Source organism: Melopsittacus undulatus, chromosome 4 (genome assembly GCF_012275295.1).
Source record: "Melopsittacus undulatus isolate bMelUnd1 chromosome 4, bMelUnd1.mat.Z, whole genome shotgun sequence".
Classification (NCBI taxonomy): Eukaryota; Metazoa; Chordata; class Aves; order Psittaciformes; family Psittaculidae; genus Melopsittacus; species Melopsittacus undulatus.
In genome coordinates, this window is record NC_047530.1 from 56,839,121 (window position 1) to 57,347,443 (window position 508,323).

Below are 508,323 nucleotides of genomic sequence, written 5' to 3' on the forward strand. Positions count from 1 at the left end.
TGATGCAGAGACCTTGGGGAACAGTAATTTTTAAAACAGAGAATGGGGTCTAATTAAGCTCCTTTTCTATTTTTTAATTCTTGTTTTAGCTTAATTACTTGCAGATAGATGATTCACAAAACAAGTGTGTTTGTGTGTGTGTGTGTGCTTGTGTGTGTGTTAAATATGTCAACCTTTTGTCTATTGTGGTGTTTTAAATAAATAGAAGAACTTTGAGGGGAGTGAGCCAAGACCTCTATTACTGGAAATGGATAGGGCTTCTCGGAGGCTATTTGCAGTAGCAGAGAATTTGCTGTAGTGTTAAAGTGTAGGTATTGATTTTAGAACAGGAGTCAAGAGGTAGTACACTGATGTCAGGCAGAGAGAGGCTAAGCATTTTTACATGAAGCAAATGTAAAAAGACCTTTATATTGAAAATATTTGCATTAAAGGAGAAAAATAGAAGACTAAAAGAGTGATTTAAAAAAAAAAAAACAATCAGAACACTGTTATATCTTGAAGGTCTATAAAGCTATGTCTTTGTTATTACTTAGATGTGTGTAAAGTTGGTAGTCTCACTGGACTTCTTTCAATGGTTTGTCTTTGCCTGCCCCCTTGCTGCCTGACCCTAGCTCAAGTTCTAGAAGAGGTCGCTCAAAATCTCTTGTTCTTAGGTGACAATAAAAATGGGTGTCATACCCCGGGTCCTTTAAATGGTTTGTACAAAATGGCAGGTTGTATTTTAATCCCCACTGGAGAGTTCCTAATACTACTCAAACTGATTTTAGTTTAGAGTTAATAAAGGAAGCACCTAGTCAGGCTTGGAAATATTTGACCCCAGCCAGACTTTGGCCCAAAGGCATTTCCTACTTTCCAGTGGAAGATAGAGTCTAATAGAAGTTAATAAATACCCAGGGTTTGAGAAATGCCATCAGGGTACTGTTATCATCTATTTACATAAGCTGTTTAAAGCAAGATTCCTTTATAGATGAGTTCCTTACCTGTGCTGTGTCAGCTGATGACAATGCTTACTATCTGCATTTACATTTATTTCTGTAGTTGTAGTGTTGAAGTGTTTATTACAAATTTAGAGATGGAAATGTTCTTTTGGATTGTCTTTGACTTTAATGATGCTCCTTCTGCTCTTGTAGTTCCTCTTGTAAGTGCTAAGACTAAGTATGCTGAAAGACAAAACTGATGCTTGGCATAATTACTATAGATATTGTTCAGTATGGGTGATGGAAGACTTCTGAGAGGCTACTTTAGCAGGATCCAAAAAGGGGAATGTGGCAAAGAGGTTCTAGAGTCCCCAGTATTCTCTGCCCACAGCCCTCAAAAGAGGCATGTCATCCCCTAAGTACCGGTAGCTAGTAGTAGATGCAACTCTTCAGGGAAAACTGTAAAAGTAGTAGTCAAGGAAACCAGACTGTGAGTATAGACTGATGGGTTACCCAAACATATTATTACCAGAAAGAAGTAACTAGTGATATCAAAACTGTCTCTGCTAATGAGTTTATAAACACTTCTGGTAAATAAGAGGTTAATAACTCTGTTTATTGTAAGAAAAGATCCTTGCCCAAGGATACACACACTTCACTGTACCCAGATAATCCCTGAAGCAAGGAGGTTTAAAGTAATTTGTGGTGCAGCTGTCCTTTTCTGGAACATGAGTAAATTCTCCTGCACATGGTCAGCTGCAAGAACAAATGTCTACAGCAAATGAAAAAACAAGATGTTCAACTACAGCCCTCTGTACTTGCAAGAGGGGCACGTGAGCTGGACCTTTCCTCCTGCCTGACTCAAACTCCACAGCACGAAAGGGTTTAGTGTGTGGCTTATGGCCAAGTGGAAGCAACGTGTCAGCGGTGAGGGAGGAATGCTGGTGATGGAAACCCAACTGATTGACATACGGTGGCCATATAGTCATAGTAAATCTATTGTTTCAACAGAAGGAAGCAGGATTAGAAAATGTATAATCATTACAATCCCTGCACTATACAGCATCGAGTGACTGTTGCTATCCCATTGGTGGTGTGGCTCATACTTGCTTAATCCCACCAAAGTCTGTACTTGGGTGAAATCTACATATGTTCTGTGTGGTTCAAACCTTAGTCATTGGGATGTTTTACCCAAGAAATACCTCTATGGCACTGCAGAATTTAGCCTGGTATTTTTAAGGAGATACTTTTTCTGTTGTGTTGCTGCAGAGACCCACTGCAATGCAAGTGGAAAGTTTAAAAATCTAATCAATGGATGGAAACCCTGAATCTCTGAAACAGATACCTCTTATCCACAAAGAAATAAAAATAGAAAAAACAGAAAAAACATCATTAATGGCTATTGGCCAGACTCACTTGTGGCCTAACTGAGATGAAGGAAAAAACCCAGCATTTTGAAGTCTGAACCAGCATCATACAGAAGTCTGAGTGGCCTGAAAACAGTTGAGGGGGAAATATATGCAACCACACCTTCAATTCCTTACTAACTGACAAACAAAATGATTGAGTTATCCAAGTCTGCTGCATCTTTTTAACACCTTGAGATGCAAAACTGCTTCTGCATTTGTATCATGTGTTGCCCCCAAATGTAATGGTTTAGGTTTCTGCAGTTCCACTTGTGCTGTAGGATAAACTTTGAGTTTCTTTGACTCTCTGCACAGGATGCTTTAATGTCATGCAGAGTTCTATACCAGCACAAACCTGCCTCTCAGGCAGATACAATGGAAAAAACCCAAAAAACCTCAAGGAATTTTCTAGTAAGCAGGAGAAACTGAAGTCTCTAAAACAGCTTTGCAGGTTTTTCCATGAGGTGAATGAAAATTTGAGGGGGAATATTAGTTACATGGTGGATAAAATTGTAGTTCATGTATTTTACAGTAGTGTGTGCTCTACATTGTTCTGCATTTGACCTGCACAAGTGATCCCATTGTGACTTCTTGCTGGCTGCATATACCAAAGTTGTTTTGATGATGGGTTTATATTGTAGTATGGTGTTTTCTGTAATTAACATGCGTCCTGTTTTCTTTCTGAATGCTGGGAGTATAAGAGGATAGGATATGCCCCTTTATGAGCTATTGCTGAGATGGCAGACTATGCCTGCCTTATATGTGTCACAGAACGGGAAATGAAAGCCCGGATGGGATGATTGGATTTTACCTGCTCTTGATGCTCAAGAACAGCAAGTGCTCCTTGTTTGTAGGAACATAAAGACTTTTTGAGAGGATATGAAGGGGTTCATCTATTGGTATTTACAGTAGAGGGGAAGGGAACTTTCTAATTACTTTCTGGTTTTAAGTATATTTATAATTGAGATAACTGTGAAAATGGCATTAGCTATCTAAGGATATTAGCATGCTAGCTGGTGTGGGACTGGCAAGGTACTATTGGAATGCAGCAGGCAGATGTTCAGACAGTGGTGATTCAATCTCATCTACTAAAAAAGGTGGAGAAGTTTGATAAATCACAGACTTTAGTCTAAAATAGTGACATGTTGTCATATGGTGAAATTGCTTTGTATGTGCTGCTTCTTTCTTTCTTTCTTAACAACAGAAATGTTGTTAACTGGAATACCTAATCCATACACTTCTGGTGTGTGTTTATGCTTACCCTGAGCTGTACATAGGAGGGTTTCCTGTTGAATGTGGCCAGTACTCCCTTCTTGTGTGTGTTACAGCTACAATAGTAAGATTTATTTTTCCTGGAGTTGATAAGCTAAAAACATGAGCAATGCATGATGAGTACCTTGGGAAATGATGTATGGTTTGGAGTTTTATTTTGTTTTAATTGACTCGGAATTCATGACTAGAAAATAGAGCTGCAGTACCTCAATCATTTGATTTAGGATAGAGCTTGATTTTGCATTAAATACTTGTGCTTCCTGTACCTTACCTTTGTTTTGAAGTATGTTTCAGGTTTTGTGCGTTTTTTTTGAGTCTGACATTCATAGCTTGGGATAAGGAATTTCTCTTTATATTAAATTAGAAGGGTGAATTTGGTTGAAACACAGAGCAGCTCCTTTGTCTAAACTGGGAATGGGGTTATGTGCGGTGTTTAACAGCAGAAATCTGCTCCAGAGCTTTTAGAGAAGTCACTAAACTTATCTCCTTGGTTTTGATCCCTCCTTAATATGGGGTGAGGGTTACCTACTCCAGTAAGAAATTCAGTAATGGCAGGTTGTTGAGATTCTTGACTAGGTGGAAGAGAGGGAGCAGGCTTTAAATTCATTTTCCTGAGAAACATGAAAGCCCTGAAGTGAATAAAATGGCAAAAAGAAAAGAGGGGGAAATGTAAATAACCATAATTCATCCCTGGGATTTTGCAAGCAGCTGAGCCCCATGGAGGTGATGCCAGGAAGGGTTAACTCAGCAACAGCTGGCCATCAGTGCTTGGTCCTTATCTCACTCTTATCCTCTGCTATTAACTGGTCACAATTACAGACCGTATCGGTTACTGCCATCTGTTTTTTCACGAGGCGTTGGTCGGATTGCAGCCAGCAAAGGGGATTAGGGGGAGAAAGGCAGAAATGACAAAACACTTCTGCGGCACTGGGGCGCTGCGGCGGGGTCCGTGTGCGGCTGGTGCCTGCCACCATCCCCGACAGCTGAGGAGAATTAAGCGTAAAGATAAACTGTGAAGGCTGTTTCAAAGCTGCTGCACAGGAAATGCATTTCTGCCTGCAGTTGTAATGCAGGGGCTGTGCAGAGAGAATTGAAGTGTAATGTGAAGGTGGTCAGTGGTGGGGGTGTGTTTTAGGCAATTTTTAGCTTCCGTGTGGATTGTTATTGGTAGGGTCAAACTTCACCAGCCACAGGCAAAAAGCAACAAAAAGATGGATACTGGGTATGTTGAAAAGGAGAGAAAACCAGCCTCAAGCTGTTGAGTGAATTAGCCCTTCAACACTCATTTTTGCACTAGAAATTTCCATCTGGGCTATTTCTAAAAGAAAAGCGTGCAAATTGGGGACTGCTTCAATCACCAAAGTGTGTGACCAGGGAAGGAAGTGTATTTCAGTCCTGATTATCAGTACTTTAAAGAGCAATTAGACTTTTGACAAATATTAATTGACTGCAATACTATTTTTCTAAGCTTTCTCAAATGTCAGACCATCTTACAGTAATGCGAGAAAGGGAAAGTTTTCAGCGTGATAGTAGGGATTCAGGAATCATTATGGCTCAACAGCTGTACTTTGATTCCAAATTTTACTATGACCAGATTTATTAAATTATTCCAAAGTATGATATGCTGCCAAAATAAGGCTCTCTGCTTTTTTTTTTATTATTATTTTGGGTAAATTAAATTAAGGATAATACAGATTTTAATGTTAGAAAAGTAATACTTAACTAGTAGTTAACATCCTTTCTTAATTTTTAATACATGATAGTTAATAATCTAAGGATTAACATCAATAAAGGAACAAATCTAATTCTTTATAACACACAAGTTAGAGGAATAACTGGAAGTATACCATACTTGGTAAAGCTACTTCTTTCCTTCTCCTCTTCCTGATAGACTTGAGCAACAAATAGGGAAGGGGTTGGAAACATGTAATGCCTTTTGGATTTTTCATTATTTCAGGTCAGTTGATGCTATTTGGCCAGGCAATACTGATGCTTTTTGCCTGCTCTGTGCTCTAGATTGAGGGTTTGTGGTTTATGTTTTTGGGTTGTTTGTTTTTTCCCCTCTATATGCTTAAAGCTTCACTTATTATTTGGAATAAAAGACATATGTATGAAAAATAAAATGAAGCTGACATTAGAAGTTAGTGGTGTTACTCTGAGACACAATTACCCTTTTATTCTGTATTTAAATAAGGGTAGATGACTATTGTCATACTGTGCATTAGCAAATACTGAGAAGTAATAGGTTGTTCTTTGTTACTGAATATCTCAGTTTGTAAAACAATCAGAAATTGAAGAAGTGATGGGTTCACTGGCTTCTTAGAAATTATGCTTGGTTATTGTCCTGGTACTGTTTATGATGCCACGTTTAGCCATTACCTGGCCTTGGATCTGGCAGTTACAAAAGTTACATGGCAGCTCTTAGTTTGTTCATAGCTTGAAATCAGGCAATATCTAATAGTGCTTTATGCAAACACAATCACTGCTGGCCCTTTTGGATACCACTAAAATTCCTCATGTATGTCATGGTATTTTCCCCGAGCAGTTGTGCTTAATCCTTCATGAACAAGTCCTTTCTTACTTTGGCCATCAGAAGAAATCTCGGGAGCTCAGGTTCTCTTCCCTGCCATGGTGCCTGCAGAGCCCCAGTGTTTTTCTCCCCTACAAATGCTAGTTTAACCCCTGTGGCAGATTATTACTATCCAGGGTACATGGCTGCCCAAAGGGGTACTGGGGGTAGACTCTGTCCAGGATAACTTGAGCAGAGTCCTAGCCAGCTTGTGCCAGGACTTGGTATGAGACCTCCTTACTGTCCCACCTTCATCACACAGTGATGACTTGGGATTGGTGCTGGGCTTGCCTGCTTACACTATTTTCAACACAAGGATGTAATAATCTCTTAAATCTTCACATCAGCTGCTCTTACTTCTACACTGTTCTGGGTAGTGGCTGAAATAATACGTGTTTGTTTGTACATTGCAGAATTATGTTATTACTATTTCTATGCCCAAATGGGGTGTAAGGTAGCTCAGCACCTATTTAGAAACGTTTGGGTAGGTTGAAAGTAACCTTTTACACCTTCATGCACAAGGGAAACCCTGTGTTGTTGAACTCTGCTCCCTTGAGACTCAAGGTTAATCTGTCAACAGAAGTTAACGTTTTCCACTTGCTGAAATCAGTTTATTAAGTCTGAAAATTTGTACCTTGTTTCCTTTGCCTTTTATGCAGAAATACCGGTGTGCTCTTCACTTACCAAAAAGCTCACAGAGGCATATTGGCACCATATCCCTTCAGCTGCTGGAATACATATATCTCTATCAGAATTTCTTCCTGCATGATTTAAAGATGTAAAAAGACATGCACAGAAAGTTATACTATGTACACATGTGCGTTCTTATGTCCAAGATTAAATTCAAACTCTTCAAACTTCTTTTGGGGGGGGGGGTTGGGTTTTTATTGGTTTTTTGTTTGTTCTTGTTTTTTAATATCAACTATTTGATCATTATTGCTCCCTTTACATGCCTTCAGCTTTGAGAGAGCTGGCTTTCCAGACCTATTTTGCACAGTGTCCATCAAAATCATGAATGCAAGAAAGAACTTGACTATGTGGTGGTTTATGATCTGTCTGACAGTTATAAAAAATAAAAGCTGACCAAACCTTCAGTTCTTTACTGGAACCTTCATGGGTGAATGGCAGATATTTAAAACCTATTTCGAGGAAAGAAATAGTCTTTGCTTATTTGACTCCAGTATAAAAAGTGAAATGGAAAAAAGGATGTTAAATAACTCTGTTGTTATTTGTGTTTGCATGTCCACTTATGTAACCTCTGCATACACTTGATTAAAGTATTTAACTACCCTTATAACTATAGAGATAACTCTTTAGTGAAAACTTTAAGCTCTTAGAGCTATGTTAGATGGCCTTGGGTTTGAGCTGCCTTCCCTCCCATATGTCACCTAATGTGGTCTCTAGAGCTATGTTATAAACTTTGTGCCAGTCTAAATTTTTCAGAAACATAAAAAAAAACTTTAAAAATCTGCGAATTTTGCTTGAAGCTTGTAATTCTGTCTGTTCATTTTGTAAATATTGCTAATTGCCATGGATTTTGTTTGTTCCTGTTTAATCGACTCTTCCCTATGAAGATAAGCACTGGTTTTACCTCTATATTATATTCTATGTTGTACAAAGAGCTTACCCAAAGCATTTATACACTCACATCATGGCAAACTGGGATACTGTGTAGATATTTCTTGGCCTTCATTTGGTCCAGTACAGATGTCAATTTGGAGAGAAAAGAATTTGTTTCAGTGTAGGTTGTCAGATTGTCATGCTTGATTTCAGTCTGGGGAGCGAGTTTGCTGCTGGAAGGACTCGGTTGTATTTGTTGCACATTCCTAGGAGACAGAGGTGATTGCCTTGGCTGCAGCACAGCCGGCTTTGCAGAGCTCAGGAGTGGCCTTCCTCGGTGTCTTTGGGCAGAGGGAGAGAGTGGAGGTCAGGTCATGGCAGAATAGTTTCAGCTGTCAGGGCAGCCTGTTGCACCCTCCCCTTGAGGGAAGAACAGGGTGGGTATGAAGATACAGCATAGCCCAGCAGAGCCCCCCCACAACAAGCATTGAGTAAAAAGCAGTTGGTGGTCCCCACTGCAGGAAGCTGGGTTGTGCTCACCGGGCATGGGGCAGAACTGATTAATGCCTGTGCTGCTTTGTGGGTGGCAGTGTCTCACAGCCAAGGGCTTACAGGTAGCATGGCAGGGTGGAAATGATTTGTGAGTGACTGGAGGGTTCATGGCTATCCCCAGTCTCCCTAACAACATGTCTTGTAACTTCATGTTGTGTAAAAGGGGCTGTGAGTGTTCCAGTTACCCTGCCCAAAGAAAGTGATGACAGTGTGTGGAGGAAAATCAATAGTGGTGAATGTATCCTGTGGCCTTATTCATTCATTATTTATCTGTAGTGTTTATATCTCTCCAGTCCTATAGCTAGAGAGGGAAGTAAACTTTCTTTCAGTGAAATCAAACTATGGAAGGTGCTATGACACTGAATGCAGTCTGTACTGCCAGAGCTTGTAGGAGTGGGGGGGCGAGGTATATTGGGTGGTGGGGGGGGGGGGGGGGGGACAGAGGGGAAGGGGAACTGAAATAGCTCTTTATGAATTGTTTTTTCTTGGTAGGTTTGTAGGGCTGCACCAGTCACGGAGAAAAACCTTGTCCTTACCCCGTCTTGGCTTCAGCCTTGTCAGGGAGCTGCAGCCTTGGAGCAGACGTAGACCTGGACAACTGCTGTGTTCTGCGTGGGTCAGGGAGGAGACATTAGTGTTTAATAAGGCATTCAGTGTTGGCCAGCTTCTTTCAGCTGTAAGGAAAGATCACTATTTTCACAAGTCATGGAGCATGAAACTTGATCTCTCCTTGCCCTAGCAAAGATATCTGGTTACTTTTCCAGAAGATGACATGGACTGGTATTGATGTTGCTCTTTGCTTAGATAGCTGTGGCTAAGCCTGTCTTCTTTCCCCTCTTCACACCCCCACCCCTCCATCCCCCAAATATTTAACGACTCTTGACTAGGGGAGCCACTTCTAAAATGCAGGAGATGTATGGTTGTAGGCTGAAACCAATGGATTTATTTTCAATTCATCCTGCAGGTGTGGAGACACTTCAGACTACTGCGTTTTCCAGTAGTAGGCAAAGGAACCTCATTTATTTTCTTATCCTATCTTTCAAAACTTTTTCGTGATCCTGTAGATATTTGCAGCAATCTTTGATTTAAAGAATACATTAGATTTGTTTAGAAACATTGATACATTATTAGGTACATCAGATAGCAACATATCTCAAATCTCTTTGGTAGTGGAGAAATGAATGTACATTTGTGAAACTTAATGGTAATAATACTGTGTGACAGTGGTAACTTCACCTTAAGTCTGTCTTTTAAAAGGCCTCTCAAATTATCATGAATGATGCTTAAACAACAAAAGCAGCAGTTTGAATTCAGTGTGAAAACTGAAACCAGGCAGCCTCACTCAGATAACTTTTTAATCTTCTCCCATAACTCACTCTCTTCCACTTGAGGGAGAAACTAAATGCTGATTCCCCCCCCTTAAAGACCAGTACCAACTAAAATGATGAACTTATTTTTTTAAAACTGATCTCAGCTCAAGACCTGGGAATTCTGTGGCTTTGAGTAAATCACTGCTGAGCTTAGGTCATTTCTTTGGATAGAAGGTAGTTTTTCTGTGTTTTCTGGTATGTTTCATTTTTTTGCTGTCATAGTGAGCAATGACTGAGGTGATCTGTTAATTACATTGCAGCACTTGACAGCCTTCTCAGCAAAGAATTTGTAGCCAAATGCAGGGACTGTAGAGGACGACTAATTGAGAGCAGTGTGAGGTCTGTCCTATATACTGTAACTGCATGAGTCTAGTGGAGCAGGCAAGTGTAAGTACGAAGCTGATGCATATGTTGTGTTGTACATCCCATTTTATAGCTTTTTAGGTAGTCAAGTTACTATATAGAAAGCAAAGGAAATCGTTTCTGAAATAAAAAATAACTGACAGTAAAGCCTCAAAAAGAAACTCTTATTCAGTAAGTGTTGTCAACTTCAAAACCTTGAAGTGTAAGTACATACTCACCCACAACAGAGGGGAGACTATAAATTAGACTAATCCAATCTGGCACACCTTGTTCTGTGGAAATATTAGTAACTGGAGTTTCAATCCAAAAGGGCTTAGGTAAATCAAAGCTTAACTAAAATGAAACATGACTATAAAATAAACAGTTTAGTCAAATCATTGCCTTGCAATGGACAAAAAGCTTCATTTGGAATTATTTTAAATGACAACATTGAGCACTATAGATCTGTAGAACAGTTTGGGTTGGAAAGAACCTGAAAGATTTAGTTTCAGTCTTGTGCCAGAACCAGGGACACCTTCCACTGAGACCAGGTTGCTCAAAGCCTTGTCCAACCTGGCCCTGAACACTTCCAGGGATAGGACATCCACAGACATCTGTAGATCCCTACTAAATATTGCTAATGAAATACAAACAAGCTATGGTTTCTAGTCTAATTGTCACCAGGTGCTTGCACTTTTTCCTGTGGTAAGAGTGTCTAATATTTGATAACTACAGTTGCTGATTTCTGCCTTGTGTCATATGGCTGCACCATGGCTAACTTGTGTGTTTCTAGCGCTGAGCCTGATCATAGCCTATATTCAATACTGCTTTTGAGACTACCTGCCTCTAGTAACACAGCATCTGGCATTTCTGTGTGGTTTATGTGAACTTATAATATCTGTTGCTATAATGGTTCTTTTTGCACGACTTGACACTGGAGTAACATATTGCACACTCCTGGTTTGATGTGCTGGGGTGAGATAAAGTTAAGAGAAAGGACAAGAGATCACGTTTTTAAGCTGGAGAAGGTAAATTCAGGCCAGTTATTAGGAAGAAATTTTTCATTATGAGAGAGGTGAAACATGGCAACAGGTTGCCTACAGAGGCTGTAGATGTGCAATCCGTGGAAACATTCAAAGTCAGGCAGAACAGAGCTCTGAGCAACCTGCTCTAGCTGAAGATGTTCCTGCTCGTTGCAGGGGGGTTGGACTAGATGACCTTTAATGGTCCTTTCCAACCTGAACTCTTTTGTGAATCTATGGGATACTAGGTCAAGCATTTGGATGGGAAGGGTTCCCTTCACATGTTTTATCATATCTTCAAATGCTTCCCGTCTGTTTCTAGATGTTAACGAGAAAACAGACAATGTTGTAAACTTGGAAACAGTTCCTTGTAAATGACATATTTTTTTAGATCCTTAAAAATCTCTTCCTTACTTGCATATTGAATGCTTCAATGCTTCATTGAATGCTTCATGAATGCTTACATCCAGACATTGGTATAAGCCAAAGCATTTCTGAAGGTCTAAGCCAGAAGAAATCAGCAGTGGTGCTGCATGAGGAGCTGTTGACTGTGAGAGAGTCAAGTTCTTGCCCTGGAAAAGGCTTTACAGTGAAACTTGGTGTAGAAGGATGAGGCTGAAAACAATTCAAGGCAAATTCTTATCCCCTCAAAGGAAAGAAATGAAACAAGAATTAGGGTATTGTTTTTTGGGGGGGCAGAATGTTTGGGTTTTTGGGTTTTTTTTCTCTTGAATGAATTGAATCTTCAGATGGAGAAACTTCTATGTATGTATTAGCTCTTATAAGCAGATCTCAAAAAAAGCTATTGTCCCAGATTTAGCAACTCAAATGCCAGTTAACACAAGCATGGTGAAAGTGTGCACATGAGATTGTGTTTTGGTTTTGTGTTGGTTTTTTTCCCTGTTTTTTCCATCTGAAATGTGCAATGTTTGCAAGTACAAGTAGGAAAGAAGGACAGTGGTGGCTGGTGGTGAAGCTCCCAGTGTAGGGCATATGATAACATTCAAACTACGTCCCTCTCTTAGACCTGGCAAATCATCCATTTATAAACAACTACATCCCTTTTATGAAATTCTGGTCTGTGAATACTATGGGAAAAATAGCACTGAGTTACCCCTATTTGGGTTGAGTGCAGTTCATATATGTCAGACCTAACTAGAATGGTGGCTCTATGTAGCTTATCTCATACAGTTGCTTGGCATGAGTGTGGCTAAGATAAAATAGACTCAAACTCCACCAAAGCTTCTGTTCTTATGGGGCCTATACTACATCCTTTGTTACAGAAGGCACTTGCAAGACCAGAGAAGGATCTCTTTTAAATTTGGTGTCAGAGTGCTCTTCTGCTCATGCCAATACAGCTTCACCCAAGAGCTGCTGTAGTGCACTATTGAAGCTGGCTGCATACAACTGCATGTGCTGCTAATGCTACCGAATGCTCTGCAGCTCCTAGCTGTCATATCTGCTTCAGAGCAGAAGCACAGTGATGCCCTAATGGGCCTGAAAGCCCTCACTAAACACATCCTTCCTGACAGAGAGAATTGTATTGCAGCTCCCAGCAAGAACATCATTAAGTGAAATCTGCAGATGAGTAAAACACTGTTCATTTTAATTTGGGTTATTTCTTGGTTAAACATGTAGCCAGTTTGAATGCTGGCCTATGTGGGGCACCTTTAAAATCTTTTTCTTCTTCCCATTATCAGAGAACTAGCAAGCAAGAGAAACAATTTCCAAAATGGTTTTTTCAGCATTTCCTGGTTTTGTAGGACTTGACTTGTTTGTACAAAACAAAACCTTTAGAGGGTTTCCTAAGATGAAGGTGGCATAATAATTTGTTTTTACCTATGGTCCAGATGCAATTGTGTTATGAAACTAAACACAAGTAGAAAGCTGGGGGGTTGCCTTCAAAAGGAAATGGTTAAAAACCCCTAGCTCTTATAGGATTTTTGTGATTCCCTCTGTGTTCTTGAAAAGCAGAAACTGTTATTTAAAGAAAAAACAAACCCAACCAAACAAAAAAACCCCAAACCAAACATAGCCCAAAATATGAGCATAAGATTTAGTGGCCAACAGTTGCTGTTTTAAAAGTTGCATGGAGTTAAAGCATTTGCTTGCCCAGACAAGTAAAGTGCTGGGGATCTGCTAGTATTCAAGCAGTCGACTCCCTGCCACTAATATCATTATTTATAGCGTGGCATAAGGCAAAGCGACTTACTCCAACAGACACAAAATAGATGGGTAATATTTTTACACTCTGATGTTTCAGTGGAAAGTAACCAAAGAGGACTTGCATTAGTCATGGGGTAAGCAGTTGAAAAAAAGTAATCCTTCAACTCTTTTCTCTATTTCACCACTTAGATAAGCAACACATTTCTGTGGATAGAGTTATAGTTTTTTCCTTCTAAAGATGTCGCACAACTTTCAAAGAGCCCAGTGTTCAGCTTAACAGCTGCTCTTGCTTTTTTTAAATGGGGCTTCTTCATTCATAAGAAAATAAGGGAAGTGTGTCTGTACAGTGTTTGGCAAAGTAGTCCCCTGATCCCTTACTAGATAGGTAGGTGCCACCAGTATTTAGGTATACTTCAAAGATTGTTTTATGCATTGAAGAAGGGCTTTCTCCTTCATGATCTTTTGAAGTGCACTTATTCACAGTTCATTCATTAAGGGTGGAAGCGTTAATGTCCCCAGAATATTACACACAGCACATGCACAGCAAAATGACCATTTACTATTGTGTTAAACATTTGCCTTCAGAGCCGTGCATTTAGCTTTTCTGCTGGCAGCTCTTGCATTTGCCTTTGGCACTTCAATGCGGTGGGGAGGGCAAAGGCTGGGCACTAGATGAACAAGATGTTCTCATGCTCAGGCTTTGAGAACAGGAAGAAATAGGAGGAAATGGCAAACTAGGAAAAGAGTTTTTAAGAGCTCAGTGTGATGTGTCACTGCCTTAACCTGAGTTCAATTTATGTCTCGGTTACAGTCAGTAATAGCATCATGTTGCTGTTTTCATGAGTGGAATAGCAAAGTACCACAACTCATGATAGTAATATTTTGAAAACCCCTCTCCCATTGGCTATTGCTTGTATTTCTGCCCTTCTGTCTTTTCCCCAAGAGCAATACATGTTTTATACTGAGATATTTTAGATTTAAGAAAGAAAGGCAGTGTTACATGTGTGTAACAACAGTTTTCATGTCTTCGTATTAGTATATGAGTGTTTCAGCAACCTGGAGTTATAATACTGGTTTTGTTCTCTGCCACTGTCTTTATGAACAGGTCTGTTAACTCTGTTCAGAGTGTTAGAAATCATCTAAGTTTTCAGAAGAGGAATAAGCATCTCAGTAAGTGGTGTTCTTCACTTCCGAAGAGTTTGGATAATTTTGAGGTCTGTTCTTCTGCTAAAGGATGATTCAGATTGTAAATGGGAGTAAAGGTCTACTCTATTCTGACAGATGGGACTAGCTTTCCTTCCTCTTCTGAATTGCATATTTAATGTGTTTGCCAAGTATCTGTTGAGTCATTGCAATGCTGCTGCTGCTCCACAGTGTAACAAAACTGGCTTTGGTCTGCTTCTTTTTTGTATTATTATTATTATTTCTAAGACTAGGAATGGCATCATGCAAAGATGCAATTAGATAGAATTATATTTGCAGCTTATGGCTGGGGAGGTGCATAAGGCCAAACGCTCATCTGGTGTCCCACTATGGTTCTACAGGTTCTTCAATGGATTTCTGACAGCTTACCCCACCAAAGGGCCTGCCCTTTCCTCCACAACTCTCAAATTATATTGACCAAGTATTCTGCTTGCAACAGAAAAGTGTAACAAATTATGTTTAGTAACATCAGCTGAATACCAGCTCTGAAAAAAAGCTTCAGTGATATTTTTACATGACTTATTTACAGTGAATAAGAAATGCATTTAGTCAGATATGTTAGTATATCTCTTAAGGAAATTAGTAGGCTACAGGAGAGAATGTAAAGATTTCTTAGACTGTTAAACAAGCATGGAAGTAACCTCTGGCACAGGGAGTTAAATTGTGTATTAAATCATGAAGAATGGTGCAAGAAGCTGGAGAAAAGGACCAGATGTAAAAACAAAATGAAGTTTAAAAAAGAGCAACATCACCACCAGGTCTGGTGCCTGAAGAAGCTGCCACTCTGGGATCAAAAAGGGCAATTTGTGGTGTCAGGGCCCTGGTCAACTCCTCTTCTATGTTTTTTGGCTGTTTTGCCTTCAGGCAGACAGGACACACATCACTTCCCTAGCTCTGTGGAAATGCTATTAATGAGGGGATTAAGAGCCTGTTGATTCGGGGCACTTGGGTGCTGCATTTGTCATGATTAAGCAAATAAAAAAACCCAAACAAACAAACCCACTTTTTTTTTTGTCTTTTTGGTCATCTTTTCAACTAGCAGGTTAGTTCTTTTTCCAGTTCTGCAATGCTTTTAAAAGGTGCAAAGTGTAATACACTAGAATGCAGCTAACCAGGGCTGCCCATGATTTCACTGTCTGTGGCTTTCTTGGGGAGGGGAGAATTATTAGTGGGAAACTCACCAAGCATTTCTTGGTACAGGCAGGATGATGAATGTAATTATTATGGATCTTAGTTTTATCTTTCTTAAGTTTTTAGTAATTTCTCTAGATGGAATCCTATGTTTAGGGTTTGACTAAAGCCAAATCAATGGGACTCTGATCCTAGATTTTATATCAGAAAGTGAAGGTTTGTATACATACAGGTATTTATTGTGCCAGTGTGTGTTCTCCATTCTGTTTTCTGCTGCCTTGTATAAATCAACCAGCAGTACTGCTAGTTACATGGGCTGCTTTTGTATATCAAATAATCAATCTTAGAATAGAGGCAAGAGAACTCAGCTCTACAACTCAGTCCTCAAGCAACAGATAAAACTGTGTGAATGGCACTGTGGAGAGATGTATGTTTAATTTTTGAGCTAGTTGTAAGATATGGAACTTAACTTTTACTAGCTTACAACTTCAGAGCAATTTCCAGAGTTCAGTTTATAAGCCTCTGGGAGGGTTTTGCAATAACTAGGTATTTCAGCTATGGCAGGACTGAATTTCATGCTCCTCCTCTAATATCAGACACTATTACTTAAAATAGTTCCACCCTGCTGTGGACTGAGCTGGTTTCCTTTACGCCATGGCAGACAGCAGCCCACTGGGAGAAGGGCAGTGTAGGGGCATGCCTGAGCTGCTCAGGAAAAATCCACTCAAACAGCAATCTGCAGATGAAAACTAGGGGTTGCTCACTGGGAAGATCAGTGATTTAACCTTTAGCACCTCTGGTAGAGTCTTTGTCAGAGATAACCCCATGCTTTCTGCTGACCTTTCCTGACTAGGTATTTCTAGCCAAAGAAGCCTCTGATAAGAGCCTGAATTGCTCATTTTAGCATTCCTCTTAAATAGTCCACAGTGTTTCAAATGCATGTGCTGATGTAAATTGGTACAGCAGGATGTCATCTGGAGCAGGTTGTCAGGTGGAGGTAGACGTTACCCACTTGTGCACCTCAGCAGAGCTTAAGCAGTTTCTATGGTTAAAGGCTCTGTTTTAATGTTGCTATGTGTGGCTTTAGGAGGCTGTGCTGTACATCATATCTGCTAAGCATGGGTTGCTCTGCATGCTGTTCTCCCAAGCTAGAGTTTTTCCTTTCCCCTTTCCGCTAGAAAGCCTGTCCTCTAAGAAGCATGGATCATTTTGGACATTATGTCTGAAATGAAATTACAAAGGAGGTGATCCTGCTCCTCTACTTTGCTCTTGTGAGACCTCACTTGGAGTACTGTGTACAGTTCTGGTGTCCTTAACATAAGAAGGACATGGAACTGTTGGAACAAGTCCAGAGGAGGCCACGAGGATGATCAGGGACTGGAGCACGTCCCATATGAAGACAGGCTGAGAAAGTTGGGGCTGTTCAGCCTGGAGAAGAGAAGGCTGCGTGGAGACCTCAGAGCAGCCTTCCAGTATCTGAAGGGGGCCTACGGGGATGCTGGGGAGGGACTCTTCATTAGGGACTGTAGTGACAGAACAAGGGGTAACGGGTTGAAACTTAAACAGGGGAGGTTTAGATTGGCTATAAGGAGGAAGTTCTTTACTGTTGGGTGGTGAGGCACTGGAATGAGTTGCCCAGGGAGGTTGTGAATGCTCCATCCCTGGCAGTGTTCAAGACCAGGTTGGACAGAGCCTTGGGTGGTATGGTTTAGTGTGAGGTGTCCCTGCCCATGGCAGGGGGTTTGGAACTTGATGATCTTAAGGTCCTTTCCAACCCTAACTCTTCTATGATTCTATGACTGCAGTGAAGAGAATGAGCTGGAGATACTTGGCATCACTTTCAGCGTGCAGGATTGGAAGCACAACATCTCCAACTTGTGCTAAGCTGGCTGGAAGGGCTGAACTAGAAATGCGACATGAACGTAGATGTGGACATAGCATGTTAATTTTTGATGTTCATATGCTATTCACAAGAAATACTGACTTTGGAGACAAGGCTCCTGGATGCTCTTGGTGCACCTTTTTTACTTCTTTTCCCATTTCTTTTTTTTTTCCCTGTGAAAATACTCTGAGTGTTGTCAGCCAGGTGTGAGAAAGGGGGGGGGCAGACCATGGGGAAGGGGAAGGTGGGGACTAGAAGAGAGAAAATGAAAGAGAATTTGTATAGTTGTTCAGAGCTGAGCAGTACCCACAATATTGTATTTAAACCCTGTGCATGTAACTGATGAGGAGAAAGGTGCTGATTTTATCCAACTTAAAGGAAACCAAAATATCTAAATGTTTCTTAGGCATTAAAAAAAATAAAATGGCTGGGACTATAAAACTGCCACAGAATTAACTGCTCAAGCTTACTGATAATGGTAAAGCATTTCCACTATGTAAATGATTGCCTACATACTAAAGAGAGGATAGCAACAAAGCTTTTAAGTCCTTTACATATAAAGAAGCAATTACTATTGTCTGTATTATTGACAGCAGTTGATTTTGTGTAAGAAGTTCAGCAGGGATAAAAACAGCTTGTTTAAGTGATAAGGAGCTATAAAAGAGCAGAAATTTGGTTTATACATAAGATCACACCATTGACAACATTCAGAAGTTAGTCACTTTATCGGAAGGATTTTTGTGATCTAGAGATTATAGTGAAGAATAGGCTTAAGGAAACTGTTGCAATAAACCGCAGCCATTTGTAGGAATGACAAGCAGTTGATTGGTTGAGTTAAAGTCTAGAAGGTAAAAACATTTCTGTGCAACACAATAGTTTTTGCTGAACAGAATCTTAAAATTCAGAAGGTGTTTTCTTGATGGAATTATTTAGAAATTATTTAGAAACTTCAAGTTTTAAAGGTAGATACAAAACCTTCTGTTTCAGTATCTCTAGAATTATCAGGGAAGGTTTAAGGAGCATGTCCGTATTTATAAACTGAGGGGAAACTCTGCCACTTTGCCTCTTGCAATAAAAACAATATAGAAACAAGTGTTACATGTCCACAAAGCTGTCATGCACTGTGGAAGAAGGCAAGTCATAGAAATATCACAGGATCCTGGTTTGGTTTGAAAGAGACCTTAAAGCTCATCCAGTTCCAACCCCCTTGCCACAGGCAGGGACACCTTCCACTAGACCAGGTTGCTCAAAGTCCCATCCAGCCTTGCCTTGAACACTGCCAGGGATGGGGCAGCCACAGCTTCTCTGGGCACCCTGTGCCAGTGTCTCACCACCCTCACAGTAAAGAATTTCTTCCTAATGTCTAATCTAAACTTACCTTCTTTCAGTTTAAAGCCATCCCCCCCTTTTCTATCACATGCCCTTGTAAAAGGTCCCTCTCCAGCTTTCTTGTAGGCCCCTTTTAGTACATGAAGGCTGCTCTAAGGTCTTCATGGAGTCTTCTCTTCTCCAGGCTGAACAACCCCAGCTCTCTCAGCCTGTCTTCATAGGAGAGGTGTTCCAACTCTCTGACCATCTTCATGGCCCTCCTTTGGACTCAGTGCAACACGCCCATGTCCTTCTTATGTTGGAGGCCCCAGAGCTGAATGCAGTACTCCAGGTGGGGTTTCATGAGAATGGAGTAAAAGGGGAGAATTGCTTTCCTTGACCTGCTGGTCATACTCCTGCTGATGCAGACCAGCATATGGTTGGCTCTCTGAGCTGCAGGTGCACACTGCTGGCTTATGTTGAGCTTCTTGGCATCCAATATCCCCTTTTTCCCTCTTTATCCCTCTTTCTCCTTGGAGCTGCTCTCAGTACACTCTCTGCCCAACTTGCATTTGTGCTTGGGGTTGCCCTGACCTGGGTGCAGGACTTTGTACTTGGCCTTGTTGAACTTCATGAGGTCATGAAATTTGGTGCAAGAAAGAAAATAGAGTGCCAGTCCAAGATCACTTTTGTGCATGGGAACTGAAGTCTTTCAGAAAGTTTTGGAACCTTAAAGCATATGAATGTAAAATATGCTTTGTAAGAAGGTTCTGTTTGTAAGAAGAACTATTAAAAAGAAAATGAAATGTAGCTATAAAACTACAGTGTGAAAAAATCATTGTGTCTACTGTAGATAGTATCTTATTTAATTATATATACTGTTCTAGTGGAATGAAAATGGATTTACAAGTATGTAAATCTCACAAAAATAGTGAGGCAAGGTGCAAATCCAAACACCCTCATTACTGGAGGCTGCTACATCTACTATTTTTTTAAATGCCTGAGGTTCCAGGTCTGAATATGGTACAAAGTTTTGCTGTAGACATGCATGAAAGGGTTGAATTTGTTTTTGAATAGATTGAAATCTAGCTAAGTTCTAATATATGACTTCTTGCTACTCTAGTTTCTTATCAAAGGTCAGGGCACCATTCCTGGAGGTGCTAAAGAGGTTGCTAAGAATACTACTACTGCAGAGAACTGACAGTGTCTGAGTGGTGATTGCAAATGAAAGACCACCCACCCTCCCCTGTTCCCCACCAAACCCATAATGAAGAGCACTTACTATGGATGAGGTAATTTAGGAGAAGCTGCTTGTGCCAGTGCTGATGCTTTAACTGCTGTGAAATGGAGGGGAAGAATGATTTATATAATTATAAATATGCCTTTGGAGTTGGCTTCAAGTCCCTGCTCCATGGTGGGTTTGCTGTCTAGTATCAGACATTTCACATAGAATTTCCATAAGTATTTCCATAACACTTTCTGGATTGTTCTTTTCTAATTTTTATTAAATGAATCTGCCTCTTGTCTTTGAGAGTCTCGCACAAGTTTTCAGTTTGGTATAAGGGCTGTGAGTATTATGGGAATGGGTTTTAAGGGAGTTGGTTTTGAGTATTAAGTGAAACTCAAGTACACTTAGGACTTCCAGTGAGAGAGTTGGTCTCTTAAGCACAGTGTGTTTGGCACAGAGGAAACCAGCTGTGGCTGTGCTTCTTTCTAATTCTTCACATAGCCTTTTTGATGTATAACTCTTTCTGTACCGTTCTCTTGAGGATAAAAAAACAAAGCTGCTTTGTGAAGGTGACTGCACAACCATGTAGAGCAGTGGTTTCAGCATGATGCTGGCTGGCTGAAAGAAGAGGAAAAATCTTCAAGTAATGCTGGCTTGCTGTGGTTGGTGACATTATCAGATTTCCCAGTGCAAATACCTTTGAGAAGAGCAAGCCTTCAGATTTTCTTCTTAGGATCATTTAATGAGTCATTATTTACTTTCGTCACATAGCAATGTAGAACATAATTTCTGAAGAAGAAAAAGTATCAGCTCTGCCAAGTTTGTTACTGAACAGAAGCATAATACTTCCCATAACAGTTTCCGGATATAACTTTTGTTGGGATTTCTTATTTTCCACTGTGTTCCTGAAGGACAGCAGCTCCTTTCAGATAGTCTGCTAAGGAATGAGCTTGAGAGCAATTTCTGCTTGACAAAGGGAAATCCATTAACAACACAGGAGAAATATTATCAAAAATTAGGATGTAAAGCTGGAAACAGTTTGGTTTGGGTTATAACAGCAGGAATTATAGGATGGTCAGGTATAGAGTCATTGGGTAGCCTGTGCATTGCTGCCCTCCTGCTGCAGGGTGGGACAGGGGGCACTTCCAGACTACAGTCCTGGGTTTTAGTTTCACTACAACCCTTTAAGCCAAGTAGTTTCAAGGATCTGAGTTTGCTGCTGTCCTGATGGGGTTTGGAGAGTGGTGAGGGAAGAAACTTGATTTATCTTGTTCCGATCTTCTCTGGTCTGTTGTTCCAACAGGGTGGGTTGTGTTTAGGGGTTAGTTTCTCTTTTTTTTAAACTGAATAACAAAGCTAATGAGCTAAGAAAGTTTATAGAGTGCTCTCCAGCTTAATAAAAGTGGAGTAGAGCATACTGTGCCAAACCAAGCCTTGGAGTGATCGTGTGGCAAATGCTTCTCTTTTATGTTTCAGATGAAAAAGAGACCCATCTATCTTCCTGTGTGAGAGTAATTTCTAACCTTCATTCAGACAGAGAAAATTGTTTAGAAGGTGTCCTTTGCAAGCCTGCAGTACCAGGGCTGTATGAGAAATAGGCAAAGAAAGAAGTGAGAAGTTTTCTTCAGACTAGCTTGGATAGTTTACCAGTTTACTGGAGAATTAGGAAGAAGTAGGAATGATTTTTAACAGTGTGATTGTATGTGAGGTTTGTCTCTGTATCATCCTTGGCCACAGACTTGGTAGGAACAACACACGTACAAAATAACTCTTCTGCATGACTGCAGTGCCAGGGTCTGATCTGTTATATAAATAGAGGCAACTTCAGCAGAGTGACTGTGATTTGTACTGGCCAGGGAACTGGCCTCAGGTGCCAGGTGATAGGAGGAAGTCTCTCCGACTTTTATTTTCGCAGCTCTGCATCCATGTTAGGGCTGCTTCTTTCTCTTCTCTGCTGCTCTTGTACATGTTGTACATTTTTGTTTGTCCTTTGGAATTGCAACAAAGCAAAACAGAGGTCTTGTGGTTTGTTTGTTTTGTTTTGTCCCTGACTCTGTTTTCGTTTCGAATGTCAACTCCAGTGGAAATATAAGAACTTTTGGCTTAACTCCTGGGCTGTGAACTGACAGTAACTTGTTCCTAGGATGTCTTTCTCTTAACCAAAATATGTAATAGATACCTTGCAATGCAAGACTACATGAAACTTATAGGAGCTTTCTTAAAAACAGATCCAGGCAAACAGTCAGCAGTCTTGTATGTGGGTCTTTCCAGTTCTTGGACTGCTTGGTTGCAATCCGTGGGTATCCCATGGCATCAGCAGTATTAGCAGTTAATATGGGGATGAGCAAAGCCTTACATTAAATATATATATCACTTTTTACAAAGAGTGAATGCTAAAGCTTGCAAAGAGAAAGGGGGGAAAAGGAACATTGATTCTTGAAATGCTTAAGGGATGTTTCTCAGCCAAAGACTGAGAAAGTGTTCACAAGTGTCATCATGAAATCTTGACTGTTTGCCCAAATCCCATTATCATTCAGGAAGTTTGTGATGTGTAGATTTAAGCTCTAATCATGCAAAGCATAGGAAAGTATGTGAGAATACCCACCTTTTATGGCATGGCATTTGTTGGCAGTATTGGCTTGGTTGTAGCTGACAAGATTAAAGGATTAGGAAGTAAGCCAGATAGCAAACTGCTGCTGCTAAAGTTGCAATTTGCCAGTATATTGATTACAGAGGATTTGGGTTTGGTTGGGTTTTTTAAGCCTTCAGAACAACATCCTGTGTCCTTATTTGTATATTAGCTGGTAACAGTATATCTTTAATAAAAAGAAGACCTTATTTCATAAGAAATGTGATGTTTCCTGTTGCTGAGATGAAATCAGTTATTTTGGCCCATTTCTGTAGCTGTGAATTTGGTTTTTCCTTTTTTTCCTATAATGTTGGCTGGGAGAGAGAGAGAACCAGACCTTTGTCAGTGTTAATATGCATAGGTAAACCCATGCTGAAGTCTGTTGTTATACTGTGGCAAGAACAAACTTCAGTCTGTCAGAGGATACTGGCCATACCTGACATTGCCTGCCTGTCATCTGATTTCTTTTCTGGAAGACATCCCAGAACAGACCTGTGAGGCTTCTTCTCGAGTTCCTGCTTAATGTATTTTTTCCCCCAAATCAGAATATATTGTGATGCTTCTATGTAAACAACAGAGGAATTCAGCATTTTCTTAAAAAAAGAAAAAGTTTTATGAATGTCATGAATTGAATGTTTCTTGTAGGATTTCTTTCCCAGAAGGCTCACAATATGGGCTTGTTTTTTCAACAGCACCGAGGGAGCAAGCTGGTAGGAAACACTCCTGGTGTATGTGAGGTAGTGTGAATTAATCTGGTGTGGGATGCAGCAAAATGGAAACCCAAGGAAACTGCTCCATCAAGTGTTGAAAGGTAAAACTGGCAATACAAGACGCTAAAAATATAGGTCTTCCTTGGGCCAGAAGCAAGGCACTCTGCAAGTGTCCTGTACAAGTGAAACACACAAAATCCTCACTAACCTTCATAAGGACAGATTTCACTCTGAGCTGCATTTTAAGGAATAGCCTTCATTTTAATTGGATATTTACTCCCTTAAATACACTGCAGTGGCCAGTTAAAAAAGGCTGATTTTTTTCTTCCCCAACAGTTCTAGCAAGTGTTTTGCATGTATGCAAATAAAGTTCAAATGCAGACTTTAAAAGTGAAGATTTGCTTGCTTTCCTTTGAAATTGCATAATCAAAGTTGTAAGGTTTGTGGAGAGAGAAAAGTACACAGTCATGTAGCCTAACTTTAAGATCGTATTTAATGATTCTGTTACATGTTGACAGATATAAAGGCTGATCTACATGTACAGATGTCATTGAAGTAATTTGTAGGTTTAGACATGACTGACTTGTTTCCACCATAGAAATTGGAACTTTCCTGACCTAAACTTTATTGATTTACTTGTTCATTTAGGATATTTGCATTGCTCATTGCTTAGAAAAAGTTTAGCATCTATGTGTAGACTTTGATTATTCGCCACACACACAAATGAGTCCATTCTCACATAGCTACTTGAATCCAGTGAAGTAGCTTTTTCCTAAAGTTCTTGGCTTCTAGGGCTTTCTGTGAGAAACTATGACAAAACGTTTCTGAAACCTCTTAAGGAAATAAAAAAGTTATTGGCTGGAAATGCACAGGAAAAACTGAAAATAACTTGATTTTCATGTAAATGCAGTCCTATGAATAACTGCATTTTTGAAAAGGGAGATAACAGCTCTTAGATGTCAGGTCTTCAAAATGCCAGAGCTGTTTAGACTTCAAAGCCATTGCTGACAGGTTTGGTGGGGGTTTGTTCGGGTTTGGATTTTATTTATTTATTTATTTATTTATTTTTAGCTGTGTAGCAGCAAACAGGTAAATGACTTCTTTTAGTATTTTTTCCTCAAAGCCACTTAGCTTTTGCTTGCTTCTTCCCCCTTCCCAGGGTTGCCCCAGACTTGTTTTATCGCATCCTGACCAGCTCCTTCAGGAACCCAAAAGCTATGTAGAATCATAGAATCATTTATGTTGGAAAAGACCTTAAAGATCAAGTCCAAATGCAACCATACTGATTGATCATCTCCATTCCCAAATGCTGAAAGAAGCTGGGGGAGTGTACAAAAGCTAAACTTTTTCTTGTAAGCCTCAGAAACAGGCGTCTAATATTCATGCTGCTGATCTGCCAGGCAGAGCCTGGAGTTGAGCAGCCCTCTGGCTGTATCCAGTAGCTGTTCTTCATCATTGCTTTGTTTTGTGGGGTAATGGCAGCTCAGGGAAATGTGCAGCTGGGAAACAAGTCCTTAATTCTGAACTTAAGTTGGATTATTTAATTTAAATATTGTGAATTCCTAAGCTTTTAAATTAATTTCAAGGTTATAACATGGCATTCATCTTGCCTAACACTAGATACCTACAAATGGTACCTAAGCTAACTTAGTGGAGAGAAAAAGGTGCTTTTGGGGTGCAATTCAGATGGCATGTGTTAGTCACCTTAGATATTGCTGAGGACCTGATCTGTGCTGCATGCAAAGGAAGTGCAGATGTCTTCCTCTGGTCTGTATGACTGTGTTGTAAATGTATAGCTCTGACACAGACACTTCTGGCCACCACATGCAAGTTGCTAAGGGAAGCAAGTACAGCTCAGTGTGCTTCCCTCCTCAATCCTGCACCCTGTTTGTAAATAATTATAAGCAGTGTATTTTATAAATATATATTTTATGAAAATATTTCCAAATTGCACTTTTCTTATAAATGTGGGAAAAAATTCAGATTGGGTTTGTACAAGAGCAGCCCAACCTGAGCAGCACTGTGTGTTTCTGTCCATTTTTACCAGCATATAGTGTCTTTCCTGAATTTTGAGTTGGTGAGAGAATTTAGTATATAGAGAAAAAGTAGCAACCAACCCTACCTTATTTCAGCAGAAGACATGGAGAGTGAGTTACCATCTTGGGACCTATTGTCTCCAGTAAGGTGCAAAAAGTGTATGTTGGACAGCTTCAGGTGCCTCCCTGAGTCGCAGGGTGGGTTTGTGTTGATGTATTCAGTGAATTTGTCAACATGGCTGAAAACTGGCTTGAAAGAGAGAGTAGTGATTGTTGGGGGACCTGTCAGCAGAGAGTAAAGAAAAGGAGGGTGAGTCAGTGTAGAGTGATACTGGTTTTGATCCAAAATCCCCCAAACCTCCTTCACTACTGTGGAGAGTAGCAGGTGTAACCACAGGCTTTCCCTGTGCTCTCCCCCAGCACAAGCTAATTTAGGTTTCTAAGCCTATGGAATGAGTACAACATGATGGAGCCAAAATCTATGGAAAAATATCCATCCTAATATAGGCTGTAAAATAAATACAAATGAAGGCTAAAGTAAAGCAGCTTTTATTCACATGAAAAAATAAACCTGTTAGCTCTGATAATCAATTAAAATATGATAGAATCAAGCAATCACAGATGTAGAAGCTTATCTTTCTTAAAGTCATTATAAATCGCATCCTTTCCTAAATCTCTCTATTCCCTCTTATTACTTACATTATAATCCTTCCCCGGGTATCATTTTCATTGCTAAACATACTGTTTGCCAGTCAGTTTATTAAGGTTTGTCTTGACAGTGCCAAAACAAATGATTTTTTTCAAAGATAAAAGGAAGGCTAATATTAAAATAATAATTTCACCTCTCTGTTAGCAGAACCTAATTATTGAAGAAACTGGCACATGAAATCTCTGAGGTGATAGGGAATTAGTATGTCAATAGGATCCTGCTTTGAAGTTGACCCACATTGTTCTTGGTGGTGCTGGACATGCCTGGTCTCTTGCAATACAATGTGGGGAAAGAGAACTTTCCTTTTTCTGGGAAAGTGGAACAACTAGAAATAAAACTGTTCTTTTTTTACTATTTTTAATAAATAAAAGCTTTCTTAAAAGTGCATGGGATACATTGGAGACACAAAAAATAAAAGCAAACAGAAGAATTATAGATTTGAAACTGAGAATAGCAAAGAGGCTTTTAGGGCTCTGGGACAATTAAAGAAATGTGAAACTTGTTTCTCTGTTGGAGTGGTGGTTTGGTGACATCAAGCGTACAGCAGTGATGTTAATAAAGTGCTCCTGAGTACTGAGAGTGCATTACCCTCGAAGAGCTTTGTGGATATAGTGAGAAGTGCTGTAATTGCTGCTACACAAGCAAACAATAGCCTGATTCTGTTGCTGGTAGACTTGAAGCCTGGAGGAAGTATGAACCCAAGCAGCTTAAAAACCCTACTGATTTATGTGGTAAAACTACTGCAAACAAAAAGCACAGCTATTAAAACATGTTAAAACAAGCTTGAAAACAGATGAGATGTAAATGAAATATGTTTATTTTTTTCTATGGTTTCATTAGTGTCTGGCAGATCCAGTGCCAAAGAAAGCTGACAAGGTCATAGCTGTGCCAGTGTTCAGTGGCCTGAGCATAGGAAACAGAAGCTGCAAGTAGGTGGGAAGGCTCTTAAGCCCTGCACAATCAATCAGAAAATTTCAGTTCGAAATCTTCAAGTTACACATGGACTTGAAATAAATGTGGACATGAAATAAAATCTAGATTACATGTCATACAAACATTTGCTTTATATATAAGAACATACATATATATACATATGCACAAAATGTTATTGCAACAAGAGTGAGTCAAACAACATCCTCTTTTTTTTCATGGGTAAGACCAACTAAAACAAGGAATAGAAATGTCTCCATTTCATGGCAAATGAATGATGTATCGCTGTGGTTGGACTTGTATGGATATCAGGAAAAATGGCAGTCTAGTCTCTAGTAGACCGGAAGATTAGGAATAATAGTACTTGAGATAAAGAAATAATTCAAGGTGAGGTGAGGTAGTATGGTTCATGCTTCTTTTTAACAGAGCCTGAGAGGTATGGTTGGCTTTCGGGGCTGCAAGCACACACTGCCAGGTCATGTTGAGCTGCTTTCTCATCAACCAACCCTAGTCATTCTGTTCAGGGCTACTCGTTGCCCAGCCTCTATTTGCATTTGGGATTGCCTGATCCAAGTGCAGGACCTTGTACTCAGCTTTTTCGAGCTTCATGAGGTTGCATTGGCCCACCCCTCATGGTTCTCAAGATCCCTCTGGCTGGCATCCCTTCCCTCCAGCACATCACTGTTGCAACACAGCTTGGTTTCATCAGCAAACTTGTTGTGAGTGCACTCAATCCTACTATCTATGTCACCACAAAGATGTTAAACCGTGCAGGAACTAACACTTAACCCTGAGGATTGCCACAGTGTTATGCCAAATTATACCAACTGGTAGTCTGGGTATGGAGATATGCATCTCTGTATCTCTATAAAGATTTACAATAGCTCAGAGAAAGGTAAATGTTAAGAGTAAAGTAAAGAGTTAATTATGATTGAGCTTAGTATTTGCATTAATGTAACCATACTGGTTTTGGTGTCATTTTTTCAAGTGTGAAAGAATAAGCTGTCTATTAGGGTTCATCAGTGGGTAAGTACCTACCTATTCAGCTGAGGGAAGGACATTTTAATTTAAGAATAATTTCCTCCCTCCCCCCCCCCAACAACTGAAAATGAAAAGTAAGAGTTATCAAAGTAAGAGTTATCATCAGGTTAGAACACTTAGTTTTGCATTGGAGAATTTGGGGAAGAATCCATGATCCCTGGGGCACTCATCCCCATGTCTTAAGCTTTTTTCTGCTTTGGAAATGTCATCCAGAGATGGGACTCTGCGAACTCAGTGTAGAGGGCTGAAGTCCTCATCTTTTAGAGTCCTCATTGTATCAGTTATATCAAAGTCTGATTTTTAAAGAAATGACTGGCAGGAAGATCAGTTTTGTTTTCTGATTGTTCCGTAATTGTTGCAGAGTTGTATTTTTGCCTGCTGCTGTTAAGTTAAGCCTAGACCAGAGTTCCTCTGATACATTGGTTAGTTGTTTCCTGCAGTCTTCTTTATAAAATTCTTGTTTTATTAAATTCCTGGACTGTGAATGTAACAAGTTCCATGTCAAAGTTGATGAGACTCCAACCTCTCCTCATTGCAACCTTGCCTCAAGGCAGTAAGTGAGCTATAAATGTTCAGCTACTTCAGACTAGGATGAAACAGCTGAAACCTTTCATGTAAAAATATACCTAAAGTTCGTCCCCTTCTAGTCACAATTTTTCCTGCCTGTGTGAAGACCTGAGCATCTTGGTGTCCCATTCATTTAATGGAGCCATTGGACATTTGGTGATACTGAAAGCCATTTCCAAGCTGTTTCAATGTGAGTAACTTTAAACCCATAATGCAATAGATCTTTCCTTGACTGTATATAGACCACTATAAAGAGATAAGTGAGCTACTAATTCTTCTCTTGATCTAACTAACTGTGTTTAGTTGAATTTCTGGAGCAATAAGAAATCACTTTTTTAATGTTCTCTTGAGAAGAGAAGATGATGTGTGTTAAGGTTGATGTAAAGTGTGGGTTACATTTTCAAATGTATTTCAATTTGGATTAAATGCTACTTTTCTGTGTGCATATATGTATGAACGTACATACGTTCTGTTAAATTTTCTGCTTTTAAACTCATGATTTTGATGGAGAGAGAAGGTTATCTAAATTGATAGCTCAGTTTGAGATGCTCATGGTGGAGTTGGCCTGGGGACAGGCACCACATACTCAATGCTGTTCTGACCCTTTCCTGCCATGCACAGTCTGGATGGAAGCATGTTTTGACTTTTTAATGTGATATGAAAGCTTATGGATATCCTCTTGTGAAATACAACCAACTTACATGTTTTATGTCACTCTGCCTTGAGACAGCTGGAGCTGAAGATGAGCTGTAACTATAAACACCATTAGTCCTTTTATTTTATTTGTATGAAGCACAGCAGTCCCTCCTCCTATGCCTTTAGACCCATAAGGACATCAGTCCACCTGCCCCACCTGCACAGCATAGGTGTGTGGGAAGCTGCCAGGTAAACTGAGACAGTGGTGGCAACTAAACTCCGGTAGTTTGAAGGTTATGTTAGTATTTCTTTGCTGAGCAAATATTAACTAAAAATGAATGTTAAACACTGCTTGAGCCATAAGACTTTTATTAAAAAGTCATAAGAGATCCTTCAGGTTATTTAAAAATAGGCAAGAAGAAAGTAAGACCTAGTTACTGTCCATAAAGAGATGCTTTGGATCTAAAACTGTTTCATGAAGCTCTGAGAAAATTCTGTGGGCTTTAACTGGGCAGGCGGTCAAGCTGGTGCTGTCTGGTCCTAACAGGAGTTTAACCTCTTGTATTTAATCTCTGTTGACTGAAGATGAATTTCAGTGTCTAGTAAGAGTGGTGTGATGGAGGGTTTTTTCCTTTTAAAATGCATAACATGAGCTGACATGTGATTGTAACAGGAGCATCTCCAGGGCAGCAAGGAGGAGCCGTGACCTTGGGAAACTGCAGAAGCTGGGATATCCCTGAGCATCAGGGCACACCAGGGAGATGGGGACAGGGACCATATCATGGGCAGGGGGATGACCAGAGGGATGTATGCAGTGTGACTGGAACAGTTTCCTGGCCTTTCGTCACATCAGCAATAAAGGCTGTTGCCTTACTTTGGCCATCATCCCCAGCATCAGTGTTGAAGAGCATGTGCAGTGACATTGCTGGTGACCAGGGGGAGGGTACTGAAACCCTCCCAGCTGGTTTTTGAGAGCTGCTGGGAGAACATAGGCTAGAGGAAGGTGTTCAACATGAGTGCACTGTATCTAGATGAGCCCTTGGACACAACAGCTACTTAAAGCACACCCCAAACTCTCCCTAAGGAAGGGGAAGGCTTGTCCAAGGGCAGCATCTGAAAACCTTTTGCCATCATTAGTGCTGTCCCCTGTGCTGCAAGCTGCCCGCAATGAGCATGTCGACATCCCTGCCATGTGCTCAGATTTCAAAGGCGGCTCTCCCAACCAGCTGCATCTGAAGAAATTGAGCATTTTTTTTAGGTTTTTTGTTTTGAAGGTACCATGCCAAGTCTTTTGAAATGAAAGCTGGGGCAGGACTAGTGGAGATTAATGTAGGGAAAATGCTGCTGGCTTGATAAGCCACAGATGTCTCTGAGATTTGCTGAGGCTGTTGACAGCTTGCGATGGGTTGCAGCTTGCAACCCTGCCCCAGGACCAATGCACTGGATACATGGCTGGTGGTGTGGGGCAGGGTTTGGCCCAGCATGGCTGTTGGATGAAGGGTTTGGGGAGATCTGGAAGGAAAACTGGTGGGAGCTTTAGACCTGTTCTGGGTGCAGAGTGCTGCTGCAGGGTTTTCTCATGTGCTGTGCCTATTGATGCAAAAGGAGTGACATTGAAAACAAATGATGTCACTGCTGGCAACTGGTATAAAAACAGTAACAGAAAGACATAAGCTGGTGAAATTCCATGAAAACGTAAGATGGTTGAGGATACTCAGTCTGTTGCACTGATCCTGCGGGACTGAAAAGGTGACTAGTGGAACCATTCCTGCGGGGTAGATAGGAGCTGTGTTTCTGTTAATTCTATGTACATAATTAAAACCACATAACTTTTTTAGAGAGGACTGTCATTGAGTACTGCCAGGTAGCAACACTAACAAATGACAACAACTTGTTTGCTCTTTTTAAGAGCATGGTCTCATCAAACACAGGAGCTGTGCAGAGTGTGACAGGAGGTACCCCTGCAGCATGCTAGGAAATGGGATGGTGTGGGTGTTTTGCTTTTAGAAAATTGCAGATAATTGCTTAATATCATAAAAAATATGTCAAAATTCATAATTTCTTCACCTTGTCCACACATATAGCATACATTCTTTGTGAGATGCTGCCAGCTAGGCTATTTTTGAATTGAGCTCAGTTGCCTTCATGATATCAAAGCCAAATACTTCACTGACTTATGGCACTAATACACACACGAAATTCTCCCTTGCACACTGTCAGTGACTTTTCATGCAGAAATCCTCTGAGAGTCTCATCCTCTGCTTGGATGAAGGCTCTTCTGAAGTTGAATTCCTTCAAGACGTGATATTGTATGTTCAAAACTATTTTTAGTAAAAAAATAAAATCTGTTAGTTTTAATTCTGAAGTGATGCTTTTTTCTTCACCTTAAAATACCCTTGCACACAGTGATGTTTATATGCAACTTCTTGGTACCCACACTTCCCACATCTGGGTAACAGACTGGAATTGGTGCAACCTCAAGGTCCAACAAATGGAGAAAATTGCTTTGCCAAATATTTAGAAATACTTTGAATCAAAATAGCCTTTTCTTTTCTTTCACCTCAAAACAGCAGCAAAGTTTTATGTAGACTTGTGATAAACACTAGGTAAGAAAGTATATTCACCTTAACTTGAAATAGCTGTAGTGTTTTAAATGTAATTTTTTTCTATAATATATAATGTGCTTGTAAATGAATTATCAAATATTTAAACCTTTCTTGTCATCTTTATAATACCATCATTTTTCCCTAGTGGTAGCCTTTGTTGCATACCCTGGTTGGTACAGTTTGCCTTGTGTATAGACAACATCTCATAGTACAGCTCAAAGGCAGCTGGTATTTTGCATTTTTATTGGGACAACCTGTACATTGATAGCACACACATGTTTGATAAAGACAGATGAGAAATAATGTCCATAAATCATAGGGAAATTTTTATTCCCTGTCCCCTCAAAGGTAGTCATAATATGAAGGGAATTTCAAAGGAAGATGGTATAAAACTTTTCAACAACATGATTTTGGTTACCTAAAATGTATGGCTATTTGAAGAAGTAAATTGAAAATTGTTTTATTTAACTTTTTCTATTAAATAAAGAGGTTCAATGTTGGCTTTTGTTTTGAGAAGGTGATTAGAATGGAGACTGGCTATGTTATGAATTGTAGTATATATAAAATCAGCTTGTTCTTGTAGATATGTCCAATATTCTGTGTTCACAACTGGGGGACGCAGAGGGCAGGAATAAGTGTTATAGATCTTGCTCATCTGATTATTTTTGCTTCTAAGCACCCAAGAGGCTGGCGTAGCAACTGTAGATACCCGATGCTATCGAGTGCCATTGTGGCATTAGCAAAGGAAATCCTAATATCTGCATTTTCAAAAGGCTCAGGTGAGCTCCAGAGTTGTTTGCTTCTTTTGTCACGTCTCTTCTCTGGGGCTTGTCACTGCAAAGGCATATTCTATTCTTGTAGGGTTTGTGGCTCCTGTGGGGTTCTCTGTAAAACTCCCACTACACTAGATGTCACTATCTAAAATCCTGTACCCTTGGGTGGCATTTAGACCTTTGGTATGCAGGGTGCTGTTTTTCCTTACCCAGAGGAATGAATTATTTCATCAGCTATATATTGGTGAGTGCCTCTGCAGGGAAATCCAGCACTGTAGTATAAATTCAACTGCAGGAGATGGGCAACAGGGTAAAAACAACCCTCCATTTGGGATGGGAACATGTCTCCCTGTCTCCAGACCAGGTTTCTTTTAGGTAGCTGATCTGTTGTATCAGCCCCAGCTAGAGTGGGGATGATTTCATCGTTGTTTGTAGCTTTCTCATAGAAGTCTGTAGGGTAAGACATACGGTCAGTTTAATGAGGTTCTAAGAAAGAGTTTTGAGTACCTTATGTATTCTCTGAGTTTTTGACAGACTGCTGTGCTATAGCTGAGCTATGACTTCTGAGTAGTTCTTAATGCCTTAAATTTTCTTAATGGTTATTTAAATCCATTATTGGGTAGAATGGGTTTCTAAATGTATGGTGTGTACGATCTGTATGAAGTGTATGATCTGTTAATGCCTTCAAGTGCAGGTATCTGAATAAAACTGCTCTTGAAAACTTCCTTGTGGAAATGAAAATACAAAACTTGCACGTAAAATGTCAGCAATGGCAATGCAACATAAAACCCTGAAGGATTGCTTTTTTTATGAATAAGGAAAAAGTGTAATTCATGCCTAGATAATTAGTAGTGTTTTAGCACTGAAATGTACACCACTTGGAGGACCGTCACCAAAGCCTTTCACACCTGCGCAGGGTATGAAATTCCAAGCAATTAAAACAATATTTGCTTCTGAAAAGAAGTCTATTGTGCCTTAGCAAAAAGCACATTGCAGGAGTGAAAACAAATGGGGTTAAGCAGAAGGTGTGATAAATAGAAAATGTACTGTCAAAGACATTCTGACACATCTTTTCATTGCTGAAACGAAATATGGAAGGACTTTGTGAGCAAGTATCACTTGCAAAGATGAATTTATTCTAGCATTCCTTGTGAAAGGTTTTTGCTTTTCAAGAAACAGGGGCTTGTGTGGTTTTGCTTCTTTTGTAAAATTTAAGCAAAAAAAGGCACAATGCATTTGGTCTTCCCTTGTACACTTGCATAGTCCTTGAGTGTCATCAGGTCTTTAGTTGTTAGATATAAAACAAAATATGTACCTTGGCAAAGTGAATACCTAAAATGGATCTTTTAGTTGACAGCTCCACATGTAATCCCTGAGTGCTTGTGGAGGTATATTAAAATTATTTCTTTAGAAGAAAAAAGGAGATGAAAAAAAGAAGGGGGGTGTGCAGATTTGATTTTCATTAGTTTGTGGTTTCATGGTCAACTTGTGAGACCTCACTTGGAGCATTGTGTGCAGTTCTGGCGTTCTCAGCATAAGAAGGACATAGAACTGTTGGAATAAGTCCAGAGGAGGCCACGAGGATGATCAGGGACTGGAGCACCTCCTGTATGAAGACAGGCTGAGAAAGTTGGGGCTGTTCAGCCTGGAGAAGAGAAGGCTGCGTGGAGACCTCAGAGCAGCTTCCAGTGTCTGAAGGGGACTTATAATGATGCTGGGGATGGACTCTTCATTAGGGACTGTAGTGACAGGACAAGGGGTAATGGGTTGAAACTTCAACAGCGTAAGTTTAGATTGGATATAAGGAAGAAATTCTTTACTGTTAGGGTGGTGAGGTACTGGAATGGGCTGCCCAGGGAGGTTGTGAATGCTCCATCCCTGGCAGTGTTCAAGACCAGGTTGGACAGAGCCTTGGGTGATATGGTTTAGTGTGAGGTGTCCCTGCCCATGGCAGGGGGGTTGGAACTTGATGATCTTAAGGTCCTTTCCAACCGTAACTATTCTATGATTCTATGATCTTTGTATAGAAAGGGTGAAAAAGCATTTAAGAAAATAAAAGCTGAAATCCTTTGCATCCCTGATGCAAAGCAGGAAGAGGAGCCTGCGCTTCATAAGTGCCTGGTGCCATCCCTTTCCCAGTTCCCTATTTTTGGAAGCCTCTGTCGAAGGTCATCAGGAAACATAACCCACAGATCCTGAGGCAAAAGGAGCCTGGATTATCATTCATGTGAAACTAAAGACAGAGTGCAAGCAGAGAACAAATAGTTACTCCTTTAATATTTCCTAAATGAATGCAAATGGCTTAAATTTCAGTTGTTCAAAATTAGTAGCTGAATTAAAAGAAAATGTTTAGCTCCTAATTTTTGTGGTTTTCCTCTTGGTCCATTATTCATTATTTTGACCTAATGTCTGAAATCTAATCACTGTTGCTGAGGAAAGTATTTCAGGAAGCTATCTAGACAAAGTATTTTAATATAAATATTAAGCAAGTAGCTATTTGTCAATTTGGTAGGAATAAATTGTGTATTGTACATTTATAATCACATGCTTTATTCAGTTTAAACTTGCAATTGCTGCACTCATAATAGGAAGTGATAAGCATTTATATTTACACTTTGTGTGTTTTATTAGAAATAATAATTGAAAAACACAGAAGATTGGAAAGTATTCCTCATTTCTCTGATAGTTGTCTTACATTGAGGCTTCTTGGTTCCCGTCTCTGTGGTCAGATAGGGATGCACTGGACATAGAAGGGTGCTTCCCATATCTGAGCTGTGCTAGCTTTTCTCTCAAACAAAAAAAACAAATCAAACCCAAAACAAACCACACAGAACCCCAACAACAGAACAACAAAAAAGGTGGGAATTGGGATATACAAGAGTGTTGAGGTGTGATAAATGGAGGATCTAAGGTTTTGGTCCCAGTATGCCCATGTCCACCCTTCTCTCTAGCTCCAGTTCCCCAACAAGCATGCTTACATGAGTACTACAGCACTGGGGAAGTGTTCTGCCTGTGATGTGGCTGGGGTCTGCAGCTTTGTCCCTCTCATGCCAATTGGTGGTTGTGACTGTCTTGATGAAATCTCAGTACAAGCCTTTACCAAGGAAAGCTGAATTTGTGTTGTCTCTTAGAAATCTTTTTAACTAAAATAATTCTGAAGTATATTTAGAAGCTGCATTTAAAATTCTGTCCTTCAGAAGGAGAGAAAGTGACAGTTTCACAATTTGATGAATGACATAAATTGATTTACAGCTTCTTTTGACAGTCATGCAGCAGATGCAAAGGAGCAGCTGGTAATGCAACCAGTAAAAGTTAAAATAAAGGGGAGGAAATGCTATATAACAGAAGCAGAGGGATATTATTAGTTCCTGCACTCTGGTAGAGAAAGAGCCATGGGTTGAAATAAGCTCTTTAGGAAGCCAGGGCAATTTCCCCGGGGCTCCCATACCCATCTCACACACACAGGACTGGTGTTTCCCAGCAGGAGCTGGTCTGGACAAGGCTGTGCCACCAGAGAGATGAAGGGCAATAGATACAGAGAGGTGCTGGTTGATTGCAGAGCCAAATCCAACACTTGCAGTGGTTTTGATAAAAGGGATTTCTTCAGTGTTATTAAGTGATGGATAAGAGATTAAAATGTCACGAGCTGAGGCAGCTTGGGGAATTAAAAGTGAACTTTTCCCTGTATGCTGCACTATCAAATTGGGTAAGATCAGGGTGACCCTTCATTTGAAGGCAGGTGGTAAAGTACATTGATGATTGCACCTGGATTGCAATGTTCGGAGGATGCCATGTCATTAACACATGGGAAAAAAGGGTTCCTTTTCTTGTGCTGTACAGCCCTCGCTCATGGGTGTTGTGGTTTAAGCCCAGTTGGCAACTCAGCCACGCAGCCGGTCGCTCACTCCCTGCCCTCTTCCTCTCCCCCACTCCCAGAGGGATGGGGAGGAGAACTGAAAGAATGTAACTCCCACGGGTTGAGATAAGAGCAGTCCAGTAACTAAGTTATAACACAAATCACTACTGCTACCACCAATAATAATAATGATAAAAGAAATAACAAGGGAAGGGAATACAACTGCTCACCACCTGCTGACTGATATCCAGCCTGAGCCGAACAGTGATCTAACCCTTCTGGGTAGCTGCCCCCAGCTTATATAGAGGGCATGACGTGCTGTGGTATGGAATACCTCTTTGGCTAGTTTGGGTCAGGTGTCCTGTCTCTGCTTCCTCCTGGCTTCTCCTCCTCCCTTGCAGAGCATGAGACTCACAAAGTCCTTGGTCAGACTAAACATTACTGAGCAACAGCTAAAAACATCAGTGTTATCAGTGCTGTTCCCAGGCTGAAAGTCAAAACCACAGCACTGCACCAGCTACTAAGAAGCAGAAAAATGATTGCTACTGCTGAACCCAGGACAATGGGACACTTGGCGCAGTCCCTCTCCTAACCTTACCAAGTTCATCCTTAGAGCCTAGAGATTTGCTCACGCACCTTTCAATGAGGAACTGCTCCAGACATTGATTGCCTGACAGGGCAACCTCCTCCTCCCAACTCCTCAACTGCTCACCTCCTAAGAAGAGCCATCAACAGCCTGAGCTCAGTAGGCTGGCAAAGTGTGAGATGCTGTAATGTGTACAAATTCAAATTTCTGAAAAAAGTGAAAAAGCAAGAAAAACTAACATTGGTAATACTCAATTTTTTAAAACAAAACAAAAAACGAAATAAAACAAAAACATCAAACAAAACAAACTCCCCACAACCTCCCATCCCAACTTTTTCAAAACAGAAAGATCTTTGCATAGGAAACTACAGAGGGAGCATTTGGAAGGGCAAAGAGAGAAGAATTCAAGCCCTAGAAAAGGTACATGTGATACCAAATGAGACCACGTATGGCTCAGAATTATTTTTTTGTGACCCTTCCCAAATGCTACATGTTCTAAATAAAATTCCTTTTGGTTAAATGCTGAGTTGAACCATACCCAATACACTGAAGGAGATACCCTTGACACTTGCATAGTGGCATGAACACTTCCCCATGTCCGCTAAGAACACCTCTTGTGATACTGTAAGACCACGTTCACTGTTTTTGTAAGTGCATCATGTTGATGCTGATAGTTATTGCAGGACCAGCTCAGGCACACAACTGCTTCTCAATCCTTTTCAGCTTTTAATGAGCTATTAAATTGAGACAATAAACCCTTGAAATTAGTCTTCAGCATCTAACATTCTGTTTTACATAAGGGAAAGGTCACCTTCACTTGCATTCTCTTCTTAGGTTTAGCTGGTTCCTGCTATACAGCAGCCCCCAGGTGCCTTTCTGCTGGCAATGCTTTTCAACTTAACTCATTGAAAGATTTTGTATTTTTGTCTCAAGATAGTAAATGCACATACACAAAATTCTGTCCCATAGCTATTCCTAACAATTCTTCCAGTCATTTTTCTCTAACCTGATACTCCACTTTGTCTTGGCTCATAGTTTCTCTGATAATCTTTAGTCTTCTTTTGAGTAATATTTCTCTTATGTCAGCATGTCAAATGGTTTATTAATGTCCAAACATGAGAGCTCTTACATCAGCTTTCTTTGAGAAAAGTTTTCTGTGGAGAAAAAGGTCACTTAGTTGGTAGACTACACAATACTTGGTAGGTTGGTCTCTGTCATACAGTCGCTTTCTCCTTTGTCTCATCAGGCTTCTCTCCTCTTTCCTTCAAGATTTCTTCTAAAGCACTAAACACTTCAATCTATTTCTCTGGAGTAATTTCTCTGAGCTCTGTTTTAAATATCAGCACTCTATGGCACTGAATTGTTTTTGATCAGCTGGAAGGGTCTGTGACTGGGAAAACTTACAAATACTTAATGTAGCTGCTTCTGCCTGCCTTTCACTTCTGTGTCCACTTCTTGTGTTTTCTTCCATCCTAGTTATGATCATCTCATATCCTGATCCACCTTGAAAACTGAGGTCAAGTTCTCATTTAAAGTTCAGTCTAGATCACCCTCAATCTATGTCCTACCTGTATTGTAAAACACTTTTTTTATTTTTCTCTTTCTGTTCTTTTATTTGTACACAACCTTATTGCTGTTTGTTCTGAAATGCAACTCTTCAAATTTGCAAAATGATTTTTTTCAGATTATATATATATATTAAGAAATAATCTTTCTTATAGTGTTATATTTTTATACATCCGAAATGTTTTTCTGAATCCATTTTGCACTTTCTAAAATCAAGCATGCATTTGTACAGTCTTAGAAAGTCTTATTAAAAATAGAGCTAAAAAGTCTTATTAAAAAATAGAGCTAAAAAAGAGAAGCAACAGGTCCCAAAATGCAGATTGAAAATTAGTTTGTCCTTAGCAAGTGAGATGGTTTTGGCAGCAATTGCACTAAACAGGGATTTTCCAATCTTGGCTGCTAACATGAGATTCCTTGTTTAGGATCACATTGCTTGTAGATTACAGAATTGGCCACAGAATAGACACACTACTCAAATGACAGATTTGTCCAACCTGTGCTGTGTTACAGGAAACGGGGCCATGTTTTGTAAACCAGAGCTAATATTTTCCATCTGTAACCAAGTACAAGACTGATGAAGGACATAAAGAATATTCTGCAATGGAGATGGTCTGGAAGAAGAAATCCCTTCTCTTTAAAAATAATTAAAAATATAAACCCAAGCAAAACGAAAAATCAAACTCACCAAACTTCATTTAATTTGAGTTTATTTCTCTCATTATAATTTGTAGTGTCCTGAAAATGAATGCTATTTTTTTACAGAAAAGTGTACCTTGAACAGCTCAAAGCAGCTATGAGCAAACTGATTCCCCTGAGAGATCTTTGTGACTATTTTGCAGTTTAAGACAAAACATTTCAATTTAGTAGATGACTTTGTAACATTCCCATGAAAATGTATGTTGTTAGGCAAAATGTCAAAGATGAGTCAGTTACCATGTGCTTTCTTCCTATAGAACTTATCAGGCTTTGCCAAAATTGATTTTCTCATATACCCAAACTTATACATGTTATGAGAAAACCAAGACTCCTGCTTTACCCCACTGAATGTGACAGCTCTAGAGGTGCAGTGCTAGATACTGGCCATACAGAGCTTCCTCTTTCTCACATGAATAATAAGCAGTGGTAAATATTTCATGTGTGTCCAGTTCCACAGATACCTTAGTACTCGGGGATAGTCAACTTTCAGTAATATATATCTAGCTTACTGTAGTGCTAAAGTGTCCCCCTGAAGTACCACTTCCCATATGGGGAAGAGGCAGATGGACTTTCCTAAACCACTGATATATTGGATCTGCTCCTCTCTGATAGTGGACAGAAATAACGATGCATCTCTTCCTGAAATAGAGATCTGCAGTAGGCTGGGTGAATCCTGCCCTCAACTGGTCCGTTTTTTCCCTAACTGTAAAGGGAGGTCTGCAGGTGTTTGCATTGTATGCCCCTGATCCTCACAGTTGCTGATCATCTTGCAGTCTGTAAGCATAACATGTGAATACCCATCCCAAAGGAAGAGCCCCACATCATGGCATGAGAGCTGAGCTGTGGGTTAGTAGAGGACCTGTTCCCCAGTGCTCCCAACCTTTATGTCATGGTGTCCTAATGCCCTGGGTCCCTGTACAGTGTGTTGCAGAGTCCATTAATGGATCAATGGCAGGGGAGCTTGTGTCTTTGGATAGCTGTTGGGTTGTGGGCCATTCCTTGTTCCCCTCAAATGAACAGGGGATGGTGCTAATTTGAGATGTTTTTCTGACTTGTCCTCTCTAGAGAAGAACTTGCTTGGGAGATGATGTTGTGTTTTCAGAACTGGTTTGGAGAGAAGGGGAGGCTGTGGCTGGGATGGCAGCAGGGTAATCCTCTGTCAAGAGATCTTGCTGAACTCATCACATGAGGACCAAGTGTGATGGACAGGAGTTGCATTTACATGACTGGAACCTTGTTTTGGAAGATGGGGCCAGAAGTGCCAGTGTGAAGGCAAGAGCTGTGTGAAACTGAGAGCTTGAACATGGAAAAAAATATATCATAATGACCCTGAATGGATGATAACAGAGTGTGAGAGGGGAGATGCTTTCCAGCCTGGGACTTCGAGGGTGCTGAGTCAGTGCCTTCAGCAAATGATGCTGGGTTTGTGCAGAACAAATGGCCACAGCAGTTTCACACCTGTGGAAGGGAATCCAAAAGGGCAGAATTTGGCTCAAAGTATTTCCCTAAGGTTGTGGTGCCTTCAGCAGTCATGGGGCTGTGTTTTAACCACAGTGTGGAAAATGCTGTATGCAAAAAGAAATAATCCTCTGCCCAGTTATATGCTATAGCAGTGACTGCACAAAGTGGCAACCACTTTTTTCATTAAGATTGGCACTCCTGTAAGCCATTGCACACACTTCCTCCCAAATTTCCATCTACCCTAGGTAGTCTGTGTCTATTAAAATAATGATGGAAGAAAATAGATACTGTGATTAATAGGAGGTTCCTCTGGGGGAATGGGTACCTGCTCAGGGTGGCTGATGTGCTGAACTGGGAGTCTGTGCTAGTCTTATTGTAAGGTAAGACTCTGAGCAATTGTCTAGGACATATTGTGAGGTTTTTAACTATAATTCCAGTGAATCCTAATTTAAATTAGTCACAAAGAGAGGGTGTGAGGTGTTTAGCAATAATGTGGGGTGTTGCTTTTTTTTCCCCCTGTATTTTCATTAGCTAAGAGAAGGTTTTTTCCAAGGTAAGTCTTGAATTTGCTTTACGTTGGGGTTTAGGATAAGAGTTCTCCTTCAGTCAAAAAGTAGGTGTACTTCTGTATTTGATAGTACCAATTCTTCTAGAGTGAACACTGGTATTGTTTTAATGTAATACCTTTTTCACCTTGTGAAGCAATAATCACTGGTGTTTGATACTGGTTTTGTTAAGATTAAGCCTAGTGTTCAAGTTTTGCTTAGGTCTGATTTGAGAAGCAGAAAACAGTTGACATTCCTCAGAGGGAGATGGACCAGCCGAGCTGATTGACATTTCCCACAGCTTCAGCCAGGAGGAATTGAAAGAGCAGCACTCTAGTGATTGCAGTGTGGAGATGAAGTTTGGAATTGGAGAGCTTGTTTGACCTAGATAACAGACACAGTAAAACTGACTAGAGCTGGTGTTGGAACTGCTAAGTGCTGCCTCTCTCTTTCAAAGCAGGTCATGGACAATGGGCTACCTCTGTTCACTGGGTCAGGGCTTAGGGCAGTGTGTTTTTCTGGCTGGTTCAGGTGAAAGCTGTAAGTCTGCTGCTTTATGGCTGTTTGGGCCAGTTTTTCAGGGCAGACATTAGCTGTCCCACGCACAGGCTGCTCCCTTGTCTGCTGATGTTGATTTTAAGACTGGTAACCAAGTTGGGAAACAGGGCTGTTTTGGGAAAATAGAGGTAGCTGAGCCTATGTAACTAGTGGATCTCTTACTGTTTGCAGCCACAAGATGAAGGCCAGCTTTAGCAGATATACACATTTCTGTTCTGTCTTTGCCAGAAATGCCCATGCTGATCGTGACTAGGTGTGCTGGTTGTGGCTTTCTTTATGGCTAGAATTGGAACCAGCTATATGGCTGTCAGCACAGGGATTCAAGTACACATTTATTGTGGGAACATAGTCCTGCATGGGTCGGATGAGAGCTAGCACTTGCTGCAGGAACTTGCTACTCTTTTGAGCAGGGTTAAGTTTTAGTTTATCTAAATTGAAATAAGCACCTCTGTAGTATTAAGGCAGTGAATAGTGCTGAGATGGAGATTCCAGCCAAGGAAAGCCAAAGCTGTTGGCTCAGTTCTTGGATCCTTGTACTGCAGTCAAATTTGAATGAGGAAAAGGAGAACACTTGATCATGTCTAGCATTGGTCAGGGTACACCGACCTGCTAAACAGACCCAGCCTTTCAGCTAGCACTGCCAGGACCCCAGCTGGTCCCTGTAACTGGTTTGCTAGTGTTGATTCAAGAATGACTTTCCAAAGGCCACATCTAGTGACAGCTAAGGATGGAGGTTAGCAGTGGGACTGCAGACTTGCTTCTGCTCTTTGCCCTGCCTTTCAGGTTTAGGTTGGAGGCTGGGTCTGACTGTGTGGTTGTCTAGTGGCTCATCCTGTGGCAGTGCTTGCAGGTGGGTTTACAGCGGATTAAATAAAATATGGGACCAGAAGGAATTAACACATTGATTGTTCAGTTCTTCCTATTGCTCATTCTTCCCATTTGTTGTGGCAAATTTACTTTTCAGGCTCTGTTCAACTCACTTGGAATCTCCTTTCCTGGGTGATACATGAATCTCTGAGCACAGCTCTGACCCTTTACATTTCATTTCAATGGTAAGTTGTTATTTATAGCAAAGAGCTTGACAGAGGCTGTGGAATTATTGGCTGTATGTTTTATACACCAAGCCAAACAAGGAACAAAAATAATTCTGATTCAAATTCCTCTAAGCCCAAGCTCTGCTGCTATTCATGGGAGCCACAAAAATCTGCATTTAAAGCCTTTCAGATTTGTTTCGCTCTTCTGTTGTCTTGCAGCATGTGCACCTTTAGCCTAATTAAACTCTGGAAAGAGAAGGATTTGGTGTGGCTGAAAATTCTATAGCAGACATGGTAGAAGAGGGTGCATAAACTGCTAAATTGCTGCCATGCAAGGGAACTAGATGATCTTAAGGTCCTTTCCAACCCTAACTATTCTATGATTCTATGACATGGACAGGAGGAATACATGGAGCAAAGGGGGGACTGTGGCGTTATTGTCTGGGAAAAGTGGTTGTGTTTTGCAGAGCGTTTTTCCAGGCCAGGGAATGACCTGGGATGCCCTGGAGACATACCTGGGCACCAAGTCAGAGTCATGTGCAAACACATGGTGAGGGACTGACTTGCACTTGGCCCTGACCATTCACTTTTCCATTTGCACAGCATGTAGGTTGGCCACTGTGCAGGCAAGTTAAGAGGCTGCCGTCTTCCTGTGGCACGAGAGCAAGTTCCTGGGGTGATGAAAGTCATGGAGAGGGCAGTAAGAAAAGCCTTGGCTAAATGGGGTTTGGAAAACACTAGGGAAGAATGGGGAAAACAGTTGTAATATTTGTATTACCTGCATCAAACTGTATGTATCTTTGTGTTGTAAAAAGCTGTGTCAGTGCTCTGCAACGAATCAGGTCTGCAGTGAAATGGGAGCAGATAGAAACTGCAACAGACCATGCTACATACTAGTGAGGCTTTATCCTTCCAAACATTTACGTGGGCCAGCTTGTGTTGTTTTATCACCTGCTTGTTGCTGAGTATTTTCCCTTTCTTACTTGGACTTTAGTGGTGCAGCTGTCTAACAAAGGACTGGATTTCTTTTCCTCCTCTGTCTGCTAATACCATTAGGTAGTTGAGTTAAATGGCATGCAGCTCAGAAGCATGTCCCTGAGCTTCTAGGACACCTATTGAGGGTTGCTGTCATGTGTGTCCAGCACTCCCAGCAATCCTGTGAGACCAGAAATCAGTTTTGGTGTGGTGAAAAGGTGAGAAAAATCAGTATTTAGTTCCCTTCCTCATTAAAGCCAAACTTGCTCAGCACTGCAGTTTATGGTGGACTATGTTCAGGTCCATGGCAAGCTTGGGCTTTCCAAGTCCATCCCCTATCCTCCAACATATTTGCTGTGTGATCAGACAGGCTGGGCTGCATGTGTTGAACCAGAAGGTCCTGGGGCCATTCCTGCCAGTGTCCCTGCAGTGCACATCATCCACACTTTCCTCACCAAAGGGCACACTCCCAGAGCCTGATATTTCATATCGCCACATTGCCATGACCCTCCATGACAAGGAGAAAATGTCAGGCACTCGCCTCACTGGGTTGCAAACCTTTATGAATACCGCAACTAATAGCCTGGGTAAGTGGAAGATTAATTTCCGTACCACCTGGCAGCAAGCTGTGGATTAGGCTGCTGTCCCTCGTGTGGGTTTAATGTTGGAGGAACGGGGCACCCGAGCACCCAGACAATCAGCCTCTTGTTTAAACAATGAGCTTCTCGCTCCTGTTAGCCAACGCTCTTAAATTTACATTTTATTCCGCTATGCAGGCTTGTGTGATGTGGAGAATTGCTTCAGCACAGAAAGACTGAAAACCTGTTCAATTAAAGGAAATGCTCAGATCCAGCTGTTGGCGTCCCATGAATGCCAGTGCTCCTCGTGGAGTAAATAAGACTGACACACTCAGCCCTTGGAACAGATATGATGATTTGCGCCTGAATTCTTCTGAAAAGGACCTTTGTTGGGGAAGGATGGTTGGGGGAAAAGGGAGGAATGCAAAGCTTGGTGCAGAAAATGACCAGTGAGACAAGGTCTTCTTCAGATAACAGTGAGGTCTCTATAGCATGAGCCTAGTAACAAGGCACCATACGACACACGTACAGTACAAGCTCCTATTACAGCTATGGAATTGTCTTGTAAATTTAGAGTGCTTTCCTCTCATGAAAAAAACGTGTCACGGAGTAACTTACCCTATACTTTCACCTCCAAAGAACAGGCTAACAGGCATAGCAGTGGTGTGCACGCACCCACCCTATGTGCAGGACCCTGCTCACATTTGTGTCTGGTTTTTCAGTTGCCTTGGTTTTGGGTGACATGCTGCTGCACTCAGTTGTAAGCAACGGGATTGTCTGTGCAGTATTGGATGGCGAGGTGGTTATGCCAGATGTCTTTGAGTCAGGAAAAATGTGTGTATATAAAAGATTTTTTCTCTCTTTCATATATATTTTGTATATCTACACGTCAATATATATTATATATTAGTTTTAAAAATATCATATTTGTATATTTATATAAAGAGTTGTAGCAGTTTTAGTAGGTATCGAATACACTTCCAACTACAATTGCATGCAGCTGACCTCATGCTTGTGTCTCAGGCAGGAGCTGAGTACCTGAGACTGATCAGGAGAAGGAAGGCATAGAGCTGGGCCAAATCACAGGAAGAAATGCTGGGCCACTGACCTGGCTGCAGCTGGGTAGCATGACCCATCACCCATGGCCCTGGAGGCAGTGGAGCCTGGCACCCAGCATCCTCACCCTGGAGAAGGGGCTGGAACCCTCTTGTCTGCAATCAGGAACCATTGTGTCTCTGGGAATGCAGCTTTCCCCATTCCTGAGGGCTCTTCCCCAAAGCCTACTTTTATTTTCCTGTTTCAAATTTGTGACATGGGGACTTTGCAAGGGCTCCAGCAGTGGTTTCAGTTGTGGAGATGGAAACAGGTCTACCTATATATGTACTTACTTGTAAATAAATATATATGTCTGTACATGATATATATTTGTAGCATTTATGTACGTGTACGTATTAAAGAAAAAAAATGTCTTTTGTATTCCTAGGTTGGGAAAGTGCTTTGAACTTGAGCAGAAGATGCAGCTTCCAGTGGCTCCAGGATTTACAGCTTTTCTAATGTGTGTTGCTTGTTTCAGGCAGCAGCTGAGCCCACGGCCTCTGTGCACATTTTGATGAAGAAATCCCCTCTGCACATGAGCAGTAGCCCAAATCAGCCTTCTCTGATGGATGGCAAAACACTGGAAGGCCTTTGAAGGAAACTTAGCATGTGGTTTGTCTTGCGGTTTAAGTAAGGTACAAGTAGCATCCTTTGTCCCTGCTTCATGTATTTATTATTGTGCCTATTTATTATTATTGTATTTAAAATACATATTACTAGTAACAAATTGAAACAGCTGCTTTGTAAATCAACAAACAAACCTTCTAACATTCAGCATGATACAATATGTATATGTTTGGGGTTTTTTCAGCTAAGTTAAAATAGCAGAAAGGGAGAAGAGTTGTGATCCAGTTGCTGAGGTGGTATAAATCAGAGCCAGGGCACTAAGGTGAGTAGGCTGAAAACAAGCGATGTTCTGCTGTGTTTGAAGCGACTGTTACCACATCAGAACACAGCGTAAATAGCCAAGGCATCCACACAGCTCCACAGCCAAATTCCCCTTTCTGGGTGGATTGTTATAGATGCTTTCCAGACTTCAGCCCAAGCAGACTGACACTAGCCTTAGCCCAAGTGGTACACAGCCGGAGTGGTGCAGTGAGGGAACATCCCTAACCCTTAACCTTGCTTTGGATTTAGGGTTTTCCAGATGTGCTGGCCTGAGGCTGAAGAGCAGAGGCTTGGCCCCAAGGGCATGGGGCATGCTCCTGTGCTCCCAGCATTGCTCCTGCTGTGATGGAGGTGCTGAATGTGAGCAGTCTGCTTTGTCTGGCCTTCACCTTGAGGCCTGTGGCTGATAAGGGCAGGCCTTGGTGTAGTGGAAACCCACTGAGTTGCAGAACAGAGCAAGTGTTACCCCTCAAACACAACCCCCTCCTGCAATAGGCCTCTAGCTCATACAGAGGGAAGCTGCTCAGTGAGGGATACACAAACCCCTCCAGCCTTGGAGAACATCAGTGGGGCTGCAGGCAGCCGCCTGCTGCACAGCAGCCAGACTGGCTGGCACCCCAACAGCACATTTCATCCCCAGACAGCTGCAGGCAGCCCCCAACACTCATGTGGAGCAGGAGGGAGGGGGGTGAAATCCCTCAGAGATGTGTGGAGGAACATTAGTGCCACTTCATGTATCACACCAACCACATGTGCACACCACACCTGAGAGCAAACCACACCACCCCTGGAGACAAAACCCACTACTCACACCTGAACAACAGAAGAGGTGCATGCTGCACCTTTGGGTTACAAACCACAGTGTGACAGAGGGGAGACAGGACCTGGCTGCTGCTCATGCACTGCACAGGTGAGTCACAAAGTGGTGTGTGCCCTTCACCACCTCTGCTTGCTACTCAGAACAGACTTGCACCATAACACACCTGTGAGTACACAATACTCCTGTGTGGCTACACCTGACCATTCATTTGTACTGCAGAACTGCACCACAAACACTCAGATATTGTGCTTATGCTCCACAGCAGTTGGTGCATCCATGAAACACAACCCATGCTGCTGCACATGCGTTGCGCCCCACACGGGCTACACATCAGGACACACTGCACCTCTGTAACAGCATACATTTGCCGCATACCTGTAACATACCAAACATTACACCCCACATTATGATGCTGCACACAGACCACACCACATACCACATGTGCTGCATATCCATGCTTGTAGACATGACACCACAAATGTGTGCTGCACACCACGTATGGCACTGCACACACGATGCACCCCACAGGACATTCTACAGGTATGTACCAGCATACACTGCTCATGACACAAACCACATCACACAATACCAGCTCCTGACCACACGCAACATGGCTATATATAATGCACCGTATGTGCCCACTGCACACTCATCACCATACATACCTACAAGCAGCACCCCTGTGCCACACACAGTCCCACTTGTCACCATGTATGTCCTCCCCTTGTCTCCATCCTTGTCATGTTCCCATCCACAGGTACTTACTGTGTGAGGAAGATGCTGCTCCATAATTCAAGCTCAATAAAGTCTTGTGACATAATCACAGTGGGTTTGTTTGTTTGCTTTTAAAAGACGTGTTTTATTATACTGGACCCATTACAGCAGACAGATACTCTAACAGGCCCACACATTATACAGCCACTCTTAGTCCATACCCTGACAGCAGCCCCCACCTGCCACTTACCTGCCAACCCCCACTGTACACTGGGGGATGGTTTTGCAGTTCCAGTTTCTCTGCCTGCTTTCTCACACTGGTGGTAGAGACAGGAAGCAAAACTGAAGCACATCCCCCTCTGGCAGTAGAGCTGAGGATGAAGGCAGCATCCATACAGCTTCACTCAAAGTAGGCCTTTCTTCCACCCATCACCTTTAACAACACATCCAAATAGCAACAACAGTATCTTTCTGCCCATCTCAGTCTTTTACCTTCCCAAGGCAATTTTCCCTGCGACCCTCAGCAGCCCCAATGTGCTTCTGAGCATCACTTGAGGCACTACTGTAGGTGGTACCAGCATGTAAGCAAGCCCTGAGCAGCTCTAAAGATAGATACAGCTGTAGAAGGCTGTAGAAGTTGGAGACTGAGACTCATTCCTCCAAAACTATTTCATAACTTCATAATAGTAGTTAATTTCAGTGACCCAACACAGCTGCTCTGCTCCTCTTGTTTGAAGAAAATAACCCAAACCAACAAAACCCCATCAGCTTCTCTTGCCTTAGCATTACATGCAAAGTACAGGACCCATGGCTCTGCAATCTGGGGTTTAGCTTGGATGACTTGGATCACAGCTCTCTGGTCAGAGCTTCATTTTATTCACCAACTATGTGTCCTTCCCAAGTAAAGCATTTCATTTAGCAATATCATAGCATATTGCTATAATATTTAGCATTTAGCAATTTCATAGCAAGCTGGCTATCAACTCAGCCTCTCATCTCTTTTGGGAGAACAGGATATACCCTCCAACACTCTCTGGTAACTTTATTAAGTCCATCATACCTGTTCTGGTCCATAAAAATGTGTGTTAACCAGTTTCCAAACGAGCTACTACATTAGTTATGTTCTTAGAATAATTCATCAGCTTACTCACAATTGAACATCCCTTCCCCTCCTGGCCCCCACGTTTTATTTCCCCTCTCCCTCATTTATTTAGTTATTCAGAGCCAGGTGAGCACACTCTTCCCTCTGGAGCACTGACCAGCAGTCATCCACAAGCTGCTCACTCACAGCTTGAGGCCATCAAAACTGCACATCTGTGAGACAACAACATTACCTGCAGAATTTATGGAACCTGGACGCATTGAACAATTCAGAATTGTCACACAAGGAGTACAACTTCCACTGCATAACACTACTGACAACTATATCCCCCCAGGAACTGTGACCACTTTAATGAGCAGTAGCAGGTAATTTCTCCCAGCTCATGTTGAAGGGCAAAAGACACCTTGGATCCTTTGTTATACCTGAAAAAGAGCAAAAAACAGAAAAATTTTGCAATCCCAGTGGATTTCTACAGTTCTTACCAGAAACACCTTTAAATTTTATTCAGACTTGTCATGCTAGCACAGATTTGTTAGGAGTTGGTACAGTTGCAATCTAACATAGATATTACAGCATAACGCCACCTCATGGTGCCATGAAGTCAAAACATGTGCTGAGCCACCACCACAGCTTGAGTTTTTAAGTACAAGAGATTGACTCTATCACCTCTAACCTGGAGTTTAATGCATCTTAAACGCAAATTTCCGTGTTACAGATATTCTGACACCTACCATCTAAGGTGTATAATACTTAACATTTAAGCACTATGCACAAGACCAGAGTCACAGAAACAGAATAAAAGCAACTTCAGGGGTCATCTGGTTCTTCCCAGCATTATTCTGCAGTGCAGATAACATCTACAACAGGCTGTATAATGCACTCTACAGAGTGCCTTGCCCAGTCTGCACATAAAGTACTGCCAGGCAACCTTACTTCTAGGGCAACCTGTGGTATTGTCTAAACTTACTGCTTTTCTTTGGCAGTTGTATTTCAGCTTTCATTCTCTTCTGATTGAGGTTAAGCAGATAATTCCCTGTATTGCCTTCCTTGGGTGTCATGTTTTCTAGATGCAGTTGTGGGTTTAACTCCAGTGATCCAGAGAAAGTAGCATCCTCCCCCATCTTAGCTTAATGGTCAGAAGAGTCAAGCAGCATATCCCTCTGGAGTCAGTAATTTTTATCCTGTGACTTGGGAGACACCATTTGCATTAAAGCTTGGATGGTATTTCTGGAGAAACACCTGAAATATTAATTATGGGAGTCTGGGCCTGTGGAAAGCATTCCTGTGTATCACTGATGCTCACCACAGGCTTTACAGAAGTGTTTTGGACACAGCTATGTTAGACTGATCAAGTCCAAACTGTACAGAGCATTAGACTTACCTAGAAGCATCCTTCAGGAGGATGACAGGCTTCATCCAATAAAGCCTAAGGTGCATGCAGGAAACAAGTATACTTTTGGGTACTTAGTAGGTTAAATATTTAGTTGTGCTTTTTGGAAACCAGAAGGTTTTCCTGCTGCTTAACTTGTTCCTGGGATATTTTAATCTGTTGCTTACCTGTCACAATACAGTCTGGCTGTATCGTTCTAATCACTAGATTAACATAGGTTTATTCCCATTTCTATCTGGCATACAATCATTTGTCCCTAACCTCAAAGATGAGAGGGCAAAAAGAAAGTGACCCATTGACCTCATTACCATGTCAGTCATCCTCAGACAATGAGGTTTGTATGCCAATTACACCACACACATACAGCAAGGGTTACACTGGGGTTTAACACACATCATTTTCCAGGGTTTTACAGAAGTTTCATCAGTCACTTCATAGAAGTACCATTTACCTGAGCTTGTGCCCATTGTCTGAGACAACTTAGTCCAGCACTCTGCACAGGAAGTTGCAGCTAATAAGGGTTCTTTTGCTAAACGAGGAATAGCTTTGGACCAGCTGCCTTCACTAAAAGGCAGGCCACAAAAACTTATTTTGCCCTTTTCTTCCCCTTCATGTAGATACGTAATATGTTCAGGAGACTTTGAATATTTGAAACGAGAGATAGTAATTTGTCTTTATGGGCTGCCTCAAATGGTGTATTTAAAACAGTTGGAAGTATAGAGGGCAAGGGTAGGAATGAGGAAACTTGGTTTGCTTCCTTGGTAACAAAATCTACAGCACAGCAGGAGAACAGAGCATGATAATTAGGGAATTACAGCTGTTAGTCACAGAAAATATGCTGCAGTTGCAGGTCACAGACCTGAGGTTGTGGCACAGGAAGGAAAAGTGTAATTTAGAGTCTGCAAGGAACTCACTACATGCATTAGACATCTTGCTACTTATAGCATCTCCACACCTGTTTTCCAGGGCGGAAATCAAACAGACAAGAACACAGATCAGCAACAAGCACCAAAGAAATCCAGTTCCTCTACAGGAGTCGAGACAAGAACTATTTTTAATAGGGAAAAATGGCTATTCCATCAGCTCATTCACTGCCCCTCCTCCTTTGTTGGAAACTCTTTATGAGCAGGACAATCAGAAGCATGAACTTTAAGACAGAGTGGACAAAACTTGATCCAGGCAGTTATTCTGGGAGACAGCAGCTCCCATAAGAAGCACCAGTTGTTACAAGGGATGTATAATGTAAATCCCTTTGAAATAGGGCTTGGCTTGGAGACATTTGTATATTAAGCCAGAGCCTTACATCAGTTTCCTACAAGTGGTAGCTGTTCCTGAAGGGAACTTTATGAAGGACACAGAGGGATATACAAGCCTGAGACTAAAGACAATAGCACTAAACAGACTTCTCCTTACAAAAAGGGAGGAAATAAAAATAAAAGACAAACTCCAGTCAAAGGGACACAAGAACAAACCCAACAGATACTGCAACTGAATCATTAGAGCACCTCTGATAATAGTTTGGCCAAAAGCCATTTAAAGGAGAGAACCTGTTGGTATAGTTTATGACCAAGACACTCACCAAGCACCTTTTGTGAAATCCTATGTCACCTCCTCTTCCAGTGGGAGCTTGTCCCATCCCAGAGGACCAGAGCATGCCATAGCTACACACACAGGAACCTCCACCTGACTTCAGCTGTCCCCAGAGCCGGGCAAGAGGCTGTCATGACTGCACACTTGTGGAGGTGGATTTTTATCTGGACTCAGTCCTCATCATATTCCAAGTGAAGTCGACTACATGCAACCCATGTCCAAAGCAACTTGAAAGCTGGACTCCTATTTCAGTTGAGAAAGAGCAGCTTTTTGAGACCTTGAAGGGTGTTAAGTTTTAATATTCTTTCAGTGAGTTAAGCAGATTCATATAAACACATTCACACTGCACTGATATGCATGACTCTTGGAAAAGCTGATCTATTAAACTCGTGTGCTTTACTGTAACCTTTGATTCAGAATTTATCCTCTGTAAGGAGTTCCTCATTGTCTTTCCACTCAAGAGGGGAATTTTTATTCATTTACTTCTCCAAATCTCCTCCACCCTTTGTTCTGGGCATGTTTAGGTTTATTTATTGTATTTGGTTATATTTTTAGATAATCTTCCTTTACTAAAATTTAGCACATGTGGAAAAGCATCTTTGTAACTTTTCTGTCCTTAAACCAAGTTGCTTCGGAGCCAGAGCTGACTCCTACAGATGAGAACTGAACATAGGCTAACTTGAGGGAAACTGAACTTGCTGAGGAACAGAAGAAACACCCACCACATCCTGAGGCTCACCAAGAGCTGCCAGCCTCTTCTCAGACCTGCCCTTGTACAGCCTGACCACACAGCTCAGATTCAAAGGACAAAGACCTCAGGCCATGAGGCTCAAACCTCTCCATAGAGCATAACTTGCTCATTCAAATGTTAACAAGACTTCCAGCATTTGCTCCCTGTACCAGCTACCAGCTTTGCATCTCAACTAAGCCACTCATTCTTTCCATGGCAGAGCAGCTATTAATAACTTCCTATTGCCCAGCCCAGCCTGCTGACCAGTAGCCAGGCCTCCCCACTTCTCCTTGAAGGCTGGAAGCATGCCAGCCAGATCAACTAATTCAAACTATTTTGGGCAGGAAGGTATTTCAGTGTCCTAGACCCTCAGGATGCCCTAAGCCAGCCTGTTTCAAGGTGATAGCTCATGAATGCCCTCACTGCTCTCAGTTGTGTGAGGTGTCATAACTAGAGAAGGTGAGAAACCCCCATGGGCTCTGGGGTAAAACCCATTCCTCAGTACTCTGCCAGCTGCCTGACGTCATGGTTTGCTGACCTGCTGAGCTATGACGACAATTGGCAAGTGCTTACCCTCAACCAAAGAGCTAGAATACTTCTATTCTCCTTGGTGAGTTGGCCAGCCCAGGACCTGTGCCTCACTCAGAGTTAGCTGTCACAGACAGTTTACTGACCTGAGGACTGGTCACGTCACATGTTTGATGGAGACTTTCTTCCTTCCCTGTTTCTGGTTATTATCAGAGGTGAGTTGGGTCTCAACCTCTACTCAAAAAACCACCTGTATTCTCCACCTTATTGAGATCCAGCACCAAAGAAGAGGCACTGCTGCCATTTGGGACGGACTTCTTTACATTACGAACAAACAGCATCTGAGATGTACCTTGGCCCCATTGCCTCTTCACAGAGCCACCTAACCATAATAATGTGATGTTTAAAACCTTAAGAAGAAGGCTGTAATTTGCATTTCAGAGTCCCATGCAGTGACTTGCCCAAGATGCACCTACATGTGGCTACACCCAGCAGTTCTGCTGGTACATGTGCAGTCATTTCTTTGTGGAAGACAAGGATTCACCAGGCCTTGGTGAAAAGCAGTCAATGCACCCCAGTAAAGTTTCGAGCCCCTTCCGATAGTGCCAAGTGCTTGATGCCATTTTTAGCAAGCAGAATAACTAAGTATTTAAGGACAGATTCTTCCCCAAATAGACGAGAGGAGCCAATCAGCAGCTGCTTCTCTGGACAGATTTCGCCAGCATTACAAATCCTCCATATGGAAGCAAAAAGATGCTAGTTCTGAGCAATAAATGCATGTCAGATGACACTGCCACTAAATATACCTGGTGACTGTTAGCACAATTGTTCTGTTTCCAGTCCAAAGCCCGTCTCTGATGTGGGCAGAAAGGACATCTTAAATGAAAAAGCTTGAAGATGAACTTATTTAATCACTGAGTGTGAAGAGGGGGGGGCAGGGAAGAAGGAAGGAGAACCAATATTAAGTGTGGAAATTAATACAAAAAGCTGCTGGGATATTAATAGTGTGCTGAACTAATAAGATGCAGTCAAAGCTATGAAGTTTCTGTAACACCACAGCAGCTGCTACTGTGAAGTAAGAGACTAGAGTAGATCTGTGTATTTACAGCAGTTATCTGAAAGCCTGGGCATGTAATTCCACTCAGTATCCCCACCAACACAAACACATTAAAAGCAAACCCAAAAAGCTCCTGTAAACCCACTGAGCACAATAGCTGAAGTTTCCACAAGAAATAATTCATAGCATTATAGTTATTTGCACATAGATGGGTTAAGACTCTTGCAGGAACGAACATGGAGCTCTTGCCCAGCAGGCTATAACTGCAGCAGCCCAAGTGCCTTCCAGCCCTCTTGATGGCTTAAAAAGCCTTCTAGGACAGGAACCTTTAACATAAATGTAAGTCTGCCCCACAGAAGTTATGCTAGACAGTGACTTTAACAACCTTACAACCACATTGCCTTTTTTTCCTGCACCTACAGGAAAAACTGATTCATCTATTTTGAGATGAGGCAAGGCATCCATTTCCTTCAAGAGTTTAATTCTGGAGACAAGGAGCCCCCCGTCAGCCAAGCTCTCAGCCCTGTTTCAGCTGCCTCAAGAACTGGGAAGCTAGCAATGCCTGCACCATTCAGGGTTACACCCAACCACATGGAGAAGGAATATCAAGGCCCAACTTTACATGTCTTAAGGGAAAGCAAGTGTTCCTTTGGAAACACTATCTTCATGCTGTTTCTGGCAGAGAGAGGACAGCCATAGGAGGTCAAGAATGCAGGCCCCGCACAGGCTGCTGAACTAACAAGCAATGCCACTTACCAAGTCTTTGAAGGGTTGGTGCTGTAAGCAATCCCTTTGAGGTAGCTCTGTCCTCAAGCTTTTGTTTGGGAAAGAGCAAGGGTTTGCAGCGTAAGGCAGTTTGCACAACTTCTGCTCAGCTCTTGCTCTTGCCCAGACAGACTCACTGCAGTTAGGCTTGCAGATGGTGGAGTGACTTGGCCTTGCTGCCTGGCAAGCCCGAGTTAGACTCAGCTGCAATCCCTTGGTGCTTCAGATCCTTCCATTTGCTTTAAAGACTTGATGGACAATTGAGACACTGAGGTCTTTGAGAAGAACGTAGTGCAAAGGTTGGACACAGCTCTAGTAGACAGCTTCAGGCTGAATACTTGGATGGTTTATGCTCATGAGCCTTCATGAAGTAGCCAGTACACAGACTCTTCTTCCGTAAGCAGATCACAAGAAGCACCCAAAGTGCAGAGAACAGCCCCACGGAACTAGAGCAAAGCCCATAGTACCCACCACAGAGGGTGGGAACTCTCTGTGCTAGCTGGTAGATGTCAGCAGCATGCTCACTCCCAGCTCTGTTGTGCCTTCTGTGCTCAAAAGCCACCCATAGGCTTTTACACCTCCCCACAACTTTGCAAAAGGCTGAAGAAGCCTACATGATTGGGATCTCTTCACAGAGGACCACAGAGATGAGATTCTGTCAACCCTACAGAGGGGGAAAACCTCAACACACTGTACACGTGGCACTTGCCATAGTTAACTATTCTAGTGAGAGCCTTCTGAAGGCTGCACAGCAGCCTTACGTCACATAGCAAGACATTAAGGGAATAATAAATGCCATTTTGTTAAGTAAGTTTTAGAGAACAGTTACAGTTTTGAAGACTCATGTTAAGCTTTCATCACTGGAAGGGAAGGAGGTAAGTCAGGTTAACTGCTGTTACCACAATTATCAAATGGAAGAGACCAGCGACGTGAAAAGAACACTGCAGTTCACAGCAAAATTCCACCTGGCTTTTCATTAGGTGTGTCCCATTACTTCCAGTATAAATTAGCCAGACAGTTGAAGGCAGGCTTGCAGAAAATTAGTTTAACACTATTATCAAGTGGAAAAAAAGAAAACATGGAAAGATTTGTTTCCCATGAGAGTCAGAAAAGCCTAAAGCTACTTTGGAGATCTGTAAGACCCTGCAACATCTTTAGGCTTCCCATATGCTTCATCAACAAGATGCAGGACTCCAAGAGAGCACTTGATGCTAACTCTGTGCCAAAGTTCTAGGGATAAAAATCATCCAAGAACTTACTAGGGTCAGCTCCAGCAGGGTTGACTTCAGAGGGCACTTTCACACTGCAGATATAGGCAGATGGCTCATAACACTGTTCTACCAAATTACTCATACAAAGTGTTGCTAATAGAGCCATTCAAGTAATATTATAAACCCAATCCGGCATCCTACCAGCTTAGTGACCATCCATCTTGCAAATTAACAAGTCAGCTTCAGAACCTTCCGTTAGGTCAGAAGGCAAGTATGGTAAACAGGAGTGATACCATGGAACTCTACCCCTGGTAGTGTGGACTGTGGTTTTCTCTGACAGTTTAGGCAATCCTGCTGATTCTGACAAGTGTTTTCTGGAACACCTTACAGTTTTCTATTGTACTGACATGCAGAAGGCCTCATCCTATTTGCAATACCCAGCTCCAACAAAAAGGGAGAGTATACCATCCTATTTGCAATAGGAAACTTCAAAAGCAGAACACATCAATACTTTGTTGAAAAGGTCTTTTAATCAATTTATAAGTGGCAGAACTCCAGAGGCCTATTCACTTTATTTCCACTTAAAAACCAAGGTAGGGAGGGTGAGAAAGCTTGAAAGAGCCTGTCTCCAGCAGTAACCCCAGGACAGAAGAGCACTTCCACCTGAGCCCAGTGTCTGCTTACCCCAGCTTTTCTCCCCCTGTCAACCACAAAGGGCCAAGGAGACAGGCATACCATTGGCTTCAAGGCACACTGTTGTCAGGTGAGCAGCAAGTTTCTCAGTGGCAGTTTATCCAGGCTGCCAAACACTAAGGGTGTCCACACTCCAAATTTGGTCATTAGCTGCTGAGCATCATGCAACTTAAAACCATTCTCTAGAAGCAAACCAGACAGGGCTTATTCTTTCACTCACAGAAAAAGAGGGGAACAGATCTACTTAGAGAACAAATGAGAGCCCAAAGCACAGCTATGCCCAGCTCCCCTTGTTGCCTTCATCTTCTCCTTACTGAGGGGAATTAAGACTGGAAAAAACCTGGTTATCTGGAACAGTGCTGTGATCCCACACTTTGCCCTTTTGCAGGTGGGTGGAAGCAGATTGGCTAAACAGCACTGAAGGGTGAGCCATTCACACATGACTGAGATAGGAAGAGACACTAATAAAACCTCCAGGGCTTTCTCAGACCATCCTGTCATTCAGTATAGCAATCAAAGAGGTAACCACTCCTTATCTGAGCTAGGCATTGAAAATAGTCAAGCTCCAACATTAAACAAGCACACACTTGCTCAAGCACGAGTCAGTGGTACAGAAATAGGCTAGGTTGGGTTTGGTTGGGGCTTTTTTAATATTAACACCCAGTTTCAACCAGAAAATATTACAAAGACAGAGAAGAGATAGTCATGGTTTACAGAGACCAAGATAGAGTTGAAGGAGAATTTCTCTATGATACTCTTTAAGGCAGAGTCTCATGGACAAAGCTTGCTCTTCAAGGCAACTTCTGTTGCCAGTTATGACAGTCATATGAATACCCCAAGCCCTTACTACAACACACTCATAATACAGAGTTAAAGGTTGTAATATCTATACAATTGGACATGGTAGTCCATGACTACCATTCTTGTCAGAAACATGAATGAACAGGATGCTTCATGCAAAACAGTTTCCAGTGATGCTATCATGACTATGCAGGAGCCAGGAGAGAACATGAAGATTTCATAGACTTTTAAAGAAACTGCTTTCCACACACACAATCAAGGAAAAGCCACCACTGCACACAGTGACAGGAACCATGTGCTGCCTCAGTAGATCAAGGGTGTCTCAGCCATTCCAAGGAAGAGCATTTCTACTGCTACTCTGCAACTGCTGCAGCAAACACCACTGTGGAAAGCATTGTGCTCACACCTGCTTGGCAAGGGCAGGGGAAGTTAAACTCTTTTCACATGAGGGCTGTTACAAAGCTGCTACAATGCATCCTCTCCATGCAGCTTTGTAGCTTAACTGAAATCCAGGCATATAGCTCTAGGTTCTAAACATCTGTTTTACCAATCAAATCGTTATTTCTGATATTTGCCTTTATCCACAGGTAGATTTCAGCACTGACCAAACCTGCAAGCTTTTCCCATTCTGTGTCTGGAGCAGCCACTGGTTAGTCATCAGAATCCAATTAGAGAAGGTCTTAAAACTAACTAGGAAAAAACAGATGATGAATTTAAACTCTGTACATGATAAACTTAAGATACAGGGTCATAAACTAAAATAGGTGTTGAAAGCACAAGTAAAAGGAATCAATGTTCACAAGGAAAGGGCAGAAGGACCAGGCAGGAGAGACAGTGACAAGCATTTCACCTACAAACACTAAAATCAGAAATTTAACCACTCTACAGACAGGTCAGAGACTAGAAACATCTTCATTTACTTCTATCTAATCACAAAGTACCACTAGATGATCACTGTAGGTTCCTTACAACTGAAATATCCTATTCTAAGTGTTTTCCACCATGATGATCTCCAGACAAGGACCTGGTCAGTTCCACAAGACTGCACAACAACATCCCCTTCCTCAAGTTCCCAGCTTCTCTAGCTACACGGGGCTCATCCACCAACAATTTGCCACAGTTTTGCCAGTGAGGAAGAAGTAAGGAGGCAGAGGGGCTGCTCATCTGTATTTTCACTCATTGCTTCCATGGTGCAGTGACATCCTAAATAATACCAGCCAAGCTCGACCGTATTTTTGGAAGTCTTAACTCAAGAGACCTGGCAACACCCTCGTGTGGTTAAGAAGATGATATTGGCTCATGCCACCCACCACTGAAATAGACACCCCTAGGCTGGAACAGAGCAGCTGTATGACACCATATAACAACACTTCTCAGCATTTTAGGGTAGAAAGCAATTAACCTTTGGCTGAATCCCCTTAGCTCCAAGCTACAAAAAGAGTGTTTGTTCTGTTTTCTTCTCTCCCCCCACCTTCCCCAAGTGTGCACAGCTCTGGTGTTCTCATTAGCTCACAGTGCCAGCTGCTTGCTGGACCCTGAAATGGAGAACAACCATTGTCATCAGATTAATGGACTGTTTATTCAGATATTAATTTTGGGTTTGATTCCTTCTGCTCCAGAGCAGTAGCAGCTGATTCAGATAAAATCAGGGTGAGGCTGCAGTGTTCTGTTCAGACAGTAAATACACTAGAGCTGAGACCTACTTGAGATCTCAGCAATAAAGTAAGGTCAAGGAGCTTGAGCAAGGTCCTCTTTACAGGTCTGAAAAGAAGAACAATTCAGCTGGGGGAAGGTGTCCTTCTGCTCACTGCTATTTCTTTATATGTCTGATAGAAATTTAGTCCTATTTTCTTTATTACACAGAACCTTAATTTTCAGGTCCTGCCCTAAGACAGAGTACCCCAGGCTCCAAGGGGGAGTGCAAAGTCAGCCTGACTCAGGGGCAACATATTTGGTGTTTTGGAAAGCAGTCTCAGGAGCAGTCTTTCCAGTAACCTTCAGGCACCATAAAGACCTACCTGTTCATAGGACCAGCAAGTACACACTCTTTCTAAGCTGGTGAGAAGAAGCAGCCCACTGCAGATCCTCAGCCCCAGGCCAAAACCGTATTTTGCTACCTTTTGTTTCCATCATCTGAAAACATGAAACCTTCCACCAGCCCTTCCCAAATTAGGGTTCTCAGCTAAGGAGGGAGCCAGAGACACATAAAGCTGCCTGGGTTTAACTCTGCCTCTTAGCTTGGCTTCAGGTCATTACTCCTGTGAGCCAGTGAGTCCTAAAATCTGGTCTCTGGGCTGCTGCACCTCCCCTTAGGCTGTACCTGCACAATAGACCAGGCAGTGCCAAGCCAGGTGAGTAGCAGAAGCACTACTGAACTGCTGGCAGCAGGTAACACCTTTCCTAGGTGTTATGAGAGGAGATTTGAGTATAACCTGAAACCTTCCAGCTTCTATTGTGAGTCTGCTGTCATATCTAAACATGAATGTTACATTCATCTCTGCTGATACCTGAAGTTCCTTTTGCCATACCTATTTACAGAAGAGGCTGTAAACACTCCTGGAGACAAGCAAGATGTCAGCAAACAAGAGTAAAAACAAAGCAGTGCTTTCCTTTAAGGCAGCCCTACTAGAGTCATGCAGGCAGGAAAAGAGAGCCTGCATTAGCAGATACCCTGCTAGTAGGCTTAAAGGAGAAGGAATCCATAAAACCTCCAGGCATTCCAGCAGGCTGGGTACCCAGGATCACTTTCACAGTTTAGGAAACGGTTTCATCTCAACCCCCACAAATTGACCTTGGCAGAACATAGAAAGTTTGCACGTAACAGCCATGTTTGTGCTATGAGTAATCCAGTACTCTAAACTAATGCTCCATTTTGTTGGTTGAACAAAACATCTTGTTATCATGTGAACAAGACAGAAAAACAACCCAAAAAGCCCAAATCCCCACAATACAAAAACCAAACCCCTAAACTGCATTAAAATTATATTGATGAGTATTTCCTAAGTCCATTTAACAAGATGCATGGAATTTAATTTCTTTGTGCACCTTCATATCTTTCCCATGTAATTTTCAGTTTTCCACATTATCACTTTTTTCCAATACATCAGAATCAAAGTACTTATGCTCAGGCTGAAACAACAGTGTATGCTGGCCAGTTTAATATGGGAATATCTTCTCCAAAAACAATCAAACATGGATTTTTTGATTATTCACAGCTCAGTGAAAGGAGGGTGAGTGACTCTACATTTACAGACAATATATATAGCCTTATAGTAGTATCTTCCTTCTACTTTCTATTTCGTCAAGCTTATTGCATACACTCAGAATATCACAGAGTTTTTTGGGTTGGAAAGGACCTTAAGATCATCTAGTTCCAGCCCCCTGCTATGGGCAGGTACACCTCACACCAGACCAGGTTGCTCAGCCTGGTCTTGAACACTGCCAGGGACTGCCACAACTTCCTCGGGCAGCCTGTTCTAGTGCCTCACCACTCAAACTCCACAGTTAGGTGCAAGACCCACTGTGCACCTGAACATGAGAGGGAACTCTTGCCTGCTACTGGGCAGCAAGGGAAGGCGCAGCTCACTGGGACAGCAGAAGAGGAAAGTGTTGCTTGTGTATCTTCTGTCTTACCCAGTCAGCTGGGTTAAAAACAGAGTACTGCACTTTAACAGTTTGTAACCAAGTTGCATTTCTGTTTTTCATTCATTTGGTCTTCCAACTTAACTCGTTACAGCAACCCTCCAAAAGAAGAAGTCCAAGCAAACTCAGACTTAGCATCTGAGGAGAAAGATTCAGGAGCCTCATATGTGTCCTATAAATGCTCCATGACTGCATATCAGTACCTGGCAAGGCTTGCTTTTATCTCTTAGAAGGGACTGCAACTTCAATAAGTAATCTGTGCCAGTTACATGAAAATTAGGTCAAGTACCTTACCAGTATCAGTCACACTTGTAATCATTTCAGAAGCCCTCTGAGATAAAGCAGTGTCTGGAAATAAGACTAATGGATTTGGCCAAATAAGCTGTTACTTGGGGGCTTGGAGCAGAGAAGTATTTCAAGGCTAATGAGGAGTCCGCATTCAGTGGAAGAAAGATGCCTGCTTCACTAATGGGAAAAGGTGCCTATTTCTAGTCCAGCTGGGCCAGGCAACACGAACCACTATAATTTAGTTATATTTAAAAGCCTGAATCTAGAGTCAATGACAAGCTGGCTTTGCACAGCAAGATGTTGAAGGAAGTCAGAGCATGAAAGGCAGATTTAAGTTGTGGTATGTCTTTGAAGCTCTTGGGTGACTTGGTGTTAGAAGGATCCACAGAGGAAATAAGAAATAATGCATGAAGAAATGTGTGGCATCCAAGTTCATATAGCTTATGGCTTTGCAAGTTCTCACACAATTAGCACATTCACATGCATTAAAGGGTGGGTGCATAAATAGACCATATCTTTGGCTGCATTAATACCATGTTTATTAGGACTGATAATATTCATGGACAACCCTCTTCTCCTGTCTCTTCCATACAGATGCTAATATACTGAAGTGTATCTAGTAGTTCCTAGGTAGATGCTTCCAACAGTATCAGAAGTACAAGACTGCTTTGCAAAGGATGAGTGCTCAGCTTCCCAAGGAATCTGGGAGCAAAGACAGGAACTGATATACAGACGAGGAAGTTAAAGGTGACCAATGGTAACAAATATTTGAAGCACACCAGGTAAGGACAAGGCAGCAGGCAGCTTACACCAGACAAATGCATATAGAGGGTCAGGCTGCTCTCGGAGGGATAAGCAGTTGCCCACACCACACTTGCCAATATCAGAGGTTCTGTAACTTTTAGGCTGACATCATGCAACTGCAGCTTTTCAATATGGAAACAGGATGACTCCCTATGGTTTCTAATTCCACTGTGGTCCAAGGAAACACATGAAAAGAAAAACCCCACCTCTTCTCTTCTAGCTGGTCCTGTCTGAAAGGTAAGCCTAGGTATGGATTCATAGCCAAAAGCCAGGGGCTGAAGAACAGCCCATCACGAGTCCCTGCATGCCAACCAGAATAACTAGCACAGTGTAAAGATGATCTAGTCCACAGGAAGGGCTATAGAGGCAATTGACTTTTCTGGAGCAGAAAGAAAAGCCACAACTTAGAGGTGTCTGTGTACAGGTCTTTCACAGACTGTTCCCAAAATGATGCAGCAGACACTACCCCACCTGTGCTTCCTGTACACAGAGAGGGGTTTAAAGCAGCATTCCCCAGGATGGGGTGAAAACGCTATTCCCAGCTCCCATGCTTATTCTCACAGCTCCCATCAGCCAGTGACTCCCACTGTGTCAGTCACACATGCACCACACAGGCTTCTCCAGCTCCCGCCCCATGCACATCCAGGCTTTTTACCATTGCAAAAAGAAGGGAAGCAAATCAAGGAGAAATACATTCAGCCTAGTGCTATCTGGCAATGCCGAGTGAGAGAACAAGTGTTAGGCAGCTAGTGCAAACGTACAATGCAATAACTAACTGACAAGCTACTGGAAGATCTATAAAGTGTCCTTTCATTCCTGCCTGCCCTCAGATGGGCAGGTGCAGGCAGTAAGGCAGAAGTGTAGAAAGAAACTCTTAGCCCTCCAGACACTATAGTCCCCAAAGCTCATATTATGGTCAAAAAGCACAGCCCATAAACCAGCCCTTTTCTGTCTGTCATCATTCTTGCCTTATTGTCCTGGGCTTTGCTTTGTTCACTGTGAGCGGGCATACTCCAGTTCTCAGCCACATGCCAGCAAACATGCTGGCATGCTGCCCACCCTAAGTACCGTGTAAGCAGGATGGCGCCTCCAATACTTAAAACAATATTTAATGTTTTACATCATTGTGGGCCTGTAGATTATTTTCTAAATCCATGCAGCAACAGTGGATCAGCATGTGGCTTGCTAATGCTGCACAAGGAAATAATGCGTGAGGGGAAGAGATTAGCGTGGAGCACTTGAAATTACAGTTGGCATTAGCTATAGAATAACGTATAGCATGTGATGACCTACTTGTCCCAGGTTCCACAGTGCATCTAACAGTGGACTCTTAAGAAAGGCTCATACGGAAGGAAGCTGCTCAAGCAGCAGTTTCACTGTTCTAGTTCTACCCTTCCAGATCTTTAAAGAAAAGTTCCTTTAAGAACTGCTTAGATTAATAGAATTGCTAAATATTATCAGGGACATTGTTTTCAGAAGAGAGAACACAGGTGTAAAATAAAAACCTCAAATACAAGCCTGCTTCTCATGCACAAATTAAAGGTAATGACAGGCAGGGAGTAACACACTCTGGTTGATGCTGACACGGACCACGGAGACCAAGTTCTTACTTGCAAAGCACCAATGGACTGCTCTTTATACCACTAGGGTGACCACACTAATGTTAAAAATCACCTTAAAAGACCTAAGTGAACACCATGGCACTGAAGTGATTATTAAGGTAATGGTATAAAATGCAGGAGTCCAACAACAGTATCAAAAGTGCAAATATTTGGCATTTGTTAACAGGAAAAAGTTGCCCATAAGTGCATGAGGATATCTTAACACTGTCTTCCCAACTGTATTTGCTTGTTCAGCGATCAACTCTTTTATGAAATTAATTTTGCAGGAGTAGTGATAAGTCTCTTTTGGTTGCCTTGTGTTTGTCATTGGTGAAGGTGACAGCAAGGAGCACATCTGCATTTCCAGAAGTCTGACAATAAAAAAGAATCTGTCCAAGATGAGCCTCAAGGTCAAATGACACTCAAGTCTCCAATACTTTGAGAAGCCACCCACACATTTGCATAGTAACTCACATATATATAGTAGGTACCGAGAGTAGAGACTAACGCTCTAGACTACAGGTACCTAGATTGCTCCCAGCAGCCACCATGAGGAAACTTAAGCAAAGGAAAGAAGTTCCCCCTAAAGATGAGGAGCTGACAAAAAGCTATTTCACCACACAAGCAGCCACCCCTGAAATCCAAGTGCCCTGGTCACACTCAGATCCTAATACAAGTACAAGTTATTCTTGTCATGGTGACTAGCCCTATGCTTTTCAGTAGACTCTTCAGAAGCCTGAAGATTTAGCCCCAGCTATCAGGTTGCAGTCATTGACCAGAAGTGACTGAGAGTGCCAGGGACACCAAGATCAAGCACGGTATAACATAAAGTCCTTCCCTGAAGGAGACACTGACAGCAGAGCAGCTTACCTTTGTTTCTGTACCAAAAATCTTAGCACGGGGCTCCAAAGAAAATGTAAGCATATGTAAATGGTTTCAATTCAACAACTAGTATTTACTTATCTGAACTGAGCCTAAACTCAAGTAGTGTTGGGCAAGGTTTATCTAGGAGAGTCGTCTCAGCTTGTTCGGGGTTGTCTGTTCTGTCCTGTATCTATTCTTCCCCCTCAGCGTTACAGAAAACACTGTATTTTGAAGCTACACCTGTATGAGAACTCAGGCAGCGTTCACTATGGTCATTCTTGTTAGCTTTTCCCACTTCAGATGCTTCACTCAGTGGTCAGAACTGGGTTTGGATACAAAAACTGGAATTCAGACCCTTTTTCTGCTCTGCCAGGCTCAGAGGACAATTTCAGCAGCTTTGTAACATACACACTCACCCTATCAGCCACATGTAAAGAGGTAGAAGGCTCACACAGGTGTCCTGGGAGCTGTATGTGACTTCTGAATCCTACCCTCTAAAAAACCAACCAACCAACAAAAAAAAAACCCAACACAAAACACCAACGAAACCACTAACAAACCGATTTCTTGCTTTTATTTAGAAAAAAGGTTTAAAAATCTCCCAAATTGAAGCAGTGTCCTGGTTTTGGAACACATTTATGCCTTAATTCTCTAAATAAAGTTTGCATGGCCGCAAATAATTTTTCCTTGCCTGTCCAGCTGCCAAACTGAAGAAAAACAGCTAATTATTCACACCTGGTTTTCAGCAGAAGTCCATTTAAAGGAAGCTTCACCATGTAGCCTTCACTGGCTTCACTGTAGCATCATCTCAATGCTACAAGAGCTACACAACTCAACATTTTCCCTCTTCAAAGGGTACTGACCACTGAAGTCACCCAGCAGTGCCTTCCCTGCTTATTTATAGTACTGCAGCAAAAGGTATTTCTGAAGTTATCTGTATCCTAGCGAGTGTCACTACCTCACAAGCAATGCAACTGTTGCTCTTTTTACACTGAACTGTTCTTTTTTTACTTAATGGCATTTTTCTGTTATTTCTCTGTAAAGACTTCCAACTTCTGCTGGATACAAAAGTACCTCTAAAACAGTTATGCTCCAGAAACATATGCCTACCCTATGACTCCAAGATTATTTCCTCTAAAATTTGATAGGGAGATGTATACTACTTTGTAGTATGATACATTTCAACTGTGTTCCACCAAGGTAGGTAATCCTACACTGTCCCAGTTTTATAAGAATCCAGGCAATTTGAATTAATAGCATAAAAGGATAGTACTTGCCATAAACATGGAACATTTGCTTTATTGCACTTGTCAAATGCATTCCTCTCTTTGGTCACAGTTATGGTAAAAGAATTAAAAAAAAAACCAAACTAAATAGCAATTCACAATAGAAAGGAACTCAAAGTCAAGGCTGAAGAAAGCATCACGTACCCTACATGTTCGAATTCTTATGTTTTGGTGGGGTTTTTTCCAGGCTGATTTGTTAGTTCAACAAGTTTCTTATAAACTCCATCCCCTGTTCAGTACAAATTCCAGAGTGGAAAGGGCACCAGAGAGGGTCTTCCCTTCAGTCTACCAATAAATACAGAGCTATCAAAGAAACAGAGCTTGGTAAACACCTCTAGAACATTTCAAACTTTTTCTGGCTCCACTGCCCCATAGACCAGGCAGGAAGAAACGGTCATCCTCACCATCTCACCTTCTGAAACATGCTCATGACCAGCTTTTAAGGTGGGCACCACTCCCTTTGGGAAGCCTCAGCACTCCCAGGGCTTAAGGGAACCCTGGGCACTTTGTACAGCCTCCAGCTACTCCTATCTGCCCTATGGTGAATGGGGGATGACAAGAAGTATTGCCTCTTGCTCCTTACCAAACTCCTCTAAGGGCCAAGTGGGATATGCAGAGAGTCTGAGCTTATACTGAGTGCTGGCTTCCTACATGAATAAGAGCACAGGGTCCAGGCATCAGCCTGGCAAGGGACTGTCCCAGAATTTACATGCTTCAACAGGCCCACCTTGGACAAACCCCTAAGATGATGAGGTTCAGAAGTACTCTGAGCCCTGACACAGAGCACTGGCTCAAATCAAAAAGCATCACCCAATTTCCCTGGAGGAAACATCTGAGCCTTGCAGTCCACAGTTTGGAAAAGAGAACAGCAACATTTACACAGCTCCTTCGAAAACCATTGCTGATGGCAAGAGACTAACAGGTGTGACTGGAAACAGTAAAGTGAACGGATGCTGCACACAGGATAAAGATCTGCCCTATTTGCTAAACATAAACAGAAGCAGTAGCTATGCACAGAATGGCTGACAACATCATTGCCCAGGTTATTAACCTAGATGGCTCATCATGTGTACAGCCACCTGCCCACAGCTTAGCTTTAGACCCAGCATCTGAGGGAGAGCCCACAGGCTGCCATGCCCATAGAGAGCATGGCTGAAGACAGATCCTGCAGCACTGCCAGCCCCACACCCTGCTGCCAAGCCCCAAAGTCTAGGAAGTTCTGTCCAGCAGCAAAGAACAACAATGGATAGAAAGAGATCTCTCACATGGTATTTGGAAAACAAATCCATTTATTTTTAAGTACTAAAACTGATAGAAAAAAATCATGTTTTTGCTATAGTAGAGGCAAACAGCTTGACAGACCCACTTGATAACAATTTACCATTTCTGATGTGGCATGGTGGTGGTAGAAAGCATAATTTCATCTGCTTTTACTGTGCTGACCTCTGAACCCCTGCATTATAACATGAGAAGCAGATGTGTGTTTAGACTCACAACACTCCACTACGTTCCTCAGTCTGCTGGGCATGGCAAGTGTCACTCCTGGCGGCTGCCACAGGGGAAAACCTAGTGCCCCCTGCCTAAGACAGGTGCACACCACTGTCACATCCCAGACACGTGTCCTCCAGGCTCACTACCAGTACTGTCATCAAAGCAGGCTATTATCAGTAAGAGCAACATCACACAAGAGACCCTCAGCAGTTTAACATCTTAGTGGTGCCTGTCAAAAGCTATTTGCCTCCAGAAGTGCAGCAGGAAGAGTTTAAAGATAAGACAGTGGAGTCAGAGCAGAAGATGCTGCAGGAAGCTTTTTTGTTCTCAACAGAAAGAAGTATCTGACTAAATAAAACTAATTTGAAATCAGAAAATAGTTTTCCCTTCAACTCTGCCACAGGCCTAGTCAAGAACTATTCTTTGTGCACAAAGTGTGAAAGTCATAACAGTAAAAACCTTGAGTTTTTGCTGAAAATGAAAAGTTTAAGAATGTGTCTAATACTTGCCAGTCATGGGTGTATTTCAGTAATCCTGCAAGCCCAGGGGTCCACATGAAGGTTCTGAACACTGCCTGTTACTTGAGAAAGGAATGGAACCTCCAGCACATTAGCATTTTGGCCCTGACCCAAGAAAGCACTTAAGCACATGCTTAACTTTAAGCACATGAGTTCTCCCACCCACATAAAAGGACCACTTACTGAAAATTAAGCATCTGCAGAAATACTTTACTGTATCGGCTCCTTTGCTGAGCATCTTACAGGATTACATCCTATCAAGTGACTGGAAAAAAATAAAGATACCACCTAAAAAGGAATTGACTTGAGGCTGGATTGCTGATTGCCAAAAGCTGCCTAAGCACATGTGGCACTGCGCTATGGAGGCCACGTCCTCCCTGGCTCTCACAACAGCTGCACAGCAGCGAGGAGCCTCTCCTGAGGGCAGCACATGTTTAGAGCTGCTGTTTCAGCCTTTGCCTTGTGGTTCTAAAAAAAGTTCTGTAGAAGCTATTCACTGTGACCATAAACTTGCCTGCTTCACTGAAGGCTAGGGTGTAAAGTACGGACCTGCCACAAAGCACTACATTGCCTGCACAAGGCAAGAGTTGCTTCCAGCTAACATGAGTAAGGTATTAGAATGAAAACAGCAGTCCACTTCAGCTTAATTGCTCTGGATCAGGCCTAAAGACCTTAAATTATGTACAAAGAAGGTGGTGAGGGGATAACCATAGCACAGAAATCAATCTATCCAGGCACAGGGTAAGGCAGTAAAAAACAGTTCTAAGCAGGCAGTGGGAAAAGACTGTGTCATTGCCACCCACATGCATTTTTTGAAGGTCACAAACACTATATGGTTCAGGCTCCCACAACAGAGTAATACTCATTAATTCCTCCAACTAGATTTCAAAAAGACAAACTACTTCCAGTGATGGATTATGTAGCCCCAAGAAATGCCCAAGTACTCTGAAGTCCTTCCAGGATGAAGCCTACTTATGCCTCCCTGTTGAATGCTGAATCCCCCTGCTTGGGAAAGAAACCTGGGTGCTGAAGGCTCAATTCAGTGAGCGCAACCAGGGAACTGCAGATACAGGTCTGTGTTCTACAAAAAACACTTGCCTTAACATTACAACTTAACCTTAATGTTACCATGACTGTTTCAGAGCTTGAACTGGTTTGTTATTGACAGAAGTTTAAAGGCACTTACATATGAGTAAGTATATGAGAAGTGCTGGTGGAAACAGCAAGATAGCAGTTTATGGCTTATACAAAAATATTAGTCTGACCAGCAGAGATGCTGGACCTGTCTGAGCAGCTCTAAGATACAGAATAAACCCCTCTTTTGCAGTGCAGCTACATGGTGCTGCCAATGCACCCTGAAGTCAGAGCATAAGCAACTATTACTGCTCCTGCACAGAACTGTGCAACAAGCTGCTCCTGAGCCCAGAATGTGATTTATTTGTACTAAAGTCACAAGCTGGCCACCCACCACGCAGGTTTCCTACCTGCTGCTCCACACACACCGAGGCACATCCTGCATGCAGGACACCAGCACAGGCACCTGTCAACCCCCGTAATTTGTGACACATCTGACAAGGGCGGCTGGAGCTACCATTTACAGCCCAGTGTCACTTTTGGCTGTGTGTGTTCCAGCTGCTGTTGTTGGGAGCACTTCCCTTGCTGACTCAGATCAAAGGCTGCACCAACACAAACACAAGAGTCAGTCAGCTGTGCGCTGTAACGAAGGTGTGCCTGAGATGCTCCTTAACGTATCTTTCCCCATACCTAAAATTGGCATCAGCTTGTACAAGGATTAAGATCAGGTAGACAGGAAGTACTATCCACAATGTTGGCACCAGAGGACAAAGTGCCTGTAAGCAAGATTTATTAAGTAGCTTTGAATGAATGTGCCTTAGTTTTCAGTCAGCTTCCTGTAAACAGACCAAATGCAAACCAGCTTTTTTTACTACCTAATCAGATACACAGACTACTTCAAGATCCAGATACCTCAAGATCTATCTCATGGCATGTGAGAGTTTCAAGTGGTCCTTTTTCAAGTGGCAAAGAAAACCTTCATGCTTCTTAACTACACCATCTTAACATTAGAAGAACATAAAATCTTTCACAGAGATCCAACATGCAGGTCTTGGTAAGTAAGAAACACCAATACATGAAGCATTGGGCAGTCACTGACCAGGCTGGAGCAAGTGCAACGGAAGTCAAAGTTTCCTGCACCCTTATTTTGTTTATGAGTCCTCACTTTAAAGTTTTACAAGAAAGAAGACAACCATTTCCACATTTGACTATTTCACTTTGAAACGAACGTAACCTAGTCTTGGCTATTTTCTTTTCACATGTACCTGGTAGATATATTTATCATCAAGAGATTTTCCTCCTCCACCCACTTAACAGGTCTTGACTTTGTGTGGCCCCTCTATGCCAGCATATTGTTTGTGCTTTTTGTAGGAGCCTACTTTAAAGTATGACATGTTTATGTAAGAGCCGTTGATGGCTAACACAGGCCTCAGCGCAGTAGGGCATTTGGGATGGTGTCACCGAGGAATGCTCTCCCCTGATTTATGAGCATGTTATAGTTATTCAGGTGGAGTGGCAGGACCTGCCAGTAAGGACCATCATGCAGATCAAATGTGTTTTAAGTTCACAGATCAGGTTGAAGCACTGCCAGTCGCCACAGGGCAGTGGAAACTAAGCCCTCTGTTTTCAGAGAGCAGTCTCTGAAGACAAGGAGCTGCCTTTCTCCTTAAGCCTCGCTAACCAAGGTCTTGCACTGTTCTCATCAACCCTGTTCTGCAACTGGATGATGGCACATGTGCAGATTCAGAGACAGATGATTATGCTAGCCTACAATATTACACCATTCTTTTCATAAGACAAATCTGATTCACTTGACTGTTTCCACATACTTCTTTAATTGCTTGAAGTCCTTTGGCCCCTTTTAATCCGCTTTATTTATAATGGGTACAAATTGAAGAGATGTTCTTTAGAGACATGTGACAGGCTTTCATGTTTATAAGCCCATGCACTGTATAGTGTGCTTGCCTATAAAAAGCAAATGCAAGCCTTGAAGCAACATCTGCTCCCCCAGCACCCAAGTCCTATGGCCAGTGTTTGGCTGGACCCTTTCTACACAATGTGTTTATTTAACATTTTCAGCTCTCAAATAAATTTCCCTCATTTCCTTGGCACATTGTTCACATCTGCAGTTTGCATCTTTGAGATGTCAGGCTTTATTTTTTCCTTATGCTGTTATACCTTCCCCTGACACTACCAATTTGGCAACACAATTCTATAAACCTGTTCTTGTATCAACACACCTCCCATGAAACAACAGGAGTACAAGTCCTTCACACTTAGTAAGAAGGGGGAAAAAAGGCAGGAAAAGAAGTTCTCCTCAGCATCTCTCTTACTAAAACTCCTGGAGTTACTCAAGCTATTTAGGATATTACCTGTTCTTAGGAGAAACTTATGACTTTTCCTAAAAGTCTCTTTAATAACTTTGAGCTTTATGCTGCTACTCTCGCAGAGCAAGTAAAGAAGCTAGCTCTTAGTTTAAACTTAATCCCTTAGTTTAACATTAGGGAGCTACTTATCCCTACAGTGACAACACAAGTGACATAGAATCATAGAATAGTTAGGGTTGGAAAGGACGTGAAGATCATCTAGTTCCAACCCCCCTGCCAACCCCCCCTAAACCATATCACCCAAGGCTTCATCCAACCTGGCCTTGAACACTGCCAGGGATGGAGCATTCACAGCCTCCCTGGGCAACCCATTCCAGTGCCTCACCATCCAACAGTAAAGAATTTCTTCCTTATATCCAATCTGAACTTCCCCTGTATAAGTTTTAACCCATTACCCCTTGTCCTATCACTACAGTCCCTAATGAAGAGTCCCTCCCCAGCACCCCTGTAGGCCCCTTCAGATACTGGAAGGCTGCTATGAGGTCTCCATGCAGCCTTCTCTTCTTCTGAACAGCCCCAACTTTCTCAGCCTGTCTCCATACAGAAGGTGCTCCAGCCCCTGATCATCCTCATGGCCTCCTCTGGACTTGTTCTAACAGTTCCATGTCCTTTTTATGTTGAGGACACCAGAACTGCACACAATACTCCAAGTGAGGTCTCACAAAAGCAGAGTAGAGGGGCAGGATCACCTCCTTTGACCTGCTGGTCACGCTCCTTTTGATGCAGCCCAGAATACGGTTGGTTTCTGGGCTGTAAGCGCACACTGAAGCCGGCTCATGTTAATTTTCTCATCGACCAACACCCCCAAGTCCTTCTCTGCAAGGCTGCTCTCAATCTCTTCTCTGCCCAACCTGTAGCTGTGCCTGGGATTGCTCTGACCCAGGTGTAGGACCTTGCACTTGGCATGGTTAAACTTCATGAGGTTGGCATCAGCCCACCTCACAAGTGTGTCAAGGTCCCTCTGGATGGCATTCCTTCCCTCCAGTGTATCAACTGAACCACACAGCTTGGACATAAGACATCATGAGAAAGTCTTCACAAATGTGGCTGCCAACCAACTCAAAAGTGTTATTCTTTTTCAATGTGAGGCAGAGCCATCGCCCCCCCCCCCACATTAGGTTCAGTAACTAGACTCAAAATTCAGCTCAAAACCCCAGAAGACCCAGCCCAGTAGCTTGATGGACAGTTCTGTATATAGCAGATACACATGCTGGTAACCAGCCTGTGGCACATGACTTCAACCATTCCACCCAGGTTTCCAGATAAGCAGCTCACATTTACACAAACAGAGCATTATGAACTTCTAGACACAGACCCCTTTAGCCTGAGGGAAATGCCAAAACCTGAAAGAAGCAAACTGCTTTGAAGGGACTTCTAATACAAGATCCAGAAGAACCAGTCTCAGTGCACTTACTACAGCATATCCCACTGCTCTTCTGTAAGACCTTCTTTTGTTACAGATGAGATTTTAGAAATTACTTTTAACTTCCTTTTTGACAGCTACAAGTCCAGAACAATAAATCAAGCTTCAAGGGTCAGTTACATGCACTACAAGCAAAATAAAAGGCATCAGAATCTGCCACCATATTTCCTTACACTGAAAAATACCCAAACCCATAACCCCCAAAATAAGTGCCACCCCAGCCTCACCACCATGTTATCATTCAGAAATGAGCTTGTACTTGTGATCACTTTAAGATGAAAGTGCCTTTTAGAGGCTCTTTGCTGCTCTGTAAAGAAACCCACATCAGCAGAGTTTACTTCAACTCAAGCACCTTCCAGAAGCCTCAGCCTCCCTTACTGCTCTTCCCAAATGACTGCTGCACATCTCCCTTTTCCTCCTCCTCCTTTCTCCTCCACTCCCCCCCACCCAGCCTCTAGCCTTGGTGGCAGCAAACCTGCCCAGGTGCCCACACCTGCAGCCAGCTCAGCCAGGGAGGCTGGGGCTGCACTTGGGTGCACAAAACATTCTCATACTGCACAAAACACAACCCTCGGAGCACCTATCTCACCTCTTTGCAAAGAGCACTCAGACAATGGAAAAGCCACAAACATAGTTTGGTGTGTTTGAACGTGTTTTAAGTCTGCTTAGGACTTTGTACAAACACGAAAGGACTGTTAACTACATGCAGTTGCCTTACTGGCTTTGCAATTTTTTTCATGCCAGCACATACCCAAATTTACTCTATGCCAGATCAACTGCTTACAAAGTAAGCTCCATTAGAAAGTTCTCAACTGACATGTAATTCAAGGAGCTATGAATTACACAGGAAAAAGTACTCCCTACTAATAGTTTCATTTACCTTTTCAATTTCGAAGTATTACCACAGAACCACAGACACATACTGACTGGCATGAACTTCCAGTGGTCTCCAGCTGAGTGATTAGAGCCATGCTATACCAAGTTGCTCAGGGCTTATGTGGTCAGTTTTGAGCATCTCCAAGGATAGAGATGACACCTCCTCTGCAGACCCCGGCCTATCATATTTTTGGGGAATATTTTTTCCAGAATTTGGAATTTCCCTTGCTCTAACTTGGGCCTCTTGCATCTCATCCAAGACATGTCTGACCCAGTCTTCCATGCACCCTCACAGCAGGCAGCTGTTGACTGTGAGAAACAGCATCTCTCCATGACAAACCAGCCCAGTTCTCTCTTGATGTATCACTAGCTAGAGCCCCTCATCTTCATTCTGTTCCCATAAGACGATGTCTTTCTTGTTTAGGGCAGACCAAAACTGGACATCATGCTTCAGATGCTGCCTATCACAATACTCTGCAGAGGGGAATAACCACTTCCCATAATCTGCTGCTCCTGCTAGTTGAGCTCAGATTCATAAAACTGTAGAATCATTTCAGTTGAAAAAGACCTTTAAGATCATCGAGTCCAACGATTAACCTATTCTCAGTGAAAACAAGTTTCAGACACTTTAATTCCTACCAACAGGAGGGGCAGCAGAACTGGCCTGATGGGATTTCCTCCATACATATCTTTACACTTTTGTTCCAGTGGAAGCTACCAACTACAAAGTGATTTAGCTGTAATAAAAGCATGAAAGACAGTATCAGCCTTTTTATGAGCTATGAGGAGAGGGGTCTTCTGAAGACAAATATGAGGTGAGAAAAGACCCACTCCTCAAAAATAATAAGTTTCTGAATTCTTCTTCAATATTTTAAGAAGTCTTCTCTTCATTCTCAGAGTAAATACAGCACCTTTCAAGCCAAAAACTGTTCCAAGCAAAGTATGTGTCACTGAAAATAAGGCAACTGACTGACAACTATTTGTATAGACAACTCTTTCTGTAAAAGTGGCCAGAGAAAATAAAATGTCTGTACAAATCATTGTGTTCAGTTATTAGGCTACATAATTGAAAAGTACATGTACAGTATTACATGGACATTTTAATTTATATCTATTAATTAAAAGGTGTACAAAATTAATGGGTTTTAAAATGAAATTATGTCCCCAAACCTGAGCTCCATGCAATCAAACACTCATCTTCCCTTTTAGCAAACATACATAAGTAGTGGTATACTATTTTTTTTCTTAGCATGAAAGAGAATACAACAGTCTGTGTGGCACATCAGACAGCAGTTATCACCGAAATGTCCTTGGGCCATCAGACATCTCTTTGCTAAACAATCTCAGTTACACTACCCCAGTGTTTAGAGACCTAGAAGCTGAATGACTTGGAGAGGCCTGGTGAGCCGGTTCCTCCCGCAGGACTCACAACTGATTCCATTCACATTCACCAGAGGGTACTTGTATAGTACAAGGCCAAGCTGCACAAACCTGGCTGGCAGTCCCATTTTGGGCCCAGGCTGTGGGAAAGGAAATAAAAGTCTCATTTTTTACATCTACTGAAATGCTTTTAACTCCTTTCAGATTTGTCATAACAACAATACACTTAAGGAATAATCTACTGCTGGCTTAAACCTGTGTTCAGTACAGACTGCTAAAAATGCTGTTCTCAATTTGATATACTACACTGACATATTGCATCTTTCTGTATGTTTCATTCCCATATGGCGGATGAAACTCAAAGGTATTACACAATGTAATAGCTAGCCCCAAGTGAGGCAGTTAAACCTACAAATCTGGATGTACAACACATATAATGTAGTTGAAGCTAATTAATTGCTCTATATCCATCATCATTCTGCCACTACAAAGTTCCTTCCCCTTCCTCTCACAAGTTGTTTTCCTTCACTTTATACCATTTCTGACTTTTTTCCACCAAAGTCCAAAGCTCTAAGGCTCTCTTACATAAACATAGACTTCTTCCCCAGGCCTACTGGCACCATTTCTGGGCATGCTTTTGTTTCTTGCTGGTTTATTGTAAAGGATGTCTATCTTGAGTTTAGACTCTATCTGAGTCTGAACTCAGAGCAGCCCTGCAGAGAAGGACTTGGGGGTGTTGGTTGATGAGAAAATGAACATGAGCCAGCTTCAGTGTGCGTGAGCTGCGTGTGCTCGCAGCCCAGAAAGCCAACTATATCCTGGGCTGCATCAAAAGGAAGGTGACCAGCAGGTCGAAGGAGGTGATCCTGCCCCTCTACTCTGCTCTCATGAGACCTCACTTGGAGTATTGTGTGCAGTTCTGGTGTCCTCAACATAAAAAGGACATGGAACTGTTGGAACAAGTCCAGAGGAGGCCACGAGGATGATCAGGGGACTGGAGCACCTCCCATATGAAGACAGGCTGAGAAAGTTGGGGCTGTTTAGCCTGGAGAAGAGAAGGCTGAGTTCAAACGTAAACAGGGGAAGTTTAGATTGGATGTAAGGAGGAAGTTCTTTACTGTGAGGGTGCTGAGGCACTGGAATGGGCTGCCCAGGGAAGCTGTGAATGCTCCATCCCTGGTGGTGCTCAAGGCCAGGTTGGACAAAGCCTTGGGTGACATGGTTTATTGTGAGGTGTTTCTGCTCATGGCAGGGGGGTTGGGACTAGATGATCTTACGGTCCCTTCCAACCCTAACTATTCTATGATTCTATGAATTGAATACAAGTCCTCAGTGCCATCTGGATGTGGCTCCATAGATGTCTGCTGCTCCTGCTTCACTCTCTAAGACCTGATCTTTAGTTAGCAGAGACAGAAGTAAGGCATTGTAACTACCTTCTCTCAATATCTCCTGTTTCCGTGGAGGGAGGACGAGGCAGGGAGCAGACATGAACTCTGCTTGTGCCCCTCTCCTCTCCAAGCAGAGACCAGGCACACCCACAGAGAGGCACCACACTAACTGGCAGCTGGCACTGTCCATCTCCCAGCAGCAGGGCATTAATAACCATTAACAAAATACTATACAGTTCCAACATGATGTCAGTGGTATTAACCTCTGTCATTCCTGTATCAGCACTAGTGAATGACTGGGGTTTTTCTTCAAAACTTACATTTGAAATATTCCACAGTATTAAAACCAACAGTGGCTACTTAGAATAGCTCTTATTTTCCGGTTTTGAAAATGAACTATCCATTACCAGTAGTGTCTATGTTGAGCAACAGCTGTATTTCTCTCATTTATAACTTTACAGAGCTTTTAAAAAGAGCCAAAGCAAAGCCTTTATACCCTACAGGCTTGTGAGCATTTTTGGGAGGTACTAAGGCTTTGCCACTTATTGGAGAAAATAGGTGCAAGAGATTTGAGAGTTTTCTTGAACTGATAATTTATGAGCAAATTACTCTGGTGTATTATAGCAAATACACTACTGCTTTTAGGAGTATGAAATATAAATATCTTCTCTCAGTTCAAACTAGCAACCAGAGCACAAACAATTCTTTTAAAATAGTATACTTATAAAGCCTTTTACAATCTTACAGTGCATAGGTATGCACTGCTTCCCAGCTTAACATAAAATAAATGCCAGCACTATAAACAGATGGGATAAGGCTTGCAGGGAAAGAGAATGAGAATCATTTATTACAGTAATAAAGATTACTGGAACAAGATACAATTTTCCATGTATTCAACAGTATCTCTACTCTTGGATCATTAACAGGAACAACCCTGTTGAATTTCACTGTCTTAAGATGATCTGAAAGACTGCTGTACTTTCATGACCATCCCTTTCTTTTTTATAATTACAGATTAAGAAGGTCATATTTCTATTTATCATATACTGTGTTATTTACTGTCAAACTCCAAGATATGAAACATGCCTAACTAAACTCAGGTTAAGTATAGTTATATCCCCCTACCTCCTACAATGCTTTAAGATGTCCATTTTATCACAATTAAGTCTTTGATTCTAGAAAATAGATGGGGCCATCAGATAAATGTTTGCATGGCAAACTAGCCCTGCCCATCTCTGGGTCTACACTCATGCCTAACGGCTATCCCGTTCAATAAGTACAGGAATTGATATGCAAGATCAGAAGGAATGGGAATGCTTTGTATCCCATGCACTGTATCATGCACGTACATGTTGCAGCTGTTTCTCCAACTTGGGTTCAACAGTTGGTTTTTTTTAACCAAAAAAGCTTTACCTCTCAAAAAAAACCCAACCCAACAAAACCCAAAAAGTTCATGTTGTGTAGACCTTCAACTGAAAACTGAAAGAAGATACAAAAGATTTGCCACTTTTGGTATGTAGAACACACCAAACACTCATCTCAGTGGAAAAAAGGTGAGTATAAACTCACCTTCTCTATGAACAACATGGCAACAAGGGATACTGCCACCAAAAGCAATGTCTGTTCTGTACCAGCTTAGTACAAACTTCCACCACAGGGCATTTCAGGGTGATTTTGCTGAGAGCGCAGCACAGGCTCTGCAGTTGTGTGGAAGCAGATGACAGGAGGGAAAGGATGAAACATTTCCAATTCTTCAGCCCTATTGCAGACCTCCTGAGAAATGGTATGCAAGGTTAAATGAGGTCTTAGAGACACCCACTACCAGGCAGTGAACCAGCCAGCAGCACCTCAGTGAGAGGAAAATCTGCGCTCCTGTGGAAATGGTAGAAGACTGATTAATTTAATCCCATGTCCTTTCTAAGAAAGGATACTAAGTGATAGTGAGGGGCAAAACTTGTACACACGTTCCAGTGTCTTTGTCCTTCTTTGGCAAAGAAAAGGAGGAGCAGATTCCAGTTGTCCACCCCTCCCCTCATCACAGCAGTCAGTGGAAGTGGAGGGGGAGAAGGGGCTTTCTGCAAAGCCTGTGCCTTTGAGGCAGCAGAAGGGCAAGAGCTCAGTTTTATGACTTTTGGCCCCAACACAGTTTACCATTTACAAATTAATCCTCCTCCATTCAAGAGCACAAGGCCTGCTAAAGCTCTCATGTCCACTCCTCTGATTCTTCATTGTCCACACTGACAGAGAGAAGCCGAAGACCTAATCGGTGTGTAATTCAATAGCTGTCCAGGCTGTGTCACAACACAATGCTCTGCTTGTAGTGCCACGGGTTAAGTCAGCCAGCTACTGTTATGCACCACAGCAGGTGTGAAGAATGTTGCTCGGGCTAAATGTATGTTACCACTCTGTCAAGGTCCATTTCTGACACTACTTTCACTCACCACTTAATGATTGTTTTTTCTACTGGCAGCAAGCTAATTGTCAGCTGTATCATAAAAGGGCACTTTCAGTATTTTTAACCCCGAATTGGGAATTCCTGCACAGCATAACATGGGCCTCATACAAAGTAAACCCCTCTGTTCTCCAGATCCCCAAAACATAGAGGCCTGTTAAAAAACAATTTATTTCCTTAGCCTGAATCCAGCAATTAGTAAGTTTTGACTTTACTACATCCAAAGTGCTTTACTTTCTTGTTCCACAGAAGATAGGACATTGGACATTGCCACACACCTTTTGGGAATGGCTTAAATCTATGAAATTCCGTGGTACCTAATTACATTTAAATTAGCATGAGACAGACACTTCATCAAAAAGTTCTTCTCCACATGTAGGTGGTTAACAATCTGAAAACCAAAATTAAACGTGCTGCCACACTTACATACAGATCTCGGCCACTCTGAGAATGGTATTTGTTTGCTTGTTTGGGTTTTAATTTATACTCCAAAAGGAGTAGAAAGTCGCTTCCATTTTTCTTGAGTCATACCACTGTGCAAGGAAGCTGAGGTAGAGAAGTTCAGAGGCAAGGCAACACCTGCCACTTCACCACCGCCAGTGAAGCAGCAATGGGTGTATCACCCAGCCACAATACCAGGCAGGTAAGGAGGCAGTGGGGAACTACTGCTGATAGATCCACAGCAGCACGAGTGAACTGTAATTTACTGAAAGTGACAAAAACACAGGGACAGTAACCAGGAGCACATCAGAGGATGTCTTCCCCTCACACAGATGCACATCACACACTTGTTAACAGCCATGTGTAATGTTTCTGTCCATATATAACAGTGACAAGTCCAAGGGCCGTAAGCACAGAAACTTCCTTTTTCTAATGCAGCTATTTCCTTAACAGCCTTGAGAATTTCATTCGTGTAGATTTTCTGGTGCCATTTCTCTAATTTTCATGTAGAAGAAATACAGATAAGAGGAATACCTGATGGAAAAGCTACAGTGGGACAGAAATTGTAGAAGCCTGTGCCATCAGCGGTCATCTTTCATCTAAAAGAATGAACAACTGAAGTTAGCTGGGTAACCTGGCCAGTTCAAGAAGTGGATAAACCAAAACAGAAACCATTTGCCTGCACAATTTAAGGTCACACAGGTGACCTTAAATCAATATATTTGGCTGTTTAGAGTATTTCTATGTAATTCTATACAAGAACTACGGTTAGCAACCTTACCTAACCCTGTAAAGGGATGAAATACTTTATCATACTTTCAAATCCTGAGAAGGCAACAAAGAGATGAAGAAAGATGATCCAGGTCCTTGCCACTTGCTACAGAAAAGGTCATAGTATTCATTATTCAGAATATGAATTGGACATCTGTATTTACAATGCTTAACAAGTCTTGTTTAGTGCTGATGCCAAGCTGCTCATTTCACCCATACTCATCTACTGTCATCATTGACGGCTGATTTCCAAACATGGCCAGACACCAGTTTACATGGCAGGGGTTATAAGACATTCTTGAATCCTGAATCAGGATTTAGCAATGACATGTGCCAAGCCTTAGAAGCATGCAGAGCATCTGTAACTGAGCACCTGCGGAAATCCCATTTCCTGACAAACAGAGGCCTCCGATATTCATATTTTCTCTTGCTCATAGGCCATGATGTACTGAAATATGGCCTGAATAATCCTTTTATAGCTACACAAGGAATTGTCCTTGCTTATCATTTACCGCTCCTTATGTTGAGCAATCAGCAAAGATACACAGAATGAAAAGCCTGGCTGATGGGATATGACTGAAACCACACGGGGTAGGGATACAAAGTGGACATGCAGGTTATCAGAGAAACTGGAAGGACTCTGGTAACTTTAGTGTATACAGGTAAGAGGACAGCGCCCTGTCGAGTGTTAATGCTGGCACAGACATATGTGGGCACAGCCATAAGACTGCACACTCATGGAAAGGGAGGCCAGGAACAACATCACTGGTAGCATGTAAATAATCAGAGAGTACGGGACTGCACAGAGACCTCCCCTTGGTCTGTGAGAGACAGTCCAAAGGCAACATGTTGAAGGCATGCTGGAAAGAAAGTGGAAGGGGCTGGTTATGAGGCCAGCAATAGGAATGACTTTGGTCAGTTTATGCTGTAAGACTCCCTGCTTTGCAGCTTTGCAAGACACTCCCCCAGCACCTCCTGCTGCAAATCTACTCCTACTCTAAGCTGCCTTCTTCCCTTTGAAAGCTGTGATTCCCTTACCCCAAGACATCCTGTCCTGCCCCCTTCATTCTAACATGCTGGATTGCTGCTTCTTTACCTCAGACATGGATTATTTGTGACCCCCTTCTCAAACTCTGGCTGCTACTTCCCAACCATCCACACCTCTGTATGTCCCACACTGTCTCACCCTCATTTCCCTGACACTGTCTCCTGTGGCTGCTTTGTAACCCCAGATTATTTCTGCTTTTGTTCTCTCCCCTTGCTGCTGGCTTTGGCAGTGTGAATGTGAAGCCCAAGCTATCACAAGTACCAGACTATTAGCCTGAACACTGTTTTGTGTCTAATCTCACTTTTACTGGGCTGTTCATTGCTTCTTTAAACCAGTGACTCCAAACACTGGATGGCTGTGAAACACTACCAGCCCTCAATATCCTCACACGCTACCATATACCTGTATCGTATCTTCAAACGACAATACAAGCTTGGCAGTTTAGAGATCAATCATTTGTCATCACCCCGCTGGTCTTCAGTGGTCCCTCAGCCTCATTTTTGGGAATCATGACCCTTCATGGTGCCCTGCAGGCTAAGTGGGTGCAGAGTGACAGCCACTATGTCCCATTTCCACAAGGAAATGCCGGAACAACTTTTGTCTGTTAAATGCTATGTATAAAAGTCAAGTCTCTGTGGCACACTCCCTTTTCCTTTCTTGTTGCTGATCAGCTCTTTCTTCAAGGGACCTACCCCCTCCTCTTGGCCATGACAGTGTATATTCAAACAGCTGCTAGGGTTGGATGAAGCACCTGCTCTGGGCAACAGCAGCTGGAGTTCATTTTGGGTCCAAAAGGCTGAGGCCAAGCAGGCTGACCGCATGTGCACTAATCCAGTATCATCACCAACTCCACCAACAACAGGTGCCTCTTTGAAGAGGGAGGGAAAAACTATTTGGGGAGGAATCAGAGCTTTATAAAGGACACTACAGGCCAAGTCTTCAGTGGTACATGCTCAGTTAAAGCATGTACTCTGTTGAAGTTACATGAGTAATGCTCATATACACCAGTAAGATTTGGCATACTCTCAGTGCTGCTTCTCTTCTGGTTTTGGTTTTCATAAAGATTTTTCACCTCTTCTCTCTGCACTGATCTTCCTTCAGAAAAAGAAAACAAACCTTCCTGTCCCTCACCCCAAACCAAACAGTTAAAGTCACAAGCTACCTATACCAAACTTCAACATCCTCCTCAGTCCTGCTTGAGTCCTGGAGTCCAGATCATGAGCATACATCAACAGGAACAAGGGCAACCCCATCCTGGAACAAATCGAATCAAACCCTGTCAGGGTCCCTTAAGAGAAGTCTTTCAGCACAGGTATTGCTAAGAATTGACATGCACTTGCTCAGGCCATTGGTCCACACAGCCCGGTGAATTATTGCAGCATATGGCCACTACAAAATGACATGGGAAGAGCAAAAAAAAACCCTGCCAAAACCAGCTATTGGCCAAAGTGGCTGCAAGGAAAATTTTCTTTTCTCACTTTGCTAGAAGTTGGTTTATGACCTAAAGCATACAACTCTCTTCTTAAAATCCCTTTTAGTGCATTATGGATAAATGCTTGTATTAATGAAAGCCTTTACATTTTTCATTTTGTGAGTCCTGCCATTCTGATCTCCAAAGGTCAGTTCTGAAATCCGGTCTCACTCCTGGCAGTTACTCTTGTGCCTCTTTCTAGAGAGCCTCCAAGTTCTCTGGAACCTGAAAACAGAGCTGAATTCATAAAAGCAGTTCCACAGAGCACTGCCAAAAGCTCACACAACATGAGGAAAAGTAGGCTTTCCAAATTCCTGCTGATGCACTATTAGAGGAAAACATGACCTTGTTGCAAGCTGCTCATATGAACTGGGCACAGGCTTCATGACTTTGTGTTCCAAAATTTATTTTCCTGAATTGTACATTTTAATTCATGACTTTCTGAGATCTAGATTTGTCACTTTCCCTTGGGACCAAGTCTCAGCTGGATTATATTACAAAAAGAAGCAAAACAGAGATGGCTGAAGGAACAGAGCTGGTGGTGAGAATAGCACAGGCAGAAAAAATAGTCTCCAATCCTTAACAGTTACTGGCATTGCATCCACAAGTACACACAAGTGTAAACTGTACTGTGTTGGCTTGCCCATTTAAATCAGTCTCTGAGAACTTCCCTTGACAAACACTGAGTACAGGCTAGCCAACACCATTTCCTCACCAATGAAGGGACACTCACACAACCACACAGGAATGTCCAGTGCTAGAAACATATTCTCAGCTGGTACAGACTCACAGATTCCCTTTGCGGCTTTAACCACAGGTCCAAAGTTGGAAAACATCAAAGCACTATCGGCATACAAAGACAATATTGCACACTTATGCATTGGTTTTGTCCATATATATGCCTAATAGAACCACATGGCAATCACTACTTTGCATACTTCATACTGAGCAGTACAGATACTCTGTGCTGCTGCCCTTCACAGTAAAAGCAATAAAACACTCCTAGCATGACAGGCACAGAGCTCTCCCTAACCCTCTGAATCCTCTCTGCGGCTTACTGTCACTGGGCACATTTCACACAGGCCAGCTGCACAGGATTTATTCTACCAGTTTTGGAGTGTCAAAGCTAACTTTTTTTGCCTTTGCCCCAGGCAGGCGCTTGGTATGCAGGGTTTAAATCAGATAACAAAATGTTCTGTGAAATTTGTAAATACTAGGCACAGTAATTTCTAAACTTTAAAAAAGACAGCAACTAGAGGTAGTGGTTTAAAAATCAAAAAGCATTTCAATGCATCACTGTGAGTAATGCCACCATGTCCTAAAGATCGGAATAAACTTCCCAAAATACTAGTTAATGGGACTGACTACCTTAAGTGATGGGGACCAAACATACTCTTGAGTTACACCTCATCATTCTAATGAAATCAGGAGAATGCCCAATTCAGGAAGTGCACTGCATAAAGACACTGAAATTGAAAACAACTTGTTTGATCCTTTCAAATTGGCACGGAAGACTTTGCCTGGGACATACTGCCACAGACTACAGTCTAACACCTACTATTGTAAGGGTTTTTTTAATTATGTAACTAAAGCCATTAAAATTAAGTTAGGCAGAAAAAAATAGGGAAGGAGATACCTTAGGGAATCACAACACACTACAAAGGATAGAACACAGATGGCCTAAAAGAGGAGTTCTGAGCAGGAAGTAGCAATAAAAGCTCATTTGTGATGAGAAATTACTTCATCAGAATTTAGCATAGCCTTTTAGGTCTATGATGTTTGATGGAAATTGTCCACTTCTGTTTTGTCTGATTCACCACCATTGATCTCATATTAATATAAAACTTAAACCAAACATTCTGCTGATGAATGCTCACTTAAAGTTTCAAATAAAGAACCTTTTCATATTTTTTTTCTCAAGCAGTTTCATTCAAACTTTGAAAAGATTCTTTGTCAAACAAAAATTGTGAAAAGGGTTCATTACTTTTTTGTCAGTATGAAAGCTAAAACATTTACAATCATTTCCTCTTCACCTGTAAACATGTCACACACCTTTTACCATAGCTGTGGCTTTAACTTCTCTCTCAAGACAAGCAGCAAATGGCTTCAGTCAAGGGTACCTGTACTTCAGAAGCAGGTGCTCCTGACACTAGGCAAGGACTCTACAAACACCAACTATCTGTAGCATACAGCAGCAAGGCAAGAAATGGTTTCTGGATCTTCAGGCCTTGCTCATAGTTTAATTCTGTTAGCCCAAATATTCTGAATATGGACAGAGTGCATCTGCTCAGGCTCACCTCAGAAAGGTAAGTCTGATGCTCCCTCAAGGCGCACAGAGTACACCTGCTGAAGTTTATACTCCCTGGAAGGCATTACCTGCTACCACTGATTGCAGATGGCACAGACTGTACAAAAAAAAACACTGCCTTTTTCAACATACCAAGTCTTATTTTCTCATTTGTCCAAAAGTAAGTACAGATTTTTACCCACAGCTATGGAAAGGAAGATAGAATGGAAAGGCAAGATATATAAATTATGCCAGGCTTTAGTCAGCTTGGGATTGCACAACCCCCTTATGCAATGTTGCCTGGGGTATGCCACATTTTCAGAAATTCCACAGACCTCCTTTACATTTGCTCCAGAGCTGGGACCTAGTGGCTTTAACCTCCAATAAGGGACTGGACTTAGGATATGCCATGGACAGATTGCAAGGATGAGCCTTAAGTTTGCTGGCCTATGTTTTTTTAAATGTGGCTTCAAATAAGAATTGCAGAATCTCAGAGACAGATGAACCCTGAGAATTTAACCTACCCCTAAGCACAGCTCTGTTAAAAAAACAAGTGGGTAGTATTAGCCAGTACCACCTGAAATTAAAAATCCACTCACATCTTAAGCGTATTTATAAGAGAAAAAATGGAGACTGAAGGGCTAATGGTGCTGACCAGGCTGAAGCTCACTCAGCCTGTCTGCCCATCCTCTGCAGCCACCAAGCAGGAAGCACAGCCAGACAGCCCCCATGACTCCGGCTCTCCTCCTGCCTGCCTGCCCAAGCCAAACCGCGGCTTCCTGAGCGCTGGCAGACGCAGGGCTCTTAAAGACACAGAACTGCCGAGAAGCCTAGTCGGCACACATAACTATTTTGTAAATACAACGAGAAAAGACAAGGGGAGAACAACTCAGTGTAGGTGAATCGTCGACATTTAAACCTGCACTGTGAAGAGCGATAACGTGCTTCAGAGAAAACAGTGATATATAGCTCCTAGACACAAGTTAGTAGTGGTTGCGGTGCAGTTTTACCTGCAGCCCCAGCATTAAGTCTGTGCACACATACACAGTCTCACACACACTCAAACACGGCCATATGCAGCTGGAGATGAGATGCAACAAAATAGCTGAAGGTATCAACCATAAACCAGGTTGAGGCAGGACAACAACCACAGCCAAGAGTCTACCTATGCAATTCACCAAGATGCAGTTACATCTTCTTGGCTGCCCATGCACACAGCCCCCAGATCTGCTGTTGGCATGGTGCTTTCTGTGGGTCCATAGAAGGGAGGGTGGGAGCAAAGGGAGAGGATGAATCTGCCTGAGCACTGCGGTTGTGGCAGCAGCTGGAAAGAGCCTACAGGGAGAGAGAGGAGAAGGGAAGGGTGCCTGGGGAGTATGGGGGCAGGTGCTTATGCAGGCAGGATGTGCCCTGAACAGCAAAGTCAAGGGGCAGTTCAGAGTGGCCACAGTGGCCACTAAGGCTCCCTGCTGCCCTGCACAGCACCAGCCTCCCTGGGTCCCTGCAACACCCTGCCAAGGAGGATCTGAGGCTGCCTGTCTGCTCTCAGCATTAGATGAAGCAAACTCTGCTAGTGGAAGGGCCCCATGGTAAAAGCAAGCATTAGTTACAGATAATCTAATTTAAACACTGCAGACAAGCAAATAGCATGAATTAGGAAACACTTCTATACCTGTACTGTGACACAAGGTTAAAGATAAGCTTTGCTTGTATTTCAGAAACTCTTACAAGCCCATCTACGTTTCAGACATGACATATATAGGCCCATGGCCTGTGTGCATATGGTGGTTGAAGGACAAACTGCAGTCAGTAAAGTTTCAAAGAACTCTCCATACATCACAATGTCTTATATTATCCAGCATTTCAAAAGGTACTTAAGGAAGAGCTTCACTGCTAAACAAGAAAGCCAAATGACCCAAATTCTCAGTATCTGTGCCATGCAGGTTGTGTCAAGAAAGGCTATGGAACTGAACTGACAGAGATAACTTACACCAGAGGTGCGAAGTGTCGCAATTTTACCAGGCTACAGATGCAAAGTGGAGAACTGAATGAGGGCAAAAAAGGCATGACTGTTTCTAGGACAACTGAAGAACACCCTCAAATATCTCAACTGGTGTTAAAGACTGCACTGATGTCTTGCAAATACAGAAATATCAATGTCAGGAAGAAAATCTTTGACTCTAGAAAAGGAAAGAAATGGAAAACTAAGTTTGTATGTGAGGGAAGTGCCAAAAAAAGGCATTTTCAAAAATTACCTCCAAAATAAAAATAAATCCAAGTGCTAAACAGGATTTATGGTATCTCATTTTAATAATCTGAACATACGTAAAATATGTGTGGCCACAGCACTGCAGTTATTTTCAGTACCTGTAAGACCAAGAAACAGGCTCCTGTCCGCTGTTTTATACCAACAACATCAAGACTCTTAACTCCAAAGTGAAAAGGTTTTAACTTTTGGGAAATCCTTCTCTTCTACTGCTAAAACATGGCGATTGCACAGCACTACAACAAATTGGACCTTTCTGTTTGCTCAGTGACTACAGACAAAAGGCATTTTCCAGAGTGTCTCCCTCACAGACAGGTCACAGTGCTACTGTCACCCCAGGGCCATCTTATGTTTTGCTGATGACTACTTTTACTGTGAGACAGTTAAAAAAGGGTATTTTTCTATGCTTACTTAAGTAGTAAGCTCCCAAATTTCAGGCTGTTTTTTTAACTTTATGAGTCATACAGTGCAAAAAGGCAACAAAACAACTCAGAGGTTTTGCTAGCTTTTCCTCCATGGGAAAAAGAAATAGAAAAGAGTGGGATCAGATAAAATAGTGAAATGAAGCACCTGCTGAGAATGGAAAAGCATACAAAAATGGGTTAAGTGACTTCAAGTCCAGTACATGAATACACGTGAATTAATTGGTGTTCGTATGAATCATTCTCCATTTCCTGCCAGAGAGGTTAATTACAAAACACAATTATGAAGAAGGTTAATTCATAGGCATATATATCATACATTTATTCACTTACTATTTTTTTCCTCATATAGCCTTCCACTTTCATCATAGCTATTGATGGGCACTGAATGATTGCATAAGAAAAAAGTTTGGCAGCAACAGATACATTATCTGCAAAGCCCATGAAAAATCTGCCACAGCTAGAAATAAGCTAACAGATGGCACCTCGAGAGAAGCAACAGCCACAACTCCTGTTACCTGGGGTTAAAATGAGAGAGAATCAAGGTAGAAAATGGCCAGATATAATTAATGTTTGTAAAGTAGTCTAAGTAAAAAGGATATTTGCAGATGACTGCTAAAACCCACCAACACTGCTGAAGAACAGAAAGAAAGGGGAGGGAGGAACATGTGTGTGTGTGTAAAAAAGCTCATTTTGCTGGAATTTTAATTGCAGTTCTGTATACCACACTGTGGTTGTTTAGCTTCCCACTCTGCCATACACTTTAAACACTCTTCAAAATGTTCTGTACCAAAGTCATGCCAAATCATAAAAACAAATAGACATGTTTCATCAAGGCATGTGCCTAACACTACACATTTAACCCCAGATTATGGGAATAAACAGGATCAATCTTGTCATCAACCCTATTTACAGATGTCACCAATCCTTTTTACAGTGACGTGCACGTATCTACCTGCTCTTGCTTTCCCTTGGCCAAGATAACTCAGTGTCCAACCCTCTTCACCCAGCATCAGTTTATTGAGGAAATCTGTAAAGTACCTTTGTACTTCAAGATTTAGTGGGAGTAAGGATCTAACCCAGATTCACTTGTAACAAAGTCATATACAGCTATTGTTACCCCAAGCAGGCAGTTTGGAAGAGATATGTAAGGCTTTCCCTTCAGTTTAGGGCAGGTGGGAAAAAAGCAATCCTACCTGATAGCAGGTAGCTGCACTTACTCTAGGCCATGTTGAAATGTTTTAACTAAGAAACTGAACAAAGTTTTTGTTCCCTAGAGTACAGCATTTCTTGAAAATCAAGACTTGAGATCACAGGGTTTTGGAACAGATAATACTATTCTCAGACCAGATACAACCAGCACGTGACAATTCATGCTATGTAGCAACAATCCCTACATTACTTTGTAATGGAATTTTTCCACAATACATTTTATTACAATACAAATGACATGTACTGCCTTTAGTTCTGTGAAGCACAAAGCAAAATAAATTGAATGGTGTTCTCATGAAAAGAGGAATTAAACAACAGATGGAGACTAAGGAAATTTAGAGTCAGTTTTCAGATCAGCCTGATATATCATAGATACCCTTAGGAAATGTCTTTGCATCTTAGCTCTCCATTACTGAAAACGGGTAACTTAACATTGACTTCCAAGGAACCAGAATCCACCAACACAGATGGAAGCCATCTATGAGCCAACATGTTCAGAAATTATTGCTATGAACTCCACCTAACAAAACGTAACTGTAAACTTTTCCACAGACACTAACTAATTGCTTTCTATTGCAATTTCAAATTATTTGGACTGCCCACAGAAACAAGGTCAAGTATTCAGATTAGAATGTCAATGCATACATACACACACACTTACTCCTCTTCTGAGGCAAAGGATTATTCTGGAAAAACAGAACACTTGCAACTATTTTGCTTGCCACAACAAAGACAGTTGGAATGGAGGGAGCTAAAAGGTAACTGCTAGAAGTACATCTTCTGAGCAAATGACCCAAGTGCCCCAGTGAAAGAGAGCATATAGACATTCTTGTCAATGAATATAATGTAGCTTACAAATTTAGGTACTTATTTTAGCCTTGCAAACATTGCAAGTGTACTTTCCTCACATGCAATTTCACTCAAGTGCTTAAAATAAGCATATGCTTAAATGTTTGGGATTTTTTAACGTAAATTTAGCACAGTTTTACAGTTTATTTGCTGGAACTTCAAATTACATTCAAATACAGCGTAAAGAATCAGAAGAATGAAAAACGAACAATTATAGTAAACAAAGAGGGCTGAAAAGTATATGAGATGGAGGAACCTAACTATAAGTCTGTAGGTTTTTTTGTCATGAGCAATTTGCTGACATCTTTATGTAACTACTCTTGGATGCATGCTCTGCTCTAAGTAGTCAGATCCAATAACATGTGAAACAGAATACACCTACACCTGGGTCAGAGCAATCCCAGACACAGCTACAGGTTGGGCAGAGAAGAGATTCAGAGCAGCCCTGTGGAGAAGGACTTGGGGGTGTTGGTCAATGAGAAACCGAACATGAGCCAGCTTCAGTGTGCGCTCGCAGCCCAGAAAGCAACCGTATCCTGGGCTGCATCAAAAGGAGCGTGACCAGCAGGTCAAAGGAGGTGATCCTGCCCCTCTACTCTGCTCTTGTGAGACCTCACTTGGAGTATTGTGTGCAGTTCTGGTGTCCTCAACATAAAAAGGACATGGAACTGTTGGAACAAGTCCAGAGGAGGCCACAAGGATGATCAGGGGACTGGAGCACCTTCTGTATGGAGACAGGCTGAGAAAGTTGGGGCTGTTCATCCTGGAGAAGGCTGCGTGAAAACCTCATAGCAGCCTTCCAGTATCTGAAGGGGACTTATAATGATGCTGGGGAGGGACTCTTCATTAGGGACTGTAGTGACAGGACAAGGGGTAACAGGTTGAACTTAAACAGCAGAGGTTTAGATTGGCTATAAGGAGGAAGTTCTTTACTGTTGGGTGGTGGGGCACTGTAATGGGTTGCCCGGGGAAGTTGTGAATGCTCCATCCCTGATGGTGTTCCAGGTCAGGTTGGACAGAGCCTTGGGTGATATGGTTTAGTGTGAGGTGTCCCTGCCCATGGCAGGGGGCTTGGAACTGGATGATCTTAAGGTCCTTTCCAACCCTAACGATTCTAATAATGATTCTGCCCTTATCATCCTGGGTTTGGGGAGGAGTGGGATGATCTGCTAGAAAAATATTCCACTGAACAGCAGCTAACATTAAGCTTACTAAACAGAAAGTCACTGAACAGAAAATTATTAAATTTGAAGGGTGTTGAGATTACTTGTATTTCCACTCCACTGGCTTGAGTCTATAAAGGGTAAATAAATGCTCAAGCAGTAACACGCACGGCTCCATCCAACAGTAAATAAGGTGAAAAACTCAGAAACCTGAAGTCAGATACCTGTATCTTTAAATCACTCTATAAACTGAGAATTATTAGTCACAATAGTAAAGATGGCTTAATCTGCCTAGGTAGGACCAGTTCAACACAAATATTTCTAGCTCTAAGTTAGAACTGATAAGGATTTACCCTGCAGCCAAGCCCAATTTATACCCACTGCTCTGTTCGCAGGATGTTCACTGACCATACCCTCCCAACGACTGCACCTGACCGCAGCTACCATCGGCTGCTGCGGCCTCACAGCTCGCTCACTGTTAGAGATGTTTAAACGTGGCCGTCCTTGGCGACTGTCCCTCAAATAAGCCCCACGTACAGAGCCCGACTCACTGCGTGGCCTTTCCCACCCTACCGACCGACGCCAGGCCGAGGGGAGGGGGCCAGGGCCGGAGGCCACAGTCCCGGCCCCCCCGGTTCCGGGCTGCTGACGGCCGCACTCCCCATGGGGCCCTGCCCTCCCCCGGGAGGGGGGCATGAAGGGGCGGCCCGCTGCCGGCAAGGTGTGTCCAGGTGCCCCACCGCGCTATATGAGGCCTTGCGGTGGGGCAGGGCCCGGATGGCGGCTCCGCCATGGCTGAGCCGCGCTCCAAGCGGCCCCGCGGGACGCTCCCCGCCTGCCAGGCGCACCGCGCAGGGCCCAGCAGCCGTGTGAGGCACAGCTTCCCGGCCGCCGTGGAGGAGGGAGTCTGCGGCGTCACCAGCGCGCTGCTGGAGCTCGCATACTGCCTGCAGGCGCTGGTAAGGCGGAGGGACCGGGAGAGGGTGCCCCCTGCGCCCTGCCCGAGCAGCCACCGGGCGGTGGGTAATGAGTGCCCAGGGGCTGGAGCAGGTCATGCGGGGGTTAAGGGGGGGTTCAGACTTGAGCAGGTATGGAAGAGTGGTTCTTCCCCATGAAGGGACCCAGCGGGATGTGAGGGCTCTTTTCGTACCCAGACCGGCAGCGCAATAAGGCTGCTGGCGGAGTCGGCTCCGGCTGCTCGCTGCTACCGCTGCGCTTAACCCAAGGCGGCCGCTAACACGGTTAGTGGAAGGACAGCGAACAGCCCGGAACTAGCGGGTGATGAAGCAAACACTTGTGTTATGCCTGTGAAAGAGGGACTGTTACAGGGAACACTAACAAATCTGGACTATTAACTTCTCAGAGTTTGGGTTTTTTTCTCCAAACTTTGTATGTAAAATAGCTGTGTGTGGTTAACTGGTGAAGCAAGTTAGTAAAGTTTGCGAACATCAGTGTTTCCTTTGGGTTTTTTGCTCCACATGCAGGAATGTTGACACGAATTAAAATAGTTATCAAAGTTATCTCTGATACCATGTAACATGCATGCCAAAACTGTGTCTGATTACATATAAAATGTTAAGGCAACATGTATTTTAACAAAGCAATTAAAATTGTAAACAAAATTATCAATGCTATCCCTTCTGATGCCAAGCATCCACTGAGAAGCAATACAAACTATATTCAGTATATCTCCAAGATCTTTTGATCAAGCATGGTGTCAACTATTAGTCCAATAAAATGTAAGTATGCAGTAAAACCTCTACTTGTTAAGCATGTGGATTAGAGTGATACTAGTGATTGGCAGCTGGGTGGCATGGGGAAAGTTCAGATATTGACTGTGGATACATCAAACCTAGAAATGTGAACTTATTAAACAGTTAATGTTTACATGAAAGATTTACCTTTAACAGTTAAGCAGGTGTGGTAATTTGTGCTCTACTTGGAGTCACACAGCATGCTTACACTGAGGAACTGGTTATAAAATAGTGAATCTTGACTCTCCTGTCAACAGAAACAAGAATGAGTGACATCAGGAGAAGGATTATGCAAATACTTCAATGAATGTTCTTAATAAAAGATTCTAGTATGTGTTTTCTCTTGAATGGTTTTATGGTCACATGTGTATGTGTGTCACAGGTCTGGGATATCCAGATGGCCATAAAAATATAAGAGACAAACAAACCTGTACTGTGTATATAACTCTTCTGCATTTTTTTCTAAACAGAGCAGCATAGATGAAACACAAGTATTTCATATCTAAACAGTAATAGATGAAAGCAGAGAAAACAATAAGCAGAAAAACTTAGGAAATGCACATATTTGTTCCTTACCCCTTGCAGGCAGGCTACAAGCCAACAGCTTGAGATGTAGTACTGCAACCCAGAATATGTCCAGAAGACAAAATCTGTGCTGCATTACATATGCATGTTTAGGGAAGCAGCAGATCAAGATACTAACTACCTCAATTTGGTTCTTGGCATATTCCCAGCTGCTGCCTCTCATCTTTCTCAACATCAGAGCTGTACAGAGCCAGTGCTGAAGCCAGTATAACCTGGTGGCTCACCTTTGCTGCATGTCTCCAATAAGTTCTCTTTATGGACAGCACTACCATGGATAAAATTCTTCTAATGTAAGAGCTGATAGATCTATTAACATGATTAAAATACTGCAGTGGTTAAAGGTGTTACTTTCCCGTACACACCAGAACAAGGCCTGCAGTGTGTTTAGGATTGTAATACTTAAGTGTACCTAGACATGTGCATACAGTACAGTTCAGTAGCAGTATTCTTTATTTTGGGATAACATTATCCATAACAAAGCTAATAAATAGATGCAAAGTTATGCTTTTTTTTATTTGCCTCATCATTCTCATATCTCTGAAAGCTAACTTTTCACTGGAATGCTGACCTGAAGGGATAAATGTGATGTTCTTTGTGTGACTATGTTTAAAAAATATAAAAAGTAGCCAAACAAAAAGCCCCCACAAAACATCAAAAGCCATCCCCAGCCACTCATAAATAAAATATTCTGGGGGTCTCTGACTGCTGCTGAAACAGAACATCACTACTGCAGTTACCTGTCCAGTATTAAAGGACAGAAGGAGTTCCAGTAGAAGTATAGATTTTTTTTTTCATTTACGACCAGAACTACTTCACTTATTGCAGAAATTTGGATTAGGTCTTCAAAGTGATTGTGCTGGCAAACAGCTTCCATTGGAAGGCTCTCCCATGCTTTCATAAAGCCATGTTCTGCTGCAAATGAGTCCCGTCTCCAGCAAATCTTAATACTCATGTTTTGTGTGCTTAGGGTGAATATTTTGATCAGTCACATGTGGCTCTACCAAATGTTTCAAAGTTCTTCTTGCATCAAGCTCTGGAAGAGAGAAAAGCTGCAGAGGCTTTGATGAAGTATCAACAAGAAAGAGGTGGTCATTACTGTTCTAAAACCATTCAGGTGGGTAGTAGCTGATAAGCTCTCCAGTAGTTGCAATCCTCAGTAATTATTATAACTTCTTGCATTCTATTGTTGGTACTTCAAATGTCTGCATTCATCCACTATTAGATTTCCAGATATAATTTCCTTGTCATATTAGTTGTCATGTCTTGATTGTGATGCCTAGAAACTGTGAGACATACAGCCCTAACTATGTGGTTGCTTTCTAGCCCAAAAGAATATGAACAGTGGTCCCCTTTTTCTTTTATTCAGCTGCTGTTTCCAGCATGCAGTAATGGATTATGAGACTGAAACAGCCAACTTGTCTCCTTCACACTGGAACTAAACAGAAGCCTAGAATCTATTAGCACCTAAGAAAGGTAGTAAGGAAGTAGTAGGGGAAACATCCAGCTTGGGGCAGTAGTTGTCCTGCTGGAGCACAGCTCAAGATAAAATCTGACCTGGAGATCTGACTGAGGCTTGCATAGATACAAAGCTATCAGGGGAAAAAAAAAGCCCCACTGCATCTGTTAAAGACCAAGTGGCTGAATCTCCTCAACCAAATCAATATTCTGTGAATACTTAATACAGAATGCTCTTTATTGGCCTAATTACAGCAGTTGTTAAACTGAAGAAACTGGAAATTAAAAGGCCATCTTGAAAAACTTCTAAATACTCAGTTTCAATCAGGGAAAACCTTATAATGGCCTTACGGTATTTAACAGGTACTACAGGAAAAATGGGGAAGGACTCTTTATCAGGGAGTGTAATGGTGGGATGATGGGTAAGTTTTAAACTGAATAGATTAGATGTAACAAAAAAGTTCTTCCCTGTGAGGGTGGTGAGGCCGTGGCACAGGCTGCCCAGAGAAGCTATGGCTGTCCCATCCCTGGCAGTGTTCAAGGCCAGGTGGGGCTTTGAGCAACCTGGTCTAGTGGAAGGTGTCCCTGCCCATGGCAGGGAGATGGAAGAAGATGATCTTTAAGGTCCCTTACAACCCAAACCATTCTGATTCTCTGGTCAGTTTTCCTGGGTTAAGAACGCTCCTAAAGCATAACTGCTGCCATGTATATCTGTTCCTTGAAAAAGTGCATGGGTTCTGCCATTTCTGTATGTTTACAGCCATCTGACTGCAAAAAAAGCAACAGATGCTCCCAACTAGAAGGAACTGTTGCAAAATCCTAGCCCATCTTGTTTATAGCACCAGGTAAATCACGGGAAACCATCAATGAATACAGTAAGATGAGCTGTTCTTCTAAATAAATGTAATTCTGTCTTTGTTTTTAGAAACCAAACTGTGAGTATGCAGTTGGACTGATGAAAGCCCTGGAACTAGCAATGGTACAGTGGAAAACTATGGTACGGTATTTTGAAGAGCTTTATGCCCTGAGTATTGAAAATGCCGACCCTCATAGCGCAAGCACTATCAAGAAACAATTTATTGGGCCCAAAATCCAGAAGATCAAGCTGATGGGGGATCTGCTGACCAATGCTCGCAGGCTTGACTGTTCCCAGGATGGCAGAAATAGTCTTGGGGATTACTTTATGGACCGGTTGCAGGAAGAGTTCAGAACAGGCATAGAGCCCTGCCTGCCTCTGCAGCAGTGTACAGGAGCTGCAGAGGCTCTGAAGCAACCCCCAAGAGAATCTTCCCAGCATAGAAATGGCATAGGGCCAATCTGCGCAACCATACACTGTGCTACCATGCTGCCACAGCGTAATGGTGGGATAGGAGCAAAAGTGAAGCAGGGCAGGGAGGGTCTTTAATGCTGTGGCTGTTGCAGCTACAAGGCAGCTTCTAAGGCATACCTGTATAGAGGGTGGACTTGAGACCAGGACTCAGGAGCCATGATGCTGTATTGCTCCTCCACTCTGTCCTCTGCTGAGTGACAGCTCAAACTCTAGCCCATATCGTTACTGTGTTTAAATGACAGCAAGGTTGCTAGTTACCTAGACTGTTTGCATTAATCACTTTTTTATATATGTAATTCTTCCTAGAAGCTTTTAAACCTCTTTTCTATCTTAAATGATTAGTTAGGAAAATTATTTCTAACAGTATATATAACTTTTATTAAAAAATAAAAAAGCAACTTTAGTATATGGAAACTTCTATGTGGCAGAAAATCCAAAGATTTAATTTTATAATATTAAGTATTTTATATTACTAACATATTTTACATTACTAACAAGTATACTAACAAAATGAACTTTTTTTAAAATGGCTGTTTTAAAACAAGGTTTTCTTATCTTATTTTTGTAATAGTAGCTATTTAAATGAGTAATCTAATTCATTCACTTATCACCCAGCTATTTCTAGGGGTATACTGCTACAGAATGAAGGATGCAAACATTTTCTTAACAGTGGGAGCAAGATAATGTGCTGGTATTCTCTACAGTTATTTGCCTGGTTGGCTTTTCTCATCCTCATAAAGCAGAAGAGATACATTATGGGTTCTCATTAGATGTGATCTTTACATGTTCTCGTGCATATTTTGCAAATGTCACTGAAGACTAGGGCTCTGTTCAGACTTATCCTAGGGTGGATGTTTTAATTACCATATAGACCCCTCTTTTCAGATAGCTAAATTATGGTATTACTATGACATTACTGCTATTTCTTGTATTTATCGTGGTACTCAGTAGAGGAGTAAGATCCTAGTGAAAATACAGCACAATTAACTAGAATTGCATCCTAGAGAGTGGCCAGTTTTGCATTTCAGTTAGGGGTGTTCAGTTAAGGAGGCTAAGGGCTTTGCTTTAGCCAGCTTGGGTAAAGTTCAGAGCTGTCCAGATTCCTTCTGTTCATCTCCTACAGGAGAGATTCTCTGTACACTGGCTACCAAGGTCACCTAAGAAGAGCAACTGGTTGGATCAGCTGCCTGCAGCTAGCTTTTTATCTCTGTATACATTACCTTTTAAGCACCTGGAGTTTGCCTCATTGACAGATTGTCTCACACTTTTATATAATACTGTGATACTTTTGTTATGCTTGACAATAAATTCAGTTCAGAAATGGCAATTTGCATCTATACTCTATTCCTCAATTTACCGCATAGGCATGCTAGTATTCTTCAAGAGAGTTTTGCATGTGTATACAAAACTGCATCAGTACATTCCTACTAAGAAAGTTGCACAAGATGGAAGATTGCAGAATGACAATAAATGTCAGAAAACTGCATTAAGAACACTGTACAACAAAACATTTTCAGTAAACTGACTTTTATACACAGCTGCAGTTAAGTACTGATTTCTGCAAAACTGCATTATCCCACCTAGTTTCTGTTGGTGTTTTAACACAGGACAGACAACAATACAAATGTTTTCCCAATCTTTCTGTTAATGTGATTCAACCTTGGGAGTGGGGGAAGGGATCGTTTTAAAACAACCCCTGCATTTATCTGTAAAAATACTATAGTATGCCACAAGAACGGCTTGAAGCACTTCTAGCAACATGCTAGATTTGCCTGTATTAAGATGGCAGCTCTCTAATGTAGCAGTGGTTTAAAAGATATTTCCATCTGGGCTAGATTCCATCACCCATCCTCATGCTGAGCATACCTTATTCAACAATTAGTTCCACTGACTGCAACTCAACATGAATAAGAGCAATGGAATCCATCCCTCTCAGTATTAAAATACAGCTCACTAAGTATGAACAGAGCAAAACTATTCACTGAATTACAAACTAGTGCCAGATAAACCCACTCCAAATACTCCAGAAGTAGGTAATGTGTGACCTACTTCTGCAACAGTCTTCTTTAAGAGCTGGTGACCTTCTGAAATGGAGTTACAGCTTCCTCCATGGTTTCCAGCACTTAAGACTGTCTTTTACCTTAAATGAATTCCAGCATAACAAAGAACCCAATATTTTGGGTTTTTTTTTAAGCAGGACTTGCTTTTTTTTCCCTGAAATACTGCCCTGTTTCTCATTATTTATCTTTCTAGCCATACATATCTACATATTCTCAAGATTTTAGGTCTTTCTCCCTTTTCCAAAACACATTCTGGGCCCTCTGCCTGAAGAGACAATTCTGTTAATTTTACATAAGCTCACAGTCAGCTATTTTCCCAGTCTCTATCCCATGAAAAAGGAAAAAGAAATCAGTCAGTTATTGTAGATAGCAAACTCCTCTTGTCTACATCCTGCTTCTGATAAGAGAGCACATATGCTCATTAATATAATCTTAAACTATGTTAACAATACCTGTCTATTACACATAGGAGTCTATCCATTCTTCTCAGCACAGGAAGTACAACCTGTCCCTGCCTTCTCAGCTTCCTTTTCAATAGCACCCTGTAAAAAAAGGAGATGAAAGATGAATGTGGAACAGGTATAAGAGCAGCAATTCTTACAGAAAAGTTTAAAATTCTCTTTCTCTGCTTGTTCACACACACACTCTGCACCTGTACCTCCAAAGCAGCGCCCAAACCATCCACACACGCAGTCTGGGGAGCTCAGAATAGCAGCACCAGTACCCTAAATACAGCATGCAAACTGGAAGCTCTGGAGAGACTTAATTTTTACTAGAATTACGAGTTATAGCCACAGATGCCCCAAACAGGTATTACCAATAGCATAGTTCTAAATGCTTGCCACAAGCACTGCCTATGGGTGCCTGCTCTCAGAATGAGGAATTCACTTGCAGTCTCTACGTGGAGATCATGCTGTCCTTCATCCTCTCTACTATGACCACACAAAATTGAGCAGAGCACCTCAGGATCTGCTCTTTGCATGTACATTTTTATCAGTCCCCACCATACACGGCAACATCCTTCTGGACAAACCCATCTTGTTAATAATACTGGAAAGTGAATGTTAGTTCTGGTCACAGCAGCAGAAAAGGAGTCCTCAAAGGCACCGCCACTGGAAGATCACTCTGAGCAGATTCACCATCTGGTCATGGCTTTCTCATGACTATTTCACTTATATCAGTTCATGCACTTAAGCTCATTCATGGACAATTACTGGCAGTCTCCTTGTACTGCTTATCCCAAGTTCCACCCTTTGTTACCACTTTGCCCAAGGTGACCACTATGCACTCAAGTCCCAGAGTGCCATTTCCTAGGGTCAGATAAAACCTAGAAGCACACAGTGACAGAATACACTACAACAATGACCAAACACTAGGTAAAATTACCTTTTCCACAAATGAAACCAATGATCTAGAGAAAGTTTTAAGTGTCTCGAGTGGGTCAGACAGCCAGCACGAAGCCTGGATACCCCAATTTACATGTTTAGTTGTTACAACATACAACTATTTCTCATTTATACTTATTATGCCTTATTGTATCCTTAGCACTATTTTGGAATATGAATTATTTTTACTTTAAAAAAAAAAAGCCCAAGCCAACCCTAACAAACAAACAAACCAACCAAACCCAAGATCTGCTCATTCCTTCTGGATCAAAGAAACTCTGTAATAACAGTGAAGTGTTTCCACGAGTTTGCTACTCTGCCTCTTCGAAACAGCTGGGATATACACTTGTAAATGTGTAAAAGTGGTCAATAGCTGATCTCCTTGGGACATATCACTTTTCAGCATTGGACACACTGAAGCAGTGAGTTTGTACAGAGCCTAAAACATATTGCTTAAATAAAAATGTTATCTTTTGAAGATAATGACAGAATGCGACAAACAGTCCTTACCTTTCATTCTAGTCAGACATGTAAGTAGAAAATTGGGACTGCAGATTAGGAACTTTTGCAAAAACAAACCACATAATAACAAAAGAAGTCACCATAGCTCCTCTGGGAAGTCATAGGCACAGGGACTGGGGACTGGATCATTGGTGGATGTCTTTTAACTTCTCAGAACCTCTCAGCCAGCCCTTTGCCCTGCTGAAGGCTGAGCTGTGCTTTTGATTTTGACTGAGTTTCAATTTTACCAACAGTTGTAGCTGCAGAAGAGAAATCAATTTTATCTTATGGCACATTAAAAATACACATAGCTATTTCAATCACGAAGTCAATGAACTCACACAGCTGAACTGCTGGAGTGCTTCAGTATTGCAAAAAGAACCGAGTTCCTCATCTCAAAGGATATTCCAAAGCCAGAGTGAAAACTCTGCCACCTTTGAGAGATGTTACCAAAAACCAGCCCACTTCTCCAAGGTCCAAACTCTGCCACTGCTAGTTAGCCAGAACAACAAATTCCTATTGCACAAGCAGCCCAGTTGCAGCACAGCTCCATGTGCAGCAAAATGCTACTTCACATCTCTTCAAAGATTTCAGAATAAAGGTAAACAGCGGATTGAGTTTAAAGAAGTACCTGAAATGCAGATTTATACATCATAGCACATGTGAAATGAGTCATTTGCTGAAGTGATGGCTGAACGTAACTCAGGCCTCAGCTCTCCTCCAGTACATCATTACTAAGCCATTACCACATTGCTTATTTGGAGGAATCAAATGCTTCCTGTGATAAATATGGCTGCAACTTGCTCAGGCATTAGCTGGTGTCTCAGCCATTCCACACCTCACCCTCCCACACAACCTGATTTTGCTCTAAGGTCAAACAGTTTCAATTAACAGCGCTTGAGTCCTGTTCCATGCTTGGTATGTATTTCTGACCTGTACCTGGGTCGCCCATGGGCAGGGACACCCTGATTCCCAAGACAAGACCCCAGGCACACACGCTTTTGCTGGAGATCCCCTCCGCTCCCCCCGGTGGAGGGCAGAGAACCACGGCTCCAGAGGAGCTGCTCTCCGGGACGAGTGCGTTCTCTTCCTCCCTCATCGCCCTGTCCCGGACCCCGGCAGCCCCCACTCTCCTCCTGCCGCAGCCGGGCCCCGCTCACGGCTCGGAGGTGTGGATCGGCCCAGGCAGCGCAGGCCTGCGGGCCGCTACCCCCCCCTAGAGGCGGCTGTCCCACACAGCCACTGCCGCCGAGCGCAGCGCCACCACGCGGCCACCATTTTGATCGCTGTCGTCCTCCGTCTCCTCTCCGCCACGACCTGTCTGCTTCCCCCCTCACACCCTCTGCGCCCGCAGTGCGGGATGGCCCCGGCTCTCCGCGGAGCCCCTGGCCCGGCGCCGGGTGCCGCCCACACCGTCCGCCCTCACGAACGCCCCCGGAGTAGTTACCCTGTGGCCGCAGAGCCGCACGGCCGAGAAACCCATCCCGGGGCTGTGGGCTTCTTCCCGGGGAGAACCCAGCGGAGCCGCCGCCGACCACCGGCCGGGACGTGCAGGGAGACGCGTTGCGAAACGTCCCACACCGGCCGGGGGGTGCGGGAGGAACGGGAGCCCCTTGTTTCACGGCACCTTCGGGCAGCGGGGCTCATGGCTTCCCCTTCGGGCAGGGCGAGCGGCTTCAAAGTGTGTGTGTGAGGAAAGTACAACGAGAGAAACACCCGTGCAGCCGAGCGCCGGCTGCCGTTAGCTCTGCAGCAGCCCCCCCGCCCCCAGCAGCGCCCCGCCGCCGACGGACACCGGTCCCCCCCCCATTCCCCGCTGCTCCAGGGGCTCCGCTGGCCGCGGCCCCCTTCGTGCCCCGCCCCGGCCCGGCCCGCCTCGTAGGGGGGGCTGGGGGGGCTCTGGCATAAATGCGGCCTCGAGTGGTACTCCCTGACCGGGGCGGTTGGGGAGGGGCTCGGCGGAGCAGCCACTACCGCTGGTGGCTTTGCTTGGGAGAGGGTGTGAGGGTCCCCGTTCTGCAGCACCCTCCTCATCGGTGGCTGTCGCTGAACGTCCCAGTCGAAGCCCCCTCTTGTCTGATTCCCCCCACCCCCGCTGGCAGAGCCACTGTCTCCAACGCCGCACCCATGGACTTACTGGGCCCTATGGAAATGACGGAGGGCTCCCTCTGCTCCTTCACAGCCGCTGATGACTTCTATGATGACCCGTGCTTCAACACATCGGACATGCACTTCTTTGAGGACCTGGACCCCCGGCTGGTGCATGTGGGGGGTCTGCTGAAGCCCGAGGAGCACCCACACCACCACGGGCATCACCACGGGCACCCACACGAGGAGGAGCACGTCCGGGCACCCAGTGGGCACCACCAGGCTGGCCGCTGCCTGCTGTGGGCCTGCAAGGCTTGCAAGAGGAAGACCACTAATGCTGACCGCCGTAAGGCTGCCACCATGAGAGAGCGGCGGCGGCTCAGCAAGGTCAATGAGGCCTTTGAGACTCTGAAGCGTTGCACCTCCACCAACCCCAACCAGCGCCTGCCCAAGGTGGAGATCCTGCGCAATGCCATCCGCTACATTGAGAGCCTGCAGGCACTGCTGCGGGAGCAGGAGGATGCTTACTACCCTGTGCTGGAGCACTACAGTGGGGAATCCGATGCCTCCAGTCCCCGCTCCAACTGCTCTGATGGCATGGTGAGTGCTCCAGGGAGGACACCCTGCCAACAAGGTGCCCCAGAGACTGTCGGTCCAAATGTCTGCAGGGCGAGTTGCCTTCTCCCACCTTTCCCATAGCAGCTAGCTTCCATACCTCTCCAGGCAGGAGACAAAGTGCTTTCTCTTGTCTGGAGCTCCAGCAGCAAAGGGAGGTGGGGGTCCACACATACCAGGATCTCTGGGAAGGAAGAAAAATGTCTTACACACTTTTTTCCCTGGGATGAGAAGTTAGGCAGGTCCTGCTGTGTCCTGGGGGAGCCGAAGGATTGCTGCTGGGGGAGCACCATGGGAAGCTGCCTGGGATGGGGACATGAGGAGCCACAGGAACCCTGCCTGTGCTCCTGTAGCTCCTGTGGCATCTCTGTTCCCATTCTTCGCTTTGAATCCTCTAAAGACAGCAGAGAGGAAGGTCCCTTTGGTCATGGTAGTTACAGGGGAACTGATAAGTGCTGGAGTTGTTTTCTGCCATTCGTCATGATAACAGGAGGGGGGTCTAAAGCAACCAGAGCTGTTTTCTTGACCCTTACAAAACAACAACAACAAAAAAAGATTCTTTATTTCTCCTCTCACTTCATCCCCCCCATTGACATTTACCAGAAACAGGAAGGAGACCCCAGGCTTTCAGTCCTGTTTGTATGTTACAGGGAGGGAAGAAGAAGGGTGGGTGTCATATAAAGGTGTCTCACCGCCACAACTTGTCACTGTGACTATAGGCTCGGGCTCTGGCTCTGGAGTGATGGGATGTGGTAGCTGGAGTGCAGGGGAGCTTCTGAGGTGGAATATTGACAGCACTTTAAGACATGAGATTTATTTTTCTGTGCTCTGGTGGTGATCATCATTACTGAGTTGAATAACTGCCGTTATGAGATAGTTGGCAGATTGGAGAGAAGACTTATGGATAGGATCCCTCTTCAAAACACAGCCTTTTTCTTCTGTCAGAAAGAGAAATTTTATTGTGGATTAAAGTATTGGAAACAAATATGTTGGTCCATGTTTTGATGCTTTTTCTGTATGAAATGGAAGTGGGAAAAGAAACTAAAGAAATAAAAAGCGACAAAGGTAGACAGAACCTTTTTAACTTATGTTTGGAAAAACCTTCAAAAATTAAATGAAAAAAGACTCATTCCCTTTTTGGTCTCCCTGTTGTAAACTGAAGATATATGTAGGGCAGTGTCTGATCAGAATGCTGGAAAACCTCATCTTATTTGTAAAGCTACAGCATTTGATGCAACAGCAGTGGTAATTTTCCTTTGGAACAGCTGTGCCACGTGAAATATTATGGGGTGAATGCCCTTTTAGCCAGGTTAAGTTTTGCCTGTTCAAAGAAAGTACAACTTGATGGCATTGCAGCCAGGACTGGAGTGATGGCGCAGACTAGGGGCTGAAAGGCAAAATGGGATGGTTTACTGGGATTTCAGTAAAGGCAGTGAGCTCACCCAGATTGCTCTCCTTTCCAGATGGAGTACAGCGGGCCTCCTTGCAACTCCCGCAGAAGAAACAGCTATGACAGCAGCTACTACACAGAATCACCAAATGGTGAGTACACGCTGTAACGGCTGCATGGAACATGGAGACAGGCAGTCAATGCAGTCATGCCTTCTCTGCCTCCAGTTGTTTAGCTGACCCCAGCTGGGCTGAAAGAGTAACCTGTCTTTTCAGCCAGCGAGCTGTTGATGCTAGTAGAAGCATTGGGTTTCCTCTAGATGTATTTGCAAATATGGGACCATATCATAGCTTCGTTTCCACTTTTGCAAATATCATATCTGGATGCAAGTATATTCTTCCCTGCAATTAATTTCAAGTATTTAACAATGTGTTGCATGAAGACTCTTCTAACTCTAGCTATTACTGATCCAAACTGAAGTAACTGGCAGTTGATTCCAAATGTTCCCTTCCCTTTCTATGGACTTAAGTGAAGCCCTGGATCCATCCTGCCCCAAAAGTAGCACTTTGGTTGGATCTTTCTTCCATTTTGCAGTTACCATCTCTTATTTTCTAATAATTGGTTTCCTTCCCCAGTATTAATTTCCTCTGAATCTTTACATGGCCACAGATACATCCTGTTAGCCAGTCACTGGGGGTTTATGAAAGAACTACATCCTACTGACATTAAGTACACATTGGACAAACTGAGCACCTTTTTTGCCTGTTTTTTAGATCCAAAGCATGGGAAGAGTTCTGTTGTTTCCAGCCTTGATTGCCTCTCCAGCATTGTAGAGAGGATTTCCACAGATAACTCCACATGTCCTATACTGCCTCCAGTGGAAACTGTTGCTGAAGGGAGTCCCTGTTCCCCCCCAGAAGGAGCGAGCCTGAATGACAGTGGAGCCCAGATTCCTTCTCCCACCAACTGCACCCCACTTCCCCAGGATAACAGCAGCAGCAACCCTATCTACCAAGTGTTATAAAGGCAGGTCCAACGGGACTGCTCTGAAAACACATTGCTCTGCTCAGCCACACTCCGAGACCTAAGACTGAAAAGACTTAAGACTTGTTCCAGTTTTAAAATACCATTCAAAATTCCTTCAAATATATAACTTTTCAAACTTATATTACTTCAAAATACACGTAGTTATTTATTGGTTGTTAAACTAAAGTAATTTAATATGTCTAGAGATGGAATTGTATACCATGAAATGGCCAATGTTTAATCTGGGCTTTGGGGAATAGGAACCTGGTTCTTGAATGCGGAGGAGAATATAACAGTAGTGGCATGACAGATCCTTCCTATTACTCCTCTTCTGGCCAAAATAAGGTTGTGGACCATTTTTTATAAAATTTTTTGTATAATTGTAAATAAGAGTTGCTTTGCAAAAAAAAAAAAAAAAAAGAAAGAAAGAAAGGAAAAAAAAAGAACCAAAAGCAAAAATGAAAAAGGGAAAAAATTAAAAAAATATTTAATATTGCTTGGTTTGTTGTGTCAAACTTTATATATTTATACAATGTGGTTGCCAAGAATGTTTTCAACAGTATTCTAAATAAAGACCCTTATTTATAAAATCTGTGGTGTTATCTTGACTTTCATTAGGGCTTCTAGAATTACTTGTGCATTTAGGAGTGATACTAAGATCGCTACCTTGGCAGGAAGATATGAGCTCTGATTCAGCAAAGAAACGAAGAACATTCTTCAGTTGCACTACTTTCAACTACTTTGCATAAATAAGTTGCTGGAAAGGGGTCTACTTTCTTCATGTTATATCCTAGTGATTTGTAAACTTAGTCTTGCACATCACCTTAAAGAGATCTGTAAGGTAAATAAGCATGTTTATTTTTCTGCCCCCAAAGTTTACAATTACACTGTAGGACTTGATCTTACAAAGATGTGTTAGAACTAAGAATCCCAATAAATTAGGATCCCCAAATTCCAGTGCAGCTACCAAAACTTAAAGTCATACAACAATATCTCACAAGACCAGGTACAACATTCTTGGACATTCTTGGACAAAAATCTAGATTTTTCACTGAAGTTTGAATTTTGGAGTGTTTGTACCATATTCATATATTCTCAGGTATTAGAAACTAATTGCGAAGGATTTTTTGTCATACAGTTCAAGGGACAGATCAGAGTTTTCCTCAAGTTCAGGTTGGAATTTAGGCCAAAGATAGGCAGTTTTAATTTGGATTTGAACTTTACGCATTGCTGGCAGCACTACTCCAGGGATTTACTTCTTGTTTAGAGCCTCTCTAAAAATAACCAGTGGGCTATGTTTCATTCAGTGTATATGTGTAACCTTGCGAGCTTGCCATGAAACTGAAAAATGTTAAGCCCTGAGCAGAGTGTCATTGGTAAGTAACCATCAGGGTATTTCTGTACATTTGGACGAGTATAACCAGCAGCTACAGCCATAGTCAAGCAATCCATTTCTTGTCATATGCCTGCGATTTACTGCTTTGTTTAAACATCGCAGTAAAAAAACAAAAAGCCCACCAAAAAAACAAACCCCACAACACCCTGAAAGCCAACTTTGCTGTTGTCATCAGTTCTAAATACATGATGATGGATCAGCCACTGTATTCTCTCTTAGGTGACTGTTAAAGAAAGAATTTGTGCAGCTCTTACCTCTTAAGCAGGAAAAAAAAAAGGAGATCAGCTAATTCCATGGGAATGTCTCCCATTCCTTTAGCTGTGGGGGCCTTAAAGGTCAATACTCCATGGAGAAGAGTGAGTGGCTTTGTGTCATGAGGAGAGCAACACAACACTTGCTTCTCCTTCCTCCTGAGGCAGAGGCATGCTCTGAGCCTGCTGTCTCATCCAAAGACAGAGGGGCAGGGCAGGTAGCAGCCAGGGGGATTCAATCCTCATCTGAGTTCTTGTGACCATGGTGGATGGTGAGTCAGTGTCGAGGCACAAGGACACTCTGTGGAGCAGGCCAGGCTTCCATGGATTGGAGGGAACTCTGAGGCAGGAGTGGCCCCTCAATATCTGCACTGAAGTCCAACTTTCTAACGGTCTCCCAGTGATTTCACTGTGGGCAGAAAATAGTCCAGCCTATAAAGATCAAGCTTACCCCTTTCATTTTTTACATTAAAAACAAAATGTAAATGAACTTAAGAATGTGTTAATTCATACTAGAATGAATCTGGAGGGTCTCTATTACAGTTAAAGAAATGCCCCAGGTTAGTTTGAAGCCTATAGCACTGACTTACAAAAACTAAAGAAACACAGTTGCCTCATAAATCAATATCTTGTACGTCAACAGTAAAATTTTCACTCCTCCAGCACACACTCAGGCCTACAATGTGAAACATTAAAAGATGCTTTTGTGAAATACTACAGACCTTGCAATCCCCAGACTCTGAGGTGGGTAAAAATATCTACATTACTGTCACGTAGATGGCAACCAAGAAATCTTTTGCCAGCTCAGGTACTACAGAGCCTCTGTACATACTGGTAGCACAGAGTTCATGCCTGCCTTACATTTCTGTGGGACACAATAGGGTGTACCTGGCTGTAAAGCTGACACAGCAGAGTGGACATGGGGCGCTTGTGCTCAACCATGTACATGCAGTTCCGTGTGAAGTCATGTATATTGCATTTCACTGATTTATTTTAGCAACCCAAGTTTCCACATACTGATGTTAATGTTACAACAGAGAACAAGCATTTAGCACATCCCAAAATAGACAGATAGATGAAGAAGAAAAAAATATTCACAGATTTCCTATGCAGATCCCACCTTTTCCCCACTCATATCAATGAGAAAAGTCCACTGGAGTAAGGCCAGAGAGTGTCTCTGCTGATAAATACATGTTTAAGTTACAACTGTATTTATTTTTTAACTTAAATAACAAAAATATGTTCCCTGTGCAATTTCTTCCTGTCTATTTCTAAGGTAATATATTTAAAACAAGTGCCTAGAGTTACTCTACTGCCCTGTGTATCAAGAGGACGGCATGTTACTGACAGAAGTATATCCCACTCTATGGGCAAATATTTCTAAATACTTTGGTTCAGAGCTTTAGTTTAATTCCAACAGTGGCAGAGAACATAAGCAGAGCATAGGAACAGATACAAGACTGACACAACATTTGCAAACCTTAGTTCTTATATGTGGCTCCTGAAGATGTGTTTAGCTATTTAGGGCTGGTCCTACAAGACAAACTGCAGTCCAGCTTGGTCTACAGAAGCACTGCAGTGTGAGCTACAAACATACACCAATAGCCTAAAATCATCGGTTTATACCACACAGGTTCCAGTTCAGTATTCTGCACCTAAAGAACCACCACCTGATTTAAAAAGAATGTGAATCCCACAGATTGCACTGACATGCAGAGCCTGGGAGAAGCTGGGGGTGACTGTAAACCAGACTGATCTTCTCCCCAAGCTGCCTCGGCAGGACAATACAGAGCCTGCCTCAACATGGGCTTGGAGCTTTACACTAACAGTGTTAGGGTCCTCTGATGTTTCCTATGGAATACTGCTTCCAAAGGGAAAAGTCATACAGCTATGAGGAAAGGAAAAAAAGAAAGTAGCTGTCTTTGAGCATGAAGATAAGTGTGTATCTTAGGAATTTGGTTTGATTTTATTTGGTAACTTAAGAAAGCCCTATGGGGCTGCATAAGAAACCCAGTATTATCAGTTTATCTTATTCAAAGTATTGCTATGGAAAAAGTGAAGAGGAATAGATTTATACCTCACTTATATATGCTAAGTGCTTTGATTTTAAATTTCAACAGGTCATTTGCAAATAGGAGAACGAAGAGGAACCTTTCTCCACTTTCAGTATTTCACAACAAAAAAGTGCAAGTTGCACCAGATGCTGCTCTTTCATACACAGGATAAAAAACCTCACTGAAAGGGGAAAGAAAAATAGTTTTCATTTTACACCTAGTATCTTGCAGAGACATTTGAAAGGGTCAAACTGTACAAAGGGCTCATTTTGCTCATAAAAATGGTGTTACCATCCTCAGAACTACATCCAAAACTGGACAAGCAAGCATTTGTATCTAATACCACCTGAATGTTAATGAGAAGAAATTAATGTTTCCTTTTTGTTTAAAAATTTTAATTTGTTCCTTGAAATCAGTGGCAAAACTTCCAGCTTCAGTGGGAATAGTTTATATATACTGTCTGGGATAGCGTTCACGTAGCAGTGAAAAGCCATGACAAACTCCTTGCTGTGACCCTTTGCTTGTGCTCTGCTCACTGACCCATTACTATCACAGCCTTTGGATATGCTGATCCCCTGAGCACAATGACAGTGAACAAGCTTGCAGGCTTTACTGCTAACCTGATCTCAAAACTACAGACCAGAACTATCCCCGTAATAACTCTGAAAGTGTACAACATTTCCAAAATACGTGTCTGACACGGAGCCTGTGGCAGCAGGAGATGGTATGAAGGTCATTGTGCATAACTTGCATATGGCAATCTTGGCTTTGCCAGCAGTGGGTAGAATGGTCTTCTTACAGTCAGAGTGCAGATCTTTGACAACACGATCTACATTCAGTGTGTGTGAGTGGGGGATGGAGCTAATAGGCACACACCTGAAACGTCCCAGCTATCATCTCATGAGGCATACCTCATTAACACTATTTACTAATGCTTCTCAGCTTGCCCTCTCTCAGCCTTTCACATCACTTGCTTTCCAGTAAAACTGTTGAACAGTCATGACTTTCTCTCCTTGATCTGTGCAACATGCTCCCTTCCCAAAAGGTCTGTTGCACAACTGGGAATGTCATTAAGTGGAGACCAATGTCTCTCCTTTCAATGTTTGAGATTTCAGGGCTAATGAAGGAGAGGACAGTCCCTAGTATAATATAGAAGAGCTTCCAGATAGTCCTTTCTCACTCAGGTCCCACCAGCAACTGGGAACACATCTGGCATAAAGCCATTTGGGCCAGTAGAAGGAACCCAGAAACTTCCCTGCCAACCCAGAAATCTACCTTTCACCTACAGAGGCACCTGTGAATAAAGACATTAAAACTGTAAGTTTAATAGTGAAAACTGACCTATCCTGTAACCAAAGGGCAAAAGAAAACCTCCAGGTTTTCCCAGTAATACAGTCCTCATGGCACTGAACTCACATTTCCTTTCTAAAACCTCAATAAATTTTATCTTCTATACTCATCTTACAACAAGAGTGGTATTTTATATATGACTCAATGAATAACCCCACATTCATCAACAGGGAAGCAAATACTGCATATGAAGTGAAGCTTTCCACTATTTATTAAAAAAACATTAAAAGCTCTGACAGACAATAATCCACTTAATGAAAAGATTGAGGAGATTGGAATTGTGGTCGGGGTGTTGGTTTTTGGTTGGAGTCGGATTCACTCAGAGGTCTGTGGCTCAGCACAGTCACCTAGTGTTGCATGTCCGTGCTTGTCAAAGGGGATCTCAGGGGACCAGATCTGGAGATGCTGGATAAAATCATGGAACTGTGGAACCCCTCTGGAAAACTGATCTCCCTAACCCAGCTGAGCTGACCTTGAGCCGGTTTCTTGGTCCAACAGCAACATCTGCTGGATAAGACTTAAATTGCAGCTTTTTCTGAAATTCCTGGTGAATTCAGTGTTTTGTATTTTCATCTTTCCTTTGATGGGGAAACAGCAAAAACATTCGCGTCTTCAGGCAGCACCTAAAGCCCCGTACAATAGGAACAGTAGGAAAAATATGTGGGAAAAGCCAAGCTCTTCCCCACCAAGAGCCTTCTACGGAAACAGACTGAAAACTGTAGGAATAGTATTGGGGTTTTTATTACTGCAAAAATTTGGGGGTACCACTTTATTTTTTTTGCTTTAAGTAAAAGTGAAAGACAAAAGGTGAGAGAAAGTGGAAGGTCTTTGAAGGCATTCTATGACCTGTGCTGCGAGCAATGGTCCTAGGGGAGATGAGTTGCTTACCAGAAGGCATGTGGCACAGATGCACAGGAACAGATGATGACAGTGGGACTATTATGCGATTCTCTAGTGGCCAAGTCCCTCAGTATGGCGCAAATCATCTTGGCATGCAAGGTAACCCCCATTTAGCCTGCAGGTGTAGAAAGAACAAGCTGAGAAACAGTCTTGCATATTTGGCAAGGCCATTTGGAGGCACACAAGGAAAAGGCAAGCAAGCATAGAGGCAACATACCTAAAGATTATTTACCTTATACTTTGGCCATAAAACATTCCTTCCTTTCGCACTGATGCTGTACTTATCCTAACAGAAATGCACTTGATTGACTGAAAGACAAAACCTGGAGAACTTGTATTTTATCTGTGTCTTGGGATTCACGCTGTGAGGACAGAAGGATCCTCATGGTTCAATGACAGCCACTCTGTGCCTGACTGACTGTTGGGCCAGGCCATGTTTTTCAGTGACAATCCATCACATTTGGGAACAAATGTCCTGCAGGACACCTTAATCTAAATCATGGCCATTTCCTTACATGTGTTTTCAAGTCGGGGGTTTTGCTGTCACTGTGAGGCAGACTAGTACAATCCTGCCATTTTCAACAGTTTATTTTTAGTCAGTTGCTTGCAGAAATGGGTCCCTGGGCCTGTACTGGTAAAGCAATACCCTTTTGTTACGAATGTCTTTACTTGGTCTCATGCCGCCTGTGGCTTTCCTGAGGCTCAAGCCTAAGCAATCCATGTGCCTATGAAACTAAGAGGTACGTTTTATTGCTACTTGCTGCGGTGTAAGTGGAAACTACATTATTGCACATTATTGCAATCAGTAAGCAATATGTATGGGTTGGGTTTTTTTCAGACCACTGGAGGGCAGCATTTCTATAAGAAAAAAAGGGGGGGACGGACGAGGACATGATTCATTTAGTGCCTTTTTCCCTAAACTTTTACATCCACGCCTTCCGCCAGTCAGGTACAGAGTATCACTTCACACCAAGGCAACTGAAATGAAAGAGTTGAATTCCTACTCCCTTTGAATTCATCATTCTTAGTGGCTGTTGACACAATTTTGGTACAATTACCTGTTGGAATTAGCACAGCAAGTCCAAATTCCTGGCTTACAAAGGTGTGCTTCTACATGGAAAATCCCACAGGCTTTTGTGCCTATAAGTTATAAGTTGCTTAAAGCTGGTTAGGATTAAGACTATCTTATAGTAAAGCATTTATACAACAGTTTGTAGAGGGAGTCCTGTTCTTCAAAGGGGGCACATAATGCTCATATTACAGATACAATACCATAGCAATACAAACGTATGCAGGGAGGAACATGTCCTGTGCTGGTCACTTCATTCCTTTTGGAGGGGAAGCACAGTATGTGCTGGGCACACACGCTTTGCGCTCTCAAAGGCTGTCCTCTACAGAACTAGACACTTGAAGCAGCTGCAGTTTAAAGCCCCCTGCACAAAATGTAGCCCCAAACATGCTTTTCAAAAGCTCCACAAATGCCAATTACATTAAACGATATGAGAAAAGCAACAAAGTAATGTGCCTAATTAACAAAGCTAGAGATACAGCCAGCCATTTGGTTTGAAGTCCTTCCAAGAGACATGCTAAAGCCAATGGCCAGAGCAGATCTGGAAGAGATAAATTAACATGCTGGGTTAATATTTCAAGCTCCGTGGGAGTAAAAAGTGCATGTGGTGAGGGGAAGGAAAGGTAACAAAATCGCAGGGTGCTATTTTGTCTGTTTGTTTGCTAAGGACACTTCAGCTTTTGCCATTCAATATTCCTCATGGTATGCTAGAAAAGATGCAAGAAGACATAAAAGTAACAGCATTGTGTCACTGGGTTTCCTAAATTGATCTTTTCCCCACCTTAGTCTTAGCTCAAGGTCAAGAGAAACCAGTACTTTGAGTGAATGAATTATGGGGCAGACACATTCACAAAAATATACTACCAGTACTATGAACAACCACAGCTTAAAGATTCCTCTCACTATAGGACTTCTCTGAGAAACAAGTACTGGTGGCTTGTTCAGAGAATGCCCTGAACGTGGCTTTTGTTCCACAACAGGTTTTCTGCCCTCATAGCTAAGAACTGAGTGATAGCTGTCTGGTTCCAAATCCTGGATACTTGTCATTGGGTTAGCTCAGGCCATCACAAACTCCCAAGTTCCAGCAAGTACTATGGCTTGAATCCTTTCCAGCACTCATCTGCTGGCAACTGTTTCCATCTGCTCCTTCTTGAATGGTTCTGCTCAGTCCCTAGGGAAGAGCAGGAAGATTGTCAGGCACTGAACTTGCTTGTTGGGATCTGGCTGCTCATGTTTTACCTGAATCTGTCCTTTCACCTTGTCTGCTCTGTGGCCTTTTTTTCTGCAGTAAGAATTGTGAGTGCTGCTGTGTATCAAGAAAATAAAAGCTATTTCTCAGATGTGGATGGTGAAATGTTATTCCTTCTTTTAAGTACAAATAATTATTATTAAAAAGAGATATGGAAAAGAATTACCTGTTCACTTAATCCTTATTGCTGCTATGTATGTAGTGATACCTGCATGTATGTTTCGTAGCTGAAGCAACATATCCTTTGTTGTATATTTGCTCTGTGGTGAGTGAAGGCATATGCCCTTCAAGCCCTCCAGAGCCACGACCATTACCTGGGGTTTTTTTTTTGTTGTGGTAAACCACACAATGTAGAAAGAGAAAGAAAATCAAAACCAACATCTATTTCCATGTCTTCTATTTTAGACACCAGCGCTTACATTTCAAGACTTGCAGCTGAACCTTTAGGAACTTCGGGGGATTGAGCAAGTGTCTACACACATAAGGCTCCTCTATTAATCTGTCCCATTGTTTTCTATGTACTTGTTAACTTGCTATCGAAAGACTAACATTAATTGACCAGAGTGAGTTAAAAGATTTTACTTATTCTTAACCAAGATGATTAGTTTTATATTTTCAGCTCTGAAAACTCTAGTTTGTATTTTGACACATCATCTCTAGCCTCATTTCTAACTGGACCAAATCCTCTTCAAATCTCTTAGGCCTTCAAACAGGTGTGGCTGGAAATGAAAACGTTTTTTTCTCCTTCCAAAGTACATCGAAGCACATCCCTAAATACAAGCAACATTCTGCAGATCCTCCTCAGTTTTAGCTTGGTGAGGGGAGAAATAGTAAGACAAGCAATATAACATGAAATTGAAACAAAGCTGAGGAAGAATCCATTATCAATCCAAGTGTAATCATCTGGATTTCTTCCTATCTAGAATTATATGTATTTGTGGATATATAGGCAAAACCACCTCCTAAGCATACATTCAGGAAAACTGACAGTGACTTCTCACATCACTTTTTCTGTGGTGCACTGTCCTTTTGAGAATACATCTCTCTGCCTGGATTATGCAGTGATCAAAGTGGGCTACAGAAGCACAGCACCACTGTAGTACTTCTGAATAAAGACTTTGTTGTATCTTGAAGGGTCTTAAGGGCTTTGGCCTGACAAAGCAAATAAGAAGCTAAAATAATTCTAAATATATAACAGAGAATGCAATCTTTTTCTCTGCTTTTTAACAGGCAGGATGCCTATGAGCTAGAGAGCAATTATAAAAGAACCTGTAGAAGTGTATTTCAGATTTGATTGCGGTCTCAAAAATTCCATAGAAAGAAGGCCTTATTATGGTTTTTGAGAGCTGGGCACCCCTTTTTTCTCATCTCTTCACAGGAAAGGCAATAAACATGCTATTGGGGACTCTCTTATAGGGTAAGAATCTATCCTAGAAGCACAGAAAAGTCCAGTTGTGCAAGAGAACAGAACATATCTGAAGTAAGATACACTTAGGATTTCTTCTTGGCCAACTCTGAACATCTTGTGCTACTGCAATCTTTCTCTCATTATTCCCTAACCCCTTCTACTTCTGGAATACCTAGAGGCAAGAAGTACAACTGCAAGACCTGGCAGAATCCACAGATGAATCAGACTGAATCAGTAAACAATGACTAAAAGCTCAGTGTCTTAAGAACAAGCATATCACTGTGCTTCTTAAGCTAAACCGTTTAAATACAAAAGTGCTGCAAATCCTGTACGTCAGCATCATTCCCAGCCACAATCTGAAGGGCAGGTACAGTTCTGTACAGAAGGCTATCCCAGGTCCTGGAAACTCTGGGTAGAGCATCTTCCTGTTCCCTGGAGAGCACAGAAATGGAAGGCTGAGGACAAGCTAATAGAGGTGCCATTCTTTCACTATTTCCCTCGATGTAGCTGATACAGGGGTAACCAATGTACAGGAGGGTAATACAGAGAAATTGTACAAGGGGGTTAAAGGAATTCCTTTGCTTAAACAAAAGTATTGTCTGTCCTAAGTACCTGCCATTGCCATCTTGCCAAGGCATTGATTACTGCTGGAGGGGAAGAAACAGATGCAGTTCTACTGACAAAAGCAGATGATTGGTCCTGCTGATAAGCCTGGGAGAGGCAGACTGGGAGACCAAGCCATAAGACCATGACAAAAGCACAGATGTTTGGTCCTACTGATAAGCGGCATGAGAAGCAGACTGAGCACCGACTAACCCTAAATCCATGTCTGAAGATTAAAAGGTGTAAAGGTTAAGAAGAGGAAGACTCATTTACTTCATCTTGAAGACCCCTACCCACAGGAGGAAGACTCATTTACTTCATCCTGAGACCCCTGCCCATGATCAGAAGGGGCACTGCGCAAGTGCAAAGGACCTTCCGGCTCATTATAATACGAAGCGGGGATAGATAATACATATGTATAGGCGGATTGAGCAACCTCATGTCTATGTATACCTTAAGAGAATAAATGTAAAGGGAGAACACCCCTGAAGTGTGCATGCTTTGCAGGAGCTATCCCCATGCACCTCAGCGCTGAATAAAAAGCATACCTACTTTACAACTTTAACTAGTTGTGGAGTCTATCTGCGCATCATAGCACTCAATACCTCATTTAACTGGAACAAAAGGCTGCTGTTACTGTTGAGCCACAGGCCCAGGCACAAGCCAGGATCAGGAAATCTGAGTTCCCAGCAGCTGGCCCAAAATTTGCATCAGAAAGTGGATTCTGGTTTCCATTCATTCACACTTACATTGCATAAATCCTGGTTATTGACAAAAGAAAGGCAGCAGATTTAATCCTTAGTGGTAATTATTAAACTAGTGTCACTGGAACTATTATACTTTATATCTCTTCACATGGAGCATACAGATAATTACTTCAACAGGATTAAACGTCATATTTCATGGGACTGGCTGCATAAATATTTACAAAGGTAGAGAACACCAAAGACATCTCAGAGTTACTGATTCATGTCAAATATTGAGAAGCTGGGTTAATCAAGGGATTTAAGCAATTCTTTAAACCTTTGAGTCAGCATTATTGAGACTTATTTGAACTACTCTTACCTTTCAACATCCAAAGTTTTACAAACCATTTATAACAACAATGATTTACAGGCTAGTTTCCCATCTGCTTGTCTGGGAACATTTCAGTCACTAGTGCAAACTCAGAGTAGGCTGGAGAAGTAATAACAGCTGTGGAAAGTGAATCATTCAACAAGAATAAAGTTCTCATTTCAGTTAAAAAATAGAGAAAAGAAAGAAAAGTTCTAATTATTTTTTGTAGGAAAGGTTTTAATTATTTTTTATGTGGTTAAATGAAAAGAGATACTTGAGTGCTGCGAACTGCATGCCTTGTTCAAGAAAAGACTAGCACCTCCTGTTCTGTCTTCTGTATATAGTATATGTGAAATGCATATGTCTGTATCTATGTGTTTGTGTCTGTTGCTATGTTCATGCACCTGCAAATTGGCTGAGATTTTAAAAACACAGTGACAGCATTAGTAGAGCTTTGTTTTCAGAAAAAGCTGACTAGGTCACTCTCAGAAAGTCAAGGACATTTAAGGACTCCCCCAAACAAATAATCCAATAAAATAAAGCCAAATCCTTAGTCATTTCTGAAACACTAGAGTACATGGTAGGAGTTAAACAGGTCAGAGCTGTGTGTGCTCTTTTACTCTCTTACAAATGCAGATTTAGAGCCCTCAGAATGACTGCAATTAGCTCATAGTAACATGTATTTAGCAGCTTCCCTAAGCATGTTTTTTTTGTTATGTGTTGACATGAATCTTCCAACAGTCTAAATTGAATTTTCCTTGTCAGCAGCTGCTTGTTGTGCTAGATCACACCTAGGTCAGCACAATAGTGACAAGAGACAAATCTATACCCTTCCTATAACTACAGATAGTAACAAAGTGGTACATTAAACAAGCTGTATGTCTAATTTCAGCTACTTATAGTAGATTTTCCTGTTATTTAGCCCCATAATTTCTTGAGGAATGATTATTTCTGTTTTGGAGAATGCCTCATTGAAGACAAATCCTGACACGTTTACTACAGCCTTGATTTGAATACCATTTCCGTATGTCCAGAAACTCGCACTGTTTCACATCAGTGTATGTACTCCAAGAGAAGCAGGACCCAGACCAGCTACATGCTGAATTCAAGCAGGTGCTGGGTGTAAGACAGACAGCTCAACAGCTGTTTGTAGTGCGTACCGTCCCTCTTGCCATGCAGGAGCAATCTTCTCTTTCCATACAGGAAAGACAGTTTCCCTACAGGAAACCTTTAGCAAGCAGCAAAACAATTCTGCCAACACCTTGCCTTGCTCAGGTGCACCAATCTAGTCATCACATTTACTCAACTCCAACTGCCATCAAGTTTCAGCTAAACCAAACATATTCAGCTGGGACCTTCTTAGTGGAGTAAAGACCAATGATAATCACTAATGTATCACAATATTACTTCAATTTTTTCTCCAGTGCAACTTCCATTTATCACAGTTGATATGCATCTGTGTAACACTGATATCTCTATCCCAGCACTCTTTCTGAGGGATCCTAAAGGGATTTGCAAAACAAAAAGAACCTTCACTCACAAACAAATGTTAGCCCAGTATGAATGGATAGAGAACAAAATGCAACCCAGCAGGCAGAGCATAGTAAACATTTCTCAGCTCACAGCAAAGCCATGTGACAGTTGAAGAACATACATAAAAATAAAGCAGATATCCAAGCAAAACTTAGGTAATTAAGAAAAAAACCCTAGCCAGGTCTAGATTAAAGTTCAGGAACTAGAATTCAGTTATAACTTCTGCTCTGGCTACTCTCATTAAAACAGCAGGACTTCTTTGAATCAGATTTTGGGCTACACAGCCCTTGAGACCTGCAGCACTTCTGTGACTCCCTCAATCAGCTTTAAGTGCCAACCGTTTTCTCCTGCATTCTCATTCCTTCAATGGAAGGCTTTTGTCCCACTATTGACAGTTCTAAGGGGTAAATCTAACCTTTCAGAAAAGTAATATAATCTATGCAACTGCAGTTTGCTTTTTTCTAAATGATTTTCAAGGACAAAATTAGTACACTGTACACCGAAATGCATCTCAGCTTTCCATTTGAAGACCTCAAACCAAATGATTTACAGGAATCAATATTAACAGATAGAGCAATTCACAGCATGATGTAATCTAAAACTGATAAAGAACTGCACTGAAATACTTTTAAGTTGTCATGAATTTGATACAAGAGAGCACAGGCTGAATTCTAGCATTCAAGCATTGCAAAAGTGGTGTTCCAGCCCTAGCTGCCTTTTGTTTTGAGATTGTAACTCTTACAAATAAGTCTCTCCCTCTCAGCTTCCTCCAGCTTGAAAATGTTTTGAATGTGCTCCCCCATTGCATGCAAAGTCACAGGTTCTCCAAACATCTCTTTTCCCTGCTTATATTGTTGCATTTCTTAGGATTGAGCAACAAGTTTTACGTAATAACCCTTTTAATATAAACTGGCTGATGAACTCAGACCTAGGCTTAAATTTCAGGAGTGAATGGCTCATTAGCTGTCACCTTTGTTGGTATCCTCACTAGGAACCTCAGTAAATGAAAGGCTAAAGTGGTGTGCAGAATGAGATAATCTTGGTATACTAGTGAAGCCTCAAAGCATACAACAAAGCTTCCCTATGTGCTTTCTGTGCCTGTGCGACAGTCTGTGATTTTGATCTGTTAATCCAGCATCTTCCATACGTGGTAAAATGTCTTCATAGGAACAAAAAAAATCACTCCAAAGTTACGAGTTACTAAGTTTAGGAATATTAGGGAATATACACTCAGTCATCTCCCACACTGAGAAGAAAGCTCCTTGGGAGTTGGATTAGAAATCACTGCAGTTCTTAGCTAAAGCAGTAAGCAGAGAGCAGTGGGATTAACAAATGAATAGCATGTGAACCCACAAGCTATTTTTTTCTTTGCAGACATAATTCAGACTTCTGTCTGAAAGACAACCTACCTTTGTATATTATTATATAGGTTGTATATTATTACTCTGAAGCATAGGGCAACAAAGGTGATCCCAGGAAACCAGATACAGAGGTGAAAGAAGGACTTACTCTTCCTGTGTCATCAGAACACAGGAGAGAGTGGAGTGACCTAACATGACTGATAAAATTAGTAAGGGGACTCACTCTGTTTTTCTGCTACACAGTAGTTTAGAAACTAAAATAGATCTATGGCTTAAAGCTATTCTTTCACTGTCATCATTAAAAGTGTTGATTTAGAAGAACAGCTAAGGTTATAAGTAGACCCAATGACTCTAACAGGACTGCTAAAAGTGCATATATACTCTCCTGGGTAGTAGCTGTGCAACTGGCCTCTCTGAAAGCTCCCACAAAGGAGGCCTTTAGAAAGGGCTTTCTGAACTCTATAGCTTGTGCCAGGTTTTGGTCAGCCCAGCTCAAGGTAGATGATCATCAAAATCTCTCACCAGTTGTGAGAATCAGCTTAGGAGACAAGAGGTAATTCCAAGTCTAATGTTTTCCAATGCATTTAAGAATTTCTGATAACATTACTTGCTGCTGCTGCACCAGAATCCTTTTTCAGACTGTGAACTATTTGAACAACCTACCAACTCCACGCCTCCCACAGAGGTCTCCAAGCACTACTGAAGTTGGTTTAATTCTTTTTAGCAAGTAAAACTTAGTAAGCTTAGAGCTTCTACAGTTGTGGATCTGACCAGAAAGATCCACTGGCCTAGGATTTACATGTCCTTAAATCTCTTTCCTGGGTCACCTGCTTTCCTCAGCCTTCATAACTTAAAATGACAATAGATATCACAGAAAAAAGTAGGTAACTCCTGGACTTATACATCCACCTTCGCATTAAGTCCTCCCTGCTTAACTTATCCCAATGTAGAGAAGACAGTCATCAGGGAAGTATAGAAAAGTCTGCTCTCAGTTCACTGATAAGGGATCTAAATTTTTACTCATTCATTAATTTCATTCTTTAACTCCACTGAAGTCAATGGCATTGCACAAGTAACCAAAACCATGGTCTTGCCTCTTCAAGTTGTGTCTAAGTCTAAAAGCATAGAGGAGACACACAGCTATGCTGAAACCAAAAAGACTGAACATGGGTTATGGCTGACTGGGGCAAACTAATTTGTACATTCAGCTCACATACACAGGGGAGTATGTATCCATTATAGTCTTGGAATTCTTTGCAGAGTGAGGGGAGATCCTTTGATATGCCAGCACATGAAGATGGAAGCTTATAGCTTAAGATATCAAATCTGTTTAAGCAGTTATTCTGCAACCAAAAAGAATCTTTAAAAACATCAACTATAAACCAGAAAGAAAATAGTTGTAATATTGTTATTTTTCCATAGGACTAAGGGGGTAGAAGTACCACTATATAGCTTGGGATTAACCAAACTTCTGTGGAAACTTTTGACCCATAAATTAGATCTTTGAAAATTATTTGGTGCATTTTGTCTACCATAGTCCAAACATTTCCAATTATGGAATTTTGTTGGGTTTTTTTAACTAAACCAGGATTTTATGTCACTGTATGGCAGGCTTAAAGCAAAACTTTGCTGATACACAGCACCTGCTGGGCTGACTTAAAATATTTGTTATGTATAAGTCAGGAACTGCCTATGTGGTGTTATCAACTACCACTAACTGATTAAACAAATGCAAATCACGCTGTAATCTACAGTGCAAAGCAGAGTCTGTATCCTCATATGCAGTTATGTTGTGTCACAATCCTTGTTTGATAAGTATATTATTTTTCTAATACTTTCCTCTCTCAAACCTCAAGGTAAGCTTCAAACATGAAGTTATCTCTCATTTTCCACATCAAAATAATGTATCAATTTCATATTTCAATTCGTATTTCTGTGAGAGCTTCCCATTTCAGCAGCTGTCTTGCTCTGGATCTCACAGTTCCTGCTTGATGATCAATCTCTGATCTGAGGCCCTCTCACCTGTGTTTTTAACTATCCAACTCTTCCATGCCTACCAACTGCTCTTTTATCAATTACAGCCTTAGTATGTTCAAAGAAACCTCATAGGTCATTTAAGCATGGCCTCCTCACCCAGGTCTGTGAAAACTATCTTTAAACAGCTTTCTGGTTTTAAAATACACTTTCAGATGACTTCTAAGGTCCTGTATAAGTCACTGATGTGGGATAAAGCAACACAGAAGGCAGGAGCTGATGACATGGGAAAGAGCCTCTACTGCTGTGGATGTGACATGAAGGACACATTGGCCCAGGATTCACAACTCCTTAAACTTCTTTCCTGGGTCACCTGCCTTCCTCAGCCTTTGTAACTCTCAGAACATACCCTACAGTGCTTTCCTATTGATCCTTAGATCTGGTTCTATCAGAAGCAGTACTTACTACGATTACAAAATAATTGTGTTATTTCTGTCAATGAGTCATCATCCCCTTTTCCTTTCTTAATACCAGGCTTGAGTTCACAGACCTGCCCCCACTTCCCTTTCTGCCCTCTGTCTGGCAATCCTCAAGGATTTTAGATAGCATTTCTGTGCTTGTGATTCTCATATTACCCCTCTGTCATCAACTTTTCTGCCTCTCCCTGGCATCTCTTCCTGGAGATTTTGTCATCAATTTATGCTTGCTGAGGTACAAGGTTGTGCTGGTTTAGCTTCACTTTCCCTTTTCTCCTTCACTACTGGCAGCAATAACATACCCCATTTCCACTATCCCTCCTCCCCTTTCGTCACACACAAATCCTGGGCCTTTCTTCTACCCCTCCAGCTTCAAGGCCAATCTGTTATAATTTTCATAGGTAAATCTGCTGTGTAAGCCTCTGTGGTATACCCTACCACAACCACTGCAAAGTTCTCTTCTCTATACTCCAAATATAGTCTCCTTTGCAACCTGAGGAAGACGTGGATGACCAAACACCTCTCACAAACCTGACCACATCACTTACTCCGTAGCAGCCGTCCACTTGTTTTTCACCTGCTGTCCTACTTCAAGGCCCAACCTAACTCCATTCCCCCAGTCTACTCTTGTTGAGACCCGTGTTGTCCCCACCAGTCTGCCCTTCAGCAGTATTTCTCAACCACATACCCATCAATCATCTTTCCACCTCATCTGCTTATGGTGACACAACCTCCCATGATTCATCTACAATGGCTCAGCTTTCCAGGCTCTTTCATAAGCCCACTCCTCCTCAGATGGTGTCAGCAAATAAAACACAGAACATGTCTACATACCTCTGTTACTTCCCTTCCACACCACCATCTCCCTGCTATTCTTCAAGCTACTTGCAAGGCAGGAACAGGTTTTCTGTAGATGTGAAACTGCTCTTGGCATTCTTTGTGAACTAATGAGAATAAAAAAGAATAAACAACACGAACACAAGTCACAACCCCCTACCAAGCCAGGTTTTAGGGAAGAAACAAGTGAACAGTAGGAAAAATGGAAGATGGATAAAAAGAGCAGGTGTGTGGGACCACGATGCAGTAGGACATTCAAACCCCATCCCTGCTCATGGTGGGAGGGATGTATATCTGGGGAGATGCTGAATTTTGCCCCTCAGTGCATCCAGTTCAGGAAGAACAGCCATGACTGACTTAGGGTGACTCCAAGCCCAGTGCAGGGCACACGGGCAAACCCAGCGCTTCCCCATGGGTATCCTAACTCAGTGCGACCATCGCTGAGAGGACGAGGCCGGTCACCGAGGACGCGAGCGGAGGACGCCCTTGCTCCAGCCGGGGGTACGGGAGCAGGGAGCCCTGTCCCGGCAGGGGTACGGAACCACCCGAGGGGCTGCAGGGCTCGAAGCGGCAGCGCAGCAGGCACTAGGACCTGTAGAGCGGCGACGGGGTGGGAGCAGTGCGCCTGCGCGGGGCTGCCGGGCGAGCCGCACCGAGCCCCGGCGGCGGCGGCAGCGGGAGGAGCAGCGGGCGCGCCGCCGGTCCCCGCCGGCTGCGCGCTCCCGTCGGCCGCAGGGGCGGTGCGCGGCGCTGTCCGTTCAGCACCGCCGGGAGCTCCCCCCGCCCCGCTCCGCCCCGCAGCGCCCGGGAGGCGCGGGCACAGCCCCGCCGTACCCCGCGGCTGCAGCGGTACCGAGCACCCGCGGGCAGCGCCGGAGCAGCCGGTCTCCTCCCGTTCTGTTTTCCGGTTCTTCCCCCTGTGCTGTTGGCCACGTCCAACCAGGGAAGGGCCCTCCCCCTCCGGCACGTCCCCGCGCCCCGGCACCGCAGCGCCCGCGCTCCCGGAGCATGGCCCCCCCTGCCCCTGCCCCTCCGCCGCGGCTGCTGCAGCTACCGCGGCCCCCGAGCGCCTGACTTCAGACGACGGCGGTGAAGCGCCGGGAGCCGCCGTCAGCCGCTGCCCCTCGGAGCGGCCGCAGCAGAGCCGAGCGGGGCCGGAGCCCCTCATCCCCGCGGGCCTGGATCGTGGCTCGGCTTAGGCACCGACCGCCGCCGAGCAGCCGTCCCCTTACGGGCTTGCTGCCTGCCGTGCTTGCTTGGATGATTCTGCGACATGCCTAATAAGAGACGAGATGGGCCAGGGCGACGAGAGCGACCGCATTGTGATCAACGTGGGAGGGACTAGGCACCAGACCTACCGCAGCACCCTACGCACCCTGCCCGGCACGCGGCTGGCCTGGATCGCTGAACCCGATGCCCACAGCCACTTCGACTATGACCCCCGCACGGACGAGTTTTTCTTTGACCGGCACCCAGGCGTCTTTGCCCACATCCTGAATTACTACCGCACTGGCAAGCTGCACTGCCCCGCGGACGTGTGCGGGCCCCTGTATGAGGAGGAGCTGGCCTTCTGGGGCATTGATGAGACCGATGTGGAGCCCTGCTGTTGGATGACCTACCGGCAGCACCGTGACGCTGAAGAGGCTCTGGACAGTTTTGGTGGGGCACCCCTGGATAGCAGTGCTGAGGACGGAGACATAGATGGCACCGGAGACTCTGGTGATGGTGAAGAGGAGCTGGAGATGACAAAACGCCTAGCACTTAGTGACTCCCCAGATGGCAGGTCTGGGGGCTTCTGGAGACGGTGGCAGCCCCGCATTTGGGCTCTCTTTGAGGATCCCTACTCCTCCAGATATGCAAGGGTAAGCTATGCAATCAGCATGCTCCAAAACACTCGAACCTCCCTTCAGCCCCACTTCCTCCCAGCATCATCAGGGTTATCTCTGCTGTCACAGCTGAGTAGCCATCCATGTGTGTGGCCATATAAAAATCAGGCATGGGCTATGAGGACATAACCCATGCTCTCAAGCAGGCCCCATGCATGGGGCATGAGTGGACACCAAGGCATGAGCTTGTTGGTCTCATATGTGGGCTTCGGGAGGGCCTTATTTTCCAACAGGCTCCTAAAACCCCAAAAAGCCTGGGGCAGGGTCCCATTGACAGCCAGGGAAATCTCCATTATACCAGGTAATTTCCATCCCTGCACCAATTTTTACCATCAGTCGTCCCCCAGTAAAGACAGAGACCCTGTCTAGCCCTCATATGTGCTAATAGCTGTCTCCCCTTTACAAGATGGAGAAAGGATCATGGAAGCAGGCAGTGCCTGGGCAACCAGAGGATTTGCAGAGTTTCTCAGCCTGGACTGGAAAGGGAGCCTGTTCCTTTCTCTTTTCTCATACATACCAAGTTAAATATTTATGATCATGCTTCTCTGAGAATGGGTAATTCAGTTGCTCACTTTCCTCCTCACTCTGTCTTTTCCCTTGTGGGAAATGCAAGGTATTAATCAGAGGAGGAGGTTCATTCATGTAGAAGGGACACGGTGTTTGATGGGTTTCTTGCCTGGCTACTGAAGGGCAACTCCTCCCCTCCTGAGCCTGCGGTTGTTTTGGAAAGTGAATGCACACTGGTGCAGTTCACAGCATAGCTGTGGATAAAGATGGTCTTTAACAGTCACCCGACTCCTCTAAGTATGTACCTGTCATGCTATTACATATGAGGATAATTACATTAATTAGGGCCTGATTCTGCTTCTGAAGTCTAAAGTAAAGAAAACGTTTACTTCAGGAAGAGCAGCAGGATTCACCCCCAAAATAACCATATTGATAAGCCAGAAAACAGATAGGATAGTGCTTTGCAAAGAAACTGGTTTGTATAGATTTTACTCCTCTTTTAAACATACCTTTGTTACTGCATAACCACTGCCAGACCTCAGTAGGGATGAGTGATGCTTTGCTGTGGGAGGATGATCAGTGTTCCTGAGGAGGATCACAGAAGTGAGATCAGATTAGGGAGCAAATTGGATGGACAGAGGAAAGAGAAGTGGAAATGCAGAGAGCAAGGACAGGGGAGGTGGTTGTGTATGAATGGGTGGTGGAATAGCACTGCTGGAGGTTTGAGGTCTGAGCAGAGATCTTCAGCTGGGAGCCTGCAGGTCTACACATTGAATGAATGGGGAAAGCTGGAGCAGAGCCTAGAGTTATATCTTGGTGCCTTTCTCCAGATTCTTGTTTGCATACCCTTTGGAGACTTCCTCCCTGAACAAAGAAGTTAATATTTTAAATGAATTCCTTTAAACAGCATAGGGGATAAAAGAATAATAAAATATTTACCATGAGATGAAAGGATGATGCTGTTGAATTGCAGCTTTCAAATCCCTCATTTCTGCCAAGGGAACATGGAAACTGAGGGAAGGCTGGAGGGTATCCTTCAAAAGGCTTAGTTAGCTTCCTTTAATCAAGCTCAGTGTTAGCAGGCATTGATTTGAATAGCAGATCTCTGGTGTTCAGGAATCTGTTGGTAAAACACATTTCAAGTCAAAGCAGTGTGCTTGTCCAGGATTTTCTGAAATGGTCCAAAAGGCAAAGTGATAATGGTGTGCCAATGAAAAGAATACAGAGGCTAAAAACCCCTTCTGCTTGGAAGTACTGTGGAATTTTAGGTTGGAGGATAAATTCTATAACCAATATTAAGAGTCTTTGCAATGTACAAGCTGGAATTCTAGGAGGATATAAAATCCAGTTTCTAATTCTTGATGGGTGGTTTCATTTAGGAGCAGGCATTTTATAAAGTGATTTGGTTTGTTTTTTTTTTCTCGCAGTGGATGTTACACCATTTATTCACAATTACATGTATGTACCTGGTAGAATTCAACCCTTGATTTACCTTTAACTTGTTCTTTCCTTAAAGTATCATTAAACTAGGGAAATACGAATTCTGGTCAAAGTTGAAGTGTATACTGAATATTTCATGGCTTAAATATGATTCTTTAACTTGTATCTATGGAGACGTAGGCCTATATGCATTAATATTTTGTGTGAAGGAAGATGGCTTTCATCATCAACACATGCATATACTGTCCATTAAGAAGACATTATAAGAAGCTTAACATTTTCTAATAAAAGCCATATGTTATGGTTATGGATGTAAAAAGAGATGGAAGGTTGATTTATGCTCCTGTAATCTAACAGAGACATTGCGAAAAGACCTCAAAGTAGCTAATTTACAGTAAAATAATTGATAGCATCATTAATAAGTGCATGGTAAATTAAAGCAATCATAAGTAGAATCCCTGTTATCTCACTTTTAATTGTCTACACTACTTTCAATTACAAACTGTATTTCAGTCATGCAACAATTCAAATCCACATTGCCATTTTGTCAAAAAGTCACAAAAATTTGTCATCCTAATTGTATCCGAGACTTGACCTAATGGTGGTTACTGTATACGTGTTTGGTGTCTACATACAGCACCAAACTGCATGTCAAGGTAACATCTTAATATAAGCATCAGTTTACATAACCATCATACTGTTACTCTTGGGCAAGTAAAAGGAATACAGTATATGAATATTAAGATGAGATGAAATCCTGCATACCTGAATAAAGCATGATTTCTCTGGACAATGTCTCATACACTGTTTCAGTGAATGCTTAGGAACCATCTGTGGAAAGCTCAACATTTAATCAAATCTAGTAATTCTTGGAGTGTTCTGATGGACACTGCTTACAAATACAAGTACCTTTGACTGTTCTGCTTCACTAGCACCTAACCCATGCTAAATTATATGCTATCTCATTGTAGATGGGCAGGGAAGACTAGAAGAGCATTTGTGTATTTCAGGCAAAATCAGCTAACTCTGCAAATTTTGTCTATTTCTAAACTTACTGTGATAAAGCATAAGCTCCCAGTCACTAGTTGTTTGCCTTTAGGTGGAACATAGTCAACAGTCTCTTGTTAAAACAATAGTGGCTGATTTTAATTAAACTCTATTTTTCTAAACACTCATTTCTTAAATAAGATAGTTCATTTCTAAAAAGATGAGGCACTTTAAAAAATTGCATTGTCTTCTAAGTCTAATAGAAAAAGTAGCTTATTTCGTATCACAGGATTGCCTTAGACATTTACCTTAGTAAGATAAACGGGTGTCACACTTCTCTGTAACTTAAAGGATCCACATTTGGATAAATGGAGGCAAAGTCTGGTACCTGGAGGTCTGAACAGAGTAACAGATAAGGGGATGCAGATTTGCAGAGATACTGGGTGCATGTGTAAATAGACAGGCATCCAGGTGGATCTTCAAAAGCACCTGATCGGGAGCTAAATATCACTGCATGTCAATGGATATTGTGTACCTAAACTGGCGAGATGCTTCTGTAAAGAACTGTCGTTTTTGCATCGTCAGGGAGCTTTGTAAATTTATTTATTGTAAGTAGATGCAAGGGGGGAAAGAGTCACGCAGAAAGCTACACAGGTACACTAAAACAGCATATCTGAGAGTTACGCTGTAATGAAGCTCCTGCTTTCTGCACTCATTAGACTTCATAGGTCCCTCGGTTCACAAATGTGTGAAAAATATTTCTTAGCATCCTCTCTCGTTTATATTCAAGTCTGTCATGGTGGTTTTACACTAGCAAAGATCCCACTGACTTCCTGGAGTTTGTCCTGCAGGTATCTGACATCTTTGACCCCTTCCTCCTCCTCCCCAGCAGGATAAGGTTGTATTTGTGTTAATTCACAGTTAGGTTAGTCAGTGTTTGGGAACCAAGAGCTTTCAGCTGACATTCTGCGCTAGTGTTCACATTCAAATTGGACATTTAAGCTTCATTAAAGAAGCCTTGGGAGAGCTTTTGTAGTCATTCCAAATAAACATTTTTACTGTTTTTAAATAAAAGCTGGTAGGGGTCCTATAGAAAGTCCTCAACAGCTTGACTTGACATCCTAGCATATGCTATACAGCTCTAATCTGGAAGAGGAAAGGCAAATCTCTCGCTTACCCTTCCCTCAGTCTCCCTTCATGTCCTGCAGAACAATCTGCTTTCCCCAGTAGGGTGATTTTTGAAGGACAAGTTTCCGACACTGAGAAGCAGACAGGAAAAAGAATAGTGGGGAAGAGATAAGAAGAAGTTATTCCCCAGGGATTTCTTCCAGCCTGCTTTTGTACATTCAAGAGCATTTAAATCTTGCTATGTTCATTTAAACTGATATTTCTCCTTATAAACTACATCCTGTAGGTATAAGGTGGCTTACGGGATCCTAGTTCATGAATAACCGTATTGCCTGGAGGCTTAGCGGCTGGGATGATTTCCTTTACCCTGGCCTAGTGCAGCTAAGCTCTGAAACTGGGGAAAGTATCAGGGAGTAGGAATAGGTACTCATGACCCTTTATAAGGGGAGCTTATTCTGCAGCCACCTGAGGTGGGACACACTGCACAGGAGTGCTCCATGGCCAGTGCTCCAGAGGGTCCCACTGGGCATGAGAAGATAGGGAGAGAAAGGAGGAGAGCTGCCCCACAGCTTTCCCTTATCCACAGGCACCCCTCTCACCAGGAAGAGATTGCGTCAAAGGGGCCCTGCTGGAGCTCTCCCACCTTGGGCCTTTCTGCAAGGTCTCCCCTGCAGAGGCGTATCTAATCCTGCACTGAAGCTGGCTGCAGTGATTCTCACCATACACTTTCACAATTAACAAGACAGCCTAATTTTAACTGCACGCTGCATTACAGCTCTGGACAAATGAGAATCCACATTAAATGAAGTTTCCCCTGCATTTGTAGTATAATGGAATTACAGCTAGACATCTATTAACTACCATTCCATCACTCATTATTAATATAGCTCCTAAAATCCCATTTTATTCTTATTTTCTCCCACCAAGGGACATGTTACTGCAAATCCTTATATAACCCATTAGTAAGCATGGTATAGTCTTCTCTGCATCCTGTCTGAAGAAGCCTTTGCAATGCCAGCTAGAAAATGTTCAGCGCTCACACCAAGTTCCACCTTCAGCCCCTATCAAACTAGGCAAGGCAGAAGCAGGTGCACACACAAATAACTACTGAGAATTATCCCTTGGACTTGAGAAATCATAAATGTTTGAACTATCACAAAAGGAAAGAAAAGAAGGAAAAGAGTCGTAACAGCCACACAGAATCGTGACTTCATTGGTTAGAGCTGTTCAGAAGCACACAGGAAGATATGTCTGCCCAGAACCTCTTACAATCTCTTTGAAGTCACAACCTCACGGGGAGATGAGAGAGATGATGTTATCCACCTGACAAATACATGGCTGGCTAGTACAGACTTAGCAGTTTCAATTCAAGGAAGGCTTTTTTAATCCATTTGCCTATTTCCATTTTTATTTCTATTATTCTAAAACCTAAAAAAAAAAGAACAGCATCTGTTGCCATTTTAATTTATTTATTTTTTTAATCTTACTTAATTTTAATGCTTCTAGGTTACAAAATTTACTTGTTTTAGCTCAGGCTGCGATTCTATGGATCATACCATCATATGCATACACATATATATACCTTCCTATCACTGCCACCTCCTACAAGGCTGAGTGGGATTTCCATATGAGGAAGGACTTAAAAATTAAACCATCCCAAAATACTTCTGAAAATGTTACCGTGGTGCCACTGAAATCAATATGAATTTAGTGACTGGTTTCAGTTGATGCTTGGTCCCTTCTCTCTAATCCATCCCTATGTGCCTTCAATTATTATCTTTGCCCTTCTTCCGACATTGGCTATTTTGGTTAGGGAAAAAAGACAACAAAGTACTGGTATTCTCTGTTGGTTTATCATGAGACAAAGGACAAAAGATATGTGGATCAAACATAATATTTCTATTTTGGAACATCTCACAACAAGGTGATATGTTAGACTATATCTAGAAAAACTGTTTTTCTATCTTGTTTTTCCTTCCTCTGTGCCATCTAGTATTCAATGGAACTCACTCAGCTTTCTCATTTGCAAGAATACGTGACTGATCTGTATATATTTATAGTAGTACTTTAGTAAAGTCTATACATACTGCCTTTCTTTTAACATAAGGAGAGATGGTAGCAAATCAGTAACAGAGGGCCCAGCCTTAGTGTTCTTGAAATTCTATGCCAAAATTACCACCGACTTCAAGGATAGAAGTGAATATTCCTGCAGTATGGTTCAGGTTAACAAATTAATTGCAGTGTACTGCTTTTTTTAATAGGGATATTGCATATTTCTGTTCTAAAGCACTGAAGTGCAATAGATCTTAGCAATGTATTAGGAACATGCACATTCAAACATATATTTTCATAATTGTTTAAAGACATGAGCATCTCTAGCAGATTGCATCAAAAAATAGAGCTCTAATACTGACAAAGCTCTTCATGATCTTACTGGCATTTTTTATACTGCAAAGGACTGTAGAATACATCCCCATTCAAATCACATGACTTAAATTAATGTTCAACCAAATCATATCCAAGCACTGCATTTCATAATAAAAAGGGCTAGCAGGGATATTCAGATTGAAAAATGGGGCCCTAATTGATAATCAAGTGTGTAATTCTGTCTCATGCGAAAACAGATGGCAAAACTGAGTTTCCATTTTGTATAAGCTTGATTTTATGAAATTTCAGTGCATTCTTGGGGGTAAGATAATAGAACAGCCATTTTGAGATCTTTGCAATTGTATTACACTTAGCTTCTCAGTTACTATATGCTGAATTTGAGGAAAGAACAGTATTAGAAGGCTGACTAGGCTTTCCTCTACTGAATATTGCATTACATAAATATGTGATTCACTCCAAATGGTACACAGAAGTGTTAGGATCAGATGAAATCAGAGGAATCTATGGAGAACCACCCCCTCCCCTGGAATATAAACTGCATGCTGTCATTTCTAGAATAATTTTTACATCTCCTGTGCTCAGGAAGGACCCAGATTTTGCTATCTTTACTCCTACTCTTGTAGTGATAGCTTACTCCAGGAATATCCCCATTTCCTTTGGGCTGAGAACAAGGTACTACCCAACAGGCGTACAGGTGATAGGGCCAGACCCTAACTGACTTTCATTTCTTTCAGATATGATTTATATGATATAATGGGGGTCTACTAAATCATGCTATAAAAATTATGAATAAATCTCAGTTCAAGGCTTTTTGCAGTGATGTAGGACCCTTTAATGACAGGGAGTTAAAATTGCATTGTAATGGCCCTTTGTAAATGCAATAAATCTCAGATTTCAGTGCGCTGCAGACAGCCAGCAGTGTGTGTGCTGCTGCACATGAGCTACCAACACAGGCATACACTACTGGCACACGCTTACATAATTATGTTGATACTTCAGGAGCAGCAGTAAATCTTAGCACTGCTAGATTCACTTTGAGCAAATGTTCGATCAAGAACATTGTGGTGTTGTGACCACATTAGATGGCTTAAAATATCCTACTGGCTTTTCACTTGAAAACCTGCAAAAGAATGCCCCTTTTAAGAAGCAGTAAAATGGATTATTTGGTTTTAAATGACAAAGGCAAAACCTATTCTTACCAAGTCTTCTATTTTCGATAGCCAACTACAAGTTAAAATGAGCATTTATTTGAGTCTGCACAACCACACTGAATGCATCTTCTTCCCTTAATTTCCTGGATCATATAATCAGCATTAGGAAAATAAAAATGTACACAGAAATACACCAACAGGATAATAGCTCCTTGTTTCAAATGCAGCAGAATCCCTATTCCTGCCCACGTTTTCCCTCAAAAAACTCCAACCCCACATTTAAAAGATTACGTGTGTTTCCCTATACAAATATAGACAGATCTGGTCAGTTTGGGTTGCTTATTATTTGACATGCATCAGAAGTTCAGCCGCAGATTTCATTTTGAAAACTTACTCCAATAACCTTGTTCTAGTTTTCTAGATTGGATTCTTGCAGTCTTCAGTATGCCAGGTTCATCGGCAGGTGTAGGTGAGGGAGGCCAGTTTTATGGTTTAACCAGTTCTTAACTAAATGAAAACCTTTCATCAGAATGCTTCTAATTTGATAACAGAATATAAAAAAATAATAGGGAGAAATCCCTAAAAATACTGAGCACCTACAATCTCCAGCAGAAGGGAGGTCATGTCTTATACTAGAAAAGGACAAGCAAGGAGTTAAGAGAACATCAGTAAAATCCCACCCCAGGACCCTGTAGGGCTACTGCCACAGCTATCACCGATTTCAGTGGGATCCAGTCAGAGACCAGTGCAGACCTATTTCAGGCAAATTTTCCCAGGACAAGGACAATTGTGTAATTGCCAGAGCACTCAATGTAAACGGGCTTGCCTCTGATCTGTACTCTAAAAACAAGACAACACGGTAGCAGTCACATTGTGCTGTTCCTGGGTTGTTTCTTGGGTTTTTTGTGTTTTGTTTTTTTTTTTTTTTACATGGATCTCCCCATCGCTTCTAGTGTGGAGTTTGCAAGAAATCTAGTGACAGTACATCTTAGCACTTCCCGGCAATGTATTCCACAAAATGCAGAACTGATTTCAACTCAGGCTTCTTCAAGTAAAGCACTTGTAAGGACAAACCAAGAACAACTGAACTGTGCTATGATACCTCAACCAAGAACAACCGGACTGTGCTATGATACCTCAACCAATACCAGACCAAGTCAATCGCTGGGGACTGGGGGAATGTTTGGTTTTCTTTTTATGGGTTGCTAGCCCACCAGCGTAGATCTGAATTTTGCTTAAGCAAGATAGAAATTTAGTGTTCGGCTGATAGGAGTTCAGTCTTTGTCCTACCAAGAAGTCCCAAAGGTACTAGTGATTTATTAAAAGACCTAATGTAAATCTCAAAACTGTATGGATTGCTTGAAATGTTAGTTATGTCTCAACAGCAGGAAATCAATAGTGCAAAAGTGCATTCACTGTTCTAAAGAAAACATCTTTTGGAGAACCTGCTCTGCTAAGAAAAGAAGCTCAGTTTATCTTGTACATGTCACTGACATAAAGGCAATGTTTGAAATTCAATAGCAGTTCTATAGCATCTTCAACTCCAAACCACAAATCTTTACATTAGCTACAGCAACTTCTAAACCTGACCATTTTCTGTCCTGAAAGGGTATCTTGGCTAGGACAGCAGGGTAAGCCTTTGTTCTTATTCGGCGATATTTAATATTCGTTTGGAACAGTCCACACTTGTCCACAAGCATATTACACACACTTACACAGTGTGAATTCACTAGAAAGCAAAAAAACTCCAAACCCTAAAAAAAAAACAACCCAAAACCTGAGTTTTGGACAGATGATTGCAAGCAACTGAATTAATACAGTTTATCAAGTGAGCATTTGTCAGCAGATCTGACTAAAGTCATTAATTGTGCGCCCTACTTGCTTGCTTATGTTAGCTCTGAAAAATCCTCCCAGGGGTTTTAAGTTAGCATCTACAGAATGCCAGTTGTACAAAGGCAGGACATGAACAAATGAATGTAATGGCACAAGCACATGAGCACCACGTTCTATTACCTCACATTAAGCCACATTATTTGGGTCTGCTTCAGTCCTTCCCATTTTCTATGATTTTACTGTGTGAAGAATCATATAAGACATTTAATCTTAATATGTCATTGTCAAAATAGGAAAACACTTTTCTCAGGTTACGTGCTTTGCATTGTTTCATCCCTCCCTTAGTAAATGTTTATTGCAGTAACTGGCACAACAGTGTTTTAGGAATCTCTGCTGATGATTCCTAAATTCTATCACCATAAAACCAGCAAGTTAACAGTAAGTATCTCTGTGAAGAACTTACACTATACTCAGATGTAGTGTTTCCCAAACCAACCTGCATTGGAGTATATCACCCAAAGCTATGATCCTTCAAGAGGTGCAGTATACATACGAGCTGTGCCAGCCAGTGCAAAGACAGCAGGGCTGGGCACCCGCCATCCCTTCATCACATAATCTAGCAGTCAGTTCCTACATCTTCACTTCTGAGGCCAGACTCATGAAAGGACATAGCCAAATAAGAAGTTTCAGGTTTTCAAACTTATAATTCCCAAAACACTAACCCTGGAGATATCATTTTTTAAAATGCATATTACAGTTTCCTAGTGCCTACAGTATTGCTTCTGCCTGTGCTCAGAACTGTTTCACTATTGTTGACAACTGCCTTATATCAAAGCCTTGTTAATGCCCATATTTCTTTGCTAACAGGCACAGTCTTGCTGCATCCACACTGAATAGAAGCTGTTCTCAAAAACATGCTACTAATTTAATTTTTTTTGCTTGGAATGTGAAATTTCAGGTTTAATATCTTCCTCCAACTGCACAATTTCACGTTTTCATCTGTCTCTGCTCAAGAGACTTCTCAACTTCAGACAGCTGCATAATCCAGGCAGTTAGTGAAGTTGATCCAGTTTGTACAGCATGAGGGTATGTTTCAAGACAGCACTTCCCAGTAATGTGGAACCAAGAAGCTGTTCCCGTGTGGTAATTCTGGGCTACTGAAATCAGGAAGACTAATAGCAGAAAACAGATATATGTAGTGATATTGTCAGAAACAGCATTACTTTACCATGTGGCAGGTCTAGTTTTTTGTTTTCACTCACTACTTTGAAGCCATGTCCTATTAGGAAATAACTGTACATCATCATCATGTGGTTGACTCTGGGCTGAGCCATGTGCAAAGATTCAGTGATCTCTGTGTAGCCCCTGTGAAGAAGCAATGGACAAAACATACAAGAAAGTATGATATAATATGCAGAAGCAGAGAGAACTTTTACACCCCAGAGTGTGAGCAGTTCTGTCACACTGAAAAGCAAGCTCCCAAGTCAGAGTAAGGACACATCACATAATTTGTTTTGAAAATACCTACGTTTCCCAGGGCTATCAATCTGTTGCCTTTCACTCATGCCATATAAATACAAGCATTCTTGAAGGCTGCCTTTTCATCAATATTTTAACATAAAAATTCTTTAACTGAAATGGAAATCAATCACATTTTATTACTTTTTAATAAAAGTGCATTATCACCATTAAAGGTAAGTGGTCTCAATTAAACTATTGCCAGGATAAATTTAACCTGGAAAAGAGCTATAAGAAGTCTTTGCGAGGTGAGGGCCTTTTACAGCATGTGTGCTTTAGCTATGGTATCAACAACCAACACAGAAGTGATCAATAAACATTCTAGCTGTTACATTCACTGCCTTTATGATACATGTAATACTAGTTCAAAATCAGACTGGAAACTGTGAAGGATATATTGTTAAATATCCCTCTCTACTGTAATTTACCTTATATAGGAGGCTTGCCAGGGGCTCTAATGAAGCAGAGGCAATTTTGCAGTTTTACCATCTGTTATCACATCTACTCGTGCTGTAACAAAAACACAATTGTATTACAATTCAGAAGCGACAAAGAAAATATATATTTCCTTTCATTGTTTCAATAGCTTTGCTGTGCAGTTTAAGGAACAAAATGTTTCAGCAATAAACAAAACATTTAAAAACCATATTTAATTAATACCCAAGATATAGCAAAAGAATAGAATTTTGCTCCATAAGCATGACACAACAAAGAAGTATAAAGAAGAAATCATGTTATATTCCACAGCCTTCAGATTTAGATTTTAATTCAGGGTAACACATCCTTTTTCACATCCTGCAGAAGGAAAAAAAGAAAACCAAACCACAAAACAAACCCACCCCAAACAAAAATCCCCTTTGAAATATGAATATCATTGAATATTTTACAAATGATAGATCTGTGCTACCTAATATAGGACCACAGGACCAAACTGTAAAGAACTTAGGAACTGAATCCTGCTGTTCTTTCCATCCTAGGTAAGGACTGCAGGTCCCTTTTACTGTGCAGGGGTAAAAACTCTAAAGAACACAACAGTTTAGCTTCACTTAAGTGCAATGGACTAAAAATGAATGCTTAATATTTATATGAATCATTGTCAGTGTCAAGCAAGATGAGGCATATAAAAATAGAACCAAATCAGGGAATGAGTTTTAAGACTCAGTGGGTAAATACCTCTTTACGTACGGTATTATTTATAGGTATTTTTCTAATCTGTTCTGTCATCTTGTCTCTTAAATTATTAGAAAGGAAGAAAGAAGGAACTACGGCAAATGTAGATTAAAGAGAAATCTTACTGGGAACTGTGGCAGGAATATGAGCAAAAGCTATGAAGTTTGGAGCTGTGTTTCTAGGCTTCTTGTTCTCTGAATGTTCTATATTAAAACCATTCCAGCCTGTTTCATAATTAAATATGGGTTTTTAATTACTGTCTTGCAACAAAAGGAATGGTGTTTCTAACACTTTATGTTTGGCATCCAAAACATACAGCATCTGAAAATGTGCTGAAAACAAGCTAATCATAAGCAGGTTTCAGACATTGGGCTAACCCTTGTGTCAGTGGTCTCGCTAAGCCTTGGACATCCTGCAGTAGCAAAAATCCCCTTTAGATATAAATGATGATCTCACAATGAAGGTCACAACAGGGATTTCAGCATCAGATCCTGATTTTCATAGCTCCCTCTGAAGTCAGTGACAGCTGCAGATGGTCTCCTTAAGTTGATCTGCAAAGGTTCTAGTATTAATAACTTTTAAAAATGTCAGTTGCAATAGCTTTGTGTGTCTGTTTATCATCATTTGACAAGGAGACTGCCAGCACTAATATCTATCTCCCTGCATCAAGAGGTTCTGTGAGTCTTAAGCATTTATAAAAACACTTTAAAAACTTCTACCAAAAGGACAAGATATAAACAAAATATTATTAGAATTGTGAAAAAAAAATCAATATTGAAGTGCAAAATACTGAAGAAAATTAGCATTAAAATCACCTTGTAAGGAAATTCTTACAAGCTAATTTTAAGAAGGGGGCACATCCACAATGCTTATGCTCGGTTCTTGCCAATAGGGGAAAGTTATCATCCATGTGTAGGAATCTAGGGAGGTCATCCTTATTTTCTTTCTGCTAGGAGGTGGAGAACTCAGCTAGGCAGCAATTAAGCCATTTGTCACGTTATGCAAAGACTCACATTACACAACCTCCATCGGACAGAAATTTGAATTGAGTAAAGTAGGCATCTACTCTCTTCCCTGTATCTGTGTGGTTATGAAATACTGCACAGGGGGACTACGTATCTGAGTACCACTCTTATAAGCACAAATGTGAAGTGCATTTTTGTACTCTTTTCATCCAGGTGGGATTTCAAAGTAGCTGTTTATCTGCCAAGAACACACACCACTGCTCTGTTTTTATGGCATTTCTTGCAAATATAAACTTTTCCTGCTCTTCAGCAGCACAGTCTAATTCAGATTAATGAGAAATTGCCTCCAATCTTTTCATCCTGATTGTCCGAAATGTATTTTAGAAGTAAGATGTATATGCTTACAGGTGCAACAATTATAGTAAATTTAAGGAGAGGTCCTAGATGGGAATGTTAGGAGAAACAGCTCTTTCTTTCTTCTTATTTTGTCACCACAAGGACATCTGATGGCATTGTTCCTCCCAATAGCCAACCAGGTTTTATTTAGCAGTGCCAGTCTAACAGCTGTGATTTCCACTTATGGTAGCTGTGGGCACATCGTTAATTCTAGTAACTGCAGAACTTATAGCAGAAATCCCTTTCTGAGGCATCCCGTGCTCCTTACTTTGCTAACTCTAGCAGAACAAAACAAATAACAAACAAAATGAGATTTCTATTATAAGCTTATACATGACTGTCCAGATACAGCAGTAGTTTGGTGTAAAGATCTTCCTGCAAGAGCTTGTAATGTACACAGATGGCAAAGGGCTCAGAAATATGCTCAGAAAAACACAGTAGACAAGTTATGTGTGGAAACTATGTTCGCAAGCCCTGTGCCGTGTTATTGAGAGACCAGAAGCTGTATTTTGAGAGGCATATCAATAAAGATTTGGATACAGATGCAAAGAAAATATCTTTCATTCACTACTTGCACTGCATACGATACTAGCTATAATACAGAACAATTTCAATATGACATAAAACTATCAAGCTGCATAATTCCTGCTAGTGCTCACCACAGTCCTGCTATTAAAATGCTCATAGGCCACAAAAATGCTCTTAAACCAACTCACTAGCCCAAATTATTAATTCTTCTAGTTAATAGAACTCACCACACACTTGCACCTTAGGGCAGAATACATTTTTCGCCCCTTAAAATACACCTGCCTCCATAAAAGTGCTAAATAGTCACTCATGTGCTTGAATCTCCATTATGCTAAGGCAGTGGTTTTATTTTTTAAACACACACATACAAAGAGATGAGTCAAAAGTAAAGTCACTGTGCATGTCACAAACCCTTCTTCAACATTTGTTCCACAGCCTTATTTGTCTTCCAAATTCAGCTACTTGTGAGGGTCTCAAGGGAGGGAAAATGTTGATGAGTTTTGGGGGACTTTGTGTTTTTGGGAACTGCAGATGAAGTTTAGGGAGCCTCACCAGTTTGAAGGCTGCAACATAAATACTACAAATTTTGTTACATGTTTTCAAGGAAAACGAGGATTTTGTATGAATCTTTCTTCAGATGATTTTCAGCCTGGCTCTTTATTTCTCTAGCCCTTTGTGGACATGAGGCCACTCTTCCTTTTAGAAGGATCAACATCATCTTGTCCTTCTGATTGTTCTTATCTCACTCAGAGGCTATGGCACCAGCTCTGGTTTTTAAGCATGATGTTAATTGTTGGGTAACTGATCTGCTCACAGAGCATGGGATGCTATGCAGTGGAGGAACTGCAGTCATCATCAGACATTAGGAGGACGCTGTTTTGAAGAGGAACTACAGAAAATAGTGGTTCCAATGTCAGCAATCAAGAGTAAGACATATCAACAGTAAATAGGGGATGGAAGGAAGCTTCAGAATTAGAAGAATAAATCACTGTGAAGAGAGGGAAGTCCCACCCCTCAATGTTCACTGGACATTGAAGAACAAATAGTGTTGGGACTCTGGAAAAGGGGTGTAGGGTGACAAATCATAAGCCTACTAGTAGAGAAACAAGACAGTTAAGAGGTTGACATCTCAGACTGTGGCAACTTACAGGAAATCATTTTCCAGCAAGGTGAGAACAACCCCATCAGAGTAATTAGAATGGGTTAGCAACACGTCAGTACATTCTGCATGTGCCGCAAGCAAGAAAGCAGCCCTCACAAGAGCTCAGGAAGAAGGGAATGTGCAGTAATAGATTTTGTGGTCACATTTTGCTATTGTGAGCTTGCCAAAGAATAAAAAAAGGCTTAGGCTCCACAGCAAAAAGCCTCATGTACTAAAACCAGTGCTAGCACTGGAGAAGCATTTGCTGTAAGGACATTTGAGGTCTTTGGATACCGTGTTGTGATGCATTCAGTTTTTCCGGTGGCCTGTGAAGGTCAAGCACCATGACAGCTGGCACAAGAGCTTGACAGGGAAAAAAGAGGCCAACTTCATCTCTTTAAGAGCTCCAGGACTTCAGCATTTCAACCCGGCAACACCAGCATTTTTCTTAGGAGTCCTGCACAAGAATTATGGCCTTCACCACGCACACATAAATTCCTTTCAGCTCCAATCCAAGACTAAATGGGATTTCAGGAGAAAAACAACTGGCCTAATAAATGTACAGGGCACTTACAGAAATGAGAAGGAGCCACAGGCTTTTGCTCTGTCAGACACCACACAATTTTTGGCAGCAGTCCCCATAGGCATTATTCTGGGGACGATTCTGATTGTTAAATCCATGGCACAATTAGCATACCTCAATATTGCTGATCACATTAATTAAAAAAGGCTAGAATAAATAACCAATATTTGAGAATATATGCTGTCTAATGAAAAGATGTGTCTCGTTAATGTGTTCTGTTCACTGAGGACTCCAATATGAATATGTGTTTAAGATTCAGTGGCAGATACAGCAATGGAGTTGAAGCAACAAGGAGAGATAAGGTGGTAGACAGAGTGGTACGATCTTGCGTGGTAAGCACCAACACTTGATCCGACTTCAAGTGTGACCTCTGGCAGGTTGCAACTTCTTGACCATGATTTAAACCTATAATCAGGATAATAGAACATTATTTATCTACCTCTTCTGGGTATTGTGGAGACTAATTAATATTTGCACAGTAATTTGGAGAGAAAATGGAGATGCTGGATGAAAATCCAGTATCATGTTTGCTTTCGGCAGGTGAAGTAAGGACATCTTTCCAACAAAGAAAGAAAGAAAGAAAGAAAGAAAGAAAGTTGTTCTCAAAATAAATCAGAGGCATCATAAGGCAATCTTATCTTTGCTTCATTCTGATTATTCAGCATTCCTTAATAAAATTGACAGGAAATGAGAAAGCAAAACTTCCGCTGATCAGAGAAATAAAATTTAGGAACACTTAACACTGTATCTACAAAACCTTTCTAAACAACTGTTACAAATTCAAAAGATTCTTTGTGCTCTTTCAGAAGAAAACATAAGACACACACAGTAGAACGCACATAACAGACTGACAGATCTACTAAATAACTTTTCATTAAATAATGACAGGTTAAAAATGGAATAAAAATAAAACGTACAAAATTAAAGCACTAGCAGACTTAATTATACCCTATATTTTAACTGGCCTCAGTTTGCAACAACCTCATAAAGCCAGAAAAGAGTCTAAGTGAATTAACCCATTTTCTCCATAATCTGTGTGTTCTGAATAGAGATTTCAAATTGAAGGAGCAAGTTATACGTCAGCCCTGAAGTGGCAATAGACTGAACTCTTGATTTTTATTTTTGTTGTTGTCAGAAAACACGTTCTGCCTTCCCAGAACAGGCAGACTAAGTACGAGCTGAGAGCTGTCTGGCAAAGTGGGTCTCTTCCAAAAGGACAAACACCCTACAGAGTAAGATGCCAGAGCAGATGCTGTATATGCTGACACCCGACATACGCTGAAGCTCCCTGAACAATCACAGAAATGCACAGAGCACACTGGGAGCAGTCGCACTTTTCTCAGCTGCGTTGGTTTTATCTCCAGGATTATCTTTTTATTATGAGACCTCTGACACGAAGGCATCAGACAGGTATTGAAGACAAGCTCTTTTCTGCCTGAGGAAACATTCAGCAAGAAGTGGCAGAGGTACCATGACAGATCAGGATGAGAGGCAAAGAAGTCAGGAGAGACAGCAGAATGACACTTGAACCTCTTTCACTGGCTGTATGTTGGGACAGAGAGTAGCTCAGTTATTTCCCCCAAAACTCAAGGAGCAAGGCAGATGATACAACAGTTGCAGATCTGCTGTATAGATGCCAGTCTCTTTGGAAATAACCTTTTGACTAGGATGCAGACCACAAAGTGTATTTGAGATGTGTGAACAGCACAAGACCCACTTTTGTTGGTGCCTTCTTCCTCTCTAATAGTCTTGTAATTCTTGCCATAGAAGAGCAGAAAATAGGTAGGTGCCAGTGATACTGCTCTGGAGCCACTGTGTTCCTCAAAAACATGCACCATTTTTCAAGAATAAATTCTAACACATGTTTACCATGGTTTTGTTTCCTGATGGCATACAGTTGTCTAATTCAAGGGGTCAGGTGTATCCAACTTGGCCTCCCTGGTGTTTTGGGTTTTTTTGAGTAATTCCCAAAGCTACCATATTCCTCTTCCAAACAGAAGAACAAGGGAAAGCTGCTGTAATTTTAACAAAACACCTCTTTCTTCCTCAGTGTTCACTGATTATAATGAATATGAAATTAATCAAAACTCAAAGCAAAACAAAATAAGGTCATAAAGCAATTACATTAGAAGCACGTTCTCCAGTCATTTGCTTGCTTTTCATGCTTTAGCAGTATTGTAATTTCAGTATTTATGCAACCACCATAGAATTTTCTAGGTCTGAATTCCACTTCAAAAGCATAAACTTCTCACCAACCAACCCCTTCAGGTCCAAGCCCAAGAACTTTTTCTTGGGAAGGGTGGGGAGAGAGAAATAAGCTTCCTTTTAAGTCTCCTTCACACTTTCAGCCTCCTCAGACACTACCACTGCATCATTATCAGGCACCTTCCTTCCTGCTTACTGCAGATCAAGTCAAGGGCACTTTGAATCATCTGGGAGACACTGCCTCATAGCACACAGCCCTTGCAGGAATAAAACCTCCAGGGAAATCAATATATCAGTTTATGGCAGATTTCGTATTGTACCAGGTTAACAGCATATGTATCCTTGTCCTTTAAGCACAAACTGGAATAAATGTTGTTTACTGAAGCTACACAGCCAAAAAGCATACTTTAAAAATATACACTGTAACCAAGTGTCTGTCTGTAATACAAGGCAGATTGACTTACACATCAGGCATACGTTTTGATGGTTAATTTTGAGCCCTAATGCAGCAGTCTTCTCTACCTGGCTGGTGTCTATCCTTTTCAAAAGGCAAAGGAGTGCATAAATTATGTTTAAAAAGAGGTAGGCATTTTCTACCCACAGTATAGAGTCACTGTAGGCGGATTATTATCCAGGAATACCAGAGGTAAGAAGTCTGTGATTTAACCCATTCTCTTTGCCTGCTATTTTTTTTGCTGCCGACAGCCCAAAATTATCCATGTGATGGGATTTTTCAGGTAGCTCAGCAGCACAGCAGCTGCATTTCTGAGAGTCAGTAGGAGTTAAAGCCTAAACCAAGGACTTTATTCTGCAATAATACCAGGTAAGCCCAGCAGTAGCATCCAGTTGCCTCTGCTGAAGTTGGCAACTATGAGATTGCTCCAGTTTACTTCTGTTAATATTTTCCTCACTGGATCCTGCACTACAAATACCATTTATTAGCATAACAGGATGAAGTCTACACTGTCGTACAGTTGACCAGCAGGATTTTTAAACCTATTTCTTCTGCAGTATCTTTACTACTGGGGAAAACAGAAATCAATAGCTTTCACACTGCAAACTGAGACATTTATACATCAGAACATGGACATGAGCTTTAGCTGATACAAATAGGCATAGAGATGTTCAGCTGAACAGAGCTACCTGCACTTATTCCAGTTGAGAACTTGGCCTTCTACATGGAGCTCAAAGCAAATATTCTGAATTGTGATAAAGGAAAAAAATAATTGGCACAGGGCTGAGCATCCCTAAATTTCAGTGATTTGCCTACAAGTTGCTGACAGTGAGCAAAAATAGGACCTGTAAGAACAGCCAAAAAAAGAAGAGGATTTATAAATGTTTAAGATGAGTTTTAGATTATCTTAGGCGTCACTGTTCAACTTCTACACTTATTTAGATGAAGAAACTAAATTTTTTCTTGTCCATAACATTTTTTTCCAGAAATCCAAAATACTTCACAAAAATGACTTAATCCTTTCAGCATTTCACTCCTCTCTGTGGCAGCAACATAGCAGCTGCCCCTCCCACCTTCCTCTTTACCATCCTCTGCAGATATTACCATTAGTGACTTGGCCACACTGGCCCACAAACTGCTCAGTTTAAAACTATCACCCATAAACTGAGATTCTCATTTCTACTCTGAACCTCAGGGGTACTCAGCAGAACTTCCATCGTAGTCAGACATCTCCTACCCCATAACAAAGGATACTAAATAGTATCAGCATTTCTTCAGCTTCCTTCAGCAGCCTGTGCATGGGATTGCCTAAGGATCCCATTTTAAAACCGACATGTGTGGAATTTATCCCTTCACATTTTCATTTCTTCTTATAGCAACACTTCAGTTAATCAGTTGAGATCAGCTATTGTATATGGAGCATTAAAGGCTCCTTGCTAAACAGAAGTATGGGCACTTAACTTCTGACTACCGTAAACTCCTGATGTACGTCTCTCAAGTAAAGTCCTGCTCAGCTCTATCCTGGAGTTCTTGAGTAGTTGTATTTTGTTTGCTAGTTGACCCCTGCCACCCTGTACTTGCTGTTATAGTTGAGCTGAAATTCTTATCTGTGACCTTGTTGGGGCTGAATCTTTTACTTTGCAACTATTTCCACTTTCCTCACAAGTAAAAGAGAACACAAAGAAAGAAGAATTTTATTTTCCCACTCTTTTGTAACACAAATCTCAGGGAATGATTTTAAGATCACACAGAAACTGAGGGCACCGTCAGCATAAACCTAAATTCTGTTTCAAGGCTGCCAAATGCTGCTGCTCAGGAATAGATAGATACAGAGAGTTCCAAAAATAACTTTTCTACCCTGAAAATTTCACACAAGATTCCCACCAAAAAAAAAAAAACAGAAAAAAGAAAAGCTTAAAGAGCATACTACAGCATTTATTACTTGATCAGCCTGGATGTTACTCAGTATTTTTTGAAGGAACACTCAGAGGCCCCAGTAAAGAACAAGGCCATACTATACTAGCTCATTTAGCTAGGGAGACTGATACTGATTTTAGTAGTAATTACTATGGGCAAAAGAACCTTAATTATATAGATACATACATATATATATTTAAACTCTGAGAAACATGTCCTTCTTTTGTACAAATGTGCAGCCTAGCCGAAAACTAGAAAATACATCTTTCTACAGAAAATAGAGCAGACATCCTCGCCCAGAACTGACCTCTGGGATCTTAAATCATTACATGTTTTAAGTTAGAAATAATGCTGGGATTTTTAATAAGTTTTCACACTCTTGAGCCCTGAAACTGATAGCAGCCTATTTATTTGTTTCTATAGGTGTGACTTAGGAATAAATAATCCCCACATGTTTCTGAATATTTCTAAAGCGTTCATAAAATAGTTGTCTAACATATTCCACAGACAGCCATTTGTAGTAAGACCTTTGTCCTCCTCTGTCAATCAATCTAGTCTTCCCTTTGCATATTGCTAAATTTGTTCCCCTCTGTAAGAAAAGGATAACACCAGTGGAAACAGTCATTTAAATTCTGTTTCTCTTAATACCTGTAGTTGTATTTTCTTTTACTGCCTATATACTGTCACTTTTTTTCATCAGGGTGTTTCCTGTCACAGAGCAACAGAAACTAGGGCCGTACATTAATGTCCATGTTTTCAATTTTAAATTCGATGCTACTTCAATATAATAGAATCAGTTTTTCCAGGGAGAAAGATACTTTTCCCATGGATGGCTGTCATCTTGGGGCTCATCAGCTTTCAGATTTCTTAGCTGAGCAGTTTTTATTGACACTCCAATTGTTATTTTTTAAAATAAACTTTTCTTTTTCAAGGACCACCCCGAGGAAAAACAGATTGAGAAGCTACTGGTTTAAGAAATTGAATGCATAAGGGGTTGGAGTTTGCTAAGGCAGCTGATGAATTCAGGTGTACTATGATGTGCTACACTATTTGCATAGAAGAATTAGATGCTACGTTGTTTATACAGTACACACAGTTATTGTGACTTTGTGAGGAGACTGACTTTACACACCTCTAGTTTGCACCCTCTGTTAAGGGAAACAAATGAGGAAGCCCAGCTTTAGGCTTTATCTGACTGAAGCAGGACACATTGGCAACCAAAATACTGGGAGCCCAGAGATCCAGAACAGCAGCCCGGATGTTATCCATCTAATTTCAGTATCTAATCTCTCTAGACATTTATAATATGCCACTCACTGGTGTGCTCCATCTTAGCTGAGAGTGAAATCATTTAATACAAGTGGGTAGCGAGGTAGGTGACAGGCTGATTGATGGCAATATCTTCATTTAAAGCCATATAACACCAGACAGAGGTCTAGAGCAGCTCAGTAGAGGTTGATATCCATAGAAGTTTATAATGCCAAACTGTGGCTTATACAATCTACTAAATCATTTACCTGGAAAAAAAAGAAAAAAGAGATATCTTAAACCCATTTCTTAAAGCAAAAAGCATCAGCATTTCACAGGATGCTTAAGAGTGAGATTACACTGAGAATTATCATTTCTCTGTCTTGACAGTGAGAATTTGCTTTCCCACTACTTCAACAATACCGACTTCTTGAAGATACCTGTATTTTAACTGTGACCTCTAATGCCTAGGCAGCAAAGCTGGTACTGTCTGACAATAAGCACGTACACACCCCAACACTGCTCATGCTTGGTGTCACAACTCTGTCCTGCATATCATAAGAGTGGGAATCAGACAGACCCTTTGAGGCAAATTTGGCATCCATCATTTGCTACAGATAAGGGAAGCCAGCAAGCATCAAAAGCACAGATGGAATTAAAGAGATGCTCCTGTAAAAAATGGTTCCTCAACATTAATACCAATAATTAAAGCTTGGGAAAGCTTTCACCCCTCTATTTCTTCGTGGCGTTCCTGCTCAGAGTTCCCAGATGGACAGACTGGATCCCAAAGTGAACACTATAGAAAGCCCATTCTTGATGAGCCTCCAGCTGGAAGTCTAAAGGCAGCATTTCATGTAAAGGAAAAAGGGGCTGTACTGAGTTTGGAACAAACAGGAAGGTTTGTTCCTTTCCTTTCTTGGGGGCCTTCAGCATGTGAGGTTAACAATTTGTGCACACTTTTCCATTCCTTAAGCCCAGCTGGTTCTAGGGAAAGGAATGGCAGAAGAGTCCATGTCCACCCCTGTATTGCCACAAAGACACAACCTGACTACAGCTTCTGCACACACAAATTCCCTCAAACCCAAAGAGCTTTTAGTCTGCAGCCAACCTATTTTTCTGCCTTAAGGAAGAAGATAAAGGCAAATTAGGTCCTTTTAACCTCTACCAGCACTCTCATGGAAACTGAGTCCAGACAGTTTCAAACTCTCTGTTCAGGAGTGACCTGCAGAAGAACTTCTGAATGCATATTTATGTAGCTCTTGTGGAAAAAATCAAAACATATTCCCCTTAATTCATAAAATAATATCTGTAGGTGGTGGCTAATTCTGTCCCAGTTCTTCCATGCTCCATTCAAGCTCCACATTGTGGGGCTGTTGCCAATCCAACAGCAGCACAAAGACAAGCTTTCAGTAAAACCTGCATTTTCCAAGGTGTTCAAATGGGCATAACTAAAAGCATTTCCCTGTGAAAGACTGAATTGACGTTATCTGCAATGAGACTGTGCCATACCAGTGTTATACACCCTTCAAACAGCAGGGATAAGATGAAGAAAATTTTTATGCTAGTGATTGTCCTTCTTAATGAAGGAGCTTTATCTCTCCCAGTGCCATGTGTTGTTGCAGTTTCTGTGGTAACGACTGACTGCATAGAAAAAGCAGTGGCGGCACAGAAGTCAGTGTAAATTGTCAGCGTGTAAACAGTGGTTACGTTGGGGTCTGGTTTACGTCCATACTTTTCTTGACTCAGTTTATGATCAGTTTCTGAAAGGTAATTATTAAAGTTTACAATATTTATTACTTATATTTTGGAAACCACTGAGTAAACGTCCTACATGACGTACTTTATATGCCATACTTTACCAATACATAAATGCAACTTCTAATTTGGGATAAAACCCATTTGATTTTTGTCCAAACAGGAAAAACTCATTCTTTAGTCCAGCCTAGAAAATGAGATGTAAGCTCGTTCAATTAAAATCACAAAATAGAAAATATAAAAGCATAGAGTATAAAATATATGTACATATATACAAGCAAAACAAAGCAAATGGAAGATTACATGATATGAAAGATAAGAGCCAGTAAAGCCTTTTTTCTATTTCATTTTCATGGAAGAAGTTGATGTGTGTTAATCTCAGGAAGAAAACACATCAGAACACCAAAACTGCATGAGCACTTCAAGTGAGTGAGACAAAGCAATGGAGAGTACCAGGCTTAAAAGCTTTCATTTAAAAAGATAGTTCATATTCATTTTAGTAACCATATGCAAAACCTTTAAAATATCTCAGGAAATGCCTTCAGAAATAAAGGCTGCAATGATTGGTGCCATTTCTTTCACTACCCACATCTACTCACACCCTACTTCTCCAGAAACACATTCTCAAAATGGAAGCAACTTCTCAAGCATCAAGCTGTGTTTCTGGTTTACTGAATTCCTGCAGAGTATTGAAGTTTCATTGAGTAGAAACTAAGGCATCCAGACCAATTTGTTTAGTCATGAAAATAACAGAAGAATGGAAGGCAAACAAGTTGCAAGGATGGAAACTCCTGAACTAGTTTTCTACCAGCTTTTCACAATGCACATATGTTTTATGAAATGTGTTTGTGTTGGCTAGGAGACAGGACTAACTGCTTAAAAAAATGGGGCACAGTCATTCATTTCTCTCAGTCGAGGTCTGAAGAATGCTCTTTACCACAGAGATTCAGTGCTGCCGTAATCACCACATCAACCAAATCGTTTTCTTATCTGAAGGGTAATGGTGATACCAAACATCCCATGGAAAAATGTTGGCATATACCAACCACTTTGCAGCCCAAATCCTACTGCAGTCAGTAACAGATTTATGCTAGCAGAAGCAAGATTTTGCTATTTATGGATGTCACTTGATGTACTGATTTCATGGCTGAAAACAAACAACCCCAGTTGTTCTGTTGTTAGGTTTGACCATGGCAAAGCTGACTTCACTCAGCTGTGGTACCCATCAGCCAGGGTAACGGAGGTTTCCAGCTTGTTCTGGAGCACTCAGACTCAGCAGTGCTACAACTGCATTTCCAGGTGGTACAGCACATTCTTTAATATATTACATTGCTTCAGTTTCTGAGTGAAGGTGGACCTCGAGTTGCTTTTCACAGGGGAATCCTGCTAGTCAGTGCTGCTCTTTGGCTTTTAGCATTTCCTTTCAGAACAGGCAACAGTTATTTCCATCACCTGCTGGCTGTCATTGCTCTCCATCATATCAGGCTGTCGCCATCAGTACCGCTACGGAGCTACTGTCAGCTCTGCTTTGCAGTGAGTGCGATGGCAGCAGCCCTCCTCTTCCAGCTGAACCCCTGCTGTGCTGAGGACAGCCTCAAGTCATCCAGAGCTACTCTCACACCAGGAGCACTGAAGCTGCCCAGTACTGTGGCATAGGCACAAAGGAGGAAAAAAGCAAAATCCTGAAGACCATGCTAAAGTTGTCCTCTATTATTAGCTTTGTTTTAACCAATTAAAACTACACATCTGCCATGTGTCAACAGAGCCTTCATTTCTCCTCACTGCAGCTTCTCCTTTGTGTCTCAGTACAATCATCAAATCTCAGTCAGTTCAGAGGGACAAATCTGGGCCAAATCCTCTCAGTTTGGCCTTGCTCCTACTCAGGATTTTTAGATAAACTCATGTTTGAAGGCAGCTAGGATCCAATTCACATCCTGGGAAAAAGGTGGTCAGCAACCTAACTATGCAGAAGTCTGATCTTGAATGAAGAATTCAGCACTAAGTTCAGTCAGCCATTTCCTTGAAATGAGTTACCTGGTGCATGCTGAAAGGCAGTGCTTAAGGCATCTGATGGATACTGAAGAAGAGTTTTACAGCACCCTAAAAGTACTCAGTGCTTAAGTTTTCCAAATTTAAATAAGAAAGAATTATTTCAAGAGGAATTGGCACTGATCTCCTGGTTAAGTTTTTTAATTGTATAACACCTTTACTAGTTGACATTTTCTAAACAAAGGAGAGAGATTAATATTAATTCTTTTACGAATTGCTAACTCTCCTTCCATTGAAGTTAACACAATTTTTCAAATAGAAATGAATGTAATTTGCAGATTAACTACAAATTTGCTTATTGTTTGGCTAGCATTACACCATATCAAGAGAAACACCACTCCCTGTTTTTATCCAATTACCGGGGAAATACATCTCATTGCTTGGGTATGTAAACTATCACCCTTTCATTTAGGAGATAAATGTTTTAAAATTATGATTGGTTAATATTTATCCTAGGATTAAAACAGTGACAATACCTATGCTATTCCTCAGACTTAAATAATCAGACCTTTATCCCAGTGCAAGCAGAAAGGAGAAGCAAGGTATGCGTAAAGCAATCAAGCATTTCAAGATACTAATTAATATTTGAAGATACCACGGGTTTAAACATTACCCCAGATATTAATTATACTGTTCTTGGAGAATGGCAAGCATTTCATTATTGACTGCAGTGGGAACAGAACCTCACCTATATTCTGTTCTCCATACTTAACTAAACAATTCATCTAGTATTGACAGATGTCTGGGATAGCAGAACTTTCATGCTGCACTGATGCTAAATAGAGCAATTGGCAGCATTCTTTCTGGCCAAATGAATCTAGGCTATCAGAGAAACATTTCTGTAACTACTCATGACAGGAAGAATTATTTTCTTGAGTATTTTGCCCAAGATTTTAAAGCCTGTATTAATAATTTGTATGCTTCTAAACTGAATGACAAGTTGGGGCCAATGTTTTCTCATGGTATTGTTCAGAATCCCTTAGCAGTCTAGCTTCTCCTTAAGATGCAGATGTTCTTAACAGTTTCTTGTAATTTATGAAGTTGACAACATGTCATCAGCATAAGATCCCCAAAGTCTTTCAGAACAATGTCCATGGCTTCCCCTCCTTCATATTATCAGGGTGCTATATGGAAGAAAGGTCCTCAGACCAATGAGGAACAGACTGCTGCCACAACTATCATAATCTGTTCACTGATGGTCCATTTCTTATATGATCAGAAGTCGCCACCAAAAGAGGAGACTGTTTCAGGTTGCTGCTGACCACATTCCATCATGGAACAATGCCAGGGCACACCGGGACACCCCATGCTCTTGTGAGCAGGTCAATGATAAACGAACACCTTGGGTGTAATAAAGACGTGTAATCTACTTTTTCTGTCCATGTGAATGAATGTTGGTCAGAGCACAGACTTATCCTGTGCTTCTGGCTTAGGTAACTATTTCCTTCAGGGAACAAAGATGTTTAATGGAACAGCGTATTAATGGCCAGGGTTTTGTGTTTCTGTTTAGCGGGGAGGGTTTTGGCTGGAAGCAAGCCTTGGATGCCAAGAGATCTATATAAAGAACATAGCCTTAGTGATTAGGTCCTAGGATGTGGGATGCAAAACAAAAACAAACAAGAACGAGAAACAGAGGTTAAGATTTATGGTCCAAACCAAAAAGCCAAGAGTACTTGTGGAGATTCCCATAGCAAGCAAAGAGCAATGAGTTAAGAACATGAAGTACTACAAAATTATAGGTTATTTAAGGCAGAACTGGTAAAAATTAATTGGAAAGTTTCCAAAGGATGCCTTTTTGCTTTATTTATAATGGCAACTGCTTTTTATAAACTACCTTGCACAATTGTTTTTGCCTTCATCCTGATTTATCGTACTTTCCTTGACAGATTCTGCCAGAACTGCTTAAATAATCATTTGATGTGCTACATGCAGATTTTCCTCTGTCTACCCTCCGCCCTCACACGCACACAACCCAGCAGTCTAACTGAAAATTGCACAGGGATCCACCAGGCAGTTTCTCTACATAAAAGTTGCTGCTCTGCTTTCAGACAGAAGAGCTTTGACTCTCTTGAATGCCGTACAGACACAAGAAATTAAGGCGGGGGAGACATTACCACTGTGACACTTAAAGACAATTGACTTCTTAGGGGTAGCACCACACTCCCCATTCGCATTCTCTGCGTCATCTGCATGCAGAGCTTCCAACGACACTAAGAAGAAGCCTGTCAGGGAGAACTGAACTGAGGAATGCAAAACTGGTTAACAAAGTAGAGTTTCTTGTCTTTTGAGCACATTCCCCAGTTAAGAAAATGAATAAATTTGCTTTGTATGGACTCGTCGATGTTTTCTAAAATGCTTTGTACTGTTTGAGAAATATTAAAAAGCAAGGAGATTGAAAAGGTACACAAAGAGATATAAATTCAACGTATGTATTAGTTTAAATACAATCTGAAATCAAAAATCAGTAAAGTAAACACAGAGGATACAAATTATAGGAGCTGCAGGAGCTGACAGCAATGAATGATGTGGAAGGGTTAAGCCTTAAGTCCATTTTAGGACAAGAAAAAAGGCACAGACATAGGGTTTGCTCAACAGGTTGGAGTAAATAATGAGAATCTGCAACATGTCAAATATATAAAAAAGAACATAACTAATTTTGGGGGTTTTTGGCTCTTGTTGGGTTGGTTTTGGTTTTTTTTTTTTTGTAATTTTGCTGCAGTTGACAGTAATAGGAAACCATGAGCCTGTTCGTTAAAGCAGGGTGGGCATGGAAGGGCATGCCCAAATGTTACCTGCACATTTTTCAGTGTTGTGTTCAAGTCACACATACCTGCTCCCCTAATAAACTGAATGAAACTGGTTTGGCAGTGGTTTCATTCGCCCACAGGATAATGTCTGTCTAGGCATGTGATGTTTTACTTTGGTTTGTTGGTTTGGGAGGGGGGCTGGTTTGGGGGCTTTTTGGTTGGTTGTTTTTCAGTACACACTGAATTCAGATTTTCTAGGGTGGTAGGAAATAAAACAGATGCCAGATCTTGATGTGACTCTGACTCAAGTAGGACAACAGTGGTGCTTTTGTATACACAACCTGTTAGCTAAAGTCACTCAAACTTACAGTTAAGAGTTAACAGCTAGACTGTTAACTTCTCTGTGGTGCTTTACAACAGCAAGCTTTCTTCCCTGTGTCACCTGTGTGAAGCCATGGCTTGTAGATACCCACAAAGTCCATTCAACCAAAGGGCAAGAGCTCCGAGTATACTTGAGACTGCAACACACTTCAAAGGTCATTATTTATCACCATTCAAACAAGCAGCAATGAATTTTTAATGGAAAATCAAGTCAATACATCAAGGTTTTTTTCTGACATGCCACAACTTCATGAACTGCTGGGAGAAAATGAGGTAGCCTGTAGGGAAACAGGAAACCTTTTATTTACCAGTGAGGAGAATCCTAACAGGTGTCTCTTGTGCTGTGGTGTGTAAGGTAAAACACAGCCAGATATTACAGCAGCGTTCAAAAGCACACAGCACAAATATTTCCCTCTCTCACACAGCCTGTTTTCCTTCCTTCTAACTGTTTGCAGCAGGAGTTCATTTTCCCTCCTGCTTACCCTTTCACCAAGCAAAAATAATGCTAGAAAAACACACTGCACACAGACAAAATGAAGAAATAGCTAGCAAATATCGTGTAGTCAGAATGAGCCAGGCTAGTTTAACCTCATTCTGATTTAATGAGGCTGTTTTGTTTAAGTTACTCAACTTCCTTAGGACAAATCAAAACCAGAGAGAAACAGTGCAACCATGCTGCTTCATTGCAATTTGTGTAAATGATCGGTGTAAGCCAATTCGTTTACACAAATCTCCTCTGAATAACATGAGAAGAATGGAAGAGTCTTGTAGTCTCTCACCTCTTAGGATATTCCTTTCTAGGCCAAGTGCCTTTAAAGGGATGCTAACATGGAACATAGCCATAAAGTCCTCCTGCCTTGGGCTTGGCCCTCAGGCCTCAAAATCACTAATACCTTCAGAGGCAAAGACTCTTCGTAAAGATCACACCTGTATCAGCTTCATTTCAAGACAGCCCCTGCAACTCAGCTTGGGGGGACAGGTAGAGAAGCAGAGAGAGGAAAAGCTTTTTCACATATTGAGTTATCACAGCTTTTGTTGTGGATGTAAAGAGAGACTGGAAGCTCAGGGGCTGCTTGATGTGGAGGTAGTCATTTAGCACCCAGCACATGCCAAACAAAGGGGATGGAGAGTCAAATGCTCCAAAAATACTGTATCACAGTTCTGGAGATACTCTAAACTCTGCTGATCATCCCCCAAGGTACAAAATGAAAAGCACATTCCTGCAAAATGGAAGTCACGTTCCTGATTCCTCCTGGCTGGGGAATGGAAATGCTGCACACAGAGTAAGGTAGATTTTCCTCTCCTGAAACATCTCTAAAATATCAGAAACTAAAGTATAATAGAAAGCCATCAAGTCTCCTCTTGTCAGTCACTGAGGGGCTATGGATCCTGGGTATGGCAGATATACAGAAGGGCAGATGAATATAAACACAAAAGATGAGTCTAGTGAACACCTGGGACCATGGGACAGAGAGGTTCAGAAGACACAGCCATAAGCCAGGGGTGAACAACTGTACTGCAGAAGCAGACATGAAGCAACTAATACAGGTGGGCGCAGTTGTCCAGCTATGGAGCTGACAGATCACACCCTACACTGGATGAGTGCCCTGGTAACCAGGAGCAAGATTTGCTCATGATTGTTTCATTCCTACTTGGTTAGGGGTTTACTCACCCAACAGCTCCTGACTGGCTCCAGTTGACAGGAAATTACAGTCCCCAATGGTTTTCCATGCTAAGGCAGAAAGCTAAAAGGACTTCTAAACTAATAAGAATAAAATGATTAGCTGTAACAGAAGAAAGACTTCCCTTCTGCCCCTTCTCCCTGCCACCCCAATCCAGCTTTTCTACCATCTTTGGCACTTCTAACATGCCTGTCTTCCCAGAACAACTATATTGCTGAGACAGGATGGAAAAACATGATATTATATTTTCCAGCCATAAGAATGAACAGGATGCTAAACTCAGATTAATTCTCACTAGGATCATCTAACAAAAAATAACAGCAACAAGACATTTGAGCCCTTCTGCATGTGTCATAGAGAACAGCTAAATTGGGGCTGTGCTACTGGGTTTGGTGTTAATCATTTTGCCACAGAGATCATAGAATAATACTTTTTTCAGAGTTTGCTCTGCGAAGGGGCAAAGTCCTGAAAACACATTAGTGGTAACTTTTTGACACAAAGGGAGAATAAACTAATTAGGAGCAAGACTTCTCTTCATTTGACTCTAACAGGAAATGATGTTTCGGGAATAAAAAAGTAGAAAGCAATTCCACTGTCACCAGCTTATCATCTTTATTTTACAATTACCAGTCTGCAGTATTGCATGGATCCTCTGAATGCTTACAGCAAGTGGAAAGGCAGGTGAGCAGACAAGTATGGAGGAGTGAGTACTGACAGTGTGGGCTGGACCAGCTGGGTATGAGCCACAACTGAAAATGCAACAATGCATTTCAGTCTTCAGCAAACACTACAGTCTCAACCCTTCTATAGTGACTGGAATTAGGAGTTAATGGATCCAAGTATGTTCTCACACCACTATTACCATGGTCACTGCATTAATTTTAGATGGTTGCCTTACTGATTTACAGGGAGTCCCAAGAGATCAAAAGCAAACCATTGATCTCTCAGCTCCTTCTTATATCTTACTGCCAGAAAATCCATAACAGCGCTGGTCAGATTTAGCCTACCATAATTCTACCAAGTTCCATTTCAAAGCTCTAGTGTGATGTGAAAATTGGTCTTGTTTAGTGTACTTAAAGTTCTAAAGGAATTATTCTAAGCTTAGTATAAAACATTGTGGAAAATATCTGCATGCAAGTGTGGGGATTTACAGCCTACTTAATGACTTATCTGTACTCTCTATTTCATTCTAATGAAATAACGGGAGTTCTCTGACCCTATGAAATGTCTTCAGTACCAAAGAATCGTTATTAAAGATACATAACTGTGATGTTACAGAAAAACCCAACCCCAACCCTGTGCCCCTTGTCTTGCAGTTCTAAAACTAACTTAAATTCAATGTAGTCCATAAACATCAGAAAGCATTGAAAGTCTGCCAGTATCCACAGAAGATTAGTGATAATTAGTAGTGATCTTTGAAAAGAAATCAGTGTGGAAATATTAAAAAGGAAATATAAAGTGGCAACTTACCAGTAAGTCATGGGAAATATCTTTGCTGAGCAGTTGCACTAATTAGAGAGAGAGGTAAAACAAAAGAAAAAGAGTGACCCCAATCTAGCAAAGGGCTCAAATAACTCAAATCCATATGAATTGGGCATTAAAGTTATTCATTCTTCAGAATTAAACATGCATTTCTTGCTTAGCTGGACAAGGGTCCAGAAATAGGAGACATAACACATCTCTCCCTTTCACTTTGAAAGCTGCTTTAACTCTATGCTGTTGATCCAAGTAAGGAATAACCCTCAGTCCTTTGAAAACAGCCTTTAAGTTTTGCAGTTGTCACTCTGCCCACTTTTAGACCCATAGTGCAAAACAATATGCCAGACATGTGCCATCATAGATTGCCTAGGTGCTGGGTGCCACATGGGACTGCAGACTCAGCATCTGCCTGCACCCTCCCAAGAGCCAAGACTGTTTCAATCCACTGTCCCCCACTGACAAACTCTTTTAGCCTGCCCCTGCCAGGAGTGCACCTCACCTGCCTGAGGGCATCCGTCCTCCCTGCCTTACCCTCCTACCTCCACCCCACAGAGGGTGCCCAGCTGTGCTCATCGTCTCCCCAGTCTCACAGGACCCCAGCCTGTTCCCTGTAATTCTTTTCTCTTACACCTAACCTGTAGTTAGGTGTAGTTTCTGAAAGTTTCCTGTAGTTTCTGAAAGATATGGCTGTTCTCAGGCACCATAACTTTAGTTAAAGGGCAGAAGCCTGGGATGGGGCCTTTCTCCCCATTAAACTGCCAGTGTTAAGCATTTAAGATTAAGATTAAGATTAGGAGAAGATACTAAACAGTTTTGAAAAAGAGGTCCATTTTTTACCCAGATACCAGCTTGCATCCCAAAGAGCCTTAAAAACGAAATTAAAGGAAATGTTCAATGAAGTGGCATCCTATTCTGCACTCCTGATTTCAAAGGCAGGTATTCAATATCCTGTAGTTCACTGTATTCCTTTATCTTTTGGCAGTTAAGAGAGGATTTTTCATGCTATGTTTATTTTATCCACTGTTTTTCCCCCTTCGGAAGGCCTACAATGAAAGCCTTCAATGAAATCAGTGACAGCACTAAATGAGTTGAGGCTGGGTCAGTATTTCAATTCACCTCTTGTCTTAAGACTAATTTCTAAACATGCATAAGGATTGGATGATGGTGTGACTCCTTTGTAAGAATGTGTAAATTCAGTGATAGGCCTGAAACTGGTTGTGCCCTGCTCAATATTTGTCATACAAGATGCAGTCTTCATTCTCACCTCTAGAACAGAAGCATGCTCAACACCACTTATTTGCCTGTTCTTAGTTCACAGGAATATCAGTGTTCTTGGCTGTGCTTATGAGATTATTTCAATACATTATAACACCATAAAAATTGCTGAAATGCAATAATACTGTTGCAATTGCTTTTAACCAACTATGAAAACTAAAATGTTAGCTTTTTATCCCCTCCATCAGTTTTGGGAGAAAGCCAACCCTCACTCCACAAAGTGTTATTTGCAAAATGCTCCTACCTTGCCAAACCATTAGATGTAAACCTTTTTAAACAGTGAACAGGATATCATAAACCCTAGATAGGCTTTGAATGACTCTACATCTCCATTCTTTCCCTTTGGAGTCATACAAGTGCTATTTAAACATGATACATGTTTTAATACATGGTCATTACTTTGTATCTTTAGTCAATTACTTCCCAAGCAATCCTTTTCACTTAATGTTAAGGACTTAGAGACAAGGCTGTTATTAAAGAAGATGATGTGCCTTAAGGATAACCAGATATTTTCTGGGTACTCCTAGAGGAGGGAAGAGGTGAGGATTGGGGTCTACAAGAATCCACATTGATTCTAATATTATATTAACAGTGCATTAACTGGATTGGCCTATGTCTTTCTTTGCTTTTTCACTTTAATAAAAAAGGATGAGAACCTCAAGTCTACATCATTTAACTTTCAGAGAAGCTTGACTTCTTTCTTCCGCGTTCAGATCCATAACCAATATAATTTTGCTTCCAGGTTCCACATTTAAAGCTGCAAGGAAGCATACCTACCTTTACTGAAGAATCTGAGATTTATGCTTATTTATGCAGAGCCCTAACACACAAAATATAGCTGGCAGGGTTTTAATTTCTATCAAACTCAGAGTGCAGAATGTCCTTCCAGCCTGATCTAGCATCAGTATAAGGACCTACTTTGAACCCAATCAGGACTGTAAAATTAATAACAGCATCTGGTATGAAACTTGAAAAACCTGCCATTCAAAAGGTAAGAAAAAAAGCCCTTTCTCAATTCCAAGAAGATTAGGATAATATCCTACCAGTAATATTTTCTTGGCTTTCCAAGAGAATGGTCTTCCTGCTTGAAATGCATTCATTTGGCAGACCAGAATTGCCTAGATGCAGTTCTCTACTGCATAAGCCTTATATTTTTATTCTCTTTTAATTACTTTGATTTAGACAAAATGAGGCCACTTAAGACCTGGCAGAAAAACCCAGTTAATATTTCCCTTCTCATCAAGTTTGAAGATTAATTATGCATTCTAATAAAGGCTTAAGGACTTGTTTCTGACAGCTGCTGACCATTTTCATCTTAAATCAACAATGCCTTTAAACACATGCTTAATGCAATTGTCTAAAAAGTCCTTCATAGTAAATAGCACTATTGAGAGTCATAAGAACTTAGGCAGGGATGACCAGAACCTGAGAGCTGAGAAGCTGGCAGGGCTGGGGGGTGGAGGGAGGAAGAGATAAATGATCTAACTTGAAAAATTTAATAAAGCAGGTAATAATTTCTGTTTCTCATATCTTAATACATACATTCTAGCTCTTGTATCCTCTAGATTTGCAAAAGCCTTGGGTAAGTTAAAACATAAAAAGTCTCAATATATTAAACATCAGTGGAGTGAGACTAACTCTAATCTTCCATTAATCTTAAATGTCAGGTACTTATGAGCCATAATATATAATTATTGTATATAACAATATTCTGTATTATACATATTATATATTTATTATTTATAATATTTTAATAGTAATATAATTATCTATTATGTATTATTGTCATAATTTTATATATATATATATATATATATATATATATATATATATGATCTTCCTTCTAATTTCAAGAGAATGAGCAGGACAAGTTACAATGTCCTGCTCAGCCAAGAATTCAGGGACTGCATGATTTTAAGACAGAAACGGGGAAAAAAGAAATACAAAAGAAAGCAGGAGCCAGATTACTGGACTTGTGATTTCACAGAGTAGTTGGCATGATTTAACTGCATTCAGGAACTGATATGAAGCTTGCTGGAATCAAGGGCAGTCTTTAAACTAAATATCAGTAGAGCTCTGCTAGATGTGTGCATTAATGACAAGTATTTTCTGGAAAAACTATGTACCTTTCCTGTTTGCTGAAGATACCTGAAAATGCTGGCTGAAAACACAACACAAACCGAAGCTCCTTTCTTAAAGATCTAAATGGAAAGAATGATAAATTAGATGTGGTGTCTCCACACCCATCTCTACTGATAAAGTTTTCACATGAATAAAATTATTCTGTTGCATGACTGGATGTGATTTAAACTACTTTCCTGGGTTACAGAAAATAAAATATGTGCAGGAAAGGAAAATCATCTGAATTCACTGCAGGGACTGAGTCTGGGCTGAGTTCCAGTCTCATTAAAATCAGAAAATCATGGACCAGTCCAATATGCTGGCACAGACACAAGAGCAATGAAGTTCCTCCCTGCTTTCTTCATCTTGACATTGACATGTGAGGACAAGGACATGTCAGTATCGCCCCACATATAAACATAGCAAGAAGGACAGTACAAATAAGCTGGCATAAAGATTGGTAGCTAATTGTCAAAGAAAGCAGTAGGTAGTTCTTCTGCAGAGTTCTATAGTTGAAATGTAGCTTTGGCTTGGTAGTTTGCTATTGTGAAGACACACTGTCTTACCAATGTACACAGCTTCAGCCGCTTGGAAATCTGGAAGTTTTGGGTGTTTGGTTTTTTTCTTATTTTTGTTTTATTTATACAACTAAGATAGAGTGGGAGAACATGGGCAGAGTGTGGCTTTATAGAAAAGAGCCTCTAAGGATCAGTTTCTTTCGCAGCTATGCTCAGGGAGATGCAGCTGCCCAGTCTCCAGGCTATTTACAAAGAACAGAATTCTAGCATAGAGAACACTTTTTTCCCCATTTGTATGATAATAAATGAGCTTCAAATTAACATGATCAGATGATCAAAGCTACTTTTCCTCCACAAATACCACTGATCTTGAAAGACAATTGCTTCCTCAGTGCCCTGCACTGAGAAAAGAGATCAACATAAGAAAGTTGTGTATGTTTTGTGCTGTTCTTAACATCATTGATCCTTTCTGAGTGGAGATCCGTGTCGAATTAGAGCTAGTAATTTCTGACAGATCAATGCTACTGCAGCTAGACTGACTGGCTGTGAAGTTGCTGTAGAATATCATCACTTCAAAGAATCTAATACAATTACTATTACTATCCTAATTTGGTTTCTTATGACACAAATTTGTAATGGAGAAGAGCGTTTGATAATTGATCCTTAACAAATGCGAAGGAAGAAGTGGCTTGCTTTGTCCTTCAAGCAGCTCCTCCTTTCATCTAAAAATAGGTGTCAAAGAGAGTTTCTGATACAAGGGAAAAGATCTTCTGAAAGACAATACTTACAGATATACCCTGCACAGAGCACTTCTCATTAATAACATTATAAACTTGTGCAGTTTTAACATGCAAAAGGATTACATAGGTCAAACTCTACCAAGGAGGAGAATACAAAGTAGCTTTCAAACAGATCTAGATGGAGTTGCATTGGACAGGCAAACTTGGGTTAGAAACACAAACCAAGGGGAAGATCAGGGCACACAACTCAATTTTGTTGTTAATTTTTTTAACCAGGTCTTACACAAGTGATTCTTTTCATTTAGATACTTTCACTGTGACTTTCTTATCCTTTAAAAATGCTAGTGCTGTAAAAAGAGAGGGAAGAGAGAGAAAGAAGTATTGGTTGTGTGAACACAATTTCTGATAAAACTCAACTTATGTAAAGTTATTCAGCTGAAATTCTTCAATTGTTTTCAAATATTTAAATAAGTGATAAGAGCCTGTGAAACTAATAAGAGATATTACACCAATTTTACTAAAGAGTAAAAGTTTCAGCTTGGTTGAAACTCTTTGGAAGAGTTGGCACTAGAGGAAGAACCTCTCTTTGGAACAGGAGAGCTGATAAAAATCACTGGTTTGAAAACAGCATTTGGCTTTAATCTTCTTTTGGGATAGGAGAAATGTCCAGGAGGTAACATATTCCACTCTCCGGATCAGATAATTTCTAAGTCATGGTGCAGCTTTTACCTTTAAGGTCTAGAGAAGAATATCCCAAATTCTCATTTTCTCCTGTAATGAGATATCCCTCATAGGAATTACAAATCTTTGTTCTAAAAGTTAAAAATTTCATTCTGGAGTGGAACTTTTACTGTATTTACAAGATCTTCACACCACCAGAACAGCACAGTCTGCGTGCTGTTAACAATGGCCTGTGACGAAAATCCTGTGGTTATAATCAAGAAGGTTTATCAGTCAAATGGTGGGGGCCCATCTTGATCAATGTGAGTTGCAAAAGTTCACCACGTAGCAAAACAAGAATGGGCAAAGGCATCACGGTGAAAGAAATAATAGTGAGGTGAGAAGTTATACACTTATCCAAGGGAAAAAGGCAAACATTTAAATGGGAAATAGATACATTCTCTAGTCCTAGGAAATGGTTTAAGTCCTGAATTTACAATGACAGTACTGCAGCTCAGCTCTTGCGTTGTGAGCACCGTAAGAATGCTGAAGCTGCTGGATTTGGGGGACATTAATGGAGCTTCTAACCCAATAAAATGCAGTGATTTGAGGATTTTAGGAGGCACCTTTTATTGGGAAGCTGTGGGATATATTGCATGCTGTTAAGTTTAACACTGGGTTTTACCTGAATTTTCTTGATGCCAGCTGAGTGGATCAAATTCATTCTCAATGCCTTGTGCAATACCTGCTTTGTGGCTCAAGCTGGGAACATAAACAGAACCAAACAAAGCAAAGAGAAAAGTGGAAAAAAGAGTGTAAATAATGGATAACTGCCACTTGAAAGTAACGTTAAAATACCATAGAAATAATGCTACAGATCTTTTTTTAATATAACTTGTTCACCAATTACCTACTTCTCTAAAGTTATACATGCCACTTTTGCTTCACAACAGCTGTACAGCATCTCAGCCTCCAACTATTTGCAGGCTGGTTGTTGGCTGTGTCATAATGCAGGACAGTAAATCTGCTTGCCACGTACCAACAGCTGTAGTTTGTGTGCTGCCATCACCAGTCCATCTGCCACCACCACCCCTGCCAGTACAAAGGGCATCATTATGCAGCACTGAATAAAAAGCCAGAGGAAGAAAATACCTCTGGCAGCAAAACATTCCTGCTCCCAATGCTCCTTTCTGCTTCCTTGTTTTCATCAGTGTTCAGTTCTCCATCTGCTCTCCAGGGGTGCTATGGCGAAATGATAAAAATGAATTCAAGGCAACGTAAGGCAAACTACAACCAGAAAGGCCTTCTTGGGTCATTTCTACTCTTGCCCTGAGAGAGGAAGACAGATAAATGTATTCATTAGTCTGATGCTTAAGGTGTAAACGAAGGTACACAACAAGAAACATGGGAGGGTTTGAGGCATGTCCTGCTCTCCCAGAATCCAAAAAGGAGGAGCCCGGAAAATCTGGAACACAAGAATTTTAAACTGCCCCAAACAAACAGCATGTACCAATAATATGTAAAGGGGGCCTACAGGGATGCTGGAGAAGGACTCTTCATCAGGGACTGTAGCGATAGGACAAGGGGTAATGGCTTTAAACTACAACAGGAGAAGTTTAGGTTAGATATAAGGAAGTTTTTTAGTGTTAGGGTGGTGATGCATTGGAAGAGGTTGCCCAGGGAGGCTGTGAATGCTCCATCCCTGGCAGTATTCAAAGCCAGGTTGGACAGAGCCTTGGGTGATATGGTCTAGTGTGAGGTGTCCCTGCCCATGGCAGGGGGGTTGGAACTGGATGATCTTAAGGTCCTTTCCAACCCTAACTATTCTATGATTCTATGGGTTACAGCAGCTCATGGAACAGCTTGGTTAAAGCAGGACTGTTGTGTGTCGTGGGAGACTACATGAGCTCTCTAAGTTAGTAACAGTCTAAGGAAGTACCAGTACAATTCCCACCAAGCACTGAACTTCTACGATACAAAGTCTAATTCATTTTGAACAGAAGTACTATACTTCAATTGCTGTTTCTCTGAGAAAAGATTAAAATATTTCAATGGAATTTAAATTTTCTGGAATAATATGAAGGGAATAAAAATCAGATTTTCCAGAACATGCAAATTTAATTAACTGAAATCTGTTTCAATGGAAAATTCCTAAGTGTTGCCACCTAGTCTGGAAGGACAGACAGAAACCTGCCACTACTGAGCTTCACATTAACAGCTACATGTTATGAACAGGGGTGCAGGAAACAAGGGTCCCTGTCAAGCCCTCCCTTCCACTTCCCAGGGCTCAGCTGTAGAAATCCAAACCTTTCTTCCACCCTCTGACACCATATCTCAGGATAGGACTGTGGAGCAGCAAATTAGTCAGCTAACTCCCAACTGACAGTACTAAGGAACAGCAAATCCCTACTTCTAAGACTGTGAATATTTTCCCTACCAAAAATACCACTTTTATTCCTCCATTAGTAGGAAGAGTGTGAGTCAGACAATGCGTTCTCTTTTCAAGACTGCATGACAAATGTAATTTCACCTTTAAGTTGTGGATTCCCCCACTTCAGGAAACTAGCTTTGTTTTTCAACTAACTGAAATGAAACATCAACATTCCCCTTAGAAACCGAGCCTCCCTTCCCATTGCTGGAGTGGGGCAAATAGGGATTGAAATACACGCTTAAAGCTTTACAAATAGCTCTGTACCTGACAGTTAAGATACCTGGGGCTGAGGTCAATGCAGCAGAGCCTGCTGAAAATTAAAACAGAATAAAAATAGGATACTATAGCAACTTATAGTGATTACGGATCTGATTCACTGATTCCAGCTTTTCTTTTCCTCTCACTAATGGAAACCAGAAGTTGTCTTATGAAAACAACAGACAGGCATGCACGCATAATTGAAGAAATGGACCCCTAGTTTTTGGTAAATACCAATCCCCTCTTTTCTACGTGCATTAGTTGAAGTACTGTAAGTTGGCAGTAAGGAAATCAGTTCTTTTTGCAGTTACAGCTGGATAGATTCAATGCTTGGGATAAAATTGCCTTGAGCAAACCTTAAAAAAATTGAAGTATTTCCTTGCTAAGTGATCCCAAGAGGCATATGTCTCTATAAAACAGTTAAAGGGAAGCTGCTGACTTGCACTCAGTGAGTTCAACAATTTGAAAATGATTAATTTTGTTTTAAATCTTACAGACCGACTTATGTAACAGACAGCAAGGAGAGAAATTAATTTGTTTTAAAGATATTTCCTATTTGGAAGATTAAGAGATGGAATCAGTGGTACATTGCAATGAAATTTTAATGATCAGAACTTTGGCACAATGATAGATTTAACTGCACAGCTTTGCCAGTGAACTCTGTCTTCCAGAAACTCAACTTCACACCCAGCCGTGAGCTCCAGTTCATTCAGTTTGGAGCTTGCCTCTCTACAAACTGCTCTGTTTTGGAACTGCTGAGGGAGGAAACAGTCATTTGCCATCAATAAAGACCTTATGGTAGCTTTCTCAGTGCAGCTGCATTGGCCCTCCTGCAGTCACAGGGGAGAGAGACTTGTGTGCTTCTCCAGCACAAAGGGAGAAGCTTCTACAGTATGCACTCTACACTGACAGAGGATTACCATTGCATGCACCCTCACTGTCCTGTACACAGAAAAGCAGTGGGACAGGTAGTGCAGTAAACAGCTCCAATAACTTTGTGCCAGCACATTACTCCTTTTTGCCAGCTGAAGTCCCAGATGGCCATTAGCACCCAGCTATTTGGCTCAGTTACTTTCAAAGGCTCAGAGCACAGTGTCTGCCAGATTCCTATAGGGTAGTTGTAACTGTACCACACTCACTTCAGCTCTTCCAGCAGGTCTGCTCAAATGTGGAGCATACTTAAAATTTTCAGTCCCTAATTACAGTGGCTAAACTTATGTCATCTTCACTTCATTTGATTCCAGAGGTGGGAAAAATCACTTGTGTATGCGCTTTATACACATACATTGTATATGGAGCTTATATTTATCAGGGTAGGATTCTCAGTTGAGATAAACCAGAGTAGGTTTAGAGAAGCTGTGATTTATGGCAAAAGAATTCATGCAGATAGAGGCTTTAGGATAAGAGGCGGTACAGAAAAGCCAGGCATTCTTATTAGTCTGTTTTAGCCCTCCTGTGTAAAAGAAAATATTTGGTGATGTGGAAGCAATTCAGGAAAACACTGCTTTAATAGTAAGGGCTGGAGATTAAGTATATTATTAACTACATATTCTCTGCATATTTTTTTCAGAGCCTACTGTGTCATTCATGGTCAATTTGTCTATTTAGGACAGAGCTCTCCCTGGGGACTCACCCAAGAGTAAATAGAGTTACTTCAAGAATTAAACTGCTAGAGGTATATCTCACCTTATGGCAACTGCAATTTTCCTTTCAATTATGAATCAAAGAGACAAAGCCAAGGGCTGCAGTAGAAGTGGGGCTGGAAAGGGGCTGACCACAAGGATGCCAAAAGCATTTTCTTGGGAATTTTTTTTCCTTGAACCATCCCTAGGGTTCCTGGGCTCAGCATCAGCCCCAGTAGATGCCTGGGTTTGGAGCTGGGATAGAGACAAAGCAGAGAAATGCTTTTGGAGTGGTAGAAAGGGGCTGCCAATCCTGCTGGTAAACATCGAGTTTCATTAAGGTAACTTGAATGGAAGGGTAAGAAATGCATACTCCCTCTTAGGGTATTCTAGGAAGAAAAAACCTGGAGGAAGGACATTGATAAGCTTTGATCTTATGGAAGGAAGGTATAGCTTTCTGCACAGAAGTAGGGCTGAGGAAATTTGAGTAGTCTTCCCAGATTGCTAGGAGTGAAGAAAAATAGCCTGTTACATTAATAAGGAAGGCAAGTAACCAGTGACTCACAGAATCACACCGACTCACCTGCAAGGAAGGTTAATTTTTATGTGTAAAACAGGAACTAAACACAATTGTTATTGACCTCCATAAGACCTAAAAATAGAATAAAACAAGTGGATCTGATTGTAGCTTCAGAATCTATACAAGGAGAAGCCAATTTCTTTTTGAATATGTCCTGGCTTTGGCTGGGATAAAGGTAGTTTTCTTTTTAGTAGCTGGTACAGTACTGTGTTTTGGATTTAGTCTGAGGATAATGTTGATAACACACCAATGACTTAGCTGTTGCTAAGTAGTGCTTACCTTAAGTCAAGGACCGTTCAGTCTCTTATGCTCTGCAAGTGAGTAGGTGCACAAGAAGCACAGCCAGGACAGCTGACCTGAACTAGCCAAAGGGGTATTCCATACCACAGCACATCATTCCCAGTATATAAACTGAGGGGAGTTGGCAGGAAGGGGCTGATCACTGCCTGGGGACCAGGTGGGCTTTGGTCAGCAGGTAGAGAGCAATTGTACATCACTTGGATTTCTTGGGGTTTATTCCTCTCTCTCCTTTTCATTAAAATTACTACTATTATTATTATTTTCTTTGCTTTGTTGTTTTGTTGGGTTTTTTTAATTATTAAACTGGTTTTATCCCAAATGACAAGTTTTACCTTTTTCTGATTCTCTTCCCCATCCTGTTGTAGGGGGAAAGAGGGCAGGAGAGTGAGTGAGCAGCTGCATGGTGCTTAGCTGCCAGCTGGGGTTAAACCATGACAGAATAACATGCTTATATATTCAGGATCCTAAATCTGTATTAGAAACCTAAGGAACTGTCCTGATATTCTGAATCACCCAGAGAATGAGTGGAAACATTTTTAAATGGCTTCAGGGTGAACTGCTGTATTCAAGAGCTTTGGATGGAGAGAAGGAAGCCAAAGTTTCACTCTGTTTCTTAACTTTGGGCTTACAAATCTAAGACTTGCATTTTGAGAATTCATCACTGCAGTAATGTCTGGGTTTGCTTTAAATACTGTACTGCCAGAACTACTAACTGTGTGGATTCTTTTAAAAGCTTTCAGACTCGCTATCTACCATTTAAATAAGGATATTTAACACAGAGTAAACACAACCCCACTTTGCTGCCATGTGAGTTTCAAATCTAGATAAAGTAATCCCTTCAGCAAAAGCAAAGCTGTATAAAAAGTGCCATAGCAAAGCCATATGAAAGCCAATAGTAAACTACATTTGGGAACACTCATGGTACATAAAAGGTAAATTTCTAGTATCTCAGCTGAGGAAAAAAGCGGAGTTCTCATGATTATTTAAACTGTGGAGGCCTCTATTTCTCACAAGTTGTCCTTTCCTCAGCAGATTCTCCTCTTTTTTGAGGTTGCTCTGTTCCATGTCTTTGGCACCGGTATCAGTACCTTCCATTCAGAAGCATTCTTTTATCCTCTCAAGACCACAAGACTGTACAAACCTTTTTGGAAAAGAGCTTGTATAAACCTGTGGCCTAACCAATCCGTGCCAAAACACAAGGGGACATCATATATTACTGCTGTATTATTTCCTCTAATGGCACAATAGCATGAAAATCCCAGAGTTCATTATACACAATATTTGCAAGTGCAAACATTTTTAGAGTGTTACTGACTTTCTTCAGAAGTTCTGAAAGCTGGGAGAAGAAAAAGATATATTCTCACTGCATTCCTTTTATTTCACAGTGAATATTTGTAAGTTTTAGTGGAATTAATTATTTCATTAAGATTTGGATGGAATCCCACCAAGAAAGTGTAAATACAGACCTCTCCACCTGCCCTTCACGCCATTAGGGTCTACACATCTCAGAGACTTGCCTGATAAATGACTTACACATTAAGCCACTTTTTAGAGAGTAGACACTCTAAATTAGGCACACCTTTCTGCAGAGATAAGTTCTACAGTTTAGTGTACTCTTCATAGCATGAAATACTCATACACACAGGGGTACCATTATCAGCAGTCTGGAAGTAAAAGCTCGTTAAAAAATAAAAGACAATTGAAGTCTTACTTTTTATAATGCAGAAATGCAACTACCCAGAATGAGAAAAATGTCAAGACTATTATTTTCAGCATAGAAATGTCTACAGGTGCCAGAAGCAAGGTTGGCAAACCTTTATGACAGGATCTGCCTGAGTACTAGCTAGAGGTGGTCATTACCAGCAGTGATCATATTTGTAAACTGACAGACCAAAGAAGAAGTGGAGCAGAACAGAAATGACCCATCAGACCAGACCAGTGAGGAGTTAAAGAAGCTGCTCCTGCAACACCACCAACTTTTAACAGGCCAAATTTACCGCTCAGATAGGCTCGTGTCCTTTCTGCATTTTCTGAAATCATGTGTGTATATGAAATGCTTTCAACACCAACTGTAACGAAAGCAAAGAATCACAACTGAATTTTCTACATCAAAGCCTTTTTGTGAAGTCTTATCACCTTATCTCCCTAAAATTCCCTATTGACTATGGATTGCTACCATATCCACACAAAAAAATTTCCACACCCTTCAATAGCCAGTGGCATATAGATGGCAAATTCAGGCTCTCTGCTGTCTGAAAGCTGTTATATCACTTGGGGGCAGAATTTCTAGGCAAGGTTTTCAAAGCACAGCAAGGAATATAATCACCTTGCATTACTTTCAGTGGAAAGCACATAAACCAAAGCCTGCAACCTCCCAAATTGTTCAGGCTAAGCTTGCCTTCTAATCCCTGACCAACACCGTCTTTTGAGTACAGTATTTTGAGTAAACTCGCCAAACCTGAATCTATCTTTACTGTTCACAAAAATGTGTAAAAAGAGAGGACTTCCAAAAACTCTTAAAGTTTACTTTTGGGTTTTGGGGTTGTTTTTGTTTTGTTGTTGGGGGTTGTGTGTGTGTGTGTTTCATTTTGTTTTTTTGGGGGGGGTTGTTTGTTCTTTTGTTTTGGTTGGGTTGTTTGTTTTGTTTTACTTTGGCCATGACAGTTTTCCCTTAAAACATTGATTCTAGGGCAGGTGATACACCCAAACACATGCACTGCTGGACAGCACTATTACCTTGCAATTGTAAAGCTGTTTAAGAGTGTGGCACTTCCAGTACTACAGCTTTCAGACAATATAAAGCAATGATTTCATGGAAAAGCTGACTATTCAACTTTGCAGTCTTAAGACAGACACCAGTAAACACTAAGATCCCAGCTGGGACCAGAAGTTTCTTCCCTGGGAACCATTCAACTCATAATTCAGTAGTGACTGCAGTTTCTGCAAGCAGGCAGGAAGTGAATAGCTCATCCATGCTGCCTCCTGCCACGGGTGTCACCATGCATATAGCAGAGGAGAGGGAAGCTCTCCTGCTGCCCCACAGATGGCTGAATGCATTGTCTCTCCCTAAAATAGGTGCAGAAGTGAGGGCTCCTGAGCATATCACATAGACCCTCAGGGACTGATACATCTCCAAATGTCTGAGACCACTGCAGGAGAGACATGAAAAGCAAAAGAAGAAGAAGGAAGCTTTAACTCCTTGATTTAAAGCCATTTCTTAATGCCATCCCACCAGAGTACTGTGCAGCCGAAACCATTTCTGTCTCGATTAACAGTATGTGCCTGCAGAAGAGCAGTAGTTTTGTGGATGTCAATAAGTCACACATATAAAGCCCAGAGGAAATGCATCAGAACTAGACTGCGGGTTGTATCAGTACTGCATAGCAGTACTGATTTTTCTACTGTAATGCAGCAAAAATTTCCATTAAATTATTGACTGATCTATTGGAAGGGAACCTACTAGAAAGGAAGTAGATTTCACTACTGAAAAGTGTAGAAGTGAAATGACAACGCTGCTTAATTGCATAAACGACTGGTAAAAGACATAAACCCAAAGGATTAGAGTCCACACAGCAACATCCAAAGCCAACACTCTTTCATTCTATTCCTTACATAAAATACCTAGTGAAAGGTATGGAAATGACCACTTTATATATAATCAGAAACCCAGTGAAATAGCACCAATCTAGATCTAAGTTGCCTGTGATAGTCCTTCTTATTGTATACCAGCTATTTCCAAGTGGACTTCTGTACTGAAGCACACAGATCTACGTACAGAAAGAGGACCAGCATGATCTACAGATATAAAGCTCCCCACAGCTGGTAACAAGACATAAAGCTCAATGTTTTCTATACTGCAGAGAGGTAGCTTGTGGTGTTTAAAATGGTTTAGTAAGCCACAATATTTCAAACTGAATCCTTGAATCAATGGGAACTTCTCAGGCAAAAATGTTATTGGATTTAGATCTCATTGACTGAAGTGACAGCATTCCTTCACTCTGGCACAGAATTCCAGTGTAAGGAGAACAAGATGACATACACAGTGATTTCCTCCAAAAGATACTTCAATACCATGAAAGAGAAATTGCAAAATAGGCAGCCAGGTTGTTTTCTGCTGGGGTATGTCTGCTTAGCCAGTTCTTTAGGTTACAAATATGATTGGCAAAGTCTATAGAGAATCAGCTGACAAGAAGACATTAGTCAGGGGAATGCACAGATGTTACAAACACCTACACTTCATTCCAAAATTAACTTTTCTATTAGCAAACATTTGACGGTCTCAGGTCTGACTTAGAACAACAGTCTGCTCATGAATGCTCATCAGGAAAATGTTGCCTATTAGTTCAGGTAATTTGATTTTAGAAAACACACATACAATATTAACTTGAACCAATAGGTAGAGGAGAAAAGAAAGAGCTATTTAACCATATACTCAGCACCACTAATTACTTCTCCCTTGCTACTGCTACTGATTACAGTCATTTATTGCACACAGCAATGTGTCCTGGATGGTTTAGATATATCATTACAGTGATAGTCATTTCTGATGAAGTTCTGAAAGCAGTTTTCTTGCCAGATTTAGTATTTGCTTATGGTCCCAAGGTTTAGGATCTCCTATACTGGTCTTTACGCATTGCACTGTCTTCCAGGACATTTGGTCAGACTCTCATCTGATGTAAGTGAACCTGGCAGCACTGCAGGGAAGAGAATGATTTCCTTTTCCACCAGCTGAGTGTCTGGCACATACTTTCTCCTAATTAGGATTCATCTTTAGGTCTGTTTAATTTGTGGGAGGGAGTTAGTTGCCCTGGAAGTCCTAATTGTTTAGGAGCTTGGACAATTTCCCTTGTTGCCTGCAACCCTCACTGAGAGCAACTTACTTATTAAAAAATGGGACTGGTATATCAATTGTCCTCAGTAAACTGACACTAAGCAAAGTAACATGGATCTATAAAGGTATTCATGGTGCTCTTCAACCTCTCACCTCAAATAGCTTAGCAACTAAGCAAAAAAATAGCACGAATAGTGTGAAAGTCATAGAAAAGTCGAACAATATTTGGAGAAAACCTGTATTTCATTTTCTTCAAGAAATCTGTGGGGAAATTATGGAAGTTTTGTAAACAGAAAAGTAAATAGTTCTGTAAAGACTCAGAATGTTTTCTAGAACACTGAAATAATGGAAGAGTCAAAGTCCAATTATCAAAAGGTGGAAGACCTCTAATCCCATAGACATTCAAAGAAATACACCTAATCCTTGAAATTGCTCTTAGACTCCTAAGTCACTTGGGCACACTTAACATTTTAAACCTGGATACACACACACAAAATACTGTAGTCTTTCAAAGCCACAGGAAGAAACATTTGTGAATAAGGAATTACAGAAACATTCAGGAATTCTGTCTGCTCTCTCACCATTGTCATGTAGTATCTAATCTACAAAAATGTTCTATATTTTCATTCTCTAGTAATTTATGTATCTTTCAAAAGAAATACCTGCCCCAACTTTCATTTCTCTGAAGTTGTAATTTTCTCCACCTTTTCTTTTTCCACTTTTTTTCCTCATTTTTCATCCTTTTAAATCTTCCCATCAAAAGAAGAAGATTTTCAAAGACAAGGGACAAAGACCATCTACAATATGGATGACTTGCATGGGTGCTAGGCACAAAGACTGACCCCAGTAACTGGTCAGAGTTAACAGAGCTGGAAATGACAGTAGCTTCTTGAGGCTCGGTACTAGATTTTAGACACTCAGCTGTGACTCCTTTCTCTCCCCTCTCCCTTTCCCAACATTTCACCTGCTGTGAAACTTGCATGTGAACTTCATCTCCAGTTACCCTTCCAAAGCAGTCCACTGAGGAAACATACAGGCTACAAATTTAGAAGTACCTCCAAATGAAGTGCCAACATGATTTCCAGCAGTAAGGCACACCTACGGAAAATGAAAGAATCTTCTATTTTATACAAGTGGCTTTGAAGTCAAACAGCCTTTAAAAGTGACAGATGTGCAGCTTAGTCTGAATGAATGTACTGGATACCACTGCAAAATGGCACTGAATTTCAGACTTCTTGGAAAAGATTAATTTTTTTGCAGTCTAAGAACTCAAGACATTTGCAACACCAATCCCAGTCCCATGACAAACAATTCCTTACTTTGGATACAATTCAAGGCAGCTTCACATCAAAAAAAGAAAAAGGAGTTGTTAAATAAAAAATGCACATTTGCTGATAGAAAATAATAAGCTTGGGAGAAAAAGGCAGAAGATAGTGGCTTCCATCAAGGATTACCTTCATAAAACTCAAAGCCTTTGGTCCATACAGAAAAATTGCAGTGATCTGTGTGAAAAATTCTTCTGTGAATGGTAACTGAACTCTACTGTATTTTTTCTGACTGAATATAGAATTTAATCATAATTCCAATATTAATTTATTCTATATTTAGTTTATTCCATATTCAGTCAGTTAGGACTGATTTAAGGATTTTGATTCTGGATATCTCCACATAGAGGTCTATGTGTTTTTACATTTAAACGTTAAGTAAGTGTAGTGCTTTTGTAAACATAGTCGAAGGTATGGCAAAGCTCCAGCTCTGGTACAGGATGCTAATTAATGACTCCTTAGCTGATCACTACCCGTGTACATTGTTTCACAATTAATATTTATTTTGTTTTTTTTAAAAGTACATTTAATTGTATTGAATGCTTTATAGTAAGTGTTTCATTTGGTCTCTCTGACCAAACTTGCACTTCAGGAATCAGAATCATAGAACTGTAGAAGGTTTGGGTTGAAAAGGACCTTAAGATCATCTCATTCCAACACCCCTACCATGGGCAGGGACACCTTCCACTAGACCGTGTTGCTCAAAGCCACATCCAGCCTGGCCTTGAACACTGACAGTGATGAGGTAGCCACAGCTTATCTGGGCAACCTGTGCCAGTGTCTCACCACTCTCATGGTTAAGATTTTTCCTAATATCTAATCTAAATCTTTCAGTTTAAAACTGTCACCCCTTGGTCAATCACTACATTCCCTGATAGAGAGTCCCTCCCAGCTTTTCTGGAGGCCCCTTTTAGGTACATGAAGGCTGCTCTAAGGTCTTCCCAGAGTCTTCTCTTTTCCAGGCTGAACAACCCTAACTCTCTCGGTCTGACCTCATAGGGGAGGTGCACCAGCCCACACATCATTTTTCTGGCCCTCTTCTGGACCCATTTGAACAGGTCCATGTCTGTCTTGTTTTGGAGATTCCAGAGCTCAACACAGTACTCTAGGTGAGGTCTCACAAGAGCAGAGGGGGAGAATCACCTCCCTTGACTTGCTGGTCACACTTCTTTTGGTGCAGCTCAGCGTACCTCCAGACTAAACAGCCCCAGATTTCTCATCTTTTCCTCACATGAGATATTAAATATTTCCCTAATCACTTTTCAGATGAGACATTCCACAGCATTTTTTTTTCCTGGTTACTTAAAAAGCTCATCTGAGCCACTTGAGCATTTAATTCAAAATGACAGCAGAACGTTTCCTCTGAATGATATGTAGTCTACTCTACACTTCAGAGATGAACAAGGAAGAACACAAGTTCTTCATAAAAAAAAAGAGAGTTCCTTAAAAGCACCCTATAACAAGTAATTTCATTTTTGCATCTGTTTGTTCCACACAACATCCCCCTCCCCCCCTTCCTTAAAAGGGAACTTTTAAGTAGAAGTAATATACAATTTGTTAAATTTATGGCTTGGATACTTGCAATTAAACTATGAGGATATATTTTTTCAGAGGCAAATTATTTTAATAGCCATAATCAACACCATCAAGTGTAATCAGTCTGTCAAGATAACAACACTTCAGAACCATTTACAATAATTTTGCACCTTGCCAACTCATGTATGTATGAAGATGATTACACCTGGAAAAGATGTGCGACTCCAAAGTTTCTACCTCTATTTCATTAACTGTGCTATGTTATTTATTTTTGGGGTTGTTCTTCTGTATCCTTACCCTCACCTCTCCCACTCTCTTAATTTTTTGTGAGTTTTATTCTTGTTCTTTTCCTTCTCTCTCTACATTCCCCTCTGTTTCATTTAATTAGGAGCAAAAATCATGTTTACAGTCATGGGTGAAAAAGAAAGACCAAGACATTACACTATACAAGATACATTTCCCCCTCCTTGAAACCATTAGATTTATTACTTCAAGAACCAAATAAGGAGCTTAGTCTTCAGGAAGGCAGTGTATTTCAGTATTCAGTAGCTCTCATGACAGAAATTGAGGAGAAAAAGCTACTTGCTCTTGTCTAAATTATTGTGATTGAAGAAAGTGAAACGAGGTTGACTTGTAGCATGTGGGAACCTAGCCTTCTGTCTTTACTGCAGGCTACAAATACTCAGCAAAAACCAATAGCTGTTTGCCTGATCTTCCAAAGAAAACAATCTATTCAAAACCATATGATGTAGAGCCCACGGAAAGGACAGGAAGGAGGGAAGAGTGTACAAAGCCTACGCTAAAGACCAACACTGTTGTTCTTCAAGGAAGTATCACCATGTTTATGACTTCTGTTGGATCTACTTCTCATAGACAAATTTCATACAACCGTCTCACTGTCAGACACATTGTGCTATTGGGTTTTTTGTTTGTTTATTTGCTTTTGTTTTGTTTTTTTCTTTTTAAACACAGAACTCCTAAAAGCAGTCCAAGAAACATGGGCAGTTTTATGGTGATGTTTAGGGTTGTTTTTGTTATAACATTCAATATGGTAAAAACCTTAAAATGCTTGCAAACACTAACGGATATCAATTATTACTGATTTTCCTGTATGGTAAATGGGAAGGAGCAATGCCTGTCATAGAAACTGTCTGGATATAAAAACTGATGACCACACAGTTGCAAGTCTTAGCCATAATTTCCTTTTTTGCTAGAAGGAGTGCTTGAGTTCTTTCTGACATCCTGTTGCCAAGAGCAGACCTAAGCTTCATCTGGCTAATTTGCAAGAGCATCTGTCCTAAAAGCTCAAAGCACTGAAAGCTAGGAAAGTCTGGACTGTATTTCTGAGGGCTGATGGTAACGTGTGACAAAAGTGTAATAAGAAGTTTCAGATGTAAACAACTCGGTATATAATTCACTTCCATCTACAGTAGCATCACCTTTCCCTAACTCTTTGCCTGCTACTTCTTCCTTTGCCATCAACCCACTTATGACACAAACCTATCCGTCTGCCAACACGACTAAGATGTTTTTTGCAATGGCAATACCATTAGCTTCTGTCTTTATTATTGACAATGCTTTCTCCAGACAGATGATAGATGGAGTTTTAGGCATAGCAAGAAATAATGAGACATGGACTATACGTAGAGTTTAAAGTCTGTTTAGGCCTGCCTGTTTAGGTAAGAAAAACAAATGTAGTATGAATCACGTTTTACCAGTTAGTACTGAAAACAACCAAGATGCTACCAGAGGAGATTTGTTGCAGAGCTATGAAAAATCCTTTACATCATTTGAGTCTTAGTCCAGCACTTTGACTGACTCTGTGCTAACTTCATTAGAGGGCTTTGCAGGGAGAAGGATCTTGAAGTGAGGAGGAGGGTAGCATGGAACGGGATGTTTTGCATTGCTTCTTGGGCCCTCAGCTAAGGTAATTTATAACAGCATTACCTAAACAGAATTTTTTGTGATTTGGGCTTTTTTTTTGTCGTTGTTGTTCAGGGAACTTTGCACAGGAGTACATACAAAGAATAAGAAGATATGAAAGATAGTACTTGAGGAAATTTAAAGGTATAGAGCAGCCAGTCACAGCCCTAGGAGTTCCTTTGAACAGGACAGCTCAGTAACAAACTGGGTTCTGTTCATTGCAAAACACATCTCATGTATATGAATGGATGGAGAGAGTTTTTTAAAAAAAGCCACAGTGATTTGGGCACCTCAAACGTTTTTCATACTTAGGATGACCCCAATGCAGTGGCACAGGTTCACATTCTAAATGTGTTTGCATTTGGAATATATCTTTGTTTCTAAGGTACACAGAAGCAGATGTGCAGACATAAATATAAATGAAACTGCCTACTTCAAGGAAAAAAGATCTTGTCATTAAAACACAAGGCCAAGAATCAGAAACTGTTTTTACTTCCACTTAATCTGACACTTCACATCTCAAATGGGCCACATTCATAGAATCATAGAATAGTTAGGGTTGGAAAGGACTTTAAGGTCATTTAGTTCCAACCCCCCTGCCATGGGCAGGGATGTCTCACTCTAGACCATGTCACCCAAAGCTCTGTCCAACCTGGTCTTGAACACCACCACGGATGGAGCATTTACCGTCTCTTTAGGCAACCTGTGCCAGTGCCTCACCACCCTCAAAATAAAGAACTTCTTCCTTATATCTAACCTGAACTTTCCCTCTTTAAGTTTAAACCCATTACCATTTCTTATCACTACAGTCCCTAATGAAGAGTCCCTCCCCATCATCCTTGTAGGCCTCCTTCACTTACTGGAAGACTGTTATGAGGTCTCCATGCAGCCTTCTCTTCTCCAGGCTGAACAGCTGTCTTTAGACTTCCAATATTTAAAATACAGCTTCTGGAAATGGTACTTTCATTGTGCTTCATTTTCTTCCTTGATTAATCAAATAATTCATGGGAAGAAGGGGAAGGATGACTTCAAGCTTGTTTCCTTGTTTAAATAACTGATTTCCATTGTTTTAGGAAGGTTCATAACCTGTGGTCATTGCAGTCATTCTGGAGACAAAACATGTAATTGAATTTGTGTTCTCAGCTTAGCAAAATGGCTTTACATCAATAACTTTTCAAAACACAACCTATTTCTAAGTATATGTAAGAATTAAACCTGCCTGTTAAGATGAAAGCTATCGATGATAGCTTGAGTTCTTAATATTCCTATGGAATACATGACATCCAAAATTTGAAGACTATATATTTACTTTCAAACTCATTCTCTATTGTCACCTAGACAGCCCAATGGAGCACCTAACTTCTAGCACCAGTTTTACATTACATGTTCTGAAATGTTTAGCAGACTTAAGTAGGTGTCAAAAGCCAGGTGAAATCAAAGCACCACTGAACCTTGTATTAAACAACAGTCCTTCTGCAAGGAAGGTGGAAGGCAGGGAAGTCTGACTGGGAACACTGAGGGAGAGCAACACTATGATTAGCAGACCCAGGTGACTGGCACAAAAGACCAGAAGGAATCCAAGAAAGCATAAGGAAGGAGGATAACAAATACAGGGTAATATATGCTGACCACTATATATTTAGCAAAATATCAAATGCTAGAATAAAAAGCAGAAGCAGTGGGGAAACAACAATTTCTACACTACTCACTTCAGAAGAGATTTCATCAGAAGTAAATCTTCAAATGTCTGAATCAGATTGTCAGCCAGTATAAGTCAATGCAGTGGAGCTCCATGCACACACAAAATCCTCAAACCATGACAAGTAATCCACTCCAAGCACCTTCCCAACCCCATTTTAGATTATGAACTCCTCAGATCCATTCCAAAATCTTGTCTGTCTGAGCAATTTCATTATGAGGATACATGGGTGTAACTTACAGGTGCTCCATGCACTCTGTCAGTGTTAAGACTGCCATTCAAGACAGCTTAAAAACTAGGAAAACTTTGGTCAGGAAAAAAACCCCTACAAAAATAAATGCTGACTTTCCTGCATTTGGTTTCATAGCTAAAGAACCATCCTAATTTTCTACGTAACACACTTTTCCTATGTTTCAGTTTTAGAAAAGGTTTTATGAAGTTATAGAAGAACTTTGAATTTTTAAAATGGAATCTGCTTTTCAAAACCAAAAATCTACTCTTGGTTTAATACTCTAGAATATATCTGTGCATTTATGAATATCATGAAGGTAGACATCACATTACCAGGGAGGATACCTTCACAGTATGAAACGCTAATTTAAACATGCACTAAAAAGTAATTAGATCTAAAATTACTTGCACTGGTTTCCAGTTTGCATACTGACGTGAAATGCAATGTTTCTGCCTTATTAATGATAGACACATTTTGGCCAAAGCTGCAAAAGTCCTTATTCATTGTGTATGCTCAAGACAACAGTCCGAAGTGAGGTGAACCTGAAATTTCTGCAAGTACCATATATATTCCTTCTGTCAGGTGGGTGTCTCATCTTGCTGTATGTAAAATCCAGTTCACAGGTCTTGGTCTTTCATGTGCACTGCAGCAATTTTATAAATGGGTTTCTACTTCATGATCATTTTGTTGGAAGTAGAAGGGGCTGTCATGTAACATTACTGTTCAGTTTTCAATGACATTCATATAGGTGGCAACATCTAAAGACAAGAATGTAGGTTTTAGTGCTTAGCTTTAATGTGTCTTTATTAATACACCAGACTCATCTTTACGTGTAAAAATAATATCTTTGCTTGCTTGGGAGCTGAGAATGCAAAATGATAGCTGAACATTCAGGTCCCTGCATTGCCTGAGCATTCCTCAGTTTTGGAAAAGCAAATGAATATTCATATTCCCTTGCAAGAGCTTTAGGCAACTGAATATTAAAATCCACTCCTAAAATGAAACAGATCTGCTAATTATGTGAAAAGAGTTACTAAAAATATAGGAAGGAAGAAAAGTGATAAGTCCAAAATGTGTTCAATAGATAAGCAATTGCTCAATTCTTCTGTCCTTAGCAATCTGGGGAAGCATTTAATGCCAAGATGGAGTATCAGAGGTGGTTAGGTAGAACAGAGGTAAACTTGAAGTTAATTAGAAAACATGTTTCACATTACTCATCCACTCTCTAGTAACAGCTGTTTTGAGATATTGCTATAGGGATGATCCCACTGCAATACCAGCTTTTGAATGCCTTCCAAACCCTGTAAAATGTATTAATGTGTGACATTCGTATGAATAGCACAGACAAATTACTTTCTCCTCTTCGCTCTGATTCATTATCTTTGATGTGCATAGCCTATGCCAAATAGCTATCCATGATACTTTGCTTATGATGTGATATCAGATATTTATTTTAAATTATTTGGTCTGTTCAGGGGCTTCAGCTGATGAAAAAAACAACCTTACTACGTAAGAAAAAAAATATAACTGGCTTCAATACTCCTTCAGGATTTGGAGGTCTTTGTTAAGCTAGTTGCTAGAATAAAAAAGACAGGGGTGGGAAAGAAAAGGGAGGAAAGAGGTTTTTCTGAAGTACTGCAAAATCTGCTACCATAAGCAATCTATACAAAAGTCAAAGGAGGAGAACATACTGCATGTCGCATGTCATAATGGAGTTAGATTTGTAGGAAGGGGCAGGAGCACTGCAGCAGGGAGCACAGACAGAGACTATCCTGACTACTTTGTTTTTTCTTACATTGATTAAATGTAATTAATAAGAAAGAGGCTTTTCTGACTATCCTGAAGATGCAATACAAACAGTAGCAGCTGCTTGGACTGGGGGACAAGAGGGAATGGCACCACAGATGGATCCTGCTGCTTTACAATAGCTAGGATGCTCTCACAGCTTTTTCAAAAACACAGCCAACCCCAGGGTCCCCACAGCACATTGGTATAACTCTGCTAAAGCAGACAGGGGATGCTCAAAATCCCCTGTTCATGTAAACTTATCCTCTAAGGATATTAGTGAGCTCTCCCATGCCACCACAGTAGGGCTGGGAAGGGGGACAGAAATTAAGTGTGCTCAGTCCCATCCAAAAGGACCAGCGCATGCAGTCTGCCTCAGAGACTGCTAATGTGAGCTCTGGGTTTTGGCTTCCCACAGCACAGCACTGAAACCTTTTCTCTTTGGATAGAGCCTCAAAAAGCTGAGAAAGGTCATTGGCCATATTTTAGAAACAAGAACCATCTCCTAATAAGCAAAGGTATAAGGAGTTGAGAAGAGGACTGCGACAAGGAAGGGCCTGGAGGAAGACAAGGGAACAGCAAGTGCAGAGGGAGCTCTCAGAAGTTTCAGAGCCTCAGGGCTCCTGGCTCTTGTTCCTCATTTTCTTCATCCTTCTAAAGTAACCATACTGGCCTGGCTGTAATTTGGATACTAATTTTTTCTCCTCCCTGCAACAAATTACTGCCATCACAGCTACATGGGCTAGTACTTCATAAAAACAAACCAGTGACCTCAAGTTCCCAGCCTTGCTTCCAGTTTTTAAAACAGAAAGATTTGATTCAAAAGCCCAAATGGCTTTGGATCATACCCTAAGCCTGCAGCATATCTTATGTCTTTGGCACTTTGAAATGGCATGTGAGGGACAAGGCTTCCAACTGCCCTGGATCAAAACTCAAACAAATGGCAGAAAGGGAAGGGGGAGCCCAGGACAGGAAAATCTGACAGATGCAAGCCTGTTTGGAGTGCTGTTCTCCATGGACACAGCCAAGGGGACAGGAAAGAAGGATGCATGAGCAGGGGGTGGCGGACAGGGATGACATGCTGACATTAAAAATACAAATAGTTGTGTTGAATATTGTGTACAAGGCTTAAAAATAAGTGTTTGTTGCTGACAGAGGGGTCGATGGTTTTGTTGTTCCTTTTTTTTGTCTTTGTTAAGTGCATACATCACATTACCCCAAGCTGACAACTCCAGTCAACCGTTATGCCAGAGCGGCAACCCTGCAGATCCCCTTCTGTGTATTCTGCTTGCCTGGGCACCCTGACACTTCCTTCGTGACAGCTCTGGAGACCTAAGGACACGCTCTGCTTCTACTGCACGCACAAACTCCCAGTCATGCTGATCATCAGCTACCCAGGCAGAACGAGCTCACCACCACCACCACCTTTCCTCTTCCTTTTTTTCCCCTTTTCTGTCCACAGCAAGTGTCCTTTCACAGGAAACTGGAACCCCATGTTGGTAAACAGCTCACTTCCACTACGTGCCAGAGAGGATGTCTGATATTTCTATATGTTCATGCTATTCCTGGCCCAGTTTTCTCACAGAACCTTTAGAAAATTACATCCAAGCAGTAGCTGCTCATACACAGAAGGCAAGTGTAGCTATAGAGGAGTAAAATTCATGACTGGCTTCTCAGATTACATTCCAGTCATTGTTTCAAAACGCCTGAATGCATCCATTTGCATTGTGCAAAGTTACACAGAGTCAGATTTTGTGAGGAATCTTCAGAAATCACATGCCCCATCCCATTTAGGTGGGAAGAGTTCTGGGTTCCTAATCCACTTTGGTTCACTTACAAAAATCTCAGCTCCTGCAGCTAACACCCTCAAATCTTTTATTCTATTCCTGGGGCTGTCACCACCTGTAAATTTGGACAAAGCCAGAATTTTCTGAATGACTCATCCCTAACAACAGGGAGCAGCAAAAACTCAACTTCCATGGCAGGAGAAAAGCTAAGAGTACCCCCTAGTGTTCTGGGTGCAACCTCAAAACCTGGCCAGACTATGAAACCAGAGACAAGGTTATTTAAGAATATGGCCGTTAGTTGTTTGGCATCTGTCATTTGCCTCTGGAAAAGGACACTTGTTGCAGTGTGATTATGTGCACATGTCTCCAAACCATCGTTTACCACAGCTTGTGGGTGAAGTCATTACTAACCAACGTTATGACTTAAATATACTCGAGTAGATTTATACCAGTGAACCCTTTGCATTTGCAGTGGGTTAAAGGTGCTCCCAGTCACCTAGAGCTGTTCAGATGTAAAAGTCATTAGGGTTTTGGTAACTCAAGAGCTTCTGATGTGCTATGGATCTGTGTCTTAATTAGTCTGTCAAGTGTTTCAATATTCATGGAGAGAAGGTTCAGTATAATGTAAGCAATTGTTATTTCTAACTCTCCCTCCTTTCTTCACAAAAAGCCACATTACCTCACATTAAATCCTGTTTTAATGACAGTAAAGTTAAAAAATAAAGTGTGTAATTTCTGTTAACTGAATCCATTCCAAACATCCAAGTTTCTTGTCCTGCTAGGTAGGAAGACCAGCAGGTTCTGCCATTAACCTCCTGCTGAATGAGCACAGCACATCTTTTCACTTCTCTAGGGCTCCTCTCCCACCTAGTCCCTCTAGAGATGTTCTTCCTGTCAGGGTTTGTCACCATGTGTATTTACTAAGCAGTAGTAGTTATTTTGTCAATAACAACAGAAATTTGTTGTTGTTGTTACCAATAGTCTTAATACACTTTGTCTTCATTGCTTTTCTGGGATAATAACAGCTGAGGCCAAGTCATGCAAATGTCATTTACATCCAGGAAGGCACATGGGAAGTGCAGCACTTAACAGTATGTATGTAGGTGATAACATGCTTGAGCAGCCTTGCCAATAGAGTAATTGCAGTAGCCCATCCATCAAGACTAAAGTTCTAGCAGATGATGCAAATTTAATGATGAAAAATAAAAACTTTAAATGCCAGCTAGTAGCAGCAGCTTAGAGTGGGGGAAAAGTCATGAAAGGCTGTCACCTAAGCATCTTACACTAGAAAAAATATCCTTCTGGAGCAAGGCAAGCACATTAATAATGCAGCAGTGCTAGCTGAGAAAAATGGCTGGTTTGAAAAAGCAATTCCAACTGTAAGGGTCCAGGAAATGGAATCTCAACAGGATAAGCAACACTTACAAGCTCCTGCTGACTCCTTTAGCAAGCCAGAAAATAACTTACAAACAGGTCACAGTTTACACTCCGGAAGCACAGTCAATACATGTTCCAAGTGCCCAATCTGGAGGGAGAAACACTGTAATTATAAAGACAGCGCAACTTGGGCAGGCCAGGCCACAAAATGCCTGTTGTGGGTCTTTCAAAGCATCTTCCAGTTTCACAGGTCATGACATTAATACAAAGTTCAGAGCGGTTTTTACTGCAAACAATGCAAGGCACACAGATTTGTGACTTTCTGCAATGTTTTGGGGATGTTTACTTTCTCTGAGAGCCTGTTTTTCTATTTTCCTGTGATTTTAGCTAAACCAAAGATGTTTTACTATTAACAGGTTTTCTGTGTTTAGAATCTAAGTGTAGCTCTGTGGTGTTAAAAACAGGAACTAAAATGAAATGCAAGGCTGTCTGAAGCAACAGAATATAAACTGGATTCTCCTGTTTTTTGCTTAATCCAGGATTCAGTGTTCCCTTCACTTGTTTCTTTTTCCTGATTTATTACATAAGGTAATAATTCTTATCCAGCAATCTCAGAACAAACTGTAAGGACCAGTTTGCCACCACTCACTTAAAACCATGTAAATTGCTTTGAACTTAGGAAGCACTAAGATGCTCAGCAACTTCTCTGCTGTGATACCAAATTAGATCCTTATAATTGTCTTGCCAATATATAAAGATGCAGTAAAGATGCAGAAAGGATGAAAGCTCTGTTGTTCGGTTTTGTTGTTGGTTGTTCTGACTTAGGTTTCTTGGGGTTTGTGTTTGGGATTGTTTTCACCTAACATAACACACAGAAGTTCTTGGTAAAATAAAGTCTCTATCCCTAAACATCTGCCAGTAAAACTAACCTCTCCATAGTACATAAGTGGTCTGCTGTGTGTGTCCCCATCACAAACACAGGAAAGTGAAGAGTAAAAGAAAACTAGTATATACATAGAAGACCTCTGTCCAGAGTTATCAGTGTCAATTTCTTTGCTGTAGATTTCTACAGCAAGCTGGGTTTTTTCACTCCACTGTTTGGCAAGCTTACTTCCCATTTCAATTGGCCTGCTCACTGCTTTATGACACATGAAGAGGGTTTGGGGTTTTTATTTCTAGACACACTACAGCTTAGCTGCAGAGAACTGCTTTTCAAAGAACAATGCAAGCATGCTACACAGGCTGCCAGGTGTACATACCACAATGCTTGAATGTGTCATTGTTTAGAATTACACAGCCCTGAGCAAAACACAATCCAGCCACAGTTTGTCTTCCTGTCAGGAAGCTGAACTAAGAACAAACACAAGATTCACATAAAAAGATAATGCAGCTTTTCTAGCTGTAATAAAAACAAAAAGGCAAATGGGATATGTCCCACCACTTACTTACATTCTAATTCACTTGTGTATACCCACTACCTCTGAGTACATTCACAGAGAGAGCCCAGCTTTTTCTTCTGCTCCTCTACCACTGCACAGAAATCACCACTTCAACTCCACACTGATCCCCTCTAGTTTTTAGTCACTCCCATGCTGAATTCCACATTGGTAGAAATTCTGTTGTGGCTTCAATGAAAATTAAGGAGAGAATATTTTTGTCAAATGGAGTCACACAACAATTTATCCAGTGCAGAACTTGCCACATCACTGCATAACATCAATTTGCTGTGCTAATATCTGCAAATATGCAGGATGCTGGGAGAAGGTGGATGGTGTCACGCAGAAGGCATTCAAAATGAGAAGTTGTGGATCTGGGGTATTTGGTTGAACCTCTGTGTGGAAAGATGGGGTCCAGGACTGCTGAAGGGTTGCTCCTTCACTGTCAAACATTCATTTTTGGGGGTACAATTACAGCAGTTCTGGTCCTGTTTCACTGACCCCTCCTCCACACATCATCACCAATTCCAATTTAACAAGGATTAACAAGGCTACAGCACACTGGGAAAACAAGGGACTTCTGCACATAACAGCTAGGAAACTTGACTTGCCTCAGACTAGGTGAAAGATCAGTGCAGGCTGTTGTTCTGATGCGTCATTAGTGAAAAAGGATACATGAGCTCAGATAGAGCTATTAAGCTTAGATATTTCTCCTAGCTTACTGAGATGCTTGATATACAGGCAAAGTATTAGCTTTGAAGTTTCTGCCTTCTGCTACCTGCTGTCAAATGCCCTAGTTTGGGTAGTGAAAAACAAATGCCAGCTGTAACCTAATAAAGAAAAAGGCTTTGGACTTCACATGTATAACCAACACCTGTCCGAATGACACTATAAACCTGCTGCTGCAGCATTTGTTCTCTCAAGGGTGTGTAGTTCAACATAAAATAGAGGACAACAGAGGAAGATACCAGTATCTTTGTTGCGCAGACCTACAAACACATAAAATTCAGTATTTTGAAGCTGAAGCCAACAATGTCAACTTGCTATTTGAATTGTGAAGTGGGAATTGGTTAGTGTCATGGTTTAAAACCAAGTCCGCACAGCTCATTCACTCCCCCCCTTGCTCCCCCAACTCCCAGAGAGTTAGGAAGGAGAATCCAAGGAATGTAGCCCCCACAGGTTGAGATAAGAACAGTTTAATAACTAAGGTATAACACAAATCACTACTGCTACTACTACTAATAATGATAAAGGAAATAACAAATGAAGAGAATACAACACCTCACCAGCCACTGACCCATAACTCACCCCACCTTGCCTGACCAAGCACCGACCCATACCTCCACCAACCCCCAGAGTCCCAGCCCTTCTGGGTAGCTCTCCATTACATCCTGGTCATGACGTGCTATGATATGGAATACTTCTTTGGCTAGCTTGGGTCAGGTGTCCTGTCTCTGCTTCCTCCTGGCCTCCCCTCCTCCCTGGCAGAGCAAGAGGCTCAGAAAGTGCTTGGACAAACCAAGCATTTGAGCAGTAACTCAAAACATACTTGTTATCAGCAACTGCTCCCAGCCCAAAAGACAAACCACAGCACTGCACCAGCTACCAAGAAGGAGAAAAAATGACTGCTACTGATGAACCCAGGACAGTTAGCATGTACTGAATACGTATCTTTGCTTTAACTCTGCCTCTCCCCCTGCAAAAGTCAAAAACTGCCAACTCCCACCTCATTCCCACCAGGACCTGGCCACTTTCTTCCATTACTGGCATTATCAAGTCCTGACCGTGCCCAGGAATTTCACTGCCTGTCCCACTGACGTTACTTCTTGGCAGTCCCTCATAAATATGGGACATCGTGTTCTGCCCTCAGGAGACCCACAGCATGAGAGTCAAGAACCTATTTTAAAAGGACAAGTATTCCCCTACCATGAAGGGCCAATATTTCTATCTGGCTATATGTATTTGAGTGCATGTTCCCCAGCAAAATAAGACAGTGAAGAAGGGATGAAACCAGGATTCATTTGATATTCTAGTCCTCAGGCCTGGTAAAGCCAAGTATTTAACAGATACCCTTCAGAAGTGAGGGATCTGACCAAACTGCTAGGTTTGGGTAGTGATCCAGAAGGACACCTCTGTAATCTTTTTCTAGCCTACCCAATAGAATGATGAATGGCATCCACTAGTTCTGTTCTCATAGGATACCAAATTTCCATTTTGACAGATCCCCTGCTACATTTACAGATGCAAGAGCTTTAGCTCTATTGCAGAACACGGGTTAATCCCAAATGCGTTGTCCAACCTTTTCACTTATCACCAACATGCACCCCATGCATTACACAAAGGTGTCTCTCCTTCTCCCGAGAAACACTTTCGGTATCCCTTCATCAGTGCTACAAAATGTAGTAAATTGATTACAGGTGGAAAAGATAAACTTTCCATGCACTGTGAAATCAACATGGCAACAAGAAACTGAGACAGGGAAAAGCTACAGACTGTTTACGGGTGAGTCTGGCTCAATAATGAAAAGTTCACAACTGCTCTAGTGACTGCAAACATCTTTGAACAAAGGACACTAACTGCTCCATGGACATCAGAAAGTGGATTTTCTACACACTGAAACAAGCCACAGAATATCTAGTGATTTCAACAGCAGCATTATTTCGGCCTAGGTGGATGTTTTTTGGGCAAGAATAGCAGTGTTGCAGCTCAAGTACTGAACTTCAAGGACTCATACGTAGCTTCTAACTCTGCAAGAAGCTTCTTAATTCAGTCAGGCAAGTCACTTCAGACTAAAGTCATCCCCCTGGGATGCAATTCTAAATATTATATGCTATAAATTGCAAAAGTAATGATATAAATGGGTTTCTTATTTCCCCAACTGAACAGGAATAAAAGTAAGCATTCCTCAAATTGTCTTTGTGCTTCTAACCACGTAGTTCTGTGTAATGAGCAGACAAATTCCATAATGTTTTTCTTTGTCAGTTTTGGTTGGAAGAAGCTACTTCCCAGGTTGGGGAAAAAAAGTGCACATTGTGTTGTAAATATAACCCTCTATGACAAAGAAGTCTATTAGGAATATCTTGATGCCCAAGTTAAAAGGACAGCCTGCCAAAAAAATAGTGATCATCCAGTTTGCAAAGTCTTTAACTATTTCCATAATTCCAATATTCTGAACACCAGCAAAACTTGATATTTCCCAGAATAAAGCCAGTGAGCAGACTCACAAATGCAGCATATGTACATATAGTTTGTCCTTGCTTTCCCAACAGTCTCATCACTCACTAATAGCTACCTGGGAATTGATTTCCTGTGGGGCTAAATTACCTTCATTTGTGATATTCTTGTTATCTTTCCAACCTCCTTTGTTACCATAATTTGGTCTGATGTGGACATGGGGGAGATGAAACATACACACTGTACATCATTTTAAGCCCACAGTTGAGAGCTGCACCCTGAATGCAGCCTTAAACACAACAAAGTGCTTTCCTGCAATCTGCTAGATTTAGAATCATAATGAGGATAAAAACCAAAGCTACGCCTTGACCAATTTAATTGGACAACTATGTTCTTTTAAATAAATTACAAGCCTACAAATGAAATTGCAATGTGAAGCCTATATCTTTTACCAGTCTCAGCAGTTCTTTAAATAATGAGTCAGGGAAAAAATAAGCCAAGAAGCCCTATCATTTTTTGAAGGCAAAACATCCTTGGAGGTAGATAAGAGCGTTCTTGTTCTAATTTAAAAACAGCGTGAAATGGACCACAGAACTTTGTTTTCTGAATGGCCTTACATTCAAAACATGCCTAACAGGCTAAATCTACTAAAGACTGATGTTTGCATTTTCTCTGACTGTCCCATTAAGCTGTACCATTAATACAGCAACTGAATACAAGCATCCTAAGCCACAACGCTCTACCATTTAGAAGCTGGCTGGCTTCTGCCCCATTTACTTCTATCTTAACAGAATTTTCAAAGAAACTGACTTAATGAATCATGTTTAGTTATGCCAGAATGCTCACTGACATCATAGTTTAAAAGCAATACCTGCTCTCAAGGGACATTTTGCCCTATCTACATTCCACACAAAGTTCTGGGTTGTATTTATTTATTTCCTAGAAGCATATTCACTAGTGAACAAAAACAATTTCATATTTGCAGCTTAATCCTCCCCATCCACAAAAGCAAAATTAATGCTAGCGTATCAGTTTTTGTAAATCATTTTGAGATATGCTCATGGGAAAAGCCATTTAACACAAAACCATTAATCTTCACTACTGATTTCTAGGGAAGAAGGAACAGAACACTGTCTTTTTCTTCTCTCCTTTTCACTTGATTTTCTCCCCCTTAGGTTAAAAACCTGCAAGGTAGTAAAGTGCAAAAAGTTACTAGCTTACACAGAGGCCAGTTCTGCAATTTGACTTGTCGCTGTAGAAATAAGTTCCACTAGACTGAGGTTTCTGTGAGCAGATCAGAACACAACTAATATGTGAGAAAAGATAAAGTAATAGGCCTCATCAATATAAATCAGTATGCACTGCCTCCAAACTTTGAGACAGTGCCGCAAGCGGGGCTTTTACTTAGGAGTCCTGATGCCTCATTACACCTTGCTCCAAGTACAGAAACCAACTGCAAAAGCATGACCTTCACCGTAGGAAAAGGGTCTGTAAGCATCAAATACAGTGGAGCTGCTTCTACTACATATGCTCTTAATGTGGCCTTACAACTGAAAAACAGATTTCTGGAGATCTCTGAATACAAAACCTAACACTGACCTAAAACCTTTAAAAGTGCTTCATTTTCCAACCACTAAGTTTTTCTGTAACTTCAGTATAGTTTGGTTGTATCTGATGTTCTTTTTATGCAAACATATTCCTGTCCTGCACACTTTTTTAATTTTATTTAAAGCAACAAAGCCCATCATAATGAATGAAAAAAGACACTATTTTCTGACATCTGGTGGACAGGGTCACACATTTGAGATTCTACAAAGCATTGATACCAAAACCTATCAGATACCTTGTGCAGTAGGTTTTTAGCAGACTGAAAATTAAAGTGTCACTTGCAAATAATAAAGGCATAAAACTGACTCATTCCACGGTGCAAGGAACAACTGGAGCAGGTGAGGGATGTGAAGGGAGAGCCAGCTGCATCCTCATTGGGGCATCATGGGGGAGATGGCTGAGGATCAGCTCAGGGTATTCCACCAGGTGATGCAGATGCCATCAGGCACAAACCTGGACACAGGGAGCCTATTGTCCTCTGCAAGTCTCAATGGCATGTTCTAGATGATTATGTGAAGTGGAGGTGAAGATTTGACTTTAATATGCTTTCTACTTCGATGACCTCTCTTTTCAAGGAGGTTATATCCAAAATATTTAATTTCCCATTCTTTTCCCAATGCCACAGAGCACCTGGTTATTTCTAGTCTGACCTTGGTGATTCCTAGGAAAAGAAATATGGCCATTTTGTCTTAGCTGAAAGCTCTGCAAAGATCTCTCTCTGAGCAAGGTGCATAAGAACACAGATTTACCTAGTAAGCTTCACTGGAAAAATGAAAACAAAACAAGTAAACAAATAAAGTTGGGCAGTCAAAGGCAAGCAAACCTCTAGCATGCTAACAAAGTAATCTGTATCTAGACATCTCCATCATTGTGGAAAAGAAAACCACATTGCATCACACTTCCACCTCTGTGCAGTCCTTGTGCAATGCCCAAGACTTAGTATACTAATGAACATATACTATTTGGACATTATATGATGTCAAAGAAAATGTGCCAGGATAGGGAATGATCTCAACCTTGACCTTATTTTCCTATTTATGAGTTGAAAAAAAAAATCAATAAATAAAAATAAAAAAATCAAAAAGGAGAAAAGGATAGAATAAAATAAATAAGTAAATAAATAATGTCAAATCCTAAATCAGTTCAGCCTCCTGCTTTTCCTTTCAGACTTACTCCTATTGCTCCCAAGTAGTATTTAGTTGTTGCCAAGCAGCAGAGAGCTAATTAGTGCAATGTCATGTTTCCTTGTTTTCATCACTTGCTCCTTCCCACTTACATGCACACTGCTCCTCAATTCAGCTGTAGAGGATGAAATCCCAGAATAAAGAGAAAGGGAAATTGGCTGCAAGGAACAAAAGAATTGAAAGCACAGTCTTGCACACAGCCTATAGGAACACCCACCCTCAAAGCACTTGCTCTTATCAGTAAAAAATCACCCATTAGGCTTTGGCCACAGAGCACACATTAACACCTCTAGCCAAGCAGCTGGCAGGCTTGGGCTGTGCCGCTAACCCACCTACCAACTCAGCCAGCTGAAAGCTACAACAGGTATTCCCATGGGTGATACAGTCACTGCAGTACTGGTGAAGCTCCTGTTGAGGGCAATTTAGAAAATTTAATATTTGTGCTGCACTGCGCATAGGACAAAAAGCTGTCAGAAAAAACGTAACAGCAGCTTCTGTCAATTCGTTTGCTAGAATGAAAGAGAGGCCTTATTTTAAAGGTACTCATTATATCCTATTTAGACATGCCACCTTCTCCCCATTTTGTATTTCATTGCTTCCTCGCAATAGATATATTTTTCAGAGTGATGGAGGGCAAAAAGATTTTGTCTTCCAAAATACAGACTAGCACCAGCACTCCTTTTTTAACCCAGTGATACATGTCCCTGGTATTGTAAGAGGAATTTACTGCCTTCTCAGAAGGCTCCAGTCTATTCCTGTATATGAAGTAGCAGAAGGGCCTAAGAGCAAGTACTCCTCCCATTTCACACACACACACAGATGAGAAAGGGATCCCAGAATGCAAAAGCTGTCTGCACATACAAATCAAATAGAGAATGGATTTAGAGGGTCAAAATAAGGCAGCCATGGCAATGCCAAGCAGAGACTGACTGCACTGGACAGCGAGATCATCTAGTTACAGCACAGCAAAGAAGGTGGTTTTCCAGCTCCCATAGCCACCATCCTGTACCATTAGCCAAGAGGCTCTAGTTCTGTGTTGTTTTTGACACTAGCACTTTTCCCAAATGCTAGAAAGATGAGACAAACCAGAGGCTTTATCTGAATTTCTACTTACAAGACTGTGGCTAAAAGGTCAACCCAATACCCATTTGTAACTCAGAAAAATCAACAGCTATGAAACATACTGTATTAGGAGTGGAAGGAAACTCCAGTGTTGCCTTTCAGGGGAAGATCAGCAGTTGCCCTCTCTTTTTCATAATTCCTGACATAGCATATTCCACTACATGAGCTTTTTTGGAAAACTACAAAGGCAGGTGTAAACAATAACACCTCTCTGTTCTCTGCTTCTCCATGTTTGACCCAATCACTTTGTATTTTAGCTCTAGGCTTAACAACCACATCACGTCCGGAGTCCCTGGTCCATAGAATTAATGAAACCAAACATCTCCCAGGTAACAATGCCAGTTGGCATTTCGAAGCCTAGAGTAGAAAGTTCAGCCATGTGGCTACCATTAATCCTAAATGAGAGCTGGGAAGAGAAATCCTCTAGTCAATGTTGGAAATACTTTATCCCAGAGAGCAAGTCAGAAATTCAAGTCCACTTACAAGAGCATGACACTGTAATAAACACACTGCATGACACTGTTTGCATTCATGAGCCACTGAATCAGCTTAGATATTCTTTGTGTTCAGGCAGTTCAGCTATCTTGATACAGTTCCCTGTCTGGCAAGCCATGGGGAGGGCTGTGTGAGTGCGGTGTATCTGTCAGTTGAATCAGACAAGAACATCTTGTACTTGAGCTGCTTGTTGAGTAGGTTTGAAAGGCAGACAAACCGGCAGACTAATTACATTTTTTGAACTGTGGCATTGAAAAGTAAAATCCTTATAACATGCTATCAGTTTAAACATGTCTGCGTATGATAACAGATTATCAATAACAACAATAACATTTAAGCTTCAACTGAATACCAGGGAAAGTGTTAATATTCAAATTACAAATATTCCAGTCTAAACTGAGCTTTGAAAAGACCCCAGCATTCCCCATCCTTATTTTCAGGCAACCATCACTAAAATCAAAAGATACCCTTGCAGCCTGGAATAACTGAAACTAAGATGACAGATTTAACCAAGTCAGTATATCCATTTCTGTTAAGAAACTGACTAAAGAGGTTAAAAAGTAGTTTGCAATGATCTGAAAGGCACTTTGACCTTGGAGTCAACAAACCATCTTATAAATATAAATAATGGGATGAAAGAGCATGATAAAGCTCAACTGTTACAATCCCCTGAATAACCCTGGAAAGGCCTCCCAATTGCAGCAGGATGTACAGGATATACCCTTTGGAGTTCCTCACTTCCAAGGTTTCTAAGAATGATGTCTCATCTGAGATGCAAAAAAACTAGGATTAAAGCAACACCTATTACCAGATTTGCTCATTGAATGGAAGCTGATGCACATGAAGAATGAATAGGATTTTCTGAGCAAGAATGACACATCCTAGTGGTCATTACACAAGAATACCAAGAGGACTGTAATGACATGCTCATGAGCAAGCACATGCTGGTCAGAGAAAATAAACCAAGCACCTTCAAAATCCAATGGCTGTGTTAAATCCCATGACATCTGCCTAAATATTTATGGGTTTAAACAGCAGGTTAAAAGGTTTAACAGCCTTGCCAGTCTTACAGCATTGCTGACACCACTTCTCAAAATAAACAGATCTGAGGGAACCTTCGACAACTCACCTTTTCAGTAATTCAGAATTTTACTTGGTTTTAGACTGCAAGATTTGGCATAACTATTGAAACAACACAGCTATAAACACAAGAAATGAATGCAGCAGGCACTGCATATATCCGAAGAGCTAGATTTTGCTTGCCACCTAGTGCTATGCCCACTGCATGTTCCTGAATGACTCATCCATGCAGGGCAAATACCTCAAAATTAGCAGATTAGGAATGGCAGATTATAGAGATCTGGACACAATGTCATGGCTATGCTCCTTCCAGACCCAAGCTGCCTATGCTCATGCAGCTCTGATGACCTTGAACTGCATATCCCAGCACATCCTCCTTCCAGAGTCAAACAGCTCAGAGTCTCAGCATACTGCTCCACTTGGACAAAACTGTGTTCTCCTATACTTTTCCTTGTGCACGTAAGCCAGTGGCAAAGTCTGCAGAGTGGAGAGTACAGACAGGGGAGAGGAAAGCAAAGGCATGTAGTGCTGGTGCACCCACCCAAGCTAGCAATGACACCAGAGGCAGGGTCTGAAGGACAGGTCCTGACCTTCACTGCACATGCATATCAGGACACAAGTGTGTTAGCCCATTGCATAACTTACACTGAATTATGTAATCCTTCAGTGCTCATTAACAAGCAGAGGCTACCACAAATAATTACCAAAACCAAGCTCATAAGGGGAAATCCTGAATAAACATGACCTGGTTTAATAATAGGCAAACCATACTTTTGGGCCAAAAAATTATGCATTTTATCCCAGGAATAAAAGTTAGTGAGCTATATATAGTAACAAATCCACTACTAGTATTAGAGAAGACAACCTAGGAATATGCTTCTTTGTGTTAAATTGAAGTTAATCTTATTGGGTAAGACTACAAATGTCCTCATTTGTTTTTAAAAGTAAAATCAATTATAAATGTATTTATACCAATTTACCTGCCTGCCTGTTCTACATCACTGGGCCTGTATTGATTGTTTGAGATGGAACTCATTCCAAATTGTATTGTTTTAATTAATTAGCAAATTTTTAGCAAAACATATTTTGTGGTTTCAGGACAGAAGTACAGAAAACTCCATTTAGAGACTGCAGGACTGGAGCAGGGAATATTGGGAAGGGACTAGGATTCCTCTAATGAGTAAGACTTAAAACCAGCAATACTATGAATAATATGTTTCCGATAGAATAAAATGTTTTCTAAACAAGAAATAAGAAAAACTAGGAGCAGGAAAAGCCTTGATACATTGATAGGGGGAGAAATCCAATTGGTGAAATAAAAATGGGGTGAATAGTTCATAAATAGTAGAGTGCATTGGTCGTTTTAACAGACATTTTCATTTATGGATTTAAGTGCCCAAAATAGCTCAACAATTTATAAAGCATTTTAAAATCAACAGATCATGAGTAGATTTGTCTGGCTTTACAGCAAGGCAGCCGAGCTGCATCTGTTGCCTTGGTAACTGAAGGTATCTCAGTTACCATGGCTACGGCTCCTTTAAAATACGGTTGGCAATTCCTCACGCCCCAACTTTTGTGACTATTTTGAAGAGGGGGGGAAAATTGCTAGTACTATGTAAACACCTGCATTGAGACAAAAGGTCTGTAAAATACAAATTTTCTCAGCCCATAAGGCCAAGTTAAGAATAAGCTAATTTTCCTGTTGCAAATATTCAGCTCTCAGAGAGACTATGTCATGAAGAACTTGATCATCACACACCTAACACAACAGTTCACATAAAAAACCAGATCTACTGCTCACTGGAGGAAAGTACATAAATGGACTCCCACCACACTGCAATTTCTGTGTACCAAGGTTTACCACAACAGGGCAGCTTCCTTGATTGATTAATGAAACATAAGGGAGGGGAGGAAAGATATGCTGGGTTCTTGTTTCTGAGGCAAAGGAGGTGGCAACAGGAGTGCATTCATATCCATTGACTCCAGTCAGTACCCAAGATAATTTTCCTGTACAACCCAGAAGGGACAGCTTTATGCAGGGAACAATTTACTGCACTCAAATTGGTGTACTCTGAATTATCCTGAGGTTGGAGGAGCATTTATGTTGCCAAGTTGCAAGTAAGGTGTTTATGGAAGTTGTTTGCACCTAATAATGAAGATGAGAAAAGGGCTTTTCCACCTTTCTGGAAAATTGTGCACCTTTCCTAAAGTGCAGGGCATTCAAGGAAGATGTCACAAAAGGAAGCTTCCTCTTTCTCCTCATTGAGGTTATACTGCAAGTTAAATATAAAAATACTTCAAGCTCTGATGGAGAAATAAAAGTTTTTAAAAGAGTAATCACAAACTTTGATTTTGGCACCTTTTAATTACCCAACTAGATCTATGCTTTAAAATAATCTTTAACATTTTCTGCCTGGGAAGTAGTTTCTTGTGCTCTCCTAGACATTCTCTCACACATTGTCCATGCCCTAAGCAGGCCTGTGGCAATACACAATTGCTACAAACCACTCAAGAATCAGAAAAAGGACAGGTGAGAACAACCCCTCTGGGATGGATGCTATGTTCCATCCTTGCCAGCTAACAGAATATCTTGCTTGAATGTAAGTTCCAGCTTTCTCCTCTGTTGACTTCACACCCAGGACCCTCTCCCCCACTTCTTTGTTTCCTGTAGCTGACTGTATGTACCTTACTGGCCACAAGTCTGTAAATTACTTTTTTCAAACAAGTCAGCATTCCAGACTACTTCTTGGTTTTGAAGATCTTAGTTCTAAATAGACTTTTATATGTAATAGTTTGCCCAAGCTCTTCTTTAAGCAAAGAAAGGTATGCTACAGAAAGGACATGGGACAGCAGGCTGACTCACATTCAAGAGAGAAAATAAAACTCATCCAGATGTTCCCAGAGAAAAATTACATTCTTGGAATCAATGCATGTCCATTGTCATTTCACCCATTTTCCCTTAATCTTTAATGCAGTTTTGTGCCTGTTGTAGAGAAGAAACAATAGGGAAGAATTACTAGGGAATTCTAGAGAAGAATTCCAAAAGTGATTAGTGATCTCTGGTGATTCAAACTTAATGAGTCTCCAACCCAAAATCTCCTTACAGGACAAATTTTCATAAGCTGTCAGTCTGGTCCTGTTAAAACATATGATCAAGAAATCATCGTATTAAGGAATTCAGAGCCTCATGCCAAGCTACTGAAGTCACTGAAAAGGGTAGTGGAAAAGTTCTCACCCTTCTGTAACCCAGAGTGGCCATTTCTAGAGGCACTGGTGTAGCAGAGTTGCACAAGAAGAACAAGCCTCTGAGAGCCTACATAAATCTACAGCGCTGCCCCCCATCCTTTATATCCCCACCCTCCATGTTTGCTACGTGTTGGGACTCACTGCACTGCAAGGTTAAAAGGAAGAGCAGGGCTGAAAGACTGAGCTGGAATTTCTCTACTGGATGGCTTTGATCTTTGCAAACACAAGTTCTGGGGGACTGTATCTTGGCTACCAGACACAGCATCCTAAAAACAACTCAGCACTCAGAATCTGACAGTTTTATCCATCCTTGTGGAAGTCTGGTTATTAAGACACATTTTGAATGATAGCTCCTAATTTAGCCCCAGTCTAAGACCTCGATACTGGTAGTTGCGTAGTCAAAGTTAAAACAACAAACTTGAGAAACAGAGGCTCTGACATTTCAGCCTCACAACCACCTCATCTATGGAATGGTATCTACTTGTTTTGCCTTACAAAACAGCTGAAGAGATTGATACCTATATGCCAACATTTCACCAGCACTTTCAAGGCATAAAGAGCTTCACACTGTAAAATGCTACGCAGTATTTCAGGTTCTTTGCAGCACAGGTAAGTGAATAATATTCAAATAAAGCTACTTCAAACGAAGGATATTTCCTTTATATTGGAGGATAGAAGTCAGAAACTAAGTTGGCTCCTCAACCACAGTTCACATCATATCTTTATGCGCACTAGAATAAACTAGAGAAATGCAAATATATCACAGATGGTGCTGTATTTGGTACAGCCAGAATATGGCAAACAACAAAAGATGAGAGGATCCTATTATCCCACAAGATGCTGAGTGTACTGCAGGATGCAAGCTAAACAGAGTTGCATAATATTGCTAGTGAATCTCTTAAATATTGTAAATTGCTTTCATCTTATGTAGAAAACAATTTTCCTCCAGGTTTAAGCTATGACTTACCTTGGTTCCTTTTCCTTCCATCTTTCTTTTAACCTTGACTGTATGAGAGGTTGTTTTTGTAAGTATTTGTTTGTTGTTCATGTACCTCACTGTAGATGTTTGAAAGTCTCCTTGTCTCAGTAGTGCTGAGCCTTTTACAGCCCCAACCAAGAGGGGTTAACAGAGAGAGATAGTGCAGCTGCCCAGCACCAGATGGAATTGTAACTCTCCCAGTAGCTACCTGCAAAGAGCTGTAGGAGCACTTTTGAACTGCTGTGAACAAGATGACAATGCTGGGTAACCAGCCCTGCAGCAGTACTTCTGGAAATCCAATCTCTGCAAGACCCTCACAACTGCTAACATTAACCTGGTTTATTGGAGAGGGTTAACTGATAGAGGGTTAGCATCACAGCTGCTATATGTGACTCATTAATTTAGCCTTAAAAATATAACAATGAGGACAGGTTTTTATCAATTACTCTCCTGTATGTAAGCACAGAGGTTTTGTCTGTCTGTAAGTACACACTAGTGTGGCTAGATTGGGTACGGTGAATACATATAGTAGGAAAAATATTTTACCAGGAAAAGAAAGGATGATCCCTCCCCTTTAAATCAGGTTAGTGCTGTCAGTGAGGGGAATGGGAACATGCACTAACTACTCTATAGTGAATATTATGATAGGTGCTCGTGGGATGGCCAGTGCCTTCCTAAGTTTCGGTTGGAGCTGTTCTATCTCTTCCTGAGGTTGTCTATGATCGCTGTAATGGTCTTATAATTACTTGAAGTCCCGAACAGGCACATGATTTGCCACAGTATTTCAGCGATAACTTTATGGTCAAAGAAAGAACTATCTAGAGCCTCTGTGCCAATCCCAAAGTGATTCTTTTTATGTAGGCAAACTCAAACTCTGGAAGGCATTTTTGAAATGAAAAATGCTGCCTAAGTTAAAGAATTACTAGAACATCCTGGAAAATAGGAAATCTAACTAGTGTTATCAAACTTCATAGCAAAAGGACATTTTTCTTATTTTTCATATATGGGAGCAATAATTCTTACAGATATAGACAGCATTCAAAGATATTAAAGAGACACTCTAGAATAGTTAGAACAGACTAAGGTGCTCACTATTGAGAAAAAAATAGCTTTCCCTAATTATTACATTTACAGCCAGGCATCCCCACAGTCCTTGAGACAAGTATTAGATACCTAATATAAAAACATGTGTGTATATTTAACATATTCCTAGGTGTAAGTTGGCATATTATAGGTTTTATATAAGTTATATATTATTATGATATATTATTGTATATATATTCTAAATGTTATGCAGGACATTGTATGTAACATATATACCACGTAGCGTTGTAATGGAGTATAGTATAACTAGTATGCACGCAAATATATATGTGTTTAGAATTTATATCTTAATCTTATTCTATACGGAAGTATATACAAAAAGATTCTTTTTATTCTACCATCAGTGACACACATCTTCATATACACTTAGGATTTTATTACTGAGTGGAAATTTGCAGCCACTCTGCCCCAGCGAGTGAATTCTGAAACTCTTCAGCTGCTTGTGGGGACTAGCACTGGGGAAGTTATTCTATATTTTGGGGCATTACCATGAATATATACATTACCATTCCTCGATCCTGTGTTGCAGGCAACATAGCACCTTACTGAGAACTTGCTCTTGATAAAAACCAGTCAGCATTCACTGGGTCCAATACCTTCAATCTTGTTGATCTCAGATAAAACAGGATATATGACAAAGACCATTTCAGAAGTTGCCTCATAAAAGCTACCAACACAGTTTTCTAAGTTATTTTGTCACTAATTCCTGTATCTAAAATGGCTTATAGCCAGTCAAAACTGAGTACTGGCAAATATTGTTGTCAGTAAAGATTTTGTATGAGTGAGGATGCTACCATCCAGTGCATTATCCTTGCACAAATTAAGCTGTGCAATAGACTCTGCCTAACTGGGAATGAAAACGTATTTTGCTTTCCCAAATATTTTCTCATATGCTGTAATAGTTGTTGTAGTTTCTTAATGTTTTATAACAAATGAATAAAGTGATAAGACCAGATAATTTAGATATTTGATATTTAGGTTTTGTAGAACAAATGTCAATATTTTTAACATATTTAGGCTATCTAGGAGCTTAATAGGTCTTTTCTGCTACACACTGCAGTGTTAAGGAAAGAACTGTGGCCATAATGCTTTAAAAGCACAAACTGATAGATAGGACTTAAGCTAAGTGAGTTACTGTGGGAGGAAAAGTGTCTACAATACACTGTTAGTCACAATCTGTAAAACAAAAGAGTTAATGAAAAAAAGATTTCACTGAGTAATGTGAAATCACCTAAAATGAAGCAGTCATCAAAATGCCTGGGGTTTAACACCTCATTTTCAGCCACCTCCTTAAGAAGCCTGGCTTTTCAGGGACTACACCATCTGTGACATCCACGTACATGAGCTGAAGTAAAAGCAGGAAATCCTGAGCTCAGCACTGAGTGACACCAAAGGGATTCCAGGGCTTCCAGTTTTTCAGTGTTATTTTGAGTGCTTCATTTCTGAGGTGCTCAGCTCAACTATCAGAGGCTAAGTACTCAGCTGTTCCCAGAACTCAAAGATCTTTGGAACATTCTCTCATGAAGAGATTAGAAACTGAGGTTTCAAAAATCCATTGTCAAATACGAAAAAGTTGGTCTGTATCTGCAAAGAGGAGTTCTATCACAATTACTTTTGCTACAGTATTGCTTTTGGAGAGAAACTGGATTAAGGACTCCACCACTGCAGCCACTGCAGACCCAAACTGCTCACCTTTGGGGGCTGATGCCTTCTGATCTTCCCCGTAGTCCTATGTAGGAGCAGCCACCATCTTGACTGACACATCCTACCAGCTGTTGGTGAGTGCACATGGAGGATGTGCAGATAGATTCCACACGCTGTCCAAGGGTGGTTATGTAGCCAGCCTACCCACATTTTAAGCTACCAGAGATTTGACAGCTGCTTATTTTGTCTTGAAGCAGAAGCGTTATTGTCTGAATACAAACACGATCTGGAACTCACTCCAAATACTTTGGCTTAAAAATCACAGGAGAAAAGTCGGCCTTTTATGTTACGTTAGGGAGTTCTGTCCTCAAGACAAAGCCTTGCTGCCTATTTCTGGTGTTTCCTTGTGAAGTTTTGCATTCAATATCTCCACATATTAGAGTGTTTCCTCTTGCAAAAGAAATATTAAAGCAGGGAACACTCTTTGTAATGGAGCTGGAGACCACCAAGTACCCTCTGCCTGCTTCATGCCTATAACAATTTTATTCCTTGCGTTGTAGTGCACAGCTGAGTTTGGCAAATCAAACTGCGCTGAGGGTGGGCCATGGAAGCCTACAGAAATGTGTTGCCTGCTCTAAGAAAGGCTTCTAGCACCACTCTAAAAGTATGTTTGAGAGAGGCTGTACTCTGTATAAGCGTGAGCATGTGAATTGAGCCAACTTTGGGCAAGCCACGGTGCAGAAGCTGTAACAAAAAGGGGAAAAAATAGACTGGCAGCAAGTTAGAGAGGAAGAAAGTATGATTTTCTCAGGAGATAAAATAGCATCCAGAACGAAGGTGGTGAGGTGAGATCCTGAAAATCCTAACGCATGACACTACCACCGGTCATTGCTACTGAACTCTCCTTTTCAGTTTAAAACAGAAAGTATGCAAAGTCCTAAAAAGGGTTACCTAACAAAAAAAGTCTGAAAAAACTGGTAATAATATGCAAGTTCCCTAGTTTCATTTGTCATGTTAGTTTATGTGAGTTGTTACCTGGCTTTTTCAGTTTCTGTAATTCTAGGGCATTTGACAGAACTGCCAGCAAAAAAGCATGTGGCATCATCTGAAAATGAGATTAATAACTATATTGAATTTATGCAGCAAAAGCATGAGCATATGAAAATAGGAGTCTAGGACTCGTAGAACATATGAATGTTTGGTGGTTATTAGCTCACAAAAGAAGGAAAACATCTGCATATTTCTGAATGCTTAGCTGTCTGTGATTGGTATGACAAAAATGAGTAAGCATAAGGTGTAACAAATATGATTTAGGTTAGGCACTCGAAAAAAACCCAACAGATAAAATGTGGTGAAGCACTGGGATACATTTCCTGCAGGATTTCTACAATATTCACCATTGGAGGTCTTTAATAACAGTCAACATAGCTGTCTTTCAGGAATGATCAAATACTGTGTTTTGGGACAGGGGAATGACATTTGGAGGTCGCTACCAAATGAACACTTCCGCAGTCCCTCAAAGAGACATAAGGATTATTTTCACATTTACAGCCCCATCTGTGGTGTCCCATGTACCCACCTACCTGCACAAGTCTTGGGGTTTTTGGATCAGAACCCTATGCATGTTAAGAATTTCCCTTTGAGTTGTTGCTGAGCAATATGAAATATTTCTTACTCCCACCATACTGTCTCCATATAGTTCTCACTACCAGTCAGACTAGGGAGTAGCAAGGAAGCTTGCAAAATCTCTTCTGTGACAAGCCTCCTATTAAATCACAAGATTTAATCTATCCAAGATGAAACTGGAAAGCTTGCTTGTGAAGAACCATTCTAACCCTTCTCTGGTGGCCAGCTGGCTGGCCATGTGGTCACTGAGAAATACTGTACATACCACACTTCTAGTTCTGATGCAGTCTTTCTTATCCCAGTAACTACCTTGTCAAAGTACATGGCTGCCTGCTAGGACTAACATTTGAGAGATCTGCTTTTAATTTATTTATTGCAATGTCAACACCGAATAACTTAAGCATATTTTCCAGAGATGACTGCACACTTTTTTTAACATGCTGTTTCATGTCTGTGTGCCACTAAGCATTCCAGACTTTTTTGCAAGCTGTCATATATTTTTTTGGCATTATATAACCATTTCATCCATGAGCTGCTAGTGGACTTTGACTCTGGAGCAAGCTTTGTCTGTCTGCAAGCCTACTTCTTCCATTTGTCTCTGCCAAGAAACATGAATCTGAATAGTCTTGTGAGTGAGCCAGTATGTTTGCTGATGTGAGCTTCTCTATCGATTGTCTTATCATCTCACTGAAAGAAGACAGACTGCCAAGATAATAATTTCCCCCTTCACAGAAGAGCTTGGTGGTTACATCTGAGTGTGCCTTCGCATACTTTATCACACCTACAAAAGCTGAACTGTTTTTTTCCCTTTGCAAATAATTTCAATTTTATAATCATTGCTCAAAGGATCTTGAAACGTCTTACATTAGGATTTTTAATGGAATATTACAGAACTTGCTTTTCGACAGAGTCCTGGCTCTCGCTCACTTCCACAGCATTATCTGGTTGCTAGTATCATGTGCCTACATTTAGTCATTCGATCAGTCATACAGATTCAATATTTCTTTCAACAATTCAGCAGAATCACTTGCACATTCAGAATGAGTCATTTGTTTGAACCAGGGTCCATATCTCTAAGAAAGCCTGGAAAAATCTGTCTTGACAGATAATAAAGTGGTTATACAGCTAAATATTTTAAAGCAGCTTTCATTTAATCCATACTGAACTGCAGCAAAAAAGATTGTTAGATCTCTATTGTTAACATTCTGGTGATACACAGACTAAGTTTTAATTGAAGACTGGTTAAAGTACAGCTTTCAGACTAAAATAAAAACTAGGCAAAGCTTTGTGATTCCAATCACAGGTTGGCAGCTTCAGGCAGGTGCAATAGTTTTCAGAGACAAACCTCAAGCAGATGGACTACTGTAAAAGAAAGTGAGTAAAATATCTCAAGAGATGACTTGTGAATGGAAATCATGGGGGTTTATGCAGGCTAGCAAAAAGCACAAGGATCTGGGTATACTTGAGTTACTGAAGCTTTATAGATAACCAACTCATGGGTTGCCAGCAGTGATCTGAAACTCTTCTGAGCCTAGCTTGCTCCTGCAAAATATACAGCATTTACTGATCATAGACTTCCCGAAAAATTACTAGACTTGGGATTTTTTTATTATTCTCCCTGACTCCCCTCCATTCCCCCCCTCCCAAAAAAAAACCCCAAAAAACCCCAACGCAATCATACTGGGTCTCACTAATCATAATATACTTTCTGGAAACCCCACAGCACTAATAGCTCCATCATTTCTCCTTTGGAGACAAAGGTGAGTGTATTCTCATCTCCCACTTCGGTGCTGGCAAGTCCTGAGTTCACCTAGGGAGAAGCAGCAAATCTCATGCTGATCAGAGGCCTTACTCATACAAGCTAAGATGACAGCTGCTTAGCTCCTGTGCTTTGTTGGTTCAACAGGACCAGGAGAGTTATGAGGTAGTGATTTAAATATTTTTGTCATTGAAACCGAATCTCACTTGAATAGATCAGTATAAGGAGATGATGCCACTTCTATAAAAAATGTCCTGATCCTTCAACAGCTATAGTTCAAGCAAAATGCCATCTTCCTTTGCCTTTCACCCAGAGTTTCAGGGAAGGGTAGAATTTCCTGAATTTCCCGAATTTCCCTATAAAGGGATAAGGATTAAGAAACACTTTTAAAATACTTCCGTTAGTAGTTGCAAAGGGAGAGGCTGGCAGATCTCTGAGGGTGATCTATTTCTTTTCTCCCATCTAGCTTGAGACAGGATTGTTAAATGATTCTGAGCAGTATCAGGGGAGAAGAGCACCTGTCTGTGGTATGCAGCTTCTAATAACTCACCCTGAACGCATGATCAGGAATGAATGGTGTGTTGTGTAGACTGCTATTTACTAGAAAACAAATTCTGAAGCTACTGAAACTTAACTTGCAAAAGCCATGCAGTTTTTACTGCTGCCACACACTTGTTGTCTATGGTCCAAGAGTAGTGTCCCTGTTACCAGATGCTCAGCCAAGGTCTCCCTTCCCAGGTCCCCACTCCAAACATCCATGCTAAGTGGAAAGATACTGACTCATTATTCATGACAGGCTAGATCTGATCCTGTTACCTTGCTTCTTTTACAGCTATGCAAAGCTGATGTGAAAAACTATTATTCCAAATTAATTGGCACTTCACACTGCACTGGCAAAAGTGGCTAGGTTGGACATAGGACAATGGAGAAGCAGGGAGATGGCAGCCTCTTAGATAGATAGATAGATAGATAGATAGAATCAGAGGCAATGTGAATTACATGATGAAATTCTCCACTTCTGGGCAAGACATCTTTTAGACTCTTTTGAAATAACCTTATTCAAATATATCTGCTATTAACAGAAATTATGCAGAAGTGCAATTTCTTCTCGCTCCAGAATAAAAACATTTTAACATAATTTATATTTAAATCAAAATATGCCCTTTTAAAATCTCCTCTCTGCCTTCCCTTATGGCTTCTATGGTTTTGGACAATCTGAGATTTTGCTTTATTGGTATTAGAGCCAGAAAAAAGGAATGGCAGCAGCATCTCTAGTGAAATAGGAGTCATCCATATATGTAAAAGCAGATAAGAGTTTTGATCACTTCAAACACTTTACCTAGGTATTTTCTTTAATTAAATAAAATATTAGCTGCCATTATGTAACTCAACAGTATGTGACATCACTTCATAATATCCTCACTCTTTTCCCCGAGCCCATTCAGATCCTAGGAAGAAGAGAAATTCTGTTGTAAAATGTAATGAGAAAGAAGATTAAGAACCACTAAATAATACAAGAGCAATCCATTGGTTTGATTAGTGTTCAGGCCATTATTAGTGAATGTCCTGGGTTCAGCAGTAGCAATCATTTTTCTCCCTCTTAGTAGCTGGTGCAGTGCTGTGGTTTTGACTTTCAGCCTGGGAACAGCACTGATAACACCAATGTTTTTAGTTGTTGCTCAGTAATGTTTACTCTGACTTAGGACTTTCTGAGTCTCTTTCTCTGCCAGGGAGGAGGGGAAGCTGGGAGGAAGCAGAGTCAGGACACCTGACCCAAACTAACCAAAGAGGTATTCCATACCACAGCACGTTATGCCCAGTATATAAACTGAGGGCAGTTACACAGAAGGGCTGGATCACTGCTCAGGTCAGGCTGGGTATCGGTTGGCAGGTGGTGAGTAGTTTCATTCTCTTCCTTTGTTATTTCCCTTATCATTATTATTATTGGTTATAGCAATAGTGATTTGTGTTATACCTTAGTTACTGGACTGTTCTTATCTCAACCCGTGGGAGTTATGTTCTTTTGATTCTCCTCCCCATCCCTCCGGGAGTGGGGGAGGAATTGGAGTGGGGGGGAGTGAACGGCTGCGTAGTTCTGAATTGCTGGCTGGGCTTAAACTATGACAAACAGTTTTATTTCCCTCTCTGCTTCTCATCTGTGAGTGCTACCTGACTTAACAAGGTGTCAGCATTTCCTTCTGCAGCTTCAATTCTCAAAGCTCTATGACTTTACAGTAAAACTCTGCTCTAGGCTGAAACAGAGCAGACATGGTGAGGCTGCTAGAAGCATTTTCTGAGTTCTTACTGCAACATGTATTTTGTTTCTTGTTTTACTCATACTCAGGCAGTTGGGGTATTAACCTCTACTTAAGCACTGAGTGTTAACAGTATCATGCACAAACAGACCACTTAAAAGCCTCTTTGGCTTATTTTTCAGGGAGCCTGTTGATATCAGTAAAATTATATACATAATTGACATCACTAAGTAACATTAAAATGAAAGCATATAGAATCTGTACACATTGAGCTAAGATCACAAAGCACATGACAAACACCAGCTGGGGGGGGGGGGTTGTGACCTATTTTTCAGATGGAGAAATTGTGCATGGAGAAATTTCCCTGTTTAAAAGGAGAATCTTACAAAAAGATACCCACAGTCCCAGTCCTGCTTCTCAATCTCCCTAACCTTCAGATTGTTTATCTTCCAGACAACTATTTTATATCAGACATTGATTTTAGCACATATCAGCACACCTATTAGATCATCACATAACAAAGCTATGATAACGTGAATCATTTAGGGAGAGGAACTCTTTGTATTTTTTTAAATCTGTGACAATGGCAAAGTTTTGATCTCTTTGGCAACAAAGTTGAATTTGAAAAGCAGAAGAGCCACTTTGCGTCTGTATCCTTCCAAGCTTATTTGCTCTTACTGGCCAAATACTGGCACAGGCTGTCCAGAGAGGCTGTGGGATTTTGGTGATATTCAGACCTGGACCAGACAAGACCCTGATAACATGATCCAACTTTGAAGTTGTACCAAACAACCTCCAGAGGGCCCTTCCAAACTAAACGATTCTGTAATTTTATTCTCTGTCAGTTTCTCTGTATTTTGGTAAATGGTTCACCCCAAACTGTGGCAAATCCTTGCTTTTGTCTTTGGTTGAAAATATGGAACCTCATAGCAGCCTTCCAGTATCTGAAGGGGGCCTATAGAGATGCTGGGGATGGACTATTCATTAGGGATTATAGTGACAGGACAAGGGGTAATAGGTTAAGACTTAAACAGGGGAGGTTTAGATTGGATATAAGGAAGAAATTCTTTACTGTTAGGGTGGTGAGGCACTGGAATGGGTTGCCCAGGGAGGTTTTGAATGCTCCATCCCTGGTGCTGTTCAAGGCCAGGTTAGACGAAGCCTTGGGTGACATGGTTTAGTGTGAGGTGTCCCTGCCCATGGCAGGGGGGTTGGAACTGGATGATCTTAAGGTCCTTTCCAACCCTAACTACTCTATGATTCTATGATTCTAAGTGTAATTCTGCACTAGGTCTACCCATGACAGCAGACAAGAGGGACATCTTGATTACAAGACAGGTAACTTGAAGAATAGGTTATTTTTAACTGGTCTATTCCTTTGGCAGCAATTGTGTTTGGATTATTCCACTGCATTTACTGGCAACAGATAATTAGAAGAAATTTGTTCTTTTAAATCTCTAGTTTGGATACACTGCTGAAAAAGGGACATTATGAACAGCAGGACAGCATAAGAATATTTGACTAATATTTTAATTACCACAGTTGCTCATGAAGACAGTAAAATAGGATTTTATGTGATGTTTCTTATGAAAGTGACACACAAGACAAGCAGGAAGATAACAGAGGTAAGGAGTGGAATGGAAAGAGGTTTTAGCATTACTGTACCCATCCAACACACACAGACCTCTTCAATTCATGCAAACTACTTTATTGATTAAAGAAGGGCTGAGCAGAGCAAATGTGATTGCAAGAGCCTGACCGTACCCCTCAGTTATCCTGGAATACAACCAAGAGATCTCTTTTAGGCTGAGGAAAGCCTGAGAAAAGCTGAGAGAGTTTGGGCTGTTCAGCCTGCAGAAGAGAAGGCTCCAGGGAGATATTATTGCAAAATTTCAGTGCTTAAAGGGGGCTTATAAGATGTGGACAGACATTTTAGCAGGGCCTGTTGCAGTAGGTAGAAGTCTTACCTTGTAATGAGAATCTCTTACAGAAAACCTTGTCTGTAAAATCCAATAGATCTGTCTCTTTTCAGCTCAGCTGATAGGCCTACTTGAAACCTCTCTCTTCACCTCCCTGTCCCCCAGTCCCAAAAGATCTGGAGAAGGGAACTGAGAACAGAGACACTTACTCTAGGAGAGCTTGTTTTGTATGTGACTGTTCCTCAGTCTATCCCTCGGATTTGGCAAGAAAGTCTGGCGATGCCAAGCAGGACTCTGCTGTTGTAAAGCCCACCTGAGACTCCCATTAGTATTTACTAGCACCTTACTGAGATCTGAAATACCATAATTTTCACCAAGCTAGGAGCAGGAAGCAGCCACTGTACCACTGACACAATACTGCAAAAAGGCTCTTGCATGGCAATTGACCTAGAAGTTGTATTATTAAAGACCAGGAAGTAACAGAAGACTGAATTCAGGAAGGTAGAATCTCAGTATGTCCTTAACCTTAAATCAAAGGGACAATATATAAGCAAGACTTAAATGCTTGCTTAAATTTACACACGCACTAAACCACTATTGGTATAGGAATGGATTTTAGCGTGTGCTTATAGACTGCTCTCCCTCCAAGTTTGAATATTAGGTTGTCTTTCCAGCTGAAACCTGGCATCTGAAGCTCAAAGGAAGAAGGGTTGGCATTATCTTTAGTTTTAATACAGCTCTTGTCTCTTGCTGGTGTTTCGGAGTCAAAGCCCCTATATTTACACTACTGCTTAACATTTCTCTCCTTTCTTTCTACAGTATGTGGCATTTGCCTCCCTCTTCTTCATTCTGGTCTCCATAACCACCTTCTGCCTCGAGACCCATGAGAGATTTAACCCCATTGTGAACAAGACAGAAACTGAATTCATCGGGAATGACACCCAGGTGCGGCACTACAGGGAAGCAGAAACTGAAGCCTTTCTCACCTACATTGAAGGTGTCTGTGTGGTCTGGTTTACATTTGAGTTCTTGATGAGAGTCACTTTCTGCCCAAACAAGGTGGAATTTATCAAAAACTCTTTGAACATCATTGACTTTGTGGCCATACTGCCTTTCTATCTAGAGGTTGGACTCAGTGGCCTGTCTTCCAAAGCTGCTAAGGATGTCCTGGGCTTCCTCCGCGTAGTCCGTTTTGTGCGAATCCTGCGAATTTTCAAGCTGACCCGTCACTTCGTCGGGTTGCGGGTCTTGGGACACACCCTCCGTGCCAGCACAAATGAATTCTTGCTGCTCATCATATTTTTGGCATTGGGCGTCTTAATCTTTGCCACGATGATCTATTATGCCGAGAGAATAGGTGCTAAACCAAATGACCCTAGTGCCAGTGAACACACACACTTTAAAAATATCCCCATCGGCTTTTGGTGGGCTGTTGTCACCATGACGACCCTGGGCTACGGAGACATGTATCCTCAGACTTGGTCAGGCATGCTGGTGGGGGCCCTCTGTGCTCTCGCCGGCGTGCTGACCATTGCCATGCCTGTCCCTGTCATTGTGAACAATTTCGGAATGTATTACTCCTTAGCTATGGCTAAGCAGAAGCTACCAAAGAAAAAAAAGAAGCATATCCCGAGGCCACCCCAGCTGGGATCCCCCAATTATTGTAAATCTGTCGTAAACTCTCCACACCACAGTACTCAGAGCGACACTTGCCCACTGGCCCAAGAAGAAATTTTAGAAATTAACAGAGCAGGTAGGAAACCTCTTAGAGGAATGTCCATCTGACCGTTAACCTCCATCCCGCGTAGTGATTTAAGATTCAGCCAGACTGCTTTCTTAGAGCAATGGGTAGCACATTTATCCATTCTAGTCCCACCATCACACAGTGAATAATATGTGTGAAGTCTAGGTTGCAGGGACAAATGGTACAGTGGAGGCTGATCAGCAAAACTAAGGATGAGAGCACGCTCTAGGAGCCCAAACTTTGGTCCTGGTTAAGGGCATACAAGTCTCAAGATATTTTGAAAAGCTTCTAGTGGAAGAATTTTGAGAGTTCTACAGCTATGTTGCTGGACTGTGTAATGCATCTCAGAGGCTCCTGAGGGCTGAATGCTTCATAGAGCAGAGTAGGAGCCAAGTACTCAGCAATTAGAGTTTTCTGACAAAACAGGGCTGGAATTCAAAACAGCCTGATGCTTTCTCATTTGTTCCCATTTGGGACCTTTCAGCTGTTTTAAATGGCAGATATTGTACATCTCATTACAGAAACTAGGTGCCTAGTAAGTTGAAGGGACAACCATACCATCATGCATATTCATGAGACAATCCCGTCTCTTTCTGATGATTAACTGCAAAGTAGAACAACAGCTCAAATTCTTGACACTAATGCAAAATGACTCACTCTGAGACAAGACGAGATGTAAGGATGTTTATTCCATGGAATGCAAATCTATCTATTCTATAATATTCCACTAGAGTTTAGTATTTTGAACTATGAAAAGCTTTGAACCACATTTTCTAAAACATGCTCCTTTTGCAAGTGTGGGTTGGTGAGTTACAGCTCCTTCAACCTTTTAGCACACAGCTGCTTCTTCTAGCAGCAAAGGCCAACTGGAAAAGGTCTGACTGGTCATTACCGGCCAGTCTGGCCTAAACAGTGAGTGCCTCATAATATGGTATTCTTCTTTTAATTACATTGGTTCATGTTAGCAATAGGTGAAACCAGAGCAAAATTAATCATACTAATTCTACTGGGAGGGGGGAAGAGAAATGGGAAAAATACTAGTCACCATGGAATATATTATAATATCCCATGGCTAGTGGTTAATTATGGGAATATCTCAGTTTTATGAGAATCCTCCTATAGCACATGAAATTACGGGGCTCCAATTTGATTATTTAAACCCCATAATCTACCTCTACCCATGGAATACAACTATTTATTCTGTGGAGTAATTTAAAGTAGATAACCATGTTGAAAACAAAGCCCACTTAATTTTTGGCAGATGTTCCATTCAAGTGGCATAGTAGACATTCTTCAGCTTATTCAGAATATCCCCCTCTTGTATAAGATCGAACAGATCACCAGTCAAGTGATTTTAATTGACATCCAGTAAAAAAGACATGTTTTGAAAGAGCTAGCATATACCTATGATGGTCTTGTGTTATCATTTTTTTACTTTGAAAAAAGTTATAATTTGTTACTCATTGTGAGTGAGGTATTCTCTTGTCATCTCATAGCCATGCATGTTAATGTCATTGTGAGATGCACAAAGAAAGCGAGACTTTCCTTTGTGTGTGACTTCACCAATGCCAATGCTAATTATGGAGGGGAAGAGCTGGTGGGAACCTTTCTCTTCTTTTCTATTCTTTTCTCTCTTCTTATTTCTTTTCCCTTTTGTGCAACTATGTAAAATCCATTCAGAAGGTAAATAGCTTTCTTTATTATTTTTTGTTAAAGGCTATTCCATTGCAACAGGCCAACCACAATTCATACATGAGAATAGACTGTCTCTTTCCTATTGTATCTTTGGTGCACAAGCATATGGTTTTACCATCCATCCCCCTCAGGTTGCAAATGCTTATCACAACTCATGTCCAAGCAGCAAATGTTCTCATGAGTAGATGTCGTTGTGGCATCACGTGTCAAGAGGGAAAGAGGGCACAACACACTACTGTTTGTCCCCTACTATGAGCAATATGCCAACTACCCAACTGTAACTCACAAGAGATGCCAGAATCTTGAGTACTTTAGCAGTCAGCTACGGAGTGACTTTCTTCTCAGAAATTCCTTGCTTTTCAAAGTTGCTTCCATTACCTACCCTGGTCCTCTCTGGGAACTAGAGGACTAAGAACTCTACGAGTTCAGTACAATTCCACACTGGTATCCTGAGAATACATGTAATTTTGGTTCAATGTGGAACTGTTTTGCCACCACCAGTGCTCTAAAATCAGCTGTTACCACAATATCCATGAAGTATTGATAGTAACAGCAACTTATCTATTTCTGCAATAATTAAGAGAGACTATTTTTATATAAGTATACAAGCATATATATTTTAAGAAGTAACAAAGCACACTTATACTTCAGCTAACAAAATGGACTTGGTAACACTGTTGCTGGAGTTCAGTTTCTCGTAATTATTATGCATCACTAGCAGCAAAAAATAGTGCCTGTATCTCTTTGCTTCCTAATAGGGAAAGATCTATACATGTGCAAAGTAAAAAATAATACATAAGATCATACCAAACTGTAAAAACAAGATCTGCATTGCCTTGGATGTTGAGGTTCACTTATCTAATACGAAGAATTGATAGGCACTGACTTGTTCCTGAAATTATAATCTGCACATTATATGAAAACAGAGAGTTTCAAACAGTGTTTCCCATACTGTAAAATATCTGCATTGGTTAACAGCACCTATCTGTAAACATCCAGTTAACACTGTACTAGCAACACAGAATGGGTGCCTAATATTTTTTAAATAATGCCTATGTTTTCCAAGGTATTTCTTGTAAATTTTAACTGTAAAGCTTCAGTGTGACAGCATCCAGGTGATACAAGATCATATGATGTGTATTTAATACATTATTCCAAACAAAGCCTGCTTAGCTGCTCAGGTGTAAAGGACATCACATGAAGTTATTAATCCCATATATCATGTGTGGTAGAATGATGAAACGCTTCACAAAACAGTTATGATTGTGAAATGGTTTCACATATGACTATCTCCCTATAGCCCTCTCATGCACCGAGTCAGCAGCTCACAGCTGTTCTTGGTCCATACACACAGGGCCAAGGGGGCTCTACAGAGAGCTCTGCACAGCCACAGCCCAGTGCCTCCTTTCCAGCTAAGGAGCATTTTCCTGTCACCAACATGCAAATAGCAGAACTTTGCCCACAGGCTGCACAGTTGCTGCTATCGATGCTATTATGGTCATCTGTAGGCAAAGCAAAGATGGTTTGAATTTAAATTCTGGTAGGATTGAATTCAATTTTTTAATTGCCCCCAACACTCTCAGCAGCTCAGTCCTGGGCTAATCTACACCTGGCAGGAGGGTATCTTTGAACAGCACTTGATTTTAATCTGACAGGAAGAATGTCAGAATTTAACCCTGCCATGCCTCCCCTTTCTGCTCTCCATCCCATCTGATCCCTTCAATGGGTAGCTGGGAAAGCTGCAGAAGGGGAGGAAAGGCACTTCATAATATAGTATGGCAGAACTACGGCTGCAGGCAGGCCTTCACCAGCAGCATTAAGGAAGTACAGATTTCTCTATCCAAAAAGTCTTCTTTGTGGTAGTTTCTGATGCCTGTAAATTTTCAAGATACTGCTTAGACAGTGCCTGGACGAACAGGGCTTGATACAAAGGAGAAGATCCTACCTGACCAATTTGACTAAAACTCCTTGACCCAAGAATATCTCAGACTACAGGTGACAAGGTGTCCCCTCACTTAAAATATACACAGCATGTTGTAGCAGTGTTGTTTGCAGGCCCCATTCAAAATGAAGGCTTAATTTTGCCATCATTGACTATGTGATAACCAGTATATTGCAATCAAATATCCGACAGGCTAAGCAGACAGCAAAGAGAAAAATGGAAGTAATCTCCAGTATTTTCATTTGATAGGGGGATTAACTTAACAGAGCAAGATCACCTGAAAGATCTATAGCAAAACTATTAGTTCATCATAACTAAACAAACATCAGTCAACCATAGTCTGCTGTGCTGCAGTGTCTTCTTATGTACAGGCTTCTGAGTATTTCAAACAGTCAGTATTGTAACAGAAGCAAAATAGGAAAAAAGACAAAGCAAAAACTGCTTCAAATAGAAGCAAACCAGAAAAAGCCAGTTTCAACCACTTAACTTCAGCTGATTTCTGTCCCAAACCACACACAGTGTCCTACAGGCATATGTAGTTTATATCAGTGCACATAGTAAAATACTTTAAGGTACAATTTTTAAGAAAATTATAATTTATAAGAAAACTTCAAAGCATGCAAAACAAATCTTGAAAGCTCTCAGTTTTGTTTTCAAAGTGTTACCTCTCTGTGTGCTTACCTTAAGCAGAGGTTGACTGAATGGTTACATCTTAAAGTTGCCATAGGATGAAGTGGTGAATGTCATTTTCCAACACTGTGAAAGAAATTTAGAATATGATTGGAATTCATAACTTCATTTGATGTCTACAGTACTGTCTGGTGTCACAGAGAATGGATCCATATATTGTAAGCACAGCTGATGTTAATTTGGGTTTATTCAGAGATCTACCCCAACCTTTTATTGTTTTTGTATATCTATTTACAACACCAACACACACAGTGTTTATATTGACTTTAATATGGCCAAGAAAAGAATTCCTCACCTCTCTGATCCTCTCTCCATGCAGGTTCTCTTAAGTTAAACTCCAAGGATATTGTATCTCATAGAAATATAGTGTGCACCCTTTTTCACAGTGTGCTGATGGCAAAATTCTCTGTTTATTACATAGCTGTAAAATATGGAACTAGAATTCAGGCACCTAAGAGGAGAGGGAGAATACCTGTCATTGCTAATACAGTCTTTAGCTTCAGAAAAGCTTCTGTGGTTGTTTTACTTACCTGCTCAAATAGCTGTTTTCCATAACCCACTCCTTCACTATCCCTATGTCTGAAATAGTTCAAGCTATCCAAGTCTATCACTGACAGACGGAAACTACATAGTTATAGTGACTCGTGTTCCCATGGTCAAATTAACTGGCATAAGCTGTGACATTAGGGACCTATTATTTCAATGCAATTTCCTGAGAAAGAGCTGATCTCCTTTCAAAGAAATAACATGGAATTACCCATTTTGGTTTTATCAGTCATGCTTTCTGAAGGAGCTGCTCTTTTCTCTGGGTTTCATTTTTCATCCCTTCTGTCACCATAATCTAAATAACCTGTACTCCTTGTGCAACACACTGGTTCTAACGTCAGAAGTGTGCTGAGCACTGTAATTCTAGTGCCAAAGCTCAGTGGGAGCAGGGGGCTCTTGGCAGTTCTTGTCACAGGCCCATTATGCTGCCTAACATTTCACTGTACTGTGTGAACTTCAGTGGCTTTTATGGATAGCAAAGCATTATTAAAGCAAGTATTTAGTAACTGTGGTGGTCCTTCAATCCACAGGGAAGCAAATTCTCAATCAAATGCCTTTGAACATTAGGGAAAAAAAAAATCTCATCTGATTTTAGTGTCAGAAAACCTTTGGTCCTTTCTGTAAGATGGACAGTAGATAGCAATGTAACTGCCAAGAGTTTAGGTCTATTTCATAGAATCATAGAATAGTTAGGGTTGGAAAAGACCTGAAGATCATCTAGTTCCACTCCCCTGCCATGGGCAGGGACACCTCACACTAAACCATATCACCCAAGGCTTCGTCCAACCTGGCCTTGAACACTACCAGGGATGGAGCATTCACAACCTCCCTGGGCAACCCATTACAGTGCCTCACCACCCAACAGTAAAGAACTTCCTCCTTATATCCAATTTAAAACTCCCCTGTTTAAGTTTCAACCCGTTACCTCTTGTCCTGTCACTACAGTCCCTAATGAAGAGTCCATCCCCAGCATCCCTATAGCCCCCCTTCAGATACTGGAAGGCTGCTATGAGGTCTCCATGCAGCCTTCTCTTCTCCAAGCTGAACAGCCCCAACTTTCTCAGCCTGTCTCCATACAGGAGGTGCTCCAGTCCCCTGATGATCCTCGTGGCCTCCTCTGGACTTGTTCCAACAGTTCCATGTCCTTTTGATGTTCAGGGCACCAGAACTGCACACAATGCTCCAGGTGAGGTCTCACAAGAGCAGAGTAGAGGGGCAGGATCAGGTCCTTCAACCTGCTGGTCATGCTCCTTTTGATGCAGCCCAGGATACAGTTGGCTTTGAAGTTTAAATGTGTTTGACATAAATACTAAAAAGGCAGTGGAAAAAGTAATAGGAAGATGATTTTTCTTTCCTGCCTATACTTAGCCTTCCTAACCTTTAAATACCCCAAATTCATTGCTCCAAAATAGCAAATGAGGTAATGTTTGCATCATGTCACTGAAGATGAAGTCTGATGGATCTAATAGAAATTGTAACAGCTCAAAATAAAAGGAATACTGCTCAGTTTTTCTCATCTAACCTAAGATGCATTTGCCTGAGGTCCCCTTATATTGGAATAAGCATCAGGCAGCCTCAGAGAGTAATTGTGACGTGAACTGCCTTCTGGAGGTGGCTTTCTCCATAAGTAATCTCAGGTGACTGCAGCTTTAACTTAAGATCCTCAGTTAAGTGCCTACAGTTAGGTGGAAGCAATTTGGATCTATTTCTTTTCCTCTGTCCCATGTGGCATTTCTGCAGTCTCATAGCTGTGGATCATACACAAAGCATAATTTATAATTAATATAATGTAACACTTCATTATACAATTATTCATCTGTCTTTTCCTGTAGAGGTACAACTGGTGGGTGTCACTTGTACTACGGTGCTTGTTTACTTTAGAATTTGATTAAAAAATAACATCCTCTATACCAAGTCATTTGAAAACAAAAAGGAGGAGCTATGAATTCAAGCACAGGGCTTTGGGTTCCCACTTTTTTCTGGCACCATGTGAGACATGAAAGAAAAATAGTGAAAAAACAATCTCTCCACACAGCCTGCTGTGGTCTGGCCATGGCCAGGGATGAGTGTGCGCAGCGGCAGGATCGTACTAAGCTGCAAAACAAATGCAAAGCTAAATAATAAATCTTAAGACTTTTCATGCCTTAATAACTTAATGAGCCCAAGATACTTTTAGTGATGGGAAAACACAGATACAACCACACAAGCCAAAGAAGGCCAGCCTGTGCCAATCCTCCAGCACAAAGCGGATGTAATTATGGTAAATCCTCTTTCTCACGCACATGCCTGCCACTGAAGCTCCTATGCCATCCAGTGGAGAATTCATTCCTGGGATACAAAGAGGTACTCTTGGCATCTCTTCCTTCTGCTGGCTTGAGTAGACTGGTGTTTGCAGGACAGAATACAACAAAAGGCACCTCTTTGCAAGAAGTACATCTCTACTGCAGTAGAGCTAGACCAATGGGATCACTTACCCATCACTACAAAAGGCCAGGGATAAAACAGTCTAGAGTGTGAGGTCCCAGTTCTGTGACCAGTCTACTTGCTTATATCCCTCTTACTCTGTACTTGCTGGCAATTTTCTCCAAGCCTTTTGGTTACTTGCTTGTCTGTTTATAAGCACAAAGCAGCAATAACAAGCAATTTACCATTCCCACTGTCATTGTTCTTTGTATTCATCCATGCTCCATGTCTCAGACACCTTACATACTGTACAGATCATCATACTGTATTCCTCAGTCAAAGCGGTAATATAAGACTCTAGCATGACTCACCTGACTGCATTCTCCTGCAATCTCTACCTGACCTGTCAACACTCACAGCACTCTATGGAATATGGTGTTAGTAAGACTCTCAGAAGTCCAGGATGAGTATAAGTGAAACCCCAGAAGTGTCAGGATAAAACTAGGAAGGATGTCCCAGAGCTCTTTGCAATGCAGCACTTCCAGGAGCAGCAGTTCTCAACACTGCATTAAGCACGTATCCAATAATGCCTGCAACAGCAAGAGGTACTGAATCTGCTTAGCTAGAGCTCCTGTATTTCCTCTAGTAGTACCAATAGGTAGACAACCAACATACTGTCACCTCACTTCAAGAGGTAGTACCTCTCAAAGGTGATATTCTCTGGGAGTGATGTTACTAGGTTGGCCAGTTAGTACTGGGAGAGGCGGTCACCACCGTCACTGGAGTGCCTTTTCTGGGGGACACGGCTTACTGGAAGAACCCAGGTCAACTTGGTGGTGAGTAAATGTTGAAGAGGTAGGTTGGGTCGGAAGGATTCTGTGGATTCATGTAGCATACTAAATTCTGCTCTTGTGCCAGTGTAAAGTCCATCAGTGTGATATCTATTCAGAAGAGCTTCATAGCAACTTTCAAAATATGCATTAATATAAAAATCAGGAACCTTTAATAAAGATACCTAGAACTAATAAAGATTTTTATTGTAATGGCCTTAGAATATTGGGGTAACTAAAACTGAGTTGTAATATAGGAATCTTAATTCTTTTACATGTTCTTCACATTTTCTCTTTTTCTCTTTCTCTCTTTTCACTCTGTTTGTTAACATTTACGTGTTATTACTGTGTGTTGCTTGCAACTTGTGTATGTTACAGACTGTTACATTTTATTCTGTGAAGTTTTTCTCCAATTCCCATCAACCTGAGCTCCATGTTGGGCAGCCGAGGAAATTACAATACAGTTCTTTAATGCAAAAGAACAAGGAATGTCACAGACTATAGGTAACTTCACTGAGATTGACACAAAACCTGATGTAAGGTATTAATGCAAAGAGTAAGTACGTGGTATGATGGCAGAACTACTTAGTTAAATTACCTTCCTTTTTTTTTTTTTTTCCAGATAGTCTGCATGGGAAAAATTAATTTTCATTACTCTCCAGCAGAAAAAATTCCCAAACCTACTATTTAGGATTTTTGTCACTGCCATTGTGAAAACCAGTGATGCCACTGCTGAAGCATCATTACTCATAGTCAAAGGTTTAAACTCATATTTCCTATGCTGTTCTTCTATATGCTATAGTTCCTTCCATACTCTCCAAGCTGTAATTTTATCATTTCATCATCATTTGTCTGTGGTTTACTATACCTTTTTACATAATTCTTTTTCTAATTTAATACAGTTATATCCCTTTCACTCTAAGGACCATATTTAACAACAAAAATGAGCCCCTACCCATGGGATTCACATTTCCTAATCCTGAATGAGGCTCTGGAACCCATAAAAATTGATTTCTGTAGCTGAAGATGGTCTGGCACAGAAGCTTAAGTATTGTTTTGCTGAATCAGGTCCTAGGCAAAGTATTTTGTTTACAGTATTTCCCAATCACCCCCAAACACTACTTGGATAGAATGATAAAAAATAGCTGACAGATATTTCTGATACTTTTTTAAGAGGGACAGAATAAAGCTCATTGCTACTAATCTTATTCTTAATTGTCAGTAAATTCTGTGTTAACTCAGGAATCACTATAGCCAGGTATCAACTCAAGAAAAGTGCATTTTTCTCAGTGTGAAGTTCCTTTAGTTCCTGATTCACTATTATGCTGTAAGCCTTCCTTAATCAGTGAAGAAGCACAGCAGAGTTTAGATGGAGGCCAATATTCCACTCATGGAATTGATGAGTGGGCAATAGATATTAATGGACAATAAATATTATCCAGGCAACTAAAACAGAAATAACTTGCTAACAAGAGTGAAATTTGAATTTAAGAGACTCCAGAGAGTAGGGAATTGAACTGTAAATAATTCCTTTCCATGCAACATCTCCAAGAGAAATCACAGATTATAGAACCATAAGGCTGGAAAAGACCTTTAAGATCATCGAGTCCAAATGTTAACCTAGCACTGCCAAGTCCACCACTAAACCATGTCCTTAAGCACCACATCTACATGGCTTTTAAATACCTCCAGGGATGGTGACTCAACCACTTCCCTGGGCAGGCTGTTCCAATGCTTGACAACCCTTTGAGTGAAGACATTTTTACCTACTATCCAATCTAAACCTTCCCTGGCTCAACTTGAGGATGCTTCCTGTTGTCCAGTCACTTGTTACTTTGGAAAAAGAGATCAACACCAACCTCGCTACAACCTCCTTTCACTTAGTTGTAGAGAGCAATAAGGTCTCCCCTCTGCCTCCTTTTCTCCAGGTTTCAGCCACTGCTCATAAGACTGGTGCTTTAAACCCTTAACCAGCTTTGTTGCCCTTCTTTGGATATGCTCCAGCATCTCAATGTCTTTCTTGTAGTGATGGGACCAAAACTGAACACAGTACTCAAGGTACATCCTCACCAGCGCTGAATACAGGGGGATGATCGCTTCCCTGGCCCTGCTGGCTATGCTATTTCTGGTACAAGCCATGATACTCTTGTCCTTCTTGGCCACCTGGACACAAGATGGCTCATGTTCAGCTGACTATCACTCAATACCCCCAAGTCCTTTTCTGCTGTACAGCTTTCCAGACACTCTTTCCCAAGCCTGTAGTGTTGCAACCCAAGCTGTGGTGGTGTGACCCAAGTGCAGGACCCAGCACTGAGCACTGCTCAACCTCATGCTTGGCCCATCAATCCAGCCTGCCCAGATTCCTATGTAGAGCCTTCTTACCCTCAAACAGATCAATGCTTTGAACCAGCTTAGTGTTGTCTGCAAACTTGAGGATGCACTTGATGCCCTCAACCAGATCATTGATAAAAATATTAAGCAAAACTGGCCCCAGTCCTGAGCCTGGGGAACACCACTTGTGACTGGCCACTAACTGGGTTTAACTCCATTCACCACCACTCTTGCGGCTTGGTCATTCAGCCAGTGTTTTATTCAGTGAACAGTAAGCCCATCCAAGCCATGAGCAGTCAGTTTCTCCAGGTAAATGCTGTGGGAGACGGTGTCAGATGCTTTACTGAAGTCCAAACAGACAATGTCCACTGTCTTTCCCTCATCAACCAGGCAGATCATCTAATCATAGATGGAGATCAGATTGATCAAGCAGGACCTGCCCTCCATGAACCCATGCTTACTGGGTCTGATCACCTGGTTGTCCTGTTCATGCTTTGTGATGGCACCGAAGATGATCTGCTCCATAACCTTCCCTGGCACTGAGGTCAGGCTGACAGGCCTGTAGTTGCCTGGATCCTACTTACAGCCCTTCTTGTAGATGGGCATCACATCTGCTACCTTCCAGTTGACTGGGACCTCCCCAGTTAGCTAGGACTCCTGATTCATGATAGGAAGATAGGCAGTGAGCACTTCTGCAAGCTCCCTCAGTACCTTTGCATGGATCCCATCCAGCCCCACAGATCTGTGTGTGTCTAAGTGGTGTAGCAGATCACTAACCATTTCACCTTGGATTATGGGGGCTTCATTCTGCACCCCATATCTGTCTCTCTCAGGGGACTAGGACCTGAGAACAACTGGTCTTACTATTAAATACTGAGGCAAAGAAACCATTAATTACCTCAGCCTTTTCCTCATCCTTTGTCATTATGTTTCTCCCCACATCCAATAAACAATAGAGTTTCTCCTTAGCCCTCCTCATGTTGATAATGTATTTATAAGAACATTTTTAATTGTGTTTTGCAGCAGTAGCCAAATGAAGTTCCAGCTGGGCTTTGGCCCTTTTCATTTTCCCCCTACATAACCTCACAACATCCTTGTAGTCTTTCTGAGCTGCCTACCCCTTTTTCTGAAGGTCATAAACTTGCCTTTTCTTTCCTGAGTTCCAGTCAAAGCTCACTGTTTAGCCATGCCACATCTTTGCCACTAGCTCATCTTTTGGCATGTGAAGATGGCCTGCTCCTGCACCTTTAAGATGTCTCTCTTGAAGAATACCCACTCTTCCTGTACTCCTCTGCCCTTCAGGACTGCCTCCCAAGGGACTCTGTCAACCAGGCTCCTAAACAGGCCAAACTCTGCCCTCCAAGGGAGTCCAAGGTACCAGTTCTGCTGACTCCCCTCCTTAATTCTCCAAGAATCAAAAACTCTGTAGTTTTGTGATCACCATGCCCAAGATAGCCTCCAAGCATCACATCAGCCACAAGTCATTCTCTGTTCACAAGCAGGTCCAGTGGGGCACCTTCGCTAGTCGGCTCACTAGGGAAATAAAATCTAGAGATATAAAGTCAATAGGTATTTTCAGATGCTGAGCAGCTTTTAATCCTTCCACAAGTCACAGTAAATGTCTTTGAATGCTTGAATTCATACTCTTTACTTCATAAAAATTTGCTTAGCACAAGAAGTATCAGGCAAAAGTGATGCTGCAAAAATATTATGCAAAAAGAAATGTAAAACCTTTGCATCTTCTCTAGAACACAGCTGGAAAATTCTGTCCTCCAGCAGTAACTACAGCAGCCTCACAGCTGCTCTACTTCCCACTTGAAGCTAATAGGCTTGTGGCTTATTAAAGCTAGAACACAGCAGTTCTCTATCCTCACCTTGGCCATGCCACCTCTATTCTTGTACCATTCTGACACCAGCCTAAGAGCCAGGGAAAACCATTATACCAAAATAGTTTCCCATTGCCAGCACAGTATGACACAACTAATGTCTGCAATGTTAACAGTCCTTTTACATCATCAGGAAAGTGTGAGAGGACTGAAAAATAGAAGTTATTCTCTCACTCAATGGACAATGTATCATTACTTTCTTCAGGGATCCAGTTGGATTAAAGGTCTCTTCTGAGGGACCTCATGGAGATCCTTCTTCATGAGATACTTTAGACAGCTACTGTGCATGTTAGGGTTAGCAACAAGGATATAAAATGAACAAATGAAAATGACCCTTAAGCTCTAAATGAGAACCAAAGGACACTATCAACTGGTCAGGAGCGACTATCCATAGACCACAATAATGACAACCAGAGATCAAGGCTGTAAAAGACGGCTGAGATCCAGACAAACTGCAGATTGATTTGTAGGTGTATATGGCATTGCTGGTGTGGAATGTAACTTTAGTCAGACAAGGTCTCTCCATAAAAAGTTCTTCATCTTTCAAGCAACTTACTTTCTCAGTCCTGCCCCTGTTTTGCACTCAGCTGCTCTTGCCTCCTTCCTGCTTGTCAACCCCTTCCCTTTTAACAGGGCTGCAGAACCCTGAAGTCAGCCAAGTCTTTATGGAATGGTAAATTGCTATTCAAGTTGTAGATACTCAAGCTAGGTCCTTGTCTCTTTTAATTCTTAAACAGTCTGTGTTCTTCTGGAAGAGACTGCCAGTGACCAGTGAGAGATCTAATGTGCCCAAAGGAAAGAGCACTTATGTCTCTTTAACTGCTGTGATTCTGATCTAGGGCTGAGAAGAACCCATCTTCTTCAGCACAATGTCAAAGAATCTGGCATGGTTCACATAGCCAGATACTGACTCACAGGTCAAGTGACAAATATGATAAATATACATGGATATCATGCTATGAATTGTGGAATTTCTCTCATCCTTGTTTCAGTCAAAGTGGTTACAACCTACAGAAGTTCCTACAAGGACTGGAAAATTCATTGGATTTCCAATCCTGTAAGGACTAAAGATGGTACACCCTAAGAGTGTCTTTCAACTCATCCAGTCTTTGGATTGACCCCTTCACAGCTCTGTAGTCTCACAGGAGACAAAGGAAGGGAGTCAGCTACAACCCCAAGAGGAAGCAGTGTGAGCTGGGACCATCCCTGGCCCACACAGTTTCTGAAAACATCTGAGTAAGAAGGGTAGACCAGGAACTTGTTTCTGGGCAGCTGTTGGAAAATGGCAGTGTTTGCTTCAAGGAAGAAGACTGGGGTATCTTTCCCCATGTAGGAATCACTTCTGTACAAGAGCTACATTTCCAAGCATAGATTATGGTCAATGAAAATATCATACAATTATGGCCACTGACACTCTGAACATAAGATGCAGTTCAAACAGGGGGAGAGTCAGTGTCAGATTCTAGCTTATAGTCAAAACTAGCAGCACCAGTAAAGTCACTATCACAGTGTGTAATCACTTGCTATGACAAAAGAAACGAAACATACAGCAAGTACATAGGCAGTCTCTACTGTGCTTCTCCACAATAAGCAGAATATACTAATTCAAACTCCAGCAGTTCTCCTAAATCAGTTTGGTTTTTTGTTTGCATTGTTTTTTCTTTTCAGAAACCATCCCTGCATTTTGAAATTTAGCCTTTGCTTTGGAAAGCCCACAGCATTTTAATAGCACTTTTCTGCAAATGGAGATAGATGAGATGGGAAAAAAGAAAGTGGAAGCCACACAAATGAGATAGTTGTGAAACAAACTACTCACCTGGGAGATCTGCTGAATACTTTCTTCAGCCTCTCAGCCATTTCTCTGCAGGAGAATGTTTAAAGCCGGTGCAGTTAACTAGGTATTCACAGATAGGACAATTATGTAGATAAGATACCCAAGCTGGGAGTAAGAAGATTTTGTTGTAAATAACTTCTTATGCAGCAGTGGGCAAGTCACTTCACTGCATGGTAGTTTTACCCATCTATAAAACAGAGATGTGATAACATGGACTTTTCTTCATGAAACAGAACCTAAAGAACAAAAAACACTGCACAAGCCTAATTCAGATTCTTCTAGCAGGGATAGGAAAGCTCACCTGAATTTCGTAGGCTAGAATCAAGCCTTAGAAGTTCTAAGCACCTAGAAGTAGTCATCTACTCAGCAGACACTGATGGTTTCAGTAGTTTGCTTTATCTGAAGTTGCCTCAAACACAAAGTCAATCTTGGAAAAACATACAAATAGAAACTTGAGAAATCAACCTAAAATAACATCATTTCATTCCATCTTTATACCTCATTCCTAAAATTGTTCAGCATGTAGATCTGCTAATGTGAACAATTGGAACTTCAAACTATGGGCTAATGACATCAGTGATGTTTCTTTATACCCATAACAAACTAAACACATAGTAAATAACATCTGATTGCCAAGCCCTGCCTTTGCAGAATTAGGTGCTGCACACAATGGTTTGGAATACAACTACTCAACATTTACTTATATACACCAGCAATAGATGCTGTGCTGGTAATTTCTCTTCTTCTAAATATTTAGCAAAATTGTTATTGTGGACTAAGAGACATCAGTAGGACAGTTCAGTGATTTGTCCACATTTCCAGCTATTCTGTTCTCTTCCTATTGAATAGAAATAACAAGGTTGTGGGGTTCCAACAACAAAACAAAGACATATTCACAGAAATATTTCTCAATAGAGAAAAATTCATCAGTGCTATAGGACCCTGAGGAAACTGCAAATTCAAGTTCAAGCTCAAGCTGCAATTTAGGAAAATAATTCCAAGAAAGTCAATTTTCTTGTCATTCAAGCATAACAGAGCCTACAAGCTGCTTTAAATGGCTGTTACCAGTGAGCAGCCAGACCCACAAACACTCTGCTCAGAGGTGTTTTGAGATCCAGAAATGGACCAGTCCTCCCTTCCCCAATCACTAACCGTTTAGTTTGCAAATGCAGGCTCAGGTATAGCAGTGGGAGCCTCAGTGATTTCAGTGCAGAGCTTTGCTGACACATCTGCCTCCCTCATTTCAGTATTAGAGCCACCAGCTTGTAGCAGTAGAGGCTTACGAAGAAGCTCAGTTCTTTGCTCACCCCCATGAGGACAGCTGCTCTCCCCAAACACAATTAAATGATTTTTAAACCAGCAGCTCAGTACCTGCAATGTCATGGTTACTATGGCAGCAATGCCAGGTTTTTGTGCAGAGATATTAAATAGCAGTGAGCATTATGAACAGAAAGGAACTGCAAGTCAGTGCAACCTTGAAACTTTAGAATCCTATTGAAATGAATGTCTACCAGTATTAAAATGCATCTATAGCTTTTGTCATGTTTAAAAATGCATTGAGAGACCTAATTATTGCCTTGCTCACAAAACAAAACATTAATACTACTCTCTCTGGGGAAATAATTGGCTAATTCTGCATGGAGCAGAAAGGAGGCAGAGGTGAGATCTGCAGAAAAGACTGTTCATTCAGTGACAAACCAGTGACATTTAAATAAAATATAAGTAAAGGCACAGAATGCAATTACTGGTGCATGGATAGATGCATAGTATGTCATATACATCTGTGTGTGTGCGTCTCTATGCAAAGCAACAAATGTAACTTGAAAAGGCTTTTGCCTAATACTCATCTAAGTTGTCCATCTGAAATCAGAGGATCGGAATCATACCTCCAAACCCTACCTAATGTACTTTTTTCTTTTGGGCTTCTTTATTATTCAGCTTCAAAACCATTGAAAAAATATATTACAGTATTGTGTAGCATTAAGAACAAACAAGTAAGTGAATCTGGAAGAGACACTGAAATTAAGTTTATCTGTTGAGTTTGTCCTTTGTTAAAGACTCGTAGGACCACCCGCTGCCTTACAATGTCTAGGTAATAAGCATTGTGCAACCGAGGTATAGGATGCTGCCAATACCACTCAGTTAACCTATCTCAGCGTTTGTGAAACTTCGGAAAGCACATTTTGACTGTTTTCTCCTCCCTTCAACAAAAATATTCATGTTGAGCTGTGCCATATTTGGAGTATATTCTCAATACACTAATTTGCACTTTGACACCCTAAAATAAATAGTACACTAAGTAGCACTTCAATTTGTTTCATTAATGTAAAACAAGTCACACAGAGAAAACATATTATTCTCAGTCTATCCTCATGGGAATTTGTGGAGCAAAATGGGCAAATCTGGCCTCCTCTTTTCATTATTTACAGCTGAGAGTAAACCTTACTCTCTCTATTTTCCAAATTCATGGCCTGCTGTAGTGTTTTCTATATGTAGTGTTCTGTGCTGGCATTGCAAATGCTGTATGTGTTTCAGAAGAGAATGTCAAAAAATTGATTGCTTTTTTTAAAAATCCACATTCTGCTGTAGTATTTCCATACATAACATACTCTGTGTGTCTAAAATGTGTACAGCCATTCTGCATGACTGATACCAGAAACACTATAGAACAATCTGGGTAAACTTTGGGGAGGGGAAGAGCAGGAATTCTCCCCCAGTAATATTGGACACAGGTATAAACCAGCACAAACAGAATATACTCAAATACTAAAACACAACTCACAGTCCACTGCCTCTCCAAAGCTCTGAGCGACAGTAGGCTTCATGGCAAACAGGTCATTCATATGCCATCTGATGTCATGCAAAAACATAATCTGATTTCTAACTGCAGTCTTCTGCTCACAGGACTAGGAACCAATGCACGCCAGTTTCTGAATCTGCCCCTCTATGTGGAAGTACAGGTGGCTGCTGTTACCCTTAACGTGATCACCTTTTGTTTCTCCTCCCACTTAACAGACTTTATTTTATTTTTGTGCAGTGCACATGAATGCAGTGTCTAGGACAGATGTGCTACCTTTTATAGTGTTGCTGTAGAACTCTTTAGCTGTAAACCCTTAATTTGCAGCTGGAACTCTAATAAACAGTACATAGTGTTTCAATAGCCTTCTGCTTATATGTTTGAAGATTCGAAACTGAATGGTGAGGTGGCCAAGGCGGCGCTGGCAAACGAAGACTGTCCCCACATAGACCAGGCTATTACGCCTGATGAGGGCCTGCCCTTTACCCGCTCTGGCACTCGGGAGAGATATGGACCCTGCTTCCTCTTATCAACCGGGGAATATCCCTGCCCGCCTGATGGAGGAATAAGAAAGGGTATGTAGCTGGGGTCCTGGAACCACGTAGTTAGCAACCGTTTTAAATACATAAGAGAAAAGTCAGCTGTAGCTGTAGCACGCAATAGTGCGCTTGCTGTATAGATGCACGTTTGGGCTGGAAACCACCACCTGATGTCTGCATTTGGAGTTTCTAACCTATTTCTTTCAGAAAGAAAAGCCTGAGGAGCTGTAACTACCCCAATGCAGCTATGCTAGGCAGCCAAATCTTCCACCCCAGCTGGTGCAGTAACTTTAGTGGAAGATGTTCTACAATGTCCTCAAATTAGACCATCCTCCAAAGAGAGGCCAATTAACACTTCATAGCAATGAAGGTTTGCCACTTGGAAAGCTCACAGATCTTACCAGATTCTAAGGAGCACAGACTTGGCGGTGGCAGACAGAAAAGACAAAACACAAAAGCAAAACATCCTCAAGAAATAGGAAATGATTATATGGCTACCTTAACAGGGCACTAAAACAAATTATTTGGATATCATAGCTGTTTAGTTCAACAGAGAAAGAGAAACATATGAGAACATCTGTTAGCACAGGTGTCTTACAATTGGAAAATAATCCATCTAGAATCACTTTCCTTTCATAAATAAACCATTGCCAGTTAGTTTCTCAGGCTTCTGACAGTTACAGATCTCTCAGAAGTAACTGCATTTTAGTTTGCTAATGGTCAGAATAATCTATTTAGTAATAGAAGTCAAATCAAATAAGAAAATTTCCCTTCATAAAATAGGCTGTTTTGTTCAAATAATTTAATGTGAGGAAACCATGCAACCAAAATTAGAGTTACATATATATGCATCAAAGTTGATAAGGAATGGGAAAATTGGAAAAGAAATTTCTCTGTTCAAATCAGTGTTTATCACTGGTGTACTGTATATAGTATATGATATAACCAATATTTTAAAACTGCAAAGATTGTATGCTGTAACCATACACTGAGTATGGAGTATAGAATTACCATGTGCCATTGTATGATGGGCAATAGTTATAGTAAATGCCTGTTATAGATAGTGTATGTATTTATAAGTTTTAAAGCTTATCATCAACAAAGATATAGTTGGACCACAAGACTTTCATATGAAAGTATATCCTCTAAAATTTACCTTTGTAGCAAAGTGTTTTAATTGATTCTGTATTGGATAAGCATTGGCCACGTTCATTCAGCCTGGGCGAGTTCGGGTGGTTCCAGTGGATCAGGGGAACACTCCAAATGGCACATCCTTTCGGATGGGGAATGTATGGTTTTCACGATGCACTGCAACCGCCTCTCGTTACTGAATGAAACAGAGGCTGGTTGGCTAAAGAGTCATATATGTCAGCATATTGTTGGCCTGTTTGAAACACGTTGAGAGCATCTTAATTGTTCCAACAGAAAATCATCCATAGTTCGTGCAACTCTCTGTACACTTGCTGAGCTGTTTACGTGCATGTCTTAAAGAGAATGGGGGGAGGGAGGGAGGGAAACCAAATGCATGCAATTTTGTTTTGTTGGGTTTTTTCTTTTCCTTTTAAAGTGCTGTGAACAAAGGAGTAGTATCTCTATAGCAACACAATAAATTCTGTGGATTGTGCTGCCTTTTCCCCCTCCTGCCCCCAAAGATACCAGAAACCTTAATTTTGCCTGAGGTCAAAATGCATGAAGTGGAAGGGAGAGGTATGCGCGAGTGTATGACAGACATAGAAAATCTCTCCCACTGACTCTTTTTCTTTTTAGGGTACAACCATGTTGCTGCCTGTAGGATCAATTACATAGCCTGACCATCCTTGAGAAACGCTGTTTTGGGGAGGGGGGGGTTATATATACATTTTTATTTTCTTTTTAAACTTGTTCTGTACTTCAATGGCCTTCTGAGTCATGTTGCAAGCGATACTACTCTCGGCATGTCCATGCATGCAGATGGTATTGAACTGGCTACAATGTTGACCTCATTCTTAGTCCATTCTGTCATTGATCCAATGCTGTACTTTGCATTTTTCTTTTAAATGAAGGTTACGAAATGTCACGGAGCCTTAACAGCATAGCTGGCATAAGTGGAAAAGCGATAGGATTATCCTCAGTGTCTGCGCCCTACAGCTCTCCTAGTCCAGTGAGACGTTCTTGGTCTCCCATCCCATCTATTTTGTAGCATGGATCAGTAGCAGAGAATGGTCTAAAAAGCTTTATTTTCAATTAGCCTATGCTATGTTGCATATAACCCAGGTGACTAAGTCTGAAGATGCAGTGTCTCACAGTAGCACCTGCTGGAAATGGTGTTACTCCTGATGCTAGGTGACAACACTCCTAAATAGCACTCAGATGACAATAGGCAGGCATTTACATAGAACTGGTGGGCCATACACTTTGCATGGTATGAGTACATAGAATGAAGGGTAGATGCACCAGATAGTTTTCTTCCTGGTGCATCCTGCTAGTTTATGCTTATTTTAGCTAATGGTGGATCTACTGGCTCTGTATGGAATGGGTTAGGCATTTAGTCAATGCTGAAACATACCAACGATGGAAGATTTTGCTTTTCTCAGGATATTTTTGAGCCATAGGAACCCTGCAGGAGTTTGAGCAAACCAAGCACAGTAGGATGAAACGTTGCATGGGCACCTATTTTAAGCTGAAAGCAATACTCAGACACACTGTAGAGAGGTCTCAGTCTGGCTGACTGCATGGGAAAAAAAATCCTGTTGAAGAAGAATATGGCTGCCTCTGCATGTAGCTATTTCACCTTTTCCTCCTTCCTTTAACACTAAGATGCCGAGCTTGATGTGAAAAGCGCAGGGAAGAAGCTCAAGTACTGATTGTATTCTTTACATGCAGATCTTTGCAAAGAAAGTCCAGTCATTGCTAAATATATGCCAACAGAGGCAGTCAGAGTGACCTGACAAGGCAAGATGGAGATGAACATTGATGGCTAATAAACATCTGTGTGGAACTGTGCAGGCATAGAAGACCTTCTCATTTGGACAAAGTTAACTCGCTCCATGCAGGTTTTATGGATGATCCTTCGTGGGTTTGGAGTTGTACTAGAGATGCAGGCTTTTTCTACGGCCAAAATGTAACAAAACTGTAGAAGATCCTTTTTTTTTAATCTATTTTTTCGTTCCATAGCATGAATTGCATGAAGAAAAAAAAAAACAAACCAAAAAACAAAAACCCACTGAAAAAAACCCACCCCCAAAAAACCCAAGAAACACTGCAAATGTATGATTAAGGAGAAAGAAAAAAAAAATAGCAAAGTTATATATTTTCTTTCAAAGCTCTTTACTTTTACATACATTGTTGTAGCCAAAATGTAAAACATTATAAAACTGTACATTTCTTTGCTATGGATAGCTTCTTTTTGTATACAAGATACAGAGTAATGGTTTTAAAAAGTGCAATCAGGCAGTCATCGGTCATATTGACCACGCCTTCACAGTTCATCACACCAACATGGAAATCAAGAACTTTTAATCCAGCTAGAAGTGTATAAAAATAAGAACAACTTTTTCCTGTCTGTTTTTGTTGGCATGCTTGTGACACATGGGACCTTCCTTCGGACCTGAACGTAACAGCTGGCTAATTTTCCAGCTCTGGTTATGTTGTATTTTATTGATGTATAGATCCAACGTAAAGACCCTTCATAAATTGTTCATATTAAGTAATCAGTATGAATTTTAAACAAAACAGGTGTTATTTTAAAACTGGGACTTATAGTACAAAATCAGGAGAATACTCAAGTATAAACGGTCTCAAAGTTTAAGAAACAAGACAACAGCATTGTATGCAATTTAGTACTGAGTAAAATGCATGCACAATGTTATGCAAAACAATTCTAGCATGAAATAAATTTTGTATCATGGTTTCAGTGCCTGCTGTATAGTGTAAAGGGGAATCCTTTTCTGAAGCAATCAGGGGTTTCCAGAGACTTGCTTCTAAAATCTTGAATAAATACAGTGTTCTCAACAGAAATGTAGGAGAAAAGCTTGGTATTGCTTTGGTTCTACAATGCTAATTTTGGTTAGTAGATAATAAATGAAGCCTGCAAACACTTGATACAACTGATGTCTAAAGAACTCTCACCATTAGTAACTTTATGAGGGAAGACTAAAACCCCGATATTTATCTAGGTATCTTCCTTTTCCCTCCCCAACAATAATAAAAGTTTGTCTTTTTAGCTGACTAAATGAATTCAGTTTTTCTTACTTCTTTGGGGCCTGTCCTTCACTTGTTCTTCACTGAGCCACAGCAGTCCACCTGATACGAAACTCTGAAAGAAATCCAGACATCCAAGTTGCACTTTATTTGCCACACAACACATGCAGCACTAAGAACCGAGAAACACTGTGATTAAATTTCACTTTAGATGCTACAAATGACAACTATGGACTATGTATCAACAACATTCTAGTTGCTTGAGCATTTTTGTTAAAGTACTTTTATAAGGAAGGATACATCTTTATCCTCATGTACGAACTTCGAAAGAGCTGGTAAACTTCTACGCAAGCTACGGCATTTGTGACTGCTGCTGAGGATGGAAATGTAAGGGAACTGTATCCCTATGGTCTGGAGGAAGCAGACATTAAACCACAAAAAACCAGAAGAAACACTCATGGCTCTGGTAAGTGCTAAATTATAAACAAAAAAAGCCAACTGCAGCTGGACCTTGTCTTCACGAAACTCTACTCCAAAAGAAAAAATCAAGGAAAACTTCAAGCTGTGTTTTACAAAGAGAAGGCAGGCTAATAATCTGAATTTGTATGTAATTAGAAGACTCCTCTGTAGTTCTCAATGTAGTATCATGTACTTGATTTCTACCTGAGTTGACTATTCTTGTTCTCCGAGACTTATTTTTCTCCCACTGTTTCTATGCTGTTATTTTCAGCTGATAAATGGGCAATTTCTTACCTCCAGAGATAAGATCCAGGTTAATCCAGGATCCGAAAATTGCCTAATGAACAACTCTTCCTCTTATAATGTACTAAGAATCAAGAAATAGATTTATCTGCCCCATTTTTTCATTTAACACTAACTCAAGGGCCCAGCATGAAGGCCGTTCAAATTCTCCATTCCCATAAGGAATCCTAACAATTCAGCCATGCAAATCCTACATTGATCTTCCCTTTCCACTGTGCTTTGCATATATATATATATATATATATATATACATATATATGAACCTTTGCTGACAGGTTGGGGACATATGCCCATTCTGTGCTATTCTTTACACCTACTACTCCCCTTTTCAGTTAGGTACTCCTTTGAGCTTATTCTGATTTGAGGTAACTGTGTCCTTTAGGTGACTTCTATGAACCCTTCAGAAACATATCAGCTCTTCCCATTCACCACCCTTCAGGAGGTGCTCTAAAGCTTAATATCTGCCTGACCTCAGAGTTCCCTTGCAGACAGTGACAGCTCTGTCAACACAGGGAAAGAGGGTGACAACTAGAAAATTTCAGGGGCTGTTGCACTGAATCCTTAAGAGAAATTTACCACATCACCCCAGCTGACTTACATTTAAGGAGCTTTTGCTGGGGTATTACAATTAAAATATTAATTCCTTCAAGCCTGCCCAATTCCACACCAGGAAGTTTATATCTTGATCAAAGCATGAAAACCATGCATGTGGCTAGATTCTGACCTCAGCTTGCAATAATGCCACCAACTACTTCTGACTTCACACCACCATACCAGCAGAAGCACGTTCTGCGGTTCACTTACACTCTGTTTCCTGATGGAAACGAACATCTGAATTTCTTCTTCTGCAAACACCTTTCAGCAATGGACCCCCGGCTACAGGACCCGACACTGGTCCTTCATCTGAACCCACTGGCAACTAGTGGTTTATTACTTGCTAACATTAAAAGCATATTTCAACTGCACCTTGTATACATACAGCTTCCCCTCTGACTGCATGAAGGTACTCATGTTTTTGCTGGACCAACTTGATGTGCCTCCACAAGTACAATTTCAGACAGCAAGGATATGAGAAGTGGTTTTTGTTCTCTCATTCCAACAAAAAAAATCTAGCTAATACTGCTGTGATAACAGTCAAGCTCAACAGTCATTAATCATTAAAGTGATTTTTCACATAAATTGCCTTCCTTCTCTTTGAAGTTTCAAGGCCAAAAGAGAAAATACATCACTGAAACAAATGGCTGCTAGGATAAATGAGCAGACTGAAATACAGAAGACAGCAAGCAGGTCTAAGGCAAGGGCATTCAGAAAGGAACTGAGCACAGAGCTGCTTACAAAAAAGAAATCCTGAAGAAAACACAAGTGCAGTTATTACCCTGACACTTTGCATATCCTTTTAATAGTTTCAAAACAAGGCAGCCTACCTCTCTGCTTTCCATATATATCCCGAAAGCAATTCTGTCTTTGAGCTCATACACAAACTAACTTCACTTCATGAAAACGTGCTTAAATTATGCAGATTATTTTCAAGTCACTCACTTACTTGAGTTTGGGCGTAAAATACCTGTCTGTTCAGAAGTCCCAAAGAATCTGCATTCATCTAGGACTGTGGGTGCCACATTTCTCTCTTTGGGGAATACAAATGCTTATTTTCAATCAAGAACAATATCTGAATTAAAATTGAACCTTAAATTAGATCCAAAACTGTACCTCCTGACTTTCTTTCCTTATCTGACAGGAAAATGCTTTAAAACTATGCACATTAATCTGCCTCCATGGAAAGATATATTCCCTGGTTCAGGCTAAGAAAGACAGGTTTTCAACCCTCAGCATTCACTTGAGCCTTTAAAATACTTCATGCAAGCACATAGGCCCAAACATTTTCAGGTACCAAATATTCAGAGCATGTGCTCTATGGCTTCCATTGGTTTCTCCACTGCTCATCAAGCACAGCTTAGAGATTCTTTAGTCAGCAAAAGATGAAGTATTGCAGGTGCTTTAGCTCAGATACCACTCTAGGGTACCTGCACAGCTTCTGGACCCAAAGGGCTTAGCAGGGACAACACAGCCTATGCACAGGCTGCTGACCATGAGTCACACCAGACATGTGGATTGAGTCCAAGCAAATAAGCTCAGCAGGAGCTTTGGGGTGGTAGCACCAGTGCAAGTAGGTGACTGGAGAAGAGGCAGCAGTAGGACAAAAGGTAGGAAACAAAAGGACACAGGATGGATCTGGAAAATGGGTTATGCAAGTAAGAGGGAGAGGAGCATATGAGGAAACAGGAATCAGTCAGTGGTGAGGTGAAAAGAAGAGCAAAGAGAGATGGAAGTAGCAGAAGTGATGCTTACCTAAAAAATCATCAAGGACCACTAGCCTAGAAGGTAGTGCCTTAGCCTGGAACTTGGGAGATGGAAGTTTTATTCTTGACTCCACTGTGGCCATGCTGGGTTACCTTGGTTGAGGCATTTCAAACTGTGTGCCTCAGCTTCTGTTTCTGTGACATTATTGTCTTTTGAAATTGTTCTGAGGTCAAAAGAGGAAAAGTATTTAAGTAGGAACAGTCATTAAAATCTATCAACTTCAAATTAAGGCTTCAAAGGAAAGAAGCATCTCTCAATTATTTAAAAGATGCCATATTTCCTTGTCTGCAGAAGAGTACAATACCCCATAGGAATCCCTTTTCTTTTGTACTTTAAAGCAGAGGATTATCACGGAGAATGATTAAGCACCCACACAGTTAAAATGACAGAGCATCTTTGTTACTGATTGGCAACTCCTCTACTGCCCTAAATTTAGGTACCGCATCTTCATGCATTCAAATCAGTAAAAACAAAAAACAAGCTAAACTCATTTGACATTTGTAGCAAAAATAAAAAATCATGTCAGAACATGAAAAAAAATCCCAATTCTTGGCTCCACTTACATATATATATATGAAATATGTAAAACCACAGTCTTATAGCAAAGTGTTTGCAAACACTTATAAGATTATGCTGATCAGGGAATACTGGAATCATATTGAATTGAAATTCTGCAATTTCCACTGACAAAGTCTCGATCCCAAACCTTGCAGACAGAACTTCCCCAGGATTGCATTGTATCTGAGTAACAAAGTGGTCCATAGGGAAAGCAACCTGGAAATAGATGAGAAAGGTGAAAACAAACTCAGAGGCTAGCCAACAGAGGAATGGGATTTAGACTCAACCGCCTCCCAACTAGCAAAGGCTTGTTTGAAAATAAATCCAAACCTGGCATGCAAGAAAATGAAAACGCCTGAGGAAGTTTTGCAAAATAAGCATCACTTCTGAATTTTCTCATTCCCACAGCCAGCTTTTATTCTGGAATAATTGCCTTGTTGCTCTTGTTTCTAATCAAGCTGAAAAAAGTGCTCTCACATTACTCTAAATTTACGCTTCCTCACTCTTCCACAAGGTAACACGTAGCTCATGATTCAATTACATGATTCAATTACAGAGACCATTTTCACTGCTGAGTATTCTCAGCCACAAACCGTCTTTCCATGTTCTACTGATGAGTAAAAACTGCCTGTAAAAACAGGTGAATGCAGAGACAACTGACTGATGAATGTGAACGAAATGCACAAACAGCTGAAGAATGTGCCCTATTTCGCTTCCTTCAACCTCTAAATGGATTACAAAATAGCAGTGGCTTTACATATGCAGTTTCTCCATAATTTCAAACACACATATGGTAAACACCTTCCTTTACAGTTATTCTTTTGGACGTTCATCCAACAGGCAGCCATTTCCATAAAGCAAAGCATTTTAATTCAAGGCTATTAAATCATTCTTTCTAACATGGAACAAAACATCCAAGACCAGCATTTATCAGGAATTAAGAACAGCACAAAAGCTAAAAGAACAAAGCAGGTACTACATCCTTTTTTTTTGCATAAATCAAGATACTGGTATCTCAGAAGTTCAAATCTCCAATTACTTTTGTGGCAGCTAGAGTTTTCAACAAATTCAGTATAAGCTCCACTTTTCTACTGTGCACATTTTTACGTGCAATAAAAACAACACAAGATGATTCCCTACCACAGACTGCATCCACTCCCAGACTTTGGGAAGCAAGACTTACATTTTCTGCCAAAGTATTACCTTCTACTTCCCTTTACGTAACTCTCAGCTGCTCTGAGCTATAAACTGGTAGTTAACAGCCAAAGCAAAAATCAGATACTGATGAAAAATTCTGGAGCCTTTTTAAAGAAAATTTCTAGGTAAAAGAAAAAGCACAAGACTTGCCATATGCTATGAAAATATCAGAAACCCTAAGAGAACCCAGGGGGAGTTTTTGGTGAAAACAAAACATTGCAATTTCAGCAGCAAAGATCTGTCATCAACTTGATTTCTAATACAGGGGGAAAGAAAGTAGAAGTCCCAGAATTAGTTAAGGATTAGTTAATCTAACTAACCCAGTTAGATTAACTAATTAGTTAATCCAGTTTGGATTGGATCCAGAGTTCAAGGAATTTAATGGAAAAAATAGGTATTTGATTAAGTGCTGGACTAGGTCACAGGCCTGATCTTAAGATTTCTGAGACTGGAAGGTAGGGACAGATGTTGCTGTTCCAGCTGAAGAGAACTGGAAATTTCAAGGTGTGCTATGAATGAGAAAGAAAACCCACTGCAGGTTAATAATTCATTATTACTAATAAACAGTGGAAGAGGAGAAACAATGACATCCAAGAAATAGAACAACTTGTCCTCCATTTCACTCCCACCATACCAGCAGGCTAGAAAGTTGCTACACCTGTGTGATTATTCCATTTTCAGGACCTATATCTTGAATCTGACTTATCCCTTTGCCCTCCTTTTCCCCCATTTTTTAGTCAACTGCATCAGGCTTTCTACTGCCATTCATTTAAATGTCTTTCCATGGTCACCTGTACATTCAAACCGATCTCTTTTGCCTGTTTTCCATCCTCATCTCAAGTCTTATGACTCAAAAAATGTCACATAAAGCAAAATCAAATCATATTCTTCCCCTCCTGCTCAATTCCTCTAACTGTAGCCATGTAACTGAGAAAAACCTTTTGCCACTCTAGCAGAAGTGACCTTTATGGCAGGTGACAAGAACTAGTTAGCCACTAACAGGACTGACAACCTGCAGTCAGAGGAGAAAAGCTAATGTCATATAAGAAATGGTGACTGTGCAAATGGGAAGAAAAGCAGGACTGCAATCTTTCTTTCAAATGAATGCACTTCAAATTCAGGGTCTGTCTATTTAAGCAGAAAACCATCAAGCCACACAAAGTCAAACAATACCAGTGACTGCCAAGCAGCTTAAACAATTCCTCCAAGAGACACAAACTGATACAAGAGACACATCTTCAAATGCAACAGGAGTGTCTTGCACAGGTGCACATGGAGGTTGCACAAGTAACAACTGCAGATCTGCTAAACTTCAAAGAACAGAAGTACACACAACAGCTTCCTTCGCCCCCTCGACCCAAGAACCTGAGAGCTCTCTCTGCTGAAGGTCAACAATTCACAACTTAGTATCACAGCTGGAGAACAAGTTCATCTTTTCTCCCTCATGAATGTCAGCTCATTGGCAGGTTTGGCTATTTTCAGAAAATGTGAGTGGAGAGCAGCTGCACAGACACTTGATTACCTTGTTCTAGGGTAATCAGTTTATTTGCAGCTGAATGTGAATGCAAAATTCCTACATAAATAGCATTTTTAGTTCAGCACTGAAGACCTGCATTCACCGCAAAAGCATTGGCATAGCACACTGGATATACATTTTTCCTGGCAGACAGACCTCCATCAGGACATCAAAAGGCAACATCAGTAAGCTCTGGACATCAACAAGGAAGGGGATTTATTTACTTGATAAGAAGCATTCTACTGTCTGCTCCATGCCTTAGCTTATTTTGTACAATGCCTTATTCTGCAAACAAGGCATACTGACATAACTGGGCATTTAGTTCTGAATGAATGAGCAACAACTTGGTTTTAATATTCAACGATGTACCATCTCCAATGAATTATTATTCGCTCTTCATACTACAGCAGCATCTAGAAGTCCTGACTGACGACAAAGCATTTCATATGTCAAGCTCTCAAGATATATCACTACTTCTTAAAGTTTTCCATTTATATAGGCAAGACAAAGGAGGGAAAATGCAGCTCTCAGCCTTACAGAGATGAAGATCAGATGCAGATATGAAACACAAGATCCTGACCAGGAAAATCAAAGTATTCCTTTCCTCCTCCTTATCACCCCAAATCACTCTTCGCTCTTCCAAAAGTGTGCCTGTGTTACAAATGTGAAAAAGTGAACATTTCAAATAAGTCATATTTATTTGTTAAATAATTTGCTGGATCCCTTTGAAATGGACTGCAGCAAACAGCAAGCACAGTCAAAATACACTCAGTACAGCGACCCCTGTGTTACAGTGTTACAGGTCACACATAGTAGCTGTGACTAATCAAGGAACAGAATTATTTAGAGGGAATAATTACTGAAACAAGAGAATATGTTTATTTGGTACATATTGGAGGAAATCAAAGGTAGACCTCCCAGACAGAACCACTCAAAAAAAGCATGACAAACTGTTAAGCACATGTAACAGAGACACTGCTGTATCTAGAAAATGTTGAGGAAAGTCAATAACTAGCAGCTTAGATAAGTACAAGAGCTCACACCCAGGAGCAGCATATTGCAATGAAGAACCACAATTAGCACATGGATTAAAAATAATAAACCACTTTAAAGTCACAATTCTGCACTTTTTGCAGAGAATCCATTTCATTATTGTTACAATTCTTTTAATATCTGTAATACAGTCATAATCAGCTCCACAGTCAGTTCAAGTTTCTCATCCATTGAATAGAAAAAGAATGTGCCTTTGAAAATTGGGCCATGAACTATAACTGCTGTAAAACCAAGGGGGGGGTGTGGGGTGAAACCCTTGCAGCCCATATTCCCACTTTAATTCTTTCCCCTTCATGTGTAAACTGATACATCATTAGGAAGTCTCTATATGCTCAGAGCCTTACTCTGTATATTTTGTAATTCTGTAAGCCTTCTTCCCTGGCAGGCCTGCTTTAAAAATTAAACCACTGTTTAGCAACAGTACGTCTCATTAAAAGGTGCATTTACCACACAGTAGTATTCTCTATATTTATCACTTGAAATACATCAAATACCACAGCAAATGTAACTATCGTGGGTGGTAAACATCTAGTTTAATGGCATTCACTGTATTTGTGTGAAAACCAGTTTTATAAATAGCTTCCAAAACTCTGCTCAACATAGGCAGCTAGTAATATATGAAGATAATTCACACATTTTCATTTCTCCTATCAAAGCAAGCATTAGGCCTACGTTTTCTGCCAAGCACTCACCTGGGACAAGTACTGTGGGCATGCTCTGAACAGTAACTCAGCTGGGCTGCAGAAGTCAGAACTAACCTGAAATTATCAGGAGCATTCTGGTCTGCATTCTAGTCTGGGAAACTTGTAAAAACTCTCTAGCTACATTTTTATGTCTTCCTATTCAAAAGCAGCTGGAAACACAGGAGCTATGTTGGATCAAACTGTCCTCAACAGCTACGGCTGACTTATGTCCTTTGACAAGAACATTTCTATTGTTTCCAAGAACTGTTAGAAGTTTTTTCTCCCTAAGCAGTAACTTCAGAAACTTCAGGCTTGGTTTGCAAGTTAATGATAATTCATGCAGATCTGCATCCCCATAAATTTATAATAAATTGATGTCAGGCACAGAACATAATTCATCAGAAATATTGCTCCTTTCAGAGTTTAATCAAGATACAGCTAGTTCAGAAGGGCCTCTTTCTCCCCTTCTGCCAGCCTTTTAAACTATATCTCCTTTTTCAGTTTTTAAATCCTAGTCTTCTGTTTAAAATACCTGTATGCATATATTTATGTTCACTGGCATTTCTCTGTGATACAAGCTGCATTTTCTGACGTGCTGACAAATCCAGTAGAAGTTGGCAGGTGCAACACAAACTCATCATGACATTAAGATGCAATAATAAAAGACCAGAAGGGGCCATATGCCTCCACCTTCTCAGACCATTTCCTCAGACTGAATTTATACACCAATAATAATCAATTAAGCAGCTTCCTGAAAGACTTGCAGAAGAACAAGAAGTAGTCATTCTTTCTTCAGCAGGCAAAATGTTTGTCATTCTACCTGTGGGTAAGAAAGTAAATTCCTGGTAAAAGGACCCATTAAACCATTTTTAGACCAGTACACTTTAATATGCATACTCATTCCTTTTAGTCTTAGAAAAAAAATTTGCAGTTTCCAACTATTGTGTTCATAATGGGCAATCCTCTTGTAGTGCTTCTGAGCTACACAATCCAAAGATGTCCATCCATATCCATGATGGTATGATTTCAGGTGTGCTGAATCTAATGTGGAGTTTGACAAAGGGCCATGGAGTGTCCTGCCCCACATCCAATTAAGATCTGCTTTGCATAACCAAGAGCTTTGATTGGCTTTGGGACATGAACATTTGCTTCTGTGTCGTCACCACACATCCCATGTTCGTTCCATCCCCAAGAGAAGCACTGGCCACCTAAAAAGAGGATACAAAATACAGAATAAAGACCACAGAAACACAACAGCTTTTGTCAGTTTTGATGAGCAGATTTTTCAGTTCATCTTCAAATTAGTTTCTAAGCAATTCTGTGAAGGTGGGGGAAAAGTTCTCTTGAAAATGGATAGAAACCCAGATGAATTATTCTCTATCTTGGTCCATATTGTTAAGAACATGAGATTAAAATAACAAATACATTTGAAAATCACTTAGTAAATACATTGTTCACTATTGATAGAGAGCCCACAAAATCTCTATGCATTTTAAGGACCTTCCCTGAAATGATGTGGAATCCCCATCTTTAAAGTTCTCCCTAGTAAGCAAAACCAACATGAACCAAGCCCAGTGACTTTAATCATTCACAGCATGACCCGTAGGACTGGGGAACACAGAGTCACAGAGCAGTCAAATTACAGTTCATACCTACTTGCAAGTTCACATCTAACCTTTTTCAATTAAATACATGTCTGTGACAACTTGCCTTACTCTAAATCATTCTACCTCTTATTCTTTCTTTGACATCATTTCACTGCTTTTATTACCCTTATTTTTCCTCATTATTATTTATCTTTGTAGCATCAACTCTTTTATATCCCAAATCATGACTCATGTAGTATTATTTCTACATAGTACTCTTTCTTGAAGCACAGTATGCAAATTTTTTTCCATAAATGCCTGGCATAATAAAAAAAAATCCACCAAAATCCCCTTATCCTGAACTACAGATCATATTTCCTTTCTATTTCTTTTCTTTATTTGGCTGTCACAGACTGTGGCTGTGAATCTGTAATAAAAAAGAAAGCCATCCTGCAATATAATCATGTTTCTGATGCTACTGTTATTTTTGAAAAGCAGCGGGTATTAACAGCATGAAGTACCAATCCAAATAATGAGAAGTGCCAACATTCACAAAGTCCAATCTCAGTCATAACTCTAAAATAGTTTTATTTTTCCAAAGTCAGAACCAAATTATTGAAAAGCTAGCAGGACCATCTTTCTCTCTTGCAAATTCAGTAACAATTATTGTCTGTTTTCTTTACGTGTTAGTATAGAATCATAGAATAGTTAGGGTTGGAAAGGACCTTAAGATCATCTAGTTCCAACCCCCCTGCCATGGGCAGTACATTAAAGTTCTCTTCCATAATGAAGTGTAGACATTACTGAAGTCAGATGTAACTAAACAATGCCCTTTAATTTACTTGACAATCTTTAAGGCAATGGAACACAATAAAACACCACTAGAACAACATGGTAAGCTAGATACGTCTCAATACAGCAGCTCCATTATTCCTGTCTCAGATGGCACCAGCTTCTCTCATGACTATGCATGCACGATATTGACAGCTCCAAATAAATCATAAATGCACATACATGTGATGCAGAAAGGTAATAAAAAGTAAACATGCAACATATCTCATCTAAGTATCAACAGATCAGAACATCTAAGAGGTTAACTGCACTTTTTTTAAGGTTTCAGGTAAAAAAAAAAAGTAAATATTAATAAGCAGGAAGAAAACATCACAAGCTGAGAGTACACATATCACAGAACAAATATGCATGTTTGTATGGAGAATACTACACATGACTTAAGGATTTCTCTCCACTCCCCCCCAGTCCTGTACCATCAGGAAGAGTGAGAGAAAACCATAAAGTTTTTGGTTACCTTGAGTTACAAACTGCTCATTGGAACATTAATGGCACAATAAATATTCCAAGCAGCAGTGCAGTAGGAGATTAACCTCTCAAAGTGATAAATATGTATCTTTTGAAAAAACATTACAGAAAAATGTACAAGCTAGGAAGCCCCCAAACAAGAACATCTTCCCTAAAATAAGGATCACTGAGTCTTTTCAGCCTTTATTTCCCCAAACATGTAGAAAGGCCACCAAAGAGAATATTCCACATGACTGCTGTGATCTCCAAGGTTACTGATATGAAGAGTGAAAACTGGCAATAGAAAAACAGAGAGTAACTAGGATTTATGAATGATCTTATACAAAATGCCTCATACAGAGATGGACAGCCACTCAGAAATATGTAGGGATGAAAGGGCAGCTGAGAGATATGGAACAGGCCGTAGAAATTATTCACATTACCATCAAGTCATAAGGCAGGCATGCTAAAAGGCAGAGAATTATTGTTGTGAAAGCAAAATGTATACTACACCACAACTGGCTGTAGGTGATTTAGAGAAAGATTTGCACACAGAAGAAGACAGATGCTAGATTTGTGTCAGTGAAAAAGAGAATTTGCAGAAAACACATATAGAGTTTGTAATAACATATTAACAAAGCTTGGAAGAGGCCTGGGCAAAATGACTGCAGTGTCTCTGGCATGGACAGAACAAGCAGATGTGTGAATCACTGGCACAGAAGGTGAAGTCAATGAAGATTAAAGATAACGAAACACCTATTAAAAAAAAACCCACAACACAACCCAAAAACCAGCCAATGAAACAAAGCCAGTAGGAATACCTGCAGAGTTAAGAGAAGTCAAAAGAGGGGAGATTCAGGTTGAACATGAGGATGACAGGTTTTTTTCATGAGGGTGGTAAAATACTGGCACAGGTTGCCAGTGGATGCGCCATCGCTGGGGACATTCAAGGCCAGGCTAGATGTGGTTCTGGACACAGTTGAAGCTGAAGGTGTCTCTGCTCATTGCAAGGGTGTTAGACTAGATGACCTTTGAACATCCCTTCCAACCCAGACTATTCTAGGATTCTATGATTAAGGGGAGCTTATGGGCTTGTCTCTGGAAAAAGGACACCATTTCAATTCTTTTTCCTTCTTCCATAATCCCACCTCACCTTTTTCCTTTTTTTTCTTGTTTTCTTTTTGATTGCTTCTATTCAGTTCATTGCTGATAAAAACCTCAACACAGCTCCAGCAGCCCTACATGCTTTCAAGGGAAAACTCAATTTTGATGCCTGTGCCAGACCTTCCCAGGATGAAAGACTACTAAAATTATGTGTATTAATACAGCTACAAATTGCTTCTAAACAAATTTATAAAAAAGCATTGTAGCCTGATCTCAAACAAAATTATATGTGTTTGGCAAGGGGAGAAGGGAAAGTTGCTCCATGTCACTGGTTAAATAAAACTACAATTCATCACATTCACATTTTTCCCCTTTTAAAATAGAAGTACTCGAAGCACAAACAAAACCACAGAACTCAGATGCAGCATAATCCCAAGGAAACTTCACTTGAGCTCACAGTCACCCAAAAGAAAGCCTATAGTAAAACTATGCAGGTTTTTCCCCTCAACATTAAATCTACAAAAAGTGGGGAGAAAAAAAGCCTTAACAAATCTGTTGGTTTTGGTCACACAAAACAAGAAAGGGCTACTGCCCTTCTTCTATTTGCAACAATTATCTAGGCTTTTTTTCAGGTAACCAAAGTGACAACTGCAATCCACAGGCTGATTAAATTGAGAAAAGCACTTTTAGGTAAAATAAAGTTGCAACATTTGGACATAAGACAGGATTCTGAGGAAAGTATAGGATTTAGAGTCATTCCTCATTGCTGAGTACTCTGTTCTTCAGATGTTCTTCAGTATTAGCACATAAGATCCTGTAGATGAGATTCACTGCACTGAACTTCAGCCACCTAAAAATCAAGCAACTTGGCTACAGATCAGTATCCTCTAGGTTTCCTCAAGAGCCAATTGAGTCATCTACATCTTTCCAACAGGCAATTCATCTTATCCAAACACTGGCATCAAATGTATCTCTGGTGCCTACAGAGGGAGACCAAGTGATTGTCTTAGCCTAGGCACATCAGTTTTCAACAGCTGAAGACAGGTCACGATAAACCACATCCTTACAATTGGTCTGAAGGTAAAGCAAGAAAAACTGGAAACAAGGAAGCTACAAATATTGGTGCAGCCTAGTTTCAAACAGTCTGCTTCTAAACCAGCCTGTGCCCTGGAGGCTTATCACTGAGATCTTGTATCTTTTCTGCTTCTCCTCTCATTCTTCCAAGCACACAAACAGAAGCTGGCTTTGAAGACAATCCAAGTATCTTGAAACCAAGCTATTCATCAGGCAGCTTCAAATTTTGAGGATCCATTAAAATATTTTAGTACAACAGCTCTACTGTATAGGCCCTTGTGCTGTCAGCAATACCCCACAATACCTCAATTTATTTCTTTTCAACTTTAATTAGTGCTACTGTACAGATGGCTATAGAAAAAGTTACACTAGGAAAGAGATCAGCTCAGGGCAAGTCAAACAGCATCAGGGCTGGACCATGAAAAAAATTCAGGCATCTCAGCCACCCCCCTTGACTATTTGAAAGCATTCATAATCTAACAAGGAGCAATGTAATACTACACAGAACAGATTTAGATGCTACTTCTTTCAAGGAGTTGTAAAACACAAGTGCGTAAGTTGTCTTATTTTTTCAGGATATCTGGCAATCCAGGGTGCTGTGTAAAATGAAAGTAAGTAAATATCCCTCTAAACTTAGTGGTTTTGTTAGCAACGATTCTGGCACTAGTGCAGAAGATTTGCAATGTTACAATATAAGAAACAGGCTTGATACCAATTGTTTTCTGCAGAAAAGCATGAAAATATATTAGCAACTGGAAGGCTAACTAAACATTCTGCAAAATCTCATTAAAGGCAAATGCTGGTAAGTGTAGTGTAAGATGACATGATCCCAAGAAGTTATATGGTACCTCCAAGAGTAAAAAATAACTAAGATATACATATAGTGGCAGTTTTATTATGGAGCTGTATTTATACCCACACTTTAAGGAGCAAGCTATGGTGCACTCCAGGCACCCAATCCAACTGCAGCTGAGTTGCTCAGGACCACAGCCCTCAGATATGCATATCTGACTCTGCAGCAAGTAAGCTGGTTAAAAATCACAGGCATTGCAGTACTAACACAATTACAACATATGTTTTAGATATGAAGTATAAAGTCATGGTGTTAAAGATATGCTGATTTCAAAGTCAAGACTCCAGACCACATTCTGTCCTCATTCCACCTTTGTATCATCAATAGCTCTCTGAGCCTGCAGACCTATACCACTCAGCAGTGATTTTATACAAGTCATCACCAGATGACTTCAGGTCATACATCTGTTGTTCATCCTGGTACCTGGAAAGAATGGCATCAAACTACTCATCAAATGGCTACTCATACCCATTACATGAAGCCTACACAACTAGCACTTCTCTGACTTGGTGCTTTAAACTAGTATCTAATGTTTTTGTTTGGGGGTTGCTTGGGTTTTTTTGGTTGGCTAGTTGTTTGGGTTTTTTTTACAGCAGAAGCACTGTTGTGTTAGTCGGACCTTCTTTACGCCTATACTTGTATATTGTGTAATACAGCAGGGACTTCAAATTGGGTCAAGGGCCTCAAGGCCAACTGTCAAAATGACCAATTACAATATACAGCTAAATACTGAAGAGAGTCAGATAATCAGCTTGAGTATACAAGATGCTTAGGGAGCCACAGTGGTATGTGGAGTACTGTAAAATAAAGCAATTAGGTTACACACCTCCTTCGAAATTAATTTCTTTGGGAAAGTCTAATTTTCCTTCAATATCAATGTCTTTCCCATAAATGGCAAAGAGCAGTACAGAGCACGTTTTATTTTTTCTGTCCTCATTTCCATAGGATCTGAATAGCTGACAGTTACAAAATGGGAAGGGAAAAGAATTATCCTTATGGTAATATAAATTCCAAGCATGCAGTGAAGGACATGTAGCACATCTGGCACAGCCTGAAAACTATATATGGGAAAGGAACAATGCAGAAGTAGAGAAAGACACCATAAGAATGGGACTTATCAAAAAGCCTTAGCAGTTTCATACAAACATGCTGTACTATTTTAAGCATCAGATAAATAACTGGCCTAATTCACTAAAGGCAATGCTATCTTGCTAATATACAATGACTTTTCTGTCAATTTTGTTCTCATAGGGCACTTCAAAGCAGGAGCTGAATGGCTCACTGCACAAATTAATATACATCTATTTAAAAGAATCATTCTATGTTACATCAAACAAGCACTGTTTAGGTTACCATTTAAACTAGTTGATGATGCATTTTATTTTTTCCTTCTCAGTTATGCATTGCCACTTTGAAGACAAAAAACATGAAGAAGAAATTCATGAAACTGTACACTAGGACTCAAAACCATCAGGCTTGTAATTAGAGATTTCTTGGGCCTATACACCTTTAGAGTTTCTGTGGTGAAACCAAAGCCCTGTAAGATGGAGATGTTTGCTTTGTTGTACATAGGTAGCAAAGAGAGAAATCTATTGCAAGGATTACTGTTCACATTTCTGTTTCCACAGGAAAACACAGCTGGTACTTACTATGACTAAAGCTTATGGGTGCTGCACAAGGTTTCCCTTTTGGTTTAATTCAAACATGTCAATTCCTTCCCAACAGGAAAGCATCTCCAACTCAACAGAGAACAAAACCTGGGCTCACGACTTTGTGCAAGACTGAACGTAACTGGTCCACTGACAATACATGAGGATTATATCATACATGAAGCAGCTGCAGTGCAGAGAGGATTAAGCATTAAAGATGCTTTTTTTTACACCTGTAGAAGACAAGAAAATCTTTAAATTTCTGTGTCTTAATTACAGGACAAGAACACCTGACAAATTAGTTTACAGAGAGATTTGTCTTGAGTCTCTGAATGTGGCACTAGTGTCTGCTCCATCAGAATATCAAGCATGGCAGAGAGTGATATTCATTCCGAACTTGTATCACTGCCTCTCTAAATGACAGATATTAAATGTGTCACAGTGCTTTAATTTTGTATGACCAGAACTAGGCAATCACAATCTCATCACAGAGCCAGAGACTGCAGTCTCATGACCCTCTGTATAGTGTGAACAGAACATACAGAAAAAACCTTATTCTAAGTGCTTAGTAAGAGGTCATCCATGCAAATAAAATCGATGAAGCAGCATGTCAAAGCACATCTAGAAGGGTGCAAGTCATTCAAGTATTCCACAGGATCATAGGGTGCCATGGCCATTTGAACTCATGTATTCTGGGTATAAAGCATTACCATTTCAAATCTACACACACTTTAAACTGATGTAAATTATTATACAAAGAAAATGAGGGGACAGCTGTGATTCATTCTAACGTGCAACATTACATCCAAGACCTAGAACTGAAGGCCATCTTCACTAGGAAAAGTAATAGATGATAAATAGTTCAGTGATGAGCGCAGAAGCAAGAATCTGAAAAACTCCTCCAACTGTGTAACAGTACCACATGTAGCTTTCAAAGCACTAAGCAAATTATAGGGCAGGAGAATGTACAGACACATGGCAAGCTGAGCAGCAGCATGCAAGTGAAATGGTGCTTCCTCCTTCTTCTCTTGCTGGTCAGAAACAAGAGACCCACTGGGCTCTCAAGAAAGAGCAGCTAGGTTTGAAAAGAAAATTTTGGAATTGCTTTGGTGCTCAACATGTTTTATAAAGCAACTCTTTGTGTGATACACTGGCCTATTTACAAATGCACAGATTTAAGTTGATCATGCAGACCAAGCTATATTTAAAAGTACTTACTATACAACAAAAGTAAAAAAAAAATCCATATGGTCACATATACCTTCAATTTCTTCTTACCTGACTGCTGTTTTCTTCCCCTGAAGGGCTGTTTGCACTAAACAAAAGTGAGCATTCTGAGGTTTATCTCTGAAGGTGTCCTTTTCTGTAGAACACAATTCTCTAACTCAGAACCAAGAAGTAAAATGTGTAAACCTTCCATATGGACATCTTCTGTAAAATAGCTTTGTCTTTAAATGGGCTTTAGTTTGGACTTCTCCCCTTTCATCTTCCCTTATCTATTGCAAAGCTGCATTTTGCTCAAGTTTCAAGACACATGATATGAATGTGCATTACTGTTGAGTGAAGTCTAAAAAAAAACTTGCTTATTGATATTAAACAAGGGAGAGCTTTTTTTCCCATGCTTAACAAGAAATCTTAGGTGAAATCCAGAAGTCATAAGCTGAAGTGTTAGAAATGCAAAAAGAAAATACCAAGGAAACAAATGGTCACTGAATTTCTCAGTTTCCTCCTTACTTATTAAACTAGTAGGTTTTCTCACAGCTACGTAAACTCTGCCTCAGAACAAAAGTAGTTGCAAATCAGCAGTAATTTTATTAGGATGCCTTACTTTGCAAAGTTTCAAGTTGTAATCTTACAGTAACACAATGGCTCAGATGACAGCTCCCCTGCAAGTGTCACAGTGCAGTTTTAACAGTGACAGCACTGTACTACCATGTGTACCTGTGAGAGCTTTAAAATACCTAGCTTGATATAAGCTATAGCATAGCTGTAGTACGTGAGAGTTCAGGAGGAACTAACCATCCCTTCTGGGCAAGATTTGTGGATTACTTTTCCTCTGTGCTGCAACTGTTGTACTTGAGTTAACCTACTTGTATCTGGTTCAAGTGTGCCTATACCACACTGTACTGTAGTGCAAGTGCACATCTAATAAAGCTCCTATGGGTCATTGTGCCTTGTCTGTCTGTCTCAGGTTTTGTGCCTGTATTTATAGGGCTCCTCATACTTGCCACTGTGTTGTGGCCTAAATGGGGAAACTCAAGATCTACTCAGGTACAACAATGGTTGGGTCATTTGAGCACCTAGAAAAAGATCAAAAAGTAAATGACTTAGTAACATCCCCTCATTAACATTGCTGACACTTAAAACCATCATTCCCCTCTATCTCATATAACAGTTCAGTGAACTAACAGCATCCCTTTCAAAGAAGAAAACAGAGGGGTAGCTGACAGAGCTGTGACAAAAGCAAGCAAGCAAGAAAAAAAAATAATGGACAGCTATATTAAATCCCATGATTCGACTTCAAACACAGACCTTGAAGAGGTTTATTTCAAGAGTATGAACCAAAGGCAAGTCATGTTTGCTCAAAGGGCAGATGAAATGCTTTTTACTTGGGATTGGTTCTGCAGGGCTGGGCTTAACTTTCAATTGCAAGATGAACAGTAGCTGAATAGTGAATAAAAATACTTTAAAAGGAAAGCAAACACACACACACCCCCAAAATGCAAAGTAATACCACCACAGACTGCACCCTCAAACCCATCTATATGGCTAAGCTGTTTCTCTGATGTCAAAGTGGGTTTCCAGAGTCTACTTCAGCCATATCACCCAGTCAAGAAACTTACTCAAAGTAAAGAGCCAGATCATGTTTATCACATGGGAGAAAGAAATCTTCTTGCCTGTCCTACCAAAGATCAGGAAGACCAGGCCCTTAGGAAAAAACTCCTCTATTTTTCTAGCTATACTTTTAGAGAAAGTTTCTTTCTGGAAAGAAAATAAGCAAATGGTCGATACTGGGTATGAAAGAAGTAGCAGGAGAAAAGGCTTTGTCAGGTATAATCAGAAAACTAAGCATCATACTGTAAGAATTAAAAATGGTCAGGAAGAGTATCAAAGCAGGCAGCTTCAAAAAAAGAAATACCCAGAAGACAGGGTTGGATTTGTTTCTCCAAACATCAGTTCAAAACCATACATGGCTGCTGAGTGAAGTCTGGAGTAACTGCCTGCTGATACTAAGCACAGGAAGAGTTCCGTCATCAGTATCTGTTAAAAGCAAAGACTGGTTTGCTTTTTCTATCTAGAAACAGATTTTGACATACATACTTTTCTGGTGCAGAACAGAGATCCTGGGCTTTTACATTTTTACATCTGTAAGGACAAATTTCACTCTATTCTCATTTACTTTATCCACTAAACTGTTTAACTACAAATAGTTAATTCTAAAATAAAACAAATAAAAATAATAATTCTAAAATAAAATAAAATAAAAAAATAGAAAGTTGAGTTTCAATACTGAGCTGGCAAAACTGGAGCACTTCGAGCAATACACAGAGCTAAAGAGACCCTAGCCCTAAAGTGGAATGGAGTACATATGGGTGTCCAAACACACCTTTTACAAACTCAGGCCATTTAGTCAGGGAATACCCCTGCTACAGCTATGGCTCCTCCATGTTTCTACCTTTAGCCTTCTCTCTGGGTCAGACGTCCATATGCTTACTCCTGATACCACTCAAAAGAGCCTCCTGAAATGAAAAACTCCCATAATTCATCCTGCAGAGATATTTTGTGAAAGTTGCTGCTCTAGTGTATTTTTCTGGACCCTGGTAAAAGAGCCATAATGAAAACATTCGTCAGGTGCAGGGATCTTGAGGTTAGAATGCAAAATCTGTCTTTGGCACAGTGACAGAAACAACAGCTGATGGGCAAAGGGATTCAGAGGCTCCATGCCAGCTCCAGAAGGTCAGAGAACTAGAATGGACAACACAAGCTGGGTCCCTGAGATGCTGTTTGGCAGCATCTCATCTGATCCTCTGCATAACCTCAGGGAGAAGAAACTTGCTGGAATCAAGACAGGAATATGTGGCACCATTTTGGAAGAACTGTATTTGCCAAAGATCATAGAATAGTTAGGGTTGGAAAGGACCTTAAGATCATCCAGTTCCAACCCCCCTGCCATGGGCAGGGACACCTCACACTAAACCATGTCACCCAAGGCTCTGTACAACCTGCCCTTGAACAATGCCAGGGATGGAGCATTCACAGCTTCCCTAGGCAACCCATTCCAGTGCCTCACCACCCTCACAGTAAAGAGCTTCTTCCTCATATCCAATCTAAACTTCCCCTGGTTCAGTTTTAACCTATTACCCCTTGTCCTATCACTACAGTCCCTAATGAAGAGTCCCTCCTCAGCATCCTTATAGGCCCCCTTCAAATACAGGAAGGCTGCTCTGAGGTCTCCACGCAACCTTCTCTTCTCCAGGCTGAACAGCCCCAGCTTTCTCAGCCTGTCTTCATATGGGAGGTGCTCCAGTCCCCTGATCATCCTCGTGGCCCTTCTCTGGACTTGTTCCAACAGTTCCATGTCCTTTTTATGTTGAGGACACCAGAACTGCACACAATACTCCAAGTGAGGTCTCACAAGGGCAGAGTAGAGGGGCAGGATCACCTCTTTTGACCTGCTGGTCATGCTTCTTTTGATGCAGCAGCCCAGAATACAGTTGGCTTTCTGGGCTGCAAGCTCACGCTGCTGGCTCATGTTAAGTTTCTCATTGACAGACACCTCCAAGTCCTTCTCCGCAGGGCTGCTCTGAATCTCTTCTCTGCCAAACCTGTAGCTGTGCCTGGGATTGCTCTGACCCAGCTGTAGGGCCTTGCACTTGTCATGGTTAAACTTCATGAGGTTGGCATCAGCCCACCTCACAAGTGTGTCAAGGTCCCTCTGGATGGCATTCCTTCCCTCCAGCGTATCAACCGAGCCACACAGCTTGGTGTCATCGGCAAACTTGCTGAGGGTAAACTCAATCGCACTGCCCATGTCAACAATAAAGATGTTGAACAAGACTGGTCCCAGCACCAATCCCTGAGGAACAGACATCACTCATTACTGGTTTCTAACTTGACATTGAGCCATTGACCACAACTCTTGCATGCGGCCATTCAGCCTGTTCTTTATCCACCGAGTGGTCTATCTATCAAATTGATGTCTCTCCAATTTAGAGACAAGGATGTCGTGTGGGACAGCGTCGAACACTTTCCACAAGTCAAGGTAGATGAGATCAACTGCTCTACCCCTGTCCGTCAGTTTCATAGCCCCATCATAGAAGGCCACCAAATTGGTCAGGCAGGATTTCCCCTTAGTGAAGCCCTGCTGGCTGTCACCAAGCACCTTGTTGTCTTGCATGTGCCTTAGCATCCCTTCCAGGAGAATTTGCTCCCAGATGTTGCCAGGCACAGAGGTGACACTGACTGCTCTGTAATTCCCTGGGTCATCCATTTTCCCCTTCTTGAAAATGGGGGTTACATTTCCCTTTTTCCAGTCATCAGGAACTTCACCTGACTGCCACAATTTTTCAAATATGATGGACAGTGGCTTAGCAATTTATTTGCCAGCTCCTTCAGGACGTACAGATGGATTTCATCAGGTCCCATGGACTTGTGCACATTCAGGTTCTGGGATAACAAAGTATTCTTCAGATTAAAACAAACAAACCAACAAATAAGCCCAGCTCTATCTCTCAAAGAATATTTGACCAAATAAGGAATTAAAGAATTTTGTTTTCCTCACTTTGGAAGAAGCAGAAACATTGGAAACATGGGGTCTCCTTCATGCATTGGCCTTACTGTTCTTTCCAGTGCCCATGCAGAAAGCCAGTTTCTTTCTATAGTTGGCACTAGACAATCACAGAGCAGGAGCCGCTATAGAAAGCAACCTAGAAAACATGCTAGACAGAAAAGAATGTTAGAATTTAAGGTCACATTTGGCACTATGACAAATACTTAACATTAGTCCCCAAAAAAAAGTAATAGCATGAAAGGCTTTAAAGTTATGGGCAATATTACTGAATAAATGACGTAAAAGACTGAAACAAATCAGCCCAAAGTCCTGGTGAAACAGGAAGCTTCAGTCTGCAGTGAGAAAATCAGGGCATGATATGCATGCATATCCATAGGACTACATAAACAACGTGTAAATGAACGCTATACAAAACACTTCTCACTAACCTGCAGTATGAACACGAGAGAAGATGAATTTAGTCTTTAAACTGCTGAAAAACAGGACACCCAAATATGAAGACAACAAAGACAATGTTGAGATGCCTCCTTAAATAACTTAAAAACCGTTTTCTCTGACTCTTCTTCAAAGGTCTTGTGATAACCTAAACAGGCTGAATACCAATAATGAAAATATCTCCTGTTCAATACAGCCAGGAAACCTTTACTCTTCAAGATCACTTAATAGGGGAGCTGTCTCTATTCATGGATGAACCAAAAAAACATTCTCTTGCCTCTAGAGGCTTCTTCAATCTACCCAGGAACAGATAAAGCAAGAATTTTCAAGTGTCCAATCAACTTTGCAGAAGTGACTCATGTTCCCAATATTTGAACACTCAAAAATGAAATGCTGTCTTTCCCTAAAATAGAGCCTCTTTTTTAACTTTTTTTTGGTGATTATCCTCATGATACAAGAACCAATCAGGTGAAGGTATTCTAGGATGACTACAGCCACATACTGTCTTTATTAATTTGCTGTCCAAAAAAGAGAGTAAAAAGAAATACAACACAACTAGCAATACTACACTTCACATTTGTGTTTGTCATATATTTGTGTGTACATATACACATATGCAGACATGCATTCTACAGAAAACATACCTACAATTATGGAACTTGCATAGGCAAATAGAGGAAATAAGTAGCTAGTATTTACATTAAAAAACCTGCACTGGCAGAGCAGGAGACTGAAAAGTCCTTGATCAGAGTAAGCATTACTTAGTAACAACTAAAAACATCAGTGTATTATCAGCACTGATATCAGACCAAAGTTGAAAACACAGCACTGTATCAGCTACTAAGAAGGAGAAAAATGACTGCTACTGCTGAACCCAGGACAGGAACACAGACATGAACTAATCTTCCAAAATGCCATGTATACACAGACAACCCAAAACGTCGTGCAGTTAACAAAACTCTTCTATAGCATGATGATCAGCACTGCATTAGGTACCACTTCAATAAAAATCACTAGTTTCACTGCATCTCCAGTATCCAGTTGGTTCAAGTATACACTACAGGAAAGGAAGTGAACTGTTGATCCAAAGGTAGTTGTGCATAATTATATTTAAAGGGGACTTCATAAACGTATTTAGTTACCTGATGGATTAAGTTTATTCCCAATTTCTGCATGAGAATGTCTATTACTATTGAGGAAAAACATTACACTTCGGTAATTTCTTAAGAAACAGGAATTGGTTTTATGTCTAAGTAGTAACTCTTTATTATTTAGAACTGTCTTTAAACCTTTGTGTTGAAATATGGCTCCATTAATTTCAATACCTCTGACTTTCAACACCTCTCCTCACCAGTGTATCATGCTGAAAGACTGCTGATGGCACTGTTTACTTCCCAGCAAGAAAAGCTATCATTTTCATCAATTTCTTAGGTGATCTTTCCAATTAATTAGTATACAATTCCCACAACAATTTATTTCATTCTTTTTAAAATTAGGCTGGGGGGGCTGGGGGGTGGGGAGAAGGGAGGGTAAGTGTTCGGTTGTGGGGTTGTTTTTTTTTAGAAAGCTCCCAAAGCTCTAACAGGCAGAAATATTTCCTGCAAAAGGAGTGCAAGACACTGCTTTTTGATGCTTTTTCCACTGAGAAATTGTCTCTCCAGGGGACAATCAAACAATGACAACTTTGTATTCATTGCAAATCATAATTCTGCTTTTGAAGATTTCATGTGACTAACTTTATACTGACCACAACTCTTAATCCACAAGGCAATGTAAGTCAAGTTCAGCCTCACGTCAGCATGCACTGGCTAGACCCAAGCCCCAGGAGGTGTAAAAATTACTTAGCTGACAATGTGATTAGGTAACCAGTTCTCCTTCAGGCTGACTACATGGATGGATTCAAAGCTGCTTCTCCAACAGATAATCAGCAAAAGTCTTAATAGTATTTGAGCAGTGAGGCTAAGCCTTGATAGGAATGGCAAGGGGACCAATTGCTTCTTGAAATGAGAAAAGCCATGAGGAAAAAAGTTTGACTGCAGTTGAAAGCAAAATCCTGAGTCATGACCAATTCCTTCATTTCCAGCTATCAGTTTCCATTACTAATGCTTTGCTCCTCCTCACCCTGTGGCTCTAAACCTTCTCATTATAGAGGGAGAATTACCCTCCACAAAGCAAAAATATAATCCTCCTTCCTGATCTCTGTTCAGTCCTTCCCTCCTGACAAATGGCAGCAACCACCACAAGAAGCAGCAGACAGTGGGGGTACTGTCTGCATTCTTGACAAAGGCTACTCACCAGCTGCCGTTTCTGCATTTCCCCACCTCTTCTTGACTATTTTAGCTATTTATACTGCTATTTCTTTAGGCCAGAGAACATCTTTTACTGTCTCCTCTTACATGGTTTGACCTCACCTTGATTTTGTGTAATGAAAAATAAAAATCACTCCAAAATTCTGTTTTATTTAATCATCTATGGGATAAGATTCACATTGCTCTAAGTCTGGAACTTCAGAAAAAAGTGAATAAAAACCCTGCAGTGAAGGCGTTATTGGGTCCTGGAATCTTGGCTCATCTGTATATTTAGAACATACTTGACAAATGAACATTCAAATTTAACGTAAGATGAGACATCACACACTTACTTTAACTGTCCTTTCTCACATGGTGACTGATACGAAATAAACCTGTCCTACTTTATTCAGTCATAAAAAGAACTCAAGGAAGGAACTGTGAAGGTAAAGGCAACTTTTTATACATCTGCCTTATAGAGCAATTCCATATAAAAAGGCTCGCAGTGTTTTTCTCTCCCCATCTACAGGCCAGACAGACATATGTCTATCCCAGGGAAGACTTTTAAGGTCTATGATTTATGGCAGCAATTCATACCAAATCCTTAAATTAATGGCATATAGGAAAAAGAAAATAAACCAAAATGAAAGTAGAATTCAGTTAAGTAACTTCAGTACACAGAAGCCATGTTTAAAGGCATTTAGGGTTCCTGAGTGCACAGGAGATCTGTGAGACAAAAAGGTATTCCTAAGAGTCAGTGTTGATTTCAACATTTGTGTTGTACAGACCCTGAACATGAAGTTAAACACTGAATTCCTATCAGAAGAACAGCAGCATTCTGTGAGCATGACATTTCTTTCTCTATGAAGGGATACGACTCAGATGGCTTTAAAAGGCAACTTAGTCCCTCTATTTCTGCAGCTGAGACATGCTATGAACTGAGATTCTTTTTAGTTTTATACAATTTTATAGAATAGTTTTATATTTTATAGAATTGCAGGTGGTTTACTTTCTGTGCAAGAGGCTAAGAACTGCACCATGTAACTATAGCGACAACTACTGTGAAAGCTCTAGATTGTTATTGACATTTCTCATGTAATCTCATGAAAAAAAATTATACAAATGGAGAAAGGGAAAATTAAACATCCCAAAGGCCACAGGAAAATATTGTGGTGATCTGCATCTTCATGCGTTGATTAAATACTTCTCCCATGGTAATTTGCTTTTTTTACTGTATAGCGGTAACATTAAAAGAGTATCTTCAAATTTACAGTTTAAACATTAATTTAAGCCTCCACAATGCCAAAAGAGAACATGTGCATGTAATCAGCTCAGAAAACACTGTAGCACATTGCTGTACTTAACAAAGATTCATCACTGGCAAACTGACACTACATAAATGGAGAGAAGTAGTAAGGTGTTCACGTTTTTTTGGAGTAATAAACATTTGCATAGGGATATACTGAACTATTCATTCCTTACAGACAAGACAAAAGATGTGTTTAAGAGATATTTTCCTAAACAAGGGATACACTTTTTAAAGGAATTTTGTGTTCTCACAGCAGCTGAGAACTGTGAGATACACTGCCCAAGTCTTAGCAATCTATGACTTCATAGGCAAGCTTGACATTCCAAAACCAATAAAACAGTTTCAAGCTCACAGCAAAATATGAATATGCTGCAGTGTGAAATGTCCTCGAGTATCCTAGAAAGCTACCAAATCGCTTACGTTGAGCTGGAAAATGCCACCTCTTAATGTGCTTCCAAGGCCATGATCCACAGGGCTGGAAAATCGATCCTTGCTAACAGCCACCATTTATAGCCTTAACCTTTACTACATTGCTTCAATTCTCTCCAGCAGCTCAAAGAATAAAAAATACTTCCAAAGATTCTAACCACCAGACACAAAACTATTCCTGCTAAAATCCCGACCTCACTGGCAAAGTTTGCATGGTCACAGGAATAGCCAGCTTCGCAGTCAATGAATTGGACCAAAATGCATCACCCCAATTGCCAGATATTTTTTCATTTTCAGCTCTGCTGTCATGATTGCTTTCTCTAAAATAGCACAATAGTCCCAAACACATTTTTTGTTTTAATGATCATGCAAACCAAAAGTATTTAATAGCAAGGTTTAGGGAAAACTACTGAGCTGTTAATATAGCTCTTCTGAATCTAATATTCTTGCAGTACACAATGCAATCTAGGCTGCCTGGAAAGGATGAAAATGATGTGTTGCCATGGAAACAGGACAGCACATGTTTAGGTTGTTCATCCCTGAAGAGCTGCCCTACCAGTATCTTTACAGTCTGCTAATAAAATTTTAATCAATAATTAGAATACAGTGAATTTCACCTCCTGTTCGACACTAGAATCTTGGTTCAGACATTGTCAAGCTCTTTTCATGTTCCCTGCATCCAACTATGTCTTACGACATTAAGAATTAATTTATGCACAAACACAAAAATGTCAACACACACTTATCTAGTTCAGCTGCTTAAAATTATTATTTCACACAGCAATAGATACCAGCTTCCCAATTTAAAACCTAGTTCATGTAGGAACAGGCTTTTTAATTTATTAATTGAGGTACTATACCTCCCCCTTCAAAAAAACCCAAACCAACCCAAACCAAAACCAAAATGTAACAAAAACCAAATAATGAGAACATGGCAAATAGCCCAGCACTGGAGTTATCACTCACCAAATCCACTAAACACCTGCTATTTCCTAGAAATGATGGTTTCTATCTTACTGTGATTCACCCACAAACAGATCTTCCAAAACACTGGGGCTTACAAAGTAAAAATGCATTTTCAGAGAGCCAAAGAGAAAACAGGCCAAGTGCTGGCAAAACTCCACTTGTTTTACCATTAAAATAGCAAAGAATCTGGCTCCAAACATGCAGCTATTAATTATCTGTACAGTTAACTATGTGAGTACACCTATTTGTTATTACACTGGGAAATCAATAAGCAAGACTTTGCTGATGCTATTTAGTTGTCTATTAACTTATTCTTCATAAATAAATACAATGTTAAGAATATCAACAGTATGCCAATACACTTAACAAGCTTTGTATTCTGGATCACAAAACAGTCAAGAAAAGCTGAAAAGACAAGAAATCCATACTGTGAACAAGAGGCACGTAACAATTTTTTTTTTAATGTAGTTGTGGTTTAACATGACAGTATTTTGAAATCCTTGCCTTAAGGCCAGTCCATGATCACTTCCAAGATTCCTAGATGACTGGAATTCCCTATTTGAGCCTGCTGTGTGATCAGTGTGACCCACTTATTACATGTAGCATCAGTTGCATGATACATAGAGGATACCCTCGTGAACATTCAGCCCAGCACCAGCAGTTGGGGTGCCAGGAAATGCTGTGCTTCAGTGCCAATCACTTCTGAAACAGCTCTTGCCCTTCATAGGGTGGCAGTATCTTTCTTAGTATAGCTGAACTCAGATCCTCTGTATCACCGACTCCAAAATCCAAGGGGTCAACCCTGGGTCTCCCCTTTCTGACAGAAGCTCTGGGTAGGACCATTCTCCCCAGCTGTGGTGTAGCGCATGTTTTTAACATCTTATTCTGCACAGACTCATCCCAAGGTCTGCTGTTTACCTCCTGTTTAATCTGTTCAAAGGCTTACTGCTCAGAACCCGTTTGAAATCATTCAGACCCCAGCATGCTACAGTGATTTCTGTCTCTCTGGAATTGCCAGAGTGACAGCATACTTTTTTCCAAATATTTTACTAGGTTTTCCAGGTTCTGCACTTGTTCAGGGGTGAAGTTCCAAAACACTGTAGGAGTCCACTGTCCTAGGTTCTTACCCATAGTATCCTACACACCCTGCCACTCATAACTATCCTGCCACTCATAACTATCCAGCCTCTCAGTAGATCTTTGAGTTGTATTCTTAAATAAGTTGTTAAACCTTTAACAAGACCTTAAACACATTCAGGAGACACAGCAATAGGAACATGCTGGTTTGAACATCCCAAGGACTTTCAAAATTCTCAAGAGCTATTGTGACTAGCCTGCAAGAGAAGGGGAAGGTGAAGGAGTGGGGGAAAGTTTTCTCCCTTGTCTCCCACATAGACTGGCTCTCTGAAAAGGTAAAGAGTGCAATTATTAACAGTTTCAAAGAGATGGTTCCTGAAGTACAAGATGATAGCAATGCTGAGTACAAATGCCAGCTTAGCCTCGCCAGTAAATTTTACCATAAGCCAGCACTACACAGTAGAGCAAAATGATAACATTAACACAGCCCCCAGAGATGATAAACAGCACAACAGGGAACATATACAGCAAGAAAGCTGTTACATAACACAGTTCTCAGAGCAAGCACCACAACTCAGAGCAAAAAAATCAACTCTTAAACTAACATAATGAATGCTTACAAAAATACGTTTTAACCTGCTTGGTCAGATCTGTTATTATCTCAACCCTTTGTACCCCATGCTGGGTGCCAAAAAGGGACTGTTATGATTTAACCCCACAGGCAGCTAAACACCACACAGCCACTAACTGACTCCTCACCAAGTTAGCAAGATGGGAGAGAGCTGGAAAAAAGGTAAAATTCATGCACAGAGATAAACACAGTTTAATGGGTAGAAAAGGGAAAATAACAACAATAGAATATCGAAACAGGTGATGCACAATGCAATTGCTCTCCACCTACTGACCAATGTCTAGCCCATACCCAAGCAGCAGCCATCACTCTCCCAGTCAACTTCCCCCAGGTTTTTTGTTCAATTTTGTTTCATCATATGGTATGGAATATCTCTTTGGCTAGTCCGGGTCAGGTACTCTGGCCAGGTCTTCTCGCTGGCACAGCAGTATGAGAAGCTCAAAAGTCCTTAACTTAGGGTAAGCACTGCTCAGGATCAACTAAAACATCAGTGTATTATCAACATTATTCTCATCCTAAATCCACAGCACAGCACTGTACCACCTACTAGGAAGAAAATTAACTCTATCCCAGCCAAAACCAGGCCAGTAGTTGTACATTACAAATGATTCTTTTTAAAATTTCAATTCATTTCCATTAATGCTTACGACATTTCCCTGTTTCAGTATTCCTGACAGGACTCCAGTGGTCCATTCTGACAGGAAGAAAACCAACACTTATACCTACCAACCATGATTCTTCACTGCACTGAGTTCCTGAATCAGAATATTAGAAATGCCAGTGTCAGAAGAGGTACGAGTGACAACAGGAGCAATACATTCCCTAAAGAGGACACACTTATCTGGTTTAAGCTTCAGAGATTTAGAGTAGGGGTTATTTTCCACACTGCTCCCAGAATCCACCAGTACTTTCAAGAATATGGCAGTCTCTATCTGCTGGCTTATTTGGGTGTCCTTGTTGACATTGGGCTTGAAGTTTTCTATAAAAATCCTGACACTCATCTCTTCAAGTGTACAAGATTTTTAAGGTGTTTGCTATTTTAAAATTAAACTTGAAATACACTGATTTCCTCAAAGAGGAACAACACTCCCATTTCCTTTTCCTGGCTTTGTAATTAATATGAAGGCATACTAATTGCAGGCACAACCCTCCTCCAAAGCAGGATCCCACTGCGTAGGCATTACGCAGTGGCTATAAACGTCACTCCGGCTTGAAGCTGAAGTTGGAGATATTTCCATTTGTCATGAGACCACTAAAGTACTTGAAAAAACAAAAAGCCTTTTAGGAACAGCATTTCCAAAAAGATAAGCAATTGCACTCTGCCCACCTTGACAATGCTCGTCACATTCAGAAATCTGTTTTGAAATTCTATTTTGTTTTTTTAAAGAGCATATACAATATCAGATGGCCTGTGAGTTAGTGCAACTTACCTTTGCAAATCTTATTTAAATAGGGCTTATAAAAATCTATTCTATCAAAACTCTTGAAAATAAACATTTGGTTCTTGATAAAATATATTTATCCAGAAACTAAAAGGAACTAAAATTGGTTTAATTTTGGATCCTAAATGGTTCTATTTTTGAATACAGGCATATTTTTGATGTATCACTGGAAAGTCAGTGCTTTTTCAGAACACAAAAATGACAAAAAAGTTTAAAAAAATTATTCTGTGGGCTTTCTTTTTTTGTCAAGGTTACAATATTTTCCAGTTGCTTTCATTTTCAATGCACATTTCTTCCCTTAAGGTATCCACTGCGATATTTAAAAGGATTTGCTTATAGCTAAACAAATGACATTTACTCACATAACAAAACTCCTGTCATAAAACACTGGCATTACTGAACCATCCTCTCTTCAGAGACATCTTATATTAGGGACAGCAGGTCAGAACAGAGTCACACAATGCCTGGAAAAGCTCACGTATAATACACACATGCTGTTCCTTCTCCAACTACAAAAGCAAACCCTGAAAACATAATCCAGTTTTATCAGGAGGGCAATATACAACCACATCTCTCAGTATTTTGCCCTTCGGCAATAAAACCAGGATTTCAGCAATGCAGCTCCCCTTGGCTCAGGAGGGTTAACAGAACACTGTTTCATTCCTGCTAGTTTTCAAGGCCATGGCTGCTCCCTGGGAACCTGCACTGGCTATCAGACTATTTTCAAATGTCCTTCCATGCAAGCATCTCTCTCTTGAACATCAGTCACAGTAGGAGTCACAAAATAAATGCTTCAGATGCAACAGCACTAGCTCTGGCTTTCAATAGAAAAAGTTGGAGAAAAACAGCTTACAGAAAACAGAAAATGACATAGTGACATTTGGAGTACAGTGCCCCAAACCTCCTTTCCTTTAGTTAAGCTAATTCGTACAGTTTTTACTTCCCAAAAGCCAGAGTGTGGATTCAGTGTTCTTTTTTGCCATGTCTGTATTTTAAACCCAACTTTTTGTTCAGAACCTTCACAGATCACAATCAGGAACAGTTTCAAGACACAGAAAAATTTAGGCTGCACCTCTGACGATCACCTGCTCCAGCCTTCTGCTTGAGTTCTTACTCCTACAATACACCTATACCTTGAAATTACTGCACTTCTGTGATACATTTTGCACCAAGCACTATATGCAGAAAATCTGCTGGGTATTCTGAGGTAGAATCATAGAATAGTTAGGGTTGGAAAGGACCTTAAGATCATCTAGTTCCAACCCCCCTGCCATGGGCAGGGACACCTCACACTAAACCATATCACCCAAGACTGTGTCCAACCTGGCCTTGAACACTGCCAGGGATGGAGCATTCACAACTTCCCTTGGCCACCCATTCCAGTGCCTCACCACCCTTACAGTAAAGAACTTCTTCCTTATATCCAATCTAAACTTCCCCTGTTTAAGTTTTAATCCATTACCCCTTGTCCTATCCCTATAGGTCCTAAAGAAGAGTCCATCCCCAGCACCCCTAGAGCCCCCCCTTCAGATACTGGTAGCTTAATATTTGCTCTTCTCAACCAAATTTCCCATTTTTCCAAACTCATAGGATCTTGCTTTTCCTCTAGCACTTCTCTGCAAACAACAATCCTCCTTCTTTGCTGAGAAACTCAGTGTGACTTTGCAAAAAGTACTATGCAGTAGCCAACTCCCAAACTGTATAACTTTCAAAGACGGTTGGGTTTTCAGACCTTTAAGATCATTAAGTCTAACAGTTAACCTAACACTGCCAAGTCCATCACTAAACCATGTACGTAAGCACCACATCTACATGGCTTCTAAATACTTCCAGGGATGGTGACTCTGCCACTTCCATAAGCACGAACAAGGAAGAAAGGCTTTCTCATTGGACACAAAAGAGTTGCTATAGTTCAGACTTTATGCTTTAATATTTAAATTTCCACAAGCTACAGATATGCTGGTCTGAGAACAAAGGTCAAATCTATTCTGATGAATTCAGAACCCATCCACTTTGAAATAGGGTTCTGTTTCTGTCTATTGAAATTTGACAGATTTCAGTCTCTCGAATAAGAAAAGATTGCCAAAGAGGAATCCAACAGTACAAGTACAGCTTTCAAACTGCATGAGAAGACACTATACTGTCATTTCCTCTGTTCTTGGTGGAAAATGTAAGAAATAGCAAATGGCTTTATTTATAAACCTTCTGCCCCTTTGTCCTTATTTTTATTTTCAAAGTACTCTTTTTACAGTGATTCACATATATTTACTGCTTCAACTTTGCAATAGTGACATAACACTTAAGACCAGCCAGGAAATTCACCCTGCAGCATTATTTTTGCCTCCTCTAAAAGGCAGTCCTGGCAAACAGGGAGATCCCTATAGCTCAGGGCATCAGAGCCATGAGGCCTCAGTGTGTTTGGGTTCGGCTTAGGGGTTATTTTTCTTTTCTTTCTTAAGGAAAGGAACCTTTATGCTGATTCCAGTCTTAAACACTGCATTCTGAACAGTGTGACAACTGGGGAAAACAAGATCTACAGTGTCAGCCACTTACATGTGTTCTCACGTAGTCACCATCTGTTTGGTAATCCCAGAAGTCAGCAGCTCGTATCACAAAAAGCACTGTCATATTAAACACCCCGCTGACACAGAGACCACGGAGTGAGGGACCAAGCCCGCTAGCTGCTGAGCCATCAAGTTAGGGCCTCAAAATGTACCAGCAAAGAACCACTGAAAGACAGTCCTCCAAGGTCTTTTCCTTTTCCTTTTCAGGCTTTCCACTGATGACAAAACTGGTGCAGCTCTCATTGTATAAATTTGCTAAAAACCTGCAATTTTACAAACTTGCAAGTCCACAAAGGTCTCTTATTGCATATATTTGCAGGAATGAATTTATGCTGAAAGTAAAAAAATTAAAAAATAAAGTAGAAACAAAGGTGCCAGTCCTTGTCAAAATAAGCCGTTTGCCCTTCATTCAGTACAGTGACTAATTGCTAAGGGAGCTACACAGGACTTAGGAAACATTTTGAATGGCCAAAAGGACTGTCGTCTCAGCTTGCTCAGAGAGGAATAATCCATAACTTGTATGTATGGGGAATTTGCTTTCTCCAGCTCAAACGCCTATGTATCACATGTGTGGAGAAGCTCTGGCTTTGATACACAAAGTAACATAACCTGAGATGGCCAAACCCAAGAGACAAGACAATCCAAGGGTAGGCAGCCAAACACAGACACTGAAGGATTAGGGGCAGCCAGAGCAGCTTCACAGTTAGACCTCCCTGGCTGGAGACAGACACTCACAGGACTGACAATGAGCAAGTGGAAGTTCACCAACACATTATCAGCTAGCAGCAGCAGCAGGATATGAGCAGGCTTGCTTTACACTGCAGGGGATCAGAAAGAATTCAGAAAACAGAGACAGATCAATATAATACAGTACACTCAAGGGAAACTAAGAGAAAAACTGTGGTCAATCTGGTATGCACATGGCATTCTTATTGATAAATAAGCAGACAACAAGATTTTTACATTTCAGAGGTCTCCAGAAATGAGCAGCACCCAGCAGCTCAGCAGATGGCCTTGGAACAATGTCATCTTCACTTCAGAGCCTCAGTGGGAGCTGAGCCCTTTCAAAATAAACTGGAAGAGTCTCTAGCAATCAAGCAATCACCAGCAACAAAGGTGAATTTGCTTTCATAGCATTTCCACTGGTTCATTCCAAGTTTTCCTTGATTGGGTGTGTATCTTCAATTAAAATACCATTCTTTTTTTCCTAACTGGTCTTGCAGTTAGCAGCAGGAGAGGGGGAAAAAAAGGAGTACAAACAAAAGCACTCAGTAGTGCAGCCTCAGAAATGCATCTGAATCTGCAGCTCCAGGGCTCTGACACAGCAGCACTGCAAAAGCCTGCTGCTAACTCAGTGTTAAAGGACAGTGGGGTACACTGGTCTGTGCATTTGTATTCCCTGCCACTGCACTGCCCTGGCCTCTCGGTCCCCCAAACACAGACATCATCTCATCATTGGAGAGATGACCTGTGAGGGAACTGCACTGCAGCCTGCATTGGCTGGGAACTGTGCCTGAGGTGAGGGAAACAACATGTAACAAGCTACATGTACAACAGATGTGTAAAGCTCTTGACATGCCTGGATGTCAAGACACACAAACACCCTGCTTCAACAAGGACTCAACCAGCAAATGCATAATGTTGCTGCTATCTCCAGAAACACCCTTTGTCTCTGCTGCATGTGTAGTACCAGCTTCCAGGCTTGTTCACTTTAAAAAAAAAAAAAAAAAAAAGAGAAAAGGATGTACTGGTAAAAAAAATACTTTCCTGTACTTACTGCAAATCTGGTTATATCTCACTGAGCACAAATACAGAAAAGAAAGCATCAGGAAAGAAGACAAGGCTTTGCTAACACTAATTTTCATTTGGAAGTGAAGGGAGCCCTCATTGAGAAAAGAGATAAAAATCAGAGATGGTGAAAAGGCATTCATAAAGGGTAAGAGGGAAAGGGGGAAGGAAATCAATCACAAGTACAGGCAAGATCAAGCAGCAGCATACCAGTAAAAGCCCCATTTCCTTGGGAAAACAAGCTACAGGATGAAGAGGCAACAAAGCACCATGCTGTGAGGAGTGCTGCTCTTGCTCTCTGCACCCACTGCATAGGAGAGTTGTTCTTTCTCCATAGCAACAAGATACTTAAAAGCCAATCTGGAGACTGAAGACCATCTTAAAAACAAAACACAACATGTATCGGTTTATTATCTCTATTTTAAGCCTCAGCTGTGAAGTACACAGGATATCATTTGTTTAGCCTGAGGAAGCATCTTCACAGAAAGCTCTCTTCTCCTGCTATACCTCCCTGTCTCAGAACCAACCCTTGGTGTGAAGCAGACTTACACACCGTCCCTACTCTTAGGTAATGCCAAATGCATTAGGCACAAATACATCTCGCTGCAGCTTGAGGTGTTCACAGCAGAAGCCTATCAGCTCCTGCCTTTTGCAGGGATTGCAGTAAGGTATCAGCACCTCCCAGTTCTTCTTACAGGACTCTGAGAGGGAGTCACAGCCTTTTGCTACGAAAAAACTCCTCCTCCTCCTCCTACTACTACTGAAAATAGTTACAGCAAATAAAATAAAGTAAAATAAACAAACCCCGAAACTTGCTGTTTAGTAGTTACCAGCTCAAGTTACTGTTTAGAAGGGTTACGGACATGCTCATATCCTGTCCTTGAAGTCTGCTTATACCTGCTTGGAAACAGCTCTGCTCAGGTACCTGAATGACTTCAATAAAGACATTATGCTGACTGTGTTGGCAGAACTCTGAAAACATTACAGACCTCATCTCCTCCTCAAAGGCACTGATGGAGCCTTAACAGCAAATTCCAGAATGCACCAAAATTATTTAAGAAGCTCATCAAGGTTGGGGTGAATGGATCATACTGAGAAAGCTGTAGAACAGCTAGGTGTTCAGTCCTGGCCTTGGTTTAGCCTAGCTGCTGAGATTAGCTTTCGCATGGAAGGGGAAATAGAGAAAGATATCAAGTCACAGTTCCTTAACCTCAAATATCACAACTATGTTTTGGTAGTTTATTATTCCAGGCAGCTAAAACTGCATCTTTATATGCCAGCTCCAGCAAGAATCTTAACACAACAAACCTTCGATTACAAATCCTCTATTTTACTTCCCCACTAATGAAAAGAGCTGGACCAGAAAAGCTTATTCAGAATAATTACTGCCTGGTGTGGGTACCACTCAGTTAACTAAGATCTGCCAATGGGAATTTCTACTCTTTTCCTGCAAAGAGCAAGCATGCAGCAGCATTAGAGTTACCTAGAACAAACAGCTGAACTCAACAAACTAGCACTGTCTGTACTCACCTAGGAGTGCTTTACAAGTAGTTAGATAGGGGAAGTGCAAAAAAGGCAACTCTCATGAATTCAGTGTCTCTCAGGATATGATGGCATTCCAGGCGAAGGACAGACTGTTGCAGAGAGGTTAACGTGTTTACACAGCACATAAGCAGGGAGACACTTGTCCAGTGAAAGAACAAAAAACATGCTGAGGTCTTGGAAACAAAAGCTGAAACTCCTAACTGGCACTGAATACTGAAAAACTGGTGGGAACTGGGTATGAGGCAGCAAACAGCAAATGTAGAAAGTTGTTGATTGCATACAAGCATGACAAAAATGTGATACATGGTGCCAATTTTATTTGTTTTAAAGTTTACCTTCCAATGCAAAATGTTATTTTATTTTAATGTCCAGAGAAATATAAGGAAAGAAAAGCCTGTTCTAAGATTATCCAAAGGCGTATTTCCAGTCTATGCTGAGAGCTATCTTTTCAATTTCATATTAATATTAAACATAGTTTTAGTTTAGATTCACTCATGAGTCATAAGTTAAAAAAAAAAAAAAGCACTGTACTCAGCAACTTTGCCTTGGCTCAGCACTATTATCTTCATCTGTACATCTGCTAAATCCAGAACTCCAGAAAATCTGATCTACATACACTAACCATCCATCTGTCTAACCAGTTCTTCTATGGCTAGTGTATCTGAATGAAATTTTGGATTTAAAATACAGAATTTTTCAATCTGCCAATCCCTAGCTACTACATTTATTAGCAAAAAATATTTGTACGGATCTTGGGCTTTCATTTCCTTGTGCAACATTTTATTCAAGTATAAAATATTAATTTTTAAGCCACTGACTTGGTTTATTCTTTTGAAAAAAAAAACCCTACTTTATCTGACTAGAAAATATTTCTAAAAGAGCTCATAGAAAAGATAAGAGTAACTTTCATCTGCATAGATTATGAAGTAGAAAGAAAATTATGAATCAGCTTGTCCTCATAAAAACACATTTGCTAACCAAAGTCTGTTTCCTATACAATTAGTTACAAATGCAGAAATATTTCCTTTAATACGTTGTTCCAAAGGTTGTCAAGAGCAAATCTCTGTGGAATGCATACAAAATTGTTCTGTTTTCTTCTATTCGGGTTATCTTACTGAGCTCAAAATTAAGGTATTCAAAGAGCTTTTTAGGAGCTTAGGAAGCAAAACAGCTAAAATATAAACACTTTTAAATTTAATAATTTTATTACATTATTAAAATCTATTTAAAATATTAATATTAATAATTAATATTAATTAAGGATATTAATCAATAAAAGTTTATATTTTTAAATATACAAACGGGTTTGGTTTTTTTTAATAACCAGAGTGGAAAATAATGACATTTATGAGTCTTTAGCTCAGACCTTAATGTAGCCCCAGAACAGCAATTTTCTTGCAGCCACGTTTTACCCCAGCTATGGAAAATTCTCTTGCATCAAAGGGACAGAGATGCTTACCCCATCCCCTATTCCTATGTTCTAAAGCACTCTCCTACACCCAAACAGGCCCCTTAAATCCCCTTCAAAATGCTATGGGACTGAACTGTTGAGAACAGCAGGCAATTCTGGTGAGGTGCCCTGGAAAGGCTGTGTTATGCTATCAGCAGCCAGCAGTTCCTCTTTGTGACCAGTTCCACCCCCTGCAACATCCCACCATCTGCTGAAAGGTGACAAGGACATCAAGAGCAGGGCAGTTTCCTAGCCAGCTGGGGGTGCTCAGAGGATGTTGTCCCTGGTGCTCCTAGGGAAAAACACTACATCTATAGGGAACCCCAAAATGCAGCCCATTTCACACCAAAGTCCTGGTCAGATCTTGGAGCACATCTTAATAAATGGAGTCTGCAAGACTCTTCAGGATGCTTGCCTCTGCCAACATCACCTCTGCCTTGTGAGGCTTCAGCCTCTGCCAGCCCCACATCTGTCACACCACTGAGCCAGGCTAGTGGTTGCACTGTGATCAGACATGGCATTCAGCAGTGTGCACTCTCAAAGCTGATGCCACTCACGCATGAGTATGCAGCACAGAACAAAAAATCACATGCACAGGCTGTAAATCACAAGGGCTTAGCTGTTCCATCTTAGGAAGTTTAATTATCCTGATGATGTTATCTTAATTAAATGGTAGTTAATCTAAGTTTATATTTAAGCCTGAAATGTGAATATATTTTAAAAACTCTTGATGATAGCAAATCTGAAGAGGCAGAGGAAGGAAAGGAAAAGTACCAGAGAAAGGTTGGCTGAATTTGATAAATGCAACCACACTTCTAAATACCCTCAGGTGTTTCCTTGTTGAGGGTTATGTAGGTGAATCAGATTTGTAAGGGGGAAATGGGAGGGTCTCCAAACAAAAATTGAAGGCAGATTAAAAAAAAATGGTAAGAGACAACAAAAAAGGTATAGTCAGGGGTTAGCAGAGAATCTTTGAGGAGTCCTGGTGTGTATGTAGTTATTTTCACTTTCCTGGTTCACAGAGAACAGTGGTGGTCTTGTAAAAAATTTACAACAATCTAGCAAGGTGCCGTGCATACAAGCCAGAAGACAGCTTGAGAGAGTTAACGGGGAAGGAAAACTTTTCCAAAGAAGCAAGAAAAAAATAGCTTGCCTGTTCAGAAATTGTTTCTCCTTTCTTGAAGGGCAAGGAAAATTTAACATGGACAGCACAGAGAAAAAGTGAAAACCAGGAATTACAGCTGTGACTCCTGCAAAGCAGCAGTTACAGCTCCAGCTCTAACTGCATAGAGAGGACTCTACTGAAGACAGATACTATTATCTCAGCATTTGAACAGTGAGAGACACTAGATGTCCTAGTCCTTCAACTTCACTCCACCCTATCAAGAGCTGGGATCCCCTCTGGAATTCTGGAACACAAACCAGAACCCTGGGGAGCTCTGGAAATGAAAAATCAAACCACAGAGGAAAAAGTGGCAACAACATTGGTATTACCAGGCGTCTCTTTTGTTATTCTATACTTCATCCTGACAATGCCTTTAAATGCCTGGTATGGGGCATCCAGAACTCCTTTCTACCCTTGCCTGCTCATCAGACCACACCTGGAACATGGTCTCTGCCCATGCACCTTCATACTTGCTGTGCTGCACAGCTCTCACATGGGAGCACACTTTCCCTGCCTAACAGTGGAAGCAGGAGCCACACTTAGAAGTCCCATAGGTAAGCAGCATTACTCTAAGATAACATGCAATCAAGATTGGCTACTGTTCTTATCTATCCTGACCCCTACACACCACAACACATTCGTGCTGCCCTCCCAGCAGCCAATGGGCAGGAGCAGGAAGGACTTCCATACTCCTCCATCACCACTCCCAGTTGTTTCCTGCATGATTCCCTTATAATTGAGAGATTCTTTTGTCTTTTACATGTGAAGGATTTAGCTGAAGTGATTACCATAAAATATTATCATAAGGTGTGGTACTGACCTCTTCCTGGCAGGCTGATTTTTCCCTGAACACCTACATTTTGCAACCACTGCGTTGAACTTTGACTGCCCACTTTACAGGCAGGTAGACTTTTTGTGGGCTCCTTCTGAGCAGAGCTGGGAAGACCCCCATATCCTCACATGCCTATTAGTAATCTGCACTGAGAGCTTTGCAAGGTAAAATCCTGCATCACTCTAAATTGAACTCCAGCCCTCCAATCAGAGAAGCAAATGCACCTATAACCTTTGCAAGCAATTAAATCTACTGCCCTTGCTGACTTCTGCAATTTCTCCAAGACTTGAATCTCCAGAATTTAGTAATTACTTCTGTGGGCCCTTGTTCTGCCACGAGCTTGAGACAGCAGGTTTCACTTTGAACATGTGTCAGCATCAGTTACCATAAGAATCCTCATTTAAAAAAAGATTCAATAAAACCAATCACAATCCTGTTTTTATCTTTCAGCAGTACAGAAAAAAACTTCACAAAACTAAGATCTGGCTTCTGTGACCTCCATGCTCTCCAAGCCTTTTGTCAATCTTGCTGATAGCTTCCTTATTCTCATTCTAAATGGGTCTGAGTTTGCCTTTGGATTTTAAGAAAAGTATTTTTCAACTGGAAAATGTGCTCCTTGAATCTAGACAAAAAAATAATTCTACAAGACTCCATATTTTTCAACAAACCAGTCATTCAGGAGCATCTTACTAACTCACAGCTGCTACATAATGAGCCATATTGAAGCCCACAGACAGCGGGTAAGATAACAAGGACAAAGATTCCTTGGACAAACTGTTTTGAATCTGAGCTAGAAGAAGTTAGACTTCATACTGAAGTACCCACAGAAATCCACTTAATATTTACACAGATCCTGCAACCAAAGTTGGCAACTAAGGGTTTGCAAACACAAAATACAGCTCCAAAATGAAAACCAGAAAAAAGGGATCCATATGCTGGAAAAACATGAATGTTATCTCATTATAGGCCATTTAAAATACTACTTTATCTATAAATATACCACGTACATTAGTACATGAAATTGAAACATAGAATCATAGAATAGTTAGGGTTGGAAAGGACCTTAAGATCATCAAGTTCCAACCCCCCTGCCATGGACAGGGACACCTCACACTAAACCATATCACCCAAGACTCTGTCCAACCTGCCCTTGAACAACGCCAGGCATGGAGCATTCACAACTTCCCTGGGTAGCCCATTACAGTACCTCACCACCCAACAGTAAAGAGCTTCTTCCTTATATCCAATCCAAACTTCCCCTGTTTAAGTTTTAACCCGTTACCCCTTGTCCCGTCACTACAGTCCCTAATGAAGAGTCCCTCCCCAGCATCCCTGTAGGCCCCCTTCAGATACTGGAAGGCTGCTATGAGGTCTCCATGCAGCCTTCTCTTTATGAGGCTGAACAGCCCCAACTTTCTCAGCCTGTCTTCATACGGGAGGTGCTCCAGTCCCCTGATCATTTTCGTGGCCCTCCTCTGGACTTGTTCCAACAGTTCCATGTCCTTTTAATGTTGAGGGCACCAGAACTGCACACAATGCTCCAGGTGAGGTCTCACAAGAGCAGAGTAGAGGGGCAGGATCAGGTCCTTCAACCTGCTGGTCATGCTCCTTTTGATGCAGCCCAGGATACGGTTGCTTTCTGGGCTGCAAGCGCACACTGGTGGCTCATGTTCATTTTCCCATTAACCAACACCCCCAAGTCCTTCTCCGCAGGTCTGCACTGAATTTCCTTTTTGCCCAACCTGTAGGAAGCAAAGCTATTGGTCCCCAAGAATATCATATTAGTAAGCAAGCCACACTGGGAGTGGACACTACTGAGTTTATAAAACAGAAGAACAGAAGAAAACCTATCTTCACTAGTGTCTTTGAAAACAGAAATACCATAACTAAATCTGGAAAGGGAACAAGAATGCTAGAAATGCTTAATAAAAAAGTTCATCTCCATGAGGAAGCATAATGGTTCAGTGGTCTGCATGCATGCAAAGATATGATTCTGTTGAACCATGTGTGTGTATTAAATAAATGCCTAATTAGAGTTCAGAATTAGATGCAGCCAGGGTGAAGTGAGCATTTTAAAAATTAACTAGCTATTCTTGGTGCTCAGTTTGAGACTCATTAACGGATTACAGCTTTAGGACAGGCCCCTCCTGACCTCTGAAATCAGGATCTTCAATGCTCATTATTAACTCTTGTAACCAAAATCTGAGGGATTCCCCAAACTGTTAGTCACTTCTGGGAACAATGACCTGATGAAAGAATGAAGCAAGCCAAAGGCAGCTTGTAAACAGGGAACTACTTGCAATGTTAGTGAGTCATTATGATTTGGTTTTCTTGTTATTCTTACCCAGCCAAAGCCATTATCTTCAATTAAGGAGGCATATTTGGTCTTGGAGATGACAGCAACATTCAGTGATATTAGATGAGTCGAGATCTGTAAAAACCCAGGACATTTCTCTAGGAGCTTGCACTGTGTTCCTGAACTATTACTGTGCTGGGTGAACACGATAGAAGCTGTCAAAGAAGGAGCAGCACAACAAGAAAGAAGAGGCAAGGTCCAGTGAAATGGTGATGACCAATATGCTGTGGCTGTTAATCTCCCAAGAGGCTGTGTGTAAGAGTCTGACATGCTGCTAAGTTTTCAGATTCAAGGCTGGTAGGAAAATGAAGTGATACAGTTAAAATATTTAGGTTCACATAAAGAAAAATCAATTCTGAGGCTGAGTGCAATTACCCACCAGACACTCATTATTGTTAATGCCCTGCAAGTGTTAACTTAGGATATTTTGTTATTACTGCTGTGTTATACCTCAGACATTCATGTTGCTTATTTCAGGTGACATGGAGGCAATTCTCATCTCTCCCTTCTTTCCCTTCAATACACTAGCAGGACAGAGGGGAAGAGCATGCTGTGTTAAATCACCATCCATTTTTAATTGGTGCTCGCAGCAACTATTCCATTTGATCAAGCTGATTGCACAGTGGAGGAATCAGCTCCTGTTCTTAAGTAAGCTATTTGACTGTTCTGATTCCTGAGTGCTATCAATTGCTGCTTTACGATCTCCAGATTTTGGAGCGCTGTGCTCTCAAACAAAACTTTGTTAGGATTGGCTGGTCTCTGCTAAGTTATCCACAGCACCCTGAGCAGGCTTTTGCACATTGACAGGATTCTACCTGAATCCATTCAAACACCACTGTAACTACATTTGTAAAATGAAAGGTCTCGATATGCAGCATTTGAAAGCATGCTAAGCCCCAGTTGAAAAACTACCACCATATGGGGGGACAGAACTGTTACACACTGGAGGTACAAGGCAACAATGAAAATCTGACACCCAAAATGAGTATAGAACAAGTGGGTGGACCATATTTGGGACATACCATTGTTTGGCCTTACTTACAGTTTGCAAACAAATTTCTTATGGATTTTAATCTTGTCTGAACAGATGCAGATGTGGAGACCCACAAGTGGTCACCACAAAGAGTCAGTTTAACAGTATAGCCTCATTTTTCATGGTACATTTTATTCTTACCACCCTACATTTTTTACAATTAAAGATCTATGGTAATTTTAGGTAATGGTCTCAACTCTTTCTTATTCTTCCTCCCTCTGATCCTCCTGTCACTCTGCATAAATTCCTGAGATGAAGCAAGCTCTGCCCTGAGCTTTGAGAACACAAGATCTGAGCTCATTTTTATCTGACCCTGTAGGCTGTCACCATCCTGGACTCAGCACTGTGCAGCACTGGCTTGTGGCTTGTGTGTTCCTACCTGCCTACAAAAGGGACAGATCCTCATGTCAGCAGTTTTCCCAGAGAGAAATCCAGTAACAGAGGCACAAAGCCATTGTAACACACAGCTTGAACAGCAACTTCCTTCTATCTGAATAAATGGAATATTGGAACAAAGAAACAGAAAGGGGAGTAGAAATCTGAGTTCTTTCAAGAAGGCATCCATTTCAGCATGGAGCAGGGGACTTTTGTTTGGTTTGCCTTTAAATAAAGGGTACTAACTTACTTCAGAGTGTAAAAAGACAGACCTAGCAGAAACTTCAACTTAAAAAAAACCCCAACATGATAAATCTGGCTTACCTCCTACAAACACAAAGCAAACTGTCATTAAGTTACCCCTCTATGCATAGGAATTGAAGTTGAGCCCAGTCTCTCTCCTTTTTTCACACAGGATTAGGTGATAAGTTAGCCAGAAACAAACTAAAGTCGCTCCAAAACCATTCCTTATATGGCAGGTATTTTTGAAAGCTCCATTCTGTCACTTATTTTGGCAGTTGTGGAGAGAATATGTCCCATTTTTCCATATCATCTTTTTCCTTACAGTACACTGACTTTGAGGGGGTGCAGCTCTCCTGACATCATCACACACCCTGGAAGTCGAGGCATTATGCCAAGGCCTACATCTTTAGCATTTCTGCAGTTCCCCTAGTATGATGATATTAAGAAAAAAAGCCTCATAAGCAATCCAAAATTGCAGACAGCTCCCAGCTGAATAAATATTTGAAAAAGCAACCAACATCAAAACCTACTCAACAGGAGGAAAATGTATATAATGACATGCTGCAGTTGCAGTGAAGAGGAGGAAAGAACTAAACTTCTGCTCTCCTTAGTGCTGACTCACTGCATTCTGGCTACAGGATCCAACATCCTTCAAGATACTTCAGTTTCTAGAGGTGTCCCTAGCTCAGTCAAATGCCTTACTGCACAAATACATCACTTAGAACCGAGACAAAAATCTGTGTTCTTGAGTCCTTAAGAAGGTGGCTGATACCCTTCACGGGGTCAACACAGGTATTAGAAGAAGAGTGGAAAATAACGGGCATTAAACAGAGGTTTTTGTTACTAAGGGCAAGTGAGGTCATATCAAGACTGAGCTGCAGAAAGTGACGAATTTGTCCAATTTTCTCATCTTCTGTCTTTCCTGCACTGAAAGCTATGTTCTCTTACTAGTACCCTTCCTGTTCACTTCAAACAAGCAATCAAACACTTCTCAACAAACGAAAAGCCAGAGGCCTGGGTAATGGAGGCAGCAACTGGGGAACAGCAGGGACATCTCCTCCCTTGCTGTTAGGTTCCAGCACTGCTCCAAGACAGAGGCATCAAGGGGCAAAAGAGACCTCCTATGTTACAAGTAAGATCTCATCTCAGATTAGACAGAGAAAAAATAGAGTATTCAGCTATAATGAAGCCAAATTAATACTAACAAAAAAAAAATTACATCCTAAATCATGCATCTGAGCCTTCTTCATAGTATGTGCATGTATGCATGTGTGTTTGTAAGTTACATGCACACACGTATATATAATCACATACATGCTAAATATGTTCCCTAAAGAGAAGCTTTTACACTTCCAGACCCAGACCACACCAAATTTCACAACCTTCGCAGCCAACTGCTAGGCTCATCTGCTGAAACTAACTTTTCATATGTCTATTTGCTGGGAGGACAATATTGGTTTGACTCAAACTCACACTGATTAGCCCTACACCACTGACAGTCATTCTTGCCTTTATCCAAATTAGTATGTCAGCTGAACTATGGAGAGAAAGTCACTTAACAGATACTGGACTGGATAAACTGTTGATAAAAATAAGATGGCACTGTCACTGTATTTATAGGCTCCGATTAGTTTCATCCTTTATGTCTTTGCTAGGTTTTGCAATCTGAGTATATGATTAAAAGATAAAGCTTATTTATCTCCTTGAAAAAGTTTATAAATACTAAAAATCATCTGATGAAAACTTTAGAAGGCAATATACATATCTCACTTTTTCTGCTCATTGTTTATTCTTCTGCATAACAAATCATACAGAGACACATATATACAGCAATAATAATATTTCACTAGAGAACTCTCTCTACAGTCAGTATGCATAGAATGACTGACAAAGAGAAGCATGGACCATTATTCCAATTTTGGACATGAGGTGTGAGTGGGAGTTTGACGTTGCAGATGTGTATCAATAGGGTGAAAATAGAGGAAAAAGAGGGATCGTGAGAGAGTAGTAATTACAACTTGGTGGCAGTGAATGGAACCAGACCAGTTAGCAAGACCAATGCTTCTTAGCCAGGCTCTTGCCCATCATATCCATATGTTTATGGGAGGGTGAGAGTTACCTCATTCACCTTCTTTCCTCACAAGACCTTTTTTGTATTACGTAGGCAGAGATTACTCTCACAGAAAATACATAAAGTAATATTGGAAGTGTCAGAGCCAGCATGAAAAACAGATTTGTCAAATATCACAGTAGCCTCTTCTGCCACATAGCTGACTTGGGGATTCACCCACCCCATCTGCTACACAATTACAGGATCAAGGGTCAGTATAAGCCAAACGTGAGGGGGTGAGAAGGGATGACATCGTCCTCACTCCATAGTCCTTAACAGCTCTGCCTTCTACATGCAGACACACAACCTGAAGATGTGGGCTAAGAAAGAGAAGAAAGCACATGAGAACTTCCTTTGACTCTCTTTTCTCACTTCTAGAAGCATACTTTAGAATGGAATAATTTATAATAGCTATGCCCACACCACTGTTCTTACAGACCCAGAGCCCATATAAGACTGCTGCCCTCTGGCTAGAAGGACCAGCAAGGCCACAGAGGTTCTGCTGAGCTGACTTCCAGGAGATGGATCATACCCTGAAACACAATTTTCAGCTGTCAAAAACAATGCTATGAAACACTTCTTTAAGTGCTGCTTCTCTATGCAGCTGAAAGCATAAAGATCCTTGAAGAGAGGGGTGTTTGCAGACCATACTGTTTGCAAGCTGTCCAGGAAATGAGTGTTTCCTATAAAAAACAGTGCTCAAACTACAACCCAAGATGTTCAGGATCTCTCCTAAGTCATCTGATTTCTTACAAATGTTATCTATCTTTCCCTCTCACTGAGCTGCATATTGAGACCTCTCATTCTACAACTGTAGTTACAACGGTGTTTGAATATTGAGTGCTTTATATAAGCCTACATCATTTCAGAAACAAGTATCTCCCACATTCTTTATCATCTATTAAAAAAAAAAATGTTTTCTAGTCCCACACCACTATTTTGAAAAACATGACATTGGAACACGATATATACTGCAATAAGAAGAAACCTTTTGTGTCCACGTAATGAGCACATGCAGACAAAACCTGGATTACCACAGCCTAAGTGAATTTTTCTGCAGTTTGTAAAACCATAGTATGAAAAACATTGATGTAAGAAGGGAGGGTTGAGCCTCCCTAACATTTTCATGTATTTAATTTTGGATGATAAGAACGTCCCTAGGAAAAGCTCATCCAGTAATGAAATCTGTAGTGAAAAATGACCACCCAGAAGTAAAAGTAGTCATACACAATTAATGAATTCACTCAGCCAGCCAATAAATCAAACCAGCAAACCAGACTCTCTTAATCATGCAGAGGAACATTTTTCAGTGCTTCTTAATATTATACTTTGCTCAAGGCCTACATTACCAATTGGTTGTTTCTTTAATTCTTAACCATTTACAATATACTTTAATGTTATTTAAAATTTAAATGTCTTTCCAGAAAATTGTTTAAGAACATACTGTTCTTTCCAGGTTTCTAATTCTTAATGAAACTATTATCAACAGATTTACTTTATAGGTCAAAAATGCCTGTAAGTATTCAGCAAGTTATTAGTACACAGATAACTAACTTTCCAGAAAGGGTCCTAGCTCTTCCCTTTGTGGGTCAAACTTGGCAGAAACAGACATTGGCAGACATTCAGAGAGTTATCACTGCCTGGAGCTCTCACACTTTCTTTCCATCAGGGACCCATGGGGCCCTTGGGTACAGACTAAAGTTTTGTCAAAGACATTTTGAAAATTTTCAATTACTATTCAATATTATGTGCAACAACAGAGTAAATGAAAAGAAACAGTAACTGAAAAAGCTCAAAGCAAAGGTCATTGAGAAAAGAAATGGCAGCTTGACTGAAGGCTGAAAACCCAAGTCAAACTTCCTTTGCCTTTCAGTTGCAAGTGTCTTTTTCCCAAAAGCTCATTTACTATCCCTGACACTTCCCTCATCTTTCTCCAACAATTAGTAATATCCAGATACTGCTTCTGTTGAAGTTTGTAACTGCATATGTAGCTCTTGCTCCAATGCAGGAGCTCTTCATGTCCTCTTCATGCTTCTACATATGCTCTTCATAGGAACCCACCATCAAATTTAGGTAGAAGAGGAAAAAAAACCAAGACTGTTCACCTAGAAAGAATGGATTCTCTGCAAGCTCCAAATGATGCTTCCACTTACAACCTTTGAAATGTAGATAGCCACTGAAGGACAAAGCTGCCTGACACTTCCTGGCCTTCCTCTTTTCCACCAGACTCTGCTGAAATCATGTATTGTTTTGTTTTTTCCCTTTGGATACAATTTTCTACACACCTGTGACCTAAACTAGCACCAACTGAGCATACAGAACTGTGCTGATTCTTCAGCAGGCCTTTTCCAACAGCAGGGTCTAGCTAGTGCCAACTTCCAGTGCCAGCTTCTTAATGAAAGGTCACACAAATTCCTCTCTTCCAGATTTCCATTTTCTCGAGGAGGGCAGCGAGGACAGCCCCTGCAAGGTGACTCATGATCAAAACCCTGCCTCCAATTGCAATTATTGCAGCTATGATTCCTGACTGAACTTATTAATCATACTCTCTGGAAAGCAAGACCTTTAATTTGACATAAATCCTTTCAAGTCACCTCCAAACCTGGGAATAAAACCAATTTTTCCCCCCCAGCAGTTTCAACAATAGCCAAAACCTTCCCTGCATGCAACAAATGGCACATGTGCCCTCATTTGTAATTGATATACCATTTCTGAGCCAAATTTTCAAAAGGTAGTTTCCACATGCATGCACACACTACTGTGATCAAGTCTTTAGCCCACACTTACCCAACATTTATCAAAATTGCATGCCAGCACCTACAAGTCCAAACCAGGACCCTACCACATTAAGCCCTGTAGAAATATAGAAAAACAAATGCAAGCTTTCTATCCCAAGAAACCCACAAATATGAACTCAAATATGAAGGGGACATATCTGTACCTGAGCATAAAATCATGTATAGCAGGTACATTCAGAGGTATGTGAATTTGTGCACCAAGTGAGCAAAATCAGGTCTAAATGCAAACATGGCACCCTGGTGCTTCTTTTAAGATCTTGCCTGCAGTATTACTGATATGGATTTTGGCTTGAAGACATACATACAGACTTTGAAACAAATTTTTTTCCAGGTATTTTACAATAAATAATTCCACAGAACCATGACCAAAACCAGAAGTTAACTGAACACACTTTAAATAGAAGCAAGACAAACCCCTGATGCTCATCAGTGAAAATAAAGCACAAAATTAGCTTCACCCTTTTCTAATTCAACCTGTCCTGGAAGGATGGTGAATGGCAGCTTGGAGCACTGGGCCTGGCTCCACTAGGCCCTGCAGATCAGCACAGCAGCAGGAATAGTCCACTAAAGCAAAAAGTACTTCTTTGGCTCAAAAAAGCCTTAACATCCTCAATTCATCAGGCCCCATACCAGAACAGTAGGAATTAAAAGTGATGAAATATAACTGGTGATGAGGGAAGGGAAGGAAACCTCCAACAATGATTATTTTGTAAACCAGTTTATGTTAGGCAACTCAATAAGCTTGCTGCTCGAACAGAACCTGCCCTGTACATTCTGACCCCAGCAATGCTTGCACAGGTGCAGACAGCCTACTCTCCATGTAGTAAGTAGAAAGCATTAATGATGAACTATTAGTAGGTAACATGGACAGATTTCATCCTCTTTCTGTGCCCCAGTTTCCCCATTATTCAAATGTGTGTGCAGGCACACAAAGTAAGAGGAGAAAACAGACTGTCTTTACTGGCTTTGGATACAACAAGTGTGTAAATCCTATGTTTTCCATCTCCGGATTATAGTCAAATTGCTCAAGGAAACTTTGGAGCTACCTGTTCTGGGAAGTCTTTGAGATGAACGAGGCCTGGGATTTTCAGAGCAATGACATAAGTCTTATATTTTCACTCAGTATTTGGCTAGGAAGACATCTGAAATATAGAAAGCCAGGATTTTCCTTTCAAATAGCACACAGGCCAAATCACTCAGCTCCTTTTGTACACCTCTAGGCTAAAGCCAGTCCTGAAATTTCCCACAAAATTCTTACTATGGAGCGATTAAACTAAAAGTTGATGAATATATACCCTTTCCCTTAAGGCCCCTAAAGGAGATCATGTTTCGTTACCTCAGTTTTTCAAATGGATAAAGGGAGAAGCACATGATGGAGGTCATTTCCCCCACGCCAACTAAAACACTGTCAACAGCACCAGTAACAGGATCTACTTTTCCCATATCTCAGCCTCATGTTTATCCAAGTGTTGGATCCTTCTGACCTTTTCTGGTTGCTGGTGCCTCAGCTCAACGGAGCTGCCCCATGTGCCCGAGCGCTGGCACCAGGGAAGCTGTGAGGGGAGGGCCCAGCCGGTTCCAGCCAGCTCCTCAGCGGCCCCACCACAGGCACCCCCAGCCCGACGGCCAAGATGGTGATGCCAGAAGTGCTCCAGAACGGGCACAACCAGCACAGGCAGCGAGGAGCGAGGGCAGAGCGTGAGGAACGGCTCTGCCAGCAGTCAGGGGGAGCAGGATGAGGGGTAGGGGCAGCTTGGCTGCCAGAGCAGGGATCCGCCATCCTGCCACCTGGTAAGGGGTGAGGAGGAGCGAGGGTGGAGAGGGACCCTCATGGCTGGACACAGCCCCGGTCACCATCACCCTGCACTGCCCCAGCACAGGAGGTGCGAACGAAGGAGCAAAGTTGAGCATGGGGTGAAAACATGGGGTTAGGTGGTTTAGGTTTTGCCTTTGTTTCTCACCATCCAATTCAACTTTAACTGGCAGTAAATTACATTAATTTTCCCTAAGCCAAGTCTGTTTTGCCTATGACAGCAATTTGCAAGTGATCTCATAGTCTTTATCTCAACCCACATGTTCTTTCATCTTATTTTCTCCCCCATCCTGTAGAGGAGGGGAAGGCACAGAGTGTCTGGGTGGGCAGCTGGCAGTAGCCTGGGCCAGCCCACCACATCAAGTTAGCCTGGTTTGCAGGCATGCTGTCAGGATTAAAGAAACTGCACAGAAACCCCAAAACAAGCACACAAACCAACCAAAACAAGCAATCACCCCAAAAAACAAAACCAAACCCACAGAAAAAAAACAACAAAACCAACAAAAAAAAAACCCCAAAAAACCCACCCACTCCTCTGTCAAAGACAGTCCCTTCTATACTGGGCACCAAAACCCCAGTGCATCATCAGTTTTGTTTCCTGTCTACAAGAACCGCAACGCCAAAGAGGTTATCTTAAATTTAAAGCTCTATTTACACCCATCTATAAAGCAGAAAGAAGCTGGAATTACTCATAATCTGAAGAGACACTGAGTGTTGGCACAGAATCATTGACTTTCCCACCAAACGTTCTACTGTCATATGATCAAATACTGCAGCTAATTTTCTCCACCAAGCTCCATACCCCTCCAATAAGCAGAAAATGAATTCCATAGCAAGGCACTGCAACACACTGCACACAATCAGACTAGTGATACCTATACTAAACATGATTTCATACTAGAGAAAGAAAGCCATCTTCTCAGGTTGTTATTTCGGCACAAATTGTTTTTTGATTCAGTCATGCTGAGAAAACACAAGGAAATAAAGAAAAGCAAGTGTTCCCAAAAATTAATTAAAATAAAGTAGTTCCTAATGGAGAGGAAAATTCTTCCTCAAAATTTAAACCTACCATTAAAGACTAATAACAAAAATATGAGCCCCGCTAGCTTTTGAGTGCAAGCTTTCCATTTTAAGGTACTTACTTTAATGGACATAGCACAGCACATCAGATACTGGACAGGGCATTAATCTACAGCACAGAAGATGGGGAGGGTGGACTGTAGCATTATGAACATGTGGATTTTTCTCCTTGCATGCCTAATAAATGAGCTCCTGACTCACTGTGCTGTGCTCACCTGAGCTGGCTCACATGTATGCAGTGAACACACTATGAATTGTCATGAAATCCCAGCTCCTGTGATGAGTAGGGTGGACACAAAAAACTAACGACTGAGTTCATATTCAATGATACTGTCAAGCCTCCTTTTGCAAAACCAAGTTAACAAGAAAATATTAAAAAACAAAAGTCACTGTCCTTTTTAGTAGAAAGGGAAGAGCAAGACAGTGTACTCTTGATAAGAGATGTCCCTTAGACACATTATACTGATTATGTAACATGATCAAAATCCCTCTTATGTTTCTCAGAATGTTGCTGAGAACATCCCTACTGTATTGATCCCACTGGTAATATTTGGTGATCTACAATACAGAAACAGATCTTCTCTGTAGAAAAATACAGAAGTTAGAAATGCAAATTACTTACCTGTTTACTAACCTGTTTTATTCTAGAGGACAAAATAAAAAGGCCAAGGGCAGTCTGAGCTTATCATTTTTATGCCAGAGATGTTACTTTCCTTATAAATATGATATGAAAGTTAGATGACCTAAGAATTCTTCAGCACTATAAAACCTCTGCTAGATGGTACTTCATCATATTCCTAACTAGGCAGGTCAGAATATTAAACACATTTTGGTAGAACAGAAGATAAAGTAAGACAAAGTTTTAAGGGCATCTCTCCCCCATGTCATACGACCGTATCTGTGTTTCACAGTGCAGCATAAAACAGGAATGGACAAATGAGCACAAGTACAGGCATGTACATTCACACAACATTAAGCAGCCCCAAGGGAGATAAAGGCTTAGTTCCAAAGCAGGAGAATTGGGCATCCCAGTGCATCGCACCAGGGCTCATTAACTCCTGGAGATAGCTTCAGCACCAGTCTGAGCATCCTGTAATGCTTTTTTACATAGTGTGACACACTGATACCGATTCAGCTATACCCAGGAGTAGAGATAGCTTGCTTCCTGCTAATCATTCTTTTTCCAGCATAAAAAAAAATGGCTTTTGGCCCAAAGCTACCATTCTTCTGCTGTTTCTATGGCATGAACACACACAGCTCCATGACTAGAGCTTATAGGGGCTTTGCCACACTGTAATTAACAGCAGAATAGTTTATATCAGCACACAAACTGGAAAGAGGTGCTTTCCAAGTTTGCTCTGAAATACAATTTCAGAGAAACCAAAGGAGTGTGGAAATGCAAAGGTCAAGTAACAAAGTAACTAAAAGAGACTTGGACTGTTCTATGTCACAAGACCTGGCTGAACAGATCCTTGGTAAGCTTCCTCCAAGTGCCCATAAACTCAAAGGAAGAGAAGAAAGCCATGCTTCATCTTTGACACTCTGAGAGGAAGATGCTAGCACTCATCTCCATAAAACACTGAGAAAGCAAACTGGTAACAGAAGCAAGCTAAAAAAGCACACAAGAACATCTAGCAGAGTGGAAAGAAAATTGAGGAAGAACTACTTGTCACATGGACAACACTGCAACATAAGATCTCCACCAGTGCTAAAGCCAACTTTGAGCAATGGCTTAAGAACTCTCTGGTCCCTCCTTGGTTTTGCCTTCCATGAATTCCTAAACAAAGTAGCTAGTTACATTTTTTCTTTGCTACAATAAAAAGTAGTGCTTTTCCTGCAATCACTTCACAATAACAAGATTCTACAGTAATCACATGACAGTACTGAGTCCCATTTCTCCCATCACAGAGCTTCTATACTGGAAAAAAATAACAAGCCCCACAAGTGAAGAGCAAGACTGTTCATCTATCAGTCTGCACTACCACATCCCCTGACCTATTTTATTACTAAAAATACTCCCTCTTAGGTCACTACTGCAAATTGAATTCTGCTGCTTCATTGCCCACTGCAATCTCACAGAACTGAATGCTGCCTACACACGAAACACTAAGTAGGTTAACTTATTCACTGCCAGGGTATGCAGCCAGTCTTCTCATACGAATAAAAAGACACAAATCATTTTGCCTAAAAGAAGTGAAATGCTTTCTGCAAAGGAGTTTAAATACAAACCCAATTACTTATATTGCATTGTGAATATAAACACCTAAATGCTTGGCTTGGCTCCCCATTTGCCCATATTTACTATATGTTTCTCAGTATTTTTCTTGCAAAACACGTTTTCAAGAGTCTTCACTGTTACAAGCAATGGAATAGCAGCCCAAATGACGTCTATTCAACAAAAACCTAATAGGAGCAACAATCAAGTCTTTCTCATTAAGCCTCCTCACTAAGGTAAGCCTAGGAAGGCATGAGATGAAGTAAGTCAAAATATTCCAAGCTAAAAAGTCAACACTTTCTTTCAAAAAGCCAACACTTTGTATTTTTAATTCTCAATCCAAAGCTCCTCATGATTATCACACCACAAAGTGAGCTGGCAAATTTAGACCCAACAGACACAGTACTACTTAAGAGAGGAATAGGAAAGAGTGAATTTGACAGAGAAAGAACATATTACAGAATCCTAAGTAGGAGAACAAAACAGGTATTATCAACCACTTAATACTGGACAAACATATAGAATATACTATGTCTTTGCTATTGTATTTGAGCTAGACAGAATAAGACTAGCATAAGCATGTTTCCCTGGGCTATTATCACATCTTCATTTCATTGCTTCAATAGTTTCTCAATCATAAACAAACACATCCCCAAAACAAACAAAAAGATCAAAGGTAACTGACTTCATGTTAACTTTTTTACTTAAATTACTGCAGATTCTGTTGGGAGTTTCTTAGCATGCAGCAGATGCACACAGAGCTTAACCACTGAAATGATTCATGGCTTCATTAACCTAACTTTATTGTTATTTAGTTATGAAACCCAGTTTCTCACTTCCTGCTGTTCTAAAGATAACATCTGCCAAATCTGGGCTTTCTCGTCAGAGAGAAAATCCAATGTATCCAGGGGACAAAACAGCCTCAGCCCTGCTTGAGTTTCAACTGATGTCATTTACTGAGACGCTGGAGGCACTGTGGGTCACAACCTGTGTGAGAAACCCATGCCCTCCCCAACTGATAAAGATGAGCTGAAATATCTCCCATCACTACAAGGAGCCTCTTATCAAGCTTACACAGCTTCTTATCAAGGTATATCAAGTGTCTTCACAGAAGGAAGAGAATCAGCCTTGAAAGCCAGGGTGCAATTTCCCAGTGTTTGAAGAGTCACAGAACACACACTGCAAAGCAGCCTATGTCTGCACCCAATAATCCCAAACTCCAGATTTTCAGCATTTTGTGAGGTCTTGACTATGGATTAAACCAAAAAAAGATACTATTGTCTTATTTCTAGCTAGTGGGTCAAGGTGAAGTTGGTATGTGGATACCTTTTTTACAAAGGCATACTACCCACTTCAGTATCAAGTCAGGGGGTACAGCTGACCCACTGGAGATGCCTGGGTGTCCATATGTGGACAGTTGTTCTTAAATGAACATGTTCTTTTCTGAAAGGCGTGTTAGTCACCAGAATGAAAGAGATATGGGTATTAAGTTATTTACAGAATCAAGACATTGAGTCCTCATTACTTTTTACGAGGCTAAGCATGTTTCACAGTTTCAGCCTGCATAACTAACAAGTCAGGATGTTCTTTCCAACCTTTAGTTTCTCTGAGATGCTACAGCAGTAACTGCTTTCTTACTTCTTAGGACATTGAAAGAGAGTTGTTAGCTTGGAACACTTTCAATGCAGTCACTGCAATTTGAAGATACTTTACTTCATTCGCTTTTCAAATTTCCCCAGTAATACTTCTGCTGTATAGCACCTTCCTCTGTTAGAAATCCCATTTATAGGACTAAGACTATTCTCAGAGAGATATGATTAAAATACTCCAAGGTCATATGATAGATTATTCAACAGGTCAGACAACTAACAGGAACATCAGCTAAGTTAATATTAGCAAAATAATTGCCAACAGTGCTCAAGCAACAATGCTCAAAACAAGTGACAAACTACTTGCACCACTTTTCTACAGTCATAGCACGTGAAACCACACAAACTTTGCATAACTATTTAACTACATAATTAACAGTGCAGTCAGCACTGTGGAAGTATCTGAACCTTCTTAAATATAGTGAATATTACACTTTCAAAGTCAGAATTTAGTGTAAGTTTGCAAGCCAACTGAGTATTTGCCAAAACAAAAACCATTAGGTTTAGGAAGCTCTAACATCTTCCAAGATCTAGCTAAACTGCTCTTTATGGATCATGAAGTTAAAATCTGTGTGGATTTCCAAATGCCTGGATCCACTAATGTGGATTTAAAAGTACAATGGAAACACACATGCACCCCTGCTACTAAATTTTGGGGGAAAGAGTAGCAAATATATAATCCATTTTGGGCTAAAGGTAAAAGACAAAATGAAACTGAGATTTTTCAAAACATATTTCAGTTCCAAACATGCAATTTACCATTTAAAACTTCAATCAGTTCATCACTTAGGCTGGTTTCTGCATGTCACTATCTTCTGACTGTGGGGAGCTGCAGAATTAAGTCTTTTGTGTTCCAGCATCTAAGAAAATTTAGGACTCTTACCAACTGTCTATTAAGCCCACATCACTCTCAGGTACTAATTACATGAACTGCTTCTATTATAATTACAGAATATTATAAATTACAGAAATACTGGCACAAAGACAAAAGCAGCACTTTGAGACCTGAAGAAGCAGGTTACGTGAAGTGGCATGTGGGTCCTTACAATGTAATACATGCACCACACCCCACAGTGTCTTCCATGCTTGGTCTCTTTTACAGAAGGTGGACACTGAAGTTCACCTGCCTGAGTGTCCATGTAAAGCCAGGCACAGGTCACTGCAGCATTAAGTGTTCTGCAGTTTGATCTTCAGCTCTGAGTTGTGAAGCTGGTTTTTGAAACAGTGCCCTAAGCTGTGAGGAACAGAAGTTGCTCTTTGTGGACAAAAAGTCACACCACTTTCTCCTCATGGAAAGAAAATTCCTTGAGGTTGAGGGAGCCCCTGCAACCAGCACTGCTCAGAACATACGGAAAAGTGCACAAGGCTGTCAGCTGATAGTCACTTGGTGAAAAAATAATCAATTGCCATCTCACACTCCATTTTGAACATCTGCAGACAAATGCTAAACTAGCAGGATACCTCCTTCTGCTGTCATTGCTTTGTCTCATGCTCTCTCTTTCTTCAGAAGCACTACTTCAGTGAAGAGACCCCGTGGAAACCCCCACATTTCCTAACACCTATGAGAACACTTGTTAAAGTAGCTGTATGATATAGGTGTCAAATCATCAGTTGCAAATCCTCCTCATTTGCCTTAGTCTCCCAGCAGCTGCAAAATTAAAAATAGCTGTCATAGGCAAACCACAACTGAAGATGAGAATGTTTGTTCATTTATTTCAGGCTGATGATGGTGTCACTGTTGACATGTTTGGGCTCTGAAAAGAGCACTAATGAGGAAATGGACAAAATTATAAAGGCAGAATAAGGAACATTCTAAAATGGGAATGGGAAAATTACGCTCCTTTTAGATTTACATGGAAAATCTGACCAGCCACGCCAAAATAATATGCTTATTTGGCACTTTAGGATGAATTTCTTGTTAACTTCAAGCAGAGCAATCACTTTAAGTAGCTTTTTCAGCTCCAGAAAGTTATTTTTCACCCTGACTGAATTAGACTATTTTATCAGGTATCAAAACTATATGCCACCATTGCCTCTTCATGACCTGAAAAAGATATGGCCAACAAGGAATGGAGCAGTATTACTGTAGAATTACTCTCTTGCTTCTGTTCACTTCCTGGCAAACCCCTACATTAATAACATTTCAGTTCACAGAAAATGAGCCTTCTGCAAGAATGAGAAATTACATGTTATCTAGTGTAGCAGCAGTGTATTAGCTGTGTACCTGTGTACTTTTGCTGTTATGTTGTCTATAAACCCACTAAAATAAAATTCTCATTCTGTGAGTCACACACAGGGTAGGGACCATCCACAAAGACTGCTATGGAATCTGCTTGCTTCATTCACAGAACAGCAGTAGCGGCTATGTAGCTAATTGTTGCAAGGGAGCTATTTGGGAAGAAGGTGGTGTTATTTTCATTAGCTGAATCCCTGTGCATTACTCACTATTTGTCAGTTTTCCCCTATTACTAATTAGCCATGTAGTCAAACCTTGGGTACCCCAATGTCACTCATAGACACTTAGAATCATAGAATAGTTAGGTTTGGAAAGTACCTTAAGATCACAGAATCCCAAGGGTTGGAAGGGATCTCGAAAGATCATCTAGTCCAACCCCCCTGCAAGCGCAGGGTAACCTAGAGTACACAAGTTCCAGACCCCCTGCCATGGGCATGGACACCTCACACTAAACCATGTCACCCAAGGCTCTGTCCAACCTGGCCTTGAACAACGCCAGGCATGGAGCATTCACAACTTCCCTGGGCAGCCCATTCCAGTGCCTCACCATCCTCACAGTAAAGAGCTTCTTCCTCATATCCAATCTAAACCTCTGCTGTTTAAGTTTTAACTCGTTACCCCTTGTCCTATCACTACAGTCCCTAATGAACAGTCCCTCCTCAGCATCCCTGTAGGCCCCTTTCAGATACTGGAAGGCTGCTATGAGGTCTCCACGCAACCTTCTCTTCTCCAGGCTGAACAGCCCCAACTTTCTCAGCCTGTCTTCATACAGGAGGTGCTCCAGTCCCCTGATCATCCTCATGACCCTCCTCTGGACTTGTTCCAACAGTTCCATGTCCTTTTTATGTTGAGGACACGAGAACTGCACACAATCCTCCAAGTGAGGTCTCACAAGAGCAGAGTAGAGGGGCAGGATCACCTCCTTCGACCTGCTGGTCACGCTCCTTTTGATGCAGCCCATGGAACCCGGCTCGTGTTCATTTTCTCATCGACCAACATCAAAAGTCCGTGATCAGAGTAAACATTACTTAGCAACAACTAAAAACATTGGTGTTATCAGCTCTGTTCCCAGGCAGAAAGGCAAAACATAGCGCTGCACCAGCTACTAAGAAGGAGAAAAATGATTGCTACTGCTGAACCTAGGACACTCTCCAATTTAGAGACAAGGATGTCATGTGGGACAGTGTCGAATGCTGACATAGACACTGTAGGTAGATGACGTCAACTTCTCTACCCCTGTCCATCAGTTTCATAGCCCCATCATAGAAGGCCACCAAATTGGTCAGGCAGGATTTCCCCTTAGTGAAGCCCTGCTGGCTGTCACCAAGCACCTTGTTGTCTTGCATGTGCCTTAGCATGCTTTCCAGGAGAATCTGCTCCCAGATGTTGCCAGGCACAGAGGTGAGACTGACTGGTCTGTAATTCCCCGGGTCATCCATTTTCCCCGTCTTGAAAATGGGGGTTATATTCCCTTTTTCCAGTCATCAGGAGCTTCACCTGGCTGACATGATTTTTCAAATACGATAGACAGTGGCTTTGCAACTTCATTTGCCAGCTCCTTCAGGACCCATGGATGGATTTCATCAGGTCCCATGGACTTGTGTACGTTCAGGTTCTTAAGATGGTCTCGAACCAGATCCTCTCGTACAGTGGGCCCAAGGTCTTCATTCTCACAGTCCCTGCAGCTGCCTTTCAAGACTTGGGTGGTATGACCACAGCATTTGCCAGTGAAGACTGAGGCAAAGAAGCCATTAAGAACCTCAGCCTTCTCCAGATCCAGGGTAGCCAGGTCTCCCGATAGCTTCTAGAGAGGGCCCACATTGCCCCTAGTCTGTCTTTTATTTGCAGGGTACCTATAGAATCCCTTCCTGTTATCTTTAACATCTCTTGCCAAGTTTAATTCCAACTGGGCCTTGGCTTTCCTAACCTGGTCCCTAACTTCCTGGACAACATCCCTGTACTCTTTCCAGGCCACCTTCCTTGCTTCCACCTTTTATAGCCGCCTTTTTTCCTTCAGAGTTTCCTCAGCAGCTCCTTATCTATCCAAGGAGGTCTCCTGGCCCTCCTGCTGCACTTCCTTCTAGTTGGGATGCAACACTTCTGAGCTTCCAGCAGGTGATCCTTGAATATCAACCAACAGTCTTGGGTCCCCCTGCCCTCTAGGGCTATATCCCATGGGACCTTATTGAGCAGTTTCCTGAAGAGCCCAAAGTCTGCTCTCTTGAAGTCCGGGGCAGTGAACTTGCTGCAAGCTCTTCTCACTGTCCTGAGGATCTCAAACTCAACCATCTCATGATCTCTGCAACCAAGGCTGCCCTGGAGCATCACATTTCCAACAGGCCCCTCCCTGTTGGTGAGCACAAGGTCAAGCAGGGCACCTCTCCTTGATGGCTTTTGCAGAAGGAAGTTGTCTTCCACACAATTGAGGAACCTCCTAGATTGCTTGTGCTGGGCCATACCATCCCTCCAACGGATATCAGGGTGGTTGAAGTCCCCCATTAACGATGGCCTGTGAGAGTGAGGCTGTTCCTATCTGTCTATAGAGTGTTTCATCCACAGGTTCCTCTTGATCAAGCGGTCTGTAGCAGATCCCCACAGTAATGTCCCCCATAGCTCTACTCCCTTTAACCCTGACCCACAAACTCTCTGTTGACTGCTCACCTGTCCCCAGAGTTCCATACTCTCTAGCCTATCACTGACATAAATAGCATCTCCCCCCCCCCCCCCCCCGTCTGCCAGGTCTGTCTTTTCTAAAGAGCCTGTAACCTTCTATTCCAGCACTCCAGTCATAGGAGCCATCCCATCATGTTTCTATGGTGCCTATTATATCATACCCCCATAGACATGCACACATCTCTAATTCCTCTTTTTTGTTCCCCATACTGTGGGCATTTGTAGAGACGCATCTAAGCCAAGCTCCAAATGAAGCCGGCTCATTGGCTGGAGCAGCTGAAATATCTCTATATCGCTCCGAGCATTTATTATAGGTGTTGGCAACTGACTGGGTGTGTTGGGATGGAATGATGCCCCCCTCTCCCAACACATCTAGTTTAAAGCCTTCTTGACCAGCCTGGTAAGCCTGCTACCAAAACAGCTCTTCCCTTCTGTTGTCAGACCAGCTCCACCAGCCTCCAGTAGACCTGGCCTCCAAATCAAGTCCCATGTTCTAAATACCCAAACTCCTGACTATGGCACCACTGTTCTAACCATTTATTAACATGCCAAATCTGCCTAGCCTTTTTAAGGTCCTCCCCTTTATCCTGGAGAATTGATGAAAATACTATCTGAGCTTCAGAGCCTTAACCACCTCTCCCAGGGCTCTGTAGTTCTACCTTTTGAGCCTGCATGCCAGGTTTCTTAAAGAGCCATCAGTGGAAATGAAATTTCCAAATAATTTCTGAGCTATAGCTTCCCACCATTGCTCTAGAGGGAACAGATACCTCTGAAAGGCCCAGGTTCACTGAAAGGCTACCTGACATCCCAGAGCAGGAAAACAGCCAACTTTCAATTACCTGCATCCAACCGTGAAAGGCATCTCTGGAGGCCTTTGGATAAACATGATTCTAAAATACACAACTAAATGCTGCTAAACAGAAAAACATCAGGCATAGATTGTTTAAGTTAATCTACACACTCACAGGTACATTTAATGATATTATGAGGCAAAGGCTTGAATGTTCAGACATAGCTGAGGAGTGGCCATTGACAATGTGCCCTTTCGAACCAGATCCCTGCCAGGTCTGTAAAGAACCCAGATCAAATAATGCTATGGACTGGGGGGGGAGGAATTTGCCTGCTGCCCTGCAGACAACAACAGTAACCCTCAGGGCTGCACAAACCCTGAGGCTATGCCTTCTGTGCAGAGAGCAAACGCAGTGCAAGGTTTGCACTCGGGGTCAATCTAAACTGAAATTGTGTATATATATAAACCCTAAATATGAAACTACAGTGGTTTTTGGACACTGCTACATCCCAGGATAATGCAGAAACTGGCATTTGGACCACAGCATAAAATAGATTAAATAAAAACTCACCACTGAAACTGCTTTTTACAATCCCTTCTGAGAAGATGCATATGAAGAGCAAAAATACACTTGTCAAATAGGTAAGACATAAGCATGGTCATCACTGAGATCCACTTACTATGCATTCACTGTTGAAGCCAAGAGAACCTTCATTTTAGATAAGAGTCGTTTAAGATACTAGACTTTTGGTCTAGTCTGTGACAATCATTTGTTACATTTGGGTATGACTGTCCCATAAGCAGCTATGTAAGAATTCATTTTAAGAGCTTCACAGAGAATAATCAAGATTTGGATACGCTGCTTAGGTGCTCATGCAAATGTTCCTCATTCTCAGGATTATAAAATGCATGCTGGAAGCCTCGCTATGTCACTTCAGCCAATTGTCTTGAATCTGGCAAACATACACAAAGTATCTGCCTCTTGGAAATTACATATTTCACTACCCAGAAAAAAGTCCCATGTTTTCAGCTGTTACATTCACGATTTTTACATGTTTCAGACTAAAGGCCAGTATATTCCCCTCTTCTTGGTCATCGTTACTATGCCTATTTCAACCTCATTTGATGAAGACAGAAGGTAGAGCAAACTTGGGAGAATGATTCTCAGAAGACACATGCCTTGCTGGTTGATCAGGGAAGTGAAGCACCTTTTTTGCTTTTTACAAACTTGTTTCCCCTTTCTCCTTTGTTGCTGCTGCTCTGAACCAACCCATTGATGAAGATGGAGGCTTTGTGCATACTGGAGTCTCAAGCCTTTTATTTACTGACAGACCACTGCTCCTTTTATGCAGGGAAGACCGCGGTTCTCTGAAGAAACATCCACTACTCAGAATTATTACAGATTCCATGCTTCTTCTTTTGAGCATTGACTTGCAGAAGACAGCCAATCACTCCAGTTTGATTACCGTAAGAATAGCCACACCAATGCATGATAGGAAAGCTGAGACTACCCCTAAGATGGCTTTGTTTTATCAACATAACAACATGGCTAAAGATTCATGCAAAGAGACAGTCTAAGTCTGGAAGAGAAAACACAAGTGATCTTAAACAGCAAGAGATGCTCAGCTTTAAGAAGGCATTCAGGCAGTGTTAATATAAAATTAAAGTAGTGTTGGTAAAACACAAATAAGGACACTGAGAAGAAGACACCAAATTCGTGAGGGTGAGATCAAATGAGTTTTAAAGGAATGCCTGATTACTACTACCCTCACAAAATAGTTAGACAAATTAATTGCTTAACATCCAGATCAAAGGCTCAGCTGTACCATTACTGAAATAATTAAAAGGGCCACATTATACCCTCCATAAAGGCAATCACCCACCTTAATCAGAACCTCAGATTGTTCCATGGTGCCTTGAAGAGAAATCTGCTCCCTCTCTGCTTGAAAGTGATCCATCTTACTGCAATTCATTTGTCACTGAACGGTTTCTTACAAACACCTGTATGAACTTCCCTGTCACTTCTCTGTCACTCTGTTCAAAACAGACAGAATAACACACCTGGACTTTTCACAACAGTGAATCACAACTGACACAACTTGCAAGATCAGCAAATATAGCTACATTCAAAACTTTCTGGTGAGCAGGGTGGATAAGTAGTGCTCAGATTAAAGAGTGAAAGGAGGTTGAAGTTATTTAGTACTTCCCTTGTAACAATATGGAGTGAGACAACTAAAAGTTATTTAATCCCGTCCTTAAAACAGCTACAAATTGGTGGAATCTCCAAACAGACACAGAAATACTTCAGAATACTTTCTACTGTATCCTAGACTAGCAGCCACTGCTTGGTTTCTATTTAAAAGGGAATGAGCATGATTTTAAGTATTAATAGTATAGATTACTGTAATATGAAGAGAAAAAAATCTAAGTTATTACACTATAGCCCTGGAACATGAATGAAAGAGAGATGACATCCACAAGTTATTCCTGTACATCTGTTTTCACATCTTTGTACACATACAGGTATGTATGCAAATGGTCTGCTAATCTGGGTCAATACATCACGAACAACTACAAAATGATCCTGTTGTTTCCTCTGAGGATTAAAATAATAAAGCAACTGCCTGGGTTCTGACATCAGAATTAGCATAGATAGTTTACAATCATGTAACAAAGGAGCTGCAAGCTGGACAGAAAGTGAACAGCAATTACCATATAGTCATCCTGCATCACCAGGATATGAAAACAGTAAAAAGTTGAAAAGGAATACCCAAATCAACCTATTATACCATGAAGAGCCTGACTATTACCCACTGTTATGGAATTCAGACTGCCTTAAGAACTCAAGAAATTGCCCCCTAAAGACACAGAATAACAGAATGGTTTGGGTTGGAAAGGACCTAAAGGCTCATCTAGTTCCAATCCCTCTGCCATGAGCAGGGACACCTTCCACTAGACTAGGCTGCCCAAAGCCATGTTCAGCCTGGCCTTGAACACTGCCAGGGGTGAGGCAGCCATAGCTTCTTTAGGCAATCTGAAACCAATGGGATATTTTTTTATTATTTTTAATATGCGTGTACAAAAAAAACAAAAACAACCTTAAAATCACTCTAAAAACCTTGGGTGAAATCACTCAGATTCCATGCAAGTGTCATGCATCTCATTTACCATGAAAGTGTACACCAGAAGTGTTCCAGAGCAGTAAGACAGCTAATACACACCATTCATATTTTAAAGCTGCCAGACACAGGTTCACTAGTTATGAAAGAGATCAAGCCTTAAAGTTACACTTAGTTATAAACTGCTGATGGCAGCTTGACTAGGTTAAAAGTGAGTGAATTTCATTTCCAGAAAGACTTATTCAGCACAGTTGTATGGGAGCTTTTTGGCTATTGCTCTTGCTAGGAACAGCCTAATAGCTGAACTCCAGCTCTTCTGAGCAATGCAAAAGCTTTAAAAAAACAAATAAATAAAAAACAAAGACAGATCATTGCATCATGCAATCCAAACTTCACCTTCCCACTGTATACTAATGTATCACATGGTTTTGCACTGTTTGGTCAGCAATTTCTTTCAGCAGAGTTTCTCTATATTTAGGGAGAAGCTCTATTAGATCTACCCCAAGCTGAGGGGGTGAAGTTTAAATAGGTGGAAGAGGTAGAAGCAATTTCTGATAAACATTTGCTTGCTTAAAATAAGGGAACAAACTCTTTTTTTTTAAGTTCTGCATCTAGAAATGCCTTTCATTTTTGCATGTCATGTACAGAACACCAAATAGAGGCATGCTATACTATAGAAGGCATTTATTCAAGTTACAGCTTTGCAGTACTGCAGCATCATCGACATTTTACTGCCTTGGCCAGATGCTTAACAGCTTACAATGTGATTCCAAGCCTTCAAGTTTTCTTCTAACCAACACTAATGCAGCTTAGTAGACTATTTTACAGTGCTACACAGCAGACTGGAAACCAGCTTTTCACAGGATAAAATACTTGCTTTGTGCCTGGATGGGTTTTCTGTAGAGCCAGTACATGACAAAACAAGTCATCACACTGCATAAAGCAGAGAAACTGGAGTTCAGACAAGTTGTACCTACAGAGTTTTCACCTATATAATCTCTCCTACATCTGTCCCACTGCTTTGTATCACAAAATGTCGAGTTAGAATTTTTACTTAGGTTTTAGGGTTGTGGAGAGAAGCACACATGCAAAAGTTTACAATGAACAGTAAAACAAGCTTTCGGACAGCCAAGGAGTATGTATCTGGAATACCCTGCTAATAGAGGAAATAAAAACCATCTAATTCAAGGCCACATGGACTCTAACAAAGGTGTGATGAGGGTAAGATGGAGTGCCCACAGCAGCAGGGAGTGTGGCATTCATGACTCAAACAGGGCCTCCTGGTTTTAGTTCCCTCAGACCCACCACACTTTTCATTCAGGGCTCTCAGCTGTGGAGCCTGCAGGCTCAGCATCTCCAGCAGACAGTCCTGTTGATTTCTGCTGCTCTTGCCCCATATAGCCAACTGAGTATCTTCCAGTGAAATTCTAGGCACAAAGAAAGCATAAGCACATTCACTATCATTATTTTGTAGGTGACTGCACTGTCATACTTGGGTATCTCAAGCTGAACTATCATAAACCGTTCTGAAATTCTCTAACCCTTAACTCTTACAGGCAGAGGTCACCAGCTGTGGGCATATTCTTCCCAAAGATCAAGGTGAAATTCAGCACATTCATCTCTAGTCAAGACAGCAAGTTTGAGCTCCAGCCCCCGGGACTTCAATAATGCACAAAGTCCCTGTAGTAATAAAAACCTATCATTCTTAGGCTTCAGCTGCTTACACTGAATTTACAAGTCAGCATCAGGCAGAAGCAAGCAAAAGATCTTTGCAGAGAGAAACAATTCTCAAAGTTAGAAAGCAACAGCCCCACAAAGCTTAAGCAAGCTAGTAACTATAAACATAAAGAAGTACACAGCATTTGAAGCAGGACAAAAGACTTATCGAGCAGCCATTTCAATTATGATACTTTAATGGTAGCTACCCTAATTACCTAGAGAGATGAAAAAAATATCCACACTCTTGTTTAATTTCTGGCATTTAATTTGCTTGCTGGGGAATCTCTTTGTTTAATTGGTATTTATGCTATTTTCCTTGCAAGAACATGCTGCCATGGAGCACCAATCATGGGCATTGGTAAGTGATTCTGCCTTTTTGAACTTCACTGGAGAGACTGCATCTTTCTACATGCTAGCCTTAGCCTTTTGCTAGGTATGCAGGGCAAAATTACAATGAGCTGTGATCATGTTTGTTTGGATTTCAGTGGATGGCCCCATCCAAAAGCTGCTCTTAAAAGTCTTTCCCCATTTTTCAGTGGCACTGTGCTTTGACAGAATGGAGTTCCCTTTCCTTAGAGTGAGAAGGCAGCAGATGGGAGAAGGAGGAGGATCCAAGCAGAGAGAGAAGTATTGCACAAGACTTATGCTGAACCTGTCAACAGAACAAGATGTCTTTACTATGGTGCTTAAAAAAAGATGAAAGTGGCTGCTTTTTTTATCAACAAATCTACAAGGGCTATACAGTAGCATTCAGGCTTTCTTATTTTAGGGTGTCCAGAACCTACCTAGGAAGAATCTTGCCCTGCAACACTGTACTATCAAGACTGAAGGAATCCAAGTGACAGCAAACCATCACGCTGCTCCTGCTGTAAAAGGCAGGCAACACAAGGCTTGGATGCAAGCAGAATACATTTGGATTCCTGCCTCCTTTCATCAGTAGGTGGCAAAACAAGTCTCATGTAAAAAAAAAAAAAAAAAAAAACAACAAAAAACCACCAAAACTTAAAATAGGGTAGGTGGTCTCAGAAAAGATATCAAATCCTGGTACTTTCAACATTTTTTCTCTTTTAGGCCTACATAAATAATTCACATGAGCGTTAAGGTATAACATTATGACTGAACCCAAAAAGGCAGCATGGACTAACAATCCTGATTACATCTCCATTCTGGCACAGGGAGACCTGCAGCTGCCTTCTTCCTGCCTGGCATTTTTCTGCAATAGAGGAACAGAAATACACTAAGATGAAAGGAAGACTCCAGGTTAAATAAGCATGTCTAGAACTTGCCTCCAGTATGAATCCTTTCGTTACCTACCAAGAAGTCCTGTAACAGAGCAGCCTAAAGTCATGTTCAGTGACCACAAATCAGATGGTGAGAGGGCCATCCAACAACTCATGGGAGAGCACAGAGGCTACTGAGACTTTTCCCCTCCTCTGCACAAAAGTAACATAAAGCACTTACTTTTCTTGCCTAACCAAACACCTGCTTCTAGGAAAAGGTCAGAACTATCCATGCACTGAGCCTATATCATAAGGAACCAGTGAGCGCTTCAAATTTGTCATAGCTAACACATCACCCTTCATGTTTGCTGTGAAGCACACATTAACATGATGAATTCATATGCAACTGTGATTTCTGAAATAATCCCATCTGCAAGGCTCAGTTACAGAACTCCCCTTGAAGTAAAGGTCATAGATTTGATCTACTACATTACATCAGCAGGGAAGAGTAACAAATTATGAATTATTCCTAGCAAAACTAGGGAATAATTTGTTTTGTAGGAGTTGCAAGTAAGCATTTATTAAATCAGTACCTTGAAAGATACACGTTGGCAAATGTAACCGCTATCAAGGCTACATTGCAAAACAGTCCTTACCCTTGACAGACATCTTTCACCATTGACACGGTACACACACCAAGTTCCCTACATGCTCATTTGGAAGTACAACATGTTGCAGGGCTTTAAGAGATACACCTTTCATCTCATTCAATTTTAAAAGACCTTCAAACGTACAGAACTGAAAAAAAAACCCTAAACAAACCAAAAAACAACAGTACAGGAGGAAGCATGCAGGAAGAAACAGTTCAGGGGAAAAAACAGGAAGTCTGTAAGCCAAAGCAAACATACCTTTCAAGCCAAGCGAGCTCTCTACTCAGAATTAAACTACTATATGGATTTGTGTGGCTTGTCATCTTGCCCATTATCCGAGATGTCTCAACTCAGCAAGATGTTGGTGTCACTGAAAATCAAAGGCATAGAGAAGACAACCGCCAGTTTAGTACCTTTGACATTGACAGCAAAGCATCTGCTTACTCATTCAATCTCTTGGCAACTCAGATTTGTCACCAAGGTGTTAAATATTTTTAAAAATTATTAACAAAATGCCTAAAGAAGGGGGAGACAATTAACAATGGATCCTAATAGAAGAATTTCCCCATGCTTCATTGAATTATTGTTCTGAGCATCATTCACAATTAAAAAAAAAGCTTATCAAGTTCAGAGTCCTTTCTTTTTAAAGTCTGCAAGTGACAGAAATTCTTTCCTACTGAGAAAAATGGAAACTGAAATCTAGCCATCCATGCCCTTCATTCATCAGAAAAGGATTGTGTCTTGCATTATAGAACGTCTCATTGGCAGTGGTACTTTGGGGAATGCAGAACAGCCCAACTGTCTTTTACGAGGTAAGATTTGTGAACAGCTTATGGATTTTTAAGTCACCAGCTCTGCAGGTCACATAAGATCAGAAATCCTGAGAATCTGCTACATATTCCAAAGCTCCTCAAAGAAGCCCAGGTCTGGAAAGGCCAAAGGAGGGGGCATCGAGAACTCTGGAGGTCACTCTCACAGCTGGTATAAGCATCAGGGATTTCACTGTGCTACACCATCACACAAGCTGGCCAAAAGGGTTTAAAAAGAAGGTGCACAAAAGAGCAAATGTGGCTGCCAGGCTCCCTGGGTGTAATCTCACACTCACAGAACAGCCCATAACAAAAACAAATTAATATTACCAATGTATATGGGCAGCCTTAAACATTGGATTTCACGTCCTCTTTATCAGCTCATTTGGCAGTTTCACCTCTTCCACCTATTGCCTTGGGCTAGTGCTCCCCATGATAATCACTTTATAGTAATCTGTGTTCCAATACAAGGCTACAGAGCGGGGACATAATAAGATACTAAATTTGCAGAAAGGGAGAGTGAAGAGAGCTAAGCCTGTAAGATGAATTCCTGGCATCACATGCAGGCCTTCCTAGAAAACATTTAATTTAGCAAACCAGTGCTATAATATATACAAGAGATGTTTAAGCCAGAATCAATATGTCATATATTATCTTCTCAATGTAATTTCTCCATTAGATTTATAGAGGAGAGGAGTAGGTAGACCAGAACACATATTAAGCTAGGGAAAATGTCACTATTTCATCTGAAAAAATCTATCAGGAAGGACTCAGCATACTGTTTCTAAAAATCACTACAGTTTTGGAAAAGGGGGTGTTGTGACTGTTGCTAGTTGGGTTTCTTTGTTTTCCAGAACACTGATAGATGTGCTACCATCTTTAGCAAGTTTACAGCTATCATGATCAAATACATAGGCAACACAGGCATTCTACTCCTCAAAGACTGATGGGCACCAAGATCTTTATATGTAGCAGTTGTCTCTCACTTCATTCAGCTTGCTGCTAACTAGAGTTATGTTTGAAACTGTGCCGTAAACAACTATAACATGCTTGACCTGATTCCCGTTTGATTTACTTGATTAGCGTGAATATATCAACTCTTCTCACTGCTCTGCAAAATGTGCTGTGTTAAACGTCTCCTGAAGCCCGCTCAGTACCGCTTTCAGTCCTTCTCACTTTCTCACTGTTCAAATAAGCCCAGCAGTTTAAAAATAAAATGATGGGAAGCTATTTCTCAGAAATAATAAAAGCCCCTGTTTAGCCCAGTTGCTCCTCAGAGACTCTGCAAGAAGCACAGGAAATAGCACAAAGGTGAAATGAGCCTCCAAAGCATGTTTTATTTTTAATTACTTTGTTACCTCCCTTCCATAAGGAAGCATTTGAGTGGAACAAGTCCGGAAAGTAAGGAGGGGTAAAGGCTGACTGTTACCAATACACCAACTTTTGTTTTCAGCCCTGATTTGACTTTTTTTGCCCTAATTTTTTTTTAATACTCACCTCTCTAAAGCCAATAGGTTTTAATAAAATACTTTAGTCTTACACCTTGAAATCTTGCTCCAGTCTTGCAAGCCTGAATGGCTTCTTTATTAGTAGTAAGTAGAACAATCTTGCCTGCCAGCTAATACCGCCACATTTTCTCCATTACCTTCAAGTTCAAAATCCTAATGCCTGAAGTGGAAAATGAGGATCTGTCCTTATGGGAAGCTGGAGGAACAATTCCCTATCCACACTGGTGTAGAAACTTTCTGCTTTGGTACATGTGTTAGACCTGCACAATTACAGCCATACAGGGGATACATGTATTGTCCCAGAAATGTCCCTGTTTCATCACTAGCTTTGGAACATTTCACATACATCCTTACAGCATCATCTCTCAGACCTATGTCACTGCCAGCATCTCTGACTTCAGCTTCTAAGAGATTTTTCTGACCTTCATAGGTAAAAGAGAGCAATTGAAAAACGTGACCAAAACGCACTGCCAAATTAAAAAACTGGTCAGCAAAGATGACTTCGAAATGTGCATTTATGAAAAACTCAGGATCAAGCCAATCTCAAAAGCTTAAACAAAAAATCCCTGATTCAAATGTTTTTATTAAGCAGAAAGCTACCTACAGTATTTCAGATGGTGTAAGATACTACTTGCTAAATTTGCACAAAGGAGAAGAGAACTAAGCATGTTCAAGGTCAGGCTGGACAGAGCCTTGGGCAACACGGTCTGGTGTGAGGCATCCCTACCCATGGCAGGGTGATGTAACTAGATGATCTTAAGGTCCTTTCCAACCTGAACCATTCTATGATCCTATGAATTCCTGGCATCATGTGGTGGCCTTCCTAGAAAACATTTAATTTAGCAAACCACTGCTGTAATATATACAAGAAATATTTGAGCCAGAATCAGTTCATCATATATTATCTTCTCAAGGTGATTAGAATCATAGAATCATAGAATAGTTAGGGTTGGAAAGGACCTTAAGATCATCTAGTTCCAACCCCCTGCCATGGGCAGGGACACCTCACACTAAACCATGTCACCCAAGGCTTCATCCAACCTGGCCTTGAACACTGCCAGGGATGGAGCATTCACAACTTCCCTGAGCAACCCATTCCAGTGCCTCACCACCCAACAGTAAAGAATTTCTTCCTTAAATCCAATCTAAACCTCTGCTGTTTAAGTTTGAACCCATCACCCCTTGTCCTATCACTACAGTCCCTAATGAAGAGTCCCTCCCCAGCATTCCTGTAGGCCCCCTTCAGATACTGGAAGGCTGCTAAGAGGTCTCCACGCAGCCTTCTCTTCTTCTGAACAGCCCCAACTTTCTCAGCCTGTCTTCATATGGGAGGTGCTCCAGTCCCTGATCATCCTCTTGGCCTCCTCTGGACTTGTTCCAACAGTTCCATGTCCTTCTTACACTGAGGACATCAGAACTGTACCCAGTACTCCAAGTGAGGTCTCACGAGAGCAGAGTAGAGGGGCAGGATCACCTCCTTTGACCTGCCGGTCACGCTCTTTTTGATGCAGCCCAGAATACGGTTGCTTTCTGGGCTGTGAGCACACACTGCAGCCAGCTCATGTTCACTTTCTCAGTGACCAACACCCCCAAGTCCTTCTCCACAGGGCTGCTCTGAATTTCCTTTTTGCCCAACCTGCAGCTGTGCCTGGGATTGCTCCCACCCAGCTGTAGGACCTTGCACTTGTCATGGCTAAACTTCATGAGGTTGGCATTAGCCCATTAGAAGGTAAGAGAGACACACACACAAAATATCAGATGAAAAAAGCTTCAGAGAGTATTCACTTAAGAGTGTGTAATTAAAACATGTATTTGTACACTGACAGAAAAAATTCTTAGTGTGCCATAAAGGAGGTGGATGGTGAGTACACACGAACATATGGGTGTCAACCCAAGGCTGTGCAGCAAGATGTTCACCTCTGAAGAGGCAAAAATCCCACAGCAGTGTAAGGGCACTCCTCACATCAGCATTCTAAATATCCTTTCTAAATCACCTTGCCCCTCCTGCCAACCCTTAAGTCACATAGTTTCTACTCAGTGATACTTGTAAAAGTTTAAGTGTTGAGGTTGTTATGTGTACAGAGCCCAGAATTTCAGCACAGCTTACTTAGGCATTGGTTAGTAGGGCAGTACTGAAGCCTTAATTTCTTGCTCTTCCAAATGCTTTCAGCTGCTTTGCTAGCCTTGTGATTTTCCTTCATGAGCACCTTTCCTGTGTGCTCTAAATGACTCCCTGAAGCCATGGACTTTTGTCCTTCCCCTTACTTATAGACAACAAATGCTTAATCTCTCTTTGGTGAACAAGGGTGACTAGTGTTAGTCTTGTCTGCTCCCTTGAAAACTGAGATAAATATGCCACAGATATATTGGATATATTTTTCTCCTACTTTAAAGTAATTGCTTCACTTATAGCCTCCAAGTAAACAAATACAATAAAACCTAGTTTGTTTTCTAAATACCTAGTATCCATCCAGTGAACCCTCTGACCAAGGACTGCATACATCTGTACTGCAGCTCCTACTTTCTAAGTCTTCCCATCCTCCATAATCTTCTAAAAATAGGTGGAATGACTTTTCCATTTCACCAATATCTGCAAGCAAGAGCTCTCTACTCATTCTGCTTCAAGTAAAATGCTTGCTTGGTAGCATTTGCTGGTTGTTTGTTAGCTTCCTACGACAATTATCTCCTCTAACTGCCACTCATAGTTCCAGCTAGATGGTTTTAACTGTCAGCAGAGGTTAATACCGCATGCTTGCCTCTTACCCATCTTTTGTAGGGTTCTTGACACAGCAGAATTATGCCTGTAGATGTGATATGGTGTCTCGCAGGAAACACAATGACAGTTGGTGCACAAGAGCTCAACTACAAACTATAAGCTGAGACCACAGTGATATGCAAAGTTCAATTAAAAATTTTACATGAACTGTGAGCTTTTCTACAGAAAGAATAACAGCTTTTATGTTCAGAGCCCAAGCAGCTCTGTCTGGTACCAACAGGAAACCACACTGTACACAAAATGACAAGCACTACATTATTACCTGTTTATATGCTAAATGATATAAATTAAGATAGACACCCCCCCCCCCACCCCCACGATTAATTATATCTTAAAATTGCCTCTCTGAGGGGAAGGAAAATGATTGCAACTACTATTACTTGTAATGCAGCACTAAAAAAAAATGTGATAATAATCGGGTCCCATTATGGTAGGCAGTGCTAAAATACACTAAGAGGCAGATTTTATTCCCAAGATTTCACAGTCTAAATTGACACACCACACAGAGAAAACAGGAAGATGAACAAAACATTCTGCAGAGTCAAATCACCCAAAACAGTGATAAAGCCTGGAAGAGGAGGTAGCTGCAAAATATAGACTTCATTTCAGTCATAGAAGATGCGGTACAGCAAGACCTTATCCCAAACTCTGGAATTTCTTTCTAGGGGAGTCAATGTGATCCAATTTTTATTGTGGATCTAATTAGCTTTCCACAGGAAAATATCCACCCTTTCCTATAACTATGGTTTAGTGTGAGGTGTCCCTGCCCATGGCAGGGCGGTTGGAACTAGATGATCTTGAGGTCCTTTCCAATCCTAACTATTCTATGATTCTATGATAACCAGTGACCACTGACTTTAGACAACTTGGTTGTTACAAAACTTTTTTTAGCCCCATTAGAAGCCTTTTCCAAATGTTGAAATTAACATTTCCTCATTTCCCATCACCTTACACCCACAAATTCATAAAATAGTTGGCAGCTTGGCTTTCCATTAGCCCTTGGAATAGAATCTCAGAGATCAGAGTTTCCAATTCTGTGAGGGTAATTTGCTGAAAACAACAAAAAAATCAGACATTTCAAATTCACTTTCAGCTTCTATTTTACCAGAGGAACAATTAGTTTGCCTGAAGGATGAAATATTCTACAGAAAAAACACAAAGCAAAAAGACAAGTGAACAGCACTGTTAGGGCTCATTGTGTCTAAACATGACAGGAAAGCTTGACATGGGCTCTGTACCTAGCTCTGTAGAAAGCCCTAAGACGGGTGCTCACTTAACGATAGGAGCACGGCTGCCTTTTTTTTTCTTTACAACAAATACAACTGAAGTGATTTATGTTTTAAAGAGCTGTTTTAACAGTCAAAGCCACACTAAGAGCTACATGACATACAAAATGGTTGTGCCAGGGAACAAATTTAGAATGCTGACACATAACCCCCATGAAAATGACAGCAGCGATGGTTACTCGAAGTCCTGCCAGGTGCCCTTTAATAAGCAGAAAATGTGATCAGTGCTGCAATGCAAAGAGCCAGCATGCTGCAACATGACTCCATGCTGGTCTGCCAGGAAACCTTTACAATGGAGACCCTGGCTGCACTGGGAGTTTTCATGCATAATAAATAAAGCAGCAGAGCAGTAGACTGAGGCCCCTTGCTGAACACCAGTGCCCCCCACTGTGCATGCTGAAGATTCCTCCAAATACTACAGCAATATCAAAAGGCAGAGAGAAAATGTATGATTTTCCTCTTTATGACAGACTGCTGAGTCCCCCAGCACTGAATGTCAGACACATGACTACATCCGCCTTTTCGTGGGGCTGCTGTGAACATCTAAATAATACTGTCAGCATAACACAGAGCTCCGTCCATCAGCCTGCACAGTCTCCTCTTGCCATTGGTGCTCACTCTGCCATAGGAATATGCCTTTCATAACCTGTTACAGTACTTCCTCAATGATGCTTTATACAATAAGCTAGTTGCAATCACGGGACTTCACTAAAAGAACATGACCTTGTTCATTAAAGAGGTAGTGGCTCCCATCTAAGAACCTCTATTAAAAAATGTGGGACCAAAGTGTTTGGGATGGCATTAACATCATCATTATTTTAGGATCTGTATCGTCAGCTTCCTAAGTTTGGGATCACTTTAATCACATTTATTTTCCAGCTCATAATTGCTATGTTGTTCCAGCATAAGAACATAAGAGCAAATTTTAACAGCTCATGGAAAAATACTTCTTTTACTGCCCCTCTAATGCTACTGCACACTTCAGAGCACTTGAAGTAGGACCTGCCATTGGAGTGGAGGAATATTTTATCCTTATGTCTTGTACAAAGACTATTCTACCATTAAATTTATTATTACTGTTTACTCTCCAACTGGATAAACTGCAGCTTCAGAGAGATGTGATTGCCCGTGTCATGATATTTACAGCAGTGCTTGCACATAAGCCACACAGAAGACAGAAGCCTGAAAAAGATCACACATTCTAAAATGCAACAAACATAAAAGGCAGTGGAAGACAAAATTAACTCTGTTCTGGATGGGCCTATTACTTAGCAGAAAGTTGAGAAGTTATCTTAAAAATGTTATATTAGAACATTGTTGTATTGAACACACTGAAATGGGGATCAACGTGATCAGACAGGGACTTGTCTCCTCACATGTCATTTCTGCTTCCGTGGAGAGACAGAGACAAGTATCAAGGGAGTAACTGCACAACAACAGTAATCATAAAGCCCAGATTCTTCTTGTGAATACTGCTGTACCATTGTCACCTGCACTAACTGCTTCTGCAGTGTGTGACTACACAGCAGGGATTTGTGGACTATCTTTAAATCCTCTATGGAAGACAATAATATAGACCTGATCACAAGTCAGAATTTACCATGCTGATTATGAAAGTGTAAGGAAATGCCATGTGCACTATTTGAAGTAGCTGTGCGTCTAAACACTTTTCCCACTTAAAACACCATACCTGAAACTGTTTACTTGAAAGGTCCATGTCTTTCTCTTCCAAATGCACAAAAATATTTAAAGTGTCCAAGTTACCCATTGCATTAGCAGAAAAATCACTAGCTAGATTTGGTATCAGCCACTGCAGTGCTGTAGGCATGTACAGACCAGGTAAGAAGTAACTTCTTATAAATGTACAGTCAAGGGGACTCAAATACCATTTTGAAGGCTGCTTTAAAGCTAGACTTAACTGAAGCTAATCAGCTTTTGGAACTGCTTTTAAAACAAGCACTTCTCCCTACACTTCCTCTAGTATCTTCCTCTTAGATTTTTATTGGTTCATAGAGATTGAGGAAATGACTTAAAAGCAAGATCAAAGAGGGACATTACGCTTTACCAAGGTTTTGCCAATGATTTTTTTTCTTCTTTTATTTTTTTTTACTACTTCAAGAGGGCTTGAATAAAATTTCTGTACTTCATTAAAATAAGACATTTGCATGTGGAGGCTGTTCAGGGCATTCCGTCCTGTGCCCTGTGGTTACAGTCAGGACAGGCATACATTTTATATCTACTCTATTTCTGCATGTTTAATGTTCCTTATTTAAGTTGCAGCACTGTATGAGCTACATATGGCATGCTAAGCATTCTCTTAAAAGATATTTATTCTCTTTTTTTTAAAAAGGAGGATCAAAGTCTTAGTGGTGAGCAGTAAATGCCATAAATGCCATTTTTAATCACATGCTTTTTAGGGTAAGAATCAAACCTCCTTACTTTTTCGGTGTTGCAAACACTACAGACTCCCAAACCTGGAAAAGCTCAACTTTGTCACAATGATTTAGTTCCCTTATGCATCTCAGTCATTCAAAGATCCTGTCTTAATATCATGAAGTTCAGTGGTACACAATGCAGCTATTACACTCAGGCTGAAAAGCCAGTCTGTGTTTTCCCCTGTAAGTTCATACAAGTTTTCGGTGTTGGAAGATATTTTTCAGATATGTTATACAACATTTACTAAATAACTATTCATTTTTTAGTCAAAAATATGCTGGCTCCCATGATGATAAATCCTTAATTGAGATGAAGAGTGTGAGGTTTATTCTTATTAGGCAGGGATTTCATTTTCAAGGGAGAAGTGACACAAACACAAGAAGTATTACAATACTTGCAAATTTTAGAATTAGAACCACAGGACAACCCCAAACCAAAACAAAAATGTGTTTTCACCAAGAGCTAGAAGTGAAGATGTTTACACTGTTTCATGTACTAATTGTTATGTTTAACTCATCAAGTTTAGAAACAGATACGTTCGGAGATATCCCTCAACTCCTTTTCCTTTATATCAAATTCACCACGTAACCAAATGAAAACTGAATTTCTTCCGATTAACCCACTAAAAAAAGGAGTCAGTGCCACCACAGTGAAGAAATAGCCAAACTTGGCATTGACTTCAGTAGAAGGCAAGAAAAGAGAATTCAAACAACTAAAAAATACAAATGGATGCAGACCATATAAAGTAACATGAAAAAAACTGCTTGCTAGCCCTAGAAATCAGTTTGTATCAGCAAGACGACTGGAACAAAACTTCAGCATTTGTGAAATGAGTCATAAATCTATCCAAACTCTCTCTTAAAAATGTTTCTATTTAAAAGATGATACAGCAAAAAAAGTACAAACCCATTTGTATATACAATCAGAAATAATGACATGAATATTACGCTGCTAAAAGCTTTTTTTTTCAGTTTACCTTTCATGTTGAACTTGAGTTATTTCAGTCTTAAACCCTATCATTCAAGCATTTACTAATCAAATATGAAACTGATGAGATAGTTGTCCTAAATAAACTCTGTGTGAATGATAAGTTATCAGAAAATTGTACAATCAAGTAGACATATTTAGGGAAGTCTGTGTGATATCTTTAAGGAATATAACAGTTGACAGCTTTGAACTAAGAATGACAAGTGATGAGAGAAATCCTGCCACGGAATACTCTAAAAAGTCAACCTCTTAAAAGCATATGTAAAAATTAATTTTTGGACTGAAATGTATTCTAGTTGCTTAGTTAAAAAAAAAATTGTAACATCATATCCTTGTTGTCCCCTAAAATAAAACTGACTGGCTTCCAGCATTGGTAGTTTTCCCATTGAAGTCAGTAAGTGTAGCCCACAGCTTAGGCATATGATGTTCTTTACATATGCTAAGCTCTTAGTTTATTGTGACTCTTCTGGAATTTCCTTCCCCTACCCATTTTTTTTCCAGAGATTTCTGCCTAGAAGGCAGAAAGGTTAAAAGGACATAAGGAGAGAGAAGGTTGCTCAAACTCAGTGCTTGGCTTTCATGTACACTGGAGGAATCTGCTAGCAGTACACTTTCACTTCATCAATTCAGCAAGAAACAAGATTGCTCTTCAGTTGACATTCAGAAGCATCAGCCTGACAATTAATACAGGCATGTGACACTGAGCAAGTAGGGAGAAGCTAAAGGAAAAATCTTTTCTTAAAGCCTGCTATAAACTAAGCAGAGCTTCACAAGTTCTCTGCAGGTTTTAACTATAGAAGGATAATTGGAAAATATACTACAGTACATATGAAAATTTACTACATAGACAGAACACTACTTCTCTGACTTCTCACTAAACTCATTGAGACAACAAGTTTAAATAAGTACCATAAAAATTAGGACACAGAATGCAGGTTGGGTGCCAAATAGCTGTTTTTTCCACACCTGTCATACCACACTTTAAGAAAATCAAAAAAAAATCTTTACTTAACATCTCAACACATCAGCCACAGCAGTCAAAAATGTTTGTGTGGATGGAGTGCTATACTGAAACTTAGAAGAGCATTTCATTTCCAGCTCTGATGAGTACAGAATTCCTTTCTTCATCTCTCTCACCCTGTCTATTAATGAGGATAATTATGCTGACTTCCCTTATAAAGCACCTGAAAAATCAACATTTTAAAATGTTCTTAAACATGCATTTATAATACCAATAATGTATCAAACTTCAGTTATCAGCTCATCACATGAAAGCAACAATCCGATTGCTCCTGGAGTTGGTACACAAAGTTAAATTTTTCCACTGACATTCCGTAATCATTACAACAGCTGCATTATACTACGACCCACTAGAGAGCCCCACTACCAGTGACTGACGTTTTAAAGATATTCCAAGCTTTGAACAACAGAAGACCCAGGATTTATTTCACTGAACATTTCCATGTTAACCAAAGATACTTTTGACTGGCTTGATGCTACTCTAAGTCTGCAGCTTGAATTGTTGCAATGGCTCCATTCTAAAACAGACTGCAGCATTTTGCAAATGTATTTTGCTGTTTGATGTACGGATCCTTCTCTTCTTACAGGGACTGGTCAATAAGGGCACATTTCATCATAACCACTTATGATACTGGTTTCTCTTCTTTCCTCCACAGTTATATGTTACTTTCCTCTTTTCTGCTGCACACAATGCCCTTAATCACTCGGTATGTTTGATGTGCATATTTTTCTTTCATCTTGCGCTACTTAAACATGAAAAAAGGTGAGAGGAGTTGATATAAAATTAATCTACTTACCAACTACTGCCAGATTATGCTCTGAGCCACATGCGATCTGAAAAAGGAAATATGGATGAATTAAAGAGAACCTGCTTAACAGAAGGAAGACAACCACAATTACGTCAGGAAATGAAAAATTAACCTGAAACAAACAACTACAATTTGTAGGGTGCAGAATCCAGGTTGAAGTGCTCTCACTTTTAAATGAAATTTCATTTGTAGTCTCACTAAGGGGCTTCATGAGGGAGGGAGGGAGGGAGGTATGTCTGTTTTGTTAATAAAAAGGCATTTTCTTTTCAAAATGCAGTCACCACTGACATTTCAATCCTTAGGAGCAAGACACAGTTCTGCAAAAAACATCACACCCTTGACAACATCCACTGGATCCAACAAGACTATTTATAGGCACTGAGCAAATGCAGATTAAGCCTTTGCAATATCGGAGCCATGCAGAGACAGCTGGGAATTGAAAGGGTGATGAAGATCTCGACTTCTCTTATCTATACTGTTTTTCCAGATGATCCCCGAAGAACTGCACAAAGCATACAGACTCAGCATGATAAACCTGAAACAGTATGATCCTTATGGTAATTCATCTAGAACAGAGCAAAATACCATAGAACTCAGCTCTTCTATTAGCAGCAGGCTGGTTTCATTTTCATAAGCTGCAGGGAAAAAAAAAAAGAAACCAATGCAAACATTTTCTCCTGAGCTCATTAGTGATGGAAATGAGTTATAAATTTCTTTTCAAAGCAAACTTATAGTCAATGTATTTTTCTTCCTTGCAGCTGCTGTGAGCATGTCAGATATCGAAGTTACTTTAGCATATATCACACAGCAGCATTCACTAAGCTTTCCTAAGCTCTTCACAAACGATGGTAACATGCAGTAGGTAACAAGAACCTACTGCAAGGACTTGTCTCTACAACTGGATTCTTTTGCAATGTCACTGCTGGCGTAACTGTCTGACATAACACAGACACCTAACACAGAGTTATTCTGCTGAGTGCCCTCAAGTTTTAAATTGAAACAAGCAATCCCCTCAGATCCTGTATCTGGTTCACTGTCTTGCACCTGCTTACCCATTACATATACTACTGAGCTGGAGAAAATTAATAAGCACATTCTTCTACTTCTTAGAAGTACATTTGCAATTATAAAATATAAAGCATAAGCATAGGCTCAATTATATTAGAAAAGTCCATACCATCAAAATTTTATGTAGTTTTGTGAGTGTACAACTTTATAGTTTTTATGGCCAGAGAAACAGCTACAATCACCTCAATGTCTGTGTAACATAAAACCATAGAACCTAATAACAGTCCTTGTACTCAGCTCACTGTGGTTGAGCATTTACTGGAAAACAAAATACCCAAGACTGACACACAGACTAGCTTGAACAATTCTGTTACAAATAAACGCTGCAATCATTGCTACTCATGATGTACCCATACCACAGCTGTGATGTGAAAGCACTTGGTCAGTACCATCCAAATGCAACAACGGCAAAGAAGACAAAGCAGACTCTTTAGGATAGAGCTGCTCAGCCAAGACATAAAAGCACTTGGGAAAACAGGGCAAGAAAAATAATTCAAGTCACAGCGCACTCCAGCATGGCCTCATCTTGAGAAAAATCAAGACGAAGCAGCAGGAAAAGCAATGCCTTTGCAAGAGCACTACCAGGACTGCATCAAGTCTTCTATTCCACAATACCGCAAACAGGCAAAGCTTTAAACCCTGACTGTAAAGATGCATAAAGAATCACCATATGCCGTATCATTATCCTTGCCACAAGCCAGAGCCCTACACAGGAGCACAGCCAAACAGCACAGCACAACAGAATAGGTTCCTAACACCTATTCACTGGCTAATGCTCCCACCTATGCTTCTCAAGCTTAAGGATTGATGCCATGGAAACAAGAGCTACACATGGAAATACAAGCAAAGGCTTTCTAGAGAAAAAAAAAAAAAAAGGCTAATTCTGCACCTTCACCAAATGCTGAAAATTGGAGATACTGAAGCTACTGCTAATAAAATAGTAAATTTTATCCAAGGTGTGAATAATCCTCTCTTGGCCACTTCCCTAGGAAATATGCTAACACAGGCATAGACTCAAAAGCATCAGTACAAAAGAAATGAAGAAAGGCTCAGGCTGGTGGCTCATATCTACTTGCCAGGATCCCCTTCAGAAACACTACATTTAAAAAAAGACTTCAAAAAAAAAATTAACACCCCCAAACCAGGTGTTGTTCAATATGTGAAACATCCCCTGACAAAGAAGCATTTTATTCCTGTATCTCATGGCAGCAGCTACAGAGCCAGCAAACAAGATAAAAGAATGCTGGTGACCTCCAACAGCTTTGTACTCCATTCATGTAGCTGTTACTCTGCCCACCATTCAGAGCCAGCTTACCAGCTTGTGAGGGAGTCAGCCAAACCAGGCTGGGTACAACCAGACCAGGAACTGCTGTGTTATACAGACATCACAGTTCTGGGGAGTTGCCTCCATGACAGCCACATTGGTCAGCGGCACTCACTGCAGCTCTGGAGCCTAATGGGGTAAAACCTCCTACAAAACACAAATGACCAGTGCTGCTGCACCCCTTTCATTCAGGTAAAATCCACTTCAGTGGAAGTGACAGCTCTGCTAACAATTACTGAAATCAAGCAAAATCACAAGCTGTTGAAGGCAGTGTCCTGGATTCACCTTTGATGGCCCGGGTCAAGGAGAGCACACACCATGTACCAGCAACAGCACTGCGCTCCATAGAAGGAATTGCTAGATTGAGAGCACAAGGTTCACCAGCTCTGCATTATCGCAGTGTCACCAACCACCTGAACACAGGCTGACTTTGCTCTTAGGGGACGTCAGCTTTCTGAAACAACAGTCCTATTCACCATCCAGGCTGCCTGCTACACAATCGACTCACAGGATTCCTGGCCTGTGCACCTATGATGCTGGAGCTCAGAAGGGAGCAGACCCCAGAGGTAAAGCAAGGTTGCCAATGCTTAATGAGCAGTGCTGCCAGGCAGGTATTTCATAACATCTTTTTTACAATAAGCTTTAAAAAGTAACACCCCTTTTCTTCACAGCCCCCCATGACAACCAGCCAAAAATACATAAATTTAACAAATTTATGCATTTGTACCAATTGACCAGTACATATGTACGAACTGACCAGCCATAGAAGAGCGTTGCTGAACAGATGTCTTATGCTTACATTAGATGTACTATGCTCTGCAGTCAGTGCAGGTCACTGGGAGAAGCCTGGTATTTACTGCAGCAACCATAATTTTCTGGCTACTTCTCTTCTGTCCCCACCCCCAACGTGCTGCAGAGAAATTAAATTCCAGCAGACATCTGCATGCTCCCAGTAGATAAAAGTACATTCAAGGGTACTTATGAACACACAATAATGCTTTCTAATTGGGCAATATTTTTACATTCTGGTTTAATAACAGGGGAAAAAAAATCACTAATTTTAAAAAGACAAATCAGAATGACTGCTAGTGAGTGAAGCACTATGTGAGCCTGAAAACCGTGACTCCCTACACAGGAAAAATTCATATTAGAGCTTCTTCTCTATCTGAAGGAAAATTTGAGCAGTGCTGTGCAAGGATATTGTGATCTCTACATAAACTGATCTCAAAGCACTTTTTCTGTGAGGCAGGAAAAGAATGCTTAGGGACCATTTTACTCAGAACTTATTTACCTTATTATCTGTGCCCTTTCAACCATACATAAATTGTTTGTTTCTTCCTTTAAACTACATGTTTGCAAGCTGTTTTCTATCTAGCAATGGCTGCAGTTCAGATCCATCCATCCAGCTTTAACACATGTGGTAAGAAGCAGCCAAGGGACCAACATTTTATTAATCAGAAACAGTTCAAACATAAGCTGCATGGATGGTGAGGAAAGACATTAGCACAGCAACCACTAACTCTGGGCAAAACACCAACTTCTTTCTGCAATCTGCGGGTATGCTTATGGCCCAGCCTTAACAAACATTAACTGAATGTAAAAGCAGTGGGTTACACAAAGTATTTCACTTTAGATTAAAATAATTTTATATAGTAAAAATATTAGATGAAGTACATAAATAATATTTAATATTTATTACATATACATTCCTATGTCCTATATATACGTTCCATGCATGCATGTATACATATAAGAAAATGTGTGTGTATATACAAATATGCATATTAGGAGGAGGAGATTATCTGCTCAAGATGTTATCATGGAAGAAGGTTCAGAGGAGAGGTGAGGTTAAAATGCAGAGGGCCTCCCTCTTATACCTGGTATAGAGATCTTCCTGAAAAATAGCTGTCCCTCCTTTCCCTCCCCCACAGTCCTATGAGCTAAGAAAGCACTGGCCTCTAATTTGCAGACAATAAACAAACATACACAGGATAAAGCTCATACAGATATTTAAACATACAACCTCACATTGATTTCAAAAAAGAGCTAGGAGACAAAATACCTTTTGTCAACTATTCCCTAAGGGACTTCTGAAAACTATAACAAAACAGTCTGACAAAGGGTATAAAATCCAAGTTTCAGGCTAACACCTTAACCACAAAGCTATTCTCTCTTTTCCTTCCATACACCCAGTGCTCAAACCAAGGATGTGCTGTGCAACCCATCAGAAAAAAGATCAAGCCAGGACTGCAGGCAAAGTCAGCCTAGTGCTGCAGCAAAGAGACAGTTACAGGGGGTTGCAAGGAAGAGGCTCAGGGAGCTGGACTCACAACAGGGACTGCAGAATGAAAATTCACAAGCATCTGAAAACCAGGGTGCTTAGCTAGAACAACAAAAGGACCTCAGTGCCGTTTAGCTTTGGTTCACTGCCCTGGGAGCGCATGTTAATATCCTACAGTGCAATTATTTCCAAAAACATTCAAGGACACAGAGGCTTCCATCACTTCCCAGAGCATGACATATAAAATAGATGAATGAAGAGATGATGTTTCAGTTTCATCCAGATTCTAGTCACTAACATTTCTAACTTTTTAAGTGCACAAAAGCACAGCTCTGCAAAGGGTACGTGGGAGACAGCAAAAGAAGGAAACCATTAAGACGGTGTGTACGTAAGTACTTTTATCCAGGAGTATAACTATGCCATCTCATGTCTTTTGGCAAATTTCACTGTAAGGAAAATTGCCAAGGCCAGAACATGGCCAATTTCATTTCCTTCTGGGATCAGAAGTCCTAATGGAAGGAGACAAGGTGACCAAGGGACTGCAGATCAAAGCTTATGTAAGATGGGAATCTTCTCTCCCAGAACTGTTTTTCTATGCCCTTGATTAATGTATCACAACAATAATTTGTACAGTTTGACACCCTCTGCCCAACTACATTTGTATGCAGAATTCTACTGATGTGAAAAAATAAGATCAAATCAAAGGAAACTAATTAGCAAAGCTGTCCTGCTTCCAATGATCCTTCACTAAGAACTCTGTGTTCCTCCCGATTTGACATCTGATTGGTAAGAAAGCAGCTTGCTGACCTAGTCACACACCTTGGCAATTGAGTGCAGTTTAATGCCACACATTAGCAGCAAACCAGTACAACCTCACCAAGAACAGCACTTTAAATCTGTTCCTAGCTGTTGGCTGTAACAGTTGAAAAGTGAGAGGCCCAATGGCCTACAGCTCACAAGACACCTTCCATTATTCATCGATCTAGTGATTTATTGTAGTGTGATTTTTTTAGTTTGCACATAGTTTTACTTTCCACTACAGGAGGTAAATTTACAGCAGAAATTAAACCGATGCCTGTTTACTAAGGTCTGGAAGAAAACATTTCTCCTCAAGACACACCAGACCAAGAGCTAACGTACAGCTTAGGTGGACTTTTGCAAGCATGGAGGAAGAGAGAAAGCATTAAGATATTGGCAGGATGCAGTAAGCTTTCAAAAAAAAAAAAGATTTTATAGCTCTCTGTAGCTTCCAGGGTTATGATCTCTGCCCTCACTGCCTGAAACTAATCCCAAGCCTTGCCTCCAAAGGCAAGTGTGGTCATACTGAAAAACTTAGATGTGTACTGTTTGCCTCAAATTGAGGATGGATGGATTGAGATGTCAAGACAGAGAAATATCCATGTCCACCAACAAGAAAAAAACTTCATCATCAGATGACTCTACAATACAAAGTTGCTGAGATGCCAGTAAGAACACCCAGTGGGATTAGGTTTTAGCAGAAGGACAAGAACATAGCCAGGACAAGTGAGATAAAAATCTTTACAAGTCAGCAAGGTCAGCTGGCTCTTCTCCATTACCTGAAGATTTTCCAGTTAGTTCTTGCATCCTTCTTCAGGCAGTTCCCTTCCTTCCTTGCTTCTCAGAAAACACTAGCATCTTTCATTCCAGGAAAATCAAGCTCTGCCGCTTTCATACCCCTCTACTTAGCAGTCTGTCAAGATTTTTCATTTTTTTGCCATCAAAATTACAAAACTGAGCTACATCTTTGTTTATCCTTTCATCACTTTTAAAAATAATCAAGCCATGTCTTCATTATCTTATAAAAATTAAGACTAAAGCATCCGCTCCAACTGATAAAGAAATTGTAAATCACATCAGCCCTGTCAATGTATACATGCTTTCAAGACTATGCCTGCGCAGTGCAAATCCCACAAGGCCAAAATCCTCACTAACTTTACAGACATCCCTATCCACATCCAAATATGAACTAGAGGAATGGGGTTTTCAGCAGGTGCACAGTTTCACCCAAGGGAACTTCTTCACCATTTTTCTCCAAATTGTTTTGATTTAGATTGGTTCATCCACAATTCCTCAGCAATCAGCTCTTTACAGTTTCTTCCCTAAGTTGAATGAGCGGCACTAAGACAAATACCTTACAATCTATCTGGGCTTGTTTGGGGGACTACATCTAGTTTGCTCTTTGTTTAAGGGTTCACTGCTCCCAGGGCAGTGAACCACAGACACCCCTTTTGACAGGAGAAAATAAAGAAATGAAGACACAGAAACACAGAGTTTCAAAACCATCAGGTTATTCTGATGTTTTCAGGTCAAGAATTGTAGCTTGTAGCATGCCAAAAACTCGTTATTTGTCTGTTCTTCTTATGCTATTTTACAGCAAAAAGAAAAATGTTCATTATAGCATATAAGTGTCATCATTACCTATCTGAATATGCTAATTTCTAGTACTGTGATCTTAATGAAATGAATGGTTTTATTAAACAATCATTGCAGACAAACATTCTGCCAAAGCCCATAGCATTATCCAGCACTTCACAGGCTTAGAATAAAAGTCATGACAGCAAGTATTATCTTGCAACACAACATCAAATTCTACTTAAATAACTATTTCCAAGCTCCTTTTGTGAATGTATAGGTGCAATTTTAACATTTTCAACGGAATCTGAGCTTCATATCTCTTTCTTTGTGGCAAAACAGTCCATCATTTTTAATCCGTTTGGAATCTTTTCTGGAATATTCAGTGAAGCTGGAGAGAATCACAAAGTAAATGAAATGTAGATATCAAGGGAACTGAGCTCTCCCCTAAATGTGATGTTATTGCAAGCAATCTCACCACAATTTTTCTACTTCAAAAAAAATAACCCAGAGAACTCAGCATACACCGCCTGCAAGATTACACAATAGCACAAAGCCTTGCATTTTATACAACTGAAAGGAAAAACAGCACTTCTCATAAAGTTCATACCCTCAAACAATTGACTGTCTGGGTGTTCTATCTGAACACAATGAACAGGCAGACACTGTCCCTAAAAAGACCCTCTTAAAGGAAATGAGTGCTGGTGGTGTGGCTGGGGACATGCTGCCTCAAGACAGAAGCCATCGATTGATTAGCCCCGTCCAGCTATGCTGCCCAGAGGGAACAGGCCCCACCAATGAGAGGTCCAGCTTTGCTGACTCTCTCTAACCCTTCTTTTTCTAGCTTGTGGTTGGTTAGGGTTTTGATGCTTTGTGTTGGGTTTTTTTCATTGCTTGGGTTTTGTTTTGGTTTGTTTGTTGTTGTTTTGGTTTTTTCTTGGAACCTCTTTGCAGCATTTTCTTCTGTTACATACTTCTGACCTACACCATCCTTCATTAAAAATTGCATCCAAAACACCTGGCAGTATTATCGAAATAATCTTATCAATAATGTCACCCTTATTTTACAGTGCAGAGGCTTTTTTGCTTTTCCCAGCAATAAGCACAAATATATGACAGAATTTTGAATGCCTCAGTTCTTCAACACCCATCACCAGCGTGTGAGAAGACAAATCTCCAGAGAAATTACTAGATATTCAAGGAAGCTCGCATGCAGAATTGGACTGACCTTTCATTTCACTGCTAGCCCTGCCGACTTCAGCAAGCACAGCTGCCTGCATGAGCTGATAGTACATAAATACACTGTCACTGAAGAGAATAAAAAAACCCCATACTTTGTCTCCAAAACATTCTAAGTCCTCTGAAAGACATAAGGAGGTGCCTGGCATTACAGAACCACTACTATGCAATATCATTTGAAGTGTCCCTAATTATACCCAATGCCTTTGGGAAATATTATTCAGGATAACTATCAGCTGTTCCAGAATGCAAATCATTACCTGATTTCGAGCACAATCCTGTCTCTGCCTCTCCCACACATATACATGCCAAAATAACAATGTTGTCAACTTAATTCATAATAGTAATTAAAAAACCACAGCATATTAAGACTTCCTCCCAAAATATGACAAAATAAAGAGAGGGCAGGGAACAAATAAAAAACAGATAGAACCCCACACCATGTTTTTCATACACCAACTACACCTACTGGAAGTCACAACTTTTTTGGTTCATTTATTTTCCAGCAGAGCTGTAGGCATGCAGCTTCCATATGGGTTAGCCATGTATAAAAACATCAAGCCATGAATTTTGCTGACTGCCTGCTCCTTTGCCTCTCCAAATAAATGGTGTTTCTGCCTTTAGGGTGTCATGCAGCTCTGCTCTTCAGTGTTGGATTCTCTGTTTCTGCAGCACATGTAACAGTACAGCTCCCTGCAGCAAACTTGTTGGAAATAAATAAAAAGGAAACTTGCTAAGACTCCAATGCAAAAATGGACAGAAAAGCTCTTCTGGACAAATAAAGATACTATTTGTAAGGACTTCAAATAGAGACTCAGCCTTATGCTAGTCATAAAGGGAGAATGAGGAAAAATAAAATGTGTGAACTGACTCTCCACAGCTGATAAAAAGGCATTTTTATTAAAAAGCTGAATTATAGAATCACAGAATTGTTAAGGTTGGAAAAGACCCTTAAGATTACCAAGTCCAACCGTTAACATTGTTAAATATTTTGGTCAGTGACGTCCCAACACAAAAATGGCAAGAAGACAAAAGAGACTCTTTAGGATAGAGGCACTTAGCCAAGAACTTAAAGCATTCAGGAAAACATGGCGAGAAAAATAATTCAAGTCATAGCACACTCCAGCATGCCCTCATATTCAGAAAATTCAAGACAAAGCAGCAGGGGTCCTATTTTCAACCTAGTGGAATTGCTCCATCCCTTGCAATCCCTTGCTCCATCTGTGTTAAAGACATCACACACACTAGTGAAAACTGCCTACAAAGGAAATAGGACGGACAGATGGACAGGGAAGGTCATATAATGTGAATTCATTCAGAGTTCTTGAAATTAAGAGGTTGTGAATGAATCAAAACTCCAGAAGCAGATAATAAAACTTGATAAATGGGCAGGATGGAGACAGATAAAATTTACTGTGGTCAGGTACAGCATAATACATCTTTCTAGATACTAAAAAGAATCATTTATTGTTCACATATTCCAAATTATTTGGAACCTCTCAGAGGTACTATCTGGCATCATTATAGAAAAGTCACCAGAAGTATCTGTTCAATCATTCCAAAAAGCAAGAAATTAGACTTGTTTAGAGAAGGAGATTGTATTGGTCATCTTTTCACACAGACCTATTACATTTTACGGTTTTATTCTGATACTGTCAGGAAAAAGGGACAAGTATTCACAAAAAGAAAGACCAAGTGAAATAAAGACCTAACAAAAGTGATAGAACATGTAAAAACAAGCCCAAATCCTGCTGAAGACCAAATTATCTACTTCTCAAAACAGAAGAAATATAGCAGAACACCATTATTTCATAAGCAAGCCTTATACAAAATCCTAATTAGGAGTAGCTTACATGACTACTCTTAGCAGTAGCAAAATTACTCCTCTTCATTCCAGGAGGACAATTTTAGTTCAACTCATTACAACCCTATCTAGCAGCCTCATTCTGCCATGCCCATTCTATTCTCATGCTATTAGGACCAAAGAGATTTTGCTAAGGCAGCTCCACAGCATTATGTCAGACTGAACCCACACTGTTCCCAAAAAAATGTATTTTTTTATGGACTGGAATTTCTTTATGGAAAAATTGAATAATTACATCTTTTGTTTGGTTGGAGTTTGTTGTTTGCTTGGGGTTTTTTTGGGGTGGGAAGGGTGAATGTGTTTCTAAAAGCAAATCTGACCTCTTTCTTTATATGATAACCTGCTTTGCCAAAGTAAGGACACAAGATCTGATTTGCTTTACACATGGAGTATTATGGGTCTTACCAGAATGTTAACTTAAAATCTACCATGACATCAGATGAAGAGAAGACAATTACAGGTCTGTTTACTAATGTGAAGAAGGTGTCTCATTTAGAAGAGACACTGTTTTTAAACCAGATATTTTGATTAAGATATTTTCAGCTATTAAAAAAAATTAAAAGCCTCCACCATAAACCAAGAAACTTGATTACTCTCATTGTATATATGAGCTCCCCGTTCTATATCTTCATCTCTCTCACTCATCTTGTGAGCCCATCGTATCTATTCCTCCTTTAATTACTTATAAATATAAATCAAGATAGGCCTCATCCGTCTGAGGCTAGAGAACATTACTACCATATTTCAGCCTAAAGTTGTTCTTTTTTTTTTCTCCAATGTTTTAATCTTCTCAACAGGTTTCAAGATGTTTCTTTCTGCTGTTCTTGAATTGTGCAAATCAATCCCAGACTGAACACAATATTAAAGCAGCAGAGGTTAATGTCCAGCACACCTTCCTGACAATCACTCACCTTGATGGTCAGACACTTGAAAATAGAATTAACCCTTTGGGGCCACACCATAACTCCACAAACCAAACTCAGACTATGTCCACCCCAGCCCCCACATCTTTCAGAGATGCTCCGTCCTGACAAGAGGCAAATGCCTCCTCCTGTTACTATGACCTGTGTTCTTGTTCCCAGTATGTATAGCCTCACTGTTGTGCTGGTTTTGGCTGGCTTAGAGCTCATTTTCTTCACAGAGGCAAATAGGGGGGTCTGCTTTGGATTTGTGCCGAAAACAGTGTTGATAATTCAGAGATGTTTTCATTATTGCTGAGCAGTGCTCACAATGTCAAGGCCTTTTCTGCTTATACGACCCCACCAACAAGAAGTCTAGGGGTGCACAGTGCACAGGAAGCTGGAAGGGTACACAAGCAGGACAGCTGACACCAACTGACCAAATGGATACTCCATAATGTATGATCAGTGTATAAAGCTGGATGAGGAAGGAAAAGGGAGGACACTTGGAGTGATGGAGTTTGCATTCCCAAGTAATCATCACTCATGATGAAGCCCTGATTTCCTGGAGATGGCTGGACACCTGCCTGCCAGTAGGGAGCGGTGAATGAATTCCTTGTTTGCCTGTTAAACTGTCTTTATTTCAACTCAAGAGTTTTCTCACTTTCACCCTTCCAGTTCTCTTCCCCATCCCACTGATGGGGAGTGAGCCAGCAGCTGCGTGGTGCTTAGCTGTCAGATGGGGTTAAACCACAACACTTGCCTGGTGTCTGCCCTCCCAAAGTAGCCAAACATCTCGCAATACTGGTGACTCCCCTGGAAACACACGTTTGATAAAGATTCCAATTTACAGTGATATTTCTGGGACCTCTCATGACCAGTTTGTTATTCTTAGTGGTTGTTATTGTCATTTTGTATCTTTATAATTTCCTGATCAGAATGTCATACACTGCCCAGCCAACTGCCTGACAGAAATCCAAGTATATTACATCACCACTTGAAAATCTGTGTTACATCTGATTTGATACTGATACATTTATCAAACTTTCATCCCGTAAGAAACAGGTATTGCATTAGTTTGACAAGATATATTTTCCATAGACACATACTCACTGCAAGCAACTATATTATCATCTTGTAAACCTTTACTGATCAACATTCATGTCAGCCACAACATTATTTTAGCCAAGGAAAATTCCATGCTGACAGGCCTCTAATTATTAGAATCATTTTGTTCAACCTTTTAAAATATCTCAGGACATTGTTTTTTAACCAGACTCCTGAAACTCCCCTTACATTTGGGGGAAAAAGAATAAAATTATCTGGATCAGGACCCTAGAGAGTGCTTTGGCCATCTCTTAAAACTCTGAAATGGAAATGTTTCAGCCTCAGTTTTTAAAGTTCTGCCTCTAGAGGCTGGGTAACTGCTGGTATGCAGAAGGAAGCCTCATCATTGTACGATGCTTCTGCTTCTTCCCCAGATGCATAGTCACCTATGTCTGTCTTTGAAAGCAAACTCACCCACATTATTACAGCCCTTTTCCTATCCCTGTTAGATGGAGCTGGTCATTCTGTGATGTGGGGGCTCACAGCAGGCTGCAGTCAGTACCTTATGCTATGTGTTGTTTCAGGGCAGTAGAGAGGATTTCCCATCTGCTGAACACCCCTTAGGACCTCTTATTTCCCACTTGTTAATGACTGAGCAGCAGATAGTGTATTTAATGAAAGATGCCCCTTTCACTCCAAGATAGTGTATTTAATGAAAGATGCCCCTTTCACTCCAAGAGTCTTCTTAAGTCTTCCTAAATAAATTGTAACCATAGATGTTGACTGAAATCACACAACTTTATAAGGTTTCATATGAAATATTATGTTACATCATGGCTTAAAGGAGAGTATTTCAGTCTGACACAGATGACATGGGAGTTGGCTAACAACCTAAACAAGGTGGGGAGGGCAAAGATACTGTCAGTGACTTCCTGCATTAATTCATTTAACTTCCTGCTACTGAGTAAGATTACAACATTCCCACATGCACAGAATTCAGGCTCCTATCTTCCTACTGTTAAATCGCATTTTTCCTTTCATTCTCACAGGGTGGCTCTGTAGCTGCACAGGAATCGAGACAGACAAGGCAATTTTTCAAATAACATTTGATGAGCAGTGCTACATACTCATTATAAAAAAGAATCAATACTTTAAAATAACTCCTGAAGACAGGAACACATTCTTTAATTAATACGTGTAGGGAGTCACTGTAAATTACACTGATCAGAAAGCTTTTTACCAGACTTGTTTTCCTTTCCTTTCAATTTAATACTGCTTAAGTAATATGCAGGTTTAAAATTCCATCTTCATCTGATACAGTCTACGTCAGTAGACAGAATATAAATTAAAGAAACCTTGAAGGAGTTTTAAAATCTTCTATTAAAGTAGCAGCATTTTTGCAACATATAAGTACTACAGGTTATATTAAAGTCAGCAGCCCACCTGACTTCACCAGTAATTAGAAAACACACCCACCCATTACATGCATTTGTAATTCAAAGCGGCATCCCTCTTTAGATGGAAGCCAAGAGGCAGAATTTCTCCCTATTTCAGAACCTTTCAGAAATCTGGTGAACTCATTTAACCTGAAGTGACATATGTAGCCCAGCTAAGAACAGTAACTGTAAGGAAACCCTCTTCTGAATATTCTTGAATGTGATTAAACTGAAGCATTGCTGCATAACAGCTAAATCCGACCTCATCTGTGTTGAGTTCTCAGGCGATCAACATACAAAATGCTTTACTCTCACTGCTCAATCATCCTTGCTTGAGGTGAAGTGTACATACTCATGCCTGTAAATGACACACGTACATTGGCAAATACCATGAGTGCTGGAGTTTGCCAGTAGCCAAAGTTTTTGCTATTATGACTTGAGTGCTCCCAGGTCAACATACCACTCCTGGACAGAGAGTGCTAGCTTGAGATCATACTCTCTTCATTGCCCACTGATGCACACAGACTTCAACATTTACCCCTTAGCCCAGCCCCTTTTGTATCCCCTCTAAATATAATCATCTTCCTCTTAATGGAGGTGACATCTCTACAGTATGGCTGCCCTGCTATTACAATTTCACTTAACAATGGGAATTGAAAAATGTCATTTCCAATTACTCCAAATGCATTTAACCACTGCAGTCAGGGGGCAGAAGAAAAAAAAAGAAAGTTTATTTTTACACTATTCCAGTATCTTGAAATTTCTTCTATGGCAGATTTCACCTGGAAAATATCTGAAGTGTTTCAAAGAACACAGTATCACTTCATTCCCAACTAATGGTCAAAAAAAAACCATCCTGGAATGGCAGTTTTAAGCAACTTGCCTTTCCAGCCCAGTGCCAAAAGACTGTGGTACTTACTGAATGAGGGAAAGCTTGGTTAGTCATAATACCTTTAGAACTACACAGCCTGAAAAATATTTGGAATAAATAGCTTACTCTTATTTTGAATGTTCTCTTAGCCAAGAAAAGACTTTTCACCTGTGAGTTTAATTCCTATTATATTTTAATACATTAATTTCTTTTCAAATCACTGCATTTTTTGTCATCTTTGCATACAGTATGGGAGCAATCCATTCCCAAGATCAAAAGATTCTCTAACTAAACTGCTGAGCATCACTCGACATACATGCCAGAAGATTCTGGTCATTCATTGATGAATTCTTTACATGACTTCTACAAGGTGAAGCAAACCATGTGCAAATGCCATACAGACTAATTCTTTACCACACACATTTATGTATTTTCTTCTTTTTCTAGACTAATTTTCCTTTTCCCACTCATTATCTCCTTTCACCTCTGCAGTCTCTTTCTGTCTTTCCTTTCTATGTGCAAATACAGGCATTCTGACATACAGACATCTTCCATTTCTTGGCAAGTACTGTAGCCAACAAGTAAAAGAACTAAGGTATGTTACTGGAGGGTGGAGGGGGAGATCTAATAGAAATAGTGTTGTATATTTTTGAGACCACCTGTAGGTGAAAATAAGGCAGTAAAATATTCTGCAGATTCTCCTGGTTGACTTCACTCTGTTCTAAAACTGAAAGGGAAAAAAGACTGAAAGTAATGAAGAAATGCAAAGTGTCTCTTTTTCTGCTTTGACCATTATCAGACTTTTTAAAACTCCACATATATCATTTTCCCATCCCCCCACTCCCCAATTCCTTGTTAAAGACCAAAAAGTCTTGTATTCAGGAGAAACCAGACTACTACTGCTAATTCACCCATACAGAGGAACATATTTAGCATATCCTTAAATATATCATTATTAGGAACATACATGTATAAGCACATAATTAGAAGCTAAGTTTCTATTTTGGGCCTTCCTGAGTACAGAAGTCACTGCTAATTTTAAACCAAACAGAAATAAGAACAAGTTCAGAACTATGTTCCACCTTTAAAATGAATAAATTCAGATATGACTGTGATCTACAGAATGCACAAATTCTGCTTCTAAAAATACTTCTTAAAATCATTTTTAAAGGAATTATTTTCCATGTGCTTTTCTACACAGACTTCCTTTTGACTAAAAGGGAGCTAAGAAACATCAAAGGCTAAATGTTCATGGGACTGCCTGAAGAAAAAGGTTTTTTCGGGTCAGCATGAAGGGTAATAACATTCACCTCAGCCTCAGCAATTAAGGAAATTGTTTCCATCTCTACAGGCATTAGCCTCTTGAAAACTGAAAGAACAATGTATTCTACAGAAACATGAATGAAATGTTGACCAGACTGAAAAAAAGAAAAAAAAAAAAGACTAAAAATATACTTGGATAACAAAAGACTCTTTTGGAGGGGAAAAAAATGAGTAGCTAGGCAATGCATTAAATGTTTTTCCTTGGCTTCCATTCAGATGCTGTCCAAGCACAGCTTCATTGTTTGGCTTGTCGCTTGCATCTCCTCACGTCACCTTCATTGTCTCCCTGAGATAACCTACAGATAAAAATATACAGAGCCCTGTTCTAGGATTGAACAATATTAACCCAGTAGCCAGCAGCAAAAACTGGTGCTTCTTGATTCATTAAGAATTTGTAAAGCCTCTCTGAACTACAGAGCGTACAGAGAGTGAAAGCTTCCATTAAACTGAGGCATATGACTCCTTCAGGTTCACTTACAAAGCAGGATGTGGTTGTTAGCCTACTGCATCTGCATGTTCCCACAGGAAGACAGCATCACAGAGGAAAGGGAATGCTGAATCTGAAATTCATTTCATCAGCCTAATACATTTGAGATTAATTACAGAAAATTATTTCCCACTTCACTTCCACATCAATTTTTGTTTCTCGGGCCTCTTTAATTCATAACATCAGTCCCCCTCAGTCATCTGACAGTAAAATAGACCCAGCAAAGAAGAGGAGTGCACACACCTCAAACTGCTTCACAGAACATATATGAGGAAAGAAAAAAATAACCTTATCCAGGTGAAATTGCAGAAGGGGATTTGGGTTGATGGAACCCACCCAGGACCCTCTCGAAGCAGCAGAAGCAGCACCAACAAGCAGATGGGGATGTTTAATAATAGTAATAATGACATTTAAGAGAATGCTGATAAATAGTCTTTTCAGCCCACCTTTCTGGCACCACTTGTGTGCTCTTTTTCTGAGCACTCCTCCAATGTGCAGTACACATCTTTGCCGTCTTCTTCCACTGATCATCACTGCCACCTCACTGTCACAGAAAAAACGCTCCTCTCCCTCTGCAGAGCAAGAAACAGGACATACACTGCCCTACTGTTACATTGCTGCCTGCCTCTGCAAATCATCCTGTATTATCATTATAAAGCAGAGGGACTAAGCTTCAGCAAGATGTCAAGTGCCCCTTCCATTTTCAGCATGGTTTTGTTTTATTAAGCAATATGCTTAAACTAGTAGCAAACTAAAAGCAAATAGGAAAGATGCATTTGATAAGGGAGGCCCTATCTGCCTTTGCTGCCTTCAAACCTACCAAAAATTAGGGAGAGGGAGGCACTTTTGGAGGCAGTGCTTTTCCACACTGCAGTATCTAGGAGCCAGACTCTGCAAAAGACACACAGCACACACACAACAGGCACAGTTCCCTAGCAACAGCATCACGGGGAAATGTTTCAGCAAAGCTTCTCGCTTTCTGCCAAGGTTACTTTCAGATTACCACTTAGCACAGAGATCTGTATGGATCAGACAACATCTTGCATCTGTCTCGAACATGCCTGAATGAAATGATGTGATGGCCACGCCACAGGGAAGAAGAAGGTGCTCCACAAGTCTGCCAGGAAACTGGGCTCTTAAACCACCCAACGCACCATCTGATAGCAACAGCTTGCAAGCTAATGTACCATCACCTCATAAGAGAATAAAACTGATCTGTTGTAATCAAATGTTCTTTAATGTTGCATTTGTTTTCCTAAAAATTGCTCGCTTTACATAAAGGTCTTCAGCATGTTTCTATTCAATTTCTAATACTGATCACCACCTCAAAAATATCACAAGTAGGAAATAAAACCAGGAAATAGTTAAACTGCTTATTCTTACACATAGTTTCATCTTTTCAGTAATGCCATTATAAGGCAGTGAGAATATGTGGTGCAGCACGTGTCTTGGAAAACAATTTGGTCACCAAAAACATCACTTGAATAATTTCCAAGCTTAAACTACAACAGTGACTTACTTAATTTACTTTGTTTCATTTGGTCCCTCTCATTTTTCAGATTAACAGATTCAGTCCTCTCCCTCTTCCCCCAGAATGAAGACATTTTCCTCAACAAACACTTAAGCTCTGTTCAACTGTCACTTCCAAACAAAAATTAAAGAATAAGGAATTGTTCAAAACCTAAACCAAACACCACTCAAGAAAACACTTCCTCTGTAGCTCTTTCTACTTCAAGGAAGAACAAGCTTTAACCTTTGGCCTTTTCAAGTTTTTGGCATGTAATCTCTTTTGACTGAAGATCTACAAAGTAACCCTCTACAATAAAACAGCAAGACAGAACTTTGTCATAACTTGCTCAAAGGATACAAACATTCAAAAAGAGAAGTTGTTGGCAAAGATTCAAAACTAATCAAATGTAATAGGACCATTTCTAAATTTATGTCTTGCTATCTATAAACACAACGGTATGTGCCTGAAATACATCTTTCTGACAAACAATAGATAATTTCAGCATCAACTGTGTATATGTAGTTCCAACCAACTGGCTGTCACACCATACCAGAGAGCTCATTATAAAAGAATATTTCGGGCTCCACTAGAAGAGGAGCAGTTCAGAAACTACCAAGAGCTGCAGAGACCCAATTACATACTCAGATCTTGAGAGTTTGGGGAACAGAATCACGTTAACTCTGATGAGTTGTAGAAAGCCTTCAAAATTGCATGGCCCTCTGCTAATAAAGGATATTGCAAAATAGATATTAACTTTAGCTCTGGAAGAACAGGCAAGCATAATAGGAGCTACTGCAACAATTTAAACAGCAGAAGCTGAATCCTTCACCATATGAAGTCATGACTGGGTACAGAAACATAGATTAATTTGGGCAGGAAGGAACCTTCAAAGGTCATCTAGTCCAACCAAGGAGATGCCATCACTTAAATAAAACTATTCTTGTTGCAGGAATAGTTTGGATAAAGGTCTCCAGCTTGAATTAAGAAAATATGACTAATCACACTTGCCCTTGTGCTTTTAAACGCTTGACATATACAGCAGCATAAGATGGAACCAAACTGCAGAAGCAACTCTAGAAAAGGACACACAACATAATTACTTTAAGAAGCCTCTCCAACTAGTTTGAGGGGCTTTCTAGGGAATTCAGGAAGAATTACGATTTTCTTCTAAGAGATGTAGCTTTTTGATTTTCCTGTTGTCCTTCAAAGAGGGTTTTCAAGGGATTCCCAACCCTCAGAACTACTCAAGATTCCCCTGGGGTAAATCACACAGGTGTCCACATAGCGTAAAGATAATTTCTTGTTTCAAACCAGCTTTCTCAGGATGCTCCAAATCAAAGGAGCAGAACTTCACGCAAAAGGGAAGGATGATGTAACAGAAAATGCCTGGGACTGCAATTCAAAGAACCTAGCTCCAGTCCCAGATCAGCCAAGCTGAGCATTTGCTCAGGCAAGCCAACCAAGCTGGTGACCCTGCTCTATTGCTGTGGAATGCCCGGGGCAGTGCTTCTAAAGCCTTTCCATCTGCAGCACTTGGCCAATGTCACTGTGATCACTGAAAGAGAATCTATAAAGATCAGGAGCAATTAATTCCTAAACATGCATTTGGAAGGACCTAATAAATTACTTAATGGTGCCTTGTTTGGTTTTTCTTTATAAAGAATCAAATTTTTTTTTGTTTTCAACCACTCATTTACAGAGAGATAGAGGTGATGAGGTTTAAGACACTTCCATTACCATCTAAGAAAATAATACTAAAATGATGCCCACTTTCAGAACTGCCAACTTTTCTTATAAAGGCCTTACAATTCACTTGCACTTCCAGTCTACATCAAGGGCAACAAGCTCTTGGGTCCCTCTTTCCGAAGTGCCTTTTCAGGATCACCACCTTCACCCACCTCTCAAGTTACTTCCAACTGATGATGTTCCATCCAGGAAAAACACAAAATCAAATCTGACCCATAACCTTTGAATTATTTTTAAATGAGCTATTTACAACATCAGGAATTGAAACATGGTTATTAACAACCCGCTATTAAAGGACCATTTTTATGTCTCTCTGCTCATGTGAAAGATTCTGTGCATCGTCAAAAAATGAGTTCAGTAAGAAATCAAATACAAAGCTTCAGGATTGCAAATGGTTGCAGAGGAAACTGATACTAAAGCATAACACAACTAAGTGCTAAGCTTGGTTTATTTCTGTTGCTGTTTTTAAAATCCCAGGCACTGAGATTTTGAATTATTGTTTATTATGGAAAAGATAATTCCTCTTACAATGGAAGACATCCCTAATGAATAAAAACTGGAAGAAGACAAATCAAAACCTATGTAGGCAGAAGCGAACTCTTAGTAGGGCTGGGACAAGGGGAAGAAGATAGCCCACTATTATGCACACATACAGTCGACTTACAATCAGGAGCATAAGAAAAATATAAATGAAATTCGTGGGGAAGAAAAAATAAATCTCATCATCTCTTATCATCAACACCTCTGCAGAAGAAACTCAATTTGAAAGGAGGACTGTTGTGGTTTCCAATTAGATGAACAGGAATAGCCCTACCTAATTTCAAATACTGTAGAATAGTAACAGTAAAGGCAAAAATAATGAAAACTTATGCAAATCCCCAATATCTACTACATTTAAATCTGGGTATATCAGAAACTGTTTTCTTTATATCAGAACAAGTAGGTTGACTCTCCTTCTCACCGAACTTCTGACCACAGTTTAGGACTGCCTAGAAGTCTTTTGCCTCTAGCCTAAATAAAACAGTGCTCCTAATCACTCAAGAACACATCCTAAAAGCAAATACAAGGAAGAGAAATGTTAGCTTAGAACAGAAGTCTGCCACTCCTACTCACGTATTTATAGCACCAGGGTTGAGCATAAGGGTAGAAGAATTTAAAATAACAATAAGGATGTTAAGGACTCTGAAGTCAAACAATCAAGTGGCAGCCTACTAGGCACAAGGAAAAATATAGTCTAACAATGCAACAATCCCACTATCTGTTAAAGCCATCTACATGTTAATGAAGTGTCCAAGTAAAATGATAATCAAGTACTACCAATACAGCAGTTTTGAAGAGGAAGGATTCCCATCCAAACTTGGAAAGGAAAGGCTCATACTTTAATTATGGGAGAAATTCCAAATCCTATGGGCCCAAAATTAGGAATTAAGTTAGAAAAAATTTTGATTTGCCATACAACTTTTCAAACAGACTGTTCTAACTGCAAGGTCAGAACATGGGAGCACTGGGAACACCATCATCTCCATTAGTAACTAAAGTTAAATTATTTTAAGATATTCCTGACCAACACACTGTTATGGTAAGTGTTCTGAGGACAAGTTTTTGCTGAGAACAAGGATTTGCACCTCTGCCTTCAAACTAATGCAAAGTTTCTTGAGAAAATACTATTTTTAAAACTGATTTCTGGAGGTTTTGTTTGAGCTTTAAGTCACCAATATTTTATTTTTAAACTGAAAAACAACAGTTAGGAAACTGATACATTGGTTTGGGTTTTGGTTTTAGGTTGGGTTGTCTGGCTGTTTTTTTTTTCAAAGAAATAATAAAATGGATTTTGTGAAACACACGTTTTTTCCCTACAGTAAGAAAAACAAGGGAGGAATTTGTATAACCCAGCATGCAAAACTAAAACACAGTTGTAAACTCAGGAATATAACAGAGGAATTTTCAAAACCAGACATGAAAAATACTTTTTTTTTGCAGATGAAATGAATCTGAAAAATTATTTTCAGAGGCAAGTTCTTGAAGAAACCCCTGTGGCACCCTAATATATGAAAGAATATTGAGACCACTTCTCTCAGCTATCAGAAGGATGTATCCACACATTCATTTGTACAGTCTCATGTGCATTATGCAATCCTTGTCACCCCAGTTCCAGGCATAGACTAAGTTTTTCCAAAGGGCTGGTGGCTGGGCCTCAGCAGTGACTGAGATGCACCATGCAGCCTCAAGCTTCAGCTCAGGAAGTACAGCCTTGCTAGGAGTTGCCTAAAGGAAAGCCAGAAAACAGCCACATCTCTCTCCTTAGAGTTGATGCTCACCAGCTGTCAAGACCAGAAAAGATGACCATGCTGTTCACCTCCATGGCAAGCATGGAGAGGTTAGTTAGAAAGAAGCCACAACCCCTCCCACATGTCCTCAGAAGATGCTCAGTTCTGAAGAACCCCTCTACAGGTCTGCCTGCAGCACTGTCAAGGGATCTCGTCTTTCCAAAGAAAAGCCAAAGAATTTAATTATTTTTTTTTAATGAGGCCTGATTAAATTTTAGAACAGTTAAATAACACATCTCAGAGCTCAAATAGCCTACTTCTGAAAAGGATGGTAAGAGGAATTGCAAGGCAAGCAGCATCTCTAACACTTCAGGTGGCTAAAACAGTGCAATGGAATTTAAGTCAGAGTTTTGAAAATTTGGGCTACAACCTGCTCATTCCTATGCAGAACGTCACAATACACTGCACGAGTGTGAAGGGGTTTGCATGCCTTTCATTATAATAGTGCTTCTTTAAAGCAAAACTTCTGCTTAAAAGAGTTTGACCAAGCTAGTAATCTCAATCAGAAAACACCACTCAGAAGAAACTCTACTGAATGAGCAACACGACTGGAGGCCTTAGGAACAAAACAGGACAAGCTGCCAAAGTCCAGAAAGTGGGCAAAGACCACATGTGGTCTCACCTTCTCCTTGGGTTACTACATTAATTTCATATCCACAATTAAAAGCAAAACAAAATAGAAAATAAAAGGAAAAGCCTCGATGGTTTAGCAACACCTTTACTTGATATTTAAGCTTAAATGGCACGTAAGGCTCTATGTGATCTTGTCCACAGGCTGTGGCTGTAAATTGTCTTCTGGAGGTGAAGTCATTTCCCTTTGGAGTGAAAGCCAGGGAATGCTGTCATTGCTACAGTCAGCATGTGCTTGCTAACCCCTCTCTGTATTTATGCTCACTGTTTCCAGGCTGCGATCTGCTCACAGCACTATATAAATGCAGAATGGGACAGGTTTGAAAAATCTGTTTAACACAATATTTGAAAGCAGGGCAGAAAATGAACCACAAGATGTTTAATCAATTCCCAGAGCGGCTGATTGTGAAAAGCAGCAGTGGCACAGGCATTGCCCATTTCAGTAATCTGACCAGGATTTATCTGTACTGACCACAGTTGGGAAGGAAGTTCTTTTTTATTTTGATTACTCTGTTGAATTATCACAGTAGAACTGCTCTCAGGTTTAAACATAAAACTAGTGCTGCTAGCATCCATGATTTTTGATATATTCAGATCCCTAAACTATCTATTCCACAGCAATAACTGAACGTGTCTCAATCTGAGGCATTTATTCTCCTGTCATAGAATAGTTAGGGTTGGAAAGGATCTTAAGATCATCTAGTTCCAATCCCCTGCCGTGAGCAAGGACACTTCACCCTAGACCATATTGCCCAAGGCTCTGTCCGACCTGGCCTTCTACACTGCCAAGGGTGAAGTGTTTGCCCTTTCTTTTGGCAACTTGTTCCAGTGCCTCACCAGCCTCCACAGTAAAGAACTTCTTCCTTATATCTAACCTGAACTTCCCCTGTTGAAGTTTAAAACCATTATCCCTTGTCCTACCACTACAGTCCCTGATGAAGTGTCCCTCTCTGGCACCCTGGTAAGCCCCCTTCTTTGAAATGCTATTAATGTTATCATTTATACACTACACCATCTGGAAATTACAGCACTGAAGATGCCTTTTTCTTTCTTCTTCTTTTTTGGTATCCAAGTTGCTTCAAACAAAAGCCCTGTTTTCAAAAGCATTTTTTCAATAGCATTCTACATACATCTCAAAATAAAACACACTTCAGTGATCTGAGTTTTCCACACAACTGACTTGCCTACAGTCACAACAAGGAAGAGTTACTAGCAGAACAGTCATTTGCCCTGTCTTCATGCTGTACCATTGTGGATGTATTACTTCTGCATAACAATTCAAGGCAAGATTAAAGTAGATTGAAGATATATGATGATGCCCTCTGAATTGCTCTGCTTTTCTTAGCACAGACCAGCTATAAGTGTCCCGTCTTTCTCTTCCATCATGCCTCAGAGATCTGAAGCTTAAGATAGAGCAGCAAGTCATAAGCTGCCTTCTTCTCAGAGCAGCAAGTCGTAAGCTGCCTTCTTCTCATTTCTTTTTATTTTAACCTAATTGATAGCAACCCTCCTGCTTAAGTCAACCTGCATTTGGATTTACCCCCTTCACCAATGCAATGGGAACTTCAGAGGAAGCTGAGAACATAAGAAACTCACAGGCTTTGGCACTTCTACCCTGAAGGCCTCTGAACCCAATCCTCTTACTTTTTCTATATTAATAATGGATTCATATTCCAAAAGATTCCTGACAAACAATCCCCTTTAGTATAGACATTTCCCAAGTGAAAAGAACAGACAGCTACCTTTCTGTCTTTCTTTCTTACTTTCAAATTTCAAGTAAATCTCAAGAATAAAACTAAATTAAAGGAATTGCTTCCCACGTAAACCAAACAGAATTAAAACAATTATGCCTATTATTATACACATATTTGTATTATACTACTTCTATTCAATTAATGTCCCCTGCTTTAGATCTCTTCTTATGGTCAGGACATAGATGAGCATACAGTATGCCACAAGATTTACAAAAGGGTCTATTTCGAGGCACAGTAATTAAGCTCCACAGAGACAAAGGCAGGCAGCAGAGGAAACAGAAGAACTCCTAAATTAACTTTTCTGGTTCCTTTCACCATCCCCTCTTACACTTCAGCAAAAGTTCTCTTCTTATTTTTTCCTCCCTTTCTTCTGTGTTTATCATCCAGTCTATGTGGTTTCCACTTTTCGGGGAATTTTGGCAGGTTCCACCGGTTGCTTAAAGATGCTCCTTTTCTGTTTGTACTGTACTTTTATTCCGAATGTCACCTCCAGCAAGACTAGATTTGTAAGTGAAGCTTGGAAAAGCTTTTTTGAACAACTATGCCAAGGTTTACAGAGCAGCATATTCCATACCTTTTTCTCTCCTACATCTGAAAAGCATATGAAAGACTCCTTAGCAACATTTAACACCGTCTCACACAAAACAGCAAGCATGTCTCTAGCAAATCTATCTTGTAGAACACAGAATGGTTTTGACCTCTGAAGATGGAAGAATGCTTTTGTGGGCATTTTTGTGCAGAGAAAAAGTAAAATAGGCACTGCTAAAATCACCCAGCTAAACAAGTGCGTACAGCAGGGGAGAGAACGGAGAACAAAAGCAGCAGAATCTTTAGCTCCCAGACATGCTCCCTACCCTAACCACTTCCTCAGCTGATCTGTGCAATGTTTTGTAAGACAGTGCCATGCTGTGGACACTCTGCTCCGTTGCTGCTACACTCTGCAGTCTCTGCAGGTACAATAGGCCTGTTTCCTGACCCACTTTCCTCACCAATCTCTATTTAGCTCTACGCTAGTGATGCTCCTGGCATGACAATCAGATACTGCAGCCTGCAGTGCAGTTCGTTACAACACATTCACAAGCTCCTAGTAAATTCAGTGGAAAAGTACTGTATCAACCAAGCCCAATTAAAGTGAAGTCATTTTCATAAACTTACATCAAATGCAACAGCAAAAAAGTGTTCAAAAGATGCCTTTTTATTTTAGATCCACTAAATCTGCTAGGCATAAAGTAAATCCAAAAGATCCTTTCTACTCAAGGGCTGCAAAAGGATAAAACTACTAGAGCTAGTACATCTTCTCTGAATTACCTAATCAATCCTATAACTTGAGCCACTTACACAATCGCCACAATTCCTCCCATTGCCATTTATTTCTCACTAGAGATTGGCTCCACACCTTAATGTCCAGTGAAACTGTAAACTTAATCTCACTATAGCTATTAAAATTGTCTTCTTGCACACACTAGAACTAAATCCTTCCCTTGGACACAGCCACCTGCATTTAACTTCAGATTTTACTTGCACATACATGTGTGAGGGTAAAATTTGTTTTGGGACATTCACCATTATACCAGAAAGATAAAACTGTTCTGTCTCCAAAGTTAAGATCTAATATGTGGATATTTCTGAGACCGAATAATTGGAGGTTGATCATATTCCATTTATCTAGAAAAAAAGTGATCTTCCTTACTGGGCCATAACCTGAGCCTCAGTTAAAATATCCAATTACCCAGCCCACAGGCTATATGGTTGCAATTCATCATACTACGAATCTCTACTTCCTTTCTGTGCACTGGAGTTCTGCAGTGAATATAGCCAATGCAGGTGCAAACTATGCACGTGAAATGTGTTGCTAATATTTTGCATTTAGAAGGCACTGAGATATGAAATATGTAATGGTCTTACCAATTCTTATTTTGGCAAGACACTGTTTCTATTCAGTGAATGTTTTTGTACTTGGAAAACTCAGGTCCTTATCAAAAACAAGTTTTGAGAGTTATTCAGCATCATTACACCAAAACATTTTTTTATTACTTATCTTAGGATTAGAAACAGTGAATTTGAAACATTATAAAAACAGCACAAACTTATGTTTAGCATTGATAACAAACAGAGGAATGGCAGCAGCAGAAGATTTACTATGGACACATCAAACAGTTCGTAAGAGACAGACACTTTGGGGCAATGAATGCCTTCTAGGTGTAAACCGTTTACAGAGGATATTACGTATGAGATGGAGCATGAGGAACAATTATTCACAAAGCAATCCCAATGGACACTATGGATAACCACAAATTGTCCAAGTGTCTTCTTTGCCGGAGTTTATTCATGTGCAATACAGCCATGTTTGCTGGGGAGCAAGAACTATTACTAAAAAATTCTTGTAGCTTGGCATATGTCACAACCGGACAGGTTATTTGCACTTGCACTATCAAAATCACACTAATTTACTGATTCCCAAAAACGGACCCCAAATGCTTAAGTGAAATCTCTGCAACAAGAAGTCTGATCATCCATTAAGTGAGGTAATACCAGCCAACAGCAAGACAAAACAAAATTGAACATCAATCAGAATGTGAAATTCATCCAAACTTCATTCCACAGGTACCTATAAATATGAGTCATTATAATAATGTAGAAGGTAATTATATTTCATCAGTCATTACTCTGACCTAAGGAGGACCTCTCATCTTCAGATGGAAGATGAAATCCACACTAGCATTTTTATGACTACGGAACCTTGCAACAAGCATAGCTTATACAAAGCAGCATCCTTAGACTAGCAGCTGTGTAGGCATAGAAGAGACTCAACATTGTAAATCTACTATAGACTTTACTTTTCACCCACCAGTGCCCTATACCACCACCACCACCAAGCAGCATACCTCTTGGACTGAAGTCTTCAACCTGGGGCTAGATAATGCACTCACACCAAGTATTTCACATTTAAACCCAAGACAAGCAGACAGAACTCAAACAGGACTCTTCAGGAAGGACATACTTAGGGCGCTTGTTACTGACAGATCTACCACAACTTCAGACACCTGGCAAACAAAGAAGGTATTTAGAGATACGTACCACCTTTGTTGCTACCTACAGACAAGCCTCGACAACAAAACTAAGAGATTATTTTGCTGCCTTGTTATTTATTAAAGAGATTATAAACTCACCCTCAGGGCATTCCCAGGGCAAAGAGTCTGGCAAAGCAGAGATCCTCTTGACAGCTTCTCCCTACAGATTTTACATATTATTAATTTTAGCTTACTGAGCCATGATGGGACCACAAACCTAAACCTAAACCTAGGCCTCTGCAAGTCACTTCTCACTTTTTAGGATCCACAGGACTTTACATCCTTTCACAAGGGATTTCTTACTTGCTTTTTGTTTTCTGTGTGAACCTGGAAATTCTCAATATTAGCATCCAAACATTCATTGAGCCCTGCTATGATGTATTTCCATCTTAAAAGCTTTTCTTGTTGTTAGGTTTGGTTTTGGTTTTTAATCAAACAAAAGCTCACTAGGAATCCAAGGCTCTATTCTGAATTGTTACTGCTTGAACACCTGTTACAAAAAAAATCTGGCTGTAAATGTAGGAGATTATGGTTTACACAGAAAACTATGTAACTAATAGATACCTGGCAAATCAGGATAGAATCTAAGATACAATTATCATATTGCTTCTTAGTCCTAGAGTATGGAGTCAGAGAAAAACCAGAAAAAGAAACACTGGTTTCAATGATTACTTTCAACGTTAATGTGTTTAGTAGGCTGACACTTGGTTGATTTGCAAATCCACACATGCCCATGGGAGTGGGATCTCAAATCCTTTAGCATCATGGCAGATTTCCAGTTCTTGGCAGAAGGGTTGTTTTTCTCCATGAATCAGCAACTGTTCATCATACTACAATCTGTGAAGTGAAAAACCCACCTCACCAACATAAACTTCATGCATGTATGTGTGTATAGATCAGAGAGGACTTTTTGGTCTCTATATATATAGCCTACATGCGAGAATTGCCATTTGCACAGACAAGCACGTACGTACTCCTTAAAGCCAAGCACACAACAAAGTTACTTCTTGCCTTATGCAATCATGCAACGCTTTGATAACACAGCACATTATTTGCATTGTAAGATTTTTAATGTTATGGTAAAGAACAAAAACATCAACGCATCCTATTTACTGCTTTCTCCCATCAACAGGCAACTCCAGGTACTGACCCTATTGTGGTCAGCTGCAGAACACCTGACTGCTTGTTGCCAAATAGCAAGCTACATTTGCATTTTCAGATAATGCTTACCAGCAGATGTATTCTAAACACCCAGCAGCAAGGAAAACGAGAAGCAAATAAGTTACATTTGAAATATCTTCCTGAAATGTTGTCTAGAATTTTAACAGCTCTCCAATACAGATAATACTTCTAAAAATGATAGCAAATGAGAGGGATGCTGCCCTAGTAAATTGAACTTACTCTCACAGAAATACTCTGACAAGCAAACCATGCACTTTGGAAATACATTACAGAAAAGCATGTATAATGCCTCATTTTATTCTTTCTGTGTCTGTCTCTCCCTGATACACAAGAGATTGCAGTATTCTTACTGTAAAGCATCACTGTGCTAATATTAAATAACAGATTTGCTGCCTCAAAAATGCCGCTTTTTAAAAGAAGCTGGGGGACAGCTCCTGTGATCAGAAATTCACTGTGAAGATTCAAGAGTCAGCCTTTGGTTTTGGTTTGGGGTTTTTGTTTTGTGTTTCCCCCCAGCCCCACAATGTTTCACAATGTAAACTGCAAGCAAAATTATAACCTGGTCCACTGGATGAAGGCAGTTCAGCAGAATGCCTGGCTCTTCATTGTTTCCTGTGGCTGAATTATATCCTCAGAGCATTGCAAAATTTACCCAAAGCATATACCATATCTCTTTTCCAGAACCTAATCCTAAAACCCACACTTCACGGATATTGATTCATGATTTGAGGCTACACATAAAATCACTCAGTAAACTGGTTTTGTTTCTTGTGCATTAATTTGCACATGGACTGAAGATCACTGAATACAGAACAGCCCAGTTATCAAACTGCAGCAATACTATTGAAAGGGGAGCATTAGGTTTTTTTAAATACAAAACGGTATTTTATTTAGTTGCATAAGGTTGATCTATGTTTACACAGCTCAGAGCTGGATTTAAAACCATTTTTAATAGCCAACTGTTTCAACTTGCATGTAAACAAACATACTGCATTTCTTCATTAGCTGGAATTTGCTGCAGTCTGTCAGCCATCTGTACTGTCTTGCATTCTGTTCTCTGCTCAGAGCACCACTATCAAATGTTGGTGATATAGCATTGCTCTCTTCGGAGACATCATGACTACACTATAAATAGTTTAGTAACATAAAACACTATTTCTAACAGTTGTCTTAATATCTGCTTTCTCAGAATGCATTAGGATATTCTGTTTCTCATCCAATTTTGGTTCTCCGTAGCTTTTTATGGATACAAGGAGAAGAGGTTTTATTCTGGCTCTCTCAGAGGTGCAGAGCAAAAAACTGCAGACAAAGCACAACTTCATTCAACTTCTGCACTCTCCAAATCTTGGATGCAGAGGCAAAACCCCAGAGCAGAACCCTGCAAATATCTGCACTGCAGTCAGAGGGGTGAGTGCATAGTGCAGGACAGCCAGGCTGTTGTTAAAGCAACTGGTTTGAGTGCCTGCTGCAGTCATGAAGTGGGCAAGCACCATGGGGTGAGGTGCAGAGTGACCCATGCTCTCCTGCTCACACACTGGTATCACACCCCAGCCAAACCCAGACTGCAAACCTGGTGCAGCCCTGTACTGGAGCTCAAGCCCTCAGAGCCTGAACCAAGCACCCCTCACTGCCAGCATGGACACAGTCTGGTTTGTGCCATTTCCCCCAGTCATTTTCCTAGAATCACAGTGCTCACACATATCCCTGAGCAGACTTATGTCTCCTTAGCTTTGCATGCCTAAGGCCTTCCCAGTGGCAGCACTGACCTCTGTACCCCAATACCCTGGGGCTGTCAGGATCCCCCAGAAACCAGTGCTTGCACCATGAGAGGCTTCCAGCCTGCAGTCAGACCCAAGACTTTTTGGGCTGCTCTAAAATGCTCCAGCTCTCTCAAGCAATTAAAAGGGGACTGCAGCTCAGCTGAGGATGTCACCCAGACAGTTCAGCTACAAATCTGAGCAGTGTGCGCTAGTTTCAAACTTCAGAGGACAGGTGATAGTATCTTCAGAACATAGCTCAAAACTCCAAGTCCCTAATAAGAGCTTTTGTAGCTTGCAGAGTCATCCTCTCTTTGAGGAAGTGAGAACTGGCAGGGAGACAGGAAAGCTCACACACATTAAACTCCAATTTTTCTTCTAGGGACAGCAGAGCAGTAAATGTTACTTGTATAACCAATACCACTTGACAAGTGATGCAACACAAACCACAAAAAGTTACTTAATATCCATGTTAGTTTTCCAAACCAAAAGCTGCCTATTCAAATATGTGTTTTCTATTCACTCAGTTGACTGAGTTGAGAACTTTCCAGGGAAGACTTGATGCTCTGTCTTCAAGTTGACTCCCAGACTTACATGATACTTCTGATATTCCAGCCTGGAGAAGAGAGGGCTCTGGGGAGACTGCATAGCATCCTTCAGTACCTAAAGAGGGCTCAAAGAAATCTGGAGAGGGGCTTTTTACAAGTGACAGAACAAGAGGTAATGGCTTTAAACTGACAGAGGGCAGATTTAGATTAGATATTAGGAAGAAATACTTTACTGTGCAGGTTATGATACATGGGCACAGGTTGTCCAGAGAAATTCTGGCTGCTTCATCCCTGGAAGTGTTCAAGACCAGGATCGACGGGGCTTTGAGCAACCTGGTCTAGCAGAAGGTATCCCTGCCCATAGCCAGGGAGTTGGAACAAGATAAAGGGAATTTTAAGGTCCCTTCCAACCTAAACCATTCTGCGATTCTATGATTTCATAACTGCAATACTATAAAGCCTCCTGCTTATAACAAAACAAATTTGCTGCCCTCCAGGAAGACTTGCAACACAACAGGGCTATCCCTGATCAGGGTGTCAGACTTCTGAATGCTGACTTTGGGTGTCAAAACACTTACTGAGAAGTGAAGGTGCCTTATTCTTAGAGCTTCATTTCAGCTTCATCTCTCAGTTTCTGGCTGAGAACAGTGTGGTAAAACACCCTCTAATGTTATTAACACGTCAGCCATATACAAAGGTGGACAGGACTCACTGGCAAGCAAACTGTAAGAGTGAGTTTGCCATACAGTTCCCCCTAACAAAACTGGATACTTAGCATGCAACTCAGAAAAACAGTTTTGCAGGTTTCTAAGGATACCCCTCTGGAGAAGTTTGAGGGTTTATTTTACAGCCATAGCATCTAATATAGCTGCCACTGCAATCTTTTCCTTTTCCCAGGTTGTGTCTCTTTTTCTGGAGCAGCAGGAATGCCTACACTCTTTTGTCCATATCATTTACAGCAGAATTTTGTGCTCACTAAACAAGCCAAGCTGCAGGTGTGAAAGCAAGCTGCCAGAGAGGCTCCCAGCCACAGCAGGCTGCTACAGAGCTGCAGTACTACTGTTACAACACCAGGAAAATTAACTCAGACATGCAAGCATTTAGAGAGACAGGGCACAAAACAGTTCTTCTGCCCTTCTATATCTACTCTTATCAAGCAGTAGGTTCAAAGAGAGGCCAGGCGGAGATAAGAGAGTACAGGTCTGTTCAGTTCTGTGACTGTAAGAAGTAAAAAATGCAATACCATTATCAAAGTTTTCCAACTGTATTTTAGCACATCATCTCTCAAAACCAGCCTGAGCTAAAAATTTCAAGCATGTTTAACTCAAGAGCCCTTGATACACATCTAATGCACATCAAAACCCGAGGGGTTTATTTTTGGACTTCACCTTGGCACATAAAGAATGACTGTTTTGTCAGCACCAGATTAAGTTTATAAATGCTGCAAACATGTTGAAATTACGTATTTCAAAGATACCTTACATATCCTGCAGAGACACCCACAACCCTCTGTGAAGTTCATTCGCCATCAGAGAGATGTGCGTACTTCAAACCCAATGGGAAATCAGGTCATGTTGGTAGCTACCAAGACTTACCATCTCTACCTGTCTTGAAGTTTTTAAGTAACTAGTGCAATTTCTAATGTGCTTTCTACATGTTTAAAAAGTTTCCCTAGTCAAAGCCACAGAGTGTGATCTTCACCAGTACTGAACCACCCAAGTCAATACTTGGCCATTTGCTGCACATACACAGTAGTTAGTCCCTTCTTCTACCCACCCTTGTTTCAACCAGAACGCTCCCTGATTTTTTTTTCAAAGCCTCTTATATACACTAAAATAGCAAGATCCTTCTCCTAAAGTTTTGCCACTGTTATAATTCCTACAAACAGAGAGAAAAAGCTGCCAACAACACAGACTTCACGTTGACTGCAAACCAGACAAAATGACAATGGTACTGGTTCCTTACTGTGTCCTACCTGCAAGCATCTCTATACACTTAGTCTGTAAAGACCCTAAGAAATAGGATTTTTGTTTGCATCTGTGCACTACCAAGTCTAAGATGATCCTATTGTAGACCTCCCAAGCCACTGGGAGAACACAAATGAAAAACAACTTATTTTGAATTGTTACAGACTGAAAACTCCAAGAAAATTGAATTCTGTTCAACACCTAAGAGCTGTGTCATTTATCAGACTTGGGCTCCTTGGGCTTCTATTCCAGTCAAGACTTTCATCACACTGTCTGCAAAAGGTAACTAAGCACCCGACAAAACTGTTTTACCTGCGATGTAAAACTACCAAATGCACTTCCATTCTCATACCGTTCATTCTGCATACCATCTTCTGCTGATGGAAACTACATGGGAAGTAAATATCAGCTACACACCATGCCTTGAAAAGCCAAGGCAACTCATAGCAAAACACTGATGCTTCAGATGATTGGCAAATACACAGTTCTTCCAAACCAGACCCATAAGCAATGTGGCTTATAAGAACAGCAGCACTGCTGCTCTTAAGAATGGAAAAGGTTCCTTGTAGCTGTCTTGCAAATTTCAGATAAAAGTCTTAGTCTATATGCTGATTTTCCACAAAAAAATTGATTGTGAAGCCTTTAATTCAAACCCAAAGTAGAAAGTCCAGGCATAAGTAGAAAAGAAATAAACGAAAAGCCTTACTTCTAGCAGTTATTTGTGGATCAAGCTGACTTAGGTGTCAGGAGTAACTGAGGTGAAAAAATCAGCTTTGTGTTTTAAGGTTCACGTATACCACTCTGAGAAAGCATAAAAATAAAGGGAACTTCTTCAGACAAGCAAAGATCCTTAAAAAGAACTGCAGACAGCCTACATGATTCTAGATGACTAATACCGTAACTCAGGAGAAACACTCAAAAATGATTCTCATTAATCAGGGCAATCTTTTCCAGAAAACATTTTAATGCTGACAAAGTCACATCTGTGTCACCTCTACACAACTCTGTCTCCTCGCAGTTTTCTGTTTACCCTTGCAGAAGAACACAAGATTGCAGACACCAGGGTTTTTTTTTAATTTTCTGAAGAGCAGAGGCTCTGATTTTAGTGAACCAATTTCAAAAGCCTATCTGTCACAGAGCCTGTGTCTATTACTGCTCAAAAGAAAACAGAGGACAGTGAGAAGGGCAAAGAATTAAAATTATTCTTATAAATTTAAAGCAAAACTGTCAGCATAAACCAACGTGACTTAATTTGATACGACCAAAGAGCAATTTATGCTAGGAAACGCACATAACTAAAAAAACAGCAGAACAAACCCTGGAAATAAAATTATTGGTGTAAGCATTCAGATCAAGGGCCCAATTTTCAGTGTATTGATACTTAAACTGCAGAGTAGCATCTCAACATGTTTTCTGCTTTGCAAACTTTGGAGCATAAAGAAAATAAGAACAAAGACAAGAGGGCAGCTAATTTTAGTGCTTCTGGGCTAAAACAAAATAACAGCAAAGAACCACTGAACCATGAAGCAGTTTTTTCCAAGCTGCTGTTTCAGTTACAGTCTTCCTCTCCACAAGCCAGTACTGGAAAGAAGATGCTAGTTTCTACCCTATCAAAGTATTACATGCACCTTATTTTACCCAGAGGGGCACACTGAGAGCTCTGAACTGCTTACATAATAATGCTATACATTTAGCTGCACCTAAAATTACCCCTGACAGGTGGAAAAACAAAAACCAAAACGTGATTTCTTTAATTTCCTTCTCTCTCACTGGTTGCCTTCCCAGTAAGAAACATCACCTCTGCAAACTGAACTTGATTTGAGCCTTGCCCAGTGTATTTTAACAAATAACCTCAAAACTCATCCCTCTGACAGCTTGTTATATTACAGTAATGGACTGAAGCTTCCTAATTCTGAATTTTGAGCATGTATGGAATCAGTTTTGAGGACAGAAATAAGATTTTAGGATCACGGGATAATTCAGGTTCAATGGGAACCTCTGAAGGTTTCTAGATTAACCTCCTACTCACAGTGAAATAAGTTATGAGATGTGACCACATTCCTTAGATTTTATCCAGATGAGTCTTTTCCAGTCTGTAAAAATATATACCACTCCCCAGGCAGCCTGTTCACTGTTTGATTGTCCTTATGGTGAAAAAGGTTTTCATTACATGAAGTCTGAACCTCACACTTTGAGTCCTTTGTCTCTTGCCCTCCTACCCAACTCCATCATCTTAATGAACCTCGTTGGCAGGAGTACTGGCAGGCTGCTACTATGTGCCCTTGAAACCTTCTCTTCTAAATGCTCAGTAAGCCTAGTAAGATCTTAATTATGATTTTTTCATCTATTAGTGTCAGTTAACAGTAAACAAGATACTGAGACAGTTACCACCACAAACTTTCAGCTCTCCTTCAAAGAAACTAATCATCTCATGTGAGTGGACTCTGGAAGTCAGATTGTTATGTAAGTACTTATTCAGAATAATCCATCTTTTATTTCCAGAACCATCAATGCTACTCAAGGGCAGAAGAAGTCTCCCGCACTTTAAGGATGAATGGGTTGGGTTTGGTCACCGTTTCAAAATAAAGCCAATTCAGAACAGAAAGCAAGTATGGAAGTTTCTCTCCTGAGTGGCAAATTACTTTAATAAATTTGGGCAACCAAACAGAAAGCTACAATAGAAAATGCTATGCTGCCTACATACACAGCAGCTACAAGAACATTAAAATATACTGTGTTAGGTTCATAGTATTGCTGTTAAAAGTTCACTCTTCTCTAAAGAGTTATGTGCTATTACTCTGCAAAACTTCACAGGAATAAATTATACTTTCCAAGCATTAAAGACACATTAACATGACATAGGTCATGGGAAATTCAAACTTCAAATACTTACTGAATCCAATAGATCAGAGACCAAATCAGCATTAGATTGAAAAAGAGGGTTACATTAACTAAACTAAAGCTCTCTGAAATGATTAAGTAATTTTTCAGTCACTGTGATAACACATATTCCAGCAGCTTACAGATCAGTGAAAGAGTAATTTAGACACAATTTCACTTCTAGTCATTTACTGGAACACATAACCCTCTGGCCCAATTCCAGAAGATTTCTCAAATCCAATACAAAAGAAAGAAAAAAACCATATCAGCCTGAGCAGCCACTAATAACCTAGACCATACCCCATGAAGTGTAAGCTGCAGCCAGACACACAGCAACGCAGCAGCACGCTTTAAAACTGTCTTCATTTTTTGTGCTCTTCAATTACATAAAAAGACTTGACAACAGTTATTTGCTTCTCTGCCCATTTCACTGACCATGTTATTGGCCAATTCATATACTTGTCCTAAGAGACAAAAGCAGCACGCTTATTCTTGCTCATACGTAAATGTTAAATTCCTTAGGAACATTTGCACTGAACTAAAATCTGCTACACTGAATCATCTTCAGCTTTACCTTACTTCTCAAATCAATAGGCCTTACCAAGCATACTCTGCACAGCTGAACATAAAACTGGATGCTTTGTCAAATGACAATAAGACTATTGTTATCTAAAAACATTTTAGAAACTCAGTTGAAGCTGCAAGAGCATTGTGAAGCTAGTTTAAAAACAAGAAAAGATTTTAGAGAAGGAGAGAGACAACACAGGGCTGCAATCTTGCTATTTCACTTTAGCATTAAAACCTGAATTTCAGGTATTTCAGACTTTTTAAAAATAAGATTTCCAGATATATTAAGAAACCCACCACACTTATCACAAGGCTTTCAAGAAAAGCTTGCCTTAACACACATACTCAGCCTATCATAGATGATGATTATCATCACTACCTTAAATGAGTCTCAGAACTATACCTTCTATATTATTAGTTTATGACAGCCACCAGAAACTGAGCAACCAGCATGGCTCTAGAAAATGGTGGAGAACACCATTGGATATTGTAGAGCTTCACTGACTTAAGTGCACCTCTCTATAATGACACTGGACTTGACTCAGAAATTCCTGCTGCATTTCAGATCTCCAGTCAAGAGTACAATAGAGCTGTGCTGCCTGCAAACAAACATCAAAGGATTCCATACAGATATACTGTGAAGAGTTACACTACACATAGGAATGCTTGCTGGATTCTTTTCTTATCACTTCAATTCTACTCTGCTCATCAGAGAGCATTGCTGCTTGCTTCTATTTAACCATCTGGGGTTTATCCCTCATACTCCTGACAGAGGTTTTCTTAAGATATGCTTTGAACTATGCTGCTGTTCCCAGACAGCTCACCTGCAAAGGTGATTTGAAAACAATACCCACTGGACATTATTCAGGGCAGAAAACAGGTGCAGAATGCTTTCCCATTTTAGCATGGCAATGAGAAAAGAGAAGCAATGCGAACAATGGGTTCTTTGCAACTTCTAGATGGGAAGTCGCAGTTGGGCTTACTGCATACTCGGCTAATAAAACAGTTTTGTGTAGTCATCTAAAACCACTGGTGCATTCCTTCTGCTTTCCTTGGATCACGCAGTTTGCCCTTGCAATGATTGGCAATGTGCTGGTCATCAATTTTTCTTCTCCATCCAGTAATGTCAGGCTTTAAGTGCCTTACAAAGACAGAAAGACAGGAGAGGAACACTTGGGGATTTTTCTACATGTAGCAGGGGTTATCCTTTGAGAAAGGGATGCAGAATGCAACTATTGACCCCTAAGCCTTTTATTCATTTCAGCAATTCTGGTAGCAGAATCTGCCTGGGGGCACTGGGAGAAATGAGTTGCTACATCGCCAGAAGAAGGAAAATATTTACAGATGAGACAGGTCAGGTTAAACTCGCTGAAAAGTTTGACACTGATCCAGAGGAAATAAAGCACTACTGCATCTCACACCTTGAGGTACTGCCCTTAGCTGAATTAAAAAACAAAAAGTCATACCTTCAGGTTTCTTCAGTAAACAAGTTTCTTCTCTCCAAAAGCAGAAGGTAGTAGTCTATAAAGTGTCCTCAAGATAGAGACTTGCAAGCCTCAATGCTGTCCCCGAGAAACTCCAGACTGCAGACCTTTCAGAAGTTTTAAATGCCAATGACAACTGCTTATAGCCACTTAAACACTCTTTTTCCCAAAGTACAGAGAAAGTGAGAGAAATATGAGGAATAATGCACCGAAGTATCCAAAAGTTTATGAACAAACACACAGTTTAGAAAAGAAACAAAGAAAAGGTAACAAAGCTGTCTCTGCAGATTATCTCCCACAGGTGCAGGTCCAGCACTAGGATAAACATGAACAGTGTGACAGGCTTGTTTAGATGTGCAGCGCTGGCTTCCCAGCAGCCCCACCAGATGGCTCCCAGTAGGTCTACACAAGAACAACTTTCTTGGGCAAGAGAACAAGAGAAATAAATGGGGGAAAAGACACAGAAGCAAAATATCTCAAGAGGAAGCTTGAAGCAAGGCATGTGTAAAGATTACAGCCCTTCATGAAAGATCTTTGTTAAATAGATTAAAGTGAAAGCAAGTTACCTGAACTGTTGAGAGGTGCGACTCAGACAAACCTAACAACTATGGGTTTTCCAATACCATTTCTCTAAAGCCAAAATATTCCTCTTCAAAAACAAATATATCCTCTTCAATTATATCCAGGTATATCTAAATTACAAGTAATACCACAAGTAATACCATTTTCACTACTACTGACATCTGTCTTATCATGAATTTAATTAAAAATTACTGAGTGAATGACATTAAAATAGCCTCATTGAAAAGCAAATCTAGAATCCATAGGTTTATTTTTGTTAGCTCAACTATAACTAATATAGCATCACCATTCCACGTATCTTAATGGGTTTGATTCATGTTCTCCCTAATCATCTGCCAACATACAGTATTTTATACAAAAGAAAAGAAGAAAGGTAAATGGTATCCAAGCATGATTACTATTTGGTATATTATACATTTCTCAATAAATGCATATAAATGCATCACAAGGAATCACAATTATCTAACATGAATACGAGGATTTGCTCCTGATTAAAACTGAGTGCTTAGCACTCTAATAACAAAAGAAAGGAAAGCAAAATCTTTTCTTTCAGTCTGAGGGCTCAAAGAGAAAGCACATGAAGTCTCACTGAATGGGAAGAGATGTTTTTAAAACATGTAACCTGTTGCCAAAAGATAATAAGCAGCATAATCTGAAATCTCTGTAGTAACACAGGTATCTAAACAAAGCTGTCAGAAAGTGTATGGGGAAGAGTACAGGCAAAAAAAAGGTTGAAAGAGGAACCTGGAACATGTATTTAATTTCAGCAGTGGTACATCAATAGTCCCTCACGTACTTAGCATTACTAAATTCGAAGTCCTCAGATAAAATGACTTTATTAGAATTCTCGCTGGTACGCCATGCTGAGCACAAACTCAAAAGTGAATAAATGCTCCTTTCTCACTGGCTTTCTGCCAATCTGACTGCAAGCAGAGTGATCTGCACGCAAAAGCAGGCATCCTTGAAGACCCTGAATAGTGCCAGTCTTAGCACACTCTCTACTTATTTGGGTGTAAGACTCTGTAGAAGATGTCTCCATGTACCATGCAGAAAAGTAAAACAGAATACTGTCCACGTTTGTTGAGTGATGAGGTGGAGGTAGGACACATTATATCTCAAACATGAAAGATATTAAATTCACATTCTAACCTATTTCATATTTCTGACCAGCTTCTCAGCCAGGTTAAAACAATTGTATCTTAAGATTATTAAATAGCATCACCATAATTCACAAATACCATCTTCGTCTTTTTAAGTACGAAGACACAATCATTTCACTTTTCATGACCCTCCAAGCAGCCTGTGTTTCAGACTCATTGTGGCAAGAAAAATCAGAGACATCAGTTAATCCTGTAAGACTTAATACAAACTGCTGAACCAAAAGAAAGCCTTCTATTACTCTATTCTAAGTATGCACTCATTTTCTGAGGCTGTAAATCTTGACCTTATGTTCTGTTTAGGAGATTTCAGTCTAGCATCTAAACTGAACAACAACAACAAAAAACACCCTTCATGGAAAGGTATCTGACCATGTAAATGTATTTCTGCAAATCTCTACATTTCTCTTTATCTCAATTCTGTGTAATGGAGGTCCCAAATACAAATACTGCCTAGAATCAGCAGTATCAAAGAGAAAGAAGTCTTAGATACATGCAGTGAAGCTTTAAGTGATCACAAATGTCCCTTTTTTCATTTGTTTAAGATTACTTCTACATGCTATAATAAATCTGAAATAATAGTTCGTGTTAAAACATAATTAAGAATCAAACCACAACAGGTCCCACAAAACAGCAAAAGAGAAGACTGTGAATTTGTTTCCTGAAGACTGTCAACATCCCCTCCCATCACAGCCTGTGACATGCATATTCCCAATGAAAACATTAGACTCACTGTGAAGCAGAAAGATCAATCTGTGTTCTTAAGAAACTGGAATGCATTTTCAAAGTAATCCTCTCAAACAAAACAAGTTTAGATTTCCAAAGGACAAACTGACACCTACTAGCCCAAGATAAGATCACCACTAGGACTTACGCTCTCAAATACCCACATAAGTATTAGAAATAGGAACTCCTCTAATAAATATTCCCCTTGCCCAACAATGCACTCAAGAACATGAAACAAAGGATAGGATCAAATAAAGGCTTTGGACCATAATCAGCTCTTCCTACCAGTATTCAAGACAGACCATTTCAGATTAAAAGATTGCCTTTCACCAACTTCTCTAAATATAAGATGCTGGAAAAGAGATGTGCCTCACAAACCCAGAGCAGAATCCTTTACATATCATGTATTGTTTTAAGCAAGATGGAATCAGAGCAACTAATGATACAGTGCAAGAAACCTGCGTATTTGACCAAGCTGCCAGCAGCCAACAGAGGAAGTTACTGTAATGCTTTCCAGATTTCAATTCAAACATTTCTACCACTTCTACCTTTGTGCAGGCCCAAAGCACTTTCACTGACTATGGCTGTATGCTGAACTGCAAATTGGACCAGATTTTTAACATGCTGATTTTGCAGAGCTTTGTCTTATATGTATATACATAAATACATCTGACAACCACAGAAAATGAAGACTCAAGATGATACCTCTGTTCTCCAGCAAATACATTCATTTCACTTGTATTTCTCATCCCCTGAGTTTTCAAGGTGTAGAGACGGCATGAAAACAACTACAGAACATTGCTCACTAGTCTTGTGTGTTTCCATCCCAGGTAAAAAAAGGTGAGCCCTAACTATTTTTTGCCCCAGAGGAAGGGTAATGGCAGGACTTACAGACTCACATAACACCACAAACATTGCTTGGCCTCAGCAGACTTGTATGCAGCCAGGTGAAAAACTCCTGCTCACATGGTATTGCAGCAGCCTCAATGATCCAATCCACTGAGCAAACTCAAAAGACCTCAGTGACATGCACTGGAGGAGAAGAGCCATCTCCCTCTACAGTTTTCATGGTAAGGAATATATACATCTAAACCAAGAATTCAAACCATCCACACAATAATTGAAAACCATTAATGCTTTCTATCTCACTTCCTCTTCTTATTTCCTCACAAAATCCTGAAAAATTCTTGTAACTGTGTTCTCAACAGTCACAAAGTCTTATAATTGTAAGACAATTATTACCTAAATGTGTAAAAATACACAGCTACTTGGTCTAAAAGTGGGTGCTCCTCTTATCATTTTAACTGCATTACCACAGTGAGTAATGCATCTTTAGGGAAATCATGATACCTTCATCTTTCTTTGCAGTGGTTAAGTCCTAAAAATGGAGCAGTAACAGATCAAGTCAGGAAAAAAAATAATCAATTCACAATTGCTATTTCTGGTATTTACTTTTGTGCATTAAGTCATAAACCTTTTCCTAAAACCACCGAAGAGAAAGGGTTTTCCTCCATGCAGACATTAAGAAAAAAAGAAAAAGGAAAGAAAATCAGCACAAACCCATGAGAAATCAACAGAGGGCTTCAAACAGAGAAGACACAGGAAGGAAATAAAATTCAACTAAAAAAAATAATAAAAATTAAAAAAATCACACCCTGTGCTCAAACACAAAATACTATATACTATACCTTGGCATATACAAAAGCAGTAAAGGAATTCTACAGTTACATACATAGCGATGTATCCTGTCATAGCCCTTAATCAAATGTTAGACACCATATCATCTCTGTGTGGATTAAAGTGGCTGAAATCTGTTCCCTGTTAGATGGCTTTTATCCCTTCCCAATAATCCCCTGTGAGGTTCAGCAGAGACTGGCTGCCTTTCTTTGGGTTTTTTACTTTCTATAGAAATAAGCCCAAATCTCAGATTTTCAGGAAAGTTTACACTTTCGAAGTCTGAAACCAACTAACAGTGGAGGCTGCAGGTAAACTTTGGCAACTTAAAAAGCTGGAAAGAAGGGATTTCCACCAAAGCAAATACCAGTCAGAAAACTGGCTATTTTTAATGTTTAATTTATCACAGAAGAACCTATGCCAAACAATGTTCTGGAAACACAAACACATCGTAAGAACTCCTTACTGGCTCTCAAAGCACTCCTTACCAGTGAAGGTAGCACTGACACTAGCACTACATCTGGGAAGAGAAGGAAGAATGGGAAAATGGGAGCTAAAGTGGCAAAACGTAGGAAGAAGAAAACATCAACAGGAGCATAGATCTTCAGCAATTTTTGCCGGTACCTGATTACATGTGATATCCACTGAGTTTACAGAGCCCTCAGCAATCAACTGCCAGGAGACAACGAATAAACTCTTGGGCAGGTTTTAAAACAGGAGACTACTTCATATTTTTGTCCTTACAGGTTTAGGTGCATTATTTTTACTTTTTCTTCTCCTTTCTTTTCACCAGCAAGTTGTGTCGGTTGAATGCTTGGGCTGGGGCAAAGGCACAGGCTATATTAGACCACATAAAAAACACACAGAGCTCAGAGGTACCTTCTGCCTTTGACAACTTCAGATTAGATTAGAGATGAGGCAGCCCACAGGCAAAGGAAAGGAGCCAGCAGGTAGGAGGACAAGCAGGTCATTTAGCAAGACAACCTGTCATTTAGCAGACTACCCAGTAAACCAGTCTTTAAAACTTGCTTTGTGCCATGGCATAGCAACAACAGTAAGCATCACAGCAGAAACACAAGTTTCTCTCTTTACTGAACCTTTTATTAAACAGTAAATAACTTACAAAAGCACAAAGGCTAAAAGACTGGCAAGACTCACAGCTTAAATGACTCCTTGATAAGTGAAAGCTGGAAACATCTGAAGAGCTTAAAACAAACACCATCATCAGCCTAGAAGTACAAGCATAACCCAAGTTCAAACAGAATCCAAAATCCTTACATTAGAAGGCGGGAGAAGCAGTGTGTATACTGGCCAGAACTGCAGTGCCTTAGTAGGTTTATGACCCCACTTTGACAAATGAGCTTGTAAATGGAACAATTCAATACAAAGGTTGAGCTGCAACCACTAAAACTTCTCCCACCTCACTCATCTGTAGTACATTACCCAGTAGCCCAGCGTATTTTCCAGCTATATAATGCATACAATTTATTAAGGAATAACTTCTCAGAAGTAACACTGTTCTTGAGGAGAGAGAAAAGCAACAAAGAATTAATGAAGTCACTTCTACCAATACAAAAAAAAAGTAAACAATTAAGGAGAGTGTCCTATCAAACCCCTACAAGGTAAATTATCTATTTCTCCTTGACTAGGTCCTCTTTCTCCCTCACCCTTTTGTTTTGTTAATATTCCAGTGAGCTTAGAGTACGTTGAAGTCACAGTGTCCTGCTAGAACAATCCATACAGAAGAATGGGACACAGTCAGTACTTCTAATTTAAGGAATATACTATGAGCATATGTAGATCACAGAGTTACGAAGAAGATAACTCAGATTAGGCATTTTGCTACTAATAGGCTCATTAAATACAGCTGCCAATTTGGTCTCTTTGTTAGGGCTGTGCTACTGACAGCTGACGCATGCCTGTACAAGCCACAGCTACTGCTGCCAGGAGTTTTAGTTTCTTTCCATTTCCCTCGTACTTTCAGAGATCTGCAAGTGAGGTATTAATTTGGAATTCTAACAGCAACATGCTATCAAATGGAAAATTAATTTATAAATTAAGATGATTAAGGCTCCACCCACACTCACATTTATAACACCTCAGTTATCACATGCTGGGTGGGTCTCCAGCTCCTGACTTCATCCCAAACTCTAGGCAAATCAACTCTTCACGGTCTCTCATATAGATAACAAAGCAGCCTGAGCCCTGGCTGACACTTCAGTGCTACAGTACAACCCCTGCAGAACAATTTTGGTCCTTTTAAGCCAACCCTCATCTGCAAAAGTGGTAACTGGAAAACCTCTAGTTTATACTCACACAGCATATGCTCTCTGGCATGCAAAGGAGTTCTCCTTTACCATTCACTTTGCATGAATTTGATTTCCCATCTCCCTTTCTGCAATGCCAGCTGCAGAGAAATTGGTATGGGTGATAGGAAGCACAGTGCTAGGAACCAATATCATCTCCTTTTTGCTTTCCAAAAATTACAAGCCTAAAGTTGGCAATCTGCTTATAACCACAAGAAGAGGAGGAGAGGAAAGCAAAGCTTCCCATACTCTCACCTAGTGAGATAAAATTGCAATTGGGTTTACAGTTTTCATGGGGCAGACTAATATTTCCAGAGTAACTTCTGTTGCCTGACACACTGGTATTCCTAACTCAGAAATCACTTTGCTCTAATGTTAAATGTCTTTCTACGCAGGCTGTAAGATATTATTTACAAACCATGGTCATGTACTAATGAGATGAGAAAGGGAAGGAATAAATGGGACAGCTACCTAGCCAAAATATTACACTTGAATTGCAGCAGTTTGTTAGTGCTCTCAATTTCCTGCTTGAAGAACAGCAAGTACAACCAACTCAGTAAGTAAATCCCAGTTCCTCAATACCTGTGATACAACTGTGAATTCATCTCAGTCTTCTTGCAGTGTTACAAAGATTAGTGTTACTCTCCTACACAGGGCATGCAGATCACACAACACACACCTCATCTAACACAGTCTTTCTGTGCTTTGTATGCAGACTGCAGTTTCAGTCTTTTAATACATCCTGTTCAGGACTTTTTCCCTGAACGATAATTTCAACAATTTGGTCTCTATTTTCATCCTTAACTGCAAATTATCATTTACTCAGAACTCATTTCTCCATGGCCTTTATTTTTCTTCATTGTCATTTAAAATGAATTGAGAAGCCAAGAACTTGATTTCCACTCTTGCAAGAATATTAAAGGGATCTTCTCTACATTACCATTTTTATCATTGCATCTCTAAAAAATGTAACAAAATCAACACGCACCAAACAAGGAAATTTCAACACTGCCATTTTCAAAGACAGATCAAAACCAGCTTGTAAAAGATTGGAATTCATGACCAAAAAAAAAACCCAAAAAATTAAAAAAAAAAAAAAATCAGAAAACCAACATTGCACTACTTGCTTATGAAGTGAGAAACTCCAGCTGAACAGAGATTAATTTACTTAATTGATCTCACAAATGGAGATTCATTACTTAATGGACCTCGCAAACCCAAAATGAAAGATGATTTGGCCTTTACCTTTACTTCTATGGAACCCTCTCCTTGTGAAGGATCACTAAACAGATCTAACAGCATTAAACAACCAACCAGGGAAAGCAACACACTCTAACTGAAATATAACACAAATAATAATCTGACCTGTCTAGAACACAAAGATTTCAACTAACTTTCCCTTCTAGTGATATCACAAGAGAAAGCTTAATGAGTAAAGGGCTGGATTTAAATATGTAGCACCCAGGTTCTCTTCTCAACTTTGCAGCTGACTTGGTGTTGCACCTGAAGTTGTATCATTTCTCCATTTCCATTCCCATGCCCTGCTTGTTTTCAGTAAGTATTGAAAAGTAAGAACCACCTTTTACTATGAGTCTTTCCAGGGCCCACATCTGTTTCTGTGGCACAGTTAGGGGTTCTGGGGCAAGCTGGCAAATCAGAGAACAAGGAAGAGTTCACTGAAACTTAGTTTTTCACTCCACCATTTCTATTGAACTATATCCTTGGATTATCTAAAAGGTACTGAGCTTAGAAAAATAGAGAGACTTTTGTCATTTACCTCCTTCCCTAACATCCAAAATGGTTTCTCTCAAGCAGCTTACTGGATCAATTACTACACCTATATTCTCAAACACAGAGCAGTAAACTCTTGCTTAGAAAAGTTCAATTTGTTGTTTCTCTTCCACAGAAATATTAAACTCTTGTTTTGACATTTCAAAATAAAGAACATAGCCACAGATACTTACAGTACCCAGTCAGACAACTGAGTATGCAAAAGCCACACACACAGCACAGAGATAATGTACATGTAATACTATCAGGTTATTTCTTTTAATATCCTTTAAAGCCTCAACTACAGCTTTACTTACAAAAAGGTCTAACAGTTTTCTTTGAGAAGTCAAAAGAATACAAAAGCTTGTCATTTCTGTAAACCAAAAGGTTCCATTTTCAGTATAATTGTGTCTATATGTTAAGGGAATAATGATGATTATACCTTTACCTATCAGCCATATAATAATCAAACAATAAATTATCATCATAGCAGATATCTTAGATTTGTCTTCTAAGTATTTTGCAACCTGAATGGGGAAAAGAGGGGAAAAACACAAGAATATGCTAAAAACAAAGCTATTGTTTAAATACTTGAAATGACACATTGATGCAACTGCCACCCTAAACTGTGACTGTAAAGGGCAATGACAAACTTGTTATTTATATGATAGCATTCCCTGAAAAAAGGAACCATAAAGAGGATCCAAACCATTCTGTATTGTACAGGATGAATATACATGCTGGGACTAATGTACACACTGGAACTCAGGACCACAGTAAGATCACAATAAACATAGCAGGTACAGGTTGCCACAAGGCCATCAGTTACTTTCATTACCTGAAACAAGTGGTCCCTAGATTCACCATTAAGATTTCAAGCTGGGAGATGGTAAAGCTGAGGAAGGAATTAAGCCCAAGAACACCCAAAGGTGACCATATGAAAGATTATATTTTTTTCATTTCTCAACTGAAATTTCAGAGATCCTTTTCCAGAAAACTGTACTTCAGCACAACTTGCTTTAAGAAAGGATATGATGAAAACACAACTCCATGCAAGCAGTGCTGCAACTGTAGCCTTTCCTTGCATCCAGTTTAGCAATAAATATTCAGCACTGCACAGTGACCTCTTACTTGTGTATTCCTGCAACAAATGCTCGCTGTAACGTGAATGACAGGCTAAACATACCACAAACAGTAAAACGATAGCTATTAAAACCAAAAATATAAAATGGATTGGAAAAGCATTTTGACAAGGAGGAAACATTAAACCAGGTCTTTGTAGCATTTGCTAAATACAGAGGCTTATAATATTTCAGGACATTTGTATTTGTAATTGTCCTTTCATCTGAAGAGCAGTGGATGTGAATGCACATCAGGCAGCAGATGAGTCATATGTTCTGAAGAGGTCCAATCAAAGACACCCCACAACACAAGAGCACTGCACACGGAATGTCTTGCACAACTGACTTCTGCTAGAGCCTGAAGCTCCTTTTCAGTGCCTTACCCTAGTCCATGGTGGTTATGCACCAATGCACTGAGAGGAAAATAATAAATAGACCTGCAGCTGGATAATTCAAAAAGTTTAAACACATGAGACTCTAGGAACCTGATGTCCACACACTGTTTAAAGCTGCCAGGACCCAAATGAGTAAATAATTATCTAAAACTAGATAGCAGGCTTTTCTATCGTTTCAGTTGAAAGAAAGACTGCTCATATTTCTCAAGGTCAGTGTTTCCAAATGAGTTTCTCAGATGAAGTCAGACTCACAATGGAATAGGTCACTCACAGCACTTCAAAAATCAGGTTTTGGAGTGGTAGACAGACAGATATCATATCACTTTCAGAACAGATATCTACTTCAGCACAAAGAAAGGAGAATACGTGGTCTTTGATGGAGAAGCAGGTAAGCCATCAGCATGGAGACAAGGAGCAGCACAGGAGGTTAAATCTACTGCACTGTCCTTGAGGTAAACTAGTGTGCCTTTTATAGTGTCCTCTAATCCTTAGATTAGTTTCTCCATTTTGGTTTTAGCAATATTAACTGAAGGGCAGAGGTAATCAGCAGACCACAACTTTGCCAAAAGTTCAGCTGAATAATTTAAAGCTATTTTTAAAAATAGGCCATGGATAAAAACTGTTAGTTGTAATCCTGAACTGTTAAAATGGCTTTCTGCATTAAACATGCAAATTGGAATTGTTAATCCAAGGTAAACATGGGAAAGAGCTCTTATTTCCTGCATTCCTTTTAATTCAGCTCTCAAATCAAAGCTCATCTCCATATGACAACAAATGTAAAAAGGGATAGCTTGTATGTAAACAAGAAACAGCTCACACTCTACACAGCCTACATACTGCAATTTAATGCATTTTTAAGTATAAATTTTAGCTCTGGCATTAAGTTTGTAAATTGGAAGTGAAGCAATTTAGGCTCTTATCATCTGCTTTTTCCTTTTCTCATCAACACAGCTCCTCTTAGGGTACAAATGATGCTAGCTCTTGATCACACTCTTCTTAAATCATCTTCATGCTGTTACCTCTGTAAAAAATGATGCGTGCTCCAGAACACTGCCATAGCTAATCACTCAAGCCAGGTCTCCCATAAGCTTATAAAGAGGAATATCGCTGATGGCAGCAGAATGAAGATGAGATTCGTTGACTCTTCCTTTTCAAGGAAGATATCTGAATGTATCCCTTAACCTTCACAGATCACTAGGCCTACCAAGTGGAAGTTCTTCTGTGCAAAAGCTACAGCTCCCTTGGCTTTGTATTGTATGAGAAACAACAAAAACCCACACTTAAGGCACTGCCCAAAGCACATATGAAAACCACCATGAAATAGATTCAACAATGGTGGTGTTTGCTAAAGATACCTAACAACAAAAGCAGGGATAGACACCTCAAAGAAAAAAGCTGTGTGAGATGCAAGTGGAGTCACCACTGACTAAACAAATTATTCATTAGTGCAGCATCCTGCACTCTGAAGCTCTACTTCACATCTGTGTGTGCACACATCCCATTGATGATGGGAAAGGGCAGAGGCTGACTTTTCTATCTGAAACCTCACCATGGAAGACTACCAGGAAGCAGAGATGCAGCTAAAGCCTGCTGATTGGCTTGCTGAAGCTGACTGCTAGCTACCCCATAGGGAAATGCATACCTTCTTGACTGGTTATCTGCCCAGATGGGACCTGCACATCGCCTGCCAACAGACCACTTGCAATATGATGCCACTCAGTCAATAAAATGCCAAGAAAACGGCTTGCAGGCAGTACAGGTTGCACGTTGTGTCGAAATACAGCAAACAACTTGAGTAGCTTTCTTTCCGATCATCTTTATGCTTTAGGATAAATCATTTTGCATCAAGTTAGCTGTTTGAAATGAAAACCTGAAATACCACTCAAGGATGTTATAAGGTAGAGAAATATTTATTATATGCTTATATAGCCTGATGCTAAGATGTGGCATTATTTATCAGCTAGGGAAAGGCCATAGGCTAAACTGTCACAGAGGACGACAGACAAAAGCATCACTGCAACTGGGCAGGGTCTCACCTCATCTATTAAGCTGTCTGGCAAGTACAACTGCCTCCTGCACACATTGGTATCTGAGAGACCTTGGCATCTCCATCTAACGGTAACTCTGGTTCCAACAAGGAAAAAGTCGGTTTCTTAATGCAAAAGCCTTTTCAGAAATTTTAAATAACTGAAACACACTGAGCTTACAGGAAAAGCAGTGAGGGCTCATGCTGCTGCATCTGAAAAGGTTCTATTAGGAAGTTGCTTTGATTATTTTAACGCACATCAAAAAACAAAAAAAAACTGGGGAAAAAGATGGTTATTTTTTTTTTACCTGAGATGCTCCATTTAGGCAAGGCACTGAAACAGGGATGTTACACAACCGCTCCAAGCGTTGTTCAGATGCTGTGCAAGCCTCCTGCCCCTCAGGAACCACTGCATGCCTTCCAAGTTGTCCATAGTCTGCTCTGCCCCAGGTGAACACCTTCCCAGTTTCTAAATATAAAACACATTTCAAGATTACTTATTCTGTAGGTTCCTGGAAAATCTGGACATCAATTCAAAACAAGAACAACACTTCTTGATGCTTCTTATCAAGCTTCAGAAACCTAGTGAAAAACATGCTGCTGGGAACAGAAGAAAAAGAAAGTAAAGACTGGTCTATTTCTACTCAAACTTCATTAACTTGTTTTCCAGCAGAACCTCTGTAGGGTGGGCAGGGCTACAAATGAAACCATGTCAGTAAAGCTGCATAAACTGGATGTTCTGTACACAGTATAAACACATGGATTATACAAAGGACATAGCTTAACAGAAGCACACACAAAAGAGCTTATTCTGAATAATAAAAAGTTCTTCTCTATTCCCAGTCTTTGCCATAGAGATATCCATCACATGCCCTTTATTTAACATACATTTTCCTGATAGAAGTTACCTTCTGTCACAGCTGTTAGCAGAGTAACAGCCCTCAGGAGAGCAGTATATGGATCATCCTTCTCTCCATATGTTATATCAGGTTCACTGCTGAGGGGTGCTGATAACCAAAAATTCTCCAAGTACAGATAACATCTATAAAGCAACGCTTTTTACCTTTAGTTTCCAGTATTAAAAAATAAATAGATAAATAAAATCATACTGACAGATTTTCTTAATAAAGTAACTAGATCTCTGCAGGTAAGTAATGAAAAGCTGTCCCTTCTGAACTTAGAGTTAAGAGTTATATATACACAGCATAAACAGTATGTTCTCAACTCAGTTTTAACTAGAAGCAGCAACCCACATTCCAGCCCAGATGAAAACCTGCAACGACCTCGAGTTATGTACACATTTCAGCCAAGCCTCAAACTTCTCTCCAGAATTGAATTCAAGTCATCAAGTCATAATCCAAATGATGTGAATTTGAGGAAAATACCACCAAGCAAGTCAGCCTAAACACAAATACTTCTCCCCTTGTCAGTCAGCACAGAAAGACCCCATAGAGGGGTTAGGAGACAGGGGTACCAGTCACGCCACCCAAAGATGACAACACATGCCATAACACAAACCTCTGGAAACCTGAATATCTCACTTTTCCTTTGGATGCTGTTAAAATGTCATGAAGCAACACGGGTGGGCACAGCTGGTTAGTGGAATTTAAGCTGGTAATGTATCTTGTAAATAAACTAGAAACTTCTAACTTATATTTAAAGTAGTATATACAAGTATATACATTTTCCCTGGAAATCTGCTAGAAGTGGTAGCTTTTACTCTCATCAGTACAAGTTTTTCAGATGCATCCTCTCAGTTCACTGATAACGCTTTCCCCAAAATAATTAAGTGACAAATTTAGTTGTCCTTTTCTCTCAAGGGCACAAAGATTTTCTTCCTTTGAGCTTCCTAGCAGGAAAAGTTGAAGCCAGCTATAGACTACGTTTGATACAAGTGAGGTGTTTTAACACAAGAGCTTCATTTTGTTAAGTTAAAGCATTAAAGCAAGTTTCATTATGAGAACTACCAAGATACCTTACAGGGATTAGGAAAACAGTTCGCAGTTTAAAAAACATACATGTGGTGGTGGTAGCATATTTACTTTGCAATTTGTATAGAACTCTGTTTAAAACATCCACAGCTGCAAAAACACTCCAAGATGACTCTTACATCAGTAAGTTTCCTAGCAAATTTAAATGGAGATTAAGCTTCAGGCTTTTACATCAGACCAGGTTACTGCACCTAGCCAGAACCCTATGGGTGGGCTGGAAAAGGACAGCCTGGCTGCTTTATTTTGTATCAACTACAGGAACTGAAGCTGCACTTTGTGAAATTCAAAGCCAGACAGAACTTCTGTAACATCTAGTTAGAACATTAACATACCACAGGTTCTCAAGCCCTACCCAAACACTGCTGTGTTGATCCCACGGACCATAGTTTATCTAAAGCATTTCAACTCTTAGAAGCCAAAAGCATCAAGTGCCACACATAAAACCACCAGCAATCTGTAGGGCCTCTGGAAAGACAAACAATTTGTTTAATAATACAGATTAAGATCCCCATATGCGTCTATAGCACTATCATGTACCCAGGGGCAGTAGAAGTTCTTCCCCCAAACAAATCTCATGCTCTGTCGGGACCCAGACATGAACCAGACCAGTCACTCCTATAACAAAAATGATCCTTTGCATTATGACACCTTGTCTCAAATCTTGTCTACTGCTGGCGTGTGGATTCTGACAAAGGCAATTTAAAATCCTGACACACACCTGACTAGTTACTCACTAAGAGTCTCCCCCAACCCTACCAGTGACCAGCAGAAACCAGGGTGCAGCTGACATGATTATCATCTTGATTACAAGCTGTCAGAGGAAGTTCCACACAAATGAAGCAATTCCATTCCCTTCTGCCAAGGGCCTGTGAAAAGTGGGAGAGAAGTGCAGAGGCCTACAGCCTCTCCCCAGCTGCAAGATGAGAGCAGAACACCACAACCACCTTCTCAGAAGTCAATCTAAACTTCATACATAATTTCTTCTTAGGAATTAAGGGCTCAGGAGTCTATCTGCAACAAGATTAATTTGTGTTAACTACCACTGCCATCAGGTGCTTAATGTATCTTTCTCAATGACTGGGAAACAGCCCCGCAAATACTAGTACCTTTTCCATGTGTCAGGGGGTGTATGAGTCTCATCCTTTTTATGTTCTACACTGCAGATACTGGTCTTGAGGTTCACTCTGCAATTCTGTTACTGGAGCAATTTTTGAGGCCCTACATTGAAATTTCAACAGTAACACAAAGTTGAAATGAACTGGGAGCAGCATAATCCCAGCGCCTTACAAAGGCTTTGAAGTACACTCATTTCTTGGTGCATATTACTTCAGTAAATTCAGTGAAACTGAAGAATTCAAGCATATATGAAGGATTTAAACCAGCCAGCAATAATGCTCAGTGACAACAAAACACCTCCCATCCACATATTCTGCTTTCTTTCACTGGACAAGCAGGCACACACTTATCTACACATGAAAAAACAAATAAAACACGACTTGTAGGAGAACATAAATTGTTTCTGTTTACAAACAGAAATAACTGATTCAGCTTTTCCTTTTTGCCACTGTAAGGGAAATTTGGTTATTGGTGGGAAAACACGGAGAACATCTGTTTAAAAAATTAAAGCTGGGTAAGTTTGGGTTTGGTTGTAGGAATAGCTTGAACACCTAAGGATTACGTAAACAACCAGCTCCTTCTCAGTGCTTCTAATCGGCTGAAATTCATTCCCCAGACTGCTTGGAGAGCATTCCCCTTCCCATGCTCATGCTAATGGTTAATCATTCCTGTATTTCAGCCATACACATCTGCCTAGGGATCCTTTTAAAAAGAAAATAAATGTCTTCTCTGTGAGAGAGCCTAACCGAAGCTGACTTTGAAGTGTCTCATCTATGAAATACTGATCAGATTTTCAGAAAAAAACAAAACAATACAAAAAAATCAGTCTCAAGTAGAAATTTCAGGCTGGGGCAAACACCAATGCATGGAAAATTCCACCAAAAAGGTTAATGTCTTGTCAAAATCCTAAGCAAGAGAAAACACCAAGTTACAACTGAAAGTGTTAAGCAATTGTAATGAGAGGTGTTGCTACTGTGCTGCTTATAATATAGATGGCATTTTAAAATGTTCTAAGAATATTTGGAAAAATACATTAGTCATACAGAGTAAGGAGGTTGCAGGATGAATTACTTAAGAATGAAGAGTGATATAACAGAAGTGTTGGTCTGGTATTAGTATAGAACAGATTTTAATTAGACATCAAGAAAACACACAGTGATGAGTCAACTGGACAGAGTACATCAACCATGGAAGTGGCTGAGGTATCAGAAAATGAGATATTTCATACCAGATTCTATACGCTAAAAGGGCACAAAAGGCAGCTTAAAAGAAAGAAGCATACGACACTGGAAAGCTTTTCCAGTTCTTCTAAGGTATTAACAGTGCTTCCTAAGACCTTGATCTTGCCATGTTCTGAGCATGAAAGCTCCAATTCCAGAAGGCACTTCAACTCAACCGTAAGCATCTACAGTGTGCCAGATGACTTCATTGCAACTGTTGAGCTTTTTTTCAGCACACAAATGCCACCTCAAATAGAGGACAGAGGGTTCAGGAGTATTTGTAATTAAGGTGTAATAGATATTAATTCATCCTATGTCATTCCAATGTACAACCTGAATAAAACATACAGTATAGGAGTTCAGAGAGCTAGAAGAATAGGACAGAGGTCAGACATTTAAGGAAAAGCTCCCAACAATCCCTTAAGTAAATTATACATACAGCAGTATGCTACATCATTTGAGATTCTACATGGTCATACAGATCTAGTTTCCTCCTGCTCTTTGAACTGGAAACACAGCAGTCTGCACCAGTATACATATAGCAGCAAATTGTCTGAAACACATCCTCACATCTCTCAGAATACGGATGAAGGTATGTACATATTCAAGCGCTTGCAGCAGCACACTATCAGAAAGGCTCCTCTGCATTTTCTTCACATCATCCTATCCTTATGCTATTACAAAGCATAGACAGTTGAGAATGGTATCAACAGTACAAGTTCACAACCTTCAGAGTACTGCAAATCCCATAACATTGCATAAAGCACTTCTAGTTGCTTCCTGCCTGACACTGTAGCTCTTACAATGCTGCTTTATGGTGCTGCTGAGGCTGTAGAACATGCCATTTTTCCCTTTTAGCACTTTCTTCATCAACTTGCTCAGCTGCATAAGTATTTGGAGAGAATTAGCAATAAAACCAGCATTTTAGTTTTAAAACTCAGTAAACAGTATAGACAAATAGAAACATTAAAATTTACTTATTTTCACTACATTCAGATTAACCTTTATATCAATTATCCTGTTTTAAGATAATATCACAAGTGCACTAGTTTTATCTCCTTGAAGTCTTTATTTAGTATTCAGGCAAGCTTTGAACTATCCTTTCATAAAAACTAGATGAAAGAGTTCACCTAGGCTATCTCAATTCATGGTTGCATTAACAATTGCTTTTCAAATGAAGTCTGGATAATCACATTGAATTCTTAATCTCATTCAGATTTGAAATGGGAGTTCCAAATAAAATTCCTAATGCCTCCTTTTACATGAAAATTCACAGGGGCAGGTATAAAAATTGGCATTTAGAGTCTGCTTCTGCCTCCTCCCTGTCCCACACATGGCAAGCCAACACTTCTCTCACAACTACAGATCTCTGCTGTCCTTCAGGACAGTCACTTAAAGGTCTTGAAAAAATCTAAGGAACTTCCTCATCTACCTAGAAACAACCTTTGTGCAGGGCAGCCTTACAGAAAAACAGTCATCCATGCCCAAAACCTTTTTTCCTGAAGACAGCTTGAATTCAGCAGCTGGAAACCAGGCATCACTACCACACCAACAGTCGTAACACCCGAACACGGTTTCAGTACAAAGCAGGATTATCTCCTATGACAAAGGTTGAAACGGCTCCTTCATCCTCTTACACAAGAGTTCAGTGTACCAGAGCTGCCCACATATCAACAGATCTTCTTTCTATGACCTCCTTATAGACCTCTGCAACTTTATATAATAGGGCATGCTCCTGAATTTTTTTCCATACTCATTTATAATAGCTATTAAGAATGCATCACTAAAATACAAATCTATGCATAGTATTGAGGTCATGCCTGAAGAGAAAAATTCAGACAAAACAGCAGAAGCGTTTCAGGGGTGTCAGCAACAGCAAACTAGAGATCACTTCAGTTGCCTTTTTCAGTCTTCTGCAGTACAGAGAATAAGCCACAGACCGTCTACTCAACATGCAGTTCACAAGGGTTTCCAAGCACCCTATGAATAGGTTTCAACCTGCAACAAAAGGCCATAAGGGCATCACCGGTCCTCCTGCAATAGCTATCAGTTTGTCAGCTAAAACTCCTACAACTCTTCAAACAAGCCAAAATTTTCTGCCATTCTGAGCTACATCAAATGTCACCAAATCTGGTGTCCAATTTAACCACAAACGTGGGCAAGACAAGCCAACAAGATACCTAAGGGATTTCACACCACTAGAATCAGTGGTTCATCTATGAACCAAGAACAGGCTTTTCACTGTGATCCATTCCACTGCAAAAAAAAAAATAAAAAAAAGAATTAAAAAATTTAAAAAATGGAAATTTAAGAAATCAACCTAGAAGACAATTATGCATCACGAAAGCAAACTCATCCAACCAGGAGGAACTCTGTTGCACGACAGTAATGTAAACAGATACAGCACAAGGGAACATCACACAGTCTCCTTTCACACACTTCTGGAACTATCAAAACATTAAACATCCAATGACTCATATGATAATGCAATGTTATGGAAAATATTCAGCTAAGCAGGTAAAGCTATAAGGATGTGGGAGACTCTCCAAGAAGAGACAATGGGACTGACAGCTTTTCAGTAGACTGAACTGTTCAAAGCACAGGCTGAGAATTTCTTAGGGAAAAGTTTACACTGAGACGGCTAGAGAAACTTTGGACCCAAATACCTGTTCTCACCCCTAGGCCACCAGTTTTCATCGTGCTTGAGCTGTATGTGATGGGGGAGGTAAACCAAGCCAAGGAACAGATGTGGCTGGAAAAAACAACCTCGGGAAATAGGAGCTTGGCAACAGTAAATATTGCTAAAGGCAGTGCTGTATTAAGTCAATTTAATATACTGTATGATAGGCTAGCAATAACTTGCAGTTTCACATGACAAGTTTATCACGCACCTTACCAACAGATCCGTCTTTATCAGGGCCATTGACAGCATTAAACATCTACAGAGCTTTGACTTTCATTCATTAAAAAAAAATTGTATGCTTTTTCTTTTTTTGCTTACATAGTTACACCAAGTTATGTCTCAGGATAGGCAACATTCAGTTAATGTGATTATTTGCATATTTAATAGCATGCTTCACTGCTCTGGTAGACTGGACAAAAATAACTTTTGAGTATGGCAAATTCCAAGACTCTCCAGATACCTTAGAAGTCATTCCTCTGTGTTTGGGTTTTAGATGGAATAAAGGCTGTTTTTGTTTTAGAGGAGAGACTGGAAACATGAAGTACCTTACAAAGCTCTGAATGAACTTAAAGAAAAATTAAAACCTAAAGAAGTTAAATCCTTGTGAAGTTGTAGTCATACTGCTGGTATCAGTTGATCTTAGCTCAAAATAGAAAATGCGGGGAGTGGAGGTCACAAAGTCCATGCAACCATGAAACAAAGCTGGGGAAGGGAGGTTGGAGCAAGGGTAAATGTTAAAGCACCTATCACACTTCACATTCATCCTGTAAGATGAGAAAATTCCCTTCTCATTTCTCTCCACTCATGATTAGAGAGTCATGACTGCCTCACCAGCTGTGCCTCTGGCTCATTTTAAATTCAAACTACGATACATATCTCACTTTAGACTTTTAATAGCAATGCCTTAAAATGCAGATTGCTGACTAAATTTAGTTACATGATTAAAAACAAATCTAACTCATCTCTACCCGGCAAGCAGAGCTGCTGCATTCAAGGTTCAATAGAGGAGTTAACTCTTCATCTAAAAACAAAGTCACAACAGAAAGAAGAAAAAAGAAAAAAGAAAATCAGAGTACAATTTAGTGATGTTTCTAAAAAATCAGGATGCATAAAACATTAACCAGTTATGGAAAACTATCTGCAAATGCATCATAGTATACCACAGGGTTTTTGTTCTATACTTCTGCAAATATATTCTGCACTATGCTACTACAGCAGTATGAGTCATACACTTTTACTGACACTCTATATTTATATCTCCATGCCCTTCTGCACTGTTATATGCTCTCTTCCATATAGGCCTTCCTGACCTGGAATTTCCTTCCTTCTACATTTGAGCATCTCTTCCTCTAACATTTCCCAGAAAACTGAGTAGATATTTCTAAGCACTTACACAATTCTTGCTGAATATCATTTTGCAAAAGCAACACCCCTGAACTATTATGATAGAAAAGTGTATACTTTTATTTGTTCATAATTATTTTCTTGTGTCCTGTCTCCTACTCTTTGTAAACAGACTGCTCAGACATTTATCCCTTTTGAGATAAGGTCTAGGTCTTTTTTCATTAGACTTAGCACAATACAGTGCTCAGCAAGTCCTATTCAGAGATTACAAATTACAATAGATACACACTTTTTTTCCCATTATTTTATGAGAAGCATGGCCTATAACCCCAATCTTGCAAACATTTGTAAATCTGCCTAACCTGGAGAATGCAAATGATCTTGGTACTCTCAATATCCCATTGCTGTCTGAGCCCATCCAAGAAGGAAGAGGCATCTGTCTACAAAGGCGAAAGTGAAGGTAATTAAATTCCCAGGGCAAATATTTCTCTTACCAGAAGACTCAAGGGCATGCAGTGGAAAGACAGACACAGAAGCAACACTGGAAATGCTCTGGAATGGCACTCTGAAGAATGGGGCATTTTTGCCGTTGTCCACAAGATGCATCCCAAGAACCATTCAGAGACCATTTGCACAGAGATTTCACAGATAAGAAGCCTCAGACATACATGATTTTAAGAGTAAGAGTCACAATACTTACAAAGGAACAGGAAGCACTATGGAAAAAAAGAGTCTTAGATGGCCAACCCTGGGACTTGCTAAGTGGCTTTAACTTTCTCAGCAGCTCCAGAAGCAGCAGAGTTCTACCTCCAACCAAGTTCAACCCTGGTGTTCTTAAGAAATAAAGTACAAAGAATAACACAGTATCACAAAACCAACCATGGCATCTCCAGAGCCTTCCAGGAGATCACCCTGTTTGTTCAGAATCAGAACCATTAGAACAGTAACTACAAATGACTAAGACACAATGGGCTCTTCACCTCAAGTAATGAGCAGTTGTACTTCCAGCATTCTCATTGATATAGTAAAGAAACAGTCTAAAAGAAGATGGGAAGAAAAATTCATTCCCTTTGAAGTCAAGAGATTAATAATGAGCAATAAGGTGATATATCCCCATTTTTCCCTATCCCTACGAAAAACTGGGTGAGGTGAAAAAAGGGAACACACAAGATTACACCACGAACTATGTGAGGGCAAGATGCTTAACATCAAGGAGACTGCAGAGAGACAGAGAGGGGACAAAGGTGTAAATAGCTGCATAATGATGAAAATATCTAAATGTCATTTATCCCCTGGAAAAAAATCCATCATCTACAAGAGCGTGCTATCCAGCTATCCATTTGACTCCTGCCTTCTTGTTCCAGCTCAGACCTTTAATTCATTAGAATTCACATACAAAGAGACTGACTGTGAGATTTCAGAGCTACAGGACAGCTGCATGAGGCAAAAATTTAAATCTGGAAGTCTAAAAATTTAGAAACATTTTAGAAATGTTACTACTTTTGTAAATACAATGAACATAATGCAAGTCCCTCCTGTAAAGAAATCTGAAATTCCTAGTCATGAAGGAATCGTACTAGTGAGATTTACTTCTGATGGATACCAAATGAAGTAATAGCTGCCCACAATTACCTCTGTATAGCTATCACATTTGTATTTACTTCACATGCCAGCACATCTATGATTAAGGATTACCTGAATATGTACATGAACAGTGTTATAACGTAAGTATTGATGTGCCATGCTGCCTGTTAATTAGAGGAGTTCAGGTTTCAAAGTGAGAGAGGGGAGAAATAAGAAGAGAACTTTCCTCCTTAAGAATAAAGAGGGACCAGCAATGAGGATAAGAACAAAAAGCTCCTGGCTTTTCGTGGCCGCCTTTGCCCTGACATTAAAAACGATGTTGATTGAAAGAAGCAGTAACCCTCCCATTCATGCTTCACAAAATACGAGACAGGACAGCTTGCAAAGATGAGTTTTCTCCTGCTCTAAAGCAGGTGGCCAGGTAAGAAAGAGTCATTTTCTTGCTCTGAAGTGAAAAGCTTAAAAAAATCAGACACTCAGAAAACATTCTCACATATCAAATTTGTACCTACAGAGGATGCGTTCACTGTAAGGATTTGAATCCCAAGGGCATGGCGCGACCTGATTTTGACAAATGCTGCTCCAACACGGCTCTGGTGGATTAGAGAAACTTTAAATAACTACCCTAGATTTTTAAATCAGAGACATCAGCAGTTTGCTAAATTTCAGCTATCAGCCTGTGTGCATGCCCAGGGTGGTTTGGGTTTGTTTGGTGAAGGTTTTTTTCTAATCTCTAGCAAAGTGAGCAAGCAAGAGGAGATAAGCACAAAAGGATTTAACAACCTCCTTTGTACTGTGGGACTTGTCAGGACGATTCTTCAAACCAGATGAATTTATAGTAATCCACACTGCCTGCCTTACATTGACCTCATAGCCTGACCTCCTCTTCTGGCAGTTCTACTGTCCATTTACTTTTAAATGAACTGCCCTGGCTCTAGTTGGCTGTTTCACTAACAGGCACATTGTGCAGACAAATTCCAACAGAACAACTATTGGCCGTTATGAGGTCCAAAACTCAAGTGAGAAATGCCAAACTGATTTTCAGTGTGCTTACTATTTTGGGATAGAAAGGACAAGTAGGAAAACATATTCCTAAAGGAGTTTCTGTCTGCATATATATGTGTGTGTGTGTATATATATATATATATATATATATATATATATATAAAAAATATTCAGGCGACTTCCTAAAGGTAAGATTTTAGATAAAAGTTTCTAGAAAAATAAGATTTCATACATTCGTGATGACAAGATCTTAGCAAAGCTGACACAAAACACTGTCCCTGAACAGATCTTTGGCTTCACAACATTTTGTACAATTTTTCTTTCAATTAAATGACACCGAGTTAACCTAAGAAAATCCACTCCCTCCCCCCCACAAGGTTTCTCTTCTGTACAAATCAGATGCTAATACCTTCTTATCATCCAGGCCTTTGTCCCAAAAGAGGGAAACTACAGTGATTATTTTATTCTTATTACATACTGTGTTTTTTATCCTACTGGACAGAGAAGATGGCAGACCTGAACCAAATGAGCTCTTAAATCCAGCAGAACATTCCCAAGACCTAAAGTGCATCCTAAGGAACATACATAAATGCAACTCCCCTTTGCCTGCAGATCTCAGTCTCAGTGTGGGCCCTAAACAGAACATATATACCTACACCAAGAGACACTTAAGTTAAAACAGGGACTACAAAAAACGGAGGAAGTTGCACCCAAGTTTCAACTGCCATGACACAAGCTTGGCTTGAAATACCTCCTCCTATACAGGAAGACTCAGCACAAGTGCACAAAAAAGCTTGCAGACTTCCCTTAAAAAGTTTCCTTGGAGTACAAATTATATGGTTGTTCTTCAGTGCCATTGAGACTGAGCCTCACTTACCAAGGGCTTGCTGCACAGCCACTGGAGGCCAGCCATACATCACACCTCTGAGAAGGTACATCCAGTGCCTACTGACTGCTCTGGACTTCCTCAAGTTTGTTGGTTTGGCCCTCTTTAGCTTTTGGCTTCAAGTTTCTCAAGATAGCAGGTTAATCTTGTTATCTGGTATTAGTGCACTCACAGTATGTGCTTCCATACATATAATTATAAAAAATTAGTATCCAAATTATACTGCCAAAATAAAAACTGATCTGGAGATCAACACCAACATCAAAGTTACACAAAAAAAAATAACCATTCCTACTATATAGTAGAAATTAGTCACAAGGTTTGGATTTCAACAGTATTTATAAGCAAAGCAGTGTTTTTCACAGGCTGTATTTAAAAATCATTAATCTTTCATTTAAGGAAATCAAGTCACAGAACAGTGCAGGAAAAAATCAAAAGAAAACTGATTTTGCTTATGGAACAGAACAAATGTTAAAGGATATCAGTTGCTAACCACACTTGTGCATGTACTAGACTCAAGTGCTAAAACACAGACGTCAGTTGTGGTATTTTCAGAGCACTTAAAAATCTAGCTCAAGTCAGCTGAATGCTTACAAATACAGAAAAATTAAGCCCCCACATAACAGAAAGTACCCCACTGCACGTACTTTAAAGAAGATATACAACTTCATCTTACAATAGCACAAAGTCATTCCTAGTGCTCAAAGAAAGTAAACCCTATGTAACAAGTACATGTGGCCAAGTGAAATTTTCCATCACTGACTTAAGGTGGATTGTTTCATTGCTCCTCACAGCTTCAACAATTTAAAGAATAAATGCCATCAGTCCAGCTACCAAATAGAACAGTGGATACACTCTCCTGGCAGATTTCATTGTACTCCCTTCGTATCAAAGAAGGGGAAAAAGCCCTTCTACAAGACTACATATCTGGAACTCAGAACTCACAGCTACTCATCTATCTCGTGTATCTACCTCAAATTCATTATTTGAAAAGTACCTCAAGGTAGCCATAAAAAGAACAAGGCAGAAACGTACTGTTTTTTTTCAGAAGCATTCAACTGCCTCTAAGCTCTTAAAAAGCACATTATCTATGTTCAAATAGTTAGATTCATTAGTAAGCATTAAGCCCAAATAACTAATTACTAAACAGTATGTGGTATTCAAAGGTTATGAAAACAAGTATTTAAGAGTTTTAAAATGCTACCAAGGTTAAACGAGATCTCTAAATCAAGGCATGTACATACAGAGATCATTTACAGTTAGGCAGCTTCTTTCAAAAGTTGAGCTTAGCAATGCTTAGCTTTAAATGAAGTTACTTGAAAATGCCATCGCGTTTCTCTTGTACATGTGTTCAGAGACCAACAGAACTAAGAGGGCACTCAGAGTAAATATACATCGTGTTTGGCAATCAGCTGCAATACAGCTTAGTTTATTATGTAATTATTGGCTTCAGCTTCCAGCTTTTTATTCTATGCAAAGCGAGTGCAATGCACTTCTACCTTGCAAAGTGTTCAAATTGTTTGTCTGAGACCACGTTATATCCACTTTGCATAACCACAAAATTTCTGAAGTGCAAATTCTCACCATCTGCCTGCTTCACATCAATTCTTTATACTACCAAGGGCTTCGAGATGACAACATTTCAGTCAATCCCATCAGCATTCCCACTAAACACAACTACATCACGTGATGTGATTACATTCAACACTCAAAATGGATCAGTCATTTTTTGCACACAGACACACACCCGCTACCCCAGATCTCCCAGCTGGAAGGACATATAAGGAGGAACCCCCTAACCCAGTCTTCTAGCCCACAGTTTCTGCTGAATAACAGAGCCTGATAAAGAAGAATCACTGTGCGTGGCTTCTGGGACCCACAACACATGGGAGTCTAAAAGCTGAATTAAAAGCTATGAGGCAAAAAGAAGGTGACTCAATTTGTATAGTGACTGGGCCCATCTGTCAGAACAGCAACCAAACAACAGTGGTTTTGCAAGTTATTTATTCCACATTTGGATCTTTCTCTAGTAATAGCTATGAATGTGGAACTTGGAGGCAGCTTATGACAAGTTTAGAGCAGTAAATTTTTCTCTTGCCTTTACCTTTGCTTCTTTTCAGCCTCAAACAGGTGAACTGACAGATGTTAGTATGATGCGAATGAAGCAATTTCAGTATGATTCAGGAGAAATAGTTTATCTTTAAAAAAAAGCCACAACAGAAATAGTTTCACAAAAGAACAAATGGCTCAGGTAATGCCAACAGTTCCAGCTACAAGTATACAAAAGAACCAGAAAGACAAGGAGACTGGTGGTCATATTTTCCCTCTTCAAAGAAAATTTGTATCAGCTTTGTACCCTGATTGCACAATAGTCATGAAAGGGGAGGTGTTCCTAAGAGAATGATCATCATCACAATTCCAACAGTTTAATTTCCAGTAAGGGAAAAAGAATAAGATAATGTAAAAACACGAAGAAATAGCTCATAGCCAACAAGCTGCCCTTGTCAGCACCCCAAAACTACAACTCCTCTTGCAATACTGAAAACAGAACAAACACCACACTTAGAGGTTTCCTGTAGACAAGCACCATAAGAAGGTATTATTTCATAACACAAAAGGAAGCTACCACTGCAGACAGTCTGTGTGAAAGCCTTTCAGCAGGAACACAACCCAGATACAGCCCACATACCATAACCAGGAAGAAATAAGAATAGTAGGGAATATAGGCAACCAAAGCCACTGTCACACAAGTGACACCTATCTATGAAAAGGTAAACCCATCTTCATATGTCAAGGGATCAAGAGTTTCACTTTTAGCTTTTGCGTTCTTTCATAAATTCAATTTAATCTACAGTTCTCAGCCTGTTGTTCTTATTATCCTTCACAGCTTAGCACTATCCTGTTGTTGTTGCCACTGAGGTCCCAATAGAACTTTCTCCCCTATAATTTTCCACATACTTGCTAATGCATCTGACCTTGGTTTATTACATTTGCTAAATATATTGCTGGTATAAACTGCAGCAACCCAACCACAGAAACCAAAGAAAACAAACAAAAAGGAAAAGAAAAAACAAGAAGAAAAAAAAGAGTAATGAATCCCTCATCTCACACACTAATGATCTGAACAAAATCTGTACCATATCCGCATTTCAAAGGTTACTTGTTCTGAGAGCTTTTTAAAGATCAAGCTCCTTCAAGTTAAGACAGACACATCACTTAGGTCCACAAAAATGGCTATTTCCAACAGCAAAAGAGAGGATATGGCACAAAAAAAAAACCCATGGGGAGAAATTCAAGATAGTACAGTCCCTCAGTCCCCCACATGTGATCTGTGTCAGAAAATGCTCAGACTGTCATGCTGAATGATGACTGATCAATCTCCTAACTCTTCCAGTCATAGAATAGTTAGTAAAATACATCCAGACAGGACTAAGTGAGCATGAAAGGATGTCAGGGTCAGGAAAACCTGGACAGATTAACCTTATGCAGTGCATCATCCCCTTCTATGGTGGGAGAGGCAGTCTACAGGCTGCCACACTGAGAACATGAACAGAAAAGATCTGCAAAATTTGTCATTGCTCTTTTCCTCCTGGTTAACAACTCTTGCTAAAAACACTCAGCATTTATCATGAGCTAAATTTAACAAAAATCCATTTAAATCCTCCTCTCCATAAACCATCTGAATCTCCATTTGCCAGTATGCTCACAGTATAGCTTACACGGGGAGTTTCAAATAAATATTGATATGTCTCTTTGCCCTTAATGCAAATAGCTGATATTTCTATTTTACAATTCAATCAAAACTAATGACAGTTGAGCATCTTCCTGACACCTCTCTTCACATACAAAAAATACAGTGTGGCATGGCACACCCAACTGTTCGCTAACCAACTGAAAGGTACTAAGAACAAGGAGAGGCAAAAGGAGGACTGTTACCAAAGAAACACAATTACTCAAAAGAAGTTGTTAACAAGCTTCTATTTTCTGTGAAATACCTTTGCATATGAACAGCTCTGAACACTTGATACTAACTTTTCTGAACTTACCTTCAGTTCACCATGACCTCCTCCTCAGCTGCCAAACCATAGGTAGAATATCTTAGAGACTATTACCAGAGTCATGTAGAAGTAACTCCCAGCAGGGAGCAGGAAAAATAGGAGTGTAGAATCACAAAGCAATATACAGACACACACTCACTAACTTTGTAAGCTTAAAAATAAAGCAAAGGAATGATGCCAGCCCATGAAGCCAAAGAAACTGCCAATCCCTTCTAGCTATGTACAGATATCAACAACTCGAACCCGTGCAATTCTGAAAATAAAATCCAGGACGCTTTAATGTTCAGTGGGTTAAAAATTCATTAACTTGGTAACAAAAGCTGATAGTGTAAAGCAAGAAAAAACAAGAGACTGTATAAGCCAGAGCCAGCCCACAGGTTTTCTTTATTCAGTTCCTGTTGAAGAACACGATATCTAAAAGCCATGTTTGTGTTGTAACACAGAACTAAACAAGAGGGGCCAACACAGAGTAGGATGTAATAGAAGGCTCCTGTTGTGCGGGTGAGCCAGAGCTGCTGAAGACAAAGTCTGCTGTGCCCCAAGAGAACTCACACACAGCAGAGCGACCACTTACTGAGATCTATCTTCTAGCAGAAAATTTTCCCTGAGATTCAGTGGCAATTTGGCAGTTTAAAGAACAATTGTGCATACTAACTCTGGCAAGATCTCACTCCCCCATCCTCCCAAAACAAAAGGTATTGTAGGATTTGGCTGCTTAAGTCTTATTTGCAGAAACCTTCCATAAATAAACTGTTAATTTCAGTTCATTGCTGCTTGAGGAAAGAATTCGCATTAAAACCCTGGGAAAAGATAGCAACATGATAAATTTCACGAGGTGCTGAGGAATAAGGCTCTTCAGGTCACTAGGTGAGGCTTTCTGGGTTTCCTTCATTTCTCTTCTCCAGTATATCCTACTTAATTTTTAGATTTAGATCTACCATACTGATGAGTCCCCTGATTCCATGAACAAAATAAGGTCCAAAACAAGTGAAGCAATGAGACCCACTCACACTGAAACACACCGAACTTCAACATCTATAGTACAGAGATAGTACTAACGTTTTCTTCAGACAAGATAGCTGCTCAACATCACTCTCAACTGCCCCAGCAACATAAAGCATAGCATATTCTACCAGGTTCCTCAATTAAAATGAAGATGTTTGATCTAGACAGCCAAACAGCACAAGATCGTAGAGAAGACAAAGGATCTTACTGTACCCTGAAGAAGGCAAGAAGACTATACATTGATAAATATGGATGAAAAGAGGGTGTTGCACACCAGCTCCAGAACTGCACATTTCCAAAGTTAATCTTTGCAAGAGTCTTCACTTCCACAAAAGGTCCCATCCTGAGGACTGGCTGAATCTGTACACAGTGGGCCTCACAAAACTCTAAACTGGGGCTCAGAAATACAGACCGAGCCATGCTTGGTGGGGTATCAAGGTTTGTTTCAATCAGCAAAGAAGATTCAAGCAATTGTTCCTGCAGGCAAAGCAGACTTGGTGACCAAACTCCAACAACAGAAAACAATGTTGTTGGAGCAGAATTCTGGATTACTGAAAGAAACAGTTGAAGACCACAAAGAAGTGAGGAGTCTGGAGATCTGGCTTCAAAGCTCTCAAAGTGGCAGGATTACTCTGAAAATGATTCCCTTCTACTGAGGACACTTCCTCCTCAAACAGGAGGAAAAGGTATCACAGGGCTGCCCGAACTGTAGTGCTTGAGAACAAATAAAAATGTTTGTTCATCACTTCATCAGCTTTACTGCGTTTTCCTCCAAGTTTTTGCATTAATGGGATGATTCATGAGTGGAAAGGAACTTTCTGCCAAAAGAAAAGCCTCCTTTGACATAAATTACTTCACAACAATCAACACTCCGGATTGAGGTGTTCACATAAAAAAAATAGTAAACTGCCACAGACTTCCAGAACACTTTATAATTTACACACGCATTTTGCAGAGGTTAAGTACTTGTTTTCCTACGCGAGTCTATGGAAAAAAAAAACTGAAATAAATCCAACTGAGAACATTAATTCAACACACCAAAGATTAAGCTACATTAAACAGCCTACACTGACTTAACCATTGATTCCACGCCTGTAAATCTTACATGTACCCATAGAATGTCAAGTGAATGCTCATGTTTATTTCACGTATGTGCTTTCCCAGACATCTTTCAGTTTTCAGACTATCCCCAGGGTGCAAACTTGCCATAAATTTCATCAGAAACTATGGAAGAGGAAGGACATTCCCTGTCCCCCAACAGGCTGCCAGACAGGAATAGACTTCCCAAGTAACACAGTTTCCATCAATCACAACTTCAGTAGCTTGTACAAACTTCACTTAAAAATACTTATCATGAAATTTGAAACAGCAATGAGATGGATTTGTAATGGAACAAGCTTGGAAGACAATACAGGAAATAAGGCAATTCCCATATGCATCTAGAATCTGTTACTGCGCACTCAATTTCCCAGAGATCCCATACGAATTTCCTCAAAGCTTTAACTTTTGAATTTTGGTGCCCAAGCTTATGCATTGCTTTCTCTCCCCTTTCACACTCTATACTTCATAAATCAAATGCAAGACTTTTGAGATAGGCTCTGCAGTTTGAAAATTTGCCAGCTAAAACCAGATGCATCTAATGGTTGGGGGGGAGGGGAGGAAGGGGGCATTAATGTAACCAAAAGTCCCACTATCAGCTTATAAATCAGCTTATGAGATGTGTATGTCTTAAGCCAACCATATTGCCAGCATAAACTCAGAAAGCAATGACAAGTGAAAACACATGCAATACATGCACTAAAAACTTATTATCTACTTACTACCTTTCAAGATCCACAGTTTTCAGAGGCCAAAGTTATATTCTGCTCATTCTAACTTAAGCAATTTTGCTACTTAATAGGCCCTCCCATGTAGATGCTGCATGTGCTCCTAAAAATCCCTAAAGCAAATACATGAAATGCCACAAGGGCTTTACACTGGCAACATTTTCTTGTTTGATTCCATTCATGATCTCAATTCAGTCTTCACTTTGTCTTTCCTGTTTGTTTTGCCATTTTTCTCTTTTGTCTTAAGCTGGAGTTCTGGTATTGGAACAAATTAGCAGGGGCAAGCCTTCCACAGAACTGCATGCAGGGAAAAGTTTTCTGTCAAGCAAAAATTACTGGATTTAGCACTGAGGCATACAGGTGGAATTCAACATCATACTTTGGAATAACTCATTCAGTCTCCCCTGTGGCAGCTGTTTCCGCTTTCAAAAATCTCTGCATCTTCAACTGACATTCTTTGTTGCTTTCTCTTACAGTGCAAACAATAACAGTAATTATCACAACAGCAAGAAACGTAACAGGAAGGCTCTGAGGCACAAGCTCCCACTGCTTTGTAACAGCAAGCTGCAGTATTGTTTAAGGAAGAGGTAATAGCCATGCACCACAAAACCATAGAAACAAGAACATAGAAAAATAAGTGCATTTACCAGAATTTAGGTAGAGTTTATTTAGTCCAAGGCAGATGAACAAAGGCTATTCTTCCTTAAACACTCATTTTGCAGGTTCTGCTTCAAAAGGGTTTCAAGGTTTCTATCAATTTGCAGGTTTTGATTTAGTTAATTTCTAGCATTTTACCTGTTTTCCCAAAACCCAGCATACTACCAAATGAAATGCAGCTGTCTCACATTAAAAAAGAACGTCAAGAGCTCCGGTTTCAAACTGTCAGCTAATAGTGGCTAAAAACAGGAAAGGAGAGGGGAGAGTCCCCATAAAATAGTTGCCTTATTGGTATCACAGGCAAGCATTAACATAAAATATGTGTGTACCCACGTACATATATATTGCTATTTGCTGTTCTAGGGAGATGCTGAAAAACTGAAGGCAAAAGAACATATGCTTTCCAGTGTGAGGAGGGCTGCAGCCTTGATTCAAAAGAAAACTGGAGAGGACCTCTAGTGGACTGGAACTGCAGTGCTCGAGTGCTGGAGAGCAAAGTCCTTCCACTTCACCTGCCTGCAGCTACCGCATCACTCACCAGCAAAGCCCTGTAATTTCATCTGGTGGGTCGCATCAGAGAAAGCACGTACCAGTGCAATTACAGCGGTAAACTCCCTTTTCAGGCCAGCTGATTAGAAATATTCCCTTGGCCTGCTCTCAGTGTTTGGAGGGACACATTTTCCTTTGCTTCAGGAAAAAAAAACCCAGGAGATGGGTTCTATTTTATCATGTAGTTCACTAACATGTCAGACCATTTCAGAGTGGTGTTACGCAGCCTAAATGACACAACACGAAGGGACATTCAAAGGCACAGAGACTCAGATGTACATTTGAAATGAGGATTCAGAATATTATTTCAGGCTATGTTGAGGCTTTTTTTCTTACAAGACATTTTAGCTGTAGGTAGTTTTGCATAGGCAGCAGAAATACCATTTTGACTGCATTTTTAAGGTAATTCCTGGGTGAAAGAGCTTGGAACTCTATCTGAGCTCAAACAAGGCATAATTTCATGTGATGGTACATGAAAAATAGATTAGTGAATGTATTCAGGAGAATTTAGATAATAAAACAGGCCAGATTAAGGAAGCTTATTAGGCATACCAATTGAAAAGAAGATAACTTGTTTTGAATTGAAGTTGATGATTCATTCACCTCTAAGTCTTTAAGACTTCTCTTGCTATATTTAGGTTTGCCTTCAAGTCAGATCAGTTCTATCATTTCCCAAAGCAGCCTAATTTCCATCTTCAGTGTTATAGGCCACAACTTAGTTCTCTTTCAAATGATCTAAGCAAGCAAAGGGTTTGAATCAACTTGAGGAAGACCACAAAATAAAGCTGATGTTGTCAAGCAGAGTGATGCAAGGTAGCTGCTCGTTATTATTCAAAAATAACACCACCTATACTGCAGTGGTGCTCTTTGTGCCATTAAGCAGAGTGCTGGAAAGGAGGCAAACCGTTTTGCAGAGCAGCTACCAGAAAAGAATACCTGCGCATGGAATCTGGAGCAAGAAGATTGCGTCTGGTCTGTCCTTCACATAACAGTGCTGGCCTGTCATAATTGAAAAGTATGCCTGAAAGTCACTCAATACAAGTATTCATGTAGAAAATAACTAAAGACACTAAGAAGTTCACATCTTATTAGAAACCTGACCAAAAAGTAACTGGGGTCTCTCAACCTTCATCTTTTTAGACCAACCATCATTGACTAGGACCATCACTAGTAGCAGAATAATGTAACTTATTTTGAAACAGTACTAGTGGTGCCACAAAGTCCAGTTGTGGTTTTGTCCTTTATATGAATCAGCAATCCAGACTGAAAAAGAAGCAGTTACTTGTCTTGAAGGACTTTGTAAGTTATCTTACTGTAAGATTGTGTGCAATGGAAACAATCCAAAAGACATCTCTATGATTAAAAAGAAAAAAGAATTGGAGGTGATGAGGATCAGTTAAAGGTGAGGATGAAAAACACAACATACTATAAAAACAGTCCTTAATGCCATTAAATCAAGCAATTAATTTATCGGTATTTATCTTACTGAATCTGAATTGCTTTATGCTAGAAACTACAGCAAATGAAGAGAGTTGACCAAACTCTAAAGTGAAATGATGGAAAACAGGACTCTTCAGAACTGCAGCTGAATGAGGTAGAATATATAACAAAAGATATGTGGGTATTAAAGTGAGTTCAGGTGCAAATGCAAACCCTTGTAAAGACAGCAGGGAAGAATTTTTTAAAAAGTTGTGTGTTTTGCTTTAGATTACAATGCAAAATTTTGACAATAGCATGAAAGAAAAACAAAGCAAGCCTTCTAAAATAGGCTGCTTTACATAAGAGGGAAAGCCTAATACTGAAGAAAATATTTATGCTGTGTTCCTTTTCTTCTGATAACAAAGTTGGTAACTTGCTTTAAAAGACTCCCTTCAAAAGTGTCAAACCACTGCATTCATGAAACTGCCTCCAGACGATTCCTTGTAACAACACTACTGTCATTTACTTTTCAGTGTTCCATTAGTTCTGCAGTCAAGCACTCCTCAGCTGGCAGATAAAGATCAAAATGTCATTTTGAAATGGCAGAATTTGTGTATTGATGTATGAACAGAGTGCCCAGCTTTTATCCACACAGTTTCTTCCTGTGTTTTTCCAATGAGAAAAGTTTTAATTTACTGTCAAAACAGCTGCAATTATGAATGTTTTATTATTACCACTCTGATCAGGATTAATGTTCTAGGGAAAAAAAACCCAACAAATTCAAACAGTATTTGTAATGGCCTCTTAAAATTTCACTGCTTTCGGTGGAAAACACAACACTCCAAAATGGAATGCATGTTGCCCAGGGTATGCAGAAGACAACCCACTGGAGGGAAAGTAAAAAATAATAAATAGATCAATTAGTATTTTAATTACTAATGCTTTTTAGTTAATAAAACAGTACTTCTAGTAGTGTTTATTTCACCTTATCTTTTTAAAGGTTCAACTGTGTATGTTTTATAGGTTGCATAACAGATGACAGCAGTGTATGTCTAATGTATAAATACATCAGTATAAATATATTGAGGTGCATGCTAAAATATATATATATATATGTATATATATATATATATATATATATATATATATATATAGGAGTGCACGGCCAGCAAAGTTTGGAGAACACTTGTTTATGGGTCTTCAGTACCATATAGCAGCATTTGCTTCCCTGCTGGAAGTAGGCAAAAATAATGGAGGAAGAACTGCATGCACAGAGAACTTTCCAAGTGGGCTGCATTTTTCAGTTACTTGCAGGTTAAACCTGCAAGTTTAACCACAGGCAACAAGCAGTTTTTCAGAAGTTAAGTGCTTAGCTCACACTATGCCTAGCAGATGAGAAACCCTTGAAAGTCCCATGAGATTCTTATTGGTATCTAGAGGCTGCCAAAGGCCATTAGAAATCTTATTCTGGATGATTTAGGTTCAGGTCCATTGACTTCGAAAGAGATTTAATATTCTAAATCCATAAAATTCAGTTTCAGCAATAACTTAGCACTGCATGGCTTGGCCCGTTTTCTAATGCAGATGTAAAAAGTCAACCTATTTTTATTTAAATTCCTTTCGAACACTTACCAAAATAAATCCCTGCTAGTCACTTGACACTTCCTTTTTTTTTTACTTGCTAAAAATCACCAACTAAAATATTTGCTTCATTTTGGCAGTGACCACGGGTAAGTATCAATGAGGTGAAACAGTAAAGTCACTAAGACTTCAGGGAAATTTTACTTAGTGGGTGTGCATCATTAAGAAATAGCAAAGTAAGGAAACCACAAGACTTTTTAAAAATCATATTATCCCACCTAAGATCTTTTTTCCATCATTTCTGTTCCCCTGAGAATGACACTGAGTGCTTTAGAATTATACATTCTGAGATAAATTCTTTTAGTCCACCTGAAAAGTTTCCAAGCAGTATGTGGCATTGACTACAACTCTGAAACTGTCAGTATAGCATTCTCTAAAAATCAGAGTTCAAACATTCCTTTTAAATAGCTAAGAAAGCGGCTAGAATAACGCAGGGTTTTTCTAGTCATACATCACATCCCTCCAAATTCTAGCACCAAGAGCTAGAGTCGTTTCTCTCAGATATCCTTACTCTTTGGATGCAATTGCTCCTGTGCAGTAACTTTTTCCCCTTCTGTGTTACCCCACAGGCACTACCACCATCACTGATGGCCTTGGCCAGTGACAGGTCCACCTTGGAGCTGGATGACACTGGATCCCTCAGACACAGGAGAAGCTTCCAGCAGCTTCCCACAGCCATCCCTGCAGCCCTCCTCCTACCAAAACCTTGCCATGCACACCCAATACAACCAGTAACCTGATTATGTACACAGCCTGCATCCCTCGTGCATACATGCAGGTGCTACTGCCTTTATAAAAGACGCCTAGTCCCTCTGATCTTTAAGAACAGTAATACTTTAAGGACAAAAGCCAAAGGATGTCTGTACATCACCTTCAAAAGATAACCACTTCTCAGGTTAAACTGCAGAGCCCCACATCCAACCAGTATCATTGAGAAAGAACACGGTTTGCATGCAATAAAGACAATGTTACCCCTTTTCAGTTATCCTACCTGTTTGTGCCACCAAGTGGGTCCAGCCACTCCAAACTGCTCCAATCTTTTCATGTGAGAAATACTGAGTGTCTATCTTCTCGGGCTCAGCAAGAAAGATCTCTTTGCTCACTAGCTGCCCATGTTTGTTGCTACCCCAGACATACAAGTGTCCTTCATCTACAATAGACAGAGAAGTAAAATATGTTGAAAAAGATATACATAGACCACCACCAGATACAAGCTTTTCCTTCACATTGCTGTTTTGAGTCAATAACAATATTTCACTCAATTTGTGTTTTCAAAGTACGCTTTTTCCTACCACTTTACCACAAGCACGCACACTGTAACTAGGACATCAGAAATATTTTCAAGGGCCTTAACAACACGGCCTGTTTTCCAAGGGCTACACTGGCTCCCTGCAACAACCCAAGCTCAAACTGCCTTGACCTTATTTCTGCTGTATTTTTCATTAGAAAACTAACCACAGAAGTCAACTTATCTGAGAAAAAAAGAAAATCAAAGCATCTTAGGGACCCTCATGGAGCAGTCCATCTCAGTCCATTCTGGCTTTGCAAGCCTGCTTTCACCTCCACCCCAAAGATCTGATTCAGTCCAGTAAACTACCTTATGAATTGCAGCAAATAATTTAACTCCGTTCCATTACCTGGGACTCTTCAAAGCCTGGCTGGCTGCTCCTTCTCTGCATTACAGTCTCCCAACCTCTCTACAAGAGCTACAGACTTCTAGCTCTGCTCATAACTCTGCCTTTTTCAGCTTGAGCAAATTCAGTAAATTCCCTAAAGCAGGGACAGTCTAATGCTCCTTGTCTCACCCTGGGCAGACATGCAGCTATGAACATACAACTAAAGCAGCTGCCACCCATTACAAGGCAAAATTAAAACATTACCATGCCTCAAAACAATGCCAGACAAGTAGTGAGAGACTTGTCATCACTAGTCTCCCCACCTCTTTTCTAGAGTAAGCATTTGTGCAAGTGCACACTCCAGGACTATACCCACAAGAATAATTGTATTTACAGAAACATTCACACTGCTTCATATGTTTTACCGGTGCACGCTGGAGTTGTTCACAGCCTAACAACCAGTTGAGTGTAACAAGATGACTGTTCAGATGAGTCTTTCTGTAGGTATTACCTATAGTTAGTTCCATCTTTTCAGCAGAAAATCATTCTGCTCAGGTTCTAGGCCTCCATGTTGAAAAAAACCAAAACCAAACATAACCCGCAAGACACACTTAACAGAATACCAGGCCTCTTGAAGTCTGATCCCACCCTGTATAAGCTGCAAGAGTAAGAACTGAATCCTGCATACATGAAGTACATGATCATGGGCCCAGAAAGACTGGAAGCCATATCATTTCCAACATGGAATGGTTCCAAGCACATCTCCACTGCATTCAAGGCTTCTGAAAGTCTCAGGTCAGCACTGCACTTTACAAGCAGAATGACAGAAGCAAATCTTTCAGAGACAGAAAAAAAAAGTAGGACTTAAGCTACAATAATGATCTCAGTTTGCTAATAGTAGCAAAGAATGAGCTACGGTGAAAAATAGGGCAGGGGTAACCAAGCTCTTCTCAAGTTACATGTTATTGAGAGTCACTGGCAGGACCTCCCACATTCCTCATTAAGACAACACAACCGAAATGAACAGGAAAAAACAAATCAAGCAAATGTTGTACTCAACTTCTCCACAGAAACTGACAAACCTCCTCCCAAAGTGAAGTACCTTCTGAAGAGAAAAAAGCAGAGGTGACAGAAACAGCTTATTTCAACAAAGAAAAATATGGTCATTCGTGTTTTCACAGCTAAGATACACTGCCTCTGTCAACTCCTTTGCTTTTCCAGAAGGTGCATTTGCTTTATCCTGGGAAGTATCATATGCTCAACCCTCATCTCATTTCTTTAGTAGGTTTTAAGCAAAACTTAATGATGCTTGGCACCATATTCCCATCACCAGAGGATTCTGCCTAATTTGGGTAGAGTACCATTCCCTTTATTTTTTCCTCCAAAACAAACAAACAAAAAAAAGGAAACCTTTCAAAAGGATAATAGATCTTTTCAAAAAGTTCCTTTTCAGGAACCTCCACTCACATTTCCAACACATTTGCCTGACTGCAGGTGTTTGGTATCCTACCAGCAGGTGGCTCATGGAGCAGAGCCAAAGAAAACGCATCACAGCGTGAGATTGTCAGAAAAAAATCCCCACTTCAATACTACACCCTGCAGTACTGTATCTGCTTTACCATATCATCTATCCTTAAAATACAAAGTAATTTAACTATAACATGTATTATTCATGATGAAGGGCAGCAGTAGCATCACATTATTAAAGTCTCTGGCACTTGCTCTATTCATCTGGGTCACCCTGCTGTCCAGTATACTACTCTCTTGAATAAAAAGCAAAAGCATTAAAGAATTATCTTTATTTAGAGTACTAATTAGCTAAAGAAGATTCTATTTGCCATTATAGTCTTCATTAATCACACATACACTCTGCATCACAGAATTCAATATAATTTACATCTTGGAACATCAACCCATACAACTAAACCTCTGTACATCAGCATAAGCAAATACTCCAGTGCTTCTTGAATGACAACAAAGGTACCAGATGGCTGCCTATTTGCTAAGAACTTGTTCCTATAAAGTCTGGCAAAGACTTGTCTTCATAAGGTTCAATATGATTTCCACACTTCAAAACTGTAAGATTACAGAAGGAAAAGCTATTCTGTTTCCCCTTTTCCAAAAATCCTTATTAGACTTCCATTACTGGATACTCAGTACTCCAGCATGGAAGTACTGCCTAAAGATCAAAGAACAAATGATAGACATTATGGAAGTGCTTAAGTGATTAAAGCAACTTCCTAAAGCTTTAAATAAGACTTGTGCTCTCATATTGCTTTACACAGATTTGCTCACTGTTACATTAGAGCCACCTAAGACAGTTCCGGCTATTTCACGCTCTTGAACAGCACAGTCCCATGCAGAGGCATTACTTCATGTAAAACAAGGATAGCCACAGCAGTCCTTCTTGGAACAACCACTTAAGCTTTCTCCATGTGCAAACGGTTGCACTGGTTCCAGTGCTCAATCATCCAGAGTTATCCAACTGCAGCTGCAGCTCCAGAGACTTACCCAAGCATGTACTTACACAAATCCTTTCAGAGTTTCTAATCATTAAGTATGAGCCCAGACCTTTACTTACTCATCAGGGCTAAGTCCAATCTCAAGAAGAAACACACAGAATTCAGATAATTCAAAACATTAATTTAAAAAAATAGCAATAATAAAGTTCTCAGAATCCAAAGTTATTACAAAATAAATCAGAACTAACAAGGCCGGAGCAACTATTACCAGTCCAACCAAAAGCAACAAACATTTCCAAAGCACACACACCTTTACAGGCCGAGACAAGGACTTCCACTTCTGTACCTAAGGCCTACCTGTGAGTGACACTGAATCACAGGAGCCTGCAGCAACTGCCTTCACCTTTACATCTTCCAGACCTAAAGAAAAATTAGTCTCAAAATCTGTAGAGCAGGAATCATTTTATGCATAGATATGCATACAAGTATAACAGGATGACGATGAATTTCATAACAAAAGCCTCTGCTTTTTAGCCATAGACAGTACAAGACTCTCTACCATTTTCCCCCATAGATTATGATCTCATATGCCCATTCTATCCTTCAAATACTTCACTATATGGTTAGAACACCAAGCAGCTTTATTACAAAAGGATGCTGTATATCACTCCCAATTATATTTCTGTTCTATCCACCTTTGCAAAGGAATAAGATTCCTGGATTACCTGTTACTTCACAAGGCTCCTTTGCTGTCAAGAACAGGGGGAGGGTTTTCTCTTTGTGTGCACGCTTCGCCCGAGATGCCATGCCAATTCCCCACTGAAGCACCAAACCACTCTCTTTCCAGAATAAAGACAGGTAGAAGAGATTAAAACACATCAATGACTAACAAAAGCACTTAAATCACTAGTATAAGCTCACTGCACTTTCTTTGCCCTTTTCTTCATGCTTATTTGTTTGGGCAGTCCAGCACACTGACGGCCTGAAGTCACTTTTCTCCTCAGAAAAATGTGACCTAGCTCTGAATCAAGATGTTCACTGAGCACGGAGCTCAGGGAAGCTTAATTCCCTTAATTCATTTAAGTACCAGACATCCCACTCTTCTTCCAAGCATCTCTTTTAATCTCCAGCTAAATTCCACTACCTAGAATCCATATTAAAGTTCATACAGAACTACAGCCAAATAAAAGAGTGCATATAGTTTGTTGCTCCTCAAATTTAACACAACCATGCAAATTGGAAGGGTTTGATTTCTACAGTTATTCCACGAACAAACTCAAAGTCTCCAAGAACAGCAGGAGAAGTATTTAGAAGTTATGACCATCCCAAGTATACACACAGCAGTGGGTGAGTCAGAGGACCAGGTTTCTCAAGGTGCAAGAGTGAAATTGAGTAGATCCTCTCCCTACCCTCACCTACAAGGTTCATTGTTGCCATTTTTCCAGGTGTCAGTTTCAAATACACCATTAAAACTGCCACATTTCATTTGCAGTTCCATTTTGAAACAACTTACACAAAACAAATCCATTATTTTGCATATCATAACGAATTCAAAATCCTCAGAAGATATTTTGATGGACCAGAAACATTTTTTCCGGAAGCCTCCTTATGTGTTTTTGTTTCAGAACAGGACAAAAGAAATCAGGAAGTTTTTCATCCATCAGAAAATTAACTTAAACCATTACTCTGAGGTACTGAAGAGCAGCTCTTCACCACCAGTTTCCACAAAGATGATTCTAGGATGTTTATTATTCACGTTAATTTGTGCCAAAATCTTATACTAAGACTTTCAGGAGTATTTTTGTTGTAATACTTTAAGAGAAGCTAAAATAAATATCTTCTTTCCCTCCCTCTCCTCATCCAAGCCATTAAAACTCCATTTCATTTGTTAATAAAATTATATTAAAACTATAACATATTTACCTGTAGCAACAAGAGCATGTCTCAGACCTGCAGCAACATCCACCACTTTCTCTTTAAGAGACTACTCAAAGAAAAATAGAAGAAAAAAGTATTTTAGTTGCTTTTTGCATTTAGTGCCTCTTGTCACAATGCATATCAACATTTTGTATCATAACAGAAGTACATTTGGCCAACAAAAAGTAGTGGGAACATCCTCCAATAAATAAATAAGTAAAGCAAAGCAACTGTACGTACAGTTTTGTAGCAATAAATAAAAGGCCAGAGTAAAAAACTTCACATAAAAGAAGGCACCTTGGCAATACAAGTAAGTTTATTTCTTAATTTTAACTCAGTGTTCCTCAAGAATTACACCAAAACATCCACAGCAAATACTGGTCACAAGCATCTACAGATACCACCATAGATTCGCAAGAAAAACATGAGTCAAGAGTCCAATCTTCATAATTTACAACTGAAAGTACTGGACAATGGAGAAATTAACATCTACTTTGCCCATCCTATTTCCTTGGAAGCTGACATTGTTTGGTAAATAATGGAGGTCAGCTAAGATGCCAGTCAATGTACTTGTCAATTCCTTTATATGTAAACTAAACACCATCTTAATCTCAAAAGTGATAAAATTAATATTTATTCTCTTAAGTCTAATTTTCCTGCAGCTACATAAACATTATTATTATTATTATTATTATTATTTTGGGGGTGATCAAGCTTATTTTTAATCTAACTGCTTTTTACAGCCAAGAAATAATACTACAGTCCTCATTTTGGGTGAAGAAACTCTGACAGTTATAAATGCACTCAATAAACCAAACACATACTTAAAGGACAGAACTGCTGCACAAGAAGCACAAAAGCGATAGATAAAAGAACTGGCATAGCTAACTCTGCTGAACTCCACTGTACAAACTGGGATTACTGTTTTGCTTTGAACTATTGAGCACAAACCTCTAACAAGGTAGAGTGAAGGTACATACACTTTACATAGCAAAACATACCTAGTATCTTACAAACTTGAAACAAAACTTAAGTTAGAGAAAATCTGCACAGTTTCACTACCTTTAGTATCACTTTATGTCACCTCAGCATCAGATTAATTCTGCAGATGTTATCAAAATACATTATAAAATGTTAGAATCCCTAGTGAAAAAGACAACTTTATTAGAAGTAGGGAACTTCATACAATAAAAAAAAAAGCCACTTCTGGCTTATAAGCCATTTCTGGCAATAAGAAAAGGTCATTTCTGGATCAATGACCACCTTTGGTTCTTTTTTTAAATTTACTGTAACAGGTAGGCTTTATAAAAAATAGTTGAAGAGTCTAGCTTAAAGCCTACTGACATCAGATGGCCTTTGTAAGTTGCTGGAAGCAATATAAAGTGCAGAGCTCTGAAGCACAATTCCTTTCAAATCTTTACCTCTATCTTTTGTGGAATCAAGCAGGGACCTGAAATTTGAGGAACTCCCAACTGTCCAAAAGAGTTAGACCCACAGGACAGAACTAGACCAGATCCTGCAAAATGAAGTGTTAGAGACAAATCAGTAAAGCCAAGAACAAAAGCTAAGCACTCCAACATTATAACAAGCAAAATATCTCAGCCACTTAACTCAGAAAAAGGTCTTAACATGTCCCATTCCAAAGCCCTATAGGCTTCTGATCTTACACACACTGTTCAGCAAAGGTTTAGTGGGATACAAAGAACATGGAGTAGCTCTATTTGCAAGGCAAAAAATGTGACTGCCAGTGTGTCACACAAGCAACAGCAATGTGGAACTTTTAGTGTGTTCTCTACATGAAGATATTTCTTCAGCTCTTAGAAAGTCAGATTTACCTACTAACATGATTGTGAAATCCCAGCCACAGGCAACTTGTTTTACACAAAATCCAGATAGGGCAGTGCACAAAGTAAAACGTAGTACATCTTCTCTGTGATTCAGTCCCAACTGCCCATCTTTGTTATGGCCACATACAAAGAGCTCTCCCGCACCTGAAAATAAAAATATATAAATAAGTTAAATTCACATTCCACTGCACAAATTAAAGACAAGTGTACAACCATGAGATCCTGTCACAACTAATGCCAGTGGTTATGTGTCATTTTAGGCACTGCAATCAAGCAAAAAGAAACAGTTACTTCTGATGCATCAGAACCATCTCTGAATAAGTATGACTATGCAGAGTTGGGTTTGTCAAGGGAAACAATCCACACGGAAAGACAGGCGCCTCTCACTAAGATGCATGATGTGTTTTTTTATCACATTCACATCTGTCAGTATCCTTTCTTTCCCATACTTAGCTATGGCATACAGCAGAAACTTTCCAAGACCAGATGCTATGTTCTGCTCCTTACCTTACAACTTCTCAAAACTTAATAACATCCCACTTGACTCCTCTCCCCCATCCCCCCATCCTCAACACAGAAAAACTGGCTACTTTTATGAAAAGCAGTTATATGAAAGAGCTTAAGAAACAGTCCTCACATAGCCATAAAATGGCCACACAAGATGAGCAAAACAGGAATTTCCCCAAACATTGAGCTAATTGGCAAAGGAGGAACCTGTTTTGCAACTAAGAATGATACTTGCTCAGAAACAGTCCTCAGACAGGTGAAAGCACCAAACCAACAGGGAAAGAGGCAAAAACATGTTTGGAAATCACACATTCCATGCAAGTGCAATGTTTTTACCAGTGATAACTGCAGAATGTCCCCCTCCTCCAGTAACACTTTTAATGTCTTGACATTTGCAGGAAACATCTTTCAGTGCCTGAGGTACCAGCACATCCTCTTTATGACCAAGACCGAGTTGTCCATAGCTGTTCGCACCCTTCAAATGCACACAGAAGAACAACACATTGTTTTTAAAGTTAACAAAAAGGTACACATCTGCTCCTAAGAGCAAACGAGGGGTATGCCACTGGGTAACCTGCCAGCATCTGCTCCTGAAAATCCCCCAAAACTGCAGCCTTCTTTCTTATTGCTGTCACACAGGAACCCCAGAACTACAGCCCAGGCCCATCCCAACTTTGCTGCCTTTAAGGCTGCCCCTCCAACCCCACAATTTTAAGAAACATATTGAACTATACCCTGGTAAGCCTTCAGCTCCAGATGATCAGTTACTAAGGATGAAAGCCTCATTACCAGGATGATTACCACCTGGTTAATGTTACTGATTCCCACGCATCACTAAAATCTTATTCATGCCAATGCTTTCTGGTAATCCACCTCCAAAAGAAGATTAGGAAGACATGCTACCTTGTTCTAGAGCCTAAACAAGTAAAGCAGAAACACCTACCCCTCAGTAACTCTTTCAAGTGGTCAAAATGAAAATATACCAATTATAATAAATTTATAAGTACACAATTATAGCCACTAAACAAATCACAGAAAGCCACCACAGACAACCTGGTAAGGTGTTCTGGAAATTCTTAGCCAATTTAAGCTCTGTGAAGTGTCCAGCAGTTATAACATAAGCAACCTCCATTCACAAAGGTGGATTCAGTAACCTTCATAGCCCACACGCTACAGTAACAGCAAAACTCAACACCCACATTGCTCCTAGCTGGTGATTCCCAAGGGATGCAGCACCTGGTGTATCATGAAAACACACATTTAGCAATAAATGTTTTGTACCTACAGAAACAATGATATCTTAGACAAAAACACGAGGCTGCTCTCCTCAGCCCACAGTTAACAGATGGATGAGATGTCAGGATCTGAGCTCAACAGGCAGATCAAGTTGTTCTCTCATAGTCACTACCGGTAGTAGACTGTTTCAGAGCACCTTACTACTTAACAGACATAATTCTTTTCAGAAGGCATGTCACAAGCTCTCATTTCAGCCTATAACTCGCAATAAATGTTCAAGTCTTCAAAAGCAGGCAAGCTAAGATAAAGTGCAGAAAAAACCAGGTGCCTGAGGAACTGACACACACGCTTACCCCAGTGCCAGCACACCCATCTCCATTTACCCTTCCAAGCCTGACGGGTTATTACCAAACACGCTTACCGCAGAGCCAAACCCGTGCCTCACACCTCAGCAGCGGCAGCAGGGAGCGAGCACCGCCCCGGTACAACCGGGCTGTTATAGGGGAGGCAAGAGAGGCGAGCGTGGGCCAGCAGCAGTGCGGACGGCCCCGACCCTGCAGCAGCCCACGGGAGGGTGAGCAAGCACCGGCCTCCAGCGCCGTTACCTCACAGCCGTGAGGCAGGAGGTGCCGAGCGCCCACTTACCCACGCGAAGAGAGAGGGCTCCATGCGGCCATCGGCTCCCAGCCCTTCGCTCCGCGCCTCAGGCCAGGCAGGAAGAGGCTGCACTGGGGCGGGCTCCGGCTGGGCCCCGCCTCACACGGGCCTCGGGGCAGCGTTCGCACGGCTCCGCCTGCCGAGGAACGCTTAGAGCCGGCTGCGGGGAGCAGCTGCCGTCCTCATGGCCTCCCCGGCCCCAACTCGCTCTACCCCCCTGGTACCTTCCAGCTCCGGCTGCTGCCCCGCACGAAGGACTCCCCAAAGCCCAAGCGCCTGGACCTGCCGGCGCTGACAGAGCCCCACGGGTGGCGGGGGGCACCCGACGGAAAACTCCTCCTCAGCGCTCACCCGTTTGAACAGGGGAAAAAGACTAAAGCTTTAAAACATGTGAGGGAAACAATCCTCAAGCAAATATATACCGTTCTGAAGGGAAGTAAGGCACGTGTGTGGAATCTGTGAACCACAGTATAAAACATACAAAGCCTTGGTCAGAAGTGCTTTGTGTTTATTGCTACAGTGCTGAAGGGGGTTTTGCTTACAATAATTAACAAGTCATTTATTTCACTGACATTTACAGCCTCCACCCTCGTTTAAAATACTGAAATTATTACTGCTCTATATTGCTAGATGGTTTGGATGTGTGAAGCCAAGCACAGGTGCTGTTAATGTTGCAGAAATGCATGTTCTATCACTTAAAGCAGTTTACTCTTTTTCTTCTACACAAGTGCAAATAAAGGTACAATAACTTTTTCCAAAGCATTCAAATTTAGCTGCTAATTTATCATGTATTTTCTACTTAAGATGTATACACTGTTCCAAGATTTGAAGCAACACAGATCTATGTGGATTTCAACAACAAAACAATCCCAACGATTTTTAAAATGCAGCTGAATAGTAACTGTTACCACAGAAGCAGACAAAAGAGATCCTCCTACTACTGACTTGTAAGATGGTTTGTTTAGAAAGACAAAGCTCCTATAAACTATTTTGAAGTGTAATGTAAGCCATGAATGCTGTAGATCATATTTCTACATCTTGTTCTTTTTAAGAGTTAAATGTGTTAACAGACACAGAAAAATAAAGTAACCTAGACTTGATTTAAACAGTGAACATACTTGGACTTGCTTATGGAGCAGATGTGGCCTACTGGAAGGTATAGTAAACTCGAACAGATTTCCAAGCACAGAGGCTCATGAAAGTCCTTTCAAGTTCTCAAAATCCTGGACTAGCACCTACAGCATATTTAAGATTTCAGCCCATTTTTCCAGCAACCTTCACAGCTGCAAATTCTGGATTTCCTGACATACCTATGAAGAATCAGTGCTTAGCACGCTATTAATAAACCCTTCACATCACAGGTCTTCCATTCAAAGGTGTTATATCCTGTACACATTTAATCAGCAGGGTCAGCGGAAACAGCAGCTCAGCTGGCACAGCTTTGTACAGCTGTTCACAGCTTTGTACACCTGAAATAGTGAGGCCCTAAAAACTGGGAAGTTTGCTACTACAGGACAGGCAATTCAGAAGGACACTGCTTCCCACCACTTGTAAAGTGCTCTGTGGAATTAGATATCCTTTCTGCTACAAGGTAGATTGTTAGTACATTCCTAGCCACACAATTCCTGTGAAATTCTTGGGCTTTTACAATTCCTGGGAAATGCTTGGGCTTTTCAGTTATCATGTGCTTGATAGGGAATGAGGGTGTTCAGGCCTAGTAAAGAAGAAACAGAACATATCTTTGACTCTGCAGGTCAATGAAGTGACTAAGCAATCAAGAAGATATTTATTCTTACAAAAGGCAGACGAGGCTATGAACTCTGGCTGCCATTTTAAACTTTGATGTTATTTTAGAATCAATTAAGCTATTTTTAATATTAAATTGTAATTTGGAAATGGTTTGTGCTAAGTCGGTACCTGATGGCTATATTTTTTTACTAAATTAATTCAATCCAAAAAAAAGGCAAATTATATTTCTGTAATGAAAGACCTTCCATCAGGTGCAATAGCAAGGACAGCAATAAAAATCCTGGCTCTCTGAGCCAATGGTAAATATCCCAAAATAAACAGACTTAGGATTTCATGCAACAGCTCTGTATCTCTGCTTTACACTAGAAGCATCTGCAATTCTTTGGGGGCAAGAATAATCCTTCTAAAAGCAAGATTCAACCCCTAAATTTTATCATGGTGAACCTCCAGCTACTTGTGTTCTGATGTCTGTGTCGTAATCATGCAAGTTTTAAACTCAGTACCACAGAGTTAGAAGCACTGATTACTATAGCTTCTCTGCTACAAAGTCTGCAATACTATAAAATTAGCATCATAGTACTAGAGTCAGAAACTGACATTTCTCTGAGGCAGATTACTCCATTATTGCCTCATAATCCACTTTCTGCAGCATCTGATCCTAGTCTTGATCCACAGACCACATTTTTTTCCAGTCTTGCAATTTCTCTGCTCCCCACCAACTTCTCAAAGGCAACTCCAGGCGTTTTTTATCCAAGGGGGAGGGAGGAATACATTCTATAAGGGACTCTACACAGAGAAACAAGGTAAAGTTATTATCCTTATGGGCCATTCACTCTTCCATTTGTAAATGAGAGTTCTGCATACAACGCATTACATGCCTAAAAATAAAACAATAGGGAAAATAAAGACTGCAGCACCACACTGCTGACAGGGATGTTAAACTTCCAGGTGCTTGCCCATCTTGCTAAGGGCATCACTGACGATGTCCAGCTCATGACGTAGCTCATTCACCACACTAGCAATGCTTTTCGTGTCTTTAAGGATCTGCACACTTTGAGTATATGGATTGTACTTCACACCAAATGGACGCTTGATGGTTTTTGCAAACTCCCTATTCAAGTAAAAAAAGACAGGGAGTTATAAACAAAACACAAATGCATCCTCTATATGCAGTCAGGATCAATAATCACTTTTCTAAACTATTTGCTTTCTTATAAGTAGTTGTAATTGTTATATAGTTCATTATCTTTCCCACCCAAGTACATGGAAGACCAAGCAAATGCTTATCTCAGCTGTCCAACCCCATGAAAACTAATCATAAAACTATGATAAGAATAAAAGGGTTTGGTGCTGCTACTGAGAAATGCATGAAATCAAAACCTGCTTTTATAAACAGGGAAAACAAAATCAGTACCTCATCTTTTCCTTTGCTTCTTCAAAACTTTCAGAAACAAAGTAAACCTCCTGAAAAGTTGTTATGAGGCATTCTTGCTTGCAGGTGACCTTTGGATCAAAAGGCTTGACTTTGGCACCACCAGAGAGTGAGTGCTGGTATCATGTGTTGTCATGTGTCAGAGGAACATTACCACCCAAAGAATCCATGAGGAAGATGACATGAAGTACAGTGAATAGAAAAAGATTAAGTAAGACCATATTTAGTGCATCACATCTTAAACTTCTTATCTGCAGATGAGCACTGATTAAAGCTTAACAAATTAGTATCTCTGAAGGTCCATATTCTGTCAATCTGGGTCAAAAAATAGATTCCTCAGACACAAGGCTCATCTGTAAACAGTAATATTTTCAGAATCTGTTTAAACAAGGAGAGCTTTATTCTGAAAATAGCTACTTGGAAACTTATGTTAAATACCAATCATCTAGTGCTTCCTGCAAAAGATATGGGAGCTGCTCAGCATAAATCCAAAAGCAGAATGTCCAGTAAGTATTGCCACAGAGAATTTTCTTAATGTCTAGTAGGTATCTAGGAGTTTACAAAAGAGCGATTTTTAGAATCATACTTCGTAAAAAACAGAGAAAACAGTGACAATAATAAACAAAGAGGTAAATAAGCAGTATTCTTACCTTGAGTTCACTAATTGAAGAAAGCAAGCCAGCCCCATAAACTCGTAGCTGTCCCTCTTGCTTGCACAAGCCAAACTCTACAGTGAAGAAGTAGCACTGAAACAGAGAAGGGAGTAAAACAATTGAGCTTTCAACAGAGATGCTGTGGTGAACTAGACTTGGGCACTTCTATTCATAGGTAGTATCAAACAGCTGCAAATATCAGACAGTAATCACTCAGTTATCCTTCTCAGATATTCTCAGAGGGAAGTCAGAAGACAGAAAGTTGAAGAACCATTGGACTACATGTTTCTCATAAGATTGATATTACAGGTCAGCTAGAAGCTGTTAATGTCAGTAGGAACACTGAGATGTAAATCTGTTTTGAGGAATATGGTCATGACATGGCAGCTTCAGCTTAAAAGAAACACTGGATAAAAAGGATCTCTGAGTAAGTGAAAACATCAGCCCATTACAGTTTCCTTCTCATTTGCTTAGTGGCCTATAAACAACCATAGTTTTCCTGGATTTCTGCAGGTGTATGAGGAAGAACACTATTTTCATAGATGGCTTAGCTCTGCTCCCACTGAAGGTAGGAGAAATTTTAACACTAGCTACAACAGGTGGGGGAAAAATAAAATTAAAAACTAAAAAAAAAGCAAACTTATATATATATATAATATATATAAAGATATATATGTAACCAGCATCAATTATTTTTTCATGTAAATAAGGAAATAAGATTAATTTACAGTATTTCAATTTCTTGACTGAGAAGTATCTAATGCTAGCACACACCACATTCAGTGAAAACACTCTATCATTTCAATCCATTCTACATATTAAAGAAATAAATTACTTTTAAAATCATTGAATCATGTTCCTAGCAGTAAAAAGATTTTGTTTGGAAGCAACTGACCATAGAATTTCAACCTATAAGAAGTGATCTACCACCAGAAGCTTCACACTTACTTGACAGCCAAGTGTATAAAAATACCAGTCATAGCAATCTTCAAATGTTTGTTTGCTTGTTTGTTTGTTTGCTTTTCCTGGTATGGAAAATTGTTACATGCTCTAAAGGCCGAGGACCAGTGAAACCCATAGTTCTAGTAACTGGTGAGGCTGACATTGACATGAAGCTCCTAACATATTTGATGGAGTGGGATCAGCCTAGTAAAGCACAAAGCTTATAATGGGATCACAGGGCACTCAAATACTCACTGTTGCCAGTTTTTGGACAGCCTCATCTGATGCCCCGAGTGATGCAAGACCAATTTCCTGGGAGAACTGAGCAAAACTGGGTTCAGCCAAAAGAGGGACATGACCTAGGAGCTCATGGCAGGTATCACTGGAAAAAGAAACAAAGAAGTCTCATGACCCGTCTGTGGATCTGTGAAAAAGCAACACCACCGAACAGATACAATGTCTTCTATTGAACTATTTAATATCCAGAAGACAGAAAAGTGTCAATCACGTTTATCTGAAAGCAGCAGAGCTGGTGTCCTGGTTTCAGCTGCAACAGAATTCATGTTCTTCATAGTAACTGGTACAGAGCTGGGCTTTGGCTTTAGTCTGACAATGACACTGATAACACACCAGTGTTTTAATTGCTGCTAAGTAGCGCTTACCCTAAGTCAAGGACTTCTCAGGTTTTTATGCTCTGCCAGTGAAGTTGGGAGGGAAAGCAGCCAGGAGAGCTGACCCAAACTAGCCAAAAGGATATTCCATACCACAACATATCATGCCCAGTATATGAACTGGGGAACCCAGCAGGAAAGGGCTGATCTCTGGGGATGGGCTGGGCATCAGTCAGCAGATGATGAGCAATTGTATTGTGTGTCACTTGTTTTGAGTTTTACTCCTCTCTCTCTTGATTTCCTATTATTATTACTGTTGTTGTTATTATTATTACATTTTACTTCAATTATTAAACTGTTCCTAACTCAACCCACAGGTTTTTACCTTTTTTCCAATTCCTGGAAGAATTCACTGGGGGAGAGTGAGTGAGCAAGCAGCTACATGGTACTTACTTGCCAGCGGGTCAAACTAACTCTGCATAATCTGTACATAAACTTGAATTTTCAAATGAAGCTGTCTAAAATTAAGACTTGAGCTCCACATTTATAAGGAGTGTGTATTTAACTCTGCGCACAATGACATGAGTAAGAGTTCTCCAATAACATGCTGTACTTCTGAAAATCCTGTACTTATGAAGGTGGCACTTGAGCATGCTAAAACTTCACTACATTCAGTGTGAAAGCTGAGTCTTCAGCACCTTAAAAATAAGTTTTCTTGCTGGTGCTTCTTGAATGGCTTTTAAGTAGCTCGGCTCTGGGCAGCAAGATTCAAAACTCACTCTCAGATTCTCCCCCAGGATTAAATGACTTACGGTTCTGGTGTATAGAGAGGGTCCGAGCTGTGTCTAACATATTGAGTGCAGTGAAAAACTCTGAATGCTAATCCTGCCAAGAAGTCTCTGGGCGACAGATATCCAGCAACAGGGCGGATGGTGAAACCTGTGCGCTCTGAAAAGGAACAGAGAAATTGCACATTAGTGTTGAATTGCAGTGTTGTCACCTTTCCTGCTACAACTGAGGTGAAAGCTACACCACTTCCTTGGCTCAAGAGCATCTGGGAAAATTAGGCACTTTTAGAAAACTTTGGCCTAAGCTTGGGAACAACCAACATTTAGTAAAAACATCCTTACCTCTGTGTCAGTGGATTTCCTACAGTTTCATACCTAGAGCAAACACAGTACAGCTGGGTGTCTCTTTAGCCAACCATAACAGTCTCTTCAGAGGTAGCATTGCCCCTCAAATGCCACCATTTGTATGTATTCAAAGTGCAGTACATTAAAACACAGGTGGCCAAAAGGCTTCTTAAAGGACCCAAATGAATACAAGCAAAAGAGACCAAAGGAGTTTTCTTGTGCCCACGAAATAGCAGCATGATTTGCAATGGACCTTAGTTCTTTTTTGTGTAAAAAAATTAGCTTGTTACCCTTCAGGAAGCGAGACACATCTTCCAGCTGGGGGATATTGTCTTCCCTGTACCCACAATATTTGGTGAGCAAGGGTAAGTTTTTAAGGTACTCTCTGCAGGCATGAGCTGGGTAAAGCTTGTTAAGCTCTCTGTACACAGTCCCCCAGGTCTTGATCTCCTCTTCAGTGAATTCAATCTTGGGAATTGGGTCACCACTACAAGGAGAAGAGGAAGAAATGACATTCCTTGCTAAACAGCTGACTCATTTACCTACTATTAACATCTACACAGCTGCAACACCTGGTCAAGGTACATTAGACACTGTCAAATACACAGTGAGATCTGGTCTATGCCCTCTAAAGCTCTTAGTCTAAGGGCTTGCTTTCTTTCCCACCTAAACCAATTGACAGGAATCTTTAAGTTGACCTCAATGGAGCCTGAAAACTGGTTCTATAAATAGTTTTTTAGGTGTTTAATGCTAAGAGTAACCTTTAAAATACCTGCATAGCCTTTACAGCTCCAGAAGCTGAGAATACATCCTTTTCTCTGTTGGACTTCTCTGGCTACAGTTACTTTCCATTACCTTTTTGATTTGTTTTAGAAAGAGAATTCCCTAAATTATCAATACATTGCTTGGAAGCAGCTACAATTACACATTATGTAAAAGTCATATTATGTAGAGGAGATAAGCGTTTGTCTGAACATATTAACTGTACTCCATCTTTCCTATTTAGCCCATGGCATCTTGACTAAAGTGGATTATAGCAAGGATGTGACCTAAAGCTCACTGAAAGCCATGGGAGTGTTACACTGAGCTTCCACTGCCAGCCAGGTAACCAGTATGGCAAATGCTTGCCCAAGTGAATTTCTGTTAACAGTATATTGACAGTAACCAGCTCTGTGGTGTGGTAACCAGTTGCATTAATACACAGTGCAGCAGAGCTCTAGATACACACACCATTTCTAGGTATTTTCCAATAGAGCAACTTGGTATCTTAATTCAAGAAGCCAACAACAACTTGAAAATCATGTTTGGAAAGAATTTATAGCACAAGGCTATGAACATCTTACTGCTTTAAGAACTCCTTCCCCCAAGCAGCATCACTAAAGACAGAAGTTCTTTAAGGTTTTGTTTGGGTTTTTTTTTTTTCACAGAAAACTTCTTATCTGCACATCACATACACTAGTTTGAGTATTAACATTTTCCAGAGAGTTTACACTCAGTGGTCAATGGGCTATATACTGGGGTTTGCCTCCCCTCCCTCTCTTTTGCAAAGAACAATCTGCCCTAGTCAAGTCAGTAAGTCCTGGCACAGGCAGCTGTGCATCACGCCTTGTCCACCCTCTTCCTTTGTTGCACCCATTTCCAGAGAAGTGGGGAGGGACCACAGAATCCAAATGTTCCACACTGCAGGAAGCCCTCTTTGGCACTGCTGCCCATCTGAGTATCAGCACTGCTGCAGGTGCCACAGTGGTCTAGCAGCTGTGGCCCCAGACTGATCAGACCTGGGGAGCTGTAAGATGGCCTAGATCTACTTTTTAATCTCGTCTTACATCTCACTTCATTTCACCCCCTTGACTCCAGTTCCCAAGTTAAGCATGTCTCAGTGAGATCTGAGCCCAGGAAAAGTGAGCTCTCCACAGTCTACTCTGCTATTATCTCAAGGCACCCAGAAGGCTTATTGTGAAAGAAGTCAAGCTTACTGTTTGTAGTTCATAGCCAGGTCTGCAAAATACTTTCTCCTCTTACGATAGACATTGTCTTTGAAACCCTGGTGAAGGGAAGGAGAAAAATGAAGTTAAATGAGTTTCCAACAAGCTGTAGTAAATAAATTAATTTAAAACAAGACACTTGAAAATTCATCAGTTGAGAAATATAAAAGTAAAATGTGTAAGAGGACAGGGCAGGAACCTCATAGCTCTAGTCTGAAATGTTTAGTAACCGTGAACTAAGCAAATACTCCTGCTCAAATTAAGAATTATATACAACTATATATTCAGTAGACAATGATTCATTTTAGTCACATCACTATTTATATAAACTATATTACTTGCTTGATAATTCTAAATTACAGAACAAAGTTTCCATTTGCACTGCCCAAGTCCCAGTTTGTTTGCTCTAATTATAGTGAGAAAGCAAGAAAAGGAATCAAGCCTGCCTCACAACGGCTTTTTTAATTTATTTATTGACTATTTGTAACCACTCTGGGCCCATACTTGAAGCCCTCCAGTCCTCGCACATGTGAGCCTTGCAGAAAGGCATGGGAGCTGAATTCAGTGACAGCCTAGGAAAAAAAGCCCATGAAACCCCCAAGAGAAGGTGCTCAGACCCACAGAGGTGCTGTGGAGGGGAAGGAGAAGAAGGAGGAAAAGCAGCTATTTTAAAAGTAAGCTCCACAAAGTACATTTTCACTATGGATTGGTTTTAGGGAATTAAAAATACTCACTGGATGGTCAGCATCCAAATCGGACCCATACATCAACACTCGGTTTGCACACTTATCCAAATCTGAGATCTTCCTCGGAAACCAGGGAACATTCTCCATGTCTAGAGAATGCATGGAATCCACAAAGTTATTAATAACGCCAAGCATAATGCGGGAGGAAATGCTACTTTCAAGTATGGCTATGGCGGTTAAAGGCTAAGTCTATAAATTAAAAGCACATGAATAAGACAAGGGAGTCTACTGCCTATCTGGCACCAGCCTACAGCTCACACTTCCTCCTCTGTCACTGCCAGTCTGCCTACAGAGCACATCCAGTTCCAAAGCATCCAGGGAAAGGAAACAGTTAATATGGGTTTTCTGCGGCCCTTAACTGTTATTACTGTTAGAGTAGCATCTAGAGGCTCCTACTGAGACAAGGCCTCCTTGTGCACACTGCTGTGAATCTTCTAGGGTACAAAGTGCACAAAGAAACAGAGAAGTGATTTGCCTGTGGTCCCTGAACAGAGTGGGAGCAGCTTGAGTCCTCCCATCCTGCTTGACTGACCAGGGGAACTAAACATTGCTCTGTGGTGATGTACCTCAGAAGCATCTGGCTTTGCTAAGGGGCTTGTGGGGGAAGAGGAAGAGCAGGAGGCCCTGCAGCCTTTGAGAGATACTTCATTACAGTTTTGCTACTGACTACTTTTACTTTGTTAAGCCTAAGAGTTTTTAGCCAAGCTCTAGGCAGAGCAGTTAATATCCTGTTTTTCTGCCCCATGCTCTTCAGTTTTCTTAGAAAGGACAGAGAGAATGTTTAGATTGAAAGTACTTAGGGCTAGACTAAACCATTTTTACCCAAGAATGCCAGTTTTCACTTTCCCCTACCTACCAGCCTGTGACAAGCACAATGTCTGACAAATACATGGGACTGACTTCCAGCTGCCCTGAACTTTAGGCATGTTTTTAACTAGAAGTAGAGGTAAAGATGTGAAGCATCCCAAAGTTAAAAGGCACCTCTTCCACACTCATGTACATAGCTGATTATGATGAAAAGTGATTAAAAGAAAAAAAAAACAAACAAACTAGAGCTAAACAAGGAAATGGCAGAATCCATCTCCCACTCTCACCAATGTCTGAACTGGGATCTGCCAGTATTATACCTCCATGATCAAGGTGTACAGTCACTACACACAGGCCTGTGTGGGTGCAGGAACTTCTAGTGATGCCAGTTGTGCTGTACTGTGAAGGGACAGAAGCACAGCTAACAATTTGCACCCAGGTGTCACCTAGGAATACATCCTGAAAGAGCCTGTATTCTTAAATGACACCAGCCAATGCAACCCTGCCCATATCAACTAAACTACACTCATTCACAACACAGAAGCATAAACCTGGTAGCTATGGATTGAAAACACTACACAAATGCAGTCATGGACACCACAAAAAGATTCCCAACTAACACACCGAGAAGTGCATTTTCATCAGAACTGCCTTTTGTACTTACCATCTTCCTGGACATTGAAGTGCTCTGTTGGGTTCATAGAGACAACATTGAAGTGGGATTTCAGGAGCTGGAAGATCTCATTCAGTTGTTCCCTGTTACTGTCACAGTCCACAAAGATCTCAAACTCCGAATTCCGTCTCTTGGACTTCCGTGACTCAATGTGTACCAGATTGACATGCTTCTCCTGTTTTGCAAGAAGCAGTGTTTTCTAACAAACTAAAAATAACTGTCTGAAAACTAAAATTTGGGCTTTTTTTCAAAATACTATTCTACTGCTATAGACTGCTCACCACCTTTGTGAAGCTATTTTAGTTAATCGTGTCTCTTGGTAGCTGTTTGCTTATTGGGGGGGGTAGTTTGATGTTAAAAAGCCTTTCATACAGAAGAAAGTGACAGAGAACCTGTATTCTTTCAATTTCACTTATATTCAGGAAGCACAGAAAGACACAGTCAGGAAGTTTAAATTTATAGACCTTTTTCTTTCATTGCTCCCATAGGAAGCTGATTAGCAGCTGGGTCTGGGGAAATTCACCATATAATTATCTCACAAGCAAACAATGGATTTAAAAGCAGTAGTTTTCAGGGCATAAATTACTTTTATTTTAAAATTTATTTAATCAGATGTCTTATATCAGGAACACAGAGAAAACCTGAGGCTAAGACATGCAGGGCCAGATGGCAGAGCACTGTGGCACTGCACATATTCCTTGTGCCTACCGGCCCAGCAATCAAAGGGGTGCAGTTGTGCCGCTGCAGCTCCTCTGTCATCCTCAGTCTAGCTAGGCAGGGTGACATGGGCACTGGCCTCACCCCAGTACAGGTCAGCACCCCAAGCGTCTACCTGCCATCAGCTGGAGCTTCAGACCTGCCTTTTATATGCAGTAGAACCAATGAGTGCCAACCCTCTTTTCATGATGGGAAAAGACAAAACTCTCTCTCTTTGGTCAGTGCAGACGATACATTTTGTGAAGGATTTTAGCCAACCAGCATCTAATTTCCAAGGCATAAATTTGCCTTCCTGGGTGATTTTGGGTACATAGTGGGAGCCAGGATAGGAATCACTTCCTTAATAAATGAATGTAATTAATTCTAATGTGTTCCAAAACTATCCTTAAAATTTAAAAATACAGAGCAGCTGGTACCTACCTGAAAGAGTTTTAATGCTTTCAAAAGACCTCCAACTTCATTCTTCAAGGAAAAAATGATAGCTGCTCTTCCTCTTTCAGATGCATGGTCTTCATTCTCTTTATTATCCTCAATCATCATGTAATTTGATTTATTTGACTAAATGCAAACAAACAAAAAGATCTTTCTGAATGGCTAGTAGTGCAAAAAGTGTAGTTTTACATTCCAGTTTCTCTTGGGATAATATTGTGCTCTGACTGATCAACCACAAACAGAAAGGTGCCCATTAAATCTTTACACAGTAACACTAGACACACATGGACTATGTGAGAGCTGAGGTTGAAATACTGAGATTTCTTCAGTTGAATGATTTTATAGACTTCTTTAGACATCCTCTAGGAGGCAGAAAGTGTTTTCAAAGCATAGCTTTTAACTAGCATTGGTACTGGGGGGGGAGCTGTAAGATAGCAGCAGAAATAAGAAGTTGAACAAAATACTTGTTAGCAAATTCACTGAAAATTAGTAAAGCGAAAAAATCCAAAACCCGCTGAATATAGACAGGAAAAGCTGGATCAGGATTTAGTAGATCAGAACTAAAAAGTCATTGCCTTTCTCCCACTATGTCACCGTAAAGCACTGTTTTACAGAGAAAAGAGACAACCTAAGGAGACAGTGTTGTGCTGACCAGAATCTGATGACTATAAAGATCAGCCACAAGTGAGCTATTCCATCTGTTAGGACCCCTAATTCACACACCAAACTCTTATCATAATCACTCAAATCACACACTAAAATTTTCAGGCATCCAACACTATAGGACCTTGTGCTTTTGTACCTTATTAGTGATCACACTCCTGACTGTGTGGAAACCAGTGGATATGATAGATCATATTCTTAGCTACTTGTAGCCAGGCCACAAATAGAATCATAGAATAGTTAGAGTCGGAAAGGACCTTAAGATCATCTAGTTCCAACCCCCTGCCATGGGCAGGGACACCTCACACTAAACCATGGCACCCAAGGCTCTGTCCAACCTGGCCTTGAACACTGCCAGGGATGGAGCATTAGAAGTAATACTGAAACAATTAACATGAAAAATGCAAAGTAAAGAAAAAATACAAAGCCTAGAAGCAGAGGCTGTGTCTCATAAGTATTCAAACCTTGCAAAAAGAAACAAAAACTCTGAAGTTTCTCAAGGAGTCAGTAAGAAAAAGAGCAATTGAAGGTAGGTTACTGCTATTTGGAATTATTTTTTTGTTTGACACAGCTTTTCAGGGTATGATTATCTGGTGACATTTTCAGAAAATGGAAAGAGCAAAAATCAAAATGCAATCAAAATGCAGCAGTTCCACTGATTCTCTTCTACAGTCTCTCCAAATTTAATCTCTTTAAAATGGATAATGCTGAACAACTATTTCTATCTATAATAGATAGGTTTAAAAAAAAATACAGATTTTACCAAAATGTTCCCATAAGAAGGTAATCTGCCTAACAAAACAATTAAATTCATTTTAAGTCAAGTGATTTACAAGGCAGATATTTGATGCTGCTCTAAGAAAGGTTTCAAGCAGCTTACTAGGTGTGAGCTCTTGGGGTGCCAAGGTGGTATCCTATGGCAGATGTCTTGCTCCAAGCCCACTGATGCTCATAGAAATATCTGTATTTCTGACTGGGTCCCCACCTAGAACGAGTTGTCACTATATAATGAGCCTGGATGACTGTGTCAGTACATCACACTGTTTCCGATCCAGCAAAGCCACTGATCTCTATCATATTGAGTTCAGACATCAAATTCTCTGCTAAAAGTATGGGGCAGAGCCCAATCCAGGTTCTGCTGAGCAGCCTGCGGGTCTCACAGCTTGCTCAGTGAGTGTCAGATCAGGATCACAAGAGCCAGGAACTGGCACTGAGCAAGGATGCTCCAAGCAGAAAAGCTCCACAATTACCTATAGCATATTGGTTGTTTTCTCAAGTGCAGAGATTGCCATTTGTGTGAGCCAAATCCTATTAAGATGTTACTGCTGTAGAAGCAGCTGGATGCAAAGAACCCTCCATTAGAAATTGAGCCTGTTGATAGCCTGTTTGGCTATTTCATATATATACAGCTATATGCAGCATGTTGGCTTGATTCCACATTCAGGATCATTGACTCAGGACAAGATCAGCTTATGAGATTTGGCATAGTTGCCATGCAATGTCATATGGTGCACAGCCAGGACAAACTACATGCACTGTAGACTAATGTTCTTTCTTTGTATTTTGCTAGTTCAACTAACACCGTGTTTAGGATCAGGTGACAGCCTTTATGAATACATTTAAGAGACCAATAAAGAAAATAGAACTCAGTGGGTTCTTACATTAAGTCCTAAAAATGATCCCTAACTTAGGAGTTTGAAAAAGATAAATTCAGATGACTACAACACCAAACCCTCACCACTTGAATCTTCGACCCTACACCACCAATAAGCTTTTGCTTCCAATTAAAAAAATAAACTGAAAACAAGTCTGCATTAACATAGCAACCATTCTGGTGCAAGACAAGGGAAAATGGTAATACAAAACCAATTCCTCTCCTCAACCTTCACTTTGGCATGTGAAGGCTGCACCTTCACTGTCATTTTATTCTGTATCTGTAACTCAGCTCTAATCAACTCTGACACTCTTCCTTTCCATGGTAACACATTGGAGCTTTTTGGGGGGTGAAGGGGGAATTAATATTGCATTTATGCTTGTTATTATAATGATGCAATTCATTAACCAATTTGTCAGCAACCTGGCTCAAGTCTTAATGAAAGTACACAAACACAGGGATACTCTAGAGCCCTTATTTAGATAGATACCTACGTGTCCTGTGGTTAAAGATTGCTCCTTTCAGAGCCCATAGCAATTCCCTTTCTCCCCCTCCCCAGAGAATATTGATAGATATTTGAGGGTATTTTTGATATTTAAATATCAAATATGCTCAGATTATTTCATTATCAAATAAAAATATTTGATCCTATTTTGTGCTTTAATTCTGTATATTAGTGGATAGCCAAGACCTAAAGTTATTTGAACATATTTGTTTAAAGGAAATTATGTTACAGCTATATATTGAAGACCAAAAAAATATTTTTAAAAATGTATTTGATACAGATTGCCATTAATTGCACTTGATAGAAAGTCTTAACAGGCATTTGATATCCTCCTCTCTCTCTAAGTAGCTGCTTACATTCTCACTGTCCTTCTGACACACTTCTTAGTAGGGAAAGATGAAAACATGATCTTGAGTAACAATGTCTAGATGTCATATTACAGGGAAATTTTTCAACCATACCAAAGGTCCTCCTTAGATTTAGTTCTCAGACACCAAACCTAAAGCTGTACTGAACAGTTTATTCGGCTTCCAAATATTCGAGGGATATGGCTGACAATCTCTTGTGAAACTTCACTCCATTACATCAGTATTCTTGTTTTCACAAGGACTTTTGCTAGCTTTATGAACTGCATGGGATCAGTAACTGCACCCAACATATAAGATCTAATTTTATCTGATTTTTGTCTGATGTACTACATATATTCCCCCTGTAACATGAAATAATCCCATAGTGGGTTTTTTTCTGGGCTGTATCACACTCTCTGGCTCCTAAACAATGATGCACCGGAAGTTACTTTTGTTCTACTTTAGTTTCATCTACTTGCATTTGAATTCTACCACTTTCTTTCCCCCGATACAGCAGCATCATCAGCCCCATCCTAACCGCAGCGGCACTGAGCACTCCAGCGGTGCCACAGGAGCAGCATCTCAGGGCATTACCAGTTAACCGGGGCAGAGATCTCCCCTTACCCCCGAACTCACCTGTCCAGCGGCCTCCCGCGGGCACTGCGCCGCCTCCAGAGAGCAGCCGCGGCCGGGAGCAGGGTGCATGGCCGGACGGCACCAGGACCAGCAGGGCAGGAGACGGCTCCGGAACCTGCTTTATGGAGGGGGCGAGGGCCGCCCCTAATAGCCGCGGAGGGGAGGGGAGAGGGGGGGAAGGAGGCAGGCGGGGGAGGTCTGCCTGAGCCGGCCCTCCGAGTAACCCCTGCTGAAAGGTGGTTATTCAAGCACTGTTCACGGAGCAGGGATGCTTGGATACAACCACCCACCATCTCTGCATCCCCCCAGAACCCCGCACAGAGGTGCTTTCCCTCTTGAGTTACCCCTCCTTGGTCGTCTGAATGAGGAAGATTAAGGGGAGGTGGGGGTGCAGAGGAGACTAGGTTTTTGTGGGTAACGTTGTGGGTGTTGCAGCTAACCCCCGTGGGGCTGAGGAGTCAGCATTTGGATGGAGGGAGCCTGACTACCTTCATCGTGTCCACACAGCCTCCTCCCAGCACCTGTCCTCCTCAGTGAATTGATATGTGCTCTGCCCCTGCAAGAAGGAATGCAAACCATGAAATCAATGAGAGGTGGTGAGGAGTGGGTCTGCAGCAGAGGGTAAATAAGCAAACTTATCTATGAGGCTACAAAAGCACGTACTACAGAGCATAGTCTCAAACAGAAACACAGAGGGGAGATGTACTGAGTTCTTAACTAAAATTAACAGTGTGTTTGTTGCTGTGAAAATAAATTGCAACAAATTACTTTTAACTCCTGCTTGTACAGGAAGAATAACTACATTTCAATCAGCAGGAAAACAGGTATTTGCATATCCTGTATATAGTTATTTCCTCTATAGCTCTAGATAGATGTCTATATTTTAGAAACTATAACAGTTTTCAGACTCCAATAAGCTTGGTCCTCACTGTCTCCTCTCAGGTCAGATTTGGCAACATTAAGGTAAGGGGATTTGTGATACACAGCAGGAGAAGCCAAAATGTTCCCCAGGAACCTAATCCCTTTGAGGCTTCTAAGCATTTGGTGGAGGTGAGACTGATAATTTTTTGCTGGGCATGGAGCTGTCCAAACCCAAAGACTGATCTTTCTTTATGTTCCTTACAAACCTGCCTTTCAAAGACATGCTCAAAGAAGGCAATGACCAGCTTTACCCTGATTTACTCAAGTGTCTGAGAAACCTGCAGTATTGTTCTCTTCAGTGCCTAAGATCTTGAAACCTTGAATACAGCTAGATCTTATTCCCTGGTGTAACCCCAATGATAAATTACACTGATTAGGCCAACACGCAGGCTAACATCTAACTGAGGCGAACACAGTCACACTTGCACTGACTGACGTCTCCAATGATGTCAGTGTCTTCCATCTTCCTCGATGAGACGGAACTTCAAACAATCCTGTTTCTAAGAGGACTGAGGGTGATCAGCTAGCTCTGCCCTTCAGTCACAGCACAGGACTGAAAGAGCATGGCTGTAAGTGATGACATAGCTGGAAAAGCCAGTTTGTTCCAGTTTGCTAATGGGATATATTTCATAAACAGATACTTCAGTTTTCCCTTCATAAGGAAAATGCAGTATTTATTCACTATATGTCTTAGCTCAACAACAGGCATTGCACTTCCTTCTTGCAGAAGAGATCTCCCCATCAAACAAGCTGACTCAAAAAGCAAACAATTCATAGGGCCTTTACCCAGAATCTTAAGCATACGAGAGCCTGATATTAATAATGAATCTGTAAACACGAGCATAGTAAAATATTTGTGATACAATATGACTAAATCTGTCAGGTTTTCCTAACTCAAATGCACCAATAACAAGAACTAACACGTCAATCTGGTTTTAATCCTCTTCTAATTACTCACTAAGGCAGCCCTCTAGAAGCTTTTCCACTGCAGGTAGGCATCTTTTTCTTTCCAGAAATCTGGACTCAGGCTGGTTTTCCAGCACTTCCTGATCAGTCCATCCTCATAGCAGCCAGGCTGGGATTCCTGTGCTTCCTTTCTGTCAAAATGTTGTGCTCATCCTTGATCACATTTGAAAGAAAACACAAGATACGATTCTGACTGACATTTCCTCAGGCACCAGTTGTGTTCATCAGTTGAGGTCACTTGAACGGTGAATGCAGGATTATTCTGTTTACTCTTACTCAAATCTGCTCATTCCTCGCCTTCAAAGGCTAAAATCTTTCGCAAGATACATTAGGAAAGCCAGTTTATTCTTGGTGTATAGATACGGGTTATTCTAGTGTTAAGGACATGGATGTCCTCCCCTACAGCCCAGAGGTGTAACAATGCTCAAAGAAGAGTCAGTCACCCAGGCTCATTCTGACACCTCTCCCCAGGAGACAACAGAAGCAGTGGCTCTGTTAGCATCTGCAGGTACCTGAAAACACAAAGCACAAGGAAGGGCACAGGACAGTCCAAGGGGCCACACCAAGACACAAAGCAGTGAGGCTGAGTTTAGCAGAAGCACATGAGCTTCATGGCACACAAGAGTCATGAAGGGGATATAAACCAAACTGCAGCTATGCTAGATTTAAGGGCACTTCCTACCTCTGAGGCCCCAGTTTTATAAACACACAGAAGTGTCCCTGCCTCCCTTCCTTGCCCGGTCACATCAAATTTAAGCAGGAGCTTTCTGGAACACTGGTTATCCCTCCCCTCATAACTAACACTGCAGAGCCTGTGGTCAGCTTGGCCTGTAACTGCTGACACAATGTGAGCAGTACAGGAACAGCCAAGGAAATTTAACCTAGTATAAAATTAATGAGTTACATAAACAGATAACCAGCATGCCCAGAATTGGGGGGGCAAATTAAAGCTGATTCTCTGGATTAGCAAGAAGTGCTTGCTCACCACAGCCAGTGCCCTGTAGTCTAAAAGAGCAGAACCACAATGCATGAACTGACTCAATTACAGTTTCCACTGGGTGCTTGCTAAAGCCTGATCTGCTGCTCTCCATGGAGGGTCTCCACCTCCTGTGAATCTCCAGATGGCTTTATAGAACTGTTTCATTTTCATCCAGATCAGAGATTTAGGTTTGCAGGGCTTCAGAAAACCATCACTCTGCCATGAGCACAACTGCTGCTTAGGGTTTTCACAGCAGGATACTTCTGCCATCTCCCAAAAGCTGCCAGTCTATCCTACCACCTATCCAAGAACAGCAACTTGGGCCCCTCACACAGAAAAGAGCAATATGGCACAGCAGAACCACCGGCAGCCAGGCACAGAGTGCAACGCAAACAGCAATGTGCACAGGTGCAACTCCACTCAACCTGGAAGGAGGCAGCACAAGCAAGGACTGACCCGGAACTGTCACAGACTTGGTTTGCAGAAGCACTGAGGCAAAGATGCCAGAAGTTTTCTGTGGGACATCAGAAATCTTCCCAGACCCTGAGATGGACGAGTTCTGAAGGACAAAGACATAGCCTGGGACCTATCAACACCGCAGGGAAAGAGGCCTCTCTATCTCATGACATAAGGCAATACAGTGGGGCTTTTTAAGCCCACAGGAGATTTCTCACATACAGCCTCTCATACAGACAAAGTCCTCCAGACAGATAATCAGCACCTGAGGATCGAGTACAGGTCTGACTCTGCTCAAAAGTGGGTCAAACTGATCACACATTTTGCAAGACAGCACTTTGCCATGTGTGGCTGCCACAGAACCTGTTGCAATGGCACAGGGCAACTGTGATAGCAATCACCATGAAGGCTACAAGAGCTGGCTTTCAGTTGCATTACTCCCTCATAATTCCTTGTTAAATGATTCCTCAGGATCCAAGTGGTGTCCCATGTTTTCTGGGCCCTTTGCTGGAGTAGCTCCAGGAATGTCAAGCAGCTCCAAAAGAAGCCACAACTTTATTCTTGCCTCCCAGCTGCTAACTCAGAAATGACTCTTCCAGGTTTTTTGGGGGGTTCTGTTTTGTTCTTCAAAGCAGGAACTTGACAGCAGAGCTTGCAGCCTGACAGTGGTGCTGACACTTGTGGGTACACACTTGTACATAAATGTTCTGGAAACTTTGGTTTTAACACTTTTCAGCTTAAAAGGGTCACACCTCCAGACCTTCCCCTCCCTAGAGAGCCACACACTAATGGGACTCATTTTTCACTGTCTGTGAAACGAAAACCTTTGCTACTCCCACTCCCAAGTTTGCCTTCTAAAGGTTATCAGTAAAATATGTAGGGACTCAACTAACCTGACCTATCTTTCCAGACACAGCACAAGTCTTGTATCCACCAACACTTTGAGGAAGCTGGTCTGGGACAGGGGGAGAAAGACAACAAAAAGTAAACCTGGTATAGTACAGGGACTGCTGAGTGCTCCAGCACTGAGAGAGAAGACAGAGGGTGATCTTGTTCAACTGGCAACAACTGATGAGGCAAGAACCATGGAAAGGCAGGTCAGGAATTAGGGTTTTAAATCTTATTTAGGGGTATTAAATCTTACGCTGAAAGGTAAGATTATCTACCTGAACACAGCAAGACTGAAGGAGAGAATCAGAGAGTCCTAAAGGATTCTCAATCCCATCAAGGTCATCAGTGAGAATTACCCCCTCTCTCTGGTAGGAGAAAGTGCTCTCATCTCCAATGAGGGAATTTCACATCATCACTTCTGGGATATAAACCTCCTGGCCAACCTTTGGACTTTATTTGGCCCAGCCATCTGCCTTTCTGACCAGGAGCATTTGCTTGTGGCAATGTGGCTACTTAAGTTTTTCCAGAAAAAGATAGAGTATTAAATCCCTGAACAAAACAGGTTTAATACTACTTAATACTAAGTCTGCTTTACTCATAATTACCTTCTCCAGACTAGACTACTGCAAATTCTAATAATGGCTTTCTGCCTTTCTGTTAATTAACTGCTGCAGATGAGTTCTGCCTTTAAGAATCTCATGGCACCTAGGCAAGCACTATGGAAGCTGCAGGGAAGAGTGAAGAACAACATGCAGCCCTCTAAAACAGTTTGTTCCCAGTGTAAGTCACACTGGAAGTAACAGATCTTCCTCACATTCTGCTTATATTTTATGGCTGCCCTCACATACAGATACCTGAAAATCTGATGCTTTGAAAATCTGACTCATTTTCTTCTACTGATATTTAATATTTAGAAAGCATTGATCATAACACCTCAGCAGCAGCACTCGTTTCCATTTATTTCCCATCTTCATTCTCCCAAACCTTTGGCTTCTCTCACTTAAAGGAGATACCCTATCACTGTGGTGTAGGTCATTTACCTAAATGATGCGAATTAAATGGCTTCAAATTGTCTAAAAAAGTATGAATCTGAAGTCACCTGCTTTCAACAAGGGAATTATTCCATTTGCTCCCTTCTGTTAAGCACTGTTCTTCCAACAAACACTTCCCAGGGCAATACACCCAACCTTTCAACAGAGTGAAGCTACCAGTGTCATGCAGTGTTTTCAGGGCAACTACCAAGAAGCATCTGGAACTCTCAGTGCAGTAAGTCAGCTACTGGGAAGGGGACCTCATCCACGTGAGGGTGGTTTATCAATCTGTTAGTTCTCTGTGCTATTGAGGAGTTTTTGAGGTATAAAGCATATGGTTCATAAGCAGTTAATAAGCAACAAAAAGGGGAATTTAAATGATGCAATTATTGAAACCACAAATATATTTTTCCAATTAAAAGTGCAAGAACCAATCAGGCAAATTACCCTCTCAGTGTGACTCAGGCAGCTGTAATATCAATAGCTTTTAAGCACGCTTATTTTGAAAAGCCAGAGATGCTGTGTAAATCTACTGAAGCACATTTAGCCAACAGACCATTCACTGTTTGTATATTTGCTTTGGACTGTTTAAAGAAACAATATTAGCCCTTTCATCTGAGGGAGATAACACTTTTTCTTTCACAAAAGCTATGTAAAATCATGAGTGACATCAGTTACCTGCTGCTCTGAGCAAACAAGGTGTAGTTTTTCCTAACAACCTTTGCAAGTTTTTTACAAAAGGTTGGCCAAGAAGCTGCTGGGCAAGGGAGAAACCATGCTCTGATTTGTTTTCACCACTGAATATGGTATCACAAATTAGTATCACCTACATTTCAAACAAAACTGCTGCCTGCCTGGGAATCAAGGTCCTGCAAGAGCTCTTTGCTCCAACTTCTCTGGACTTACTGGTACAGAAATGCCAATTACAACCTCTTTTTTTCTTATCTGCTCAGTATTGGCCAAGTCACCTCCAGTTAAATCTGCAGGAAGCAACAGAGCCCCAGTCCTGCACCAGTTGGCAAAAATTGCCTGTTTTACTACAGCAAAAAGGCTTTAGTCCAGCAGCAATCATCAATCAAGGGTGGGGAAGGCCAAGCTGGAAGCTTGACAAACTGATCTACATACTGCCTGGAAATACAGCACAGCTTAGAAAGGACAAGGAAATACTGCATTTCCATTGGTACAACCTGAGTCTTACAATACTGTCGGGTCAGGCTTGCACGCTAATCCTACCCTCCTGCCAGGGTGGTTAAACAACTACCCTGATGGTAAAGCTGAAGGGTCACACATCCATGTCCTCTCCTGCAGGATTCTGCAGCCCTGCTAACAGCTGCTGGTGGGAAGATGCCAGCCAGGCAGGTGGGCAGTGCCACAGTGCCCAAGCAAAAGGAGCAGGGTAGGCCCAGGTATGGCATCCAGGTGCAGCCAACACATCTCCAGACAAGTCCATAGTGTCAAGCAGGTCTGAGGTCAAGCTGGGAAGTCAATTTGGCAAGCTGGCATCAACAGGGAAACTGCCCAGGTACAGCCCACATGCTGTATAGCTCAGGCAAGGTGAAAGGGGGGGCTCCCAGCTGCTCACGCAGCAGGCTGAGCTAAGGTTACAGAGCTGCAGCACACCAACCCTGGCCATCAGCCCCTAAGCTTCAGCAAAGGGACAGAGGCTGACAAGCTGCTTAGTACTGAGGGCTCTGGCATCAAAACTGCTATTGCTGTGAGCTGCAGAGAGCTCAGAGAACAGGTTGCAAAATGCTTAACCTGAATACGAAAGACAAAGCATTCAAAAAAGAATAGTGCATGAGAGCCATAGGCAACCTCAGCCACCAGCACTGAAAACAGCCACTCTTAGCATTCAGAGCAACACAGGATCCAAAGTCAGGGATTACTTCTGATCAGATCCTTACACTTGTCCAACCAGCAGAAAGTGTTGTCGGAGTGGACTCCACTCATTGAGGAAGCACGCTGCTAGCTCTATTCCTACTACATTATCATGTCGATTTAAAAAGTTCAATAATTATCCAGTTCTTTCACATCACAGGCAAACACAAAGCAAAATAGTCAAATGCACAAATAAGCCTGCTGATAAGAGACATGACTGTTTGTTAACCTCAGCCTGCTGGCCTAATTAATCTAACAGTAGCATATTTTGTATTTAAAGTGAGGTGGAACAAGCTAACAAAGGAGAAAGCTTTGTACTTGCTAATGATATGGGTAAGCACAGCTTGAAAAAGCGATTCAGCAGACTTTGATCCACTTAGAAAACAGAATGAGAGCTCTTCAGGCACTTCTCACAACACAGCCTTACCATGAGCATTCATTCACCAGTAACCAGGCTCTATCATGCTCATTTAGAATTTATCCAACATTAGACTTGGCAAATGTAAGAAGCAGAAAGACTGACTTCGGTATATTTCACACACCTTAAAAATAGCAAGGCCAAGGGAAATCAAAAACTGACTCTAAGGTCCAAACAATCACAGAAGACATTTGGTCTGCCTGTTTACAGCAGGTTTTTTGTACTCATTTCACCTCCTTGCTGTAAATGATCAGCCTTTCTGAAATAGAGGATACAGACAGATTTTTCATTCCTAGCTGATCTCTTATGTTCCGTCAGTGTTTCAAAGAGAAAAGAGCTTGCAGGACCATTTTCAGTCTGCACACTTCAGACACTCCCCTATACACTGAAATCCTTGTGTTCACACAGCAAAACAGACTACTGAGGGCAGATTCTGGTCTAGGCACTAACACTGGCCAGCATGAACAAAGTAAATTAAATCACAGTTACTTTCTGCTGTAAGGATGAAAACCAGCTAGCAATGTAAACCCATCAATTCACAGGAGGCACTTTAAACCCATCAGCAACTGCAGAATGTTCAGCCTCGGAGCTGTAAAACATATCATCATTTCCAAGACTGGCAAAAGCTGTTCATCTCACTGTGTCCTCATGACAGACATTTTTTCCCCTCTGAGTTTCTTTCATCTTATTAGATTTTAGCTCCCATTATAGTCAGGACAATTTTGCAATGGGGCAAAAATAATTAGTTTGCATCAAAGAAAGGCTCCCTGAAATGTAACACTAATGAGTTTCATCTGCCTGATTAGAGGGCTTTGCTTTTAGCAATGGCTGGTGCAAACTTTTGTTTCAGAGAGATACAGCATTATAAGAATATTCAATGCTAAAGCATCAGCTGAACAGTAACCAGGGTAATGGATATAAAGTCAGGGTGGTAAACTGTGAGCAGATATATAACTGAATAGTGACAAGAGGATGAAAGAGTAGACCAGAACAGGTTAATGAAGATTTAACAAAGATGTGTTTGTGCATGCAGAGGTTCGTACAATTCACATCAGTATATTTAGTGAATTAACGCTACACCCTCCCATCAGTTCATAGTGCTTTTAGGAATTAAATGGAAAAGAGCTAGGAATGGGAAAAGAGAGTACTAATTTTTAGAAAGATGGGAAAAAAGTTCATTCTGCATCAGTCAAACTAATTCTAATATCTGGCAAATTAACTGGACAAAATATTTGCTTATTCTTAAATCAGGTTTTTGGCAAGAACAAATTGTGTTTCATCAACTTTGTTTTCAATTGATGGGAGAATTGCTCCAGAGGACAAAGGGGAATGAACAGATTTTATATTTCTTGCTTTTATTAATCTTTTTCACCCCACCCACTTTCTCTTCCGCTATTAGTACAGACAATTAAGCAAATAGAGTCGAGAATGAATTTCCTGACAGGCAGGTACAAATTCATCTGAAAAAAATAAATCACACAGTAGAAGTAGTTATGAGAGATTTGCTGGTAAATTTGGCCTAGCACACCATAAATGATGTAAATGATAGCACAGACACATGCTGTGTCATTTGGAAATTACAAACACATGACATAAGTGTATGCAGTAGAACATAAGGGAACTGTCTTTCCTGTGATTGTATCTCCCTTCACAAAACTCTCCAGCACATAAACAAGACCAGAAATGAAGAAACAGTGTTAGGAGAGGCCTAAGTTGCTGTCAGGAACAGCTCCATTTGAGAGGAGGCAGAAAGACCACATTGCAACAAGGATGTGCTTTTACACAACATTCTCCATCTGTGGCTGGACAAAGAAACCACTTTAAATTTGTGACTATACTCTCAATAACACAGAGATTGAGCAGTACAACTGAACAAACAGCTGCTTCTGGCTGTTGGAAAACACATAATCCAGATCTGCTGCTGAATCACATCACAAGGCACCAAGCAATTACACAGCTTAAAGCAGTTAAATTCAAAACACCTTTGGATAAGCTGAGAACTGAATTAAAGCCTATTTTACATCTTCCCTTTGTTTTGAGAAGGTTTCAACTCAAGCATTACCACTTTTTGTCAAATTAACTTGACCTGCAACAGGCAACACCAAAGCCTTGATGGTTTTTATCCTTCTGCAAACCTAACACAGGAACACAAACAGATTTCAAACCCCCATATATCCTCTTCCTCTGCTGCCATGCACATACTGCACCTGTGCATAATCTTTCTCCTGATAGCCTTCTGCAACAGGCCAACAACAAAAGACTGCACCTGTTATTCATAAGGTTGTTGTTGGCTCTCGGATGAAGTCAAAGGACCTAGAGCATGTGTGGGAAAGAAAAAGCTTTGTTTAATTTAATTAAGTTTATTTCTTTCAAGTCTAAGTAAACTCCGGAATCAGCAGAATGTCTGGTTAATTAAATCATCACAGCAGTTCCTTTTCCTATAAAGGCAACCACATCGTGCCAAGTCGTATCCAGCAGATTCTTCCAAAACAGCACCCTCGACCTTTATACTGTAGACCAAACATAACTACCACAGAGAGGGTACTGCAGTATGCAGAGCTCTTGTAATACAAAAGAAGACAGCTGTGGAATAGCACTGTATTTTCAACATCTTTTCAGCATTTTCCATCTTGAGGGTGTGCTCCAGACCTGTTGGTGAAAATCAGTGCTCACATTGTGATAAAAGATCTGATTCTGATCCTTAAATTGACAGTTGAGAACACTGGTCATGAGGGAAGTGAGCAGGATGGGCTCCAAGACATACACAGATGCTGCCATAACACAGTGCTGGATACTGTCCTTGCCCACCTGCTCTGGCATCCAGAAAGGTTGAAGAAGCAGGAACACTGCAAGAAGTTTGTCTCTTGGCTCTACACCTGGCTGTTCCTGCTGGGTTTGTCCCTTGTATCTGTAAACATACGCACTACAAAAGAATCAGCCTGGGCAACTCCAGAGCAACTCCATTACAGTGTCTTCTGCAGCTATCCCAATTTCTTATAAGAGTTGCCAAACCTCTCCAAGGAGAGAAAAAGCACAAATCTTCCCTCCATTTGGGGTTGGGATTTTCTCATTGTGCCTACTGCACAGTGCCAATACTTTCAGGTCTGTCAAAGACTTTCCTTGGACTTAACATGATTAGCCATCTCATAGGCAATATCCCATGTGTATCTTCATCACCTCAAAAACATCTACCTAAAGAGCTCACAAAGCTGGAGTCCTTTCTTGCTTCTCCACATTTTCAGTATTCATTTTTCTTTTCCCATTACTCCAGCCTTTTCTATTCACTATTTCTCCTCCTTCCATTCAGCCATATGAGTGGCCTCATGCCAAGTGACAAAATTTTGAGTTATTTTGCAGGTTTGTTTGTTCTCACCTAAGATTAAATGTTTCTCCTTCCTTTCTACTCTCTTAACTCATGAAATCAAGATCTTCACCAATCAGGGTGACAAACTTTACATGTCTTCCCATGGTTCCTGTGCCCAGCCTTCCTCCTTGATTTGAGGAAACCCTCATGTTGAATACATGACAGAATGTTGAATACATGTCGAATCATAGAATCATAGAATAGTTAGGGTTGGGAAGGACCTTAAGATCATCTAGTTCCAAACCCCCTGCCATGGGCAGGGACACCTCACACTAAACCATGTCACCCAAGGCTCTGTCCAACCTGGCCTTGAACACTGCCAGGGATGGAGCATTCACAACTTCCCTGGGTAGCCCATTCCAGTGCCTCACCATCCAACAGTAAAGAATTTCTTCCTTATATCCAATCTAAACCTCCCCTGCCTAAGTTTTAACCCATTACCCCTTGTCCTTTCACTACAGTCCATAATGAAGAGTCCCTCCCCAGCATCCCTATAGCCCCCTTTCAGATCCTGGAAGGCTGCTATGAGGTCTCCACGCAGCCTTCTCTTCTCCAGGCTGAACAGCCCCAACTTTCTCAGCTTATCTTCTTATGGGAGGTGCTCCAGTCCCTGATCATCCTCATGGCCCTTCTCTGGACTTGTTCAACAGTTCCATGTCCTTTTGATGTTGAGGGCACCAGAACTGCACACAATGCTCCAAGTGAGGTCTCACAAGAGCAGAGTAGAGGGGCAGGATCACCTCCTTTGACCTGCAGGTCACGCTCCTTTTGATGCAGCCCAGGATACGGTTGCTTTCTGGGCTGAAGGCGCACACTGAAGCTGGCTCATGTTCATTTTCTCATCAACCAACACCCCCAAGTCTTCTCCCCAGGGCTGCTCTGAATCTCTTCTCTGCCCAACCCATACGTGTGCCTGGGATTGCTCCGATCCAGATGCAGGACCTTGCACTTGGCATGGTTAAACTTCATGAGGTTGGCATCAGCCCACCCCACAAGTGTGTCAAGGTCTCTCTGGATGGCATTCCTTCCCTCCAGCGTATCAACAGAACCACACAGCTTGGTGTCATCGGCAAACTTGCTGAGGGCACACTCAATCCCACTGTCCATGTCACTGACAAAGATGTTGAACAAGATCGGTCCCAGCACCAATCCCTGAGGGACACCACTTGTTACTGGTCTCCAGCCGGACATTGAACTATTGACCACAACTCTTCGCATGTGCCCATGCAGCCAGTTCTTTATCCACTGAGTTCGTGCACTATAGAAAATTCTTAATGGAAAATAAAACCTCCTGAGGTCACTGGCTAATTACAGTTGCTGCACTAAAGTACGACACTGTGGCTATATTGCAGGGTAAGATAAAAGTGTGCACGTATTTTCCTGTGTGTTTCAATATCCTCCTATTGACAGGAGATAGGATGGCTGGTCTACAACTAGAGACCAGGAAATTATTTTTGTGATTTCATTAGAGTAAGGTTAACAGATGGCTTGTTAAAGTTACAACTTCTTTAAACAGAGCTGTCACCAAAAACGATGAGCACGACAACAAAAATAATATTGATATAAGCTCACTGCAAATTAAAATGGAGTTTGCATAACCCAAAGCACAGAGTAAGTAATTGCCACCACTGCAACACAGAATATCAAGGTGCATTTACTTTTTTCAGGTTTCCTTGGAAATTGGATGAAGGGACATAAATTGGGGGAAGTGTCAAAGACACGGGACTTCAGTTATTACAGGCATAAATGTGCAGTTGGTCACTATGTCTACTCCACATATACGAATAAACTACCATGGATGTATGAGCATGTTATATTATGGGTTGGATATTAATCCCAGTAGTAGCAGAATATACTAATCACACAGAAATTTTAATTTTGCATACATATGTTCTCATATAAAAATTCTGAAGTCAAATGCAAGGTTGTAGATTCATACTTTTACTGACTGCTATTACAGACAGAGCAGGGTTTTGTTCTTGAGTAAAAAGAGTCAGGTACCAAGCAGGTCACTTCCCTCAATACCTATCTAGTTATCAAATCCAGGAGCACGCTGTAGTCTGCTGTGCTCATTTCAGACGAAGGTGCAACACAAGCATCAACTCTGTAGGACTCTGCTTTCACATCTCACTTCTGGCAGATTCCAGACCTGTGCAGGGCAAGGGCATGCAACAGCTGAGACTGCCTCACCTCCATCGTGAAACAGCTCCCTGATGCCTCAGCTAGCCAGACAAATGGAGGAGGGGAACTGGGGAGTATAAATAAATAATAACAATAATAATGTAATAAAGGAATATTAGATCGCCCACCTGCTGTGGCTTTTAATACCCTACCTTCACCTTAAATTTGCCTCACTTCCACGAGAGCAGGAAAAACTACAAAGGGAATTCAGTTTTGAAATCAGAAAAAGTGAACAATATTGTACTTTTTTTGATAGGTGACTGCACACTAACTATTGCACCTGGACAGATCTACAATACTAACGTTGTTACTGACTATTCTTTTCCTCTTCAACATCACACTTGCTATTTATCCCCTTTATCATTATTCTTGTGGTTTTCTTCCTGTTTTCTTTCTCCAGCATCCCTTCTTCATCTCTTTTCTTTCCCTAGTATTAGTCTTATTGTCTTCACAGCATCCTACCACTGTTATCTTTCCAAGCATTCTTTTTTGCATTAGTCTGTATAAAATTAATCTCTCAGAATTTTCTGACACATAATGAAGATGCGCAGATAACTCCCAAAGACCTGAACTGGAAGAAAGCAAGCAAACAGAACCCCAGTGGCTTTTTCCTAGGTTTGTTCATTTTCTTCCACAACACAGCAACTCAGAAACAAACCTTTTCTATTAACAATCTCAGATGTGTCAGCTCCTTACATTATAAAACCTTTTTAAGAGCTAAATAATTGAATCAGGGAGACAAATAAAAGGAGGAATAGGAGGCATATTTCCCATTGCAAAACCTCTGTTGATAGCTATTAGAAATAACCTGGTTTATTTTACAAACCTTGTGATGTCAGGTTCACTTAGCACATGCCTTGTCAGCTCCAACTGAGGGGCATACTAACTGCATGGCTGATGCAGGCGGCTGTGACTGGGGAGCAAACACACAGCTGCTCACTATGTTTGTTTGCCTTCACATGAAGGAGTTTTGAGAAATTGAATAATATTACAGCAGACTGGTCCTTGCCCCAGGTGTACCTGGTTCTTCCTTTCTCATTGAGTTTGGCAGAGCATATGAATTTCATCATCATCTAGAACAAAATAATAAACAAGCATCAAAAAAGATAAAAATGGCCAAAATTTAATTTTGAGGGGGAAATAAAGGGTATGCTAAGGAACTGCTGTGACCAAGAGATTCTCCTCTAAAAACACAAGCAAATTCCTGAGCATAAAAGGTAACTGCTACTTTTGTAACTCTCAGTAACAGCCAAAAAAGTGGGAAAGAGCATGGATTTTCAAAGCAAACAAACAAAAACTACAGTAACATCCATCCCTTTTCATACCAGTGTAATTAATTAGGAAGAGGCTGACTTACAAATAAAGATTTTTTCTGGGTTTGGGTTTTATTTTGTTTCAGTTATCTTAGTTACAGCCAAAGAGAGTTACAAGCGGTCAATCTTAACACATAATCTTACAGAAAAATTAACCACCACAGCAGTTACAAGAAAATAAGAACTAAAAAAGTAATGGCAAAAAGGAAGAGTGAACTGAATATGGCTGAGTCTACCAGAAAGCACAGGTTTGTGACATGAATATTGGGCAAGCATTAGGTTATCAACAGCAGCAGCAACCTCACACTGTCAAGAGAACAAATGAAGCATTCTAATATAATTGTTTTTTTCTCCAAATATTACATTTATTTGGTTTTACAGTGCTTTGCCCCTCCAGAAAAGTTACTATGTAGGATAAAGTTGCCAAATATACATAAAATGCGAGTCAAAAAGAGTTAGAATCCTATATTTTATTGAAATTATTATGTGGATCTATTAAGCCTAATTTAAAATAAGGCCTTCCAGTCTGATTTCTACCTCTATTTTCTAGGTGTTCTCATGTCACAGTTGACATCCAGTTCTATCGAAGCAGGACTGAGTTTCGGTTAGTTTAGTTCAATACTTGTAATACCTGCTTCTTGTTCAGAGCTTTGCAGTGACAAGCACTTCTCGTTTTTCCCCAAAGGGCACTGTTATGGAGGTAATCAGATCTTGGGTCTGGAATAAAGCTGTTCACCTGCTTGTGGACAGACACCCATTCTCAAATCAACTAGCTCAGAGAGATGTGGCTTGCCAGCTGGTGTCAAAAGCACAGCTAGGAGAGGAAACAAAGAAACCCCAAACGACAAAAAACCAAACATGCCCCCAACACACACACCCCCTCAAAAACCAGATGTGATGCTTACAAAGCACAGGCTAAGGGAGGTCCCTGCTGGCAAGATGATGAAATACATGCACAGCATTTCCAAACACACTGTTCACCTGCTACCACTGTTTCTTCCAACCCTGAATGCCAAAACACTGTGCCTTTACCTTGCATTCAGCTGGCACCAGCCCCTTGCTCCTAAAGGCAGTGGTGGCCCACCCATGCAGCACAGACCACAAAAGAAGAGCTGTCTGGTGGGGAAAAAGGGGAATTTAGTTTCCATTTCACCATGTTTATCAAAAATAAAAATTGCCGGCATTCCTGAATTACCATCCTGCTGAAGCAAGGCTGACTGACCCGTTCCTATAGCTTCTTATGTCACAGAAGAGCACAAAGATGGGACTCAGCTGCTTTCCCACTAACATCGGCCATTTTTTCTACTGCATGACAAGCATTAGGTATCATCCCACTCAGGCAATAATTTTATCAGGGAAATCATGTATCTCACCTACTTGTTGTAATTACTGATACCACATTTAACAGTTAATCAGCCAATACTGGATATTTGTGTATTGAAATGAAGAAGAAACAAAATAACAGATCTCTGCTCAGCTTTTTTGTGTATTACAGTAAACAACTACTGAAAAATTTCAACTACATCAAATTTCAAAAGACACGACCCAGAAATAATTCTTAACTGTGGTGGACTGTCATAAAGTTACTTTTGATACACCAGGGGACAAACTGAGCTGAGAAAAATGTTACCAGCTAGATGAAAGACACATTAACTTCCACACCTTAGAAATTGCTAAGAAAGAAGCAAGGGACAGTTAAAATGAATATCCAATGGAGGATAAGGTATTTTACAGGACATTAACACTACAAAGAGGTTCAGTTTTCCTCTTACAAATGACATACTTGAGAGTAACAGATATTTCCAGTGGCTCAGAAAACAAATCTAATTGACACTTAAAATGAAGGAAAGTGTACAGGTGTTTTTTAAAAAAGAAACTTTATTACAAATCTGTAGGTTTAAGAAAATACCCCAAAACTATCAAAGTAGTATGAAAAATGCTGTCATCCTATTCACAGTTACCAGTTTTCTTCAATATACGTTAACATACAAAAATGGATAGAAACCAGGGCAATTCCATTTGGTGACACAAGCCAAATATTTGTAATTCTAAAGCCCCTGCTGACAAATAAGATGCTGCTGGCAGCCCAAAGGAATGATTAAATAGCAGTTTTTGAAAACTGGAAGTCTGGATTAAAAGGCTATATATATATACACATACTGTATTCTACCATATGTACAGGTAACTCAGGGCAAACAAAACATGGCCCAGCACTTGATTTCTATAAAAACCTGGAGAGCCAGAGAATAGGTATATGGTACTAAGTTATTCTCTATGCTCTGGTTTCCATTTTCTTTTACATCTCAAGCCTTATAAAGACCAACTGTTTTCCATTTTTATTTATAGAATCAATGAAGCTGATGTGTTACTGTACTGTCTTTTCAGACACAGAAAATGTTAGTTGCACTGCATGCAGGCATGTGATCTAAAAATGTAACGCAGTTAAATAGAATATAATTAAAAGTGAGATTTTTAGAAGAATGTAGACAGGCTTTACTGCAAGGGACCTAACACCTTAATCTCCCCTGAAACTGAAGTGCTTTAAAAAGCAGGAAGCTTGCAAGTACACCACAGGTTAAAACCAAACCTGACCTACAAGTCTAACTCTAGACTGGCTGCAATAGTTGGAAGCTGCAGCATAGACCATTGGTAACCATATTCTCAAGTCCTTTAAACTGCACAGGACATAGATGCCACAACCCAGAACTACAGTATAGAAGAGGTTTTAGTGTAAGAAGTGTGAAGATTTTAAAGGACCAGGATGAAACATTTCTAATAGAATACCTGCTCAAGCTGCTGATATGATCTGTAAGAGTAAAGAAAAAGAAAAACAAAAGGAAAATGCAAATAAGTCTGTGTAATTTAACTCTGTTTTTATCAGGTGCTTAAAGACCCTTAAGCAGAGGACATCCAGGATTTCCTACCAACCCTTTTGCCAACAGCAACTTAGAAGAAACCAGCATCACGTTACAAATAACTACTCAGTTCAGTTCATTCATGTTGCTGTTTCAACTTAAGTTGAAAAGCATAGAATCAGGAGCTATTAAAAAAAAACAACAAAACAAGCCTATGTACAGAAGAGCAATCAGAAATCAACAGTTCCTCACCACCAGAGCAAACAGGATGGAAGATACAGAATTGAATTTACAGTTGTTTCCTTCCCCATAGAGAACAGATCAACCCTAGGTTAATCAGGGCTACCTGGAAGACTTCTTAAAAGCCACCTGTTGCTAAGGAGGTTGCCTCATTCTTCTGCATTTACTGAAAACTTGATTTCTGAAACACTGTAATAAAACAGTTAAAATCTTCATTCCAAAGAAGGAAAACATTTCATGTACATTCTTAGGAGTGAACCTTCAGGCTTGGGAAACGTTTTTCTAGATTATCAGCAAGTGTCTGATCAGCCTCACGCAGAACTTCAAGGAAACTCTCCACCTGGAAATAAATTGCAAACACAAAAAGAGAAGGAGAAAGGGAAGACAAAAAATACCTTGTATGGGACACAAAATTATTACACTTGGTATAGGGGGTCTTTCTATTTCTGCACCTTCCCACCAATAGCAGTCAGCAGCAGCCACTGCAAGTAACAGTGGATAATGTTCCACATGCCAGCTTCCTAAACCCCACAATTTCAGTTGGTCTAAACTTTGAAATATTACTGCCTTCCCCAAACTCTTTTTTTATTGTTTAGAAGTACATAAAGAAAACCTCCCTATAAAAAAATGCTTAGAATAATTATTCTATAAAGATACACTGGACAAATTTTCAGCTAGCACAAATTCCAGTTATCCATTCATTTCAGCACAGTTTACCCTTACATCAGCTGATGATCTAGACAAAACTCTGACTGAAGCAAGCCAGAAGAGACAGAGAGGGTAAGACTGTCTAGAACAGCATATTATCTGTGTCCAAGCAATTCTAACCTACTTCTACATCTGCTCTGAAAGGTCTTGCCACCCAAGGGGTATTTTTTCACTTATGTTAAAGTCTTTGTCACATACTCACTGATGCAAAATACAGAGGTAAGAGGTTCTGAAATGCACAGGAACATGCCTCCTCATTTAAATGCCCCTGGTGTAGTCCTTCTAACGTATTTTCCTGGAAAATGAAATAAGAATTAAAACTAGCATGTCATGAACAGCTGTGAAAGAATAAACTCAAAATGGTGCACAGAATCTCTACAGTATGTGCTTTGTTCTTAAAAATGGGTAAAAACACCAGAAGAACTCCTGGAGCATATCAGCCATAGCAAATACAAAAGGTGTGAGAGCTCACACATCATAAGGCTCTTAATCTGAATACTCCCATAATAAAAAAATCTAGAGAAGAAAACGAATTTACATATTCTTCTTCATATTCAGGTTCTTACCTTTTCTTAAATAAATTGACTTTCACTCAAACAAAAAGGCAACATACACCTACAGAACTTATCACACGGAGTCTTGGCCCTAAAGGGATGGGAAAGCCTGTGTGTCCCTGCCATCTAACACACATTGTGCTACCCACCTTCTGATTAATTTCCTAAGGAATTTTCAGTATGCAACTTCACTTGCACAGAAAAATATTCACATTGATAGTAGTGTCTCTTTTCTTACCTACCCTCCAGAAACCCCTCTCAGAATTTGGTTTATCCTTACCTTGGTCAATTCTTGAAGCATATTGGAAAGTAATTCACAGCAAATATCCTTCAAAATTTTTAAATGGAAATCTTTGTCATTTACATCAGCTGTTCCAGTCTCTTCTTGTTCAGACTCCTTTGAGCTATCACCAGCTCTCTTCCCACAGCCCTCCATGTATTGTAAGATACGAATCAAGCTGCCAATCAGAGGCATATCTAATATAAAGAAACAAGAAAATGGAAGCTTAATGCTGAAAATTTTTCCCCATCTTTTCAAGGCATTAAAATTTTGAAACACACCACCAGATTTTATACAAAAGCTAAAGAAATGTGTATACTGACATTGTTGTGTATTATCACTCAAAGGCTTTTTAAAGAAGCAAGCAGAAATGTAGCAGAAAACCCAAACCATTTCTAATGTGAGCTAACCTTTGTCTATAAAACATATTCCAATGGTAAGGAATATGAGAAGGAAAATGTCCCCAGTAGTAAATCAGAGCCTAGAATGTTAAACTTGCATCCAGGTAATTCTGTCTGATAAACCAAATTCCAATGTCTTTATCCTGCAGATGACGCTGATTCCCATTCCCAAGGTAGGCTTTTAATTTTAAAGACCTGACAAAGTACTGAAAAGTAGCAAGTGATAAAGATGGACTTAAGTGCAGAATCTCCCTCTGCTAAAAAAATAAAATAAAAAAACTACAAAGCACTCATATTTCATGAAAGGAATTCCCCAATTTTCATTAATTTATCCAATGGAGAAAACTGAACAGTATCTGTAGAGTTTATAACTCTTCAGACAGATCCAGTAACCAAACTTTGAGCTAGCTGTGATTTTTAGAGTTACCAGCAAAGAAACTTACTGTATTCAAAAATGTAACAGGATTCTGTGTTCTGAACTGATCTCTAGTAATAAATTAATCACCCTTCACCCCACAGAGTCAATTGTGAAAATAACTGAAAAATAACCCTAAAAAAACCCCCACACCCAGAAAAAAAAAAAGGACAACTTGCTTTTCCTCATCTTGGTGTATTCTTGCTCTGTCTGTGAAGCAAACATAGCAGACAGCACAGACAAAATAGAGGCCAATACAGTCTTCTGCTCCTGCACGATGATCGGTGGATCATCTGGCTGGCAAAGGTCATGGCAAACAAGGTCATACAGCAAACTCCAAGTCTCTTTTCCTCCATCAGGAGCCTGCACTTGAGAAAGAAAGAAAAAGAACCCACCAACCCAACAAATTTAATCTAGATACATGAATAATTTTTCTACCCATCAAATGTCTGATGACCTAGAAGTTACTGCCATTCTTGGTGCCATCATATGCAGCAATTCAAGTGTCTTACCAATAGCCTGAATACCCTCATCCACCGTGGTCAGGAGCTGCAAAATATGCATATAAACATCAAGTCCTTCCGGATTATCTGATCTACACAGAACAAATAAAAAACAAAGACAGATTATATATTCCGTGTGTTTTGGACACACAGAAGACGATCAGCAGTCACTGCCATTCTCTTTGCTAATAAACTAGTTGACTCACTTCAAATTGTAAGTACAGGAAAATGTATTCTAATGACCTGTCACACTATGCAGCTCTCACTGAAATAGAGAATTCAGATATAGGCCTTAACAAGGTTATAAGGAATCTCCCCAGCCATGAAACCATAAAGAAATCTCACATACCGGACTTGTTTGGCTGCTTCAAGTATACAAGGCACAATCTTAAAATCTGGAAGTTCTTCAGGGGAATCATCTACAGATGGTCCCACAGATGGACAAGTGCCATTTTTAATCCAGTTCAACATTAGCTCCTCATCTAGATCAAAGAGTTTGTCCACCACTTCTCCTACTTTTACCAGCAATTCAACTGCATAAGAGAGAATGTATAAATTTCAACAAGACTAAAAACAAAAAGCAAAAATTAGCTCTCAAAATGCTAATATATAAAAGTATTCAGAGTAAATTCAGGTGAAATATATTAGTTTCTTTCATGGCCTACTAAAGATTGTTACTCTTTTTTTTGGCATAGATCAGGTGAAGAGCTTGATAAATAAAGATTGTTGGAATGTGCAGTGACTTCTACTTTATCATCCCATTTATTAAGCAGGAACTTTATTTTGCAAAGAAAAATCACATTCCTGAAAAGTCACAACTTCTGCTACTGAAGTAAAACTTTCCAAGATTTGCCTGGAAATATGCAGTTTTCTGCTAACCTTATACCTGCCAATCTGCATTTTACTTATGTAGGTCTGTGGCTGCAATTGGATGGAGCAGCATTCCTGAGCATTCTCATGAAAAAGAAAACACAAAAGTTTGAGAAGAATCATAGCATCATAGAATCATAGAATAGTTAGGGTTGGAAAGGATCTTAAGATCATCCAGTTCCAACCCCCCTGCCATGGGCAGGGACACCTCACACTAAACCATATCACCCAAGGCAATTAGGATTCTTAGACAAATAACAACTGCTGTTAAAACGGAGTTGGATGTAAAGCATAAATGCTATTCAAAATATTTCCATTATTAGGTGCTTAATGTGTTTTTTAATAAATTTTTGCTAAGACAGATTTGTGTACCAAAGCCTGTGCAGTACCAAAGTGTACTAAAGTGTATTGAAGTGTACCAAAGTACCTGTGCAGGGATTTGTGTACCAAAGCCTCAGCTGCCATTCAGGGTAACTGAATAATTTTTCCAGTTCACATTCCATATATATGTTTCCATATATATCTATCTCCACATATATATACTCACACATACATAACTGATTTGGAAAAAAAAAAAAGAAAAAGAAATTTAAATAAGGTCTTTTTCAAGATCAGAAATGATATCTGCATATTCCCGAACAAGAACGATGCCCTTTCTTTTACTGTGACAAACAGCAATTTCTTCTATGAGACTTATTTTGATTCCCCCACAGAGCTTTTTTCCTCTATTTTTTTTTTCCGGTTGGTTTTAGGTGTATCTGTGAACCTACAAAGGCAGAACAAGATTATTCTGGTATACTTTAAATTCATGAGCTTTACTTGGAATTCTGTACTCTCAATTGAAAACCTGGCTTTGAAACTGCACACTTTGGTGGGGTTTTTTTTTGTTCTGCAAACACCCACTAATTCCTGGCTTGTTTTGGCAACTTACCATTTGTAGAGCTGGACATGATAAAGCACACACAGTCACACACAGAAGGGTTCTCTCGGATTCTCTCAACCCAGATATTGGCCACCTCAGGCTGGGAGAGGCAAGTCAACAACAACCTAGACAAGAATTGCCCATGTAACAAATTAGAAGCCAATTAATTCATTTTGTTTGTACAAGTGCAAATCCAAAATAATGAGAACGATGTGACAGAAACATTGCCAGTTTTCTTCCCAGGCCTCAGAACATAGCAGAACTACACTAATGATGCATCAAGTTCTGAGATGTCCTACCTGCTTGTTTCCAGAAGAGTTGGGGAGTCTGTGTCACACAAACGCTGCAGTAGCACCTGGCTTTAAAGAGAAAACACAGGATAAAAGCTAAAAAGAAGTATTTTTGTTTAAAACAGGTTACAAAAAGGTGAATTTCATAGCTGTTGTCATGTTCTGAGGTTAAACCCAGCCTTTCCTGACTGTGCACACATTTCCAGTGTTTCAAGATTGCCCAATTTAAGGATTCAACTTCACTGTTGATTAAAAACAAAGTGGTCCGTATCCTTTTTTATCTTCACTGAGCACTTCCTACACAAACATGGTCAGCTAAAAAGGTGTCAATGAACACGAGGGATGACAGGCAAACTTATTTCCTTCTTTAACATATATTTCTTGATTTTGAGACCAGAAAAGCAGCACCATGCATACATATATATAGCACATACACACTTACCCAAGATTCTCATCTTTACTAATGGACATGCATATGTCTTGGAAACAGGCCATATTTCCTAATATTCCCACACAGATTTCCTGAAAAGACAAAACACAGTATAATGAGGAAACTGCAACACAGTTCACAATTTTATTTCCACAACCGTAAGACAAAGGTAAGACAGATTCAAAGACGTTTTCCAGTTTGATTTCCAAGTTCTTATGATGCACTGATTCCAAGATGGTACAGATTTTTCTACAGGGTGCCACTAGACTGGCATAAAATACACTCATGACAGGTACTACTCACATATTTAGGTGTTAAGGTGTTCCATAAAAGCAAATACATCTTGAAATCAGTTTTGCTTGCATATTCTATGTATATTGATTTGAAGCTAACCTGCCATCCCTATTATTAAAGCAATAGAGAGGTGCTCCAGTTGCTGGAGCAGAAATCCCACTGTTGTCTTGTGGTGGAGACCATGGTAAGGCAGGCTGTCCCCCTGCAGCCCATGGAGGTGAATGGTGAAGCAGATATCCACCTGTAGACCACAGAGGACCTCAGGCCACAACAGGCGGATGCCCAAAGGAGGCTGTAACCCAGCCCACATTGGAGCAGGTTTGCTGGCAGGACTTCTGACCCCATGTAGGACCTATGCTGGAACAGTCTGCTCCTGAAGTACTGCACGCCATGGAAGGGACCCATACTGGAGCAGTTTGTGAAGAACTGCAGCCCATGAGAAGTACTCATGTTGGAGAAGTTAATGGAGAACTGTCTTCCATGGGAGTGACACATGCTGGAGCACAGGAAGAGAGTGAGAAGAAAGGAGTGATGGCAGAAATGCGTGATGAACTGACTGCAACCCCTATTCTCATCCACCTTCACTGCTTGGCGTGGGAGCAGGGAGAGAAACCAGGAGTAAAGTCAAGCCCAGGAAGAAGGGAGGGGTGGAGGAAGGTGGTTTAGGATTTGGGTTTACTTCTCATTACCTTACTCTGATTTGATTGATAATAAATTAAACTAATTTCCCTTAGTCTTGTCTTGCCTGTGACAGTAACTGCTGAGTGATCTCCCTGACCTTATCTCAATTCATGAACCTTTTTACCATATTTTTCTCTCTCTGTCCAGCTGAAATGGAGAGTGATAAAGCAGCTTTGGTGGGCACCTGGTGTCCAGCCACAGTTAGCCCACCATACGTTTCTATGTCTGACTAAACAAATTCATTACCATTTCTGTTCAGTAATCTTGAAACAGATAATGAGGAAATAAAAGGGCAATCTTTCCTGGGTTTTATAATAAAACTTATAACCAGGTTTCATGAACTTAGTCCATCATAATGACATATATCAGCTTCAGCATCACCGAAATACTTACTGATTAGACTCTATTAAAAATACTGAAAAAAATAATATTAAGATTTGATTTTGCATTTTCTTCTTGTTTCCCTAAGGTATCCAAGCATGCAGTGAGAGAAGGAAGGAGTTATGTGCAAATGCATGTACACAGCTATTTACTACTGCTATTAATATGGGACAACTTTTTGACAGACAATACTTACAGTAAGGCGAGGGCATTTTGACTTGGCAAAAATTCCCATGAATATATCTGGGGCATTGAATTCCTGAAGAAATAAAGCGACATCCTGTGGAGAAAGTGAACGAAAAAGTAGATGGACTTCTGCATTTTCAAAATGCAAAACCAAACATTTTCTCACATCACAAGGCCTGGATCAAAGAGATGTCAAACTTGCCAAAAGAGATCAGCTCTTTCCCAACAGTTAATACCAATAATCCTTGCTTCTCAATGAAACAAGATCAGCCAGCCCCTGTGGTGATTCAGAGTGCCAGTGATTTGCTATACAGTGGGCCAAAAAGCCACATTTAGTGTCTTTTGCTCTCTGTCTCAACACAGGGTCAGAGACATCAACTCAGAATTCAGCAAACATCATGTTTTCAGACAGTGACATGATGCAGACATACAAAAAGAAACCAAGGTAGGGATTACCATTAATACTTTATTAGACCATGCAAAAGAGTAAAACTGCTTTCCATTTTACCAGATTAAAACACAGGATTAGCTCTCAACCTGTGAGCAAAGGACACATCTTCCACATTTATTTAAAAGATCCAAAGAGCTAGGAAATAAAATAGTAAGTACAAATGTATGTGTACCTCTGACTCAAAAACTAGATCCTGCATCTGAAAATGTTTAGAAAAAATACCAAAAAGTTATGTTACATTGCCACTGCAAGTCTCTGGCTAAACTTTAAAAGGTTCCTTGTCATTCAGAGGAAACTATGTTTACCAGCAAGATGCATTACAATTATCAGAGGAAAAAACCCCTATTTAGAGATGGCCTCAATATTATCTCTGTAATCAAACCACTGAAGATACAGGTTATGCACCTCAGTCAATTTCTGCTACAGCTAAGCTGCTGTTTTCTAGTAACACTGAGCTTTTGAACATGATTTTCTGTAGAACTTCAACAGGTGTGAATACAGCCCCATTTAAGACAGCTGACCCTAAACAACAGCACTACAGGATCCATTAGACACCTGGAGGAAAGACGGGACAGACCATCTTGTTTCTTTTATATTCAAACATATATAGGCTTTACATGCTCAAACAGCAGCATGGGCCCCAGCAGCTAGTACACAACAGGTCTGCTTCTGCAGACTAGTGCTCGGTTTAAGAATGTACACAACATACTTGCTCATCCTGTAAAGCAGCCTTTGTAATGACAGCGTTTGATGCTAGTTCAGCACACCGGCACTGCCTAATGACCCACAGCACACTATCAGCCAAAACAGAATAACCAGTACCATCAAAATCACAAAGCTGGCCGAGTCCGTATAATTCTGTGCCTTCTCCCACTTTCAGAAGGACACTGAACACACAGAAGCCACCCGCAGCTATGAACCACCCTCGAGGTCTGGCTTCCACACATCGCTCCTACCTCATCCATCGACATGTCCCACACTTTACAAATGTCATTCTCCATCTCCTCGTCCAGCTCCATCTGGATTCCCTCGGGACTCGCGATGGGCTCTGTCTTCTCAGGGCTAATGACCTGAGAGAAAACGGGCAGAGGGGGTGTGTGTGCACTGGGGGTACGGCAGTATGTACGCAACTACCGAGAAACGCCATGGATCACTGACAACGACCTACCGCTTCTGGCACAGTTTAAAACCACAATCAAAACCTGCTTGTGTATCTCCCCATGGACCCGGTAACAGCCGCACCTCACCCGCGATACGCTCACCGCTCCGGGGCCCGCCGCCCTCTTCCCTCACGGCGCCCCCAGCCCGCCGGGCCCGCACCTCGATGAGGCGGGTGAGGATGCTGAACAGCCAGTGTTTGCTGTACACCGTATTTCCCACCGCGTCCTCCTCCTCTTCCACCTCGCTGGAAGGTGGCGAGGGGTTACGGTTCATGGCAGCACACCAACACCACCACCACCACAACCACCACCACAACGACAACCGCACCGGCACCAACGAGGCGTCCGCGGCGAGAGCGGCCCCTTGGCGGCACACCACAGCGCCCCCTGCCGGGCTGGAGCGCCGGGAGGCCACGGCCCAGCTCTCCCCGCAGCCCGTTAGGGGCCCTCAGCGCTCCGCGTCCGCTCCGAGCTCGGGACCGCAGAACCCGCTCGGCGCTGGGAAGCAGCTCCCGTGCTCCCAGAGCAGCCCAGAGCCAAGGGACACCGCCTCGCCTCGGCAGCGCCGGTAGCCACCGTGATGTCCTGGCACCGCCGGTAGCCACCGTGATGTCCTCACACCGCCGGTAGCCACCGTGATGTCCTCACACCGCCGGTAGCCACCGTGATGTCCTGGCACCGCCGGTAGCCACCGTGATGTCCTGGCACCGCCGGTAGCCACCGTGATGTGCTGACACCGCCGATAGCCACCGTGATGTCCTGGCACTGCCAGTAGCCACCGTGATGTGCTGACACTGCCGGTAGCCACCGTGATGTCCTCACACCGCCGGTAGCCACCGTGATGTGCTGACACTGCCGGTAGCCACCGTGATGTCCTCACACCGCCGGTAGCCACCGTGATGTCCTGGCACCGCCGATAGCCACCGTGATGTCCTGGCACCGCCGGTAGCCACCGTGATGTCCTGGCACCGCCAGTAGCCACCGTGATGTGCTGACACCGCCGGTAGCCACCGTGATGTGCTGACACCGCCGGTAGCCACCGTCATGTCCTCACACCATCCCACAAGTGACAGTTACCCTGGTTCCCTCAGAGGCCGCGCTGTGACCCAAGCTCCCCACACCCCACAAGGTAAGGCAGCAGCGAGGGGGATGGTTTGCAAAAGATGCTTTATTTGGCTGCGGAGAGGAGGTGTAACAGGGGAGCAGAGGGGCTCTTTCGGGGTGGCGTTAGTATTTGCTGGGAAGGCCAGCAGGTCTGTAGCGGTTGGGATCACCACCATTTCTACCCCACTCGTTGGCCTCCTGGTCAGCTCGGGTGTCTTCTGCGCCTCTGCCACTCACATCGCTTTGCCACTTCTCCCGGGCATCGCTAACAGGAATGAAAAAGGCCATGTGAGCCAACCAGTGTGTAACCACACTTTGTCTTGATTCTCTCACTCATGTAAAACCCGCTTTTCCACAGTACTTCTCAAAGTGAGATCAAGCACATATTCAGTCCTTGTCTGAGAGCCACAGTGGCATTCATAACTGTTATCACAGAATGGTTTGGGTTAGAAGGGACCTTAAACATCACCTAGTTCCAACCCCCTGCCCTGAGCAGGGACACAAGGAAAGAGTTCCTCACCACCAGAAACACAGAGCTAAGGAATCTCAGGAGGACAAGAAGAAAGGCTCACACTCATGTGAAGGAGAGACACCATTCCTATAGAGACAGGCTGCACAGACATTAACTATTTCCCCTCCACTGTCCTAGGTCAAAAGCTGAGTACAAGGCAAAAAGGATGTCACTCTAACTGGAATGCCTAGATCCTTAGTCACCCGTGTTAATGGCACAAATATGCTCCGTTACCTGATCACTTTCGCTGCCCAGGCACCACCAGGTCCTCTTCTGGCGGCATCATAATTCCCACGAGCATGGAAATACTTGTCAGCACCTTTGTAATTTGCCTCACGCATGTCCTGGTATGCTCTGTACATATCCTTTGCCCCTGAGGAAAGCAGAGAAACAGCCATGATTTTGACTTTAAAGTGTCATCCCAGAAATAGTGAAGTACCATTTCAGCCAGGAACTGAAAGGCCCTAGGAGCAGTAACACAGAGAAGCACTTCTCCACATTGGCCTTTACACAGGGGTGTGCCCATGGAAAGGAGCTGTGGGGGATGATCAAGGCCTCCTTCAGCACCAGAACCAGCGGGGCTGATAATGTGGAGCTGTGGTCCTCCCAGCTCTGAGGACTGTGTCCATTGAAATGCCAATAAGCTGTGCTCAGGCAGGGGGTTCCTGAGAGAAGGGTCTGTGGTAACAGCAGCTTACCTCCCAGTGCATCCCAGACAAATCGTCCACCTCGGGCTATTGCTGAGTCAGCACTTGCACAGAGGATAATGGAGAGCAGAACGAAGCAGACACAGAGCCTCATGGTTCCTGGCCCAAGCCTGACACAGAGTTGTGAGACAATCGGAGAGATGAAGAGTTCTGGAGCACATTTGAGAGACTGCAGCTCCAGCATCCATCAGATCCATAGCTGTGCTCATGCAGCTGCCCCAGTGCTGATGGCTAGCCCAGGAACCCACTCCCTCCAACCCCAAGGAGTGATGCCCTCTGTATGACCACAAGCTCAGTTCTGCCACAGAGGCAGATGGACATGAAGAACTTGGGTTTTAGCATTCCCTGCTGCTCCTATCATGAATACAGAGAAACCCCACATGCTAAAGCATTAGTCCTGTTCAAAAATACTAGCTAACAAATTCAAGAAGCTCACAAATTCAGAATATCACTCACCACCACAGAGGGGTAAAGCCAAAGGGAGATGAGACTTGTACTGTGTGCTGTCAGATTCAGAGAGGGTATTTATAAGGAACTCAAACCCCTCAAAAGAGGAAATTGAAAAGGATACCTTTCATTGGTGGGGAATTCCCCACCATCACTCCACTTCCAACAGAGAAATTACAGTAAACCTGTCCTTGCCCTTACTGAAAGCTCATGGTTCCTGTTACACAATTTTAGAAAGTATGTGGTGTTTTGTCAGCTGTCCACGAGACTGTTTGCTCTTCATAACAAGCAGGCTCAGCAGCTAACTCAAGCGTTCTGTCTGCTTGAAGTGTTACAGTTGGCTTAAGGATGACACTTCTGTGCAGCTCTTGTGCCCGACAGAACTCAGAGGAGTAGGTGCCTGATCATCTGTGCTGTATCATGAAGCACAAGATCAGGTCTGCGTCTGTGCACAAGGAACAGCCATCTGCATTACCAGAATTGCTGCAGGAAAAGCCAAGTGAAATTCCCATGCATGCTGGGATAATGTGATGGATCCCAGAGTTGATAGAATGAAAAACTTGGAGTGTTGCTCTTAACTCCATTTGTCCCTGCTGATAATGCTTTAGGATAGCACACACACATGCCACCTTAAGGGAGGCCTGAATTGTTCATTGTGCCTTTGCTTGCTCTTACAGATCCCTCTTGAGGGACTTCCAGCCATCCTGCTGCTCCTCTTGAGCTCAGTAGGGCACACGTTTTCTAAACTAAGCAGAGTGGTAAACAAAGATACAGTGGTAAATACTATACCTAAGGAGAAGTTCAGATCCATGCAGCCACAACTCTGCTAGATTTTAAGCAGTAAGGCCCTGCTGACATGGCTCACAGTTTGAGCACCCACTGTCCTCTTTCTGCTTATGAGCATGCTTGCTGTTCTCTTCCCTTGGTTAATAACTGACACACTATTTTCCCTGCAGAAAGCTCTAGGTTTGAGTGCAGTTGCACTGTAGAATCGATGTGCAGAATGTATTCACATTGCATGGTCTCATCCATGATTTGAAGAAGTTGTTAGGGTCCGATTGGAGAAAACCCCAGTGCCAGACCCTGTTTCAGTTTGTGATCCCAAGAGTAAGGTTAAGATGCAAATGAGGTCAAGTACCATAATCAGTTAGTAAGTTTATTAATAAAACAATTATTACAAAAAAGATAAATTACTGTAATAAAGGGGATAGCGATAGGACAGGTTGGAAAAAAGGTAGAAAAATGAAGCAGGGATTTGGGGTGCAGAGAGAAAGTAACCACTGTGGATCCAGCAGTGTCCCGGGGAACCACTGTCATCATTGCCAGTGGTGAGAGTTCTTCAGGGTTCATAGTTGGTATTGGAGCAGAGTGTCCCCCAAGAGTCTGTTGGAGGTGGAGGCATCCTTCTGGAGTCATCGCCTTGAAGGTACTCTGTGGAGTGTGTCTCGTGGAGTTGCCCTCATGGTGATGTCTCATGGAGGGTGTCCCTCAGAGTCCATAATAGTCATCAGTGGAGAATGTCCTCATGGAGTTGTCCTTCTGGAGTCATCCTCATGGCAATGGCTCCCTGGTGATGTTCCTCTTGGTGATTAGCTTTTCCCCCTTTTATAATGAGTTGAAGGGAGTACCTCGGTTCTACATGTCATGTATTACATGTTCCTGGTGGACCAGTTTCCCTGGTCTTGCAGCCAGCTCTTCAACTGTGCTTGTCTGCACGCATGTGTCTGCAGCTATTCTTGGGATAATGGACAGCAATTCCTCACACCAGTCCTCAAGGTAATGGACTGAAGAGTCTTATTTCAGCTCTTTCCCACTCATCCCTCAAGCACTGGATGGTGGAAGAGTCTTACCTCAATTCTTTCCACCAATCTCTGAGACAAAAGATAGGTGGAATCGTATCCCAGTTTCTCATACCAGTCTTTGGGACAAGGGACAGTGGAGTCTTATTTCAGATCAGTCTTTCACAGAAGACTAAGAGAGCCTTTTTAAGTTCTCCGCAGAAGAGGTATGTATAGTTGCCCCATTCACAACCTTGTCACTTCATACTATTAGCTGCTGGAGACAAAGGGCAGGGATATGAGGTACAAGAGGGGCACTAACCAAGTCAGCTAATAAAGTGCCAGCAGGTAACTTCCTTGGGCATCACTGGACTTCGAACAAGAATTCAGCTTAAGAGCAGATGCAATATTTTCCACAGGCCTAGAGCATCAGGACAGATGTTATTTACTGCACTTTATCTCTGAATGGAACAATTCGAGACAAGAATCTAAACCCTAACCCAATGGACAAGGAAACCTTGCAAAACACAGCAGACCAGGCGTGTAATTTTGTCCCCACCACATACGATCCTGATATTAACAGTGCAACAGCTCAGTTACTGCAGAGAATGGAGTGCTGTGCTTCGCTGCAATGCTATTCATATCCTAGTGATGACTTATGCCCTTACAGTACATGTCAGCTCAAGTACCTTTTCTGTTGGCTACAAGCAGTCCCTGTTGCTCATCTCTTTGGTTTTGAGTTAAAAAAAAAAAACACAAGAAAAACAAATCAAACCAACCACCAAAACAACCAACAGCAAACCAAAGTCAAAACCACACACACACACACACAAAACCTCTGGAAAATTATTCCTGGAAGCTGGAGTATAGACTCACTAACACATATGCCATTTTGCCCAGGGACATAAAACAGAGCATTGCCTTTAAAACTGACTTTGTGAAAAATTCCCTAAAAGAGCTCAGACATTTAGGACCATGAGGGATATTTCTGAGTCTTATGATGTGGTCTGATGCGTCTGCATTTTCTCCAAATCCAAATTCCATGCAAAGAGCACAAACATGAAGATAATTGCAAGAAGGTAGGCACTGGAGGAGATCTTTAGAAGATTTTGGATTGCATCCCCTTGACTGGTCTCCAACAAGGAAGGCAGCAGCAGTGACAGTGCTGGACCTCCCTATAGTAACTGGATAAAGCACACTTTGTGCCCCAGCACTGCTTTCCAGTATCCTTCTGGCCTGCATTCCAGGTCACAGCCCTTGGCCCACAGAAACAGGCTGCAGCCAAAAACTTTCGCTTTTGCAACACAAATGGGCAAGCTGCCTCTGAGCACACAGAAGGGTTTCAATGGAATGTTCCTTTTTGGCTTAGCACTGAAACGGGCTGCATGTGTACACTGCGTGAACATAACACATATAGTGTACATTCTGATATAGCTAAAATAAAAAGCAACCTCAAACTTATTACCCTTTAATTCAAAATACATATAAATGCAAGCTAAGTTCCCCAAACATTCTGCAATGTGGACATTTCACAATCCAAGTAAATTTAGACTGAATAAGGGGTAAGGTAATTCCCAGCTCAGGCACAATAACAGATGCAGTTACTGCTTATTCCGGGAAGTAACAGCACATTAAGGTTACAAGGGCAATAATTCACTTCAGGGAGTTTTGCCATGCTGCTGTATGGAATATCTACCAGCAGTGACCTCAGGCTCATAGATGTATAGAATGACTGCAGACTTGCCCCTCTTCAAGAAACAATTATATATGCAGATGTTTATCTTAAATAAAATTCATTTCCCCACAGGTTTTGATGATGATTCTAGCAGTGAAATAACACTTGGAGGTAGGTATGAGACTTTTTTTGGGGGGGGGGGGGGGGGGAATGGGAGAAGTGTAGAAACAACAAAACCAACACAGCTTCTGTTTGAAGTTGTTCAGAGCAAAGCCCCTTTTATTAATCTGCTTTTCAAGGGTATCCTCCACCAACAGTCAGTCACTAAACCAAAAGATGAGCTGGAGGAAACCTGCTCCAGCCCAGGCTGGCTTAAAGTGTCAGTGGTGTATGCACAGCTACCAAGAGTTGGTAGGGGCTGGAGCTTTAGGGTGAGGGCACTGTTCTGTACAACTGTAACTTCTGAACAACGACTATCTCATTACAGTCCCTTCACCTTACCCTTATGAGATGAAAACACATGTAACCAGTGCTTTTCCAACTCTTCTTCAGAAAGTATATCTTTACACTTTATTGACAGCCAAGTTATCTGAACTCATTAAAAGAAGTTCACTTTAGCCACCATATTTGAACAAACACTTCCATTGTTACTTGACTGTTCTGAGACAAAATTTTTAAAAAAAGCTCTAAATTGAAAGTAACAATTGTAAAAATCCTCAACCCTTACACAAAGTTAACCAAGTGTACAAAAAAACACAGAAGCAAAAGAGACTCCCGTGTACACAAACTACACAGAGCAAACAAAGCAGAACCATTAGCTTAAAGAGACAAGCCAGATATACTCTTGGAACACCAGCTGAATTCCCATACTGAGGGCAACATGAGTACTCAGCTAAAAGGGTATTACATGCACACACTGAATGAAACAAAGTTATTTAAGTGCAAGTCATGGAAATTACAGCATGTGCATCCAGCAGGCAAGAGAACAGGCACCAGCATCATCTGATCTGTGTAACCGCACCCTGCACTACAGATGCCTGGCTAAATCTTATTGTAAGAGCATTGGGTGTTTCCAGTAGAAGGATCCATGCTGTTTCCAGTATTAAAATCCAAACCCCAAATACTTAGTTTTCTTTAGCAGTAGTTCTGTATCAGCTTTCCCACTAGCAACACTAACAGATGAAAGCCTGCCACTATCTGTCTCCCTGCAGCTTCATTCCTCTAATGAAGCAACCAACCCTCTTTCTTGCAATTGAGATGAAACATCAGACTGCACCTTTCAGAAGTCTGAAAGTTGTATTACTAAGATCTATTTTACATGAAAATAAAAGCATTATTTTGCAGCACTACAAGTGTTATAAGACTATGTAAAAAGATGCTTTATAAAGAAATACTCTAAAGTATTTTCATGACAAAATTATGGATTTTAACAAAATTTAGTTCCAATGCATGTATTTTTTATTTTAAATGACATTTGTGAAAATCATGTATTGACCAGGCACCATGGCTTTCTGCTGAAAATGGGAGTCCCAACAGTAAAGAGGCCCAAAACTAGAACCCTGGAAAGAAACCTGTTGAAATATGTATAAAGTGCAGAAAGAGTGCTGGTACAAAAGCATAGTTCTTTGTTCTTTTACAGCACCCATCTAAAAATGCCAAAGCTTACCTGAACTTCAGTAAAGCCCTTGACAAGGCACTGTTTATTCTCCCACAGCATCCTCCTAGAGAAAATGGCTGCTTACAGCTTGGATGGGCAAAAATCTGGCCGTGTGGCTGAGCCCCATGAGTGAATGGAGTTAAATCCAGCTGGTGGCCAGTTACAGGTGGTGTTCCCTAGGGAACTGGGACTGGGGTCAGTTCTGTTTAATAATGATCTGTATAAGGGCATCAAATGCACCCTCAGCAAGTTTACAGACAACACTAAGCTGAGTGGGAGCATAAATCTGTTTGAGGGTAGGGAGGCTCTACAGAAGGATGCAGACAGGCTGGACCAATGGGCAAAGGCCAGTTGTATGAGGTTCAGCAAGGCTCAGTGCTGAGGCCTGTGCTTGGGTCACACGCAACACTACAGGTTTGGAGAAGAGTTGCTGGAAAACTGCCCCAGTGGAAAAGGAGCTGGGGTTGTTGTCTGACAGTCAAACACAGGCCAGCAGCGTGCCCAAGAAGGCCAACAGCGTCATGGCGTGTACCAGAAATAACATAGCAAGCAGGGCCAGGGCTGTGATCATCTCCCCTGTAGTTTGCACAGGTGAGGCTGCACCTTGGGTACTGTGTTCACTTTTGGTCAAGACAGATATCAGGATGCTGAAGTGTGTCCAGATGACAACAAAGCTAGCAAAAGGTCTAGAGAGCAAGTCTTACTAGGAGTGGCTGAGGGCTCTGGGGTTGTTTAGTCTGGAGAAAAGGAGGCTGAAGGGAGACATTTACTGCTGTCTACAAGTACTTGAAAGGAGGTTGTGGGTGTTGGACTCTCCCCAAGTAACAGGACTAGAGGAAAGGGCTTGAAGTTGCACCAGGGCAGGTTTAGACTGGAGATTAGGAAAGAGTCCTTCACGCAGAGTTGTCAAGCACTGGAAGAGGGTGCCCAGGGACACAGTTGAGGTACTGGAGCGTAGATGTGGCACTTAAGGATGTGGTTTAATGGTGAACTTGGCAGTTTACATTTAGACTCAAAGATCTTAAGAGCCTTTTCCAACCTAAATGAGTTTGTGATTATAATTCCACTGACCTGAGATTTGTTGAACCATCACAATTAATGTCTATAGTCATGTTGCACAGGCAGAATGGGGCAATTTGGAAGTATCATGCTTATAGTTTAACAGTGAGTTCACTTAACAAGTTCTGGTAATCAGCATTCTTAACTATTAATCCACTCCTGAAACATACTTGCCTCGTATTTTAAGACTTGGTTTACTTCATAAATTTCAAATGGCCAAAACCACTCCATATAATTTAAGAAGAGAATAAACCAGGTAGAATAACAAGCAGTTTTACAGTAACTTGAAAATGTTTCCAGGAAAATTAAACAAATACTGGCTTAGATATTTCTGAGGAATGGTTTCTCATGTTTGGAAACAAAAAGATTTATATACCATAATTTAATACTTCAGGGCTCATATCATTAACACTTCAGTCATACAAACTCAAAATAAATTCAGGAATTCCCATCTTAGAAACCTGGGAGCTTAATTTCAAGGTAAATATGGGATTGTTTTAAGTTCTACAGTTCAAAACTCATCTCCACCCACATAAGGAAGAATGCTCAGCAGTTGCTGGTCAGATACCTGCCAGATGGAGAGTAGCTCAAGACAAGTGAACTTTTAGACAGGAGTTTTTTTCTTTAAGAGCCTGCTAAGTTTAAGAGGCATTTTAATATAAAATCATTGCAGTAGAAAAATGTTCCCAGAGTTTTCCAAGCTGTTTCCTATGCTTGCTGAGACCACAAAAACCGGTCACACCTTTCCAACATGGACTGAATCAGCGCTCTGCAATTAAAACAAAGGGGAAAAAAACAAAACCAGAAGTCAAACAGTAAAAAACAACAGAAAGAAAAACAGGTATTGTTTGCATTTTAAAGAAAAGTTTGTCAAAACCATATGTCCTGGTTTTGTCTGGGACAGTTTTCTTTCTAGCTGCTGGTACAAAGCTGTGCTTTGGATTTAGTGAAAGAATAATGCTAATAACACACTCATGTTTTAAATGTAAGCACTTCTTAACAACTAGTCAAGGACTTTATTCACTTTCCTATGCTCTGCCAGTGAGAAGGGACACAAGAAGCCAAGAGGAAGCAGAGACAGGACAACTGACCCACAACTAATCAAAGGGGTATTCCACACTGCAGCACGTCATGCTCAGTATATAAACAGAAGGGGATTTTGCAGGAAAGGCCTGATTACTGCTCAGAGACAGATCTGACATCAATCAGGGGTGGTAAGAAATTGTATTGTGCAACACTTTGTTGGGGTTTTTTTGCTTTCACTCTCTGTTACTTCCCTTTTCATTATTACTGTTACTAGGAGTATTAGTATTATGTTTAACTTTGTTTCTAACTGTTCTTATCTCAAACCACAGGTTTTTAACTTTTTTCCAGTCCTTCTCCCCATCCACTGCAAATGTAGGGAGTCAACGAGCAGCTGCATGGTACTTGGTTGACAGCTGGTGTTAAGCTATGACAACTGATTGTATTTCAGAAGTAATATCATGGCATCACCATGTATGCCTTCTCTGGAAGGGATAGGCAAGATCAGAGTCTGTGCAAGACTCAGCAAGACAGCTATCTCCTTCACATCTTTAATGTAGAATTTCCTGTTTCCTCTTTTTCCATTTTCAAGTGCCTGTATCACACACTACATAGCTCTTAAATAACAGAACAGCTTTCAGCTGAGTTTAAAATCTGAGATAAAAATCTGAAGTATTTTATCTTTTTTTAACTGAAAAGAGTTTAAAGATCCAAAATGAATAATGTGGATCTTTGTTGATGTGTCATCCTACCTTTGCCTTTTCTCAGCAATTCTCAGTATCTCGCAGACACCAGTAAATCTCTCAGACAATTCTAGCGTCAAGCCACATTCCTGCAAGAGAGGCAAGGCACGGTTTGGGCCAATGGCTTTTGCCAGCAAGAGTGCTACGTTTTCCACAGTGATGCAGTCCGGGTAGCTTCGGCTACTGCTGCCAATAGCATTCCCATTCTGTGGGCCATGGTGGTGGAAAGCTGTGCTGTGATTTTGTGCGAGATGCAGAAAAAACTTCCATTCTTCTATGGTCTCTGGAATGGATCCTAAATGTAAAATGAAGGTTACATTATTTGTAAAACAATGATTATTCTGAGTCTACTCTTTTAAATGAATCTGTACTTAAAAATGGAAGCTAGCTGTTCCGTTTTTCTCTGTTACCAACAAGCAAATTGTGTACAGAAGTGTACTGCCTTGACTGACTTGGTATAAAGATTCAACAGTGAACTACACACAAAGCTTCATAATAGTTCAGCATTTAAGGCTTTGGATTAAGTCAAGAGACAAAGAACTGGTTTTTATGTCCATCTTAGGCCTACTGGGAATTTCCTTTTAAGTTTCATCATGCTAAAAAATGCTTTAGTTGTCATAACTCTGTGTGTGTGTGCACGCATGTGTAGCGGAGGAGTTTCACACTGTTCAGGGGGGCTAACTATTCCTCTACCTAGCACTCCAAGTTTAGCTTTTACTCTCAACTGATAAGCAATCCTACATTCTTGAACTTTTAAGCATTTTCTAGCACAACTGATTTCACAAAGCACATTGTGGAGATACGTTACACACATTAATGCGTTTCAAATATGCTGCACTACACAGTTTGTGCTACCAAAACACTTAAAAAAATAAAAATTCAACTCAACTTTGGACAAATCAGAACATAAGAAGGGCAATTCCTATATTATGCACATATGATTACACAGCTTAAGACTCACTAACCATCTTCTCCATTCAACAGGCTCAAATCATCCAAATGAGCAATACTAGTAAAGGCTTCTATTCTTCTGTCCAGCTCCAGGCAGAGAAAAAGATATCCAGTCCAAAATCTTGAATAAGAGAGTAAAGATTTCCAGGAATCAAATACTCAGTTTAAACTACAGTCAACAATAAATAAATGCTCATTTAAATATCAGTGAAGGCAGAAGCAACTGCATTTCTTGAAATCACTGCAGAGTGGGGACACAGGAATACCCCTTAACCAAAAAGGGTATTTAGTACTTAAATTGAACACTCAATATTAATTCTCAAAGCAGGATAAGTTTTTAAGTAAAACTTGTCCAAGTAAGAAGCAGATGGGTCATTTTCATTTGTATCTTTTTGGGGTCAGAACACTAGCTAATCAAGAATTACTAAGCTTTTTCTTACCCATGTGATTTACAGATGTCAGTCATCTTTTCTTTTGTAACAAAGTTAGCTGGCAGTTTAATCAAGAGCAGAATGAGCTGGCTGTAGCCCCATGTAAACAAATGTGATCGTGGCCTAGAAGATGAGAAATTCAGTTTTAAAGCATTAATAATTTTATTCAGGACATGATGTTCTCTCTAGAAGAAAGGCAGGTGTATGAAAGAACGAAGGAAAAGTGAATTAAACACTGTGTATAGTCTCAGTAGAGCTGTCACTCTGAGAAGCGTTACAGATAAGATCATTGCTTCTGAACTTTGTAACACACAAAATGCTCCAAGGATTCAGTGACATCAAAACTATCATACAAAATTCAAGCCAGAAGTCTATATTAAAGCTTTTTGCTGCACTTAGGACTTCCAGTGACCCCTGCTTTACCTGGGATTTCCTTCCGCATCCACAGTATTTGCTCTTTGTGGTGCATCATGAGAAACTGCCAAGCACAACCAGTCCAGTCGTACAAATTCAGGCTGCAGAAGAGATCTAAGGAGAGATGACCTAGAAAACATAACACAGGAAAAACCTGCCAGTTTTAAATAAAGCAGACATGGAGGAGCAGAGACTGTGTGTGGACAAAAGAAAAAAAAAGGAAGAAACAAAAGAGATAATATGAATATGGAAAAGCTTTGAATGATTTATATTTTTAGAAATGGAGAGGACCACAAAAAGCCATTCAGTTTGCAGGTTGGATTCACAGAGGGGGTTGTTTTAAGAATGCTGTCTGACCTTAGACCAAAAATACTCAGCTCCATTGCAAGCATTATTTAGAAAAACCCTTTTAAACCTAGCATCTAATCTAAGAAAATAAAACAAAACAACGAAAACCCAACAAAAACCCAACCAACATTGAGACCAACTAAAACTGGTAAAATGAACTGGAATCTTATTGCTGAAGAACATCAAGACAGATACAGAAAGAGTAAAAAAAGCCTCCAAAAGCTAAAACCAAGCAAACCCCACAGAGCTACATAATTAAGACAGCAGACAGGTTAAAAAGATTCTGTATTCCCTTTACCTTTTATGCTCTGGCTTTGATTTCACCAGACTATCTAAATATGCTAAAAAGTGAGCTGGATCGTTCCTGCAAAGCTGTTTGATATCAGAGGGCAAGAGGGAAGGGTGGAACTTGATCAAGGGCCGAAGAGCTGTTTCCCCAAATTTTTCATAAAGCCTAAAGAGAGAGGACAAACAGCAAATTATAACTTTCCGAGATCTCTTGCAAGTTCAAGATAGCACTGAAAGTTGATCTCTTTAAAAGATTCCCAGAGAGCTTCATGAAATATTCAGTGAACTGAAGAAAACTAACCAAACAAAACCCACTTGGCTACAAACCTTTGAGCATGTACCAGTAAGAGTGGGCTATCATCCCAAGGCCCCAGGTCTTGCAGCTGTTTCAGTATTTTCAACATATCTTCATTTTCCATTGCTAAAGCCATTGGGCTATCACAAGTTAGTTCTGAAATAAATCAGTGCACAAGTTACAAGATCAGGACAAGTTGGTGTTTTTTAATTCACACACACACAGAGCTGTTGCTAAGCATAAGGACAAGAGTTACCACTACTTTCATGGAACTCTCTAGCTAACAAGTGAACAGATCCTACATGTTCATTTCATAGAAATCAACATCACTCATCTGTGCTACAGCAAGCTGCAGTTACAAAATGATACAGTTAAGGCATGGAATAATACTCCAGATATATTTTCCTTTTCTTTAGATTTCTAAGATGTTAATTTTCCTCTTGTGTGGGAAAAAAAAAAACACAACAAACAAAAAACAAAAGAGAAAACCCAGCCCACTGCAGGACTTATGGCTTGCTGAATATAATGCAGATCTGCAGCAGTTTTCCTATTTTACAATTTGCCTTTATAAATAAAAACTTCAGCTTGGACACTGACTTCACAGAATGTAGAATTCAGCATGAACCTCCATCCCAATGAAATGCAAGTATTAATCTACAGGCAACAAGGAGAGTCAAAATGGGGACAAACAAGAAACACATATGTTACTTTCACTCCTACGGCTGTTCAAATCCAAATAGTGAACAGATTCCCAGAAACCCAAATATTAGATGCCAACCCTGAAACCAAGATTCTGTTGTTTGACTACTGTTTGCACCACATCAATGCTAAGACTTTAATTCACTTTTGTAAAAAATGCACCAAGCAGAAGCTGAATGTAGACAAAGTTCTGTTTTCCAACATAATCAGGAAGCTTTGGTTCAATAAAGCTAAAGAGGCATCAAAAAGATCAGAAATGATTTCTGTGGACAAAGGAAGTCTGAAGTGATCATAAGGCACTCATTTGCACAGAACCATCTATTCCATTCAGTTTTGTTTAACCACATTTCTCTAGAAGCTAAATCTTCTGTTTCCAGTGCAAATACCAAAGCCCCTCCCCTCGCTTCTTCCTTGTTTCCACAAACATCTGATTCTAATTTAGATGCTTTGCTCTTTGAAGCACATTTGGTTTTAAATAGATCTGGTCTGTAATCACTATAGCATTAATATATAGCATTATTAATATAGCATCAATAAGCTCCATATAAATTACAAGGTTCAGAATTGCAAAATATCGGAGAGGAACTGCAATTCTTTGTTAAGTTAGCCTTAGGGGGGAAAACAGCCAACTGAATAAACCAAAAACAGAACAAACCCTCTCACACACCAACCATCCTCCCCCTCCCACACTACACCTGCAGACGGAAGATTTGCAGACACAAATGGGAGTCTTCAAGCTTCTTGACTTTTTTCTCCTAAGCAGTTTTACTTTCAGTTTACCAGCAATAAAATTGTCATTAGTTACCTTTCAAGCCTGTGATGTATGTTTCCCATACATTAGGACTGTTTGCATGTATGGTTATAATACATTGCTTTAGTCTTTTTAAATCCAAAAGAAAGAAGTAGCTTCGCATAAATCTACAAGCCAAGGTCCATGAAGCTGCTAGTGGCAGACTCCCATCAGAACTTTCCTCAGCATCACCACTTCCACAGGAAAACACAGACATCTCAAAACACAGCGTTGTCAACTCAACAAGATCTTTCTGAACATCTGGTTCTATGACACATGGAGAAGACACTTGAAAGTCGCAGTCCAAAGGTCCCTTAAAATCAGTACTATTTTCACATATGGCCTTGCTTACACAAGTTTCTTCAGTATTTTCCTTTTCAGTGTAATTATCCAAGATATTACTCCATTCTTTGTCTTTTGGGTCTCCAACAGTTGGACCTAGTCGTAGGTTTTCTTGCAGAACTGCACTCTGTTCTTCAGCACACGCAGTCCTGTGGTTCTTGATAGCAGAAGCAGAAAGCTCTTTGCTGCCAAACTTCTCTTCTAGACAGACAAGCCATTGCTGCAAAACCTGTCTCATACACTGTGGTTCTAACAAAACTAGGGGATCCTGGAGTTTGGCTCTGAAGCATAAAAAAGAAGTTTGCTAATTTGCTTAACAGTTATAAGATGTCACAAGTGAAGTATTACATGTATTTTGTGCAACTTAAAGTATAGTCCTAAACTTGACTTAGTTGGTTTTTTGTGGGTTTGAGTGCATCAAACAGAATTTAAGCTACTCAAGCTGTCTACATTTGATCTTAGTACATTCCAAGTTCCCCAAGGTTTCTTTCAGAATGGATTTTTGTTTGTTACATGGTTTTGGTTCTGAGGTTTTTTTTAAACTATGCTTGCAGTTAGGACAAAAAGGTAATATTAGAGTGCCTAAATAAGCCTTTAGTGGGTTTTGCTCCCCTTTAAACAGGGGAAACAAATAACTAACTAAATGAGATCATTTCAGATCATGTTAATAGACATTAAGAGCATTACACTTACATGTATATGTAATGAATTAAGAAAAAAACAAAAAAACAAAAAGCCCCATTATTCTAACAAAGCCCAGTATCTATACACTAAAAGGTCTCCCTGCTTACATAGCTTCTGCTGTTGCAGCCTTGAGATCTCTTAGATGATCCTCCTCTGGAAGTTGGCAACTCTGTGGTTCTAACCTAGAAAAAACACATTAATTTCAGTCTTATCTGAAATATTAGAACATAGATTTAGATTAGACATTATGAAGAAATTCTTTAGTATAACATGGTGAGACAATGGCACAGGTTGCCCAGAGAAGCTGTGGCTGCCCCATCCCCTGACAGTGTTCAAGGCCAGGTTGAATGGCGCTTTGAGCAACCTGGTGTAGTTTCAACCCCACCATGCCTGGAGGAGGGGCAGCAGGGAGTGGTTGGAATGAGATGATCTGTAAGGTCCCTTCCAACCCAAACCATTCTATGATTATCTTCAATAATTTAAATAAGGAATTTCCTCACAAACTTCCTTAAGTTTGTGAGGAAACAACATTAATTCCTTCATTAAAAAAAAAAAAAACAAAAACACAAAACCACTTTGATTTCTAAAGAAGGAACAGCTTAACAGAAATTATGAATAGGCATGAAAAGCAAACCTATAATACTATTTTTGCAGTCTTCTACAGTAGATTTCTGCAGGTAGTGAATAAAAATCAGTACCATGCCACTATATCAAAGTTAGTCCAAAATGGTAAATTAGCAGAGCATTGGAATACGAAATAACTTAGCTCTGTATGAATTAGACAACCATTCAAGAAGTTCAGCATTTTAAAGCTACCATTATTAAAAGCAAACAAAACCCAACCAACAACAACTCAACTCACACAAAACAAAACCCCACAAACAGATATAAGCCACACAAACAAAAACAAAATAGAAAGATGTTTTCAGGGAGCTAAGTGTTTACCCCCCCCCACTCAGAAGGGACAGGAAATGAACTGCTGGACTCATGCCTGTAACTATAACTAGCATCACAGATACACTATATAAGAACTGCTGAATACAGTATGTTCATGCTCTTTAGTCATTACAGCACTGTGGAGACTGTGTGCTCCACGACTCAGAAGTATTCACTGCCTAATCCGCTTCTAGGAAAGGAGTCAGGGAGAACCAGTGAAACCCACCACAGTAATGAAGGCAACTCCTTGTTCTACCTGAAAGTGCTTTTTCTGCTATCCTCAGAACATTCAGCAAATGCAACTGCTAAGAAAAAGTAACTTTTGTACTCAACTCTTTCTTTTCCTGAGGAGGTGCTTCCAGATTAACATTCAACTCCTGCAGCTGCTCGTCATCCTTTGCTTCTTGCCTTCCTCTAGCATCAGGGCTTATATGAAGTGTGCCAATCTTTTCAGTAGTTTTGCGTACAAAGCTGGAAACACTAGGAGTCAGAAGTTCAAACATTTAAAATGGGAAGTACAAATATTAACAAATCACTTTCTTTCCATTCAAACCATTTCAGAAAACTATAATCTGAAGAATTCTTGAGAAAAGGTTGAGAGCATGAATGACAAACAAGAACAAAACTCACTAATAAGCTGCTCAAAATTCTTACTTCAGTCATGGTCCCTACTTTCAGCACAGCATAAAAACCTGAAGTATTGGAGACTTGGGTTTTTTTGCTGCTGGCGAAACAGGATCACGTATTATCATTAGTGCTTGTATCAGGACATGTATCTGAATGCAAATAAATGCAGGTCAGCCACACTGCATTTTAAAGCTTATAAACAGAAAGCATCATTAGGAAATTATGTCCCTCTTGGGGGTAAGAAACAGTTTTACAGTACTCCAAATTAATTCTTCAGATTACAAAGCTCACTATAAAAGTCCTTGTCATGTCATCAGTCCCTAACCCTTCAGATATTTTATTCAAGAGGAAGCCCAGTGAACATGCCAAAACCCAATTATTTCTACTGCTGCCATGAAAGGAACTATGTCATCCACAGTTGATCATAAAACTCAGCTTCTTGCTTTCTGGCCAAGAACTAGTTTAAGAGCATCAAGAAAAAAGAAAAAAACCAACCATTTACTTGCGCCAGAGCATATGGCATCTTTTACTACACTGAAGTATAGCACAAGATGAAGGCTGCTGCAGAAGACAGCACAAAACAACTGGACTTTAATGTATAGAAGGATTAAAGGTAAATTAAAAATCAATTTTAAGTGTGATAGTAATGTATTTAATTATAAACAGAATACAGTAAATATTTGAATATTTAGTTATTATTAACAGAAACACTTATTACTGGTAAAGTCCTAAAATCTGCTTACAGTTTAAAAAGAATTCAAAACAAGGTTATTCTGAGATACGTATACGATTGAGAGCAGCTACAGTCTTCTGTTGCAGGACATAATTCACATACCCAAGTTATTAAGGGAGGGCTATGCAACTTCTCACACCATCATTATGGGCCAGCAACATTTTACCTCTGAAACTAACATACATAATTTTTTTCATTTTTTTATGTTTTTAACACCATCTCCTTTATGTGTGTGGGTGTGTTTGTGTGTGTGTGTCCCTGTTTTTTAAAGCAGGTTTTAGAATAGCAATTTGATTTCTGCATAGAACAGACATTACCATATTTACTTGCACTGGGCATAAGCTACCATTATTCCATAAACACTTGGGAAATTGCTTAGATTCACTGAAAGGTACATATGGGGAAAGAGCAGACCATATGGTATACTTTGCAGCTGTGTTTTAGCACTATCTAGCATGCTTTGAATATTTTAATATTTGTCCCTAAACATCAGAAGCCTTCACTCATTTGTAAGAAATCCAAGTACCAGAGAAGCAAAATCATAAACCAATATTCAGGAGGTTTGCTTTAAAGACAAACTATAACAACAGTTCACAAGGCAATGTTAAACATGCTCAGCCATTTAAGCATCCTTAGCCACTTCAAAGCAGAGGCTGAAATCTTGGCTCCACTGAAGTTCACAGCAGTTCTAACTTCATTTGAGAAGCTCTAAATAGTCTAGCAAACTTGACTGCACCTCCAGTGTTTCAGTTCAGATGTTACATTTATGCATAACATAGCATGAACTAAACCAGACAATGCTACAAATTCAGAGGACAGAAAAGGGAAGGATGCAATGGAGGGCTGAACCTGCTGCAAGTTTTACCTTTCTTTGACAGCTTGGAGAGAGACGAGAGGAGATGGGGAACGAAATGACAAAGGAATACTGAATGGAAGAAATGTCTCATTCCGGTCAGCCTCAACCGTCACAGATGTATGAGATACGTTGTCTAACAAATGGAATTGAAATAAAGAGTTATGAAACAGTGACCTGACAAAAATGGAACAGTGAAACAAACTGACAGTCACTAATTCATAAATGGATAACCTGCAGGAGATATTTTCCTCTTTAATACTCAGGAATGTGTGGAGCCAGAAAAGTGCTACGTGGTTTCAAGGGCCATTTTATTACTGAATTTGGACTTAGTAAGTCTACTTTGTTAACAGTCTTTTGGCTCTATAACAAGGCAAATTATGATCAACAATTGTATGAAAATGATCTTCTACAAGTAAACTTACAGTTCATGTAGAGGACAAAAATCTTGATTTAATTTACTGCTAGTTATTTAAACATCTAGGAAAATGAAGTATTATGGCATACATAAATTTACAATGCATGATTTCCTAAAATCTAAATCACATATGAGCACACAGGGACATAAAAGCCATGATTAAGATATAAATGACCTTTTTATCTGAACAGACTTAAAGATACAATTGAGCCCATAGCTCTCTGGCGTTTGATAAGAACCACAGGAAATACAGAACCACCAACTATTGCCTTTTCTCTCTTATATCCCTGGCAGTATCTACAATGTGTTTTGAGTAATCATTTCCTGGTACAAACATACACACTGTATCTTAAGTGATGTAAAAAAAAAGATCCTTTCAAGTAAGGATGATACTGCATTTTGCAACAGTCAGTACTGCCTGCACTGTTGAGAAGAAAAGATGCTCTGCAGTTACAGAAATTCTATCATGAGAATCCACAGCATCTAGATAGTGCCTAAAGGTCACAAGTGATTATATGACTGCTTGTAAATAAGACTGCTTTTGTTCACTATGCATATTAGAAACATAAAATCTTATGACATCTTATGTAAATGTGAGCAGGTAAAGACTAAATCCATTTTCTGAAATAGAATTGTAGAATAGTCAGGGTTGGAAAGGACCTTAAGATCATCAAGTTCCAACCCCCCTGCCATGGGCAGGGACACCTCACACTAAACCATATCACCCAAGGCTCTGTTCAACCTGGCCTTCAACACCACCAGGGATGGAGCATTCACAACTTCCTTGGGCAACCCATTCTAGTGCCACACAACTCTAACAGTAAAGAATTTCTTCCTTATACCCAATCTAAACTTTCCCTGTTTAAGTACACATGCTTCAAGAAGCATCTAGTAACTTCTATACTTTGAAATAATCAGCAAGTTTGTTGTCTCTTGTTGAGCAGGTAGAACTTTTCTATCTTCTGACATTCAAAAACTGCATCCTTTCATTTTCATTTTAATACTAGAAATTACACACACCCTTCCAAGTTTTCCTGGCTTTATGGTGATATAAGTAAAGACACACATGTAAAAGTAAGTGCTACAAACTTGCAGGTTAGTCAGCAGGACAACACTACTGACAAATACGGAGGTAAATACTAATCTTTATGCTCTCCCTCCCCAGCAGTTTTCCCCAAAAAAGCATCCAAATTCTTTCCATCCTCAACTGGCATCTACTCTCTGCAGAAGCTGAAAAGCAGCCTTCTTATTGGGAAGCCTCTCTAGCATACCTGGAACTAAGCCAGCTCCTCATCATGCCAGGTTTCTGCATCCCCTCCCAGTCCCAACCACAGCAGAGGACAAGACCACTACTGTCCATTTAGCTTTCACCCAGCGACAGATATTTGTTAGGAGGGAGAAGGGTAAGAAAAAAAAAAAAAAAAGCTCCCTGGATGGTCTAAATGTGAGTTATTAACATTCTATAATCCCTTCTACACATGTAAGAGATGGTCCCCGTGCAAAGGGAACCTTGGAATGAAGTTAAGAACATAGTAAACCTACTCGTTTTCCTGAAGAAATATAAAGCCAGAGCCAAGATTAAGCAATTCTTTCCTGGTACAAATATTACTGTAAGAACAGTGGCAGCAAAAAAAACCTCATTCAAAGCTCAAGTAACACTGAGAGAATCTTAGCATTAATGCTGAATTGCACGTTGAGGGATTGGGAAGATGGAATTTGAGTGAAGTCCTAGCTTGGTAAAAGCCCTCTGGATCTTTCTGTCTTGTTTCTCTGGGTTTTGTTTCTTTCCAAGGTTAAGATTTCTGTGGAGCCAGCATTTTACCACAATGTTGCAGGAAAGAGTTGGACTGGAAGGTGGGGTGACTGTTCCCATTGATTAAATTAGAGAATTTAAAACATGGATATCATGATAATGGAAAGTAAGAATATAGAGCCAACTCAATCAAATTATTAGAAACTAAGTAGAAATTGTATCCAAATAACATTATTTTCATTAAGAAACATTACCCAGTTCTACTTGCTCATCTTCCTGGTGTGCAGGAAATTCTTTAAGTCTTTCATCTTCTGAGAATGTTTGACTCTGGAGAGAATTTGAATCTTCATCTGACTGACTGCCTCTTCGGCTGATAACACGATATATTCCAGAGTCTAAGACACTGAAACTTTCCTGTCAGACAAGGGAGAGGAGTTAGATGTACAAGTTGTACTTCCTTGTTAAAACTCCTGCAATGAACTAAACCAACCATAATCACGCAAATATCTTCACAGCACTTCACAATTCACCATCTGGAGAAGTCCTATATAACAGCCTATTTTTGACATATGCAAAATGGAAAAGTACATAGGTGGCACGAAGTGCGCAGCCCAGTGACTTCATAAAGATGCATATGCTGCAAGTGCTTTCAGGAAAGAAGCCTGAGAGCAATTGGTGTACTTGGTACAAGGCAAAATCACCTCTCCTTTAGTCCTGCATCCAAGATTGTCACTTTATCCCTTTGCACCTGTGCACCCAAGAGTCCATATTCCTTTTTGGTTGTTAACCATACCCAGCTAGCACACTTACAGACCCTGCTAAACTTCAGCTCCAGGACACATATACATTCTTTTGCCCATGATAAGTTTATGAGGTTTACTTTTCCCATCTGCTAATGAAAAAAAAAAACCTCTCTACCACATCAAGATAGAATTTATGTTACTTTGGGTTTTTTAACTTTACTTTTTAAAGTTAACTTTTCACTGAAAAAGTGAAAGCAGCAGCTGATACTGTATTAACTATGAAATATTCCCTTTTCTTGAAAAGCTGCTGAGAAGCTAAGACAAAGCACAAACAGCTGTACATGAAAAAGAATATTAGAAACATACTTTGATTCCAGTATCTGAAGGGGGCCTATAAGGATGCTGGGGAGGGCTCTTCATTAGGGACTGTAGTGATAGGACAAGGGGTAACAGGTTGAAACTTAAACAGGGGAAGTTTAGATTACATATATGGAAGAAACTCTTTACTGTGGGGATGGTGAGGTACTGGAATGGGTTCCCCAGGGAGGCTGTGAATGCTCCATCCATGGTGGTGTTGAAGGCCAGGTCGGACAGAGTGACATGGTTTAGTGTGAGGTGTCCCTGCCCATGGCAGGGGGGCTGGGACTAGATGATCTTAAGGTCCTTTCCAACCCTAACTATTCCATGATTCTGTTCTATGGGGTTTTTTCCTTAGTGTTTTCTGCTTAAGCTTCACAGGACTAGGATTGTTCTGTGGGTTCAGGCATTCAGTTTTCACCACGGAAAACTACAGTTTTAGTCAAGATGACCTTAAATGAAGCACGTTAGGATACTAACTTCAACTGTGGAGAAAGCCTTCTTTGATCATCTTTGTCTATATCTCAACCATTAGCCACAAAATAACAAGGAAAAAATGCAGTCATCTGAAAGCTTAAAGAATGCAAGCAGTAATATTTCATACCTCTCTACCCCACCTAATTTTAGAAAATAGCATTATCAACTATAGTAGCTATGGTAAAAATGAAAGCCTCAACTTCAAAGTGATTTTAAGCCATAAAGATAAAATCTGTAGGTAACGTTATCTGGCACTAACATACATGAGATGAAATACTACTCCTTCTACTGCTGCATGCAGAACCTAGAGGCTCCAACTTTGAAATCAGTTCTTCCAGTTGCAGAGTAAGATCTTGTTGGGTTGAGGCATCCAGCTGAGACTTTAAGTGCTCCAGCCTGTCTAAAGGCAAATATTTTCTTGCCTAAAAGGACACAGTGAAATAGAAGCATTATTATTTCTAAAGTACATGTGAAAAGCAAAAAAGTACCATGCATGCAGGCTAATTTTCATCTGAAAACCAGAATGCTTGGAATACTTTTTAAAAACTCAAAAAAAATCATCTCAAAACACTATGGAAATCAAAAGGCAAATGGGGGCAAGAAACAGAGTAAAATAGCACTGCACATTTACCAAGAGGTATTTACTTACTCTGCAAGAAATAACTGCACTTTGGAAGAGGCAACAGACCCTGGCAGCAAGGGTCCAGAACCCTCTTCTCATCAGACGCTCTATGCAGCGGTCTACCAGCAGAAGGGAGAGATGAACAACTTTTCCATTTGTATGCAGACAGAACAACTCACTTTTGTAAACTGCAATATCCTGAATATCTGCAAAACCAGATGCACAGAAATATATAAAGGACTGAAATCATGAGTCAATATTCCTTTCTGTTCCTGAAAGAAGGTGAAAAGGTATTTCCTATCTGACTGTAAAAGCATACAAAAGCCTAGTACACTGCAGTGCAAGTGGCATGGAGAAAACAATGAACAATGCTAAGCTAGCATCTAATGACTACACAGCACAGTCAAAGTATCAAAACTTTACAGAGATGCATTTCTAGAGAGCATTTCTAGAAAGCATTCAAAAAGCACATTTAAGTTACTGAAAAGCTCCCTTTTCCTCTGAAGGAGGACGGAAAACTCAAGACTGATAAAGATGAGAAATACATCATTGTTAGCTTTGAAATGGAAGAAAATGGAAGAAAAATGCTTTGCACTTTCAGCAGTTTCCAAATGCAAATGTTCCATGACAATGGGCACTGGAAACTTAACACCAAACGGACTGGAGAGAAGGGGAAGGAAAAGACTGATAGACAATAACAAACCACTCTAGGACTATATCTATATCCATACACAAAAACACATTTTTGAGGGTTAACTCATCTGCCAAATAAGTACATTTTCTGTCTCTGGTTTAGACAGGTGTTAGGAAAAAAATAACAAACCAAACCAGGGTTTAAGCTTTCAGCAGCCAGATTATCCTTCACAGGATACGTGACAATAAACCTTTGTGATGGTTTAAGCCCAGCTGGTAACTTAGAACCATGAAGACACTCACACCCCCCCCCCCCCCAAGACAGAATGGGGAGGAAAACTGAAAGAAGGCAACCCCCACAGGTTGAGATAAAAACAGTCCAGGAACTAAAGTACAATAGTGAAAAGCAGAAAAGTAGTAGTAATACTACTACTAGCAGTAGTAATAATAAGGGAAATAACAAGGAAAAAAATAGAAAACTAAAAGGGGAAAGGGAAAAAAAACCCCAATAAACAGCAGTGATGCACAACACAATTGCTCACCACCCGCCAGCTGATACCCAGCCCAATCAGAGTGATCTGGCCCTTCCAGATAACTCCCCCCAGTTTATATACTGGGCACGACATGCTGTGGTATGGAATACCCCTTCAGCTAGTTTGGGTCAGGTGTCCTGTCTCTTCTCCCTCCCGCTTCTTGTGCCACTCCTCACTGGCAGACCATTGAGCCTGACAAGTCCTTGATCAGGGTAAGTGCGACTCAGCAACAACTAAAATGTCTGTGTTTTATCAGCATTGTCCTCACACTAAATTGAAACCACAGCACTGCACAGCTACTAGCAAGAAAATTAACCCAATTGAAACCAGGACAATCTGAATAAACACAAACAAGGAAAGGATACTGCAGGTTACCACCTCACTATTTGACTACTGTATTTTAAGATGCACTCTACACATTTTGTTTCCCAAGCATATTTTCATAAGTATGGAGAGAGGGGCTAGCTAGCAGAGGAATGGAAAGGGTTAATATTCAAGGATATACCTGAAAAATGACAATAAAAAAGTTTGCTGATCAATGTTCTACAATCCAGCTACAAAAATTAAGCTTGAAAAGGCTCCATAGTAGGCAAGGACTTCAGAAGTGACAAACTTAACACACAGTATTACAAAGCAAAGATTCTTACAGTTTACCTTTTACTTCACTCCAGAGTAAGACTTGAACACTTTGGGGAAGGAAAATATAAATGCCTCTTTCTGTCCAGGTCATCACACAGTGCTCACTGCAAGCAAAGCAAACATTAACAGTGCAACAGTTAATTGCGGTAGTCACTGTAAAACACACAGGGACGGCAGTGACTCAAGGACAGGTAGCGAAAAGCAAGACAGTTGCTCAGCACTGATACTTGGAAAATTCTTATGCAAAAAGATGAACTTGGCAGTATAAATTAGGAGAATACACAACTTTTTATTTTTAACTCTGCTTTATCAACAGGAACCTATGCTGACAAATACTCACCTCAAATACAGTAGCTTGGGAAAAGATAGAGATTGTGGAGAGCCGGTGGAACCAGTATAATGAGGCTCCAGCCTGTAAAGCAAAATTATAATCTGTTACAACTACAGTAATATAACTTTCTTAATGTTCTTAACCCTGCAAATACAAGGCTGGTTAATAAACATAGTCTTATGACAGCAGTATTCATTGTGGTAGTCACACAGACATACCTGCAGAATCAAAGTTTCAGCATATTTGATAACTACTGGCTTCTATTATTAGAGGAGAGTGTATTAAGATAACTAGGATTGACTGCACCAGGAGTTTATTTAACTTTCTCAGCTTTATACAGTTCTTCTCAGCTAGTTGTCGTGGTTTAAACCAATCCGCACAGCTTGCGTGCTTTAAAACCCCACCTCAGTCTCCCGCAGCACCACACACTAGAAATCCCAACCAAGTTTACCACAGATAACACTTTTGTTTCTACCTGAGAGAAACAACAGGGAGAGGCGGTGATGACAGCAGCTGCTTGAACTGATGTGTGCTTTGCACTTCCCCGTCAAAGTTCACCTCCCACATCCGTGAGCCAGGTCGAGCACAATATATTAATGGCTGCTGATTCCCACTGTTCTTTCCAGCAGGGAAGAAGCATGCTCCAAATTCTCCATCTCTCTCTTTATTACCAATTTTCCAGAACTTCTCCCTAATGAAAAAAAAAAACCAAAGAAAAAATGAATACTTGTTAAGGCTCTAATTTATTTTATATTTTTCTTAAAGAATAAAAATACTAAATCCTAGTTGATGATTTGGTTTTGGTGCTCAAAATAATCTGCCATCGATATTATAAAGCCTGCATTAAGCTTGTAAAAGATAAAAAATGCAGAAATATTCATTAGGTTAAATGTTTAGATCATTAAAAGGTTTTTTAACAGCAGAACAAGTTGGTCAACTGGTGATGGGGAATGTGATGGTGTAAATGATAACAGAAACCATTTCCAATCACATGAAAGATAAGACTGTGATTATGTATGGTTAGCATGGATTTATGAAGGGGAAATCATGTTACAACATGATGAGTGGCTTGATAGATGAGAAGAGAGCAGTGGATGTTGCTTAGCTTGACTTCAGTAAGGCTTTTGTCACTGCCCCTAACATCTTCATAGAGAACATGAGGAAGCATAGGCTAGACAAACAGACATTGATAAACACAATGCCCTGCATGGAGGGAAGAACAACCCAAGGCATCAGTACAGGCAACTTGGGTGGAAAGCAGGTTGTAGAAAAGGACCTGGGGGTCCTGGTGAACAAGCAGCTCATCATAAGTTGGCAATACACTCTTTTGGCAAAGGCAGCCAATATGGGCTACGTTAGGAAGAGTGCTGCCGCCAGCAGGTCAATGGAAATGATCTTCCCCTCTTCTTGGCACTGGTGAGGTATCTGGGGTGCTGGGTCCAGTTCCAGGCTCCTCAGAACAACAAAGACAGGGACATACTGAAGTAAGTCCAGTGATGGGCCACAAAGACAACTAACGAATTGCAGCACCTGTCTTAAAAAACGCTAAGAGAGCTGGGCTGGTCAGTCTGAAACAAGGGAAGCTCGGGGTAGAAATTAATCTGATCTCACATGTATAAATACCTGACAAGGGAGTAAAGAAGACAGAACCAGACTAGTCTCAGTGGTGCCCAGTGAAAAGACAAGAGGCAATGGGCACAAATAGAAAGACAGAAGATTCCATTTCAACATAAGAAAAAGCTCTGTTACTGTGGGGGTGGTGAACCACTGGCAGAGGCTGCCCAGAGATCCTGTGGCACCACTGTATTCTTGGAGATGCTGAAAACCTAACCAAACACAACCCTATAAGATCTATCTATTCTACCCAACTGTGCCATGAGCAATAAAATTGGACTAAATGATTGCTAGATGATTAATGAGGTCACTTCAGAAACTGTGTGATTCTGTCAAGTCCAATATTTTACAAGTAAAATATAACTTGCCTCTCAGTATCACACAAATAAGTGCGTGTAAGTGAAGATATGAGCAGTCGTCCATCCAAATAATCGAGCTGAACAACCCGAGAATCTACAGTTGTTATAATCTGAACAGGAAACATCACAAAGGTAGCAGCAGCCTACAGTTAGAAAAAAAGAAAGAAAATGTACTGGTCCTCAGTTCAAAATAAAGATTATTTCATTAAGTTGCAAAAATTCAGAAGAGACTCACACATGCTATGAATACACAACATAAAACAGCAGCTCCCTTTCTCTCTTTTTACAAAACAAAGCTTCAATACTCAAGGCATACAAACCTACAGCCTTCTTTTCCTAAAACTATTACTGAAAGTTTAATTAAAAAATAAAATCACTTACCTGTAGAATCCTGACATTTCCTTATAAAGAGTATGTTTTCTATAACATTTAGAGAAGTTCTACTCTTGCTTTTGTAAGCTTTGTGCTTCTGCAAATTCTCATAGCTCTTCCACAGGGACTTTCAAACAGCAAACAGTTCTATGGAGACAGGTGTGATTACTTGATACAAACCCCCCCCCAAACCTTCCAATGGATTTAAGTGGTTTACTTTAACTCACTTTCCCTATTGCCCTGCAGCGAATAACCTAAATACTATTTATTAAACAAGTGTCTCAGTTTGCATGGGTGGCAGAAACAAAGTCACAGGCAGACTTCTTATTTAGAAGAATCTGCTGGGAACTGCACTCATTTTCTAGCAGTCACCATTTTGACAGCTTAAAGCTGTTTTATTTGTTAGGAAAGTATGTGACATGAGAAATTCAACAATCCAAGTCCTTAAGCATACATGAGCAGTGCCCTTCTCCCCATTTTTACCTTCTTTTTCTGCAGTTGAATTTTTTGCTCCTATTTAAATGCTGTTGTCTTGCTACTTTTAAGAAAACTTTGTGTCAAAATCTTTCATAAGGGCTAGAAAGGACCTGGAGGAACACACCTACTTCCAGGTTGTGTTCCTTCTTACGGATTAAAAGTCAAGGGAAAGGACCTAGTAATTGTAAAACAAAGAACACTCAGAGGCTAAAAATCAGGATAGTATCACTAATAGATGTGTCCTTTGCACAAGATGTCAAGCTTGCATACATTACATCCACCTTTTATTTTAACTAATCCGCATGTTTAAGAACAAGAGCATCCAGAGACAAACAAAATTAGAGACTGGTATTACCCTTTCTCAGACCAACAGGTGAGCTGAACCTGCAGTTGGAGTCTAAGGAATCCAGCAGGCTCAGAAACACCAAGATTCTGAACTTGTATACTTGCAAATTCCAAGAGAAAGAAGCTCTGCCAGATTTTAATTCTGCACATTTAAAAGTGTTTTTATGTTGCATTATTAAAACGGCTAAAAGAGAAGGTGAGGAAGTTCATAGGTCAGGATTACTATAGATGTCTCAGGAGACTGAATCTTCATCTCAACGGTCAAAGCTACCAGAACTTCATGAGCTGGGAAGTGTTCCTTTGTTCTGCTCTACTAAAATAAACAAAGAAAATCCACACATCCTCCCCTGTAAACCTCATCCTCTCAAACAAGGTATGAGACATTTTACCTTCCCTTGTTTTGATGCGTTAATCTTGATGGCTGACACTTTTCCCACATGATCTCCTACAAAAACACGAAGAGCAGCTGTATCCCAACACAGAGCTGTGACTTTTCTGCCCTTGTGCTCAGAGGAAACATAAATCCTTTCTGGCTTCCCACGACGCTCTTGATTCAGCTCCCAGACTACTATAAGACCTTGGCTACAACAATTAAAAAAGAAAATACAAACTGAGACTAAGTCTCTCTAATGTTTTATCAGCAATGAAGATGCATTATTCCAAAGAAACAGAAAATCTAAGGAAAGTAGAACATCTTGGAGCTGGTTGTGTTTGCGGCTGTGTCCTTTCAAGCAGTGTCAAGTTCTTAATTCTCAAGAAGAGAAAGTGTCCTTTATATCACAGTGCATCAGCAGCTTTCTTCGGAAGGCTACTCTAACATTCACTGGAATTGCCAGTGACAATACAGAAAAATAAGCATTCAAATGGATTTTAAACAATGTAAGAGGTATTAAATACCAATCTCATTCTGCCAAGTTAATCGAGATACTTCTTTTGATGCTGAAAAGTATAAAAAGAGTAATTTATCACCATAACTTCAAATGCATTAGCTCTCCCACCAATGCTCTGTTACAGAAAAAATACTTACTCTGGAACAATTATTCCATAAAAAAAGTTAAACAAACTGTTTGTGTGGAGAATTATTCTGCAAGGGCTTCTACCACCTCTGCCCACCTCCAAGTTCTCAGCAGATATACAACTTAGAAGCTACTTTAAAATATTTATCCAGCATTCAGGTTTGCAAACACATCACTCACCTGGTGGCAACAGCAACATAGTCTTCATCATGCAAACAACAGGCAACCCGGGAAACAGCACCCTCCTGAAAGCAAGTACAGGAGTAAGTGCAGGTGGAAGTTTTCTTACACTGCCTCTACCACTAGGCAACTTTCATATTTAAGACATAAAACAGATTCATGTCAACAGCTGCTACCACTTTGTTGTGGTGCAGTTTGGGGTTTGTTTGCAAACACTGAGCTTGCTCTAGAAAGAGGGAGCCATCAACATCAAGAGAAATTACTGCAGTTCATGCTCCATTTTGGAAAACACAGAAATCCATCTCCTGTCCTCAAACCTGTGGAAGTTGTTTTGCCAGAAGTAAAAATTAGATGCTCCCAACCTTAAAATACAGCCTATACTTTCTTTGCTCACACAAGTAGCTCATAGTTTGGACATGCAAACACTTGGTTGTTATCTACAGGTGACTTGCTCTGGTTTAAATATTTAGGCAACTTGGTTGCTGCTGTTAAAAGTAAGAATTTGAAAAACGAAGATCTGCCCCTCTCAAGTAATTTCTTTCACACCTCATGAAATCTATTACCCCACATACTCTTGGGATGTACTCCAATGACACAAACTTTCTTAAATGGAGCAGTCCAAACCGTCACCTTATGTGGACACTTCAGCAGGCAGAAAACATCTGCTGACTTAATAAAAATTAACTTGAAACAGTGTCTCTTTCCCAGCCCCATTTTCCCTGGAAATGTTTCTATAGAATTCTTTACACTTACCTTATGAGCAAGAAAAAGTCTTTGCTTCCAGCCATCTTTCTGTATAAGGTTCAGTCCTCCTCCTGAGCTGCCCAGAGCTAGCCATCTCTTTGACACGTCTATACACGTGCACTGAAGGAATAAAAACCATAATGCGTAACATGGCTGCTGGTAAGTACTAATAACAGTATCTTTTGCTTGCATTTTTATGTTACTTTTAAAGGCTTCATTGTTTGCCAGTGGTATACCACTCCTGAAACACTGGCAGCACAGTCAGATATTAACACACTCTACTATTAGAGCAAATGGTATAAGGCACGAACTGTGTAAAGCTGTGTTATTACCCTCAATTGCATTAAGAAAACACACACAGAGACCCTCTGTCTTCACTTCTTCTTCCCAAAGTTTTCCCTCCATAAACTAGCACACACACACAAAGAACAAGATGATTCATAGAATTACAGAACGGTTTGGGTTGGAAGGCACATTAAAGATCATCTCGTTCTGTAGGTTAATCAGATAATAAACTAAATAAGGTTATTATTTGAATTAAGGGGAAGAAAAACCCCACAAACAAGAACACACACACCCCCAAAAGCTCACCCACCACAAACTCACCTTCAGACGACCAGAATCCACCCTGAGTGCAGAAAGCAACGGATCCAAACATTCAAGCTCTGCCAAAACATGGTTGTAAGAGTCTGGAATTACTGGCGCAGAGGCCATTGATGTACACTACTGGTGTTACTTGCTCATGGGTGAATTACAGCTTCAGCTTTCAGCTATATCTGCCACAAATAAAGTAATTTTTTTATTAGTTTCATTTTTCAGCATTACATTTGTTAAAAAAAAACCCAAACAAACCCAAACCCACACTAAACATCTTCCCCTTCCCAGAACAGCAGGTTTCAATCTGCCAGGGGCTGCAAATTAGACTCCTGCTTCATTTGTCAGGAGTTTTTGCTGAACTTCATTTCAGAAAATTTAACCTATCAGACACCAACCTAGGAAATACTTTAAATTGCAGCTATTAAGATATACATGTGAAAAAATTCTGTCTATCTATGGAAAAACCCTTGGCATTCCTCCCACAACACACACACCTGATTTGAAACTCATTTTCTCAAGGAAAACACTGAGCATTAGCATTTTATATGCACATCATCTTCTCCCCAAAAACCAAATTTAAGGAGTATTATCCTCAACTGATACCAAATTTAGGATTATCTGCATTTGTACATTTTAATACAACTACACATAAACATGTATGAAGTATCCTTTCCACAGTACCTCTTTTCCAGTACAGAAGACCAATAACTACTTAATTCTTGTTTTTCACTCTGTTATCAAAGTTTCAATCTCAGATGATTTTCCAAAAAAGCATACTTTAAACTAATCTCTTGTTGAGGAATTTTTAAAGGTTAGAGCTGTATGTTGCTTAAATATACTCACCTTCATATACTTCATGTCCAAGCCTTTGAATTTCTAAATAACGTTTAGTATGCAGCACCATAAATTAGTAACTCCCTCCCAGAAACACTGGCATGTGAAACCTTACACTTCCTTATAAGAAAAGTGAACTTTGACTCTTACCAGGCACCAGAAAAAGGGAAGATACACATTCAGCTACAGAGAGTAAAACTGTTCCTTCAAAATTCGCAAAGCCATCTTAAACCTTTACACGATGGGATCTGAGAACGACTTCGCTCCCGAGGTAAAGCCCAGACCGCCTCTGATGACAAAACTAAACCCCAACAAACAACAAATATGTTTCCGGATTATAGTATTTAGTCCATAAAGCCACCCCGGTGCCTGTTTTACACACTGTCTTAAGGCCGGCGGCAGATAACCTCGATCAAAGAAAGCCAGGCTGAGATGCTAACTGCTTCCTTGGAACTCCGCTCTCGGAGCCAGCAATCGCCTCAGCCTTGGACCCGCCCTAAGCACACGCTACCAGCCTCCCGCCTGAAGGGAGACCCACACACCCACCTGAGGGAACTCAGATCCGCGGAGAAAGAGCCCGAAAGCACCCTCAGGCAGAGCTGCCGCGGAAAGCCCAGCACAGCGAGGGTCAGTCAGGGGGGTGCGGCGGAGCAGCACAGCCGCCAGGGAACACGCACTTCCCAGCTGCCACCGCCGCGAAGCGACACCCGCACTGGAGCTCCAGACGCTGCGACTGCGGGAGCCAGACCTGCCTCAGCCGGGAGTCAGAGCGCAGGAACCAGGGGTGTGCAGCGCTGCTCTCCGCTCCCGCAGCACACGGCTCCGAGCACCGGCACCTCCGGACGGGCAGCCCAGATCCAGCTCCAGCTTCTCCTCCTCCCCTCGCCCCGCGCGTTACCTCACGGCCGCCCCCGCTCCGCGGCCCCGCCCCCAAGCACAGAGGCACGTGACGAGCGGGAGGGGCGGGGGCGGGAGGCAGCTCGGGGTAACGTCACGCCGGGTGCGCCCGTGCGGGAGGAAGCTGCGTCACGCGCGCCCGCCTGCCCCGGCCACGTGACGCTGACGCGCCGCGCCCCCTCCCGCCGCGGGCCGTTGCCGAGGGGAGGCCCCTCCCCCGCAGCGCGGTGGCGGCGGCGCCGCCGACCTGGGACAGGAGCACCGGGGCCGATGGCGGGGGACGAGCGGGGCCCGCGTACCGCGGGGCCGGGTGAGGGCGGGGGACGGGGGTGGCCGGGAGCGGCGGGGAGGAGGGGGGGGGGCGGTGGCGGCGCTGTTTACTGCATCGTCACTCCCCCCTCCGGCCTCTACTGTCATGGCGACGGGGGAGGGGCCGTCACGTGAGAGCGGAGGAGGAGGGAGGGGTGCGGGCCCGCACCACGTGACCGCAGGGGACGCGCCGCGAAGGCCCGCTCCACGGTCACGTGAGGCGGGTTCCATTCCCCTCCTAGCGCCTCACGGCTTATTCCGGTCACGTGGCCTCCCCCTGCCCGCCCCATGGCCCCGGCCGCAGCCCGACCCCCGTAGCGGCCGCTCCCGCCCCGGGCCCCTCCCGCCGGCCGCCGCCGGCAGCCAGCACCGGCCGCACGGTAAGGAGCGCGCAGGCGCGGGGCTGGGGAGGCGCCGGTGCTGGGCATTGTCTGTGGGGGGGCAGCGGGTCCGATCCTTCCCACGGCCGCGGTGCTCGGCGGTCCTGAGCCTGCCGCTGTGCCTCCGTACCCGTCCCGGCTGTGGCTGTTAACGGTGGTGGTCTGGCTGGCCGCGGGTGCCGTAGGGACGGGACCGGCAGGCGCGGCTGCAGCCACCGGCATGTGCCCCGTGGGGAGAGGAGGCAGTTCTCCGCCGGCCGGATCGCGGCGGGGGCAGTGGGCTTCACCCGAGCGCTGGGCGCCGGGTGCGGGCGATGGACAAAGAGGTGTCCTCGCAGCGCCTTCCCAGGCAGTGGCCACCGTCTGCCAGGGCCGCCAGGAGCAGGACAGAGCCCCGGCAGTGCCCGACCGGGGCCGAGCAGGATGTCCTCGGGCACGTTTCGCTGCAGGCAGAAACGCTGTATGAAGCACAGGTGATGCGGATCGCGGAGGAATGCCGAATCGACCCTTCAGATGGGCTCAGGGGCACAAACCTCATGTGGATTCCCTGAGCTTATCGCGATGCTTGCCGGTATCCAAGACAAATAGCACTTAGCAGCTCCCAACGTTCCCGTGGGCTGTATTCCACTGGCAGGCCCGGTGCTGCCCCTCGGGGTGCTGCTCTGCCGGCTCCCGGCCCCACCCAAACTGTCAGAGTTCTGCTGCCTACCTGTGCCACTGCGGTTCGGTCTGGACCATTAGCGTGGATACTGTGCTGTTCCCTGCAGGGAGTGGAAACCTAGCAGCAGGGCCTGCATCAGCTCTGTCAGAGCTTGCCTGCCTGCCTGTACCTACTGTGACTGCATCAGAAGTATTACAATATGTAAATGTTTCCTTTATTTCTGATTAGAGCTCAACAAAACCACATGGGAAGAGACTGGAGTGAAATGCTGGTAGTGGAGAGCATTCAGAACAGGTGTTATAAGGAACAGACAAGAGAGGTACCTGATTTTAAAAGCAGTTAGAAAGAGTTGCTGCATTAAGAGGAAGGGCAGCTGTTGGAATTGGACAGTATTTCCAGAAGTTCTGTCCACTCTCATAGAGCTGGGAGGCTGTAGGTGGGTGAGCAAACAGGAGGACCTCCTGTTGACTTTTTATGCCAATACTGAGACTTCCTGAAAGACCCTGCCAGTTGTAAACTGCACCTGAGATTAATACCCTCAAGGTATGGTTGATGACAGGTCATACCTCATGGGGTAGGGCTACGGATTGATCCAAGTGTTTTCGAGAACCCCTCATCATCATTTTAAAAGCTCTGCTGCTGGAGAATTCAAAATCAGGCGTTCCTGACCTTCCTGTTCTGGGAGATACTGACAGCAGAGCAATACCTGTCTTCCAAAGTCTGCAGCTAAAGAACTCTAATGCTTCTGGGTTTAGCAGCAAGTTAACGTTATAGTTAATGCTGTAAAATAACAGAATTTCTCTGTGTGCACATTTCAGTTCTTGCCCCTTTGAGCAGCAGTGTCTTCATCCACAGTACTGATTCTTGGAAACTCGAGGTATTAAATATAGAGGTTAGAAGATTTGGGCAGGCACAAACAGACCATTGATGGTTCTCAACTGACTGCACAGTGAGCACTAAGTATCCAAAAAGAAAAAAATGGTGTTCTGTTGTGTCCTTGGTGAGGACATGCCCTTACCGTGTGCAGTTGATAGGGGAGCATCCTCATGCTTTTTTAGCAGCTAGGTGAGATTTCTGTTTTAGAAGTTTCCCTGTACTACTTATAACAAGAAGCCATTTTGTTTTCATTAGTGAGAGGTGGTAACTTTCCTCTTTTTTTTTATTCTTTCTGATGTACTCTTCAAAAGGCAGCTGGGGTTTTCTCCATTTTGGGTATAGCTTAGTGAGCTTGTGAGTTATATCATCCTACTGCCACTGTAAATTACTGCATGAAAAGGGGTGCAGAGCAATGACACAAATAAGAACAGCTGTGAGCTAGTGTGTTCACCCTCCCAGAAAGTAGAATGAGCTTCTCCTGGGGTAATTGTAAGTTCACAGATTGCACACTGCAGGGTACTGTTCTAGAAGGTTGTGCTTGTAAAGGAGAAGTTGCTAGGTGCCGATTGTTGTCTTCTGTAGTAGAAGGACTGGTTGTAGGTGGGTGAAATAGCATGGTAGAAAAGCAGAGCAACTTGCATCAGAATGAGGCTATGGAAACACTTTGCCTTTTCTCTCTGTTCAGTACAGGTTTATTTGTTTTCATTCTGTGGCTTTGTCTCTATTGCATTGGGTAATAATGACCTTAAATGACTGTAAAGTAATAAAGGGAGAAAAAAGTCAAAATCCTTACTCTTGCATATATTGATCTCTGTGTGTGTGTATATATACGTACTTATATATAAAAATATATATATAGATTATGTGTATATTACATGTATATATTGGTTACGTATAACGTGTATGTGTATATATATGATCCTTAGTCTTGCATATATTGTTTATTAGTCTGTGGCCAGCTGCCTTTTCCCAGTAAAGAACCTGATGAGAGGCTACAGACATGCAACTGGAAACTATAAAATGGTAGAGTGAATAGCACTGGAAGAGAATGATGATGCTGGGGAGACTGTAAAGCATTATGCTAGGAAATGGTCCTGAGATCATGCCGTACAATTTTCTTAGAGGGAGAAATATTAGCAGGGCTGCTCTGAATGTGGCACAACTTGTTCCAGTGACTGCTGCAGTAGTGCTGATGTGCAACCCCACATTCAGCTCAGCATCACTGAAATCTCTGGCAAAGCTTTGGAGGACTGAAATGATGGAGTGAACCCTAAGCGCCATTAAGTCTTTATATTCAGTATTTTTACTTAACCAATTTCAGAGATGGGTATGCAAGACTTGCTGAAGAGAATGTTCTGCTGCTGTCCAGGTTGTCACAGTAAATATCCTACCTTGCTGCTATTTGGTTCTTTGGTTTTTTAAGATACCTACTAGTAGTGCAATAGCTGATGCAGATTGTTGATGGAAGTTTGATGTGGACCTCAGCAAATATTACAGGTATTCTAAAGCACATGAAACATAGAATGATAGAATGGTTTGGGTTGGAAAGAACCTTATGGTCATCTAAGTTCCAATCCCCCTGCCATGGACAGGGACACACCACACTAGCCCATGTTGCCGAAGAACATGCATATCAGCATTTGAACAGTGTTTCATGTATTGACAGTAAAGTTTATGATGTACAAAATACAGCAGTTGGACAGACTAAACATTTATAGCGAACGTACAAAAGATGGAATCTTTTGATAGGTATATGACAGTATGTTCATAGAATGTGGTGATACTTGCGATATCCTTTATCTCTTGAGAAATTTAAGGCTATGGACTCAACTTGCAGAGAGAAATGATAGTGACTGCTGTGGGGAGAAAATGCAAAAGGCTTGTTGATGTGAGACTGGCGACAGAATTACCACTGTGATGAAATAGATGTAACATTAGTCCCTCGGACTTTGGAGGAGATGGACGGGCAACTGCCCAGCTGGAATAGAGTGTGCAAAACATTGTTCTAGCCCACCACGGTAAGAACAGGAGTGTAGCTGGGCTACTTTAGCACAGAGAACTGCTATTTTTCACATACGTTGTATCCTTCCCTTTTCTGAAATGACTTGACATCTGCCATTCACACTGAAGAAGACCATTGCTGCCAAATGCCAGAGGAGATTTGGAATTTTTGCCATTTCTGTGCTTGAGTATCCTGAACTTGAAAAAAACAGTAAAGGAACATTAAACCAGGAAAATTTTGTTATTGGTTTAAGATTTGCAGGTCTTTTACTGAAACAAAGGCAGTATCAGCAATAAGGTGAATTATTTAGGTATCTGGCAGTATTTTATTTAAATAAATTTCCTGCTTGCACTTACAGAGGGAAGCATGTTTATCTGGAGTATTTCAAAAATGATGTAGGCATTAACAAGTAAATGTGGGTGTAATACTTGATACATATAGGAGTATTGAAAGAGTTACAGCAAATATAATTATACTAACCAGCTCAACTGTATGTTTTTAATAGCTCCTTACAGCCACAATGGCAACATCATCTGAAGAAGTGTTACTGATTGTAAAGAAGGTACGCCAGAAGAAGCAGGATGGAGCTCTCTACCTTATGGCTGAAAGGATAGCATGGGCACCTGAAGGCAAAGACCGATTCACAGTCAGCCATATGTATGCAGACATAAAATGTAAGTGGACACTTTCCCTATTCCAGCTTCAGTAAGGAGTATTCTGATAAACATTTAAATACAACCCAAAGCATATTTGCCATAAAACACTTGCAGATAAGTTAGGAAGGTTAAAAGGGTCTGAAACTTTGACTAGGTTATTCTGTGTAGCAGCAGAGGTCAGTGAATGCTGAAGTATCACTCAATTTATTAAGAATGCTACTACAGGACTTCTGTAGTTTCCAGCTAACTTATACTGCATTCACCACTAAATTTTGATAAACTTCTGCAATAAATTAAACAGAGAAATAATCCATGCCATCTGCTTGTGGAGGGAAGGGTGGGAGGAGGGTTGAGGGAGAGTATAGGATTTTCAAGGTCTAACACAAACTGACATGTCATCTGTTAAACTATGCATCTAAAGCTGTTCCAATTTTCATATAAAATGAACCTCGCTGTTTTATTTTCATTCAGTAGATATAGCTTCAGAAGCACTAGCTTCTGTAGCTTGGCCTAACTGGTATCATTCTGATGAAGTGTTTGCTGTTGCAGTAGCAGAGTACTTGCAAGTCAGAACTGAACAGTAAATGTCTATAGCACGCTGCCTTTCTGGCTCCAGTTAGTGCTCGTATTCCATGTGCTGTAATGCCGAAGAAGGAATAAAAATGAAGTTGTATGTGTCACTTGGTAAAGGTTTAATGATTATTGCTGTTTAAAGTTATATACAAGTACTGCAGCATGATCAAAAATGTGTGCGAAGAATCAGACCTAACACGCTGTTTTCTTAAATAGAGATGTAGTAAGGCGTTTGAAAGCTCTGTTCACCTCAGGTAATCATCTTTGTGAAGGTTCTGTTTAGCCATTTACTTAGACTTCATCAGCTTATATTTTAAAAGTGTACATATATAGGCATTGAAGTCAACTTAGATGAAAGATGCTCTTTTTTGTCATCTTAAATTAAAAAATGGGGGGAGATATTTGTAAGTTTGTGATAGCAATGATGATTCAGTGGTGACATCTGGTTCCTGTCTCCCAGTTGCACTGGAGAAAGGGGTAAGAGTCAAAGTTAAGTTAGTGCCATTTGCAGTGCTACACTGAAGTCAGTATAGCACCACAGTACATAAAAGCAGTTGTTCTAGTCTTTGCTCCCTCTGGTTATGAGAAAGGAAGCAGGAGTTAGTGTTCTTTTTTGAGTTATGAGGCTGTAATAGCACATTGGAGGCATTGGTGATCAACTCTGGGAGCACTAGTAGCTAAATGTGCTTACCACACCACTTCAGACCAGTGTACCTTTACTGTCAATAGGCATGGTGTTACCCCACCTTGCATCTGCTTTCTTACTACTTTTCTGGAAAAGCTGGAAAAACAAAAGGGGGTCACTTTTCAGTTGATTGGTTCCTTGGTTGGGTGCTATGGTTTAGTGTGAGGTGTCCCTGCCCATGGCAGGGGGGTTGGAACTTGGTGATCTTAAGGTCCTTTCCAACCCTAACTATTCTATGATTCTGTGTTGCACAAATACTAACACTCATACAAGAAAGAGAACAGGAAGAAGTGGAAAGGAGGAATGAGGTTGTAGCCTTTCAGCAGCAGCCTGGTCTGATACTGGGCTAAAGTGTCCAGGTGATGACAGTATAATTTGCAGCAGTTTTCTAATGGAAGATGTGGGGAATACAAAGATAAATGAGGGCTCCTGAGCAGTAGCTGAAGGATACTGAACAGTAGACTGCTGGTGTCTGTGTCTTATGTTTTAGAGTGAACAAGGTGCTGTGTTCAAACTAATTTAAGGGGAAGACTATGTTCCACTTTTATGGCTGGAATTCACACACAGGATAATGGTATTTAATTGGATGATGAGGATAACTGCTTATAAGCAAATACTCTAGGGAAGAGTGTTCCTTGTATAAGCTTACTGTCTGTGGCTAATTAATACTCTCTGTGTAATCTAGGCCAGAAAATCAGTCCAGAAGGTAAAGCTAAAATTCAGCTTCAGCTAGTGCTGCATGCAGGGGACACAACCAACTTTCACTTCTCCAATGAAAGCACAGCAGTGAAGGAGCGAGATGCAGTAAAGGATCTTCTTCAACAACTGTTGCCCAAGTTCAAAAGGAAAGCTAATAAAGAACTTGAGGAGAAGAACAGGTAAAGGGAAAGGAACCTTAATGTTGGTTTTGCTTGGATTTTTTTGTTTGGTTGTTTTTGGGTTTTTTTTAGTTGTTACCTAACTAGTGTGTTTTTGCTAACAGTTGTTATTGCAACATTGTTAGTGATACAGCATTCGTTTTCCTAGTATAAATCTCACCACTTCCAATTTAGAGGCAGTTCACTTAGAATTACATAACTATGACATGTTGAGACTATACCTGTGTTCTTAGTGACATGTTCTTGAGGTGTAAAGGCAGCCAACCTAGCTGCCACCCAGTCTGTTGTCTGTGCCTATGAGGCAAAAGCACCCAACTGGCAGTCTGTCTCCTTAGTCTCTTAAGTATATATGTATCAGCTAGAAAGTCTACTTTAAAGATTTTTTTTCTTCTTTTCCAGAAGTTCTCACCTTTGATTTGTGATTTCCTTCCCTTCTCCCTCCTCGCTGTATGACCTCTCTCCCCTCAAATCTTTCCTGGTGTTTTAGATGCTTTACTAAATTGCTAGGTGTTTCCATGCTGCATCACTTGAGATGCAGTAGTGTGTGACTTGGGATACAGGTTGTTTATTCTAAAAATGTTTGAGAAGACGTTTGGGGCCAAAGCACTTTTCCCAAAAGGGCTTTTAAGATACACTTCTGTTCCTCTAAAATACTTGTGTTAAACCAGTCCTTGTGGCCATAGAGCATGCTTACACTTCTCTGCATCTCCCCAGATGAGTTTCGCTTTATTCTAGCATCTGCTGTGAATCCTCTATCTACTCCCTTCCATTTCCAGAGACTGTTCTAGCTTTGAACTTGGGTAAGTTAAAGCTAGATTTTTTTAAAACCTAGGAACATTGCTCATTGGGCAGGTAGGGTCTTTACAAGGAGATTTGCCAGCAGAAGGGCAAGAGGCTTGTGCAGGAGCTCTGCCACATGCAGGTTTAACTGTTTCTAGTACTGCAGGGACCACAAGGCTCTACAGCAGTGCAGACTGCTTTGGCATTATCACCATACTAGTTTCCTTATACTATGTGCCTTATTTTTGACTTTTAATGCTGATTGTATGGGCAGTCTTAGCTCTGGATCTTTGTATCCTTAAATGAGATTTTACAGTATTATGCTATGTGGCAATAAGAGCTTTCCTAGTTAGAGGGAAGGCAGAATCTTTGCACATACTCAGTCACAGTCTGTTATTTTGATGATTAGAAGTCTAGTCACAGGGCTTCGTTAGCTTAATTTTCAACCGAAAGGCGAAAAAGGGATACTACATCCAGAGTCCCTATGGCTCTTCCTCCATTTATTGATATGTAAGGGTCAGGAATAATTAAAATAAGACTGCTTCCTGCTGCACTAATTTGTAAAAATGGCCACTAATTCATATTTGTACCAACAAGAAAAACTGGAAAAACCATGGTGGTTAAAATAAATAGGGATGTCCTGCACAAAGTTTTGTTTTCCACCTCATCCTACTTCATCCTTAGAGCAGCTACAGACTCATTCAGTGCAGATTGCAGTTTATCCGTGTTCTTCCCTGGACCATTTACTAGGTATTCATAAGATTCCTGTTTTTGTTTGTTTGCAAATGATCAAGACCCTTAAGTACAGGTCAAAGATCATTGAGGTTATTGGCTGATTATGAACACATGCATGTTTCCCTGAAAATAGCCTGGTGGGTCTCAAATCAAGTACGCAGCTGTCTGGAAAACTGCTTGAATTAAGTTTCAGCTGCGTACATTCTTTGCATTTTGGATAGTAAGGGTGATACCTTATATTTGGATGATAACTTTTGCAAACATTATTCCCTGGTGGAAGTAGTGACACTGAATGTTTCTGTAGCAGTTGTGCTGCGTGTCGTAGTTAAGTGATGGAGATCTACTGTCACCAGCAGAAACACAAATAAACAAACAACTCAGGATAATATGTATTTTAGGTACCTTATCCCTCATGTTTTGCTGCGTGTGCTCTTGCAATAGAAGAGAGACATGTAACTACAGAATTTTAAGATATGAAATAGGAATTGGACAGTGCTGAAATCTCTTCCTGCCCCATGAGAACATTGTTACAGAAGTTCAGGAAATTTCATTGTGCTTTTACAGTTCAGGAGACTCCAGTCCTGGATATATGCAAAGACACAAGAGCACCACAGAATATCAGGATAAGATGTTAATCCCATATTAACTTTTTCCTAGGCATTATTGTTCTCTAGCATTTAATACTATTCCTTAAACATTTCTTTTTAGCCCTGAAATCTTTTAGGACGAATACAGCTATGGATGTTGCTTGCTTACACAGTCTTGTTAACAAATGCACAGCATTTTGAAAGAAAAGTTGGTTTCTGTTCCTTTTGTGAACTCATGTTAGTTATGGAAATCCTAGTGACTTAATTCTGCAGTATTTCAATTCTGTTCAATACATTCTTTTACCAGAATGCTGCAAGAAGATCCTGTTTTGTTTCAGCTCTATAAAGACCTTGTTGTGAGCCAAGTAATCAGTGCTGAAGAATTCTGGGCCAACCGTTTAAGCCTGAATTCAGGGGATAATTCTGCAGGACCTAGTAAGCAGGATGTGGGCATCTCTGCAGCATTTCTGGTATGTTGAACCTCTCTAACTTAAAGGATTTTAGAGCAAACAAACTGGGGAAGGTGTTCCGAGTTCTGTTCAAGTACTTTATTCCCATATACTTTAATAATGTTCATTCCTGGTTCCTTCACATATTTCCACACGTTGGCAAGAATATTGCAATCATAAAGGAGGAAAAAGAACAGAAGGTTTGAGTTGCAGATCTGCAACCTCAACATTTTGGCAATTTAATCTGCTCAATCTGAACTTTAAATTGACAATAGGCCGTTGTTCTTTATACTTCTGCCTCCTGTTAAACAGGAATAAGGGTAAACTTACAGTCACTAGGTTACATTGTATTAACGCTAAAGTTCAAGAGTATCTCTGCTGCAGCATTGACAAACATAAATGAAGCTGCAGAGATTTTCCACGCAAACAGTTTTATTCTCTCCCCATTTTTTAATTAAACCAGTACATGCTTTCAGCTACTTGAAGAGCAGCTTGTATGTATGAAAACTTGTTTTCTCTCTCTTTTTCCATCTTTGTTATGTTGCCCATTTGTAGAAACCATGCCTCAGTAATCTCAATGCATTCTGAAAAGTAACCGAGGTACAATCTTTAGATTCCTCCCACAGATGTATTTCTACTTCTGCAACAGAATGAATACATACTATGACTCTCTAGTGGAATCCCATTTCCACCTTTGTAATGACTGCACACACATCACGGGTTTGGGAGGGAAACAGGAGGTGGGAGCAGCTTTATGACTTAGCTGCTATACTTGTTTTTTCCCACCTAGAAGTACCTGAATCATTTACCAAATGAACTTGATGGCTCTGATTTCCTCTCTCTCATTATTCTTATACCTTGACAATAAAAAAGCACAGCACCACACCCACTGAGGCTTTCAAAACTGAAACTTTCTTAAATAACTGCTTGTGTTTGCGTACTCTACATTTGTGGAAAAGAATTTAATGTATCTGTGTGCTAGTTCCAGTTAAAATAACTGTCTGGCTCTGCTCAGAATGAGTGTTTCTCTAGGAAGAAGTTGGGACAAAACCTAGAATTTAGATGTACAGGATAAGGAAGAAAAGAAGGCAGCTTATGCAATCATGTACTTTTTCCTGTTATTGAGAATTGGTCTGAGCACTTGCTTGCTCCACAGCTTCCTAAAGAGATCACTGAGATCTAACTTGCAATCTGACTGAGGCTTACCCTCAATTTCTAAATTCATTGCTATTTGTCAGTTATATGGAGATGCTTTCAGTGTGTAAGCAAATAAGGTATGAGAACCGTAAATCCTTTTTTGTCACTTCACTATCATCCCTGAATATTCACTACTAGCTGAATTGTTGCACACACAGTAATGGATTAAGCGTATGTAGTAAACATGCCTATTTTTACTGTGAAACAAGAATATATTAAACTAAGCACACATTCTTTTGACTGATAGAATGGTCTTTGCTTTTCATCTTCTGAAACTTACAATCTACTTGTAGAATTTTGCCTTTAAGTGGAAAATGTAGTAATTCTAAAAATACCTATTTATAATCAAATATGCTGTGGATTATTGGAGGAAGAAGATTATTTTATCTGCAGCAGAATTTGACTGCAAGATACTAGTTTTTTCCTTCTCCAGTTACAGAGGCACTCAGACATGACTGGTTTTCTTCTCTGTATGCTTTTTCTTAGGCTGATGTACGGCCTCAAACAGATGGCTGCAATGGTCTGCGGTATAATTTGACTTCAGATATCATTGAATCCATATTTCGAACATACCCTGCAGGTAAGAATAGAGCTTTATGAAACAAATACATTTAAGATTTGGTTTGTTTGGGGTTTTTTACCATCTTGCTGGGGGAAGACTGAAATGTTAGTCTGAGCCTGAAAATACAAAACGCCATATATTCAGTCTTCTAGATGATTTTCCCTACCTTGTTTGAGGGATGGGAAGAAACATGTGTTAAAACATGCATTTGAAATGAAAATGTGATTTTGTTAAATGAAAACATTTTAACTTGTACATTGAACTTTCGGTTGTTTGGGATTTTGGTTTGTTCTGGGGGGGGGAGGAGGGGTTGGTGGTTTGGGTTTGTTTTTTTTTCTTTAGATTGTGAGTAGGTGTTTGGTTCCCGTGTACTCTCCTACTCAGAATTTCAATTAATTGTTATTTTCCATTAAACCACTTTTGGGAAGAAAATAATCTGATTTCCATCATCCCTCTGCACTATATTGGATTACTAGAATTCTGGCAAATCCAGCTTCTTGTGTGTGTGCAGTTCAAATTAAGAGTATTCAGACCACTGTTATGTGCGTTTATTTCAAAGTATTAGCTAGCATTGCAGGGCATAAAAGGAGTACCTGTTTGCTTATGCTTAACTACTGTGTTCCCTTAGTTTAGTAGGAATGAATGAAAGCAGAATTAGACAAAAAATGAGGAAGGAAGCAAGCAAGGAAATTTTAGCCTAAAATACCCTACTAAGATTTGCAGATCAGTTTGCAATCACTGCTGGTTTTGTTCACAGTAAAAATGAAATATGCAGAAAATGTTCCACATAACATGACAGAGAAGGAATTCTGGACACGATTTTTTCAGTCTCATTATTTCCATCGGGACAGGCTCAATACAGGCTCAAAAGACCTCTTTACGGAGTGTGCCAAACTGGATGAAAAAGGTAAGCTTTTTGACTTTGTGCAATAGGCTGCAGCAGTCTTAGCTGCCTCATAGACCCCAACACTCAAGAAGTCTGTCTAGTAAATCTAGCAAAGCTGAAGTTTTCTTACATTTGTTTACTAGAAATGTTTGTCAAACTGTGAAGTGAAAGGTCCAGATGGCCACTGAAAGTTAGCTGTAGCTTTGGATTCTCAGCATGCTTCATGGAGAGTGCCTTCCTTGAAACACAGTAGCCTTTGGAGAGTGGTAGCACTAGAAACCAGCTTTATTACAACTCATGCAATGAAAATCTGTGATAAATTCTATTATGTGCTATCATGCTAGATTGATTATTCTGTGCCATCAGTTGCTGTGGAATAATTTTGTTTATGTAAGGCTTCGTTCTGTGGTATGTGCACAACTTAGAGCACATACAGCTTTTGTTACAGATCAGTTTTTAGTAATAGTCAAATATGGATCTTGTTTAAAATTTTCCAGAGGAGTTGTTCTCTGTCAGCTTTTTTAATGTGAAATCTTGAAATACTATCTGACATAAGTTTTTATGGAACTTCTGAGGTAGGTTTGTAATGATACAGATACGTGCAGAGTTGAGATCACTTAACACCATTCCTTAATACGTATTCTGGCTCATGAAATCCATAGCCCTACACAAGTAAAAGCTATTGCCAGATATAAATTGCCATTCTGCCCAAGACAACAAAATAGTGCCAAAATTAGAAGAAACACACAACTAAGGCTTCCCAGTTCCCATATTAATATAACTAACAGAACTAATCAAATATAATCTAATAATCCCTATATTAGATACAGGTTTTAATGATTTTTTTCCTTTGTTTTACACAGGGTTAAAAGCAATGGTGTCTCAAGGAGTAAAAAACCCCCTGATAGATTTAACAGCTTTGGATGATTACACATTAGATGAAGTAAGTAGTTGCCAAAAAAGACCCCCCAAAGCCCCCACCCAACCCCCACCTTAGCTTCATTTAAGGAAAAAGAGGGTCCCTCTCCTCTTAAAATAACTACAAATGCAAATTATAAACCACATCACTTACTAGGGTTCTGCAATGGTTGGGTAGTCAACATTTACACAGTTGCACATGTGTGTGTATAAAGAAAGGAGGACTGCCCAATGGTCCTGTATGTCTCCTGTCTGCCTTGGTGTGCTGGCTATAAAAGCAGGAATTCCCTTTTTTAAAGAATTATTATTTCATTTTGATGGTTTGGTTTTGGTTTTTCTTGTCTGAAGTGGACATTCTGTTTTCTTCCTGCCTTTTAGAAGCTGTGAAAACGTACAGAAAGTAACACGAAATGAAAAAGTCTTTGCATTTGTTCTCATTTTAAACATGGCTATTTGCTTGATTCAGCTTAATTTTAAGGACACATTATACAGTTTTCTTTGTTTAGCTTTAAATACCATCTTTTGCTAAATGTATTACTAACTTGAACTGTTCCATTACCAGCCTCCAAGTACAAATTAAAACAATTTTTATAAATGGTGTACCATAATGTGAAAATACCTAAAAATGTGCTTTTCTGCAGTTGATCTAACTTAAACTTTGGAGTTTTAACCAATGATGCTGCATTTCTAAGTTGGTTTTGTTTTTTGTAAGAATTGTACAAAGCCAACAGTCTGGAATTGGACCAGGAGTTTAGGCTAGGTATGTCTGAATTGCTGTGCAAACTGCCCTGCTTTCTTTTTGAGGCTGGTTAACTGCAGGCATGAAACTGCACATGGGGCAAAGCAAGTTGCCTTTACCCACCTGGCAACCAAGGAACACTGACAGTATTAAGGCTTGGAGCTTTTTGAATTCCCAGTGACACTGCATCCTCCTGACAGGTGTCATTTAGCCTGTGGGCTACTGTTGTCCCACAGACTTGTAAAAAGAGGTCAACAAAACAGTTTCTACATCAGTGCCTGTCAGTTTCATGCAGGTGATCCTCACATTTTTAAGCTAGTTCTAGTTTTATTTATAACTAGACCACAGTCTTACAAAACAATTTTTTTTCTTCTCTCAGACACTTAAACTGCCCAGTGTTAGCAGAATAAAATAGTCTATGGAGATTTTTCAAAGTACATAATGTGATGTTGGAGCTAGGCAAGAAAATACTGCTTCCCATGATGAGGCAGTTTCACTCAGTAGCGCTCAGAGGAGGTGATATGCAAGATTCCTGACTCAGTCCTTCTGGTTTTGGGGCAGGAGGTAGCTAATGTTGTTTTCTTTGTAGGAATATGTTGCTTCTATGGCCTCTACATCAAATGCCTCAAAATCTGCTAGAGAAAGTAGCACCACTGCCATTATAAAACGCTTTAATCATCATAGTGCCATGGTCCTTGCAGCTGGCCTCAGGAAACAGTAAGTTTCACTCTCTCTTAAAAGCTGGTTTGTAACAAATTTTAAGGAATTTCCAAAATGAAACTAAGTCTTCAGTTACACATCCAACCTTTTCTTGTAATTTTTATGAATGAAATATTTCACTCTAGAAATGAAAATACCTTTATGTTCCATTTTACTTTAAAAGTTTTTCTGAGATGACAAATGCTAGTTTTAGCTGAGTTGCCATACAAAGCAGATGAAAAAAGGAAAGGATGTTTCTGCCTTAGTTCTCCATCCCTGGTGAAGGCTGCAGAAACAGTATTCCGTTTGCTGTGTGGAGGGGAGGCCTGGCATAGGGAGTCCCTACTGCCTGCCTTCCAGGAGCAGGTCTGCTGAGGCTTCTTGTAGTGGGGTGTATGGACATAAGCAAAGGAGGAAGCAAAAGAACAGTGTGGCATAGGTGGATCAGATGAAAGATTCCTCTCTTGTGCAGTACCTTGCCCCAGACTAAAAAGAAAAGAACAACCAGGTGGTTCAGTATATTTGCAGTGAACTTCATGAATGAAACTTCTTCAAAGAAGAATGAAATAGGCTTGATGTGAAGTCTGCTTTACAAGTGGTTTAGACAAACATCAAAGGATTCCTACTTTTCCCAAATCCTGCAGACCTTATCTGTGATAAATCCTAATACCTTCTGTCTAGCTGTGCTGCGTCACGTTGTTATTTTGTCTAACTGGACATTGGACCTTTAACGATCTCTTCCATGTAATGTGTGTTCCAGTTCAGAAAGGCAAAACAATAGCTCTCATTCTGCAACAGTAGTATCTCAGGGCTCCATATCTCTGCTAACACCTGGTTGACATAAGTGTGTATGCAAAATGTTTCTAATTTAGTCGTGATTTTGCTGTGTCCCACTTGCATTGCTGGCATGTTATTTCCAAGAGGGAGAATCACCCTCCCCTGCTGTTGAATTTCCCTCTTGACAAACAGGGTTATTTGAGGAGTTGGTTCTCTCTGTCTAGATCAGCTGCTAGAAATGAAGACATAAGGGGGAAAAAAGTTGACATATAGTATGTGAACATGCATATAAAATTTTTGAAACAGATGTATTTACTTTGCCTCTAGCTTGTATCTTAAGTTTCCCGTGAGGTATTCTTAATGCTGTTTCTCTATTTTAAGAGAAGCACAAAATGACCATTTCAGTGAGACCAGCAGTACGGATGGAAACTCCAGGGATTCAGATTTCTTTCAGCCACCAATTAAAAAGGTATAACATTAGCTGATGCAATTCTAATTGAATGAAACTGGAAGCTGTCTGTCAGAAAGTTGCTAAAGGTTGCTTACTTGTTTTATGATGCATCTAACATGATTTGGCTTTGCTTAGAAGTATATAGAAAAAGAACCTGAGGGGCTGTAAGTAGTTTTGTACTCTTAGTAAACACAAATAAATTACACCTTGAAGTATTGCTGTTTATCTCTCCAGTAGTGCCTAGCGAAAGTAAAAAATTTCCAAGGTGCTTCTGGTTGGACCCAGAAATCTGTTTTTTTCCATATGGTGCATTTCTGGTTTTGCCCAACTCCTCCTTTGCCTTTCTGCCAAATGCTGGAAAAATTCTAGAGAACATCCATCTGAAAGAGGTCGTGGTGTTCAGGCACCAATACTAACCTATCAAATGTATCATTTGTAAAGGGGATGATTAAACTGGCACATTACAGCCTTCATCCTAAGGTCATAAGCTGAAATTAAGTTAAACTCAAAGCATAATCATGCCTCATACACTGAAATATGGGGCAACAGCTTGTTTTAGACTAAGTATAGCAGCTCACGAAGTGGAAGAGAGTATTGTAATTGCTGCAAAACTGGATTGAATACTCTTGCTAGAGTTGACAGCCCAAATAGAACATGTGAAGGGGACTTAAAACCTGCATATGTTGTGAGAAAAGGTGGTAGAATACACGTTATTAAGTGTAGTTAGTCAACTGCTTTGACTTTCCTGAAAACTGCAGTTTTCACTGGAGAGAAAACGATACACCAGGACTAGAATAAATGGGATGAAAAGAGGAGAAAGTAGAAGATTTCAAAAATAGGTTTTTCATTGTACAAAGTGTAATAACCACTGTGCTGGTATCTCTCACTACTAATGCTCCAGCTGTACAGTCAACAGATAGCTTGTGTAATTGTTAGGGGTTTAGTCTTACACTCTTGTACACTGCTTAGTCTTATACTCCTTACAGCCATTAAAGTATTACTGTTTCTGCTAAGCTAGAGCTAGATGGACATAGAGAGCACAAAGAATGATCTATATACAGTAGAACGTATTTTGAAGTGGCAGAGTCTGCACGTTTTGGCCAGAACCTGCAGGAAAAGCACTAGTGCCAAGACTTCCAACGTGCACCCTTTAAGCAATGTTGGGCACTGCTCCCTCTGGAGGATAAACGTGAATCATTCCACACTTTGGTTTTCCCTAAGGTTTTAGTAACTACTGCTCAAACTCAGCGAACTGGAAAAAAACACTAGATGCATCAGACTGTATCCTCATTAGTGATGTGTATAATTATTTGGCTTATTTTAGGTGAAATTGCAGGAGGCCATTGAATATGAAGATTTATCAAAGAATAATAGCATTAAAACTATTGCACTAAACTTGAAGTCTGATAGGTAAGTTAAAATACACATGGTTATTTCGGCATATTCAGTACAGGTCTCTCATCACAGCCTGCACAGAATAAGCTGGTGTAGTCTCTACTGTGCCACATTCAAGTGTGTTTAGGCTAAGCTTAAAAACCTATTATGAACTTCTGCATAAACCAGCTTCCAAGTAATTCCCATTTACATTTGTATTTTTATTTCATCTTGCTTTCCAGCAAGCTAAGTCTCTGTAAGCCTGTTTGAAGAGCTTTGACTTGGTAATTTCTTTGAAAGGCTAAAAGACCTGCATTCACACTTCAGCACTTTCTTGTAGCTTACAGTGGAAAAATGTGTTACTTGTGAAAATATACTCAGTTCCAAGGAAAATCCACTCCCAGGGGAAAAAAAGAGTTTGAACTGCTCGTTGGTCTGTTTTTATAGTAACAGTTTTCTAGACTTTTTGAGTTGGAAAACCATAAATGGAACTTCAGAAAAGAAGTGATACTAACTGTGCTCAGTTTCAATCCAAAGTGGCATGAATTCCCCTACTCTAATAATACTCCCAGAACTCAGTGGCACAGATAGCGTATTAGCAAAGTGATACTCAGAGATTCAACAACAGAAACTCCTATTTTGCTGTCATACCATCCCTGACCCAACTTCTTCCGATGTGGCAATATATTTTACTTTGTCAATAAATAAGATTTAGATAGTAATGTCAACAATTATAAAGCATCTAAAACTGGAAACATTTGAAGACCTGTCCACCGAGTTTGGCCTCTATTTTACCAACACTCCTATTAATACATTTTATCTTTTCTCACCTCACAGGTATTATCATGGTCCAACTCCAATTCAATCACAGCAATATGCAACCAGTCAGGATATAATTAATTCTTTTAATAGTATTAGGCAAGAAATGGAAGCATATGTACCCAAACTAACTCAGGTATGGAAGAATACTAAAAAAAATACCCTTCTTGATGTTAGCATCTTGAGTTCTGTGTAATTTTGTGCCTCCTGTCTACTGGAATATTAATTTTTCAGGGCAGACTTAATTATCTCCAATAGTTTCATGTTATCCAATTTATTTTACAACTTTAGGCAATACCTTTTGAGTTACTGAGTTTAAAATCTAAACAACAGGGACCTGATACTCTTGAGTTATAGTCTACTGTTACCATGTTCTTTGAGGAAATGGTAAAAGGTAGAAAGTAGTAAAGCAGGACAGTTATGCAACATGAAACACAGGTCAATATTATTGATCCCATCCCCTGAAGTTTAGTATGTAATGGTCTTAAGAGGTCCATAGTAAGCAAACTTATAACTGAACAGGTCTTTCGCTCCTAAATGCACTTAGGTAGGATGTAGATCTCACTGTGGGCTACAGAGAAGCTGTCTTCTGGCAACTGGAGTGCAGCACAGCCCGGTAGCCTGTCTCCCAGCCAGTATCTGAACTTCCTCAGTTAGTTAAACCCAGATTTGGCCTGATGTAAAGCAGCCACAAATGCAAATGTGTCACATTTTTGTACAGTAATTCTCTGTCTCATTTCAAAGTAGCTAAATAGCCAGTTCATATACTAGGTAAAGAAAAGGTTTGCTTGTCTGTAACTAATTGGAGACCTTTCACTGAAAATGTGAGCTTATAGTACTTGAAAATACTGAGCAGACTCTTCATCAGAACTTCCACTGTATCTGCTCAACTGTATCTTTGCCATTGGAGTTCAAATACAATTCATTTTAAAAAGATTTTGTTGGAGAAAGTGATATGAAGTAATTGTTCCCTCTCTCCCTTCAGGTCCTTTCAAGTGCTGATGCTGCTAGCACTATTGCAGCCCTGTCACCTGGAGGAGCACTTATGCAGGGTGGAACACAGCAAGCCATAAACCGTAAGGATTTAGGACATAAAATACTTATATCTTACTGCATTATACAGCAGTATCTGGCTTGCTGTTTCATCTGCCTCTTGGAATGTTACAATGATAAAGGAAATTATGGAAACATGCAGCTGGAATAATACTGGGCTACAGTAACAAACAAAAAGCAACAACCAAGCCACACCATGAAGGTGGTACTGGCTACACCACTGCTGAGGCAACTGAATGAGAGAAAATTGTACAAAGCAAGTGATGAAGGTTGCAGTTGATATCAAGTCCTCATATAGATAATGGGGTTTGCTTGTTCAGCATTTCTCTTTTCCAATTATTTTTTTCCTGGATTTTAGAAAATAAAGGCATACTCAGGGAGAGCTCTAAAGAAAGTGAGGTCAAAATAATTGTCTGGAACTAGGTTTTTTCTGCAGCCTGCATGTAAGATCCACAGCTTGCTGTGAAAAAGGACAACTTTCATGTAGTCTGCAAGGGCAAAACAGACAACACCTCCTTCTTACATCTCTTCAGCTATTCCCAAGTTCATTTCCTTTGCATTGCAGCAGATGAGTCCTTGTTCTCACAAGGCAGTGTTCATAACAGGTTTCCAGTTAACTTGTGTTACCTGGTGTAAAGAGCCACAGAAGCTAATGCAGACAGCTGAAAAAGCAAGTATAAGTTATTCATGGTACTGAAAGAAATGGAGTCAGTAAGCAGTAGTGAGGCTTGCTTACCCATCCCAGTTGACCTACTGGGTGCTGCAGTCTGTTTTGAGCTTGACCACCTTTTTCTTTTTTAATTTAAAAACCAGAACAGAAACAAACAAAACCAAACCCACAAACCCCAACCAAACAGAAACCAAACCCAGCCTCAACCCCAAGTTTGCCATTCACTGCTCAGTTAACTGTGCTCTGGTCATCCTCAATGACTGTGCGTTTTTTCTTTGTTTTTTATGATGGTGGTTCCCCCCTTCTCTTGAGCCCCATTGCCCTTTCTTCTTTAAGAGTATCTGGGATCAGTTCCTTGTTCCTGCCTGGATTTTTCATCTTCCACAGGCTGTGACCATATGCTCATTGCTGTTGTAAAAGAAAAGCTTGCAGTATCCACCACACCGTATTTAGTGCTGTGCTGTGAAGAGAACAAGATGCTGGTCCCAGAAGCAGTACTGCCACACCATTAGAACAGTACAAATATATTGCTTCTAATCCTGGATTAAGTTTTATATCCATTCTTTGGCTAACATATATCTCCCTATATATAACATACAAGCTTCTAACTATATAGTCATAAATGACTATATAGTCATAGACAGGGAATTACAGAGGAGTCAGTCTCACCTCTGTGCCTGGCAAAATCTGGGAGCAGATTCTCCTGGAAGGCATGCTAGGGCACGTGAAGAACAACAAGGTGCTTGGTGACAGCCAGCAGGGCTTCACTAAGGGGAAATCCTGCCTGACCAATTTGGTGGCTACTATGATGGGGCTACAGAAGTGATGGACAGGGGTAGAGCAGTTGACGTCATCTACCTGGACTTGTGCAAAGCATTTGACACTGTCCCACATGACATCCTTGACTCTAAATTAGAAAGACATCAATTTGATAGATGGACCACTCAGTGAATAAAGAACTGGCTGGATGGCCGCACGCAAAGAGTTGTGGTCAACGGTTCAATGTCCGGCTGGAGATCAGTAATGAGTGGTGTCCCTCAGGGATCGGTGCTGGGACAAGTCTTGTTCAACATCTTTGTTATTGACATGGATAATGGGATTGAGTGTGCCCTCAGCAAGTTTGCCGATGACACCAAGCTGTGTGGTTCGGTTGATCTGCTGGAGGGAAGGAGTGCCATCCAGAGGGACCTGGACACGCTTGTGAGGTGGGCTGATGCCAACCTCATGAAGTTTAACCATGCCAAGTGCAAGGTCCTACACCTGGGTTGTGACAATCCCAAGCACAGTTACAGGTTGGGCAGAGAAGAGATTCAGAGCAGCCCTGCAGAGAAGGACTTGGGGGTGTTGGTCAATGAGAAAATGAACATGAGCTGGCTGCAGTGTGTGCTTACAGCCCAGAAACCAACCATATTCTGGGCTGCATCAAAAGGAGTGTGACCAGCAGGTCAAAGGAGGTGATCCTGCCCCTCTACTCTGCTCTTGTGAGACCTCACTTGGAGCATTGTGTGCAGTTCTGGTGCCCTCAACATTAAAAGGGCATGGAACTGTTAGAACAAGTCCAGAGGAGGCCACGAGGATGATCAGGGACTGGAGCACCTCCTGTATGAAGATAGGCTGAGAAAGTTGGGGCTGTTCAGCCTGGAGAAGAGAAGGCTGCGTGGAGACCTCATAGCAGCCTTCCAGTGTCTGAAGGGGGCCTACAGGGATGCTGGAGAGGGACTCTTCATTAGGGACTGTAGTGATAGGACAAGGGGTAACGGGTTGAAACTTAAACAGCAGAGGTTTAGATTGGATATAAGGAAGAAATTCTTTACTGTTAGGGTGGTGAGGTACTGGAATGGGTTGCCCAGGGAGGTTGTGAATGCTCCATCCCTGGCAGTGTTCAAGGCCAGGCTGGATGAAGCCTTGGGTGATATGGTTTAGTGTGAGGTGTCCCTGTCCATGGGAGGGGGGTTGGAACTAGATGATCTTAAGGTCCTTTCCAACCCTAACTATTCAAGAGCTGACCTGTTCTAATACTGCTGATAGTCTTACTTCAGATGTAAGGCACCTCAGTGTTTCCTCCCAGCCAACCTTTCTGGAATTCTGGTAGCAATGTATATTGCTGGTCTCCTTCATTAGTCTTACATTCTCTTGTTTTCATATAATGGTTTTGAGTCATGCAACAAAATCTTTTTCCTGTTGCAGAGATGGTGCCAAATGACATTCAGTCTGAACTAAAACACTTGTATGTGGCAGTAGGGGAACTGCTACGACACTTCTGGTCCTGCTTTCCTGTTAATACGCCATTCCTAGAAGAAAAGGTAAGAACTTCCTAGTGTGGCCCTCATCACGATGTGGCCAGATCATGGTTTAGGGTGACTGCCATTAACTAATACGTATGCTTTAAATCAGTGCAGCAGTTACTTGTCCCTAGAACTGAAGATCAGCAATGTAAAATATTACCTTTTTTTTTTCAGCAGTTCTTTTGGCACTATTAAAATCAACCTTATGCCTGTTGGTGCCCTTCAGGAGCAGTTGTTGCAAGCTAATTTCAACAGAATGGTCAGCTATATTCTAGCTGCAGATCTCTCATTGCCAGTTTAAAACACACAAACTAAAGCCACCCGTCACCCACATTAAGACACCTCCACAGTGACAATTACAAGAAAATTTTCCTTATTCTTCTATCCATTGCAAAAACTACTCATTCATAGATTCAAAACATACACTGCCTTTTAGAACAAAGTTGCCTTTGAGGAGAGATGTCTGCTGCAACCAGGTATATGATTGTAACTATTTTTCTGTTGCTATTCTTTCTTTTGACCTCACGTGGATCACAAAGATAAAAATTTGCAGATATGTTGGATTTCGTGCTGCAAAACATGGCCTGAAAATTCATGGTGCAGTCTTTGCCTGAGGCAAAACCATGTTTTTATGACTATCTTCTCATAGTATTTATTGACAAAGTAATAATCATCATGGTGGCACATTGCACTCCCCTCAAAAATAAGTATGCAGTCCAGAATGAATCAACACTGATGCTTTAATAACTTCTTCAAACTACACATACTTAAAGTAGCCCCCAGGATTAGTTACGAGGAGTTTGGTTGGAGAACAGCTTGTTAAAAGAAAGAGAACTTCTGTGCAAAGTGATTATAATGTTGGTTTCTGTCTCTTTCAGGTTGTGAAAATGAAGAGCAACTTGGAAAGATTTCAGGTTGCAAAGCTCTGCCCATTCCAAGAAAAGATTCGGAGACAGTATTTAAGCACAAATGTAAGGGGAAAATACTCTTTAATTATGTGGGTGCTTATTAATAATTTGAATCATAATTATCAAGAGGATGATAGCTTTGTTATTTCTTAGGGCATTTAAGGCTTTTGTTAACTAGGAAATGGGCAGAGGGAGGTTGGGTACAGAGTTAAGCATGCCTCCTCTCCCTGCATAACTTTCTGAATGTTACCAAAAACTATCAAGAACTATAATTTAAAATTGCCCAAGTGAGAGAGCAAGAAGCAGAAGTCATAGAATCATAGAATATCATGTTTCACTTCTCACTTCCACCATGAAGTAGAACTGTAAGTTCAAAACTGTCTCACACCATGTGAGACTTGAAGTGGTCACAGACCACAGAGTAGATACTGGAGCAGACAGCAGAGTCAAGTGTCACTACTTCCCTGTGACCATCCCAGCTTAGTAGCTATCTGAACTGCTCCCTCTACAGATACTTTACAATAGAGCCTCAGGATCCTTTTTCTCTTTGTTTTGCATACCTCTGTGATTTTAGCAAGATTACTTCGACTGAATAAAAGGAAGAAGGCAACAGTATGTGATCAAAGGGAGGGGAGGGGATGTGTTTTCCAGTAGCTGGGACATTTAATTCCCTCTTAATGTTTCAGTTGGTAAGTCATATAGAAGAGATGCTGCAGACGGCCTACAATAAGTTCCATACATGGCAGTCCCGGCGTATGCTGAAGAAGACGTGAAAGTGCATGCTGTACAGGTTTGAGAGCAAAATCTGCAATAGGTATAGGAGTACAACCTGGCATATGTGCAGATCATGTAGTTGTTGCAGGAAGACCTGCAAGCTGCGGACTTCTGGAAATGATGCTAACTGAACTTGCACATTTTTGAAAAAGAACTGAGATTAAACTTGAAAATTAGGGAGAAAAACCAAGAAAGAACCAAAACAGAAGAGCCGAGGCGCAAAAATATTTAAAAGACACTGTTTACTGCAGTTACTCAGGAACTGCTTTTGATTTGCATAAAGAGCTGCTTTCATAAATAAAAAATTTAAAGAGGGTGTATTCATAAAAATCCATTTTTCCGTCTATTTTTTTTTAAGAAGTGTATGGCACAGGGTAGAGCTCAAAACCTTTCCTTCACTGGATTCTGACATTTTACTGAATTCTGTACTTTCTGCAACAGTTTAAGAATGATATTTTGAAGTACAGCTGAAGACTAGTTTTGCTTCAGACATCTGGGAGAGTGTAGCTGTTGGGAGACAAGTTTCTGCCATGTTTCCCCACCAAGTGGAAACGAGACATTGCACTGAAAGCTGTTTGTTGTCTGGGGTCCCTAAAGGCACATGGGGGCAAACTTTTGCCCAAAGTCTTGGATTTTTATGCAGAATTTTTCCAGCCATGGGTTTTACATGTTTTCCTTTGAGTGCAAGTGTGTGCTACTGCGGTTTTGGGGGTTTTTTTATGGTGGTATTGGTTCTGAGGAGAGAATGCATTTTTAAAAATGAAGTTAAATAAAGTTTCTTACAAAAGAAGGCATTTATTTTCAATTCTTAGACATTTTTTATTTCTTCTCCTAAGTCTGTTTTCCTTCACTCTTCCCTTTTGACTGTTACACTATTTTTGGCGAATTGATAATCATTGCAAAGAGAAAAATGTGTTATTTATCCAGTGTCCATAGATACTGGGAATCTGTGCCATACTTTGTTCCAAATAGAATCAGTTCACAGTTTCAGACCAACAGGTCTTGTATTAAATGTGACTTAAATGCAAAGTGAACCCATTATCTCTAATATATGCAGTTTAATGACATCCTTGTATTTTGTTGTCATCTTGACTGTACTAAAGCCCAGTATGGGCTACAGAATTTTTTTACTTCTGACTAAATGCGACTGTTAAGAGTATAAGATGCTTTTACTACAAAGACAAATCAGAGTGAGAGTGTGTGTTCAAAGCAAGCACAGCAGTGTTCAGCACGGCAGAAGAAATTCCCCTTAGCCTGCATGATGGCTTTAATATTAGATTTTGCCACCATTGGTATGAAGCTGAAACATGATATTGTGATGTTGGGTGGATAACTTGGAAATTCCTACAGAAGATGTATTTGTATAGCCAAGTCTGTGCTTGTTCTGTGCTGCTGCTCCATTTATGCAAGAAGGGTTTTTTTTCTTCAACTGGTGCGTGGAAATCAGCAGTTGCTTAACTTTTTTTTAATTATTATTTTTGTATAATGCTAATATTTTGGTAAAAGCTGAGTTTCAGTAAATGTCACTGTCTGCATCAAAATCCTGTTTGAAAATGTAATGCATATTGTTAAGCCTAGTTTTCCTGTCTGCTGCTGCAGATAGAGATACACGATACCTGCTCTGTGATGTTAATGTGGTTCTGCTACCAGAAATGACTGGGCTCAACAAGAGTTATTTTTGACAGGGTGAAAGTGTCATTAGGAATAAACAGATGTATGTACAGCAATTGGGGGATGAGGTGTATATCTTGTCAAGAGTTACCTCTTCTGATAAACTGTTTCTTTAAAATTTAGGTTTAGGGTATGGCTTCATTAAGCCTAATCCTCTTGTAAGAACCGGCAGCTCCCAGAAAGAAAGGGTAGTTTTGTTCTCCCCCACTCCAAAGCACTTAATCTAGCAATTCTGTGGCCAGATTTTAACTGTTTAGTGAAAGCTGTAACACCATTCATGATATCAGAGGGCTAGGTTCAAGAAAATACATCTGATTTATGTTGTAACTGTGCCTGAAGCTATGAACAACGCATTTGAGTATGAGACTGTACTGAGACTTCATTTAGAAGAAAAAAAATCATAGGAGGGTTTTGAATATTCACCTTGGATTTGAATCAGTATTTAGTGTTCCTGGAAAGACTGGGCAAGATGGTAGGCACAGTGGAAGTGGTTCAGTGCATCACAGGAGCATTTTGCAGTTCAAAGGACTGTTTATAATCATTATGGGGGATGGTGTTGCAATAGCTTTAAGTTATTATAGCGATATCAGGCTATCAAAATGGACCTTAATGAACAGAACTGGGGAGAAGGAAGAGGACTGATACTGAATTCAACAGTTTTGCCTACAGACTCCACAGGCAAGGCTGCTATGCACTTCATATTGCTTTTTCAGGTATTGTGGCAATAAGGCACAGGCCCCTCCTAAAGTAAAGGAGGTAAACTAAATATTCTTCTACATTGTTTTCCCCTTTTCTGTAGCATGGTCCAAAACCCAGATTCATTCCTTAAGTTTTGAAACTGAATCATCATGCATTATATTACTATTGGAATCTTTATACTGACTTGTATTTTTAATGAGAATTCATAAAACTTGTATCATTGGCATTGATCTAAGATTTGTAGAATAAACCCTACTGAATTCTAAACTGAAGTCTTCTCTAATGCTTAGGCTGTGTTTTCTCATGTTCAATTAAATCCCAAATGGGCTCCATTCAGGTCTAAATTGAGAGTGCTGGGTATAACACGAGCTCAGCTATCTCTTCATGCTGGTAGGAGAGGTCAGGAGCAAGAAGGCTACAATACAGTTACTGTTAAATTATTTCATTTTTAGGGGTTCTTTTTCTGCTGCATAGGGAATCTACACCACTACAAGTGCCACTGTCCTTCTGCTCCTGATCACACCAGTTTGTCTCAAAGGATTAGTACCCTGCTTGCTCCGTATATTGATTGAGCAGCTGTTGGCTCAGGAGAGCTGTACAGGCTGCTTTGTCAGCCACTCAGATCCAAGCTTTGCTAGTAATGGAGAAAGGATGACTTAAGCAGATACTAAGACCAGTCTGGCTCAGCCTACCTGTAGCCTGTAAATTTCAGCAGATTAAAATACTTAGATGCATCACAAAAAAGGCTGAGTTATATCTCTCTCAACAAGAGCTGTATCCCAGTCAAGGACAGAAAGTGACATCATTCACTGGAGCCATTCCTGCCAGTAGTTTCTTCCATGCTCACACAGTAGACCTCTAGACTATATAGAATCACAGAATAGTTAGGGTTGGAAAAGACCTTAATATCATCTAGTTCCAACCCCCCTGCCATGGGCAGGGACACCTCACACTAAACCATATCACCCAAGGCTTTGTCCAACCTGGCCTTGAGCACCACCAGAGATGGAGCATTCACAACCTCCCTGAGCAACCCATTCCAGTACCTCACCACCCTAACAGTAAAGAATTTCTTCCTTATATCCAATCTAAACTTCCCCTGTTTAAGTTTTAACCCATTACCCCTTGTCCTATCACTACAGTCTCTAACGAAGAGTCCCTCCCCAGCATCCCTATAGACCCCCTTCAGATACTGGAAGGCTGCTATGAGGTCTCCATGCAGCCTTCTCTTCTCCAGGCTGAACAGCCCCAACTTTCTCAGCCTGTCTCCATACAGGAGTTGCTCCAGTCCCCAATCATCCTCGTGGCCTCCTCTGGACTTGTTCCAACAGTTCCATGTCCTTTTTATGTTGAGGACACCAGAACTGCACACAATACTCCAAGTGAGGTCTCACGAGAGCAGAGTAGAGGGGCAGGATCACCTCCTTTGACCTGCTGGTCACACTCCTTTTGATGCAGCCCAGAATATGGTTGGTTTCTGGGCTGTAAGCACACACTGCAGCCGGCTCATGTTCATTTTCTCATTGACCAACACCCCCAAGTCCTTCTCTGCAGGGCTGCTCTGAATCTCTTCTCTGCCCAACCTGTAACTGTGCTTGGGATTGTCACAACCCAGGTGCAGGACCAGGCAGTTGGCTTGGTTGAACTTCATGAGGTTGGCATTTGCCCCCCTCTCAAGTATATCATGGTCCTTCCAGATGGCATCCCCTTCCCTCCAGCGTATCAACAGAACCACACAGCTTGGTGTCATCAGCAAACTTGCTGAGGGCAAACTCAATCCCACTGTCCATGTCACTGACAAAGATGTTGAACAAGATCGGTCCAAACACCGACCCCTGAGGGACACCACTCGTTACAAGGGCCTGCACTTTCCCAGATTAGTAGACTTTCCCCACTACCCCTTTAAGATGCTTTTTACAGCTACAAGTATTTTGTCCCTTATTTATACTGTAACTAAATCCTTACAGCTTCTATGATGGGGTACTGTTATTACCAAGAAATCTTACATTATCCTCACTGAAACTATCAAATAACTGCTTCATCCAGAAAGTCACTTGTTTAAGCAGAGGTGACAAGAAAGCTTATTATTCAGTTTTTCACTGTCCATCCTGTTTCCCTTTCTTAAGGAGAAAAGCCTGTCCAAGCATCCCTGCTCTCTGTAGGCAGCGTACTAAGTGGCTTTGGAACATTTGCACTGCAGCACACTTCCAGTGTGTGAGCTGTGATATTCTGAACCTGTCTCCAAGCTCTCCTTTACCTTGCAGCAAGAACTGAACCTCAATCCAAACAACATACAGCAACTTCAGTTTGAACAGCGATCAGACATCACTGATGATATAACACTGATCCTCCATAAGCCCTGATAACCAGTGTCAGATGTGCTCCTACGATAGAGTCTGAAGCCTGGGGAGCTCTTACATTACCTAGCCTAACCCTGTGGATCTTTATCAGGACATTGCATTTCCTTCCAAGCTATCCCTGAACACATCTCCCCAAAAAAATTCTTGTCTGTAACAGTGAGAGCAAGAGAATTTTCCACCCTCCTCGATAACATCCCAGAGGATAACATACCGGGGCTCTTTTGGGCTGTGCCGTGAGAGGCAAGACCGAAAGGTGAGAGGCACAGCCGGAGCGGTTGGTCTGACAAGGAGCAGCCTGGCTGGAGCACAGTGGCCGCTAGAGGGCACGGGTCAGAGCCCAGACACCGCCGTCTGTCTGTCCAGCCAAGGGGCAACAAGCACCCCAAAGGCAGCCCCATCGAGGGAGGTCAGGGCGTTTGCACCCTGCTCCCCGCCAGGCCACGCAATGCCAGCTCACCTTTATTGTGCCCTCTAGGCAGCTCTAGGACCACAGCCGGTGGCCGAGTGCCACAACAGTGACATGGAAGGCAGCCTCACAGCCGAGGCTGCGACTCCTTGCTGGTGCATTCCCAACCCACGTGCCCTGAGCTGCTGTGTTTCCCACTCAATGAACGTCCCCATCCGCTCCAAAATCTGATAACCCTCTGGTCTTCCCTCCCCACAGATGTCCACACATCCTTCATCCCTATAAAGGCAATCTATCTGCCAGCATATCCTTAAGGAAAGAGTGTTCTGGATGTACACAAACGCTATTCTCTGGGCCTGGTAGTTAAAGGGTAGTTAAAGGTAGTTAAAGTGTAGTTAAAGGTAGTTAAAGTAACCCCCCTTAAAGGGGTTACTTTATTATCTTACCCACAGCACTCATAAATTATATCTGAAGCTTTGAAAGGCTGCACCTCCCCCACCCCAAACACCAGCTAAACCTGGACACAATTTTGTTCTCCAAAGCATCAGCATCTGGAATCCTCACAGCCACACTCCATCCCCTTCCAACCGAAAATTCATTCACAAGCACATGGCAAACCAGCCCTTTATTACCATTACTGCACTTAGCAGAAGCATCCTCAAGCACTGCTGACAACTGCCATTTCCATGCACCACCCTCCTTGAGCAAGTGCCTGCCCTTTGTGCTTGCTGACCCACCTGACTGCCCATCACCTCTCTGGCACAACACTGTCATCACCACACTTTGACTCCATGCCCAAGCACCCTGTAGCCTGGGAATCCCAGATTCCTTCAGTATAGCCTCCCCAGAACTCGACTGCCAATGTAGCCAAAAAGCTACATGTACCCACAGCTGTGCATTTCATCCCCTAAACCATAAGGGAAACTGTTGTTCTGCTCTTGCCAACACTTTCATCCTCCCTTTTCTACCCCACAACTACCAGTCTGCCATCATCCCAACAAGATCCTGACTACAAGATGCAGAGAAGGAAGGACTTTAACATTCCCAAGCTTAAACTTCTGCTAAAAAGACAAGACAAACACTTTGGGAACTGACCACAGATGATGAGACTTTCTGGGGCCGAGGTTGCCTTATATAAGATATTGCACAAGGTGGGACTTTCAGTGTGTCACATGATACACAGCAGCATGTTCACTTCCTCCCTGGCCTAACCTGCAGGCTCTATACTGGCAGCCGACTGGCTGATCCAGATAAGAGATCATTTATAATAGCTTTATTTGATATATGGCATGTCCCATGATCAGAATTGACAACTTGGATACAATAGCCCCAGAGTAACCACTTCCCTCTAAGCACTCCCCAGTTTCCACCTTTGCCCTACTTCTACAGATACCACATTCAGGAAATAAGCACTAAGATGCAAAGCCACGTGTTTCCTGACTGACAACCTCTGAGTCTGACACAGCATCCCCACCTGCTACCTGCCAGGCACCATGCTCCACTCCCCTCCCAGCCACGAGCTGATCAAGTGAACTCTCAGCAGCAAGGGCTAAGGAAGAACACTGCTAGCATCAGGCTGCATGGTTATGCCAGGTGTGCACTGAGCAAGGGCAGACTGCACGGCCAGAACAACACAGCAGGTAAGCACCAAGCACCCTGTTCTGCAGCAGCATGCCACACAAAGCACATTGCTGTGAAAAACAGCAATGCTTTACAACAGTACAGCACAGACCTCAACAAGTTCTGTGTGGAGACATTATGGCACCAAAAGCAGAATGCTCCCTTTTGCCCTGAAGCCCTGCTGAGCTCAGGAATTTACACCTTTCTGCTTTCCTAACCTTCAGATGACCGAATCGCCCCATAAAACCTGGCTTGTGCTCATGTACACCCTGCCACAATTCCAAACAACAAGAATTTGAGGAGTGTGGTTGGTGCTGTTAAGGTGAGCATGGTACCAAACACACCAGTTATTGTAACTGGAAGACAAGGTGCCAAATGACTGGTTGGAAATGGTGGAATTAAGATGACAGAGACGTCATTGGTAATTCAAGGAGTCACAGCAAAGGCCAACTACCAAACTAAGAATGCCTGATAAAGCCTACCCATAAGAAATGAACTCGCTCAGACTCCTAAGCCTTGTCTATCTCACTAACACCTCTTCTATTTGAGGAAAGGGGGTCTCTAGGTTTTGCACACTAAGGGGCTGCTCATGGCACCATTCTGCATGGGACAGATGTGGACAGCAAGGGGCAGTTATGGGGAAAGATAGCAGTCCCTCAAAAAAGGGACAGAAAAGAAAAATCTTGGTTGGACTCCAAATACACTTCAAGTTGGGTCCTGCCATAATTTAGAATTTACATTGATCAAAAGCACTCTGGGAGCTACTGAAATCTCAGGAGAGCTCAGATCTTCTCCTCTCCAGCACTCCAGCTTACTGCAATTCACCAAAATGCCACTTTTTCCCATGTAAAATTCTGTTACTAGCTCCCAAACTGGTTTGCGCTGTTCTACAGCACATAGAGTGCTTCTTTAGGGACCTCAGTCATGGATGGGAAGGAATCCTGGGAGCTGCAGAAATGGAAGTGATTTTCTTCGTGGCTTGCCACTCCCTTGGGCACAGCTCCTCAACCCTATCTTAAAAGCAAACATACAAAAGTCCAAAGACAAACACAGGAATTACTACTGGATTTTGTGATAAACATGCTCAGGTGACAATAAACCAGAATAGCAAACAGCTGTCAAAGCTTTGATCCACTCCTTAAATGAGGCCCTGTTAAGCTACAGTAATAGGGTTCTCTATCCAGGGATTTAAGATTAATTTCTCCCAAGGAAGGAGATTTCTCCCAGGGGTATCTTTTTTCCTGGGGGAAATGAGGGTGGGAAACCCTCTTCATCATTCTCCTCCATACACCAAACACTGCATGTCACAATTTCTAGACCTTATACCATAGAAGACAGACAAACCCCCTTTAGTTCTAGAAAGGGAAATGATCCCCTGGTCACAGCCATCCCAAGGTACTTCTTGGCTGGAAAGCAGTCAGAGATTGCCAGCAGTTTCCTTGGTGCTGATCTCTCTCTCCTGATGAAAGTCATGACCATGACAGTCATCTAGTTAGTGACATCTAGTTCTTACTCTGCTCTGCCAGCAGACAAAGGGAAACAGCTGCTCTGTCTCCTCTCTGCTCCCCCATCACAATTGCTTTTCATGGGGCTGTGATGAGAACACAGCCACAGGGCTACCAGGGAGAACCATGAGGCCAGAGAGTGCCTTGGCAGCATGCTTGGCAGAGCATGGCCTTGATCCCTAACTCCACCCATTAAATGCTGGTTCTGAGGCCACTTTCCAACATTGCCCAGCACAGGACCCTACCCTGACAGCTCCCTGTTGTGTCCAAGCTGGGAGAGAGCTGGGACAAAGCATTGCCAGCCCCCAGACTCCATATCCTGGGCTCTTTGTCTTGACATACAGAGCCTAGGACGAGCCACAGAAGAGAGAGCTAGTTTCTCTGCTGCTTGTGATGGAAGCAGAGATAACCTAAATGCACAGTCCAGATTCCATGGGGTCAGTAACTCTTCGATCACATTTGAGACCAGCCAGAAAAAAAAACCTCTCACTATGCAGAGCTACTTCTGGGGAAGGTTACCACATCATGCCAACCAAGTACAAAAGCAGACCCTTCCACCCTGCAGCTGTTTGCTGTACCCAAGCTAAGAATGACACAGGCTTATGAAGCACTGTCCTACATTCAGAAATAGAATATTCATAGGGAGACTGGCACGCAAGCAGCAAGAGCAAGCAGTGCTGACCTGACATGCAGTCCCCTGCCTGTATCTCCGCAGGGTGCAGCCAGAGTTCTGTGGAACAGGCACTCGCATCCACAGCCCCTGCTCCTGGGAGAGCTGCAGCAGTGAGACACAGCAGCACTTAGCAGACTGAGTTTGGATTTGGCTCCAGCAAGGGTGGCTTTGGAGCCCTGATGCTCTCCTCAAGACACAGGCTGCAGCTGGTGTCAGGCATCCAGAAACAGGTCCCTGCCAGCAGGTGTGAGGGCTCTGCCTTGTCCTCTTGTGCAAAGAAATCTTTATCCACAGAAGTGTTCTGTGTGGCACTCTCAATGGTAATAAACCTGGCTGTGATCAGGAAATCTTTCACTAGAAGAAGCATCAGACAGAGCAGCTCTATGTTACAGTATAGTCTTGACTATTCCTGTCAATTTGGTTCAATCCATGGTTAAACTGCAGCTCCTGGGATGGTAGAAGCATCATGCTTCATGTCTCCTACATGAGAACTACCCAATGCTTTTTCTACCACAGAAAACCTCACAGAAATTAGGGGGGGAAACTCACAAGTTTTGTTTCTGTCCTAGTCAGGCTCCTATTCAATCCTATAGCACACAGCATGGCCATGACCAGACACTCCCCATTCAAGTGCTGACATTTTGTGCTCTACCCCTGCAGAAGCGCCTCTCTCCCCAGCCCTGGCTCACAGCCATCCCTTCCCCTTATGCAACACTGCTCCACTTCCTGCACAGACAGTGATGGATCAGTGCAGCAAGAAGTGCTGCCACATCAGTGCACAGGCTACACAGCCAGCCTGCCAGTGAAGCAGCTCTGTGGCTTCAGCTCTTGCGCTACTGCCCAAATTCAAGTTACGTTATTTCATTATTATTCTCCCCTAAACATACCCCCTTTTAAATAATAAAAATCAAGCTATCTGAAACCAGAATCTGGTGCTATAAATAGACACCCCTCATGCACGCATTGCTGGGTTACACAACACAGCTTGGAGCCCTGGGTACTGACTGAAGCCATATTAGCATTTTATTCACATCACAAACAAACTCTTAAAGCAAAGCCTCTCAAGTGTTCTTGGTTATGAGCTTTGGTTCAGAGCATGCAAACAGATCTCCCTGGTCTGACAATAAACAAGAGATGAATTCCAGTCACTACTGCATGCCGGTCTACAGGGCTAGAATAGAGTTGGCCGGAAGTAAAACCTCCAGCACACATACCAAAGAGATGCCTGGTCCTTAGTATCAATTGCTTGACCCCATTTATTGCGCACAGCTTGTTAATGCAGACACAGCTAGTCACAGTCCTGTGCAAATCTCAATGCCAAACACTACTGCCAGACCAAGAAATGTCTTTAATTCATTTAAAGGATCAGGTCAAATCAAAAGCCCAGCTCAAAACTCCAAGGCTTCACTGCTCAGCTTTCTCTTCCCATCAGCAAGAAGGCAAACTCCTGCCTGAATTTGTTCCTATAGCAGCACCAGGAAGCTGTGGCAACATTAACAAACTCTACAAATATTTCATATTACACATTTTCAGGTCACTAACAAAATGACAGCTCCATCCTTTATAAAGGACTAGGGGTTAAGAAATGCTGTGCTGCAGCAGCACATGCTTTTCAGGAGGCCTATAGATCCTGGTGGCAGCAAGAGCCGTATGGCATGTCCAAGCAGCAGCACAGAGAGCAGAGAGAAAAGGTCTGTGTGCAGCTCTCCCACCTATCTGCTATGGTTTATAACCAAATATTAGTGCATCTAAATCTCACAGAATGCAGCAGGATTCAAATACTTATTGGTTATTTAAAAAGCCAGCCCTGGGGCTTTCCCTTCTACTGACTTTACTTGGCAAGAGCCTATCTGGGTAGTATAGAGCCCAGGCCTTGCCAGCAGCACAGCCAGCCTGTGCAGCTCTTTTGGAATCTGCATCTGCCAAACAACATTAGAAAAAAAAACAAGTAGGTTCAACATTTCAGATGTGTCATTTCCCAAGATAACTCTCAGCTGCTAAGAACATTTATGTAATCAAAAAGCAGTACCAATGGTCAAAGACAGTCCTTCAGCTGTCCCCAGTCAGCAACAAAATTTCTAAAGCAGAGAGAAATTGCCTAATTCAACCTGAAGTTTAGAGATTTCTCCCAAACACAAGTTTTCTTCATTATCTACAAGACGGAAACTAAAGAATTCAAAACTTAACTGGATTTAGGTCACTGGCAGAGGTTTGTTTTTCCAGCCAGATGTCCCAGAGGGACTGGCTACTTTTTCTTAACTTGTTGCTGAATCCCAACATCATACTTAAGGATACCCAACAGCAGATGGAGTGGATGAGATGAGAAGTACGAAGGATACTGACAAAGGCCAACTTTAGCTTGTCAGCACTGGGCTCTGTCTTACTCTCACAGAAGATATAAACTTCAGCTGCAGGGGAATCTTGTCTGTGACTGCTGAAGGTCTACAGAATAATTGTGAGAGATGTGCAAGAAGTCCTAAGTAATGTAAGCTGTCCTCTATTTGCAGTGCAGGGATCCACACATGCACCTCTAAGGGTGAAAACCACTCAAAAGAAGAGACTAGATTCAGCTCTTCCAGACGATGAATCCACAGAGCGACTTCTCTTGGGTGGCTAGAGAAGGAGCTCTAATGGCAATGCCACTGCTACATGGCTGGTAACGTTTCTGAGCTTCTTCTCAGGTTCATTAGGCATATGCAGTTCACAGGAGAATTGCAAAGGTAAATCTTTAACCCCAAAATATTTTTTGCATGCTTGCAGCCACTACAACAAGCAGTCCAGGGTCCAGTGGTTGATCTTACTTTGGGGTATGTCATTATTTTGCTCTCCTCTATTTATTTGCATGTAATAATTAGCAAGTTATATAGAATCAGGAAATGGTGTCAGGACAAAGTTCAAACTACTTTCCGTATTAAAGATCTTGCACAACCATTTTTACAGGAGACCTTTAGTGACTTGTTTAGTCCCGGTACAAGGCTGAGCTTACAGGTGTTTTCAGGTAACCTAGGCAGGTCATCAATATGTTCTGGAAAAAGAGTTTTCTTTTTCACATTTCTTTATCAAAGGAGATTGCAAAGATTATGCTTGCTCCTCAAAAGGATACAAATCATATGAAAAGCAGTTTGTCTCTACTTAGCACATGAATAATTTCTCACAGCTGCTTTAGCATAAGCAAGCCACTTGCATCCTGAAGTACTAGAAATGCAACAAACTGTTTAATGTATAAGCCAGTATTAGGCATCTATCAACTTTATCACACCCCTATGTTAAAAATTACATATGAAATAGTTTATTCCTCTGCTCAATATTTCCAGACAGATCAAGTCAACCCAGGGACAATAAACTTCAAAGAAATACTGTGCAACAACTTAAAAAGGCTGTCTTTAGAGGAAGTACAAGCTCTCTAGACATGAAGTATCCAACTTCCAAGAACTTGATCTGTGTAGGATACCTCAAACTGCACATAAGAAGTGAGACATTAATGTGTTACATTCTAAAATCCTAATATTTCATGTCTCACTCCCCAAATTCCATGCCATATGTTCATCAGAACAGCATGGGAAAGGATGAGAGATTTTAGATTAGAACTGTCCAATTTCTATCAGTCAAGGCCCTATGGATCTTGTGCAGATCCCATGCTGTTGTATCAGTGCTTTTAAAGAGTTTTTTTCTTTTTAGTCCCTGACTTTAATGGGCGTTTTTTACCACTGCTTTTTGCAGAATCAGACCTTCAATGCATCAGATGCTAATGTCTGCACTGGTTAAAACTCAGCCATCTGGGAAAGGTCAGCTACTGGCCCTATCCAAATCATTATCAGCTATTAAAGCTGAGGCAGGTATTCTCAAGATTCTTCATCTCTAAACTTATTTCTTTCCCACCTAAAAACAGATGATAGGAGCAGAGTTCTGAACTTAAATAAATAAATAATCAACACTCCAGATTTTCAGCACCCTGCACTGCCACCATGCCTCTCCCATTGGCCCAGTAACTACCTTGTGATTTGATTGCTGTGCATGCCATGAACCTGGTATTTGTAATACACAACACCCTGGGACATGTAGCCATATCCACCAGCCACAGCAAAAGCCAAACAATGGAGCCACTGTTTCAGCCTTGCCTCCTGGGCCACCTTCTCAGCTCAGGTCTTTGCCTCTCAGCTTCCTGTCAGTGCTACCAGATCTGAGCAATCACTGCAGTTCTCCTTAACGCTCCACTTTCTGGAGTCATAGACTGGTAACAAACATATATAAAAAAAGAAGCCTGAAAACAGGAATTGAGGTTTTAGAAGACAGGAAGACAATTAGAAAGTCCAACAGATGGTAAATTCTAACCCAAACTATTCTATGATCCTATGAGTCAGAATTTTTAAGCCAGCCACATAACTTTGGGCACCTAAGCATAGTTTGGGGGAGGTTGGGGAGAAGAGATTTTTGTATATATTTGTACAACTGACAGCTTTTTCCTGGCAGTGTCAGAGAGGCATAGTAAAAGCCTCCTGTTAACCTGCAAACACTTCATGAGATCTGCTCTTTGGATCATGGTGTTGCTCAACCTTAAAGTCAGACAGACTCCTGTGTGTTTGTGTAAGCCTCCAAGTTTCCTCATCATGCACCATTCTCCCACTCCAAAGGCAGGATGCCCTCCTGCCTGCACAGAGCTGGCAGCTCCCCACAAGCCAGCTAACCCTGCAGCAACAGGGCTGCTAACCACCTGCTCCAACAGCACTCCCACGCACAGGCTGGCACAGCAGACTCCTACCTAAGTACAGATTTGAACCAAAGCCACTCATCATGTAGTTCAGCTCTCTCCCCTTACTTCCTCACACACACACACAATCAGCTATCACTCTTGCAGGGCAGGGGTGATGCTATGGCCATACCCCCCTTTCCTCCCCACCCCCAATACTGCAGTTAAACCAAACAGCAGCCTTCCTGCTCTTCACTGCTCCAAAGCATTGTACAGAGGAAGCCCAAGCACAGCAAAGCTGCCGTATCATACAGCACCAGCCTGCATCATACAGCAAATACCAACCAGGCCACAGCAGCACACTGTCTTGGGGCATCAGCAAATTCTGGACATGTTCCAAAACACATGCTTGCCAGCCAGCACTGCACAGTGGGATCCTGATGCCTTGTTCTCACTTGACTTGTAGGCACCTGCAAGGCCTGTCTGCAGCAGCCCAGGCCTTGTTACACAGCTCTCTCCTGCCAAGGAATGGTTCCTGGTGGTTTATTTCCTGCCTGCCTTCATTCTTGTGAGAACAGGAGTCTGTGACCACCCTGCTTTGTGCTGGAGAACATGTAAAATCATGTCATCCTGTGGGATTTACTAGCTCAGGTCTGCATTCACCGATGCTTACACTATTTGAAGAATGTCTTAGCATTCACCTGGCTTTGAGCTACAAGAATGTTTCTGATCCATGCTGTTAAAGAGGGCTGCTAAAAATCCCTTCTCATACATTTGTGTCAAAGGACCACGATTCAAGCAAAGAAGCTAGCACAATTAGACAATGCTTGTGTGGCTTGGCACTTCCTGGCAAAATGGAAGCGCAAGCAAAGGCTGACATGCAATTGATCCTAGGCCAGAATTAGAGCAGTGCTGTCTGTGCGTGTGCTGGCTAACTGCTTCTCATAACTGCATTTTACTTCCACTGTTCCATCTGTGCTATTTTTCTGTGGCTTGCAGCCATATGTCCAAGAGGAATAGTGCAGTGAGAATTAAAAGCTGTATGACTGCACAGAAGCATGCAGAATGTAACAGCTCTGTATGTGCATGCATACCCAGCACCCCCCCTAGAATTAAGCACTGCACTTCAGTCAATGTCAGGCAGACAGTGCTCTCCAAGGTACACCAGTTTCTCCCTCCTAGGGTCTCTTGGCTGAAACAGGCAATTGAGTGGGTGTTCAGGGAGGGAGCTGCTGGCCACAGACCAGCAGTGCCTCCACTGTGAGCGCACACAGGCAAGCTTCCTCACTGTCCTCCGGCACATGGCCTGGGATGCAAGATCTTGCATGTCAGCAAGTGTGACAGGTCACAGAGACATCCCACAGCCCAAAGGCATCCCGCTGTGATCTCAGGAACCCTGCCAAAGCAAAGCTTTCATTTCTGGAGCATCCTCAAACCACTCTTCCTTTCAGCATGCTCTTCTCTTCCTTCCTTCACTTCTAGCAGCGCTGCATTCTGTGTACTCTCTGAGAGAAATAGGGCAAACATAACCTGATTATCCAAGGGGATTTGGGCAGGAAGGGGCGGGGGGAGGGGGAAGATTAATAGGCAGAGAAACACAGAGCCTTTTCCTCTCGCATTAGCTCTTGCCTATGCAAGACTAAAAGTGTTCTGTGGTGACTCTGACTTTGGCATCTGCTATAAAAGCTTCTCATAAACTCCATCTCAGCATGCAGACATCAAGAGAAAGAGAACATTCAGTCTGACAAGCTGAAATGTCTTTTATGCTCCAGAGCCAGCCAGTAGCTTAAAATCATTTGAATGTGAGCCTGTGGCTCCATTTTAAAATGTAAGGGTGCCTCCTGCCATTGTTCATCTATTGACAGTTTGAATTCAGTCTTTATTTGGCTAAGCTAACTTTGAAGCATGGTTTAGGAGTCAATGCAAGCTTTCTCCATTGCATCTATAGAAAAATCTCTGGCTGGCAGCAGTTCATACAGGCTCACATGAATGAGGAACATGTTACACAGGCTCTGGCTGCCCTCCAAGTCCATTTTTGTTATTCTATTTTCTTTCCATCCAGTCTTGCTTGTTTACCACAAGACACAGATGTTTCAGGTCAGAAATGCAAAGCTATCTGCATGCAGAAAAGATGCATGACCTTCCAAGGAGCTATTCTTGGCTGCTCTTATATACCTAAGAACTCTTACAGAGCCCCCTGCACTGAATTGACTGGCCTTCAAGTAATCTTTGCCTAAGAGATATGAAATGTTGCAGAGGGGTTTATTATTATTATTATTATAATTCTCTCTGTAACCTAACACCCTACTGACTCCAAATCTTCGGATGCTGTTGTTGCAAAGGACCATATTTTAAAAGGGAATGCAAGGCTGAGATTATTACCCAAGGAATCAATATGTTCCAGCATTATAGCTAAACCTATACAAACAGGAAAACAGTATGAAAATACCCTTAATCCAGAACTTCCCGAAGTTTATTGATACCCTCAGCCTTCAATTGCCCTCACTTCTCAAGACCAAACCTGGAGACAGAAATACTACATAGCTCCAGAAGCTTCAAAGTGAAACAGATTTATTTTCCTCGTTGTGCTACTCTGGAAGCACAGAGATGAAAAATGAAGAAACACTGAGTTCATAGCCAAACACACACATACAGAACAAGACTCCCTAAAAAAAGTAACAGACCTAACTCCTTCTGCCTGGACACACAAATACACCATGTTACATCCTGACACTCAGACACCTGCACTCTGCTCTGTCCTGGGTCTCATAAATCCCAACACTGACATTCTTCCACCAAACTGGCACCACCCTGTCTGCAAACATTTCAGTCCAGAGGCCAAGAGTGATGAGATGGGTGAGCCACACCGCTCCAGAAGGGAGTCCAAAGGCTTGTCATCTGGCAAAGAGTTAACACAGACAAGGGCCCTGAGCAGCCCTGTTGCAACTCCAAAACTGTTCACCTCACACAGTGAGCAAAAGCTAAAGCACGCTACTATCTTTTCCCTTCAGACATCACAGCAGTAAATATTTTAATTAATTAAAAGAT

General features: G+C 40.9%; 9 protein-coding genes across 15 annotated transcripts; 4 read left to right on the forward strand and 5 right to left on the reverse strand.

Moving 5' to 3' along the window:
- The first annotated feature begins 91,978 nt into the window (after positions 1–91,978).
- LOC101867768 (ferritin light chain-like) lies at positions 91,979–97,659 on the forward strand. 2 transcript variants are annotated; one of them, XM_031052707.1, is made up of 3 exons: positions 91,979–92,227; positions 94,515–94,661; positions 95,928–97,659. In XM_031052707.1, exons 1-3 carry the CDS (start codon positions 92,000–92,002, stop codon positions 96,405–96,407), a joined length of 855 nt encoding a protein of 284 aa, XP_030908567.1. In that variant the 5' UTR covers positions 91,979–91,999; the 3' UTR covers positions 96,408–97,659. The 2 variants fall into 2 exon arrangements, with proteins under 2 accessions (XP_030908567.1, XP_005153333.1); XM_005153276.2 differs by having other exon boundaries at positions 91,979–92,167.
- A 4,729-nt stretch (positions 97,660–102,388) lies between these two features.
- On the forward strand, positions 102,389–105,800 carry MYOD1 (myogenic differentiation 1). The gene is made up of 3 exons (XM_005153277.2): positions 102,389–102,966; positions 104,445–104,523; positions 105,145–105,800. The coding sequence occupies exons 1-3, from the start codon at positions 102,406–102,408 to the stop codon at positions 105,393–105,395; spliced, it is 891 nt and encodes a 296-aa protein (XP_005153334.1). The 5' UTR covers positions 102,389–102,405; the 3' UTR covers positions 105,396–105,800.
- Positions 105,801–124,102: 18,302 nt separating this feature from the next.
- KCNC1 (potassium voltage-gated channel subfamily C member 1) lies at positions 124,103–247,449 on the forward strand. Of its 5 annotated transcripts, none has more exons than XM_005153278.2 (4): positions 124,103–124,776; positions 208,903–209,836; positions 227,168–227,356; positions 230,183–231,535. In XM_005153278.2, exons 1-4 carry the CDS (start codon positions 124,207–124,209, stop codon positions 230,245–230,247), a joined length of 1,758 nt encoding a protein of 585 aa, XP_005153335.1. In that variant the 5' UTR covers positions 124,103–124,206; the 3' UTR covers positions 230,248–231,535. The 5 variants fall into 5 exon arrangements, with proteins under 5 accessions (XP_005153335.1, XP_012985534.1, XP_030908540.1 ...); XM_013130080.2 differs by having other exon boundaries at positions 124,192–124,776; positions 229,363–231,535; XM_031052680.1 differs by lacking the exon at positions 230,183–231,535 and adding an exon at positions 247,268–247,449 and having other exon boundaries at positions 124,207–124,776.
- Positions 238,750–393,276, reverse strand: SERGEF (secretion regulating guanine nucleotide exchange factor). Its single transcript, XM_013130036.2, is given in 12 exon segments — positions 238,750–240,685; positions 240,688–240,837; positions 310,602–310,638; positions 360,314–360,474; positions 383,981–384,139; positions 387,425–387,487; positions 387,793–387,906; positions 388,991–389,051; positions 390,406–390,500; positions 390,820–390,975; positions 391,675–391,813; positions 393,220–393,276. Coding segments are annotated over 12 exon segments (1,404 nt in total). The 5' UTR covers positions 393,244–393,276; the 3' UTR covers positions 238,750–240,440.
- A 2,640-nt stretch (positions 393,277–395,916) lies between these two features.
- On the reverse strand, positions 395,917–405,231 carry TPH1 (tryptophan hydroxylase 1). Its single transcript, XM_005153281.3, has 10 exons — positions 405,100–405,231; positions 403,954–404,137; positions 402,471–402,571; positions 401,728–401,795; positions 400,042–400,238; positions 399,431–399,566; positions 398,263–398,389; positions 397,063–397,158; positions 396,395–396,528; positions 395,917–396,091 (listed from the first exon to the last, which is right to left on the reverse strand). The coding sequence occupies exons 1-10, from the start codon at positions 405,217–405,219 to the stop codon at positions 395,917–395,919; spliced, it is 1,338 nt and encodes a 445-aa protein (XP_005153338.2). The 5' UTR covers positions 405,220–405,231.
- Positions 405,232–423,368: 18,137 nt separating this feature from the next.
- SAAL1 (serum amyloid A like 1) lies at positions 423,369–435,270 on the reverse strand. Its single transcript, XM_031052705.1, has 12 exons — positions 435,096–435,270; positions 434,732–434,845; positions 433,335–433,418; positions 431,795–431,874; positions 431,362–431,421; positions 431,072–431,187; positions 429,620–429,803; positions 429,280–429,362; positions 428,947–429,135; positions 427,952–428,148; positions 427,320–427,412; positions 423,369–426,749 (listed from the first exon to the last, which is right to left on the reverse strand). The coding sequence occupies exons 1-12, from the start codon at positions 435,207–435,209 to the stop codon at positions 426,657–426,659; spliced, it is 1,407 nt and encodes a 468-aa protein (XP_030908565.1). The 5' UTR covers positions 435,210–435,270; the 3' UTR covers positions 423,369–426,656.
- An 815-nt stretch (positions 435,271–436,085) lies between these two features.
- Positions 436,086–437,853, reverse strand: LOC101868847 (serum amyloid A protein-like). Of its 2 annotated transcripts, none has more exons than XM_005153283.2 (4): positions 437,714–437,853; positions 437,249–437,367; positions 436,785–436,923; positions 436,086–436,304 (listed from the first exon to the last, which is right to left on the reverse strand). In XM_005153283.2, the coding sequence occupies exons 2-4, from the start codon at positions 437,349–437,351 to the stop codon at positions 436,163–436,165; spliced, it is 384 nt and encodes a 127-aa protein (XP_005153340.1). In that variant the 5' UTR covers positions 437,352–437,367; positions 437,714–437,853; the 3' UTR covers positions 436,086–436,162. The 2 variants fall into 2 exon arrangements, with proteins under 2 accessions (XP_005153340.1, XP_030908475.1); XM_031052615.2 differs by having other exon boundaries at positions 436,139–436,304; positions 437,249–437,407; positions 437,714–437,729.
- A 3,555-nt stretch (positions 437,854–441,408) lies between these two features.
- Positions 441,409–467,948, reverse strand: HPS5 (HPS5 biogenesis of lysosomal organelles complex 2 subunit 2). Its single transcript, XM_031052614.2, has 23 exons — positions 467,621–467,948; positions 466,250–466,419; positions 465,653–465,763; positions 464,900–464,964; positions 464,093–464,285; positions 462,519–462,652; positions 461,012–461,227; positions 460,546–460,617; positions 460,221–460,309; positions 458,428–458,606; positions 458,042–458,200; positions 456,456–456,615; positions 454,043–454,166; positions 452,151–452,297; positions 450,989–451,063; positions 449,871–450,478; positions 448,399–448,522; positions 448,082–448,237; positions 447,445–447,564; positions 447,031–447,144; positions 446,605–446,711; positions 445,649–445,934; positions 441,409–444,642 (listed from the first exon to the last, which is right to left on the reverse strand). Exons 2-23 carry the CDS (start codon positions 466,355–466,357, stop codon positions 444,582–444,584), a joined length of 3,408 nt encoding a protein of 1,135 aa, XP_030908474.1. The 5' UTR covers positions 466,358–466,419; positions 467,621–467,948; the 3' UTR covers positions 441,409–444,581.
- Positions 467,949–468,448: 500 nt separating this feature from the next.
- Positions 468,449–494,291, forward strand: GTF2H1 (general transcription factor IIH subunit 1). Its single transcript, XM_034061954.1, has 15 exons — positions 468,449–468,660; positions 472,705–472,873; positions 474,799–474,991; positions 477,401–477,563; positions 479,226–479,319; positions 480,059–480,208; positions 481,051–481,130; positions 482,434–482,561; positions 483,702–483,789; positions 485,096–485,181; positions 485,983–486,100; positions 486,950–487,040; positions 489,875–489,990; positions 490,851–490,943; positions 491,567–494,291. The coding sequence occupies exons 2-15, from the start codon at positions 472,720–472,722 to the stop codon at positions 491,651–491,653; spliced, it is 1,641 nt and encodes a 546-aa protein (XP_033917845.1). The 5' UTR covers positions 468,449–468,660; positions 472,705–472,719; the 3' UTR covers positions 491,654–494,291.
- Positions 494,292–508,323: the final 14,032 nt, after the last annotated feature.

Coding starts and splice junctions, on each gene's coding strand:
- MYOD1 (XM_005153277.2), top strand. CDS start 102,406: ATGGACTTACTGGGCCCTATGGAAATGACGGAGGGCTCCCTCTGCTCC. Junction 102,967..104,444: donor CCAACTGCTCTGATGGCATG/GTGAGTGCTCCA, acceptor TCTCCTTTCCAG/ATGGAGTACAGCGGGCCTCC. Junction 104,524..105,144: donor CTACACAGAATCACCAAATG/GTGAGTACACGC, acceptor CCTGTTTTTTAG/ATCCAAAGCATGGGAAGAGT.
- LOC101867768 (XM_031052707.1), top strand. CDS start 92,000: ATGGCTGAGCCGCGCTCCAAGCGGCCCCGCGGGACGCTCCCCGCCTGC. Junction 92,228..94,514: donor GCCCGAGCAGCCACCGGGCG/GTGGGTAATGAG, acceptor TTGTGTGCTTAG/GGTGAATATTTTGATCAGTC. Junction 94,662..95,927: donor ACTGTTCTAAAACCATTCAG/GTGGGTAGTAGC, acceptor CTTTGTTTTTAG/AAACCAAACTGTGAGTATGC.
- KCNC1 (XM_031052680.1), top strand. CDS start 124,207: ATGGGCCAGGGCGACGAGAGCGACCGCATTGTGATCAACGTGGGAGGG. Junction 209,837..227,167: donor TTTAGAAATTAACAGAGCAG/GTAGGAAACCTC, acceptor ATATGTTTGAAG/ATTCGAAACTGAATGGTGAG. Junction 227,357..247,267: donor TGATGGAGGAATAAGAAAGG/GTATGTAGCTGG, acceptor CCTTCCCAACAG/GAAAGCATCTCCAACTCAAC.
- SAAL1 (XM_031052705.1), bottom strand. CDS start 435,209: ATGAACCGTAACCCCTCGCCACCTTCCAGCGAGGTGGAAGAGGAGGAG. Junction 434,846..435,095: donor TCCTCACCCGCCTCATCGAG/GTGCGGGCCCGG, acceptor GTTTTCTCTCAG/GTCATTAGCCCTGAGAAGAC. Junction 433,419..434,731: donor GGGACATGTCGATGGATGAG/GTAGGAGCGATG, acceptor CTTTCTCCACAG/GATGTCGCTTTATTTCTTCA.
- TPH1 (XM_005153281.3), bottom strand. CDS start 405,219: ATGATGATTGAGGATAATAAAGAGAATGAAGACCATGCATCTGAAAGA. Junction 400,239..401,727: donor CTGGCTATGAACTACAAACA/GTAAGCTTGACT, acceptor TTCTCCTTGTAG/TGGTGACCCAATTCCCAAGA. Junction 396,529..397,062: donor CTTCAATTAGTGAACTCAAG/GTAAGAATACTG, acceptor ACATGATACCAG/CACTCACTCTCTGGTGGTGC.
- GTF2H1 (XM_034061954.1), top strand. CDS start 472,720: ATGGCAACATCATCTGAAGAAGTGTTACTGATTGTAAAGAAGGTACGC. Junction 474,992..477,400: donor GAACTTGAGGAGAAGAACAG/GTAAAGGGAAAG, acceptor TTCTTTTACCAG/AATGCTGCAAGAAGATCCTG. Junction 481,131..482,433: donor ATGATTACACATTAGATGAA/GTAAGTAGTTGC, acceptor TTTTCTTTGTAG/GAATATGTTGCTTCTATGGC.
- LOC101868847 (XM_005153283.2), bottom strand. CDS start 437,351: ATGAGGCTCTGTGTCTGCTTCGTTCTGCTCTCCATTATCCTCTGTGCA. Junction 436,924..437,248: donor TGTCTGGGATGCACTGGGAG/GTAAGCTGCTGT, acceptor TGCTTTCCTCAG/GGGCAAAGGATATGTACAGA. Junction 436,305..436,784: donor TGGGCAGCGAAAGTGATCAG/GTAACGGAGCAT, acceptor CATTCCTGTTAG/CGATGCCCGGGAGAAGTGGC.
- HPS5 (XM_031052614.2), bottom strand. CDS start 466,357: ATGGCCTCTGCGCCAGTAATTCCAGACTCTTACAACCATGTTTTGGCA. Junction 460,618..461,011: donor CTCCCTGTTGTTTCTCTCAG/GTAGAAACAAAA, acceptor TTTGCTTTACAG/GCTGGAGCCTCATTATACTG. Junction 451,064..452,150: donor CCTCCTCAGGAAAAGAAAGA/GTTGAGTACAAA, acceptor TGTTTTTTCTAG/GTTAGAACCACAGAGTTGCC.